Below are 483,377 nucleotides of genomic sequence, written 5' to 3'. Positions count from 1 at the left end.
ATTATATTTTAAGGAGTTTACATTTTATGTTCTGTACATACCCTTCCTTTCCTGTGTGTAAATAATTCTGATTTTATTTTTATTTTTATTTTTTTTTTGTCATTTTACTCAAGGACATTTTGAAAAGAGTTTAGGAAATGTTTGGTATGAAAATAAAACCTTTGGTATTAAACTTGTTACAGTGAGATCTTATTTTTAAGTTGCACAGGTCCCCATAGTAGCTATTTTGCTGGTGATGTGATGGAAGGAATTTTAATAATGTCCTCAATTTGATTATGGTTCAGTTAACAATTCTAGAAAGAGGTTTTTTTTTTTTTTTAATTCAGGCAACTTGTATTGGTTTGTGGTTTGTATTTTGCAGCATTATTTATGATTTTAAATAAGTGCAGCACTAAAATATGGTATAGCCCACAGCAACAACTATACATATCTATATTCGTTTTCTCTCTGCTTTAGACAACTGGGTTGCAAGTAATTGCTTGCTTTGGGCAATACCTTCATATTACCAGTGTTTTTTCCAGCTTTTTCTGTGATTTTAAGCCATATCTTTAGAGTTAGTAGAGCTTTTTGGTGGTTCTTAGATTTAGCACAATGCTGCGCTCTTCATGGTATATGTGTCAATTGATTTGAGGGCATTGTAAGATACTGTAGAAATCTATTATGTCCCATGGTGATAAAGTAAGTGATTAGCCCCCTGATATAAACATGGTGTATAAGTATTAGCCACATTTTTAGTTAAACCAGGCAGTATCGGACCATGTTGAAGTATAGACACTTAACCAGTTCATTATGTTGTCCTTCCCTGTTGGGGAGTTGGGTGAAGATTTTCGACCTCTGTACACGTTTGACAAAGGGCTACATCTGTTTAGTTAAGCTTTCACTTTTCCCCACTTTACCTAAAACAAATGTTCTGATCTGGAAAGATAAATCCATCAACCAGGTGATGTCAATGTTACCTGGTACTTTTGAGTGCCTAGTAATGTCCCCCCCCCCCATAGTATCATTTTATGGGATTCTAACGAATGCCATAGGGCACATGAACTCTTCTCTATAGATGTTTTTCTACCTGCAAAATGTATTTGAGAATACTATATTTGCCATTAGGGTATATAAATATTTAAATGTGCATCCACTGAGACCAGTTCTAAAAAAAAAAAAAAAAGAGAGAAATAAAAAAAACTACAATTAGGCATGGCCTGTTTCTGTTTGCCAGCAATAAAGGTATTCTGACTGCTAACTAGTCTGGAAGACCAGCTGGCAGTTGCTAAATAGATTTCAGTATAGAAGCCTCAGAGACCTCAATGGTTTATTGCTAAGATTTGTGTGTGTGTGTGTGTGTGTGTGTGTGTATGTATGTATGTGTATATATATATATATATATATATATATATATATATATATACATATATATATATATATATATATACACATTTTTTTTTTCTTTACAAGGTATTTTTTTGTTTGTCTCTTTTTTTTTTTTTATTTCAGATATATACAGTATGTGTGTGCATGTGAATGTGCTATGAGAGTACAGAGTTTTCATTTAGGGGAATTAAAGGAAGAATTAACCCATTAAAACAATGTGTAGTATTGTGCAATATACGGTGTGACCCATTGCCAAATATGGATGGAAGTGTGTTCGTGCCTTTGACAGAATAGCAGAAGAAGCAGCAAAAAAACTTTTAAAGCGATTATAGTATTCTTACTTTGGATTTTTAAATCAAGCAGTGTTGTATGCCACCAATTTGAGCACTAGTTTTTAGGCAGCTAATGGCTATAGCAGACAACTGGCTTTTAGTACAGCAAAAGGATATGAGGGGTTGATTTAATCTTAGCTCTAGCCTTGGGTTGGAGGAAAAGTTAATGACTAGATCATTTTATTTAGTATTATGCTAGCATCCACTTTAAATTTAGTTGCCTTTTTTTTTTATTTTTTATTTTTTTTAAGTAAGCTGTGTAATAATATATCCCCCATGTCTGTGTACTCCAGTAAAGAGAAACAGAAGACATTCACGAATGGAGAATCTGATGGTGTAGTCAAACGGAAGATGGCCTTTCTGGAAAAAGAGAAAGTTCGGGAGTTTGCCAGGAAAACCAGTAGTGCCTTTTGGAGTCTGTGCAATGGATTGTGTCCACTCGCACCGATCCAGTGTAGCATGCACACACCGGTGTTTCTTAACTCCTGCTCGACTGAAGAATACAGTTTGGGATCAGAATTGCCATTAGAACTTAAGCATGCTGCTCTTCTGGTGGAGTAAACACGAAAGCAGCTCAACTATAACACTAATTCAACACTAAGTCATATCTTGCAACAACTTAGGAATTTAACACATTCAGACAAGCAAGGACATATGTCTACAAAGCCTTGCCAAGCTCTCGTCTCTTTTGGACAAATGTATATTAGCATTCAGTATATTACCTGGTTTCTTCAAACAGAGCTAAGATTTGAGTCAAGATATCTTCAGAATAGCAGAATGAATGTGCATACGTTAAACAATGATGGAAATGAACGCGTAGATGCGTTACTGATCCTGCTTGTGATACAAGCAGTGTATATACTGAGCATATGGACTTTCAAACTCTTATGTAATCACCTCAACAGCTTAGAAGTAGGATATCTGTTGTGAATATAGAATTTGGTTGCCCTAGTGCTATTTATACAACCAAACACCTGGAATTACCATCTTTATTCACTAAAAGACCAAGAGGCAACAGAACTGTAGAAGCTATGAAATCAGTCATTGTGTAGACACGGTTTTAGCGTTAATGGAGAAAAAAACTGCACAGAAGTGTTCTTAACTTTCTATAGAACATGTTTGTTCCCTAACAGATTGATTTGAAAGTCATTTTACAGTTTCTTTAATGGAACAAGAAGTAGAGTTTTTTTGGGCTCAAAGGATGTGTCTTAATCTTAAAGAAAACATAAGGACTTGGACTAAACTGCATTCATGCCATACATGTAACAGCCTGCATATTTGTACTCTAGCTGATAGCTTATGATTGTACATCTGTTAACACTACTGACCCAGTACTGTGCTCGAGTCCAAACATAGTATATATGGCTGATAAAAAGCTAGTCTTTTGAGATCTTTGAGATTATCATTTAAAAGTCTAGCCAGTCTAGTAATAATGTTTGACACACCAGCTCTTCCAAGAAAAGCTATTCTTCCCAGTTGTGCAGTCCAAGCTTGGCTATACATGTTGTGCACAGTAAAATATATGCCGGTTGCAGTGAAAATATGGCTGGCTGTTTGGTCTCTCCATAATTAACACACCTAACATTGTATTAAGGTCTGTGTAAATTATTTCACTGGTTATATGGAACAAGGAGTAACCCTTTACCATCTTTTTCCCCAAACACAAATTTTACAAATAGATCTCAAACGAGCCCTAAGAATACTGAAACAAATCAGTTTGTCATTTGTAAATAGAGAACGACTGTTCACTGTCTTAGTTGTATAAATTTATCACTGAACTAATGTCAGAATTTTTTGTATTTTTGTTGTAGTTTTATTTATTAAAATACATTGCCTGTAGGTTTTTTTGGACAAGGAAATAAAAATCAGAGAAATCTAGGTAATCTTTTTATGCTTTGAGTATCTTAATATGGCCTATTGAAATGAGGGAAACTAAAATTTGAGTGGGCAGATATGTACCCATGTTTTTTCAGTTTCTATTTTAATTTTTGCATTCGTTTTTTAATGTATTTTTATCATTTTAGGTTTTCAAAGTACAACTTTTTAGACATTTCATTAAAATCTCACAGACTGCTTGTTAAAGTACTACAAAAGTATGCAGACATAAGATTCAGAAGAGTCCACTTATACAAGGAATATCATCTGAATTTGGGGTATGCTAATTAAAAATGTAAAATGTTTTCTTCCATGTGGTATCAATACATACCATACATCCATAATGATAAATGCAGCCAAAATCTCGGTTGGACCAGAAGTGGGGGTTGGTGAACCTTAATTCTGCACCACTCAAATCTGTCTCTTAACATGCTTATTTGTGGACAAACAGAAGGCGAAAACAAGCAAAGTGATTCAAGCATGAAAGTCCTGGGGGTGAATTGACAACTGAGGTGAGCATGCTATAGGTATTTTGGAAATTAGGGATGCTCAGAAAGTATTTTGTTTTGTTGTATGATCTTTTAACCACTTGCGACCGCTTACTATATATATATATATATATACACGGCGGCAGGGTGGCTTGTACAGGCAAAACAACGTATGGATACGTTGCTCGCTTGGTGGCAGCTAGGGAGCGAGTGTGCGCTACCGGCCTGCTCCCGCCACCGATCATCAGCGGGGAAGCCGATGCGTGTGTCAGGCGGCTCCGATTGCCGTCTGACACCCGCGATTGCTCCCCACTGAGAGAGGACGGTTGGCTGTTGTAGGCTCACATTTAACCCCTTGATCACACAAATAGAGCTTTCCTTTGGTGGTAATTGATCACCTGTGCGATTTTTATTTTTTGCGCTATAAACAAAAAAAGCAACAATTTCTAAAAAAAAAATATATATATATATATATATATATATATATATATATATATATATATTTCACATTCTGCTACATGACATTCTCAAAAAAAATGTAAAAATCCTAATTTTTTAACATTTTAGGCCAATTTGTTTACTACTACTTATTTTTGGTAAAAAAAATCGCAATAATCCTATTTTGATTGGTTTGCGCAAAAGTTATCGCGTCTACTAACTATGGGAAACATTTGTCATTTTTATTGTTTTTTTTTTTTTTTTACTAGTAATGGCAGCGATCTGCGATTGTTTGCGGGACTGCAACATTGCGGCGGACAGATCGGACCCCTAACTGACATTTTTTACACTTTTGGGTGTACCAGTGACATTACTACAGTAATCAGTGCTAAAAATATGCACTGTTACTGTAATAATGACACTGGCAGGGAAGGGACTAACCCTGTGGGTGATCAAGGGGTTAAATGTGAGCCATGGGGAGTTATTCTAACTGGGGTGGCGTGGCTTCTGAAATGACTATAGAGACATGTGATCCTATATAGAAGGATCACATGGGGTCTATGACCATTCCAGGGAGAATGGTCAACTGTGTTTACAACAGCCAACCGTCCTTCTCTCTCAGCGGGGAGCGATCGCGGGTGTCAGGCGGCAATCGGAGCCGCCTGACACACGCATCGGCTTCCCCACTGACGATCGGGGGCAGGAGCGTGCCGCCGGCGGTGCGCGCTCGCCCCCTAGCTGCCACCAAGTGAGCAATGTAGCCATACATTGTTTTGCCTGTACGAGCCACCCTGCCGCTATATATATATATATATATATATATATATATATATAGTAAGCGATCGGCAAGTGGTTAATATAATGTGTTCAAAAGGAACATTTCAAACTTAGTGATAATAAAGTCTCTTTTTTTTGGTTGGTTTGAAAATAAACTTGTTATACTTACCTGCTCTGTGCAGTGGTTTTGCACAAAGCAGCCCGGATCCTCCTCTTCTCGGGTTTCTTTTCAGTGCTCCTGGCCCCTCCCCCCTGATGAGTGCCTCCACAGCAAGCAGCTTGCTATGGGGCCACCCGAGCCAAGCCCCAGATCCGTGTGTCCATTCAGACATGGACATACGGTTTGGCCCCGTACCCCTCTCTCTCCTCTTTGGCTCATTGACTTTGAAAGCTCGAGAGCCAATGGCGCCACGCTGCAGTCTCAGACAACGAGGAGGGAGAGTCCCTGGCAGCCGAGAGTCTCCTGCAACATCGCTGGATTGAGATGGGCTCAGGTAAGTATTGGGGGGGCTGATGCACATTCAGTGTTTTTTGTTAATGCATAGAATGCATTTGGATAAAAAAACCTTCTGACTTTACAACCACTTCCATACAGAGCAGTTACACCCCCTTCCTGCCCAGACCAATTTTCAGCTTTCAGCGCTCTCACACTTTGAATGATAATTACTCAGTCATACCACGCTGTACCCAATCAATTTTTTTATATTTTTTTTCACACAAATAGAGCTTTCTTTTGCTAGTATTTAATCACCGCTGGGTTTTTTATTTTTTGCGATATAAGTGAAAAAAGAGCTAAGATTTTGAAAAAAAAACATTTTGTTTTAGTTTCTATTATAAAAAATTTTTTTCATAAATTTGGTCCAAAATTTATACTACTACATACCTTTGGTAAAAATTACCCAAATTAGTGGATATTATTTAGTCTATGTGAAGGTTATAGAGTCTACAAGCTATGGTGCCAATCATTGAAAATTGATCACACCTGATGTACCGATGGCCTATCTCATTTCTTGAGGCCCTGAAATGTCAGGGCAGTACAAATGACCCCTTTTTGGAAAGTAGACATTTCAGGGTATTTAGTAAGAGGCGTGGTGAGTTTTTTGAAGTTGTAATTTTCTTCCCACAATTCAAAATGAAGAAATATTTTTTTTTTTACACATAATTGTCATAATAACAAGTTATTTCTCACACACAGTATATGCATACTTGCAATTACACCCCAAAATACATTCTGCTACTCCTCCTGAGTATGGCGATACCAAATGTTTGAGACTTTTACACACCCTGGCCACATACAGAGGTCCAACATGCAGGGAGCACCGTCCGGTGTTCTAGGAGCATAAATTACACACATAATTTCCTGACGACATATCACACTTTTGAAGGCCCTGGAAGCACCAGGACAATGGAATTACCCACAAAATAACCCCATTTTGGAAAGCAAACACCCCAACGTATATTCCATGAGGCATAATGAGTCTTTTGAACATGTCATTTTTTTCCACAAGTTTTTGGAAAATGTGGAAAGAAAATGAAAACACATTTTTTTTCCACAAAGTTGTCAATTTATAAGATATTTCTAACGCATAGCATGTGTATAGCAAAAATTACACCCCAAAATACATTCTGCCACTCCTCCGGAGTATGGTGATACCATATATGTGAGACTTTGTCACAGCATAGCCACATACATAGGCCCAACATGCAAGGAGCACCGTCAGGTGTTCTAGGAGCATAAATTACACATATAATTTCCTGACGACCCATCACTTTTTTGAAGGCCCTGGAACACCAAGACAATGGAAACCCCCACAAAATGACCCCATTTTGGAAAGCAAACACCCCAACACTTAATCTAGGAGGCATGGACTGCAGATAGGTACTCAGGTACTACTCTGATAGGCTGCAGACAGGTACTCAGGTACACTGATGGGCATCAGAAAGGTACTTGGGTACTCTGATGAGCTTCAGAGAGGTACTTGGGTACTCTGATGAGCTTCAGAGAGGTACTTGGGTATTCTGACGGGCTACAGATAGGTACTCGGGCACTCTGGGCTGGAGACAGGTACTCGGGCACTCTGGGCTGGAGACAGGTACTCGGGTACTCTGGGCTGGAGACCGGGACTTGGGTACTCTGGGCTGGAGACAGGTACTCGGGTACTCTAATGGGCTACAGAGAGGTACTTGGGTACTATGATGGACTGCAGAGAGTTATTTGGGTACTCTAATGGGCTGGAGACAGGTACCCGGATACTTTGATGGGCAGAAGACAGGTAGTCAGGTACTCTATTGGGCTGCAGATAGGTACTCAGATACCCTGATGGGCTGGAGACAGGTACTCAGGTATTCTGATGGGCTGCAGATAGGTACTCTGAAGGGCTGGAGACAGGTACTCGGATGACATGTACTCTGATGGGCTGGTGACAGGTACTCTGATAACAGGTACTTGGGTACTCTGATGGGCTGGTGACAGGTACTCGGGTACTCTGATGACATGTTCTCGGGTACTCTGGGCTGGAGACCAGTACTCGGGTACTCTGATGGGATACAGAGAGGTACTCAGGTACTCTGATGGGCTGGTGACAGGTACTCGGGTACTCTGATGGTCTGGTGACAGGTACTCGGGTACTCCGATGGCAGGTACTTGGGTACTCTGATGACAGGTACTCTGATGACAGGTACTCAAAGTACCCAAATACCTGTCGTCAGAGTACCCGAGTACCTGTTACCAGCCCATCAGAGTACCCGAGTACCTGTCACCAGCCCATCAGAGTACCCGAGTACCTGTCACCAGCCCATCAGAGTACCCGAGTACCTGTCACCAGCCCATCAGAGTACCCGAGTACCTGTCATCAGAGTATCTGATGGGCTGGTGACAGGTACTCGGGTACTCTGATGGGCTGGTGACAGGTACTCGGGTACTCTGATGGGCTGGTGACAGGTACTTTGATGGGTTAGTGACATGTACTCTTTATTGGGGGGGGGAGCAATCAGTGTGTTTGGGGTGCACTATAATCGGTAACTAGCTGTTACCGCAATCTCCTGCTCACACAGGATCAGTGTGTGAGGAGGAGAACAGGGTAACAGCTAGTTACCGTTTTCTCTGACATTTTGTAACCGGCTGTGATTGGACACAGCCAGTCACATGGTAAAAAGCCAATTTCATTGGCTCTTTACCTAGATCGGGGATGGGCTCTGTCCAAGGGACCAGCCTCGTCCCCAATCACCGCGCTGCGCGCCCCCGGGGGCGCGCATTGCGGCGAGAGTGAGCGGCTTGTGCTGGAGCCGCTCATGTGATCGGCTGTGATTCACACAGCCGATCACGTGGTAAACAGCCAATTTCTATTGGCTGTTTACCTTGATCAGGATGGGCTCTGTCCGAGGGCGAAGCCTGATCGCCGCGCTGCACGCCCCCGGGGGCGCGCAGTAGCAGCTAGAACGGGCGGACGTCATATGACGCCCGCCCGGATCGAGAGAGCCTTCCTGCAGGCGTCATTTGACTATACGCTGGTATGGAAGTGGTTAAGGATAAGTTCACCTTTGGGAACATGTAACATGTTCCCGCTCCTGCAACTGCTCCCCGTTTATCACGTACCTGGTGCTAGAGGCCAATGGAGAGAGAGGGCTTCCCTTGCGGCTAAGTTCCAGACCCCCCTGAGGATGAGAACAGGAGAGGTCAGGCCCAAAGTAGCACGGGTCGCCTGCTGGATTGTGTGCAGGAGGATCCAGAGTACAGCTGGAGTGCTGGAGTGGAATCAGCAGACAGGTGGCGCCCGTGAGGTGTTTGCAGGACTTGGATAATGCTGAGACTGGAACGTGGTCGGGTGGATAGCCAAGATCAGGAGCCAGGTGGATATCAGAGCAAGCGTGGTCAGGTGGATAGCCGAGATCAGGAGCCAGGTGGATATCAGAGCAAGCGTGGTCAGGTGGATAGCCGAGGTCAAACACAGGAAGCAATCAGGAGACAGGTCAAGGACAAGCCGGGTTGGTAACAGGAGACAGGAACTGGAATATCACAGGGATAACACACTGGAGGAGCTGAAGATCAACCAGCAACTAAAATCACTGGCAGGTTTCCTTAAATAGGCCCAGGTAAATTTCTGGTAGTGCTGCTGGGTCCTAAAGTCCTTCTCCTGCCAAAGTGCTGATAGCGCTGCTGGGTCCTAGAGCCCTTCTCCTGGTGTTTGTGCCCTGACACCGTTCCTCCCCCTCCCTGTGACAGTGGGCTGCGGATCTTCTCCCGCACCCACTGTCTCTATTTGAAAAGAGCGTGGCCATGCGGGGCTCCACCCACACGACCACATAATCAATTTTTCCATGAGTAAGCTCCGGCGGGTGGAGTAAAAGGCGTAGGTGTTTTTGCCTGGCAAGGGTGCAGTCTGAGACTGCCACTTGTCTACCCACAGCATGTCTTGTTCTGATGTGCAGCTCCCGGGATCCTCAGCTCTTATGTGGCATTGTTTGGAGCGTATACGGGGTCCTTCCTAGCCACCACTCACAGCAAAAACACAAAAGAAGAGAGTGCAAAGCCGCCCTAATGTAACGCGGCTTTAATATGGTAAAGTTAAAAACACTAAAATGGTCATTCACATTGTGTGAAAATAGATACAGCATAAGGATTCCGCTGTGGCATCAGGTGGTATGTGCAAGAGAGGAGGGCATAGAGTATAATGGGACAGTATGAATAGAGAGTATGATGGCAGACAGTACTGTTAAACTTTTGACTTACAAATAGTTATCTTTCTATATTTAGCAACACAATCAAAAAAACATGGGGTCAAAGCCATACAGTTGAATGATGGGTGAGGAAGTTTGTTGCATAATGCATTTGACTCCTATTCTCAAAACTGACAAATTTTTAAGCATCAGCATGGGAGCCATGCTCTTTAAATAGCAAATTTTACAGAGGTTAACATCTAAGCCCAAGAACTGGGCCTACTAAAACTGAAGCAGGTTATTTCAGAACAGTAGAGGTGGGAAATGTGTTAGCAGCATTGTAGACTGTGAAATAACGTTTTGGTGGGATGGAGGGCAATAGAGGTAAGGGGTATTAGCACATGGTTTGGACTCAGGTAAGAGATCAAAACACATACATACACATGGACTGAAGTTTAGGTGCCGACAGGGGTAATGTATATGGGTTAAGGATTGGATGCTGAGAGATTATCACGTATGCACATGAGGAATGGGTGTTGGGTTAACATGTATGCCCTAGGGACTGGGTGCTAAGGCGTTAATGCTTATATGCTGGGGGTAGATCATGGAGGTATTAATGCACATACACTGCTGACTTGACATGGCGGAGTTAATGCACATGCCCCTGGAACTGATCACAAAAATGAAAATGCACACACTCTGCAGATTGGCTACAAAGGGGTTAACACTAACTGGAAATACATGTCTGAAGGGTTAAGGCTCATTCTAATATGGTTGATCCATTAGGCTTAGATACTGGGAACCGAACACTAAAAGTATTAATGTATACTCTGTTGGTGTAACATCTGGCTAGTGATCTGCATACAGCAAGGTCCTCACTGATGGCATGGAAAGATGAAATTGAGGGGTGTGTGTGGTAGAGTTAGGATAAGGAATTGTCATCCTAAAGCACACAGTAATGCAGAACCCTGCACTACACACAAACCACAAATAATGAAAAAAGAGAAGTGACTCTGGACACCCATCTTTTGATAAACTATATGCATAATGTACTTTGACCTGTTTGCACATGTGAGAAACTTGCCCAATAGGAAATTGGACATTATGTTTTATCTACCCTTACTTTCATTGTGAATAACGCCTGGCAGTTTATTTGGGTGTCAGAAATATGGGGCCTTTCTTCTATATCAAGATATTTCTATGCATTGGTACAGTATTTATTGGATACAAGGAATTATCTCACTACTTACACAGAACCTTCAATACAGGCTGCCATGGACTTCACCCAGAGTCACCTAAATGCAGGGAAAATTACAGATGCATGCTAAAAGCACTTTATCACAAACGCACCAAACAAAAAACATATGTTTAAGACCTTTAAACAGTTGCCGCTTTCCTAATAAATGTTATTTACACCAATATGGCAAACTGTTTGCCTGGCATGCCATAAGTGGCTAGAAGAAGTCATTCACCTTCAAATTATACTGCCACCTACAGGAGAGCAAACAAAAACCAGAGACCAGAAAAACCTCTCTCATACCAGCATTCCAGTTCTTTTCTAATGTCCTAGGAAGAGGAGAGTCTTTTCTTTAGCTCTGCTGTATAGAATACTGATCTGTTTTTTTTTTTTCTAGCAGCATTTTTCTTCAGTCAAGACTCTTCCACATCGCTGCTAGAGCTGGGGTCCACACTCACAGCTTATCTGGCATTGCCATTTACAGCTTGGCTTTTAGAGTGTCTAGTCCAAACTCCAGAAGATGTTGTAGGAAAAGCCACTTTCACAGCCCTGTCAGGCACTGGGTTCCATGGAAAGTGCTATTTAGACCGCATTCCAGTAATAAGTTAGCCAGGAAGCACTTCCTAGGATCAAAGCCATTCATTCATTGCTTGAAGACTGGTTGATCGGGCTGAGCACTGGAAGCTACCTCATTTTCTTAGGTTGCTTGGAACCTTTGCTTTCCACTGATTTCTATTGTGTAATGGATTAACTAATGCTCTGAGTCTGAGCACTGGCAACAATCATTTGCTTGGTGGAGTGTTATGCCTCTGTGCTCCATGCTCTTTTTCTAACCACTCTGTGCCAGGGAAGTATCTCCCAGTTCTTTTTTTTTTTTAAATCAAGAGAAAACTTTATTGAAAAGTTCAAACAGGTACAAAACAAAACAACAGAGTCCAGAGCACACCCCGCAATGCCCACAAGCATTTATAGACAACATACAGCATTAGCATAGCCACAACTCAAGTAATGCAACCTACCCATCACAAAAATAGAGGAACAGGCGTTTAGCCGCCCACACCGCCCCACCCCCCCCTCAATGAGCACAAATGCGGAGGTTCGAATGGAAACAGAATTCAGCATGACCGGCCCTCCAAAACTCATACCACCCCAGCTATAAGATTATTAAGGACCAGGTCCACCTGGGCCAGGCCCGGGACAGCCAACCACGGGGCCCATAGTGCTTCAAATTTTCCAGGGTTACCCCTATGTTGGTATATATATTTTTCTAAACGTAGCGTGTCACCCATTGCGGCAATCCACTCTTTAACCAAAGGTGCCCTCTGGGAAATCCAGTGCCGTAAAATCAGCTTTCTCGCCTGAAACAGCGCCCGGCCAATGGCCTGCAGAGCCAGCGGCGGGGCCTGAACACCACTCAGGATGCCCAGCAAGCACACTTTGGGATCCTCCGGCACCCGAACCCCGAAGGCCCCCGATATTGTCCCAAGCACCTCCCTCCAATACATGTGAAGCTTGGGGCACCGCCACAGGAGATGTACCAAGTCCCCATGATCCCTTATGCACCTACCACACAGAGGAGAATCCCTCCTACCCATCTTATGTAGCCTAACCGGAGTGTAATGGGTTCTGTAAACAATATACAGTTGTGACAGTCGCTGAGCCACGTTAAGGGAGCTAAGCTGTATAGCCTGCAGGGCCTCCTCCCACTGCTCATCCTCAAAAACTCCCACGTCCCTCTCCCAATGGGGAACCATGCGGAGCGGATGACGATCCATAAAGGACCCCATCAACAGGGAGTAACAGTGTGAGATAAATCCCTTAAATTCACTGACCGTGGACATAAAGTGAAATATTGGTGCAGGCGACTGAACCCATATATCCTCCCCCACCTGGGCCCTGACAGCATGAGATAGCTGGAAGTAATAGAACTGCATGGACCGAGGCAGATGAAAAGCCTCCCTCAGTGCATCAAAAGAAGGAGCACCCCATCGCGGAACACATGTTTCAAATGGGAAACGTCAAACCCCAGCCATTTAGCGCCGTACGGCAGCGCAGCCAGCTCTGGGTATCTGGCATTTGCCCAAATAGGGCTAAAGGCCGTATAACCCACCACCTGCTGTAGCTGGCGCGCCTTGTTCCAGATTTTTTGCATGAGGACATACGTCGGAAACCGTTTGCTAGATTTTCCCAGCCTGAGCGATTCCAAATGAGACCCCAACTCCCCCCGGCCCACTGTATGGGTCAAAAGACCCGCCACGGACCCCTCCTCCCCCTCACTCATGGCCCGGGCAATATGTTGGAGTTGCGAAGCTAAGTAGTAGAGCCAGGGATTGGGCACCGCCAGACCCCCCAACTCCTTGGGACGCTGAAGGTGTTCTAACTTGATTCTGGGGTTTTTAGAGAGCCACAGGAGAAATCGAAAAATGGTATTGACAATTCTAAACACTTGCAGAGGGACAACCACCGGCGAATTGTGAAGAGCATACAGTAGCTGGGGCATAAGTATCATTTTTATAAGATTGGCCCGGCCCGCCAAAGACATGCGCAGCCTGGACCACACCTTGACTTTATTCCTGAACCGAGCGAGAAGGGGGGCTATATTAAGGCGAGCATAATCGAATGGCTGTGGAGTCACCTGCAGCCCCAAATAGCGGAATTCAGAGGACAGCGGGATCCCAGCCACCCGACCGCCTGCGAGCCCTGGGTATCATCTAATAACATCAAGGAGGACTTGGTCCAATTAATGAGTAGGCCGGAGTAGGAGCCAAAAGTCGTAATGACTGTCATAGCCTCCGCCAGGGAGCCCGACGTATCGCCCAGCAGCAGCATGGTGTCATCGGCGTACAACATAATTTTTTCCTCCACAGTGCCATAGCGGAAACCCACTATTGACCGATTAGATCTAACAAGAGCAGCGAGTGGCTCTATGGCCAGGGCAAAAATTAAAGGTGACAAGGGGCACCCTTGACGTGTACCCCTGAAAAGGGAGAAGGGGCGAGATACCCTGCCCCCCTCCCTAATATCGGCCATCGGGTCATGGTAGAGGAGCTGCACCCAGGAAATAAAATTCTCGCCAAACCCAAACCGGGACATGACTGCCCACAGGTAATCCCATTCTACACTATCAAACGCTTTTTGTGCGTCGAGGGAAAGCAGAGCCCTACTACCCCCATTATCCGCCTGGGACTGAAAATTCAGAAACAAGCGACGGAGATTAATGGATGTCGACTTTTGCGGCATGAACCCCGACTGATCTGAGTGGACAATAGACGCAACCACCTGATTAAGCCGTAACGCCAAGGCCTTTGCCAAAATTTTGATATCACTCTGTAAAAACAAGATAGGGCGGTAGGACCCTGGGTCCAGACCATCCTTCCCCGGCTTCAACAAAAGGATAATATTAGCCTTGGTCATGGAAAGAGGCAACCGCATGTTCCGTTTAGCCTCCGCAAAGACCTCCAGAAGATGGGGCAACGTCTCATCCGCATATTCCTTATACACCTCCATCGGTATCCCATCCTCCCCCGGCGCCTTGGAATTGGGAAAAGACGCCGACGCACACTGCAGTTCCTCCAGGGTAAGAGGAGCCTCGAGTAAGGCCCTCTCCGGGTCCGACAAGGAAGGCAGGGGGATAGCTCCCACATACTCCAAAAGCTCCGCGGCCGAGTGCCCCGAACGGGATCTATACAGGGATTCATAATATTCCAGCAGCACATCCATGACCTGATCAGGGGCATTAACTACCCGACCCTCGCTGTTTTTAAGAGCTCCTATTGGCGGCGTCATTTGATGAGAGCGGGCAATCCTGGCCAGAAGGCGACCAGTGGATTCCCCCTCCTCATGGTATGCCTGCCTTTGAAAGAATCTCCGCCGCTCAGCCCCAGAAGTATTGATACGGAGAAGAGCCTCCTGGGCCGCCAGCCATCCCTCCCTGTTGGCCTCCGAGGGGTCCGCCACATAGCGGGCTTCCAGCTGAGTCACCAGTCCCTCCGCCAACGTCCCCTGAGCAGCCGTGTTTTGCTTGATGGCCCGAACCTCTCGAATGAACAAGCCCCATAGATAGGCCTTAAAGGCTTCCCACTGAATGCCCCGCTCCCCTACAGCATCATGCACCACCCAAAACTCACGCATAGCAGCCCTGAGACGGTCATGTGAAGGGAACAGGTGCAACCAAAAAGCATTTAACTTCCATGGAGCCCTTTGCAACGTGGCACTGGGGCGCACCGCAAGGCACACCACCAGTGGAGAGTGGTCCGAGACGCCCCGAGGAGCGTAGCGGACATCCTCGACAAATCTGATGGCGGGGGAAGAGCAGAGGCATAGGTCAATGCGCGATAAGGAGGTATGGGTCTTCGAGAAACATGAAAAGACTCGCTCCTGGATTAAGGAGCCGCCAGAGGTCAATCCAACCCAGCTCACCGGCAAATTTCGCCAGAGCCGAGCGCCCCATCCCTCCACTCCCCACCGCCACAGAGTGCCGATCCATCTGAGCATCAAACACACAGTTAAAGTCACCCACAACATATACCGGGACTTCCGGGCGGTTCACCAGATATACCACCAGCTTTCTCAGAACCTCGCAGTGGAACGGTGGCGGTATATAGACAAAGGCCAGAACACAGTGCACAGTATACAGTCTACAATGAATAAATACGAACCGCCCCTCACTGTCAATCAGGCTGTGAAGCTCCTGAAAGTCAAGGGACCGATGGACCAACACACTCACCCCTCGGGAGTATGAGGTGTGGGTGGAATGGTATTCCCAGCCCGCCCAGACATAATGCAGCCAGGATCGTGAGTCCACATCCAAGTGTGTCTCCTGTAAGGAGCAAATGGCTGGAAAATGCCCGCGCAGGACCGTGGAAACCATAGACCTCTTAAGAGGGTCCCTCAACCCCCGGACATTCCAGGAGACAATAGGAACCGCAGTCATGGTGGGTGGCAGTACATCAATATAGCAGGATACATATCAGGGCAGGCCCCGAGGGGCCACAGCATCCAAAACAAGGGGCAGCGGCAGAGGCACTCTCGGCCATCGGCAGTACAGCGGGATGTGCAAGCAGGCTCCAGACTCCAAAACAGGAAGGCCAACATGACCCTCCAACTGGTAAAAGAAAAACAAGATAACAGTACTCCGGGCCGTGAGGACCCCGACCCAGTACACACGCTTCCAGGAGCTGGGTCCACAGTCACCAGAGCAGCAGTCAGTGTCCCCGAAAAGACCCCCACATCTTCCTCCCCACCCTCGTCCAGGACAACAGGTCCCAGCAGTACCAAGAAGAAAGCAGACCATCCGCTGCTGTGCAGATATAAAAGAAAAAACAGGGGAAGAAAAAAAACCATAAAGGGGGGGGGGGGGGGAAACGGGGGAAGGGACAAGAACAATCAGGCAGTGGAACCAAAGTTCTGCGGTATGGACAGATCCTTGAAGCTCCAAAAATAGACCATAGGAAGAATCCCGTATCCCAACAGATCTCCAGGATAAAAGTACTATAAGGGATTAGGGGGTCACCGCCCCACAAAACAACAGGAACCAGGGCGCACGCCCCAAGCTCAATCCGCACCATCATTCGGAGGTGGTTGACGTGGGCGTAGAAGGTGCTCATTGCGGTCGATCCAGGACGATGCCTCGGACGGATCCTCAAAAAAGTGGTGTTGACCTCCAGCAATGACACGAAGTTTCGCCGGGTACAGCATGGCGTACGAGGCCTGTAGTTTCTGCAGTCGTTGCTTGACAGCGAAGAATTTCGCCCTGCTCCTCTGCACCTCTGCGGAAAAGTCCGGATAAAACGAGACACGCACCCTGTTATATTGAACATCTCGCCGCTCCCGTGCCAGCCTCAGGATAGTCTCCTTGTCACGGTAGTTAAGTAGACGGGCCAGCATGGTTCTCGGCGAGCGTCCCGGTTGCAGGGGTCGGGGGGGAACTCTATGGGCTCGTTCCACCGCATACAGAGCGGAAAAGGCGTCCCCGCCAGGATTCCACAAACTCCGTGGGGTCTCTACCTTCCACCTTCTCTGGGAGACCAACAATTCTAACATTGTTTCGCCGGAGCCGGTTCTCCACATCCTCAGCCCTCTGCTCCAGGGCTCTGGCCAGACCTGCCGTCTGTCTGGACTCCCTGGCCAGGGGGGGAAGCTGATCCTCCATGTCGCTGACTCTCCCCTCCACGGCAGTGGTGCGCTCTCTCACCTTCTGGAGGTCCTGCCGAAGAAGGGACACCGCTTCAGTCAGGCCCCCAAACTGTTTTTTAAGATGATCCACCGAGGCATTGCAGTGGTTTATGGCCCGCAGTATGTCCGCAAGTGTGGGCTGCACATCCTCATCCCCAGCACCCTCCTCAATGCCATCCGGGAGCTCATCTGCAGAGGCCTCAGCCCCAGGCTCGATCCCTCCCGGGATGGGCGGCCCAGGGTCAGCCGAGCTGGCAGCAGCACACGTGTCCTTCTCCTTCCCCTTCCCTGCAGGGCAAGGGGATTTTTGGGCATAGAAGCGCATGTCACGCTGTGGCTCCTTCGGCGGGTGCTTCGGGGGCTTGGATGACTTACTTGAGGAGGAGGCTGGCCTCTCAGAGCCCTTGGAAGGACGCTGCGGGAGGCCGGGAACGGCGCCATCTTGGGTTCCAGGCATCTTCGTGTCCCTGCGGGTCTGACGGCGGAGCATCACCCGGACACAAGGAAAGAAGAGTCCCGGCGTGCGCCCTGATGTGTGGGGATGCGGCGGTGACCCGGTAAGTGACCGTGGAGACTGGGGAAAGGATCGATGTGCAGGATACTAGCGGGAGCTCGGTGAGATGTGTCCTCTCACATGCCGCTCCAGGCCACGCCCCCCCATCTCCCAGTTCTTACTTGCAGAAAGTCACGTGGAACTGTGATCTTCTATACCCTGAGACCTAATTTGCCTAACCCAGCTCATACTCTTTCTTGCAGAATACCCACTGATTCGGCTGTGTGCAACATGAAATTATCTTGCTCTCTGCTTCTAGAATTCATCTCATCTTCATTTGTCCTTTCAGCTAAGGCTTTTGCAGTTATCCAGATCACCCAGTTTTAAGTTGACTCTGACCATAGAGGCCACAAATACGCTCCTGCGACTTACCCTGAGGATTCTGTGTCATTGTCAAGACTTTTGATTCTGAGCCACTCCAGTCTCTACTGGAAAAACTTTCCTTTGTAGAGTTGCATCTGCCATTATGGCCAAATTAAGAGACTGTTTTGGCTCTTATTGATGCAGTGCACACCACTATGAAACTTGAAGATAAGCCTATTGCTTCTACCAGTGCTACTTCCTGTTGTGGGTCCCTTAGAATGCCTAAAACTGCAAAAAACCTTTCCAGTGCATCCCTTGTTCCAAGTCATACTCTACATTGCTTCCACCAAGCACCAAACCTACCCATTTGAAAAGGACTTTATTAAAAAGTGGTCTTACCCTACTATGGTTCAGGCAGTGTCCCACCTTAACAAAATGATCACCATACCATATGCATGTCTTTGGGCACTTTTCTACCTAGACAATTTTTAAGTTTTTCACACATGTTAAAATTTGCATAGTTTCCTAGAAATTACATTAAGCCCTTGTTCACACCAGTGAAACTTTGATATTGCACCACTTCAGCGTGATTTCAAAGCTGCAGATCAATGCAATTTTGATGTGCAATTTCAGTGCAGTTTGCAACTTCATGTAACAGAAATCAATGAAAGTCTCAATGAAATTGCAGAAAAATAGTAGAACCTTTTCTCTTTCATTAATTGAAGAACACAGTTCCATACCTTCTTGACCGATGGGTTTATGCTGCTCTCCATAGGAGTAGGACACTAGTCAGAAAAAAAATTGACCACGCCTATAGGGCAGTCCCAGGGGTTATACTCCCATTTCCTGCTATAGGACTTCAGTTTTTTTTTTTCTGCCTAGTCAGGAGTAACATCTTAGTTCCTTGCTGGGATCTCTGGTCCTAACATTTTTTTCCTTTTTAAACGGAATTTCCTTTTTTATTATTTTCTGTTCCTGTAAGAACTAAGATCGATTCTGTTCCTGTGAGAACAAAAATCAACTGCCGGACTGGTTATCCTAGTCTTCCCAGTCTGGCCAGCGAGCATGACCTGACCTTAGCTCTGCGCTGGGTTGGCCGCGACATAGCCTCACTGGACGGGGGCTGGCTGGCAAGGTAAACGTCTCGCGAGGACGCATAGCCCTGGTCACGATCCTAGTCATGACCTGAATTGCAGCGTAACTCTGGCCCGCAGCTCCCCTTTGCTAAGATGGTGGGTGGCCTGCCTGGAGTGTTGCCAGCCTGGTCCCATGGTGATGTGGCAGTACAGTGGCTAACTGGTTAGCACTTCTGCCTTGCAGCACCGGGGTCATTGGTTCAGGGAGAATGGTCTCTCCGGCAAGGAGGTGTTTCATCAACTGTGCCTCAGGTGGGGGACTCCCGATGTGGACCCGTTGGCCTCTTGTCTCAACAGGAAAGTGCAGAGGTTCGTAGAAAGGTCTCGGGATCCTCTGGCCGATGCCATGGACGTTACTGTAGCTCCTTGGAGCCAATATCGTCCGATGTACGCATTTCCTCCACTGACTCTTCTGCTGAGACTTCTGTGAAGGATCGAGGCAGAAGGGATTCCAGTCATCCTAGTGGCACCAGACTGGCCTCACAGGTCCTGGTATGCAGACATAATATGGCTGGTCGCCGATGTCTCTTGGAGACTCCCTCTCAGAGAAGATCTGTTAACTCAAGGACAGATCTTCCATCCTGCTTTACAGTCGCTGGCTTTGACGGCCTGGCTATTGAAAGCCAGGTATTGAAGGATAGAGGGGTGCCTGGATCTGTGATTCCTACGCTGTTAAAAGCTAGAAAATCTACTTCTAGGAAGATTTATCATCGAGTCTTGATTACTTGGAGTGAGTCTCGGGGGGGGGGGGGGTTGTGTATCTGTGTCCTGGAGTTTCTCCAAAGAGGTGTAGATCAGCGTTTGGCTTTGGGTACCTTCAATGGCCAGATATCGGCCCTGGCAATTTTCTTTCAACCCCCGTTGGCCACAAATTTCTTGGTTCAAACCTTTGTTCAGGGGCTCTCCCTGTGAGGTCTTTGTTGTCTCCATAGGACCTCAATTTGGTGCTGTCAGTTTTTCTAAAACCGCCCTTTGAAAATATTTGTGAGATTCCTTTGCTCACTTTGACACCAAAGGTAGCTTTTTTGGTGGCTGTTACTTCAACACGCAGGGTGTCAGCCCTGTCATTCACCTTACCTGATGGTTCACAGAGACAAGGTGGTGCTTCGTACCTGTCGGTCGTTCCTTCCAAAAGTCGTCTCTGGTTTTCATTTAAATGAAGGCATTGTGTTGCCTTCTCTGTGTCCTAAGCCTAAGCATCCTAAAGAGATTGCCTTACATTCTTTGGATGTGGTTCGGGCAATCAGGGTGTACCTGGCGGCGACTGAGTTGTTCCGGAAATCGGATTCTCTATTTGTCCTTATGGATGGATCCCATAAGGGTATGGCAGTGTCTGCTGTGTCCATTTCCAGATGGATCAGACAGATGGTGGGGCCAGGCCTATTTAATTATGGGTCAGGATCCTCCTTTCCCTTTTAAGGCGCATTCTACGAGGGCGTTTAGTGCCTCCTGGGCCTTCCATCATCAGGCTTCAGTTATGCAGGTATGCAAGGCGGCCACGTGGTCTTCTGTGCACACTTTCACAAATTTTCATAAGGTGCATGTGTTGGCATCTGCGTATGCTTCTTTTGGCCGCAAGGTTTTGCAGGCCTCCGTTGGAGAGGTTTAGTTCTCTTTGAGGGTGTATTTGTTATTTTTGTCAGGTGAGCTCCAGTTGTTTCTGGTTAAGCTCTTGTTTTGCCTGGTTGGCTATGTTTCTTTGGTGTTCATTGATGGGGACAGCAACCCCCCCACCATTTAGTTGTACTTTATGTTCTTCTGACACGGCTTGTTACAAAACTGAAGTCTTATAGCAGGAAGTGGGAGTATACCCCCTGGGACTGCCTTATAGGCGTGGTCAATTTTTTTCCGCCTAGTGTCCTACTCCTATGGAGAGCAGCATAAACCCATCAGTCAAGAAGATATGGAGCTGTGTCCATCAATGAACATCAGAGAAAAGGATTTTACGGCAAGACAAAAATCCAGTTTGTCAAAGTTGCTGCGACTTAGGTCGCAACAATTTGAACTGTTCCATTGCCGCAAATGGGGTGCAAATTGTCATGTGATTTTGAACTGTTAAATCACATGACAAATCGTATTGGGGTGTACCAGGGCTAAATCCCAAGCAATGATATATTTTCTAAAAGTGGAGGCCCTGTAGAATAAAACGGTTGCAGTTGCAATTTTTTATGCTGTACAATATTTACGCAACTGTTTATAAAACATATTTTCAGAAGAAAATACATAAATATGAATTTTAATACAACAAACAAAATACACCAATATTTTTGTAAGATAAAGATGGGGTTATGTCAAGTAAATACTATACATGTCAACTGAGTGCACATGTGAAATCACAAAAATCTATAGTACCCAGAATTGGCAACAGATCTGCATCTAGGTCTGCAGTTGACTATGTTCTTCCTTCCTTTCTTTTGAAAGAACCTGATACACACCAATAGAAACTGACAGCTCCGGTTGGAGCCGCTGTACTAACAATCCAATGTTAGTACAGCGATCTCCCCTGCTAAGCTGTGCCCCCCCCTCCCCCCCGGCAGAACACTCTGATGATCACTTTTAGCCATTGGCTGAGAACGCTGATGGGGTGTCGGTCGGCCGCTAGATTTCCAGCACGCTTGTCCAACAGAAGTCTACCAAACAGGGACTGGCTGAATGTCGAACAGTTTTTATTGAACCGGCCGATGTCTCCCAACAATCAGACTGTGTTTCCCAGGCATTATTCAACAAGATCTGAGGGGTTTCTTGACTTGTGTTGCAGCTGTGTTTGGGGGGGGGGGGCTGGATGTGGGCACCCAGGTTAAACTACACTGGAGAGGTTTGTCTCCAAGTAAAGGGACCATCTAGCATAAGCAGTGGCTGCTCTAGTGGTTATATTAGATTTTTTCACCTTGTTTTTTATATCTTTCCTTTGAACACATTTCTTATGTCATATATGTTTGGTCTTTTGGATAAATCCAACCTCTAATTATAAACGACATTCACAGCATAAATATAAAAGTGGCAATATTCCCTCATCAATGAGAGTTAATATGCAGGTTGCACATAAGTAGTTCTGTCATCAATGGCAGTAAATTAAATGTACACTAGTGCTGATACTTGTTGTGAGTTAAAGAGGGACTTAACTTCTTCCTGTTGTGCTCTGTTCATATACCCATCTGACCAGCAAATTTAGCATTGTTTTGCTGCGATCTGCTGCCTTATGGTGGGTCCCGAGAGCTTGGCTGTCTCTTCTGGGTTTAAGCAGCTAACCCCGATGGCACACACAGTTCTGCCCCTTAGATACTCTGTACCTCTGATCTTGCAACCTCCTAGGTCATGTGAAGGGAGTATGAACATGTCATTGTCCCCTAGGAAAGGATGGGGATAGGCAACATTAAATAAAAATTGTAAATTAAATTGGAATTTTTTTACTTGTGAAGGGGAAAAAGGTTGCAGGGAAAAAGACCAATTTTAGTGTATCAGTTTGCTTTAACCACTTTCAACCCAAGTTCACTGGTTATACCGGGATCATGCTTGCACCTACAGGCATCATCCCGGTATCATTGTTTGCAGCCGGCAATTCTCTACAAGTCAGAAGTGATCTGAGAGGCTAATTAGCCACTTGAGCACTTCTGGGGGTGGGGAAGGGGGTCCCACCCCCCTCCCACCACCTCTCCCGGGCTCTCCGGTGCTATTGCGGAGGCCAGGAGTGATGCGGCGATGGCTGCCTGGTACAAAGAGAGGAACTAACATTGTTCCCCTCTCTGTAACCCAAGTATTCTGCACTTCCAGTTCAGCCCCTTTGTTTACCCGGCCACCAGCGGCCAGAGAAGCAGCCGATCAGACCGATCTCGGAAATTTTCGGCTGCATAGGGGTCCAAAGGAGAGATTTGGGGTCTAATAGACCCCAAATCTCTTCATAAAGAGGACCTGTCATGGCCCATGCTGTCACAAAGGAAGTTGTTTATCCCTTGGGATAGAAATAACGTTTATGCAAAAACAAATTTATGAAAAGTGTAAAAGATACATTTTTGTATAAAATTATTTAAAAAAAAAGCAATAATTCTAGCACCAGACCCCCTGCGCCACTCTAAACTGGTAACCTGTAAAGGTGTTTAAAGCTTCGCCTATAGAGAATTAATAATTAAGTAATTTTATAGCAAGTAGATTTTTTACATGTAGGGGCGAAGTGTCTGAATAGGCTTGGGAAGAGGTGGTTAAAGCTTAAACCTAAATCTTGCTTTTTCCCTAAAGCTTGCGTGAACTAACTTACCTACAATGACATATGTCCCACAAGGTGCAGGCTGCTGGAGCCTGTAGAAATCTGCAAAAATGATGGCACTTCTTCTTGCTGATGAACATCCGGCAAGGGGGGGAGTTTATAGTTCTCAGTCTTTTTCAAGCTGCGAAGAAAGAGCTTCTGATGATAGCCCGCCCTCTCCCCCCTCTTGCATCAATTGAGAAAAGTCTGTGAATTGATTTCACTGCATGTAATATGATCTACAGTATGAATGGGAAGAGTCAGATAAATGATGTGTTCTCTCCCTCATTCTCCAAGCGTGTTACATACTGTGTCATCAATGAATAGGGAGGATGCGACTGTCAAGCAGGAGGTGCTATTGATTTCAGTCCATAGACCCAAAGCTTTTAACCCCCCTCAGCAGTGCAAGTTTAGTTTAAGGAATAGGATCTGTCATCACTGGACAGATTTCTGCACAATCCAGCAGACTGCATGACAGAGGACATACTTCATTACAAGAAAGTTTAAGTTAAAGGGATAGTTCACCTTTACCACAAAACTGCCTATGCAGATAAGGGACATCTGTAAATAAAAAACAAACTGTGCAGTCTGGCCAAAGATGAATAATACCATTGCTATAGGTTTAGACCATTTACAGTGCCATGAAAAGTATTCATAACCCTTGAAATTTTCCACATTTTGTCATGTTACAACAAAAAACGTAAATTAATTTTATTTGGATTTTATGTGATTGACCAACACAATGTGGCACAGAATTGTGAAGTGGAAGGAAAATGATAAATGGTTTTCAAAATATTTTACAAATATCTGAAAAGTGTGGCGTGTATTTGTATTCAGCCTCCTTTACTCTGATACCCCTAACTAAAATCTAGTGGAGCCAATTGCCTTCAGAAGTCATAAAATTAGTAGAGTCCTTCTGTGTCTTATTTATTTGTCCACAGGACAACTGTTAGTTGTGCACTCCACAAATCTGGCCTTTATGGAAGAGTGGCAAGAAGAAAGCCATAAGAAGTCCGGTTTGCGTGAAGCCATGTGGGGGACACAGCAAACGTGGAAAAAGGTGCTCTGGTCAGATGAGACCAAAATTGAACTTTTTGGGCAAGAAGCAAAACACTATGTGTGAAAGAAACGAATGCCTCGTACACACGCAACGATTATCGGCTGACCGATCGGCCGACTTTTGTCCAGAGTTGTGTTTTGTTGGTTGGAATGTGCCTAGACTGCACACAAATTTTCTCGGCCAACAAAAATCAACTTCAGAAGTGATGTCATGTGCTGGTTTACTTTCCCTGTGTTTTTTCTTCTCTGAGCATGCCCAGTCTTGCTCATCAGATTTTTGTCTGCCGAAATCTGTACTGACTGACGGAAAATCGGCCGTTGTGTTGACGGCCAACAAAAATTTTATAGCCTGCACACCAGATTTTATTCGGCCAAAAAGTCGGAGTCGATTGTCGAAAGCATCATACTAACAAGCCGAAAATCGGACGTTGGCCGAAAACTCCCGGCCAATAATCGATGCGTGTGTACGAGGCATTACACTGCAAATCACCCTGAACACACCAACCTTGAAACGTGGTGGCAGCATGATGTTGTGGGGATGCTTTTCCTCGGCAGGGACAGGGAAGCTGGTCAGTTGATGGGAAGATGGATGGAGCCAATTACAGGGCAATCTTAGAAAAAAATGAATTTGCAAAAGACTTGAGACTGGGATGGAGGTTCACCTTCCAGCAAGAGATCAATCCTAAACATACAGCCAGAGCTACAAGGCAATGATTTAGATCAAAGCATATGCATGTGTTAGAATGGCCCAGTCAAAGTCCAGACCTAAATCCAATTGATAAACCATGGCAATACTTGAAAATTGCTGTTCACAGACAATCTCCATCCAACCTGACAAAGCTTGAGCTGATTTGCAGAGAAGAATGGGCAACCATTTCACTCCCTAGATCTGCAAAGCTAGTACAGACATACCCAAAAATACTTGCAGCTCTAATTGCAGTGAAAGGTGGTTCTACAAATGTATGCCACACTTTTCAGATATTTATTTGTAAAAAAAAACTTGAAACCCATTATCATTTTCCTTGTACTTCACAATACCCATAAAATACATTTACATTATTGGTTGTAACATGATAAAATGTTGATAATTTCCAGGGGCTGTGAGTACTTTTTCAAGGCACTTTACATACATTATGAAGCTTAACTGGAGTACTCCCAGGACCTTTCTAAGTACTCCCAGGATGTTGATAAATGAGGTCTAGTCATCACTGCTCACCTTCACCATCACAGGGGTGAGCTCTCAAATGCTGAGCTCAGAGATGCTGCATCAGGGGAGACAGAGAGAAAGTATGTGAGGGGGTTTGAATCAGAGAAACAGCTCACTCCTGTTACGGTGGAGGGTGAGCAGTGGCGCCTAGGCCTCACTTATCAACGTCCTGGGAGTACTTGGCAACATCCTGGAAGTATTCCATCCAGGCTTCGAAAAGGTGTATAAATGGTCTACACCTATAGTATTATTCATCTTTAGCCAGAGCTGCAGTTTGTTATAATCTACAACCATTCCTTACTTGCATAGGCAGGTTTTTTTTTGTGAGCAATCCTTTTAAGCTTTAACAATAAATTAAATTGTGACACGAACAAATGCTAATGCACCATCCACATAAGTAAGCCTTTACCCCCTAAACAAATGTGAATATATATTTAGGTAGTTAATTAAATGTTCATAAGAAGTTCATAGAAAACCCATAGGAAAGGTGTTGTACTTAAGTAGGCAGCTCCACCTGAGACAGGAACAAATCTCTGAATTTACAAAAAGGAACTCAAGGGGATGCCAGCTAAGTGCAGCAATAATGGGTTTATTATGATTAAAAAGCCAGATGTAAACTCACAAAAATATAAAATCAAAGAGCTTGTCTGCATTCATGCCACATTTAATGGAAGCCACCCACCGAAAGAGCCTCTTGTGACAGAAAACAGTGTGTAATCAGTGAGGAAACCAAGTCCAATGATCCAGGGAGTTAGAAGAGCCACTGTGGAACACAGGAAAGGATTTTTCGGAACTCCTTTTGTCTCCTTTCTCAAACTATTTACAATCGTAGACAGGCAAGCTCTATTTAATTGGGAGGTGGGCGATCACAAAACACTCAGTGAAAAAGAGGCAGCGCAAAGATGGAGAAAGAGGAAAGGAAAAAAAATATCTCCTGCATATAATGTCCATGTGGATTTACTGAGCCAAGTGGACTAACGCCACTCATAACAGAAAAAAAGACTATACCAAAACTAACATGAAGAATATATAGCGATACACATGTATATTTAAAAAAATACACATAAGAAATGCATGCATGAAAACGCATTTATAAATACTGCATGTATAAATGTAAAAGAATATTCTATTAGTATGTACTGTATGTTTGGACAAGACTACCTAGCAGCTAATGGTAGTATGAATAAATAGGAAAATATGCACATATAAAGGAAATGCATACATAAAAAACGCATTGGGCTCAAGTAGTTCCACAGCGGCGTTCTATGCAGGACATGTGGTTTTGTGTTTGTCTTTTCCTTTCCTCACTCTACCTTTGCACTACTTCATTGCTCAGTCTTTTGTAATTGTCTGAGCCCATAGAAGTTCTGAAACGAGTCACTGGCCTAGGTGTGATGTCACATCCTGCCCTGTGTTCCATATTGGCTCTTCTCACTTCCTGGAACATTGGACTTGGTTTCCTCACCGACTTACATGCTGTTTGCTGTCACAAGAGGCTCTTCCGATGGGCGGCTTCCATCCAATGTCCATCTTTTTGACCCCAGATCTCTACATAAAGAGAACCTGGTATCCTTATTTCTATAACAAGGAATAAAAGTGATAAAAAGAAAAAAAAAAATGAAAGGGACAGTGTAAAAATAGAAAAAAAAAATGAAAGCACCCCATCCCTCTGCTCACATGCAGAAGCAATCGTATATGTAGTCGCACACACATATGTAAATGGAGTTTGCACCCGGTTTGACATATTGCGTGAATGTTAAGAGCTAAAGCACTAATTCTAGTGCCAGACCTCCTCTAACTCTAAACAGGTAACCTGTAAAGGCGTTTAAACAAAGCGTTGCTTATGGAGATTTTTAAGTTTGTCGATATTCCACAAGCGTGCACAATTTTAAAGCGTGACATATTAGGTATCTATTTACTCGGCCTAGCATCATCTTTCATATTCTACAAAAAAATTGAGGTATATAAGTTATATATATTGTGTGTTTTGTTTTTTTGCCCAAAAATTGCGTTTGAAAAACCGCAACGCTAATACCGTGTGACATAAAAAAAATTGCCACAAATGCCATTTTATTCCCTAGGGTCTCTGCTAAAAAAATATACACTGCTCAAAAAAATTAAAGAAACACTTTGAAAACACATCAGATCTCAATGGGGAAAAATATAATGCTGGATATCTATACTGATATGAACTAGGTAATGTGTTAGGAATGAAAGGATGCCACATCCTTTAATAGAAAAGAAAATTATCAACCAGAGGGCTGAATTTAACCACTTAAGCCCCGGAGGATTTGGCTGCTAAAGGACCAGGGGTTTTTTTGCGATTTTTTACTGCGTGACTTTAACGGACAATTGCGCGGTCGTGCGACGCTGTACCTAAACGAATTTGACGTCCTTTTTTTCCCACAAACAGAGCTTTCTTTTGGTGGTATTTGATCACCTGTGCGATTTTTTGATCACGCGCTATAAACAAAAAAAGAGCGTAAATTTTGCAAAAATAACAATATTTTTCACATTTTTTTATATGAAATTCCCCAAAAAAAAAAGTAAAAATCAAAATTTTTTAACATTTTTCGGCCAATTTGTTTTATGCTACCTATGTTTGGTAAAAAAAATCGCAAAAAGCGTATTTTGATTGGTTTGCGCAAAAGTTATCGCGTTTACTAACAAAGAGAAAGATTTTTGTCATTTTTGGTGTTTTTTTTTTTAACGCGTAATGGCGGCGATCTGCGATTTTTTTTTCGGTACTGCGACATTGCGGCGGACAGATCGGACCCTTGACTGACATTTTTGACACTTTTGGGGTTACCAGTGACATTACTGCAGTAATCAGTGCTATACATATGCACTGTTACTGCAAAAATGACACTGGCAGGGAAGGGGTTAACTTTATTGGGAAGGGAGGGGTTAAGTGTGTCCTAGGGGCGTGCTTTCTACTGTGTAGGGACATTGCTATTGGTGTAAAAGCAAAGATCAACCGTTCTACATAGTAGAACGGTCAGATCTTTACTTTTACACAGGGAGAACTGACAGGCAGCTTGTTTACACAAGCTGCTCTGTCTTTCTCCCTTCACAGGAGCGATCGTAGTGTGGCCGGCGGACATCGAGTCCGCCGGTCACACGCACTGACTTGCCTGTGAACGAGCCGCGGCGGGCGCGCGCCTCGGCGGGCGCGCGCCCGCTCGCTATAGGCTCGCAAGTCAGTGACAGGCGAGTGACGTACCGATACGTCACTCTGCCTGGCCGGGGCTGACCGCCGCAGTATATAGTCGTGCGGCGGTCGGCAACCGGTTAAAGACACCCCAAAAATCAAAGTGAAAAAATGATGCAGCAGACTAGTCCATTTTGCTGCAATTTTATTTTAGCAACTCAAAGTGGTACTCAGTAGTTTGTATAGCCCCCCGATGTTCTTGTATGCAAGTCTGACAATGTCAGGGCATGCTCCTTTTGAGATGACAGATGGTGTCCTGGGGTTTTGCCTCCCATATCTGGACCAGGGCATCACTGAGCTCCTAAACAAACAGGTGCTACCTGGTGGCATCAGATGGACCAAAACATAATGTCCCAGAGGTGTTCTATTGAACTTAGGTCAGCGTGGCAGCCATTCAATGGTATACTCTCACCACATGACGCCGAGCATTTTCGTGCACCAGTAGAAACCCAAGACCCACTGCACCAGCGTAGGGTCGGACAATGGGTCCAAAGATTTCATCCCAATACCTAATGGCAGTCAGGGTGCTATTGACTAGCCTGTAGAGGTCTGTGCGTCACTCCATGGATATACCTCCCCAGACCATCACTCACCCACCACCAAATCGGTCAGGCTGAACAATGTTACAGGCAGCATAATGAACTCCACGGCTTCTCCAGACCCTTTCATGTCTGTCGTGCTCAGGGTGAACCTGCCCTCATCTGTGAAAAGCACAGGGCGCCAGCAGCGGACATGCCAATTCTGGTGTTCAATGGCAAATGCCAATAGAGCTCCATTGTGCCAGGCAGTGAGCACAGGGCCCACTAGAGGATGTTGGACCCTCAGGCCACCCTCATGAAGTCTGTTTCTGATTGTTTGGTCAGAGACATTCACACCAGTGGCCTAGTGGAGGTCATTTTTTAGGGCTCTGGCAGTGCTCATCCTGTTGCTTCTTGCACAAAGAAGCAGATACCGGTCCTGCTGATGGGTTAAGGACCTTCTACGACCCTGTCCAGCTCTCCTAGAGTAAATGTCTATCTCCAAGAATCTCCTTCATGCTCTTGAGACTGTGGTGGGAGACATAGCAAACCTTCTGGCAATAGCACGTATTGATGTGCCATCCTTACATATAGTTACATAGTAGGTGAGGTTGAATAAAGACAATAGTCCATCCAGTTCAACCTGTGTAGGTGTGTGTGGCTGTAATCATCTCACATAGCCCTTAATGTCATGATCCTTGAGCTGTAAGTCTAAAGCCCCGTACACACGTACCGAATGTCGGCCGAACGATCGGCTGTCTTTTGTCCGGTGCTGTCCTGTCGGCTGAAAACTGCAAAAGACTGCACATGAATTTTGTCGGCCAACAACAGCCGACTGCAGAAGTGATGTCATGTGATGGTTAACTTTCCATGTGTTTTTTCTTCTCTGAGCATGCCCAGTCTTGCTAATCGGCTGTTTGTCGGCCGAATTCTGTACTCACTGGCGAACAATCGGCCGTTCTGGTGTTGGCCAACAAAAATTTTAATGCCTGCACACCCGATTCTGTTCGGCCGAAAATGCGCTGTCGGAAGCATCATACTAACAAGCCTACAATCGGCCGATCGGTCGTCGGCCGAATATTTACGGCCGACCATCGCTACGTGTGTACGGGGCTTAAGAATCTTTTGAAAGCCACCATACTACCCGCAGAAACCACCTCTTGTGGTAGACAATTCCACAATCTTGTAGCCCTAACAGTAAAGAACCCTGTTCGTTGCCTGAGGTTAAAACGCTTCTCCTCTAATCGCACTGTATGTCCTCGAGTCCTCATGCAATTCCTTAGAATGAACAGCTTTTTTTCTAAGCTGAGATCCCCATTAAGATATTTATAAATTGCTATCATGTCCCCCCTCAGACGTCTCTTCTCCAGGGAGAATAAATCGAGCGATTGCAGCTGCTCTTCATAGTTAAGGTCCTCCAACCCCCTAATCAGTTTAGTTGCCCTTCTCTGGACTCTCTCCAGCTCCAACACATCCCTCCTGAGGACTGGCGACCAGAACTGGACAGAATACTCCAGATGCGGTCGGACACTGACCCTAGCCAAATGTAAAACTAGTGAAAAACAGAAAAGATGAGTAGGGAAAAATATTTCAGTTGCCTCCACCTGTAAAACCATTCTGTTTTAAAGGTTGTCTCATTGCTGCCCATCTAGTGCCCCTGTAGGCACTAGAAGCAGCTGAAACTGATTAACAACCCCCTCTGCTACTTAATTTACCAAATCAATATCCCAGAAGTTTGACTTGATGCTGTACTAATTAAAAATTGTTCCTTTAATGTTTTTGAGAAGTGTGTGTGTATGTGTATATATATATATATATATATATATATATATATATACGGTGCATTGCGAAAGTATTCAACCCCCTTGAACTTTTCGACCTTTTGCCACATTTCAGGCTTCAAACATAAAGATATAAAACTGTAATTTTTTGTGAAGAATCAAAAACAAGTAGGACACAATCATGAAGTGGAACGAAATTTATTGGATATTTCAAACTTTTTTAACAAATAAAAAACTGAAAAATTGGGCGTGCAAAATTATTCAGCCCCCTTAAGTTAATACTTTGTAGCACCACCTTTTGCTGCGATTACAGCTGTAAGTCGCTTGGGGTATGTCTCTATCAGTTTTCCACATCGAGTGACTGAAATTTTTGCCCATTCCTCCTTGCAAAACAGCTCGAGCTCAGTGAGGTTGGATGGAGAGCGTTTGTTAACAGCAGTTTTCAGTTCTTTCCACAGATTCTCGATTGGATTCAGGTCTGGACTTTGACTTGGCCATTCTAACACCTGGATATGTTTATTTGTGAACCATTCCATTGTAGATTTTGTTTTATGTTTTGGATCATTGTCTTGTTGGAAGACAAAGTTCAAGGGGGCCGAATACTTTCACAAGGCACTGTGTATATATACATATATATATATATATATATATAGATATATATATATATATATATCTATATATATATATATATCTATATATATATATATATATATATGTAATGTTTGGGGGTTATAAGTAATTTTATAGCAAGAAATTCTGAAACTTGTAAACAAGAAGTGCCAGAAAAGGCTTAGTCTTCAAGTAGTTAACCACTTGCTTAGTGGGTCTTAGCCGAATGAAGGCTACAGCGCAGTCAGGTTATTCTGGGAGGGCATACAGTCATGTCCTCCCAGAATTGCCTTTCCCACGCGCCCCCTGGTCCGGTGAACCCAGCGCAGCACAGGTCATGGTAAAGGGCCGCTGTCATTGGACACTGACGACTGTCCAGTGATGGAGTGATCAGTTGTCAACAAACAGCGCATGTCCGGTTCAGTTCTCACCCCTCCTCGCACGCTGTACACAGCGATCGGTACAGCGTGCGAGGAGAGAGACCGCAGCACTGTTCGCCCCTGCCTCTTCTGTGCCTCAATCATGGCCATCTGTGCCTCATTCATGTCAATCTGAGCTTCAATAATGCCCATCTGTGCCTCAGTCATGCCTCACTCATGCCTATCAGGGCCTCAATCATGCCCATCCATGCCTCAGTCATGCCCATCTGTGCCTCAGTTATGCCTCATTTATGCCAATCTGTGCCTCATTAATGCCCATCTGTGCCACAATCCGCCAAGGGGTTGGAGGTGTATGCTTCTCAGCTGGTCGTTTTCAGTTTGTACCATTGCAATAACATCACTATTAGAGTTTTGAGATACTAGACCAGTCATGGATGGGGGTGGGTTGGGGGAGGTTTGGGCTGCTCCCTTCCACCTGCCTCCTATCCATCCATTAGCAGCCATGTGCTCCCGTTGTGGAGACACTCAAATTAAAAGTGTTAGGACTGCAGGTAAAACAGGGTGCCGTGTAGTGGCCCTGCAGCTTACACATGCGTTTGCAAATGCATGTCAACTAAACCCGTTCTTTATTTATATCATGAGACAGGTCTACTTGATTGGTGGCAGACTGGAGGGTGAGTACATCAGACTGGGGGCTGGCTGGCTTCCATGCACCTCTTTTAATCCTTTTCAACTTTCGTTTTTTCTGATACAGGGATGGAGACGCTGGGCATTACCTGCTGGTGTCTCACCTAAAGTCCCACATAGCCTACATTGTTTCTGTGCCACATCCATGCCTCATCCATTCCCACCCATGCCTCATCCATGCCACATTAGTGCTCATCCATGCCACACCTGTGCTCATCTGTGCCACATCGGTGCTCATTCATGCAACATCAGTGCTCATCCGTGCCACATTGCCATATCAGTGCCACTACAGTGCTTATCAGTGCTTCACAAAAGTTTAATGGGTAGTCAGGAAATTTTGATTTTGAAAAAGGAAATATAAATGTTTTTTTTCTTTCGTTCATTGACGGACACAGCTCCAGAATCTTCTTGACCATTGGGTTATGCTGCCCCCTACAGGAGTAGGACACTAGGCTGGAAAAAGCTTTACCACGCCTATAGAGGCAGTCCCAGGGGGTATACTCCCACTTCCTGCTATAGGCATTCAGTTTTTTCCTGCCTAGTCAGGAGTAAGGTCCTAGTTCCTTGCTGGGATCTCTGGTCCATGCATTTTTTCCTTTTTAAACTGATTTTTTTCCTATTTTATTAATTTCTGTGAGAACTACAATCAACTGCTGGACTGGGCAACAGACTGGATATTCTAGATCCTTATGGTCTCTCCAGTTTGGCCAGTGAGCGCATGCAGCCCTCAGCTCCACACTAGATCGGCCGCGACGTAGACCCATTGGACGTGTGCTGGCCTGCGAGTTAAATGACTCACGAGGGTGCGCACGAACTGGTCCAGGCCTGAGTCGCAGCGTGCCTTCTTGTCGCAGCACCCCCATTTTGATGGAGAGGTGGTCTGCCTGGAGCGGTGCCTACCCGAATGTATGGTGTGTAGTGTCCCCCCCCCCTTCCCTAGTGGCCTGTCGGGGTGGACGTGGGCCCCTCCCTGGGATGGTCGCACACCCAGGTTCCCTTCCTTCCTACATGGCGCCCCCCATATGTTGGGGACCCCCGTGGACCACCCCCAATCTACCCACACCTAGCTTCCCCCTCCTTTCCCCCCCAGGGGGTGGTCATACCTGATCCATATCATCTTGGGGTGTTAAACGGGCGATGGGGGACGAGCTGCCGGCAGCTGAACGAGCAGTTTTAGGGGATGCTGTTCTGGTTAGGGCTTCTGCCAGGGCCCCCCTTTACTGGCTAAATATCCCCTATGGGTCCTGGGAGCCACGTGCTAATTTGTTGTGGACGGCTGACTGTACATACGGCGGCCACGTTTGTATAGTCCAGCGTCCATTTTCTTAGTGTTTCCCATTGACTAAAGCGATGGCCATGTTTTTGGAGCCTTGGGGCGGTGATGCTGGTGGTGGACCTCTAGTGACTGACTCTTGCACTTCCTCTTCCTTTCTGATTGCCGCATGGAGACAGCATACAGCGCTCTGCTCTTTGTTGACCAGGGTGGTGAGTGTGGGGTAACTCCTCTCTCTGCTATAGTAGCGATTCACCTGTGCTGGGACTTGTAGTGCCGCTAGCGTGGCAGCGGGGGTCACTTGGCAGTGTTTGTTACTATTTTTGCCCTGAGATTCTCTGACTAACATGGAGTCCCTGGAGCAGATTTCAACCCTTAATCCCATCTTGGAGGCAGCGGGCCCTTCTGAGTCCCAGTCCACCCTGTCTGCAATGGCGGCTGCTCTGGAGTCCTTAGTGTCCAAGGTTGATGTGGTCCTGCAAAAGAGGACCAGCAAAAAGTGTCCACCACCTTTACCTGCCTCATCTGTCTCCTCAGATTCTCAGTCTGTATTATTTTACAAGTCATGTGTCCACAGATAGCAGCCATCTTGGCCATGACGTATCCAATTTAGGGTGTGCCCCTATCCTCAATTGATCAATTACATTTGGAAGGATTGGGAAACAGAGATTTCGGGCACAGGAGTTTTGTTAAAAAGATTTCTTTTATTCAACACAGAACTAAATATTTTAAAATCATAGAAGAATACAGGCAAATAATTGTGTATTAAGGACACAGTGAGACCACACAACAATGGTCTATGTTGTACAATATCTCAGTGCATAGAACTTATAAAAGTCGGTTTACATACAGTTCAAAGTACAAGATCATTAGTAGTCATATAATCCTTGGAAACGTATTGCTTGTTATCAGAAGAACCGCCGACGGACACCCAAGCAGTATGGTGCCGGTCAGCAGGGTCGACTGAAAATATAAGTTAACATTCACCATGTAATATATGACCTTTGCTCGACATGTTTCGCTTTCTTAGACAAAAAAGCTTCATCTGGAGCATATCATTTCTTTTGTCTGTGTGAGAAATAACAGTATTTAGATAGATTACATATATGTGTTACCTTATTTTCAGTATGTTATAATTACGATTGCATATCATTTATCTTTCCTTTTAATTACATATAATCGTCTTACACATCTCAGATAAGTCCTTCTATTTTTGCAATATCAACACAATATAACATTGGGTCTTAAGTTGCATTCAGACACTAGAGGAGTTTAGGGGAAAGAACGGAGGTTGCCAATAGTGAGTATATGTGGGGATCCATGCTGTAATTATAGTATAAGCATATATATCCTATTTATATACCTGGTAAATGGACAGAAAGATGTATACATACCTGTACATATAGTAATCAGGCACATATCTCAATTTCCATAGAGAATTCTTTAACGAGGAGGACTGTGCGTTTTGGGAAACTCAAAAAGGCAATGTATAGTGACATAGTAGTGAGGGTAGTCACTCCATGTCTCATATCTGGGTGGATGAGAGCAGAAAAACAATGATCTGGCCGCTACGGACGCGAGTCACCCTTCTGGGTTGCGTCCATACACCCTGAGTGCTCTGATAGTGATGATGATTCCTCTTCTGCTACAGCCGCCAATGAAAAAGCGCTGGTGGATGCACTGATTGTATCAGTGCGGTAAACTTTAAAAATGGAGGATGTGGCTGCGTCGGAGGCGCTGGTCACCTTTGGTACCTGCAGATCCTCTAAAGAGGCAAAGGTTTTTAATTTTCCTGCTTATTTTGAAAAAATTGTCTCAAATCAGTGGGGTTGGCACTGATTGCGGTGCTGGGGTACCTGTATGATCTTCTGCAAGCAGAGTCTATGACTGCTCTACAGGACAACCTGGACATTACTGTGTGGACTCTGCAGGAGTTCGTTTGTACTTTAAACTTTCAGAAGTCTGCTCTGGTTCCGTCCACCAAGTTGGATTATCTGTGTCTGAATCTGGACTCTGCCTCAGCCAGGGTGTTTCTTCCGCTGGAAAGGCTCCAGAAGCTGCAGGATGCCATTTGACTTCTGTTGTCCAGCAGTTAGTCGTCTCTCAGGACTTGCATGCGGGTGATGGGCCTGATGGTCTCTACCTTCGAGGCAGTTCTGTTTGCACAGTTCCACGCGAGACCTCTGCAGAGAGAGATTCTTGCCAAGTGGGACAAGAATCCATGTCTCTAGACAATCTGATCCTGCTGAATTGGGGTACAAGAGGGTCCCTGATATGGTGGCGTCACTCCCAGTTTTTCGACAGGAAAAATCCTTCCTTCCCTTGTACTGGACGGTGGTCATTACGGATGCCAGCCTGTCTGAGTGGGGAGGTGTTTTGGGTACGAATTGTGCTCAGGGGGTCTGGACTCCCAATCAATGTACTGGAACTTCGGGCGATCAGACTTTGTCATTATCTACAAGGGTGTCCGGTACGGATTTTATCGGGCAATGCCACCGCCATGGCAAATGTCAATCATCAAGGGGGCACAAAGAGTGTCCTTGTGGCTCGAGAAGTAGCCAGCATTTTAGGTGGGCGGAACGTTTTGTTCCAGCTCTCTCTGCTGTGCGTATTCCGGATTACCTCAGTGGACAGGCCTTGGATCAAGGGGAGTGGTCTCTTCATCCGGAGGTGTTTCGCCAGCTGTGTCTCCAGAGGGGACCTCCAAAGGTGGACCTATTGGCCTCTCGTCTCAACAGGAAGGTGCAGAGATTTGTGTCAAGGTCTCGAGATCCTCTAGCCGATGCCACAGATGCACTGGCGGCTCCTTGGGGCCAGTACTGTCTGATATACACCTTTCCCCCTCTGAAACGTCTGCCGAGACTTCTACGGAGGATCGAGGCAGAAGGAATTCTGGTCTTCTTATGGCCCAAGACTGGCCTGGCCAGTCATGGTATGCGGATCTAGTACGGCTGGTCGCCGATGTCCCTTGGTGACTCCATCTCAGAGAAGACCTGTTGGCCCAAGGGCCGATCTTCCATCCTGCTTTACAGTTACTGGCTTTAACGGCTTGGCTGTTGAAAGCCAGGTGCTGAATTCCCCACGCTGTTAAAGGTTCGGAAATATACCTCTAAGAAGATTTACCATCACCTTTGGAAAGCGTTTATTGCTTGGTGTGAGTCTCTGGGGGTTTCATCCCTTTAGTTTTCAGTGGCTCGCATTTTGGCATTCCTCCAAAGAGGTGTGGAACAGCACCTGGCCATGGCAGTTTTCTTTCAACGTCCTATGGCTACGCATTCCTTGGTTCGCACCTTTGTTCAGGGGGTTCGCCACTTGGCTCCACCTGTGCGTTCTCCGTTGCCTATGTGGGACCTCAGTTTGGTACTATTGGTTCTTCAGAAACCGCCTTTTGAAAATATTTGTGAGATTCCTCTGCTTACATTAATATAGTGCAGCGCTGGAAAAGATGTATATAAAGTCCCTAAAATATACATTAAATGAATTTATATAAAGTTGATGAAATATAAGTAAATAAATATAGTGAGTCCCAAGTGGAAAGGTGAGATTGACTGTCCAAGGTGATGTATGTGGTCAAAGAAGCTGATAGATCACAAAACCATCAGAATAAGGAATCAATATACGCTCACCAGAGGTTGTAGACCCAAATTACCCTATAGCAAATGGCAATATCCTTTGAAAAAGTCATTAATGACGAAACGCGTCAGACCCTGCCAGAGACAGCTTAAATCCATTGCTTATTACATGTGCTGTTACCATCGGATGTTTGTAAGTGTATTTCCTTTTTAAATAAACAGTTTTTTTTTCGCGGATTTACACTAGCATTTACACTGTTTATGTAATTTGGCTTATCCCTATATGTCACTGATTGAATGGGAGATTCCACCTTCCACATCTTCATCCTATGGCCATATATTGGAACATCCAAGGATGCAGCATAAGTCAGGGTAACCTATGACATACCACCTGAGCCTTGCTTGACCCATGACAGGGTTCTGACGTGTTTCGTCATTATTGACTTTTTCAAAGGATATTGCCATTTGCTATAGGGTAATTTGGGTCTACAACCTCTGGTGAGCGTATATTGATTCCTTATTCTGATGGTGTTGTGATCTATCAGCTTCTTTGACCACATACATCACCTTGGACAGTCAATCTCACCTTTCCACTTGGGACTCACTATATTTATTTACTTATATTTCATCAACATTAAATTCATTTAATGTATATTTTATGGACTTTACATCTTTTCCAGCGGTGCACTATATTATTGTTTTCACTTGTATTTCATCAACGTTTTGCCAGTTGTTTGTGCTAGCAGCTTAAATATATTTTGTATAGTTAGCGCAGTATATCACCCCCCTCTTTGCACCTCTGCTTACATTGTCCAAGAAGGTAGCCTTCTTGATGGTGATAACTTTCCCACGCAGGGTGTCCGAGCTGGCAGCCTTGTCTTGTCGTTCACCTTATCTGGTGGTTCATAGAGATGAGGTAGTGCTTTTCCCTTTTCAGTCGTTCCTTCCTAACCTTTCCTTTTGGTTTTCATCTGAATGAAGATATTGTGTTGCCTTCCCTGTGTCCTAAGCCTTGCCTTGCAATATCTGTATGTGGTTCGGACGATCAGGGTGTACCTGGCGGCAACCGAGTCTTTTAGCAAATCAGATTCACTTTTTGTCCTTCCTGATGGACCTTGCAAAGGGTTGGCTGCGTCTGCTGCGTCCAGATGGATCAGACAAACAGTAGTGTAGGCCTATTCGATCACGGGTCAGGTTCCTCCTTACCCTGTTAAGGCGCATTCTACAGAGGCGCTAAGTGCTTCCTGGGTCTTTCGCCATTAGGCGTCGGTAATGCAGGTTTGCAAGGCAGCCAACTGCTTGTCTGTGCACAGTTTCACAAAATTCTAAAAAGTAGATGTGTTGGCATCTGCGAATGCTGCTTTTGGCAGTAAGGTTTTGCAGGCCGCTGTTTGAGAGGACTTGGTCCTCTTTGAGGATGTATTGTTTTTTTTTAGGTGAGCTCCAGTTGTTCCTGGTTGAGCTCCATGTTACCTGGTTAGCTAGGTTTAGCCATTGGGAATTTTTTTCTGCTGTGTTTTTCCGACCCCTTTTTTTTTTTACACTGCTTTGAGACGTCCCAATGGTCAAGAAGATTCTGGAGCTTTGTCCATCAATGAATGAAAGAGAAAATTGGATTTTTGTCTTACCGTAAAATTATTTTCTCTGATGTTCATTGGCGGACACAGCACCCACCCCTCTATTTTTCTTCTGACACTGCTTGCAACAAAACTGAATGCCTATAGCAGGAAGTGGGAGTATACCCCCTGGGACTGCCCCATAGGCGTGGTAAAGCTTTTTCCGGCCTAGTGTCCTACTACTGTAGGGGGGCAGCATAACCCAATGGTCAAGAAGATTCTGGAGCTGTGTCCATCAATGAACATCAGAAAAAAGGATTTTGCGATAAGACAAAAATCCAATTTTCTTTTTTTTTTTTTAACACAAAGTTGTCTATTTATAAGATATTTCTAACACACAGAATGTACATTCCAAAAATTACATGCGTGAGACTTTTCCACAGGCTGGCCACATACAGAGGCCCAAAATCCAAAGATAACAAAAAAAAAATAGTTTTCTCCATCCGAAAAAACTATTTGAAAGCACCTCACATATGTGACACCCCTGTGTTATTATGAATCCTAATACAGATAGATACGGGGATGGAGGTGTGATACCAGTGATATTTTTCTTTTTTTTTTCCTTATATTCAATATTATGTATTTGCTATCTAGATCACTGGGATTTTGTCCCACCTTTTGTTGGGCCAACCCCAATTACATGCTTTGATATGATTGTGCTAAATTCCTTGTGATGTGACTGGGGTTGCCTTGTTACTCCCTGGTTTTGTCTCTTCCTGGGAACTGCAATGCGCTCCGCCCGCTTCCCTTTCCCCTCCAACTCCTCCCTTTCTTTGCGGGGCGTGGCGCCATTACTGGCGTCGGTGTCCCGACACGTGTTGTTCAACAGCGCTCTTATTGGCGAGGCTGCCTTTGGCGGTCCATTTCTGCCTTACAGCTTCCCAATTGTTTTGAGCGGCAGCATGGCGCTGGGAGCCATCCCTGCTTTGGTGTCTGTGTAGGTATACACTCCTCTTTCGTTTCGTATTCTATTTTTATGACTTTCACACATTATCAGTACTTATTTTATATGGCCCCATCAGACTATTATTCAGTTATTGATGTCCTCTCTTGCAATACACTTTTTATTGGTAGTCACCTCTTAGCACCTTAACTTTTCTTCTAAATCTCTCAATTGGTGTGTTGTTATCTTTGATGGTTATGTATCTTTTAATTTTCGCTTCTTTCTCCTATTTGGTAGTCCACATTTATATCTATTCACTTGTATGTTTACATTTTACACTTTTACTGTCTCACGCACCGTAATGGGGCTTTCTCATGTATTGATGCACATTTACACACTCTAGCACCTGCATTTTCTCCTTGTGTCTTGATCTTGGTGTCTCATTCAAACCTCACTCTTACAGTAATACATATCCTATTATTTAACACATATAATTTCTGTTATTTTATAGATGTTTACCTGGATGTGAGCTGAGGTTTTTGAGATCCCTCTATGGAGACTCCTACTTTGCACATAGGTTCCACACACCTGCCGCAACCTCCAAAACAGTTGATACCCAACTGTAAGTTATACATTCAAAAGGATATCTAGGTTTGCTTACTTGTTGGATATACTGTTGTTTATGTGTATGTACCCCCTCCCCCCCCCCTTTTTGAGATACTTGAATTGTGCCTGCTCCTGATGAAGTGATTTTTAACAAAACACAGCCTAATGGGAGGCAATTTTAACAATCGCAAGTTTCATCATTTATCCAACTGTTTATACTTTTATCAATTCTCCAATATATGTACTAATGTCAATATCCACTATTAGGGCATTGTTCCATTACCTTGTGCTATTGTCATGGTTTTACTATACCATTCATATCTACATGTTTATTATTCATGTCTATCCTAAATGTATTGGTTACATGTTTTTATATAGAGGTATTGGCTTTACTATTATTAGTTTTCAGATGTATCAATAAACATACGATTTCTATACAATTATTTGTTTTTCCTTGTTTACAACATGTGTCCATATTTATTATTTTTAAACTGGTCACTCCTCATTCAAAGTCCCAAATGTTATTTTGTTTCTTTGCTTTGTTGCATACAAGGATGGAGGCTCAAATGGCCTTGAGTCTCATTTAACCACTTGCCAACCGCCGCACGACTATCTTACTGCAGCGGTCAGCCGCTCCTGGGCAAACCGACATAGGGCTACATCGCTCGCCCAGAAGCCTGTTGGGGGTGAGCGCGCGCCGCCGGGGGCACGCTCCCGCTCCCGCCCCCGCTCGTTCACTGAGATCCCCGCGCGAGTGACCAGCGGCTCCGATGTCCGCCGGCCACTCGCAATCTCCCGCAGGAGAGGGAGAAAGGCAGACGTCTGATGTAAACGCAGCCGTCTGTCATTCTCCCTGATGTAAGTGCAGAGACTTTATGATCCTGCTATGTAGGATCGTATGTCTCTGTGGTTACATCACAAGCCACGCCCCCCCACAGTTAGAATCACGCCCCTAGGGATACATTTAACCCACTGATCACCAATAAAGTTAACCCTTTCCCTGCCAGTGTCATTTTTACAGTAACTGTGCATATTTTTAGCGCTGATTACTGTAGTAATGTCACTGGTACTCCCAAAAGTGTAAAAAATGTCAGTCAGGGGTCCGATCTGTCCGCCGCAATGTCGCAGTCCCGCAAAAAATCGCAGATCGCCGCCATTACTAGTTAAAAAAAAAAAAAAACAATAAAAATGACATAAATCTTTCCCGTAGTTAGTAAATGCAAAAACTTTTGCGCAAACCAATACAAAAACCCTTATTGCGTTTTTTTCCCCAAAAATATGTAGCAAAAAACAAACTGGCCTAAAATGTTAAAAAATTTTGATTTTTAAATTTTTTTTTGAGAATTTCATATAAAAAAATGTGAAAAATATTGTCGCTATTCTTTTGTTTATAGCACAAAAAATAAAAATGGCACAGGTGATCAAATACCACCAAAATAAAGCTCTATTTGTGGGAAAAAAATGACGTCAATTTCATTTGGGTACAGTGTCGCACGACCGCGCAATTGTCCGTTAAAGTCACGCAGTGCCGAATCGCAAAATAGGGCCTGGTCTTTGAGCAACCAAATCCTCCAGGGCTTAAGTGGTTAAAGTCCCAATATACCCCCCTCATTTTAAAACTTTTAAAGCTGTCGAAGGGTAATGCACTAGGCGTTTGCTCCTCCTTTCTTGTCTGTTTTCAGTATTTTGGAGTTTCCCCACCTGAAAGCAGCACGCCTACAATTCCCAACAGAGTGAGCGTTTGGGTTGTATAGTCGTAAGGACATGGATTACTGAACCATGTCTTGTGGTCTGATGAGACCAAGATAAACTTATTTGATTCAGATGGTGTCAAGCATGTGTGGCAGCAACCAAGTGAGGAGTACAATAGCAAGTGTGTGTTGCCTACAGTCAAGCATGGTGGTGGGAGTGTCATGGTCTGGGGCTGCATAAGCACTGGAGAGCTACAGTTCATTGAGGGAACCATCAATGCCAACATGTACTGTTACATACTGAGGCAGAGCATTATCCCCTCCCTTCGGAGACTGGGCCGCAGGGCAGTATTCCAACATGATAACGACCCCAAACACACCTCCAAGATGACCACTGCCTTGCTAAAGAAGCTGAGGGTAAAGGTTATTGACTGGCCAAGCATGTCTCCAGACCTAAACCCTATTAAGCATCTGTGGGGCATCCTCAAACGGAAGGTGGATGAGTGCAAGGTCTCTAACATCCACCTGCTCCGTGATGTCATCATGGAGGAGTGGAAGAGGACTCCAGTGGCAACCTGTGAAGCTCTGGTGAATTCCATGCCCAAGAGAGCCAAAGCTAAGGAAATCACAGAGGCCAGGGGGAACAGTAGCACATAGTCTATTTATCCACCCAGTCTTAACTTGCATATGCGTTGTTAAAAATCACCTACACGTGGATGGTGGTGTATTTTGGCCAGGGCAAAAAAAACATAGTGAATCTAAGCTATATGAATAAAAAGAAAAAGGTGATCAACTGCACTAACTAAACACAAATGAAGCTGCTAGCGCAAAAACCAGACATAAGATTAGCAAAATGTGAACAAAGTAAATAAAGTGCAGTGCACTATCTTTGCTTGTACCTCTGGTTGTCTGTAAGTGTATTTCAACTGTTTTAATAAATTTGTCTTGCGGATTTACACTATGTTTGTTCCCTCTGGTTTATTCCTCATGTCATCTGTGGGTTGAGATTTCTTCTCTTCTGATCCATCCTATGACCACTGTTTGGAACATCCGAGGTGACTACGGGCATTTGGAGTTATTAAGAACATAATATACCAGCTCATTTGACCCTTTTTCCATAAGGTAGTTTGGGTCCAAGGTCTCCGGTGAGCGCATTATTATTTCTCCTCTGATAGTGTTGGGGTCTGGCTGCCACTGTGACCACATCTGCCATTTTTGGATGATTTTTTGCACTATTCACATGGGACTTTTTTATATGTGTGTTCACCATTTTTGGTGAATTCTTATGTATATGGACTTGTTTGTTCAGTCACTATTATTAGCACTGTACTTTATTTACTTTGTAAGCTATATGAATGTTTTTCAGCGAAATGCCTCCCTATTGGGCTTTCCAGATTGGCCCCTCTAATGTCTGCAATATGATCCTGGATACGTTGCCAACATTTCCTCTGTGTCTCCCCCCGTAGAAATCTCCACACCCACAAGTTAGCAGATAGACTATCCCCATAGCTTCACAATTTACAAAGTGTTGAGGAACAATTTTAATCCCGCCCAAAGTTACAGTTTCTCTAGTCACACATATAAAGACACAGTAAGAACAATTTCCGCATCTAAAAGTGCCCTAAGGGCGTGTACTACATGGATCTTGATCACCGCTTCTATCAAAGTGGCTTTTTACCAGGCTATCTCTTAGTAAATGACCACACTTGAATGTCAAACCCGAGAAGTCCTCTACAAAGTACCTAATAATGTTGTCCTCGGTTTACAGATGCCAATGCCTGTGCAGAGTTGTCCTAACTGCATCACTTTTACTATTAAACTGTAAAATAGGACTTAATTTGATGATGTTCTCTGTTTTTTCACCCTGAAGGAGTAGCATTCTCATGGGCTTCCTTTCACCTTCTGGTATGCCCACTTAAAGTGGAGTTCCACCCATTTTTAATAAATTGGATTACATAGATGTATGTAATCCCCTTTAAAACGACTTTTACCAATGGAAAGACTGTTTTTTGTTGCTAGTAAATACCTTATTTTCTGCTTTATTTATCCTCTTCTCACTTCTGGGTCCGGTCGGCAATTACGTCATTCGGCGATTCGCATTGTGTGCTGGGATGTATATCAGGGCATGAAATCTCGCATTATTACACAGGAGATGAGCTGCACTGCGTGCTCTGCCCCGCCTCCGCCCCGCCTCCTCTCAGTGAGCTGTAAGTATGTATTGTATTGAGACATTGCTCCGCCCCGCCTCCTCTCAGTGAGCTGTATGTATGTATTGTATTGAGGCATTGCTCCGCCCCGCCTCCTCTCAGTGAGCTCAGTGAGGATATAATGCTTTCAGTCCTCGCTCACTGAGAGGAGGCGGGGCGGAGCACGGCCTCAATACAATACATACATACAGCTCACTGAGAGGAGGCGGGGCTTAGGCGGGGCAGAGCACGCAGTACAGCTCATCTCCTGTGTAATAATGTGAGATTTCATGGCCTGATATACATCCCAGCACACACTGCGAATCGCCGAATGACGTAATCGCCGACCGGACCCAGAAGTGAGAAGAGGATAAATAAAGCAGAAAATAAGGTATTTACTAGCAACAAAAAAAAAAAAAAACTTTCCATTGGTAAAAGTCGTTTTAAAGGGGATTACATAGATCTAAAGTCACTAAAATGGGTGGAACTCCACTTTAAGCACTTTTCTAGTATATCGACATCGAGCTTGCGTTTGGAAATCATTATCATTTGAGCAGTTTTTGCGGAGTCCCATATTTTGTCCCTTGGGGATACCCCTAATTACATGTCTGGGGTGTGTGCTTTCCACATGAAGCAAGGAGTTCCCAGCCATTAGTTTCCTAAAAAGGTTACTGGAAATAATCCCATCTGGATATTTGTCAATGGTTAAATCCAAGGAAGGTAAAGTAGTTTCATCTATATTAGGAGAGAATTTAAGATTCCACTCAATATCATTAAGATGACCGACAAACGCTAACAATAGATCAAGCGTTCCAGTTCAAAATATAAGAATATAGTCTATATATCTTCGCCATAGCAAAACCTTGTGAAGGAACACAGGCATCTCATCAGAGCTAAATATCAATCACTCTCAACCCCCCCCCCCCCGGGTACAGTTTGGCATAAGAGGGGCACAGGTGGTCCCTAAAGCCACCCCTGCACCTGGAGGTAGTGGTCAAATGTAAATGTGTTTTAGCTTGGAGACCTCCAGGTATAAGCCATCTTTTTGACTCCCATAGCTGTCTTCTGACATCCCCACTGTACATATAGCCCTGTTATTTGATTATAGTTGTATAACTTTGTCGATTTCACTTACCTTCAATTTACTCAAGGTCATTTTAAATTGGTGTGGTTTATTTGCCTAAAGAGTGTGTCAGGGTGGTCGAGGTAATAGACCACTCAATTCAGTGAAAACAGAATAACTCCAGAGAGATTACCAAACTAGAGGTTCATGCAGAGGTGTGCTATATTCTGTACGTCACACACATTACCATATCAGGATTGATCCCTAATGTACTGTATGTCACCATATCAGGACTGATCCCCATGTACTGGGTGTCACAATTTCAGGATTTATATGCGGTCATTCATATGGGATGAATAAACACATTGGTAGTGAGTATTTTTAGTGATTTCATATACACTATGTTACCAAAAGTACTGGGATGCCTGCCTTTACACGCACACAAACTTTAATGGCATCCCAGTCCTTTCATAGGGTTCAATATTGAGTTGGCCCACCCTTTGCAGCAATAACGGCTTCAACTCTTCTAGGAAGGCTGTCCACAAGGTTTAGGAGTGTCTAGGTGAATGTTTGACCATGCTTCCAGAAGCGAATTTTTGAGGTCAGGCACTAATGTTGGATGATAAGGCCTGGCTCGCAGTCCCCCCCCCTCAAATTCATCTCAAAGGTGTTTGTGATGGGACTCGCCATCACTGGGAGTGAAAGACAGGTACTTAATGGCCACTGAAAATATGGTTTGGATTGCTTCAAGTGGGACAGTAATATTTGTCAGCCATGTATCTCTAGAAATATGTACGGGAGATGAAGCAGCCAGCTCATCTGCCCAGCTGCAGTTTAAAGGTATGGGAGAAGAGGAAGCCATCTTCATTCCCCAACCATGGATCACAGATTTAATAGACTTTTTATTGGTGGATGTTATGGATGATAAGTCACCTGCCAAAGTATTGGCACTGAGCCCAAGGGCCACCAGCCCGTGCCCTGGGCTTTCAGCAATTCCAGAGACTGGGAATTTAATAGATTTTTCTGCTGAGGAAGAACAACCCAGTGAGCCTACAGCAGAAGAGCGGGCATTCAGACCTAGTGCTGCTGATTTCTGCCTGCAACAATTGGTGACCCAGGAAGATGTGTGCAAGGTCACTGACTTTTCATTTTCCTTCCCTGAGGAACAGCGGGCATCAGGGCCTAACATCACTGAGCTCTGCCCAACACCAACAGCAGCTTCAGCCTCCCTGAGAGCAGAGGCAGCTGACTTTTCTGCTACACCAGCAGCAGACGGTGCCCCCGAATGATGACACCAACCCAGCAGAAGAGCTGGCAACAGAGCAGAGTGTGGCTGGCCTCTGCCCTCAACTAACAAAAGATGGAGTTCCTGTGGTAGTGGATGGGACTGCAGTCTTCACCTCAATATCCCAGGGATGCTGGGCAGTCAGCCCAGGTCCCCAACAGCATGAGGGAGTGAGCCCAGTCACCCTGTCTTCTCTCCAGCAGCTGAAAGGACTCCAGGGAGAAGGGCCAGTCCACGCTTCTCCCCTGCAGCAGGTATGTTTTATGAGAGAGGCAGAGGTTGGCTGGGTGAGTAATGCTCTGTTTGGGACATTTTGTTTGGGTATAGACATTGGGGGACTGGAACTACAGACTAACTTCAAAGTCAACCTATTTGGGATCCCCTCCTGTGTTAGTCTCTATCCGAAAGGGGAGAGATGTGACGGGAGTCACTTTGGTTGGGGGGCACGTGGAACACAGCTTACCTTAGAGAGGTTGGGAAAACCCTCTCTCAGCCCCCTAGTCCCCTCTTATGTGTAAGTCACCCTGTGTCTATTAGGGACACAGGGTGACTGTTAGGAACACTCCCTGTGTACACTGAAGTGCTGTCATGAATCTGCCAGTTAAGAGTTAACTTAGTGCAAAGTAATTGCACTAATTGGCAAAAGGCTGGCCTATTTAAACACCACAGCAGCACTGAGCCATTGCTGTCTTGTCTGCAGCTTTACCTGTACTTCCTGATTCTGAACCTGCTGTTTCCTGTTGACTTCCTGATCGACCTCCCGGCTTGTCCACTACTTCGTCTGCTTGCTGCCCGCCCTGACCTTGGCTCGTTCCTGTGACCACTCTCCTGCCTTATCCTTGTCGGCTTATCTGCTTCCGATTCTGGACGTGTTCACCTCCTGGTGGGGCAACCCTGGGGACCGCGACCTGGTGTTAGCTTGCAGCGCAGTCTATCCCCACCATCAGGGGCTCTAGTGAAAACCAGCTAGCACTTAGACTCCGCACCTCAGACTAGCCCGTGTCTACCACCAGTGTGACCCGTCCGTGTTCCTGTTGTACCAGATCCCACGAGGCTACCTCTGCACGTCAGGCTCAGCCACCAGCACCATTACAGTGACCAAGAAGCCCAGTCTAGCCTGCCCAAACCAGACCACAGACTGATCGGCTTCGAGAGCTCCATGTGCCCTGCCGGGACAAACTTACAAACTATGTGGAGCTTTGTCAAGGAGGCTGCCATGATGGATTGACTCTTTGGGACTTGTTACCCGACTAACTCAGGCACAAACCGATTGGAGGTCTGGTACCTAGTTAGTCTACCTTTGGGGGGGAAGATATGTGACGGCCATGTATCTCGAGAAATATGTGAGGCCTATTCCTGGCCTGTTTGATTCTGAACATGTTCATTGAAAGAACTAATCACATTGGCCTCTGTTCCATGTTCTTCAGTGTCAGAGATGGATAGTCTGTCACTAGCGGTCTCTTCCTATTGTCTGTGTATTGAGGTGTGATGTGGATTCTGTTAAGCCAGTCTGTACCATTGTTAATGAACTCACATATTGTTTCTGTCCAGATGGCTAGATAATTAGTTCAGGTTAATTATATTTCTGTATACAATTTAATCTGCAAATGATAATGTAATCAGGCAACCCCTGACCTGATGGGGTAATCTGATCAGGAGGGGGAGGTCCATGCTGTATATAATCTGTGTGACTGTTCAATAAATGAGAAGGTTCTTTAACTTGTACAAGCTAAGTTGTCGGCTAGCTTTGTATGGGGGGCAGCTGGAATATTTGATATCTATGTTCAAGACGGAAGGAAGCCGTATACTGACGGAAGCCCACAAACACAGTGTGGGTCGCGGTTCCATTACAGTGTTCTATCGGGTTTGAGGTAAGGACTCTGTGCAGGCCAGTCAAGTTCTTCCACCCCAAACCCGCTCATCCATGTCTTTATGGACCTTGTTTGTGCACTGGTGAGCAGTCATGTTGGAACAGGAAGGGGGCCATCCCCAAGCTGTTCCCACAAATTTGGGAGCATAAAATTGTCCAAAATGTCTTGGTATGCTAACGCTTTAACAGTTCCCCTCACTAGAACTAAGGGGCCAAGCCCAACCCCTGAAAAAACAACCCCACACCATAATCCCCCCTCCACCAAATGATTTGGACCAGTGCACAAAGTAAGGTCCATAAAGGCATGGATAAGTGAGTTTGGGGTGGAGGAACTTGACGGTCCTGCACAGAGTTCTGACTTCAACCCGATAGAACACCTTTGTGATGAATTCGAGCGGAGACTGCCATGCAGCAATCTTGTCCAACATCGGTGCCTGACCTCAAAAATGTACTTTTGGAAGAATGGTCAAACATTCCCATAGACACACTCCTAAACCTTGTGGACAGCCTTCCCAGAAGAGTTCAAGCTGTTATAGCTGCAAAGGGTGGGCCAACTCAATAGTAAACCTATGGACTAAGACTGGGATGGCATTAAAGTTCATGTGCTTGTAAAGGCAGGCATCCCAATACTTTTGAGAATATAAGTCCAAACTGCAGTTTAATGGATTTCTGTCTCACTTTTATTAGGCAAAACAGATAAAGCATACAAAAGTAAAAGCTTAAACAAAATTGCCCACACAGGGGTATCACACAGCAAAACAGTTAACTGAAAATGCTGAGCCACCTGGCTCTCTTGTCACTGCTCTTGGCATTTTTTCTTCAGACCCAGCTCCTTGGCTCTCTTGGCTTACACAGCCTCTATATTGCAGCATCTCACAGCATAGGCCCACTCTTGGCATCTAGATAGGGGTTCTCCTGGCCCCTAGTTAGGTGGTGCTACCCCAGGCTCTCTCACTCTTCTGAGACTTATATATTCTCCCCAGTCCTGTGGACTTACTAGTTGCCTCAGCTCTCTGTCCTGCAAACTCGTTCTGCTGTCCCAACTCTCCCTGTCCTATAGATAGGAAATCTCTCTAGAAAAAGAGAGAAAGGAGGCGCAAACACCTAGTGCATTACCCGTGGTCACTGTTTGCAAACTTTTTAATAAAATGCCAAATGCCAGAGCTCTGAGGAAGGGGGCTTGACCCCCGAAACGCATTAGCGGTCCTGATTTGAAGGACATGTTCCAGTTCATACATGGTGGATTCTTGTAACACGATTTTATTATCTTCATGTCTGTGAGTATGCATTTGGCATTTTATTAAAAATTTTGCAAACCGTGACCACGGGTAATGCACTAGGTGTTTGCGCCTCCTTTCTGTCTTTTTCTATGTACCCATGTTGGAGTTCCCTGCCTGAGGAGAGCAGCACGCCAGTCTTCCCCTTCAGAGTGAGCGCTTGGCTGAATTTTGTTTTTAGGAAATCTCTCTAACGCGGAGTCTTGTCTCCCAAGGGGATCACCTCTCCTGGCTAGAGCACAACCTCTCCAAGCAAGGTTACAAACCTATTCCCACACAAGGGCTCTGTCTCCAAAGGGAGCCTTGAGCTATGGTCAGACCTTGCTTACAACAGCTGCACAGACTGGGAAATGTCTGTTTGTTATTAGCGGTGTGCAGTGTCGGCTTCCTGGTGGGATCAGGCAGGTGCATTGGGACTAGGACCCCGAACACGTCTGAGCCTATATTTACACCGTGGCAGGGCCTAGTGCTGTCAAACCTTAACCACTTACCGCATACTAACGTAGGTCTACGTCGGTAAACTTTGCGGTAGTGTACCGGGATGATGCCTCTAGCTAGAGACACCATCCCGGTACCGTGGTTTGAAGCCAACGGTTGGCTTTCCGTCGGTACCGACCGATGCGGCTCAGGAGCCGCTCGATGGGTACCCGGGGGGGCGGGAGGGGATGTCCCCCCCGCCCCCCCGGGTACCGATCGAGCGGCTCCCGAGCCGCATCGGTCGGTACCGACGGAAAGCCAACCGCCCCCCCCCCCTCCCGCCGCCTTCCGTGGCTTCCTGGGAGCCCCAAGCACCCAGCCGGCGCGTCCGCCGGCTGGATGGAGTCCCGATGAATGCCGGAAACGGCATCGATCGGGTCTCCGTTGACGTAACCCGGAGGCGGCGTCCATGACGTTACTTCCGGGTTACTGTGCTGCAAAAGACGGCAAATTTGAAAATCGGCTGTATGCAAAAACGCAGTTTTTGGCGTTTTGCATACAGGGAAGTGTAGTGGAGGGGTCTAGGGTCTTTTAGACCCTCGATCCCTCCATAAATAGTACCTGTCACTGCATATTGCTGTCACAAGGGATGTTTACATTGCTTGTGACAGCAATAAAAGTGATCAGATTTTTTTTTTTCAAAAACTGTAATAAAGTTAAAAAAATAAATGGGAAAAAAAAAAAAAATTTAGCCGCCCCCGTCACCGTTAGCTCGCGCACAAAAAAAAACGTATACGCAAGTCGAGCCGCAAATGAAATCGCTGTTCAAACCACACATGTGAGGTATCGCCGCGATCGCCAGAGCGTGAGCAATAATTTAAAAAAAAGAGCTACACTCTAACTCTAAACTGGTAACCGTTAAATAAATTTAAAGCGTCGCGGATTGAGATCTCTATTGACCGTAGTTTGTCGCCATCCCACGGGGGGGGGGGGCGCAATTTTAAACCGTAACATGTTGGGTATCTATTTACTCGGCGTGACATGTTCTTTCACAATATACAAAAAAAATGGGCTAACTTTACTGTTTAGTATTTTTTAAATGCAGTGAAATGTGATTTTTCAAAATTTTTCCAAAAAAATGGCGCTTTAAAGACCGCTGCGCAAATACCGCGTGACAAAAATTATTGCAATGACCGACATTTTATTCTCCAGAGTCTTTGCTAAAATAATATATATAATGTTTGGGGCTTCTAAGTAGTTTTCTAGGAAAAAATACTGGTTTTAACGTGTGAACAAAAAGTGTCCGAAATAGGGCTGGGGCTTAAGTGGTTAAGTACTGCATGTTACCATATCAGGATTAATACCCATGTATTGTATGCTACAAATCAGGATTGATCCCCATGTACTGTATGTCACCATACCAGGAGGTCTGATCATCACGAACTGTATGTCACCATATGAGGATGAATTCCCATTAACTGCAAATTACTATTTCAGGATTGATCACAATGTATTGTATGTCACCATATAAGGATTAATCCCAATACGGCATGTCACAATTTCAGGATTGATCACAATGTATGTCACCATATAAGGATTAATCCCAATACGGCGTGTCACAATTTCAGGATTGATCCCCATGTGTTGTACGTCACCATATAAAGATTTATCCCCATGTTCTGCATGTCACCTTTTCAGGATTGATCCCCATGTTTTGTATGTCCGTATCAGGAATGATCCCCATGTATTGTATGTCACCATATCAGGATTGATCCCCATGTTTTATGTCACTATATGAAGATTGATCCCCATGTATTGTATGTCACCATATCAGGATTGATCCCCATGTTTTATGTCACTATATGAAGATTGATCCCCATGTATTGTATGTCACCATATCAGGATTGATCCCCATGTTTTGTATGTCCGTATCAGGAATGATGTCTGTTTGTGATTAGCGGTGTGCAGTGTCGGCTTCCTGGCGGGATCAGGCAGGTACATTGGGACTAGGACCCCGAACACGTCTGAGCCCATATTTACACGGTGGCAGGGCCTAGTGCTGTCAAACCTTATGTACTGCATGTTACCATATCAGGATTAATACCCATGTATTGTATACCACGAATCAGGATTGATCCCCATTTTTTTGTATGTCACTGTATGAAGATTGATCCCCATGTATTGTATGTCACCATATCAGGATTGATCCCCATTTTTTTGTATGTCACCATATCAGGATTGATCCCCATGTATTGTATGTCACCATATCAGGATTGATCCCCATGTATTGTATGTCACCATATCAGGATTGATCACCATGTATTGTATGTCACCATATCAGGATTGATCACCATGTATTGTATGTCACCATATCAGGATTGATCCCCATGTATTGTATGTCACCATATCAGGATTGATCCCCATGTATTGTATGTCACCATATCAGGATTGATCCCCATGTATTGTATGTCACCATATCAGGATTGATCACCATGTATTGTATGTCACCATATCAGGATTGATCACCATGTATTGTATGTCACCATATCAGGATTGATCACCATGTATTGTATCATATTGATCACCATGTATTGTATGTCACATATCACCACATGAGGATTGATCCCCAAATATTGTATGTCACCCCATCAGAATTGATCCCTATGTATTGTATGCCACCACCATATCATGATTGAACCCCATGTATTGTATGTCACCATATGAGGATTCCCCATGTACAGTACGTCACCATTTCAGGATTCACCCCCATGTATAATATGCCAGCATATCAGGGCAAAGGGCAAGGTCTGATGAGTGAGATGAATGGAGAGAGATGGGTACATTATACATGTTGACTCCTTTGATTTTAAAGTGAATTGATACAGCTGCACCCCTGCTGGCAGACACATGCCCATATTGGGACTTATGACGTAGGCAGGACCCTGTCCCTTTAAATCCCTGGCTCAACACTTCCTGATAATTCCTCGGGTAAGGAAGACACGTTTCAGTGTTCCGATTCTCTATACAAACTGCACACCGCGCCTCCGGGGGCCCGGACATACAGACTGGAGGGGGGTCAGGCTGGGGATCACCGGGGGTGCCCTGACAGTCCTATAGGCCGGATGCCGGTGCCCAGCCAGTCCCCGCGGCTCCGATCAGCTGTCAGCTGCGAGCTCCGCCCCTTCTTCCTAGAGCGGCCAATCGCGGACGTTAATGCTGGCAGGTGCGGGTGTTATTGTTTTGGGCTAAAGTTAAAGGCCTTAGAGACTGGAGAGGATCCGGGGTTGTGTTACCCCAGTCCGGCTCACCCGGCAGCGAGAAGAGAGCTTCCATACTGTAATATCCGGACATAGAGGGGGAGAAGAACCGCCGCCTCCATGAGGAGAGAGATGAACGGGGTCAGCAAGAGCCGCTTTGAGGTGGGTGATCTAATGGCAGGGTGACAACAAGGGACCCTTTATAGGAGAGCTGGGGGAGGGGACTCCATGGGAGGTCTGTCATAGACCTGTATGGAATGGGGAACATATTACTGATAGTCCTTCTGTCCTGGGATCATTAGAAGTAAGGAGGGCACTATAGATGCAGATTGGTTACTGTGAGTACATACATTGTCAGAACTGAATAGATTTGGGGTACTGGGCCGGTCCTACCATGGGTCCCGCTGGGTCCATTTCCCTCTGTCCTGGGATCATTAGAAGTAAGGAGGGCACTATAGATGCAGATTGGTTACTGTGAGTGCATACATTGTCAGAACTGAGGACATACATTGTCAGAACTGAATAGATTTGGGGTACTGGGCCGGTCCTACCATGGGTCCCGCTGGGTCCATTTCCCTCTGTCCTGGGCTCATTAGAAGTAAGGAGGGCACTATAGATGCAGATTGGTTACTGTGAGTACATACATTGTCAGACCTGAATAGATCTGTGGTACCGGGCCGGTCCTACCATGGGTCCCACTGGGTCCATTTCCCTCTGTCCTGGGATCATTAGAAGTAAGGAGGGCACTATAGATGCAGATTGGTTACTGTGAGTACATACATTGTCAGACCTGATTAGATTTGGGGTACCGGGCCGGTCCTACCATGGGTCCATTGGACCCAGGCAGCACTTGGAGAGGTGCGACAAATTGACTCCCAAGATTTATTTTCCAGCAGGTTTGTGTGCCATTTGTTTGCGGTGCGATACAGGCGTTGTTTCCCGTCTCATACTTTCTGCCTGTAGTGCAAACTGAGGGAGGCGGAGCATCTCCTCTGGGGAACGTCCCTCATGTGATGGCGGTGTGCGCAATGACGTCAGACATCAGCACATTCCATCTCACGCAGGAAAGGATGGATCTTCTAGGGTGGTGCCCACGGCAGGCCCAGGAGTGACCGGAGGACTGGCAATGGGTGTTTGGTGGACCGGTCCGGTGGGGAGTTATGGAAGAAGATAGCCGTGTGTAAATAATATTTTCTAAATTGTTCTATTTATATAAAATAAATGGATGTGGGGGCTTTTTGTTGGGTGTGATTTTTCATTCTTGGGCCAGTCCTGTTGTGATAAGAGTGGGACAGTAATGTGTCCTGGTACATGACACTGGGTTCAACAGTAGAATGGCCTTTGGAAGAACAGTAGTGAGCTGTGCCTGGGATTGAGTGATAAGGAGACAGGTGGTACCTCTGTTGAACAAAGAAATCTGATGATCCCATTCTAGATCTGTTAGGGTAGGGGATTCCATTCTAGATCTGTTAGGGTAGGGGATTCCATTCTAGATGTGTCAGGGTAGGGGATTCCATTCTAGCTGTGTCGGGTAGGGGATTCCATTCTAGCTGTATCATGGTAGGGGATTCCATTCTAGCTGTATCATGGTAGGGGATTCCATTCTAGATGTATCAGGGTAGGGGATTCCATTCTAGCTGTGTCAGGGTAGGGGATTCCATTCTAGCTGTGTCAGGGTAGGGGATTCCATTCTAGCTGTGTCAGGGTAGGGGATTCCATTCTAGCTGTGTCAGGGTAGGGGATTCCATTCTAGCTGTGTCAGGGTAGGGGATTCCATTCTAGATGTATCAGGGTAGGGGATTCCATTCTAGATCTGTTAGGGTAGGGGATTCCATTCTAGATGTATCAGGGTAGGGGATTCCATTCTAGCTGTGTCAGGGTAGGGGATTCCATTCTAGCTGTGTCAGGGTAGGGGATTCCATTCTAGCTGTGTCAGGGTAGGGGATTCCATTCTAGCTGTGTCAGGGTAGGGGATTCCATTCTAGATGTATCAGGGTAGGGGATTCCATTCTAGATCTGTTAGGGTAGGGGATTCCATTCTAGATGTATCAGGGTAGGGGATTCCATTCTAGCTGTGTCAGGGTAGGGGATTCCATTCTAGCTGTGTCAGGGTAGGGGATTCCATTCTAGCTGTGTCAGGGTAGGGGATTCCATTCTAGATGTATCAGGGTAGGGGATTCCATTCTAGATCTGTTAGGGTAGGGGATTCCATTCTAGATCTGTTAGGGTAGGGGATACCATTCTAGATGTGTCAGGGTAGGGGATTCCATTCTAGATGTATCAGGGAAAGGGATTCCATTCTAGATGTATCAGGGTAGGGGATTCCATTCTAGATGTGTCAGGGCAGGGGATTCCATTCTAGATCTGTTAGGGTAGGGTAGGGGATACCATTCTAGATGTGTCAGGATAGAGGATTCCATTCTAGATGTGTCAGGGCAGGGGAGATTCCATTCTAGATGTGTCAGGGCAGGGGAGATTCCATTCTAGATCAGTCGGGGCAGGGGGAGAGTCCATTCTAGATCAGTCGAGGCAGGGGGAGATTCCATTCTAGATGTGTCAGGGCAGGGGAGATTCCATTCTAGATGTGTCAGGGCAGGGGAGATTCCATTCTAGATGTGTCAGGGCAGGGGAGATTCCATTCTAGATCAGTCGGGGCAGGGGGAGAGTCCATTCTAGATCAGTCGAGGCAGGGGGAGATTCCATTCTAGATCTGTCAGGGCAGGGGAGATTCCATTCTAGATCTGTCAGGGCAGGGGGGATTCCATAGTAGATCTGTCGGAGGCAGGGGGGATTCCATAGTAGATCTGTCGGAGGCAGGGGGGATTCCATAGTAGATCTGTCGGAGGCAGGGGGGATTCCATAGTAGATCTGTCGGAGGCAGGGGGGATTCCATAGTAGATCTGTCGGAGGCAGGGGGGATTCCATAGTAGATCTGTCGGAGGCAGGGGGATTTCATAGTAGATCTGTCGGAGGCAGGGGGATTCCATAGTAGATCTGTCGGAGGCAGGGAGGATTCCATAGTAGATCTGTCGGAGGCAGGGGGGATTCCATAGTAGATCTGTCGGAGGCAGAAAACCTGCTTAAACGGGCAGACTTGTACCCACTCATCTGGGAAGTTGCATGTGATTTAGGGGCTTTGACCAGCCTTGAACCCAGACAGTCTGTGTCCAGGGCTGATCGCTGCATATCGATTACATGTGAGTGACTGGGATTAGCGGTGGGATCCGGTAGCCTCCCATTGCTTTCAGTAGGGCAGGTGTCTCCAAACGATGGCCCTCCAGTTGTTCAAGAACTACAATTCCCATCAGGTCTGTGAATGTCAGAGTTTTACAATGCCTCATGGGACATGTAGTTCCGCAACAGCTGGAGGGCCTTAGTTTGGGGATCCCTGCATTAGGGGGGTTACCCACAGCTAACTAATGGGAACCGGATTCCCAAGTAAACGCTGTTGGACACAATTGTGAATGTCCTAAATCTTTTATTTATTCTTGTATACCAACTTGCTGCCCACACTAGTGTACCATGAGCTGTAGCTATAGTAATTCCTAGTGGTTTCCCGACACCTGAAGTTTCCTGCATGTCAAAAGGTTGGAGAGAATTTGCTTTTATATATAATAAAGGCCCTTTAGAAGACAACCACCTGATTGAATAAAAAAAAAAAAAAATGCAAAGGTTAGATACTTATTGCAAACCTCCAAAATCTAGATACATTCTAAATATACCAAGTAAACAGAAAAAATACGAATGGAGTAAAACCTAGTATTACAAAGTTATACCTAATGTAAGTCACTGGGCTTAAAACTTTTGTAGAACCATAAAAAAATCCCACATTTCTATATAATAAAATATTTATAAATGGCATAGTGGGATTTTTTGTTTTTTTACTACCCCTTTAGCACCCCAATGGCTCGTTTACATTTGCTCTTGAGGGGTGGTAAAACCCCATGGTTGAGCCATGTTTTTCCCCAATGAAAGGCTTGCCTTTTTGCTGCAGAGGTGTACACATGCAGAAGCAGGGATTGTACCCCCTGTCCGATTCAGCGGACCCAACCAATGGGGGGCCTGCTGCAACCTCCGCATACAAGTGGTTGTCTGGTATTTAAGGCATTAAAACAGGCAGTGAGAAGGTGATACAATGCCCCCCTCACCCCCTATTCAATTCTTTCTGAAGAAAGCGAGCAAAGCATGTGTAAAAGAGCCCTTAGGCCCTGTTCACACCTGAGCATTTTTTCAGCTCGTAAAACGCTAATCCCTGAAGTTTCAAAATGCCCAACAAGCAAAATCCTATTCACTTCAATGGCCCCTGTTTACATATGATCGTTTAGTCGCCTGAAGAAAAAGAGTACACAAGCTTTTTTTTTTTTTTTTTTTTTGCCAGATTACAAGCGTTTTTGGTCAAATGTCAATGTCTGCCTCCAAACACCTGCAAAAAATGCCCAAAAAACACCTGAAAACAATACGCTCAGGTGTGAATGGAGCCTTACTGTTTCTTTTGGTTTAGGCTCCTTTTTACACCTGAGTATTAACGATATACTGGCGTTTTTTTGTACTTTTTTATTTATTTTTTTAAGCTTTTCTTTGTAGCTTTTAACAAGCTTTTTTTTAAGCATTTTAACAGTGTAATGCAAGAGTTTTACAGCTTCATGCATTTTTGTTTAGCCAATAGAAAGCACTAGCGGGAGGAGAGGAGCTGCTCAAGTCACGCGTTTCTATTGAAGCCTATTGGGCCAAAAAATGCTCGTAATCTGACAAAAAGAAGCTACTTTTTTGAGCTTCAGGCAGCAAAACGCTCATACAGTATCTCACAAAAGTGAGTACACCCCTCCAGATTTTTGTAAATATTTTATCATATATTTTCATGTGACAACACTGAAGAAATGACACTTTGCTACAATGTAAAGTAGTGAGTTTACAGCTTGTATAACAGTGTAAATCCTTCAAAATAACTCAATACACAGCCTTAACCGCTGGCAACAAAAGTGAGTACATCCCTAAGTGAACATGTCCAAATTTGGCCCAATTAGCCATTTTCCCTCTCCGGTGTCATGTGACTCTATAGTGTTACAAGATCTAAGGGTGTGTTAAATTTGGTGTTATCGCTCTCTCTCTCATACTGGTCACTGGAAGTTCAACAAGGCATCTCATGGCAAAGAACTCTGAGGATCTGAAAAAAAGAATTGTTGCTCCACATAAAGATGGCCTAGGCTAGGGATGCACCGAAATTTCGGCCACTGAAATTATCGGCCGAAAATGAGCCTATCCCATTTCGGCCGATAATGGGTTAACAATGCCAAAATTAATGGCCGCCGTGAGGAAGGAGGAGGGCGCAGCGCAGGTTTTAAAAGTCCAGCCTCTGGCCGCCAGCCCGCCTCTCAATGACGTCCCTACTACTACGATGTGTGTATGAATGAAGTGTCATACCGGGCAGGCGAGCGGCCGCTAATAGATATAACTATGTGAGCCTTCACTTCACTGTCAGCGGGACTGTGTGTGAATGAACTGACCTGACACCGGGCGGGGGGAGCGGCCGCTAATAAATATAACTATGTGAGCCTTCACTTCCCTGTCAGGCATGTATCTCCGCTGACAGGGAAGTGAAGCTCACATAGTTATAGTTATTAGCGGCCGCTCCCCCCGCCCGGTGTCAGGTCAGTTCTTTCACACACAGTCCTGCTGACAGGGAAGTGAAGCTCACATAGTTATAGTTATTAGCAGCCGCTCCCCCCGCCCGGTGTCAGGTCAGTTCTTTCACACACAGTCCTGCTGACAGGGAAGTGAAGTGAAGCTCACATAGTTATATCTATTAGCGGCTGCTCGCCCGCCCTCCCGCCCGGTGTGTCACTTCATTCATACACAGATCGTAGTAGTGACATCACCGGGAGGCGGGCCGCCGGCCAGAGGTGCTTCTTTTGAATGAAGGACACCGGAGGAGTACTCAGCAGAGTGACAGTAAGGAGATTGAATCATTGGGATGGGGAGGGATGCTGAGGCAGTGGGGGGGGGGGGGGGGAAGCTGAGGCGAGCTTACCATTGGTATTAGTATTATGCAGCATGAGGGGTTAATGTATTGCCACTGCTGGTCACTCATCTATTAGTGACCGACCAGTGGCAGTTAATTGTGCTGCATTAGTGCAACCAGGATCAGTGCAACCAGTGTTAATTAACACTGATACTGGTTGCACTAATGCAGCACAAAGGGGTTAATTAACTGCCACTGGTCGGTCACTAATAGATGAGTGACCAGCAGTGGCAATACATTAACCCCCCCCATGCTGCATAATACAAATACCATTGGTAATTAAATTAACCTCTTGCCAACCCATCACAGTACATATACTGTGACAGGGTGGCAGCGACAGGTGTACGTCGCTACCTGTTTTTGGTGTCCCTCTTCTATCTATTTTTAAAAAAAAAATTTGGGGAAAAAGTCATTTTCGGTTAAGGACATCCTGCATTTTCGGTTTCGGCCCAGAATTTTCATTTCGGTGCATCCCTAGCCTAGGCTATAAGAAGATTGCCAAGACCCTGAAACTGAGCTGCAGCACGGTGGCCAAGACCATACAGCAGTTTAACAGGACAGGTTCCACTCAGAACAGGCCTCGCCATGGATGACCAAAGAAGTTGAGTGCACGTGCTCAGCGTCACATCCAAAGCTTGTCTTTGGGAAATAGACGTATGAGTGCTGCCAGCATTGCTGCAGAGGTTTAAGGGGTGGCGGGTCAGCCTGTCAGTGCTCAGACCATATGTTTCACACTGCATCAAATTGGTCTGCATGGCTGTCATCCCAGAAGGAAGCCTCTTCTAAAGATGATGCACAAGAAAGCCCGCAAACAGTTTGCTGAAGACAAGTAGACTAAGGACATGGATTACTGGAACCATGTCATGTGTTCTGATGTGACCAAGATAAATTTATTTGGTTCAGATGATGTCAAGCGTGTGTGGCGGCAACCAGGTGAGGAGTACAAAGACAAGTGCCTACAGTCAAGCATGGGAGTGTCATGAAATCCAAAAAACAAACAGAGGGTGCACTGGCCTAGCGCATTATCCTCCAATGATAGGCTTTATTGAATAATAAGTAGTTATACTCACAAATGTTTAAAAAACCACATCAAATCGGAACATCTGGAACAATCTGTGTCACGTTAACAGGTGTAATGTCCTCGATAGATGAAGCCATCATCCATCAAGGACATTGCACCTGTTAACTTGACACATATTCTTCCAGATGTTCGAATTTAATGTGGCTTTTTTAAACGTTTGTTTGTGAGTATAACTACTTATATTCAGTAAAGCCTATTATTGGAGGATAATGCGCTAGGCCGGTGCGCCCTCTGTTTTTTGATTTTAGTGCCTACAGACATCCTCAGTCTTAAAGGGCAGCAAGGCTAAGGCCATTTGGGAAGCCAAGTGTGAGTACTGTGGAGCAACACCTTTTGAATTGTTTGGTTGGTGGACCCTGCCTCTGGGCGCAGGAGAGAGGTGTGTAGCATCAAAATTTGTTTTGGGGTGGGAGCGTCATGGTCTGGGGCTGCATAAGTGCTGCCGGCACTGGGGAGCTACAGTTCATTGAGGGAACCATGAATGCCAACATGTACTGTGACTTACTGGAGCAGAGCATGAGCCCCTCCCTTCGTAGATTGGGCCGCAGGGCAGTATTCCAACATAACGAACCTAAATACACCTCCAAGACGACCACTGCCTTACTAAAGAAGTTGAGGGTAAAGGTGATAGACTGGCCAAGCATGTCTCCAGACCTAAACCCTATTGAGCCTCTGTGAGGCATCCTCAAATGGAAGGTGGAGGAGCACAAGGTCTCTAACATCCACCAGATCCTTAATGTTGTTATGGAGGAGTGGCAGAGGATTCCGTGGCAACCTGTGAAGCTCTGGTGAACTCCATGCCCAAGAGGACTAAGGCAGTTCTGGAAAATAATGGTGGCCACACAAAATTGTTTCTTTGGGCCCAATTTGGATGTTCACTTAGGGGTGTACTCACTTTTGTTGCCAGCGATTTATACAATAATGGCTGTGTGTTGAGTTATTTTGAGGGGACAGCAAATAGCAAATTTACACTGTTATACAAGCTGTACACTCACTACTTTACATTGTAGCAAAGTGTCGTTTCTTCAGTGTTGTCACATGAAAAGATATAATAAAATATTTACAAAAATGTGAGGGGTGTACCGTATTTTTCGGACTATAAGGCTCACTGAAAATCCTAAAATTTGATCAAAAACTGGCAGTGTGCCTTATATATGAAAATAGTTTGAAAATTTACCGTTAACTGGATGGTTTGACCAAAGGGGTGCAACCACTGGACAGAAGTGTCAAAAACTGGATGATGGAAGGAGAGCACTCCTTCACGAAGACCGGGAGGCGACGCCGGGCCAGTTATGCCACTTTGTGCCAGTGGATATTGGATGCCGGGCATAAAGTATCCGCCAGAACTGTCATCCGAGGGTTCGCGATGAGCACCTGCCAGTAAACCTCGCGCGGATCAACGTTCCAAAAGTGCTCCTTATATATGAAAATAGTTTGAAAATTTACCGTTAACTGATACTGCGCCTTATAGTCACGAAAATACGGTAATCATTTTTTTGAGATACTGTATGTGCACAGGGGCCATTGAAATGAATGGGATTTTGCTTATTTGGTGTTTTGGAGCTTCAGAGTTGAGCGTTTTACAAGCTGAAAAAGGCTCGGGTGTGAACAGGGTCTCCTTTAGGTATTTCGACTTACTTGTTGTTATCATGGAGGCTACAGAATGTGTAATATGACTCTCTTTTTTTAGGACAACTGTCTACCTGTGTTGGGATATATGTGATATAGTCATCCTGTGACCAGAACCTGCCAAGACCAGGCCCTCGTATTGCATGACTGCTATACCTAGAATACATACTAGACTGGCATATAATTGTGATATCACCAAATCTGGGTGTAGGATGTATGTCCAGCAGTTAGAATAGTTCAGTGGCTAATATATTGCATGCTACAGATTTCCACGGTTTCCCTTTTTATTGTTGGTTATCGGATTAATGATAGAAGGTGATTTATGAAGGATGATTACATGCTTTAGTTATGCGTTAGCTGTCACACCTGTACACCAGATACAGACCTGCACAATTGCAATAATCTTGTCATTTATCTAAGAAAACATACTGCCTTTTTTTTTTTTTTTTTTTTCTTCTTCTTAGGACAAACAAGGCTTTCTTTTGGTTACATTGTCCTGCATAGATGATTGTATATACTGTATATTTTTTATGCAGTCTATAGACAGAAAAAGTAACCATACTAAAAATCAAACCCCAATGCTCAATCCTCTTTCAGGACAGCATCATGTGATGATCCTACCCTCTACTACCCATACATCCTTGGGTTTCAGTGTGGTTATACCAGAAAGATGCCTGCACCTACAGGCATCATCCCGGTACCATTATTTTCAGCCCGCGATTCTGTAGAAGGCAGAAGTGATCTCAGTGGCTAATTAACCACTCGATCACTTCTGCGGGTGGTGGAAGAAAGGCCCACACCCCCTCCCACCACCTCTTCCGGGCTTTCCAGTCCCATCAGAGAGGCTGGGAGCGATGCAAAGATGGCTGCCTGGGACAGAGAGAGAGGGAAAGACTTTGTCCCCCCCCCCCCTCTCTCTCTCTCTCTCTGTAACCCTGGAAACCAGGAGTGACCGGTATTCATCACTTCCGGTTCTGCCGCTTTGTTTACCTGGCTACCAGAGAAGCAGCCAGTCTCGGTCCGATTGGCTGCATGGGGGGGGCAAGAGGAGAGATTTGGGATCTAATAGACCACAAATCTCTCCATAAAGAGGACATGTCACAACCCCATGCAATCACAAGGGAGTTTGTATAGTGTGTGTATCTATCTATCTATCTATCTGTCTGTTAAATTCAAAGCGCCACCGTGCTTACGCGCAAATGCGAATGCATACGTTACTCCCGCACGCCTATGTAAACAGTGGACGCATCACACATGTGCGGTATTGTCGCGTACATCATAGCAAGAGCAATAATTCTAGCACCAGACCTCCTGTGCGTCGCCTATAGAGAATTTTAGGCATGGTAGTTTGCCGCCATTCCACAGGCAGACGCAATTTTATAGCATGACATGTTGGGTCCTCGATTGTAACCTCAACTTTCACAATGTACAAAAAAATTGGGCTAACTTTAGGCTCCGTTCACATCTAGGCGTTTTTGGGGAGTTTTTCTGCTCTAGGATCAGCTCTCAAAACGTCCAACAAGACAAATCCTATTCATTTCAATGGCCCCTTTTCACATCTGAGCGTTTTGACGCTGTTTACAAAACGCCCAACGCTCAAAAAAGTACATGAGCTTCTTTTTGGGCAGATTACAGGCGTTTTCCATTGGTATCTATTCAATCAAAAAATGCCTGCACAAAAAACGCCTGTAAATCGCGGTAAAAAACGCGCGAAAAACGCTACGCTCAGGTGTGAATGTAGCCTTACTGTGGTTTGGTTTGTTTGTTTTTTTTTCTTTTGCCAAAAAAATAGGATTTGAAAAACTGATGCTCAAATACCGTGTGACATAAATAAATTGCAACACACACCATTTTATTCTATAGGGTCTCTGCTAATAAAAAAATATACTGTTTTGGGGGTTCGAAGTAATTTTCTAGCAACAAAAAAGTAGATTTTTACATGTAGGAGCGAAGTGTCAGAATAGGCTTGGGAAGGAGGTGGTTAAAGGCTCCTCCCACCCTCTCATCACGCTTGTTTTATAAAAAAAGACCAAAACTTTTTTAATTTCTTCCTGACTGGGTGGCTAATAGGTACTGACCTATTACAGGCCTACCTCTGGTTTCAGGTTCACTGTGGCCTGTTTATGCTAATAATGGAGGTGCCCGACCTTTGACATGTTTCTTGTAATCAGGATAGGTAGTGTTGACAGGAAGTGTGAGGACACAGGGTGGCACGAAGGCAGCTGTAGCGGGTAGCGCCAGCTGGGGTTTGCAGGAAGGCGATGACTATAGATCACTAGGCAGGAACCTGGAATTGAACACGGTGACACTTGATTGGCAGACAGAAGCCAAAAGGTTATCAAAAGCTGGGCAGCGAGGTACAGGAACATCAGGCAGAAACACAAACTGGGATCGGCACACAGATTGGCAGTGAAGTACAGAAACACAAGTCAGAAGCAGAGTCAGAATACAAGCCGAGGTCACAGCAGGCTGGCAGAATTTCAATGACCGGTAAGGGGCAAGCTGAATCGTACATGGGTAAGCAGGTCAAGGCTAAGGTAAAGCAGGAACAAGCTGCAGACCACTCGGCAATCCATCCATGTCAGCTTAAATTTAGTGCCAGTGCCTGCATGTATGCATCTGCACATATGCTTTCGCCACACGTTAATGCTAGCGCTTTGCTTAAACTTAGTATGTGCATGAGCCAGCCTTCTCATTCAGGGTGGGCCCAAAACAATGCCCGTATCAGTCTCTTGGCATGAATATTGGCTCCTGGCTCCCATGAGTTTTCTTCTGGATCATAACCTTTCCATTAAATACTGAATAGCGCCCCTTTTCTTGCAGCCCGCAGTTGTTTCAACTTCATATTCTTCATTGCCATTGAGTACTGTAGGTGCCGGTGGACCTGACTTGCGTCCAGGAAACTGATCTAGTCTTGAGGGCTTTAAAAAGAATACATGAAAGACTGGTTACATTTTGTGTGTTTCTAGGAGTGAAAGTTCTTTAGCTGCTGGATTAATTTGTCTCTTGATGGCAAATGGACCAATATATTTAGGTCCTAACTACTTGGACGGACATGACCATTTTAGATTAGCAGTTGACAGCCAAACTTTGTCACCTAGTTTGAGATCCAATTTTCCTCTTCTCCTTTCAATGAAAACATTTCTTATTGTCTCGCGGGGCCTTGGTAATAGCTTCTTGCAGCACCTTTTGTTATTTGACTGCAATCATTTCAGCTTTTCCTGGCTGCGGGAACAGAAAAATCAGGCGTGGTATCAGGTAAGAAGGTTGGAAAATATCCATAGTTTGTAAAGAATGGTGTCTGTCCTGTGCCCGAGTGAACTGCATTATTGTAAGCAAATTCTGCCAGGGGAAGGAGTGATGCCCAATTATCTTGCACAACAGATGAAAAGCACCAAAGGTACTGCTCCAGTGTTTGATTTGTATGTCCAGTCTGGCCATTTGTTTGCGGATGGTAGACTGAAGAAAAAAGTTTTAATCTTCAGTGTCCTGTAAGGATCCCTCCAAAACCTAGATGTATATTGTACTCCTCAGTCTGAAGTGTTCCTGCCAAGCACCCCATGAAGTCTGACCACTTCTTTGACAAAGGTGCAGTCTCTATTGCTGAGGGAGTACCCAACATGGGTATGAAATGAGCCATGTTGGTTAAGCTGTCGACTACCACGAAGATGGTAACAAAATCTTTTGGATGGAGGGAGCTCATCATTAAAGTCCATACTGATCAGGCCTTCTGGGAATGGGTAAAGGCCTTAGAAAACTCTTGGATTTAGTTTTGTCATTCTTGCTTCCAATGCAAACTCCCCAGGTCCTGACATAATTTTGGGAGTCTGACCTTAAACTAGGCCAGCAAAAGGAGCATTTTACAAGTTCTGTTGTTTTTAAATACCCCAAAATGTCCCTGCAAAGGATGGTCGTGACAGACTGAATATTCTGGAAGGTATATTTGAAGGTACAGACCCCTTCTGGTTCTGTAGGAATAGTCCTTGTTCCTGAAGATGGACATCTCGTGGTAGGACATCCTTTTATAGATGCTTGTTTCACCTGAGTAATCAGATCTGCTTGTAACAGCAAAAAGGAAAAAGAGTGAAGGAAACAGAGGGGCTGTTCCTAAAAGAGGTTGCAAAAAGGGATGCTCACGATAGTGAGCATCCCTTTTTTAGGAACAGCCTCTCTGTTTCCTTCACTCTTTTTCCTTCAGTATTCTTTGGTTGCGGTGGCTCCCTGCGTACTAATATACCGATTGGGAATCCCCGTCGGTGCCCTGGATGTTAAGTGACCATGTGCCTTGCTAGCAAGTCACAATTGGCCCCATAGTTCTCCACACTAGTCCATTCTATATTGTAACAGCAAAAAGCTTTAGGCAGGCAGAATTGTGTTGCTCGTCTGGATACGTGTGTAACAATGCATCTGGATTGACATTCTTGGAACCTGTCCTGTAAGTATGTGGAAAGTGAAGTGAGAGAAAAATAATTACCACCTGGCTCAAAGAAGTCTTAATCGCTTGTCCATTCTGAGGTACTCTGACATTCAAAATAGGATGAGCTGCCCCTTCTAGCAAGAAGCCCTATTCTTCCAGGGCTGACTTGATTGCCTGCAGCTCACGATCCTTCACATTTTATACTGCACTGTCCAACAGAGTTTTCAAAAAAAAAAAAAAAAAAGCAATGGGATGTAAGAGCGACTTCACGCCTTGGCGCTGTGACAGGATGGCACCTGCTGCATTTTCTGAGGCATCCACCTTGAGGATGTAAGGTGATGCAGGGTCTGGATGTTGCAAAATTGGTGCTGTGGTGAATAAAGTCCTTAGCTGGTAAAATGCGGCTTGTGCTGAGGATATCTATTAGAATTGAAAACTTTGCTTTGTCAGCTGGGTAATGGGAGGAATGAGGGCAGAGAAATTTTGTATAAACTTGTGATCAGAATTGTCAAAACCCCAAAATCTTTGCATGCTCTGTCTGTTGGTACAGGCTATTTAGGGAAAGACTTGACTTTCTGGGGGCCCCTGGTAATGCCTGAGATAAGTCCCAGAAATCGGATTGTTTTTCAAATTCACATTATTCAGCTTTTGCATATAGTTTGTGCTCTCGTAGACAGCCAACTACCTTTTAACATGCTGCTCACGGTGTACCTCTATGGATTTTGAGAAGATGAGGATGTCACTGAGATATATGATCAGAGACTTTCTTGATCTTTTCATGAATATATAATTTATGAAATGCTGAAAGGTTGCTGGTGCATTACACAAAAGGCATGACTAGATACTCCAAAATGGCTGAATCTAGTGCAGAAGGCTAGCTTCCATTTTTCCCCTTCGCGAATCTGTACCAGGTTGAATGCCCCTCGTAAGTCAAGTTTTGTGAACACTTTAGCTGTCTTAAGGTGCTGAAAAAGTTCTGGAATTAGAGGCAATGGACATCGGACATCTGTTTCTGACTGTAATTTTTTATTTGATTCCTTGTAAATGACTGCTCACCAGCAGTACCTCCAGTATATGGGTTTCCTCCGGCCAGACAGGAAGAGTTTATTTTCCCTGGCCTTCGTGCTAGGTGGCAGGGGTCTCCCGGCTGCTGTATCCTGGTTACAGGGGCAGTGAACCTGGGGATACAATCCGCTCGGTGCCTCCGGGAACAAAAGAAGCCAGTATGCTGCAATCTGGGACCCCCCTCTCCTACCTCGTGTCAGCAGGTCCCCAGGGGTGGATGCGCTGGTAGCCTGGAGGGTTTGACTCATTCTCCCCAGTGGTGCTCCATTGCCCAGCTCAGGTGAGCCGCCCAGCCTTCTCCCCATGCAGCCTGTGTCTCCAGTGTCAGCTGGAGGCAAGATGATGATGTCATTTCCTCCTGGGGCCGGAAAAGTGATGTAAGTGCTGACTGGAAGTTTTGCGGTGGCCATTTTGGGTAGGGGAAAATGCGGTGAGGACACCGCCAAAAATGGCGGAGCGCCATAGCACTTCTGGAGGCACCGGATCCACAGTCGGGTCTCCATGCTACACACCTAAACCCTTAACTATGGCAGAGCAGCATGGTGGTTGGCCAACAAGTCACCATGGAGGTGGCTACTGTCAGGGAGGGGCAGTTCTGGAGATGTCGACTAAAACTGGCCCTAAGGTAAGGAAAAGGGGAGCTGTGTTGTTTTTTTTTTTTTTTTTTTTTTCTCCCTGGTAGAGGGGGCACTGGGGTGTGAGGGTGATGGAAGACCACACTACCTTCCAGGGGGGGAATGGTGTGTGTTTTTTTTTTTTTTTGTCATCCAGTAGTAGGACCCGCATTAGGGGGTGTCTGTGGGGCACACTTACATGGTATATCTAAATTACTCAGCAGTTTTGGCCCGGTGGAGTAATAGCGCTCCCTTGCCCTTTCTGTTTTTTAGGATAAAAATCTGGATCTAAAGAAAGCAAAGGGGAGGCACCCAAGAAAAGATGTGCTGTTTTGGGCAGGGAATTTTTTTCTGTTTGGAAGAAACTCTTCTGACAGACACAATCCTTCAGGAGTGGAAGGAACCAGAGGAAAGAGTATTCTTCCCCAGAAACCTGAAGCTGTGATTCCCTTTTAAAGAGGATGATACTACTATTTGGGATACATTCCCTAAAATTGATGCTTTACTATCCAAAGTCAAAGAAGGCTGAGTTAGCTTTTGAAGATGCAGGATCCCTTAATGACCCAATGGATAGAAAAACAGAAGGGTATCTTTAAAAGAGCCTGGGAAGCCTGCGCGGCAAATTTCAAAGTAGCCCGCATACTGGACCTAATGGCTTAAGCAACTTCACTCTCTCCTAGAAGGGGATTCTGCAAAAAAAGAAATATTAGACGCTCTGCTTACCCTAAACAAGGGGGGTAGCATTTATTGCCAACGCCTCCACCGAAGCAGTGAGGTTCACTGCCAGGTCCACAGCCCTCAAAAATGAGGCAAGGAGAGCAGTCTGGCTAATTCTGGAATGCAGATCCCGCCTCCTAAGTCCAGAGTCTGTGCCCTTCTCCGGGGAGTTGCTTTTTGGCAAGTAACTTGAGTCTGTCTTGCAAAGGTCAGCCGACTAAACTAAGGGGATTCCCTATCCCTAGAAAACAGCAAGGGGGAAGGAGGAATTTTTGTACTTTCAAGAGGCAGCGAAGGTCAGACCAAGACAAACAAGACCACAAGAGGGGGGATGAAACTATAAGAGGGGCGATGGAACTAAAAGAGGGGGAAAGGAAGAGGAGATTTTCTCTTCACTCTCTCCCAACCAAACCAAAAGCCTGAATGACTCAGGTGGCTGGGTGGGAGGAAGACTGGGGTCCTTCTTCGCACATATGCACACAATCGCCAAAAACAAACCCCCCCCCCCCCCCTGTATCTAGTAAAATCAGGATGCACGAAGAGAAGACAAAGACTATGTCTTCACTTCAGGAGATGTTGGATCAAAGAGCAATCAGTTACATCTCTCCAAGCCAGAGAAAGGGAGGGTTCTACTCGCACATACTTGTCAGACAAATACCATTTTATTCTGAATCCAAAGAATTTTAACACACATGCAATACAAAAGATTTAAAATGGAATCAATTTATTCAACCAGGGAACTTCTGACACCAAGTGTATTCATGGCATCCTTGGACTTAAGGGATGCATATTTACACCTTTTCGGACTAGCTTCTGCCTCACGGAAAGTTCTAGCGGAAGCCCTGCAGGTCCCAAGGGATCTAAATCGTCCCCTACCTGGACGATCTATACGGAGATTCAGTAGAGGAAGTGGAGCAAATTCGAATGCATGTGATGGATCATCTTCAGAATCTGTGCTGGCTTATAAACCGAGAAAAATGAAATCTCACTCCATCGCAAGGTGTGTGTGTGTTGTTTTCTTTTTTTTTTTTTTTTTTTTGGTTATGACGTGGATTCCTCCTCAGGAAAAATATTCCTTACAGAGGAAAAAAATTTAGACCCTAACAACAAAGGTGTTCAACCTTTTTGCCTGTGCTCACAATCTACCCCGGGGCTATTCATTCTCTTTTCCGGACCCTTCAAAGGTAGGAATGCTTCAAAAAATTCCATTGGCAGATAGCTAAGGGCAGCAATCTTTGAGGCATCTCAGGCATTCTTTTTGACTCCACCTTCAATAATCAAACCTCATTCTACCAGAGCAGTTGTTACTTCTTGGGCATAAAGGGCCAGAGCATCACCACTTTAGATCTGAAAACCTGCCACCTGGATCAGCTTCCAAACTTTATTGAAGCACTGCTCTAGAGCCAAGACCAGGCCTTTTGGGAGAAAAGTGCTCCCAAGTAGTGGTCCCGCCCTAATCAGGTAGTTCTATATTGTCCTCTCTGTGAGCTGTCCTGGAAGGTGACTCGGAAAAACGGTTATTACCTGCTAACTCCCTATTCAGGAATATTCCAGGACAACCCCCCGTAATCACCTGTCTCTGACCAATGGTTATATTGGTAAAACGGTAACTAATGTTGATGGTTTACCAATAGAGTAAAGCAATATAAATCACAGCCTTCAGTTGTTTGTTTATTTCTGAGGTACTGGTGGTGAGCAGCCATTTTTATAATGTGGATCATGTGTTTCCTGTGTTAGGTGGGAGGAGCCTCGCTCTCTGTGAGCCATCCAGGAAGATTCCTGAAAAGTGAGTTACTAGGTGATAATTCCGTGTGTGGCGTGTTCTGTTTTTTTTTCTTTTTCTTGGAAGAATATACTAGCTCCTGCAGGGGATGTAGAAGTCCAAATGAAGCCTTTCTCAAAGCTCTTATCAATATATTGGTGCAGAGCTTCAAATTCCAGTTCAGAGAGGGTAAAGATGCGCCCAAAAGGTATTTTAGCCCCTGACAGAAATTCAGTTTGACAATTATATGGCCGATCGGGTGGCAAGATATTAGCCCCTTTTTACCACTTACCACCCGCTGCAGTTTTACGTCGGTCATTTGACGCTAAATACCAGGGTTATGGCAGCAGATAGCTGCCATAACCCCGGTATTTTTGAAAACGGCTGGCGATCGGCTTTCAGGTAAGGGCGGTCCCAGCGGCGGATGTACCGCGGGAACACTCTTACGGTGGGGCGGAAGAGGTGCCTCCCCGCCACGTCCAGGCCGTTTTCCCTGCTTACCGGACCCGCCGGCAGCAGGGAAAAAAATCCGGTCCCAGATCCTCTGAGACAGGAAGTCGAGTGAGGGGAAGATGGCCCTCACTCGACTCTATGGTCTTGGCGGAGGACCGAAGCGACATTGAACGTCGTTGCCTAACAACCGGTTTAAAGGGCAGATTTTTTCCTTTTTTAGTGTAGTTGTGAGGTCAGGTCTTTTTGACCCCAGATCTCACAATAGAGAGGACCTGTCATGCCTATTTCTATTACAAGGGATGCTTACAAGTTTAATTTTTTTTTTTTTTTTTTAAACTGTGTAAAAATAAAAAGTAATAAAATAAGAAAAAAAAAATTAAAGCGCCCTGTCCCCGTTAGCTAGCGCGCAGAAGCAAACGCATACGGAAGTCCCTCCCACATATGTAAACGGTGTTCAAACCACACGTGAGGTATCGCCACAATCGTTAGAGCAAGAGCAATAATTTGAGCCCTAGACCTCCTCTGTAACTCTAAGCTGGTAACCTGTAGAAATTTTTAAAATATCGCCTATGGGGATTTTTAAGTACCAAAGTTTGTCGCCATTCCGGGAGCCTGTTCAATTTTGAAGCATATCTGTTGGGTATCTATTTACTCGGCGTAACATTATCTTTCACATTATGGAAAAAAAATGGGCTAACTTTACTGTTTCTTACTTTTTAAATTAATTTTCCCAAAAAAATTTAGTTTTTGAAAGACCGCTGCGCAAATACGGTGTGATAAATATTGCAATGATCTCCATTTTATTCTCTAGGGCAGTGATGGCGAACCTTGGCACCCCAGATGTTTTGTAACTACATTCTCCATGATGCTCATGCACTCTGGAGTGTAGTTGAGCATCATGGGAAATGTAGTTCTAAACATCTGGGGTGCCAAGGTTCCCCATCAATGCTCTAGGGCCTCTGCTAAAAAAAATATATATATAATGTTTGGGGGTTCTAAATAGTTTTCTAGCAAAAAAAAATGATTTTAGCTCGTAAACACCAAGTGTCTAAAATAGGCCTGGTCTTAAAGTGGTTAATATAAAGATAAAAAAAAAAAGACCTCCAGGAAGTTGTAGTATGCTGGAGGAACAAGAAGGATCAGAAGGATCAGAGTGCAGGCCAAGAACAGGCATAGGTTTAATGGGCGTTGACTGGAAGCAATGCCCCTGATCCCCAGTTTATCTGAGGGTTGTGTGCTAGTAAGGGAATGCCCAGAAGGACAGGGGACATGGGATTATGTCCAAGCACAAATATTCTCAGAGACCAGTATCAGATAAAGTCTGAAATGGGTCAGTCTCGAGTTTTTGGTCCAGATTTAAGATGAGATCCGTCGGCCAGGTGGATGGACAATTAATGCATCTTAGGTTGCAGGGGAATCTGGTGCTGCTAAGCAAAGTTGATATCCATAAAGCAGCTGCAGGCCCAAAAAGTCAATGATAGCTGGAACCTGGATGTTCTTTCCGGGAGTCTGTTGTGAGAGCGATAAGGTAACGTGAGCAGACTTATTTCCCACAGAAGCAGATACAAAGAGCAGTACCAATCCAAGTGCAGTATTTAAAATCGCAAAGATACACTTTATTAAAATGCACTCAGACAGGCAAGGTAAAGGGGCATGTAGTAAGCCACATGCGGGTGCATCCTGATAGAAGTCTGGGGTCCTCAACGTGTCACCTTGCCGGCAGCACTGGTGGGATCCAGAGCTTCGGATCAGTGGGTAAAGGAGAGCCAGGCATCACCAGGGGAACTGATAGCCAGCAGGGGGCGTGTTTCGAGGCATGGTGTCAGTGGTGTGTGTTCGGAGCATGCATGCTCCTTCATCAGGCCTCCCGAGCGGCCATCCTGACTCCGGTTAAGTGGCAGTGAGGGTGCTGGCGGGTAAGAAGTACAAGCACTGCCGGCTCAGCCTGCCCTCCACACAATCCAGAGCCTGTGAAGGCCATGGGAATATACTAGTCTATTGGTTCATGGTCCATTGGAAAAAGCTTAAAATACAGCTGCTTAAGTACAATCTGTTATAAATCGGCTTCAAATAAAATCTATTCGTACAATAACTTTTTGATCGGTTGCAAAAACAAGGGGGTAAAGGTTACTTAAAAGGATGTGTATGTATATTCTATACTGAACAAAATTATAAAAGCAACACTTTTTTTTGTTTTAGCCCCCATTTTTCATGAGCTGAACTCAAAGATCTAAAACTTTTTTTTTTTCTATGTACACAAAAGGCCTATTTGTCTCAAATAGTGTTCATAAATCTGTGTTAGTAAGCACTTCTCCTTTGCCCAGATAATCCATCCACCTCACAGGTGTGGCATATCAAGATTAAGATGGGCAAAAGAACAGACCTTGGACAGGGGAAAATTGGAAAACCGTGTTATGGACAGACAAAACTAAGTTTGAGGTGTTTGGATCACACAGAAGAACATTTGTGAGACACAGAACAAGTGAACAGATGCTGAAGGAGTGCCTGACGCCATCTGTCATGCATGGAGGAGGTAATGTGATGGTCTGGGGCTACTTTGGTGCTGGTAAAGTGGGAGATTTGTACAAGGTAAAAGGGATTTCGAATAAGAAAGGCCATCCCTCCATTTTGCAATGCCATGCCATACCCTGCGGACAGCGCTTGATTGGAGCCAAATTTCCTCCTACAACAGGGCAATGACCCAAAGCACACCTTCAACTATGCAAGAACTATTTAGGGAAGAGGCGATCGGCTGGTATTCCGTCTGTAATGGAGTGGCCAGCGCAGTTATCAGATCTCAACCCTGTTGAGCAGTTGTGGGAGCAGCTTGACCGTATGGTACATAAGAAGTGCCCATCAAACCAATCCAACTTGTTGTAGGTGCTTCAGGAAGCGTGGGGTGACATTCTTCAGATTACCTCAACAAATTGACAGCCAGAATGCCAAAGGTCTGCAAGGCTGTAATTGCTACAAATGGAGAAAGCAAAGTTTGAAGGACAAAATTATTTCAAATAAAAATCATTATTTCTAACCTTGTCAACGTCTTGACTATATTTTCTATTCATTTTGCAACTCATTTGATAAAAGTGTGAGTTTTCATGGAAATCATGAAATTGTCTGGGGTCACCAAGACAAATTTTTAAACGATTATGTATGTGTGTGTGTGTATATGTATTAGGGCTGCAACTAACGATTAATTTGTCTGTCGACTAATCTATCGATTATTTTTACGATTAGTCGACTAATCTAACGATTATTTTTATTTTATTTTTTTTTCTTAATTTAGTGTTTTTTTGATTAGCTAATTAATCCTGTAATTAATACAGACCCCTCAGTAAGCCCTTCTCCCAGTACAGACCCCCACAGTAAGCCCTCCCACCTAGTACAGACCACTTAGTATGCCCCCCCTCCCAGTACAGACCCCCCAGTAAGCCCTCCCACCCAGTACAGACCCCTTAGTAAGCCCCCCTCCCAGTTCAGACCCCTCAGTAAGCCCTCCCACCTAGTACATACCACTTACTAAGCCCCCCCCCCCAGTTCAGACCCCTCAGTAAGCCCTCCCACCTAGTACAGACCACTTACTAAACCCTCCCTCCCAGTACAGACCCCTCAGTAAGCCCTCCCACCCAGTACAGACCACTTAGTAACCCCCCTCCCAGTGCAGACCCCTCAGTAAGCCCTCCCACCTAGTACAGTATGTACTGGGTGGGAGGGCTTACTGAGGGGTCTTCACTGGGAGGGGGGGGCTTACTAAGGGGTCTGTACTGGAAGGGGGGGCTTACTAAGTGGTCTGTACTGTACAGACCACTTAGTAAGCCCCTCTCCCAGTACACTAGTACAGACCCCTCAGTAAGCCCTCCAACCTAGTACAGACCCCTTAGTAAGCCCCCCCTCCCAGTACAGACCCCCCAGTAAGCCCTCCCACCCAGTACAGACCCCTTAGTAAGCCCCCCTCCCAGTTCAGACCCCTCAGTAAGCCCTCCCACCTAGTACAGGGCTTACTGAGGGGTCTGCACTGGGAGGGGGGGCTTACTAAGGGGTCTGTACTGGGTGGGAGGGCTTACTGGGGGGTCTGTACTGGGAGGGGGGCCTACTAAGTGGTTTGTACTGTACAGACCACTTAGTAAACCCCCCTCCCAGTACACTAGTACAGACCCCCCAGTAAGCCCTCCCACCCAGTACAGACCCCTTAGTAAGCCCCCCCTCCCAGTGCAGACCCCTCAGTAAGCCCTCCCACCTAGTACAGACTGTACTAGGTGTGAGGGCTTACTGAGGGGTCTGCACTGGGAGGGGGGCTTACTAAGCGGTCTGTACTGGGTGGGAGGGCTTACTGGGGGGTCTGTACTGGGAGGGGGGCTTACTAAGTGGTCTGTACTGTACAGACCACTTAGTAAGCCCCCCCCTCCCAGTACAGACCCCCCAATAAGCCCTCCCACCTAGTACAGGCCATTACAAGCCGGTGTAGCGCCGCAGCTGGGTGATCGGGGAGGATGGCGAATGTGCTGCGGCAGAAGCTGTGGCAGTACAGGGAGTACAGGGGTGCTGGAGACAGTCAGCGCTCACCTCTCGTCTCCGACGGAGCCCGGCGGGGGAATTTCACCCGGCCGGCAATGCTTCAAGCGGCGCGGCGGCCGGCCGGGGGCGTGTGACGTCACGTGTTGACACGTCGACGCTTTTTCCGCACGTCGACGATTTTTTGTAGTCGACGCGTCTTGGCAGCCCTAATATGTATGTGTGTGTATGTGTGTATATATATATATATGTATATATGTATATATGTATATATATATATATGTATATATGTATATATGTATATATATATATATATATATATATATATATATATATATATATTATTCTCTTCCTCATGCATATCCTTTTAAGTAATCTTTACCCCCTTTTTTTTTTTTTTTAAGCAACCAATCAAAATGTATTGTACGAATAGATTTTATTTAAAGCCCACTGTATTTGTAACAGATTGTACTTAAGCAGTTGTATTAAGCTTTTTTCCAATGTACCATGCACCAATAGACTCTTACTACATGCCCCTTTACTTTGCCTGTCTGAGAGTGCTTTTTAACCAGTTCTGGAAGTTTTTGCCTCCTTAATGACCAGGCCATTTTTTGCGATTCGTCACTTTTAACAAACAATTGCGCAGTTGTGCGACACTGTACCCAAATAACTTTTTTTTTTTTTTTTTAATGTCCCCCCCTGTATGAGTCCCAGTTGCATTGGCTCTGCATCAGAAGGTATTGGTATAATACCGCAATGGAGATGTACTTAATGCGGTTAGCGGCGCTAGCTTTTACATAACAAATGTATGAAAGTACACCAATCGCCCACATACATAACTGACACACTTTCATCAAATCTACGTGCTGGCAATGCTATACTTTTTTTACCACTTGCCACCCGTTCACCATCAAATGACGGCTGAGCGGCTCTCGTTCTGGGACAACGTCCTATGAAGGCGCCCCAGAACAGCCTCTCTCTCGCGCCCATAACCGCGCCCTGTTGCTAGGACATGGCGCGACCCGGCTCTTTACCCATGTGATTGGCTGTGTCCAATCCCAGCCAGAAACCTGTAAATGAGGAAGTGCCGTTTTTCGGCCTCCTCCCCTCACACTGTCAGAGTGTGTGGCGAGGAGAGCCAATCGGCTCCTCCTCAAAGGGGAGTCTAGGACAGGTAATCAGGGCACTGATCATCAGTGCCCTGATTACAGAAAAGTAAAAAAACTGTGCCCGCAATCAGTGCCCATAGTGCTGCCAGTCAGTGCCTGCTCATCAGTGCCACCTATCAGAGCCCAGTAATAAAGCTTCAGTGCAGCATATTCGTACCACCTCAACAGTGCAGCCTGTCAGTGCCTATCAGCGCACACCAGTGAAGTAGAAAAATTACTTATTTTCAAAATTTACTGAAAATAAAAGTCTTTAAAAAAAAAAAAAATTATTTTTTTTTTTTTCTTTTTAGTAAGAAATAAAAACAAAAATCCCCAGCGGTGATTAATACCACCAAAACAAAGCTCTGTTTATGTGAAAAAAAAACGTAATATGGGTACAGTGTAGCATGACCAAGCAATTGTCAATCAGTGTGACAGCGCTGAAAATTGGCCTGGGCAGGAAGGGGGTAAAGGGGCCTGTATTTAAGTGGTTAAGAATATAAAGTGCTCGTGCAAAAAAAGGTCATTACCTTGCACGGCATTCGCACCGCTCTCTTGTGTAGCGCGGGAAGCTTTCTTATTCTTTTTTTTTTTCTCTACAATAATTTTATACTGTCTGCATACCGGCCCTTCTGGGAATATTTTTAGACAATAAAGCCTGAACGATATCACGCAATGAGGAGCCTGTTTGTTTTCTGTTCGCTCTCCTTGATCATCCTAATACTCTACCCACCTTGTGAAGGAATCTGAACAGGAGGACAATTTGGGAATCTGTTCCTAGGTCACGAAGACCTTTGATCCCACTGGCCATAAGGTAGGAGGGATCAACATTGTTCGGTGAGTGGGAATTTCTTCCACATTGTGCACGGAGGGTGCTGTCATCACTATATTCAAGATATATCTTCACTATGCATTTGATATATTTTCTTTAAGGAAATTGATTTACTTTTGGACTATTTTTAATATTTTATAATTTTATTTTTTTATGAGCACCATGGTTTTATGGGGTTAATTTTTTTTGTTTTTTTGCATGAACACTTTAACTTCTTTAATAGTATAGCATTGCTAGCACGTATTCTATTTGATGAAGTGTGCAGGTTATATATGTGGGTGATTGGTGTACTTTCATACATTTTGTTGTGTAAAAGCTAGCGCTGCTGACAGCATTAAGTACATCTTCATTGCGATATTATACCAATATCTATAGATTTTCCATTGTTTTGCAGCAGCTTCACCGCAATATATTTATTGTTTAATCACATTCATCTACATCAGAAGGCCTGGGTACATTGGCAGGTGGAGGAGGTACAGGAGCTTACAACACCCGTGGCAACCTCCAGGTAGGTATGGTGGTAGTAGATATCTCCTTGCCTTTCCCGATCAAGCTGGATAGCGAGGCTAATGAGGTCATTGTGAGAACTGGGAACCCCCACTCTAGCATGTTCATCTTTAATTCCTTCAGATAGGCCGAAACTGAGTTATTGCCAGAACTGAGTCGGTGTCGGTGCTGCACTTGCGGAATTCTGCGACCTAATCTTGGACAGGTCGAGGACTGGAGAGCATGTAGATCAGTAGTTCAGTCGTAGAGGATCATCATGGAGCTGGGCCAAAGCTTCAAAGAATGACCTAATAGTGTTCATGAATGGCCTGTTCTGCTCTAGATGGCAATGGCCCAGAAGTGAAATGGCAAACCCCACTTTAGTTGATACAAGCAAGAAGGTCCGTGGTTGCAGGGCAAAGTATAGTTCACAAGCATTCTTGATTGCCTGGAACTTGTGCCGATCAACGGAAAACTTTTCGGGAGTTGGTACTTGGGGTTCTGGTGGTGGTATGATCACAGTAGGTGGGGATGTAGTTTGTTCACGTGGAGGGTTCAGGAGCTGCAGAAGTTGCCAAGAAGGCAGCCAGGCAGGAACAAGCTGAAAACCACTCAGCAATCATCCATGTCTGATTCCAGCCTAAATAGGCAGTTTGGCGCCAGTGCCAGTAGGTGTGCACATGCATCCGCATATGTTTTCTCCACATGCTAATATGTTTGTGCGATTGGAACAACGCCTTTTTTGCATTGAGCCTTTGCTCAAACTTCTGGCCATGCACATTCATAGGAGTGTGAGCATGAGTCAGCCTTCTCATTCCAACATGTACTGAGCTTCTCTTACACCGGGGAAATGGGAAGGACGTTGTGAGTTGTTTTACCCTTCATTATTTATGAAAAGATGAACTTATCCTTTAATAGACTTTGAGTAAGAGGTTAGGTGGATAAGCAACATCTTTACCTCTCTTTATGAAGTAGATGGTAGTCTGCTCCCATCTCTAGCAGAGGAGGCACACACAACCTGTTCCTTTGCATCGGTATAGGCTGAAGGAGCAGGGGCATTGGAAAAACAAATTTGTAGGGATGTTACATGGTTTATTTTACTACTTCCATAACAGACCTATTCTGGCACTCCTCCCATGTAAAAATCATCTTTTTTTTTTTTTTTTGCTAAATTATTCAGAACCCTCAAAAATTTTTTTTTTCTAGCAGAGACCTTAGGGAATATTATGGCAGTCGCATGGTATTTGTGCAGCAACTTTTCAAAATCGTGTTTTTTTTTTTTTTTTTTTTTTTTTTTTTGAGAAAAAGCTGTATAATGAATTTAAAACAAAGAAAACTTTAAAGCTATCCCAATTTTTTTTCTTTTGTATAATGTGAAATGTTACGCCGAGTGAATAGATACCTAACATGTCACGCTTTAAAATTGCGCACACTCGTAGAATGGCGCCAAACTAAGGTACCTAAAAAATCTCCATATGTGACGCTTTAACATTTTTTACAGGTTACCAGTTTAGAGTTACAGAGGAAGTCTTGGGCTAGAATTGTTGCTCTTGCTCAAACATTCACAGATACCTCACGTGTGTGGTTTGAACGCTGTTTACATATGTGAGCATGATGCATGTATGCGTTCACTTTTGTGTGCGAGCACGGGGGGGTGGGGGTGCTTTACATGTTTAATTTTTATTTTTTTTTTTTTTATCCATTTTATTCCTATTACAAGGAATGTAAACATCCCTTGTAATAGGAAAAGGGCATGACAGGTCCTTTTTATGGAGAGATGTGGGGTCTTCTCTAGGCTGGAAAGACTGAGATTAAAAGACAAAAAAAAACAAGGCAATCCGCCTTTCCAGCCAGGTACATGTTAGTGTTTACATCTGCTGGGCCGGCCGTGACGTCATAACGTCGCGTGCTCATGCCTCCGGTCATAGAGACTACCGGGGACCATCTGGTTCGCGGCATTCTCTATGGTAAACTTCCACCACCGGTGGATTCCTTCTTGGGCTTGCGGATCACACGGGCAAGCCAGTAGAGGCACTGAAGGGCGGCGGGAGGGGCCGGTTGTCCCCTCCGTGTCCTGTAAAAACAATCTAGCAGCTGAACTGCTACTATTGTTTTCATGGTGCATATATAATAATGATATCTAAATGATGCCTGTAGTTGCAGGCATCATTCAGATATCTCCACTCAAAGTCCAGGAAGTCATATGACGGCCTTGGGCTGGAAGTGGTTAGGATACCATCAAACATTATAGAACAGAGATTCTTTCTTGAGAAGATCCAGTCCCTAGTCTTTAGTGGGAAAGTTGAACAAAGTGTTGTCCCGCCTAGTGGTATAAAGCTTTTAATTGCTTATCCTCTTATGTTGCTCTCCTAAAAGATGATTTAGAAACTTTCCAGTTATTCCTGCCGGAAACAGCAGTTTAGGTATGTATGACAGGGCAATGATGTCTCAATCTCCACCTCATCCATTCAGATAACGTTCATCAAGTAAATGCAAAATTCTCTGTGAATCGTGATTGTGCCAAGTGAGCAACCTCTTGTGTTCATTAAAGTGTAACACCACATTTGTTGAGGGAAAAAAAAAATGTGACCTATGTACACTTACAAGGATTTTGACAACTTTGTTGCAGGTTCCTACCTTTTTTTTTTGTTCTGAAGAAATCCCTGTGTGTTTGTCTGTGCCATGTGCTCAGTGTGTCTAATGGGACTGGTTTCTTAGTTAAAAAATATAAGGCCAGAGTATCATTGTTAGCATCCCAATACAACATGGAATGCAAAAGGAAATGTAAGAGCACAATCAGGAAAGCTAAAATTAGACCACAAGAGACGCTTTGCTTAGGAGGGTTAAAACAATTCTTCCTAATTTTTATGGACAGCTTAGTAACTGGAATAGTACCAGTTGATTGGCAAAAAGCCAACATGGTACAAATATAAGGGCCTAGATATATGCCTGGTAACTATAGGCCAGTCTAACATCGATTGTATGGAAACTATTGGAGGGGATAATGGGGGACTATATCTAAGAATTTCATTTTGAAAATCTTATAATTCGTGAGAACTTTCATGAATCCATGCCGATAACAGAAGTTAAGCTGTTATCTAGATAAAGGGAAGCCCTTGGGATGAAAAGTTTCTGACTTTTGCTAATGGATTCGATTCCCCATAAATGCTTAATTTACAATTTTGAGTTCTCTTGGTATGGATGATACTGTATGTACCTGAATAGAAAACTAGTTCTAGGGGCGTGTTTTTAAAGGTTTGTGATAAATGGCATGAATGGTCTGGAGTGGTAAATGGGGTAACCCAAGACTCTGTCCTTGGACCAATTCTATTTAATTTATTCATAAATAGTTTGGTATAAATCATGTAATCTCAGTGTTTGCTGATAATACAAAGCTAAGCAGGGCAAAAACTTCACAGCAGGGTATAGAAACTTTACAGGAAGACCTCAATAAAATAAGAGTCAACTACATGGCAAATGCAAAATAAATATTGTATGCTACCACCTGACTACAAAATAACTAATGGCTGCTGCTATCACAAAATGTGTTCCCACATACAGTACAGGGAATAAATAAACAATGGGTAATTTCGCTGCCCAAAAAATACAATAAATATGACTGTTGGCAATGTCCCTGATAGTTGACAACAGTCATATTTTTATTGTATTTTTGGGCAGCGCAATCACCTATTTATTCACTGTACATGGCAAATGTGATTTAATGTTTAAAAATATAAAATATTGCACCAGGGGCTAAAAAAAATAAAGTTACAATAAAGTAACAAAGTTAGGTGGGGGGTCCTTTTTGTAGATCAGTTTCAGCAATGGCATTCAATGCCAAGCTACAGTAAGCAAAGCTAACAGAATATTGGCACGCATTAAATAATGGTATCTACTTGAAGATATACATCTTGTATGTATATCTATATATAGATCTACCACTTTACAAAACTTGTGTCTGGCTGTGTCTTTGAGTCTGTGGTCCAGTTCTGTTCACCAGTCCTCAGGAAGGATGTGCTTGAACTGCAGAGAGTCTTGAGGAGAAGCAGTTTAACCCTAAATGGCGTAGGGGGTTCTTTACTGTACAGCGGTAAACTGGATGGACTGGTGTCTTTCTTCAACTCTACCAACTATGTAACTGATTGTATGATGTGGTTATCTCTGTTGTTAAGCCAAGGTTATTTTTTGTATATATGAGTGATCTACAAGACTAAAGATTTATTATTTAAAAAAGAATTCTTAATTAAACCTAAGTTCACCCTGCTCGATGTACCTCAGGGTTTTATGTTTTGGCTAATAAAGTTTTGATTGCAGATGTAGCTGTAGTGTGGTCTTTTTTTGTTTTTTTTTGCTTTTGCTGTATGTTTAATAATATATATTTGTTTAATATTACCCAATAAACCAAATGCCTCTCAATGAAATGGAGTAACTCTTAGCAACTAGTTAAAATTCATATTCATAAATCGTCTAAAACCTGGTTGTCTTCTATAATGGTGCTTTTCCACTGCATGGAACCAAACGGTTCGGCTCGCTTTTGTGCTTTTCCACTGCTGGTAGCGCATGGTATGGTGTAGGAACGGTTCGGTCCGGCGGCGCTTTTGCACTGCATGGAACCGAACGGTACGGCTCTCAAAAACAGTACCACCTCGATTGTGGTTCCAAGAGGTACCATACCCGGTACCATATCCCACAATCCTTTGCATGCAGTCACTACTAGTCACTGATTGGTCTGAGAATCGTTGTTATCCCACCCACTTAACTTTAGTACTACTTTAGTGGAAAAGCAAACCATACCAAACCGTACCGAACCGTTCCAACACCGTACCATGCGGTACCAGCAGTGGAAAAGCAAACCGGGCCAAGCAGGGCTGAGCCGGTACTTGCAGCGGAAAAGTGCCATTACAGTTGGAGGCTAAGTCTCTTTAACACTGATGTGCTTTTGCTGTGCTAAACTACAGCTATAAAGCACACCAAAAACCCAAACCACTAATAAAAATATTTCACTTTTTAAATCCTATGGAACTCTTCACATCAGTGCACTGTGGGTGCGTTGCGTTTTGAAAAGTCCTGCATGCTGAATCTTTGGTGCCTTGTTTGAAAAATCCAGGTCTCATTGATTTCTATAGGAAACACCTGCAATGCATTTTGTTTTTTTTGAGTCCCATGTCCAAGTTTCTTGCATGCTATGATTCAGGAACCAAGAAAATGCATCTCTCTCTCCTGTTGTGCTCAGTTCTTAAAACGAGGGTATATTATTTTATTTGAGCCCATGTCACTTTTATAGAGTAGCAGTCATCTTGGTTAAAGCTGCTTTTCAGCCTGTGCAGAGAGCAAAGCTGTGAGATTGACCCAGAAGATCCTCCCACTATAGACAGCCTACAGAAAACTCCAAGAGGGGTGGCAACAAGACCTATTGTCCTACACAAAGAAAGATCACTGGTCTTTATTACAGGAAGCTTCTGTACAGTGGCAAAGCTGGGATTACTGCACAAATCTAAAAAAAAAAGGTGGTTACTGGCAGAGCCACCCAATTACTTTCGACTGATACATCAGGAATTAGCCAAAATCTGAGTAGTGTATGGTCAGCTTTGGTAATCAAAGGCTCAGTTATTCATTTTATTTTTTTTTTTTTATCATAGCATCATCTACCCTTGGCCACCTTGCTAGTAAATTCTCAGTGTTGACAGTATGCTTATCTTCTAAGTGGCTTAAAGTCTGTGCTTGTGAAATTGCAGGCTACAGCTTTGACTTATGGCAATCCCCCACCATCACCGAAGCAAGTTCTTTCTCTGATTCCAACCCCCTTGCATGCATTCTCTTTCCCCTATCACAGTAGCTCTATGCTTCGCGACAGGAAATAGTGCATCGTGCATATGTGGGAGAGCTTGCTCCTGTGATGGTAAGGGTGAACAAAAACAACTGGCAGTGTCTTGGCAACATACTAGCAACAAGGCAGGATGTTCCTTTCCTAATTAATCTGGGAAAAAAATTAAATGACACAGTATCCCACAAAAGTTAGTACACCCCTCACACTATTGTGAGATACTGTATCTGGTATTTACCCCTTTGTGTAACTAGCTAAGCAGTCACGCAAATGTCAGGTTATAGTGGTCCTAAAGTCTAAGGAATTTTTACCTTGATGCATTCCCTGCATTATGTTAAATTTCCTTCTACTTGTCTCTCTCTAGACACCTAAAGGAGTTCAGTATATCGATCCAGCGATGGGCCGACTGCAGGTTTCCCCTCTCTTTCTGCATTCTAAGGCTTTACTGAAAGCAATGGAAGCCAAAGGCTGCTGTCAGTCAAATCCTGTAGGCAGAAAATTGGGGGCGGGGCCAAGCAATGCTATGTGCGTCTATGGACGCACACAACATGCTTGGGAGCACACCTTCACAAGTGCCCCCCTAGCACACTGCTTGCTATGGGGGCACTCTGGAAAGAGGAGGAATAGAGAGTGACAGCAGGTGACTCCAAAAGAGGAGGTAAGGGGCCACTCTGCAAAAACATTGCACCAAGCAGGTAAGTGTGACATGTTATTTTAAAAAATAGAAAAGAGCCCTTAAAACAGTTTTACAGAGCTGGCAGAAGCCATGTTACACTGCTGGGGGTGCTTACGCTGGTCCTCTTTTATTCATGTGGCTTAAATATTTTATGCAAAAAAAATAAATAAAAATATGTAGTAGTTCACTCTCCCAATCAACATTGACTATTTTTTTTTTTTTTTAATCCTCTTTTTTTTTTTTTCCAATCATTTTTATTTAGTTGAAAACCGTAATAGAAGTACAATTACACTTCCAAAAATGCAGACAACAGAAGTTGTCAGGTGCGAGATTACATTACAATACAAGGAGGAAAATAAGAAGTGTAAACACGAAATCAAGATGGCTAAAATCAACTTTGAGAGACAAATAGCGGAGGATAGTAAAAAAAACCCAAAGAAATTCTTTAAATATATCAACAGCAAAAAAACTAGGGCAGAGCATATTGCACACATAATTAGCGATGATGGGAGGATGGTTACAGAGGACACTGAAAAAGCAACCGTGCTGAATTCTTTTTTCTCGTCAGTCTTTACGCAGGAAAAGGAAGGGTACACTGACCATGACTGTATGGTTAGTAGTAATACACAGGACTTGCCACTATGGCTAACAGAGGGGGAAATCAGGGAAAGACTGGATAAACTTAACACAAACAAATCACCAGGCCCGGATGGCGTACATCCGAGAGTGCTCAAGGAACTCAGTATGGTTATATCTAGACCACTGTTCCTGATCTTTGCTGACAGTATTAGGACAGGAGATGTACCAGGATATTGGAGGAAGGCTAACGTGATTCCGATATTCAAAAAGGGCCAGAGACATATCCCGGGAAATTATAGGCCTGTCAGTCTGACATCAATAATATGTAAACTTTTGGAGGGGATGATAAGGGACTATATCGTAGAGTATGCTAAAGACAACAACATCATCAGTAGTAACCAGCACGGGTTTACAAATGGGCGATCTTGTCAAACCAATCTCTTAGCATTCTACGAGGAAGTGAGCTGTGAGCTAGATAGGGGGAGACCAGTGGATGTGGTGTACTTGGATTTCGCTAAGGCGTTTGATACAGTTCCCCACAAGCGCTTAATTTATAAAATAAGGTCTGCAGGTATCGACAGCAGGGTTTGCTCTTGGATACGGAATTGGCTAAAAGGCCGTGTCCAAAGGGTAGTAATAAACAGCGCATACTCAGACTGGTCTGAGGTAGTAAGCGGGGTGCCCCAGGGCTCAGTCCTGGGACCAACCTTGTTCAATTTATTCATAAACAGCATTGAGGAAGGGATCAGTAGTTCGTTATCAGTTTTTGCAGATGACACAAAATTGGCCAGGGCAATAACTGCACAGCATGAAGCAGATATCCTACAGAATGACCTGGACAAAATTACGGAGTGGGCAACGACATGGCAAATGAGGTTTAATGTGGAGAAGTGTAAGGTTTTGCACTTGGGGACCAAAAACATAAAAACACAATACACGTTAGGAGGGGAACCCTTGGGGGAATCAAAAATGGAGAAAGATCTGGGAGTCTTAGTTGATGATAGATTAGGCAACAGCATGCAATGCCAAGCGGCAGCTTCCAAAGCCAGCAGAATATTAGCATGCATAAAGAAAGGGATGTATTCCAGAGATAAGACTATAATCCTTCCACTTTATAAAACTCTGGTCCGACCGCATCTGGAGTATTCTGTCCAGTTCTGGTCGCCAGTCCTCAGGAGGGATGTGTTGGAGCTGGAGAGAGTCCAGAGAAGGGCAACTAAACTGATTAGGGGGTTGGAGGACCTTACCTATGAAGAGCGGCTGCAATCGCTCGATTTATTTTCCCTGGAGAAAAGACGTCTGAGAGGGGACATGATAGCAATTTATAAATATCTTAATGGGGATCTCAGCTTAGAAGAAAAGCTGTTCATTCGAAGGAATTGCATGAGGACTCGAGGACATACAATGCGATTAGAGGAGAAGCGTTTTAACCTCAGGCAACGTGGGGGGTTCTTTACTGTTAGGGCTACAAGATTGTGGAATTGTCTACCACAAGAGGTGGTTTCTGCGGGTAGTATGGTGACTTTCAAAAGACTCTTAGACTTACATCTCAAGGATCAGGAGATTGAGGGCTATGTTAGATGATTACAGTCACACACACCTACACAGGTTGAACTGGATGGACTATTGTCTTTATTCAACCTCACCTACTATGTAACTATGTAACTATGTAACTATTAACATAACAAGTGCAAATCGTTTAACAGTTAGAGAAAGGGAATAGCTTTTTCTTTGACTCAAGAGAATGTGCTGCAGAAATCAAAATGTCACATGATTCAGGAAATGTTCCTTTTGGCTGCAACAAAGGATACTGAGGGCTGTTTCCATGCTATAGCTAAAGTGATTTTGGCTCCTAAAAGTATAAAAAAAAAAGAAGATTGAGACTGCCTAGGGGTCCCTGGACTCATTTTAGCAACGCTATTCGAGGGGTTTGTAAGACTTGAAGGACCGTGTCCTTGCGGATCAATTGGAAAATTTTGTTCCAGAAGCTCCTGATCCAGGGCCATGTCCACCAGGTATGGAAGAAAGTACCCTGATTGTCACATCCCCAAAAGCACAGTGGCGATGAATTTGGAAACATTTTAGAAAGACGTACTGGCACCAGATACCAGCGAGTTAATAGTTTAACATTATCTTCAATCAGTGAAACATTAATAATTCCTTTGAAAGACCGGTGGAATATTTGGTACCAGGTGTCCAGGTTCAATTCCATGTTTAGATCCTGTTCCCAGCACCGGGTGTAAGAAGGTTTTTTCAAAGAAGAAATCAAGGAGTAGATGATAACTATAATATCCCCTCTCTGGTCCTGAGTCTCCGCACACCAGTGTTCATAAGGAGTGAGGATAGGGGGATCCGGCTTGTTGGTCCAGAGTGTGTTAAGTAAGTGAGTTATTTGGAAAAGTCTAAATTTTTCCATTATGGCCATTTTCAATTTGCTAGTGCAGTAAGTAAAAGAGAGTGGGCCCATGGAGTTGAAAAAATGCCCGATGCGAAATAATCCCTCATTTAGCCACCATTGAAAGGATTTAATGTTCTACGTCCCCTGTTTGGGGGAATAGAGGGTTGTGGAATAGGTGAGCGAGAGGTTTCAAGGCCGAAGCCACGTTAGGATTTATGTGGAGTTGATCACATAACACAATGGAGTGCGAAAGAGTAGGGGCTAATATTGCTGGTCTGAGTCTGGGGGAACACCATGCTAGATAATCGATCGTATGATTAGGGACTGCCTGTTTTTCCAAATGTATCCAGGGGGGTTTAGGACCCCCGAGAGTGAATCATGGAAAACTTGGCTAATTCCGCTGCCTAGTAGTATTTCCATAGGTTCGATAATGCCAAGCAGCCTTGAGTGCGGAGTCTGAAGAGGATAGATTTAGAACAACAATGTCCTTTTCTCCCCCAAATTAATTGAATCATTTTGGACTGTAGTTTTTGCAAGTGGTTTTTAGGGATGGGTATGGGTAGAGAACGAAAGCGGTATAGCAACCGCGGGAGTAGAGTTATTTTTATGGAATGTATCCTATAAATCTAGGAAAGGTTATATGTTGCTCATGTGGTGAGGGCTTCTCCCAGTTTCCTATAAATCGGAGGGTAATTGGCTTTAATTAGGAGTGCTGTGGAAGGGGTAAGATGGACCCCTAAATAGGGAAGGGAATGGAGTCGCGGCTCCGTAGGTAGGGGAAGTGAGATTGAAGAGAATCGAGTAAGCGGGTCTTTAACCGAGACATTAAGGGCTCTGGATTTAGTTAGATTCACTATGAGTGCTGAAATTTAGCCAAACTCGTGGAGAAGTTTGAATACATTAAGAACAGTTATGAGAGGGGAAGTGATAAATAAGAGGCAGTCATCAGCGAAGAGGGCGCATTTGTGTTCCGTGGCGCCACAAATTACACCACGTATATCCATTTTTAATCCTTATGCTGGTAGACATCCTACAAATGTGTCTGAGCTGCAGAAATTTTGATACAACCAATGGTCAAAAATTACTTTTGAATGTTGTTGTGCAGGTCTGATCCAGAGCTACTGAAAGCACTTGCTTGAAGTCATTGCTGCCAAAGGAGGTTTAACCAGCTACTAACTCCAAGGGTTCCCTTAATTTTCCCTCCAGCTCTGTGAATGTTTAAAGTTTGTGTTCAATGGACATAAGAAATTCTTATTGTTTTATGTTCTCAGCTTAAGCTCATTGTGTTTTGTCTGTTGTTGTGACTAAGGTTGGTCATAGACTGTTCGAATCTCGACCGGTTCACCGGGGATCACTGAGATACAAACCATATATAGGCAGGCTGAATGTACCCAAGCTAATTGATGTAAAGCCTATTGAATTTTACATGCTATTATTGCTAGCCGCTATTATTTTCTATTTTTTCTATTTCTGAACAAGATCCGGTGAAAGCAATTTATTCATAAATACCATTAAGGACGGGATCAGTAGCTCAATATCAGTTTTTGCAGATGACACTAAATTGGACAGGACAATAACTTCACAACTTGAGGCAGATATCTTACAGAATGACCGGAACCAAATAACAGAGTGGGCAACTAAATGACGAAAGATTTTGCACTTGGGGGCTAAAAGCTTAAAAGCATAAAAGCACAATACACTTTAGGGGGGGGGGGGAACCTTTGGGGGAATTAAAAATGGAGAAAGATTATTATTATTATTATACAGGATTTATATAGCGCCAACAGTTTGCGCAGCGCTTAACAAAATGAGGGCAGACATTAGTTACACTACAATTTGGAACAAAAGGAATCAGAGGGCCCTGCTCGTTAGAGCTTACAATCTAAAAAAAGAAAGATCTGGGAGTCCTAGTAGAGGATAGACTTGGCAATAGCATGCAATGTCAAGCTGCAGCTGCCAAGGCTCGCAGAATATTAGCATGCATAAGGAAGGGGATGTATTCCAGAGATAAATCTATAATCCTTCCACTTTATAAAACTCTGGTCGGACCAGAGTATTCTGTCCAGTTCTGGTCGCCATTCCTCAGAAGGGATGTGTTGGAGCTGGAGAGAGTCCAGAGAAGGGCAACTAAAATGATTAGGGGATTGGAGGACCTTAATTATGAGGAGCATTTACAATCACTTGATTTATTCTCCATGGAGAAGAGACGCCTGAGAGGGGACATGATGGCAATTTACAAATACCTCAATGGTGATCTCAGCATAGAAAAAAAGCTATTCAGTCGCAAGGATTTCATGAGGACATACAATGCGATTAGAGGAGAAGCGTTTTACCCTAAGGCAACATAGGGGGTTCTTCACTGTTAGGGCTACAAGACTGTGGAATTCTCTACCACAAGAGGTAGTTACTGCAGGAAGTATGGCTACTTTCAAAAGACTTTTGGACGTACAGCTCAAGGTTCAGAACATTAAGGGGTATGAGAGATAATTACGGCCACACACACCTACACAGGTTGAACCGGATGGACTATTGTCTTTATTCAACCTTAACTACTATGTAACTATGATTCAGTGGCTCCTAATGTGAACCCAATCAAACACCTATGGGGAATTCTGAAGAGACAAGTTGAGCATCACTCTCTCCATCCAGCATCCAGGCTCTAAAAGAGGTCGTTCTTGAAGAATGAAAAAAAGTTGCAATATGTCGCCAACTTGTTCATTCCATGGCTAGAAGACTTGGCGCTGTCCTTTAAAAATCATGGAGGTCATACAAAATACTAGATGTAGTTTTTGGTGTGGGGTGTATTCATTTTAGCATCAACTAATTTGAATACGGAAACAAACCGCAATGCGCTGAGGTCAGTATCAAATAAAAAAACACTTTGCTAAAATAAGCAGCAAACTTACATTGAAGTTGGCTTGTAGAAGTGTGGCTAGGGAACACCTGAGACCAGGCAGCTGTGATTAGTGTGAGGCTGTAGGCATCACTGAGCAATCAGACTAGGGATGACTGGGAGCCAACCAGCTCAAAGTGTGGACATTAGCGGCCGCCTTCTAAGCTGCACACGAGGATGATCGCTGTCAAAATGCCCGGTGAATGTTCGGAGAGGGGGTGTGCATGACAGGTTTCTAGGGACTTTTCCCTCTTTTTCAAATGCATTGACATCCTGACATCCACCAGGCATTTTGACAGCTGTCAGCCTCATGTGCAGCTTAGAAGGCCGTCACTAATATCCACACTTTGAGTTGACATTCTCGGCCTCGTGTTTTCTTAGGGATGCCTACACCTTACACTAACCACAGCTGGTCTCAGGTGTTCCCTATCCATGCTGCTTCATGCTAAATTCAATGTAAGTGTGTTGCTTATTTTAACAAAGAGTTTTTTTTCTTTGATCCTGACCTCAGCGCCGTGCTGTTTTTCTTCCACATTTGAGGTGATCCTACCCAGATCTTATGCAAGGGCTGCAAAAGTTCCAGTCTCGGTCCCTTCTCATGTTCAGCCAGCCATCCATCCAGTTGCATCATCCATTCCTCTGCCCTGTTGATGGTTTACAGATACAGATAAACGTTTCAATGGACCGAGGGACTCTGCACTTCTCCTAGGCGCGCAGTATATACTTTGTTCTCTTTGGATTTGTACACTAGCTATTTCTACAGGTGCTGTTTTTGGCTTCAGTTGTTTTTTTCTATGTACAGCCAGTAAACTCCCCAGTGTGTTATCCTATGTGTCAATGTGCACACAGGCTTTATCAGCAGTTTTTGGCAGGTGCATTTTCTGGCTGGAAAACCCCCCCAGAACTAGTGGGTTTTGAGAGGAGTTTTTCAGCTGTAAAAACACCCTAACTAAAAAAAAAGCTGAAAAACATGGCTATTCTGCATTTTATGAGTGCTTTTGAGTCATGCTTTTTTGTGGGAGTATAGCTTTTTTCTAAAAGGCTTGAAAAATGTTAATGCAAAAACGCTCCATCCTACTGCTGAAGCTACTAGTGCTTTTTTCCAGTGTGCCTAAAATGAGGCCTAAAACTGAAGATTTTGTAATCCTAAGCTTAAATTATTAACCTTGCTTTCATGTAATGAGCTAAACAAACGTCCTCTAAAACTGTTTTGTCAAAATTTTGGAAAGTATTCTTGTGTTCTTGAGATATTAATTAAAATCTTACTTTTCAAAAGGGGTGTACTCCTTTTATGCTGAGCACTGTATATACCCAGTAAAGTGACTATCCTTAGGTGATACAGAGAGGAAACAAATCCTCCTACATACTTTTTACCTGTCTACATGCAGTCGTTTTTATCTTTACATTTGTTCAAAGTCAAGTATTGAGTACTGTTAATATTGGTGACAGGATATATATATATCATTTTTAATTTTCAAATACAGGGGCCCAGGCTCCACAGGGTCTCCAGGCGGAAAAGAGCAGCTGACGCAGGTATAGGACTGGAAGGGCTGACAAAACACACTGCAAAATTGCTCTCTGTGGAGTCTCTGCTCCCCTCCCTAATCAATGGCTGTGGGCGGGCCTAGGGTTTCTCATTCTCCTCAAACGTTTCTTCCTCCTGATCTAGAAAATTTTCCTACAGGGTTCCCATGAGGGACATTGCGGGTACTCTTGTTTGTCAGAGACAGACCCCCTCAAAATGGGGACTGTCGTGGGCAAATGGGGATGGAAACCTTATTTACAGGGCTGCAACTAACGATTATTTTCATAATCGATTAGTTGGCCATTTTTTATTGTTTCAATTAATCAGAGAATACCGGTGTATAATTTAGTTATGTAAAGTTAAAAAAAAGGTAATTTTATTATTAAATATCTATATGCAGTGGTAAATATAAATGACCAACTATATGGTTAGGGAGCAAAATCTCTAATCCACTCTGAGAATAACAGACAGGCTATATATACAGTATATACTATAAGAGGTTGAACCTGGTAAATACAGTGCCTTGTGAAAAGTATTCGGCCCCCTTGAACTTTTCGACCTTTTGCCACATTTTAGGCTTCAAACATAAAGATATAAAACTGTGTAATTTTTTGTGAAGAATCAACAAGTGGGACACAATCATGAAGTGGAACGAAATTTATTGGATATTTCAAACTTTGTTAACAAATAAAAAATTGAAAAATTGGGCGTGTAAAATTATTCAGCCCCTTTACTTTCAGTGCAGCAAACTCTCTCCAGAAGTTCAGAGAGGATCTCTGAATGATCCAGTGTTGACCTAAATGACTAATGATGATAAATAGAATCCACCTGTGTGTAATCAAGTCTCCGTATCAATGCACCTGCACTTTGATAGTCTCAGAGGTCCGTTTAAAGCGCAGAGAGCATCATGAAGAACAAGGAACACACCAGGCAGGTCCGAGATACTGTTGTGGAGAAGTTTAAAGCCGGATTTGGATACAAAAAGATTTCCCAAGCTTTAAACATCCCAAGGAGCACTGTGCAAGCTATAATATTGAAATGGAAGGAGTATCAGACCACTGCAAATCTATGAAGACCTGGCCGTCCCTCTAAACTTTCAGCTCATACAAGGAGAAGACCGATCAGAGATGCAGCCAAGAGGCCCATGATCACTCTGGTCGAACTGCAGAGATCTACAGCTGAGGTGGGAGACTCTGTCCATAGGACAACAATCAGTCATATACTGCACAAATCTGGCCTTCATGGAAGAGTGGCAAGAAGAAAGCCTTTTCTTAAAGATATCCATAAAGTTTGCCACAAGCCACCTGGGAGACACACCAAACATGTGGAAGAAGGTGCTCTGGTCAGATGAAACCAAAATCAAACTTTTTGGCAACAATGCAAAGCGTTATGTTTGGCGTAAAAGCAACACAGCTCATCACCCTGAACACGCCATCCCCACTGTCAAACATGGTGGTGGCAGCATCATGGTTTGGGCCTGCTTTTCTTCAGCAGGGACAGGGAAGATGGATGGAGCCAAATACAGGACCATTCTGGAAGAAAACCTGATGGAGTCTGCAAAAGACCTGAGACTGGGACAGAGATTTGTCTTCCAACAAGACAATGATCCAAAACATAAAGCAAAATCTACAATGGAATGGTTCACAAATAAACATATCCAGGTGTTAGAATGGCCAAGTCCAGACCTGAATCCAATCGAGAATCTGTGGAAAGAACTGAAAACTGCTGTTCACAAACGCTCTCCATCCAACCTCACTCAGCTCGAGCTGTTTTGCAAGGAGGAATGGGCAAAAATGTCAGTCTCTTGATGTGCAAAACTGATAGAGACATACCCCAAGCGACTTACAGCTGTAATCACAGCAAAAAGTGGCGCTACAATGTAATAACTTAAGGGGGCTGAATAATTTTGCACGCCCAATTTTTCAGTTTTTTTATTTGTTAACAAAGTTTGAAATATCCAATAAATTTCGTTCCACTTTGTGATTGTGTCCCACTTGTTGAGTCTTCACAAAAAATTAAGGTTTTATATCTTTTATGTTTGAAACCTGAAATGTGGCAAAAGGTCAAAGTTCAAGGGGGCCGAATACTTTCACAATGCAATTGCATTTTACTCAATGCGATTGTTTTGCAGATTTTCAGACAGAACTGTAATATATTATGTATGACAGACTCCCTTGTCATAGGCAGGTGGCTTGATAAAAGTTTCCTGTGCCTTCTGTCACTTATGCTGGCAATACAAAAACAATGTCTTCAAGAAAAAAATTTATTTTAAAAACATTTGTTCGATGTTCTAATTGTTAGTGGGGGTCAAATCAACATTTGTTTTCAACCACAGTGACGGGAAGATTTGGAGACTCCGATTAGAAAACTTCTTGGTCAAAGGAATTTTCAGACCATGTATGTGGTTTTCGTTCACAATTTGCATTCATGCTAAAACCATGTTAAAAGCAAGTGAATCTTCTGGTTCCAGCGCCGCATGGAGTAGTCACACTCCATCTCAGCTCCCGCACCCGGCCTGAAAATCTGCCACACGCCCGATCTTGCACCATACGGGGACCAGCTACCCGGACGGACACTCACCTGCCACCATGATGGACCGTTTTTCTGGAAAAATCCATCCCGACGGACCCGGCTCAAGCCCCTCTTGCCTCTACTGTAGAGTCACTCCATCTTAAGGATGTCTTGTGACTCCACCATCGGGCGGATAAAGAATTTAGTTTCTTTTCCTCGCCCCACAATGTCTTCACGAGGATCGATTTATATTTTCCGCAGGGATGACCTAACCCCCTACACTGCTCTCCCTACAATCCATGAAATGCGGTTCCTGATCACGCCACAGTTTCAGTTGAACTTGAATTCCCTGACACCCCATCCACTCCAAAAATTTGGAGATTCTTTTCTTACCTAGCAGATAACAAAGATTTCCATTCCTACCTGGAAATGGCATGGCAGGAATACACAACAGCAAACTCATTCTGTTGCCAACCCTCATTTATTCTTGGAAGACAGTAAGGCTTTCCTCACTGGAAAAATTATTTCCTATGCTAGTTCATTTAAAAAAGAATCCATGCAACGCTACTAAACAGCCAGTACACATCTAAATCTAGCTCAACGGGCCCTCCTTGCACACATCACTCCAGCTTCAAGAGCAGAATGGCAGGAAGCCAAACGCTCTTTCGACTCCTGGACCACCTCGCTAGAACTCATGAAACGGAACAGTTTAGCGGCCATCTTACACAAATTTGGCAACAAGGCCGGCAAACTTATGGCTCGACTTTGTAAACCTCCATATCGCCCCACTCCTATAGCTCTACGTAACTCCCGTGGTATTGTAGATCATACTAGTCAACGAATCAGCGAAACTATGTTGGAATATTATTCATCACTTTATGCCAAAGACCCCATAGATCCCCTTGCTGCCCAAAACTTTTTGAAACACAGGAAACTGCCCAAACTGTCCACATCTCAACTTTAAACGCTAAATGCCCCTATTACAGAGGGCGAAATACATGCCACCATTAAACACTTAGCCTCTAACAAAGCCCCGGCCCTGACGTGTTTACTGGCAAATTTTACAAATCTTTTCAAGATATACTTCAACCCACTCTCCAACAGGTATACAACCACATATGGGAGGGGGGCGACTACCTACCAACAGGAAATCAGGCCCTGATAAAAATGCTGGCTAAAAAAGGGAAAAGACCCTCTTGACCCGATGGCGTATCTCCCCATTTCTCTCCTAAATTTAGATGTAAAACTCTTATCCAAATTCGTGGCAACTAGATTGGAAAATTTACTACCCTCCCTAATCCACCCCGCACAATCGGGCTTTGTTAAAGGCAGGACAGCCATGCTGAACATCCAAAAGGTTCTCGTAGTACTGGAACAGGCACGTCTCAACCCGGGGGCGGGCCTGGCCATCATCCCCCTGGACGCAGAAAAAGCCTTTGACACTGTCGGCTTCCACTTGGTTGTCCATGGTCCTAACCAAAATGGGATTCTCTGGCTTATTTACCCACTTGATCAGCTCCATGTACAAGTCTCCCTTGGCCAGGCTGGTGGTGGCGGGCCTCCTCACGGGGGACTTTAGGCTGCACAAGGGGACGAGACAGGGTTGTCCCCTGTCACCCTTACTTTTTAACCTGGCTCTGGAACCTTTGTCCCGCTATATGGCAGAGCAAGCCCCCCTGCACGGGGTCAGGGTTGGTACTCATGACCTCCGTACGGCTCTTTTTGCCGATTTGATATTCTCATTTTTACATCTAATCCTGGTTCCGACATGTCAACTAAAAAGTCCATCTTCCAGTTTAAGATTTGCTCTGGCCTATGTATTAATTTTCTCAAAAGTGAAATGTTGCCTCTGACACACCGCCCACTCCGCCCGTGGATGCAAACCTCACATTTTACAATTGCCAAAACACACATAATCTATCTAGGTATGAAAATAGGTAAAACCCCCTTCCTCCCTCTATACTCTTAACTATCCTCTGCTGATTTCAAAAATTGTACAGGAATTGGGCAGCTGGATGGGTTTGCCTCTTTCTCCTCGGCAGATGCCATTTAATCAAAATGGTTAGTTTCGCAAAGCTACTCTATCCAATGCAGACCTTGCCTCTTTTGCTGAAACATAAAGATGTCCAGCTTCTAAATACCTCTATATCACGGTTTATCTGGAAAGGTAAACGTCCATGAATATCTCTTAAAAAGTTGCACCTGCCCAGGAGAGAGGGGGGTATAGGCCTTCCCAACATAAGAGTCTACAATTTGTCATGCTTATTAAGGATTTGTATTGACTGGATAGCTCAAACCCACCGCTACTCCTTTTTACTCATTGGAGGAGTCCATGGTACACCCCTTTTCCCTAACAGCACTACTCCACTGCAATTGGAAAACCTTGATTCCTGATCTTCAACACAATGTACTGCTTCGTGACACTGCCATCGCTTGGAGGGAACTCAGAAAACTTGCATCTTCCTGTACAAATATCGAAGTACCTTCCGATACAGGGAAAGCCCATGTTCCCAACAGGAATGGAACATGAGATCTTTTCCTTCTGGAAAAAACAAGGCCTCAAAGAATTTTGCAGACCTATGCAACTTGGTACTCCTCTGGACTTTACCACTATAGCCAGTACTTATTCTGTGCCGCATTCACATCATTTCTACTACAGGCAATGCCTGAGCTTCATTCAAGCAGCCTGCAGAATCACCTCCAACCGCTTCTGTTCCTCTATCCTGGACATTTTTCTTAAAGACAATTTATACACTATTTCTGCCATTATATAAACTGCTCCTACTGAAGGCGACACCCCCCTTATCTAACGCCTCAGTCAGAACTGGGGAAAGGACTTCCCAACTCCGGATCTTTTGACTAAGTTTCAAGCGGGGTTTACCACGACCCTTTGCCTGACTCCAAATGAATAATGGAGGGAAACTCAAATGCGCATACTACACCGTGCCTATATGCCCTTCTCTATGGACACCCATAACCCACAGGCTGCGATCTGTCCTCACTACAAAACCCCATGCCCAACTTTGGCTCATTGTTTCTGGCAATGCACAGCTATCTCTACTTACTGGGACCAAGTTATATAATTTATTAATGGAATCACTCGGATATGCATATCCAAAGAATCTTTTCTCCTACTTTTTGGATACTGGGATCCGTAAATTCAATCCAGACCCCCGGACACAAAAGCTTCGCACAAGGAGTGGATCTTGCTTTGACTCTTACGGCGAGGAAATGCATATTTAATAAATGGACCTCCCCCTGAGCCCCAGGACTTTGCATATAAAACAAGCGCTTCTACTGCTTCTTTGCAATGAAAGGCTTAATGTGGAGGACGGAAATGTGAGCTCTCTCAAACGATTCTTGAACCGATGGAATATCTTTATTCTCACCACGCTCTCACCTAAAGAACAACTAAACTTCCATGACCGCCCAGCCTATCATGACAGATATCTACAACAGTTCAGAAGGAAAGGCCCACCTCATTCTTGAAGTTCTCAGGATAGCTTGCACCATCCGACTGCCCCCCCTCCCCTTTATTTACTCTAGGTCTGCTACCTGCTACACTGGTACTTTGTAGCTACTCTAGGTTACATGTTCTCATTACTGGCTAGCCTATCCTCCCCCTTTCCTCCCCGCCCCCCCCCCCCTTCTCCCTCCCTCCCAACCCTGTTCTTATTTCTTCCGGTTATTCATGATTGCTTTAGTCACCAATTTGGTATTGTATTGTTTTCATCTTGCTGGTTGTCAACTTTGACTATATTTCCCTGTATTGTGAAATTTTCAATAAAAAAAAAAAAAAGCGAATTAAATTTTCAAACGACATTCTTTCAGCGAATGTACAAAGATTTTTTCGTATGGATATTCGTATTCAAAAATCTAAACTTGTATGGTCAGCATAAGGCTTGCTTTTGATCCATTTCTGCAGTACTTTTTTGCTGTGCGTTTTTTGCACACACGATTTTGCTGAGATTTGCATTTGTTATGCTTTTATTTGAACAATTTGTTGGGCAGAATAAAAAAGCGCAAATCGCGGCAAAAACCCACTACATGCTTTTCTGCTTCAGCTTCTCCATTGAAGTCTATTGAACCAAAAAAGCACCGTTTTGCGTTTTTAAAAAGTCCCTGACATGAAGCTATATAAAGGGTGTAAGGGAGAAATCTTTAATACACTGCCTGGCCAAAAAAAAGTCTCCACCTGGACTTAATTAAGCAACTAACTAAGCCAAGCATGCAGTAACTATCTTATTGGATAGTTACTGCATGTGCCCAAAGAATGAGGTCAGCTGATTGACTACCCGAACATACTGAATGACCAGGTTATTCCATCAATGGATTTTTTCTTCCCTGATGGCACGGGGATAGTCCAAGATGACAGTGCCAGGATTCATCGGGCTCAAATTGTGAAAGAGTGGTTGAGGGAGCATGAGACATCATTTTCACACATGGATTGGCCACCACAGAGTCCAAACTTAACCCCATTGAGACTCTTTGGGATGTGCTGGAGAAGGCTTTGTAGAGTGGCCTGACTCTCCCATCATCCATACAAGATCTTGGAAGCGAATGCAAGCCTTAATCAAAGCCAACAAAATAAGAGTGTGTGACCTTTTTTTTTCCCCTATGGATATGATCATTTTAAATACAATGCACAATACTGGTAAAAGTTTAAATGTAATTGTAATGTCTTATATTACCTCCAGACTCCACCTTCTCTGGGTTCAGATGCTGATCTTCCCTGCATTTAAAGTGATTTTTTTTTTTTTTTAACAAACCTTTTATACTTACCTGCTGTGTAATGGCTTTGCACAGAGCAGCCCTGATTCTCCTCTTCTGTGGTCCCCCGCTGAGGCTTCTGGCTTCTCCTGCCTCCAGAGTGCCCTTTATAGCAAAATAAAAAACTTCTGCCTTTTTAGAACCATTCACTTCCTGCCCAGGACTATATGTCCCATGAGGCATTGCTCCTCACTCAATTACAAGTTTTGAGGCACTTACTTACATGTATGGATGGTGTACTGAGCTATATGTGTATTTCCTGATATGTTAACACAATGCATTCTGTTTGCAGGGTTCTTCCTGGTGACTCCATGGAGTCTTTAGAGCACATCTCCCCACCTGACCCCCTTTCTGAGTCTGCGGGGCCCTTCGGGTTCCAACCATCCATTGATGCACTGATGGTGGTCCTGGAGCACTTTGTATCCCGGGTGGAGTTGGTTTTTGGGTGACGGGCTAGCAAAAAGGGCCCCCGCCTTCCCCTGCCTCATCTGTCTCCTCAGATCCTGAATCTGATTTAGCCGTTGTGGACCCTGCGGGGTCTGCGACCATGCGCCCGGAATCCTCGGATAGTGAGGATGATTCCTCCACATCTGCAACCACGCACGAAAAGGCGATGTTGAAAGCACCGATTGTATCTGTATGTGAGATGAAGACATAAAGTGCAGCACTAAAACATATGATGTGCATAAAAAATTAGATTAAATGTAATATAATGCATATTAAGAGTCTATAGAGTCCACAAAGATTGGCAGATCTCCAGTGCATTAAAGGTAGATATGACACCACTGAAAATGTGATTCCTTCACCAAAGGGTATTACAGCCTCTCACCTCCAGCATTCGACCACCAGGGGTCACTAAGCCTTATGCAATCATTGAGGACAGCCAAAGGATTAGCAATCTTCATAGGATTCTCAAAACCCCAAAGGACTCATAATTTTTTGTAACAGACGAGTTCACATTATTTCCCCAGCCCGATCTCCGCAAGGGTTCCTCAGAAGTTGATGTCAGCCATCTTCAATCCGCACAAACAGGAAACGGGTCACTTGTTGGCCTATAAAAGACTGTGGTAGAATCCAATTAATGGCTGGATTGTTGTGCTCCTGTATTCTTCCCTGGACTTCCTGATGTGACCTGGCTTGCTCCTGACTCCATTTGATCTCCTCCTGGTATTGACCCTCTGGCTTGCTTCACCTTCTGGCTCCTGTTTGATTACCTGTGTATGACCCCGGATTGCCTCAAGGACTCCTCTGCACTACCTATCAGTCTTCCTGTATATGACCCCGGCTTCCATTATGGACTTTGCTAATGCCTCCTGCCTTATTCTCAGAACGACCACAGGTGTTTGACCCTCAGTCTGGACTTACCTCCAGTTGTGCACAAGGTTGCCAAGTTCCTCGGCAGTTCTCAAGAGATGTTGGCCTTGCTGTGTGTCCTGTCTCCTTCAGCACCCTCCAGGCGTCCAACGGTTCTCCTGTACCCTTCTGGCAACCTGTGCTACTTTTGGGCGCTACACCTCCTGTACCTCCTTCAGGGGTGTGCTGCACTTAGCCGCAAGGGGAGCCCTCTCGGCATAGCGGCCTCAGACCAGGTACGTGACATCATCCCTCTGGACTTGCATGCGGGTGCTGGGTCTGATGGTGTCTACCTTCAAGGCGGTACCATATGAGGTCCCTGCAAAGAGAGATTCTGCCCATATGGGACAAGACTCCGCAGTCTCTGGACAATCAGATCTGACGGTCGTCCCTGATATGGTGGCTTCGTGGTCACCACGGATGCCAGCTTGTCCAGATTGGGAGGCGTCCTCTGCAAAAATTCTGCACACTGGAAGAGTCCAGACTACTGATCAATGTCTTGGAACTCAGCGTGATCAGACTGTGCCTGGACCATTGGCTGGATCGTCTTCAGGGTTGTCAAGTGCGCTTTCGTTCGGACAGTGCCACGTCCGTGGCTTATGTCAGTCAGCAAGGGGGCCCAAAAAATGTCCTGGTTTACGCCTTCCCTCCCCTCAAGCTTCTTGACTTCTACGCAGGATTGAGGCAGAAGAGATTCTGGTCATCTTGGTGGCTCAGGACTTGCCTCGCCGGGCTTAGTAGGCCGATCTGGTGCGGCTGGTTGCCGCCATTCTTTGACTGCTTGGCTGTTGAACGCCAGGTGCTGATGGATAGAGGTTTATCTGAGTCAGTGATTCCAATGCTGTTAAAAGCTAGGAAAATTACTTCTAGGAAGATCTACCACCGTACGTGGAAGACGTACATTGCGTGGTGTGAGTCTCTTGGGGTTCATCCTCGCTCCTTCTCAGATTTTGGCCTTCCTTCAAGGGAGGGTTTAACAGAAATTGGCCTTGAAGTGCCATCAAGGGCCTGGTGTCTGCCTTGGCGGTCTTCTTCAAATGGCCCTTGGCCACACACTCCCTTTCTTTAGTGTCCGACATCTGGTTCCTCCAGTGCGGTGTCCATTGTTGCCTTGGGACTTCAATTTGGTGCTTTCGGTCCCCCCCAGAAGCCTCCTTTTTTAAGAATCTGTGGGAGATTCCCTTGCTTACGCTGTCTCAGAAGGTGGCATTTTTGGTGGCTCACCTCTGCACGCAGGATGTCTGAATTGACGGTGTTATCTTGTCGTTTACCTTACTTAGTGATTCACAGAGATAAAGTTGTTCTTCGCCCCTGTCCGTTGTTCCTCCCAAAGGTTGTTTTTGATTTTCATTTGACTGAAGATATTGTGTTGCTTTCCCTGTGTCCCAGGCTGAAACCTCTGAAGGAAATTGCATTGCATGCCTTGGATGTGGTCCGAGCAATTAGGGTGTACCTGGCAGCTATGGAGTCTTTTAGAAAGTCAGACTCACTATTTGTGCTCCTGGATGGGCCTCGGAAAGGGTTGTCTGCTTCCTCTGCGACCATTTCTAGATGGATTAGACAGATGGTGATTCAGGCCTATTCCATCAGGACTGGCCTCCCTAGCTCTCTTCCTTCTACCCCTCCTATCTGTTACCCAGCTACATACTTTCTGGCTCCTGTATCTCCATGTCTCCAACCTAACTGGCCCCCACCAGCACTTGCTGGGTAATGTCCAAACTCCTTTCCAGGTTGTTGATGCTGCACAGTATTGCCACTTTGTTTTCTAGATCCAGGATCTGGGCTTCCAAAGCAACAACTCGCTCACATCTTGCACCGCAGTCTTCGCCCTCAATTGGCTTATCAAGGAACGCATACATGAAGCTGGATGTGCAGTCATTGGCCTCACCAATCCTGTTGGACATTTTTACCCTCTATTCTAATTGGGATAATAAAGTAAAGACCTGCTATTGGTACTCTACACTACTCCAAGCTCCCCTGGTGCTACAACCACTCCAATTACCTCACAGTCCTTCTCCGCACCTCTTGTCACTGCTCCCAGTAGCCCCAGGCACTAAAGATACTCCCAGGTGCTAAAGGTACTCCGGTTCACTCCAGCTACAGTTGTGCTCATAAGTTTACATACCCTGGCAGAATTTTATTTCTTGTCCATTTTTCAGAGAATATGATTGATTATACAAAAACTTTTCTTTCACTTATGGTTAGTGTTTGGCTAAAGCCATTTATTGTCAATCAACTGTGTTTACTATTTTTAAATCATAATGAAAACAGAAACTACCCAAATGACCCTGATCAAAAGTTTACAGTTCTTGATACCGTGTATTGCCCCCTTTAACATCAAAGACCGTTTGAAGTCTTTTGTGGTATTTGTGGATGGGGCCCTTTTTTTTTTTTTTTCCAGATGGTAAAGCTGCCTATTCTTCCTGGCAAAAAGCCCCAATTTCCTGTAACTTCTTGGGCTGTCTTGCATGAACTGCACATTTGAGATCTCCCCAGAGTGGCTCAATGATATTGAGGTCAGGAGACTGAGATGGCCACTCCAGAACCTTCACTTTATTCTGCTGTAGCCAATGATAGGTCGACTTGGCCTTGTGTTTAGGATCATTGTCCTATTGGAATGTCCAAGTACGTCCCATGTGCAGCTTCCAGGCTGATAAATGCAAATTTTCCTCCAGTATTTTTTGAGAACATACTGCATTTATCTTGCCATCAATTCTGACCAAATTTCCTGTGCCTTTTTGTAGCACACACATCCCCAAAACATCAGTGATCCACCTCCGTGTTTCACAGTAGGAATGGTATACCTTTCATCATAGGCCTTGTTGACTCCTCTCCAATTGTAGTGTTTGTGGCCAAAAAGCTCAATTTTGGTCTCATCACTCCAAATTACTGTGCCAGAAGTTTTGAGTCTTGTCTCTGTGCTGTTTTGCGTATAGTAAGCAGGATACTTTGTGGCATTTGCGTAGTAATGGCTTTCTTCTGGCGGCTCGACCATTCAGCCCATCTTTCTTCAAGTGCCTCCTTAGTGTGCATCTTGAAACAGCCACACCACATGTTTTCAGAAAGTCCTGTATTGCCTCTGAAGTTATTTGTGGGTTTTTCTTTGCATCTTGAACAATTTTCCTCCTGGCAGTTGTGGATGAAATTTTAGTTGGTCAACCTGACCGTGGTTTGATTTCAACAGAACCCCTCATTTTCCACTTCTTGATTAGAGTTTGAACACTGCTGATTGGCATTCTCAATTCCTTGGATATCTTTTTATATCCTTTTTCCTGTTTTATACAGTTCAACTACCTTTTACTGCAGATCCTTTGACCATTCTTTTGCTTTCCCCATGACTCAGAATCCAGAAACGTCAGTGCAGCACTGGATGAAAGATGCAAGGATCTGTCAGGAGTCCAGAAACTCGATGACCTTTCTATACATACATACACACACACACACACACACACACACACACACACACACACACACACACACACACCCTAAATACAAGCAAACCGATCACCGGTCAAATAAAACCCATATGAAATTCACACAAAAATATAGCTTTATTTTAGTGATATTTATTCACCATTGCGGTTTTTATTTTTTGCTAAACAAACAACAACAAAATACTCAAAATTTTGGGGGGGAAAAAAAAAATCATTGTTCATAGTTTGTTAAAAATGTTTTGCAAACAGGTAATTTTTCTCCTTCACTGATGTGTGCTGATGAGGTTGCCCTGATGGGCACTGATAGGTGGCACTGATTGTCAGCGTGAGGGAAAAAAAAAGCTGATAACGTGTAGGCTGAAGCTGGTTAAAGAAAAAAAAAATAAAGACCTAAAACACTGTTTTACAGACAGGACTGTATTACAATATTCTGCATGACAGATTCCCTTTTCATAGGCGAGTAGCTTGATACAAGTTCTCTGTGCCTGCTGTCACTAAGACATTTAGTAGCAGCAGCATGCATTTTGTATCTTTGTAAGTAGATGGGGTTAAAAAAACAAAAAATTAGCCTGTTATAGTACAAAACACATCAGATAATCATTACTATAGGGGTAATTCTATACTGTTGAACAGTCAAAGTTATAATATATATATGTGTGTGTGTGTGTATATGTGTATATATATATATATATATATATATATATATATATATATATATATATATATATATATATATATATATATATATATATATATATATATATATAGTATGTATATATGTGTATGTATAATATAGATAGATTTGAAGTTATCTATATCCAGAAGTAGGATACACCGGGTATTTTAAGCATGAAGGTAAAATACCATCTCTGTGCAGCAGCCCTCTCCACTCCAAGCCCCCCCCTAATACCCACCTGAGCCCAATCTTGATCTAGCGATGTGCACGAGAGCCTCTACTCTCCTCTCCCCATTGGCTGAGACATCAATGAGAGGAAACTTGCGGCTCAGGATCCTCCTCGGGAGCCCCTATTGCAAGCTGCTTGCTCTGGGGACACTCGACAGGAGTGAGGAGCCCAGAGCGCCTGCGAGTGACCCATGAAGAGGAGGATGCGGGCTTTTTTGTGAAAAACCGCTGCGCAGAGCAGGGGAGTATGACATGTTTGTAATAAAAAAATAAAAAAAAGCCTTTAATATTACTTTAAGTAGTGCTAAAGGCTGAGTCTTTTTTTGCATGCATATAATCATTTATAATGCACAATACTGGTAAATTACTTTAAATTGTAATACCTTATATTACCGCCAGTCTATAAGCCCCCAGTTTCTCTGGGTTCAGATGCTGCTCTTCCCTGCACATAACCCTTTAAAAGTGATTGTAAAATTGGATTTTTCCCTTTCGTTCATTGACGGACACAGCTCCAGAATCTTCTTGACCATTGAGTTGTGCTGCCCCCTACAGGAGTACGAAACTAGGCAGGAAAAAGCTTTACCACACCTATGGGGCAGTCCCAGGGGGTACACTCCCACTTCCTGCTATAGGAATTCAGTTTTTTAGTAAGGACCTAGTTCGGACGGACTGGATATTCTAGATCCTTACGGCCTCCTCCCCAGTCCCCGGTCAGCTCTGCGCTAGGTGGCCCGCGACATAGCCCCACTGGTTGGGGGGCTGGCCTGCAAGTTAGACGTTTCGCAAGGATGCATACGACCTGGTACAGGCCTGAGTTGCAGCATGCCTCCTGGCCCCAACACCCCCATTCCGATGGAGAGGTGGTCTGCCTGGATCAGTGCCCACCCAGTTCTATGGTATGGTGAGTAGTGTTTCCCCTCTTCCCTGGTGAGCTTTTGAGGTGGACGTGGGCCCCCACCTGGGACAGTCCGACCCCTGGGTTCCCCTCCTTCCCAAACAGCGTCCCCCCCCCCCATATGTTGGGGTCCCCTGTGGGCTACCCCCATCTATCCACACCTGAGTCCCCCTCCTTTTCCCCCCAGGGGGCGGTCATACCTGTCTAGGTGCATTTTGGGGGTGTCATGTGGGCGATAGGGGCTGGGGGGGGGGCGTGCCGCTAGCAGTTGAACGCACAGCCTGTGGGGGGGGGGTGGGGGCTCCTGCCAGGGCCCCCCTTTACTGTACAGATGTCCCATGGTGTCCCCTTTGGGTCCAAGGAGCCACCATTTTGCCGTGGCTGGCTTGCTGTGTATTCGGCAGCCATGTTTGTGTAGTCCGGCGGCCATTTTCATGTGGTTTCCCATTGAATAGAACGATGGCCAAGTTTTTGGAGCCTTGTGGGCGGTGATTATGGTGGTGGACCTCTAGTGCTGACTCCTGGGCTTCCTCTCTCTCTCTCTCATGTACATCGTATGAGATAGCTGCTATAGCAGCGATTCAGCTATCCTGGGACTTGTTGTACTGGTGGTGGGGGTGTCACTTAGCAGTGTTTTTTTTTTTTCCTGGATTACCTGTGTGGTTCCCTGGTTAATATGGAGTCCCTGAAACAAATTTCACCCCCTGATCCCATCTCAGAGGCGCCAGTCCCTTCTGGGTCCCAGTCCACCCTGTCTATGATGGCGGCGGCTCTGGAGTCATTAGTGTCCAAGGTTGATTTGGTCCTGCAAAAAAAGGCCAGCAAAAAGCATCCACTGCCCTCACCTGCCTCTTCTGTCTCCTCAGATTCTGAGTCTGATCTGGCCGCCGCAGACGCAAGTCTTTCTGCTTGGTCTGCATCCATGCACCCTGAGTGCTCTTATAGTTGGGTTGATTTCTCCACTACAGCTGCGCATAAAACAGCGCTGGTGGAGGCACTGATTGTATCAGTGTGGGAAACTTTAAAAATGGAGGATGCGGCTGGGTCGGAGGCATCAGTCCCTTTCGGTACCCGAAAATCCTCTAAAGCAGCAAAAGTTTTTCCTTTTCCCGCCTATTTTGACACTGTGTCTCTGGTAGGGAACTTCTGAGGTGGACCTGTTGGCCTCTCCTCTCATTGGCAAGGTGTCGGGATCTTCTGGCTAACGCCACAGGCGCACTGTTGGCCCCTTGGGGCCAGTACCATCTGATGTACGCCTTTCTCCCTCTCAAACTTCTGGCGAGACTTCTGCAAAGGCTTGAGGCAGAAGGAATTCCGGTCATCCCTGTGGCCCCAGACTGGCCTCGCCGGTCTTGGTACGTGGATCTGGTATGGCTGGTCGCCGATATCCCTTGGCGACTCCCTCTGGTTGTTGAAAGGCAGGTGCTGAAGGATAGGGTGTTGTCTGACTCGCTGATGCCCACACTGTTGAAGGCTAGGAAATCTACCTCTAGAAAAGTTTACCATCGCATCTGGAAGTCGTATATTGCGTGGTGAATCTCTAGGGGTTTCTCCCTGTTCTTTTCCAGAGACTCGAATTCTGGCGTTCCTCCAAATAGGTGTGGAACAGCGCCTGGCCTAAGGAACCATCAAGGACCTGTTTCGGCCTTGGCGATTTTTCTTTCACTGTCCTTTGGCTACACATTCCTTGGTTTACACTTTTTGTTCAGGGGGTTCGCCACTTGGCTCCGCCTGTGCGGCCTCTGTAGGATCTCAATTTGGTACTGACAGGTTCTTCAGAAACTGCCTTTTTCCAACATAACGACCCTAAACACCTCCAAGATGACCACTGCTTTGCTAAAGAAGCTGAGGGTAAAAGTGATGGACTGTCCAAGCATGTCTCCAGACCTAAACCCTATTGAGCATCTGTGTGACATCCTCAAATGGAAGGTGGAAGAGCGCAAGGTCTCTAACATCCACCAGCTCTGTGATGTCGTCATGGAGGAGTGGAAGAGGACTCCAGTGGCAACCTGTGAAGCTCTGGTGAACGCCATGCCCAAGAGGGTTAAGGAAGTGCTGGAAAATAACAATGGCCACACAAAATATTGACACTATGGGCCCAATTTGGACATTTCCACTTAGGGGTGTACTCACTTTTGTTGTCAGCGATTTAGACATTATTGGCTGTGTGTTGTTATTTTGAGGGGACAGCAAATTTACACTGTTATACAAGCTGTACACTCACTACTTTACATTGTAGCAAAGTGTAATTTCTTCAGTGTTCTCAAATGAGAAGATATAATAAAATATTTACAAAAATGTGAGGGGTGTACTCCCTTTTGTGAGATACTGTATACTTATTTCACTCATTAAAATGCAAATCAATGTATAACTTTTTTGAAATCTTTTTTTTTTTTTTTTTTTGTTCTCTTGCTGTTCAATTAAACTGATAGATGCTGCCATTTAATGATAGACTGATCATTTGTTTGTCAGTGGGCAAACGTACATAATCAGCAGGGGATCAAATACTTTTTCCCTTCACTGTATGTAAACACATCTGATGGAAAAAATAAAATGGTGGAAAAAAAAAAGTCCAGTGCAAAAAAGTTTTGGTGAGCACAAATATAGTTCTTATTAGCGGTATAAGTGCTTCACATAAGAAATCCCAGTGTTGACAATCGCAATCCAGTGCTAGAGCCAGAGACACAGATACACTCCACCACAATGTGCAATGGCCGCTTATCTAAAGTCCAAAGATTATAAGCATCAAACTGCTAGAGCGATCTCCATATGATGTATTCTATCACAGATCATCGCACATGAAAATAAGGAAAATAACTCCTCATGGTGTAGTGTTAGGTCCGGTTCACACATATACGATGTCAGACATCACATGTGATTCGCAGCGCACTGCTCTACAAATCACATGAGATGTCTGTGCGTTGTGAATTCAGCCATACAGATTGTATGGCTGAACTTGCATCGCAAGTCGCACAGGACCCTTTTTAGTGGTCCTCACCAGAATCAGATCGCAGGGGTTTTCACACCTATGCAATCCGATTCATATCTGAATTGACAGTTTGCACTGCGATATGCAAACATATCTGGGGGTGTTGTTAACCTCTTATTGACCCCCCCAGCGTTTCGCATATGGCAGTATGAACTGCCTACGAGTCGAATGCGATGCGGGAACCCGCAGTGGATTTGCAGGGTTCCGGCATCGCATATGTCTGAGCCGGCACTAGTCTGCTCATGGTTTTTAATAAATACATCTTAAGTGCCGCTTCATACATATGCGATGCAGAAACCCTGCAAATCCACTGCGGGTTCCCGCATCACACTAGACTCACAGGCAGTTCACACTGCAAAATGTCAATCGTTGGGGGTGTCAATACAAAGTTAACGACACCCCAAGATCAGTTCGCATATCACAGTGGGAACTATCAATTTGGACATGAATCGGATCACATAGGTGTGAACACTAGGGATCGACCGATTATCAGTTTGGCCGTATTGGTATCTGCCACAAACTTGGCCGATATGACTGATATTTCTGCCCCTGGAGGGGAAGGGGGGGGGGATGGGGATTAGAGTACCACCATATTACACAGAACAGGGTTCTTCTGCATACCCGGCACAGGCGCTGTCCCGCCTCCTGGACCGGCTCCTACCTATGATAGACAGCACACTGGTGACGTCTATCATAGGAGCCGGTCCAGGAGGCGGGACTTCGTATGACAGCGCCTGAGCCAGGTAAGCAGAAGAACCCTGTTCTGTGTAATCAGGCGGCACTCTAATCCCCATGCACTGGTCACTCTGCATTGATGGGGCACTGGTCACTCTTCATTGGATGTGTGATTGAATGTGCAGAATATCGGCCGATACTAATACTTATTGACCAAAATATTGATATCGGCCCTGGAAAAACCATATCTGTCTATCCCTAGTGAACACCCATGTGATCTAATTCTGGTGCGGACCAAAAAAAAGGGTCCTATGCGACTTTGGTCTGAAAGCGATGCAAATTCAGCCATACAATCTGTATGGCTGAACTTGCAACGCACAGACATTGCATGTGATTTGCAGAGCAGTGCGCTGCGAATCACATGCAAAGTCTGACATCGCATGTGTGTGAACTGGCACTTACAGTTAAAATAATTGTTTAGCGAGTAGTGGTTATGACCAAGAGGGTCACACATCAGCTGTTAGTGAGGTTGAAAAAGGAAGCCAGTCCCTCTGGCTCAACCAATAAAAAACAAAAAACAGTAGAGGAAACGCAACCATACAATGCCATATACACAATCCTATACCCGCAGGTGATCCAGAGGAAGGTGAAAAACCCCAGCAAAGCATGATCCAATTTGCTACAGCAGGAGAAAAAATTGCTTCCTGATCGGATAATCCTTGGATCAACTTTACCTATGAATATTAGTACCCAGTTATGTTGTTTACACCTAGCAAATAATCCAGGCTTTTTTAAAAGCAATCTAGTGAGCTAGCCAGAACCACCTCTGGAGGGAGTCTATTCTAGTCTGTTGAATCCAAACTTAAGGCCCGTACACACGTACCGATTGTTGGCCGTGAATTTTCGGCCGCCGCCCAATCGGCCGATTATCGGCTTGTTAGTATGATGCTTCCGACAACCGACTGCGACTTTTCGGCCGAACAAAATCTGGTGTGCAGGCTATAAAATTTTTGTTGGCCGTCACCAGAATGACCGATTGTTCGTCAGTCAGTACAGATTTCGGCCGACAAAAGCCAGATGAGCAAGACTGGGCATACTCAGAGAATAAAAAACACACGGAAAGTTAACCATCACATGACATCACTTCTGCAGTTGGTTGTTGTTGGCCGACAAAATTTGTGTGCAGTCTAGAGCACATTTCAACCAACAAAACACTGGACAAAAGACGGCCGATCGGTCGGTGCGTGTGTACGGGGCTTTACGGTTTTGGCTGTAACCGGCAGTGACGTCACCGAGCTGCTCCCGACGCGTTGCGTCACTAAACAGGTGACGTTCTCAAGGGTTGGAGGATGGGTGACAGACACCGGAATAAATATACAAGTGGCAACTGCACAGTGGTATTACTCAATACTCAATAGAAAACGATTTAAACAATACAATGCTGATTACCCAATTAATCTCAATAATACAGAGGTAAAGTGACATGTTTAAAACATTAATGAAAATAGTAATAAAGAAGGGAAAAAAGAATATCAAAAAGAAAAATGATCTGATGAACAAAATGACCTGGCAGTTACATAGCTACATAGTAGTTGAGGTTGAATAAAGACAATAGTCCATCCAGTTCTCCAGTTCAACCTGTGTTAGGTGTGTATTGATGGATTCATTTCCCATAACCCTGAATGTTTTGATCTTTGAGATGTACATCCAAGAGTCTTTAAAACGTAACCATACTCCCCACAGTTACCACCAATTTGTGGAAGAGAGTTCAACAATCTTATTGCCCTTACTGTAAAAAAAACCCTTGCGTAGCCTGAGGTTAAATCACTTCTGCTCTAATCTCATTGTGTGGCCACGTGTCCTCGTCCCTTTCTTGTGACTGAATAGTTTTTTGTATGCGGAGATCACCATTGAGGTATTTGTAAATCGATATCATTCATCAGTTTAAACAACGCTTAAAGTAAAAGCATGTGCCTGACTCTTATTCCAATCAAATAGGTAATGAATACAGATAAAATTTTAATTGGGAGTTCGTTACGTAAATAAAATGTGAGATCAGTGACATACATATGTTATGTAAGATAATTGTGTTTATATATTTAAATAATAATGTCATGTTCAATCACTTGACGAGCAGCTGCCGTAGTTTTACTGCGGCAGGTCGGCTCTGTTACTCGAAACGACATACCTGTACGTTGTTTTGTGTAACAGATAGTGGGGGCGCACGCGCACCAATTGGCTAGAGGGGAGCCAATGAGTGGTTCTGGCGGACACGATATCCGTGGGGCACCTGCGATCGCTTCCCACGGAGACCAAATGGCGGTCTGCCGATGTAAACAAGGCAGACCGCTGTTCTGTCAGTGGTGAACACAGGGATCCTGTGTTGCTCCTAATTAGGAACACAGGTCTGTGTTCATCCAGGGAGTACAATCCCCACACAGTTAGAAAGAATCCCCTAGGGACACACCTAATCCTTTGATTGCCCTTGGTGTTAACCTTTTCCCTTCTTGTGTCATTAGTACAGTAACCGTTCATATTTTTAGCACTGATTACTGTAGTAAGAATAAATGGAGTTTCTCAGCAATGAATTCTCTGAAATATATTCCACGTCCCTATATTCAAAGTCCACCAGAAAAAATTCCCCTAAGGGTTTGGGACTTTAAAGGCACTTTGTAGGAGTGCAATAAACTCATATTGTTTAAAAAAACACATTTTATTAACACATCATTTAAAAACAACATAAAGGTACAAAATTATTTGACAGCCAACAATAATTGGTCATGGTATATTGGTACACAAAGGATGATATTATGATGTAGTATTACAATACCCCAATACTACATCATAATATCATCCTTTGTGTACCGATATACCATGACCTATTGTTTGCTGTCAAAAAATGTTGTACCTTTTATGTCGTTTTTAATTATGTGTTAATAAATGTGTATTTTTTGTACTCCTACAAGGTGCCTTTAAAGTCCCATACCCTTAGGGGATTTTTTTCTGGTTGATTATTGTAGTAATGTCACTGGTCCCCTCAAAAATGTCAAGTGTCCAATCTGTCCACCACAGTGTAAAAGCCCCGCTAAAAATTGCTGATCGCTGCTATTACTGGTAAAAAAAAAATTGAATAAATAAAAATGGCTTAACTCTATCCTATAGTTTGTAGAAGCAATAACTTTTGTGGAAACCAATCAATATACTCTGATTGGGATTTTTTTTTACCAAAAACATGTGGCAGAATACATATTGGCCTAAATTGATGACAAAAATTAAATTTTTGAATTTTTTTTTTATTGGGAATGTTTTATAACAAAGTCAATTTTAATATTTTTTTGTTTCAGAATTGTTGCACTTTTTTTTTTTTTTTTTAGCACAAAAAAATAAAAACCGCAGAGGTGATCAAATGCCACCAAAAGAAATCTCTATTTGTGGGGAAAAAAAGTAGATCAATTTTATTTGGGTACAGCGTCTCACAACTGCGCCATTGTCACTTAAAGTAACGCAGTGCTGTATTGCAAAAAATGGCCTGGCCATTAAGGGGATAAAACCTACAGGCACAATATAAATGTGCATACTAGCATTCTAAATATGCATATAATAAATTGTATATCATACACTACTCAATACTCAAACTAATACTCAAACAATATTGTGACTCTCATATAAAGAGATACCTAATATAGAAAATCATCCTAATTGTATATAAGCAATATGTAACAATGTGAATAAAATAATACACAATGATAAAACTGAATGATGAAGGTGAACTGAAACTATGGAATCCTAATCAGGAATTGATAAAAGACATCCCCATCTACTAGAAGAGACAGAAGGAGGAGGAAATGGAAAAGATTGGTTTTGAAAAAAAAAAAGATTGCTGACATCCAAAAAATGAAAACCTATGTCAATGATCAGAAATGAAACAGTTAGGGTCAAATTCAATGTTGTGACCCAAGGGTATAAGGGTCTGCATCTCGTAAATCCAACGAGACTCCGATTTAATAACTTTATTACTCCCTCTCTAATGGGGTTTGTACTTCTCTATACCTCAGAAGAGTAGAGAGGAGGGATCTTTGTTGTGACAGTCATCATCATGCTTAGAGACACTGTTTTGGATATCCTTTCTGTTATGGATTTTCTGGATATGTTCCCTCAAACGCTTCCATAATGGTCTTTTGGTTCTTCCTATATACTGAAGATGAGGACATTCCAAACATAAACCGGCGCCAATTCAAAATTGTGATGGAAGTGTAAAATAAAAATCTGTGTATATTCAAACACAATGAATAAATCAACATCAACACTAAAATGCTGCAGGAAAATCAAAATATGCCAAGATCATAGTGAACTCAGTATCCCACAAATGCTGTGTGAACCAATGCTGTGTGCTAAATAAATGGTGCAGTCTGTCCAAATGTCCTGCAAAGTAAATACGTCCAAAATGACAGAATATAAACAAAAATCTTCTGTTCTTAAATAAATCTTCAAAGAAACATCAAACAATCAAACATTCGTGAAGTGAAGATGCAAAAAAATGTTGATCCAATCTCGGTGCTGTATGATGTGCAGTGGCCGCTTACCATAAACACACAATAAAGTGCATGTGTATATCCAAGTTATAGGTTCTGTGCTCCAAATCCAGCTCCACCGATAGTTTTCTCCAATGGATGGATGGTATAACCCCTGTGGTCAGTGATGAGCAGGTATCCTGATACAGTGTAGATCCTCCATTCTGCAACTATGTGTCACAAGCACCCATCGAGCCTCATAGGGATGTAAAGCGAGAGCGCTCATGGTGCAGTATGTAAAAAACTTTTAATGAATAAAAAAGTATCGCACTTACATGTAAAAAGTCAATAACAAGCAGTAGCTCCTCTGAATGCGGCACACAGTAGGACTTCCGGTTACAGCCGTGAACAAGGAAGTGACGTCACCCGGCTCCTCCCGACGCGTTGCGTAACTACGCACGTGACTTTATCAAGGGATGCTATTCACGGTGGGGACACCGATTAAAATTGGCAGCTTTTTCGGTTATGATTTAGGATAATTGGCTTGCTCCTATCAAACTCCTCAGGTAGTGCACTGGTCCTCATCTTTATTCATCCAAACATAAACCACTTTCTTGGTTTTGCATGATATAAATTCCCTGATGTTATATTTCTATCCTGTGGAGGTAGCTACAAATTCTTCTTTCTTCTTCTTATTTTGTTTTGTATGTTGAAATGCAAAACAATTCTTACAAGGGTAGAATCCTTTTCCTTAAAAAAAAAAAAGGTGAACAATTTCTTTGAAGGTTGGTCTGTCATGTTCAGGGCTGAACCTGGGCGGGTGCACCGCACCCAGGCGCTGTGTGCAGGCAGAGGAGGGGCGCCAAAGTTGTCAGTGCTGCCTGGCTCCTATCACAGGATCTGTACACCCAGATTCTTTTAGGCTCCGGAAGCTTCAAGCAGCTGTCTGGGGGCAGAATGCTGATGTCATCCAGCTGGGGCTTGGGAGGAAGAATATCTAGCATGCAGCTGAGATGAGGTCAGTAAACAGAGAGGATTGTGCATAAACTGACCTTTTGGGGATGCAATGATCGTACTGGGGGGCAGACTGCTGCTCCCCACAGGTCATGTGCAGTGCCCACCATGCCATGTACTGTTACCACAATGTCATGTGGTGGGTACTGTACATTACAGCACATTACACAGTGGACACACCACACCTGTGATTAGCGAGACAGGGGGCGGCTAACTGCAAGGGCACTGTGATGAGGGGGCAGTGAAATTTGTGGAATACATATTCTCAAAAACATTACACATTTTTGTGGGTGTTTTTACATTTTAAAGTTGGGAGGTGCCAGATATAGGATCCACTCCTGGTGCCAAATACTCTGGTATGCCCCTGCTCATGGCTGCTGATCAATCCCAGCCCGCACACCGCCAGGTCCCGCCTCTCGGGCCTGTTACTAACTAATCCCAGCCCGCACACCGCCAGGTCCTGCCTCTCATGCCTGCTATCCATTTAGAGTCTGCAGCAAAGTTCTCGATTGATGCACTCCAGGATCTATTGCAGGGATGTGTGTAGGTGCAAACTGGGTGGAAGGTGGGCACCAGATAGGCGTACTCTATTAGACCCCATTGTAGTCTCTAACGGAGCCCGGTGGGGGCTCTTTCTTACACTGTCTAACCGAGGCCCTCTCTGTGTCCATTAAGGAGACCCCCCCCCCCGCCTTCAGGTCCCGTTAGAGTACTCTGCTTCTCTTCCTGTATTTTGTTTATTGTTATGAGATGGTGGGAGGATCCCAGGGTATCGAAACATCCTTAGGGGAGCATCTCTGTGTTTGAGTTGTTGCCATAGAAACATCTGTAAAGGGGAGGAGTAAGTATGATGACTACGCCCATGTGGGAGTGCCAAAAATATTTCTGCACCCAGGCGTCTGTGACCCTAGCATTGGCTCTGATCACGTTCTTCGCTATTAAATCCCTGAGTGTTGGTGCTCTTCTATAGGTGAATTTATGGACCATGGGCAACAATTGTCAAATGACGATCCGCTGTAAGGATTCTTCAGTGTTTTCTAATGATGGTTTCTAATTTTTTACGCTGAATATTGTAGTCCAGAACGGTAATTATTAATATGTAGCTTCTCTTTTTTCTTTATCTTTAAGTAGGGGTTCTCTATCAAGGTTACCAACCATACCTCTTTTGTTGTATGAAGGATTTCCTATACCTCTTCTCAATAAATCGATCTTCAATTAATCCTTGCTGTTCGTAATTAGATTTTTCTATACAATTTCTCCTTAATCTAATTAATTGGTCCTTAGATATGAGCCAAGTTGTATGATGACAGCTATCCATGAAAATATAGCTTTATCCTATCTACTTAAAATGTGTTTTTGTCTTTTATCATACCTCCTTCATGCCATATTTCCAGATCCAGAAAATTAACTTTGTTTTCATCTATCTCCCATGAAAGATTAATATTTTTATCATTTATATTTGAATTTTGACTGGCTTGTTGAAGGCTGTCTTTATCTCCAGCCCATAAAATAAAAATATCAGTGATTGTATCTTTTATACATAATTAACTGATTAGGTGTGTTTTTTATACACCACTTCTTCTTCCCATTGGGTCATATACAAGTTAGCAACACTGCTGTATTTAGCTCCCATAGTGAATCCCTGTATTTGTTTGTAGTATGTACAGTATGGTCATACCAGAAGCAGCTATTCTAAACATTCCAAAAGAAACAGTCTTTGTCTATGTTTTACAGAGCTCCCTAAGGCCCCATTTGGGGATTGTAATGCTTCTTTATGGTTTAAATTTTTATAAAATGAAGCCACATCAGCTGTGGCTAGGTGTAACAATTTGGTGTTACTTAAAAACTGAATAAGATGTTTTGTATCTTTTAGATAAGATTTGGTCTCTTGTACCACTGGTGCAAAAACCAATCTATATTTTTCCCCAATCTGGTTCTCACTGAATTTATTCCATTAACGATTGATCTTCCTTGGGGATTAGATTACTCGTTGTGAATTTTAGGAAGTATGTATACTGTATAATTGGAAACTGGCACATATTGGGTATAAGGTACCTTGCTTTTTTTCTCGTTAAGAAACCCTTTTTTTTCTTGCCTTTTTTTCACCTTTTTATCCAGTATTCATCCACTATTTATATTTAGAATGCTATTATGCACATTTATATTGTATATGTAGAGTATTGCAAAGGCCTTTGACACCGTTCCCCACAAACGCTTACTGTACAAACTAAGGAAGGTAGGTATGGACCATAAGGTGAGTACCTGGATAGAGAACTGGCTCCAGGGGAGAGTACAGAGGGTGGTGATTAATGGGGAGTACTCGGATTGGGCGGGGGTGGAAAGTGAGGTCCCCCAGGGTTCTGTCCTGGGACCAATCCTGTTTAATTTATTCATAAATGATCTAGAGGAGGGGATATCTAGTACAATCTCAGTATTTGCAGATGATACTAAATTAGGCATGCCAATATCTTCTATGCAGGATGTGGAAACCTTACAAGCGGACCTGAACAAAATAACGGGGTGGGCAACTACATGGCAGATGAGATTTAATGTTGAAAAATGTAAAGTAATGCACTTGGGGGCCAGAAACCAGAAAGCAAGCTACTCACTAGGGGGGGAACCTCTGGGTGAGTCTAGGATGGAAAAGGACTTGGGGGTACTGGTAGACAACAAGCTTGGTAGTGGCATGCAATGCCAAGCCGCTGCAAACAAAGCCAACAGAATACTGGGATGTATAAAAAAGGGGATTCACTCCAGAAATAAAGAGATTATTCTCCCGCTCTACAAGACTCTGGTCCGGCCACATCTGGAGTATGCTGTCCAGTTCTGGGCATCGGTCCTAAGGAAGGATGTGCTGGAACTGGAGAAAGTCCAGAGAAGGTCAACAAAAATAATTAGGGGAATGGAGGACATCAGCTATGAGGAAAGACTACAAGCACTGAACCTTTTCTCTCTGGAGAAGAGACGATTGAGGGGGGATATGATATCAATGTACAAATACTGTACTGGCGACCCTAGCATAAGGAACAAACTATTCAGAGAAAGGAGATACAATAAGACACGTGGCCACTCACTAAAACTAGAGGAAAAGCTGTTTAACCTTAAAAGTGTGTAAGGGGTTCTTCACTGTAAGAGCGGTAAGGATGTGGAATTCTCTTCCACAAGCAGTCGTATCAGCAGGGAGCATTGATAGTTTCAAAAAACTATTAGATGGACACCTTAAAGACCACAACATACAGGGGTATACAATGTACGGTTAAAAGTGGACACACACACACATCATAGGTTGAACTGGATGGACTGATGTCTTTTTTCAACCTCACTAACTATGTGTATATATATATATATATATATATATATATATATATATATATATATATATATATATATATATATATACAGTGGGTACGGAAAGTATTCAGACCCCCTTAAATTTTTCACTCTTTGTTATATTGCAGCCATTTGCTAAAATCATTTAAGTTCATTCTTCTTCCTCATGAATGTACACATAGCACCCCATACTGACAGAAAAACACAGAATTGTTGACATTGTTGCAGATTTATTAAAAAAGAAAAACTGAAATATCACATGGTCCTAAGTATTCAGACCCTTTGCTGTGACACTCATATATTTAACTCAGGTGCTTTCCATTTCTTCTGATCATCCTTGAGATGGTTCTACACCTTCATTTGAGTCCAGCTGTGTTTGATTATACTGATTGGACTTGATTAGGAAAGCCACATCTGTCTATATAAGACCTTCCAGATCACAATGCATGTCAGAGCAAATGAGAATCATGAGGTCAAAGGAACTGCCTGAAGAGCTCAGAGACAGAATTGTGGCAAGGCACAGATCTGGCCAAGGTTACAAAAAGATTTCTGCTGCACTTAAGGTTCCTAAGAGCACAGTGGCCTCCATAATCCTCAAATGGAAGACGTGTGGGATGACCAGAACCCTTCCTAGAGCTGGCCGTCCGGCCAAACTGAGCTATCGGGGGAGAAGAGCCTTGGTGAGAGAGGTAAAGAAGAACCCAAAGATCACTGTGGCTGAGCTCCAGAGATGCAGTCAGGAGATGGGAGAAAGTTGTAGAAAGTCAACCATCACTGCAGCCCTCCACCAGTCGGGGCTTTATGGCAGAGTGGCCCGACGGAAGCCTCTCCTCAGTGTAAGACACATGAAAGCCCGCATGGAGTTTGCTAAAAAAACACCTGAAGGACTCCAAGATGGTGAGAAATAAGATTCTCTGGTCTGATGAGTCCAAAATATAACTTTTTGGCCTTGATTCTAAGCGGGCACCAGGCACTGCTCATCACCTGTCCAATACAGTCCCAACAGTGAAGCATGGTGGTGGCAGCATCATGCTGTGGGGGTGTTTTTCAGCTGCAGGGACAGGACGACTGGTTGCAATCGAGGGAAAGATGAATGCGGCCAAGTACAGGGATATCCTGGACAAAAACCTTCTCCAGAGTGCTCTGGACCTCAGACTGGGCCGAAGGTTTACCTTCCAACAAGACAATGACCCTAAGCACACAGCTAAAATAACGAAGGAGTGGCTTCACAACAACTCCGTGACTGTTCTTGAATGGCCCAGCCAGAGCCCTGACTTAAACCCAATTGAGCATCTCTGGAGAGACCTAAAAATGGCTGTCCACCAACGTTTACCATCCAACCTGACAGAACTGGAGAGGATCTGCAAGGAGGAATGGCAGAGGATCCCCAAATCCAGGTGTGAAAGACTTGTTGCATCTTTCCCAAAAAGACTCCTGGCTGTATTAGATCAAAAGGGGGCTTCTACTAAATACTGAGCAAAGGGTCTGAATACTTAGGACCATGTGATATTTCAGTTTTTCTTTTTTAATAAATCTGCAACAATGTCAACATTTCTGTGTTTTTCTGTCAGTATGGGGTGCTATGTGTACATTCATGAGGAAGAAGAATGAACTTAAATGATTTTAGCAAATGGCTGCAATATAACAAAGAGTGAAAAATTTAAGGGGGTCTGAATACTTTCCGTACCCACTGTATATATAGATAGAGAGATATATATATATAGATAGATAGAGAGATATAGATATAGAGAGAGAGAGATAGATATATATATCACCATCTAATGAACATGACATTATTATTTATTATTTTAATATGTTACACATTAACATACATACCATTATATGTAGGTCACTGGTATCGCATTTCATTTACGTAATGAACTCCCAATTAAAGTTTTATTTGTATTCATTACCTATTGGATTGGAATGGGAGTCAGGTACATGCTTTTACTTTAAGTGCCATTTATATTGCCGGGTCATTTTGTTCATCAGATCAATTTTCTTTTTATTATTATTTATTACTATTTTCCTTAATGTTTTAAACCTGTCACTTTACCTCTGTATTAGAGCTTCACGATTCTGGCAAAAATGAGAATCACGTTTTTTTTTTTTTTTTGCTTAGAATCAAGATCACGATTCTTAAATCTTTTTTATTTTAAAGATATATATTTTTATCAACTATTTGCAATAAAGCTGTGACTAGGATTACCCCTGGATACTGCTGGTAGGTACTGCTGTGGATATTGCTGGTTGGTGGGCAATTCTGGCTGGTGGGTACTGCTGGTTGGTGAGTACTGCTGGTGGGTGGGTACTCCTGTGGGTACCGTTGGCTGGTGGGTACTACTAGCTGGCGCGTACTGCTGGCTGGTGGGTACTGCTGCGGGTACTGCTGGCTGGTGGGTACTGCTGGTTGGTGGGTACTGCTGTGTGTACGGTTGGTTGGTGGGTATTGCTGTGGGTACTGTTGTGGGTACTGTTGGTGGTGGGTACTGCTGGCAAAGTGTGAGGAGCAGCGCAGAGCCGATGTTACCTGTAGCTCAGCTCTCCTCGATCTCCTCTCACAGCCAGAGTGCATTTTGATATCACTCCGCCTGTGACAGAATGGAGCTGGAACTAACCAGGAAGCATCAGCTCTGACACAGAGAGCCGCAATATTGCCCGGGTGTCGGCCAGATATCCCAAGTCTCTGGCATTCGGGCTGCAGCTGTCTGTGTCAGACACATATAACACTGAGAATGGTAAACATTCTGGATTGAGATCATTTGTGGGTGGGGGTGTGTGTGTGAATCGAGATTTACTGCGATTCATATATGAATAATTGAATAATCGTGCAGCTCTACTCTCTGTATTATTGAGATGAATTTGGTAATCTGCATTGTACTGTTTATATTGTTTTCTATTGAGGAGATACCGATGTGCGGTTCCTATGGTTACCGCTTGTGTATTTATTCCGGCGTCTGTCACCCAGAAAATCGTGTTTAGTGACGCAACGTGTCTAGGGGAGCTGAGTGATGTCACTACTGCTGCCTGTAGGTGTGCACTAGAACCCTTTGAAATTCTCTGGGGGCAGGCACCTTATCTGCTCCCAGCCCTTAGCAATCTATAGGGTTCTTCTGCACGTCAAAAGCAGAAACTGAGCCCCTGTAACAACACTGTTGGTCGTCGTCTTTAACCACTTTACCACCGGAGGATTTTGCTGTCTTCCGTCCAGGCCACTTTTTGCGATTCGGCGCTGTGCGACTTCAACTGACAATTGCGCGGTCGTGCGACGCCGTACCCAAACGAAATTTACGTCCTTTTTTTCCCACAAACAGAGCTTTCTTTTGGTGGTATTTGATCACCTGTGCGATTTTTACTTTTTGCGCTATAAACAAAAAAAGAGCGTTTATTTTGAAAAAATAACAATATTTTTTTAATTTTTTTTATATGAAATTCCCCCCAAAAAAGATGTAAAAACCAATTTTTTTAAAAATTTTTGGCCAATTTGTTTTCTGCTACCTATGTTTGGTAAAAAAAAATCGCAATAAGCGTATTTTGATTGGTTTGCGCAAAAGTTATTGCGTTTACTAACAAAGGGAAAGATTTCTGTCATTTTTGGTGTTTTTTTTTTAACGCGTAATGGCGGCGATCTGCGATTTTTTTTTTTGCGGGACTGCGACATTGCGGCGGACAGACCGGACCCCTGACTGACATTTTTGACACTTTTGGGGGTACCAGTGACATTACTGCAGTAATCAGTGCTATAAATTTGCACTGTTACTGTAAAAATGACACTGGCAGGGAAGGGGTTAATTTTATTGGAGAGGGAGGGGTTAATGTATGCCTGGTGCTTACTGACGTGTAGGGGGGGAGGTGACTGTGTGAGTCATGGACAGATCGGATGTCCAGCTATGCTGAACAGTCCGATCTGTCACTCCCTGTCACTATGGAGATCCGCCCGCTGTGTTTACACACAGCGGGCGGATCTCCAGACTCGATCCCCGACGATCGGGTAAGAGCAGCGGCGATCGCCGCTGCTCCTCCCCTGGCCCGACTCCCGCTGTGAATGAAAACAGCGGGAGCGAGCCTCCGGCGGCGCGCAAGCGCCGCCCAGAAGGGGGAGTGTCCAATCACGTTAATACTACGTGACTGGACGATAACGAACCACTCTGCCGCAGTAGTATTACTGTGAGCGGTCGTAGAGTGGTTAACCTCCTGTGCTCCCCCACACATAACATCCGTTGGCTCCTGGCACAGAAAGTCTCTCCTTGCTAATAACTTATTCACAGATCTCGTTAGTAGATAATGTGATTTTTAGGAGATACAAATAAGTTATTAGTAATTGGAGAATTCCTGTGCTGGAAGCTTATGGCCAGCATCTGCAAAGGCTGATTAGAGAGGATCAGAAGCACTGTCACTATGTGCAAGGTCCACTCTGGTTGTAGTGTAAAGTCTTTGGAATGAGCCAAAATGGCGCGAATACCTGGCACATACACAATATCATCAGGAATATAATAAAATTGTGTTGCCATCCATAACAGCCATACCCAGCAGGGAAAACTTCAGAGTTGTCCCTGTAGCACCTGAGTCTGTGTTGCAATGGGATATGGCCGTCTAATATCTGGACCCACTTGTTCACATCACCTCCCTACCCCTCAAATTCCATCACTGCTCACATAAGCACTAACATCTCCAGTCTGCCAGCTCAAATCCCTCCCAACTGATCTTTGCTGCTGACTGGGGTTGAAGGTGACTGTTTTAAGGAAGAACTCACCACTGCGCCAGCACCCCCGCATCCCCCCCTCTTCTCCCTCCCCATCAGCACAGTGCCTGCCTCCTCTCACAATCATGCCTGAAACCTTCCCACCACTGCGCTTTTACGCCACAACTACCTCTACTTCCCCTTTTGTCCCCACCACTGCAGCTGACCCTCTATTGCACCTACTTCCACCTCTGTGCTTGGGCACACAAATGTAGGCATTCAGAGATGTCTACAGACAACTTATAAAGGTTAATTTAAAAAATACTGCATATTTATGAAGCAAAGTACAAAAGTGCATTGTGCTCTACTGACTTTGGGATTTTGAAGACTACACAGCATAGTAAGGAGGAATGAGCTCAGGGAAAAAAATTACTGGGAGGAAATCCTGATCATGTAACTGGTCTTTCATATGACAGACTCTTCTTCAGTCCACAGTCCATTATCTCCTCATTAAAGCCACATTTTGCTGGTTGGAAGCTGAAGAGTGGGACATTTGAGTGGAGAGTGAAAAACCATTTTGCTTTTGACAGCTGGTGATTTCTGTGGTTGCTTTTTTAGTTTCTTTGGGGTCTTTTTCCTTTAAACAGGAGATTATAACAGGAGTCTTCTAGCCCAATCTTTCTCAACTTTTTTTTTTTTTTTTTTTGTAGTCAAGGCACCCTTTTTAAATTCTACATGTTTTTGAGGCACCCCATTCTAAAATGTAAAAAACTGAACAATTTCTTTACATAATGCAGCAACAGCCACATACATAGGACACCCAACTTTAGAGGTGTTTTTTTTTTTTCCTCCAACGCAAATATACCTTTGGAGACTGGTACTGACAGGGGAGAAGGAGGGGCAGGGGAGAAGAAAACAAGAATGCTGTGCGGGGATCAGGAAGGAGTTTTTTCCCCTGCTGTAGCAAATTGGATCATATTTTGCTGGGTTTTTTTGCCTTCCTCTGGATCAACTGTGTATATGGGATTGTATGGTTGTGTTTTTTTTTTTTTTTTTATATTGGTTGAGCTAATTGACTTTCTTGTCTTTTTTTCAACCTGACTATGAAAAATTGGCCATGCTATGCGCAACACCGGAAAGACGGGGAGATTAGAGAACTGAATGCATGGCTAAAGACCTGGTGTAAGAAGGAATGATTTGGGTTTCTAGAGCACTGGGCTGACTTTTTCATTGGGTACAACCTATATGCTAAATATGGTTTGCACCTAAATGGAAGGGGGTCTGCTGTGCTATTGGAGGTTTATGGGAAGGCTGGAGGAGTATTTAAACTAGGGTTGGTGGGGGGGGGGGGGGTGGGGTGGAGGTTTAAATTATAATGGGTCATAGTGGTCAGACAGGGCTCAGTCCCTATTGGTGGTTGGGGGTAGGAGAAGAAAAGCGCCACCTCAGTGTAGATTAAAAGGTTGTTTATTACATAAAAACAACGTAGTAACCCACACAGAGGAAATAGTTGATCAGCAAATGGTGATGGTTCATCTGCAACACTGCAGGGTTGTTAGGGAAGTACACTGTGGCAGCCGTGGTCCTGGCTGTGCCGGTGGAGTCCGACACTTCCTGTGTTTCTGGCAGCATTCAGTATCCAGGCTTACATCCAATAGTGGCAGGGGGGTGCTCTCGTTCGGAGCATGCATGTATATGTACCTATTGGTGGTTGGAATGGGGAAAGATGGGGGAAGGACTATGGCAGGTGATAGGAAGGTTCCCATGTTAAAACCATTGGAAATTGTACTAAAATAAAAAATATGCAAAATGTGACAATGATTTAAAGTGTTTGCTCACCAATGCCAGAAGTCTGCCAAACAAAATAGGTGCATGAAGAGAACTATTATTTAATTGGTATTGCTGAATCTTGGCTTCTTTCTTCACATACCTTGGCTATTAATATTCCTGGCTATGCTCTTTTTCGGAAAGACAGGGTAAAATGGAGGGGTAGTGGTGCCTGTCCCTATGTGAGAAGTGATCTCAAAGCAAGTGTGAATGAGGTCCTAGTTGATGGAGAGTGTGATGAGTCTGACACATTATGGGTGGAGCTGCACATGGGGGTGGGTGTGCTACAAAAGTAATCATTGGCGTTTGTTATGGACCTCCCAGTGTTAATGAGGAGGTGGAGACTCAGCTTCTTGAACAGTTAAAAAGGGCTGCAAGGGCTTATTACCAATGTTCATATAAAAGAACACCTGAGTAGCAGTGACCATAACTTGAATTAATTTAATGTAAGCTGTAAGCAACAAGCACATAGTGGAAATATAAAAACACTTCCCTTTATGAGCGCAAATTTTCCAAGAATGAATGCTGTTCTCCAAGACTTAAGGCCCGTACACACGATAAGAAAATCAGTAGGGAAAATTCGTCCGACGACCGATCTGCCGATTTTCGGATTGTTAGTATGGTGCTTTCGAACAGCCAACTCTGACTTTTCGGTTGACAAAATCCTGATGTGCAGGCTATATAATTTTTGTCGTCCGTAATACAACTCTGATTTTCGTCTCTTTAGTACAGATTTCGACGGAAAAAAATCTTAAGAGCAAGATTAGGCATGCTCAGTGAGAAAGAACGCATACAAAGCAATCCAACACATGACATCACTTCTGAAGTAGAATTCTGTCGTACGGGAAAATTCGTATGAAAAAGACCTCTTCACTTTCCACATCAGACTAGCATGCCACAAAAAACGGACGACAGATCGTTCGATAATCCGATCGTGTGTATGGGGCTTTAGACTGGGAGGGAATATTGGCATTGATGAACACAGAACAGAAATGGGAATTCTTCAAAAAGACTGTATGTGAACTCCCTGCAAAGACTATTCCCATGGACAATACGTTTTAAAAGGCTAAAAACAAAGCCAACAATGGATATAAAAAGTCTACACACCCCTGTTAAAATGGCAGGTTTTTGTGATGTAAAAAAAATGAGACAAAGATAAATAATAACAGAACTTTTTCCACCTATAAACTGCAACTCAATTGAAAAACAAACTAAAATCTTTCTTTTTTTTTTTTTTGGGGGGGGGGGGGGTTAAAAAATAACCCTTGGATAGACTTGTGTCTTTTTTCACCCAGACTAACTATGTAATTATGCTGTAAGTAAGCCATTCTTCAGCTTTACTTTAGGCCAAGTGGTTGGTCCAAACAAACTATATCCTTTACTAAAGTGTGCCTGCTGGGTGTGCTGTATAAACTCTGGGCAGCCTCAGCTATATACATCACTGTGGTCCGGGTGTGGGACAAGACCTTCCTGTCTCACACCCTGAACAAAATAACTCTGCGCTGAGCATTGCTCAGCCATTCATAGGCAGCTTTTGTATTTCATCAGAGATCATGACATCATTAGCCCGCCTCTCTGACTCTAATCAGAGGGAGATTTGTATTCATTGATAGGCTACAAAGCTGCCTATGAATGGCCGAGGGCAGCTCAGACTGACGCTATTTTATTCCAGGTGCAAGACAGGAGTGTCTCATTTCACAAGCAGAACACAGTGCTGTATAATATACATAAGGTTTATACTGTGCTCCCAGTGGGTGCACGTGTTAGTGAAGAAAATTTCCAGCGTGGCCAGCAAAAAATGTATTCTGTCCAATCAAGTTTACTATTTAGCATTAATCAACAATAAACCTAAATTTAAAAAAGATAATGCCAGTGGCGTATCATCCTTGTCTTCAGGGGGTGCCCCCTGCACTACGTATGATGACTGGGCACAGACGATGTCGTCTACCTTCTCTGGCTTTAGTAGAGGTTTGCTTCTTCGTGACCTGCATCTGCCAGCTACAAACCATGTCTGTGAAGGAAGACTGCCTCTGCTGCGTCCAGCAATTGCAGGTATGTGCTGGGAGCAGTGAGTCATTCACTTTATCAGCAGGGCTGCTGAATGAGGTGTGGGAAGATAAGGAGAGAATGTCTGAGTGCAGGCTGCTCAGAGCTTTTCACAGACAGCAGGTCAGCAGCCCGGGAATGAAAAAAGGGGGGGGGGGGTGACAGTGCATATATTTAATCCATAGCTGCCTGCTGGCTCCTCCCTGACTCATCCACCCTTTACCAGGTTGGTACCAGACTGTGGGCTTTCACCACTTTAAGACCAGGCCTTTTTCTGACATTTGTTTTTTACAAGTTAAAATCAGTATTTTTTGCTGGAAAATTACTTTGAATCCCCAAACATTTATTTATATATATATACAGCTGCAAGAAAAAGTATGTGAACCCTTTGGAATGATATGGATTTCTGCACAAATTGGTCATAAAATGTGATCTGATCATCATCTAAGTCACAACAATCACAGTCTGCTTAAACTAATAACACACAAAGAGTGAAATGTTGCCATGTTTTTATTGAACACACCATGTAAACATTCACAGTGCATGTGGAAAAAGTATGTGAACCCTTGGATTTAATAACTGGTTGAACCTCCTTTTGGCAGCAATAACTTTAACCAAATGTTTCCTGTAGTTGCAGATCAGACGTGCACAACGGTCAGGAGTAATTCTTGACCATTCCACTTTACAGAACTGTTTCAGTTCAGCAATAATCTTGGGATGTCTGGTGTAAATCGCTTTCTTGAGGTCATGCCACAGCATCTCAATCGGGTTGAGGTCAGGACTCTGACTGGGCCACTTGAGAAGGCGTATTTTCTTTTGTTTAAGCCATTCTGTTGTTGATTTACTTCTATGCTTTGGGTCATTGTCCTTTGGCCATTGTACATACGTACTTAGTTGTGCTCATAAGTTTACAATACACTGGCAGAATTTATGATTTCTTGGCCATTTTTCTGAGAATATGAATGATAACACAAAAACTTTTATTTCATGGTTAGTGTTTGGCTGAAGCCATTTGTTATCAATCAACTGAGTTTACTCTTTTTAAATCCTAACGACAACAGAAACTACCCAAATGACCCTGATCAAAAGTTTACATACCCCGGTGATTTTGGCCTGATAACATGCACACAAGTTGACATAAAGGGGTTTGAATGGCTATTAAAGGTAACCATCCTGACCTGTGATCTGTTTGCTTGTAATTAGTATGTGTGTGTGTAAAAGGGCAATGAGTTTCTGGACTCCTGACAGACCCTTGCGTCTTTCATCCAGTACTGCACTGACGTTTCTGGATTCTGAGTCATGGGGAAAGCAAAAGAATTGTCAAAGGGAAAATGTAGTTGAACTGTATAAAACAGGAAAGGAATATAAAAAGATATCCAAGGAACTGAGAATGCCAATCAGTAGTGTTCAAACCCGAATCAAGAAGTGGAAAATGAGGGGTTCTGTAGAAACCAAACCACAGTCAGGTAGACAAACTAAAATTTCAGCCACAACTGCCAGGAGGAAAATAGTTCGGGATGCAAAGAAAAACCCACAAATAACTTCATGTGAAATACAGGACTCTCTGAAAACATGTGGTGTGGCTGTTGCAAGATGCACAATAAGGAGGCACTTGAAGAAAGATGGGCTGCATGGTCGAGTCCCCAGAAGAAAGCCATTACTACGCAAATGCCACAAAGTATCCCACTTACAATACGCCAAACAGCACAGAGACAAGCCTCAAACCTTCTGGCACAAAGTCATTTGGAGTGATGAGAGCAAAGTTGAGCTTTTTGGCCACAACCATAAACGCTACATTTGGAGAGGAGCCAACAAGGCCTATGGTGAAAGGTACACCATTCCTACTGTGAAACACGGAGGTGGATTGCTGATGTTTTGGGGATGTGTGAGCTACAAAGGCACAGGAAATGTGGTCACAATTGATGACAAGATGAATTCAGTATTTTATTAAAAAATACTGGAGGAAAATTTGCATTTATCAGCCCGGAAGCTGTGCATGGGACGTACTTGGACATTCCAACATGACAATGATCCTAAACACAAGGCCAAGTCGACCTGTTATTGGATACAGCAGAATAAAGTGAAGGTTCTGGAATGGCCATCTTAGTTTACTGACCTCAATATCATTGAGCCACTCTGGGGAGATCTCAAATGTGCAGTTCATGCAAGACAGCCCAAGAATTTACAGGAACTGGAGGCTTTTTGCCAGGAATAATGGGCAGCTTTACCAATAGCACAAAAGACTTCAAGCTGTAGTTGATGTTAAAGGGGGCATTACACGATATTAAGAACTGGGATATGTAAACTTTTGATCAGGGTCATTTGAGTTGTTTCTGTTGTCATTATGATTTAAAAAGAGTAAACACAGTTGATTGCTAATAAATGGCTTCAGCCAAACACTAAGGCTCCATTCACACCTGGGCGTTTTTGAGCGTTTTTCAGCTCCAAAAACGCTAAAAAAAAACGTACCAAAACGCCCAACAAGTAAAACCCAATTCAGTTATATGGCCCCTGTTCACATCTGAGCGTTTTAACACCTGAAGCAAAACGCCTGTAGCTGAAAAAAGTACATGAGCTTCTTTTTGGGCTGATTACCAGCGTTTTTGATAGATGTCAATGTCTGCCTCCAAAAACGCCAGAAAATCGTGGTAAAAAATGCGCGAAATCGGTACGCTCCAGTGTGATTGCAGCCTAACCATGAGTGAAAGAAAAGTTTTTGTGCGATCATTCATATTCTCTGAAAAATGGCCAAGAAATCCTAAATTCTGCCAGGATATGTAAACTTATGAGCACAACTGTATATATATATTTAGCAGAGACCCTAGAAAAAAAAAAGGACAGTCGTTACAATATTTTGACACTGTATTTGGGCAGCGGTCTTTTTAAATGCAATTTTTTTTTGGAAAAAATACAAAAAAAAAACAGTAAAGTTAGCCCAATTTTTTTGTATAATGTGAAAGATTATGTTACGCTGAGGAAATATATGCCTAACAAAATTGTGCGTGCTCATGGAATGGCGACAAACTATGGTATTAAAAAATCTCCATAGGTGATGCTTTAAAATTTTTTACAGGTTGCCTGTTAAGAGCCGGTTCACACTATTACAGGACCGGTTCTAATCGGAGCGACACAAGTTGCTCCGACTTAGGAAAGGGGTCCTGTACTACACTTCGGGGCGACCTGGAGGCGACTTGCATAGACATTCATTAGATGAAGTCCGTGCAAGTCGCGCCGAAGTCGCGGCGCATGCGACTTCACAGGTCGCCCCCGAAGTCGGAGCGACCTAATGTGAATGTGGACTAAGAGTTACAGAGGAAGTCTTGCACTAGAATTATGGCTGTCACTCTAACAATCATGGCAATACCTCACATGTGGTTTATATATGCAGGCATGACTTAAGCATGTGTGCGCTTCACCGCGCAAGCTCAGGGGATTGGGTCGCTTTACGTTTTTTTTTTTTCCTATTTATATTACTTTTTATTTTTACACTGTCCCTTTTTATTTATTTTTTTCTCACCTTTATTTCTAGCACAAAAAGCAAAAAAAAGAAAAATAGTTGATGACCGAGAACCGAAAGTGACGCGGCGGTTGCTCCGGTTCTTCAATGGCATAGAGCCTAGTGAGGGCAATTTTGCCCTCACTTAACTTCCTGCCCAGCCACCAATTGGACCTCACCGCTTCTGGGTTTACAGACGGCTCTGGTAAACACGGAAGACTTCGGCGCTGGGACCACTTTTATCAGAAAGCCGGCCGCCTACCATAAATAAACATACTGGGGCTATGGCAGCTAGCTGCTGGGGGTGGTCAATATTTGTTGTATACTGGCCAATGTGTTATCCACCTCTGAGCCAAGGGAGTATCATCCCTGGGTGCAACGTATGCACTGCATCCATGGATGAGACATATGTCAGGCCCTACAGCTGCACCTGTCATGAAGTACATACCTCGCCATCAAGTTTTAACACCACAAGCTTGGATTCTCCTCTCTCCACTTCTCCCTGCACTCTCGCACAGTTTGCTCCAACATTGCCTGTAAAAAGATGTCTATGGAGTGGAGGCTGACAAGTGCTGGCCAGATGGGAGCTCATTGCCTAAGTTCCCGCCAGGAGGTCTGCCAGCTGCAGGAGTTCATTCTGAAAGAGGTAGAGGGAAAATCAAGGCCGGCGGTGTATCAATTTGGCAGCGATGTATGTATTTAGTGCCAGGCGGATATGGGTGAGGTAATTTGGCGGGTTTTCAAAGATGTCAGGAGGGGAATTGAGCAGGGAGGGGGTTAGAGCAGTTTCTGCAGGATGGTGGGAGGCTAGTACTGCTGTGCGCCTGTAGCGAGTATAAGTTGCTTAACGCATGCCACTTTCCAGTGGCCTCTGTAGTGCTGGAGCAATCAGTTAGGACAATATACTTTCTCACCATCTGCACACCTCTCTCTGCACTAACTACCCACTGCCATACAATCCGTACCACTCTCCCTGCACATACTACCCATTGCCATATAGTCCGCACTCCTCTCCCTGCACATACTAGCCACTGCCATACACTCCTCTCTTGCACAAACTGCCCACCACCATACACTCTGCTTTCCTCACCCTGCACTAACTACCCACCACCTTACACTCCACTCCGCACTCTTCTCCCTGCACATACTACCCACCGCCATAAAGCCAACACTCCTCTCCCTGCGCTTACTACCCACTGCCGTACACTCTGCACTCCTCTCCCTGCACTAACTACCCACCGCTATACATTCCACACTCCTCTCCCTGCACATACTACCCACCACCATACACTCCGCATTCCTCTGCTGTGTATACTATAAACCGCCATAGAGACCACACTCCTTTTTTTGCATATACTGACCACCATACATTCTGCACTCCTCTCCTGTACATACTACCCACTGCCATACAGACCACACTCCTTTTCCTGCACATACCCACTGCCATACATTCCACACTCCTCTCCCTGCACTAGCTACCCCACCGCCATACAGTCCGCACTCCTCTCCCTGCACATATTACTCACCACTATACACTCTACACCCATCTCCTGTACATACTACCCACTACCATACAGACCACACTCCCTTCCCTGCACATACCCATCGCCATACACTCCTCTCCTGCACATACTACCTACAGCCATACACTCCTCTCCCTGCACATACTACCTACCGCTAAATGCTCCGCACTCCTCTCCCTGCACATACTACATACCGCTATATGCTCCACACTCCTCTCTCTGCACATACTACGAACCGACATACACTTAGCACTCCTCTCCCTGCACGTACTTTCCACCACCATAAAACTCTGTACCCCCCGACCTGCACATACTACCCACCGCCATACACTCTGCACTTCTCTCCCTGCACATACTACCTACTGCCATGGAGCACGGCGCTTTATTTTTATCCATGCCTGGGGCCCACTTTTGGGCTTTCACATGGGCCCACTGGTTTCATGATATGCCCCTGAATGAGGCCCCAACTTGAAACCAGTGTGTGGTCAGCAGAGGTGCCCATTAAATAAAAAGGCTATTTTGTTGCCACTTCCACATGAAAAAGTGGACATTACACTGAATGAAATACATAAAAATATAAAAAAAAAATGTGAATCCAATGGGTGGAAAATATATACAAAAAAAAGGGTAAAAATTATCTCTTTTATATTCAGTATATACTCTATATTTAGACCCAAAACATGTCGTCATTCATATAATATGGTGTTGTTTCATTCTGCTCCTTTATACACACACACACACACACACACACACACACACACACACACACACACACACATATCTTCGTGTTGCGTATATTCCTAGCCCTGCCTCATATTCTAAAGGCACAGTATACACCAGGACAGTTCACACCAAGAATCACCATTTATCAGTGTAATAGCATCATACATTAAAATATACAAATCTCTTCACTATGATTATTTACGTGCTTTATCACTATAGGTATCCTTCAGATAGAATGATAGTAGTTTTCCTCTGTGTTCTGTCTTTGTTTTCATAATTGGGTGCTGAGAATCCATGTGTGGCCAGCCTACGTTTTGAAGTTGTTCCTCATAACTGAGGGCCTTCAGACCCCTTATTTGTTTTCTTGCCCTTCTATGCTCTCTTTCCATTTCAAGGACATTCTTCCTTGAGAACTGGTGACCAAAACTGGACTGCATGCTCAAGATGTGGCCCAACCAGAGTTTTTTTGGATGATTATAGTCTGGAAATCGGGCATCTGCACAGCATCCTTGTTTCATAATTTCAAAGGTTGCATGTCCCTTTAAAACTCTCAAAGTGTGAAGATTTAACACTTGAAGTTGTTGGGGCTACAATTTTTGTGTGTGCATTATAATCATGTGCAACATGCTGTGTGAGCTAAACTCTGCTTATCTCCCTGCTTGTCTCAAGCATGGGGACTAGCAGGGAGGAGGAGAGGTGAACCATGATGTGCACAAATTGGCTAATACCAAAGGAAAGAAAAGTGTGGGAGAACCTTTCTGCGCAGCAGCAGATCTACTGCATTAAGGGGCAGAGAATACATGGATGTGCCAGTATGTGAAGAAGGAAAAAAAAACAGAGCTAAAGGGTTTTTTCTTTTTTTTTTTTTTGTTTGTTTTGTTTTTAGATGTTAAAGCTAAATCAGTTGCCCAAGGCCGGAACTGCATGGCCGGGGCATCGGGCAATAGGAATTGCTCACACCTGGTGCCAACAGTGAATGGGCTGACAAAAGCCCAGGTGTCAGGATGCAATTTCTGGGATTTGTCGAGCCCTGAATCCAGGTAAATACAATATCATCATTGCCAAGAGAGCTTAATTTGTAAATTAAGCATTTATGGGTATCGATCGTATTCAATGCCTTACTGAAATCTAGATGTGCAATTTACAGCTCACCCTCATAGAATGTTATAAGGTTGGTCTGTCAAGAAGAGTCTTTCAAAAATCCATGGTGGTTACTACTACTAATAATATATTTTCACACTATTTTCTTGGCTAATAGTTCATTACCATTCCTTCTAATTGTTTACATACTGTTGATGTTAGGCTGATTGGTCTGTAGTTTCCAGGTGTATATATTTGCCTTTTTTGAATATTGGTACCAGGTTCGCTTTTCTGCGGTCTGTGGATACCATTCTAGCCAGTAAGCTGGAAGAGCTAATTAATGGTCTGTCTATAACATGGCTAAGTTCTTTAAAAGCTCTTAGGTGTACTCCATCTGATCCTGGCAATTTATTCAGTCTTTTTTTTTCCACAGTTTTCTGTCAGCCACAAGAGTACATTCAATACACTGTTGTTTACATTACTGCTTTGTTTATATTACCCCTCCTTTTTGTTTGTATAAACTGAGGAGATGAATGTACCTGTAGTAAATACAGTTACATTCTCCCTTTCACTTGTGACCAATCCTCTTTTTTTTTGGACCAAAATGATCTGACCTAGCCTTTTTACGAATAATAGATTTGATTTTTTTATTTATTTTTATTTTTTTACAGCATTTATTTTTTTATATTTTGTACTAGTAATGGCGGTGATCAGCAATTCTTAGTGGGAATGTGAAATTTCAGCAAACAAATCTGACACTAAATTACACTTTTTGGGGACCAGTGACACCAATACAGTGATTAGTGCTAAAAAAAAAAATGCACTGTCGCTGTACTAATGGCACTGGTAGGGAAGGGGTTAACATCAGGGGAGATCAAAGGGTTAAATGTGTTCCCTGGGAGTACTTTCTTACTTTGTGGGGGATTGTTGCACTGTAGGAAGCAGAAACACAAGATCTCTGTCTTCCTTACTAGTAGAATGGTGATCTTCCTTGTTTACATAGGCAGACCACCATTCTGCCTTTCTCCGAATGATCGCCGGATTTCTGGCGATCATCAGGTCCGCTGACCCTCTGAATGGCTCCCGCTGTGTCCAGTCAGAGCGGGAGCAGGTCTCCGGCAGCATGTGCGCCCCAGACTAGGAAGAAGAAATCTCCTATAAGGTACACGATTTTGCGCTTAAGGGCCCCCTGCCACATTATATGTACATGGGGCGGTCCTTAGGCGGGAAAAAAGTCTCACTTTTATTCTGTGTTTTTTGGTGCAAGAATTTGATCCCATGTAGTAGTAAAGTTGTCTCTTGAAATTTAGTGTTCTCCTACCCACATGTCTACCTTTCCTATAATTTATGGGAAACGTAATTACTTCCATTTGCTCTGTGGTGTTTGAAATGGGTAGATCCAACAGAGAGTTGTTCTTTTTCAGGCTTCCACCATTTGACCCATGAAATTGTCCTGCAATATATTAAAGAAATGGGAAGCCTTAAGGCCCGTACACACGAGTCGAAATTCGGCCGGGAATTTTTGTCCGACGACCGATCTGCCGATTTTCGGCTTGTTAGTATAATGCTTCCGACAACCGACTCCGACTTTTTGGCTGAAAAAAATCTGGTGTGCAGGCTATAAAATTTTTGTCCTCCGTCAAAACGATTTTCGTGCAGTCAGTATAGGGAAAAATCTTATGAGCAAGACTGGGTATGCTCAGAGAAGAAAGAACACAAAGAAAGCAAACCAACACATGACATCACTTCTGAAGTAGAATTTTGTCGTGCGGGAAAATTCGTGTGCAGTCTAGGCACATTCCAACCAACAAAACACCACTCTGGACAAAAGATGGACGACCGGTCGGCGGAAATTCGTTGCGTGTGTACGGGGCTTAAGTTGAGTGTGTAGTTCTGTCTACCCAAACAATATCAGGATAGTTCAAGTCCCCCAGGATTATAATTTTGCCCTGCCTCCCTGCCATCTCTAAATGTGAAAGGAGATACGTTTCTTCCTCATATTTTGAGGTTAGAAGGCCCATAGAATATACCCAGGCTAAATTTACCGTTTGTTTTGTTCCTTCTTCTAATTTTGTTTACGCTTATAATATTTTATCCTTGCCCGCTCTTGGGTTACAGTTAGATTCAGCAAACCTACTATCATTGGTGTTGGATACTCTAGTTTCTCCATCTTCTAGTTTGAGCCACCCTTCTCTGCCAGCTTTCCCCACATCTACATTTGATGCACACTTTAATTCATATTTACAGCAATGTATACCTTTTGCAACTGGCAAACAACATGCTTTTTGGCGATTTAACAGATTGACCTGTCTAATTCTGGAGTCCCCTGCCACCTGTATCTGTTTCTTTGCTTGAAATCCTTTCCCCATCCCTTCTAGAGTAGTATATGTACAAGTAAGGCACCATGGACCTCATGGAATACACTCTTCACACACTTTATTTGCACAAAGATAAAAATTAAGGCATCGTTCAGGAAAGAATCGGCATAGCAATAAAAACCCGTAGATTACTCCATTCTTGCATTTACCACTCCAGCAGCCCAGTGATTCTGCTTTCACCACATCTCTCCACTCTCTCCAGCAACTACTCTGGGGATCCCTAGTGGCTGCTCCTACTCAGTTGTTGCTGTGTAAGGCTCCATTCACACTACCGCGACTTGTCAGGCGACTTGTCAGCCTGACAAGTCGCGATCCGTCGCGGTCCATGCAGTGCTACAGGACCCGTTCTAATAGGAGCGACACAAGTCGCTCCGACTTAGGAAAAGGGTCCTGTACTACTTCGGGGCAACCCCGGAGCGACTTGCATAGACATTCATTATATGAAGTCCGTGCAAGTCACGCCGAGGTCGCGGTGCTTGGGACTTTTACAGGTCACCCCCGAAGTCGTACCGTGTTAGTGTGAACCGGCACTTAAGGTTATTTATTTATTATTGAAAAATAAAGAAAATAACCAATTAATAATAGAAAAAGGCCTCATTCCCTGCGGCGCTTACACCTATAGCCTGTGTGAATAGTCATGTCTTTAGGATGCTGGAGCTGCCAGGTGCTGTGTACAAGGTAGCCCATTAATGTCTATGGGGCAGCAGCAGCTGCATGGACACAGCCACTTCAATTTGACAGCCAATGTGGGTTTTCCATCTTATTTAAAAATTTTGTGAATCTCATTTGAAACCTTTTTAGTGGGCAAATCTCATTTGAAAATGTGCAACGGTTATAAATGGAGTAAATGTGAAAATTAAATCTTGGCTGAAAAGTGGGTGATCTTTGCGTGAAAATATTGCAAATAAATAACCCCTAAGTATGGGAAGGCTTGTGTTTGTGGAAGCCAACTTTGCTTCTAGCCAACAGTAGCAACAGATATGACTGGTTAACTTGAATGAAAACTACATACGTATTCTGGTTCAGTGACTCAATGTATTAAATCCACTAGTTCTTCGCTATAGCCAGGCAACAAGTCTTTTTAGAAGGATAGATGACCAGATCAGAACTTACTGATTAGAAAATGAGTGGAAATCTCCCTAATAGGGACATATAGAGAGCAAATGTCCTAGCCCTTCTCTACTCTCACCAAAATGAAATAAAATGTTTTGTCTGGAGTTGGACTTTTATCAGGCAAAGTTTCCTTGAAGAGAACCATATACACGCACACACATGTTCTCTCATGATGAACGCTAGTACCACCCATTTATAGCCCAACAATCAATTTCACCTAATGCCTCGTGCACACGCAACGATTATCGGCCGTCTTTTGTCCAGTGTTGTTGTGTTGGTTGAAATGTGCTCTAGACTGCACACAAATTTTCTCGGCCAACAAAAATCTACTTCAGAAGTGATGTCATGTGCTGGTTTACTTTCCGTGTGTTTTTCATCTCTGAGCATGCCCAGTCTTGCTCATCAGATTTTTGTCTGCCGAAATCTGTACTGACTGATGGAAAATCGGCCGTTGTGTTGACGGCCAACAAAAATTTTATAGCCTGCACACCAGATTTTTTTTGGCCGAAAAGTCGGAGTCGGTTATCGAAAGCATCATACTAACAAGCCCAAGATCGGCCGATCGGACGTTGGCCGAAAATTCACGGCCAATAATCGATGCGTGTGTACGAGGCATAATCCTATACTTGTTGAAGTGATCAGTGCAGTATGAGGTAGTGGTTTAGTATATGGTGGAATTGACTTTTTCTTTATTTTTCAGCAGCTTTTTAGTTTAGCTATGCAAAACTTTGTGCTTGCATTCTTTTTTTTTCACGTCACTTCCTTGTTTTCTTTTTCCCTCCAGATGTTCTCAAACAATGATGAAGCTCTTATTAACAAGAAGCTTCCCAAGGAGCTGCTACTTAGGTGAGCACTTTTGATATTTGCAAATTTATCATAAATTGATGTTCCAAATAGTTAAACCGGTGCAAAATCTGTGTATCAGATGCATAATCTGTATATCAATTTGTTACTATAGGCTGACCAAGGTCAGCTGTGGTTTGACACTTTAAAAAGCAATCATCTTCTTCTTTTTCATAGGATTTTCTCCTTCTTAGATGTTGTTACACTTTGTCGATGTGCCCAAGTCTCCAGGGTAAGTAAAGTGGGTTAACGCCTATCTCTTCCAAAACAAAATCTTATCTTATCAGGGCCCTCTGATTCCTCCTGTATTGCATTGTATTGTAACTGTACTGTCTGCCCTCATATTGTAAAGAGCTTTGCAAACTGTTGACGCTTTATAAATCCTGTATAATAATAAAAATGATCAGCCGAAGGTAATTGGGAATTGGCAGGATCACCAGGTATATATGATACAATGAGGAAATGCCAAATAAGCAGGCAAGATTAAGCCAAGACAAAATTACATACAAGACCCATATGTGGGATAGAATTTATACTATATATTTACAGTGTACTGTAGTCCTTAAAAAGCCAAGTTAGAGATGGTCACTGCTGTAAAGTAAAATGTAAGCAGCCAGGGAAGATATTTCACTATCATTAGATGATGAGATAAAAGAAAGGTTCCTGTTAACCTCTGTCCTGTGCACCACATGCACTGCAATTGAAAATCAGTTTAGTCTATGTGCCTTATTAATATATGCATGCTATGTTGCAGTATGTTTAAAATGAGCAAGCACTACGTAAGCGTACACCTGTGTGAGTGCCTTGTTTTTCCCACGCTGGATGCACAGGTGTTCTGTGCATTCACATGTGGGCAGTGCCATTCTTGTCAGTAAGGAAACAGCCACTGCTCCTAATTTACCATACTTGTAGGTGTAGGTGTGAATCCTCGATTGCAGACAGTGTGAGTTCAGGGACCCACATCCACACAGATGTCAGATTTGGACCAGTGGCTGTATCTGTGCAGCAGCTGTATCTTATTTGACATGAATGGGACTGCCTGCTCGCGGATGCATGAAACACCAGTGCATTCGGTTTGGGAAAAACATCATGCAACTGTAGTAATTTACATATTCTAAAAAAGCAGTAAAAACTTCAATGCAAGCCCTCATTCACATCTTTATCTGTAGGATTTCTGGAGAAATTTGTTTTCAAAATTCACAGCAAAAGTACTGAAATCTTCATTTTTCTTTATATGAGAGCAAATCTTGGCTGCATGCCAGCACTCAAATGTAAACATTTTGTTTATAGGCTGTTAGGAGTCATTCACACAGGCACAGAAAATACTGAGGGAATTAAAAAAGCTGTTTTCTCTTTCGTTCATTGACGGACACAGCTCCTAATCTTAACCATTGGGTTATACTGCCCCCTACAGAAGTAGGACACTTGGCAGAAAAAAGTCTGGCTATGCCTATGGGCAGTCCCAGGGGATATACTCTTTGCTGGGATCTCTGGTCCTGGCAAATTTTTTCTTTTTTGTTCGATTTTTTTTTTTTTTTTTTCTGTAGGATCTACAATCAACTGCCGGACTGGGTGACGGGCTGGATCGTCTACAGTAGATCTAGTGGTCACCCCAATCTGGCCAGCGAGCGCACGCAGAACTCAGCTCCATGCTATGTCGGCCGCAACATAGCCCCACTAGACGGGGGCTGGCCTGCGAGTTAAACTCCTTGTGAGGTCGCATACAACTGTGTCTTGGCTCGAGTTGCAGCACTCCTGGCCAACAGCTCCCCCATTTCGATGGCGAGGAGTTCTGTCTGGAACGGTGCCCGCCTGGTTTGGTGAGTAGCTGCCCCCCCCTCTCCCCCTGGAGGGTTTTGGCATGGACATAGGCCTCTCCATAGGGCGGTCAGACCCCCGGATTCCCCTCCTTCCCATCAGGCACCCCCTTCATCGGTTACCTCCATCCTACCCCCCCCCACCTATACTGGTGATGGGGACGGGGGGTTGTACGCTGCCGGGGACACGATGATTGGCAGTGTAGGGGGGGGCTGTACCTCGTGGGGGCTTCTGCCACGGGCCCCCCTTCCTGCCTGTCCCATTTTTCTGAGGCCTAGGGACCCCTCCTGGGTCGCTGGGAGCCTCGTGGTGGGCCGCCATTGTGTTGTAGCCTGTGTGCTCAATGCACGGCAGCTATGTTTGTGTAGTCCGGCAGCCATTTTGCAGTGGTTTGTCATTTTAAATGGCGGCGACTATGACAGTGGAGCCCTCTGGGCGGCAATTTTTGGCAGGGGGAGCCCCTCCTCATCTCCTGGTGCTGCCTCCGATATCTTTCACTTCCTGATTGCCGCATGTGCAGTGCAGTTTCCCCTGGAGGCTACGGTGTCTGGTTCTGCTGGGTCTTGAGTCTGGTGGGGTCCTCTCCCTCTCTGCTGAGGATCGCTTTGTGCTATGTGACTGGTGACCGGGTGGGGCTGCCAGCGCAGTAAGGTATGTCCCTTTGCAGTGTTTTACACTTTTTTATGGGGTCCCCCTGGTGACTCGTGAGGCTACGGGGGCCTCCGGGTCCCAACCATCTATCGTTGCACTGACTGCCATCCCGGAGTCCTTTGTGTCCTGGGTGGAGGTGGCTTTCAGGCGATGGGCTAGCAAAAAGTGCCCCCCACCTTCCCCTGTCTCATCAGATCCTGAATCTGATTCAGCGGACGTAGGTCACCCTGCTGGGTCTGCGACCACGCGCCTGGAAGCCTCTGATAGTGAGGATGATTCCTCCACATTTGCAACCACGCACGAAAAGGCACTGGTGGACGCAATGATAATATCTGTGCATGAGACCTTAAAGATGGAGGACGCAGTGTCATGGTTTTACCTTGTCTTCCTGTTGGCAGCCATCGTGGACATGTGCAGACTGCTGTCTTTTATAAACTCTGCTTGCATCATCACTTGCCTGCTTCCTGGGCATCGCTCAGTGATGATGTTGCACACCTGACTATGTATATCACCTATTGGCTTGCAGTCTTTTGCCCTTGTGTTTGTGCTCCAAGGTGCATCACTGCTAGCAGTCTTCTGTTCCCCGTGCATGACCTGGCTTGGCTGATGACTTTCATGGCTCTCAGTTCCGCTTCGGCAGACGACTCGCCTCTGGACTTGACCCAGGCTTGGATGACTACCCGCTTCTAGACTCGATTCCGGCTTGGATGATTACCTGCCCTGGGCTGTTTCTGATTTCGCTCCTCACTCTTGCTGTGCATTTATTGTTGTTGCTCTAATAAACCGCTTTATTTTACTTGCATCTTCATGTGGTCTGGTTTCCTGACATCCTGACAATACACAAGGGCCATGAATCCTGATGATGCAGGTGCTCCTACACTCCCCTTGCTGATTTCCAGGCTCGATCAACAAGATCAATTTTTGGGTCGCTTCACCCAGGCGGTGCAGACGTTGCTTGAACGCACAGCAAACCTTGCTCCCTGTGCTGTTAGGCTGGTCCTCCTGCTGCTGCTCCTGTTGCCTCTCCTGCAGCTGGAATCGCTGTTACCAGAGGGATAACTGGTTCAGCTCCCCTCCCGCAGCGCTATGGGGGTGAACCGAGTTAGTGTCATGGCTTCCTAAACCAAGTGGGCATTTATTTTGAGATGCTTCCTCAGGCGTTTCCCTGTGACAAGTCCAAGGTGGGCATCCTAATCTCGTTGCTCTCGGACAAGGCCTTGGCCTGGGCGAATCCCTTATGGGAGAAAGATAATTCTGTGATACTCGATTACCCGAGTTTTGTTGCCTCTTTCCGTACTGTATTTGATGTGCATGCTCGCTCTGCCTCTGCTGCTAAGCTACTTCTGTCCATTCAACAGAGTATACGAATCGCTGCCGAAAGTGCCATTGAATTTCGTACCCTGGCAGCAGAGAGGGGCTTGAATAATGAGGCTCTGGTGGCTTTTGTCTCTCTGATGCATTGAAGGACGAGATTACGGCCAAGGACTTCCTGACAAACTCTCTCTCATTTCTTTCCTGATTTTGATCGCTACCAGGCTCAGGGAGAGACCATCTTTTAAGGAGCGCCTGCAGAGGCCTCCTACCAGATTGGCTCCTACATTTTCTTGCCCACCCATTCCTCCCTCACCTCCCCCGCCTCCTGGGGATGGTGCATCTGGCTGTGAACTCATGCAGCTGGGGTTTTCTCGCCTTTCCGCGGCTGAGCAGGCCTTTAGGAGGAGGGAGGGCCGGTGCTTGTATTGCAGCCTTGGTGGGCATTTCCTGAAATCTTGTCCTACCTGTCCGGGAAACGCTCGCACCTAAGGTCCTGTCGGTCCCGGGCTGACCTTAGGTGGATTTCCTCGTTCCCGGTTTTCCGTAAAGATAAACCGCTAATCACAGTTGTCCTTTCCTGGGGAGCAGGTTCGGTGGTTACTCAGGCGTTGGTAGACTGCACGTTTGCTGCTGCGAATTCCATACCCTTGCAGGCCCGTTTTTCTCCACTAGTCATCGAGGCAATTGATGGCAGACCCCTGCAACTGGCACAGGTTACCCTCAAGACTGTTTCCGGTTGACATGGCGATAGGGAGTGTTCACAGGGAGTTAACTGGTTTCCAGGTTATATTGTCCCCACACTACTCTGTTATTTTGGAGTACCCTTGGCTTCAGAAACACAATCTGACCTTTGATTGGCATTCGGTGGAGATCCTTTCTTGGTCTCCACAGTGTAGCGCTGTTTGTATCCATGGGCCTGTTAAGGTGCTTTGTACTTCCTCGGATTCAGTGTTGCCTACTGAATATCATGAGTATCAAGATGTGTTTGACAAGGTGCGCACTGGTACTCCTCCCCCTTGTTGTCCATACGATTGTGCCATAGACTTGCAACCTGGTGCCATTACCCCTAGTAGCAGGGTTTATCCTCTCTCGGTTGCAGAGAATAAGGCCATGGAGGAGTACGTGGCAGATGCGCTTACCTGGGGGCACATTTGCAAGTCCACTTCTCCAGTGGGAGCCAGTTTTTTCTTCATAAAGAAGGGGGTTGAGTTAAGATCTTGCGTTTGATTATAGGGGCCTCAATCGCATCATGATCAAGAATGCATACCCAATTCCGTTAAAATTCTGAATTTTTCGACGGCCTCAAGGGAGCAACAGTCTTTACCAAGCTTGACCTAAGGGCCGCGTATAACCTCATGAGGATCAAGGAGGGCGATGAGTGGAAGACTGCGTTGAATACCAGAACCAGTCATTACGAATATCTAGTGATGCCCTTTTGGCTTGTGCAATGCGCCCGCTGTCTTCCAGGAATTCATCAATGATGGCTTTCGTGATATGTTGCAGCAATGCGTGGTAGTCTGTTTGGACGACATCTTGATTTACTCTGACTCCATTGAATCACACTACCTGGATGTCAAGACGGGTGCTGGAACATTTACGTGAGAATGGGTTTTTCTGTAAGCTTGAGGAATGTGAATTCCACTTGTCCCAGATTGCCTTCTTGGGCTACGTCATTTCTGCTGAAGGGTTCTCTATGGACCCTCAGAAAGTTTTGGCTATTCTGCATTGGCCTCTCCCTAGTGGTCTCTGTTCCATTGAGCATTTCCTTGGGTTTACCAACTACTATCGAAAATTTATCAGGAACTTTTCCTCTTTGGCCAAACCTGTCTCAGGGCAGCAATCCCCACAACTGGACGCCTGCTTCCATCCAAGTTTTCAAGGCCCTAAAAGTCTGCTTTTGCTTCTGCTCCCTTTCTGTCTCATCCTAATCCTGGTTTGCCCTTTAGGTGCACCTAGAGGTCGGACCCTTGATGGACCCTTACTTCCTTGTGGGTTCTTGTTAAGGTCTTACCTTTCCCTTATGTTGGCAGCCATCTTTTGTTCTTTGTGTTCCTCTGTGCATGACCTGGCTTGGCTGACGACTCTCCTGGTTCTCGACCCGGCATCGGCTGACCACTCTCCTGGCTCTCTGACGATGACCTGGCTTTGACAGATGACCCTGCTTTGGCAGATTACCCACTTCTGGATCTGACCCCAGCTTGGATTACTACCCGCTCTTGGACATGACCCCCGGCTTGTTCCTGCTCTCATTTCCTCACTGATGAGGACTGACTGAAGGTTCTGTGGTTCCAGTTCTCATTCTCATTGATCATAAGAATCTGACGTATCCCTCGGAGGCCAAGAGCCTCACACCTCGTCAGGCCAGATTGGCCTTATTCTTGGCTCCTTTTAACTATGTGGTCTCCTATTTGCCCAGCTCCAAGTATGTTAAAGCTGATGCCTTGTCTCGCCAGTATTCTGAGTTGTCCAGGGAGAACTCCGTGCTGACACTGGTCATACCTTCGGATCATATCCTGGCTGCCATCCGCACCAACCTCTCCTCTTGGGGAACAGATGTTGGCTGCCCAACCTGATGCTCCAACAGAGAGACCTGCTGGCAAATGTTTTGTACCTGAGGGGTTGCGCATCAGACTGTTGTGCACGTACCACAATTCCAAGACTGACGGTCATCCTGGTAAGAACCAGATGTCCTGGGCATTTCCTGTTGGTTCTGGTGGCTATCTTTCCGCACTGATTTTTCTGCGTATGTGGCCGCTGGTTCGGTCTGTGCCCAGAGCAAATATAGCTCCCTAGTGCCTGCAGCACTCATGCAGCCCAAGACCATGACACTCCCACCACCATGCTTGACTGTAGGCAAGACACACTTGTCTTTGTACTCCTCACCTGGTTGCCGCCACACATGCTTGACACCATCTGAACCAAATAAGTTTATCTTGGTCTCATCAGACCACAGGACATGGTTTCAGTAATCCATGTCCTTAGTCTGTTTGTCTTCAGCAAACTGTTTGTGGGCTTTCTTGTGCATTATCTTTAGAAGAGGCTTCCTTCTTAGACAACAGCCATGCAGACCAATTTGATGCAGTGTGCGGCGTATGGTCTGAGCACTGACAGGCTGACCCTCCACCCCTTCAACCTCTGCAGCAATGGTGGCAGCACTTATACGTTTACTTCCCAAAGACAACCTCTGGATATGACGCTGATCATGTGCACTCAGCTTTTTTGATCGACTATGGCAAGGCCTGTTCTGAGTGGAACCTGTCCTGTTAAACTGTTGTATGGTCTTGGCCACTGTGCTGCAGCTCAGTTTCAGGGTCTTGGCAATTTTCTTTTAGCTTAGGCCATCTTTTTGTAGAGCAACAATTCTTTTTTTCAGATCCTCAGAGAGTTCTTTGCCATGAGGTGCCATTTTGAACTTCCAATGACCAGTATGAGAGAGTGAGAGCAATAACACCAAATTTAACACACCTGCTCCCCACTTACACCTGGGACCTTTTAATACTAACGAGTCACATGACATTGGGGAGGGAAAATGGCTAGATGGGCCTAATTTGGACATTTTCACTCTGGTGTACTCACTTTTGTTGCCAGCGGTTTAGACATTAATGGCTGCGTGTTGAGTTATTTTGAGGGGACAGCAAATATACTCTGCTATACAAGCTGTACACTCACTACTTTACATTGTAGCAAAGTGTAATTTCTTCAGTGATGTCACATGAAAAGATATAATCAAATATTTAAAAAAATGTGAGGGGTGTACTCACTTTTTTTGAGATACTGTGTGTGTATGTGTGTGTGTGTATATATATATATATTTATTAATATGTGTGTGTGTGTATAGGTGTATGTATGTGTAATATATATATATAATATCTCACCTGTTGGCTTGTAGTCCTTTGCCCTTGTGTTTGGGCTCCAAGGTGCATCACTGCTAGCAGACTTCTGTTCTCCATGTTCCTCTGTGCATTACCTGGCTTGGCTGACGACTTTCCTGGCTCTCAATTCCGCATCGGCAGATGACCCGGCATCAGCAAACTACCCGCCTCTGGACTTGATCCCTGCTTGGATGACTACCCGCTCTGAACTTGACCCAGGCTGTTCCTGATTTTGCTCCTCTTTCTTGCTGTGCGTTTATTGTTGTTGCTCTAATAAACTGCATTGCTAAAGAGTAGGGGCGACCAAAGCATCCCCTTGGGACCCCTAAGCGATTTGCTAGGTGATACCCCTATGAGGAGTCCCTTATTAAGAAGTATATTGGTTCCACCAGTGGTGGACCCTCCAGTTTCCAGATTGAACAAGGCAACCATGATTCCGGTTGAAGAGTTCCTGCCCTTTAGGGTTCTGGCTGACAGGAAGGCGGAGGCTGTGGCCCACAATATGTACACACTGGCTTGTTCGGCACTGAGGCCAGTATTCACCATTTCCTTGTTGTCTCAAACTCATACTGAGTGGGCGACGCTTTTACGCCGTGACCTGGAGGGCAAACAGCTCCCCCCTGCCTTTGCTGAGCTGGTGGACCAGCTGGTCCAGGGGCTGAAGTTTCTGTGATGCCTCTTTGGATGCGGCCCCCCTAGTGGCTTGTCTCTCCATTTCGGGAGTGGTCCTTCGGCGTGTCTCTTGGCTCAAATGCTGGTCTGCGTACCAGACTTCTAAAAAGGCCTTTACTGATCTTCCCTTTCAGGAGATCGCCTGTTTGGTGCTACCTTGGATGACGTCATTAAAGGTCTCACAGGGGGAAAGAGTAGCTTTCTTGGTGATTCACAGAGATGAGGTGGTTCTTTGTCCCTGTTTGTCGTTCCTTCCAAAGGTTGTCTCTGATTTTCATTTGAATGAAGACATTGCGTTGCCTGTGTCCCAGGCCAAAACCTCTGAAGGAAATTGCTTTGCATGCTTTGGATGTGCGATTAGAGTGTACCTTGCAGTTACCGAGTCTTTTAGGAAATCAGACTCACTATTTGTGCTCACGAATGGGCCTCAAAGGGTTGTCTGCATCCTCTGCAACCATTTCCAGATGGATCAGACAGACTGAGATTCAGGCCTATTCCATCAATGGTTAGGTTCCTCCTTTCCCTATCAAGGCGCATTCTACTCTGGTGCTCGGTGCCTCCTGGGCTCCCCGTCATTAGGCGTCAGTGACACAGGTTTGCAAGGTGGCCACCTGGTCGTTGGTGCACACTTTTACAAAGTTCTAGAAGGTGGATGTGTTGGCATCTGCGGATGCTTCCTTTTGCCGCAAGGTTTTGAAGGGTGCTGTTTAGAAGACCTGGTCCTCTTTTAAAGGATGTATTGTTTTTTTCAGGTGGGCTCCAGTTGTTTTGTTTGAGCTCCTGTTTACCTAGTTAGCTATAGTTTAGCCTTGGGAATTTATTTTTTGCTGTTTCCCAACCCTCCATGTTTAACACTGCTTTGGTACATCCCAATGGTTAAGAAGATCAAGAACTGTGTCCGTCAATGAACGAAAGAGAAAGTTGGATTTTCGACTTACCGTAAAATACATTTTCTCTTTCATTCATCAACGGACACAGCAGTTCATAAATCATAACTAGTGGGTTATATTGCCTCCTCCAGGAGTAGGACTAGGCAGAACAAAAAACACCTAGCTACGCCCATGGGCTGTCTCCAGCTGGTATATAACCCCCCACTCTGCTCTAGGTAATCAGTTTTATCTGTCTAGTTGGGAGTAAGGACCTAGGCTCCCAGCTGGGATCTCTGGTCCTAGCAACTTTCTCCTTCATTACGTCTTTTTTTTTTTCTTCTCTGGAGATCTACACTCAACAACCAGCAAGCGCATTCAGACCGCAGCTACCTGCTAGGTCCACCGCGACATAGCCTCACAGACAGAGGCTGGCCCACGAGTTAAACGTCTCGCCGGGATGCATACAATCCAGAGTCTGAGTCGCAAGGCCCCTTGGCCGACAGCTCTCCTACTTCAGTGGCAATGAGTTCTGCCTGGAGCGTTCCCCGCACCATGGAAGGATAAGTACAGTCCCCCCTATCCTCTTTTTCTTTGGGGGGGGGGGGGATGCGGTAACCTCTAGGGATGGTCAGGCTTTCCTGCAGGTTCCCTCCTCCAATCCCTAAATCCACCTAGCTGGGCTTCCCCCCACTCCCTCTCCCCCTGCCATGACCTGGAGTCTGGTGGGGGTCCCAGGGCAGAGAATGCAGCAGAGACCCCTGGGGGTCTCCCCCGCTGTCCCCACTCTGTATAGTGTGTGTCCCGCCCTGGTTGTCTGGAGGGGTACCAGTGTAGGAGACCCCTAGGTGCATGGCCTGCTGTTTGCAGTGTGGATATAGTGCAGGGGGGTCCCAGTGCAGAGTGCACAACAGAGTCTCCCCTAAACGTGTGTCCTACCTTTGGGGTAGGTCCCCTTGCAGAGGGTGCAGCATTGCAGAGGGTGCAGGAAAGAACCTAGCAGCATACTTCAGTGTAGCTGATGGGTGCCATTTTCCCTTAGTGTAGCTGGTCTCCGGTTGGCGGCCATGTTTGTGTAGCAGATGATGTCACAGGGATGCTGGAGGACTGAGGCCTCGTAGAGATGCGGAAGCTCCTCCTCTTCCTCATTAGTTTCCTCTTCCGGTGCCCGGGACATGTGAACAGGGATAGCGTGCATGATTATGCTGAGTTTGAATTCTCGGCACTCCTCGGGTCAGTAGGGTGAGTCTTTGGGGGTCCCTGTTACCTCTCTCTCTGCTGATAGGTACCCTGAGCCTTGGGGGTATCCTTTAGTGGTGCCAAAAAAATTGTTTTGTACTGCAAGGTCTTCATTTCCTTATGGAACCTCAGGGTCACATCTCCCCTATTGACCCCCTCATGGAGGTGGCAGGTCGCTTGGAACCCCAGCTTCCCATGGCTACACTGATGGCGGTCCTGCAATCCTTAGTGTTCCGGGTGGAAGTGGCGTGTGGGCAAAGGCCCAGGAGGAAGCGTCCCTCCGCCTTCCCCTGCTCTGTCTGCCTCATCTGATTCTGAGCCAGATGCCGCCATGGATGCAGCCCTTACAGTGGGGCTTAATATCACACCCCCTGAGCCATCCAATTAGTGAGGATGATTGCTCCATGGTCGCAGCAGCAAATGAAAAGCCTCTGGTAGACTCACTTATTACTGCAGTGTGTAAGACTTTAAAGATGGAGGATGTAGCCACAGACGTGGCTGTATTATTTGGTACGCATAAGTCGCATCGTACTTCAAAGGTGTTTCCTTATGTGCCTTATTTTGACAGGTTTTCCTGTATGGAATGAGAACAACCAAATTTACCCTTTGTGGTCCCCAAACATTTTGCTGTACGTTAACCTTTTGAGGGTCACTTTTAAAAGAGTGAACTAGTCCACCAGTGGTGGACCCTCCTGTTTCCATGTTGAATAAAGAACCATGATCCCAGTAGAGGATGTTCTTTAAGGTCCCAGCTGACAAGAAAGTGGAGGCTGTGACACGCAGCATGTTTACTATGGCTGGTCCAGCATTGCGGCCAGTCTTTGCCTCGGCCCTGGTGTCTGAACACCTTAACTGAATGGGCCAAGCTTTTGCGACAGGGTCTGGGGGGTGAGCAGGTCCCCGCTGCCTATGTTGATTTAGCGGACCAGTTTGTCCATGGGCTACAGTTTATTTGTGCAGCTTTGGATACAGCTCCTGTGCTGTCCAAACTTTCTGTTACAGCGGTGGTGATTAGGTGCGTGCTGTGGCTTAAGAATTTGTCCGCAGACCAAGCCTCTAAGAAAGCTCTTGTTGATCTGCTCTTTCAAGGCGATCGCTTCTTTGGGGCTACCCAGGATGACATTATTAAGGGTATCAAGGGGGGGTGGGGAAGCATACCTTCCTGCCACAGTCAAGGAAAGGGAAGGAGCCTCGCCGCAGACGGGGGCCCTCCTTCTCAGCCCATAGGAACCTCTTTTGTGCTTCTGGGACGAAGAGTAAGGCAAATAGATCTTTTAAATCTACCCTGGGGGGTTCCATGCAACCTTGGTCTGGTAAGCATAGAGCTAGCTTCTCCGGACCCGCAGACAAGACCCCTTCAGCATGAAGGTCTGCCTTCACCCATTATTGGGGCGGGGATACATCTTCGCTGGTTTCCAGCCCCGTGGACTTCTTTGGTGAGCGTCAAGGAGATCCATGAAATCCTGCAAAGGTTCAGGTGATATCCAAACTACCTAAGGTTCCCCCTATCCCTATCCAGGAAATTGAAATACCTAGGTCTGATTTTAATTCTGACCCAGGGTGGTCCTTCCTCTAGAAAAGTTTCAGGATCCACAGTCCGTGATTCACCGGCTTCTGTCAGATAGACAGTTCTCTCTCCCGATTTGCATACAGGTTCTGAGTCCAGTGGTGTCCACCTTCAAGACAGTTCTGTTTGCACAGTCCTACATGGAACTCCTTTAGCAGGTTTGGCTCCACAGGAGGATACCAAGGTTCATGACCTTATCACGGGTTCCTCTGGCAGACACCACAGTGGTCCAAGGGCCATGGTAAGGTCAGCATCATCCTCGGCTCAGGCTTCTTCCGCAGTTCCTGCGAGTAATCAAGAGCGAGGATCTTCCAATCATCCTGGTGACCGTAAACGTCCCTTGGGGACTTCCTGCATTACAGTTGCTGGTTTTCATGGCTTAGCTATTTAAAACCAGGTACTGAGGGATAGAGGTTTGTCTGGATCAGTGATCTTTACTATTGAGAAGGCAAGGATGTCGTATTCCAGGAGGATATACCATCGTACATGGAAAGCGTACATTTGTTGGTGTGAGTCGATTGGCGCTCAACCTCGATCCTTTTCTGTAGCTCGGATCTTAACCTTTCTTCAACGGAGCGTTGATCAGAAGCTGGCCCTGAGTACCATCAGGGGCCAGATGTCTGCCTTGGCAATCTTCTTTCAGCAACCCCTTGCCACACACTCTTTAGTTCATACCTTCATTCAGGGGGTTTGACATGTGGCTCCACCTATACGGTCTCTTTTGCCACCATGGGATTTAAATGTGGTGCTTTTGGTTATCCAGAAACCTCCATTTGAGAATATTTGAGAGATTCCCTTGCCTACATTATCCCAGAAGGTGGCATTCTTGGGGGCTATTACCTCGGCCCGCAGGGTATCGGAGTAGGTGGCATTATCTGGCCTCAGTCCCTATTTGGTGGTCCATAGGGATTAAGTGGTTCTTCGTCCATGTTCATCATTCCTGCCCAAATTGTCTCTAACATTGTGTTGCCTTTCTTGTGTCCCAAGCCAGCTCATCCCAAGGAGTTTGGATGTGGTTCGTGCCATTCGGGTGTATCTGGCAGCTACTGAGTCTTTTCAGAAGTCAGACTCGCTTTTTGTGGACCAAGAAGAGGGCTGGCCGCTTCTTCAGCTACCATCTCCAGATGGATCAGAAGGCCTATTCCATTAAAGGTCAGGTTCCACCTTTCCCTGTCATGGGGCGTTCTATTTGGGCGCTGAGTGCTTCTTGGCCCTACTGTCGTCAGGCTTCAATATCGCAAATTTGTAAGGCAGCCACTTGGTCATCCGTGCATACCTTCACAAAATTCTATAACGTAGATACTTTGGTAACAAAGTTTTGCAGGCTGCTGTTTAAGAGGGGCTGTTCCCTTTTGAGGGGTGTTTTTTCTTTAAACCTTTATTTTTCAGAAGGGTCTCCTGTGACCCCCTTAAAGGCTCCTGTGTCCTGGTTAAGGACTCTTATGTTTTAGCATTTGGTTATTTCCCCCACCCCTCATTTTCCTTTTAAAACTGCTTTTTGACATCCCACTAGTTATGATTTATGGAGCGCTGTATCTGCCGATGAACGAAAGAGAAAATGGGATTTTTGTGCTTACCGTAAAATCCATTTCTCTGAGTTAATCAACGGACACAGCACCCACCCCTCTATGGAGTTCTGATACTTCTAATACTGCTTGCTACTAAACTGATTACCTAGAACAGAGAGGGGGTTATATACCAGCTGTGGACAGCCCATAGGCGTAGGCAGATGCTTTTTGTTCTGCCTAGTCCTACTCCGGGAGGAGGCAATATAACTACTAGCTAGGATTTATGGAGCAATGTGTTCATCAATGAACTCAGAGAAATGGATTTTACGGTAAGTACAAAAATCCAATTTCTCTGATGTTCATTGATGGACACAGCACCCACCCCTCTGTGGAGTTGTAATTCTTCTGACACTGCTTGTAACAAAACTGAGTACCTACAGCAGAGAGAGGGAGTACACCCCCTGGGACTGCCCAGGGGTTTAGCCAGAATTTTTTTTCTGCCTAGTGTTATACTCCTGTAGGGTATAGTTCATATTCCTATCGCACACCTTCCTGGTTTGTAGGCTCGTGTGTACTGGGTGCTGAAGCGATCACCAGTTGGCAACTGGATTAGTTACAAGTAGATACATATTCGCCAGCACATAAAGGATCTTGCAAAAGCAGTCCAAAAAGCTTTTTCTCTTACGTCCTCCGACAGTCGCCGCCTCTTCATATTCGTCACATATGGGGTATTAGACTTTGCTCCGAAGGAGTAGCTAGGCAACAGAATATGTTAACAATAAAGCTTTAACATATCCCACCCTCAAGGGGTGGTCCCCTCAGTCAATACCCTCCTACTTCCTGCAACCATATCTCAGTTTTAATGTCTAGCTTGTCAGGAGTGGCTGGCTCTCTCTGTGCTGGGACTTTTTGTCCCAGACTCTTTCTTCTTTTTGATATTTTGTTTGAGTTTTCTCTCTACCTTTACTTAGCTGTTATTTTTGTCAGCATTAGTTAGTTCTTCGGACGAAGAGGATCATGCGGACTGGGTCTCGGGCTGATCCCCCTGGTCGCAGGTCGTGGGTCAGTGGCTTCCCAGTCTGCCATCGAGCGTTCAGCCAGGTAACGCTCCTGGCACAGTGAACGACCCATCCCTGTTCAGTGCAGGGATGATTGGTGAGGTGGCTACCTCACCGGACGCTGTGCGGTTTCTGAACCGCCATTGTGTGCGTCTTGAATTGCGACTCTCCCTGCCTCATGTGCAGCGGCTTGTTCGCCTGTGCGGGTTCCCCACGCCATGTGAGGTAAGTGTATCTATGTGGGGACCTGTCTGTCTGGGGGGGGTCTCAGTCTGGGACTGTGTAACCTGCCTTTAATCACACTGCTTGTCTCCCTATCTCTCGGCTGCATGCTGTGGGCTGCAAGGGGGGGGGGGGGAGCTGTATGACACTGAGTATGTCAGGCTGGGCAGTGTGAGGAGCTGTGTGCTGTGGGGCATGTTTTTAATGGCATGTTGGGGCATATACAGCGATCGCTGCGGCTATCTAACATGTATCCATATAATGGGATAATATTGTGTGTGATTTTATGCACTGTGGAGCGGCGATTTCGGCGCCAAACGACGCCATTTTACCGGCGCCCGCTCCGGCCGCATGGTTTACATGCACGGCGGCCATTTTCTTGTAGCCTCCATAGGCTTACATAGAGCGCCCTGGCAGCATCACTTCCTCTCTCCTGGAAGCACCGATCGAGGCAGCAGCAGCAGCGGAGTCTCCTCAGGTTTTATCCTTCTATTCCTGTGTTCCATTGCCTGTATTCAGTCCGTATATTCCCTGTGGGGGTCTCATTGTGCCTGAGTGTGGTGCGGTGGGCTGCGCTTGCCGCGCTTGCTGTAAGGGGGCAGTTAACCCTTGGTTGTCTGGCATACAGGGGCAATGGATTCTCAGGAGGGCAAGTTTCCCACAGTATTGGTGGAAAGCCAGGGGACCGCTGTTTCCCCCCCAGGGGGGGATTTAGCCACTATTGTGGCTGGCCTTGCTGCACAGGTGCAAATGCTGGTGGCTGCTCAATCTACTAAACGGCCCAGAGTTGCTCTGTCCTCTGATTCTGAGGGTGAAGGTGATGGGGCTGTTCTGGCGGGGACCCCCCTATCGGGGTCCCGCTCCTCTCTTGATCTAGTGGGGTCTGAGGTAGAGGCTGAAGTTGAGGGGGTTGATAATTCTCCCCCTGGCTCGCCTGAAGAGCTTGCAATCATGGATGAGTTGATTGCTTCCATTAAGCAGACGCTACGTTTGCAGGACGAGGTGTGTCCCCCAGCTGCCTTGGCGGCTTATGGGACGCAGAGAAAACGCAGGACGCCGCAGGTTTTTCCCTGCAATGCTGATTTTCAGCGCGCTGTTAAGGACCAATGGCGCGATTTGCGCAAGCCTTTTGCGGTACCAAGTAAATTTAAGCTGCGTTATCCTTTCTCGCCTGCCACTGATGAACGGTGGTGTGTGCCTCCGCCAGTGGATCATGCTATTGCGGTTTTGAACAAAGCCACTGCGATCCCTGCAGAGGGATCCCCTGTTTTCCGTGATGCCACGGATAGGAGACTGGAGTCTCTTGCCCGTCATACTTATTCTGTTACGGGTTCTATGCTTAAGGCTCTGTTTGCTTCTCTCATGGCGGCCCAGGCGATCGCAAGTTGGACGCAGATGCTTAGGCGCGTCCTAGTGGCCAATTCGGCCTCGGCGGCGACCCTGGATATGGTGGATCAGATCCACCAGGGTGTCATGTATCTGTGTGATGCGGACCTGGACCTGATTCCGTTGGCCGCGCGTGTGCACAGCGTGGCGGTGTTGTCTCGCCGCCTGGTTTGGTTGAAATGTTGGTCGGTGGACCAATCTTCACGTAAAACCTTAGCCAATCTGCCTTATGATGGGTCTCGCCTTTTTGGGGAGTCCCTGGATGTGTTAAGGGGATCACCGGGGGTAAGAGCACTCTCTTGCCCCATTTCCCCAAGGCTAAGGGGGCTTCTGGGAAGAAGCATGCTAATTTTCGGCCCCCTCAGGGGTCCTTTCGTGCCTTTCGGCCGCACTACAAGGGCAAACCGTTCAAAGGCCAAGGCTCTCAGAAGAAGCCCTGGTCTGGGAAACAGAAGTCCGGCCAATCCGGACCTGCAGCCCATAACAGTTCGGCCTGAAGGGGCGCCCTCACCCAGTTTTGGGGTGGGGGGACGCTTGCTCGGTTTTCTTCAGCCCTGGTTGGCCCGTGTGCGGGACAGATGGGTTCTGGAAATCGTTCGATCTGGTTACAAGATCGAGTTTCTCTCTCGGCCGGAGAGCAGATTTTTTCCCTCAAATCTTCAACTGTCTCCAGAGCGCCTGCGGGATCTGCACCTGGCGGTGCGGGACCTGAGGGCTCAGGGAGTGGTGGTTCCGGTGCCTCATCGGGACAGATTTCGGGGGTTTTATTCCAATCTGTTCACCGTGCCCAGGAAGGAGGGCAAGGTTCGTCCGATTCTGGACTTGAAAGCTCTGAACCGCTCTGTGCGGGTTCGCAAGTTCCGCATGGAATCCCTGCGCTCAGTGGTGGCTGCCCTGGTTCCGGGGGAATTCATGGCCTCCATCGATTTGAAGGATGCGTACCTTCACATCCCCATATTCGAGGGTCATCAGAAGTACCTTCGATTTGCCATTGCGGAGGATCACTACCAGTTTGTGGCGTTGCCCTTTGGGCTCGCCTCGGCTCCGCGGGCCTTCACCAAGGTGCTTGCACCGGTTCTGGCATTATTGAGAACCCAGGGCATTTCTGTCCTGGGGTATCTGGACGACATTCTGGTTCGGTCTGCGACCAGACAGGGTCTGGAGAAGGACCTGTCTGTCACAATGCAAACTTTGCAGGAGTTCGGTTGGACGATAAATGTTCCAAAGTCGACACTGAGTCCGTCGGTTCGTCTCCCCTATCTGGGAATGATACTGGACTCGGTGCAGGCGAAGGTCTTCCTGCCGGAAGACAAACTCAGGACTCTTCAGGAGGAAGTCAGGTCCCTCAGGGACGTTCCACACTCGTCTCTGCGGACGGGTATGAGATGTCTGGGATTGATGGTCTCGGCCTTCGAGGCGATTCCTTTCGCGCAGTTTCACACGCGGGGTCTCCAAGCGGAGATCCTGTCCAGGTGGGACGGGCGACCTCAATCTCTGGATCTTCAGATCTCGTTGAGTCATCGCACCAGGGAAAACCTTCTGTGGTGGCTCCAGTCCCCGTTGGTGTCCGGGGGCAAGTCGTTTCGTCCGATCTCGTGGACGATAATCACCACGGATGCCAGCCTGTCGGGCTGGGGTGGTGTTCTGGGCGTTCTGTCCGCCCAGGGGACCTGGTCGGAGGGGGAGTCTTCCCTTCCGATCAACATTCTGGAATTGCGTGCGATAAGGCTCTGTCTTCATCGCTGGACGGACCGGCTGCAGGGCTGCCCGGTTCGGGTGCAGACGGACAATGCCACGGCGGTGGCCTACATCAACCACCAAGGGGGCACCAGGAGTGCCCGAGCGGCTCGAGAAGTGGCCGACATTCTGTCTTGGGCCGAGACTCATGTCCCGGCGATAACGGCGGTTCACATTCCGGGAGTGGAGAACTGGCAGGCGGACTATCTGAGTCGCCAGACCCTGGATCAGGGGGAATGGTCTCTCCACCCGGCTGTCTTCCAGATGTTGTGCGCGAAGTGGGGTCTTCCAGATGTGGACCTGTTCGCGTCTCGCCTCAACTACAAGGTGAGGAGGTTCGTGGCATGGACGCGCGACCCTCGGGCAGACGCGTCGGACGCGTTAGTGGCCCCGTGGCATCAGTACAGGCTGATGTACGCGTTTCCACCGATTCAGTTGCTGTCCAGGTTCCTTCGCAGGTTGCACTCGGAACGCAGCACGGTGATTCTTGTGGCACCGGACTGGCCTCGCCGGTCCTGGTACGCAGACCTCGTGAATCTGGCGGTCGACGCTCCTTGGCGTCTGCCTCTTCGAGACGATCTACTGTCTCAAGGACCGATTTACCATCCTGCTTTACAGTCGCTGGCTTTGACGGCCTGGCTGTTGAGACCGAGGTCCTGAAGGAGAAGGGTCTCTCTCCAGAGGTCGTTCATACTTTGATCAACGCGAGGAAGTCTTCCTCGGGGAAGGTTTATTACCATACTTGGAAGGCCTATTTTGCCTGGTGTGAGTCCAGGGGGTTTTCACCCCGCACGTACTCGGTTTCCCGTGTGCTGTCTTTCCTTCAGACGGGTGTCGATCAGCGTTTGGCGCTGGCTACGATTAAGGGTCAGGTGTCGGCGCTGGCCGTTCTGTTTCAACGTCCCGTGGCTTCCACCTCCTTGGTTGGCACTTTTATTCAGGGTGTGCGGCATCTGGTTCCTCCTAGGAGGGATCCTTTGCCCCCTTGGGACTTGAATCTCGTTCTATCTGTGTTACAACGTGCTCCTTTTGAACAGATCAGGGAGATCTCGTTGTCTATGTTGTCCAAAAAGGTCGCCTTTTTGGTGGCGATCACTTCGGCTCGCAGAGTGTCGGAACTGGCGGCTTTGTCCTGCAAGTCTCCGTACCTGGTTGTTCATTTGGATAAGGTGGTCTTGCGACCTAATCCTTCTTTTCTACCGAAACGAGTTTCGGAATTCCATCTTAACGAGGATATTGTTTTGCCTTCGTTGTGCACGAAGCCTAAACATCCGAAGGAGGTGAGATTGCACTCTCTGGATGTTGTTCGGGCGATAAGGGTTTACCTTAAATCGACTGAGTCTTTTCGTAAGACTGACTCCTTGTTTGTTCTTCCAGAGGGTCCTCGGAAGGGCATGGCGGCTTCCGCCTCTACCATTGCCAAATGGATCAGGCAGACCATTGAACAGGCCTATGCCTTGCAGGGGAAGGTACCCCCTGTGCCTGTGAAGGCGCACTCTACTAGATCACTGAGTACGTCTTGGGCCTGCCGTCATGGGGCTTCTGTAGCCCAGGTGTGTAAGGCGGCGACTTGGTCGACCGTACACACTTTCACAAAATTCTACAAAGTAGATGTTCAGGCATCGGCAGATGCTTCCTTTGGCCGCAAGGTTCTTAGTGCGGCTGTTCCATAGGGTCCCTTGTTGGGGACTCCTGGCTGTTGGGATAGTTTTTTGTATCCCCTGGTTTTTTTGTCTTTTCCTGGGTTGTTGCTCCTGTTGAGCACTTATTTTTGCTGTTGCCCAGCTGGTTTCCTTCCTTTGGTAAGGTTCCTTTCTTTGATGTGGAGACTGCGTTGCCTTTCGGCGCGGATGCGTTTCCCACCCCTCATGTTTGCACTGCTTTGGGACGTCCCCATATGTGACGAATATGAAGAGGCGGCGACTGTCGGAGGACGTAAGAGAAAACGGAATTTTTGTAAAATCTTACCTGTAAAATTCCTTTCTCTGAGTCCTCCGACAGTCGCCGCCCCCGCCCCTCTTTTGGGGTTTGAATGTATACTCTACTGCTATTCCACTAAAACTGAGATATGGTTGCAGGAAGTAGGAGGGTATTGACTGAGGGGACCACCCCTTGAGGGTGGGATATGTTAAAGCTTTATTGTTAACATATTCTGTTGCCTAGCTACTCCTTCGGAGCAAAGTCTAATACCCCATATGTGACGAATATGAAGAGGCGGCGACTGTCGGAGGACTCAGAGAAAGGAATTTTACAGGTAAGATTTTACAAAAATTCCGTTATTCAAGATAAGATCACATCAGAAAAATATAGTGCAACGTTTCGGAGCCGCACAGGACCGCTTCGTCAGGCAAGATCCTTGGTGTGCTGGCGAATATGTATCTACTTACTCCTGTAGGGGGCGGTATAACCCAGTGGTTAAGAAGATCAAGAGCTTTGTGAACATCAGAGAAATTGATTTTACGGTAAGTCAAAAATTAAATTTTTTGTGCCTGGGAGTGACAGGCGTTTGCATACAGCCACCTGTGCAAATTAATGATCGGTTGCGGCTGTACACTGGTAACTGCACTTCTGAGTGTTTATTTGCAACCAAGGGACAGATCATCCTGGACACCAGACTGGGTCCAGGGGTGCATTTCTGCCCGTTTGCAAGTAAACCCTTGCATTTGAAGTTACTAATGTAAAGCCACAGCCTGGAACACAAGGTGCAGAAATATGCTTTTTTTCCCACAGTGAAAGGCTCTCTATGTGAATGAGTCCTTAGAAACCAACTGAAACTCAACTTTACAGTTTCTGTTGGGTTTTATAAGAATCTTTGAGAATTATTAACTTTAAAAGCAGATTTTTAGGTGAGTGAGAGTTTTCAAGTGCCTTTGCTGTCTAAGACCAGCTGAAAGCCTGTTTTTACCACTTGCCGACCGTCGCAAGTACATTTACTGCAGTAGTCAGCCCCTCCTGGGCAAAGCGACGTAGTACTACGTCGCTCTCCCAGGAGCCTGTAGGGGGGAGCTCCCGCCCCCGCTCGTTCACAGCCATCCCCGCGCGAGTGACCGGCGGCTCCGATGTCCGCCGGTCACTCGCGATCTCCCGCTGGAGAGGGAGAAAGACAGGCGACTAATGTAAACAAAGCCGCCTGTCATTCTCCCTGGTGTAACAGCAGAGACTATATGATCCTGCTATGTAAGATCGTATGTCTCTGTGGTTACATCAAAAGCCACGCCCCTTGACAGAAGCACGCCCCTAGGGACACACTTAACCCCTGGATCTCTAATAAAGTTAACCCCTTACCTGCCAGTGTCATTTTTACAGTAAGAGTGCATATGTATAGCACTGATTACTGTAGTAATGTCACTGATACCCCCAAAAGTGTCAAAAATGTTAGTCAGGGGTCCAATCTGTCCACCGCAATGTCGACATCCCGCAAAAAAAAAATCGCAGATCGCCACCATTACTAGTTAAAAAAAAAAATAAATAAAAATTACATAAATCTTTCCCTTAGTTAGTAAACGCAATAACTTTTGCGCAAACCAATCAAAATACTCTTATTGCGATTTTTTTTTTTTTACAAAAAATATGTAGCAGAAAACAAATTGGTCTAAAATGTTAAAAAAATTTGGATTTTTACATTTTTTGGGGGGAATTTCATATAAAAAAAATGTGAAAAATATTGTTATTTTTTCAAAATTTACGCTATTTTTTTTGTTTATAGCGCAAAAAATAAAAATCGCACAGGTGATCAAATACCACCAAAAGAAAGCCCTGTTTGTGGGAAAAAAAAGGACATCCATTTCATTTGGGTACAGCTTTGCACGACCGCGCAATTGTCCGTTAAAGTCACGCAGTGCCGAATCGCAAAATAGGCCCTGGTCTTTGAGCAGCCAAATCCTCTGGGGCTTAGGTGGTTAAGGGCACTCTTCAGCCAAATCTCAAAAAATAAAGGCTTGAGATGCATACAGGAAGCAAAGCTATCTGTGTGGTGCTTCAGGTTTCTTATCAGGAATTGCTGTAACATGCCTGCATGTTATGCTGGAACACTATCTTGCCGCCTTTATACATAAACAAGAAAAAAACAGAGATGACCCACGGTTGGTGCAGTTAAACCTTTAAGAACCAAAGTTTAAAGATCTACAATGGTTGTACTCACAGTACTGTGCAAGTTATAAAATGTAAAGTGAGCGAACAGAAGAAAAATAGAAATCAAAACAATATTTGGTGTAGCCACCCTTGACATCAAACCAGCATCTTTTCTCCTAGGTACACTTGAACACAGTTTTTGAAAGAACTCGGAAGGTAGGTTGTTCCAAACATCTTCGAGAACTAACCCCAGGTAGGTTGTTCCAAACATCTTTGAGAACTAACCCCATATCTTCTCTGGTTGTAGGCTGCCTCTAATCCTTCTGTCTCTTCATGTAATCCCTGACCGACTCGATGATGTTGAGATCTGTGCGCTGTCGGGGGCCAAACCATCACTTCCAGGACTCCTTGTTTTTCCTGCTTGAGAAAAACTTGTTTTTCTTTATGCTCAAGATCATTCTTGATGACATTAGATGTATGTTTGGAGTCGCTGTTCTGCTGCAGAATAGATTCGAGGCCAGTCACACATCTACTGGATGGTTTGGCATAATGCCTGTATTTCTGTGTATATTTCTCAGCATTGAGGATCTGCCTGTATTTCTCAGCATTGAGAACACCGGCTGAGGACCGTAGATGCAATGGTTGGTCAAGGAAACTTAATGCAGCATATAAAAGACACCTCATGCTTGCTTCCGTTTGACAATGGAAGATGTCGAGCAGTGCCATCAGCACAGAACTGGCAGAAGCCAGTGGGACCCAGGTACACCCATCTACTGTCCGGAGAAACCTGGCCAGAAGTGATCCTCCTGGAAGAATTTTGGCCAAAAAGCCATACCTCTGACAAGGAAACAAGACTAAGCGACTCCACTATGCACAAAATCATAGGAACTGGGGTGCAGAAAAAGGCAACAGTTGCTCTGGACTGATGAGTCAAAGAGCTGTTCGCAGAAGGGCTGGAGAGTGGCACATTAAGGAGTGTCTGCAGGCAACATTGAAACATGGTGGAGGTTCCTTGCAAGTTTGGGACTGTCTGGGATTACGTGAAGAATTTGAGGCAGCCTACATCCACAAAAAAATCTGTGGTTAGTTCTTCAAGATGTTTCGAACAACCTACCTGCTGAGTTCCATTAAAAACTGTGTGCAAGTGAACCAAGAATTGAAGCTGTTTTGAAGGCTTTTGACCTTCAAAACCACTTAAATTCTAGGTGGTCACACCAAATATTGAATTGGTTTGGATTTCTCTTCTGTTTACTTACTTCCCATTTTATTGATAATAGTATTACCACTACTATTACTGAAAGCATTCCTAATTTACAGCATTTTTTCACATCTGCCTAACATTTTTGCAGATTACTGTCATTCATAAAGTAAAAGTTCCTTAAATGCAGCCCCATCTTCCCAAAGTTGTTGAACCACACACAACGGGGCCAGTGATGTCCGGTGGCTGCTCAGCGTGAAGTTTGAATCTCTCACAAAAGGCTGGCAGGCTGATAGGAGGCAGGCAATTCAGCCTCAAACTAGGCTTAACTGCACATCAGATACTGCTTGAGATGAGGTTTGTGAAAGGGGGCATACCCTCGAAACATGTAGCCACATCCATCCAACAGTAAGACCCCATTCACACTGCCGCGACCAGAAAGTCGCCTCATAAGGGGCGACTTGTTAGCGCGACTTTGCGCGCATTCAGCGCGACTTGTATGATAGACGACTTTGTACGACTTTGTATTTGGCCAATCAGAATATAATCTGTTTTTTTTTTTTCTGGTTCTGGACATGCTACAGAGCTGAAACTTCACAGGTACACTTTTTAGACCCCCCAGACACTGAATCCAAAGAAATCACATTTTTTTTTTCAATAATTTTTTCAATAATTGGCTCTCTATCAAAAACGACAATTTCTAAGAACTTTTTTTTGTGTGATTAAACATGACCCAGAACCATCATTTTTCTTAGAATTTTTAGTAGCGCAGGGATGGGACTCCGCTCCACCTGGGCGTTTTTGTTGCAGGCGTTTATCGGGCATTTTTTGGGCGTCTTTGGAGGCAGGCATGACATCTGAACTTCTGTGTAGGGGTGGGTATATATATATACACACACACATATATGTATATATATATACACATACACACATATAGGTGTAATAGGAGTGGAGCCACATCCATGCGCTAATGAAATTATTTGCATGGATGTGGCTCCACTCCTATTACACCTATATGTGTGTATGTGTATATATATATACATATATGTGTGTGTGTATATATATATATACCCCTACACAGAGTTCAGATGTCATGCCTGCCTCCAAAGACGCCCAAAAAATGCCCGATAAACGCCTGCAATAAAAACGTCCAGGTGGAGCGGATACCCATCCCTGCGCTACTAAAAATTCTAAGAAAAATTATATTTTTTTCTGGTTCAGGACCATTTTAATGGAAAGTCGGATCACAAGTCACTTCAAATAAGATAAGGAGGCGACTCCCATTGAAGTCTATGGGACAAGTCGGATACAAGTCACCTCAAAGTAGTACAGGACCCTTTTTCTAAAGTCGGAGCGACTTCAGTAGTGCCAATTAAGACGGCACTCGTTGATTAACATTGCTTTTATTATGTCAAGCGACTTGGGGCGACAGTGTGAATGTGTGAAAAGTCGCGGCAGTGTGAATGGACTCTAAATGTGATCTGTTTGAGCTCAGTAACCACAGTCTCTGATATGCAGCTGAGCCCAGTGTGGAGCTGAATTGCTTTTCTACAGTACTCTGTCTGCAGTGATAGATTCCAACTTCACTACAGAGGCAAGTGGAAAGAACAGTAAATGCTGGTGCTGGTTTTATCAGTAGGGGAAAGGGGATGCCAGATCATCATTAGATCTAGCTATAGACTGTCATGTCTATGGATACCCCAACCACTAATTGTAGTGGGTACAGGTGGGGAGATCACATGTTTGAGGGCAGTAGGGGGTTTGTATATTTATAATTTTCTCTCTTTCTCCTCCAAAGTAGAATATACAGTACCTTTTGATGCAGGCAAAATAATCACTTGTTTTATTGGCATTTTGTCTTGTTTTGACACTATAATGTTGTGCTATAATTTGATCAGTACATCACTTGATGTTTTCAGGCTTGGAACGTCCTAGCTCTTGATGGCAGCAATTGGCAGAGAATCGACTTATTTGACTTTCAAAGGGATATTGAGGTAGCTATGTTGTTTTCATTATTTCTTAATCTGTTCTTTGATTAGTCGGCTAGCACTGATTTCCAGATTGCTATTGCCTCCTCTCTGTAAGTCCTCCATGTGAAATCTTCTCTTTTCCAGGGCCGAGTAGTAGAGAATATATCCAAAAGATGTGGTGGGTTTTTACGCAAACTAAGTTTACGTGGATGCTTGGGTGTGGGAGATAATGCTCTCAGGTCTGCCTTTTTATTTTTTTTATTTTTTTGCCATAATTTTTGTACTGTCCTAGTTTACATCCGTTTAAAACTGTGTTCTGTGTCTTCTGCAGAACCTTTGCTCAAAACTGTAGGAATATTGAAGTTTTAAACCTGAATGGCTGCACCAAAATCACTGACACGTGAGTAGTCTGTCTGGGCAAAGGTGGATAATGGTGTTTCGTTGTATTGTTTATAGCAAAATGTGCCCTTTCAGGTGTTAAGGTGTTTAACGTTCTGTGTCTCTTCCCCCTACCTCAAAATATATTGTTTGTAATCTATAGATGCAACATTGGCTGCCCAAATTTCATGGGCATCACATGTATACAGTTAATTATAATTTGAATGCAAAGTTTCTGTTGCAGTCAGCCATTTTAGGTTTGATTGGCTGACGTTTGCTAATGATTAAAACTGACAATGTGTAGTCAAATTTAAATCAATCAAAAATCCTCCAGTTTAGCAAAGACCGGACGTATTTCCTATCATCTATGGCCATTCCCCCCTCAAAAGAAGTTGATCTGAGAATCGGCTTCTCTCGAACAGGGTTTTTTTTAGATTTTTCATTTAGACCCGGTTCACACTTCTGCGTGTGCCGGGTTCGCATGTCATGTCGGAGCGCACTGCTCCGACATGACATGCGATCAGCTGTGCGGTGCGAGTTTAGCCATACAGTTTGTATGGCTAAATTCGCACCGCACCCGCAGCAAAGACGCACAGGAGGCATTTTTGCTGCCGCATCAGGATCGGATCGCACAGCGGTTCACACTTGTGCGATCCGATCCAGTGCGAACTGCACGATCGCACTGCGATATGCGATCAAACTGGGGGTGTCGTTAAGATTACATTGACACCCCCAGCGGATCGCATATGGCAGTGTGAACTGCCGGGGGTGCGTGTGCGATGCGGGAACAGGCTGCGAATTCGCAGCCTTCCCGCATCGCAATAGTGTGAACCGAGCCTTAATCAGTGCATGCAGCCAATTAGCTACAGCACTGGACAGTGTATGGGGCAGTAGCCACGATAACCCTTACTTAACTTATTAAATAATACCTTAAATAAAAGACACCACACCATCTGTTTATGGAATAAAAAATGGATAGGCCGCGGCCAATTATTATTTGTTTAAAATAATAAATAAATAATTAATTAAAAAACACAACTATATGTTAAGAGTCGGTTCACATTAGCGCAACTTGTCAGCCTGACAATTCGCGCTCCCTCGCGGTCCATTGACCGCTACAGGACCCGTTCTAATAGGAGCGACACAAGTCGCCGCGACTTAAAAAAGGGTCCTGTACTATTTCGGGGCGACCTCAGAGCGACTTGCATAGACTTCCATTATGTGAAGTCCCTGCAAGTCGCTCCGAAGTCATGGTGCACGGGACTGACAAGTCACCTCCCGAAGTAGTAAGGAGTCGTGTTGCCCCAGTGTGAACCGACTCTTAACACTGTAACACACCCGATGACCATGATCCAGGCGGTAAATAAATAATACATCATACATTTTTATCCACATTTAACTCAAAAACTTTAACACACATTGTCCCCCTTTGCATCAAACAAAGGTGACCCGCAAATAATAATTTCGGCCGCGACAGCCAAGGGAAGGGGGGAGGGGAAAGTAAAAGATTCTTCTTTGTCTTCTTGAGGTGAACTGAGGAAACAGGCGGCAAGAAGCCCCAAACTGAGAACCAGAACTGACCGGCTGACAGTTTTGGGCGGCAGATTAGAGCGGGAAACGGGGTGAAGACTCAATTCTCCCCAGATACAGGGAAAAATTGGGCGGGAAAGCCAGGGGAACTCAAATTCTACCCAGATACAAGCCCTTTTTGAGCGGGAAGGGAGAGAGCCTAGAGAGCCGGGTCAAAAGTTCATTTGACCCCTCATAGACCCTTATGCCTTATCTAACTAATAGCCTATGCTCACCTATACTATCCTGCCCTGTCACAGCCCCATGAGGAAAAATGGAGGGCATAGTTCATGCCCTTTTTCCTTACATTCTGACAGTGGAGACTGCTCTGCTTCAGAATACAGTAGCACAGCAAGGAAAATTCCTCTATGTAACTTAATTGTGTGGATGAGGGAATTCGTTGTGTTGTTTTTTTATATTTTTTTTTCGTTTTATCAGCTCGCTATGGCCAGCTTTAGCAGAGCTCTCTTATTCATAACAGAGACAGGATGATAACATAAGCAGAAAATAAAACAATAGGCCCGTGTAAAGGGAATAATCAAATAGTATAAATTGTTATACGTGAAACTGCGTACACAGACCTTGAGGGGAAAGCCTCTTTCTATATCCTGCTGTCTGTGAGGGAGCATGGGTTCCTCAAACACTGAAAATTTAGCACTAATATGGAGTAGTACTTTAATATACTGTATATTGCACTAACCTTAAACCAAAATTTGCACTCACAAACCAATCGGGAGGATCGTGTATATCACAAGCAAGGACAGGTGTGTTTGGAGTATTCTCTTGGATTCTGATACACACGTTTCCCCTACTCTATATACATGGCTCTCTTCCACTGAGTACAATAGAGGGCTCAAACTTTGTATAGCTGGCTAAAGTTTGGCTTGAAAAAATATTGAGTAAATTTAGCATTTAATAAAGCCCATGTGAGTTTGTTTGTTTGGCTATATTTAAACCCAGTGTCTAATGTGTAAAAAAAAAAAAGAAAATGACTTGGGCTTTGTTATGGGACGTGCAACATTGTGAGCCATTACATGTCTGTCCTCCTTACAGAACCTCGTCTAGCCTCAGTAAATTTTGTTGTAAACTCAGACATTTGGACTTGGCATCATGCACCTCCATTACTAACTTATCCCTAAAGGCTCTCAGGTGAGATTTGCAATCATGTTTCTATATCATCTTTCAGTGTCATGAAATGAAATGAAAATTGTTGTGTATGTTGTTATATGAGTAGGCTGCTTGGGGTCAGACACCACATATTAAAACAAAAAACTTGTTGTTTCCAGAAAATCTGACTAGACTCAAGCATGATGTTTCAGACTACACCTATTTTGTTTCATGTTGACCGTATACAGGTGAAAGGGTCCCAGTTACAAAGTATTTTTTGAAATGTGGGGATTCATTTAGCAACACACCGTGTTTTAAGTGTATGTCAAGCCAAAAACATGAGAGATCTGTATGTTTTCTTTTTTACTTTACCCATGCATTCTTTTTAGGCAGGCCCTTTTTTTTTTTTGGTTACTTTTTGGATAGAATGGGGAAGAATTAGAACTCTTCGACTTCGTTGGAGAAGTTTCCTCTCACCTCCTGTTTTGCTGAAAATGGTTCCACTAGACAGGAAATGAGGAAAAAAAATGATAAAGGGACAGAAAAAAATCTGACAGTGGTTCTTGCCCTCCCCCACTAAAGAAAAGTGTTTTTTTTTTTTTTTGTCGGCTTTGCCTTTGGAAAGTTCCCAGCACTTACTATCTGGTAAAACATTGTCAGGAGAGCAGAAAGTGAGCCCCGAATAAGGCCCCGTTCACCTAGCAGCGACGCTACTTCCCGGGGCGACCTCTGAGGTCGCAGCGCGCTGCTCGCCCCGCGACCTCGGAGCGGCCGGCACGGACTTCATAACATTGAAGTCTATGACGGTCGCCTCCAGGTCGCCCCAAAGAAGCTCCGGACCCTTTTTCTAAGTCGGAGCGACTTGTGTCGCTCCTATTAGAACGGGTCCGCAGCTTCCCTATGGAAGGCGACCTACGGCGACCTGTGAGGCGACCTGGTCGCCTCACAGGTCGCCCCAGTGTGAACGGGGACTAATAGTAAAAATCTGATAAAAGTCACTAATTCTTCCTACTCAATCCAAAGTTATCCAAAACTAGCTTGACTTGCAGTTGCAGTACCTGCATATAACGTGTATATATAGAGGTAGAATAAAAAGAAAATCAATATAGTATAAATCTCCGATACATGCACATATCCCCATGTTTTGCCTCTTTATAACCATAAAAATTGAAAAAATTATTGTTAATTCTAGAAATGCGGATAACTTTCTGCCTGTTCTGCACTGAAATCCCAGCTAGTGTTATCAACCTTGCCCAAATCACTTTTGTGGACTACCAAACACCTCCCCCTATGTTATAGAGGCTCATAGTGGGGTTGTTCTCTAGTTCTAACCCACTTTCTGTTCTAGGGTGACAAGGCTGCTCCTCCATAAATACATTACAGTGAGTATTGTCACTAGGGATGCACCGATCCGATATTCGGATCGGATATCGGCCCCGATACGGGCAAAATAGCTGAATCGGGGATCGGTAAAATTAACAGATCCACGGGCCGATCCGGTTTTGCTCTTTATAGCTTGTGAGGGAGCAGAGAACAGCTGTCAAAGAAAAAAAAAAGAGCCTCCTGCAAATGCCTTTCAACTCTCCCAATTAAGTAAACACAATGATTACAATGTATCTTTTCGTTCCGTCTGCGGAGGAGGGAAGTTTAACCTCTTAAAGACTAAACCCATGACATTTTAGATTTTGAATGCACAATGTTATAAGGTATCTGCCGATACCGATCCGGAAGTATTATTTTGTTATAAGCTCACAAAACAGTACTTCCGGATCGGACTCGGGATCTGCGATTTCACAAAGCAAAAGATCGGTATCGGGACCCAAAAAGTTGGATTGGTGCATCCCTAATTGTCACCCCAGGACAGGACATGTGCTACTAGCAGGCCCACCAGCTGAAAATAAAGGAGACCAAAACGGGGTAAGATTAAGAAAACAATGCAGTGACCACATAAAAGAAAATTTAAAATTTCATTCAACATTTTAAAACCTTGTTTACACTGGTGTCAAGGAGGAAGTAAAACAGGTGGGTAAGCCACAGTTTTACCACCTCCCTCAAAAAATAATATGCAGCCTTTTGGAGCTTTTGCACACACACACATACCACAGTCATGACACTCTGTGCCCACTGCTAATTTACCTTGGCTTGTCAGGTTTGACAGGCAGCATTGCCTGTCAAACCTGCCCATTGAAGTCAATAAAACCATATCACAAGCTTGCAGTTGTGGTGCAGTGTTTTAATAAAAAAACAAAAAAAAAAAACAAACAAACATAAAAAAACAAGTTTGGTTGTAAAAAAAGAGCCAGATGCTCTGCAATACTCATAGTATGCACAGGTGAAGGGAGATGTATAGAAGGCAGTAAGCTGGGATTTTGTCACTTTGATATAAGTTGCTCATATTGCTTTTAAATGCTTCTCCACAATTTCACTTTTGCTTCTTGTGTAGAACATATTCTAGAAGCTTAGCCCAAGAACCAAATGTCTGGGTCCTTCACATCTGGCCACAAGAAAGTACACCCTATTCTATTAAATATACTGTTGCCAGCTAATCTGGTGCTCATAGGTACCTTAAGGCCCTGTTCACATCTGAGTACGATTCTGCCCGTGTTTGTAAAAGCATAGAATGCATATTTAGGTGTCATTCTTTGTTAATGGCACTGGCACCCAAAATGCACTAAAGAAACTGGTGATTTGTTGCACAACTAAAAGCACAAAAACATGCCAAAGTTAGCTTCAAAAAGGGTACAGGAGCTACTTTGGAGCATTTTTGGAAAAAAAAAAAAAAACCCGCCAAAGAACTCTACGCTCCTGCATCACTCAGATGTGAATGCAGCCTAAAGGAAACTTGAAGGGAGAGGTCTATGTAGGCTACCATTGAGGGCCTCTGAGAATGCTAGTTACCCAGCTGTTTTGCTGATTTAAGTACCGTATTTTCTGGCATATAAGACGACCCCCCTAATTTTCAAGTTAAAACATAGGTTTTGGGCTATACTCGCCGTATAAGACTACCTCCCTTCCGAAGCAAGGCAACACCATTGAAAAACATCAGATTTCTCATAGATCTCCAAGGTACCCCAAGTACTGTAATACATGTAATCTCTCATAATATCTCCAAGGTACCCTAAGTATTACCAGTAGATGTAATCTCAAGACGCTGGCTGAACGGGAATCCTGTACCGGTATACCGTATGTACCGTAGCTTCAGCTACATACAGTATACCGCGCTGAGCCAATCACAATGAGTGATGTATTCTATTATTGAATGCAAAGCCTGCTCGGATTGGCAGAGTCAGAGAGGCGGGCTGATGTTACTCCGCCAATCTGAGCAGGCTTTGCATTCAATAATAGAATACATCGCTCTCCGTGATTGGCTCAGCGCGGTATACTGTATGTAGCCTGAGCTACGGTACATACGGTATACCGGTACAGGATTCCCACACAGCCAGCGTCTTGAGAGATTACATCTACCGGTAATACTTATACTTAGGTTACCTTGGAGATATTATACTCGGCGTATAGGGCGACCCCCCATTTTTGGGGGATTTTTTTGAGGTTCAAATGTAGTCTTATACGCCAGAAAATACAGTAATTCGCTAGTTTGAGTCACTAATATAGAACAAGTACACAGATCAGGGGTTCTGATTTTCCTGGCTGCGTGTGATTCAAAAGTATGGAAACCAGAGAGATCCAGTCAAAAATGCATTTTCAGATTGAAGGCCCAGCTTCTGTATCTCTCTTATTGTGGGTTTTCTTAAAAATAATACATCTGTTAGTACTTGTAATTTAAGTGATTGGAGATGATCCAGTCATAATAACGCTGTGGGACCCAGATAGGATTGCCACTTCATCTCTTTAAAATGGAACACACATTAATTGTACAGGTTCTGAGGCTAATTTAATGCAGATAAGGCACCAGATGAGCTTACTTACCACCTTAATCAGCCACAGAACCTGTGTATTTAATAGGTATTAGGTTTTAACGGGATGAGGTGGCAACCGTAAACCCAGACCTTATTTTTGCCAAATGCCCTACAAGCAATAGCCCGAATGTATGTGTTTCTGATAAATGGAAGGGTTTCTAATCAACATCCCTTCTTTGTGCATGACAGTGAGGGCTGCCCCCTCCTGGAGCAACTGAACATCTCATGGTGTGATCAGATCAGCAAAGATGGGATCCAGGCTCTGGTAAAGGGCTGCGGGGGGCTGCGGTGCCTGTCCCTCAAGGGCTGCACTCAGGTATGCCAGATTTCTTCTACCTTGCAACTAATTCAAGACTAACAGAATTGCGTGTTATGAGCTGCATAACTAACCATTGTATAAATGTCTATTATTATCTCACTTGTTTATTGTTTTGTAGATTAAAACTGAACTGTAGCCATATATAGGATTGGGGGGATTTGTTTTTTTTTTTCATAAAAAAATGTAATTCCTGTGTTAAGACTGAACATGATGCACAGAAACTTTTATTTAAATCTCAATAGCCGCAAAGGCTTCAACTTCACTTGGCGTGTACCAAATTTCTCTGCATATCCAGATAATGCCTTGTATATGTACAATGCCTTGAAAAAGTATTCACACCCCTTGAAATTTTCCACATTTTGTCATGTTAGAACAAAAAAAAAAACAGTAATGTATTTTATTGGGATAGACCAACCCAAAGTGGCACATAATTGAGAAGTGGAAGAAAAATGATAAGTGGTTTTCAAACATTTTTACCAAAAAAAATTCTGAAAAGTGTGACGTGCATTTGTATTCAGCCCCCCTGAGTCCATACTTTGTAGAACCGCCCTTTGCTGCAATTACAGCTGCAAGTCTTTTTGGGTATGTCTCTACCAGCTTTGGACATCTAGAGTGAAATTTTAGCCCATTCTTCTTTGCAAAATAGCTCAAGCTCTGTCAGCTTGGATGAAGAGCATCTGTGAACAACAATTTTCAGGTCTTGTCAAAGATTCTTAATTGGATTTAGGTTTGGACTTTGGGCCTTTCTAACACATGATTGTGCTTTGATCTTATCCATTTTATTGTAGCTCTGGCTGTATGTTTAGGATCGTTGTCCTGCTGGAAGGGGAACCTCTGCCCCACTCAAGTCTTTTACAGACTCTAATAGGTTTTCTTCTAAGATTGCCTTGTATTTGATTCCATCCATCTTCCCATCAACTCTGAATAGCTTCCCTGTCCCTGCTGAAGAAAAACATCTCCACAACATGATGCCACCACCATGTTTCACAGTGGGAATGGTGTGTTCAGGGTGATGTGTAGCGTTAGTTTTCCGCCACACATAGCATTTTGCTTTTGGGCCAAAAAGTTCAATTTTGGTCTCATCTGACCAGAGCACCTCCTTTTACATGTTTGCTGTGTCCCCCACATGGCTTCTTGCATTTGGCTTTAGTTCAACAATGGCTTTCTTGCCACTCTTCTATAAAGACCAGATTTGTGGAGTGCACGACTAATAGATGTCCTGTGGACAGATTCTCCCACCTGAGCTGTTGATCTCTGCAGCTCCTCTAGAGTTACCATGGGCCTCTTGGCTGTTCTCTGATTAATGCTCTCCTTGCCTGGCCTGTCAGTTTAGGTGGATGGCCATGTCTTGGTAGGTAGCACTAATGCCATACTCTTTCCATTTTTGAATGATGGATTGAACAGTGCTCTGTGAGATGTTCAAAGCTTGGGGTATTTTATAACCTAACCCTGCTTTAAACTTCTCCACAACTTTATTCCTGATCTGTCTGGTGTGTTCCTTGGCCTTCATGATGCTGTTTGTTCACTAAGGTTCTCTAACAAACCTCCGAGGGCTTCACAGAACAGCTGTATTTATACTGAGATTAAATTACACACAGATGGACTCTAGTTACTAATTAGGTGACCTCTGAAGGCAATCGGTTCCACTAGATTTTAGTTAGGGGTATCCGAGTAAAGGGGGCTGATTACAAATGCACACCAAACTCCAGATATTTATTTGTAAAACATTTTGGAAACCATTTATTATTTTCCTTCCACTTCACAATTATGTTCCACTTTGTGTTGATCTATCAAATAAAATCCCAATAAAATAAATTTAGGTATTTGGTTGTAAAATCACAAAATGTGGAAAATGTCAAGGGGTATGAATACTTTTTCAGGTCACTGTAATGGTGACATCCTCACTATGCTGCACAGCTCCTGCAAAGTGCAGAGTTGTGGGAGGGACCCGGAAAGGTCTTCCTCTACAGCAGGGGTGTCCATTCTTTTGACCTTCCTGGGCAACATTGGAAGAAGAGATATTGTCTTGGGCCTAACATAAAATACACTAATGTTAAGGATAAACCGTAATAAGCTGTGTTGGGCTACTTAATATTGTGAACCAAATATTCACCTAAAGCACATAACTGAATTTTAATTTTTTTAAATCCATAGTTTCTTCTATTGACCGAAATATAAATGAATCAAAATAATATCAGACACTGCAATCAGTCCCAAAGTGGATAAATTCTATCAGGGTAGGAAACCCAGTAACAGGCTCCTGGTATATATAGTAAACAATAAGTAACTATGGCGACTGGACTGGAAGGAAGTAATACATTGCCGCTACCACATTACCTACCCGTAACTAGCTGGAGGCAGGGCCAATCACTTTGAGCTGAAATGTAATCAGAGTGTATTCCAAGTGATTAGCTCTACCCCAGTTAGTTATGGCTCGGTAATATGGTCCTGGAATTGTATTCCTTCCTCCTGGTCAGGTCGCGATTGTTGCCTATTGTTTCCTATATAAAGCATAAAGCAGGAGCTCATCACTTGGCTTTCTATCCTAATGAAGCCATGTGGTTTAATGGTGTAACGTGAAGGGTGGAGCCAAGTGCCAAGTGACTTACTTTTTTTTTTTTTGTTTACAAACTTTTAATTTGGGATAAAATGGTGGTACAAAAGAACATTGTATATCTTAATGCTTGTAATGAGTCTTAGACCCAAGTATAGGATGTGAGTGCGTTTTTATTGTGGTTCGTGTATTGTAAACTTTATTTAAAAGTACTTCACTATTGGAGGCCGCCTCCTCTTTTTTCCTTTTGTGAGTTGCTCAGAAAATAGGTGGGGAGTCTGATGCCATTCATTTAGGCTCCATTCACACCTGGGCGTTCTTGAGTGTTTTTCAGCTCCAAAAACGCTAAAAAAAAACGTTCCAAAACGCCCAACAAGTAAAACCCCATTCATTTAAATGGCCCCTGTTCACATCTGAGCGTTTTGCAAAACGCCTGTAGCTGAAAAAAGTACATGAGCTTCTTTTTGGGCTGATTACCAGCGTTTTTGATAGATGTCAATGCCTGCCTCCAAAAACGCCTGAAAATCGCGGTAAAAAAACGCGGTAAAAAGCTAAGCACAAGTGTGACTGCAGCCTTAAAGGGGACCTGCTACTATTCAAGATCACTTCTTATACCTTTTCTCTGAGGAGCCTAGTGAATGGATGGAGTAATTGGTGTCCTGTGAAAGCACTTTTGTGAACTGTGTTTTCATGTATTTTTTTATCATTACAGTTTTTTTTAGAAAGCACAAAGATACTTGCACCATATACATAACAGATATTTTGTTTGCTAAGCACACTGAAAAAACACTTCGGTAAATATTATCGAAATAATAAAACACCAGCAATGACAGAGGTATATCATTGAGGGCCACTAATGTAGAGCAAGTAATCATGACTCACAGCTAGCAAATAAAAGAAGGCTCAAATCTATAATAGTATTGGAGCCTGTCAACTGAAGTGCAAGATATCTCAAAATTGGAGAAACATTTATACAGTAAGATAAAGAAAGCTATAACAAACTGGCTAGGAAGAAAAGGGGGGGCGGGGATGAATGACTGCCTGTATATTTATTTACAGGTCCAGGATCCAGGTGAGTGGGCATTCCTATTGGTGGAGAACTTTTGATTTATGGTGAAGCGCATAATTAAAGACTAATCTTTACAAGATGAATGGATGCAGGATCACTCGGAGCAATGTATAATCAGACTCTTTTTGATTTATTACACTATAGAATATATCCACCTTGGGACTGATTGTAGTGTCTGATATTAATTTGTTTTACATATATTTCTGTCAATATAAGTAACTGTGGATTTTTTAATTGTATTTTTAAGTTATGTGCTGTAGGTGATTATTTGGGTCACAATATTGAGAAGCGCAACACCGCTTATTACTGTTTATTGTTATTGGTGTGGGAACATATTGGAGTTAATTTACTAAAGACAAATATGCTGTGCTATAAACCTGAAGGGAAGCTTTGCTGATTTCTATCGTCCAATCATGTGCAAGCAAAAATGCATTATTTTTTTTTTTGTTTTTTTTTTCCTTGCATGTAATTGGGTATTTTGTGCAAATTTTTCCTGCTTTACTGGAGCAACTGCACTTGCAGTATACTTGCAGTGCACAGTATATCTGCCTTTAGTAAATCAACTCCAGTGTGTTTGCTGCGGATCGCTAATAGGTTTTTATCACTTTTTCATTTATTAAAGCGGTAGTATACTCCTGCTTTTTAATTTTTACCTACAGGTAAGCCTATAAACTGCAGTCATTGAGCATGGACTCCCATATTGTTGAGTGGATTAGGCAGTGGCTGAGTGACAGACAACAGAGGGTTGTAGTCAATGGAGAACATTCAGAACAAGGTCATGTTACCAGTGGGGTACCTCAGGGATCTGTACTGGGACCAATTTTGTTTAATATCTTCATAAGTGATATTGCAAAAGGCCTCGATGGTAAGGTTTGTCTTTTTGCTGATGACACAAAGATATGTAACAGGGTTGATGTTCCTGGAGGGAAACGCCAAATGGAAAAGGATTTAGGAAAACTAGAAGAATGGTCAGAACTCTGGCAACTGAAATTTAATGTGGATAAGTGCAAGATAATGCACCTGGGGCGTAAAAACCCAAGGGCAGAATATAGAATATTTGACACAGTCCTGACCTCAGTATCTGAGGAAAGGGATTTAGGAGTAATTATTTCAGAAGACTTAAAGGTGGGAAGACAATGTAATAGAGCAGCACGAAATGCCAGCAGAATGCTTGGATGTATAGGGAGAGGTGTAAGCAGTAGAAAGAGAGAAGTGCTTATGCCGCTGTACAGAACACTGGTGAGACCTCACTTGGAGTATTGTATGCAGTACTGGAGGCCATATCTCCAGAAGGATATAGATACTCTAGAGAGAGTTCAGAGAAGAGCTATTAAACTAGTACATGGATTGCAGGGAAAAACTTACCAGGAAAGGTTAAAGGACCTTAACATGTATAGCTTGGAAGAAAGAAGAGACAGAGGGGATATGATAGAAACTTTTAAATACATAAAGGGAATCAACTCGGTAAAGGAGGAGAGCATATTTGAAAGAAGAAAAACTACCACAAGAGGACACAGTTTTAAATTAGAGGGGCAAAGGTTTAAAAGTAATATGAGGAAGTATTACTTTACTGAGAGAGTAGTGGATGCATGGAATAACCTTCCTGCAGAAGTGGTAGCTGCAAATACAGTGAAGGAGTTTAAGCATGCATGGGATAGGCATAAGGCTATCCTTCATATAAGATAGGGCCAGGGACTATTCATAGGATTCAGATATATTGGGCAGACTAGATGGGCCAAATGGTTCTTATCTGCCGACACATTCTATGTTTCTATAATAAGGCTTACCTGTAGGTAAAATTAATATCTCCTAAACCTGCACGGTTTAGGAAAAATTCACACTGCATGCAGCCACAGACACCAGCGGCGCATGCGCTCTGAAGGTCTGGCGTATCTTGCACAGAGGTTGAGGTGTTAACATTACTGATATAAATAATGGGGTTGATTTACTAAAGGCAAATATACTGTGCACTGCAAGTGCGATTGCTCCAGAGCTTAGTAAATGAGGTAAAACTTCACTTTGCAAAGAATACTAAATTACATGCAAGGAAACCATGCCTGACCGACAGCCCCCCATTTCGATGAAGAGGAGGATCTGTCTGGAGCAGGGCTCATCTGGTTCTTGGTATAATGAGTAGCTGTCCCCCCTCTACCCCTGGATGGTTTTGGGGTGGATGTGGGCCCCCTGCTTGGCAAAATTGCCAAATTCCTCATCCTGCCCCCCCCTCCACATACGCTGGGGATGTTTTTATTTTTTAGGGGTGGGTGGCTGAGCGCTAACTGGCGATGGGGGCAGAGGGGCGCTGCTGGCGACCAGACGATCGACTGGCGGGGGAGGGGGGGTGGTACATGTTGGGGGCTCCTGCCAGAGCCCCTTGTCCTGCCTGGATCTGTCCAGAGGCGTGGTCTCCAGATTTCTGGGTCCCCTGTAGGCCTCGTGGCGCCGCCATTTTGTTGTAGCCTTGTGTGTTCCTATACACGGCATGCATGTTTGTGTAGTCCGGCGGCCATTTTCTTGTGGTTTGCATTGCAAATAGTGGTGGCCATGACAGTGGAGCACCGTGGGCGGCAATTTCGATTGTGGGAGCCCCTCCTTATCCGCTGGTGCTGACTCCTGAATCATTTAGCTTCCTGATCGCTGCACGTGTAGTGCAGATTCTCCTGGTGATGGCAGGTGCCTGTGTCGGTGGGTGGCGAGTCTGGTGGGGTCCTCTCCCTCTCTGCTGAGGATTGCTCTGTTCCTTGTGCTTGGCGACCTGGTGGTGCTGCCAGCGCAGTGGGGGTTGTCCCTTAGCAGTGTGTTTTACACTTTTGTGGGGTTCCCCTGGTGACTCATGCAGTTTTTTGAGAATGTTTCCTCACGTGATCCTCTCTCTGAGGCTGCAGGGCCCTCTGGGTCCCAACCATCCATCCATGCATTGACGGCAGTCCTGGAGTCCAATGTGTCCCGGGTGAAGGCGGCTTGCGGGCGACGGGCTAGCAAAAGTGCCCCCCGCCTTCCCCTGCCTCATCTGATCCTGAATCTGATTTGGTGGCCGCAGACATGGGTCACCTTGCTGGGTCTCTGTCCACGCTCCTGGAATCCTCTGATAGCGAGGATGATTCCTTTAGGTATGCTACCATGCACGAAAAGGCGCTGGTAGATGCAGTGATTGTATCTGTACGTGAGGCCCTAAGGCCCCTTTCACAAAGGCAGACCGTTCAGATCCGCCTGTCCATTTTTTTTTGGCGGATCTGAACGGATGCCTCATGTATCTCTGTGGGGCATCGAATGTCAGCGGAGACATGTCCGCTGACATCCGATCCGATCTGTCAAAAGCGAGGCATATGCGGGCTCCATCATGTCATCCAGCACCATAGGAGTTTCCTGGCAGTCCTGCAGGCGATTGGCTCCATTTTCCTTACATGTGTGCTATTACCATGCTTCGTGAGTACATTTTTTGGTTGTTGCTATTCGATCAAGGGTCAGGTTCCTCCTTTCCCTGTCAAGGCGCACTCTACTTGGGCACTTAGCGCTTCTTGGGCCTTCCGTCATCAGGCGTCAGCGAAGCAGGTTTGCAAGGTGAGGCTGTAGATATCACTGGGTAAACAGAGACCGAGGATGACAGAGAGTCAGCCAGCGCAAAGTATGGAAGTATGGTGTTCTAGGCTGCACATGACGATGACTGCTGTTAAAATGCCTGGTGGATGTCGGGAGAGGGGGTGTGCATGACGCGTTTACAGGGACTTGTCCTCTTCTCAAATACGTTATATTGATTTTATGTCTTCAGATTTTACCCTTGCTTTACTTACAGCAGTTAGTGGTTCAGGATATAATAATAAATATGGATCAGCATTACACAGGGCAGCTAGCAATTTCACAAGAGGGTCAGCTTTGCCAACTTTTAGATGTTGAAGGTCTACCTGCTATTAAAGTGTGGATATACAGTACTGTAAATATGAAATAAAGACCCTATTTTGTGTGGTAAATCAATACAGGGCCTTAATTAATCCCTTAATTAAATCACTCGTGACTCAACTGTCAATAGATCCCAGTTGTTGGGCAGGTTTCCTTCACTTTACTGTGATGATTTAAAGCGTAACAACTCTAGTTAAAAAAAAAAAAACAGGCTGAACACCATGTTTGCAGAGCAATCGTAGAGAACATACGAGGCAGGAACTAAACCAACTGAAAAAGTCTGTGCAACAAAGATAGATCTTAACCACTTTTGGACCGGAAGGATTTACCCCCTTAATGACCAGGCCATTTTTTGCAATTTGGCACTGCGTGACTTTAACTGCAATGCTGTACCCAAATTAAATTTACGTCCTTTTTTCCCCCACAAATAGAGCTTTCTTTTGGTGGTATTTGTTCACCTCTGCGGTTTTTATTTTTTTGCTATATAAACGAAAAAAGACCGAAAACTTTGAGAAAAAATAACATTTTTACTTTTTCTTATAAAAAAATATCCAATAAACTAAATTTTCTTGAAAACCAAAAAGAGAAAGGTGGGGTTTTTTTTTTCATGGCCAATAAGAAGGGACGATCACATTTATGACACTGAAATATGATAAAAGAAACAATTTATTTATTTCACAAAGAAGTAAAAAAATACAGACATACATATATAAAAGATATGATAGGATAATACAGGGAGTGCAGAATTATTAGGCAAATGAGTATTTTGACCACATCATCCTCTTTATGCATGTTGTCTAAAGGCCCGTACACACGTACCGATCGTCGGCATACAAACGTCGGTGGACGAAGGATCTGCCGATTGTACGCGTGTTAGTATGGTGCCTCCGACAGATGTCTGCGCACAATCCGCGGACAAAAGTCTTTCGTGCAAACATGAAAATATTTGTATGCCGACACCAGAACGGACGATTGTTCGCCTGTCAGTACACAATTCGGCCGACAGACCGCAGATTTGCAAGACTGGGCATGCTCAGAAAATAGAAAACACAGGGAAAGTTAACCATTACATGACATCACTTCTGCAGTCGGCGGACAAAATTCTTGTGCTGTCCTTGTGCTGTCTTTGCACTTTTCAGCAGACACCGACATCCCGGGGAGAAAAGAGGAACATTTGTAAGCCGACCATCGGTACGTGTGTACGGGGCTTTACTCCAAGCTGTATAGGCTCGAAAGCCTACTACCAATTAAACATATTAGGTGATGTGCATCTCTGTAATGAGAAGGGGTGTGGTCTAATGACATCAACACCCTATATCAGGTGTGCATAATTATTAGGCAACTTCCTTTCCTTGGGCAAAATGGGTCAAAAGAAGGACTTGACAGGCTCAGAAAAGTCAAAAATAGTGAGATATCTTGCAGAGGGATGCATCACTCTTAAAATTGCAAAGCTTCTGAAGCGTGATCATCGAACAATCAAGCATTTCATTCAAAATAGTCAACAGGGTCGCAAGAAGCGTGTGGAAAAACCAAGGTGCAAAATAACAGCCCATGAACTGAGAAAAGTCAAGCGTGCAGCTGCCAAGATGCCACTTGCCACCAGTTTGGCCATATTTCAGAGCTGCAACATCACTGGAGTGCCCAAAAGCACAAGGTGTGCAATACTCAGAGACATGGCCAAGGTAAGAAAGGCTGAAAGACGACCACCACTGAACAATACACACAAGCTGAAACGTCAAGACTGGGCCAAGAAATATCTCAAGACTGATTTTTCAAAGGTTTTATGGACTGATGAAATGAGAGTGAGTCTTGATGGGCCAGATGGATGGGCCCGTGGCTGGATTGGTAATGGGCAGAGAGCTCCAGTCCGACTCAGACGCCAGCAAGGTGGAGGTGGAGTACTGGTTTGGGCTGGTATCATCAAAGATGAGCTTCTGGGGCCAAGCTCAACTCCCAGTCCTACTGCCAGTTTCTGGAAGACACCTTCTTCAAGCAGTGGTACAGGAAGAAGTCTGCATCCTTCAAGAAAAACATGATTTTCATGCAGGACAATGCTCCATCACACGCATCCAAGTACTCCACAGCGTGGCTGGCAAGAAAGGGTATAAAAGAATAAAAGCTAATGACATGGCCTCCTTGTTCACCTGATCTGAACCCCATTGAGAACCTGTGGTCCATCATCAAATGTGAGATTTACAAGGAGGGAAAACAGTACACCTCTCTGAACAGTGTCTGGGAGGCTGTAGTTGCTGCTGCACGCAATGTTGATGGTGAACAGATCAAAACACTGACAGAATCCATGGATGGCAGGCTTTTGAGTGTCCTTGCAAAGAAAGGTGGCTATATTGGTCACTGATTTGTTTTTGTTTTGTTTTTGAATGTCAGAAATGTATATTTGTGAATGTTGAGATGTTATATTGGTTTCACTGGTAAAAATAAATAATTGAAATGGGTATACTGTATATTTGATTTTTGTTAAGTTGCCTAATAATAATTATGCACAGTAATAGTCACCTGCATACACAGATATCCCCCTAAAATAGCTAAAACTAAAAACAAACTAAAAACTACTTCCAAAAATAGTCAGCTTTGATATTAATGAGTTTTTTGGGTTCATTGAGAACATGGTTGTTGTTCAATAATAAAATTAATCCTCAAAAATACTAATTTGCCTAATAATTCTGCACTCCCTGTATAACCACAGCGCTATCAGGCGTATATATTAAATATGTGCTTAAAATGTAAACTCAATAATAAGTGCAAAAAAATAAGTGCAAAAAATATTTTTTTGCACTTATTATTGAGTTTACATTTTAAGCACATATCTAATATATACGCCTGATAGCGCTGTGGTTATATTATCTTATCGTTCTCTTGTTTTTTCCGAAGTGAGCAGCAGCTGCAGGTAGTACTAACACACATCAATTAAGCGCGGGTTTTAATATTATATTCACATATATAAAAGATATAGCAACAACCAGCATATATATAAATATATTCCTATTAGGAGTGCCGGTGCATCTATACCAATAGTACAGTTGTCTCTGTTGTACGGGGTCTAGGGGTCCCCAGCAATCCGACGCGTTTCGCAGCTATGCTTCCTCAGGGCTAGAGAGACCAGTCAGACCGACATTCCCATTGAGACAAAGGCAGAGCAGATTACGTCTATCCGGCAGGCACCGGAGGTGAACCAGGCATATGCAGCTCAATTTAATGATCAATCAGTAAATGGTTCATGGTGCTGATAATAATCCTATTGTAGTATCTAGTTTGTACTTAGAATTAAGGTAGCATATTCCTTGTTCAGTAGCTGAAATAGTAGGATCAAAGCTCCCCAGAAGTACTGGAAATGCAATGATTTGACCTCATAAACGTCACTTATCCTCCCAGGGCAGTTATAATCTAAGGTCCCAATGCACCCAGCAAGGGGCAGCGTCCTGTAGCCTAGTTCCTTCACATGAGGTCAAATCTTTGTATTTCCAGTGCTTCTGGGGAGGTTTGATCCTACTATTTCAGCTACCTTTTTGTTCAATTTTCTTGAAGTGCTAAAATGGCAGCACAGTACAAAACACCCCTTTCTGGAAAGTAGGCACCCCAAGGAATTTTCTGAAACCCATTGCATATTAAATTGTTTTGTCACAGGTGTTTGAAAAATGAAAAAACAAATAAATAAAACCTTTTACACAAAGTCGTCATTGAAATTATATATTGCTCACACATGCCCTGAATATATGTGTAATTACACCCCAAAATACATTGTGCTGCTTCTCCTGAGTACAGGGATACCCCATGTGTGAGACATTTTGGCAGTCTAGCCCACGTATAGGACCCCGGAAACAAATCACTTCCTTCAGGCTTTCTTAGGGCATAAATTGTTGATGTCACTCCTCGCTACCTAGCAACGTTTTGGAGGCCATGAAATGCCAAGATAGCACAAACCCCCCCAAATTACCCCTTTTTTGAAAGTAGACACCCTAAGCTATTTGCTGAGAGGCATGTTGAGTCCATGGAATATTTTATATTTTGCCACAAGTATCGGGAATATGCGAATTTATTTATTTATTTTCACAAAGTTGTTACTTAAATGATATATTGCTCAAACATGCCATGGCTATATGTAAAATGACATCAGAAAATACTTAAAAGTGTTGATTTCACTTCTCACTACCTATCACAGTTTCGGAGGCCATGAAATGCCAAGACCGCACAAGAGTGATTTTGAATATTTTGCAGATCTTGCTTTTTGTCACAAAGTTTTGAAAATTGAAAAAAAAAAAAAGAAAATACATTTTCCTTTTCCTTTCTTAATTTTCAAAAAAAAAAGAGAGAGCTGCAAAATACTCACCATGCCTTTTAGCAAAAAAATACCTTGTAGTGTCTACTTTCCAAAAAGGGGTCATTTGGGAGGTTTTGTTCTATATTGGCATTTCATGGCCTCCGAAACTGTGATAAGTAGTGAGGGGTGAAATCAACAATTTACACCCTTAGAAAGCCTGAAGGCAACGATTGATTTTCGGGGTCCTGTACACGGCTAGACTGCAAAAAAAAGTCTCACATATGTGGTATCCCCGTACTCAGGAGAAGCAGCAGAATGTATTTTGGGGTGTCATTTAACATAAAGCCATGGCATTTTTGAGCAATATATCATTTAAGTAACAACTTTGTGTTAAAAAAAAAAAAAAAAATACTTCTGGCAAAATATTAAATATTCCATGAACTCAACATGCCTATCAGCAAAAAGCTTGAAGTTTCTACTTTCCAAAATAGGGTTATTTGGGGGTGGGGTGGGGGGGGGGGGGGTTGGGCTATGTTGACATTTCAGGGCCTCCGAAACTGTGATAGGTAGTGAGGAAGTAAAAAAAAGCAATTTATGCCCTTAGAAAACCTGAAGATGGTGATTGAGTTTTGGGGTCCCGTACACAGGCTCCCAAAAAGTATCACTCATGTGGTATCACTCATGTGTACTCGGAGAAGAAGCTGAATATATTTTGGGATGTCATTCCATATATACAGTGCCTTGCAAAAGTATTCACCCCCTTGAACTTTTCGACCTTTTGCCACATTTCAGGCTTCAAACATAAAGATATAAAACTGTAATTTTTTTGTGAAGAATCAACAACAAGTGGGACACAATCATGAAGTGGAACGAAATTTATTGGATATTTCAAACTTTGTTAACAAATAAAAAACTGAAAAATTGGGCGTGCAAAATTATTCAGCCCCTTTACTTTCAGTGCAGCAAACTCTCTCCAGAAGTTCAGTGAGGATCTCTTACTGATCCAATGTTGACAAAAATGACTAATGATGATAAATAGAATCCACCTGTGTGTAATCAAGTCTCCGTATAAATGCACCTGCACTGTGATAGATTCAGAGGTCCGTTTAAAGCACAGAGAGCATCATGAAGAACAAGGAACACACCAGGCAGGTCCAAGATACTGTTGTGGAGAAGTTTAAAGCCGGATTTGGATACAAAAAGATTTCCCAAGCTTTAAACATCCCAAGGAGCACTGTGCAAGCGATAATATTGAAATGGAAGGAGTGTCAGACCACTGCAAATCTACGAAGACCTGGCCGTCCCTCTAAACTTTCAGCTCATACAAGGAGAAGAAGAGATGCAGCCAAGAGGCCCATGATCACTCTGAATGAACTGCAGAGATCTACAGCTGAGGTGGGAGACTCTGTCCATAGGACAACAATCAGTCGTATACTGCACAAATCTGGCCTTTATGGAAGAGTGGCAAGAAGAAAGCCATTTCTTAAAGATATCCATAAAAAGTGTCATTTAAAGTTTGCCACAAGCCACCAGGGAGACACACCAAACATGTGGGAGAAGGTGCTCTGCTCAGATGAAACCAAAATCGAACTTTTTGGCAACAATGCAAAACGTTATGTTTGGCGTAAAAGCAACACAGCTCATCACCCTGAACACATCACGGTTTGGGCCTGCATCATGGTTTGGGCCTGCTTTTCTTCAGCAGGGACAGGGAATAGAGGTCCATTCTGGAAGAAAACCTGATGGAGTCTGCAAAAGACCTGAGATTGGGACGGAGATTTGTCTTCCAACAAGACAATAATCCAAAACATAAAGCAAAATCTACAATGGAATGGTTCACAAATAAACGTATCCAGGTGTTAGAATGGCCAAGTCAAAGTCCAGACCTGAAACCAATTGATAATCTGTGGAAAGAACTGAAAACTGCTGTTCACAAACGCTCTCCATCCAACCTCACTGAGCTTGAGCTGTTTGCAAGGAGGAATGAGCAAAAATTTCAGTCTCTCGATGTGCAAAACTGATAGAGACATACCACAAGCGACTTACAGCTGTAATTGCAGCAAAAGGTGGCGCTACAAAGTATTAACTTAAGGGGGCTGAATAATTTTGCAAACCCAATTTTTCAGTTTTTTATTTGTTAAAGTTTGAAATATCCAATAAATTTCGTTCCACTTCATGATTGTGTCCCACTTGTTGATTCTTCACAAAAAATTACAGTTTTATATCTTTGTTTGAAGCCTGAAATGTGGCAAAATTTTGCAAAGTTCAAGGGGCCGAATACTTTCGCAAGACACTGTACCTATGGCATGTGTGAGCAATATATAATTTAGTGACAACTTTGTGTAAAAAAAAAAAAAAAATTACATTTTTCTGAAACTTGTGGCAAATTATAAAATACTCCATGGACTTAACATGCCTCTCACCTAATAGCTTGGGGTGTCTACTTTCTGAAAAGGGGTCATTTAGGGGGTGTTTGAACTATCTTGGCATTTTATGCCCAATATTAGAAGCTTATGCCACACATCGCCCACTCTTCTAACCACTTGAAGACCAAGCCTTTTCTGACACTTTTTATTTACATGAAAAAATGATTTCTTTTACATTATCTGACAGACGCAGCCCTTCCAAGTATTCTTCACTATTGGGTAATAGCGCCCTCTGCAGGAGCAGGCTAGGTAGTGAAAACTTCATTAAAAGCTTTTACTTAGACACACCTTAGGGGCTGTCCCTCTAGACGTTACCCTCAGATACTCAGAGCTACTATTTAGTTTTTTGCAGCCTAGCTCAGAAGCAGGACTAGGATACCATGCTGGGACTCCTGTCTCAGTTTTGAATTTTTCTTTGAAAATGTTTTTATTTTCTCACTCACTAACGCTAGCTAGTCAGGGGGATCCTCTTGGAGAACTACAACGACAGCCAGGCTGGGCTTCACTCTGGATAATCTAGATCCTTATGGTACCCCAGCCTGGCCTACGAGCGTGTGCAGGTTGTGGTACGCCCAGGTCTCGCCACGATGGTGCCCCGACGGATGGGGACGAGCCTGCGGAGAAATTTCTTCACCGGGACGCATCAACCCTGGAACCCCTTGTGTTGCAGCGTCGCCTCTTTGGCTGACATCCCCCCCACTCAGGGTGGGAGGTGAGCTGTATCGGAGCGGAGCCCGTGATCCATGGTATGGTCAGTGATACTACCCCCCCCGTGTCCCTGGGACAGCCAACGGGGGGGGGGGGGGGGGTTGATGGTGATGTGAGCCCACTCCTGGGGATGTTCAGAGCTGCGGTCTCTGTGAGGTCTCCCCTGGCCGGTCTGGACTGACCCTGCTTCCCTACTCCATATGGGGGCCCTCTGGCGACGCCCACTGCGTATGGGGGGGTGTTGGGGTATTACCTTGTCCTGGGGGGCTTCCTTTGGAGGATTCCCGCAGTGGCCAGGGTTCCTGGGCTCCTGTTTGGCGGTGTTGTTTTTCGGCTGCCATTTTGGGTGAGGTCAGCCAGGCTGCATCATGTTAAGGGCAGCAGCCATTTTATTTGTCTTTCGCACCGTTTCCGGCGGCATCTTGGATGTGGGCAGCTGCATTGTGAGGGCAGCGGCCATTTTCCCTGTGCTTCTCCTATAGTTTCTATTGGCACCATTGTTGTGTAGCTCAGGGCTCTTTTGGCCTCTAGTGACGTTTTGTCACTTCCTTTAGCCATATTTCAGCTGCAGATGGATCGTGGAGAAACAGTTTGCTTTTTAGTCTTTGGGGGCATCGCTGGACGGTGTCACCTAGGGTGGACCACACTGTTTCCAGTTTCAATAAATCCACGGTGGTGCCCGTGGAGGACTCCCCAGTGTTTACAGACCCGATGGATAGACGCGTGAAATCACTTTCCCGCAACATGTAGTTGGTGGCAGGCTCACTCCTCAAGCCTGTGTTCGCTTCCGTGCTTGTTTCTCAGATGGTTACGGCATGGATTAAGATGCTTTAGTGCAACTTGGTGGCTGAGTCGGCCCCCGACTCTCATTGAGCTTACGGACCGAATGGCCCAGGCCATGTGTGACGTTGCCCTGGACGAGGCTTCCCTGGTGAGGATTGCACTCCGCCGCATGGTGTGGCTAAAGAGCTGGTCGGCTGACCATGCCTCAAAAAAGGCAGTGTCTGATATCCCCTATTTGGGGGAAGGCCTTTTTTGGGGGGCTCTTTGGATGAGATTGTCAAGGGTCTCACAGGGGGTGAGAGTACCCTCCTACCCCAATCCGGAAAGGGTAAAGCACCCGGTGCGCAGCGGAGTCCCTCCTTCTAGGCGCACCGGGGACTTTTTCGTGCCTCAGGGACGCAGAAAAAGGTAAACGTTCAGAGCCTCCGGTGAGGACAAGAAGACTTGGTCGGGTGGGTCAGACCCACGGTTCGGAGGAAGATTCCTCCTCCGCATGAAGGGACACCCTCACCCTCTTCGGGGCTGGGGGAATGTCTGCGTCGCCTTCCGGAACCCTGGGCGTCTCCAGGTCAGGACTCGTGGGTTCTTGTCCGTATCTCAGTCTCACCTGGCGGACAGGTTCTTTCCACCATGTCTCCGTTTGTCTCCGGGATCGTTTGGTGGGTTCCCAGGGAGGTGGTGCGGACTCCACTTGCGCAGGGAGTGGTGGTGCCATTCCTCGGCAGGAAAGGTTTCGGTGCCCGGGTGCCATGAGTCTTCACAAAGGTTTTATTGGGGTGTTAGCCTGGTTCCCGCACGAGGGGATTGCGATCCCCGGGCATCTGGACGATTTACTGTTGAGAGCGGGTTATCACCCGTCCCTGTTTGGGCGATCTGTTGTTCTTCCCTTCCAATCAATGTCCTGGAGTTCAGGGCGATCAACCTCTGTCTGCTCTTTGGACGTCTCGGCTGCACGGTCTCCCGTTTTTCGGATGCAGTCCAATATTGCCACGGTTGTGGCTTGCTGCAATCATCATGGGGGCACCTGGAGTGCCCGGGCAGCCACGGAGGTGGCCGAGATTCCGCCTTGGGCCGAGGCGCATGTTCCAGCTCTCTCTGCTGTTCACATTCCTGGAGTGGAGAACTGGCAGGTGGACTATTTGAGTCGTCAGTCCTTGGATCGGAGAATGGTCTCTGCATCCTGAGGTCTTTCGTCTCTTATGTGCCCGGTGGGGGACGCCAGATGTGGATCTGTTTGCGTCTCGTCTCAACAGTGAGGTGGAAAGGTTCGTGGCCAGGGCTTGATATCCTCTGGCAGACACTACAGGCACGTTGGTGGTGCCTTGGCACCAGTGTCATCTGATTTTTGCCTTTCCCCCTATTCATCTGTTGTCCAGGTTCCTCTGCTGGTTGGCGTTGGAACAGGTATGGATGTTTCTGGTGGCCCCAGCCCGGCCTTGCCGGTCCTGGTTCGCAGACCTTGTGAAGATGGTCATTGAACCTTCCTGGCAGCTACCCCTGAGGGAAGATCTGCTGTCTCATGGGCCGATCTTTCATCCTGCCTTACGGTCTCTGGCTTTCACGGCTTGGCGGTTGAAGGCCAGGTGTTGAAAGACAGAGGTCTCTATGATGCTGTCATTCCTGCCTTACTGAGAGCTCAGAAGGCTACCTCCAGGAAGATTTGTCGTCGTACCTGGAAGCGTACATTGCCTGGTGTGGGTCGCCAGGGTTGCATCCTCGCTCCTTTTCGGTGGCAAGGGTCTCCCCCTTCTTACAGAAAGGTGTGGAACAGTGTTTGGCGCTGGGCATGATTAAAGGTCAGGTGTCGACCTTGGCCATTTTCTTCCAGCGTCCCTTGGCGACTACTTCCCTGATTCGCACCTTTATTCTAGGGGTGCGTCATCTGGCTCCCTCGCGGAGGGCTTCTTTGTCTCCATGGGACCTGAATTTGGCTTTGTCCGTTTTGTGGCCTTCCTTTGAACGTATCAGAGAACTATCTCTGCCTGTGTTGTCCCAGAAAGTTGCCTTTTCTGCTGGCTATCACTTCTGCTCGCAGAGTGTCTGAATTGGCGGCTCTGCCCTGCCGTTCACCTTCTCTGGTTGTTCATAGGGATACGGTTGTTCTGTGACCCCACCATTCTTTTCTCCCTAAAGTGGTGTCTGCCTTCCACCTCAATGAAGATATTGTTTTGCCTTCGCCTTGTGCGCAACCCAAGCATCCCAAGGCATTTGCCTTGCATTCGTTGGATGCGGTTTGGGCGATCAGGGTTTACCTGTCAGCCATGGAATCTTTTAGGTAGTCTGATTCCCTGTTTATCCTTCCTGAGGGACCTCGGAAGGGTTCGGCTGCGTCCGCTGCTACCATTTCCAGATAGATCAGACAGACTATTGTTCAGGCCTATTCACTGAAGGGTAAGGTGCTAGAGCCGTGAGTTCCTCCTGGGCTTTTTCACCATCAGGCTTCTGTGGCTCAGGTGTGCAAAGCAGGGACCTTGGTCGTCTGTGCACATTTTTACAAAATTCTACAAGATTGATGTGATAGCATCCTCAGATGCTTCCTTTGGCCACACAATTTTACACGCTGCGGTTTGTTGAAGAGACATGTTTTTTTCTCTTCTTGGGGTGAATTTTTGTTCTGGGGTTAGCTCCTGTTGGTGAGCTTTTGTTGCCCTGTTGGCCACATTTAGTTTTCTGGCCTTGTTGGCACGTTACCGTTCTGTTGCATCCTTTTCCCACCCCTCACCTGCACTGCTTTAGGACATCCCAATAGTGTAGAATACTTTGAAGGGCTGCGTCTGTCAGAGGACGTAAGAAAAAATTTAATTTTTGTAAGTACTTACCATAAAATTATTTTCTCTGAGTCCTCTGACAGATGCAGCCCCCGCCCCTCTATCTTTCGGTTGGTTGTCTTCCTGTACTGCTTGCTACGAAACTGAATAGTAGCTCTGAGTGTCTGAGGGTAATGTCTAGAGGGACAGGGTGTGTCTAAGTAAAAGCGTTTAATGAAGTTTTCACTACCTAGCCTGCTCCTGCAGAGGGCGCCATTACCCAATAGTGAAGAATACTTGGAATGGCTGCGTCTGTCAGAGGACTCAGAGAAAATAATTTTACAGGAAGTTATTATGAAAATTCTATTTTTTTTTACTAGAAAAATTACTTTGAACCCCCCCAACATTATTTTAAAGCAGAGGCAATACAGAACAAAATGGTGGGTGTTGCAATTTTTTTTGTCACACAGTATTTGTGCAGAGATTTTTCAAACGCTATTTTTTTTTTTTAATTGAATGCGCAAATACACTATATATTGCTCAATTGTTTTGTAAAATATAAAAGATCTTATGCCAAGTACATAGATACCAAACATGACATGCTTTAAAATTGCGCACGCCCGTGCAGCGGCAACATACTACGTACATTTTTAAAAGCCTTTATAGGTTATCACTTTAGATTTACAGAGGAGGTCTACTGCAAGAATTACTGCCCTCGATCTGAGGTTCGCAGCGATACCTCCCATGCATGGCGCGCTTGCTGTTTACATATGAAACCAGACCAGTGCTTGCGTTCAAATATCCCCTATGTGTTTAAATATTCCCTATGTGTGCAAACACGGGGGGACGGGTTCTTGCATTTTTTTTATTTATTCATTTTGCTTTATTTTATTTTGACACCTTCCCTTTTCATTTTTTTATTTTTTATTTTAATATTTTTATTGTTATCACAGGGAAATTAAATATCCCCTATGATAGCAATAAGTAGTGACAGGTACTCTTTTTTAAAAAGAAAATTGGGGTCTATTGGACTCTAGATCTCTCCTCTGCCCTTAAAGCATGTGACCACACCAAGATTGGTGGGATAAGATGCTTTCCCAATTTCCCAATGGCGCTTTTTATATCTGGCGAAACCAAAGTTAAGAAATGCTCGTAGCTTCAAGTATCTTAGGCCATAGAAATGATTGGAGCCATTCTTGTCTCCAATCAGCTCTATGGTCTGCTGACGGAACCATTGGCTGCAGTCTCCGGTTATCCAGTGGGACAGGAGAGCCTGAAAAAAAATGTGGGAGGGGGGGGGGGGGAAGAGTGTCCTCTCCCACTTATTGTAAAAGCAGTCTAGCGGCTAATATGCTAGGATTATGCTATATATGCTAGGATTGCTTTTCCATGAAAGCTGACCGCTGGCTGTAAAAAAAAAACTATACCAGAAAGTGTGTTGTATGCCCATCAGTGGACTGCAAAATTTTGCAAACATACGGTTGGCAGGCTATGTCTTCAAGGGCAGAGAACAAAGGTGAGAAGGTTACCCAAATCCCTTTATTAGGCAGCCAGGAACCTGGCATATGTCCTGGGGGTCATTTGGTTCCATGTGTCTTTGATTGATCCTAGTGCACTTTTCTTCAGTGTCAAGGGAAGAATTTACATCTCCTATCCCTTTTTTTTGGATGAGCTTATAGAGGAACTGCTGGAGGAAGATATGGAAAGTGAAATAAATTAGGAAGGAGGGGAATGCTGAAATGTACACTTCTAATGAATCTACTCTTGAAGTATGCCAGAGTCCGGTTTTATCTCGGAAGTAAAATGCCTTTTGGGGCTTCTTGTGGAAGTGCTCCAGACAAATTTTAAAGTTGCCGTTTCCTGAGTCTTCTGTCCCAAAAGTTGCAGGATTGGACTCATTGGGAAGCTGGAGTTTCAGAGCCTTTCCGCTCTGCACAATTTTTTCTTTGAATCTCCAAGGACTGTCTTTATTTTTTCCATACTCTCAATCACCTGTTATCACAAGGAGTGTTTACTTCAGGTCAATGGCATAGTTCACATGAGTGCAGTCAGTTCCAGTGCATTCCAGTTACAGAAAAAAAGTAGAACATGCATTTTTTCTGCACTGGTGTGTATTGGAACACAGTAAAACGCATAAAAATGCACTGAAACGCACCAAAACCGCACTGGAACACACGTGCTTATTTAAGGTTAGGAAAAAAGAGGTGGGAAAATGCACTGAAACGCATCAACAATGCGCATGCAGAAATCCAGGCTGCATTTCTATGGTGTGAACTTGCCCATGGTGTTTTTAGATCTTTTTGTTAGATGTTACTATGGTATACTATAGTGTAATTACAAGCATTTAAAATGTGTCAAAGGCTTTTATTAACAATTACATTAACCACTTACTACCTGCACACCGTCAAATGACGGCGGAGAGGTGTAGCTATTATCCTGGGACGCTGTCATATGATGGTGCACCAGAACAACCTCTCCTGCGCGCCCCCGGGGGCGCGCGGAGTGGCGATCGTGACCACGGCGCGATCCCGATAAAGAGTCAATGACATGACTCTTTACCCATGTGATCGGCTGTGTCCAATCACAGCCGGTCACATGTAAATGAGGAAGTGCCGTTATTCGGCTCTCCTCCCCTCACACTGTCAGTGTGTGAGGTGATTATAGCCGATCAGCGGCTCTTCCTCACAGGGGAGACAAAAACAAGTAATCAGGGCACTGATCATCAGTGCCCTGATTACACAAAGTGTAAATAAAGTGCAAGTTACTGCCCAGCATCAGTGCCCACAGTGCCCGCCATCAGTGCCCACAATTAGTGCCCATAGTGCTGCCAGTCAGTGCCTGCTCATCTAGGCACTGATGGGCACTGACTGGCATCACTGTGGGCACTGATTGTGGGCACTGATGGTGCTGCCCATCAGTGTCCATCCGTGCCACCCGTCAGTGTCCATCAGTTGCGCCCATCAGTGCCGCCTACCAGTGCTCATCGGTGCCGCCTATCAGTGCCCATCAGTGCGGCATATTAGTACCTCCTCATCAGTGCCCATAAGTGCCACCTCATCAGTGCCCATCAGTGCAGCCTCATCAGCGCCCATCAGTGAAGGAGAAAAATGTATTTATTTTCAAAATTCACTCACAGAAAACAAGAAAAACGTCTTTTTTTTTTCAAAATTTTCTGTATTTTTCTTTTTTTTTTTTTTTGTAAGAAATAAAAAACCCAGAGGTGATTAAATACCACCCAAAGAAAGCAGTTCTATCTTCTTTTTCAAGACCCCTGCAATTCGCCCTGGCATGCTGGCAATTCACTTCTGGACCACATCCTGACTGATGGCAGCCCATTCTTGCATATTCCATGCTTGAAGTTTGTCATAATTTGTTGGGTTTTTTTTTTTTTGTTCACCCTGATAAAGATTGACCACAAGTTCTCAATGAGATTAAGGTCTGGGAAGTTTCCTGGCCATGCACACAAAATTTTTGATGTTTTGTTCCCCAAGCCACTTACTACATTTGCCTTTGTCAAGGTGCTCCATCATGCTGAAAAAGGCATTGTCCATTATCAAACTGTTTTTGGATGGTTGGGAGAAGTTGCTCTCGAAGTTTGTTTTTGTACCATTCTTTATTCATGGCTGTGTTCTTAGGCAAAATTGTGAGTAAGCCTGCTCCCTTGGCTGAGAAGCAACCCCAGACATGAATGGTCTCAGGATGCTTTACTGTTGGCATGACACAGGACTGATGATAGGGCTCACGTTTTCTCCAGACAAGGTTTTTCCCGGGTGCCCCAAACAATCGGAAAGGGGATACATCAGAGAAAGGGACTTTACCCCAGTCCTCAGCAGTGCAATCCCTGTACCTTTAGCAGACTATCAGTCTGTCCCTGATGTTTTTCTTGGCTACTCTTCTTGACACCAGAACATCCTCCAAAGGTCTTTGCCTCACTGTGCGTACAGATGCACTCACACCTGCCTGCTGCCATTCCTGAGCAAGCTCTGCACTGGTGGTGCCCTGTTCCCGCAGCTAAATCAACTGTAAGAGACAGTCCTGGCACTTGCTGGACCTTTTTGGGCACCCTAAAGCCTTCTTCACAAATGCAGTGGAAATGTTTTTTTTTTTTTGGATTAAGTTAATTTTCATGGAAAAGAGGGACTTTGCAATAAATTGCAATTCATCTGATCACTCATCATAACATGTAAATGCATGACACACACGAGTGTGTGTGTGTGTGTGTGTGTGCGCGTCTCTGTGTGTTCCTGTGTGTATCTATGTATATTATTATTATTATTATACAGGATTTATATAGCGCCAACAGCTTACGCAGCGCTTTACAATAAAAAGGGGGACAGCACAATTTACAATCTAGTTCAACACAAAAGGAATAGGAGGGCCTTGTTAATGGAGCTTACAATCTAAAGGGAGGGGGAGGTGTTAAAAAAGGTAGTGGCTGCGGGGGGGATGATCTGATAGAGAGGACTCAAGTACAGATCTTAGATGGAGGGGGGGGTAGGCTTCCCTGAATAAGTGTATTTTCAAGGATCACCTAAAGGCGGACAGGGTAGGAGCTGACCGTACATACTGGGGTGGGCAGGGAGTTCCAGGGGATGGGAGAGGCTCTGGAGAAGTCCTGGAGGCGAGCGTGGGAGGAGGTCTTGGGAGGAACAGATAGGACTATTTGGGCGATATCAGCTGATTAGGTTGGTGATGTAGCTGGGGGTGAAGTTGTGTATGGCCTTTTATGTTGTGGTTAGTAATTTGAATTTTATACGATGGGGTAGGGTAAGCCAGTGAAGAGATTGGCAGAGAGGGGAAGCAGCCACGGATCGGTTAGTAGACAGTTTTAATCTGCCAGCAGCATTCATGATAGACTGAAGGGGGGATAGCCTGTATAATGGTAGGCCAGTGAGGAGCGAGTTGCAGTAGTCAAGGCGGGAAATAACCAAGGAGTGAATAAGTTGTTTTGTGGTGTCATTCATTAGGAAGGGGGGAATTCTGGAGATGTTATGGAGGGTAAGGTGGCAAGATTTAGCCAGTGTATGTATACAGTATCTCACAAAAGTGAGCACACCCCGTTACATTTTGAAAATAAATATATTATTATATCTTTTCATGTGACAACACTGAAGAAATTACACTTTGCTAGTGAGTGTACACCTTTTAGAACAGTGTCAATTTGCTGTCCCCTTAACATAACTGAACACACAGGCATTCATTTCTAAACCGCTGGCAACAAAAGTGAGTACACCCCTAAGTGCAAATGTCCAAATTGGGTCCAAAGTGGCAATATTTTGTGTGGCTACCGTTATTTTCCAGCACTGCCTTAACCCTCTTGGGCATGGAGTTCACCAGAGCTTCACAGGTTGCCACTGGAGTCCTCTTCCACTCCTTAATGATGACATCATGGAGCTGGTGGATGTTAGAGACCTTGTGCTCCTCCACCTTCCGTTTTAGGATGCCTCACAGATGCTCAATAGGGTTTAGGTCTGGAGACATTCTTAGCCAGTCCATCACCTTTATTCTCAGCTTCTTTAGCAAGGCAGTGGTTGTCTTGGAGGTGTGTTTGGGGTCCTTATCGTGTTGGAATACTGCCCTGCGGCCCAGTCTCTGAAGGGAGGGGGATCATGCTCTGCTACACTGTCACAGTGCATGTTGGCATTTATGGTTCCTTCACTGAACTGTAGCTCCCCAGGGCCGGCAGCACTCATGCAGCCCCAGACCATGACCACAATGCTTGACTGTAGGCAAGACACATTTGTCTTTGAACTCCTCACATGGTTGCCACCACACACGCTTGACGCCATCTAAACCAAATACGTTTATCATGGTCTCATCAGACCATAGGACGTGGTTCCAGTAATCCATGTCCTTAGTCTGCTTGTCTTCAGCAAACTGTTTGCGGGCTTTCTTGTGCATCATCTTTAGAAGAGGCTTCCTTCTGGGATGATAGCCATGCAGACCAATTTGATGCAGTGTGTGGCGTATATTATGAGCACTGACAAGCTTCACCCCTTCAACCTCTGCAGCAATGCTAGCAGCACTCATACATCTATTTCCCAAAGACAACCTCTAGATATGACACTGAGCACATGCACTCAACTTTTTTGGTCGACTATAGTGAGGCCTGTTCTGAGTGGAACCTGTTAAACCGCTATATGGTCTTGGCCACCATGCTGCAGCTCAGTTTCAGGGTCTTGGCAATCTTCTTATAGCCTAGGCCATCTTTATGTAGAGCAACAATTCTTTTTTCAGATCCTCAGAGAGTTCTTTGCCATGAGGTGCCATGTTGAACTTCCAATGACCAGTATGAGAGAGTGAGAGCGATAACACCAAATTTACATAGTTACATAGTTACATAGTTACATAGTAGGTGAGGTTGAATAAAGACAATAGTCCATCCAGTTCAACCTGTGTAGGCATGTGTGGCTGTAATCATCTCCCATACCCCTGAATGTTCTGATCCTTGAGATGTAAGTCTAAGAGTCTTTTGAAAGCCACCATACTACCCGCAGAAACCACCTCTTGTGGTAGAGAATTCCACAATCTTGTTGCCCTAACAGTAAAGAACCCCCCGCGTTGCCTGAGGTTAAAACGCTTCTCCTCTAATCGCATTGTATGCCCTCGAGTCCTCATGCAATCCCTTCGAATGAACAGCTTTTTTTCTAAGCTGGGATCCCCATTAAGATATTTATAAATTGCTATCATGTCCCCCCTCAGACGTCTCTTCTCCAGGGAGAATAAATCGAGCGATTGTAGACGCTCTTCATAGTCAAGGTCCTCCAATCCCCTAATTAGTTTAGTTGCCCTTCTCTGGACTCTCTCCAGCTCCAACACATCCCTCCTGAGGACTGGCGACCAGAACTGGACGGAATACTCCAGATGCGGTCGGACCAGAGTTTTATAAAGTGGAAGGATTATAGTCTTATCTCTGGAATGCATCCCTTTCTTTATGCATGCTAATATTCTGTTGGCTTTGGAAGCTGCCGCTTGACATTGCATGCTGTTTCCTAATCTATCATCAACCAATACTCCCAGATCCTTCTCCATTTTTGATTCCCCCAAGGGCTCCCCTCCTAACGTGTATTGTGATTTTATGTTTTTAGTCCCCAAGTGCAAAACCTTACACTTCTCCACGTTAAACCTCATTTGCCATGTCGTTGCCCACTCTGTTATTTTGTCCAGGTCATTCTGCAGGATATCTGCTTCATGTTGTGAAGTTATTGCCCTGCCCAATTTTGTGTCATCTGCAAAAACTGATATCGAACTACTGATCCCGACCTCAATGTTGTTTATGAATAAATTGAACAAGGTTGGTCCCAGGACTGAGCCTTGGGGGACCCCGCTTACCACCTCAGACCAGTCTGAGTATGCGCTGTTTATTACTACCCTTTGGACCCGCCTTTTTAGCCAGTTCCGTATCCAAGAGCAAACCCTGCTATCGATACCTGCAGACCTTATTTTATAAATTAAGCGCTTGTGGGGAACTGTATCAAACGCCTTAGCGAAATCCAAGTACACCACATCCACTGGTCTCCCCCTATCTAGCTCACAGCTCACCTCCTCGTAGAATGTAAGGAGATTGGTTTGACAAGAACGCCCATTTGTAAACCCGTGCTGATTACTGCTGATGATGTTGTTGTCCTTAGCAAACTCTACAATATAGTCCCTTATCATCCCCTCCAGAAGTTTACATACTACTGATGTCAAACTGACAGGCCTATAATTTCCCGGGATATGCCTCTGGCCCTTTTTGAATATTGGAATCACGTTAGCTTTCTTCCAATCCCCTGGTACATCTCCTGTCCTAATACTGTCAGCAAAGATCAGGAACAGTGGTCTCGATATAACTTTACTGAGTTCCTTGAGTACTCTCGGATGTATGCCATCCGGTCCTGGCGATTTGTTTGTGTTAAGTTTATCCAGCCTTTCCCTGATTTCCCCCTCTGTTAGCCATGGTGGCAAGTCCTGTTTATTACTACTAACCATACAGTCATGGTCAGTGTACCCCTCCTTTTCCTGTGTAAAGACTGACGAGAAAAAAGCATTTAGCACGGTTGCTTTTTCAGTGTCCTCTGTAACCATCCTCCCATCATTGTTAATTATGTGTGCAATATGCTCTGCCTTAGTTTTTTTGCTGTTGATATATTTAAAGAATTTCTTTGGGTTTTTTTTACTATCCTCCGCTATTTGTCTCTCAAAGTTGATTTTAGCCATCTTGATTTCTTGTTTACTTTTCTTATTTGCCTCCTTGTATTGCTCGAAAGCCGATACTGTGCCCTCTGATTTATACTTCTTGAAGGCCAATTTTTTCCCCCTAATAAGTTTTATGACGCTACAGTTTAGCCAGCCAGGTTTGGCTTTGTCTCTTCTAAATTTATTTCCCATAGGAATGCACTGCAAGATGCCTTTGCCTAATATGTTCCTAAAGCATTCCCATTTTTCCTCTGTGGTCAGGGATCCCAGGGTTTGGTCCCAGTTTACCTTTTCCATCATTGAGTACAATTTTGGAAAGTTTGCCCTTCTGAAGTTTAGGGTTCTTATGTTCCCCACTTGTCTTGTTATGTTGTTATTTACACTAAATGTGATCATCCTGTGATCGCTAGAGCCCAGGTTGTCCTGGACTCCTACCTCCGAGATTATGTCTGGGTCATTAGTGAGCAATAGATCCAGGACTGCGTTTTCTCTGGTGGGGGAATCCACCAACTGTGACATGTAATTATCCAGTAAGGTTTCCGTGAATAGGCGGGCCTTCTGTGAGTGTGCAGTCCCCTCTTCCCAGTCAATGTCGGGGTAATTGAAGTCCCCCAATACGATGACTGATCCCAATTTTGCCACTTTACCCATTAGTGCTAAAAATTCCAGCTCTACCTCCTCCCCTTGGTTAGGTGGCCTATAGCAAACCCCCACAATTACTTTCCCCTTTTCTCCTTCCCTATGGAGTTCAACCCACACAGATTCTAAATCCATGCTCATCCCATCCGTAATGTCACTCCTTTCTGTCACCTTTATATTGTTCTTGACATAGAGACATACCCCTCCCCCTCTTTTTCCTACCCTGTCCTTCCGGTACACCGAATACCCTTGGATATTGGCCAGCCAGTCATGTGAGGGGTCGAACCAAGTCTCTGTTATTCCCACAAGGTCTATGTCCTCCTCATGTACTAACATTTCCAACTCATCCATTTTATTAGCTAGGCTCCTGGCATTAGCATATACCCCTCTTAGTTTTAAGGAAGTTAAGCGCAATTGGCGGTTATGTTTATTCCTGTTTGGTCTGAGGTTCTCCCGCACAGACCCGCCAATTGACCTTGTGGACCTACTGTCGCTGCTGACACTACAGCTGCCTTCAGTCCTCTGCTTCCTCCTGACTGACTCTACTTCTGAGCCCTCCCCCCCGTCTCCTAGTTTAAAAGCCCCTCCAACTTGGTGGCCATCTTTCTCCCCAAAAGAGCTGTACCGTCCCCATTAAGGTGCAGCCCATCCTTACTAAAGAGCCGGTAGCCGACTGAGAATTTTAACACACCTGCTTCCAATTCACACCTGAGACCTTGTAACACTAACGAGTCACATGACACCAGGGAGGGAAATTGGCTAATTGGGCCCAATTTGGACATTTTCACTTAGGGGTGTACTCACTTTAGTTGCCAGCTGTTTAGACATTAATGGCTGTGTGTTAAATTATTTTGAGGGGACAGCATATTTACACTGTTATACAAGCTATACACTCAGTACTTTACATTGTAGCAAAGTGTAGTTTCTTCAGTGTTGTCACATGAAAAGATAAAATAAAATATTTACAAAAATGGGAGGGGTGTACTCACTTTTGTATATACATAAAAAAAAAAAAAAATTGCAGGAATACTTTGAAAACACATTAGATCTCATTAGGAAAAAATATCATGCTGGATATCTATACTATTATGGACTGGGTAATGTGTTAGGAATGAAAGGATGCCACATCACTTCATGGTAATTGAAAATTATCAACCTACAGAGGGCTGAATTCAAAGACCCCCCAAAAAATCGAAGTAAAAAAAATTTCAATTTAATTTAATTGCAGCAACTCAAAATGGTACTCATGCTGGTGTGCATGCCTGACCACGTCGGGACTTGCTGCTAAAGAGACAATGGATGGTGTCCTCCCAGATCTGGACCAGGGCAACACTGAGCTCCTGAACAGACTGAGGTGCAACCTGGCGGCGCCAGATGCACCGGAACATAATGTCCCAGAGGTGTTCTATTGGATTTAGGTCAGGCGAGCGTAGGGGGCCATTCAATAGTATCAATTCCTTTATCCTCCAACATCTGGATACTCTCCCCACATGAGGCTGGGCATTGCCATGCACCAGGAGGAACCCAGGACCCACTGCACCAGCGTAGGGTCTGACAATAGGTCTAAGGAGTTCATCTCGATACTTAATGGCAGTCAGGGTGCCATTGTCTAGCATGTTAAGGTCTCTGCTTTTCTCCATGGATATGCCTCCCCAGACCATCACTGATCCACCAATAAACCAGTCATGCTGAACTATGTTACAGGCAGCATAACATTCTTGATGGCTTCTCTAGACCCTTTCACATCTGTCGCATGTCCTCAAAGTGAACCTGCTCTCATCTATAAAAAGCACAGGGCACCACTGGTGGACCTGCCAGTTCTGGTGTTCAGTTGTAAAAAGCCAGTCAAGCTCCACAGTGCCAGGCAGTGAGCACAGGGCCCACTAAAGGATGCCAGGCCACCCTCATGAAGTCTGTTTCTGATTATTTGATCAGAGACATTCACACCAGTGGCCTGCTGAAGGTCATTTTGTAGAACTCTGGCAGTGTTCATCCTGTTCCTTCTTGCACAAAGTAGCAGATATCGGTCCTGCTGATGGGTTAAGGACCTTCTACGGCCCTGTCCAGCCCTCTTAGTGTAACTGCCTGTCTCCTGGAATCTCCTCCATGCTCTCGAGACTGCGCTGGGAGACACAGCAAATCTCCTGGCAATGGCACGTATTGATGTTCCATTCTGGAGGAGGTGGACGGCCTGTGCAACCTCTATAGGGTCCAGGTATCCCCTCATGCTATCAGTAGTGACACTGACCCTAGCCAAATGCAAAACTAGGGCTACTTAACTGACCAGATCAATATCCCAGGAGTTTAAACGATTTGATGCTGCTTTAATTTTTTTTACGTGTGTGTACACACACACACACACACGCATCTCATAAAATTTGAATCTCTTTAAAAAGTTAATTTATTTTAGTAATCGATTCAAAAAGTGAAACTCATATATTTTATATAGCTGTGTTCCATACACAGTGATATATTTCAAGCACTTTTTTTTTTTTTTTTTGATGATTATGGCTTAAAGCTAGCGAAAACCCAATATTCAGTATCTCAGAAAATTTTAATATTACGTAAGACCAATAAAAAAAGGATTTTTAATACAGAAATGTTGGCTTACTGAAAAGTATGTCCATGTACAGTATAGTATGCACTCAATACTTAGTTGGGGCAAGAATTACTGCATCAGTGCGGCGTGGCACGGAGGCGATCAGCATGTGGCACTGCTGAGGTGTTATGGAAGCCCAGGTTGCTTTGATAGTGGCTTTCAGCTCATCTGCATTGTTGGGTCTGGTGTCTCCCATCTTCCTCTTGACAATACCCCACAGATTCTCTATAGGGTTTAGGTCAGGCGAGTTTGCTGGCCAATCAAGCACAGTGATATGATCATTAAACCAGGTATTGGTACTTTTGGCAGTATGGGCAGGTGCCAAGTCCTGCTGGAAGATAAAATCTGCATCTCCATAAAGATGGTCAGCGTAGGGAAGCATAAAGTGCTCTGGAATTTGCTGGTAGAGGGCTGCGCTGACTTTGGACTTGATAGAAAACAGTGGACCAACACCAGGCCATGACATGGCTCCCCCAAACATCACAGACCGTGGAAAATTTTGCATTTTTATTTGAAAATCAAGGTCCCAGAGTCTTCAAGAAGAGTGGAGAGGCACATAATCCAAGGTAAATGAGGTCCAGTGTGAAGGTTCCACAGTCAGTAATGATTGAGGGAGCCATGTCATCTGCTGGTGTTAGTCCACTGAGTTTTATCAAGTCCAAAGTAACCTCAGTCCTCTACCAGGAAATTCCAGAGTACTTTATGCTTACCTCTGCTGACCAGCTGTATGGAGATGCTGATTTAATTTTCCAGCAAGGCTTTGCACCTACCCACACTGCCAAAAGTACCAATGCCTAGTTTAATGATCATGGTATCACTGTGCTTGACTGGCCAGCAAACTCGTCTGACCTAAAACCCCTGTTTTGCTTACATCTATCTAGCAAGGTTACTTTGCGGTATAATCAAGGAAGCTCAAACCTCTGCAGTGTATGTGCTTTTACTTTACAAAACATGCTGTACATACAAAACTATTACAATATTAGGAACATAATACAAGACTGGCAGATATAACAATGCCTAATAAATGAACAGCCTATGGTCTGTAAACAGCAGAAATACACTTAAAGTTACTTAACTTATTAGGAACAGTGTGTTTGTGATCTTCGATGACAACGAGGACTCAGGTTCTTAAGCAGTTGCTGGAGAATCAGGTGAAAGCATCTTGGTTGCAGGGGTCTTTGGTGTTCACTGCATCATGGAGTCCTCCTTGTCTCATTTACCTGACAACCTTTTTATATATAAGGTTTGTTTACCTTAACTACCGAACAACAGAAAAAAAACAGCTTACCTTAACCACAAGCTATTTCCTATTAGAGAGGTGTTCTCAAATTCTACCTCAAGGTGGCACTCTGGTCTTTTTTTTTGACCAGGTTACTTGTTTACTGTATCTATAGAGACAATAGACTGTTTAAACTGTCAACTGAATACAACAATGGTATCTAAGTTCCCATTGTATCCAACAGCATTTGTTTGACAAGTATCAAACACAACCGATTTTGTGTGTCTGTGAACATGTAATGTTATGTCTGATTAATATAAAAAAAATCATACTGTTTATCAAGCGCAACACAACACCATAGTGAATCATTGGGGTATTTTCAAGAGGAAGATGAAAGACACCAGACCTAACAATGCAGATGAGCTGAAAGCCACTATCAAAGCAACCTAGGCTTCCATAACGCCTTAGCAGTGCCACAGGCTGATCGCCTCCATGCCACGCCACATTGATGCAAGTAATTCATGCAAAAGTTGCCCCGACCAAGTATTAAGTGCATATTATACTGTACATGGACATACTTTTCAGTAAGCCAACATTTCTATATTAAAAATTCTCATTTTTATTTTTTTTTGGTCTTATGCAATATTTTCTGAGATACTGAATTGTGGGTTTTCACTAGCTGTAAGCCATAATCATCAACATTTAAAATAAAGAAATGCTTGCAATATGTGTAACGCATCAATAAAAAATATGAGTTTACCTTTTTGAATTGAATTTTCTGAAATAAATTAACTTTTTGATGATATTCTAATTTTAACGAAATGCACCTGAGAGAGTGTGTATATATGAGTTATGTTAATAAAAATGTATATTTTTATAGATCGGTAGAGTTTTCCTTTTTGGTGCTTGATAGCTTTTCGAGGGAAATTACATTACAATTGCTTTATAGTTTGGAGGTGATTTTCCTAGTTCCGTTTTTTCCCTTTTTCGAGAATTTCTTTAGAAATAGCAAAATTGGGCCTCCTGAAGAGCTGTTTACCTTCCGAGTTTCAGAAAAAAAAAAAACTGACAGTGGTTCTAGGATCCAGGATGTTATTCATTGTAATTAATGGAGTCAAATTAGATTTGATATCCACTTGCCGACTGCCTAACTGGGAAAATACGTCATTACTTTGACATTTAATACTGGGGTTATGGCTGCAGCTAGATGCCATAATGCAGATTATCATTTTTTCCCTCAGGCGCTGGTCTCTCATAAAAGGGGTTTGAGCGGTGAATTTGCCACTGGGTCATCTGGCCGCTTTCCGGTGGTTTTCCGGCTTACTTGGCGGATCGGGAAGCCCTAAAAATGATCTAACACTGGCGATGGCTGGGAACAGAGATGAGCGAAGGAACGCTCTCCTCCGCTCATCTCTATGGCCTAGGACAGTGATGGCAAACCTTGGCACCCCAGATGTTTTGGAACTACATTTCCCATGATGCTCATGAACACTGCAGTGTTGTTGAGCGTCATAGCCATCACTGCCCTAGTAGGACCGGAGCAACGTCATGACGTCCCTTCAGGTTCCAGGTAAAAAACATTTTTTTTTAAGGCTTTTAGACCCCAGATCTCTTTATATAGGACCTGTCATTGCTGCATTGTTTCCATTGCTTGTGATGGGAATACAAGTGATCTAATTTTTTTTGTTTGTTTTAAAGGTAAATTGTAAAAATGAAAAAAAAATGTAATAAAAAAAAAGCATTTTTTTTTTAAAGCGCCCCCATCCCCATATGCTTGCACGCAGTGATGAACGCATAGGCAGGTCACGCCCACACATGTAAAGTGTTTGCACCACACGTGAGGTAATGCCTCAAACATCTGGGCGAGAGCAATAGTTATAGCACTAGACCTCCTCTGAAACTCTAAACTGGTAACCTGTAGAAATTTTTAAAGCATCCCCTTTGAACTACTTTCGTTTGGCGCCATTCCACAAGCATGCGCAACTTTAAGGCATGACCTGTTGGGTATCTATTTACTCAGCATAACATCATCTTTCATATTATACAAATAAATTGGGGTATAGATTATGTTTTTTTGTTTTTTTTATTTATTAAAGTGTATTTTTTCCAAAAAAAAGCAATGACCACCATTTTACTCTTTAGGTTCTCTGCTAAATAAAAGAAAAAAAAATATATATATATAGATATATATATACCCAATATATAATCAGCACAAAATAAATATAACTTAGTGTAAGAAAATAAGTGTGCAAAATATAACTTATTGCTACAAAATAAAAGTGTGATAGACTCAGTACATACACCTAATCAAAACTGCTCAAAAAATTGCAAAAACTCAAACAACATATAATTACAAAACTTTGTAGATAACCGTAATTGCTGCCAACACTTATCAAAAAGTGTCCATCCATAACTTTTTTTTTTTTAATCAAGAGAAAAGTTTATTGAGGAAACACAAAAATACACACATGGTATTCACAGCCATCAATATATATATATAAAACAGTACAAAGCAAAACCGGTCTCAGCCTGACATCAGAAACCTGGCTCCAGCCCGAAGCCAACAGTGACCTACAGAACTGTAATGCAGTAATAACAATAAACGGGACAGTACTGACAAAGTCCCTACTGCCAGGAAAGTGACCCTTCATCCACACCCAGATTTAAATCAGTAAATGATCCAGTGCCAAATCTGTAGGGGCCGTACCCGGGGAGCTTAAACACACACCCCACACCTTAAACAACTTGGACGTGGAACACCTATGTTGATATATACATTTTTCCATGCGAAGAGTGCCACCCAGCTGCTCCAACCACATCTTATATGAGGGAGGATCCATTGCTATCCAATGTCTAAGGATAAGTAGACAGGCCTGAAAGAGGGCCCTTGCAGCGGCCTCTCGCAGATATTTGTCCTGTACAATATGATCAAGTATACCTAATAGACATTGCCTAGGATCCTGTGGGATCTCCAATCCCAGGACCCGGTTAATCGTAGAGATCACTACTGACCAGTAGCGGTGCAGTTTTGGGCACCTCCACAATAAGTGCACCAAATCCCCAACATCTCTCTCACACCTAATACACAAATTATCGGGTCGTAGACCCATGGCATTGAGCCTCAGTGGTGTATGATGAACCTTGAGAAGGATGTAAAGCTGAGATAACCTGTTGTGACACATTATGAGAGCACTGACAAACTGACTTCAAGGCATCCTCCCATTGTTCATCAGCGATCTCTCCCACATCTGTGCACCATTGTACGCAAGCCCTACTAGGGTACTTCTCCAAGTATGTTCCCAACCGGGAGGCATAGCAGCTAGAAATAAACCCCTTGGTGGAGGTGAATTGTTGCATAAGGGAAAATACAGGGGTAGAGGACATAGTCAATGGTTGTAGCGAAACTTGGGCCCGTACAGCATGCTTCAACTGTATATACTAGTACAGCATATTCCCAGGGATGGAAAATCCAAGTTGCAGTTGTTCGAAGGACAGTAACGTCCCGTTTACAAAAATATGTTTAAGAAGAGTCACCCCAAAAGGGCGCCACCTGCCAGCCTGTTCTAACTGAAAAAGTTCAGGGTATGCGCGGTTATTCCATATCGGACTAAAAGTAGTGTAGCCAGAGACCCTCTGCAGCTGCTTGGCTTTATCCCAAACCTTCTGAAGGAGTCTATAGGTAGGTAGTTTCTTATTGGATTTTGAAAAGAGTTGTGCCTCTAGACCCTCAGGTATCCCACAAGCACTAGTAAATTGTCTTATGATTGCCAACGCAGAACCACCCTGTTCTCCAGACATAGCTCCCACCAAATGGCTAGATAATATAGCCACGGGTTAGGGAGAGATGGTCATTCCACATCCCAGGATTTCTGCAGCTGCTCCATCCTAATCCTGGCAGCCTGTCCCTTCCAGATGAGAGACCTAAACAGCGTATTTATTTTCAGCATAATCACTGCAGGTGAGTTGTGAAGAAGGTACAGTAACTGCGACATTAGGACCATTTTGAAGAGATTCACCCTGCCTGCCATTGACAGTCAAAGTCTATTCCATATTTTGATTTTGTCTCTAAATTTTACCAAGAGTGGGTTTATGTTTAAATGGCAATATTTTAACGGGTCAGGAGAGACCACCACTCCCAGGTATTTGAACGTAGACACCACAGGGACCGGACAAAGTGACCCCCAAAGAGGGGTCCACAGTCTTATCCAGCGGGAGAAGGGCCGACTTGGACCAGTTAATGGTGAGTCCAGAGAATCCCTGCCAATGCCAACATTGCATGCGGTGGAGGTGTAGGACACTTTGGATTACCCATTTAATCCATTAACCGTGCACATGAAGGGTGCTGCCTTACATGGATTAATTTTTATTGTGGACTTTCATCTTGTGCGTTTTTACAACATTTAAGTTTGAACTTTTAGCGCTGCATTTTATTTGATCTTTCCTGTTATCTTTCATGATTAATGCTGGCTGCTATCGTCTAAGTAGGAGGCGCGGTCTTTTTTAGTCTACAGTCCAGAGAATCGACCAAAGTCAGTGATGGTGGCCATAACAGCACGCAGCGAAGCACCCGTGTCACCCAGCAGCAAGAGCATGTCATCCGTGTAGTGCAAAATCTTCTCCTGGAGGGGGCCATAATGGAAGCCAACTATAGAGGCTTGGGCCCTAATGCTAGCCGCTAGTGGTTCGATGGCCAGGGCGAATAAAAGCAGGAACAGGGAACATACCTGTCTCGTCCCTCTCTCTAAGCTAAAGATGTGTGAAATCCTGACCCCCTCTTTAATGGAAGCCTGCGGGAGATAATAAAGCAGTCGCACCTACAACATAAAAACCGGGCCAAACCCAAACTTCTCCATCACCGCCCATAGGTAACCCCACTCCACGCTGTCAAACGCCTTGTTAGCGTCTAAGGATAACAATGCGTGGTCACCCCCATTGTCAGCCGGTGTTTGCATGGTGACGAACAGTCGCCTAAGGTTGAGAGCTGTGGGCCTATTAGGCATAAACTCCGCTTGATCCTCGTGTATAATATATGTAATGATTTTATTTACCCTCCTCGCCAAAACTTTTGCTAGAATTTTTACATCTGCCTGAAGCAATGAAATGGGCATATAGGAGCCTGGATCCGTCGCTGGTTTATCTGGCTTAAGGAGCAGAACAATACTAGCCCTAGTCATAGAGTCAGGCAGGGTTCCCGCTTCCCTAGCTGCGTTGAACACCTCTAACAGTTTAGGTAAAAGGATCCCTGAATATTGATGGTATATCTCTATGGGCAGGCCTTCATACCCAGGGGCCTTGGAGCCAGGGAACGTAACCACGGCCTCCCGCAGCTCCTCCTCAGTAATGGGAGCCTTCAGGCCATCCCGCTGACTCCCTGTCAACGGTGGAAAAGAAATCAATTGCAAGTATTGCTGTAAAACCTCCGGGGTATAAGTTACTCGGGAGGAGTACAGTTAAGTATAGAAACGAACCAACTCAGCCATAATACATTCTTGTGTGTTAACCACATGACCATCCGAAAGCTTGAGGGCACCAATGGGGGGAACCGAGGGGCGCACCCCCAAAATTCGTGATAGCAGGCGTCCTGTCTGCTCTCCCTCCTGATAAAAGGTATTTTTAGCAAAGAAGCATTTTTTTTATCAGCCTTAGAGTTAAGTTCTTTAACCAATATCGCCTGTGCTGACAGCCAAGCATCTCGTTTGTGGGGTTGGCTATATGCTCCTCCTCTAACCTGTGGGCACACTGACTCAGTTGCTCCTCATAGCGTTTGGAATTAGTCTGCACACTGGAAGCACTGAAAGCACTGAAAGGCATCCCACCTCAAAAGTACACTCCGTGGTGGGCGTTATCAGTGAAGTAAGAAGAGTTGCTGGCCTGAATGTCATTATCTGCTGGGAAGAGTTTTAACCAAAAAGCGTTCAAGCGCCACGGGGCCCTGCGCAAATCCACTTGGGGTCTTACAGTGATCCATACCACTAACGGAGAGTGATTTGATATCCCCCTTTAAGCATATTCCACCCTGTCCACAAGTGGGAGGGCAGCTGCAGTGCCAACGCATAGGTCAATGCGCGACAGTGAAGAATGCGTTTTAGAAAAGCAGGCAAATTGGATCATGCCAGGATACTTCATGCGCCAGACATCCGACCAGCCCACCTCCACCTTGCAAAAAGCAAGAGAGAGCGGTGCCCCTAGAAGGGACCAGAGGCTGGGCAGGAGGTTGCCTATCCCTGACAGGATCCAGGACCCCATTAAAGTCCCCAATCACAAACAGAGGTACATCAGGCTGATCTAGTGTGAATGTCAAAAGTTCCCGAAGTATCACAGAGGAGAATGGAGGAGGAATATACACCACCGCTATTATACAGGTAACTTGAAATATCTTGCAGTATAAAAATACATATCTTGGGGGGCGTCCTGTACCATCCTCTTGGCGGCTGGAGAGAGCTGACTCCTTGAATGGAGCGGTCCCTCCACTAGGACAGAGGCACTCCGGCTTCACGCTGGATCCAGATGGTTTCTCCAGGTGACCTCTACACCCCATCAGTGCCGTCCTTCGATGGTTTCCTGAGTCCGTCTAGTTTGATGCAGTGATTCTTTTGGGAACAATGATGAAGTATTTTCTAGGCTTCAATGAGCTGAAGAGCTCCTGGGACCAAGTATTCACTGCTTTTTGGCAGCGCTACCCAAACCCATACAGCAAACATGTCCTGACTGAAGACATTCTGTACCGTGAGGTAACCAGTGACCAGAAGCTTTTAATCAGGAGGTTATTAACATAGACCAAATCGCCTGCCACGTTGGGCAGAGCGCTTCCTCCCAGCCAATGTGGCCCATGCTGTGTACATTTTAGAAGACTCCATAATCGACCTTCACAAGAGAACCATGACAACCTATACCTGGAGCATAAACCACAGCACAGTCATGTCTGTGGAGGAACGCTGCACATACTGTGAAAATCCAGAGAACAAAAATTGGACTGAGATTAAAAGAGAGGCTCGGGTGTCTTCAAGTTCGTTTGGCTTTACCAGACCCATACAGGAATTTGGTCTGGCTCGGTTCAAAAGCAATGTGACCAAGGCAATGAGGGGCTTTGAATTCATCTTGGCAAAAATGCAAGGTGAAACACCTTCTAGGACACTAGTGGAAACTGCAAAAGAGGCAAAAGAAAAAGCAAAGGAAAGCGCACTTGCAGCAAAGGAGAAAGCCAGAGATTTGGCCAGCAAGGAAGCTACAAGCAAGAAGCAGCAATATGTCTAATCTCCCCAGCTGTCATTCTAGATCCCACCTCTCTGCACATCAGGCCCAATAATACTGGGTTCAATGGTCATCTGAACCAAGTTAAGCTATTTCTAGAAATCAGTTCTTTATATGTATTGTGCTGTATTTTAAAAGAAGGAAATATATACTTGAATGTAATACAAAAAATAAGAAATTACACTTTTCTAAGCTTTAATTTATGATTAAAAAGTAAAAAAAAATACAAATACATATCTCCCCTCCAAATCAATCTGTACCCTCAGTTCCTAAATGGCAAGGGACCTGTGCACCCCCCTGAAATACGAGGAGTGAGTGGAGTGGTACTCCCAGCCCACCCAGGAGTACCGCAGGCACCGCACTTCAAAAGATGAGACTCCTGCAAACCAACAACTGCAGGGTGATATTTGCGCAATAGGATAGCTACCATTGTTCTCTTCAAGGGGCAGCCAAGACCCCAGACATTCCAGGATACTAATGGAACTAGAGCCATAGCACTGGTGATAGAAATTGGAGGGCAGTGCCTGTGAGAGCAAATGCCCCATCCATAGACTGGCCAGGCAGTGTAGCATAGACAATAGTCACCTGCAGAGATGACCATGTACAGTGATCAAGGAAGGCCTGTGATGTGTGCGAGTCCTCAAATGCAAAAATGCTGAATGAAAGAATGCGTCCCATCAGAACGAGGCACGACGGTGCCTCAACACAGTACAGTCTGCGAGTGGAAGATCCAGCCCGCTCACTCAGGAAGATGTCAAAACTGTGAGGGGCGCCTGCGCTATCAAACCAGAAATGTAAGTGGTGACAAAAATGACAGGAAGAAGAAAAGGAGAGCTGCAGCTCCTGGTTCAGTCTAACCAAGGGACTGAGTACAAAGGCAAATATAGTGAATAAATGAAGCTGCGTTTGTCCGGTAAGTATATAACAGTCGGGTATGAATTAATACTTTAAAGTGATAGTAGTGCAATATAATAACTGGATCATAAATAAATTGTGACTTCAAGTGCTGTGGAGATCAAAGCTAGCAGTGATGTGCTTATGAATAAATAAGTGACTACAGTGCCAGAAAAAATGTTGACTGGGTGAAGCCAAAGAGATATTTAGAACTCTTGGTATTGGAAAATCATATGTTGAAACCAATAGCGTGCTTGCGAGTAAATACCGATAAAGTGATTGCAGTACCAATAAGAGAATGATGACTAAGTGCCAGCAAGCAAACTGAATTTAAAACTCTTGATATTGAAAAATCAACTAATAATCAATAAATCCGATAAGAATATGAGTAAATAAATTATGATGTGACTATAGTGCCAATACTGTGAAAGGTGATTAGATGACACCAATAAATAAAAATCAGATGGAAAATTAATATTCATATGCAGAGGGCAGTAATCCAGTCCATAAATATAGAAATAATTATATATGAATCACACCATAAAAGTTCATAAAGGTGGGTGAATGTGAAATCAGTGGTGATTAGTGATGCAATAGAGGTATAATTCTTCCGGGTTTGCTACACCCTTACCTTACTGCTGTAAGGTTACAGCATAAGCGGGGGGAGATCTCCTGACACTCCAATGGTCATCCGAGGGGGTTTTGGGGTGCGGTAGTATCTTTAGGATACCACTTGTAGCATGGGTTTCTGGCGAACCTATGGCCTTCCAGGGGGAATGGGGGCATCATAATTTCCTAGGAGCACTCCAAATGGGATGCAGGGCAGAAAAGAAAGGCTCTTCTTGTACAGTATTTCAATGTTGTTTATTTTTAAAATATATAGCAACTTACATTTGGGTAGACTTAGAGCAGTATACAGAAAACCGAGGCTCAGGATCAGGGCCGCTTGTGGTGCCGCACTTCCGGGTTTGCCTACATTTTGACGTGTATCATCACGGTCACGTGACTTCTTCATGATCAATGGGAACAATGTAAAGTAGTTAGTATACAGCTGGTATAACAGTGTAAATTTGCTGTCCCCTTAAAATAACTCAACACACAGCCATTAATGTCTAAACCGCTGGCAACAAAAGTGAGTACACTCCTAAGTGAACATGATAAAATAATAATAATCAGCGCAAACCATAAATACAAAAAAAACAAGAAAATGCAAAAAAACATGTAAAATGGTACACACAAGGCTGCAAACAATCAGTGCTACACACAAAACACCAGTGACTAATTAATAAACAATATTGCTGCGCCAAGTGAAAAAATCAATAAACGTGTCTAAAATAACTTTCAATCAAATATCAACTCAATATTAAATCTATTAATAGTGATGATGGTGATATTGTGATTACAGTTATATTAATAGTCCAAATATATGGTGAACAAAAATCAAAATAAATATCAAAATAAATCAATCTTCATCTGTGTTCACAAACAAAAAGTGCTGCTTGCTCCACTCCAGTGCTCCCAGTGATTATTGTAGGTAAGCAGCTCACCTTAGGATTAGACTCCTGAGAGTCAAACACGTTTTTGGGATGTAAAGATACCAGCCTGATGTCCCTTCTTTCACCGCCTCTAGCTAACACTCCATGTAGACCAGGAACCCGGTGTGTACAAAAGAAGAGACAATCTAATGCTCTCTGTATTATAAAGGCTATTTATTCTTTTTTAGATAGAAAATATTGCACTTACATTTGTTTGCACTTAAAGGGGGAGGAGCCTGCTCGGAGTACGTTGATTTCCTGGAGGTATACAGAGAGCTGTGCTTTGCTGTGGAAAGCCTGCACTGCTTTAAGTGCAAACAAATGTAAGTGCAATATTTTCTATCTAAAAAGGAATAAATAGCCTTTATAATACAGAGAGCATTAGATTGTCTCTTCTTTTGTACACACCGGGTTCCTGGTCTACATGGAGTGTTAGCTGGAGGCGGTGAAAGAAGGGATATCAGGCTGGTATCTTTACATCCCAAAAACGTGTTTGACTCTCCGCAGTCTAATCCTAAAGTGAGCTGCTTACCTGCACTAATCACTGGGAGCACTGGAGTGGAGCATGCAGCACTTTTTGTTTGTGAACACAGATGAAGATTGATTTATTTTGATATTTATTTTGATTTTTGTTCACCATATATTTGGACTATTAATATCACTGTAATCACAATATCACCATCATCACTTTTAATAAATTTAATATTGAGTTGATATTTGATCGAAAGTTATTTAGACACGTTTATTGATTTTTTCACTTGGCGCAGCAATATTGTTTATTAATTCCTAAGTGAACATGTCCAAATTGGGCCCAATTAGCCGTTTTCCTTCCCCGGTTTCATGTGACTCATTAGTGTTAGAAGGTCTCAGGTGTGAGTAGAGGAACAGGTGTGTTAAATTTGGTGTTATCGATCTCACTCTCTCATACTGGTCACTGGAAGTTCAACATGGCATCCTATGGCAAAGAACCCTCTGAGGATCTGAAAAAAAGAATAGTTGCTCTATATAAAGATGGCCTAGGCTAAATGAAGATTGCCAAGACCCTGAATCTGAGCTGCAGCACAGCGGCCAAGACCACACAGCGTTTTAAAAGGACATGTTCCACTCAGAACAGGCTTTGCCATGGTCGACCAAAGAAGTTGAGTGCACATGCTCAGTGTCATATCCAGAGGTTGTCTTTGGAAAATAGACATATGAGTGCTGCCAGCGTTGCTAAAGAGGTTGAAAGGATGGGGGGTCAGCCTGTCAGTGCTCAGACCATATGCTGCACACTGCATCAAATTGGTCTGCATGGTTGTCGTCCCAGAAGGAAGCCTCTTCTAAAGATGATGTACAAGAAGGCCTGCAAACAGTTTGCTGAAGACAAGCAGACTAACGACATGGACCAAGATAAACGTATTTGGTTCAGATGGTTTCAAGCATGTGTGGCGGCAACCAGGTGAGGAGTACAAAGACAAGTGTGTCTTGCCTACAGTCAAGCATGGTGGTGGGAGTGTCATGGTCTGGGGCTGCATGAGTGCTGCCGGCCCTGGGGAGCTACAATTCATTGAGGGAACCATGAATGCCAACATGTACTGTGGCATACTGAAGCATTGCACGATCCCCTCCCTTCAGGGACTAGGCCGCAGGGCAGTATTCTAAGATAACGACCCCAAACACACCTCCAAGATGACAACTGCTTTGCTAAAGAAGCTGAGGGTAAAGGTGATGGACTGGCCAAGCATGTCTCCAAACCTAAACCCTATTGAGCATCTGTGGGACATCCTCAAACGGAAGATGGAGTAGCGCAAGGTCTCTAACATCCACCAGCTCTGTGATGTTGTCATGGAGGAGTGGAAGAGCACTCCAGTGGCAACCTATGAAGCTCTGGTGAACTCAGTGCCCAAGAGGGTTAAGGCAGTTCTGGAATATAATGGTGGCCACACAAAATATCGATACTTTGGGCCCAATTTGGACATTTCCTCTTAGGGGTGTACTCACTTTTGTTGCCAGCATTTTAGACATTAATGGCTGTGTGTTGAGTTATTTTGAGGGGACAGCACATTAACATTTGTCATTCAAGCTGTACACATTGTAGCAAAGTGTAATTTCTTCAGTGTTGTCACACGAAAAGATATAATAAAATATTTACAAAAATGTGAGGGATGTACTCACTTTTGTGAGATACTGTATATCTGGTACCGCATTGCCACCGTGGCATTTAGGCAGAGTCAGAAGCCATTGTTGTAGTCTAGGTCTCCTGTGGGCCCAAATAAAGTTAACTAGTAGAGCATTAGTTTGTTTGAAATATTCAGAGGGTATATGAATTGTTAATGCTTGAAAGAGATATGAAAATTTGGGCAAGATGGACATGTTAACAATATTGCACCTACCAACCTAGAAGAGTCCCTGATGCCATTTGGAAAGCAAACTCTGTACTCTACTATGCAAAGGTAGGAAATTCAGTGCGTATGTTTGGTTCAGACATCTGTTATAGTTTGCTTCTCTCTGGGTTACTGTCAGGAACGCTCCCTGTGCTTCTCTCTGGGTTACTGTCAGGAACGCTCCCTGTGCACACTAAAGTGCTGTCATGAATCTGCCACCTAAGGGTTAACCTAGCTCAGACTAATTTCATTAATTGGCAATAGACTGCCTTATTTAAGCACCTCAGAAGCACAGTGTCTTTGCTGTCTGATCTGAAGCTTCTCCTGTGTTCCTGAACCTGAAACCTGTTGTATCCAGTTTGATTCCTGTTTGACCTCCTGGCTTGTCCCTCACCTCGCTTGTCTGCTGCCCGCCCTGACCTCTGCTTGTTTGTGACCACTCTTTTGCCTTATCCTTGTCTGTTTATCTGCCACCAGATCCGGACCTGTTCACCTCCTGGCAGGGCAACCCCGAGGACCGCGACCTGGTGCTATACACGCAGCAAAATCCAACTTCACCATCTGAGGCTCTGGTGAAGACCAGTTGGCACTTAGATTCCGCACCTTGGGTTAGCCTGCGTCTACTGCCTGGGTGACTTGTCTGTGCTCCATCCCTCGGTGAGCTAGAGGCTACCCTCTGCACGTCAGGCTCGCCTCCAGAGTCCTGACAGTATCAGACAGCCATGTCGCAGCCTGCAAGAGGGGCCTCACCATTGGATGAGATCTGCCAGCATCTCACAACTTTATCTCAAACCGTAAAGACACTTCAGGAGGGCTACATGCGTCTGGAGGAACGGATGCAATCTGCACCTGGGAACCCCCCTGTGATGACAGATTCTTCTTCCTTGGTACCAGCAGAACCTACTCCAGGTCCCACAGTAAAGATGTTGCCACCTGAACCCCAGGTCCCTACACCCGAAAAGTTCTCAGGGGACAGAGGCAAGTTCAGGGCGTTTCGCAACGCATGTGAATTATATTTCTCTCTGCAACCTCGGACCTTTTCCTTGGAGGCTACCAAAGTGGGCTTTGTCATCTCCCTGCTCCTGGATAAACCACAGTCTTGGGCTCATCGGCTTATTGAAGAGCGCAGTCCTCATCTAGAGTACTTATTGTCTTTCTTCAGTGCCATGGCTCAGCTGTATGACGACCCTCAGCGAACCTCCACCGCTGAAGCTGCTCTGCATGCGCTTCAGCAGGGTCAAAGAGCTGTGTAAGACTATGTAACAGACTTTAGGCGTTGGAGTTCCGACGCCCAGTGGAATGACGCTGCATTACGGTATCAGTTTCGTTTAGGTCTCTCTGAAGGGCTGAAAGATGAGCTAGCCCGGGTTGGGGTTCCTGATACCCTAGAGACTCGAATAAATCTGGCTATCCAGATAGACCGCCGGCTCAGGGAACGCCGTGCAGAACGTTCCAGCCAGCAGCCTCGTCCAGCCTGGATGATGCTGCGGTTGGCGGCCCCCGGTAAACGTCCCTTCCTTTAATCTGATTCCTACCAGCTCTGCTCCTGCAAACCTTGCTACAGATGTCCCGGAACCCATGCAGCTTGGGGTTAAGAGACCTGCCCTGTCTACTGAAGAAAGGCATCGCCGGCGACAGAAGAATCTCTGCCTGTACTGTGGAGAAGCCGGTCACTACGTGCGCTCCTGCCCTGCGAAGCTACGTGAGTGCCTTTCCATCTCCCCATCCAGTGGTCCAGCATCTGCTTCCAGTGCTTCTCACCTAGCCTTCCCTGTCTCGTTTCAACTTCCAGGAGGTAGCATATTAGTAACCGCGATTATTGACTCCGGAGCATGTAGTTGCTTTATCGACCTGTCATTCGCTGTTCAACGGGGTATTCCACTTCAACCCAAGACCCAAGGAATAACCATCTTCCTGGCTGATGGTTCCCACATCAGTTCCGGACCTGTGACCCAGGAGACTCCTCCTCTCCTCATGATCTCCTCTTGTGACCATAAGGAACTAATAAGCCTAGACGCTATTGCGTCTCCCTTGTTTCCAGTCATCTTGGGGCTACCTTGGTTGAAGGCACACAACCCCCAAATCGACTGGACCTCTGGAGTCCTCAAGTTCCCGTCTACCTACTGCTTGAATTCCTGCCTGCCTGACTCTCTTAGCTCCTCCAGAACCTTGCTGTGCCTAGAATCTGATCCAGATTTATGCTCTGTTGTGCCTGAGGCTTATCATAATTTTCTGGACGTTTTCAGCAAACGTGGGGCTGAGACCCTTCCCCCTCATCGTCCTTATGACTGCCCTATAGAGCTGCTTCCAGGGGCCGAGATTCAGTTTGGTCGTATCTACCCACTATCCGAACGGGAGTTGGAGGTTCTTAAGGAATACGTTGGCGAAAGCTTAAAGAAGGGTTTCATCCGTCCATCTACTTCACCAGCAGGAGCAGGAATCTTTTTTGTAGAAAAAAAGGATCACTCTCTCCGTCCTTGTGTGGATTACCGAGAGTTGAATAAAGTCACGGTTAAAAAACGATATCCTCTCCCCTTGGTTCCAGAACTCTTTCAGAGATTAAGGTCTGCTGTCTTGTTTACCAAATTAGACTTACGTGGGGCCTACAATTTGGTTCGTATCCGCGAAGGGGACGAGTGGAAAACAGCGTTCCGTACCAGGTTTGGGCATTTCGAGTACCTGGTGATGCCCTTCAGTCTCTGCAACGCCCCGGCTACATTCCAGCATTTTGTAAACGACATCTTCAGAGACTGGCTTGACACATTCGTAATTGTCTATTTAGACGATATTTTAATCTTTTCTGCATCTCTGGACCAGCATCGGGAGCACGTCAGGAACGTTCACTGCCGCCTCCGCCAACATGGACTCTATGCTAAGGCCGAGAAATGTGAATTTGAACAGCAAAGCATCCAGTTCTTGGGCCTGATCATATCCACCGAAGGAGTTAGGATGGATCCTCAAAAAGTTTCAGCTATCCTGGATTGGCCGGCTCCATCTGACAAAAAGGGGGTGCAGCGCTTTGTTGGATTTGCAAATTTTTACAGGAGATTCATTAAGGGGTTTTCTACTATCATCTTCCCTATCACACAGCTTACTAAGCAGAACATTCGCTTCCATTGGTCCCCTGAAGCCCAGACCGCCTTCTCAGTCCTGAAAAAGCTGTTTACTACTGCTCCCATCCTGAGACACCCTGATCCCACCTTACCTTACCTCCTTGAGGTAGATGCCTCAGAAGTGGCTGTAGGGGCTGTTATCTCCCAAAGACAGGGAGTTAAAGACTTGGTACATCCTGTAGCTTTTTTTTCCTGCAAACTCTCTCCAGCGGAGAGAAACTATGATGTGGGCGATCGTGAACTTTTGGCCATCAAGGTGGCACTCGAGGAGTGGCGATATTTACTCGAAGGGGCAGCACATCCCATCCTTATCTTCACCGACCACAAGAACCTTGAATACTTTAGATCTGCTAAACGGCTGAGACCACGGCAGGCATGGTGGGCTCTGTTCTTTTCAAGGTTCGCGTTTCATATTACTTACCGACCTGGTTCCCGGAACGTCAAACCAGACGCACTATCCCGCATGTTCGATGACCCTAAGGAAATTCCTGTACCTGACACCATCCTGTCTGAAGGTAACTTTCTTCTTCCATTAACTAATCTGATGGCTCATATTAAACAGGCTTCTGTGAGTATTCCCTGTCTTCCTGAAATTTCTCTGGTACCTAAGGACGGTTTGCTATGGTTTGGGGACAAGATCTTCGTTCCAGAAGATGTCAGAATGTCGGTTCTGGGTTCTTGTCATGACCATCCCTTGGCAGGTCACTTTGGAGTCCGTAAGACCCTTGACTTGCTGCAGCGTACATTCTGGTGGCCTGACCTAGAAAAAAGTTGTAGGGACTACGTGTCTTCCTGTGCTGTGTGTTCCCGAAGCAAGCCCACGAGAAGAAAGTCATGGTGTCTCCTTAGACCACTTCCAGTTCCTGATAGACCGTGGAGGATGATCGCCATGGATTTTATTGTGGAACTTCCTCCTTCTAAGGGATGCTCTGCCATTTTTGTTGTTGTGGATCGTTTGTCTAAAATGGCCCATTTTTTGCCCCTCAGGGGTACTCCCTCTAACAAGGAAACCGCAGAAGTCTTCATAAAAGAGATTGTTAGGCTTCACGGGGTACCTGCAAATATTGTCTCTGACAGAGGGGTGCAGTTCACCTCACGCTTCTGGAAAGCATTATGCAGTCTGTTGAAGATTGAATTATCCTTGTCTTCTGCTTACCACCCACAGACTAATGGGCAGACCGAGAGGACCAACCAGACCTTGGAACAGTACCTTCGGTGTTTTACCACCTTTGTTCAAGACGATTGGGTGGCCTTGCTGCCATTCGCAGAGTTTGCTTATAATAATGCTAAACATTCTGTTACTGGACAATCTCCATTCTTCTCAAACTACGGCTTCCACCCACCCTTCTTGCCCGATATCCCGTCTGACTCTGGAGTCCCTGCAGTACAGGACACTATTAATTTCTTTGCTCGCAACAGCAAATTACTGCAAGAAGCCATACTTAAGGCACAAACGGAATCTAAGAAGATCTTTGATAGAAGAAGAAGGGGAGAATTAATTCTTCAACCAGGTGACCAGGTTTGGTTGTCCACAACTAACCTCCGTTTAGCCTGTCCATCTAAAAAATTGGCTCCCAGGTTTATTGGACCCTTTCCGGTCAAGTGGAAACTTAATGAAGTTTCCTATGAATTATCTTTACCCAATTCACTCCGCATTCACCCAGTATTTCACGTCTCCTTGTTAAAGCCTGCAGTTCCCAATGCCTTCCCTGGTAGGAATTCAGAGCCACCCGAACCTGTAATCGTTGATGGAGATGTGGAATATGAAGTAGAAGCTATTGTGGACTGCCGGAAGAGAGGAAACCTGTTACAGTACCTTGTCAAGTGGAAGGGTTATGGTCCAGAAGAAAACTCTTGGGAGCCTGAACGAAACATCCACGCTATGGAACTTATCCAGGCTTTCTTTCGCAGTCACCCACAAAAGAGAAACCTATTGGGCACCCGGAGGTTGCCCTTAAGGGGGGGGGGGGGCAATGTCAGGAACGCTCCCTGTGCACACTAAAGTGCTGTTATGAATCTGCCACCTAAGGGTTAACCTAGCTCAGACTAATTTCATTAATTGGCAATAGACTGCCTTATTTAAGCACCTCAGAAGCACAGTGTCTTTGCTGTCTGATCTGAAGCTTCTCCTGTGTTCCTGAACCTGAAACCTGTTGTATCCAGTTTGATTCCTGTTTGACCTCCTGGCTTGTCCCTCACCTCGCTTGTCTGCTGCCTGCCCTGACCTCGGCTTGTTTGTGACCACTCTTTTGCCTTATTCTTGTCTGTTTATCTGCCACCAGATCCGGACCTGTTCACCTCCTGGCAGGGCAACCCCGAGGACCGCGACCTGGTGCTATACACGCAGCAAAATCCAACCTCCCCATCTGAGGCTCTGGTGAAGATCGGTTGGCACTTAGATTCCACACCTTGGGTTAGCCTGCGTCTACTGCCTGGGTGACTCGTCTGTGCTCCATCCCTCGGTGAGCTAGAGGCTACCCTCTGCACGTCAGGCTCGCCTCCAGAGTCCTGACAGTTACAGAACTCCCAAACCTATGGTTTCAAAGGGGTAGAAACCTATGGTTTCTAAGGGGTAGAGAATCTCCTCGGCCCGCCCCCCCCCCCCTTCTGCTCTCGGCGCTGCTTCCTGGCCTTTTTGTTTTTTATATCGGCGTATAACACGCACTATTGCTTTTTCCTCAATTTGTAGGAGGAAAAGGTGCGTGTTATACGCCGATAAATACAGTATTTTTTTCCTGCTGGAGCAAATAGGATACTGCTTTGCTTAGAAAAAGGGTCCTGTACTACTTCGGGGCGACCTGGAGGTGACTTGCTTAGACATTCATTATATGAAGTCTGTGCAAGTCGCGCTGAAGTCGCAGTGCACGCGACTTCACAGGTCGTCCCCGAAGTCGGAGCGACCTAATGTGAACGGGGGGGGGGGGGCTTAAAGTGTACACTCACATGAAGGTACTATCCTGTAACCCAATGTTTATAAATACTCAGCTTGTGTCCTGTACTGTACTCCCAAGATTTGGAATTTAGAGGCAGGTCAGAGTGCCTCATTTATTTCTTCTGTTTTGAAGAGGGATAAGAGCGCCTTTCCTTTTTTGTTCTGCTGTCTGGGCATCCTTAGAGAAATTCACCCTCTATTTTTGTCATGATTTCCATTATCACCAGAAATGAAAGGGAAAGAAAATCCCAAATTTTGGGTTGCCACCAGAACAGGTATATATGTGAATTCTCTCAGTGGTGACACAAATTCCAAACAACAAAGGATTCCCTCACTTTGGATTTTCTCTCTCCTCCTGTTTTGACTATGGGACAGGAAGTGAAGTAAAAGTCTTCCTAGTTGGACAGAGGGCAAAAAAAAAAAAAAAAGTAAAAAAAAAAGACTGACAGGTGTTATAACCCTCCCTTTTCTTTATCTAGAATGGGTAAAAGGCATTGCCTTTAGTTACACTTTTAAAAATGGTTTATTTAAATTTTGCAAACAGATGCAACAGCCCTCAGAACACAAGAGCTTTAAGCCATGCTCTGGTAAAAAAATAACCATTACAAGAAAACAACAAGAGAAGGGCGCACCGACCTTGTGCATTAACAACACTAAAAAAGTTTATTAAATCAAAGAAGCTAGCGTACAATATACTCACAAACATAGGATATGTACAAGCATGTAGGAAATAGGGACTGCTCGCTTCCAGGACACTTCTCTACTGCTGGATAGCGTGATGGCGTCCTCACAACCTTGTATGGCTTACGCGTTTTGAGGGAGGACCCTCTTCCTCAGAGCCAAAGTTGCCACTGACCCACCATACACTTTTAGGAAGTTATATAGCCAGTATGCACTGCCCACACCACCCTGCCCCGCCCTGGGAGGGGCAAAGGCCAGGGACAGGTGTAGGAGTAAACAAACTGGGGTGCATGCCCCAATGAGCAGGTGCATGTAATAGATGGTGTTCATGACATAACATAACATAATACTGGGTACAATCAACCATGGATGGTACTGGTGGCAGTGGCCAAATAGCACAGTATGATTGCTTGTAATGCAGGAGAAAGAAATACATGTACACTTACATAATACAGGATAAAAACATCATGCTACATATAGTGTGGGTACTGGAACACCCACAGGATCCGCCCATCCGGAAGTGTGGGCAGGCTTCTGGATGGGCAGGTCCTGTATTCATAGCCCCTATGTGAGTACTGTTCCCATGGGCTTCTAAGGTATATTGATGCACCGTGCACACATTGGGATGGTAACATGCAGCATCTACTTTGCAGTATTCAGCGCTGGCATATTACCATTTTTTCCTCCACTATTTGCTTTTTTTGGGGTATGAATCTGTGGCACTTTTCCTTTGCACTGGTTTCTGACTATGCATGATTTTTAACCCTTGCTTTGAATATCGGCTCTTTTCTCTGAATTGTCTGTTACTGTTGTCGTGGAATCTTTTCCTCTCAGGTACAAATACCTGTTAGTGATACCAAATAAGAAATATGTAGCTACACAGAGATCAGCTAATACTCAAAATATGGCTGAATCAAAGTGATCAAACAATTACTTTGGCAGATAATTTCTCACTTAGAACCAAACTATTACCACATATATATATACATATATATATATATATATATTAGAGCATAGAGGCAGAAAACCTCAGGAGTATATAGAATGACAGATTAATTAGTTACATGGTTGTAATGCTTGGTGCATCTCAAATGGACACTCCGAAATGAGACTGCTTACCAAAACACACCGTGGGTCACGTTTCTGCGTTTCTAAGACACCCACAGCGGTGAGGGTTGACCCAACCCCACCTTTCGCAACAAGTGTTAGTAGCCACAATATACACCGACTAAGAGTTTAGGTTCTTTTAAGAGGGTATTGCGTCAAAAATTAAGTTACCTAGACGTCATTGAATGGACTGAAAAACATTGTAAGCAGACAATGGGCTTACCTGGCCAGTTATTTTCAGTGCATCCAATGCAGTCCAGATGTCTCACTCCGTCCGCAGATGACGTCACCTCTCCTGGGCTCAAGCTCGCCAAGAGATTGGGAATTTTGAAAGTTGCAGAATATCTCAGCGTATCAGATATATTTTTAGCTTTTGAAAGCTCATGAAAAATGAAAGAAATCAAGAGAGAGACAAAAGATTAATACTTTGCAGCCATCTTTGCAACCTCACTGTGTATTATGCGATTCATGATTTCTTATTTACCTAATTGATTTAATTTAGTGATTGCATATATTGTTTTTTACTGATCATCTTCACCCCCCTACTTTTTGTTACACTTACTGGACATGGTATTATGCGATTCTGAATGAATCAGATTTTTTTTGTCATTCATTGAGAAAATAGCGCTGATTCACCTGCCTTTTTCTTCTTCTGTTACCAATTGTGTTATCCACACGATCATACATTAATCGATTTATTACCATTGGTCTTTGATATTTTGGTTTTTAAAGAATATTTCTCAGCATGATGTTTTTATCCTTTTTATTATTTATTATGTATGTGTACATATATTTCTCCTGCATTACAAGCAATCATACTGTGCTATTTGGCCACTGCCACCAGTACTATCCATGGCTCTCTGTACCCAGTATTGTGTATGTTATGTCATGAACACCATCTATTACATGCACCTGCTCATTGGGGCATGCACCCCAGTTTGTTTACTCTTACACCTGTCCCTGGCCTTTGCCCCTCCCAGGGCGGGGTGGTGTGGGCGGTGCATACTGGCTATATAACTTCGTTAGAGTGTATGGTGGGTCAGTGGCAACTTTGGCTCTGAGGAAGAGGGTCCTCCCTCGAAACACGTAAGCCATACAAGGTTGTGAGGACGCCATCACATTATGCAGCAGTAGAGAAGTGTCCTGGAAGTGAGCAGTCCCTATTTCCTACATGCTTGTACATATCCTATGTTTGCGAGTATATTGTACGCTACCTTTGATTTTATTAAACTTTTTAGTGGTAATGCACAAGGTCGGTGCACCCTTCACTTGTTGTTTTCTTGGATACCCTTGGTCCTGAGGAGGGCAGCAAGACCACTCCATTTGTGCCTAAAAAAACACCTAGATCATTTACCTTTCCACACACCACTCGAGCACAAGAGAGATACTGTTTTTTTAAAAAATTAACCATGATTGGGCATGGCATCATTAGTGTTAGAAAAAAAAAAAAAAAGCCAACAAAAAATGTGGCAAATGTGTAGGAGAGAAAACTATTTAGTGAATGTGCTTATTATTTGCTAAAAGGAAATATAAATTTACAAACCATATATAAGCACAATTCCTTTAATGGTAAAATTACAAATAATTGAGGGTAGTGTTCTTTTTATTTGAAGCTCAGCTTATACTGTCTACGTGAGGGAATCAACCTAATTGACATACGCACAGGGCAGTGATTGAGGATTAGCACAAGTAGATTGTAAAGAACAGGAATACTTCTTCCTGGATTAGGCAGTGAAGCTCCTTAATCTTCTTGTTTCTGAAAATAAAATTTACAAGGTTTTGAGGATTTTGGAAAGCCGTTGATTCAGTGTTGTGGTGTAAGTACAGCTCTAAATGGCTTTTATACAAAAACAAGTTAGTAAGGAATAATGAAAGCACACAGCACCACATTTTCGTTCTTTCACCCTTTTTGTCTGACAATCAGAAGCTGACTTGTATAGATGGTAGTGCCCATAGTAAAATGTCTCATTTGAGAGAAAAACTTTAATGACTGTTAAAAAGACTAAAATAATTGTCTATTGATTGTACCAAGTAGTCAGTGTTCATAGTTAGTCTGGTTGAAAAAAAAAAAAGACACAAGTCCATCTAGTTCAACCAATAAAAGGGAGAAAAATTATACAATCCTATATGCACAATCCTATATCCACAGGTGATGCAGAGGAAGGCAAAAAACCCAGCAAAGCAGTATCCTATTTGCTCCAGCAGGAAAAAATACCGTATTTATCGGCGTATAACACGCACTTTTTCCTCCTAAAAATGGAGGAAAAAGCAATAGTGCGTGTTATACGCCGATATAAAAAAAAAAAAAAAGGCCAGGAAGCAGGGCCGAGGAGAAGGAAGCACGAGCTGTCATAGGAAGTTCCGCCTCCTCGGCCGAGACATGTGACGTCTATAATAGGCGGGACTTCCTGTGACAACGAGCGCTTGTTCTCCCTTCTCCTCGGCCCGGCCCGCCCCCTTCTGCTCTCGGCGCTGTTTCCCGGCCTTTTTAAAAATGGATTCGGATTGTGTCAATGGCGCTTGCGAGCCTGCATTGCTGGAGACTGCGCTTGCGGGGCTGCATTGCTGGAGAGGCTGCATTGCTGGGGAGGCTGCATTGCTGGATACTGCATTGCTGGAGACTGCTGATGAGGCTGCAAAGCTCAAAGCTGTTTATTTTAAATTTAAGCTTTTTTCCTGTAATTTCTCTCCAAATATTGAGGTGCGTGTTATACGCAGATAAATACGGTATTCCTTCCTAATCCCCCAAGAGGCAATCGATGCTCCCTGGATCAACTTTCCCTATAAATGTTAGTATCCAGTAATATATTATGTACATTTAGGAAAGAATCCAGGCCCTTTTTTTAAAGCAATCTACTGAGCTGGACAGAACCAGCTCTTGAGGGAGTCTGTTCCACATTTTCACAGCTCTTACTGTGAAGAACCTTTTTTCATATTTGGAGATTACATCTCTTTTCCTCCAGACATAAAGAGTGCCCCCTTGTCCTCTGGGGTGACCTTAAAGTGAATATCTCAACGCCAAGTTCACTATATGGACCACTTATGCATTTATACATATCGATCATATCCCCCCTTAATCTCACCCTCTAGATAGAATAAATTCAGTTCCTCTAATATTTCCTCATAGCTGGGCTCCTCCGTGCCTCTTATAAGTTTGGTTGCCCTTCTCTGTACTCCAGTTCCCTCGATACCCTTTTTTGCTAACCGGTGCCCAAAACTGAACTGCATGTTCCAGATGAAGTCTACCTAATGATTTCCACAGGGGCAAAATTATATCTCTCTCTCTCTCTGGAGTCTATACCTCTGTCCTGTCGAGGCCAATTTTCAGCATTCAGTGCTGTCGCACTTTGAATGATAGTTGCGCAGTCATGCTACGCTGTACTGTAAAAAAAAAAAAATTCACACAAATAAAGCTTTATTTTGGTGGTATTTTATCACCCCAGGGTTTTTATTTTTTGCTAAATAAACAAAAAAAAAACAACATTTTGAAAAAAACACTTTTCTTTGTTTCTGTTATAAAATTTGCAAATAAATCCTCTTTCTTCATAAATTAAGGTCAAAATGTATTCTGCTACATTTCTATTGTGAAAATAACAGAAGCAGTGTATATTATTTAGTCTGTAGGAAAGTCCACAAACTATGGTATGTACAGTTAGGTCCATAAACATTTGGACACAGGCACAATTTTCATACTTTTGGTTCTGTATGCCACCAGAATAAAATTAAAATTAAGCAATCCAAATGAATTTGAAGTGCAGACTTTTAGCTTTAATTTAAGGGGTCAAACATAAATAACAAGAACAAATTGTAGGAACTGCAACCATTTTTATACACAGTATCCCCATTTTCAGGAGCTCAAATGTAATCGGACAAACAAATAAAATCATAAATAAAATGTTCATTTTTAGTATTTTGTTCAGAATCCTTTACTGGCAATGACTGCCTGAAGTCTGGAACCCATGGACATTACCAAAGACTGGGTTTCCTCCTTTCTGATTGTCAAGGATTTACCTTGCCTTCCTGTTGCAGCCATCTTGGACACGTGCAGACTGCTGTCTTTTATAAACTCTGTTTGCATCATCACTTGCCTGCTGCTTGAGCGTCGCTCAGTGATGATGTTGCACACCTGACTATATATATCACCTGTTGGCTTTCAGTCCTTTGCCCTTGTGTTTGTGCTTCAAGGTGCATCACAGCTAGCAGTCTTCTGTTCCTCCGTGCATGACCTGGCTTGGCTGACAAATTTCACATCGCAACGGCAGACTACCCACCTCTGGACTTGACCCTAGCTTGGATGACTACCCGCTCTGGACTTGACCCCGGTTGTTCCTGATTTCGCTCCTCACTCTTGCTTTTTGCTGTGCGTATGTTGTTATTGCTCAAAACTGCTTTATTTTACTTGCATCTTCGTTTGATCTGGTTTCCTGGCACCCTGACAGTACACAATGGCCATGAATCCTGACAATGCAGGTGCTCCTACGCTCCCCATGATGTTTTCCAGGTTCGATCAACATGATCACCTTTTGGGTCGCTTCGCTTAGGCGTTGCTTGAACGCACAGCACACCTTTCTCCTGGTGCTCCTAGGCCGGTGGTGACTCCTGCTGCTGCTCCTATAGGTGGAATCGCTTTTACCAGAGGGATGACTGGTTCAGCCCCCTCCCGCAGCTCTATGGAGGTGAACCGAGTCAGTGTCTTAACTTCCTAAACCAAGTGGGTATTTATTTTGAAATGTTTCCTCCGGCGTTTCCCTCTGACAGGTCCAAGGTGGGCTTCCTAATTTCGTTGCTCTTGGACAAGGCCTTGGCCTGGGAGAATTCCTTATGGGAGAACGATAATCCTGAAATATTCGATTACCCGAGTTTTGGTGCTTCCTTCCGTAGGCTATTCAATGCACCTGCTCGCTCTGCCTCTGCTGCTAAGCTGCTCCTGTCCATTTAACAGGGTATACGAATCATTGCCGAGTATGCCATCGAATTTCGTACCCTGGCAGCAGAGGTGGGCTGGAATAATGAGGCTCTGGTGGCTGTCTTCTCGCATTAAAGGACGAGATTGCAGCCAAAGATCTCCCTGACGAGCTTGAGGCTCTCATTTCATTCCTGATTTTGATCGATACCAGGCTCAGGGAGAGACCATTGTTTAAGGAGCACCTGCGGTGGCCTCCTAGCAGATTGGCTCCTGCGTTTTCTTCCCCACTCATTCCTCCCTCAGCTCCCACCCCTCCTGGGGATGGTGCGTCTGGCTGTGAACCCATGCAGCTGGGGTTTACTCACCTTTCCCAGGCTGAGTGGGCGTTTAGGAGGAGGGAGGGCCGGTGTCTGTATTGCGGCCTTGGTGGGCATTTCCTGAAATCTTGTCATAACCATCCGGGAAACGCTCGCACATAAGGTCCTGTTGGGGGGGGGGGGGGGGGCAGATCTTAGGTGGGTTTTCCTCGTCCCCGGTTTCCCCGTAAAGATAAACCGTTAATCACATTTGACCTCTTTAGGCAGCAGCATCGGTGGTTACTCAGGCATTGGTAGACTCCGGTGCTGTCAGTTACTTTGACAGTATGTTTGCTTCTGCAAATTTGTATACCCTTGCAGCCCCGTTCTTCTCCACTAGCCATTGAGGCGATTGATGGCAGACCCCTTACAGCCGACACAGGTTACCCTCGAGACTGTTCTGGTTGACATGGCAATAGGGGCTGTTCACAGGGAGTCAACCTGTTTCCAGGTTATATCATCCCCACACTACTCTGTTGTTTTGGGTACCCCTGGCTTCAGAAACAACATCCGACCTTTGATTGGCAGTCGGAGATCCTCTCTTGGTCTCCACAGTGTGGCGCTGTTTGTATCCATGGGCCTGTTAAGGTACTTTGTACTGCCTTGGATTCAGTGTTCCCTACTGAATATCATGAGTATCAAGATGTGTTTGACAAGGTGCGCGCTCGTACTCTTCCTCCGCATCGTCCATACGATTGTGTCATAGACTTGCAACCTGGTGCCATTCCCCCTCGTGGCAGGGTTTATCCTCTCTCGGTGGCGGAGAATACGGCCACGGAGGAGTATGTGGCGGATGCGATTGCCCAGGGGCACATTCGGAAATCCATTTCTGCGGGTGCCAGTTTTTTCTTAGTGAAGAAGGGTGAGTTGAGACCTTGCATTGATTTATAGGGGCCTCAATCGCATCACTGTCAAGAATGCATACCCGATTCCGTTGTCGACCGCCTCAAGGGAGCAACAGTCTTTACCAGGCTTGATCTAAGGGCCGCGTATAACCTCTTAAGGATCAAGGAGGGCGATGAGTGGAAGACCGCGTTTAATACCAGAAATGGTCATTACCAATATCTAGCGATGCCCTTTGGCTTGTGCAATGCGCCCACTGTCTTCAAGGTGTTCATCAATGATGTCTTTTGTGATATGTTGCAGCAATGCGTGGTAGTTTATTTGGACGACATCTTGATTTTCTCGGACTCCATTGAATCACACTACCTGGATGTCAGACGAGTGCAACAGTTACGTGAGAATGGGCTTTTCTGTAAGCTTGAGAAATGGAGAAGTGGATTCCACCTGTCTTAGGTTGCCTTCTTGGGCTACATAATTTCTGCTGAAGGGTTCTCCATGGACCCTCAGAAGGTTTCGGCTGTTCTTCAATGGTCTCGCCCTAGTGGTCTCCGTTCCATTCAGTGTTTCCTTGGGTTTGCCAACTGCTATTGGGAACTTTTCCTCTTTGCCCAAACCTATCTCAGATCTGACCAAGAAGGGCAGCGATCCCCACAATTGGACGCCTGCTGCCATCTAAGCTTTCGAGGCCCTCAAGTCTACTTTCACTTCAGCTCCCATTCTGTCTCATCTCAATCCTGGTTTGCTCTTTTTTCTAGCAATGGATGCGTCTGAGACGGGAGTAGGCACCCTCCTGTCTGAGCGTCGGACACCTTATGGACCCTTGCTTCCTTGTGGGTTCTACTCCAAGAAGCTGTCTCCAGCTGAATGCAATTATGAGATTGGAAACAAAGAGCTCTTGGATATTATCCTGGCTCTGAAGGAGAGGTTCTGTGGTTCCAGTTCTCATTCTCACCCTCACCAATCTGACGTATCTCTCGGAGGTCAAGAGGCTCACACCCCATTTGGCCAGATGGGACTTATTCTTGTCTTGTTTTAACTATGTGGTCTCCTATTTGCCCAGCTCCAAGAATGTTAAAGCTAATAACTTGTCTCGCCAGTATTCTGAGTTGTCCAGAGAGGACTCCGTGCCGACACCAGTCATACCTTCCGATCATATCCTGGCTGCCATTTGCACCAACTTAACCTCTCCTCTTGGGGAACAGATCTTGGCTGCCCAACTTGATGCTCCCACAGAGAGACCTGCTGGCAAACACCAGTGACCCAGTAATGCAAACAAAAACACTGACCTAAATCAGGGTCAGCGCTCACTATTCCAACACGATGGAAAAGACCACACTGTTAGTGGAGTCAAAAATTAAGTAAATAATAAATGGTATGAACAAAATAAAAGGAAAACATAAGGAAAAGATGTAAACGGGGCAAATGTATAAATGAGTAAACCTCATCTGTGGAAAATCCTTCAGTTTATAATGACCAGGATGGTGACAGGTCCTTCTGGTGAAAAAGTCATGGAGTCCAAATCAGGGTGCTTGGGATGTATATCAGACAGGGAGGTAGGGAATCCCTCCAAGCATACAGTGAAGAAAAGAGAAGAACAAGGGTGCCAAATCACAAGGGTGAATAAACAAATGATAATTTATTGTAGCAACTTGCATGTTAATACAGATGATCCAAAAACAGCCAGTGTAGTATGGAAAGCGGTTCCCGCAGTGAAGCCAGATGGAATGAGCAAGTAAGGAGCCTGGATGGCAGTCCTGTGCTGGATGGCGATGAACAATTCCGGGCACTGAATTGCGCTGCAAATAGCGTAGGCTCCCTGGATGGGCAGCCACGCTAATGTCCGCTATAGTTCGGGGCCGGAAGAAGCTATGAACCGGAACCGGAAGTGGCCGGAAGTGACGTGAGTGACCTGTCGGCTCCTCCACGGAATCCGACAGGGATCAGAAGACTGGACAAAGTGTGGAGGGCGGGCCGCAACGTCGTTTCTGAGGTCCACCTCCTTCATCAGGCAGGCCCGCACCTTCACCAAGAAGCACTTATGTATGAAGCCCTAGCAAAGGAACCAATTATGCTAATGACAATTAGAGCTGGCCTCAATGGAAAATGGGAAAAGAAGGGGAGGGGGAAGCCCTCACAACAAACTTTACAAAAGTTTTACAAGCATGACACTTATTCACATATAGGATAGAAGACTGTGTATATATATATATATATATATATATATATATATATATATATATATATATAATAAACAGATGAAATAAATATAAATGAATCAAATGACATAGATATTACATATTAAAGAGGAATCCCCCACCTGTATAGCACTGGTGCGGGGGCTTCCTGTCGCATGTCATTCGAACCTGCATAGAAGCGGTATCGCAGCCAAATAAGCAAATGACCTGTACAAGTTAAAACAATTGTTAAAATTGGTGTATAATACACCCTAAGTTAAAATAGCCCTTACGGCTGTCAAAAGAAAATATATATGTGGATAGCAAAAAACCACCACAATATAGAGTATACCTTTTTATTACTTAAAAAATCCTTAGTAAAAACACTTACAGAAAGACTTTAAAAACAAATTTTATAAAAAGAACAGGTGGCAAGACCAAAATAGAAGAACAAATGTTCATAATCATTATCTATACTACTCGTTATAAGATGGTATTTATTTCAAGCTCTTCATTTAGCCCCCCGGGGGCCAAGGAATTGAGAGTAACAATCCAAAAAGTTTACCTATAGCAGAGGGTCTGAAAACGCTCTGCAACCGAATCACAGGGGGAATGGTCTCAATGACCCAGACGCGTAATCCCTCAGTTGACCGATTGTGATGGAGACGGAAGTGTCTGGGGAAACTATGTTCCATAGAGCCCTTTTCTATCAGTCTCCTGTGGTCTCCAAAACGGGCACGCACTGTGCGAATAGTGCGTCCCACGTAAATTTATATTTATTTCATCTGTTTATTATATATATATATATATATATATATATATATATATATATATATATATATATATATATATATATATATATATATATACAGTCTTCTATCCTATATTTGAATAAGAGTCATGCTTGTAAAACTTTTGTAAAGTTTGTTGTGAGGGCTTCCTCCTCCCCTTCTTTTCCCATTTTCCATTGAGGCCAGCTCTAATTGTCATTAGCATAATTGGTTCCTTTGCTAGGGCTTCATACATAAGTGCTTCTTGATGGAGGGGCGGGCCTGCCTGATGAAGTAGGTGGACCTCCAAAACGACGTTGCGGCCCGCCCTCCACGCTTTGTCCAGTCTTCTGATCCCTGTCGGATTCCGTGGAGGAACCGACAGGTCACTCACGTCACTTCCGGCCACTTCCGGTTCCGGTTCATAGCTTCTTCCGGCCCCGAACTATAGCGGACATTAGCGAAGCTGCCCATCCAGGGAGCCTACGCTATTTGCAGCGCAATTCAGTGCCTGGAATTGTTCATCGCCATCCAGCACAGGACTGCCATCCAGGCTCCTTACTTGCTCATTCCATCTGGCTTCACTGCGGGAACCGCTTTCCATACTACACTGGCTGTTTTTGGATCAACTGTATTAACATGTACGTTGCTACAATAAATTATCATTTGTTTATTCACCTTTGTGACTTGGCGCCCTTGTTCTTTTTTCTTCACCAGTGACCCAGTGCCACTGGAAGCCATGCATACACATGCCATCACAATGCCTCCACCTTGTTGTTTTATAGATGACGTTCTGTGCTTTGCATCATGAGTTGTTCCAAGCCTTCACACTTTTTTTTTTCTTCCCGTCATTCTGGTACAGATTAATCCTAATTTCATCCGTCCAAAGAACTGGTCTGGCTTTTTTAGATGTTTTTTGGAAAAGTCTAACTGGTCTTGCTTTTTTAGATGTTTTTTGGAAAAGTCTAATCTGGCTTTTCTCTTCTTCAGGCTTTTGATTGGTTTGCACTTTGTGGTGAACCTTCTGTATTTGCTCTCATGAAGTCTTCTCTTGATTTTTGACAATGATACGCCCACCTCCTGGAGAGTGTTCCTCACTTGTCTGAATGGTGTGAATGGGTTTTCCTTTACCATAGAGAGGATCCTGCGATCATCCATCACTGTTGTCTTCTGTGGACGTCCAGGCCTTTTTATGTTGCTGAGCTCACCAGTGCGTTCTTCTTTCCTCAGATTGTACCAAACTGTTGATTTGGCCACTCCTAATGTTGCTACTTTCTAACTGATGAATTTTTGTTTTTGAAGCCTCACAATGGCTTTACAATGGTCTGTTTCACTTGCATGGGCAACTCCTTTGAACGCATAAAGTAGGTTCACAGCAATAGATTCCAAATGCAATCAACTCCAGAATCCGCTCTAGACCTTTTTACCTGCTTAATTGATGAAGATATAGCGAAGAAGTAGCCCACACGTGGCCATGAAACCGCTTTTGAATAAATTGTCCAATTACTTTTGGTCCCTTGTAAAGGGGGGGTGGCTATTCTTAACCACCTCCCACCTGGCCACTGTACATATACGACCGGGTGGGAGCTTCCTCCTTCTGAGTGGACGTTCCGGAACGTCCTTCAGAAGGAGAGCGATCGCTCCGCTGCATGCATACGCAGCGGCGCGATCCCGATGTGTCTGTGTCCCTAGGACACAGAGCATCTCCGCTCGGCAGGAGGGCTCTCTGATTGGCCCTCCTGATCACATGACGGCTGTGTCCAATCACAGCTTTCATGTGATGTCAACAAAGCCGTTCTAACGGTGATCAGCTTTGCTTCTCCTCTGACAGAGGCTGTGAGTGAGGAGAAGTAGAGCAGATCTCAGCTGCCAGCCAGGGATCAGTGAGTATACAGCATTTTTACTGCTTTTTACTCACTTATCTGGGTAACCAGTAAGTAAAAAATCAGAAAAAGTGCTGTATACAAACTGATCCCTGGCTGCCAGATAAGATCTGCTCTCCTCCTCACTGACAGCCTCTGTCAGAGGAGAAGTGGATCGGATTGCTGTCCCCAGTGTCCTGCAGTAAAAACACCTGTCCCACACATGTCCCACATCTGTCTCACACATGTCCCACATCTGTCCCAATAAAATATTCTATCCCAGTAAACATCTTCCACATCTGGCTGATCAACTGGTGCACACCTGGCGCACATCATCTGACACATCTGTCCGTGATTCTCTGCCGCACATCTATCGCACATCAGTCCTTGATCTGGTACACAGCATTTACCACATCTGGCGCACATCTACCACATCTTTCATCCCAGTGATCAATCTGCCACTTCTGTCGTGATCATCCGGCGCACATCTGCCACATCTTTCATCCCAGTGATCAACATCTGCCACATCTGTCCATGATCATCTGACACATTTTTCAGTGATCATCTGTCACACATTATCTGCCACATCTGTCTTTAATCTGGTGCACATCTGGTGCACATCTGCTACATCTGTCATCCCAGTGATCAACATATGTCACACATCTGTCCCAGGAATCATTTTCACACATCTGTCTACGTGGCTAAAAAATGATCCAGGGCCTTCAAAAATGGGATAGGTTCTCAGGAAATGAAATGTGTAATTTATGCTCCTAGAACGTCTGACAATGCTCCATGCATGTTGGACCTCTGTATGTGGCCGGGCTACGTAAATGTCTCACACATGTGGTATCGCCATACTCAGGAGGAGTAGCAGAATGCATTTTGGGGTGTCATTTTTTTATGTACATGCTATATGTTATAAATATCTTATACATTTACAACTTTGTGTAAAAAAAAAACCTAAGTTTTCATTTTCTTTCAACGTTTTCCATAAACTTGTGGAAAATAATGACATCTTCAAAAGACTCATTATGCCCTGTAGAATATACCTTGGGGTGTTTTCTTTCCAAAATGGGGTCATTTTTTGGGTAATTCCATTGTCCTGGTGCTCCAGGGCCTTCAAAAATGTGATCGGTACTCAGGAAATAAAAATGTGTAGTTTATGCCTTTAGAACACCTGACGGTGCTCCTTGCATTTTGGGCCTCTGTATGTGGCCAGGCTGTGGAAAAGTCCCACACATGTGGTATCACCATACTCAGGAGAAGTAGCAGAATATATTTTGGGGTGTAATTGTTTAATCTAAAAAAAAAAAGTTTATCTATGCCATTTGAAAGAAATAACTTGTTAATATGACAATTTTGTAGGGGAAAAAAATGTTTTCATTACCCAAACTATTGTGGAAAAAAATAATTGCAACTTAAAAAAACACACTATGCCTCTTCCTAAATACCTTGGACTGTCATCTTTACAAAAAGGGGTCATTTGGGGGGTATTTGTACTGTCCTGGCATTTTAGGGCCTCAAGAAATGAGATAGGTAGTACATCAGGATTGATCCATTTTCAATGATACATAGCCTAGCTTGTAGGCTCTATACCTTTCACACAAACCTATTATCATACACTTATTTGGATTTTTTTTTACCAAAGACATGTAGCAGAATACATTCTGGCCTAATTTTATGACAAAATTTGATTTTTATTGGATTTCTTTTATAACAGAAAGTAGAAAATATATTTTTTTTTTTCAAAATGTTTGTTATTTTTTCGCTTATATCGCAAAAAATAAAAAACCCAGCGGTGAATAAATACCACCAAAATAAAGCTCTATTTGTGCAAACAAAATGATAAAAATTCCACTTGGGTACAGTGTAGCATGACTGAGTAATTGTCATTCAAATGCGAGAGTACCGAAATGTGAAAATTGGTCTGGGAAGGAAGGGGATGAAAGTGCCCAGTATTGAGGTGGTTAAGAGCTGTAATTCCTAAAACCTTCCTCTGATTTGGAAGTACGCACCCTCAAATTAAACCTGAGAGTGTGCACTTTCTGCCCATATACCTTCTATAACTATTGATTGAATATGTTTTGGTGGTAATTGAAAAAATCTAAAATTGTGCCTTTGTCCAAATATATACGGACAAAACTGTATATTTGAAAATTGATCTATCCTGATGACTGACAGCTCATTTCTTGAGGCCCGAAACCCCAAGGACAGTACAAATACCCCCAAATGAGCCCTTTTGGAAAGTATACAGTCCAAGGTATTTAGTAAGAGGCATGGTGAGTTTTTTGAAGTTTTTTAATTTTATGTCACAAGAAATTAAAAATAAAGTTTACATTTTTTTTGTTACACACCTACTGTCACCAGTGCAGTACAGCGTTCTCATATAATGGGTGTGGCGGTGGTTAGGTACATTGACTAGTGACAGTATGTAAAAAAAAATATATATATACCTGTTTTTTTTTTTTTTTACATTTTTTTTTTTCTTTTTTAGGATTTTTTTTTTTTGCTAACACACTGTGACCAGAGCAATACAGTGTTACCATAGTAACACTACTACTCTGGGGAAGTGAACAGGATTTATTTTTTTTTTGTTGTTGTGATTAGCTGTGATTGGCCAAAGCTAATCGCATGGTACAGAGAGGCTGTGATTGACCCTGTCTGTTCTATGTGATCACTATGACCAATCACGGCTGGCGACACGATTGTGTAACAGTCATGTAATCTTCTGTGATTGGTCACAGCGATCACATGGTACTGGCAGCGGGCTGGCTGGCCAGTGATCAGTCATCGACTGGGCTCCGTGGACACAGCCAGTGACAGCGCGGCCATCATTTTACTATACACTGGATGGGAAGGTCATAAAACAAGAACATTTTGCTCACCATTATTAGGCCTACGATCTACCAGAATACCCAGATCCTTCTCTACCATTGATTCCTCCATTTGTTTTTTCCCCCTAGCATGTATGATGCATGCAAATTCTTAGCCCCCAAGTGAATAATGTTACATTTATCAACATTAAACCTCATTTGCCACATTTTTTCTTTTTAGTTGTAAATAGAAGATGGGTAAACTGAAAATCCTCAGCACCAGATCCCAAAAAGATGCTATAAAAGTCTAACCAAAAACAAATAGTGTGCAGGATTTATTTTATTTTTTTAAACTTTTCTCTTTATTAAAGAGTTTGAGAGTGTACTACAAAACATACCCTTGGTATATAAATACTTCTAAAATAACCATGTGTAATCTAGGGCTGCCACGACTCGTCGATGTAGTCGACTACGTCGACTACTAAAATTCGTCGACGTGTGTGAAAAGCGTTGACGTCACACGCCCCGTGCTCGCATTGCCGGCCGGGCCGCTCCATTGATTGGGGCCGCTGCAAGACCTGAGAGCAGGCGGGACGGGTGCAAATATCGAGTTCTGCGGGGCTGAGGTGAGACGGCGTTATCGAGTTCTTACAGGGGGTGGGGCGGGGAGGATTAGGAGACCTGAGAGCAGGCGGGACGGATGCAAATATCGAGTTCTTACAGGGGGCGGGACGGATGCAAATATCGAGTTCTTACAGGGGGCGGGACGGATGCAAATATCGAGTTCTTACAGGGAGCCGGGCGGGGAGGATTAGGAGACCTGCGGCCGTGTAATGAATGTATTAAAAGCAGTTCCTTCGGTTCTAAGTACACTGTGATCACCTCCCACTCACTGTGTGTGAAGGGGCCCCATCCCTCCCCAATGCCTGGCCTAGTATACCCCTATAGGGCCCCATCCCTCCCCAGTGCCTGGCCTAGTATACCCCTAAAGGGCCCCATCCCTCCCCCAGTGCCTGGCCTAGTATACCCCTATAGGGCCCCATCCCTCCCCAGTGCCTGGCCTAGTATACCCCTATAGGGCCCCATCCCTCCCCCAGTGCCTGGCCTAGTATACCCCTATAGGGCCCCATCCCTCCCAGTGCCTAGCCTAGGATACCCCTATAGGGCCCCACCCCCTCCCAGTGCCTAGCCTAGGATACCCCTATAGGGCCCCACCCCCTCCCAGTGCCTGGCTTAGGATACCCCTATAGGGCCCCATTCCTCCCCAGTGCCTGGCCTAGGATACCCCTATAGGGCCCCATCCCCCAGTGCCTGGCCTAGTATACCCCTATAGGGCCCCATCCCTCCCCAGTGCCTGGCCTAGTATACCCCTATAGGGCCCCATCCCTCCCCAGTGCCTGGCCTAGTATACCCCTATAGGGCCCCATCCCTCCCCAGTGCCTGGCCTAGGATACCCCTATAGGGCCCCATCCCTCCCCAGTGCCTGGCTTAGGATACCCCTATAGGGCCCTATTCCTACCCTATTCTACGTCAGCCGCTGTGAGCAGCATGACGTCCCGGGGCGGCTGCGCCTGCGCATCAACTGAGCTGATTCTCTGTGGCTGCAGACTGCCGCCAACGCCGATCATCCCTCCCCACTCCAGCAGCATCATGTGATCGCAGGTGAGCCTGAGGGGTCTACACTGGGAGGGGGGCTTACAAAGTGGTCTGTACTAGGTGGGAGGCCTTACTGAGGGGTCTGTACTAGGTGGGAGGGCTTACTGAGGGGTCTACACTGGGAGGGGGGCTTACTAAGTGGTCTGTACTAGGTGGGAGGGCTTACTGAGGGGTCTGTACTAGGTGGGAGGGCTTACTGAGGGGTCTACACTGGGAGGGGGGCTTACTAAGTGGTCTGTACTAGGTGGGAGGGCTTACTGAGGGGTCTGTACTAGGTGGGAGGGCTTACTGAGGGGTCTGTACTAGGTGGGAGGGCTTTCTGAGGGGTCTGTACTAGGTGGGAGGGCTTATTGAGGGGTCTGTACTGGGAGGGGGCTTACGGAGGGGTCTGTACTGGGAGGGGGGCTTACTGAGGGGTCTGTATTAATTACAGGATTAATTAGCTAATCAAAAAAACTATATAAAAAATAATCGCTAGATTAGTCGACAGACAAATTAATCGTTAGTTGCAGCCCTAATGTAATCTGACTAACATAACACTCAACACTTTTTGCTCTGGGTCAATTGAAAAGGAGCGAATTGCAAGAATAATTTGATTTAACAGTGTGGTGGTGCTCCTGATGTGCCATGGCATTTGGCAATGATACTGTTAACTCTCAAGCCACTTTCATATCTACTAAAACACGCTACAGTGTTCTGCGAACATGAACAATGAACCAGGGGTCAATTTATGATCACTATAAGTTAGAGGGTTTAGCTGTCAGTAGTTTGATCATCGACAGTGGATCCTGAACTTATCCGTAGGTCCCAAACCACCTCAAATTTTTTGAGGCAGCCCCAGGAAAAGTAGGTTGCCTTATAAAGAAGGACAACTGAGGTAACTAGATGTTTCCAAAAGGATAAGGTAGGAAGCTTGTCTGGCTTCAATTTGAGGTCAATAGCCTTACTGGCATAATATAACAGGATACCCAATTGGGTGTGGGTGGCCCTGGCTTAAGCCAGAGTGTCAACTAACCCTAGTAGACATATCCTGACTTTTAATGGGACAGGTATTCTTGCTTACGAGGAGTATGTTGCATGAAATCCTTGTTTAACCCATGATTTTCAGAGCAAGGATTTTACTACCCATCAAATGCGTCTCCTGCAAAAAAAGAATGTGGGGTTTACGGGACTGCAGATATTTAAATAGTAAGGATGTTTTCACCTTATCCTTCAGACCTGACGTTCCAAGAGATTAGTTTAACGTCCATGGAGTTACATAGTAGGAAATGGTTCCAGTAGGAGCCAAACAGGATTATACTAAAAGGCCTGGGGACAAAAAGTAGTCTACAGGAAAATTTAGACATGAATAGCTGATAGAGGAGCCACTGGAAAATAGGTAAGCAAAACAGTATAGTAAAATATGGTTTCTTAGCAATTATACTAACTACTAACTTTGTGTATATTAAACCCCCTACTTTTTTGCATCACCCTATTAGGGTCTTTGCGGAGCCCCTGCTGTCCCCCGGCCAGTTGGAACCCAAGGGCTTTCTCTACCACATACGTGGGGGAGACCTCCGTTGGTTGATCAGCTGGTTGATCCCCCTCAGCACCCTCCGGTAGCCCCAGCACCCTCACATTATTGCGTTGGAGGCAGTTTTCAGCATCGTGTGACTTGGCTAGCAGTGATTGAAAAGTACGCTGTAGTGTAGCGCGAATATCAGTGTTGAGTAGTCACATCTTCCGTGGCTGAGATCCTGGTCTCCGTTTCAGTGAGACGGCCCCAGATTTTGTCTAGATCTACCCGGATTAAGTTGCACTCCTCTGACACTTGGCCAATGCAGATCAACAGTGCAGTCTTGCTTTGTTCTATTGCCGATAGTATGACCGCTGTCATTAGCTATGGAGGAGGTTGCGCTGTTCCCACTTCTGCAGCCATCTCCATCTCTGATAGTGAAGTGTGCAATCTGTCTAAGATGGCGTCTGGACACAAGACTGGCTGAAGTGGTGGTTTCTTCCTGGCCTGCATGGCTGCAGTTTTACCTCTAGGTATGCCAGGAAGAGCCAGACTGAATGCTGCACAGTTCGCAGGACACAGAGTGAGCGGCAGCCTTAGCAAACAAAAGTGACAGCACTAATTATTCAGGGGCTCGTGGTCTCTCTCTACACCAGTGTCTGATTCACTTTACATCTGGCTATGCTCCATGTACTTGTTCTTTAAGGGCATCTGCAGTGGGGTCAGGAAGCAAGGGAGACTGCTGTGTAAGGAAGCAGCTGCAGGTGGCTGGGTGGCTTACAGAGAGCACAGTATGAAGCTAAGATTGCAGCGGCTTCATGGCCCAGACTGACAGCCGCCAGATGCACCAGATTAAGCTGGCCAGTTCTAGATGTCCTTGCAAGCAGGGATGGAAGAGCAGGGAGATCGCTGCTGCAGCTGATTATAACTCTGAAATGCAGAGGCGTACCTAGAACCTTCAGGGCCTGGTGCAGGAAACCATGAAGCAGTGTTAATTTCATCGACTAAAACCGACTAAAACGTTTTCGTCGACTAAATTAACACAATTTTAGTCAACTAAAATACGACTAAAACTAAAACAATTCAGATGACTAAAATACGACTAAAACTAAAATGGCATTTTAGTCTTCAGACTAAAATACGACTAAAACTAAAATGGCATTTTAGTCAAAAGACTATAACTAAAACTAAATCGAAATTTGCTGCCAAAATTAACACTGGTGCATGCTGAAAGCTTAATACCACCATAAATAATAACATATTTGATTTTTCACTCCAGGACCCGCAGTAGTATTTAATGAGTTTGTAAATTGTAGAGAAATGCTTAAACAATGCATTACAAATTACAATTGAACTACACCCATTCGATTATAGATGACTAAAATGAGTTTTAGTTGACTAAAATGTAGGACGTTTTAGTCGACTAAAATGTAGGACGTTTTAGTCGACTAAAATGTAGGACGTTTTAGTCGACTAAAATGTAGGACGTTTTAGTCGACTAAATACGACTAAAACTAAAACACTTGTAGAAGACTAAAATGGGACTAAAACTAAAATGCCATTTTAGTCCTAAGACTAAGACTAAAACTAAATTGAAAGTTGCTGCCAAAATTAGTGCCATGAAGGGGCCCCCCTGACCCCCCCTTCCATCTGAGCTCCAGGCTTCCAGTTCTGGAAGGGCATCTATGGACATCCCCCCCTCCAGAATCCTACCTCCCACGTGCCCCCTGGGGCGTACATCCAGCATGCTCTGTGACTGCTGTGTTCCTCGGACAATCACAGTGGCCCTTTTACAATGTGATCAGCTGATCACGTTTAAACAGACTTGTCGGTTATCGGCACTCCTTTTTTCCCACGCTGTATCTGTGTGAGGAAAGGAGAGCAATTAACCAGCAAGACTGTCAGTACATTGTTTACACTGATAATCATGGCTCTGATCATCAGTGTCCTGATTATCAGTGCAGCCGCATCAGTGCTGCCTATCAGTGCTGCCTATCAGTGTTGCCTATCAGTGCTGCCTATCCGTGCTCATACGTGACCATGAGTGCTGTTAAACAATGCTGCCTATCAGTGTCACCTATCAGGGCTTATCAGTATTGTCTATCAGTGCTGCCCATCAGTGCTTATCAATGCCGCCTATTAGTGCCACTTAGTGCTTATCAATGCCGCCTATCAGTGCTCATCAGTGCTGCCTAGCAATGCCACCAATCAGTGCTCATCAATGCCCATCAGTGCCACCTATCAGTGCTCATTAATGCTGCCTATCAGTGCTCATCGATATTGTCTATCAGTGCTGCCCATCAGTGCCACTTATCAGTGCTCAAAATGCCACCTATTAGTGCCACTTAGTGCTCATTGTAGCAGAATGGACACTGAGAATATGGTTTGGATTACTTTAAATGGGACAAAAATATTTGTCAACAATATATCTCAAGGATTCATGTTAAGGCCTAGCTGCCTATTGCCAATAAAATACTGCTCCACACAGTCAGACTCATAGCAGAGGCTAATATCAGCTCAACCACATGTCTTCCACACATTATTGAATATGCTGATTTACTCACCTGTTATCTACTGTGGGGATGTGTTTACACTTCTAATAATGTGTATTGTACTTCATGAGCTCAATGCTGAAAGTCTGCTAGTTAATTGGCTCTGTTTGATTGAATTACTGTTATCTATTAGTTGCTGGTGGAATACTGTTAAGGTTGATTGTGTTGTGTTGGTTTAGTCTGTGAAATGTTTACTTGACCCTAGTCCCATCTCCGGTCCAGCGGGGAATGCCCCTGGAAAATGATTTAAGAAACCCCTTGCATGGGGAATCATATAAAAGCCAGCTGTGGCTGAATAAAAGTTGTTGTTGACTCCCAGAATTGTGTGTCATCCAGTTACTGGGGGGAATTTTGCCCTGGATGTCCAAAGGGTGGTAATAAACAGCGCATACTCAGACTGGTCTGAGGTAGTAAGCGGGGTCCCCCAAGGCTCAGTCCTGGGACCAACCTTGTTCAATTTATTCATAAACAGCATTGAGGTCGGGGTCAGTAGTTCAATATCAGTTTTTGCAGATGACACAAAATTGGGCAGGGCAATAACTGCACAGCATGAAGCAGATATCCTACAGGATGACCTGGACAAAATAACGGAGTGGGCAACGACTTGGCAAATGAGGTTTAACGTAGAGAAGTGTAACGTTTTGCACTTGGGGACTAGAAACATAAAAGCACAATACACGTTTCAGAATATTAGCATGCATAAAGAAAGGGATGTATTCCAGAGATAAGACTATAATCCTTCCACTTTATAAAACTCTGGTCCGACCGCATCTGGAGTATTCTGTCCAGTTCTGGTCACCAGTCCTCAGAAGGGATGTGTTGGAGCTGGAGAGAGTCCAGAGAAGGGCAACTAAACTAATTAGGGGATTGGAGGACCTTGATTATGAAGAGCGTCGGCAATCGCTTGATTTATTCTCCCTGCAGAAGAGACGCCTGAGGGGGGACATGATAGCAATTTTTAAATATCTCAATGGGGATCTCAGCTTAGAAAAAAGCTGCTCAGTCGAAGGGATTGCATGAGGACTCGGGGGCATACAATGCGATTAGAGGAGAAGCGTTTTAACCTCAGGCAACGTGAGGGGTTCTTTACTGTTAGGGCTACAAGATTGTGGAATTCTCTACCACAAGAGGTGGTTTCTGCGGGTAGTATGGTGGCTTTCAAAAGACTATTGGACGTGCATCTCAAGGATCAGAATATTCAGGGGTATGTGAGATGATTACAGCCACACACACCTACACAGGTTGAACTGGATGGACTATTGTCTTTATTCAACCTCACCTAATATGTAACTATGTAACTGGATATGTTCGTACTTCCTCAGCTTCAAGGATTATACAGCGGAGATACCTAGGCTGGGTATTGGAGCTCCGCTACACTCATCAATGCCGCCTATCAGTACCCATCAATGCTGCCTATCAGTGCCCTTCAATGCTATCTATGGTGCACACAGGAGAGGGGCGAGAGGAGAAGATCAGCTGTCTCCTATCTGTGTGAGGTAGGAGGGACTGTCAGTACAGGCTCTGAGCCACTGACAGAACAGGCGTGGGTGGGCCCCCCCCTCTTGCAGTGACCGCTCCCTCCTCTCTCAGTGACAGAACGGTGGGCCCCCCCCCCCCCCCCACAGTGGCGGATCTCCAGGGCCCAGTCGCAAGTGCAACTGCTGCGACCCTGGTAGTTCCGCCACTTCTGAAATGGATGGGGTGCGGGAAGCACAGGTAATTGTGGGGGGTTGCTATAGGCCACCTAACCAAGGGGAGGAGGTAGAGCTGGAATCCTTAGCACTAATGAGTAAAGTGGCAAAATTGGGATCAGTCATCATATTGGGGGACTTCAATTATCCCGACATTGACTGGGAAGAGGGGACTGCACACTCACAGAAGGCCCGCCTATTCACAGAAACCTTACTGGATAATTACATGTCACAGTTGGTGGATTCTCCGACTAGAGAAAATGCAGTCCTGGATCTATTGATCACTAATGACCCAGACATAATCTCGGAGGTAGGAGTTGAGGACAACCTGGGCTCTAGCGATCACAGGATGATCACATTTAGTATAAATAACAATATAACAAGGCAAGTGGGGAACATAAGAACCCTAAACTTCAGAAGGGCAAACTTTCCAAAATTGTACTCATTGATGGAAAGGGTAAACTGGGACCAAACCCTGGGATCCCTGACCACAGAGGAAAAATGGGAATGCTTTAGGAACATATTAGGCAAAGGCATCTTGCAGTGCATTCCTATGGGAAATAAATTTAGAAGAGACAAAGCCAAACCTGGCTGGCTAAACCGTAGCGTTAAAAAACTTATTAGGGGAAAAAAATTGGCCTTCAAGAAATATAAATCAGAGGGCACTGTATTGGCTTTCGAGCAATACAAGGAGGCAAATAAGAAAAGTAAACACAAAATCAAAATGGCTAAAATCAACTTTGAGACACAAATAGCGGAGGATAGTAAAAAAAACCCAAAGAAATTCTTTAAATATATCAACAGCAAAAAAACTAGGGCAGAGCATATTGCACACATAATTAGCGATGATGGGGGGATGGTTACAGAGGACACTGAAAAAGCAACCGTGCTGAATGCTTTTTTCTCGTCAGTCTTTACACAGGAAACGGAGGGGTACACTGACCATGACTGTATGGTTAGTAGTAATACACAGGACTTGCCACTATGGCTAACAGAGGGTGAAATCAGGGAAAGGCTGGATAAACTTAACACAAACAAATCACCAGGCCCGGATGGCGTACATCCGAGAGTACTCAAGGAACTCAGTAAAGTTATATCGAGACCACTGTTCCTGATCTTTGCTGACAGTATTAGGACAGGAGATGTACCAAGGGATTGGAGGAAGGCTAACGTGATTCCGATATTCAAAAAGGGCCAGAGGCATATCCCGGGAAATTATAGGCCTGTCAGTTTGACATCAATAGTATGTAAACTTCTAGAGGGGATGATAAGGGACTATATCGTAGAGTTTGCTAAAGACAACAACATCATCAGCAGTAATCAGCACGGGTTTACAAATGGGCGTTCTTGTCAAACCAATCTCTTAGCATTCTACAAGGAGGTAAGCTGTGAGCTAGATAGGGGGAGACCAGTGGATGTGGTGTACTTGGATTTCGCTAAGGCGTTTGATACAGTTCCCCACAAGCGCTTAATTTATAAAATAAGGTCTGCAGGTATCGACAGCAGAGTTTGCTCTTGGATACGGAATTGGCTTAAAGGGCGTGTCCAAAGGGTGGTAATAAACAGCGCATACTCAGACTGGTCTGAGGTTGTAAGCGGGGTGCCCCAGGGCTCAGTTCTGGGACCAACCTTGTTCAATTTATTCATAAACAGCATTGAGGACGGGATCAGTAGTGCGTTATCAGTTTTTGCAGATGACACAAAATTGGCCAGGGCAATAACTGCACAGCATGAAGCAGATATCCTACAGAATGACCTGGACAAAATTATAGAGTGGGCAACGACATGGCAAATGAGGTTTAACGTGGAGAAGTGTAAGGTTTTGCACTTGGGGAGTAAAAACATTAAAGCACAATACACGTTAGGAGGGGAGCCCTTGGGGGAATCAAAAATGGAGAAGGATCTGGGAGTCTTGGTTGATGATAGATTAGGCAACAGCATGCAATGTCAAGCGGCAGCTGCCAAAGCCAGCAGAATATTAGCATGCATAAAGAAAGGGATGTATTCCAGAGATAAGACTATAATCCTTCCACTTTATATAACTCTGGTCCGACCGCATCTGGAGTATTCTGTCCAGTTCTGGTCGCCAGTCCTCAGGAGGGATGTGTTGGAGCTGGAGAGAGTCCAGAGAAGGGCAACTAAACTAATTAGGGGATTGGAGGACCTTGACTATGAAGAGCGTCTACAATCGCTCGATTTATTCTCCCTGGAGAAGAGACGTCTGAGGGGGGACATGATAGCAATTTATAAATATCTTAATGGGGATCCCAGCTTAGAAAAAAAGCTGTTCATTCGAAGGGATTGCATGAGGACTCGAGGGCATACAATGCGATTAGAGGAGAAGCGTTTTAACCACAGGCAACGTGGGGGGTTCTTTACTGTTAGGGCTACAAGATTGTGGAATTCTCTACCACAAGAGGTGGTTTCTGCGGGTAGTATGGTGGCTTTCAAAAGACTCTTAGACTTACATCTCAAGGATCAGAACATTCAGGGGTATGTGAGATGAGTACAGCCACACACACCTACACAGGTTGAACTGGATGGACTATTGTCTTTATTCAACCTCACGTACTATGTACTATGAGGCGACAAGATGGCTGCGGGCTGCAAGTATATGGAGCCAGCCGCGGCCGGCATCATTCAGCAAAACCGGCCTGACGTGCCCAAAAATGCTGTCTGGGGCCGCAGCAGGGGATGTGGAGGAACGGACAGAGGAGGTATGGGGGCTCACCAGGCTTTTGGCAGCAAGGATGGCAAAGGATTAGGATCAGGATGTCCAGAGCTCCTCTGCGCTCACATCCGGACACCCCCCCTGCAGGATTTTTAAGTTGCCTGTGTATCCACCCTCCGTTTATTATCAGAAAAAAATATCAGTTAACCACTTGACCTCTGGAAGATTTACCCTCCCTTTATGACCAGGCCATCATTTTTTGTGATACGGCACTGCGTTACTTTAACCACTTAAGGACCAGGCCTATTTCTGACGTGTGTGTGTGTGTGTGTGTGTGTGTGTGTGTATATATATATATATATATATATATATATAGGTATGCGTGTATATATTTTAGCAAAGCAGAATAAAATGGCGGTCATTGCAATTTTTTTTGTCATGCGATACTTGCGCAGCGGTCTTTTAAACACAATATTTTTGGAAAAAATACATTCCACTGCATTTATAAAAAAACTAAACAGTAAAGTTAGGCCAATTTTTTTCTATAATGTGAAAGATAATGTTACGCTAAGTAAATAGATACCCAAGGTGCTTCAAAATTGCGCATGCTCGTAGAATGGCGACAAACATTGGTACTTAAAAATCCCCAAAGGCGACAATTTAAGTATTTCTACAGGTTACCTGTTAGAATTACAGAGGAGGGTTAGAATTATTGCTCTCGCTCTGACGATTGCGACGATACCTCACGTGTGGTTTGAACACCGTTCACATGTGCGAGCTCGGAGGGACGGGGCGCTTTAAATTTTAAAATTTTTGTTTATTTATTTTACCTTTTATTTTTACATTGTCCCTTTTTTAAAAAAATATTTTTTGATCACTTTTATTCCTATTACAAGGAATGTAAACATCCCTTGTAATAGAAATAAGCATGTTCTCTTTAATGTGAGATCTGGGGTCAAAAAAGACCTCAGATCTCACATCTATGCTAAAAAGCAAAAAAAAAAAAATCATTTTTTTCATCATGAAAAAAATGGACTCTTTAAGGCTATTGGGAGGAAGCCGAATTGCCATGGAGTTCAGTGGGGGCCAGCTTGCCCTCACTCAACTTACTGCCTAGGAGGGGAGAGGATGGCATAGTTTCCCCCGCTACCGATGGCTCCAGTAAGCGGGGGAAAACTACAGCGAAGTGGTGGGATAGGGGGGCACCTCTCCCGCCGCCCATAAAAGTGATCCTGCAGTGAATCCGCCGCTGGGACCACTTCTATGAGAAAGAGGACCGCCTGCCCAGTAAAAAAATATTGAGGTTATGGCAGCTATCTGCTGCCATAACCCCGGTATTTAACATCAAAGTAGTGACGTATAACTGCGGCTGGCGGTCCAGAAGTGGTTGACTGACAATTGTGTGGTCGTGGGCTGCTGTACCCAAATAAAATGTATATCCTTTTTTTTACAGAAATAGAGCTTTCTTCTGGTGTTATTTGAACACATTTGCGTTTCATATTTTTTTACACAAAAAAAACTGACAATTTAGTTCTATTATTGTTGTAATCTGGAAAATATTTGCTAGCAAGATTGAAGGTTTTGTGCAGTGCACAGTGTGCCGCATGTATACAATAACAGAGCATCCGCTTCAGGATGGATACCGCTGCGACAGATGTGAGCCGATTGCCCTTCTGGAATCTCACATTAGAGATCTGGAGGAGCAAATTGCAACACTGAGCAGAACTAACCACCTTGAAAGGGGTACTCTGCTCGCTAAGCAGGTGGCTAGTGGGGTTAATGGGGAGGGTGGAGGGTAACATTTAGAAATTTAAGGGTAGCTCTTAATTGTGTGCACGACCGCGCAATTGTCCGTTAAAGTAACGCAGTGCCTAATCGCAAAATAGGGCCTGGTCAGGAAGGGCGTCATATCTTCCGGTCTTAAAGTGGTTAAAGAAGTACCATGATTACAGAATGAACATTTATAAATAGAACTCAACATTTTCATTAAATACGGGTTTGACATCTATACACTGAACAAATTTATAAATGCAACACTTGTTTTTGCCCCGATTTTTCATGAGCTGAACTCAAAGATCTAAGACTTTTTCTATGTACACAAAAGGCCTATTTCTCTCAAATATTGTTCACAAATCTGTCTAAATCTGTGTTAGTGAGCACTTCTTCTTTGCCTAGATAATTCATCCACCTCACAGGTGTGGCACATCAAGATGCTGATTAGACAGCATGATTATTGCACCGGTGTGCCTTAGGCTGGCCACAATAAAAGGCCACTCTAAGGCCTCTTTCACATGAACGATCCGATCAGATCCGCCTGTCAGTTATTTAGGCGGATCTGATCGGATCCTCCTTGTATCCCTATGGGGCAGCGGGTGTCAGCGGAGACACGTCCGCTGACACCCGCTGCCATCCGCAACTGAATTTGTCCGTGAAATCTTATTTTCCATCCGTCCAGGGGATCGGATTGGATGAGAGCGGATAGGCGTTCCGCTCTCATCCCATTCCCCCATAGAGAGAAGCGGGGCTCTGACAACTCCCTCTCCGCACACAGAGCGGAGAGGGAGCTGTCACCTGCCTGCTCAGCGGGGATCAGTGTATCGATCCCCTGCTGAGCAGCACAGAGTCCGCCGACGGAGGCGGACTGTGTGAAAAGAGCCTAAAATGTGCAGTTTTATCAACAGCACAATGCCACAGATGTTGCAAGTTTTGAGGGAGCACTATTTCTTCTCCTTATTCTTAGTGAATTATGCCCTAACTGACACTTTTTGCGGACCACTGGTTATACTAAATGGACTTTGTGCCTTTTTTCAACCAGACTATGTAACTATATGTATTTCAGTGATCAGTGCTAAAAATATGCGTTGTGACTGTACTAATGACACTGACTGAGAAGGGGTTAACATCAGCATCAGGGGCGATCAAAAGTTTAACTGTGTGCCTAGCCAGTGCTTGTGTAGTGTGTCAGGTGCTTTTACTAGGGGAAGGCACTGATCCATGTTCCTGCTTTGTAGGAACACAGGATCAATGCCTTCCCTATTGACAGAACAGGTCTGTCTTTTTACCTAATGATTGGCGGGTGTCGGCATACATCAAGTACGTGGTACCCACAGATCAATCAGTATGCGCGCCCCAGAACCAGAAGTGCAGGATCACGTACTCAAGATAATCTCAAATGTAATGTAAGTGTACCTGCTAGAATGCTGCATTTTGCCCATCTATACAAGCCCTAAGGATAATTTCACACACAATTGACTTTACAGCTGATGACACTTCACTAGCAACCCAAAACCTTGTATAAGCATTATATGATATAGTTGCCCATTTGCTGCCCAAATCAGTAATATGCCAGCCTATGGTTCCCCCTTTCTAGCAGATACGTTTAAGCAACATTTTGAGCACCGATGGTGCAACGTCCACAAGTAATAATGGACGCTGAGTTTTGGCAACCCTTCCTCTGGAGAAGGGTTGCCAGGAATTGAACTTCCCATGTGACATGGTCCAAAAAAGTTCCCTCCTTCCCTCTTATGTGGTAACATGAAGAAGGTTCCCTAAAATATGTAAGATTTTTGGGTGTAAGTGAGCGACAGTTCTCGTTACTGCAAGTGGAACTCCACTGCATTGCCAACATATAATTTGACTTTGGTTACAGGGCTCTTTTGTGGGCAGTATGTGCATTCTTTGGTATGCAAGGGGCCTTGATTAAGTTTGCTCTTGTTAAAGTGAAGCTGTCCCAAATCTAAGCAGTTAAAAAAAGGATTAATTGGAAGATACCGTCAGAAAAACCAAATTTAGAAAATCCTTATTAAAGCGGAGTTCCACCTGTTTTTTGAAGGTCCAATTACTCTCATGCCCATCCTGAATACTGTAATAAATGACAATTATTTGTTTATTTGTACATACCTTTTTAAACTTTTCTTCTGCCGTACTTCCGGCTGCGTCCGCTTAGGCGATTATGTCACTAGGCGATTTGCAAGGGCTCCTGGGATAGCAGCGTCATGTTTTCCAGGAGTCCTTTGCGAATCGCCTAGTGATGAAATCTCATGTTCTTTCCAGACCGGAAATGACACGAACAAGAGGATCGGGATGTCATGATTGACAGGTTTCTATAGCAACGGGGCAGGAACATCTGCCGACGCCGCCATTGTTATGGCAACCGGTCGGGAAGAAAGAGAGCCGCTCAGTACACAGGCGCGTGATCGGGAGGTGCATGCTGGGTAGCCAGCTGCACCGAATCCCGGAAATCAAAAGAAGAGGGCTTCAGATGCCTATAAATGATAAAAGAAAAGGAATTGGCAGCACTCCGGGTTGAGTCAAAATCCAGATTTATTAACTGGACATCCAAATATGACAATCATGACAAGGTAGACGCGTTTCACACACTGACTGTAATGATTAAGCACACAGTCATTGTGTGAAACGCGTCTACCTTGTCACGATTGTCATATTTGGATGTCCAGTCAATAAATCTGGATTTTGACTCAACCTGGAGTGCTGCCAATTCCTTTTCTTTTATCAAGTTTTCACGGAGGCGAGCCGGGGCATGCACCTGTGTGAGTCATCAGGCAATCACACCACCTTGAGCAGTGACTCCTTGTCTGTTCAATTGCCTATAAATGACATTGAACCTGCCTGCTTCCGAGATCTTGTTAGTCTTCAAATATTTTAACACAAACTACAAGAACTACACATGGGACATGGCGGACTGGAACTCCGCTTTAAGATTTAAAGATATAAGCAACTGAAGTTCTACATAAATCTTGACTTTTCCTCTAAAGTTGAACTTTGCCACATCCCTTTCCACCATCTTGGTCTTGCTGTTAGTCAGTAGGCTGCTAGTTGCTGTAAAGTGGTTTGTAAACCTCCGACATAAAATTCAATCAAAGAATACCCCTCTATATTGTTTACTTGTTTCAATCTATTGATCATTTCTGTCTGCTGTTTCATCCTCTGCTATCAGCATGAATTCATTCTGATAAGTTTTCCCTGACACCAAGAGAAAAAAGGTGATGTGAGGAATCTCCAGCTTGTGATTGACATCTTAAGTTCTGCTCCTATGTGCTGTAGGCAGGGGATGGGTGTCCCTAACCTTCAATCAACTCTTAGAGCGTTCCTCACTGAGCTCTGCAGAGTAACTTCAAGCGGAGTTCCGGCCACAAAATCTTTACTTTAAATTTTATGGCATCCGCTTCCTTATTGTCCCCTGTAAAAGAATTGGATATTCCCGGCTTTTTACCGTATTTCAGAAGATAATATACTCACCTTTACTTCCACTTCCTCCTTCCTCGGCCGCGGCCCGCGCCATCACTTCCTGTCCCGCAATGCGTCCTGGGAGCTCTTACTCGTCGCTCCCAGGATGCAATGGTCAATGACGTAGGCGGCTGGCTGCTCCTCTCATCGCGTTATTTCCAAACAGGTTATGACGCGATGTTAGGCGGAGCCCAGCGCAGATGGCGCCATATTTAAAGAGGTTTAAAAAGCTTATTGATCTCCTGGGAGGCGGAGAATGGCTTTATAGGGGCGGCAACTTCCTCCCCGCTTGCATCCCTATGGAAGCACATAGTATGCCGATCGCATAGTACTGGGCATGCGCGAGATTTCACGCTGGATTCACCGGCCTCCTCCCTCTAGAAGCAGGGCAGACATTTCCCCATTGCGGACTCGGCTAACCCGGACAAAGATGGCGGCGCTCTGCACAGATTATATAAAGTAAGATTTTATGCCTAACTCTTATTTAACTGTATAAAACAGGATTAGCGGATATATAAAGGTCGGTGAGTCACTGTTTGGGGGGTATTTAAAAAAAAAAAAAAAAGATTCTGTGGCCGGAACTCCGCTTTAAGCTTCCTGCCCCCTCTTTTCTGAAAGCTCAAACACACTTTATAAATTCTGGACTTTGAATGCCTGTAGAGAAGACTGCAGATTAAACAGGTATAACATAATGTAGGAGGAGGAGGAGGATTTGTTTAATATCTGTGTATCACCTGACACCAGCCACTTCACGGGGTTCACAACCACTTTAAAAGACTAATAGAAAAATGCAGTAGGGTGCAGGGCAAAGCTTGGTTTTTCTACAGGAACAACTGAGATTTACATTTTAGGTCAGCTATATACAAATATTTCTGTTTTCTACTGATCATTTTTCCATGTGGTTTTCACTGAAGGTACATTCTGTTTATTCTATATTGTTTCCTTGCTAGGAGATTCTTTTATTTATTATCAACAGGGTTACTTTAAAGCCAAATGTGTCTGTAACTAATATACATAGATTGACATGCAAATCTCTTACTATCGGTGTCTCCTTGCCTTTTAGTTGGAAGACGAGGCCCTTAAATATATTGGATCACACTGTCCAGAACTTGTCACATTAAATCTACAGGCGTGCTCCGTAAGTTTTATATTTTGTTACCTTGTTTAAAAAATTGGGCATGTTCATTGACTTTGAAATGAAACTGGTAAAATATTTGTTTTTGCTATTTTGCAGTGAATAGACAAAGTACTGATGATGATTCATGGTTCCAGTGCAGTGCCAAACATTGGTAGGAGTTTGGGCCACATCAGACAGTCAATTCTGTCATCACATAGATAATAGCTAAAATTAATTTTACATTGAGCGATAGACTCCCACTTTTTCCCAACAGGATCGGTCACTAGCAATTTCATTTCAGCAGTGTTCAGGCAGTAGTGGAGTGTTTTTCACCAGTGAAATTAGAAGTTGTATGTCAGCCTGTTTTATCTGACTGGGTGTAACTGGGCAAAGAAGTCCTACTATAGCTACACACACTTCTAGTTGTCACCACTGCATTGTAACCATTGCAACCAAACAGCAGTTTGTTGTTTTTCTTTGCTTCAATGCAAACTTGCTTTATTAGTCTACCATCCATTAAGTCCATCTTCTACAAATAATAATAAATGCACATACATTTCCAGTGAAAGAAATGCATTTACTTTCTGCAAGCTTTTCAACTGAAATCAGTGGATTGACGATAGAAGTACAAGGCTCCTGCAACTTTCTCCAGCTCTGTTCGTACCAAGGTGTGGGCTTTCAGTTACAGAGCCCGAGGAAGTGTCCATGGACTTAAAGTGCAGTGACTACCGCATTAGTGTTCCATTGAAATCTACAAGTCCATCTGTTGCGGTGGAAGACGGTACATGTAGTTCATTCATTTACAAATCTCTGTGAATGAATAACGCAGCTGTGTGGGCAGAGCCCCTCACTACCAGAGAAACTTCAAAAGTGCCAGGGGCTGCATGGGAGAACCCTTGCCTGCTGTTACAGGGTAAGACCAGTTTGGAGGTGGTCCCTTTTGCACCATGTTAACTGTTACACCCTAAATACCGGTGTGACATAGTGCAAATGGTGGAGTTAGCCTTTAATGGATAAATGTGTTCACATAGCAAAAACTGGGCCATTAAGACCTAACTTCAGGTTTAATTTAACTTTAGTTTGTTTGGACCAATTCTTTGGCCTGCTGAACAAGCCTGTAAAAAGTGATTAGAGCTTTTGCAATTTATTGGTTGACATCTATTTGATGAACATATCACTAGTAGAGCACGATATTGACAAAAAAAAAAATCCTTCTCTTCTGGGTTTTCTGGCTTTTGTCGTTTCCTGACTTTTTCCTCCAAGTCTAAGCCCAGCACCTCCTTTTCCTGCAAGCCCTGGACTCCCAAGCCAGTTTGCCTGGCTCCGAGCCCCTGTTTTAGTGATGAGACAACCCACTTCAAGTTGGTAGACATCTGTTGGCTTTCAAGGTCGCCTGGACTCGAGACATTCTGGATCTCTGAGTCAGGAATATCTTCCACAAGAGTTACAGACTGGAGTTTCCACTCTCCCTCTTCCCTGATTTATTCCTTCTTTCTGTGCCTGCAGGTCTCAGGATTTTTCTCCAACCTGTTCACGGTTCAAGGGGGGCAGCATTTTTGCTATCATGAATCTGAAGTGCCCTAATGTCTTCTTTCGGATCCAAAAGATTTGTATGGAATCAGGCAGGTCATAGGGGGATTTGCTGGCATTGGGGGGAAATTTGCCTATTTGCCTAGTTTTGCTTTGGGAGACTATCATTTTTAGTTTGGGGCCCTGCCATTTGGCCTGTCCTCTACTCCTTGGTTCTTCACAGAAGTCTTGACCCATGTTCTGCCTCCCTCTTTGCTCTCAGAGTTTAGAAAATAATTAAATTCCGTGTTCTATTTATTCATTTGACAGGTTCATATATTTGCCCTTTCAGATTTGTGGATGAAGTACAATAATAAGACAACACACAAGTAGTTTAGTAATAAAAGAGATTTATTTAGCTTCGAATAAAGATGGAAGACAGATGATAAAAAACAGGATAAATTCAAGTTCAGTTTAAATCCAGCGAACCCCTCAACTTCTGAAGTCACAAGAAAGTTCTGGAAGAGACAGTCTCTTCAATTTCCAGGCATATTCACTTGCTTGGCCTGGATGAGGCTCACTCGGTTTCATTATTGTCTTGTATTTTATATGTAAAAGAAGGCGCCAATGAACTGGTTTTATGCAGTTCTAGCAAAAGAATGGCTATAATGGTCCTGTCACCTTGTGACCATCTGTGAGGTCAGAAAGATCTCCAATATGCATGAATGGCATAGCCATATTCAGTATACAGAAATATATACACTGCTTAAAAAAAAAATTAAAGGAACACTTTGAAAACACATCAGATCTCAATGGAGAAAATGTCATGCTGGATACAGTATCTATACTGATATGGACTGGGTAATGTGTTAGGAACGAAAGGATGCCACATAGTTTGATTGAAATGAAAATGATCAACCTACGGAGGGCTGAATTCAAAGACACCCCGAAAATCAAAGTGAAAAAATGATGCAGAAGGCTAGTCTATTTTGCTGTAATTTCTCTGCTTCAACTCAAATTGGTACTCAGTAATTTGTAGGGCCCCCACATACTTGTACGCATGCCTGACAATGTCATGGCATGCTCCTAATGAGACGACCAATGGTATCCTGGGGTATTTTCCATTTTTTTTTTTTTTCCAGATTTTTCTAATTGATGAAGGGGCCCCAATTTGTGACATAACGTAAGATAGATCAAAACTGAACAATGAAAATTACTCCCCATTTGATAATGCCTGGACCCTTTTCAGGAAATAATGGATAGAAAATCCAGTGTTCTCCTAAATTTTTCTGGGAGACAGCTTCAGCATCATGCAGGCCTAGTTTGGTTTGACATATATACCAAAACAGAGCCATGCTATAAAACAGTGCTAATCAAAACCCAAGAACCATAGTCCAAGTATTAATTGAACCGATTGAACACCAGATCTCAATGGGGAAAAATATGCTGGATATCATTACTGATATGGACTGGGTAATGTGTTAGGAATAAAAAGTATGCCACATTGTTTGATGGAAATTATCAACCTACAGAGGGCTGAACTCAAAGACACCACAAAAATCAAAGTGAAAAAATGATGCAACAGACTAGTTCATTTTGTTAAAAATATTTAATTGCAGAAACTCAAAATGGTACTCAGTAGTTTGTATGGGCCCCACGTGCTTGTATGCATGCCTGACAACATCGGTCCATTCGCCTAATGAGACTACGAATTGTGTCCTGGGGTATTTACTCCCGGATCTGGACCAGGGCATCACTGAGCTCCTGAACAGACTGAGGTGTAACCTTCTGGCGTTGGATGGACCGAAACATAATGTCCCAGAGGTTTTCTATTGGATTTAGGTCAGGCGAGCGTAGGGACTAATCAGTGGTATCGATTTCCTTCATCCTCCAGGAACTGGATGCATACTCTCACCACATGAGGCCTGGCAATGTCGTGTACCAGGAGGAAACCAGGACTCACTGCACCAGTGTGGGGTCTGACAATGGGTCCAAGGATTTCATCTCGATACCTAATGGCAGTCAGGGTGCCGTTGTCTAGCCTGTAGAGGTCTGTGCCTCCCTCCATGGATATGCCTCCCCAGACCATCACTGACCCACCACCAAACTGGTCATGCTGAACGATGTTACAGGCAGCATAATGTTCTCCACGGCTTCTCCAGACCCTTTTACGTCTGTCACATGTGCTCAGGGTGAACCTGCCCTCATGTGTGAAAAGCACAGGGCGCCAGTGGTGGACCTGGCAATTCTGGTGTTCAATGGCAAATGCAAATTGACCTCCACGATGCCAGGCAGTGAGCACAGGGCCCACTAGATGACGTTGGGTCCTCAGGCCACCCTCGCGAAGTCTGTTTCTGATTGTTTGGTCAGAGACATTCACACCAGGGGCCTGCTGGAGGTCATTTTGTAGGGCTCTGGCAGTGCTCATCCTGTTCCTCCTTGCACAAAGAAGCAGATATCGATCCTCTTGATGTGTTAAAGACCTTCTAGGGCCCTGTCCAGCTCTCCTAGGGTAACTGCCTGTCTCCTCAAATCTCCTCAATGCTCTTGAGACTCATACTGGGAGACACAGCAAACCTTCTGGCAATGGCACGTATTGATGTGCCATCCTGGAGGAGTTGGACTGCCTGTGCAACCTCAATAGGGTCCAGGTATCGCCTGATGCTACCAGTAGTGAAACTGACCCTAGCCAAATGCAAAACTAGTGAAAAACAATCAGAAAAGAGGAGTAGGGGAAAAAGTCAGTGGCCTCCAGTTGTAAAACAACTCCCACTTATTTGAAGGTCATCTAAATGTTTCCCATCTAGTGCACATGTTGTTAATTTAATCAACACCTAAACAGTTGAAACCTCCCCCTCTGCTACTTAACTGACCAGATCAATATCCCAGGAGTTTAATTGACTTGATGCTATACTCTGATTGATTAAAAAGTGTTCCTTTAATTTTTTTGAGCAGTGTATATATACATACACAGAAGTGGTTACCTTTAAAACTATCATAGTTAAAAACAACTAATACCAAGTTCTTTGTAAATCAGTTATGAATAGAGACCCATACTACACAGAGTGTCCACATTGTGGGCTACCTGGACATCTTTTGCGATTCAAGGAACATTCCATCTAGGCTTTAAATACCATCACTCAGAAATGGCAAAAAGCAAGGCACAGAGATTACCAAGCAAAAACACTTTTCATTTTTTTTTTTTTCCAAAGAATATTTTATAGAGTAAAATGAGAAGATACATCAGCAATATGCATGTAATATAACAAGAAAGAAACAAGTAGAGGATGCACATAAGGGAAATTATATCTGTACAGTGATAACACCTAACATCCAGAGGACCCTACCTTGATCTATGTGCGATAAGTCTTAACGTAAGAGTGCTCTACCTAAAACCACGAGGAATTGTAACTAAAGCCTCATTCCTATGATAAGTGGAGAAGATGTTAAACGTATTTAACAAATTAAATGTTCAGGTATGTAAAGTTTAGGAAATGGGTATCATCTGCAGGTGAGCCCGAAGAGGGAGGGAAAACAAAAAAAACTTTTTTTGTTTTCTTTTCCCCCCTTTATTGCTTAATTTTTGGAGATTCCCGCAGATGAGGTTCCAAAGCTCTGAATGCAAAAAAAAGGGATGAAGGACTGGTCTGAATTATTCCCATTAGTGACAGCAGGGCTGGCCCAAGACATTGTGCTGCCTGGGTCCAATAATGAAATGCTGCCCCCCCCCCCCAAATAAAAAATCACGCCCACCAAAAGCCCCCCCCAAATCCATTACTTTATATAAACATAACATTTTGAAAATATTATATATACTGTTATCTTCTTCCATAACTCACCAGCGGACCGGTCCACCAAACACCCACTGTCTGTCCTCAGTCCTCCTGTCACTCTTGTGTCTGCCGTGAACACCGCCCTAGAAGATGCAGCCTGCCCTGCGTGAGATGGATTTCGCTGATGTCTGTTGTCATTGTGCACAGCACGATCACGTGAGGGGCGTTCCTCGGAGGAGACGCTCATACTCATCAGTTTGCACTATGGTCGGCAGTATGAGATGTGGAAATGCTGCCCGTAACATGCTGTAAACTGATGACACACACAACTGCTGAAAAAAAATATCTTGAGAGTCAATTTGCTGCGCCTCTCCAAGTGCTGCCTGGGTTCAATGGACCCAGTGGGACCCATGGTAGGGCCTGGCCCTGAGTGACAGGTATTGGTCAGTGGTTAGAAAGAAAATTTAGAAGGTGTCATGTGCTATGCAGATCAACTCTTCCATCTTTGCAGTCTTACCTATGCGCTGAAGCCAATCCGATATGGACAGAACATGCAAAGAACCCTAGCGTAAAGGGATGCACAATTTAGCAGCGTTAATCATCTGTATAGCTAATGATTTGCGATAGAACTGGATGGGTAAAGAGGAATGGTGGGGGAGGAGCTTCACTGGAGTACAGTCCAGAGGAATTGTGGTAACTTGTGAAGTTATGTCGTGTACCCCAGTCCATAATGGTTGGAATGAAGGACATGTCCACCATATGTGCAGAAACGTGCCTGGTTCAGTAGCACATCTCCAGTACATGTTAGAAGTTCCTGGATTGTATTTATGGAGTAATACAGGGGTTCGGTACCAGCGTGTTAAGATCTTGTAGCTATTTTCTTAAATTGGAGACGTTTGTAGACCACTTATGGGTAGCGATGAAGATACGTTCCCAGTGATCACTTGATAAATCGAGTTGTAGGTCTTTTTACCATGCTTGACAAGCTTTCTCTAAATTAGGGAGTATAGAGGCAAAAAACATATCATGGATGGCTTAAATTATGTGTCTTTTGAGGTGACGTTTGGGAACATAATTCAAAAGGGGTACGTTTGTGAGAAACTGAAGAGGAACGGTTAATGTCTTGAAGGAAATGGAGTATTTGCATGTACGTCCGGTACTGAAATAAGTTTCCTAGCATACAGGTGGATAAAATGTTGAGATCTAAAATTATACCACGCTGGAAGAATTGGTGCACTCGGATAGTGGGGTGGGGCCAGATGTGTGCTAGAAATTGTGTGGACAGTCCAGCGGAGAAGGCTCAATTAAATTTGATGGGGGGGGTCAGCAGTCCAGGGGAAGAGGATAGTTGATGTTTCGTGCAGACCTCTCTAAAACAACAGAGGGTAGGGCCAATAAGGGGGGGAGGTTCGAGGAGTATTATTGGAAAGTGGCGTGATAATATCCAGAGAACTGAACTCGGGGATGAGGTGGAAAGAGTTTAAGATTCACCCAATCCTTGAGATGTTCATGTACTGTTCAGTCAACAATCCTGGACAAGCCCAGTAATAGTTTTGGACGTCAGGTAAGCCAATCCTGCCCTTTGATTTGGGTCAAATTAGCGGTTTGTAACTGATTCTTGGGCGTTTCGGATTCCAAAGAAATGGTACGCAAGCTTGCCTATATAATCGGAAAAAAGTTGGTGGAAGCCTAATTGGAACAGAAAGTTATTTTGCCATTGCACAACTATTTCAGCAGAAAGGGAGATATTAAGTGCATGCGATATAGCAAAGTTAATTTCTAGATTTGTGAGCTATTGGAAGAGCTCGAAGTCCTTTAAAAGATTCGGAATTTTGTTATGAGGTTCCCTTAAAAAAAGCAAAATATAATCGTCAAAAGCCGCTAGTTTGTAAGTGCGTTAACAATAGTCAGGCCTTTATTGTCTGAGTTATCTCGTAAACAACGTAAAATGGCTCTAGAGTAAGAATAAATAGGATCGATGAAAGTTGGCTGGCCTGTCTCCTGCCGCTATGGGTGGAGAAGACATTTGACAGATGGCAGTTGACAGGCACTCTGGCAGTCAGCGTTGTATACAGGGACATAATGAAGTTAAACATGTGGTTAAACCTGTTAACGACCGCCCACCGCAGTTTTACTGCGGCAGGCAGCCCCTCCGGCACTCCCGCCCCCCACTCGGCAGCGGGGGCTCTGATGCACCAAGCGCAAAAAATAAAAATTGCAGAGGTGATCAAATACCAACAAAAGAAAGCTCTATTTGTGGGAAAAAAAGCACGTCATTTTTTTTTTGGGTACAGCGTTGCACGACCGTGCAATTGACCGTTAAGTAACGCCGTGCCGAATAGTAAAAATTGGCCAGGTCATTAAGGGGGGCAAATCCTTCTGGTCCAGAAGTGGTTAAGGAGGCCAAGGGATCAAAGAACAGCTCCCATATAGTCCCATGCAAGCCTGTCAAATGCCTTCTCCGCATCCAAGGATGGGGAAGAAGCTAGCATGCTTCGAGGAAGTGAGCCAATGATGTCAATTCAGATCTTTGATAGCATTGTCTCTGGCTTCTCGGCCTGGGATAAAGCCCACTACAGTAATCCCCCGCTACATCGCGGTTCAGTTTTTGCGGTCCCGGTAATTCGCGGTTTTTTTTGTAATGTTATTTTACTATATAAATCATTAAAAATGAAATATTTTTGTGTTTTTCATAGCTCTTGCTCTGTCTCTAAGTATCTTTTATGTGTTTAAATGAGTTTCTATTGTTTTAAAAGTGTGTTTAAAGACCTTAAAATGCTTCTACACGTACAGTGACAGTAAAAAAATCATGCCTACAATGCATTTTAATAGGGTTTTTCTATTTCGCGGAATTTCACTTTTCGCGGCTGGGTCCGGAACGTAACCCCCGCAATGGAGGGGGGTTTACTGTAGATGCTTTCCAATTAGCAATGGGAGAAGCGGTATAAGACGATTGGCTTTTTTTTATATCTACAGTTAGTAGGGAGATTAGCCTGTAGTTGGCTCTCTAATTGATGTGCATCTGCTCTGGAGATGGGTTTGGGGCAGTACTTGTTTAAGAAATTTTTAATACATGTGGCTCAGGACTGGTTTCTGTCAGGTGGATTAGGCTGTTGGGGTAAATTTATACAAATTCAAGTAGAAGCGCTCGATGTGCGACGCAGCTGCCAAAGCTGGCAGAATATTAGCATGTATAAAGAAGGGGATGTATTCCAGAGATGAAACTATAATTCTACCACTTTATAAAACTCTGGTCCGACTGCATCTGGAGTATTCGGTCCAGTTCTGGTCACCAGTCCTCAGGAGGGATGTGTTGGATCTAGAGAGAGCCCAGAGAAGGGCAACTAAACTAATTGGGGGATTGGAGGACCTTAATTATGAAGAGCGTCTACAATTGCTTAATTTATTCTCCCTGGAGAAGAGACGACTGAGAGGGGACATGATAGCAATTTACAAATACCTCAGTGGTGATCTCAGCATAGAAAAAAAGCTATTCAGTAGCAAGGATTGCATGAGGACGCGAGGACATACAATGCGATTAGAGGAGAAGCGTTTTTACCTCAGGCATCGCAGGGGGTTCTTTACTGTTAGGGCAACAAGATTGTGGAATTCTCTACCACAAGAGGTAGTTTCTCCGGGAAGTATGGCTACTTTCAAAAGACTCTTGGACATACATCTCAAGGATCAGAACATTATAACCCAGGCAATATAACCCTATAGTCATGAATAATGGAGCGCTGTGTCCATCAAACAGTCATGATTAATGGAGTGCTGTGTCCATCAAACTCAGAGGAATAGATTTTACTGTTAGTACAAAAATCCCATTATGTGATTTTGGCTGTCCACCATCTTTGAGTCGTTTATACTGTAGAGTTCCCTTTAAGAGTTCTGAGGTGTTGCGGTACGTTTCTTTTTTTTTTTTTGTTCCTTTTTTTACCTGTCCACCTGTTGGATAACCAGTATGGGACTATTGCCAGTCTGCATAGGAGAAAGTGTGATGGTATTTATATGATGAACTGACCTTTCAGCAACTACAGTACCAGGATTTCTGAGATGGATCCTTATGAAATGCCACAGGCATATCTGGTAGGGAGGCCATATGTAGTAATGGTGCCGAAATCTAGTTGAAGGTCGTAAGATTTCCATATAAGCAAGGTATAAAGTAATGTGAAGACATACGCATAGATAGTAGTAGTGATATCGTAACTGGAAATGAAAAGTAATCATGTCATCTTTGCGGTAACAAACGGGGGAGTTTCACGGTATAAACAGGGAAGGAAATGCCTGAGAATGGTGTCTTCTACAGAAATTAGGCCAGTCTGAAGCAGCTCACCAACGTGTCAAAAATCACCAATAGTTCAGTGTATAGTAACACAGAGGCAATAAGTGACAGCAAGGCATGCAGCAGCAGGGGCTCCAAAGCTCCAGCAGGTAGTATGGAGAGAAAGAAAAACACACGAACAAGAGGGCTGTTGGTAGGTGGTCATTAAATAGTGCTAGAGCACAGTTAATGAGCTCAGCTGGATGGATTGATGTATGTTTCTTTATAAATAGATCATGAAATAAGGCATGTATCCACTGGGTCCATAAAAAAAGGTTTATTGAGCACATAAGGACAGATGAAATGGCTCTTAAAAATAAATGATGTGGTAAAAAGCTTACTGTGACACTGTAAAGATGACAGTAATAGCATACCAGCCTTAGACACCGTGAGATTCGCTGGATAAACAGGTGACTCCAAGGTATCCGCTGGAGAGATGGTGATCAGTGTGGAGAGGTTGAACAGCAGATTTCAACAAGCTGGTGCGCAGGAAGTGACACACAGTCAAACAGGAAATGACCTCACAGGAACTGCAAAAGGCTGGGAGGAAGCCACAATGCTCACAGGAAGGAGGCTTGAACCACAAGCAAAACGGTTGCCTTGACAATGCTTTTCGCAGTCTTACCGGTTTTTCAAAGTCACCTTGCAACCTGACAACCTGGGCTAACAGGAAATTATGTCCAGAGAGCTTGGAATTACTTAAAGTTGTATGCTACCCCTGTCATCTTTACACATAACACTGTTAACAGAGTTGTATAAAGTACTCGAAACCCATACTTGAGTAAAAGTACAAGTGCTCGATCATAAAGTGACTTGAGTAGAAGTGGAAGTGCTCTATCAAAAAGTGATTTGAGTAGAAGTACTAAAGTAGTCAACATTTTTTGTACTTAAGTATTGCAAGTAGTTTTTTTAAAAATGTTGCTACTCAAGTACTAAAAGTAAAAGTACCAGTAGTTTTGAAAAAAAATTGCTACTCAAGTACTGAAAGTAAAAGTCAAGTACTGTGTTATGTAGTTATTAAAGAAAGAAGTCAAAAGTTTGAACATCATATTGTTTTGTTATTTCAAATGCAGCTTTTATTTATACGTACAGTAGCATTTATTTTCGTATGCGCTGATAATACACATGTTTTGAGCTTCATGAAACCTGCCATCTACTGTTCTGGCAGTGGTAATTTTTATAATAGTAACGAGTAACTATGCAGCACAAAAAAACAATATCGGAGTAGAAGTATTGAAATCATCGAAAAAATGTAGTGAAGTAAAAGTGGAAGTAGGAGAAAAAAATTCTACTCTAGACAAGTACAGATACCGCCTTTCGGTACTTAAGTACAGTAGTGAAGTAGTTCTACTTAGTTACTATACATCTCTGACTGTGAATATGTGAAACAAAACATTTAATCACTTGCCACAAAACGTAGCTGTACATCACTTTGTTAAAGTGGTTGTATTGGGGTGATGCCCCGTACCGTTTTTTTTAAAGCGGACGGTCGGCTTTCAGGTGATAACAACCAATGCCACTTGGCCATTATCACAAGGAGCGCATGTCTCCAACCACCCCAAACTCCCCCCTCCTGCCGCCTTCCTCTGCTCCGCCCGGGTCTTCCTTCCCACTTGGAGACCGAACGAACAGTCAGCACATCCGCCGGCTGATTGGAGTCCCGAACAAAGCTTGATTTTTTTAAGGGACAGTGTAAAATAAAATAAATAAGAAAAATTTTTTTTTTTTTTTTTTAAATTGACTTGTCTCTGCATGCTCACGCACCAAAGAAAACGCATACGTAAGTCGCGCCCACAAGTGTAAATAGTGTTCAAATCACATATGTGAGGTATCACTGCGGTTGTCAGGTTGTCTAGCAAAAGACCTCTGGAACTCTAAACTAGTAACCATTAAAATGTTTTAAAGTGTCGCCTATGGAGATGTTTAAGTACCGTAGTTTATCGCCATTCCACGAGTGTGCACGATTTTAAACCATAACAGGTTAGGTATCTATTTACTCGGCATAACATCATCTTTCACGCTATATAAAAAACATTGCACTAACTTTACTGTTTTTAGTTTTTTTTTTAAATTCAGTAAAGTGTATTTTTTCCCAAAAAAAACTGCATTTGAAAGACCGCTGCACAAATACTGTGTGACAAAATATTGCAATGACCGCCGTTGTATTCTCCAGAGTCTTTGCTAAAAAAAAAAAATATATAATGTTTGGGGGTTCTAAGTAATTTTCTAGCAAAAAATACTGATTTTAACTTGTAAGCAACAAGTGTCATAAATAGGCTTGGTCCCTAAGTGGTTAAAAAACACATGATTAAGCATCACAGCTGAAACCTTGCATAAGAAATGAAAAGTAAAGCGATAATGATGAATAATTAAGTAATAAAAAATAATAATGATGTTACGAGTTATTTTTATAATTTAATTTTTTTAAATTTATCATCACTGAACATCATCTCTCCAGCTGACTCTGGTCTCTTCCTTGGAGTCACCTGTTTATCCAGTGATTCTCGTGGTGCCTTAGGCTTGTATGCTAATACTGTCATCTTTACAGTGTCACAGTGAGTTTTTTTACCACAGCATCATTTATTTTAAAGAGCCATTTCATATGTCCTAATGTGCAATGATCCTTTTTTATGGACCCTGTGGATACATGCCTTATTTCATGAACTATTTTGATAGAAACATATATAAGTCCATCCAGCACTATTTAGTGACCACCTACCAACAGCTCTCTTGTTTGTGTTTTTTTGCTGATCACTCCTCAACTCCTAGGAGATTCTGTATGAGCAGCGAGGTCAAGTGTCTGGATTTTAATTCAATCGTTTGTTTTTTTCTCCTTTACACTAAGGCTATAGCAACATCCACACGTGTAGTACACCCAGCATTAGAGGGGATTTATTTTTTCAAAGCAAATCCACCTTTCCACACTGGTACTCCCTCACTCAGCTAATGTAACCCCAGTGCTGATGAGAGGGGCAAACAAGGATGCTGTTCAGGCACCCAATGTCCTTCTTATCAACAGTTGATGCCATTGGTTGTTAGGACGCCGGTGGCTGGAAGGTTGTATTGGTGCACAATGAAAACCTGTGTCTAACTAAAAGGCAATCTTGAGCTGCTTGCTTGTATAGAATTTTTGGGCAATTTTATAGGTGATTTTAACAAGGCACCCCTGAAGAAACCTGAAGGCACCCTGGTTGAAAAAAGCTTGTTTAGGGGACCTAGTCAGCAGAGGAATCCAAACTTTTAATAATAATTTTGGAGCTCAGAGCTATTTGGCTGTATCCCCACCACTGGTTATCTACAGTTTAGTGACTTCAAATGTGGGTTCATTCAGATAATGTCACGTATGTGGCCTACATCAACCATCAAGGAAGCACAAGAAGTCGAGCAGTCCAAAAGGAAGTGGAAAGGATTCTGACCTAGGCAGAGCAGCACGTTTCATCCTTGATCGCAGTAAACATTCCTGGCATTAAAATTGTTTGGCTGACTTCTTTAGCCATCAGCATCTGAATCAAGGTGGAGTGTTCCTTCACCTGGAGGTTTTACAGGATCTTTGCTACAGGTTGGGACATTGGAAGTGGATCTAATAGCAACCAGGTTCAGCAACAAACTGAACAGGTTCTTAGCCAGGTCCAAAGAGCCTCAAGCTTTCACAGTAGATGCTCTGGTGTCTTTGTGGGATCAGTTTTTCCTGATCAGTGCATTTCTCTATTAAAGCTCCTTCCACAACTGTACCACAGGATCGAGTCAGGGGCATTTTAGTGATTCTTGTGGTACCAAACTGGGCCAGGATAGTTTGGTACTCAGTCACTGTGACTTCTGACAGACTCCTCTTGGCCTCTTACAGGTTGCCAAGACTTTTTGTCTGATTTTCCTGCTTCTTGGTCACTGGCTTTGATGGTATGGCTGTTGAAGCCCAGGTCTTAAGGGACAGAGGTTTATCAGATTTGGTTTTCCCATCACAGATGAAAGGCTTACTTTGCATGGTGCGAGCAGAGGGAGTTTCATCTGAGAAGATACTCTGTGGTACATATCCTGGCTTTTCTCCAGTTGGGTGTTGATCAGCGTCTAGCCTTGAGTACCCTCAAGGGACAAAGTTTGGTCTTGGCTGTCCTCTTCCAGCAACCTTTAACCTCTCAATACCTAGTGAAGGATTTGTGCAGGAAGTTGCTTATTTAGCTCCTCCTAGACATTATCAGGTGATGCCTTGGGATCTCAGTCTGGTACTTACAGCTCTTCAAAAGCCCCTCATTTAACCTGCCTGGGATATTCCCTTAGCTGGGTTCACTTACAAGATGCTTTTTCTTGTCACCATCACTTCTACTAGGTGATTATCAGAGTTGGCAGCATTGTCTTGTAAGGAATCTTTACTGGTGTTGTACAAGGATAAGGTTGCCCTGAGACCTAAAGCTTCCCTTATGCCAAAAGTGGTCTCCTTCTTACCTTAAAACCTAACTCCACATTTATTGTCCCTTAGCTGGCTCTAACCAACTTTTTCCTGCACTAACAGGTGCACTTGCAATGCATGCTGTATTGCGCTATGTTCCAGCAGTAAGATGGGGACTTCCCGTCCCACTCAAGGTACAAAAGAGTTAGGCTGAGCACTGCTCAGCCATTCACAGGAACCTTTGTATTCTATGAATCAATACAAAGCTTCCTTTAGCTGAAACAGTGAGGCGGACGGATAATGTCGCCTATTTGTGTCAGTCAGATTTCAGTTGTTGTTTTTTATTTTTCATAAATTAAAGTATCTGATTAGTTGGTTTGGGAAAAAATATAAAATGTTCTTCAAACCATGTAAATTGACTTTTGTTTTACTCTGTGTTTTATCAGTGGGGAAAAAATATAGTGTGGACAGATTGTGGCACCTTTTAGTTCTTGAGTAAGTCTTGCAACCTTTGTTCATCTTACAAATCTGCAGCTTGCCTTGTTATATTTGATATTATGTTTCAGCAGCAGATAACTGATGATGGCCTAATCACAATTTGCCGTGGATGTCACAAGCTGCAGTCTCTGTGCGCCTCTGGCTGTTCCAACATCACAGACTCTATTCTTAATGCACTGGGACAGAACTGCCCCCGACTCAGGTAACAAATGAGGTTGTAAATAAAAGAATAGCTAATTTTACACAAATGGGTAGAAACAATCTCCCTAAAGATATTACACATCTCTCTAAAATGGCTCTCTAGTCCTCTGTATTTCATGCAGTATCATACCACAAAAGTAACTCAAATATTCTAGAATTCAATGTGTACAGTATATTCATTTTATATGCAGGTAGAGGGTGACTCCTGGATGCACCACATTGATGAGAAAAGAGTAGATCTACAGTCTCTCCAGTGAGTGATCCAAAAGTCTCAAGCCTTTGCTAAAACCAACTGGCTTGAGCAGATGGCTCAAACTGTACTGTATACATATGGATTTCAAGTTGGCATGAGCAGATGGCTCAAACTGTACTGTATACATATGGATTTCAAGTTGGCAAAGGGACTGAGGCATTCATTTACAGGCCTGACTTGTATAAGTTTAATTTAGCCAAATGTATATTTTTAAGAATTTTATTTGATAAGTCATAAATGCCCTTTTTATTTTTTTTACTTGTTTGTTGCAGAATTCTTGAAGTAGCTCGATGTTCACAGCTCACAGATCTAGGATTTACCACTCTGGCTAAGGTAAGGCAGGTTTCATTTGTGTTTGCTCCATTTTCCTGTATGTTTTTATTTATTTGGCTCCATGTGGGAGGATGAAGCAAGTAGGCACTAAATCTAAAGTATTTGCATTTCTACAGCAATAGATCTACCATGGTAGAAGAAAACTTATCATTAAAAAATATCCTTTTTCTCCAAATATAATTCATACACATCCACTACTTAATGGCCCGGTAACCTAATGTTCATAACATTTTTTTTTTTAGGGTTTTTTTTTAAAACTTTTTATTGAAGAAGATCAGACACTTGGTACAGTAAACAAAGCGCTCAACATGAGCTTATAAAACAGTAAGGTACAATACATTACAAAATAAATTTCAAAGCAGCAAATATGCAGCATTGCACATTAATACAGAGCTAATATATATGCAAAAGCAACAGATAGATTCAAAGTCATGAGTGCCAAGAAGTAACAAAGCCAACAGACCTATAGTCTGCTGAGTTTGAAACCTTTCTCAGTAAGATATCTAGTACACTCAGTGATTTCTTCAGGCACTGGATACTGTTAGGGCAGAGGAGCACCAGACGCCCCAGACCTTTTTGTACTTAGCCAGGGACCTTCTATGTTCAAATACAAGTTTTTTTATAAGTTAACACTTGATTTACCAATTGCAACCACATGCGCACAGAGGGAGGGTTAGGCTGGATCTACCTAAGCGCTACAGCCTTACGGCCAACAATCGTGTCTCCATTAACATAGTTCTAGAATGTCTCGGCCACTGTTCTTCATCCAGAACCCCCAACATTCAAATCAATGGGGTGCATGGAACCGGGACAGATAGGACCGTAGATAATACACCTGTCACAGGTTGGCAGTATCTTGCTATGACCGGGCACAGCCATATGACATGGGCAAAGTCCGCACACAGACAGGTACATCTAATACACGTAGGGGCCGGCAAGCGGTGCATTCCGTGCAGTCTAACCAGGGTCAAAAAGAATTGACGTAACAAATGAATCAGTTTATTATTGACTGCCGGAGACACTTAGAGATGGAAGGAGCAAGCTTCTCCCAGTCCTCATTGGACAGATCAGGGATAAGTTGTTGCCATTTAGTGCGGACTGCCAATGTGGTTTTGTTAGTTGTAATCGATAATAAATGTAGGTATATCGTTGAAATAATCCCCCTGGGCCCCTTAGACCGCAGAATGCCTATCAACGGATAATCAGAAAAAATGATGTCATGGGCCCAAAACTGGGTTTGGATTACATGACGAAGTTGGAGATATCTATAGAAGGTGGTTCGGGGAAGTTCAGATTTTCCCTGCAATGTTTGAAAAGAAGTCAAAACATTTCCATCATATACATCCCCTAAAGTGAGTATTCCTTTATTTTCCCAGAAATGAAAATCTATGAATAGTTGAAGACGGGGGAACATTTGGTTATGCCTTAATGGCAGAGCTGTATTAATGTCCCCAAAATCTGCACACTGTGCAGGCCAAGGTCAGTAGTGGTATAAGACGCTTGCCCAGTGTTTTTGCAGGAACCTTCAGAGCCACCAGCAAATGCCTGAGTTTGAGTACATAAGCAAGGTATGACTCGATCACTGACGGGACTGCCGAAACCAACCAGTTGGTCAAGTGGCGCAATTGTCCAGCCAGGTAGTAATAGTATAAATTAGGCAGTGCCATGCTAGCCTCGGCTTTAGGGCATTGTAAGGTAGAGAGTTTAAGTCTTTTTTTAGCCCAGATAAAGGAAACAAATAGTGTTTTTAAAAAACGATTTAGGCACTGAGATGGGAATGTGGGATGTCACATATAAACACTTGGGTAATAAAATCATCGTTATGAGATTAATTCTTCCTGCAAAATTGTTTTTCTTACTGTGTTTTTCTGCCTCCTTGTTGACATACTCCGTGAGCGTCCAAAACCTCTCTTTCTCTTACGTCCTCCGACAGTCGCCGCCACCTCTAAGTCATCACTGTTGGGTATTGAATTCCTATCCGCAGGAATAGCTAGGCATATAGACTTAGTCCAAAGACAAAAGGCATTATCATAATTAGCATATACACACCCATGGGGGCTGTGCCATCTGGTCAATATCCCCCCTGCATCACCACTCCCAACTCAGTTTTAATCTGCCTAGCGTCAGGAATAGTCAGGCTTACCTTGTGCTGGGGCTTCAGTCTCAGCCTTCCTAATCTTTTATTTGATTTTCTTTGAAAATGTCATTTTTTTCTCTTACTTTACTAGTTGTTTATTTTGTCAGATTCTAGTGTTAGTCTTCTCTTCGGATGAAGATGGATCATGCGGTGCTGGGATTCGGACTGGCCGCCCTGGTTCTCCAGAGCAAAAGGGTCAGATGGACCCCCAGCCCGCCATCGAGCATTCAGCTATGGCTCGCCCTGGCATTACGAACGACCTATCCCTGTTCGCTACAGGGATGCAGCCGTGAGGTGGCTACCTCACAGGACTCGTCTGCGGTGCTGCAGAGTCATGTCCCTGGCTCACGGCACTCCCTGTCAGATGAGAACAGAGGTTTTCCGTGCATAGAGTCTCCCCACGCCATCTGGTACAGGTAAGTACTTCTGTGTGGGGCCTCTGTCTGGGGTGGCAGTCTGTGTTGCTGTGTGTCCCCCATGTCTGTGCCTGTGTGACTCCCTGTGCGATCCCTGTGGGGATCGCTTGTGCAGATACTGTGTGTGCCCGGGGGTCCCTGTCCCTGTGTCACTTAGGTGCATTGTAGGGGGTGCAGACGTTTCTGATGGTGCGGCGACCGCATCGGCGAATTTTCGCGCGGTCCGCCATCTTTACTATGGGCTTACATGTGTAGCTCCTCTGGGGCGATCCTGCATGTTATTTTGGCGCCATTCGCCGCCATTTTGTGGGCGGTGGAATGATCGGTCCGGCCGCATGTCGGCGGCCATTTTGGCGTAGCCTCCAATGCATCCCTATGTGGCAGTCATTTTCCCAGGGTCTGGCATATGGTCCAGCCTACTCCATCAGCAGCAGGACATTGGTAGCAACGCTCTGCGAGCTCTGCAGGTTATCCACTCTGTTTTCCCTCTGTGCTATCGCTTCTAGCTCAGTTTCTTTTCCCCTTGGGGGTTTTTTATCACTGTTGCAGTAGCGGTGGGCAGCGCACACCGCAGCGTTTTCTTAAAGGGGACAGTACTTTGTATTGCACTGTAGTTTATTCTGATAACTTGAGCAATGGATTCTCAGGAAAGCAAGTTTCCTCCAGCTTTAGTGGGGGGCCCCAGTTCTCCTGTGGCCCCGCTGCGACCCGATTTGGCTGCTGTGGTAATATGGAAATGCTGATGTCTGCACGCGCTGCGAGAAAGAGGCCCATGTTGTCTCTCTCTTCTGATCAGGTGGGGATATGGCTGCTGCTGCGAGAGTGCCCTTTTCAGGGTCCCGCTCATCCTTGGACCCCCCAGGGTCTGAGGGGGAGGCTGAGATGGAGGGGGTTGATACCTCCTCCCCTGGGTCGCCTGAAGAACGGGCGACCATGGATGAGCTGATTGTGTCTGTAAAGGACACCTTACATTTAGAGTATGAGCCCTGTCCTCCGGGCGTTGTGTCCTCATTTGGGGCGCACAGGACCTGCAAGTCTGCGCAGGTTTTCCCCTGCCTAGCGGAATTCCATTACGCTGTTAATGTAATGTGGCGCACGTTGAAACGTCCATTCCTGGAGTCTCTAGCTCGCCATTCCTATACGGTGGCGGGTTCGTTGCTCAAACCCGTTTTCGCGTCCGTTCTGGTGGCTCAGGCGGTGGCTGATTGGACTAAGATGCTTAGGAGCAATCTCGTGTCTGATGGTGTTCCACCTGCCCGGCTGGAAATGGTGGATCAGATTCACAAAGGAGTCATGTACTTGTGTGATGCAGCCTTGAATGAGGTCCCCTTCGTGGCTCGCCTCTCTAGTGTCGCGGTGCTTAACCGGCGACCGATATGGCTAAAAGCGGGTCGGCCGACCAGTCCTCAAGGAAAACTGTTGCTGATTTTCCCTATGCTGGCTCTCGCCTTTTTTGGCGAGGCGTTGGACACCCTGGTGAAAGGCGTCACGGGGGGGCAAGAGCACTATGCTGCCCCAGAACCCGAAGCACAAGTCTTTTCGAGGCAAGCGGGGTTCTGCGCCTAGATCCAATCAGGGGTCTTTTCGTGCCTTTCGGGAACCAATCCAAGGGCAAGCCCTTCAAGGCCCAGGGCAACCAGAAGAAGCCCTGGGCGGGTGAGCAGAAGTCTGGCAATGCCGGCTCGGCGGGTCAATCAGCCTCTGCCTGAAGGGGCGCCCTCACCCATTTCAGGAGTGGGGGGACGTTGGCGCGGTTTCCTCCAACCTTGGCTGCTCCGGATATCGGACAGGTGGGTTCAGGAAATCGTTCGATCGGGTTACAAGATCGACATCCTTTCCCGGCCGGCGGACAGATTCTTTCCCTCCAATCTTCCTCTGTTTCCGGGGCGTCTGCAGGTCTTGTATCAAGCGGTGCGGGACCTGCTTGCTCAGGGAGTGATTGTCCCGGTGCCTCATCGGGACAGGTTTCTGGGGTTTTATTCAAATCTGTTCGCTGTGCCCAGGAAGGAGGGCAAAGTGCGTCCTATTCTGGACCTGAAAGCGCTGAACCGCTTTGTGCGTGTTCAGAAGTTTCGAATGGAGTCTCTCCGTTCGGTGGTGGCCTCCTTGAGTCCAGGAGAATTCCTGGCTTCGATAGATCTGAAGGATGCGTACCTGCACATCCCCGCTTTTCGAGGGTCATCAGCAGTACCTTCGGTTTGCTATCGAAGAGGACCACTACCAGTTTGTGGCGTTACCTTTCGGTCTCGCTTCGGCACCAAGGGTGTTTACCAGAGTGTCGGCGCCGGTTCTGGGCCTGCTGAGGGCCCAGGGCATTGCGGTCCTGGGTTACCTGGACGATCTGCTTCTGAGATCACGTGCCAGCCAGGGCCTTGTGCGCGATCTGTCCATCACGGTACAGACGCTCCAGGAGTTCGGATGGACCATCAACGTTCAAAAATCGGCGTTGTCTCCATCGCTTCGCCTTCCCTACCTGGGAATGGTTCTGGACTCTGCTCAGGCAAAGGTGTTCTTGCCGGAGGACAAGCTCCGGACTTTGCGGGACGAGCTCAGGTCCCTCAGGGACAACCCGTCCTCGTCACTCAGGACCTGTATGCGGGGCCTGGGGTTGATGGTTTCGGCCTTCGAGGCGATGCCCTTTGCTCAGTTCCACACGCCGGTTCTCCAGACGGAGTTCCTGGCCAGGTGGGATAGACTGCCTCTGTCCTTGGGTCTGGATGTCTCCTTGAGTCATCAGATGGGCTCTTCTGTGGTGGCTCCAGTCCCCGTCGGTGGCGGAAGGCAAGTCCTTCCGTCCGTTGGTGTGGATGGTGGTTACCACGGACGCCAGCCTATCGGGCTGGGGTGGAGTCCTGGGCATCCTGTCTGCCCAGGGCACTTGGTCGGAGGAGGAATCCTCCCTCCCGCTGAATACGCTGGAGTTACGAGCGATCGAACTCTGTCTCTTCCAGTGGTAGGACCGTCTCTGGGGCCTGCCTGTCCGCGTACAAACGGACAATGCTACCGCGGTGGCTTGCATCAACCACCAGGGGGGCACCAGGTGTGCTCGAGCGGCCCGGGAGGTGACCGACATTCTGTCTTATGGGACTTGAACTTGGTTCTGTCCGTGTTACAGCGTGTTCCCTTTGAAAACGGTTGCTTTTCTGGTGGCGATCACTTCGGCTCGCAGGGTGTCAGAGCTGGCGGCGTTGTCTTGCTCCCCTTACTTGATAATTCACAAGGATAAGGTGGTTTTGCGGCCACCCCCAACCTTCCTTCTCACGGTGATCTCTGAGTTCCACCTTAATGAGGACATTGTCCTGCCTTCGCTTTGTACGAAGCCTAAGCATCCTAAGGAGATTGCCTTGCATTCCTTGGATGTTGTAAGGGCGATCAGGGTTTACCTGTCGCATACGGAATCTTTTCGGAAGACGGATTCCCTATTTGTCCTTCCTGAGGGGTCTCGGAAGGGCATGGCTGCGTCTGCAGCAACTATTGCCTAATGGATCTGACAGTCCATTGAGCAGTTGTATGCCTTGAAGGAACGGGTTCCGCCCTTCCCTGTTACAGCGCACTCTACCAGGTTTTTGAGTGCGTCCTGGGCCTATTGGCATCGGGCCTCGATGGCCCAGGTGTGCAAGGATGCGACTTGGTCGTCGGTGCACACTTTTCCAAATTCTACAAAGTAGATGTTCTGGCATCAGCTGATGCTTCTTTTGGCCGCACAGTTCTCAGTGCGGCAGTGCCATGATGGACCCTTGAATTTTTTTCTGGGTCCCTGGCTGTTGGCATTTGCTTTCCTGGGCTGTTGCTCCTGTGGAGCAGTGTTTGTTTTTTTCTGTTGCCCAGTTGGTTCTCTTACAGTGCATGTAAGATTCCTTTCTCTGATGTGGGTACGGCGTTGCCTTTTCTACGGTTGCGTCTCCCACCCCTCATGTCTATACTGCTTTGGGACATCCCAACAGTGATGACTTGGAGGTGGCGGCGACTGTCGGAGGACGTAAGGGAAAACTGAATTTTTGTAAAATCTTACCTGTAAAATTCCTTTCTCTGAGTCCTTCGACAGTCGCCGCCCCCGCCCCTCTTTTGGGGTTCTTATTACCTACTGCTATGCTACCAAACTGAGTTGGGAGTGGTGATGCAGGGGGGGTATTGACCAGATGGGACAGCCCCCATGGGTGTGTATATGCTAATTATGCTAATGCCTTTTGTCTTTGGACTAAGTCTATATGCCTAGCTATTCCTGCGGATAGGAAATCAATACCCAACAGTGATGACTTAGAGGTGGCGGCGACTGTCGGAGGACTCAGAGAAAGGAATTTTACAGGTAAGATTTTACAAAAATTCAGTTTTTCCCTCTCACGTTTTTGTATGGAACAAGCAATGTGCGGTAGTTGCAGTTATGTGCACTGCTCTTTGCATACTACAAACCCCATAGTTCTTAGTCCACCTCTGGAGTGGCTATGTTCCTACATACAGTGGGATCACGAAGAAGAAACGTAGTCACCCACTAACAGGTTGTCAGATTACAGCAGCAAAAAAATAAAGAAAAATAAAGAATAGCAAAAGTAAAGGAAGCTGACAGTAAGAGAAGATAGGTTTTTGAGTTAGGAATACATACTTGAATAGAATTTTATTTTTTAAACCATACTTTAGTTTTACTCTAAGGTAATTAGTTTTAAAGTAACACACCCTAATAATGACTAATAATGACTAAAATGTTTAAATGTAAATGCATAGAAAATAAAAAAAATATTTAAAAAAATGTTTTAGAAAAGTTATTAGGCTCCCCACCTACCTCAGGAACAGTGTGCACATCATTTTGGTATCATACCTAATGAATAAAGTAATTTGTAACGTTTATTTTTTTAAATAAATAACAAACCTTTTATGAGAAAAAATTTTGTTGAGAAAAAAAGTTGTGGTGTTGGTGCCAACAAAAACCTGTGCAAAGGGAGTGATATATAAATATATATCTATAAATGTAAAAGATGTGGAAATAAATAATTCATGAAAAGTGCAGGATTAAATCCTAATATAGGAGCTGCAATAAACACGTGAATACGTGAAGTATGAAAAGAAACTAAATATTGCTAAATATAAAATTGCGCTCAACTAAAAAACACTTGTGCAACAATAAATACCTTATATAAAGGCAAAAACAACGTGCATATTATAGTGCAACAATACGCATATACATATATACAAAATAGTGAATAATCATGTGCAATCATAGACCCATTATTGTGGACTAAACCAATATAACAAAATGAATAAATTAAATAAATAAATAGTCCATAGTGATAGCAATGAATGTCCAATTTGAAATTTGATGGTGACAGTAATGGCAGCACTTGATAGGTTAAGTACACCTCCACCAAATACACAGGAACACCCGGTGTGCAATCAAGGCTTACCGGATGAAGTGGACCCCTTAAATGACCCTGATGACGTCAGATACGAGCTGACGAAAGGCGTCGGGACGTAGGATTGTGATCGTGCTACCATGTCACTTCCGTCTCCCGGTGGAACACAGGTGGATTGCGGAAGCGGCATTCCATACCCGGAGACCGCGGTTGTGCTTCTGATATTCCCTTTTAATACTTGTACCATGTAAGTGCATCTACCAGTATTAAATTACAATTTCTGTACATACTTCACTATTTGAGTCCTCTTGCTCCTTTCTGGGTACGCCATATGGGCGTCCATCCCCAGTTTTAGTGGAATCAAAGGAGGATCTGTTTGGAGTATACTGGAAGTATATTGGAAGTGGTGCCTGTCCTGGTATTTGGTGTCTATATCTCCGGTGTCCTGAGTTTGCTTTCATTAACCCCCTGTAATTTAAGGGGTCCACTTCATCCGGTAAGCCTTGATTGCACACCGAGTGTTCCTGTGTATTTGGTGGAGGTGTACTTAACCTATCAAGTGCTGCCATTACTGTCACCATCAAATTTCAAATTGGACATTCATTGCTATCACTATGGACTATTTATTTAATTTATTCATTTTGTTATATTGGTTTAGTCCACTTTATAATGGGTCTATGATTGCACATGATTATTCACTTTTTTGTATGTTATTTGCGTATTGTTGCACTATAATATGCACTTTGTTTTTGCCTTTATATAAGGTATTTATTGTTGCACAAGTGTTTTTTAGTTGAGCGCAATATTTAGTTTCTTTTTTAACAAACCTTTAATGTTTACCTGCTCTGTTCAATAGAATTGCACAAAGTGGCCCCGATCCTCCTCTTTTGGGGCCCCCCGCCGACACACCTGGCTCCTCCTTTTCTTGGTGGGCCACTATAGAAAGGCACTTCCTATTGTGTCACACCTGTGGGCTCGAACCCAAGCCGCGTTGCCTGTGTCCATAGACACCCAAATTGCATCTCGGCCCTGCCCCCCACTCCTTCGTCACAGGATTTGACTCACAGCAACAGTAGCTAATGGAGTGAGGGCTCAGGGAAATACAAGGATGCTGCGTTGGGGGGGGGGGGGGGTGATGTTACTACCTCAACATTTTTTTTACCTGAAAGCGGTATTAAACCAAAAGCAAACATTTATTATATTGCAGCTTACCAAACCTTTAGATGTGATGGCTGCATTCATTTTTATTTTTTAGGCTTTCTTTCTATTTTCCAGTGATCTGGACAGTAACTCTGCTGTTTTTCAATTACAAGCTGTCCTGCAGATGTAGCGGTTAGAGGGTTGAGACAAACTATTTACTACTGACAGGAAGGCTTACAATAATCAGCTTTTATTTATGTAAAACTTTTATTCCAAAAGGAAAAAAGGGTTTGCTATTACTGCTTATAAAGTGTGAGCTGGAGTTTTGCTACGATTTGTTACTTTATCTAAATCTGCTAGTACATCTAACACTCCCCTTCCCCCAGACTCACAATACTGCTGTCCAAAGGTGTCTGTGCTCCTTCATTATCCAGAGAGGAGACACTCTAATAAAGGAAGAATGTTACTAACCAGAACCCCAGGTGAAAACTGAGGGGGAAAAAGCCTAAAAAATAAAACTAATGCAGTCACCAGATCTAAGGATTGGTAAGCTGCAACATGTTACATTTTTGGTTTTGGGTTTAATACTGCTTTATTGCAGGGAATGCATTAAGGTAAAATACACTATTACCAAAAGTATTAGGATGCCTGCCTTTACTCGCACATGAACTTTAATGGCATCTCAGTCCATAGGGTTCAAAATTAAGTTGGCCCACCCTTTGCAGCTATAACTGCTTCAACTCTTCTGGGAAGGCCGTCTACAAGGTTTAGGAGTGTGTCTATAGGAATGTTTGACCATTCTTGGAGAAACGCATTTGTGAGGTCACTCACTGATGTGGACGAAAAGGCCTGGCTCACAGTCTGCGCTCTAATTCAATCCCAAAGGTGTTCTCTCAGGTGGAGGTCAGGACTCAAGTTCCTCCACCTCAAACTCGCTCATCCATGTCTTTATGGACCTTGCTTTGTGCACTGGTAAAAATAATTTGGTGGAGGGGGGATCATGGTGTGGGGTTGTTTTTCAGGGGCTGGGCTTGGCTCCTTAGTTCCAGTAAAGGGAACTCTTAAGGTTTCAGCATACCAAGACATTTTGGACAATTTCATGCTCCCAACTTTGTGGGAACAGCTTGGGGAGGCCCCTTCCTGTTCCAACTTGACTGCGCACCAGTGCACAAAACAAGGTCCATAAAGACATGGATGAGCGGGTTTGGGCTGGGGGAACTTGACCTTAACTTGACCTCAACCCAGAACACCTTTGGGAGGAATTAGAGTGGAGCCTGAAAGCCACGCCTTCTCGTCCACATCAGTGACTAACCTCACAAATGTGCTTCCGGAAGAATAGTCAAACATTCCCCTAGACACACTCCTAAACCTTGTGGACAGCCTTCCCAGAAGAGTTGAAACTGTTATAGCTGCAAAGGGTGGGGCAACTCAATATGAAACCCTACAAACTAAAGCCTCGTACACACGCAACGATTATCGGCCGACCGATCGTCCGACTTTTGTCCAAGTTGTGTTTTGTTGGTTGGAATGTGCCTAGACTGCACACGAATTTTCTCAGCCAACAAAATTCTACTTCAGAAGTGATGTCATGTGTTGGTTTGTTTTCTTTGTGTTTTTTCTTCACTAAGCATGCCCAGACATGCTCATCAGATTTTTCCCTGTCGAAATCTGTACTGACTGCACGAAAATCGTCCGTTGTGTTGACGGCCAACAAAAATTTTATAGTCAGCACACCAGATTTTTTTCGGCCGAAAAGTCTGAGTTGGTTGTCGGAAGCATCATACTAACAAGCCGAAAATCGGCAGATCGGACGTTGGCCGAAAATTCCCTGCCAATTTTCGACGCGTGTGTACAGGGCTTAAGACTGGGATGCCATTAAAGTTAATGTGCTTGTAAAGGCAGGTGTCCCAATACTTTTGGTAATATAGTGTGTGTATGGGCTTTAGAACCACTTTAAGGTATTTGCAAAAAAATATGACCATAGTTATGAAAGCTAATATTTGGTTGGTACAGGCAACAGTCCTAAGAGCACGAGTAATGGTGGGAAACGCCACCACGTTTTAATTTTTTACTGAGACTCTTCAAGTGATATTGTTTGAATATGACCTTTGCTACATTTTGCTAGCTAAATTTGTGTCCATTAACTCTGCCATCTTATTGTCCACTCTGTAGAATTGCCATGAGCTGGAGAAGATGGATTTGGAGGAATGTGTACAGGTGAGTTCAGAAGCTATGAAAAGAAAGGACAACTTTTTTCAGTGCCATCATCCATTTTTTTTTCTTCAATTTAAAGTGTTACTAAACTCACAACAGTAAAATCAGTCTGTATATGAAGTAAAGCATGCTTGTTATACTTACTGTAAAACCTAAGGGGTTACTCCTCTGCGTTGCGTAAAAATGCTGTTCAATCCTGCATGCACCGATCCTCCTCTTCTTGCATTTTCCCCATAATTAGAGAGTTTTTGTTTTTTTCTTGGGAGAGGGCAAATGATAATCACAGGGCTAATCAGCACTGTCCAGACAGAGAGTCAAGGATCCTGCATCCTAATAGGACAGCTAGTGCATTATGAAAACTCAGAGTCAGAAGACTGCTATATACTGCTGATAATAAAAGGTCTTTAGCGGTTTATATTTATTAAAATGATTGCATTTCCATGTTCTGTGTACTTTGGTAGACCATATAGAGTGAATGCAGGGTCCTGGGTTTAGTAACACTTTAAGCCAGCATGAACTATGGTGTATGTCCTCACTTATCAGTCTTCTCTCTTGTCTGTTATATGTTGTATTATTTCTTGCCCAAGCTGCTTGTCAAATGGGATGGCAGTGTAGACCACCTCATAATAGCAAAAAAAAAGCATAATGAGGTCAGATTCCCCAGAAACAACATAATAAGAGACTGTTGAAAAGCAATAACTTGCATGGGCCAAAAACATTTATGGCCCTGTCCCAACTTTGCATTTTGTGTTTTGCCTGATGAGTTTTTGTACTGAAGTCAATAAAGCAATCGAAATGTGTGTCACAATACAATTTTTGGATATATTAACAGTAAAACAGTGACATCAGAGCACATTGCCCACATAAAAGATGATGAAGGGAGGGTGGTTACGGATGACACAGAGTACGCAACTGTATTAAATGTTTTCTTCTCCTCAGTTTTTACACAGGGGGGGTATAACCAACACAACTGTATTGTTGGTAACACGTCACAGGACATACCCTTGTGGCTAACAGAGGCCAGAGTCAAGAAAAGACTAGAAAAGCTTAACACAATTAAATCAACAGGACAAGATAGCTTACACATGAGAGTCCTCAAATAACTCAGTCAGGTTATTGCTAGACCATTATTTCTAATCTTTGTGGACAGCATACTGACAGGAATTGTACCAGCTGATTGGAGAAAAGCCAGTGCGGTACCAATATTAAAAAAGAGCAGATGTATATTCCTGGAAACTACAGACCAGTCAGCCTAACATCAATAGTAGGTAAATAATTGGAGGGGATGATAAGGGACTATATCGAATAATTTGCTGAAGAAAGCAGTATTATTAGTAGTAACCAGCATTGTTTTATGAAGGGTCTTTCCTGCCAGACCAATGTGTAAACATACTACAAGGAAGAGAGCTGCCTTCTAGATAGGGGGAGGCCTGTGGATGTGGAGTATCTGAATTTTGCAAAAGCATTTGATACAGTTCCCCATAAACGCTTAATTTACAAACCGAGGTCTGTAGGCATGGACCATAGTGTTTGTTCTTGGATAGAAAACTTGTTACAGGGGCGTGTCCAAAGGGTGTTGATAAATAATGTGTACTTAGACTGGTCTGGAGTGGTAAGTGGGGTACCCCAAGGCTCTGTCTTAGGACCAATTCTGTTTTAATTTATTCATAAATGATATAGAGAATGAGATAAATAACTCAATCTCAGTTTTTGCAGACGACACAAAAATAAGCAGGTCAATAACTTCACATCAGGATATAGAAATTTTACAGAAAGAGCTAAATAAAATAATGGGGTGGGCTACTACATGGTAAATGAGGTTTAATGTAGACAAATGTAAAGTAATGCACTTAGGGGCTAAAAACATAAACGCAAACTACTCACTAGGGGGAGAACCTCTGGGGGAAATCAAGGATGGAAAAAGATCTGAAGGTCCTAGTAGAAAACAGACTGAGCAATAGCATGCAAAGTCAAGCTGCAGCTACCAAAGCCGGCAGAATATTAGCATGCATTAAATAGGATATACTCCAGTGATACAACTATAATCCTGCCACTGTATAAAACTCTGGTTAGGCCACATCTGGATTATTCCATCCATTTCTGGTCACCAGTCCTCAGAAGGGATGTGCTGGAACTGGAGATAGGCCAGAGAAGGGCAACAAAATTAATAAGGGGACTGGAGGACCTCAATTACGAGGAAAACCTACAAACACTACATTTAGTCTCGCTGGAGAGGAGACGCTTGAGAGGGGACATGATAGCGATTTACAAATACCTCAATGGTGATCCCAGCGTAGCAAAAAACGTTTCTGTTTAGGGAATGTAAGAGGACACAAGGCTACACAATGAGATTGGAGGAGCAGTGGTTTAACCCCAAGCTGCATAGGGAGTTTTTCACTGTCAGTGCGATAAGGATATGGAACTTTCTTCCACAATTAGTGGTGTCAGCGGGGAGTATTGATATTTTTAAAAGACTCTTGGATGTGCATCTTAAAGAACACAACATTATAGGTATACGGAAAATGATTATCAACACTAACAAATGTACACCTACACTGGTTGAACTGGATGGACTGTCTTTGAGCCTTACCTACTATATATGTACCTATGTAACAGTGATACACACTTAAACATGCGTTGCAGAGCACGCATTTTACACTTTAAAGGTGAAAAAAAAAATGAAAACATGAGAGAGAGAGAGATATCATTATGCCCCTGTACAAATCATTAGTAAGACCTCATCTGGAATATGCAGTTCAGCTTTGGGCACCAGTTCTTAAAAAGGATATGAGGGAACTAGAGAAAGTGCAGAGAAGGGCAACCAAACTGATAAGAGGCATGGAGGAGCTCAGCTAAGAGAAAAGATTAGAGGAACTGAATTTATCCTCTCTTGAGAAGAGGAGATTAAGGGGGATATGATCAACATGTATAAATACATACAGTGCCTTGCGAAAGTATTCGGCCCCCTTGAACTTTGCGACCTTTTGCACAATTCAGGCTTCAAACATAAAGATATAAAACTGTAATTTTTTGTGAAGAATCAACAACAAGTGGGACACAATCATGAAGTGGAACGAAATTTATTGGATATTTCAAACTTTTTTTAACAAATAAAAAACTGAAAAATTGGGCATGCAAAATTATTCAGCCACCTTTTGCTGCGATTACAGCTGTAAGTCGCTTGGGGTATGTTTCTATCAGTTTTGCTCACAGAGAGACTGACATTTTTGCCCATTCCTCCTTGCAAAACAGCTTGAGCTCAGTGAGGTTGGATGGAGAGCATTTGTGAACAACAGTTTTCAGTTCTTTACACAGATTCTCGATTGGATTAAGGCCTGGATTTTGGCTTGGCCATTCTAACACCTGGATATGTTTTATTTGTGAACCATTCCATTATAGATTTTGCTTTTATGTTTTGGATCATTGTCTTGTTGGAAGACAAATCTCCGTCCCAGTCTCAGGTCTTTTGCAGACTCCATCAGGTTTTCTTGCAGAATGGTCCTGTATTTGGCTCCATCCATCTTCCCGTCAATTTTAACCATCTTCCCTGTCCCTGCTAAAGAAAAGCAGGCCCAAACCATGATGCTGCCACCACCATGTTTGACAGTGGGGATGGTGTGTTCAGGGTGATGAGCTTTGTTGCTTTTACGCCAAATATAACGTTTTACATTGTTGCCAAAAAGTTTGATTTTGGTTTCATCTGACCAGAGCACCTTCTTCCACATGTTTGGTGTGTCTCCCAGGTGGCTTGTGGCAAACTTTAAACAACACTTTTTATGGATATCTTTAAGAAATGGCTTTCTTCTTGACACTCTTCCATAAAGGCCAGATTTGTGCAGTATACGACTGATTGTTGTCCTATGGACAGAGTCTCCCACCTCAGCTGTAGATCTCTGCAGTTCATCCAGAGTGATCATGGACCACTTGGCTGCATCTCTGATCAGTCTTCTTGTATGAGCTGAAAGTTTAGAGGGACGGCCAGGTCTTCATAGATTTGCAGTGGTCTGATACTCCTTTCATTTCAATATTATCACTTGCACAGTGCTCCTTGGGATGTTTAAAGCTTGGGAAATCTTTTTGTATCCAAATCCGGCTTTAAACTTCTCCAAAACAGTATCTCGGACCTGCCTGGTGTGTTCCTTGTTCTCCATGATGCTCTCTGCTCTTTAAACGGACCTCTGAGACTATCACAGTGCAGGTGCATTTATACGGAGACTTGATTACACACAGGTGGATTCTATTTATCATCATTAGTCATTTAGGTCAACATTGGATCATTCAGAAATCCTCACTGAACTTCTGGAGAGAGTTTGCTGCACTGAAAGTAAAGGGGCTGAATAATTTTGCACGCCCAATTTTTCAGTTTTTTATTTGTTTACTAATTTTGAAATATCCAATAAATTTCGTTCCACTTCATGATTGTGTCCCACTTGTTGTTGATTCTTCACAAAAAATTACAGTTTTATATCTTTATGTTTGAAGCCTGAAATGTGGCAAAAGGTCGCAAAGTTCAAGGGGGCCAAAAACTTTCGCAAGGCACTGTAAGGGGTCAATATAGTGAACTTGGTGTTGAATTGTTGAAATTAAAGGGCCCTGCTCATTAGTGCTTAAAATCCAATAGGAAAGGAGATAGTGATACATTGCAAAATAATGAAGTGAAACAAAAAGTAATAACTCTGAGGCATGACTTGATAGTCAAAGTAAAAAGACAGTTTATTAGTTAGAGGCAGAATAGGCCTTACTGAAAATATGGGTTTTCAGGCATTGCTTAAAGGTGGATGGAGTAGGGGATAGACAGATCTGGGTAAGGAGTTCCAGGGGATGGGAGAGGCCCTAAAGAAGTCCTAGAAGTGAGCATGGGAGGAGGTGACAAGGGGCTAGAGAGCAGGAGGCTTTGGGAGGAGCAAAAAGAGCAGATTGCTTAACATTTCGAGCTGAGGTTACTGATGTAGCTGGGGGCAGAGTTGTGGATGGCTTTGTAGGTTGTTGGTATTTAGAAATTTATTCATTTGAAATTCAATGGCATTCACCTGGATATCCACAGTCACATTTACGGCTACAGGATTGTGGAATTCTCTACCACAAGAGGTGGTTTCTGCGGGAAGTATGGTTGCTTTCAAAAGACTCTTGGGCGTACATCTCAAGGATCAGAACATTCAGGGGTATGAGAGAGGATTAGGGCCACACACACCTATACAGGTTGAACTGGATGGACTATTGTCTTTATTCAACCTCAACTACTATGTAACTATGTAACATTTACCCTATTTACAGTTGGATGAATATGCATTGGGAGCCTGCAGCCGCTGGTGAACAATTGGATCTTGCAAGCAAATTTGCTGGCAATAGCGCTCCATGGTTCTGAAAGAATGTTTATACATGCTTTGTGTGCTGTTTCAGCACTAATAGAGTTAACTTTGTAAACTTTGTTTATTTTTATGTTTATACAAATGAGCAAAAAAAAAGGAAATAGTGTGCCCCTCCTACCAGACCGCAGCTGGAATATGAACTAATATCCCAAGAGCAAGAAAATGGCATCTCCCCCCTGTTACGTTTATACCAACCCATGTGCCCTTCAGCTTTGGGGTGCTTTAATAGAAGTTTCCCCAAAAAACACAGACTGCCCTTTCAAAAACCCGGTAACTGTCATACCCCTCTGAGATTCCACTGCTGGATAACATTGGCATTGCTGGAAACCAGAAGGAATTATTATTAAAATAGAGAAGTTATGTGATCCACACACTACTAGTCCTGAGTGCTATTTCAGATAATGGGGGATGTAGATTTGGCAGATATGTAGTATCACTGCATTGTCATTCACCTTTGTTTCTGTTGCAGATTACAGATAGCACTCTTATCCAGCTCTCCATACACTGTCCAAGGCTGCAAGTGTTGGTGAGTGTTTCTATGTGTGGAAGTGGTGATGTGCAGTTTTTATTTACATTCTTTGAGGTTTACACAACAGAATCCTAAAACCGGTGCAGAAAATGTATTTGATTACAATTGTAGAAATGAAAATTATGGCCAACAAAGCCGTAATGAATTAGGTTAGAATTTAGATGACCAAGTGTGCTTTACCTCTTTACAAGCTGAGCTATATGGGACGACAATGCCCCCAAAAATTTGGGAAGATTTGGGATGTTTGGATTGCTGCCAGGTCTTTACAGCTTTAGTTGCCCGCGACTGGCGAATGGTATTATGAGCCCCGGTGGTAATGTTGATGCTGTATGGATGCTGGCCGGGGGGCGCAGGGGGGGGGGGAGGCTGGCTTCCGGCCTTCCTCGACTTCACCCTCAGGAGCTCCCCCTCCTACGGGACCCACTGTCTCCGAGGGGTGGCACCTAGTTAAGGCTCTGCCTGATGTTTCTACACTCCTAAATGATGGACTGTTCCCTTGTGTTTTGTTACCCTTACTGTGATAGAAGTGCACTTGTTCTTTTTTTTATACTGCTATGTTCATGTTTTTTGTATATACCTTGTTGGCAATGTTTGACTTTCTGACCGATACTTTTATCAATAAAATGTTTCTGTTAGATGATTAAGGGCTCTTTCATGCGGTACGCCTCCGTAGGCGGATCCGTGCTGCTCAGCGGGGATCGATCCACCGATCCCCGCTGAGCCAACGGATGGCAGCTCCGTCTCCGCTTGCAGTGCGGAGAGGGAGGTGTCACAGCTCCCGCTGCTCTCTATGGGGGATCGGATGAGAGCGGACCGCCTGTCCGCTCTCATCCGATCCGATTCCTGAACGGATGGAAAAATAGGGTTTCCATCCGTCCAAATTTCACGGAGAAGATCGGATACGGATGGCAGCGGGTGTCAGCGGAGGTGTCTCCGCTGACACCCGCTGCCCCATAGAGCTGCATGGAGGATCCGATCAGATCCACCTAAAAAACTGACAGGCGGATCTGATCGGATCGCCCGTGTGAAAGAGTCCTAAGTGTGAAAGAATAGTTAGTAGATGGTGTTTTTTTTTTATTTATTTTTTTTGATAGTGTATAGGACTTAATTGCTATTACTGTTAGGGAGGTTTTCCTGCATTTTTTGACCTGGTGCCATAAGCCCTTGTTCACACTGGTGCGACTTGTAATGGGATTGGACAGTTCCAAACCACAAGACAAGTCACACCCCATTGCCAAAAAGGGAACCATACATATCACCCCGACTCATGTTGCAGCGATTGTGAAAATGTTCCTGCACTACCTTTTACCAATTGCATTATGACGTAGCGCGATTTCAAGATTGTGAGCCATGTCGCAAAAACAGGAAATACAGTATCTTACAAAAGTGAGTACACCCCCTCACCTTTTTGTAAATATTTTATTATATCTTTTCATTTGACAGCACTGAAGAAATGACACTTTGCTATAATGTAAAGTAGTGAGTGTACAGCTTGTATAACAGTGTAAATTTTCTGTCCCCCTCAAAATAACTCAACACACAGCCATTAATGTCTAAACCGCTGGCAACAAAAGTGAGTACACCCCTAAGTTAAAATATCTAAGGTGGGCCCAAAGTGTCAATATTTTGTGTTGCCACCATTATTTTGAAATGCCTTAACCCTCTTGGACATGGAGTTCACCACAGCTACATAGATTGCCAGTGGAGTCCTCCTCCATGACGACATCACGGAGCTGGTGGATGTTGAAGATCTTGCGCTCCTCCAACGTCTGTTTAAGGATGCCCCACAGATGCTCAGTATGGTTTAGGTCTGGAGACCTGCTTGGCCCATCCATCACCCTTAGCCTCAGCTTCTTTAGGCAGTGGTCGTCTTGAAGGTGTGTTTGGAGTCGTTATCATGTTGGAATACTGCCCTGCGGCCCAGTCTCCGAAGGGAGGGTATCATGCTCTGCTTTAGTATATCACAGTACATGTTGGCATTCATGGTTCCCTCAATGATCTGTAGCTCCCCAGTGCTGGCAGCACTCATGCAGCCCCAGACCATGACACTCCCACCACCATGCTTGACTGTAGGCAAGACACACTTGTCTTTGTACTCATTACCTGGTTGCCACTACACAAACTTGACACCATCTGAATGAAATAATTTTATCTTGGTCTCCACAGGACATGGTTCCTTTAATCCGTGTCCTTAGTCTGCTTGTCTTCAAAAAACAGTTTGAGGGCTTTCTTGAGCATCATCTGTACAACCTCTGCAGCAATGCTGGCACCACTCATACGTCTATTTCCCAAAGACAACCTCTGGATATGGCGCTGAGCACGTGTACTCAACTTCTTTGGTCGACCATGGCGAGGCCTGTTCTGAGTGGAACCTGTCCTGTTAAACCCCTGTATGGTCTTGGCCACCATGCTGCAGCTCAGTTTCAGGGTCTTGGCAGTCTTCTTATAGCCTAGGCCATCTCGATGTAGAGCAACAATTCTTTTTTTTTTCGGATCCTCAGAGATTTCTTTGCCATGAGGTGCCATGTTAAACTTCCAGTGACCAGTATGAGAGAGTGAGAGTGATGACACCAAATTTAACACACCTGCTCCCTATTCATACCTGAGACCTTGTAATGCTAACGAGTCAAATGACAACGGGGAGGGAGAATGGCTAATTGGGCCCAATTTGGACATTTTAACTTAGGGGTGTACTCACTGTGTATGTTGAGTTATTTTGAGGGGACAGCAAATTTACACTGTTATAAAAGCTGTACACTCACTACTTTACATTGTAGCCAAGTGTCATTTCCTCAGTGCTGTCACATGAAAAGATATAATAAAATACAGGTCCCTCTCAAAAAATTAGCATATTGTGATAAAGTTCATTATTTTCTGTAATGTACTGATAAACATTAGACTTTCATATATTTTAGATTCATTACACACAACTGAAGTAGTGAAAGCCTTTTATTGTTTTAATATTGATGATTTTGGCATACAGCTCATGAAAAACCAAAATTCCTATCTCAAAAAATTAGCATATTTCATCCGACCAATAAAAAAAAAAGTGTTTTTAATACAAAAAAAGTCAACCTTCAAATAATTATGTTCAGTTATGCACTCAATACTTGGTCGGGAATCCTTTTGCAGAAATGACTGCTTCAATGCGGCGTGGCATGGAGGCAATCAGCCTGTGGCACTGCTGAGGGGTTATGGAGGCCCAGGATGCTTCGATAGCGGCCTTGAGCTCATCCAGAGTGTTGGGTCTTGCGTCTCTCAACTTTCTCTTCACAACATCCCACAGATTCTCTATGGGGTTCAGGTCAGGAGAGTTGGCAGACCAATTGAGCACAGTAATACCATGGTCAGTAAACCATTTACCAGTGGTTTTGGCACTGTGAGCAGGTGCCAGGTTGTGCTGAAAAATGAAATCTTCATCTCCATAAAGCTTTTCAGCAGATGGAAGCACGAAGTGCTCCAAAATCTCCTGATAGCTAGCTGCATTGACCCTGCCCTTGATAAAACACAGTGGACCAACACCAGCAGCTGACATGGCACCCCAGACCATCACTGACTGTGGGTACTTGACACTGGACTTCAGGCATTTTGGCATTTCCCTCTCCCCAGTCTTCCTCCAGACTCTGGCACCTTGATTTCCGAATGACATGCAAAATTTGCTTTCATCCGAAAAAAGGACTTTGGACCACTGAGCAACAGTCCAGTGCTGCTTCTCTGTAGCCCAGGTCAGGCGCTTCTGCCGCTGTTTCTGGTTCAAAAGTGGCTTGACCTGGGGAATGCGGCACCTGTAGCCTATTTCCTGCACACGCCTGTACACCGTGGCTCTAGATGTTTCTACTCCAGACTCAGTCCACTGCTTCCGCAGGTCCCCCAAGGTCTGGAATCGGTCCTTCTCCACAATCTTCCTCAGGGTCCGGTCACCTCTTCTCGTTGTGCAGCGTTTTCTGCCACACTTTTTCCTTCCCACAGACTTCCCACTGAGGTGCCTTGATACAGCACTCTGGGAACAGCCTATTCGTTCAGAAATTTCTTTCTGTGTCTTACCCTCTTGCTTGAGGGTGTCAATGATGGCCTTCTGGACAGCAGTCAGGTCGGCAGTCTTACCCATGATTGTGGTTTTGAGTAATGAACCAGGCTGGGAGTTTTTAAAAGACTCAGGAATCTTTTGCAGGTGTTTAGAGTTAATTAGTTGATTCAGATGATTAGGTTAATAGCTCGTTTAGAGAACCTTTTCATGATATGCTAATTGTTTGAGATAGGAATTTTGGTTTTTCATGAGCTGTATGCCAAAATCATCAATATTAAAACAATAAAAGGCTTGCACTACTTCAGTTGTGTGTAATGAATCTAAAATATATGAAAGTCTAATGTTTATCAGTACATTACAGAAAATAATGAACTTCATCACAATATGCTAATTTTTTGAGAGGGACCTGTATTTCCAAAAATGTGAGGGGCGTACTCACTTTTGTGAGATACTGTAAGTGGATTTTTCTGAACAGGGACATAGATGGCAATGAAAATAAATCACTCCACATTAGAGAGATTTTCTTCATGCCCTTCCCAGTGGCACCATTACAGAAAGTATGACGTTCCTAAAATTGACAGACAGTAATAAAGATTGGGTAAGAACTGTATGTGTTCCATACATTGTCCAAAAAGTAAAAAAAAAAAAAAAAAAAAAAGTTGCAGTTCAAATGGATTAGGATGGAAAGAATTGTTAACCAGATTTTAGCTGCTTTTTTATTTTTAAAGCCATGCTGAAAAAAGTTTAATGTTTTCTCTTGACAGTTATCTTTTCTAGGTATTTAACTCTTTCAGTAGAGAGGCAGCTTTGTTATGGCATGGAAGAATAGTTTTAGAACAAATGCACCAGGAAGACTACGAAGGAGACCTTGCCATGTTGTTTGGGGCAAAGTGACAGTGTGTAAAGCTCACCTTTTCATTGCTTCTCCTTTGCTCCTTGTCACAGCTGCCACCAAAATACCTTGTGGTGCCTGGCATTGGACGGGCACCCTATCCGTGATTGGGCCCAGGTACTACATCACAGGAGCTGGTTACATAGTTAGGTTGGGAAAAAAAAAAAAAAAACAAGTCCTCTAGTTAAAGCAATAGAAAAAATAAATAGAAAGCCTCCATATAGAAAATCCTATACCACAGTTGAAACCGAGGAAGGCAAAAAAAAAACCTTTAATGCATGGTGCAGTTTACTCCAACAGGGGGATAATTCCTGAATCAACAATCTTTTGTTATTACTTATAAATCTTAACCACCGCCTGCTAACTGTACATTTACTGCTAGCGGGCAGCACAGCCAGGCACCGCGATGTACAGAGTGTACTTCCTGGCATGCTTGCACCCCCTGCTGACTTGGTTTATTATATTTTTATTGAGAAAGATGTCATCGTAAAAAGAAATAACATTGCTTATTAACCATGACCTGAATACACAGTGGCCACCCGTATTATGTATTACAACATGCCTTCCTGTCCTTCAGCACCTGAGAGACACGAGATTGCGCAAATGTACCATAAATAAATATTTGCTATCAATGCCAATTTTTACAAGGAAAAAAAACAACAAGATGATAAATCTATAAAACGAAATAAGAGAGAAACCATAATATAAAAAAAAAAAAAAAAATTATAAAATCGGACAGAGAGTCCTGACGATCATAAAAAAAAAGATAGCAACTGGAGAAATTCAAGAAACTCCACCCATGGGGTCCAAACTTCCCGAAACTTGAAATCATTATTATTTGCTGAGGATAATGGCTCTTCCATCCGCATTATGTGGTTCATCTCCACTACCCATTCCCGTATTGTAGGTGTTAATGAAGATTTACAATGTCTTTGAATTAAAGCTCTTCCTTTCATCAACAAAAATCTAAGTATTTCCTTTCTGATTTATTTAATTGATCCCAGGATCAAAGAAGGAAGCGCTACCTCTGAAGTCTCCAGCCATTTTTTGCCAGTGACCACATGACATAAATTAAATATAGCCGACCAGAATGGTTTTATAATCAGGCAGGACCACAGGTGTAAGAGTGTGCCTGTCTATTCACATCTCCAACATAGATCAGACAAAGCCATATTAGTATTTTTTTTTTAATAGGCCTGGACAGCGATACCATCTTGGCAAAATCTTATAGTTATGTTCCTATGAGTAGGAAGATAGAGTTATTTTAGAAGTGAGAGAGAACGCTTTATCCCAGTCCTCGAGAGCAAAATGTTCTTTTTTCAGGCTTGCGCCCTCTGAAATAAGGGTCCCCCTTAAAACACATTTCAGTCCCTCCCATTTAAGTGGTTGTGCTGTAATGTCCTGCATATGATAGGTTAAAACTGAGACACCGAACGCCTAACTGCGTTGATTCATTTTTTAGGAGGCTAAATGAAAGCCTCCAGGAATCTGGAAAAATACGGTAAGTTAAGCCTCGTACACACGCACCGATTGTTGGCCGTAAATTTTCGGCCAACATCCGATCGGCCGATTGTCGGCTTGTTAGTATGATGCTTCCGACAACCGACTGCGACTTTTCGGCCGAACAAAATCTGGTGTGCATGCTATAAAATTTTTGTTGGCCGTCACGAGAACGGCCGATTGTTCGTCAGTCAGTACAGATTTCGGCAGACAAAAGTCAGATGAGCAAGACTGGGCATGCTCAGAGAAGAAAAAACACACGGAAAGTAAACCAGAACATGAAATCACTTCTGCAGTTGGTTGTTGTTGACCGACAAAATTCGTGTGCAGTCTAGAGCACATTTCAACCAACACAACAACACTGGACAAAAGACGGCCGATCGGTCGGCCAACAATCGGTGCGTGTGTACGAGGCTTTAATCGGGAAAAAAAAAAGCAGAAAATGGTCTGACCAAAGTTGAGTTCCAATAAATGCCTAAAGTTGCCAGCTAAGTAAGTTGTGTGAAACAAAAAACAGGTCTATCCTACTATAAGTTTTGTGGGAGTTAGAGCGTGGCAAGTATAGTCATGCTCGGTTGGATGTAGCCCCCCACCACACATCCAACTAGTTAAAGTTCATGCAATCTGACCCTAAGAAGGTTAAACGGAGGCAAGGAGAAACACTGGGAGTTGGACGTGGTATCTAATGATGGATAACATACAATATTTAAATCCCCACCCAGCACTACTCTTCCCTCAGCCAGAGCTCCTAATTTGCGCAAAAGTGCAAGCATCATGGGGATCTGGCCCTGGTTGGGAGCGTAGACATTAACCAAAGTTAACAGCATATTGTTAATTTTGCATTTAAGAATAAGAAATCAACCCCCAGGGTCACTTACTACGTAAATATCCGAAACTGAGAGAGAGGTATGAAAGCCTATAGCCACGCCTCCATATTTACTTACTGGATTATTGCAGACGTGCCACTTAACGTAGTGGCGGGTAGACATGGATGGAACTGATCATGTTTTAAAATGTCTCCTGTAAGAAAAGTACCTAAACTCTTTGCTTATGATTATTGTATAAGATTTGTGATCTGTTCTGTGGGTTGTTAAGGCCTCTTACATTAAACGACCCTTTTTTTTTTTTTCTGCCTCCATGTTAAATAGTGAAGCATTTTTATAGGTATCTTATGACTAAACCTTGTCTGTCGGATGTCGTGGGAAGACTAACTGGTCTCTCAAAAAATATGCTTATTCTTTGACACATTAACGACCTGTACAAACCCAAGCTGAAGCCTATCTGGACCTGCTCCTGCTCGAGGGAAGGGAAAAAAAAAAATAATCCCTGGGAAAATGCCCCTTCAGAAGATGCCTAAAGCAGGGTACACACTAGTAGAAAATCTGCCGAAAATTCCCGCCCGATGTGAAATCGTCCGATTTTCGCCTAGTGTGTACACAACTTTCAGCAGCCGATGCCGACATTTTCAACGAAAAAAAACGGAGGGACAAACACCAAAATTTTTTTCGTCTGTCTCCAGACGACCGTTTTTCGTTTAATGTGTATGCAGTACGTCCGTGAAAAATCGGATACGAAAGACCGCGCATGATCTGAAGTTGCTGACAACCCGGACGTCTAGGAACAAATGTGCCAAAAAAAAGAAAAATCGGACGAGAAATTTTGTGAACATTTATGCACTGTCGACTAAAAACGGTAATGAACGCTGAGAAGACAGAGAAAAATCGGAGGATATTTCGTCCGGTTTTTCGTCAAGTGTGTACCGCCCTTAAGAGCTCCCTGTGAGTGGACATGACACGAGTTTGTCAGCAGGTTACAGCCAATCATTGAGGTTGTATGCCTGCTGATCGCCTCTGACTAATCGGAGCACATATCTGTGTGTTTGTAAACACAGGTTCTGACTGGATTTCTCCCTGCCATTCAGAACTAAAAGCAAGGAGAGAAACCCAGCCAGAACTGTGAAACAAAACAGCACATGTACATTTGCATACAATTGTTAACCCATTATTGCCTGTCTGATCACCCCTGTCACCCAGCCAGAGCCAGAAGTACAGTGTCAGTGTACAGTATTATCACTGATCACTGCATTAGTGTTACTAGCGATGTCCGTGTCCTGCCCAGCCAGTGTCAGCACCAGATCGCCTGCCACACTATAACAGTTGCTGATCACTGCCATTATTAGTATAGTGTCTGTATGGATCAGTATCTTGATCATGATCAGAACTATAATAGGGTCCTCAATAGTATACTGTCTCCAAAAATGCAACATTAGCAGATCAGTCCCTGATCACTGCCAGTGGTTGCGACATGTAGCAGAATCATTTTTCGCCTACATTTATGAAGAAATTCGATTTTATCACATGCGCTTTATAAAAAAATTGTTTTATTTTTTCCCAAAGTATTTGCCCTTTTTTCGTTTATATAATAAAAAAGGAGGAAAAAAAAGCAGTTGTGACCAAAAGAAAGCTCTATTTGTGTAAATTTAAAAAAAATTAAATACATTTTATTTACATACAGTGTTGCATGACTGAGAAATTTCCAGTGAAAAGAGCCCAGTGCTGAATAGCAAAAAATGCCGTGGTCATGAAGGGGGTAAAACCTTTCAGAGGGCAAGTGGTTAATATCCATTTACAGTGAGGGAAAAAAGTTGTTGATTCCTTGCCGATTTTGTACATTTGCCCACTGACAAAGAAATGATCAGTCTATCATTTTAATGATAGGTTTATTTTAACAATGAGAGACAGAATAACTACAAAAAAAAATCCAGAAAAACATTTCAAAAAAGTTATAAATTGATTTGCATTGAATAAGCGAAATAAGTATTTTTGACCCCTTCGAAAAACATGACTTAGTACTTGGTGGCAAATCCCTTGTTGACAATCGCAGAGGTCAGAACTTTCTTGTAGCTGGCCACCAGGTTTGCACACATCTCAGGAGGGATTTTGTCCCACACCTCTCTGCAGTCATTAAGGTTTTGAGACAGATGTTTAGTAACTCGAACCTTCAGCTCCATCCACATATTTTCTTTGGGATTAAGGTCTGGAGACTGGCTAGGCCACTCCAGTACTTTAATGTGCTTCTTCTTGAGCCACTCCTTTGTTGCCTTGGCCGTGTGTTTTGGATCATTGACATGCTGGAATACCTATGCATGACCCATTTTCAATGCCCTGGCTGAGGGAAGTAGGTTCTCTCCCAAGATTTGACCATATATGACCCCGTCCATCGTCCCTTTGATGCGGTGAAGTTGTCTCCTTAGCAGAAAAAAAACACCCAAAGCATAATGTTTCCACCTCCATGTTTGTCGGTGGGGATGGTGTTCTTGGGGTCATAGGAAACATTCCTCCTCCTCCTCCTCCAAACACCACGAGTTGAGTTCCTGCCAAAGAACTCGATTTTGGTCTCATCTGACCACAACACTTTTCACCCAACTTTCACCCAATTGTCCTCTGAATCATTCAGATGTTCATTGGAAAACTTCGGACAGGCCTCATGTGCTTTATTGAGCAGGGAGACCTTGCGGGCGCTGCAGGATTTAAGTCCTTCACAGCGTAGTGTGTTACCAATTGTTTTCTTGGTGACTTTGGTGCCAGCTGCCTTAAGATCATTGGCAAGATTCACCCGTGTAGTTCTGGGCTGATTCCTCACCGTTCTCATGATCATTGAAACTCCACAAGGGGAAATCTTGCATGGAGCCCCAGACCGAGGGAGATTGACAGTTATTTTGTGTTTCTTCCATTTGCGAATAATCGCACCAACTGTTTACACCCTCACACCAAGCTGCTTGGCGATGGTCTTTTAGCCCATTCCAGCCTTGTGTAGGTCTACAATCTTGTCTATGACATCCTTGGACAGCTCTTTGGTCTTTGCCATAGTGGAGAGATTGGAATCTGATTGATTGCTTCTGTTGACAGGTGTCTTTTAGACAGGTAACAACCTGAGATTAGGAGCACCCTCTTTAACCACTTTTGGACCAGAAGGTTTTAACCCCTTAATGACCAGGCCATTTTTTTGCAATTTGGAACTGCGTGGCTTTAACTGGTAATTGCGCAGTCATGCAATTCTGTACCCAAACAAAATTTACGTCCTTTTTTTCCACCCACAAATAGAGCTTCCTTTTGGTGGTATTTATTCAGCTCTGCGGATTTTATTTTTTGGCATAGAAATGAAAAAAGATCGAAAATTTTGAGAAAAAAATACATTTTCCACTTTTTCTTACAAAAAATATCCAATAAACTAAATTTTTGTCATACATTTAGGCCAAAATGTATTTGGCTACATGTCTTTGATAAAAAAAAAAAAAAAAATCTCAATAAGCGTATATTTATTAATTTGCGCAAAAGTTATAGCATCTACAAACTATGGTGTATATACTGGAATTTATGCAGCGTTTACTTTCTGACTGCCTATCTCATTTCCTAAAGTGCTAAAATGGCAGGGCAGTACAACCCCCCCCCCTCCCCCCCAATGAACCCTTTTTCGAAAGTAAACACCCCAAGGAATTTCTTGAGAGGCATGTTGAGCCCATTAAGTATATTACATTTTTTTGTCACAGGTGTTTGAAAAATGACAAAAAAAAATAGTTTTTACACAAAGTTGTCATTGAAATTATATATTGCTCACACATGCTATGGGTATATGTGGAATTACACCCAAAATACATTCTGCTGCTTCTCCGGAGTATGAGGATACCCCATGTGTGAGAATTTTTGCAGTCTAGCCGCATACAGGACCCTAAAAACCAATCACTGCCTTCAGGCTTTCAAAGAGCGTAAATTGTTGATTTTCACTCCTCACTACCTATCACAGTTTTGGAGGCCATTAAATGTCAAGATAGAACAAAACCCCTCCAAATAACCCCTTTTTCGGAAAGTAGACACCCTAAGCTATTTGCTGAGAGGCATGTTGAGTATTTTGCAGTTCTCACTTTTTGTCACAAAGTTTTGAAAATTAAAAAAAATATATTTCTCTTTCGTTCACTGACAGACACAGCTTCAGGTCTTCAGACCATTGGGCTTATGTATGCTCTTGCTCTCTAGGAGTAGGACTAGAAGGAAACCTTTTTGGTTATACCCCTGGGACAGTCCCAGAGGGTATACCATCACTTCCTGCTGTAGGACCCCAGTTTTTTCTGCCTAGTCAGGAGTAAGGGCCTGGCTCTCTATGCTCTTGCTCTCTAGGAGTAGGACTAGGAGGAAACCTTTTTGGTTATACCCCTGGGACAGTCCCAGAGGGTATACCATCACTTCCTGCTGTAGGACCCCAGTTTTTTCTGCCTAGTCAGGAGTAAGGGCCTGGCTCTCTATGCTCTTGCTCTCTAGGAGTAGGACTAGGAGGAAACCTTTTTGGTTATACCCCTGGGACAGTCCCAGAGGGTATACCATCACTTCCTGCTGTAGGACCCCAGTTTTTTCTGCCTAGTCAGGAGTAAGGGCCTGGCTCTCTACTGGGATCTGCGGTCCTGGCATTTTTTCCTATTCAAATTGAATTTTCTCTATCGCTCATTGACAGACGTAGTCCTCGGTGATACAGCACCTTCGGGTTATGTTGCCTCCACAGGAGTAGGACTAGACAGGAAATAAAATGCTCTGGCCACACCCTAGGGGCAGTCCCAGAGGGTATATCCTCTCTCTCTCTGCCTCAGCAAATCAGTTTTTTTCTGTCTAGTCAGGAGTAAGGACCTAGATACCTTGCTGGGATCTTCGGTCCTGGCAGGATTTTTTTCTTAGAAAATAATTTTTTAAGACAGCTTTTTTTCTCCAGTGTTCCTGTGAGATCTTCAAGCAAGAAAGCTGAACTGGGCGACGGGCTGGATGTTGAGATCCAGTGGTCACCCCAGTTCAGCCTACGAGCGCGTGCAGGCCATAGCTCCGCGCTGGGTCGGCCGCGACATAGTCCCACTGGACGGGGACTGACCCTGCGAGTTAAACGTCTCGCTGAAACGCCAAAGACCATGAGTCACGGCGCCCGTATTGGTCGACAGCCCTCCTACCTCGGTGGAGAGGGGTACTGTCAGGAGTTGGCGCCCGCCTGGTTCCGGTATGGTGAGTAGTATGTTCCCCCTTTCCCCTTGACGGGTCTTGTGGTGAACGCGGGCCCCTCTCTGTAATGGTAAGGATGGGTTCCCCTCTATCCTACAACATGTCACAGATCCCCCTAATTGAGTGTGATTTTTGTGTACAAGAAGCCAGGAGGCTTGGTTTGGGAGCTGACAATCTAATTGTAAAGATGTGTAAATGATTGTAGTCAGTGGCAGTACTAGAACTTTACTGTGATAGTATAAGGTATCCTACCTGTCAGTAGCCACAGGGCGATGTCTATACATGTATACTGCATTCCAGATCATTCCTCCAGCTAAGCAGCGGACCGCATACGGCCCGCTAGGGTCCGGTACCTCCGACCACGCTGACCACCATGAGGGTGAAGGGTTGTGAGGCCGAGATCCTTCTGCAGACATGCCGCTATTCTGTGCAGGCCGCCGCCATTGTCTGGTAGATCGCACGAGGCCGCCATTTTGGTGTAGCCTCGTGTCTCCAGCATGGGGGCGGCCATGTTTGAGGTGACTCAAACACCTCATGGAGCCAGGGGGAGGAGCCGGCAGGCGTGTTAAGGGGCGGAGCCGCCTCTTTTACCCAGGAAATAGGGCCAAAGACTTCCTGTCTGTAACAAGACAAGCACTGAGCAAGCTGATGAAAACTTCTGTGCATCAGGGATGAGCCTTGGGGTCTGTCTCTCTCTCTGTGGGGTCCAAAAAGGCAGGTAACACTGAGGGGCGCTGTTGCGACTGGGGGACACACAAAAAAAAAAAAAAAAAAAGTTTTTTTTTTTTTACTTTGTCATTTTTTGTCGCTGGCAAGTGTCTTGTATAATCATTGACCCTGCCGCATAGGTATCCCCACCTGATCCCCTCAAGGTGGCCGCAGGACCCTCCAGTACCCCACTTGTTTTTAATGCATTATCGGCAATTTTGGAGTCTTTGGTATCCCGGGTGGAGGTGGCCTGTCAGGGACGGGGGTCAAGTAGCGACCCCCGCCTACCCCTATTGTTTATCAGATACTTCAGATACGGATTTGGAACTGGTCAATGCAGTTGCAGGTCCCTCTTAGGGGGCTGTTGTCTCAGGTAATATCTCCTCAGCAGTGAAGAGCACGTTTCTGCCTCCGCCATAGCACAAGAGTGGTGGATGCACTAGTTGTGTCCATCCGGGAAACCTTTAGTCTTGAGGTTACACCGGCAGAGGTAGCTGAGACTGAGATTCCTTTTTGGTACTTGTTAGCCTACCAAAAGGGCGAAGGATTTTCCTTTACTCAAATGGGGTCGTTTTGAAACGAACCCCTGTTATTTCCAAACGCATGGCTAGGTGCTATCCGTTTGAGGAATTCCTCTTTATAGGATAGACGGTACCACCTGCTGTCTTGCCACAGACTGTTAGGATAAAAAGACCTCGTAACTAACGAGGACCTTCCTTTTCTGCTCATATAGAGTTGTTCGTTCCGCGAAGGCGGGCGATAAGGCGAAACCCTCCAAAGCCCCTTTAGAGGGGTTTCAAAGGGCGCTGGTCGGGTAAACAAAGAGTCCGGCTCAGCCAAGCCTGAAGAATATAGCCTGATGCGCCCCTACCCATCTCTGGGGTGGGGGGGGATGTCTTCACCGGTTTCTGGAGGACACAGATCGAGTTTCGATCACTTCCACCGGTGCGATTCTGCCCTTCTAACATTGAACGGTTTCAGGGGTTCTATTCGAACCTATTCACAATGCCCAGGAAAGAGGGCAAGGTGCGTCCAAATCTGGACTTGGGAAGAAATAGAGTCCATCCGTACAGTGGTGGCCTCCCTGCATCAAAGAGATTTCCTGGCGTCCATTGACATATAGGATGCCTATCTTTATATCCCCATCATCGCAGGACATCAGCGTTTTTTCGCTTTCCCAAAGATCATCCCTGGTTCCCACCAGGAGACTGAATTATCTGGGCCTAAGGTTGGATACATCCTGGGCAAGAGAGTTTCTCCTTGCTGGGAAACTCCAGAAGGTTCAGTCAACGATTCGGATGTTGCTGTCCGTCAATTGGCTGGGACTGATGGTGGCCTTCTTAGAGGCAGTACCGTATACCCAGTCTCATACCCGAATTCTCCTGAAGGAGATTCTTTTTTAATGGAATCAGAATTCCGATTCCCTGGACAATCGGATCCGGTTGAGCGAGCGGACCAGGAAGTCTCCGATGCTCAACCAGGGGAAGTCATTTCTTCCGATAGTATCCAGATTACCAAAAAGGGTATCGGAACTGAGAGCGATCAGATTTTGTCTGATTTACTGGATCGAGCAGCTCTAGAGCAGCCCGAATCGGATCCAATCGCATATGGCCTCTTCATCTAGAGGTTTTTTCCCTAGCTGTCCCTTCATTGGGACATCCCGGATGTGGATCTGTTGGCACCTTGGCCTAACAGGAAGGTGCGGAGGTTTGTAGCTCGCGCCACGATCCTCTAGCGGACGCAGCAGAAACGCTGATCGCCCCGTGGGGGCAGTATCAGCTACGGCATGCCTTCCATCCTCTCAAGTTGCTGCGGGAACTTCTTCGCAGGATAGAGGTGGAGGGAATTCCAGTTATTCTGGAAATTCCGGATTGACCTCGTCGAGCCTGGTACGCCGACTTGGCGAGGCTAGTCGCGGACGCTCCTTGGAGACTTCCTTGCTTTACAGTCGCTGGCTTAATGGCCTGGCCATTGAGACCCAGGTACTGAAGGACAAGGGAGTGTCAGCTTCAGTTATTCCTACCTCCAGTTAAAGCAAGGAAAGCGACTTCCAGCACATGGAAGTCTTATATTGCATGGTGTGAATCTATTGGATTTCCCCCACAGACCTATTCGGTGACCCGAATTTTGGTCTGTCTGCAACAAGGGGTTGAGCAGAAACTATCCTTGAGCACGATCAAGGGTCAGGTTTTCGGCGTTAGCAATCTTCTTTCAAGAAACCTTTGGCTAATCATTCCTTGGTGCGGAATTTCATCCAGGGGGTGCGACATCTGGCTCCGCCAGTGCGCGCACCCTTACCGCCTGGTATCTTAATTCAGTGTGGTCGGTTCTTCAGAAACTTCTCTTTGAAGATATTAGGGAGATTCCCTTGCTTACATTCCCAGAAGGTGGCCTTCTTGGTGGCCATTACTTCTCTACGCAGGGTGTCAGAACTGGCCGCATTATCCTGTCGTTCCCCAGATCTGGTGGTTCATAGGGATAAGGTGGTTCTTCTTCCGAATCCATCCTTCCTTCCTAAAGTGGTTTTCGTTAGACGGACTCACTTTTTGTGATCACGGATAGCCCTTGAAGGGCGTTGCCTGTGTCTGCCGCGACCATATCTACATGGATCAGTCAGACGGTGGTACAGGCTTATTCTATTAAGGGTCGGAATCCTCCGTTCCCTGTTAGGGCGCACTTCACTCCAGCGCTCAGTACTTCCTGGGCCTTTCGCCATCAGGCGTCAGTGGTCCAGGTATGTAAAGCGGCCACCTGGTCGTCGGGACATACCTTTACAAAATTTTATAAAATTGATGTGATGGCATTGGCGGATGCCTCATTTGGCCGCAAGGTTTTGCAGGCCGCAATTTGAGGAGACCGGTGGTCTACCTCGAGGGTTTTTTTCTGTTTGAAAATTTTTTTGTTGAGTCTCATCATTAAGGATGAGCATTGTAAACTTCTAGTTGGCACCGGTTGGGCCTTCTAGATTTGGATTTGATTTCCATTTTCCCACCCCTCATTTGTGATACTGCTCTGGGACTTCCCGAAGGTGCTGTATCACCGAGGACTACGTCTGTCAATGAGCGATAGAGAAAAATGGATTTTTGTAAAATCTTACCGTAAAATCCTTTTCTCTTAGCTCATTGACAGACGTAGTACCCGCCCCTCTGTTTTTTTGAGTTGGGTTGGGTTAAATTCTCTAAAGACTGCTTTTATGACATAACTGATTTGCTGAGGCAGAGAGAGAGAGGATATACCCTCTGGGACTGCCCCTAGGGTGTGGCCAGAGCATTTTATTTCCTGTCTAGTCCTACTCCTGTGGAGGCAACATAACCCGAAGGTGCTGTATCACTGAGGACTACGTCTGTCAATGAGCTAAGAGAAAAGGATTTTACGGTAAGATTTTACAAAAATCCATTTTTTTTTCTTTATTTTTTTTGTTCCTGTGTGAACTACAATCAACAGCTGGACTGGGCAACACACTGGATATTCTAGATCCTTCGGGTATTCCCAGTCTGGCCTGCGAGCGTGACCCAACTATTAGCTCCGCGCTAGGTTGGCCGCGACATAGCCCCACTGACCGGCGAGTGAAACACCTTTCGAAGTCGCATAGCCCTGGTCACGACCACAGTCGCAGGATGCTTACCATCATATTCCAGTATATGTCCAGCATTAGCATTTTTTTCGTTTTGCCGTGGGCGAGGAGCACTTTCAATTCATGGAGTTACCCTTTGGTCTTGCTTCAGCTCTTCGAGTGTTCACAAAGGTTTTGGCCCCAGTGTTGGCCTTGTTACAGCAGAAGGGGATTGCGGTGCAAGGTTATCTGATTGATCTGCTTCTGCGTGCAGAGTCTTCCACGGCTCTAGAAGCCGACTTGGACGTTATGGTGCGAACTCTGCAGGAATTCGGGGGGGACACTGAATTTTCTGAAGTCGGCACTGTCTTCGTCCACAAAGCTGGACTACTTGAGCCTGATGCTGAATTCAGCGTCAGCCCGGGTGTTTCTTCCTCAGACAAAACTTCTGAAGCTACAGGATGCTGTTCTGCTCCTGTTGTCCAACCATCGATCATCACCCAGAATTTGCATGCATGTACTGGGTCTGATGGTATCCACCTTCGAGGCAGTTCCGTTTGCGCAGTTCCACACCAGATCTTTGCAAAGGGAGATACTGATCAAATGGAACAAGGATCCGCTGTCATTGGACTATCCTCATTCTGTTGAGGTGGGGTTCGAAGGAGTCTCTCCAATGGTGGCTCCGCTCCCTGGCTCTGCATCTGGGGAAATCCTTTCTTCCCCTGTATTGGACTGTAATCACCACAGATGCCAGTCTGTCCGGATGGGGAGGTGTCTTGGGAGTGTGTTCGGCCCAAGGTGTCTGGACTTGGGAAGAGTCCAGGTTGCTGATCAACATCCTGAAAAATCGGGCGATCAGACTTTGTTTCAATGAACGGATCGTCTGCAGGGACGCCCTGTACGGATACAATCGGACTATGCTACGGCTGTGGCATACATATGTCAGTCATCAAGGGGGCACAAAGAGTGCCCTGGTGGCCCAGAAAGTGGCCTGGTGTCTTGAGGTGGGCAGAAGGATTATGTTCCAGCCCTCCCTGCTGTGCACATTCTGGGGTTAGAGAATTGGCAAGCGGACTATCTCAGTCTGCAGACGTTGGATCCAGGAGAATGGTCTCTTCACCCGGAGGCTTTCCATCAACTTTTTACACATGACACCAGACCAATGCTTTCGTTCACCTTTGTGTGCAATCATGGGGGGACAGGGGTGCTTGAATTTATTTTTTTTTTTCTCATTATTTATTTTGCTTTTTTATTTTATTTGGACACCTTCCCTTTTTTATTTTTTTATTTTATTTTATTTTTTATTTTTATTTTTCATTTTTATTGTTATCACAGGGTATTTAAATATCCCCTATGATAGCAATACGTAGTGGCAGGTACTCTTTTAAAAAAAATAAAAAAATAAAAATTGGGGTCTATTAGACTTTTTAATTTTCCAATGGCGCTGTTAATATTTGGCGAAACCAAAGTCACAAAATGCTCGTAGCTTCCGGTATCTTAGGCCATAGAGATGATTGGAGCCCTTCTGGTCTCCAATCCGCTCTATGGCGAGCTGACGGAACCACCGGCTGCAGTCTTGGGTTACCTGGTGGGACAGGAGAGCCCGAGAAAAACGTGGAACGCGGTGGAAGGAGTGGAGTCTCCTCCCACTGCTTGTAAAAGCAGTTTAGTGGCTAATTATCTGCTAGGTATGCTTTTACATGAAAGCCTACTGCAGGCTGTTAAAAAAAACGATCCAAATTTTTGCTTGAAGCCAGAGACGCATAGGACCCTTTTTTAATGCAGACCGCGGTTACCTGTATAAACCGGCTCCATTAAGAGCTAGTCACACTCGCCTGTCATGCGAACTGGATGCGGAGAAACCCGCATCCAATTCGCATATGTTTCAACCTAGCCTTTGTTGAGAAGCCTTCAAAAACATCCCGTCATACCACTTTAGAGGTATTCTTCTTCATTACTTTTATAAAGTTTTTTTTTTCTTCATATAAATGTATAAATATAGTAAGTATAAGTAAGTAGGTAGAAAGTAAGTATAAATGTAGTTGAGGCACAGCCAAGACAAATCCCTTGTTGAAAACTTTTAAGGTTTAGAGTAGACAAAAGGAAATATCACCATCAAATGTAACATTTTGCAACATTGTTATAAGGATGTTGCCAACGTCATACCATATTTGAAAAATACTTGTCTGCTTTTAACCTGTTACTATAAATAAAAAAAATTATACTTAAAAAAAAAAAAATTAAATCTGGCCTCTTGTTTTGAAGCCTGAAGTGTTAGCCAATACACTGCAAGCCCCAAGCATAAAAATTCTAGTAACAAACCTACACGAAATACATTTATGTTGCTCATAGCTCCATTCTGGTAAGCAAAATGGTGGCTTGCAGTGAGATTAGTTTTCTCATTTCTTCATGATTTATCACCTAAGAGCATAATTTTTCTATTTTCTCTATACAGAGCCTTTCCCACTGCGAGTTGATCACAGATGATGGTATCCGCCACCTGGGCAATGGTGCTTGTGCACATGATCGTCTTGAAGTTATCGAATTAGATAATTGTCCTCTCATCACCGATGCATCATTGGAGCATTTAAAAAGTTGCCAGAGTCTTGAGCGTATTGAATTGTATGACTGCCAACAGATCACACGGGCTGGCATCAAAAGACTCCGGGTAGGGATCAAGCTCTGCAAATCCTCTTGTCATGGAAGAGTGGTGAATTGAAAATATATCTGCAGTCTTAAAAACGCAATTAATTTTTGGAAAAAATTACACTTTTTTGTACATTTTAAATAAAAAAATTTTTTGATGTAAAAAATAAGAAAACAGTAAAGTTAGCCCAATTTTTAAATTGATGGCTAACATGTCATGCTTTAAAATTGCGCACGCTCATGCAATGACTACAAACTTTGGTATTTAAAAATCTCCATAGGCGACGCTTACAGGTTTCTACAGGTTACCAGTTTAGAGTTACAGAGGAGGCGTAGTGCTAGAATTATTGTTCTCACTCTAGTGATCGTGGCGATACCTCAAGCGTGGTTTGAACACCGTTTACATATGTGGGCGAGAATTGCATATATGTTCGCTTCTGTGCGCAAGCTCGGAGGAACGAGGCGCTTTAAAAAAATTTTTTTCCTATTTTTTTTATGTTTAATTTTTACACTGTCCCTTTAAAAAAATGTTTAGATCACTTTTATTCCTATTACAAGGAATTTAAACATCCCTTGTAATAGAAATAAGCAGGATAGGTACTCTTAAACGTGAGACCTGGGGTCAAAAAGACCTCCGATCTCACATTTACACTTAAAAGCATTAAAAAAAAAAATGTGGCCGTTGGGCAGAAGTGACAGTTGATGTCGCTCCAATCCTCCAAGGGCATAGAGTCGAGTGGGGGGCCATCTTGCCCTCACTCGACTTCCTGCCCATCAGAAGAGGGAATGGGATAGTTTTCCCTGCTACCGACGGCTCCGGTAAGCGGGGAAAACAACTGGAAAGCGGCGGGTGGGCACCTCTCTCGCCGCCCATAAAGTGATCCCGTAGTGAATCCGCCGCTGGGACCACTTTTATGGTAAAGCGGACCACCTGCCATGTAAGAAAATGCTGGTGTTATGGCAGCTATCTGCTGCCATAACCCCGGTATTTTTTTACACAGCGGTTTAGTTCTCCAGTTTTCCTGCACCCACTGTTTTAATTTGTTTCCCAGTTTTGAGAAAACAAATGGTTGGAATTATTAATTGAAAACAATGCACTGCAAATCAGTTTCCACTGGATTTTTGTTTTGCTCACTTGAAATGGGGAACTTTTAAAAAATCAGTGGCCTTGCTGTTAGGGCTCCCTCACAAGTGCATTTAAGCAACATTTATACTGAATTTTTAAAAAGCCTTGTAACCGCCCTTCAATGCCTGCCCTAATCTTACAATGTAATTGCCTTACACTGGAGCCAAATAGAGATTAGTATGCCCGCATCCCAAAATCAATACATACAACAGGAAAAACCCCCTGGGTGGGACTTTTAAGGGCAATGGGTAGACAAAGTTTGAATTCCAAAAAGGTATAAGAAAATATAGGAAAAGAGAAAAAAAAGGGAAAAAAATTTCTCAAAAAATATAAAGTTTATTGCATGAAACGTGTAAAAAAGATCACATGAATCCAGAGAGAACCTCCGGATTAGTTAAAACAAAATGATGCGGTTACACAATGTCATACACAACACCTGACAAAAGAAAAGAGCATATTGTGAAAAACATAGATAGCTAAGACCCAACGCGTTTTGAAAATGGTGAGGTCAAATTCTTCCTCAGGGATCTACATGAGCATGGCTATGTACAGATGTCTACAATCACAGATGCTCTGGTGTTTAGAATGAAGCAACCGCATGTTTAAAAGAACCAAGCCAGAGTATTTCATACAAGGCTGAAATCAGTCAGTACCAGAGCGGGCAACTGACCAAGATCCTGGGCACCCCCAGCGTCCGCAAGTGGCATGAGTAAGAGACCTCCGCTTGTCACTGGAGTATCTGTGAAGTACTTGATACACGATGCAGAGGGGTTTATTATGCAAGGTGATCCACAGACCAGTACCAGAAGGGAGGCCAGTGCAATATATATCACATAAGACCTAGTTTGAAGCAGCTCATCAGCCCGTGACCACACCCTGCTGTGTGGTCACGGGCATTCCTATGGATCTACTCAGACTGTAGTCATCATTGCAGTCATCATTCAGTTATCGTTCTTTCGATCTGGCAATGATCTTTTTGGTAAAAGTGATTCAAGCAGCTAAATAGCCACTTGATCACTTTTACAAGCAGCAAAAGACCCCCCCCCCCCAACCTCGTGCTGCGGTATGCTGCCATTTCTCAGCTCTTCTGTCCCACCAGGGAGCCCAAGGCTGCTGCCGGTGGTTGCGCTGGCTGATCGTAGATATGAAAGAGGAACATACGTTTCCCAATTGTCTCTATGGTGTTTGAAACTGGAAGCGTCAAGGATTTTGACGCTTCTGGTTTACTAGCTGTTACTGGCTAGTAAAGCAGCAAACAAAATCGATCTTCCTTTGATCAGCTGCATTGGAGGGCAAAGGAGAGATCTAGGGTCAAATAGACCCCAGATCTCTCCATAAAGGGGACCTGTCATGTTCCATGCTATCACAAGTTATATTGTTCAAAGTGGAATAAAAAAAAATCAATATTGATGCCAAAAAAAAAAAAAATACATTTGAGACTGTGCAAAAAAATGTAAATAAAATAGTAAAAACATTTTTTTAAAGTGCCCCCTTGCTCCCACGCAAATGTGAATGCACACGTAGGTCCCGCACGCATATGTAAACTGTGTGATCATACCACACATGTGAGGTATCATTGTAAATGTTATATTGAGAGCCCAGGCTTCCTAATTATCTCTAAACTGGTAACTTGTAAAAGCCTTTAAAGCGTTGCCTATGGATCATTTATTGTACCCTAGTTTGTCGCAATTTCACAGACGCAATTTTAAAGATTAACACGTTTGGTGTTTATTTACTTGGTGTAACATCATCTTTTATATTTTACCAAAACATTGGGTGTTCTATTATGGTTGTGTGCACTAAAGTGTATATTTCCTAAAAATCTGCACTTAAAAAATGGCAGCACAATTATATTGTAACGTAAAAAAATTGCATCAGTGATGATTGTATTCTCAGGGGCCTCTGCATAAAAAATATTTCTCTTACGTCCTCCGACAGTCGCCGCCTCTTCATATTCGTCACAATGGGGTAATTGACCTTTGCTCCGTAGGAGTAGCTAGGCAACAGAATATGTCAATATTAAAGCTTTTAACATATCCCACCCCCAGGGGGTGGTCCCCTCAGTCAATACCCTCCTACTTCCTGTAACCATACCTCAGTTTCATTGTCTAGCTTTCAGGAGTTAGCTGGCTGTTTCTGTGCTGGGGCATTTTGTCTCAGCCTTTATCTTCTTTTTGATTTTATTTGAGTTTTTTTCTCTCTCTTTACTTAGCTGTTTATTTCTTCAGCTTAAGTTAGTTCTTCTGATGAAGAGGATCATGCGGGCTGGGTCTCGGGCTGGCCCCCCTGGTCGCAGGTTGTGGGCCAGTGGCTTCCCAGCCTGCCATCGAGCGTTCAGTCAGGTATTTTTCCTGGCATATGTGAACGACCCATCCCTGTTCGCTGCAGGGATGCTGTGGTGAGGTGGCTACCTCACAGGATGCCATGCGGTTTCGCACCGCAGTTCTACTGCGTCCTGGCTGCGACTCTCCCTGTCCCATGTGCAGTGGCTTGATCGCTTGTGCGGGTTCCCCACGCCACTCAGAAGGTAAGTGTACTCTGGACCTGTCTGTTTAGTGGGTGTCAGTCTGGGACTGTGTAACCCTGCATGTCTGTTCACACTATTGGGCTCCCTGTCTGGTTTGATGCTGCTGTGGGCTGCAAGGAGGGGGGCTGTTATACACTGTTCTGTGTTACAAACTGTGTGATTCTCTGTGTGACATGCTGTATGTTGTAGGGCATGCTGTGGATCATGTTTTGTGCAACATGCGGCGGCCGCTGCTGCGGTCCGCCATTTTATTAATAGCTGCAGGCTTATGAGGGCCATTTCTGTGTGCTGGGAGCGGCGTTTTTGGCGCCAAGCGCCGCCATTTTGGCGGCGATCGCTCGGGCCACATGTCAGCGCTGCATGCTCTGCCTTTGCAAGTCCCTCACCGGCGGCCATGTTTGTGGAGCCTTCCATAGGCTTATAGGAGCGGTCTGTGTTACATTGCTTCCTTTCCCTGAGAACAGCGATCGGTGCAGCAGCTTGAGTGGTCTCTCCAGGTTTTATCTTCCTTATTCGTGTATTCCTTGCCTATGTTTTTGTGATTCTCCCTGTGGGGGGTCGGTGTGTGCTGTGTGTGCGGTGGGCTCCGCCGCGAGCTTAAAGAGGCAGTACTCCTTTTTTTCCTACACACTTTTGGGGGCATGGATTCTCAGAAAAGCAACTGTCCCCCCACTTTAGTGGGGGGGCCAAGGGACTGCTGCTGCTCCCCCCGCGGGGGGTGATTTGGCTACTGTCGTGGCTTACTTAGCTGCTCAGGTGCAGACGCTTGTGGCTGCTCAATCCACAAAACGGCCCAGAGTTTCAATTTCCTCTGATTCAGAGGGCGATGGTGATGGGGCTGCTATGGCTGGGGTCACCTTATCGGGGTCCCGCTCGTCCCTGGACCTTGTGGGGTCTGAAGGGGAGGCAGAAGTTGAAGGGGTTGATAATTCCCCCCCTGGCTCGTCTGAAGAGCTTGCACTCATGGATGAATGGTTGCTTCTATCAAACAAACACTGCATTTGCAGGATGAACCATGTCCTCCTGCCGTCCTGGCCTCTTATGGGACGCAGCGGAGACGCAAATCATCGCAGGTTTTTCCTTGCTCTGAGGTTTTTCAGCACGCTGTTAGGGAACAATGGCGCAATATACGGAAGCTTTTTGCTGTGCCAAGTGGGTTCAAGCTACGTTATCCTTTCACACCCGCTACTGATGAACGTTGGTGTGTGCCACCTCCGGTGGATCACGCGGTGGCAGTTTTGCATAAATCTACTGCGATTCCGGCGGAGGATACCCCGGTGTTCCGGGATGCCACGGACAGGAGGCTGGAGTCTCTTGCCCGCAATACTTACTCGGTTACCGGTTCCATGCTGAAAGCTATTTTTGCTTCACTTATGGCAGCTCAGGCTGTCGCGGATTGGACGCGGGTGCTCAGGCGCGTCCTGGTGGCTGACTCTGCCCCTCCAGCGACGTTGGCTATGGTGGATCAAATCCATCAGGGTGTCATGTATTTGTGTGATGCGGACTTAGATATAGTCCCTTTGGCTGCACGTGTGCACAGCGTGGCGGTGTTGACACGCCGCCTGATTTGGCTGAAATGTTGGTCTGTGGACCAAGCTTCTCGCAAAACTTTAGCTAATCTACCCTATACGGGATCTCGCCTTTTTGGCGAACCCTTGGATGCGCTGGTAAAGGGGATCACGGGGGGTAAGAGCTCGCTCTTGCCCCAATCCCGCAAGGCTAAGGTTGCTCATGGTACGAAGCATGCTTCTTTAGACCCTCTCAGGGGTCCTTTTCGTGCCTTTCGGTCACACTATAAGGGCAAACCCTTCAAAGGTCAAGGCTCCCTAAGGAAGCCGTGGACATGTAAGCAGAGATCGGGTTTCTATCTCGGCCGGCGTGCAGATTTTTTCCCTTAAATCTTCAACTGTCTCCGGAGCGTTTGCGGGATCTGCACCTGGCGGTGCGGGACCTGCGGGCTCAGGGAGTGGTGGTTCCGGTGCCTCATCGGGACAGATTTCGGGGGTTCTATTCAGATCTGTTCAATGTGCCCGAGAAAGAGGGCAAGGTACGTCCGATTCTGGACTTAAAAGCTCTGGACCGCTTTGTGCGGGTTCGCGAGTTTCCGCATGGAATCCCTGCGGTCGGTGGTGGCTGCCCTGGTTCCGGGGGAATTTATGGCCTCCATCGATTTGAAGGATGCGTACCTTCACATCCCCATTTTCGAGGGTCACCAAAGGTACCTTCAATTCGCCATTGCGAAGGGTCATTGCCAGTTCGTGGCGTTACCCTTTGGTCTCGCTTCGGCTCAGCGGGTGTTCACCAAGGTGCTTGCACCGGTTCTGGCTTTGTTGAGAGCCCAGGGCATCTCTGTCCTGGGGTATCTGGACGACGTTCTGGTTCGGTCTGCGACCAGTCAGGGTCTGGTGACGGACCTGTCCGTCACGATGCAAACTCTACAGGAGTTTGGTTGGACGATAAACCTTCCAAAATCGACGCTGTGCCTGTCGGTTCGTCTTCCCTACCTGGGAATGATCCTGGACTCGGTCCAGGCGAAGGTCTTCCTACCGGACGATAAGCTCAGGACACTTCAGGAAGAAGCCAGGTCCCTCAGGGACAATCAGTGCTCGTCCTTCCGGACGTGTATGAGGTGTTTGGGATTGATGGTCTCGGCTTTCGAGGCGATTCCCTTCGCCCAATTTCACACGCAGGGTCTCCAAGCGGAGATCCTGTCCAGGTGGGACTGGCGACTGCAATCTCTGGATCTCCAGATTTCATTGAGTCATCGTACCAGAAGGGATCTTCTGTGGTGGCTACAGTCCCCGGCGGTGTCGGGGGGGCAAGTCTTTTCGTCTTTTCTCCTGGACGGTGATCACCATGGATGCCAGCCTGTCGGGCTGGGGTGGTGTTCTGGGGGCTCTGTCCGCCCAGGGAACTTGGTCGGAGGAGGAATCCTCCCTTCCGATCAACATTCTGGAATTGCGAGCGATAAATCTCTGCCTTCGACGTTTGACGGTCAGGCTGCAGGGCCGTCCGGTTCGGGTGCAGACGGACAATGCCACGGCGGTGGCATACATCGACCACCACGGGGGCACCAGGAGTGCCCGAGCGGCTCGGGTGGTGGCCGACTTTCTGTCTTGGGCCAAGACGCATGTCCCGGCGATAACACATTCCGGGGGTGGAGAACTGGCAGGCGGATTATCTGAGTCGCCAGACTTTGGACCAGGGAGAATGGTCCCTCCACCCGGATGTCTTCCAGATGTTGTGTGCGCGGTGGGGTCTTCCGAAGGTAGACCTGTTCGCGTCTCGTCTGAACAACAAGGTGGAAAGGTTCGTGGCAAGGACGCGCGATCCTCGGGAAGACGCGTCAGACGTGTTGGTAACTCCGTGGCATCAGTGTCGGCTGATGTATGCATTTCCACCGTTTCAACTGCTGTCCAGGTTCCTTCGCAGGTTGACCTCGGAACCGCACACGGTGATTCTAGTGGCACTGGACTGGCCTCGCCGGTCCTGGTACGCAGACCTCGTGAATCTGGCGATCGACGCTCCGTGGCGTCTGCCTCTTCGAGAAGCTCTTCTGTCTCAAGGACCGATTTTTTCATCCTGCTTTACAGTCGCTGGCTTTGACGGCCTGGCTGTTGAAACCGAGGTCCTGAAGGATAGGGGTCTCTCCCCTGAGGTCATTCACACTTTGATCAACGCGAGGAAGTCTTCCTCGGGGAAAGTCTACTACCGTACTTGGAAGGTCTATTTTGCCTGGTGTGAGTCCAGGGGGTATCCCCCTCGCTCATACTCGGTGTCTAGGGTGTTGCCTTTCCTTCAAACGGGTGTGGCCCAGCGTTTGGCGTTGGCTACAATCAAGGGCCAGGTTTCTGCGCTGGCCGTTCTTTTTCTATGCCCTGTGGCGTCTAACCCCTTGGTTAGCACTTTTGTTCAAAGGGTGCGACACCTGGTCCCTCCTAGGGGGGAACCTTTGCCTCCATGGGACTTGCACCTTGTTCTGTCCGTATTGCAACACGCTCCTTTTGAACAGATCAGGAAGATCTCATTGTCTATGTTGTCCAAGAAGGTGGCGATCACTTCGGCTTGCAGGGTGTCGGAGCTGTCTGCTTTGTCCTGCAGATCTCCGTATTTGGTCCTTCACTTGGATGAGGTGGTCTTGCGACCTAACCCTTCTTTCCTTCCGAAGAGGTTCTCGGAGTTTCACCTCAATGAGGACATTGTCTTGCCTTCGCTCTGCGCGAAGCCTAAACATCCGAAGGAGGTGGATTTGCACTCCTTGGATGTTGTTCGGGCGATCAGGGTTTCCCTGAAATCGACGGAATCTTTTCGCAAGTCGGATTCTTTATTTGTCCTTCCAGAGGGTCCTCGGAAGGGCATGGCGGCGTCGGCTTCTACCATCGCTGAATGGATCAGACAGACCATTGACCAGGCCTATGCTCTGAAGGGGAAATTTCCCCCCATGCCTGTGAAGGCGCACTCTGCCAGATCTCTGAGTACGTCTTGGGCCTGTCATCATCGGGCTTCTGTGGCCCAGGTGTGTAAGACGGCGACTTGGTCGTCCATTCGCACCTTCTCGAAGTTCTACAAGGTGGATGTTCAGGCATCGGCAGATGCTTCCTTTTGGCCGCAAGGTTCTTAGTGCGGCGGTACCTTAGGGTCCCTTGTTTTTGGGCCCTTGGCTGTTTGGGATGTCGTTTATCCCTAGGTTATTTGTTTTTTTCCTGGGTTGTTGCTCCTGTTGAGCAAGTTTTTTTTCATGCTGCCCAGCTGGTTTCCTTCCTTTTGGTAAGGTTCCTTTGTTTTCTGCTGTGGAGACTGCGTTGCCTTAGGCGCGGCTGCGTTTCCCACCCCTCATGTTTGTACTGCTTTGGGACGTCCCCATTGTGACGAATATGAAGAGGCGGCGACTGTCGGAGGACGTAAGAGAAAACGGAATTTTTGTAAAATCTTCCCTTAAAATTCCTTTCTCTGAGTCCTCCGACAGTCGCCGCCCCCGCCCCTCTTTTGGGGTTTGGTTATATACTCTACTGCTATTCTACTGAAACTGAGGTATGGTTACAGGAAGTAGGAGGGTATTGACTGAGGGGACCACCCCCTGGGGGTGGGATATGTTAAAAGCTTTAATATTGACATATTCTTTTGCCTAACTACTCCTACGGAGCAAAGGTCAATTACCCCATTGTGACGAATATGAAGAGGCGGCGACTGTCGGAGGACTCAGAGAAAGGAATTTTACAAGTAAGATTTTACAAAAATTCCGTTATAATGGTTAGGGGTTCCAAGTAGTTTTCTAGCAAAGAATGCAGATTTTTTATTTATTTTTTAATGTGTATGTGAGAAATCATCATAGGGCTGAAAAAGCTAAGCGACATAATCGATTATAATTGATTATGAAAATAGGCGTTGGCCAATTAGTTGACCTACGTACAGAATGCATTTTTGTTTACATATCAGAAAATACAGTGCAGCACACATACAGCTCAGTACACCGTCCATATATGTCAGTAAGTGCCTGGGAACTTATCAATGTTGGAGGAAGAATGCCTCGTGGGACATATAGTCCTGGGCAGGAGAATGGAGGAAATGATTCGAAAGGCAGAAGTTTTTTTACCTTGCCACAGGGGCACTCTATACTACACTCTGCAGCTTGCTATAGGGGCACTCTGAAGGCAGGAGGAGCCAGAAGCACTGTTAGGGGACACCAGAAGAGGAGAATCAGGGTTGCTCTGTGCAAAACCTTTTCACAGAGCAGGTATGACAAGTTTGTTAAAAAAAATAATAATTTACGTTTTTTTTTTTTTATTGGTCTTCTGTAATATTCCAATTTTCTGAAATACTGAATTTGGGGCATTCATTAGCTGTAAGCCATAATCCTCAAAATAAAGAAAGAAATGCTTGAAATATTACACTGTGTCTAACGTATCTATATAAAATATGAGTTTCACTTTTTGAATTGAATTACTGAAATAAATTAACTTTTTGATGATATTCTAATTTTATGAGATGCACCTGTATACATTGGATATAAAAAGTTAAAATGTCAGGTTTCTATGATGTAAAAAAATGGAACAAAGATAAATAATTTCAGAACCTTTTCCACCTTGAATGTGACCTATAAACTGTACAACAACAAACTGAAATCTTTAGGGTGGAGGGAAGTAAAAATAAAAAAAACTCAAATAATATGGATGCATTAGTGTGCACACCCTTTTAACTAATACTTTGTTGAAGCACCTTTTGATTTTATTACAGCACTCAGTCTTTTTGGGTATGAGTCTATCAGCATGGCACAGGTTGACTTGGCAATATTTGCCCACTCTTTTTTGCAAAAACACTCCAAATCTGTCGGATTTCGAGGGCATCTCCTGCACACAGCCCTCTTCAGATCACCCCACAGATTTTCAATCGGATTCAGGTCTGTGCTCTGGCTGAGCCATTCCAAAATTTGAATCTTCTTCTGGTGAAGCCATTCCTTTGTTGATTTGGATGTATGCTTTGGGTCGTTGTCATGCTGAAAGATTAAGTTCCTCTTCATATTCAGCTTGCTAGCAGAAGCCTGAAGGTTTTGTGCCAATACTGACTGGTATTTGGAACTGTTCATAATTCCCTCTACCTTGACTAGGGCCCCTGTTCCATCTGAAGAAAAACAGCCCCAAAGCATGATGCTGCCACTACCATGATTCACTGAAGTACAGTGTTTTTTTTGCGCCAAACATATCTTTTGGAATTATGGCCAAAAAGTTCACCCTTGGTTTCGGCAGACCATAACACATTTTCCCACATGCTTTTGGGAGACTTTAGATGCCTTTCTGCAAAATTTAGCTGGGCTTGGATGTTTTTCTTCGTAAGAAAAGGCTTCCATCTTGCCACTCTGCCCCATAGCCCAGACATATGAAGAATACAGGAGATTGTTGTCATATGTATCACATAGCCAGTACTTGCCAGATATTCCTGCAGCTCCTTTAATGTTGCTGTAGGCCTCTTGGCAGCCACCCTGACCAGTTTTCTTCTCGTCTATTAATCAATTTTGGAGGGATGTCCAGTGCTTAGTAATGTCACTGTTGGGCCTTATTTTCTTCACTCGATGATGACTGTCTTCACTGTGTTCCATGGTATATCTAATGCCTTGTAAATTCTTTTGTACCCTTCTCCTGACTGATACCTTTTCACAATCCAATCCCTCTGATGCTTTGGAAGCTCTCTGTGGACCATGACTTTTGTTGTAGGATGAGACTAAAAAATGTCAGGAAAGATCTACTAGAACAGCTGAACTTTTATTTGGGGTTAATCAGAGGCACTTTAAATGATGGTGGGTGTGTACTGACTCCTATTTAACATGAGTTTGAATGTGATTGCCTAACCACTTCCCGCAAACTGACATACCTGTATATTGAGAGAAAAGACAAAAGAAAGAGGGGCACCGACCTAGTGCATCACTACTAAAACCATTTATTAAAATATTAAAAAGTATACAATATACTCACAAACAGGTGTGATATTACACACATCAACATTGCATATACAATCTCCAAGGTAGCCAAGGTCCCATATGTGGCAAATTGGCATGCAGAGTGCCGCATGGGGCTGCTGTGGCTGGGCTGACGCGTTTCAGGGGCGAACCCCCTTCCTCAGAGCCAGAAAAATTGCCACATATGGGACCTTGGCTACCTTGGAGATTGTATATGCAATGTTGATGTGTGTAATATCACACCTGCTTTGTGAGTATATTGTATACTTTTTAATAAATGGTTTTAGTGGTGATGCACTAGGTCGGTGCCCCCCTTTTTCTTTTGTCTTTTCTCTCACTTGGTTCTAGATACCCTTGATCCTGATGGGGCAGCAAGACCATTGGCTTTTTTACACCCTAAGTCTGAAGTGCACCTCCCTTCCCTCCGTCATATCCTACTTGAGCGCAGGAGATTTGCTTTAATACCTGTATATTGGCTTGAGGAAGTGATTGTACCAGGATAATGCCTGCATCAAACCGGTACCGTTTTTTTGAGCTGTCGGTTGGCTTTCAGGAGATAACAACCGATGCAGCTCAGCAGCCGCTCGGCCATTATCCCAGCGAGCGAGAGGGTACGACCCCCTACCCCCCTCCTACCACCTTCTGTGGCTCTGCTTGGGTCTCACCTCCCACCGGGAGACCCGAGCAACCAGCCATCACGTCCACCGGCGGGTTGGAAACCCGAACAAAGCCGGATTCATGTTCGATCGGGTCTCCAATCATGTAACCTGGAAGTGAGGTCACTTCTGGTTTACTCGACTGCCATTGGTGCTGACTTAAAAAGTGTCAGTATTCAAAAAATGACGATTTCAACGTTTTTAAATACTTTGAATTGCAGTGGAGGGGTCTGGGGTCTTTTAGACCCCAGTCCCTCCAAAAAGATTACCTCTAACTGCCTATTACTGTCACAGGGGATGTTTACATTCCTTGTGACAGCAATAAAACTGATCAGATTTTTTTTTTTTTTTAAAGTGTTAAAAATTAAAAAATAAAATAAAATGTTTACAAAAATGTGAGGGGTGTTTGTGAGATACTGTGTGTGTGCGTGCGTGCGTGTATATATATATATATATATATATATATATATATATATATATATATAATGTTTGGGGGTTCTAAGTAATTTTCCAGCAAAAAATACAGATTTTACCTTTTAAACAACATGTGTCAGAAATAGGCTTGATCCTTAAAGTGGAGTTCCACCCTATTTTTATACTTACCTCCATCTTCTCGCTCTGGGTCACCTGAAAAAGAAATGGATAATCGCATATTTTTTTTTTTTTTTTACTTACCTCGTAGCGAAGAAAAAATACTTACCTTACTTCCTTCTTCCTCCTTCCTCGGCCGTGGCCCGTCGTCGCTTCCTGGCTCTGCAATGATTCCTGGGAGCTGAACGTCATAGCTCCCAGGAATCATTGCGCCTGCACCGGCCCCGACGTCAGTTCCTGGTCGCGCGCGTCATCCCCTTCTAAACAGCTTCTGGGCATGCCCAGAAGCTGCAGAGGGATGACGCGTGCGACCCGGAAGTGACGTCGGGGCCGGCGCAGAGCATCGTGGGACCAAAGAAGGCGGAAGAAGACGCCGAAGGGGATCTCGCTGGCTTCAAGCTGCCCACACCTGAGATGGCAGCGCTGGACAAGACGTTTGCAAGGTAAGTATTTGTCCTAACAGGTAAGTGCAACCCGGGACAGATCAGAGGCTAGCCATTGTGGAATGCACTAGCCCTGACTGTCCCGGGGGTATTAAAAAAAAAAAAAAATCCAGGGTGGAACTCCGCTTTAAGTGGTTAATTCTGAAAACCGCTACATCCCCAGTTATAAGAGGGTGTGCATACTTATGCAACCACATTATTTTAGTTTTTTTATTTTTACTGCCCCCTCACCCAAAAGATTTGTTTGTTTTTCAATTGAGTTGTACAGTTTATAGGTCACGTTAAAGGTGGAAAAAGTTCTGAAATGATTTATCTTTGTCTCATTTTTTTACATCGCAGAAACCTGGCATTTTAACAGGGGTGTGTAGACTGTTAATATCCAGTGTATATACTGTGTTATTCTCAGAGTGAATTAGATATTTTGTTCCCTAACCATATAGCTGGTAATTTATATTTACCACTGCATATTGATATTCAAGAACAAATTGTCTTTTTTTTTTTTTTAAGCTTTACATCTAAATTATACAAACTTTTTTTTTTTTTTTTTTAGGTCTTTATCCGATTAATCAAAACAATAATAAGCCAACTAATCGATTATGAAAATGATCGTTAGTCACAGCCCTAAATGTCAGAGTTGGCCCTGTTTTGAAGTGGTTAAGGTGCCAACATACGAGATCATTTAACCATTCCAGCCATTTTTGATTGGATTGGGGAGCATTGTTCATTCTGTAGACTTACTCCTTTGCCACCTGCTAGAGGAAAAAACTGGCCGCAGTTTGATTTTATTCACTTTGATTGATTTGGGAATAGCATAAGCTCCCAAGGGGATAGGTACAAAGTTGGAAGCTATAGCAAAGAGCCAAGGGATTCTACCCCCTCCCCCCCAGGCTCCACCTATAACTAGAATATTTTTATTATATTATATCCTGTTCTCGGATCCTCCCCCTCTTCCACTGACTCCAGAGCATTAGGGGACAGCTTCACATGCTTAGTTTGTTGTGTATTGCTAGTGTTTTTTTTCTTTTTTCTTGGGAGAGTGCATGTGATCAGCACTTTCCAGACAGAGGATTAGGGGAGAATGAAAACCCCTCCTTCAAGCTTTAACCACTTAAGCCCCGGAAGATTTTACCCCCCTCCTGACCAGGGCCTATTTTGCGATTCGGCACTGCGTGGCTTTAACGGACAATTGCGCAGTCGTGCGACGCTGTACCCAAACGAATTTGACGTCCTTTTTTTCCCACAAACAGAGCTTTCTTTTGGTGGTATTTGATCACCTGTGCGATTTTTCGATCATGCACTATAAACAAAAAAAGAGCGTAAATTTAGCAAAAATAACAATATTTTTTACATTTTTTTATATGAAATTCCCCAAAAAAATGTAAAAATCTAAATTTTTTAACATTTTAGGCCAATTTGTTTTATGCTACATATGTTTGGTAAAAAAAAGTTGCAAAAAGCGTATTTTGATTGGTTTGCGCAAAAGTTATTGCGTTTACTAACTAAGGAAAAGAATTTTGTCTTTTTTTTTTTTTTAACGAGTAATGGCGGAGATCTGCGATTTTTTTTTTCGGTACTGCGACATTGCAGCGGACAGATCGGACCCTTGACTGACATTTTTGACACTTTTGGGGTTACCAGTGACATTACTACAGTAATCAGTGCTATACATATTCACTGTTACTGTAAAAATGACACTGGCAGTGAAGGGGTTAACTTTTTTTGCGAGCGAGGGGTTAAGTGTGTCCCTAGGGGCGTGATTCTAACTGTGATTGGCTGTGGCTTGAGGTGTAAGAACAGAGATCAACGGTCCTACATAGCAGAACCGTTTGATCTCCATTCTTACACAGGGAAGAATGACAGGCGGCTTTGTTTACATTAGCCGCCTGCCTTTCTCCCGGTGTAACGGACGATCGCGGGCCCGCCGGGCACACGCGCCCTAGAAGCCTCACAGGCTAGCGACGTAGTACTAAGTCGCTTTGCCTGTGAGGGGCTGACCGCCACAGTAAATAGTCGTGCGACGGTCGGCAAGTGGTTAAAGTGTTACTAAACCCACGAACGTAAAATCAGTCTTTATGTGCAGTAAAGCATGCTTGTTATACTCACTGTGGAGCCTAAGGGGTAATCCACTGCATTGTGTAAAAAGGCTGTGTGATCCTGTTCTCTGATCCTCCCCTTCTTCCACTGACTCCAGAGCATTGGGGGACAGGCTTCACATGCTTAGTTTGTTGTGTATTGCTAGAGTATATTTTTTCTTTTTTCTTGGGAGAGTGCATGTGATTAGCACAGGGCCAATCAGCACTGTCCAGACAGAGGATCAGGTGAGAGTGAAAACCCCTCCTTCAAGCTTTAAGCAGACAGTGATACAAGTCACAAGACTGCTCCAACTGCTAAAGAGAAAAAAGTATTTATCAGTATATATTTACTAAAACTATTGCATTTCCATGTTCTGTGTACTGTGGGAGACCAGATAGTGTGAATGCAGGACACTTTAACTTGCCTGACCACAATAAACAGAAATTTGGTTACTGTGCTCTTTCTGTTGCTTGTTTTCTGCAATTAATTGTCAAATACATTTTGAGTTTTAGCTTTACACGCCTCCCACTAATGAAATATCTTCTATTCTTTCTTTCAGACACATCTACCTAACATTAAAGTCCACGCCTACTTTGCTCCAGTCACACCACCTCCCTCCGTGGGGGGCAGCAGGCAGCGATTCTGCAGATGCTGTGCCATCCTATGAGAAGAGACCTACATCTGGACTCCTTCACCATTCGTGTGTGGGGTTCCAGCTGGACTCATTTGGAAGAGAATGCGCCAGCTTACTGTGGTCATGGTGGGGGAAAGGAGACTTTCCTCCCTAATGTAAGAGCGCACACGCCCTTTGCACTTTGGGGCGGGGTCTAGCAACCCACAGATTTTTTTTCAGTTTTTCCTTGCTGCATTATCCAGGCTGGTTGGGGAAAAAAAATAAGATTTGTGAAGGGGAGCACAATCAACAACACTCCAGGATTTTGTCCCAAAACTTTGGAAGGGAGGAGTTTGAAAATTTAGGTTTTTGGAAACATGATCTCGTGTATTTTGGCGTCTGATTAGGGGTTAATACGGTTATCCTTTGCTGTGGTTCCAGAGGAGAGTTTTGTGGACAGAGGAGCAGGGACTTCTATTCCATTTAAGGACCTAAAAAGGTATACCGGCTGCACCTCGTTTTCTACTTTAATCCCTGGTACTGCATTAGGGACACAGCAGCAAGGGTAGCCTAAGCACCCTTCTCTCTCTCCACCCCTGGCTTGTGATATCTTGGACTTTCCACATTGACATAATGCATTCCCTACAGATGGAACAGAAAAACAGAAATGTTACAAATAATGAATTATATAAATATATATATATATATATATGTATGTATGTGTGGGTCTATATATTATTATATTTTATATATATATACACACACACACATACTTTGTACAATATAATTTTAATGATATTACAGGGTGATCCCTCCTCACGTTCGCGTGGATGTGATAATGATGCCAATTACATAAGTAAAAATGGAAAAAAAATTGTCTAGAGTCTGGTTACTAAGATATCTTTGTCAAAAGGTATGGATTTGTGTGTTCTTTTTTTAAGAATTTCACATTTTTTTATACAAGTTAAATCCTGACTAAGTAATTAAAATAACAGGCACAGTGGCTGAGGGCAGGTTTTGGCCGCTAAGTGTTCAATGTTCGTTTTTTAACCTGAAGTTCCAACTTTAAAGAGACCCTGTCACCAAATAAAGAAATGCAGGCAAACCCACAGATTTTTTTTTTATTTTTTTATGCTTGCTTGCATTGTTTCTTCCTTCTATAAATGTTTTTTTTTTTTTATCCACTTGAATTGTGCCATTGAACTTCCTAGAACATGACTAGCCTTGCACCTTATAGCCTTTCCTCTTCTATGGACTCTTTCACACGGCCGCTCTGTTTTTTTTCTCCGCTGCGGCACTTTTTTTTTCACGGACACGGATGACACTTGTGTCATCCGCTTCGTATGTCCGCATATCATCCCATCCGTTTGCGGATGATATACGGATATACGGATATACGGACATAATGTATGTCTATTGGGATTGCTGATGTTGTTCCGTTTTTTAAACGGAAGAAAAATAGGGTTCTGTTCCATTCCAAAAAACGGAACAGAACTGAAAGGACGCAAATCGGATGGTCACCTGCTGACATCCGCAATCCCATTGACATGCATTATGTCCGTATATCACACGCAAACGGATGGGGTGATATATGGACATATGGAACGCCCGTGTGAAAGAGGCCTAAGAGTTTCTTAACTGCACTCTGTACCGGTTCCCAGCAGTAGACTCGGGACTTTTGGATGGCTACACAAGGGAGGCTTTTCCAGGTAAATAAACCAACATAAAATATGTTAAATTCACATTAAAATGTTCTGGTAAGATTTGTGTTGAAATTAATAGTCTGGCGACAGGGTCTCTCTAAGTGTGTTTAAATTTTTTTTTAAAAAAGTAAATGTTTTTTTTACATTTTTTGCAAGAAATCCTTACCTACTTCTGTTAGAGACACATGAATGTACAGTTGGACTTGGCATAACCTGTCTAAATGTAAAGCTTAACCTGTCTAAATGTAAAGCTGATATAATAGTCTACCTTTGGTGTAACATTTAGATTAGTCTCGGTGTTGTAAGAGGAAAAGCAAAATAGCCTTTAGCTAGGCAAATGGATATACAGTATACAAAATGGAAGTGGGTGTTAGCACTGCTCAGTGTTACCTCCAGGTATTGACTTCTATAACAAATCTGCTTGTATGTTTTATACAGTAGTAGGAATTACTGGAGAAGAGACGCCTGAGAGGGGACATGATAGCAATTTATAAATATCTCAATGATGATCTCAGCTTAGAAAAAAAGCTGTTCAGTCGAAGGGATTGCATGAGGACTCGGGGGCATACAATGCGATTAGAGAAGAAGCGTTTTAACCTCAGGCAACGTGGGGGGTTCTTTACTGTTAGGGCTACAAGATTGTGGAATTCTCTACCACAAGAGGTGGTTTCTGTGGGAAGTATGGTGGCTTTCAAAGGACTCTTAGACTTACATCTCAAGGATCAGAACATTCAGGGGTATGTGAGATGATTATGGCCACACACACCTACACAGGTTGAACTGGATGTACTATTGTCTTTATTCAACCTCACCTACTATGTATTTACCTAGGTGGCAGTAATAGTTCCCACTACTGTATAACACATACAAGCAGATTTGTTATAGAAGTCAATACCTGGAGGTAAGAGCAGTGCCAACACCCACTTCCTTTTTGTATATATCCATCTCATAGATGCCACTCCAGGTGGTTAGTCCTAGTGGGGGCAGCAGCCATACATCAATCACATCCATAGAGCAGAACTACAAACCTTAACCATAGATCAAAATTTGTCAGGTTCCGCAGGGTCAGGCTAAATTTTGATCTGTGTGTGGCTTTGCCTGTTCAACAGAAGTCGGACACATGAAGGACACACCAGAAAAAGTTTTTTTTTTTATCTTTTGACGCTTGGCTGCAGCCACTGATTTAGTGTTTTCTGACAGCAGCAAGAGCCAGTGATTGGGGGGGGGGGGGGTGTTCCTGCATCCATCTCGCTTGTGGGGATGGAGGAGAATCTAGAACTACCAATGTAAGATAACAGTCACCTGCCAAGCCAAAAGCAGCAATCCCATGTGTATTGATCTTGCGCACAAGCAGCAGCCAACTGGGAGTTATAATCAGGTAAGAGATTTTCTGACAGCCAATATTGTTTCCCCCTATGATGAGAGGGGAATGCATAATCTGCCTGTGCTGTTTATCCTTACTACACTGCTCTGCCTTCACTAAAGGGTCAATGTTCATAATTGAGGATCCACCAGTGGTTTTGGTTATAACACCCCACAAATACTAAAAATAAAGAGCAAAAAGTGCAGAATTTTTAAAGGATAAGGTAACCTTTGTAAAAAAAACAAATAAATGCACATCTTTTTTTAGGTAAAATAATGTGCATTTATTAAATTTTTTTCTATGAGGCTGAAAAGCATTGCATCGGCGATAGAATGCTCAACAGCACCCTGGTAGTTCATTGAGAATTACAAGCCATCTATACTTGAAGTGAATGAATGAGCGGAGCCCTGCAGAGTCACGTTCTTTTAAATTGTGACAGCAAGCAGGGAAGAAGATCCCAGGGAAGAAGATGCGGGGGCTGCTGCATCTGTAACATGTTACAGTGCGTATAAAAAACAATCACCCCCTTTAAAATAATCACATTTTTCTGCTTTGCAGCCTGAATTGAAGACAGATACAGTTTTTGTTTTATCTATCTATTTTCTCCATCCAGTGGTGTTATATCTTTTACTGGATAAAACTTTTGCTGGATAAAACAAAAACTGTGTCTGTCTTCATTTCAGGCTGCAAAGCAACAACATGTGGTAATGTTAAAGGAGGGTGAATCTTTTCTGTACCCACTGTACATGGTATGCCCTGAATATCGGTGTAACATGTTACAGAAAGTAAACTTATCCTTTTAAATTTATAAAATAATATCAAATACATAAACCTTTAAATGCTGATATAATTATATAAAAGACATGTGTGTTTGTGTATTTAGATAAAGTGACACATAATTGTAATTGTGAAGCGGAAGGAAAATGATAAATAGTTTTTAAATTTTTTTACAACTAAATATCTGAAAAGTATGGCATGCATTTGTATTCAGCGCCCTTTACTCTGATACCTCAAACTAAAAATCTAGTGGAACCAATTGCCTTCAGAAGTAATCTAATTAGTAAGTAGAGTCAACCTGTGTGTAATTTATTCTCAGTATAAATACAGCTATTCTGTGAAACCCTCAGAGGTTTGTTTTAGAACCTAAAGCCTAGTACACACGCAACGATTATCGGCCGACCGATCGTCCGACTTTTGTCCAGAGTTGTGTTTTGTTGGTTGGGATGTGCCTAGACTGCACACAAATTTTCTCGGCCAACAAAATTCTACTTCAGAAGTGATGTCAGGTGTTGGTTTGCTTTCTTTGTGTTTTTTCTTCACTGAGCATGCCCAGACTTGCTCATCAGATTTTTCCCTGTTGAAATCTGTACTGACTGCACGAAAATCGGCCGTTGTGTTGACGGCGGACAAAAATTTTATAGCCCGCACACCAGATTTTTTGGTTGTCGGAAGCATCATACTAACAAGCCGAAAATCGGCAGATCGGACGTTGGCCGAAAATTCCCTGCCGATTTTCGACGCGTGTGTACGGGGCATTAGGCCAGCCATACAATTTTCTGTACAATTTTCTTGAAAATTACCTTCAACTATGTAGTACAAAGGCCTACCTAATTGGATACAAGTGAAAGTGTTGTTTAACTTTGATCTCATATTATTTGGTTTGTGGTAAACCTAACAAAAAATTGTACAAGAATATTGAACATGTATGGCCAGCCTTAGTGAACAAACAGCATCATGAAGGCCAAGAAACACACCAGACAGGTCAGGGATAAAGAAGTGGAAAAATTTAAAGCAGGGTTAGGTTATAAAACATCCCAAGACATCTCACGAAGCACTGTTCAATCCATCATCCAAACAAAAGGGTATGGTACAACTGCAAACCTACCAAGACATGGCCATCCAACTAAACTGACATGCCAGGCAAGGAGAGCATTAATCAGAGAAGCAACCAAGAGGCCCATGGTAACTACGGTATAAAGGAGCTGCAAAGATACACAGCTTAGGTGGGAGACTCTGTCCATAGGACAACTATTAGTCGTGCACTCCATAAATCTGGCCTTTATGGAAGAGTGGCAAGAAGAAAGCCATTGTTGAAAGAAAGCCATAAGAAGTCCTGCTTGCAGTTTGCGAGAAGCCATGTGGGAGGACACACCGCAAACGTGTGGAAAATGGTGCCCTGGTCAGATGAGACCAAAATTGAACTTTTTGGGCTAAAAGCAAAACGCTATGTGTGGCGCAAAACAAACACTGCACATCACCCTGAACACACCATCCCCACCTTGAAACATGGTGGTGGCAGTATGTTGTGGGGATGCTTTTCTTCTGCAGGGACAGGGAAGCTGGTCAAAGTTGATGGGAAGATGGATGGAGCCAAATACAGGGTAATCTTAGAAGAAAACCTGTTAGTCTGCAAAAGACTTGAGACAGGGGCAGAGGTTCCACTAGGACATTGACCCTAAACCTACAGCCAGAGCTACAATGGAATGGTTTAGATCAAAGCATATTCATGTGTTAAGCCTCGTACACACGCAACGATTGTTGGCCGACCGATCGGCCGTCTTTTGTCCAGTGTTGTTGTGTTGGTTGGAATGTTCCTAGACTGCACACAAATTTTTTCGGCCAACAACAACCAACTTCAGAAGTGATGTCATGTGCTGGTTTACTTTCCGTGTGTTTTTTCTTCTCTGAGCATGCCCAGTCTTGCTCATCTGATTTTTGTCTGCCGAAATCTGTACTGACTGACGAACAATCGGCCGTTCTGTTGACGGCCAACAAAAATTTTATAGCATGCACACCAGATTTTTTTTGGCCGAAAAGTCGCAGTCGGTTGTCGGAAGCATCATACTAACAAGCCGACAATCGGCCGATCGGACGTTGGCCGAAAATTCACGGCCAAAAATCGTTGCGTGTGTACGAGGCTTTAGAATGATCAAAGTCCTGACCTAAATTCAATTGAGAATCTGTGGCAAGCCTTGAAAATATCTGTTCATAGATGCTCTCCATCCAATCTGACAGAGCTTGAGCTATTTTGCATTTTGTTTTACTCTCTAGGATGTGCAAAGCTCGTAGAGACATACCCAAAAATAATTGAAGCTGTAATTGCATCGGTTCTACAAAATATTTGGCTCGGGGGCTGAATACAAATGCACCCTACCTTTTTCAGATATTTATTAGTAAAAAAATTTAAAAACCATTTTCTTAGCTTTTATCCACCTCACAAACATGTGCCACTTTGTGTTGGTCTATCACATAAAATTCCAATAAAATACATTTACTTTTTTGGTTTTAACATGAGAAAACTTGTAAAATTTCAAGGGGTATGAATACTTTTTCAAGGCACTGTGTGTGTGTGTATATATATATATATATATATATATATATATATATATTAATAATAATACTTTAACCCTTGCGAAAATCATTTCCATACCAATAGAAAACTCCTACATATATTACCAAAGTCTCTCTTTTACTCCACAGTGTGAATTAAGCACCACTGTAAAATGAATATAACAATTTACTCTGTGACCTGTCACTCGTGTCTGTAAGGAACAATACGTCAAATACTGTATGTCTGACCATTAACCGTAAAGGGGATATTAATCAGTAATGCCCTTCAGAACTCCTTCGTTCTCATATTTTCTTCTATTAATCCTCAGCATAACCAATATAGGCAAGAAAACACACAATGGTGTATTGCCACAATAAAAACTTTAATATATATTTAAATCGACTTACAAAAAGGTGCTCGAATAGCACTTCCAGGAACAGCATTTACAAATCCGCACATTGCTCGGCCTTCACCCTGCTCTGCACCAATCTTTACCAGCTTCCCTCCTATGACAGATTCACAACCATGGTAATGACTGCTGGAGGGAGACACAGAACAGATACAGTGGGTATAGAAAAGAGTTACCCCCCTCCTTTTTTAAAAAAAAAAATCACATTTTGTTGCTTTGCAGTCTGAAATGAAGACAGACATAGTTTTTGTTTTATCCAGCTGTATTTTCTCAGTGCAATTTATAACATACAAGTGAAAGATAGAACACGAAAGTGTCAGAAAAAATCAAAAACAGAATCACTGAGTTTATAAAAAGATCCCCCCCTTAGGTCAATATTTTTGTTGAACCACTTTTGGTTTTAATTACAGCCTTTATTCTGTTGGGGTATGTCTCTACTAACTTTGCAATATTTGCCCACTCTTCTTTGTATAACTGCTCGAGTTCAGTTCAATTTGATGGTGACCGTTTATGGAATGCAGTCTTCAAATCATTCCACAGATTTTCAATGGGGTTTAAGTCTGGGCATGAGTAGGCCAATTACAAAAATCAAATGGCGCTTCTGTTAGGGAAATCAGTCCTCTGTGATGGATGAAAGATAGCCTTCGTGGTATGTATGGACAACTACACTGACACCCGGGCAGCTCTTCTGAAGAGTAGAAGCAACTCCAACTGGTAATCATAAGAAAAGAAGGAATGTGCCTCTAAGTGCAGCACGAACAATAACTTATTGGCACATGAAGGGGGAAAACTTGCAGGATAATCGTAAAAACGGGCACATAACAGCGTCACTAGGAGTCTGTTCCTGACCCTGTGGCTCCGAAGCCCTCAGCCGTCCAGCAATGGGGTAGATGGAGGTGTGGCGCAGACACAGGGACCGAGTACTTTTGTCCGAGGCACGCGCCTCGCTCGTGGACCGCAGGAATATAGTGACGTTGGGGCAGTAACGCGTTTCAGAGCATACACAGTAGAGCTCCATCATCAGACCATGGCATGAGTAGGCCATGCAAGGACATTTTTCTCCAACCAATGTGTGGTTATTTTATTGTGTGCTTTGGGTCATTGTCATGTTGGAAGGTAAAACTTATTCCCATGACAACTTTCTGGGGGAGGGCAGCAGATTTTCCTGACCATTTCCTGAGATTGTTCCCAATCCAATTTTCTTTCTGTCCTGACAAGTGCTCTGGTCCCTGCAGCAGAGAAACACCCCATAACAGGATATTACCACCGCCATACTTTACTGTATGAATGGTGTTATTTGGATGGTGAGCTGTATTGGATTTTTGCCAGACATATTATTTAGTGTTGAGGCCAAGTACGGTAATTAAATAGCAGTCTCATCTGACCATAACACCTTTTTCCATGTGGCCTCAGAATCTTCAAGGTGCGTTTTGGCAAAGCTCAGTCGTGGCTGCATGTGGCCTTTCTTGAGGAGTGGCTTTTTTTTTTTTTTTTGCAACCCTCCCATACAAGCCACATTTGTGGACAATTTGTGACATTGTTGTCATGCACACAATGACCACTCTGTCATAAATTCCTGCAACTGCTTCAGAGTTGCTGTAGACCTCTTGGTGACCAGCTTCCTCCTGGCTCTTTCATCCAGTTTGGAGCGACATCCTGATCCAGGGAGGCTCTGTGTTGTACCAAATACCTTCCACTTCTTAATAATAGACTTCACCGTGCTTCTAGGCATTGATAAAGTCTTTGATTTTTTTTTTGTTTGTCATCATCTCCTAACTGTCTACATGTGTGCCTGTCTACAACTTTATCCCAGAGATCTTATGACAGTGCCTTGCAACCCATAGTTGATTGTTTGCTAAGCTAATCAAAATGACCACAGCTGATCACAATTGAAAGTCAAATGGCTTTGACTATATTGTGTGTGTGTGTATATTAAATATACACACCTTTTTTGTAAGGCCCCAGAGGCTGCAACACCTAAGCAAGAGGCATCACTAACCAAATAACTGCCATGAAGACCAAGGAAGTCTCCAAACAAGTAAGGGACAATGTTGTTGAGAAGTAAAAGTCAGGGTTAGGTTATAAAAAATATCCAAATCTTTGATTATCCCCAGGAGCACCAACAAATCTATCATAACCAAATGGAAAGAACATGGCAGATCTAAGATCTAAGGTAACCCTGGAGGAGCTGCAGAGTTCCACAGCAGAGACTGGAGTATTTGTACATAGGAGGACAATAAGCTGTACGCTCCATAGAGTTGGGCTTAATGACAGAGTAGCCAGAAGAAAGCCATTACTTTCAGCAAAAAACAAAATGGCACATTTTGAGTTTGCGAAAAGGCATGTGGAAGACTCCCAAAATGTATGGAGGAAGGTGCTCTGGTCTGATGAGACTAAAATTGAACTTTTTGGCCATCAAAGAAAACACTATGTCTGGTGCAAACCCAACACATGACATCACCCAAAGTACACCATTGGATGTTTTTCAGTATCCCGGACTGGGAAACTGGTCAGAGTTGAGGGAAAGATGGATGGATGGTGCTAAATACAGGGATATTCTTAATCAAAACCTGTACCACTGTGCGTGATTTGAGGCTAGGACCGAGGTTCACCTTCCAGCAGGACAATGACCCCAAACACACTGCTAAAGCAGCACTTGAGTGGTTTAAGGGGAAACATGTAAATTTGTTGGAATGGCCTAGTCAAATCCCAGACCTCAATCCAATAGAAAATCTGTGGTCGGACTTAAAGATTGCTGTTTACAAGTGCAAACCATCCAACTTGAAGGAGCTGGAGCAGTTTTGCAAAGAGGAATGGGTAAAAATACCAGTGGTAAAATGTGACAAAGTATTGACTTTAGGAGGGTGAATAGTTATGCACATTGACGTTTTCTGTTATTTTGTCCTATTTGTTGCTTCACAATAAAAATAAAAAAACATCTTCAAAGTTGTGGGCAGGTTCTGTAAATTAAATGATGCAAATCCTCAAACAATCCATGTTAATTCCAGGTTGTGAAGCAACAAAACACAAAAATGCCAATGGGGGGGGGGGGGGGGGGTGAATACTTTTGCAAGACACTGTATCTTTTATTCGAGTGTTGCACTGGGTAAATACAGCTGGATAAAAAAAAAAACTCTGTCTGTTTCCATTTCAGGCCTCAAAGCAACAAAATGTGATTAATTTATGTGATTATTTAAAGGGGCGATGATTCTTTTCTATACCCACTGTCACATCTGCAGTCTCTCCCCCTCTTACAGGGTATAGCTGTATACCAACCGAAGGTCTTCCATGCCGATTGGTCTAAAACCAATGTGCAACAGCTCCTCTCTATATTGTCATAAAAGTGTTTATTGTGGTAATACACTGTGGTGAGTTTTCTTGCCTATGTTGGTTATGCTGGGGATTAATGAAGGAAAAGATGAGGATGAAAGAACTTCTGAAAGACATGTCGCTTTTGATTAAAATATTGAGTGTATTTATTTACCTTTGCTGTTAAAGGTCATATACATCTATTGAGTTGTTCAGTCACTGGTTTTGGGTCACAGAGTGAATTCTTATGTTCATTACACGGTGGTGCTTAATTCAGGGGGTGGAGTAAAAAGGACATTAAAACGGCCACTTTTTTTATACATATAAGAGACTTTGGATATACAGTGCTTTGCGAAAGTATTCGGCCCCCTTAAACTTTTCGACCTTTTGCCATATTTCAGGCTTTAAACATAAAGATATAAAACTGTAATTTTTTTGTGAAGAATCAACAACAAGTGGGACACAATCATGAAGTGGAAGGAAATTTATTGGATATTTCAAACTTTTTTAACAAATAAAAAACTGAAAAATTGGGAGTGCAAAATTATTCAGCCTCCTTAAGTTAATACATTGTAGCGCCACCTTTTGTTGCGATTACAGCTGTAAGTCGCTTGGGGTATGTCTCTATCAGTTTTGCACATCGAGAGACTGACATTTTTGCCCATTCCTCCTTGCAAAACAGCTCGAGCTCAGTGAGGTTGGATAGAGAGCATTTGTGAACAGCAGTTTTCAGTTCTTTCCACAGATTCTCGATTGGATCCAGGTCTGGACTTTGACTTGGCCATTCTAACACCTGGATATGTTTATTTGTGAACCATTCCATTGTAGATTTTGCTTTATGTTTTGGATCATTGTCTTGTTGGAAGACAAATCTCTGTCCCAGTCTCAGGTCTTTTGCAGACTCCATCAGGTTTTCTTCCAGAATGGTCCTGTATTTGGCTCCATCCATCTTCCCATCAATTTTAACCATCTTCCCTGTCCCTGCTGAAGAAAAGCTGGCCCAAACCATGATGTTGCCACCACCATGTTTGACACTTTTTATGGATATCTTTAAGAAATAGCTTTCTTCTTGCCACTCTTCCATTAAGGCCAGATTTGTGCAGTATACAACTGATTGTTGTCCTATGGACAGAGTCTCCCACCTCAGCTGTAGATCTCTGCAGTTCATCCAGAGTGATCATGGGCCTCTTGGCTGCATCTCTGATCAGTTTTCTCCTTGTATGAGCTGAAAGTTTAGAGGGACGGCCAGGTCTTCGTAGATTTGCAATGGTCTGATACTCCTTCCATTTCAATATTATCGCTTGCACAGTGCTCCTTGGGATGTTTAAAGCTTGGGAAATCTTTTTGTATCCAAATCCTGTATATGTAGGAGTTTTCTTTTCATATGGACACTATTTTCACAAGGGTTAAAGTTTTGGTATTCCACTGTATATAAAAGCACACATGTTGGTATTTTTTATCTAATTGTTACATAAGCTGCATTATGTACAGGTTTATGTATTACTATTTAAAGTATTTAATAATATTTGCTCTCAACGTATTTATACCAGTGGAAAGTATCTTGCCAATAAGGAACTTCCTATTGCAGGTGATGGCTATAGATTCCCTTCCAATTCTATTAATAAGCCACGTACATAAGCAGGAAACCTAGGCTGTTGCGTGCAAATTGTAGTATTACTGTGGTTGCAAAGAAGAAACATTTGGATTTCTTGGTAATTTAAATAACACATTATCATTGGCTGCTGAAAAACAATCCACTTAAAAATGTAATGTTTTTTCTTACATGTTGTACTTTTTTCAGAACAGTAGTTTTCTTTCAAAGAACTTCTTCTTAAAGTATAAATGTTTTAAAGATGTCCTCATCTCACACACACATACAAGACCAGTGGCTATACCACTTTGGGTCCCTAAGTACCCTTTGGTTTCAGCTAATATCCCATGGCCCACGGATAAGCTTGAGTTTGTTCTGAACCTGGAAGGAAGCGATCAGTTCCCCACCAATAATCTGTGGGCAAGGGGATGCCCCACCCCTCAGCTGCACATATACAAAGGGGTGCAGGGATGCTTTGACACCATTGACCTTATATGGCCACAACCATCCCCACTCCTTTGTGTGTCAGTTGTGTGATAGGGAATCCCCTGCCCGCAGCTGATTGATACATCGCTGATAGGTTTCTTCAAGTTTCAGACTGAACCAAAGTTCATACCTTCCCCACCCCCGCTCATCTACCTCAGGAAGAGAAAAGATGCTGCAGCTTTCCTACATCAGCTTTAAGCCCAAGAACTGAGCGGTTCACATGACTGCTGATCGCTTGGTTCCCTGTCTGCTCAGCGCGGGTGTGCCTGTGACCCCCAAGAGAAGTGTAGGCAAACAAAGTTTTGGACTTTCTACTCTTTTAACCTTGTCTTTACTGTACAGACAGATAATCATTATCAGTTGTAATTAGAATTGAATACTTTTAATTAAAGGTTTAGCGGATGGGCTTCTTATTCAAAAATCCTTGCAGTCAGCCATGACACCTTCTCCTGAGAAACGGCTACAGTGGCTATAGAAAAGAATCCCTCCCTTTATAATAATCACGTTTTGTTGCTTTGCAGCTTGAAATGAAGGAAGACACATTTTTTGTTTTATCAAGCTGTAACATCTATAACATCTAAGTGAAAGATCTAATACCAACATGTCAGGAAAAAAAAAGAAAATTAAAAAACAGAATCACTGAGTTGTAAAAAGGATCACCCCCTTGCGGTAATGTTTTGTTGAACCACCTTTTACTTCAAATACAGCCTTTAGTCTGTTGGGATATGTCTCCACTAACTTTGCACATCTATACTTTGCAGTATTTGCCCTATCTTCTTTGCAGAACTGCTCAAGTTTGGTTAAATTTGATGGTGACCATTTGTGGTCTTTACGTCATTCTAGAGATTTTCAATGGGGTTTAAGTCTGGGCCTCTGACTAGGCCATGCAAGGACTTTCACCTTTTTCTCCTTCAATCACTGTGTGGTCATTTTTGCTGTGTCATTGTCATGTTGGAAGGTAAACCTTCTTTCCATTGACAACTTTCTGGTAGAGGGCATTAGATTTTCCTCCAGAATCTAATGGCATTTTGCCCCATTCAATTTTCTTTCTGTCCTGACAAGTGCTCCAGTCCCTGCTGCAGAGAAACTCCCCCATAACAGGACAGGATATTACTACCTCCATGCTTTACTGTAGGAATGATATTATTTGAATGGTGAGCTGTATTGGATTTTTCCCGGACATATTGTTTGGTGTTGAGGCCAAATAATTAAATTTTAGCCTCATCTTACCATAACACCTTGTTCCATGTGGCCTCAGAATCTTTAACCCCTTCAGCCCCGGAAGGTTTTACCCCTAATGACCAGGCCATTTTTTGCAATTCCTCACTGCATTATTTTAACTGACAGTGGTACAGTAGTGCGATGCTGTACCCTAATAAAATTGATGTCCTTTTTTCCCCACAAATAGAGCTTTCTTTTGGTGTTATTTGATCACCTGTGCGATTTTTTTATTTATTGCGCTATAAACAAAAAAAAAGCGTCACTTCTGAGAAAAAAAAACATTTTTTTCACCTTTTTTGCTATAAAAACATTCCCCAAAAAAAATTAAAAATCAAAAATTTTCATCCTTTGAGGTCTATTGGTATTCCTTTACATAGTTTTGGTAAAAAAAAATCCCAATGAGCGTATTTTGATGGGTTTGCGCAAAAGGTATCATGGGTGCCCAGCGGAAATCGCAGCTGCCGGCCCCCTGGATCGGCTTCCCCGCTGCCTAATGGGGCGGGCGTGCGCCCCCGGAATCGCTCCGCGAACCGCCATACTGTTCGCGCAGCTGAGCCAGCCTGCCACATTATATCTGTGGCTGGTGGTCGGCAAGTGATTAAGGTGTGTTTTGGGAAACCTCAGTCGTGACTGCATATAGCCATTCTTAAAGACAGCCTTTTTTCTTGCAACCCTCCCATACAAGCCACATTTGTGCAGAATTTGTGATATTGTTGTCACATGCACACAATGACCACTCTCTCATAGATTCCTACAGCTGCTTCAGAGTTGCTGTAGGCCTCTTGGTAGCCTCACTGACCAGTTTCCTCTTGGCTCTTTCATCCAGTTTGGAGTGGTGTACTGATCCAGGAAGGGTCTGTATTGTACCAAATACTTTCCACTTCTTAATATTAGCCTTCAATACTGCTTCTAGGTATTGATATAACCTTTGAATTTTTTTTATATTCATCTCCTTACTTGTGCCTGTCCAAAACTTTATCCCCGAGATATTCTGAAAGTGCCTTGCCACCCATAGTTGATTGAATGCTTCAGTTGTACTACCAGGGACTGAAATGCTAAAGGAAAGCTCTTTTCATGCCGAGCTAATCAAAATGACCACCACTGATCACAGTTGAAAATCAAATGTCTTTGTATGCCATTGAGAAGGGGATTAGTTACACCTAATTGAGTTTTCCAACTCAGTGGTTCTGGTTTTGAATTGTTTTTTAATTTTTTTTCTGACATGGTGTTATATCTTTTCTCTTGGGTGTTAAAATTGTACTATACTAAATACAGCTGGATAAAACAAAAAAAAAACCCTGAATTTCTTCATTTCAGGCTGCAAAGCAACAATATGTGATTATTTTAAAGGGGGTGATTATTTTCTATACCCGCTGTGAAAGGTAAAAGGGCACCGATTTTATAACTACCCCACTCTGTAAATCCTCAGTTTTGTTGCTTGTGTCTGTAGGTGATGGATCTCTTCTTCATGGAGAAACCAGGTAGATTAATATTTTTCTTTATTTTCTTCCAATTCTTTAGTAAAACCTTACTATCTTCTAATGTCCACACAGCAGCAGCATATGCAGATCGGTGCAACCTTGCTAGAACCTTGGAAACTGTACCTGTACACCATGCTATGAGGATGGTTTGTAATGTTGCTTTCGGGCATTATACACTGCTCAAAAACTGAAAGGAGCACTTTTCAATCAGAGTATAGCATCAAGTCAAATACTCCTGGGATATTGATCTGCTCGGTTAAGTAGCAGAGGGGATTGTTAATCAGTTTCAGCTGATTTAGTGTTAATGAAATTAACAGGTGCATTAGATGGGTAACAATGAGATGACCTCCAAAACAGGAATGGTTTTACAGGTGGAGTCTACTAACCTCTTTTCTCTTACGTCCTCCGACAGTCGCCACCTCTTCATATTCGGCACTATGGGGTTATTGACCTTTGCTCCGTAGGAGTGCTAGGCAACAGAATATATTAATATCAAAGCTTTTAGCATATCCCACCCCCAGGGGGTGGTCCCCTCAGTCAATACCTCCTCACTTCCTGCATACCAACCCAGTTTCATATGCCTAGCTCAGGAGTGCAGGCTGTCCTTGTGCTGGGGCTCTTAGTCTCAGCCACTTTTCTCTTTTTTGATTTTATTTGATTCTACGAAGTGGATGTTCAGGCATCGGCAGATGCTTCCTTTGGCCGCAAGGTTCTTAGTGCGGCAGTGCCTTAGGGTCCCTTATTTTTGGGCCCTTGGCTGTTTGGGATGTTTTTTATCCCTAGGTTATTTGCTTTTTCCTGGGTTGTTGCTCCTGTTGAGCAAGTTTTTCATGTTGCCCAGCTGGTTTCCTTCCTTTCGTAAGGTTCCTTTTTTTCTGCTGTGGGTACTGCGTTGCCTTAGGCGCGGCTGCGTTTCCCACCCCTCATGTCTACACTGCTTTGGGACGTCCCCATAGTGACGAATATGAAGAGGCAGTGACTGTCGGAGGACGTAAGAGAAAACAGAATTTTTGTAAAATCTTACCTGTAAAATTCCTTTCTCTGAGTCCTCCGACAGTCGCCGCCCCCGCCCCTCTTTTGGGGTTTATTTGTATACTCTACTGCTATTCTACTGAAACTGAGTTGGTATGCAGGAAGTGAGGAGGTATTGACTGAGGGGACCACCCCCTGGGGGTGGGATATGCTAAAAGCTTTCATATTAATATATTCTGTTGCCTAGCACTCCTACGGAGCAAAGGTCAATAACCCCATAGTGACGAATATGAAGAGGCGGCGACTGTCGGAGGACTCAGAGAAAGGAATTTTACAGGTAAGATTTTACAAAAATTCTGTTTTTTCTTACGTCCTCCGACAGTCACTGCCTCTTCATATTCGTCACTATGGGGACGTCCCAAAGCAGTGTAGACATGAGGGGTGGGAAACGCAGCCGCGCCTAAGGCAACGCAGTACCTTAAAGTAAATTAAAAATCAAAAATTTTCATCCTTTGAGGTCTATTGGTATTCCTTTACATAGTTTTGGTAAAAAAAAATCCCAATGAGCGTATTTTGATGGGTTTGCGCAAAAGGTATCATGGGTGCCCAGCGGAAATCGCAGCTGCCGGCCACCTGGATCGGCTTCCCCGCTGCCTAATGGGGCGGGCGTGCGCCCCCGGAATCGCTCCGCGAACCGCCATACTGTTCGCGCAGCTGAGCCAGCCTGCCACATTATATCTGTGGCTGGTGGTCGGCAAGTGATTAAGGTGTGTTTTGGGAAACCTCAGTCGTGACTGCATATAGCCATTCTTAAAGACAGCCTTTTTTCTTGCAACCCTCCCATACAAGCCACATTTGTGCAGAATTTGTGATATTGTTGTCACATGCACACAATGACCACTCTCTCATAGATTCCTACAGCTGCTTCAGAGTTGCTGTAGGCCTCTTGGTAGCCTCACTGACCAGTTTCCTCTTGGCTCTTTCATCCAGTTTGGAGTGGTGTACTGATCCAGGAAGGGTCTGTATTGTACCAAATACTTTCCACTTCTTAATATTAGCCTTCAATACTGCTTCTAGGTATTGATATAACCTTTGAATTTTTTTTATATTCATCTCCTTACTTGTGCCTGTCCAAAACTTTATCCCCGAGATATTCTGAAAGTGCCTTGCCACCCATAGTTGATTGAATGCTTCAGTTGTACTACCAGGGACTGAAATGCTAAAGGAAAGCTCTTTTCATGCCGAGCTAATCAAAATGACCACCACTGATCACAGTTGAAAATCAAATGTCTTTGTATGCCATTGAGAAGGGGATTAGTTACACCTAATTGAGTTTTCCAACTCAGTGGTTCTGGTTTTGAATTGTTTTTTAATTTTTTTTCTGACATGGTGTTATATCTTTTCTCTTGGGTGTTAAAATTGTACTATACTAAATACAGCTGGATAAAACAAAAAAAAAACCCTGAATTTCTTCATTTCAGGCTGCAAAGCAACAATATGTGATTATTTTAAAGGGGGTGATTATTTTCTATACCCGCTGTGAAAGGTAAAAGGGCACCGATTTTATAACTACCCCACTCTGTAAATCCTCAGTTTTGTTGCTTGTGTCTGTAGGTGATGGATCTCTTCTTCATGGAGAAACCAGGTAGATTAATATTTTTCTTTATTTTCTTCCAATTCTTTAGTAAAACCTTACTATCTTCTAATGTCCACACAGCAGCAGCATATGCAGATCGGTGCAACCTTGCTAGAACCTTGGAAACTGTACCTGTACACCATGCTATGAGGATGGTTTGTAATGTTGCTTTCGGGCATTATACACTGCTCAAAAACTGAAAGGAGCACTTTTCAATCAGAGTATAGCATCAAGTCAAATACTCCTGGGATATTGATCTGCTCGGTTAAGTAGCAGAGGGGATTGTTAATCAGTTTCAGCTGATTTAGTGTTAATGAAATTAACAGGTGCATTAGATGGGTAACAATGAGATGACCTCCAAAACAGGAATGGTTTTACAGGTGGAGTCTACTAACCTCTTTTCTCTTACGTCCTCCGACAGTCGCCACCTCTTCATATTCGGCACTATGGGGTTATTGACCTTTGCTCCGTAGGAGTGCTAGGCAACAGAATATATTAATATCAAAGCTTTTAGCATATCCCACCCCCAGGGGGTGGTCCCCTCAGTCAATACCTCCTCACTTCCTGCATACCAACCCAGTTTCATATGCCTAGCTCAGGAGTGCAGGCTGTCCTTGTGCTGGGGCTCTTAGTCTCAGCCACTTTTCTCTTTTTTGATTTTATTTGATTCTACGAAGTGGATGTTCAGGCATCGGCAGATGCTTCCTTTGGCCGCAAGGTTCTTAGTGCGGCAGTGCCTTAGGGTCCCTTATTTTTGGGCCCTTGGCTGTTTGGGATGTTTTTTATCCCTAGGTTATTTGCTTTTTCCTGGGTTGTTGCTCCTGTTGAGCAAGTTTTTCATGTTGCCCAGCTGGTTTCCTTCCTTTCGTAAGGTTCCTTTTTTTCTGCTGTGGGTACTGCGTTGCCTTAGGCGCGGCTGCGTTTCCCACCCCTCATGTCTACACTGCTTTGGGACGTCCCCATAGTGACGAATATGAAGAGGCAGTGACTGTCGGAGGACGTAAGAGAAAACAGAATTTTTGTAAAATCTTACCTGTAAAATTCCTTTCTCTGAGTCCTCCGACAGTCGCCGCCCCCGCCCCTCTTTTGGGGTTTATTTGTATACTCTACTGCTATTCTACTGAAACTGAGTTGGTATGCAGGAAGTGAGGAGGTATTGACTGAGGGGACCACCCCCTGGGGGTGGGATATGCTAAAAGCTTTCATATTAATATATTCTGTTGCCTAGCACTCCTACGGAGCAAAGGTCAATAACCCCATAGTGACGAATATGAAGAGGCGGCGACTGTCGGAGGACTCAGAGAAAGGAATTTTACAGGTAAGATTTTACAAAAATTCTGTTTTTTCCCTACTCCTCTTTTGTGACTGTTTTTCACTAGTTTTGCATTTGGCTTGGGTCAGTGTCACTCCTAGTAGCGTGAGGCGATATCTGAAGCCTATAGGGGTTGAACAGGCAGTCTAACTCCTCCAGGATAGCATATCAATACATGTGATTACCAGAAGGCTCCCCGTATCTCCTGGCACAGTCTCAAGAGCATGGAGGAGATTCCAGGGGACAAGCAGTTACTCTAGGAGAGCTGGGCAGGGCTGTAGAAGGTCCTTTAAACCATCAGCAGGACCAGTATCTGCTCCTTTGTGCAAGGAGGAACAGGATGAGCACTGCCAGAGCCCTACAAAATGACCTCCAGCAGGCCACTGGTGTGAATGTCTCTAAACAATCCGAAACAGACTTCATAAGGGTGGCCTAAGGGCCCGATTTCCTCTAGTTGGCCCTGTGCTCACTGCCAAGCACCATGTAGCTTGATTGGGTTTTGCCATTGAACACCAGAATTGGCAGGTCCGCCACTGGCCCCCTATGCTTTTCGCAGGTGAGAGCAGGTTCACACTTAGCACATGTGACAGATGTTAAAGGGTCTGGAGAAGCCGTGGAGAACGTTATACTGCCTGTAACTTCATTCAGCATGACTAGTTTGGTGGTGGGTCAGCTATGGTCTGGGGAGGCATATCCATGGAGGGACGCACAGACCAGGCTAGACAAGGGCACCGTGACTTTCATTCGGTATCAGGATCAATTCCTTTGACCCATTGTCAGATCCTACGCTGGTGCAGTTTGTCCTGGGTTCCTCCTGGTGTACGACAATGCCCGGCCTCATGTGGCAAGAGTATGCAGCCAGTTCCTGAAGGATGAAAGAATTGAAACTATTGAATGGCTCCCACACTCGCCTGACCTAAATCGAATCCAACACCTCTAGGACATTATTTTCCGGTCCATCCAACACCGCCAGGTTTCACCTCAGTCTTTAGGAGCTCAGTAATGCCCTGGTCCAGATCTGGGAGGAAATACCCCAGGAGACCATTCATCGTCTCATTAGGAGTATGCCTGGACTTTGTCAGGCATGCATACAAGCACGTGGGGGCCATACCAACTACTAAGTACCATTTTGAGTTGCTGCAATGAAATTTCAGCAAAATGGATTAGCCTGCTCCATCATTTTTTCACTTTGATTTTTGTGGTGTCTTTGAATTAAGCCCTCTGTAGGTTGATCATTGGAATCCTTTAGTTCCTAACACATTACCCAGTCCACATCAGTATAGAAATCCAGCATGATATTTTCCCCTTTGAGATCTGATGTGTTTATAGTAATCCTTACATTTTTAGAGCAGTGTATATTTGGTGGGGCGCTCACCTTGACACTTGGTGCAACACATTGAGCCAGGGTGCTAAACAGGTCCAGGGTCATTGTCCTTCACAATGGAACTCCGTTCCAAGTTCCAAGACCCTTCGGAGATATGCCTACCATGACGAGCGAAGCCTGGCTTTATATACAGTCCAACATCATAAAAAGGTAAGACAGGGTCACCCTGTATTTCTGGTTGATACTTTCTAAAACAGGGCTTTGTTTGGAATGTATTTGCTTCACAATGTAAACTTTTCAAACTTGATGCTAAAATCCAAACACTCCAAGTTTAGTCTTCGGTAGATGACCAGGTGTTACATCACACCACTGGTCGCACGCTTTACCGCCACTTCCACCTAGAGCCTTCCTCTCTCGATTTTTGCCACAATGGGTTTGCTGTGGGATGGTCTACACCTGGATTTTTGTGTATGCCTTCTGGAAAAGCTTACCCCATCTCCCTTACTCTTCTCCATGAGTACCCCTCAGGGGAATTCCCTCGCTTGTAGCGATGGTAGTGACCGGTAGAAAAGGAGCCAATTCTAAACATTCGCTCTGCCATAGTCCCGCACAACACAACCAGCTCTTTTTCAACCCCCCCAATAGCAAAAGCAAAGTTTTCTGCATCCGTGTCACAATTCCTCTGGCAATTTATGGACTTAATTCAGCCATCTCTGTCCAATCCTCATAAATGCCCCACCTCTTCTCCTACTCCAACTGGAGTTGGACCCTAATATGCTGGTCCTACAGAACGCAAAACCAGAAAGGAATGAAAATGACGAGGCAGTGTTGGAGGAAACTGGAATATATTTCTCTTCCCCACGTTTTCATTGTGTTAAGGTGGGAGCTTCACGCAATATGCTTGCAGCTTGACTCTCCTCCATCTCTCAACACCCCTTTGGGCACAAAGAGACCTACAAAATTGCACAAAACATTCTGTTTATCAATGACTTGGTCAATCCTTAAAAACTTTTATGCCTTAAATCTTTTCTAAACCGTAACCAGTGAAAAAAGTTTGCACAAAAATGGGCTCTTCCTGAGGCTGACCCTGCCTTTTCTGTCCTAAACAAACATCTCACTGTACCTATTAAATATGTTCCTTTTAATGATTTAGCTGACAGAAAATTTCAGACGCTTTTAAAAGCTGCCTTTAATTTGGCAGATCCAGCCCTGCATTAGCTCTTGCTGCTTTTTCTGTGTGTCAAACTAGGGGGCGTGGCTTGAATGTAGAGCGGAGCAGACGTCTGCCTCGAGAGCTCCTGCCATCCTGAACTAAATCTCAACCATCCTGACGAACTTATTGTTCTTACCTACCCGGGCTTTTACCCTAGCTGCTGTGGCACAGACCCCTATTGTTTTATGCCATGCTAAGCGCCAGGCCCTGCCTGCCGCATGTCCGGATGCCATCTTGACAGAGCGGATTCAGGCCTTGCTGAAGGATATGGAGGAGGCGCAGGTATCCAGTCCCCCTCCGGCTGCCCAGGACAGGGGGTTCGCAACTGACATAGCGGTGATTCTACAGGCTATTGAACATAGCAAGACATCCCTCCTGGTCCGCATTGATCACCTCGCGGATTAGTGCAATCTTATCAGCAATGACATTGATAAATTCCGTGGTTGCCTCACGGAGGTGGAGGATAGAGTCTCTACGACCGAGGACTCCACCGCCCGCCACTCTGGTCTGCTGGAGGCCCTCCAGCACAAGGTGGATTCCCTCATGGCTAAGGCCGATGATGCGGAGAATCGCATGCGGCGGAACTGCCGGAAGGATCGGAGGGTGAGTCCCCTGCTGAATTTGCTGAGGGCTTCTTCTAGCAACTTCTGGACCTCAGGGAAGTGTCGCCCACGTATGTAGTGGAACGGGCCCATCGGGTCCCTACTGGCAAGAAGATACCTGGTGCCCCCCCGAGACCCTTCCTGGTCCGCTTCTTAAATTACAGAGATCGTGACCGCATATTAGGTGAGGCCCGCAGGCACCCGGAACTACAGTATGAGAATACCTCTGTACAGCTCTACGCGGATTTTTCGGCGGAACTCCAGAAGAAGAGGAAATCCTTCACTGATGTCCGACACCGGCTGCGTAAGAAGGGGGTTCAATATGGCATGCTGTACCCCAGTCGCCTTCGGGTTACCCATGGCGGCACGGTGCGGTTCTCCAACACTCCGGATGATGCTGACGCCTGGCTGCTGACCCTACGTTGAGCTGTGTGAGTACTGTTTCCTGGGGATTGCCTGCTTGTGAGGATGTCCTTGTCCTTTACTGTCCGGATCCTTGCTGCTGCTCCTCTTGGTTTTCCCTCCCTTCCCTGGGAACTGGTTTCTTCCCTGTCTTTTTTTCTCCCTTTTTTTTTTTTTTTGATTTTGCCCCTCATTTTTTCTTTATCTCTTTTTGCCCCCTTTTTGAGAACTGGATGGGTTTTATTTCCTTCAGTAGTATCTAAATCCTCCTGATGATTTCCTGACTGCACTTATTTATGCACTTATTTATGGGAGCTCTCCTGAACTGAAGTCTCCATTTTAATTTTTTCTCCTTGTGGAACTGTTTGGCTTTAGTCACCCCTACCCCTTTGCATCGGCCATTGACTGTGCGGTGGAGTGCCCCCCGCGCCCTATGTTCGCGGAATAAGGTGACTGTTCCCCCTTTTCTACTGCGAACGGTGTTATTTTGGTTCAGGGATGAAGCTGCACCAGGGCCTTGTCGTTCACCTGGTCAGCAGGGACTATGTTTTTTGGGACTGTTTGGTTTTTTTCCTTTTTGTTTTTTTTTTTTGTCATTTTTCTTTTCGCTTGGCTGCTCGCTCAATTTACCATTTTTGTGCTCAGGTATATTATTGTATGTTCTGTATCTGTACAAATTGATGCTTTTTTTCAGGTCCGGTGTGGTCATGTTAAATGGTGAGGAGTGTGTGGTGTGGGGACCCCCCTGCCCCGGGCTGCTGCGGGCCTCGCGCCTGTTCTCCTGTGGTCAACTTACGCTCGATCTCATGGCAGGACGTATTAAGCTGCTTTCGTGGAACGTGCGGGGCCTCAACAATGAATTCAAACGGGCATTGCTATTTAAGTATCTTCAATCGCATAAACCGAATATTATGTTCTTACAGGAGACGCATCTGCTTGGCCACTCTGTGCTGGCGCTGGGTGGGGCACTCTTTCCAAGCCACATACTCCTCTTATGCTAGGGGGGTCTCTATACTCATTAACAAATCTCTGCCTTGTCATATTGAACAGGTTATTACTGACCCGAAAGGACAATATGTCATTCTAGCTCTACGCCTTGAAGCTAAGCTCTACGTTTTTGTCAATGTATATGTTCCTCCTCCCTTCTCTAGCTCTGTGTTGTATGAGATTTATGTTCGCCTGGCTGGGTTCTCCACTCCGGGGATCTTCCTCGCTGGCGATTTCAATAACATCCTGGATGGGGCGCTAGACACATCCAATCCGCACAGGCAGGTCTGCCCGGACTTTGTTGCCTGGGCTTCCGCCCTGCAGTTCACTGAGATTTGGCTGTGGAAGAATCCACCACTTTGCTATTTCTCGCATGTGTTTGCGCCCCATCGCTCAGGGTCACGCATTGATCTTGCGTTCTGCCCTCCTTCGGCCCTCCCATATGTGGTGTCTGCCGTGTACCTGCCTTCTGGTCTCTCGGACCACTCCCCACTGGAGCTGGAGTTGGAGCTGGGGGGCCGGAGGGGGGGGTGAGTGTTGGACATTGGGTACTAGGTGGCTGTGGGATCCTGGAGTGGAAGAGGCAGTGCAGGGCAAGATTTCTCAATATTGGGAGCACAATGCCGATACTGCCTCGCCTTTGACCTGCTGGGATGCATTTAAGGCCACTATACGTGGAGATTACATTAGCGCTATCAAGACGGCCAGGGTGGAGGGCGCTGCGGAGTTGCTGGCGTTGGAGGAGGGTGTGTCGTTAGCTGAGGCTGAGTTTGCCATGGACCCGTCTCCTGGGGCGAACTCCTCCCTGGCCCTGGCCCAGAGGGCGCTGCATCTGCACGTGTCCTCGGCTGCTTTGAATGAGGTCGGCACCCTTAAAGCCAAAATATTTGAGAGTGGGGACAAAAACGGGAGACTCCTGGCTAACCTGGTGGCGGATTCTAGAGCGCAGACTGTCGTTCCCCTTATTCAGTTGGAGGCGGGCGGTACCGCCTCGGATCCGGCTTTTATTCTAGAGGAATTTCAGAACTATTATCACCGGTTGTACTCGGTGCCCTCCTCTCTGCGGGACGTGGTGGACCTTGGGTACCTTGGGGAATTCTCCTTGCCGACACTGTCGGAAGAGGAGGCTGCCACCTTGGAGGTGGACTTCTCCTTGGAGGAGGTGGAGACGGCTATTCGTTCTCTTCCTTCTGAGAAAACCCCGGGTCCAGATGGCCGGCCGGGGGACTGGTACAAGATGTACATTGCTGATTTGGCCCCCAGGCTGCGGAGTCTCTTTCAGGCTTGCCTGGAGACTGGGGCGCTGCCGGATTCATTATTACAAGCCCATATAGTTCTGATTTTGAAACCTGGTAAAGATCCCACGCTCTGCTCGGCTTATCGGCCAATTTCTCTCCTTAACTATGATTTAAATCCTCACAAAAATCCTTGCCACCAGGTTGATGAAGGTACTTCCGTTCTTGGTCGACATTGATCAGACTGGATTTATGCCGGGGAAATCCACGGATATTAACATCCGCCGGGTGTATACACATTTACAGGTCCCTGCGGAGGATCAGAGAGTGTTGGTCTCCTTAGACCTTGAGAAGGCCTTTGACTCTGTCGCCTCGCCTTACCTTGGCAAGGTGCTTCGGTCATTTGGCTTTGGTCCTACCTTCCGTAAATGGATTGCTATTCTCTATAGTCAGCCTCGGGCACAGATCAAGCTGGGGGGCAGGGTTTCGCCTGCCTTTGATATCTGTCGCGGTACCTGTCAGGGGTGCCCGCTTTCGCCGGTGCTGTTTTCGCTGGCGGTGGAGCCCCTGGCGAGGGCTATTCGTGGGTCGGGGGAGATCGGGGGGATTCGGGTGGGGTCCCTGGAGGAAAAGTTGGCGTTATACGCAGATGATATCATCCTGTTCCTTCGAGACCCGGGACCCTCCCTCCGGACTGTCCTGGCCCTGCTCTCGCGCTTTACCGAGCTATCGGGCCTCCGGGTCAACTGAGGGAAATCCCTTTTGCTCCCGGTTGACACGGACGCCCAGGCGCGGGCGGACCCCTCTCTCCCGTTGTGCTGGGCTGAAAGTGTCAGATACTTGGGAGTTACTATCTCCCCCAAGGTGCAGGACTTTTGTGATCTTAACCTTTCCCCCCTGCTACAGTCTTTCAAGGATAGGCTCAGGGCTTGGACGAATCTTCCGTTGACATTGATTGGGAGAATTAATCTTGTCAAGATGAAGCTGCTACCCCCTTTATTATATTTTGTGCGCCAGTCCCCGGTGTGGATCCCGAAGCGGATCTATAAACTCTTTCATTCCCTGATGACTGCCTTCCTCTTGGGAGCTCGCCCCCCTAGATTGCGCCTCTCTGTCCTGCAGCGGCCCTGGACTCACGGGAGTCTGGCTTGCCCAGACTTTTTTATGTACTTTGTGGCTGGTTTACTGACTCACGCCCACAACTGGCTTATCTCTGACGATACTAATTCTGCAGTGGTACTCGAGGCGGCCCTGCTTGGGTCCTATGAGGCGCTGCGTAATGTCCTTTTCTGTGGACCCAGCGCTCCGTATCCTCTTACGGCCTCCATGAGGGCGGTCATTCGGGCTTGGAAACTGGTCTCTCCCTATACCAAATCTGACCTTAGTTGGCTATCTCCGAATCTCCCCCTATGGCGAAACCTGGAACTGCCTGAATTCTACTCCATCCCTGATCCATCTCTTTGGGCCACTAGGGGTATTCGGTGTATTTCACACATCTGTCAAGGGGATGACCTTCTTAGTTTTGACCAATTGAAAGATAGATTTGATCTGCCCAACTCCTACTTTTTCCGGTTGCTGCAACTCCGTCATGCCTTCCGGACTCAGTTTGGGGGTTCTCCCCCGGACTTGACTCCGGCGGACCTTGAACTGGTCCTCCAAGATGAGGACCTTAAGAAACCGCTCTCCTCCATATACAGATCCCTGATGCCCAGTGTGCATATGGGTCTGGAGAGGTTGCAGGAGTTCTGGTGCCAGAGCTGGATTCGGAGGATTGGGAGGATGTCTGGGATTATCCCTTAAAACAGTTAGTCTCCTCGAGGGACCAATTAGTTCAATTGAAGATTCTCCATAGATTTCACCTCACACCTTCTAGATTGCACAGGGTGTCTCCTGACTCCCCGGATGTCTGCTGGAGCTGTGGTTCTGGGGCCCCTTCTTTTGCTCATATGATCTGGCACTGTCTGTCCCTGCAAAGCTTTTGGTCTGAGGTTTTGAGTTTCATTGCTAAATTAACTACTATTGCTGTCCCGGCTGGAATTGAGACCTGTATCCTGGGGCTTGTGAATGCGTTAGCCCATACTGTAGCCACTCACACCCTTTTGGGACTCTTGCTCTTTTATGCTAGGAAATTGGTGGTGATGCGCTAGAGAGAACCGGGGGCCCGGCACTATCTCAGTGGAAGGCCTTGGTGAATTCGATGGTGCCATTATACAAAGCAGTGTACAAGTTCAGGGGGTGCCCAACCAAATTCCACAAGGTCTGGGACCTGTGTTTGGAAGCTACTGATACAGCGGATAAGATCCCGGCGTGTCTTTGACTGCCGTGTAGGTTTTTCCTATCTCTGTAGACTAATGTGAGGTGTTTGCATTCTCCTGACCACACTGGACCGTGCTGTCCTCCTTACCTAAATGTGGGAGTGTCGGTACTCAAACCTGAGCTGCTCCTGGCCTTCTTAGAGCTGCAGCCTTGTTGGGGGGTTGGTGGGTTTTTATTTTTCTTTCACTTCTCAGTTTTGTTTTTGGTTTTGTTATTTTTGGCTTTATGTTTGTTGAGCCTGGGTATGCCCACATGGCTCTGTTTTGTATGCTGTTTTTTTTTTTTTTTTTCAAAAACTTCAATAAATTGAATTTTCAAAAAAAAAAAAAAAAACAACAGCTAACCTGACTAGGATAATGAATAACCAATATGACCCTGTTTTTTGGGATTGTGTGTTTTCAGAGCAATAACATCATCTGCATTCTGCTTTTCTTATCTGTGTAGGTGCCCTGGAGAACATTGTGACAAATATGCAGAATGACTCTAATCTCTATTCATATTCGCAGAATTGTGATTAAAGGTTTGGACAGCAGAAGCTGAATGTAAAAGATGCCTTACACTTATACCCTTTCAAGAAGATGTCAATCCAGTGAGGCATTTGACTAATTCTCTAACAGGTTAGAGGTGGGAAAGTTTTTCTTTCTCAGAAAAAGGTGACAAAACCTCCCTCCTAGCTCCTATAAAAGCAGAGCACTGCCTCCATGCTTCAACTTCAAAACAAAACATACAAAATGAAGGGACACCCTCAGTCCTATGAGTATAGGAGCATCTATTGCAGTTTGCATCTCTCTGGGTCACAGATGTCCCAATGTCACTGTCTAGAGTCAGGCTTGGAGGCCAGTACCTATAGTAGTGGAGCAGGACACACCAACAAGCCGGACAAGTATGCAAGCCAGTCACCCTGACTGATGATATGGGTTCACCTGAGGTGCGGGTGTAAGTACTAACTGGTATTTACCAGAGCTCCTGATGGCGAAGATGGATTTTGCTACGTGTCAGTACCAGGTCACAGCCCTCCAAATCGCCCCACCAGAATGTGAGCAAGCCGGGGTCCAGTAGAAGATATAGCAGGTAGGAATCAAGCAGAAGCATAGTCGGGAACCAAGCAAAAAAGTCAGTAACAAATGGTAGCGAAGATACGGACGGCAGGGTGATAGACAAAAGTGAGATATAGGCTAGGGGGGAACACAATAACCTGGCAAATAGGAAGTGCATAGACATGGCTTTAATCAGGAAATTCATGGGACGAGCAAACAAGTTTCAAGGCAGGATCATTCTGCCTTTTTAAAACTAGTATCCAAAAATTTGGAGAAATTGTCCATTCAATCTACACACAATAACTTAACCTATGAGGAAAAATAGGCCCCATATGTTTCAGCCAACAATCACTGTCTAGCCATAAAACCTTCTGATAAGGGAGGAAATTTAGTGATCATGAACAACGAGCAGTATGTGTCCATCTGTAAAAAAATTTCCATCTGTAAAAAATTTCTTGAGTAACTCTAACTGATATCGCCTGATTGCCCCAAGATTTATTTGAAAAATGTAATAAGCAGTTTTATGATCTTGTTGACACAGCCTTTAGAAATGGAACTATAAAAAAGAACACATAAGACTTTATCTGTACCAGCTTTCCAAAAAAAAAACAAACACTTTTTTATTCCCTCTCAAAGATGCATAGGAATATCAAAAACTCTCCCCGCAGACCTAACTCTCCCGGCAGGCCTATGAAAACCTAATCTGTTTCATTGACAAACATCTTAGACTCCATGTTGTTAGTCTCCCCTCCTACATAAAAGATACTTTCTCTATCGCTCATTGACAGACGTAGTCCTCGGTGATACAGCACCTTCGGGTTATGTTGCCTCCACAGGAGCAGGACTAGACAGGAAATAAAAATGCTCTGGCCACACCCCAGGGGCAGTCCCCAAGGGTATATCCTCTCTCTCTCCGCCACAGCAAATCAGTTTTTTTCTGTCTAGTCAGGAGTAAGGACCTAGATACCTTGCTGGGATCTTCGGTCCTGGCAGGATTTTTTTCTTAAAAAGATTTTTTAGACAGCTTTTTTCTCCAGTGTTCCTGTGAGATCTTCAAGCAAGAAAGCTGAACTGGGCGACGGGCTGGATGTTGAGATCCGGTGGTCACCCCAGTTCAGCCTACGAGCGCGTGCAGGCCATAGCTCCGCGCTGGGTCGGCCGCGACATAGTCCCACTGGAGGGACTGACCCCGCGAGTTAAACGTCTCGCTGAAACGCCAAGGACCATGAGTCACGGCGTCCGTATTGGTCGACAGCCCTCCCGCCCCGGTGGAGAGGGGTACTGTCAGGAGTTGGTGCCCGCCTGGTTCCGGTATGGTGAGTAGCATGTTCCCCCTTTTCCCCTGACGGGTCTTGTGGTGAACGCGGGCCCCTCTCTGTATGGTAAGGATGAGTTCCCCTCTATCCTATAACATGGCACAGATCCCCCCTACTTTGAGTGTGATTTTATGTGCAAAAAGCCAGGAGGCTTGGTTTGGGAGCTGACAATCTAATTGTAAACATGTTAAAAAGATTGTAATTAGTGGCAGTATGGGTATCTTACTGTGATAATATAAGTATCCTACCAGTCAGTAGCCACGGACATGTAGACTGCTTTCCTAGTCAAGTCTCCAGCGATAGCTGGCCTTCCGAACGGCCATGCGGTCCGCCAGGGCCGGTACCGCCGACCAGGCTAAATCCCCATGTAGAGAAGGTGTTGTGATGCTCTGCAGTCACGCCGCTATTCGGTACTAACCGCCGCCATTGTTTGCTAGATCGCACGAGGCCGCCATTTTGGCGTAGCCTCGTGTCTCCAGCATGGGGGCGGCCATGTTTGAGGTGATCCAAACACCTCGTGGAGCTAGGGAAGGCGTGCAGAGGGGCGGAGCCGCCTCCTTTCTTCCTGGGCAGCCAGCCAAAAGACTTCCTGTTTGTGAACACAGCGCTGTAACCTGTTGCAGTGAACTCTGAGCATCAAGTGGTGAGCCTGGGGGTCTATCTCTCTCTCTCTCTCTCAATCGATAGGGATCCCTAGCAGGTAACACTGAGGGGCTTTTGTGGCGCTGGGGGTCTGAAAAAAAAAAAAAAAAAAAACGTTTTTTATTTAAATTTGAATTGTATTTTCCGGGAAATTACTGGAATAATCATGGACCCTGCCACACAAATACCCCCACCTGTTTCCCTCGAGGGGGCCACGGGACCCGCCGGTGCACAGAGTATGGATGCATTTACAGCAGTTTTGGAGTCTTTGGTGGCTCGGGTGGAGGCCGCCTGTCAGGGACGGGGGTCAAGAAAGCGACCCCCGCCTACCCCTATATTATCTGACACCTCTGACTCAGATTCAGAGATGGTCACTGCAGCTGCAGGTCCCTCTGCAAGGGCTGTTATCTCAGGTAAAGCTCCCTCAGACAGTGAGGAGGACGTTCTTTCTCCCGCTATAATTCAGGAAGAAGCATTGGTGGACGCACTAGTTGTGGCGGTGCGGGAAACCTTAAGACTTGAGGTTTCACCGGCAGAGGCAACTGAAACAGAGATTCCCTTTGGTACTAACAAGCCCATTAAAACGGTGAAGGTTTTTCCTGTACCCAAGTGTTTTGGTAATAAAATTAAAGGAGAATGGGAGCATTCTAAGCGTACCTTTACTATTTCCAAGCGTATTGCTAGACGCTATCCGTTTGAGGAATCCCTCATTAAGAAATGGACGGTACCACCAGTGGTGGATCCACCTATTTCCAGGCTGAATAAAGCCACGGTTATCCCAGTGGAGGACACTTCGTCCTTTAAGGATCCGGTGGATCGAAAGATGGAAGCGGAGTCCCGCACTATCTTCTCCCTGATGGGGTCAGCATTTAGACCAGTAATTGTTTTTTTTGAAAATTTGTTTTTATTGAACTTTTGCACACAAAAAACAGACAAGACAATGCCACGCAGGGCAACAACCACCCTCAGTGACAACAGGTCAAACCCCACCCACCCCCCCCCCACCCCAGGCTCCATCCAGCACGTCCAGTGGAAAAACAAAGCATCCATCAGTAATAAAGATACCCCTCAAGACTGCTCCAATTATCCAGTAACAAGGTCATAGAACATTATAGATTAGTCCAGCACAGAGCCCACTAGCAGCAACCCCATGGCTTAGTCAATAAAAAAAAAAAAAAAAAATAGAGAGACTTCTATACATGCAGTTAGAGCACAATGAACAGGAATATATCACCGACCGGCATGGCCATCCCCCCCCCCCCCAGACAGTCCCGAACAGTAGCACATAAAACACTAAAGCTGATCTACGGAGGTCGAGGCCGGAGAGTCTATCCATGTTTTCCATACTTTATCAAACTTGCGGGGGCACCCCCTACTGAGATACGTGGCCTTATAGAGCGGAGTCACTTTATTAACCAAGCCTTTCCAGAAAAGGATCGTGGGAGCCAAGGGACTCTTCCAGTGTAAGAGCAGAGCCTTGCGCGCATAGAAAAGCAGCAAGCTGACCAGAGTACGAATGGCCCTCGCAGGAGCTAAGCCATCCACCAACCCCAAGAGGCAAACCTCCACGGAGCTGGGGACCGGAATCTTAACCACCTCCACAATACAAGCTAAGACGGATGCCCAATAGTCCTTGACCACCGGGCACCCCCAGAAGATGTGACTGAAGTCCGCCGGTGAATGGGAACAACGCCAGCACTCCGCCGAGGCCGTCTGATAAATACGTGCCAGCCTCGCCGGCGTGTAATAAATCCGATGCAGAAATTTAAAGTGAATCAGACGGTCCCTCGCAGAGACCAGGTAGGCGAAGGGTGAACTCCACATATCATCCCAGTCATCACCATCCAGGTCAGGCACCTCCTCCACCCAGCGTTCCCGACATCTACGTACAGCAGGCGGAGTGACAGCGAACAATTCCCTGTACAATTCTGAGAGAGGCTTCCGCATACCCGCCGCTTGTATCGCTGTTTCAAGAGCTGAAGCTTTAATCACAACCCGAGAGGAACCGAATTGTGCCACAAACGCATGGCGAAGTTGGAGATAGCGAAAAAAATACCCATTTGGAAGATCATAACGCGCCTTCAGGGCATCAAAGGAGCACAGCTCCTCACCAGAGACAATATCCCCCAGCAACTTCACCCCCTTAACGGCCCAGATGGTAGGATCAGGGATCGAGGCAAAATGAGGAAACTTGGGGTTCCACCACAATGGGGAGGCCGGGGAAACACCAGTGGCTCCTGGCTCCACCAGCACCTGCATCTGTTCCCAGGCTTTGATGGTAGAACGCATCGTTCCTGTCAGCTGAAATGTAGCCCTGGACCCTCGATGCAGTAAAAGGCGAAGACTCTCGTAGGAGCCCAAAACAGCCGCCTCCAGCACCGTGGCGGAGTCCCCATCGTCCCCTGCAAGCCAGCGTCGCGCCACCACCCCCTGCCCAGCCAGGAAATATTTATAAAGATCAGGTAAAGCCAATCCCCCCTGACCCCAGGGCTCCTGCAACACCTGCAGACCAATTCTAGGAGGAGAGGTACCCCAAATAAAGGAACCTATCAGGCCATGAACGCGGCGGAAGAAAGAACGCGGGACCCACACCGGGGAATTTCTAAGGAAGTATAGAAAGACAGGGAGAAGTTTCATTTTCACCAAGTTAATGCGCCCCAGAACCGACAAAGGTAAGTCGCGCCACACCTCCGCCCTGCGTTTAAAGACCTCCAGCAGTGGGTTAAGATTCAGAGTAAGATAATCCGCCACCCTCGCCGACACCCTGACTCCCAGGTAGGTGAACTCCGTCACCCATTTCAATGGTAGCGCCCCATCAGCTGCAGCAATGGCACCAGGATCAATAGGGAGCATAGTGGATTTATCCCAATTCACCCTTAGGCCGGAAAACTTTGCAAAAGTGTCTAGGATATTGAACACCGCCCGCAGAGAAGCATTGGGATCCTTCAAAAATAAAAGCATATCATCCGCATAAAGTGCCAGGCACTCCTTAATGGAGCCCACTTCCAGAGCCCCCACCTCCGGAGATGCACGCAACGCAATAGCCAAGGGTTCAATCATCAGAGAGAACAAAAAGGGCGAAAGAGGGCAGCCCTGCCTAGTCCCCCTACCTACTGCAAAAAATGGAGACAGGGAAGATCCAATCTTCAACGCCATACGCGGGGAGGAATACAAAAGGGAAATCCACTTGCAAAATTTAGGACCAAACCCCATGCGCCTCAGCACCACCCCCATGTACCCCCAATCCACCGTGTCGAAGGCCTTGGCAATGTCCAAGGACACCACCACCCTAGTGCCAACGGAGGCATGGGACACCTGCAAATGAGTAAACAGACGTCGAAGGTTGGTGTCCGTGGACTTGCCCGGCATAAACCCGGTCTGATCAATGTCCACCAGGGAAGGCAAGACCACCGCCAGCCTAGTAGCCAAGACCTTCGTGAGTATCTTGAGATCCACATTGAGTAAGGCAATGGGGCGGTAGGAGGAACACAGGGTGCGATCCTTCCCCGGCTTGGGCAGGAGAACAACATACGCCTCGAGCATGGAACCCGGCAGGGCCCCCTGATCGAAACACGCAGCATACAATGCCTGGAGCCTGGGAGCCAGGGAGTCTGAGTACTGCCGATACCATTCCACCGGGAACCCATCAGGGCCCGGCGATTTATTGGAGGGAAAGGATGAGATGGCTCTCTCTATTTCCTTCAACGTGATGTCATTGTCCAGCCACGCACTGTCCTCACCCTCCAAGACCGGAACCGGCAAGCCAGATAAAAGGCGCTCCAACTCCTCCAGGTCATATGCAGGTAGGGGGGAATAGGTGTCAGAGTAGTAATCCATAAAGACCCGGGAGATCTTCCCCGGGTCCCTAACCAGTTCCCCTGAACTAGACTGGATGCACGGAACACTTACCGAAGCCCTCTGATCTGCCACCAAAAAGGCCAAAAGCTTACCATTCTTGTCTCCCTTCTCAAAAAGTGACTCCGCTCTATGTTTAAGGTTGGCATGCGCAAAATCAGTATCCAACAAAGCCAAACGCCTCCTGGCCTCCTCCAGGGCCGCATAGGCCGCCGGTCCCGGAGTGGCCGAGTATTCATCTTCCAACCTACGGACCTCCAGCAGAACAGCTTCCCTGTCAGCATTAGCCTCCCTACGAGATGCCTTAATCGCAGAGATGTAATGACCCCGCATAACCGCTTTGAAAGCATCCCACAGGACCACCCCTACCGTGGACGAGGCATTATCTTCCCAATATGTAGGCATCTGGGGCTCCACCTGTTGCATCACCTTGTCAGTTTGCAGCCAACCCGGCGAAAGGCGCCATGCACCCCTAGTTCTACCCGTTCCCACCCGCAGAGTCAACAGCAGTGGGTTGTGATCAGAGAGGCCACCCGCCAAATATGTAGCATCCTGGACCAAAGCAAGACAAGGCCCATTAGCAAAAGCCAGATCTATCCTGGACGCCGTTCTGTGCACCCCAGACCAACAGGAGTAGCCACGTACCCCAGGGTTTTTCCAGCGCCACAGCTCCGTAAGCTGAGCCGCGGAAGACCAGGACACCAGTTCAGGAGACGACAGTCTACCCGGGTTAGAGGAGTCCAGCCCGCCGTCCAGAACAGCATTGAAATCCCCCGCCATAATTAGAGGAAGATGCATATAAGGGGCCAAGGTCACCAGGAGATCCACCAGAATCTGAGAGTGGAACGGGGGAGGTAAGTAGACACTCACCAGTACCACCTGCCGGTGAAAAATCTCCAGTAGAACAATAACATACCGTCCGCCAGGATCCGTAATTACCTTTTGAATCGAGCAGGGTGCATTTCCACCCAGCAAAATAGACACCCCACGGGCATACGTGGAGTAAGTGGCATTGAAGATCCTCTGAATCCAAGGCCTCTTCAAGGCAAGCACCCTGCTCCCATCCAAATGCGTCTCCTGGAGGAGGATAACATGCGGTTGAACAGATTTAATGTACCTAAAAATGGCTGTGCGTTTCACCTTGTCATTGAGACCCCGCACATTCCATGACATGATTTTAAGTAGCTCAGCCATAGAACAGCAGAGGGACATATAGCAGGAGGGAGCCGGAGGACCAAGCACAGCCCGAGGACCAACCCGATCCCCCAACTCCATCCAGACATTCAGCAATACAGACACATAAGTAAAAAAGAACAGTGACCACCGGATGGAGCCTGGAGCCAAAAACAAAAAAACATCCCTGCTGTGATACCCAAACCTGGAACAAAAAAAAGTGCAACAGGGTACCCAGCCTAATCCCAAAACCCAGCAAAAATTTTAAAGGCATGGCTGCAACATAAAAACCGCAGCCGGCGTTACTCTTGTCCACCAACGGCAGCCCCAAAAAAGGGGGGGCCGCTAGACAGTCATTCCTCAAAAAAAGGAAAAAAACCTAAAGAGAGGAAAAATAGAGTCAAAACAAAAAAAGAGAAAAATGTCAGTTCAACAACGTGTAGCACACAGAGCACCAATGACCTGTAGACCAGTCCACAGCCCCAGGAATAGAAGCATGGATCCAGCCCAGGGCAACCCAGGAAACTTCAGGGCAGGATCAACAATACAGGAACCGTAGATGTCCCCCCAGCAGCAATTGAGGAGGCAGACCGTGCGTAGATAGGAGCTGCAAATAGGGAGTACAGTGCAGCAGGGCCCCAAGAGCCCCATATCATCCAAGATAGCAGGTGCATCAGAGGAAATTAAATGGAGTCCAACCAGTCAGCAGCCTCCCCCGCCGAATTGAAGAAAAGGACAGATCCCTTGTAATCCACACGCAAGCGGCTCGGGTACATCATACCATATTTCAGGCCCTTGGTTCTCAGGAGTTTGCGCACTTCAGTAAATGATCTGCGTTTCTTCTGCGTTTCCACAGAGAAGTCAGGAAATAACATTATCTTGCTGTTCTCAAACTGCAATTCCTCCTGCTTCCTGGCCTCAGAGAGGATACGATCCCTGTCACGGAAGTTCAAAAAGCGGACCAGAAACGGGCGCGGGGGGGCCCCGGGTGGCCGAGGTCCCGTGGGAACCCTATGGGCCCTCTCCACCACATATGTCGGGGGAGGGGGAGGCAATTTGAGTAGATCACAAAAGAACTTCTCAGCAAACAATGTAGAATTAGATCCCTCAGCCTTCTCTGGCAAGCCGACCACCCTGATATTGTTGCGACGCTGTCGGTTCTCAGCATCCTCCATCTTGTCCGCCAAAGCATTCACCTGGGCCCGCATGGCAATGATTTGTGCCGAATGGGAAGCGGTAACATCCTCCACCTCAGACACCCTGCCCTCAGTCTCAGTCAGGCGCCCCCTGATTTTATCCAGATCATGGCGGATTAGGGTACATTCAGAGGCCAGGTGGTCAATCCGGAGCATCAGGGCAGTTTTTGAGGCGTCTATAGCAGCCAGTATGGGAGCAGTAATATCCCCCCCTCCATGCGACCCCCCATTCTGACCAGCGGTCCCCGGCAGAGACCCCCCGGTACCTGAGTCCATAGGCTGTGCCATAGGAGGGTCCCCGGCCCCCGCGGACATCTTTCCCGACTTCCGGAAGGCCTGGGCGCCTGTGGCTGCAGAGGAAGAAGATGAGGCCTGGACCTGCAAGATGGCGGCGGCCGCTTTCGCGCCTCGCAGCGGGACCGCTCGTTTAGGCCGCGGGGTCGGTGCTGAAACCCGGGATTTTCTCCCCGGCATCCGTGCCCCACCTGTGCCCGATGCGGAGGAGGGCAAAACCGCCGCGATCCGAGGCACAGGGGCCGTGGATGGAGCCGGATAAGATCAGGATGGTGGAGAGCTCTGCTAACACACGTCCGGCGCCGTCTACATCCCGGCCACGCCCCCTAGACCAGTAATTGTTATTGGTCTAGTTTCCCAGACACTAACGGAATGGGCGAGAGTGGTACGCCAAGACCTAAGGGGAAAAGATATCCCCCAGGGAACATCTGATTTGATGGAACAGATTATACAAGGGCTACAGTTTGTCTGTGACGCAGCCTTGGATGCTACCCCCCTATTAGGGCATGCATCTATGTCAGCGGTAATCCTCAGACGTGTGCTGTGGTTAAAATGCTGGTCAGCTGACCTAGGTTCCAAAAAGACCTTGACGAATCTCCCCTTTCAGGGGAATCGCCTATTTGGGGCCACCCTAGATGAAATTATTAAGGACGCCACTGGGGGCAAGAGCACTTTCTTGCCACAGGCTGCTAAAGCTAAGGGACCTCGCAACAAGCGAGGACCTTTCTTTACCGCCCATAAAGGGTTCGCACGCCCGGCTGGAACAAGCGGGAAAGGCAAGACTCCTCCAGGAGGGTTCAAGAAAGGCTGGTCGGACAAACAGAGGACCGACTCAGCCAAACCCGAAGCAAAGGATTACACAGCCTGAAGGTGCGCCCCCACCCGGGTTGAGGGTGGGGGGACGTTTTCACCGGTATTCAGGACATTAGATCGAGCATCGACTACTACTACCGGTGCGATTCTTCCCTTCCAACATTTAAGTACTACAGGGAGCGGTAGTCACTGTTCCCTGAATAGATCTTTTCCTTTTACCTTTTCCTAAAATTAGTCTCAATTCCCCACAGGAATCGGATCTGGTTGACCAGACAGACCAAGAAGCCTCTAGCCGGGTGACTTCGGTCCCTGAGATTCAACCAGGAGAGATCACCGTTCCTGATAGGAATCAGGTGTCGGATAAATGTGTGGGAACAGAAAACGACCAGACTTTGTCGGATGGTCGGGGCCAGATAGCTCTAGGGACGCCTGGTTCAGATCTCGTCAGTGCCAGTGGTCCTAGAAATTCTAGGCTGGCCTCGTCAAGCCGGCCTGGCCGACTTGGCTTTGCTAGTCGCGGACGTTCCGTGGGAACTGCGTCTCAGGGAGTATCTGCGGTCTCGAGGACCAATCTACCATTGTGCTTTACAGTCGCTGGTTTTAATGGCCTGGCCATTGAGACCCAAGTACTGAAGGACAGAGGGTTGTCAGCTTCAGTCATTCCTACCCTTATTAAAGCAAGGAAAGCGACTTCCAGCAGAGTCTATTATCACACATGGAAGACTTATATCGCGTGGTGCGAATCTTTAGGATTTCCTCCACGTACCTATTCGGTGACTAGAATATTGGCCTTTTTGCAAAAAGGGGTTGAGCAGAAGCTAGCCTTGAGCACCATCAAGGGTCAAGTTTCAGCATTAGCAATTTTCTTTCAGAAACTTTTAGCTACCAAGTCCTTGGTGCGGAATTTCATCCAGGGGGTGCGGCACCTGGCTCCACCAGTCCTGGGATCTTAATTTGGTTTTGTCGGTTCTACAGAAACCTCCTTTTGAAAACATCAGGGAGATTCCCTTGCTTACTTTATCCCAGAAGGTGGCCTTCTTGGTGGCTATCACTTCTGCACGCAGGGTGTCAGAACTGGCTGCTTTATCATGCCAGTCCCCATACTTGGTGATTCATAGGGATAAGGTAGTACTCCATCCTAAGCCATCCTTTCTTCCTAAGGTGGTTTCAGATTTTCATCTGAATGAAGATATTGTACTACCTTCCTTGTGTCCTCAGCCCAATCATCATCGGGAACATGCGTTGCATTCCTTGGATGTGATTCGGGCAATCAGGGTATACCTGAAGGCTACGGAATCGTTCCGTAAGACGGATTCACTTTTTGTGATCACGGATGGCCCCAGAAAGGGGTTGCCTGCATCTGCCGCGACTATTGCCAAATGGATTAGACAGACGGTGGTACAGGCTTATTCTATTAAGGGTCAGAGTCCTCAGTTCCCTGTTAGGGCGCACTCCACTCGAGCGCTCAGTACTTCCTGGGCCTTTCGCCATCAGGCGTCAGTGGTCCAGGTATGTAAGGCGGCCACCTGGTCGTCGGTACATACCTTTACAAAATTTTATAAAATTGATGTGATGGCATCGGCGTATGCCTCTTTTGGCCGCAAAGTGCTGCAGGCCGCAATTTGAGGAGACCGGTGGTCTACCTCGAGGGTTTTTTTCTGTTGAAAAATTTTTTTGTTGAGTCTCATCATTAAGGATGAGCATTGTAAACTTCTAGTTGGCACCGGTTGGGCCTTCTAGATTTGGATTTGATTTCCATTTTCCCACCCCTCATTTGTGATACTGCTCTGGGACTTCCCGAATGTGCTGTATCACCGAGGACTACGTCTGTCAATGAGCGATAGAGAAAAATGGATTTTTGTAAAATCTTACCGTAAAATCCTTTTCTCTTAGCTCATTGACAGACGTAGTACCCGCCCCTCTGTTTTTGAGTTGGGTTGGGTTAAATTCTCTAAGCACTGCTCTTGTGACATAACTGATTTGCTGTGGCAGAGAGAGAGAGGATATACCCTCGGGGACTGCCCCTGGGGTGTGGCCAGAGCATTTTTATTTCCTGTCTGGTCCTGCTCCTGTGGAGGCAACATAACCCGAAGGTGCTGTATCACCGAGGACTACGTCTGTCAATGAGCTAAGAGAAAAGGATTTTACGGTAAGATTTTACAAAAATCCATTTATCCACTTTTTACAAATTCTTGACATCCTTTATATACCTGCACATGTACTTTTGGTCACCAATGAAGTGGAGGCTTTATATAGCTCTATTCCCCACGAGTTAGGCCTAGCAGCTGTCCAGCATTTTTTAACTCAGAGGACAGGAGGAGTGGGTCTTTAATGACATTATATTGCAGTCACTGGATTTTGTTCTGAATCACAACATTTTCCCATTTGATGGTTCCCTCTACCTCCAAGTGCAGGGAGTGGCGATGGGGACTTGTGCCCCATCGTACACAAACCTGTACCTGGAGGAGTGGGAACGCATGCTAATGTCTGATGAGCTGCTGTTGATGTATACGGACATAGTCTTGTGGCACCATTACGTAGACATGTTCATGATATGGGATGGCCCTGAAGATCTACTCAAAATCTGTCTGGAGAGACTTAACAAAAATTGTTTAAATCTTACCAATCTTACAGGGTTCTGTCCTGGGACCAATCCTGTTTAATTTATTCATAAATGATCTAGAGGAGGGGATATCTAGTACAATCTCAGTATTTGCAGATCATACTAAACTAGGCTTGCCAATATCTTCTATGCAGGATGTGGAAACCTTGCAAGCTGACCTGAACAAAATAACGGGGTGGGCAACTGCATGGCAGATGAGGTTTAATGTTGAAAAATGTAAAGTAATGCACTTGGGGGCCAGAAACCAGAAAGCAAGCTACTCACTAGGAGGGGAACCTCTGGGTGAGTCTAGGATGGAAAAGGACTTGGGGGTACTGGTAGACAACAGGCTTGGCAGTGGCATGCAATGCCAAGCCGCTGCAAGCAAAGCCAACAGAATACTGGGATGTAGGGGGATTCACTCCAGAAATAGAGTTTATTCTCCCGCTCTACAAGACTCTGGTCCGGCCACATCTGGAGTATGCTGTCCAGTTCTGGGCACCCGTTCTCAGGAAGGATGTGCTGGAACTGGAAAGAGTCCAGAGAAGGGCAACAAAAATAATTAGGGGAATGGAGGACATCAGCTATGAGGAAAGACTCCAAGCACTGAACCTATTCACTCTGGAGAAGAGACGATTGAGGGGGGATATGATATCAATGTACAAATACTGTACTGGCGACCCTAGCATAAGGAACAAACTATTCAGAGAAAGGAGATACAATAAGACAGGTGGCCACTCACTAAAACTAGAGGAAAGGCGGTTTAACCTTAAAGTGCATAAGGGGTTCTTCACTGTGAGAGCGGCAAGGATGTGGAATTCTCTTCCACAAGCAGTCGTATCAGCAGGGAGCATTGATAATTTCAAAAAACTATTAGATGGGCACCTTAGAGACCACAACATACAGGGATATACAATGTACGGTTAAAAGCAAACACACACACACATCATAGGTTGAACTGGATGGACTGATGTCTTTTTTCAACCTCACTAACTATGTAACCTTTACAATGTCATACAACATCACGGAGGTGACCATTCTAGATGTCGCTATCAGTCGAGATGACAATGACATGTTTGAGCCATCTCTCCCGAAAACCTACGGCTGGCAATTCGATATTGCACGCCTCCAGTTTTCATCCTAAACCGCTGTTGACTTCAGTTCCTTATAGTCAATATTTGAGGACAAGGAGGAATTGTTTAAGTGAAACATCTTTTCAACAGGAAGCCAAAATACACAAAGAGAGACTCTTGGAGAGAGGGTACACTAAAATATGCCATACATGGGAGCAATAAAGGCTACAAGAAATTAACTTCTGCATGCTAATAAAGAAGGGTAGAATGAGGGCAACACTGATAGAATCACTAGGAAATTTTCAAACTAACATTCTAAAATCAAAAATATACAAAAGTACTGGAATTTACTGTCCATAGACCCCCAACATCAGCAAATTTGTACCCCCAGACCCCTCTCATAACCTTAAACGCGCCACTTCTATAAGGGATTATATCATATCATATATCATTCAGAGTGAATTTAAAGGGGAAAAGAGACAGGGCCATAGTGAAAAAAGTACATATAGCTGTGGGGCATGCCGATATTGCAGGTACATGTACACAAGCTCTTCTATTAAACTACCAAATGGACAAACTTTTAAGACACAACTCAATGCAAACTGTAGGGCCTGTGGGGTAGTTTATTTAATGTTATGTGATTGTGGCTCATTCTATCTGGGCAAAACTAAGGTTGAGCTCTGAAGGAGGGTTTATAGATATATTCACAGTATGCAGATGTGTAACCCTCCATTGGCTCAAGGCCACCATAATTCCCAGGCCTAAATGAGGCAGTTCATTTTAGGCCCTTTCCGGATGGCTTTACAGGAAAAAAAAAAAAACCTACCTTCTCCAGGATTTCAGCCATTGATTTTTTTTTTTTCTGCTTCCCTCTACAATTGTGGTGTAATATTCTGTCTTTGTAACATGATTTCCTTTGATGACATCCAGGTTATGCGGGAGCTTGGTTTTCCTTTGTGCTGTGGTTTGATTGGCCAGTTAATTCCCCCTCCTTTCCCTGCCCCCCTCCATGTTATTTTATTTTTAATATTTTTTCCTACTCTCATTTTATTTTACATTATTTCATTTTCAATATTTTTTTTTTCATTTTGTTTCACTTTAGTCCTCATCTCCTCATTGGTACTTCCAGCTTGCATCCCTAGGTGTGGGTCTATGTCAGGTGGGTCCATGGCTGGCTGCACCCAGCACATGTGGGCTGTGTGACCCCAGGACCTAGAGTGGATGGGGATACCTCCCTCTCTCTCTGGGCATGGGGCTGTGATGGCCCTCTTGTTTGTTGGGCCAATCTGGATGGGCGGGAACCTGCCCTGTCCCGACGTTTTCCTGAGATGCCGCAGCCTCGCCTCCTCCTTTGTTGTCCAGCAACATCTAGGCCAGTGTTTGCATGTCGGCGGGCTTCCGGCATGTGACGTCATCCTGCATACCACACACCGTGATGTTGGGGGGCGGGGCGGACGCAGGGGGACCTACTGATGGTGCCGCCAGGGGAAGAGACGCCAATTCATGGGAAGTTCTCTCCAACAATGGGAGCGCTGGCTTCAAGGAGGACTGGGCTACCTCCTGGCCCACCTGCCCTCTAATATAGTTTTAATATAAGTGGATATTATGCAATAAATGTGAAACCTTTATATATTACACAATGGGACCCACACTGTGCTTGAGCGCTTCCATCAGTATACCACTTCCTCCAGTCTTGAACATAGATATCAGATATTTTAGCCACATGACATACAAGACTAGCCGACAAATAGCTTGTATGAAATCTAGAACTGTTTATTGAACAAACTCACACAGAATATATACCCCACAGGAGGACATCTCCCGCCTGATCATATTATCCGAACAATACAAACTGCACACAGGAATATAATTACTATAGCTAAACAACAACCACATGAACCCCGATATTTACCCAAAACATCAAACAATGGTTTAGATAACGAGGTACAGCTGACTCATGGCTAATCCCATCATAGAGGATCCTCCAAGAGTAATCAAATTAGCCTTTCAACAAAACAGTAGGTGAATGTAAATCCACACCTAGACAATGGTTTGATTAAATCAGGATCTCACTAAAGGTCAGACTTGCTGGCATCAGAACTCATAAGTAAAATACACATTATCCTAAGTATAAACACAGAACACCTTATTAAACAGACAACAGCAGGAGCCCCCGGTAGCAGACTGTCAAGCTCCTTCCTACAATAGTCTGAGGCAAAGCTCATAAAATGTTCCATCATTCAGATACAGTGGAATTAATGTATCATAGATTTCTTGAGGGATTGTTGATAAATATTACTGTCCCATTTGAAGTTATCCAAGCCACATTCTCAGTGTCCATTAAGTAGTTGTCCATCATTTTCTAATAGACGCAGGGTGATTAACACTTAAGAGGGACCTGGGGAGCTGAGACAGGGATTTCCCAATCTCTCTAAGGTTAGCTGGGTTCCACGGGCCCCCCGACCAAAGTGACTCCCGTCACACTATTCATCTCTGATGAGGGCATTATGGGCCCCCACCCTGTGTTTACCAGACTGGGGGCCGACCATCAGTCTCCCAGTGGCTGGTTGTGCACCCTGTTATATGGGAGCGCCAGGTGTGTCGGGGGCGGGGTTTTCCCTTCTCATACATAGTTACATAGTTAGTCAGGTTGAAAAAAGAGAGAATAAATCCAGTTCATCTAATCTTTTCTCATAGCTGAGCCCCTTACATGCCTCTTATCAATTGGGTTACCTTATCTGCACTTTCTTCAGTTCCCCAATATCCTTTTGAAGAACTGGTGCCCAAAACTGAACTGCATATTCCAGATGAGGTCTTACTAATGATCTGTACAGGGGAAAAAATTATATCTCTCTCTGTGGAGTCCATGCCTCTGTTAATACAAGAAAGGACTTTACTTGCTTTGGAAACCGCAGCTTGGCATTGCATGCTATTATTAAGCATAGGATCTACCAGAACACCCAGATCCTTCTCTGCTATGGATTCCCCCAGTTCTACTTCCCCCTAGTATGTATGACGTATGCATATTCTTGGCCCAAAGTGCATAACTTTACATTTATCAACATTAAACCTCATTTGCCACATAGTTGACCAATGAAACAGTGCATTGAGGTCAGCTTGTATGTTGGAGACATCCTGTAAGGAAGTTATTCTACTGAAAAGCTTGGTGTCATCTGCAAAGATTGAAATGGTACTTTTAATCCCAGACCTATATCATTTATAAAGATATTAAAAAGTAAGGGTCCCAACACTCACCTAGGGACAACGGCCTAGGCACCTGAAATCTCATCACCAAACCCAGTGGGAGCAAAACTGTCAGAACCCACAAAGCCACAATCCATGCTCTCACCGTCCAGCCTCTTCTCCTCCTCCTTCTCCTGTCTCCTCACAGTTGTCCAACACTCCACCTTCCATGATGACGTCGTCACGTTGTTCTGGAAAAAGGCAGGCTTCTGTGGCTCAAATGTTGGAGCGTAAAAAAAAGGTGTCTGACAGGTGTCCGACTACATCGGGTTAACAACATTATCCTGGATGATGAACTGGAAACAGGCCACTATACCGCTTACAATTTAGTGGGAATGGGGGCCTACATGCTGCAGTGTTTTAAGGGGGACCCCCGTATAAAACGCATAAAGGCCAAGGACCAGTACTGGGTGGCAACGTACTTAGACCCCCGGTACAAACACAAAATGGCGGAAATGTTACCGCAATCACAGAGAGCGGTCAGAAGGCAGCACTTCCAGGCCTTGCTGAGGGAAATGCTGCATTCTGCTTTTGCGTGCGCTGGCAGAGGAATTTCCAGTCACAGAGAGACAGTTGCGGGTAGCAATCCAACAGCGCCTGCAAGAAAAGGGCGGTTGGAAGATGTCTTGGTCACTTCAGATATGAGATCCTTCTTTCAGCCGAACCATCGACAGCTGTACTCCGGATCCAGCATGAGGGAATGCCTAGACCGACGGGTGTCCGACTACATCTGGTTAACGGCCGATGTGGACGCTCTGAGGAGTGATGAACCCCTGGACTACTGGGTGGGCAGGCTTGACCTCTGGCCAGAGCTTGCACAATTTGCAATGGAACTGTTGGCTTGCCCCCCATCCAGTGTCCTGTCCGAAAGGACCTTCAGCGCAGCAGGGGGATCGTGATAAGCGCACTCGCCTAGCTCATGACAGTGTAGACTACCTCACATTTATAAAAATTAATGAGGCATGGATCTCTTAGGAATTCAACACATGTGACCAGTAGACCAGGTTTCATGTGACCAGTAGACCAGGTTTCATCGAAATTCCTCCACCCACAACAATTCCTAGTCCTTGGCTTCGCTACATACAGCAGCATAAAAGGCATTGTCTGTCCATTGAATGGCAAATTTTTGGGGCCTTTCAGGGCCAACAATTATTTTTTCTGTGAATGCCTAATGTACCTCCAGCCACCAAATACTAAGTTCTTTGCTGTCAGTTCAAACCATAAGAGCTAATTTTTGGAGCCTATACAGGCCGACACTTACGGTTCTGTGTACTGTGAACGCCTGCCGTACCTCTAGCCATCAAAAACTATGTTTTTTGCTGTCAGTTCAAACCATGTGAGCTAATTTTTGGAGCCTATACAGGCCGACACTTACGGTTCTGTGTACTGTGAACGCCTACCGTACCTCTAGCCATCAAAAACGAAGTTCTTTGCTGTCAGTTCAACCCATGTGAGCTAATTTTTGCAGCCTATACAGGCCGCCACTTACTTCTGTATCCTGTGAATGCCTACTGTACCTCTAGCCATCAAAAAATAAGTTCTTTGCTGTCAGTTCAACCCAGGTGAGCTAATTTTTAAAGCCCATACAGGCCGCCACTTACTTCTGTATACTGTGAATGCTTACTGTACCTCTAGCCATCATATACTACGTTCTTTGCTGTGAGTTCAACCCATGTGAGCTCATTTTTGCAGCCTATACAGACCGACACTTACTTCTGTATACTGTGTGAATGCCTAATGTACCTTCAGCCACAGAATACTACGTACTTAGCTGTCAGGTAAACCCATGTGGGCTAATTTTTGAGGCCTATACAGGCCAACACTTCTGTATCCTGTGAATGCCTAATGTACCTTCAGCCACAGAATACTACATTCTTAGCTGTCAGGTAAACCCATGTGGGCTAATTTTTGGGGCCTGAAATGGCCGACATTTACTTCTTTATCCTGTGAATGCCTAATTTTTCAGACTGGAAATGAAAAACAATGGGTCTGTAAAGGTTCCGCCAAATTGTGGAATGGATGCGGACCCATTTTACAGATTTGCGAATGGACCCTATATGTATTAGATTAGACAATGTATTTACCGGCTGCTGTCAGTTCTGGCTAAATTATGAAAAAAAAAAAAAATTATAATTTAGGGCAACTTTTTCAATTGCAATACTTCTGTTATGACATTGTCCATGTGCTGGGACTATTTGTGCACAGCTAGTATGTCTTTTGTAGCTGCAAATATGACCTAAATGTTTTTAAAGTTCGCCTCCCATTAAAGTCAATGGGGCCCGCCGCGAACTCGCGGTTCTCGGACTTTTGAGAAAGTTCGCGGCTGGTGTTCGCGAACCGCCCCGGCCGATGTTCGTCCATCATTAGTGTTGAATCCCCGACCTGTAGTCCAGTAGATCCTAGACTGAGAACTGTAGTACTCCTGACACTGTTTCACTGTGTAAGTCTCTGAATACTTTCCCCCGCCTGGCACGGCTTGAGGTAGTATTTTGTAGAACTCCAAGCAACTATATCTGTAACTGGCACACGCAACACAATTCAGGGCCCAGACTGCTAGTGCCCCCTTTACTCCTTGAACTCTTCAGGGTCCACTGACTATGTACCCCCTTTACAACTTCAGGGTCCTCAACCTAGGTACCCCCTTTTACAACTAGCTGACACTGGATCCCAGAACCTCTTCCGGAGTGTTCCCCTCTTACTCTAGGCAGACCCCCAGGGGCAATCCGCAGTACTCACAACCTGTGTAGGCTTCCTGGGACTGGACTCTTCTCTCTCTCCGTAGGCTCTCGGCACACCGGATTCCCTCAGCTCCACTCAGCACTCTCTGGGCACTCAGGCGACACCCCGAGATATCCACCTTCCTCAGACAGGAGGAGAGATAGCCGCACTTTCCTTCCTGGGACTCTGCTCCCGCCAAAGACACCGTGCCACGCACTTCCCCCCAAACTTTTACCCACTCCCAGAATCCCTTGCAGTGTAATCTGCCTTTTGGGGTAGTTACAAGCTGGGATGTGTCCCCTGATTGGGCTTCCCACACTGCCCTATGAGACGCCTCTCACAGGAGCCAGTGGGGATACTTCTTCCCTCAGCAGGCACATCTGGAAGCCCTGACTAGATAAATCAACGCCCTGCCGTTAGGCAGACAAGGCCCACTATAGTTTTACTTATCACCTATTTGTAGGGTTCTACACTTCATTTTTATATTTTTTAAAAGCTTTTTTCTTATTTTTTATAGCTTTTTTTAACTTTGGCCGTGAGCCACATAGGTTTTATTTTTAGCCTTTTAAACTTATTGCCTATGGGAATATACTTTGCAGTGAGTTTGCATAAAGTCTTTTTGAAAATATCCCATTTCTGTTCTGTGCTCATCGATGCCAATATTCCCTCCCAGTCTAAATCCTGGAGAGCAGCCCTCATCCTTGGAAAATTTGCTCTCTTAAAGTTAAGTGTTTTTATATTTCCTGTATGCGAGTTTTTCTTAACCTAACATTAAATGAAATGATATTATGGTCACTGCTACTCAGATGTTCTTTTATATGAACATTATTAATAATAATACCAGGACCAGCAGAGCATCATTTCTAGTGGGGGCCTCAATAAACTGTACCATACGATTGTCTTGTAATAGGTTTATACATTTTTGCCCTTTAACTGTTCCAGCAGTGCCATTACTCGAGTCAATGTCTGGGTAGTTAAAATCCTCCATTGTTATCACTGTCCCAGTCCTTGCAGTCCTTTCTATCTGTGCCAGGAGCTGAGTCTCCACCTTCTCATTAATACTGGGAGGTCTAAACAAACTCTAATGATAATCTTTGTATTACGCACACCCATGTACATTTCCGCCCATATTGCTTTAGACTCTCCATCATGTCAGGGCTTTTAGCCCTGATCATCAATTTTCATCCTCCCTCCCACTTGGCTCCTGCTGAATGGGTAGGTTGATGCCCATCCCTGACCTCCCAATGGGAGGTGGCCTTGAGCGAGTAAATCTAGATTGTTTGGGGACAGAGGCACTGCGTTCCAGCGCATGCGCAGACTTCCGCACTGACGCCCGCACCACATGCTGACGCCACTGGCATCAGATGGGTGGAGGGGGGTATATAAAGGCCCACACGAGCATGTATTTGTTGCTGTTCTGGGGAGCCCATCTATGTTCACTTTGATCATCAGGTAATTAGCCTTCTGAGTTTTGCACATTGTTTTGGTGACCTATTGTTGGCTGGGCTGAAATATATCGGTTATGCCCAATCTTTCCCTCCTCTTAGATGAATGGCTTTGAGAACTACGTTGTATGCGATCAAATCCTGACACACTTGTTGAGGGAACTTGCGTGTTCTCTCTTTTCAAGGTGAATATATGAGATTATATACAATCGATTTAGGTTTGAGTCACTGTATCTTCCTCAAAAGTTTCCCACATTTCCATTAACATGGATGACGGCTTGAAGTTTCTTTTTCAGGTGCTTTGCTGTATTAAGGGTCCTTATCTGTTTTTGTGCTTTTGTCAATATAATGTTTGGCCTGCCATCTAGTGGACATTTAGGCTACCCACCCAGAAATTGGAATTTATATAAGTGAGTAAAAGTTTCTGAGAATACAAGATGTAAAATGAATTTGCCCAGTTTTCTTTGATTTATTTGTGTACTCATGAGAGATTATTGATACATGCTTATCACCAGGTTCCTCCAGGACCTCTTATCCCACTCTGTAGGAGATTCGGTCCTTTCTTTGGGGTGCCTCTTCCATTAGTGGGTGCGTGTGGCCCATAAGGACAGACTCAAAATTTCTCTGTTTTTTACCCTACCCCAAGATGCTGCATTTGGAGGTACGGAGTTCATTGCTGGTTTGGGGGAACTGATCTCTGTCTAAAAAGATGCAGTTAGTTATCTTTTTTCTGTGGGTTTTGCTTATGTACCATTTTTTATTTATCTTTACGTATGCTATATACTAATTGAGTATCAATGTAATCTATTGTATAGTATACTTTTCATTACTGATTTTGGCTTTTGCTCTAATAGTGAACAATCCACTACACTTTCCTTTAAAGAAGCAAAATATGGCGAAACATGTTGGAAATACAAGGGTGTTGGATTAACTACTATGTTCATTCAAGTAATGAAGCCATGTTTGTACAAATGTCTTTTTAAAACTTCAATTCAGTTATGTCTAAATAATTTTTTACAGTTTTTAAGAATAATGTATTTTACTTAATGTGTTTGTGCACCTAAAAGTCCAGTATCTCCAGTCTCTTTGATCCCCTCTATTTTAACAGGTTGCTATAATCTGTTGTGAAGTTATTGCCCTGCTTAGCTGTGTATTATCAGCCAATAATCTCACCCTCTGAACATGCTCCTGCAACCAGTTTCCTATCCTAGTATATACCATGTCATCAAATAAAAGAAAATATTTTAAATAAACCTTGCATAAACAAAAAAAATCTGGATCCGAAAAAGCTGCTAACACAATAATGCTGGCTGCTAACACAAATAAATAAAGAAGGTGTAGCGCTTAACCACTTGACCTCGGGAAGCTTTTACCCCCTTCCTGAGCAGAGCATTTTTGCAATTGGGTACAGCGTGGTCATGCAACGCTGTACCCAAACAAAATGTATTTCCTTTTTTCCCCAAAAATAGAGCTGTCTTTTGGAGGTATTTGATCACCACTGGGATTTTTTTTAGTGATATAAATGAAAAAAGACCGCAAATTGTGAAAAAAAAAAAAAACATTTTCTACTTTTTGTAGAAAAAATATTTAATAAATTAAAATTTTGTCATATATTTAAGCCAAAATATATTCAGCTACAGAAATTTATTTTGGGTTGTAATTCCACATATACCCATGGCATTGCTTGAGCAATATATATTTTAAGTGACAAGTTTTTGTGAATAAAAAAAAAAAAAAAAAATCTCAGAGATTTGTGACAAAAATAAAATATTCCATGGACTCAACATGCCTTGGGGTGTCTACTATTACTTTCCAAAAATAATTTGGGAGGTGTTTGAACTGTCCTGGCATTTTGTTCCCAATATTAGAAGCCTATGCCACACATCACCTACTCTTCTAACCACTTGAAGACCAAGCCTTTTCTGACACTTTTTTTTTTTTTTTTTTACATAAAAAAATGTAATTTTTTTGCTAGAAAATTACTTTAAACCCCTAAACAATACATTTAATTTTAAAGCCGAGGCCCTAAAGAATAAAATGGTGGGTGTTGCAATTTTTTTGGCACAGAGTATTTGTGCACCGATTTTCCAAACGTAATTTTTTTGGACAAAATACACTTTTTTGAATTTTATTGCACAAAACACTATTTCTTTTCGTACATCACGGGACACAGAGCCATAAATCATAAAGTATGGGTTATATAGTCACCTTTAGGTGAAGAACACAGGAAATCAATCAGAATTGATGCCCTCCTATATAACCCCTCCTACACAGGAAGTACCTCAAATTTTTCGCCAGTGTCTAAAGGTGATGGTCACTGTGGAGTGTCTCTTCCACATTTGCCATATTTTCTCTTCAAAGAAGACAGAAGATATGCTGTTTACCCTGATCAAAGATCATTGAATCTAAGGGGTTAAGCTGTCAGATCCATCCTAAACAGTCAATGGACTAAAAAGATGGTACCTGAGCCTTGGGAAGCAGAAACGAGTTTTTGCCTGTAATGCTGTCCTTATTAGGCGCTGGACCCTGGGATCCGGCCCCTTGGAATACTGAACCACAAAGGCGTCCTGTGCAGGGTGCTCTACAGGTCAAAGGCCGTGGCTCCTCTAAAATAAGGGGACTCAGTCCTTGAAGGTCGCCAAGACAAAGCTCGCCATGATGGGTGAAGATTGGATTCCTTTTTCATAACAGAATCCTGTGGCAGGACTGGTGAGCACGTTTTAAAATATTTACTTATTCAGCAAACTTTAAAGGTAAAAATTGCTGGCATAATTGCAAATTGTAAATATTGTATGCACTGTTCCTTTTAAAAGATAAGAGACCATGTGCCATATGTATCCCTCCATGAGACTATGGATGTTATGCTTGCAAGTTACATCTTGTTGAGGCTGTTGTGGGATTGATGCAAAGCTTGATTTAAATCATTGTTTCTTGCCTATTGTTTTCTCTGTCATAGGCTGAAAGGGACACAGAGCAGCAGCAGCTGGTTTTCTTGAGTCACTGTGGGTTGGTGTTACTGACACAAACAGGTCCTGTATCCCAGGATAATTAGTGCTGTGCGCATTAGGCTGTATAAGCTTGGCACTAGCCTTGAGTACACTTCAAGATAGTACTTCAAGTTTGTCTTGCTTTAAAGCAATGTCTGCCTGAAAAAAGGGCCGGGTAGGGGGGGGCACAGTTGGAAAAGGCACTGTGATGCCACCGTCAGGCCTTTAAGGTCCTAGCCATGTTTCCACTGTGTCTACTCTGCATCTTGCCAATCTGAGCCATTACAGTTGTCGGACATAGTAGCTACTCCTAGTACTTCTGCCGCAACCTACGTCACTAAGGATGATTTAGCTGTGGCATTGGCCAGCCTTGAGGGTAGGATTGCTGGTATCATTGCAGCATATCAAGGGAAGAAACGTGATAGATCTCCCTCACCTGAGCCACCCCCCCGAGTCAGTTCAGGATTGGGCAGAGGATGAGGAAGATGAAGCTGATGGTGACCCTATGGAAGGTCATGCTGAGGTTTTCACTTCTGAGGAGTCGGGGTCAGAGGAGTCTCTATCTACCTCTCAGACCCAGAGATTGTTTTTTCAGTCTCTTACTGAAATGGTCCGGCCAATGCAGTTCCTTCTCGAGGAGAGTTTCTGGAAGATCTGTCAGATCTACCTCGCACTTTGTTTTGCAGTGGATGCTCTTACGGACTCCATAAGGCAAATGTCAAATTTTGCTCTGATAGTGCATATGCGCAGAATCCTTTGGTTAAAAAATTGGTCTGCAGAATTATCATGTAAAAAATCACTGGCTGGCTTCCCTTTTCAGGGAGAACGCCTTTTTGGTGATGATTTGGATAAGTATATCTAAAAGATCTGGGGTGGGGGGGAGAGTACGTTGCTACCCGTAAAAAGGAAGAGCAAGTGTCCTTCTTTCAAAATCCCCAACACTCATACTACCAGTGCTTCTTCTTCCAGACAGTGGCGATGGCCTCAACCATCTGGATCCGGAATGAAGCCTTCAGGGGAGGGTCAGAAAAAACCCTGGCCCAGAAATCAGCCAAGTCTTCTACTAAGCTCTTTCTGTGAAGAGGCGCCCCCACTCACGTGGGTGGGGGAATCTGCGGCAGTTCTCAAAGGTTTGGGTGGAACCCAACATCTGGGTTATCTCCACCATTTCACAGGGGTACAATCTGGAATTTGAGTGTTCCCATATCCCGGGTTTAAAAAAATAAAGTTTACTAAGCTGAAGGCTCAAAAAGTGAGAATAGAGGTTCCGGAGGACAAAAAGTTCAAGGGTTTTTACTCAAACCTGTTCATAGTCCCCAAACCAAATGGGAATGTGAGACCTATTCTGGATCTCAAAGCTTTAAACCAGTTTCTGAACGTTCGCACTTTCCGCATGGAGTCATACATGGAGTCCCATCATGGAGGGGAATTTCTAGCATCCATAGACATCAAGGATGCATATCTTCACATGCCTATATTCCAGGCTCATCAAGGGTTTCTATGTTTTGCAGTGGAAAACCATCATTTTCAGTTTGTGGCCCTGCCTTTCGGGTTAGCCACAGCTCCAAGAGTTTTCACAAAGAAAACGTCTCCAGTATTGGCTGTTCTAATGTCCCAAGGGATATCTGTAATAGAATATCTGGACGATCTATTACTTATAGATCAATCGGCTTTGGTTCCAAGCCAAAATGTCCATCAGACAGTACAGTTTTTAGAACGTCTGGGTTGGATAATGAACTTGGTAAAGTCAGCATAGCAGCTGATCCAGTGTCTGGAATATCTGGGTCTTCTTGTGGACACAGCACAGACAAAGAAATTCTTGCCAGCAGGAAAGGTCGCAAACCTGAAAGATTAGGTTTGGTCCATAGTAAGGCAGAGATATCCTTCTATACCCCTTTGCATGAGGTTACTAGGAAAGATGGTGTCTGCATTCAAGGCAATTCCCCATTGTCAATTCTATGCCAGACCCTTACAGAACAACATTCTGTCTACCTGGACCAGAAAGGTTCAGTCTCTGGACTGATCCATGTCTCTTTTACCAAGAGTATGTCAGAGTCTAAATTGGTGGTTGTTGACCAAAAATCTAGAGAAAGGGAAATCCTTTCTTCCAGTGACTTGGAAATTAGTCACTACAGATGCCAGTCTCTTCGGCTGGGGAGCAGTTCTGGAGGAAGCCACTGTCCAGGGGAAATGGTCTTGGGTAGAGAAAAGTCTCCCCATCAACATTCTAGAAATCCAAGCAGTCAGTTGGGCTTTGAAATTCTGGATGTTCAGGCTTTGGGGTCACCCTGTCAGGGTACAATCCAACAATGCCACGGCAGTGGCTTTTATTAACCATCAAGGAGTCGGTCAGCCCAGGAGGTGGACTTCATCCTGTCTTGGGCAGAGAACTATGTGCCATGCCTGACAGCAGTTTTCATTCCGGGAATAGAAAACTGGCAGGCAGACTTTTTGAGTCATCAACAGATGTTTCCGGGGGAATGGTCCTTACACCCCGAGATTTTTCAGTCAATCTGCCTACGCTGGGGGATACCAGACATAGATCTGTTGGCATCCAGGTTCAACAATAAGTTAAAGAAACTTGTGTCCAGGACCAGGGATCCACTTGCAGTCGGAGTGGATGCTTTGGTGACTCCTTGGGAGGAGTATTCCCTGATGTATGCCTTTCCTCTGGTGCAGCTGATACTGCATCTATTGCGCACAATCCAGCTAGAGGGGAAGCCAGTGATTCTGGTAGCTCCGGCATGGCCGAGGAGGGTTTGCACAAATCCAGAGATTGGCAGTGACGAGGCCTTGGGCCCTTCCACTGCGTCCGGACCTACTCTCTTAAGGACCATATTCCTCCCTGATGTACAGTCTGTACATTTGGCGGCTTGGCTATTGAAGCCTTAATCTTGAATGAGCGGGGTGTATCTGGCCCTGCAGTTTATACACTGATAAATGCTAGAACACCAGCAACATTTATTACAGAGTCTGGAAATCCTACATTGCCTGGTGTGAGGCCAGGAAATGGCATCCCCGCATGTATATCATCGGGAGAATTATAGCTTTCCTTCATGCAGGAGTAGATATGACGTTAGCCTTGAGCACTATCAAAGGGCAGATTTCAGCTTTATTAGTTTTCTTCCAGGAACTGATCGCTTTCTATTTGTTGGTTCAGATTCTCATCCGGAGAATGTTATGTTTGCTTCCGCCTGTGAAGCCACACTTATGTTCTTGGGACTTAAATTTGGTTTTGGCAGTTTTGCAAAAACAGCCTTTTGAGCCTTTGGGGCAAGCTCCCATGGTTCTTTTGACCAGAAAACTAGTCTTTTTGATTGCGATAACTTCAGCTAGAAGGGTATCAGAACTAGCAGCTCTTTCTTGTAAAGAGCCATTCTTGATATTTCATCAAGATAGGGTCATTTTATGTCCAAATCCAGGTTTTTTGCCCAAGGTGGTGTCCGCCTTTAATTTGAATCAGGACATTATACTACCTTCCTTTTTTCCAGATCCACGCTCAGAGGAGGAAAAGTTATTGCATTCTCTTGATATAATGCGTGCACTTAAGTTTTCCTAACAGGAAATGGCTCAGATTCGTAAGACCGAGAGCTGGTTTGTGCTGCCAGAAGGCCCCAGAAAGGGGTTGGCAGCATCTAAATCTATGATTTCTTATTGGATTCACCAAGTTATTACCTAGGCGTATGATTTAGAGGTGAAAATGTTTTTATTAACATAGAAAATTCGTAACAATAAGTAAGTCAAATATTACAGACAATTCAAGTGCATAGAATCCTGATTTTGAAAACAGGTAAAATTAAAAAACAGGAAGTATTATTAGAGTGCAACAAAGACAGTTGCATATCAAATAATTGGGAGCCATTGAGCCATATGTATACAGAGTAAAAGAAGCATGTTATACCAGAGAAAGCTGTTGGCTATCCCTTATAAGAAGGTGTAAAAGAGAATACAAGAAAGATGAAGATCTGTCAGGCATCACATGAAAAGGTCTGTGAGGAAAAAATAAACAATTTATATAGTGTAATCAGGGGGAGTAAGGGGGAGGGAGAAAGGAGAAGAGGGAAAAAGAGAGAGAGAAGAAAGAAATTGGAAAAGTATGGAAAAGACATCGGGAAGGATAACAAACTGTAAGTAATGCCCAGCAATGAACGGTGGAGCTGTGAACTGGCAAGGGGAGGACCAGGGAAGAAACCAGGGAAGGCCACAGATAAGCTCCCCAACATTGCAAATCAATGCGTGAATCAAAAAAAGAAAAAAAAAACATAGTAGTTAGGGAGAGGAGAGCATATTTTTAAGGGAGTCAGAAGAGGAGAAATGTGTCCAAACAAGCCATAAAGCCATAAATGTAGGGTAAGTGTTGTTATCCAGGGCTAACATCTACTCTGCACGCATAATGTCATTCATGGTTGAGACCCTGGCGGCCAGAGGCAGCGTCCGCTCCATCTTCCGGAATAGTGGAAAAAGCTGACGAGCAGCTGACAGAAAGAAACGCAGCCGGCTCCGCCTCTGGGCAGCAACAGAACCAGGCAGCATGAAAAGAAGAGCAATTGCTGGTGTAGGTTCCAGAGTGGTCCCATCAATTGTGTTATAAACCAGAAATACCTGATTCTAAAAGGGTCGGATCCTCTCACATTCCCACCAGATGTGTAGCTCTGTAGCACCGCCAGCAGGAGTCTGATATAGAAGGAAAAATTCTATGTAAAGTGTGTCGATCCCTATACCATTGTGATACAATTTTAAAGTTCTTTTTTTGCGAGTAACATGAGATGGAAGACTTATGTGTAAAAAAGGAGGTTTGCCATTCAGTGTTGGGTAATGTCTTGCCCAGATCTCTAGACCAGTGTGTGATATATGTAGGCAAATCAGGTTGTGTGAGTATCTGAAGCAAACGGTATAGGGAGGATAAGAGATGACCATGGGTATCTCGCAGAGTGCAAATCCGTTCAAACTCCGTACGTTGCCTGCGTATATTAGGGGAGAGAGAAAGAGCTCTGAAAAAGGACTCAAGATGTAAGGAAGTCAACCAGTTAGTCATACCGTGGTATGCGACTTGGGGAGCCACGGGAGGGTGCACAAAATTAAGTGCGACTGGCCAGGAAGCTCGGGTGACCGTGCCAACCGTGGAGGCCTCCTCTCCAGTAGGAAAGGTTGGGTTATCAAACAATGGTGTGAGCGGAGATGGATCAGAGGAGAGGGTAGAGCAGAGACCCCTTGCATACCATAGTTTTAGTGCGCACTTGCTCCTCATCACTGGAGATTGGTTTGGGGCAGTGTTGTGAGAGAAAAGAATCTATTAGGCGAGATCTGCCCGAAGTTTCATGAGGTAAAAGGATTGTGTTCTGCAGGTTGTATAGGTTGTGGTAATACTTCTCAAATTGTTTGGCGATGTCTGGGGTGTGTACATGAGATATTCCGTCCTGATCTTTGATACAGTGAACGGCTGAATTGGGACCTTTCACTTGAATACATCTGGTAAGGAATTTACCACATTTGTCGCTGTGCTCATAGAACATTTTTTGTGATAGCACTATTTGGCGTTTATACTTGCGGTCCAGGAGCTTTTGCAGAGCTGTTCTAGTTTGAGCTTGTTCCTGATAAGTTTGGGTTGCCCTGGATTGCTTATGAGCCAACTCTAAAGAGCGAATTTTATTAAGAAGGCTTTCCATTTCTGCCTGTCTTGCTTTGTTCCTAGTAGCCTTCATAGCTAGGACACCTCGAATGGTGCACTTGTGTGCTTCCCATTGGGAAATGGGAGAGGTATCGGGGGGTATCGTTGTAGACAAAAAAGTTTTGTATATTCGTCTTAATATAGTCAAAATCTTGTTCTTTGGTTAGTAGGGAGGAGTCTAATCTCCATATTTTGGTATGACATGTGGTTTCTGGTAGGGATAAAGTCATGGTGATTGGGTGGTGGTCCGAAATGAGCATTGGTTCTATGAAGGTCACTGATAAGGAAGGAAGATCTTTTTGAGAGAAAAAGAGTCAATTCTAGAATATTTGTTGTGTGGGGGGGGGGGGGGGGGGAGAAGTATGTATAGTCTTTATCTTGTGGGTGAAGGGTTCGCCAAGTGTCATGTAAGAAAAGAGATTGGAGTCATTTTTTAATTGTCGCCAGGGATCTGTAAGTCATGGAATACTTTTTCCGTTGGATGTATCTAAAATGGGGTCCATGATAATGTTAAAGTCCTTCCCCCCTCTAATATCCTGACACCTGTTTGGAATCCTTTTAGTATGGGTGTAAATTCCCGGAAGAACCCAATTTGCACGGTCCCTTAATGTGTCCCTTTAGGAGAATGAAGCTTCCATCCTCGTCAATATGGAAATCAATGTGTTGCCACTGCAGGTGTTTAGATAGCAAGATAGAGACTCCTTTCGTTTTGGAGAGGGGGTTGGTTGCATGGTGAGTAATAGAGTAGAGGCTTGTAGAAAATTTGGGAATAGCATCAGAGCAAAAATGCGTCTCTTGTAGGAAAACTTTGTCTATTTTAAGCTTGCGAGCTGTTGAGAGGACTTGAGATCGCTTCTCAGGAAGATTTAGTCCTTTCCCATTTAGGGAAATAATTTTAAGTGAAAGGCTACATTGGTTATTAGGGTCCCGGGCCATATTCCTTTCATGTGAATGATTAGACATCATTTATAAATAGAAGATAAAGGTGTAGTATATATATATATATATATATATATATATATATATATATATATATATATATATATATATAAAAAAGGAGTGGGAGGGGGGGAAGGCTTAGTCAAGGGTTGGATATAGGAGAAAGGGTGTCACTCAGCTTTAGGAGATAAGTGAGGATTTCGATAATTTTCCGGAAGTGTGGTAATCTCCGATAACCAACCTGAAGTCGGGGTAACAGACCGGAGTGATTCTACGTTATCCTATAGGATAAACGTTGTGTGGAGACTTCGAAGGTACAAGAGGTGTGGTTGTATTAAGCACTGACTCCCAGTGAGTCTGAGGAAATATAATTTGTGGAGATTGTCATCAACAGGTATGGAAGGGGAAAGATTGCAAAATGGGAAGTAGCATATCAGGAGCATCAGGATCTAAGTGTTTCTGGAGTGAGGTTTAGGACCAATCCTAGGTATAGAACATGTAAATTTAGACGTACAATAATGTAGATTTTAACACAGTTTGGGGAAGGGGAGAGGGAGCCCCCCATCTGTTTTTTTTTTTTTTTCAGAGAGGTAGGAATAATTCAGATCTATCATAAATGCAGGGTATGTTGGTGTTAGGCCCATGCTTTAGTCTTAATATTTATAGCAGGGGTTGAAGGATTAACAAAAAAAAATTTTTTTGATAATATGTATACAGTTATTTAAAACGCTTGTGTATAGTTCAACCAAACTATTAACGGATCTTCTCTAAACAGCTCCCAGGCTTTGTATCAACAGCATAAAGATATATAACCCAGTCTATCTCATTAGAGAGCAAGAAGTATGATCTGAGTTAACTGTCATCTCGACTCCCGTGCTGTGTGTTAACTGTAGAAACTGTTCACAGTGACTTTCTATCTTTATTTCCTTTACCTAACCTATTATGATAATCATAACAATGGCAAGCGTATAAAAAACGGTAGAGAAATGTTCAAGTGGTGTCTGGCATAAAGTCATTCTCAATATAATTATGCCAGGAGACCCACAATAGGAATAACAGCATTGAGGAAAAGAGAATATAGGGCCCATCCTTTATATCCAGGGAGGGAGACTGTACAAGCCTTTTTCCCCTTCTGAAAAACCAAAAAGTATTCCTTATGAAGAGGATGGATAGCCACAGCTTACAAAGCGGCAGAATGAACATTTCCCAAGTAGTACAGTGACTTTAGACAAATGATGGGTTAGGGGCCCCCCATTCTCCAACCCTGACCACCATATCAAAGAAATCATCCTGTAAACATTTATATAGCTATGACACCGGCAACAAATGTTAAACTACAGCAAGTATGGAGGAAAGAAAGGAAAAAAAAGATGAAAAAAGCACAAAAATGGTGAGTATTCACTTCCCTGCTTTTAAGCCGTATGCTCTGTGTCCGAAAGTGTTGCCTTTAAAGGGATCAGTGACAGAAAAAGGGGAGACTTATCGTGGGAAAAGTGGTGGGGGCAAGGATCGCATCATAAGCTAATGCTCGCTTCTGTGAAGGATATTTAAAGCAGAGCCAACCGTTGAGACTGCAGACAGTTTTTGTGGCATCTCAGAAGAGGATGTATACAGTGGGTACGGAAAGTATTCAGACCCCCTTAAATTTTTCACTCTTTGTTATATTGCAGCCATTTGCTAAAATCATTTAGGTTCATTCTTCTTCCTCATGAATGTACACATAGCACCCCATACTGACAGAAAAACACAGAATTGTTGACATTGTTGCAGATTTATTAAAAAAGAAAAACTGAAATATCACATGGTCCTAAGTATTCAGACCCTTTGCTCAGTATTTAGTAGAAGCCCCCTTTTGATCTAATATAGCCAGGAGTCTTTTTGGGAAAGATGCAACAAGTCTTTCACACCTGGATTTGGGGATCATCTGCCATTCCTCCTTGCAGATCCTCTCCAGTTCTGTCAGGTTGGATGGTAAACGTTGGTGGACAGCCATTTTTAGGTCTCTCCAGAGATGCTCAATTGGGTTTAAGTCAGGGCTCTGGCTGGGCCATTCAAGAACAGTCACGGAGTCGTTGTGAAGCCACTCCTTCGTTATTTTAGCTGTGTGCTTAGGGTCATTGTCTTGTTGGAAGGTAAACCTTCGGCCCAGTCTGAGGTCCAGAGCACTCTGGAGAAGGTTTTTGTCCAGGATATCCCTGTACTTGGCCGCATTCATCTTTCCCTCGATTGCAACCAGTCGTCCTGTCCCTGCAGCTAAAAAACACCCCCACAGCATGATGCTGCCACCACCATGCTTCACTGTTGGGACTGTATTGGACAGGTGATGAGCAGTGCCTGGTTTTCTCCACAGATACCGCTTAGAATTAAGGCCAAAAAGTTCTATTTTGGTCTCATCAGACCAGAGAATCTTATTTCTCACCATCTTGGAGTCCTTCAGGTGTTTTTTAGCAAACTCCATGCGGGCTTTCATGTGTCTTACACTGAGGAGAGGCTTCCGTCGGGCCACTTTGCCATAAAGCCCCGACTGGTGGAGGGCTGCAGTGATGATTGACTTTCTACAACTTTCTCCCATCTCTTGACTGCATCTCTGGAGCTCAGCCACAGTGATCTTTGGGTTCTTCTTTACCTCTCTCACCAAGGCTCTTCTCCCCCGATAGCTCAGTTTGGCCGGACGGCCAGCTCTAGGAAGGGTTCTGGTCGTCCCAAACGTCTTCCATTTGAGGATTATGGAGGCCACTGTGCTCTTAGGAACCTTAAGTGCAGCAGAAATCTTTTTGTAACCTTGGCCAGATCTGTGCCTTGCCACAATTCTGTCTCTGAGCTCTTCAGGCAGTTCCTTTGACCTCATGATTCTCATTTGCTCTGACATGCATTGTGATCTGGAAGGTCTTATATAGACAGGTGTGTGGCTTTCCTAATCAAGTCCAATCAGTATAATCAAACACAGCTGGACTCAAATGAAGGTGTAGAGCCATCTCAAGGATGATCAGAAGAAATGGAAAGCACCTGAGTTAAATATATGAGTGTCATAGCAAAGGGTCTGAATACTTAGGACCATGTGATATTCCAGTTTTTCTTTTTTAATAAATCTGCAACAATGTCAGCAAATCTGTGTTTTTCTGTCAGTATGGGGTGCTATGTGTACATTCATGAGGAAGAAGAATGAACCTAAATGATTTTAGCAAATGGCTGCAATATAACAAAGAGTGAAAAATTTAAGGGGGTCTGAATACTTTCCGTACCCACTGTATATACAATGGGACCTACAGCTGGTCAAATAAGAACTGCAAAGCTCAAACCTGTCCCTGTTGGTGGAGATGGATCCAGGCATAATAACGGTCACTCTGAGGAGTTTGAAAACAGGGTTCATGTTGCTGTATCCTCCAGAGCTTAGGAACTGATGCAAAAAAGAAGCATTGGATCGGATGAACAGGTGAGTATTTTCAAGTCTCTGTAGGAGGTCCAGGGTTTTCCGGCACTATAAGCCAGCATTGTTTAAGGGTGAGTGGTGTTTGATCTGAGATATCTGGTAAGTGAATGGGGCTGAGGTAATTTGGGGGGTATAAGGAGGGAACTGAAGGCTTGTGACATATTCAGCAATGATGGTGCTGGTTAAAAAAGAGCAGAGGTTAAGTCCAGATGGTGGGAGCACACAAGGGAGGTAAACAAGGCTGCCTTATTATGGCCTGAAGTGGAATCTGCCTTGAGATTTTAGCGTCTAGGTCTACTATGTACCGGAGATGCAGTCGGGCTGGAGTTCCTTCCTGAGCGGGTAGAGGAGTGATGGTGGGTAGAGGGAGAGGCCGATCTGCATCTTCTGGAGTTAATCTTGTCACGTTCAGGTATGGTATCCATGGAGGATACCCGTTGAATCGGAGGAGAATTAAGAGGGCAGGTCCAATCAGGCAAATCAAGTAGAGGAAGATGCAGAGTTTCCCAAAATGGTCTAAGATCATCAGCTGTCCTCAGAAAGGCTGTGTCACCCTCGGCAGAGGCAGACAGACAGAAGGGAAACTTCCATCTATATGGGATTGACTTGGATCTGAGTAATTCCAAAAGGGGTCGTAGGTCTCTTCTTTTCTGAAGGGTGATTGGAGAAAGGTCTTGAAAATTTTTTATCTCCACTCCTTAGAACAAAATTTCTCTTCTGTCTCTGGCTCTTCTTAGAATATCCTCCTTCAGCCTGAAACTGACAAGGCAGCAGACTATATCTCTAGGGGATCCGAATCTCTCTCCCTTGGCCTTAGAGCTCTATGCAGCCTTTCAAATTCTATGTGGGTATCCAGGGGTCTGCCCAGGATGTAATTGAAAATGGCAGCCGTGGACTGAGTGAGGTTACTAACTTCTATACTTTCAGGTACACCTCGGACCCTCAGATTATGCCTACGCCCGCGATTATCGAGGTCTTCCAACTGCCTCTGCATTTCATGAATTTGGGCAGAATGAGTCTGAGAGGATCTCCTGGCATATTGTAGTTCAGTCTCATGACGCGCTGTGGCATCCTCTAAATTATCCATTCTTATGCCCATAGCCTGTACTTCCCATTTTAGGTCGGCTATGGCAGCTGCTAGAGTCTCTTTTATGTCTGAGGCAACTGTTCTAAGCGCTCCTAAATTCAGCGGTTGGTCATTCATTGAGGTCATATCCATACCTGAGCAGCGGTCAGAGTGAGGTGAGCCAGTATTGCTGCTTGAGGTAAATGCTGCTGCTGCTTGCTGCTGAGCGCTCTGAGGTAAATCCTGTGAGGGAACTAGGGCCTCACAATCCTGTGTTCTGAAAAGCTCTGGTATATTCTGGGTGGGATGTATTCCCTGATCTCGGGGGGACCGGGATCTCGATTGGGAATAGCTACCTGATTTTTCCCCATTTTTAAGCGAAAGAACCTCCTTTAGGCTTAACCACTTGCCGCCCGCCGCAAGTACATATACTGCGGCGGTCAGCCCCGGCCAGGAAGAGTGATGTATATATACGTCACTAGCCTTTGCCGCTCTGGTGCGCGCGCGTACGCTCCCGCGGTCCCGCCGATGACTCGATTGGGTTCAGAACCGATCAGTCATCAGGTCCAGGCCAATCATTTTTGGCCTGGACCTGTTGATCGGTCCTGCCCAATCAAATGACACTCTAAGCCTGTGAAATGTAAACACAGGCTTAGAGAAGATGTGCCCTCCCCTCCCATCGTCCTTTTTGGATCCAGCGTGAGAGGAGAGCACATCTAACTGTGAGTACTGAACTAAGCACACCCACACACAGGTAGATAGGCACATTTAACCCCCGATCACCCCCCAATTAACCCCTACAGCCCCTGACACAACACACACTGTATACAGCATATAGCATTTTCCTATATACCTGTATAAGTGTGATTTGTGGTCAGGTGTAGCGCTTGCGACCCCCCCTTTTCCACTTAAATTACCCCCCACTTCCCCCCCCCAATAAAGATTTAACCCCCTGATCCCCCTGACCCCCCCCTGATCACCACCAGTTAACCCCTACCCCGCTGTCACATTCAACACTAATACAAATGTAATATACAGTGTTTTTGTATTTTTGTATTAGTGTGATTGTGATTAGAATTAGCGCAGGCGACTAAGTTTCTGTCCCAAGAATGTTTAGGGTCTCCGCCACCCCCCCAATAAAGATTTAACCCCCTGATCCCCCCCTGATCACCCCTACACCCCCTGCCACAACACACACCGTATACAGTATATAGCATTTTCCTATATACCCGTATAAGTGTGATTTGTGGTCAGGTGTAGCGCTTGCGGCCCCCCCTTTTCCACTTAAATTACCCGTCACCCCCCCAATAAAGATTTAACCCCCTGATCCCCCCCTGATCACCGCCAGTTAACCCCTACCCCCATCACATTCAACACACTAATACAAACGTAATATACAGTGTTTTTGTATTTTTGTATTAGTGTGATTGGGATCAGAATTAGCGCAGGCGACTAAGTTTCTGTCCCAAGAAGGTTTAGGGTCCCCGCCACCCCCCCAATAAAGATTTAACCCCCTGATCCCCCCCTGATCACCCCTACACTCCCTGCCACAACACACACTGTATACAGTATATAGCATTTTCTATATACCCGTATAAGTGTGACTTGTGACCAGGTTTAGCGCTTGCCACCGTTTCTTTTATCCGTAGGATACCCGCCACCCCCTCCCAATAAAGATTTAACCCCCTGATCCCCCCCTGATCACATCCAGTTAACCCCTTCCCCCCTTCCCCCCTGACTGTTTTTACTGTATTTTGTATTAGTGTGATTGTGACTTGAGGTTGCGCTAGCGAGTTAGTTTCTATCCCAAAGGAGGTTTAGGGTCCCCGCCACCCCCCCCCCCCCCCCCAGATCCCCGGCGCATAGTTAGAAATAACCCCTTGATTACCACACACACATGCACGCACATACACTTCCATTACTAGTATAGTGTTTGAACAGATCAATATCTGATCTGATCAGAACTATACTAGCGCCCCCATAGTTTAGGGTTCCCAAAACGCGGTGTTTGCATGGTCAGCACTGATTCCTGCCAGCACCTGCGTTTAACCCTTTCACCCAGGCAAGTGTAGTAATCAATAGATTACTGTCACTTACAAAAAAACACAACACACAAAACCGCTGTGTTAGCAGAGTCAGGCCTGATCCCTGCTAGCATTAGCAGTTTTTTTGGTAGCGCTTGAAATAGTCCTTGACAACCAGGTGCTTTTATTACCTGTGAGTCAACACCACTGTACAGGTAAATTTAGTTACCAAAATGTCTAAACGTTTGTACAGTGGTGAAGAGGCTTATAGTATACTGGCCGTGTCATCTGATGGCGATGGGGAAGCTACAGTGGCCGAATTACTGTCATTATACGAACCAGATGACAGCAGCGGCTCCCTGACAGATAGCTCTGACGACAGATGGGTCCCTGTTAGACCCAGGCGTACCCGACCCCATTCTGGAGTTGTTGAGATGCAGGAATCGCAGGGTGCTCGTATGGAGCAGAGTGTGGGTACTAGTGCCGCTCATCCTTCTGGTGACCTGGCAAGCGCCAGCGGCCTAGTACACCCTGGACCTAGTACAACCAGCACTGCAGTATCACCTGGTGACGTGGCGAGTCCCCTAAGTGCAGTTGAAGCTGGTGCGGTGGCTAGCACAAGTAGTGGCCCACAGCCACCGCGTATTCGTAGACAGGCCCGTAGAACCCATAGTGTCCTCCCTGATGCGCTGGCATATCCCAATTGGCAACCCACTGATTCTACAGCGCCAGTACTTCCCCCCCCATTCACTGCCCAACCTGGAATCCACGTGGAGACAGCTGGTTTTACGCCCCTGAACTTTTTTGAGCTGTTCTTCACGGAAGATCTTTACAGATCTATTGTGGATCAATCAATTTATATGCACAACAATTCATCGCCGCCAAAACAAATTCGCCCCTTGCCAGACCATTCGGCTGGAAACCTATAACGGTTTCCGATTTTAAAATCTTTCTGGGCCTTTCCCTCCACATGGGCATAACTAAACAGAGTGAATTGCGGCTATATTGGTCCACTAGCCCAGTTCACCATATGCGCATGTACTCTGCCTCCATGTCCAGGGGGAGATACAAGCAAATTCTGCGATTTATGCATTTCAGCGACAATGAAATCTGTCGTCCTCGGGGAGACCCTGAATATGATCGGCTCCACAAAATTCGGCCCCTCATAGACCACTTCAATCAGCGGTTTGCAGCCTTGTTAACCCCTGAACAAGTTGTCTGCGTTGACGAGTCCCTGATTAAATTTACTGGCTGCCTTGCTATGAAACAGTACCTCCCCAGCAAGCGTGCCAGATACGGGGTCAAACTGTATAAATTGTGTGACAGGGCCACAGGTTATACAGTGAGTTTCCGGGTCTATGAGGGAAAAGATAGCTGTGTGGAGCCCCCGAACTGCCCAGACTACATAGGGAGCAGCGGTAAGATTGTTTGGGACTTGGTGTCACGCTTATCCGGAAAGGGGTACCATTTGTACGTGGACAACTTTTACACAAGCGTGCCACTATTTAGTCACCTTCTCGATTTACAAATTGGCGCATGTGACACCGTGCGACCTAATCGCCGGGGCTTCCCCCAACGGCTTGTAAATTCCCGTCTTAGTCGGGGGGCGAGAGCCTGCTTGAAAATAGACAAATTGCTTGCGGTGAAGTGGAAGGATACACGGGATGTTTATGTTCTGTCCTCCCTTCACGCAGACACGACGATCCAAATTACTACGGCAACTGGCGTTATGGAGAAACCCCTCTGTGTCCACGAATATAACCTTAATATGGGAGGGGTGGACCTTAACGACCAGCTTTTGGCGCCGTATTTAGTTGCCCGTAAAGCCAGACGCTGGTACAAAAAAGTGTCTGTGTACCTTTACCAATTGGCTATGCTGAACGCCTTTGTCCTATACAGGGTGTCAGGACGAACTGGATCCTTCGGGAATTCCAGGAAGCAATCATCCTTGCCTACCTGTACCCAGGAGGCATGCCTGCCCAACTTCCCCTTCCAGATGCAGTGAGCCGGCTGCATGAGAGACATTTTCCTTATGTCCTCCCGAGTACCCCTACCCAAAGACAACCCCTAAGACGATGTCGTGTCTGTAGCAGGCGCGGATGTAGGCGTGACACCCGTTATTATTGTCCCAAATGTCCTGACCAACCTGGTCTCTGCATCGGGGAATGTTTCGAGCGCTATCATACACTAGTGGAGTTTTAGTGTAGGGTACAGCATGACACAGTGTAGGACACAAAAACACAGGGTCTCGAAAGATGTTGGATGTCCATCGACATTTTGAGAGACCCAAGCTGGAAGATCGCAGTCCCAAATCAAGGAACAACAGTTAGAAAGAAAAATAAAAGGATCCAAAAACTGTTGTTGTGTCAGTCATTTTATATGTTCTTCTACTCTTCCTACTGTACTTTTAATGTCCTTTGTTTGTTTTTTCACTCTTTTGTGACCTGTTTCTCTTGCAGGTACTCGTCGGCTGCCACGACATTGATTTTATATATTCTGACACAAACAGCGTTTGCCCTCAGCATATATGGATACCTTTGCTGGCAGCAGCTGTGGTGATTTTCTGATTTCAGCACTGCAGTTAAAATCCTATTTTGGTATACGTGGATAGTGTCGTGTATACCCATCATTAAATTCAGTGGGTTGTTTGGGCGGTTAATGATGAGTGATACTACGCATTATTCCTGTGCTGATTTCTGATAGGTTCTCTTTTTTTTCGTTCAGCCCACAGGCTGCATGAAAAAAAAAAAACCTATATGCCAAACAAGGACCAGCAATGTACTGGTACGTGGCTGGACTTTGAGTGGTTATACCAGGATGATGCCTGCAGATTTAGGCATCATCTTGGTATTGTTTTTTACAGCCAGTGGTCGGCTTACATGTAAAAGCAATCCTAGCAGGTAATTGGCCGCTAGACTGCTTTTACATACAGTGGGAGGGGAATACCCACCGCCGCCTTCCGCAGCCTTCCGTGGTTTTTCTCAGGTTCTCCTGTCCCACCGGTTAACCCGAGAGTGCAGCCGGTGGTTCAATTATCTAACCATAGAGCTAATTGGAGATAAGAATGGCTCCCATCATCTCTATGGCCTAAGATACCGGAAGCTACGAGCATTTCCTGACTTCTGTTTCGCCAGAAATAAACAGGGCCATTGGGAAATTGGGAAAGTATTTTATCACACCAATTTTGGTGTGGTCAGATGCGTTAAGGTCAGAGGAGAGATCTAGAGTCTAAAAGACCCCAATTTTTTAAAAAAGAGTACCTGTCACTACAGATTGCTATCATAGGGGATATTTAAATTCACTGTGATAACGATAAAAATGATTTAAAAAAAAAAAAATGAAAGGAAAGGTGTCAAAAAAACAACATAAAAATGCAGAAAAAAAAAATCAAGCCCCCCCTGTCCCCCCGTGCTTGCGCGCAATGGCGCACGCAAGCGTTGGTCTAGTGACATATGTAAACCACAATTGCAGCATGCATGTGAGGTATCGCCGCGAATGCCAGGTTGAGTGCAGTAATTATTGCAGTAGACCTCCTCTGTAAGTCTAAAGTGGTAACCTGTAAAGACTTTTAAAGGTTTTTAAAAATGTACGTACTTTGTTGCCGCTGCAGAGGCGTGCGCAATTTTTAAAGCATGTCATGTTTGGTATCTATGTACTCGGCATAAGATCATCTTTTAAATTTTACCAAACAAATTGTAATTATATAGTGTATTTGTGCAATAAATTTAAAAAAAAATTATTTTTTTCGCAGAAATTGCTTTGGAAAATCTGTGCGCAAATACCGTGTGACAAAAAAATTTGCAACATCCACCATTTTATTCTATAGGGCCTCTGCTTTAAAGAAATATATGTTTGGGGGTTCAAAGTAATTTTCTAGTAAAAAAATTATATTTTTTCATGTAAACAAAAAGTCACAGAAAAGGCTTGGTTTTCAAGTGGTTAGAAGAGTGGGTGATGTGTGGATAAGATTGAGCATAAAATGCCGGGACAGTTCAAACACCCCCCAAATGACCCCTTTTTGAAAAGTAGACACCCAAAGCTATTTGCTGAGAAGCATGGTGAGTCCATGGAATATTTTATATTTTGCCACAAGTGTCGGGAAAATTATTATTTATTTATTTATTTATTTATTTTTTTACAGAAAGTTGTCACTAAATGATATATTGCTCACGCACGCCATGGGAATATGTGAAATGACACCCCAAAATACATTCTGTTGCTTCTCCTGAGTACAGGGATACCCCATGTGTGAGACTTTTTGGCAGCCTAGCTGTGTACGCGACCCCGAATACCAATCCACATCTACAGGTTTTCTAATGGCGTAAATTGCTGATTTTACCCCTGACTACCTGTCACAGTTTCAGAGGCCCTGAAATTTCAAGATAGCACAAACCCCCCCCCCCAAATTACCCCATTTTACAAAGTAGACACTCCAAGCTATTGGCTGAGAAGCATGGTGAGTCCATGGAATAGTTTATATTTTGCCACAAGTTTCGGGAAAATTATTATTATTTTTTTTTTACACAAAATTGTCAGTAAATGATATAATGCTCACACATGCCATGGGTATATGTGAAATGACACCCCAAAATACATTCTGCTGCTTCTCCTGAGTACAGGGATACCCCATGTTTGAGACTTTTTGGCAGTCTAGCCACGTACAGGACCCGGAAAACCAATCCGCACCTTCTGGCTTTCTAAGGGCGTAAATTGTTGATCTCACTCCTTACTACCTATCAGACTTTTGAAGTCCATAAAAAGCCAAGATGGCACAAACCCCCCCCCCCCCCCCAAATGACCCCATTTTGCAAAGTAGACACTCCAACCTATTTGCTGAGAGGCATGGTGAGTATTTTGCAGCTCATTTTTTTTGGAAAATGAAGAAGAAACAGGAAAATGCATTTTTTTCCCTCTTTTTTCAATTTCCAAAACTTTGTGACAAAAAGTGAGATCTGCAAAACACTCAACATGCCTCTCTGCAAATAGCTTAGGGTGTCTACTTTCCGAAAAGGGGTCATTTGGGGGGGGGGGGGGTGCTGTCTTGGCATTTCATGGCCTCCGAAACTGTGATAGGTAGTCAGGAGTGAAATCAACAATTTACGCCCTTGGAAAGCCTGAAAGTGGGGATTGGTTTTCGGGGACCTGTGCTCGGCTAGACTGCAAAAAAGTCTCCCACATGGGGTATCCCTGTACTCAGGAGAAGCAGCAGAATGTATTTTGGGGTGTCATTTCACATATACCCATGGCATGTGTGAACAATATATCATTTACTGACAACTTTGTGTAAAAAAAAAAAAAATATATATATATATATATATATATATTTCCCGGAACTTGTGGCAAAATATAAAATATTCCATGGACTCACCATGCCTCTCAGCAAATAGCTTGGGGTGTGTACTTTCCAAAATGGGGTCATTTGGGGGGGGGGTGGTTTGTGCTATCTTGGAATTTTAGGGCCTCCAAAACTGTGACAGGTAGTGCAGAGGTGACATGAACAATTTACGCCATTAGAAAACCTGAGAGTGTTGATTGGCTTTTGCGGTCCTGTACACAGCTAGGCTCCCAAAAAGTCTCACACATGGGGCATCCCCATACTCAGGAGAAGCGGCAGAATGTATTTTGGGGTGTCATTCCACATATACCCATGTCATGTGTGAGAAATTTATCTTTTAGTGACAACGTTGTGTAAAAAAAAAAAAATTGTAATTTTCCCAAAACTTGTGGCAAAATATAAAAAATTCCATGGACTCACCATGCCTCTCAGCAAACAGCTTGGGGTGTCTACTTTCCAAAATGGGGTCATTTGGGGGGGTTTTGTGGTATCTCATTTCAGGGCCTCCTAAACCGTTATAGGTAGTGAGAAAATGCAATGAAAAATGTACGCCCTTTGAAATTCTGATGGTGGTGATTTGTTTTCGGGCTCCCGTACATTGCTAGGCTCCCAAAAAGTCTCACATATGTGGTATCCCTGTACTCCAGGAGAAGCAGCAGAATATATTTTGGGGTGTAATTACACATATACCCATGGCATGTGTGAGCAATATATCATTTCACTGACAACTTTGTGTAAAAAAAAGAAAAAAAAAATTTTTAGTCATTTTTCAAACACCTGTGACAAAAAAATGAAATATTCAGTGAGCTCAACATGCCTCTCAGGACATTTCTTAGGATGTCTACTTTCCAAAAAGTGGTAGTTTGGGGGGGTTTTGTACTGCCCTGCCATTTTAGCACTTCATGAAATGAGATAGGCAGTCAGAAATTAAAGCTGCGTAAATTTCAGTATTTACACCATAGTTTGTAGACGCTATAACTTTTGCGCAAACCAATAAAAATACGCTCATTGATTTTTTTTTTTGTCAAAGACAAGTAGCTAAATATATTTTGGCCAAAAAAAAAAATGACATAAATTGAGTATATTGGATATTTTTTAAAAGACAAAGTTGAAAATGTCATTTTTTTGCAAAGTTTTCGCTCTTTTTTTATTAATATCACAAAAAATAAAAAGCGCAGAGGTGATCAAATACCACCAAAAGAAAGCTCTGTTTGTGGGAAAAAAAGGACATAAATTTCGTTTATGTACAGCATTGCATGACCGCGCAATTGTCAGTTAAATTCACACAGTGCCAAGTTGAAAAAAAGGGTCTGGTCTTTGAGCAGCCAAATCCTCCGGGGCTTAAGTGGTTAATAATGGACTATGAAGGAAGAGAGCGAAGTATTCAAGCAGCCATCACCCTCCTGTGCCAAGCCACGTCCCCCAACAGTGCCATTTTTAAATTGGGAAAGCATCTTATCACACCGATCTTGGTGTGGTCAGATGCCTTAAGGGCAGAGGAGAAATCTAGAGTCCTATGAATCACAATTTTTTTAAAAAAAGAGTACCTGTCACTACCTATTGCTATCATAGGGGATATTTACAATCCTTGTAATAACAATAAAAGAGATTAAAGAAAAAAGGGATAGTCAAAAAATAAAAAAGCACCCCTGCCCTCCCATGCTCACGCGCAAAGGCAAACTAAAGCATCAGTCTTGTGTCATATATAAACAGCCATCGCACCACCGCGAACGTCAGATTAAGGACAGTGATTCTAGCACTAGACCTCCTATAGCGGTAGCCTGTAAAGGCTTTTAACCACTTGCCGACCGCTCACTGAGCTGGTACTGCGGCAAAGTGGCTCGATATCGTCCAGCGACGTAGACCTACGTTACTGGACTCCTCCCCTTGTGGGCGGCGCGCGCGCCGCCGGAAGCTCGCTACCGCTGTATTCAGTTACAGCAGGAGTCGGGCCAGGGGAGGAGCGGCGGTGATAACTGATCGTCGGGGATCGAGTGTGGAGATCCGCCCGCTTGTGTAAACTCCTAAGTGACAGGCAGGGACAAATTGCAGGATTCAGCATAGCTAAACCTGCGATCTGTGCCTGTGTCACACAGTCCCTTCCCCCCACACACGTCAGTAAGCACCAGGCATACATTAACCCCTTGATCACCAATAAAAGTTAATCCCTTCCCTGCCAGTGCCATTTTTACAGTAACAGTGCATATTTATAGCACTGATTACTGTAGTAATGTCACTGGTACCCCCAAAAGTGTCAAAAATGTCAGCCAAGGGTCCGATCTGTCCGCTGTCCCGCAAAAAAAAAATCGCAGATCGCCGCCATTACTAGTTAAAAAAAAAAACAATAATAATTACATAAATTTTACCAAAAATATGTAGCAGAAAACAAATTGACCTAAAATGTTAAAAAATTTTGATTTTTACATTTTTTGTTTTAGAATTTCATATAAAAAAATTTGAAAAATATTGTTATTGTTATTTTTTCAAAATTGTCACACAGGTGATCAAATACCACCAAAAGAAAGCTATTTGTGAGGAAAAAAAGGACATACATTTAATTTGGGTACAGCATCGCACGACCGCGCAATCGTCCGTTAAAATAACGCAGCGCCGAATCGCAAAATATGGCCTGGTCAGGAATGTGGTAAAATCTTCCGGTCTTAAAGCGGTTAAAAATACGCTCATTGGGAGTTTTTTTGTCAAAGACATGTAGCTAAATACATTTTGGCCTAAATATATGACAAAAATGAATATATTGGATAGTTTTTTAACTGTCAAAGTAGAAAAATATTGTTATTTTTTCAAAATTGTCGCATTTTTTTATTAATATCGCAAAAAATGAAAAGCCCAGAGGTGATCAAATACCACCAAAAGAAAGCTCTGTTTGTTGGGAAAAAAAGGACGTAAATTTTGTTTGGGTACAGCGTTGCATGACCGAGCAATTGTCAGTTAAATTCGCACAGTGCCGAATCGCAAAAAGTGGCCTGGACGTACAGCAGGAAAATCCTCCGGTGGTAAAGTGGTTAAATATGTACATAGTTTGCCACTCCTGCACGGGCGTGCATAATTTTAAAGCATATCCTGTTTGCTATCTATGTACTCTGCGTAAGATCATCTTTTATATTTTACCAAACAATTGGGCAATATAAATGGATTTTTTTAATACAGACTTACCTGAAAAATCTATTTCTTGAAGTACATCATGGGACACAGAGCCATAAATCATAACGTATGGGTTATATAGCCACCCTTTAGGTAAAGGACACTGGCAACAAATCAGAATTGATGTCCCCTTATATAACCCCTCCCACACAGGAAGTACCTCAGTTTTGTAGCAAACAATAAAGACCCCATAAAAGAGGGGAGGGACCTCGGTGTCTCCTAATGTACTTCAAGAAATGGATTTTACAGGTAAGTCTCTTTTAAAAAATCTATTTTTATTTTCGTACATCACGGTACACAGACATAAATCATAACGTAAGGGATGTCCCAAAGCAATGCATCTGAGGGGAGGGGGGGACACCAAAAAATACCGCCATCTGACCCCAAAAAAAGAATTACACCGCTGCCTGCAGAACACCAAAATTGTGGCCAAATGCAGATTCCTCCTGGGTCCCAACATCCACTCGATAGAAATGAGTGAACATATGCACCGACGACCAGGTCACGGCCTTGCAAATCTGAGCCTTAGAGGTTTGATGGCGATATGCCCAAGAGGCACCTACTCCCCTGGTGGAATGTGCCTTTACAGGAAAATGTGGACGTTTCCCTACTAAATCATATGCCTGCCCTTCTCTGGGGCCATAGCCAGGAAATTTCTCACCTGCAATCTCTCCGCTAACACACCATGTGTGGACCATGGACATGTGGACCATGATCTTGTGGACCATGGACACGAGCTCTGCTGTGCGTTCGCACTTACTTGGCGCTTTCATCTTATGAGCGATATCATCCGCAGCAGCAAGTGCACCCTTGGCACTGCAGAAATCATGTCCACTCCACTGTTACCAATGGAGGCCTTTGCCAATATACCAAGCAAAAGACAACCGGCAACTCTGTTTAAATCTTCCAATTCTTTATTGTCACCCCTCAGTAAGTAAAAACAAGGGGGGTAATGCATTTCAGCAATGAGCCTTGATCACAGCACACACACAACATATGAAGAAACATATATATTTATATATATATACACACACACACACACACACACACACACACATACATGATAGACTCCACCCCCACACCAGTCAATTGGTAATTGACTTGAGTGCTGTGCTGACCAAAAAGTTCAACAGCTGTTACAAAGATTGTAGGAGGGAAGTGGTCTCCAATGTGTGTTAATTAAAATCGATAACAGCCATAACAAAATATATAATATATTAGGATACATTAAAATACATGAAACATACACAGGTCATATAATAATTCACTTAAGAAAAAGATCCACATCATAACAATGATTCATTCCTAAAGGGATCCTTGTATTGAGGTTAAATATTCACCATACCTCACAAGATAGGAGCCTACGGTGGATGTCACCCCATCGAGAGGACAAACCAACCCTTTCCAACCCCTGCAAGGTAAAAGAAGCCATATCTCCATGGTGCACATATTTAAAGTGTTTGACACATTATACAAATTCTTATCATTACTATTTGAGGCTCCATGGAAATGTTTAATTCTTATTCACTAGTTCTCAGGGATCTGGAAGTACATCCCACATATTGCTTGTGACAAGAGGTACATTCCACAGCATAGATAACACTGCTCATGCCACAATTATTATATTCCCTAACTGAGAATTCTTTCCCAGTTGCAGATGTAGCACTCTACAAGGTAGGTGCTAGGCAAAAGTATAGTGGGTCTTGGCTGCGTAACAGCAGGGCCATGATTTTCAGCTGGGCTGTCATGTCTCCTAGGTGTGGCTGCTGAGAGGGGAGTCTCCCCACTGGCTCCATGAGAGGATTCTCATTGGGCAGTGGAGGAAACCCAATCAGTGGCACATTCAGGCCTGTATCTACCCCAGAAGGCAGATTTTGCCGCAGAGGATTCTGGGAGTAGGTATAAGTTTGAGGGGAATGCATGACGCGTCTTTGGCGGGAAGCAGAGTCCCAGGTGGGAGAGTACGGCTGTCTCTCCTCCTGTCAGAAGGATCGGGTGTCTCTGCTGGTTGCCTGAGAGTACAGAGAGAGATGAGCTGAGCTGCAGAGAGGATCCGGTGTGCCGAGGACCAGTGGAGATGGAGGGGTTCAGTTCCAGGAAAGCATTCCAAGTTTGTGAGTACTGTAAATTGCCCCTGAGGGTCTGCCTAGTGTAGAGGGTGAAGGTCCCAGGGATCCAGGAGCCAGCTAGTGTTAAGGGGGTGCCTAGTGAGAGGACCCTGAAGTGTCAAAGGGGGTGCCTAGTGAGAGGACCCTGAAGTGTCAAAGGGGGTGCCTAGTGAGAGGACCCTGAAAGTATAAAGGGAGCGCCAGCGGTTGGGCCCTGAAAAGTCAAGAGTACAGTGTGCAGTGTACAGTGTTAAGGGTTGCAACAGCACAAGCAGTTACAAGGAGCTACCTCAGTCAGTGAAGGGCTGGAGGGAGACATTCGCAGGACTTTTGAGCTAGACAGAGGACCAAGAGTCAAGTGTTACTACAGTCCTGGATCTTCTAAGATAACCAAAGAGTTAAAGTCGAAGTTTCAGCACATTTCAGAAAAGCAGTATTTTCAAGCACCAGGAAGCGTTGGTCGGCATTCAGCTGGCGTCAGGACAGCGCTAACAGGCATTTTTCTACAAAGTGTCCCAGTAAAACCTAGTTGAGCCAGAGGATTATCCCACTCATTTCCTTCTCCCATCCCCTTTACAAAATAAACAAAACAAACCAAAGATGCCGGAATGGTCATTGTCTCAGCTCTCACAATTGGGTTTTCAACTTAAATGTGTTGGAAGCGTTACCGGTAACAATGGCAGACCCATATCAGGCCCAATGCCTGGAAATTCTGCTACATTTGGGGGCTCGTCCAGGATTTTGCCATTAGTTACTGGCCCGGTTGCCCCTGGCAAAGGCAGAAGTAAAAGTCAGAAAAGTCCATTTGTGTGCCCAGAACTGTTGTTCAAGTATCACGCTAAGTGTGAGGCCAGATCTGCGGGAGGCAGGGAGCGTGGGATGAAGCTAGAAGTACATATGGAAGGTTGCTTGTGGCAACGCAAATGCTCAAGTAAAACCTGCAATCTGATGAGAACCTTTGATATGGACTATGAAATGTACTCTGCTGTCTGAACATGGAGAGCAGTAGGAAAAAGTGTAAAAGTTCATTAATGCTGCAACTGCTTAACAGGAAGAGTGGGGATGGTGAAGATGGAGGCCGGGGCCAGGGGAAGAGAGGTGCCAGGGGCCGGGTGTATGTGCATACTATGTGGACTGATGTTGACCATGCATTCGACAGCGGGACATTTATTTTGTATAGTAATTACTGTGAGGATCGTTGCCGTGTTTCCTTTAAGAAGTACTTTGAAAGACAGCCTGAGGGCGCTGTGTCTCACTTCATCAAAGGACTCTGCCTAGTTAGTTAGTGTGAGGGTACAGACTTCTACCTGCTAAGAAGTTGATCCGGCGAGTCAAAACACTGACCAGCAGAGGCAGTCAGAGAAGGGAGTGGAAAGGTAGCCCTTAGAGTCAAAAGGAGGGTCTTTCCACTCAACTGTCTAGACGTTAGTCTTGTATTTTCGAAAGTGTATGCAGTTGACTAACTTTTGCTTCCATTTTTCTCTACAGGTGGGATCATCTTAGAGACAGTCAGTTAGGAAATGTACATTATGTTTTGCTTTGAAATCCCCACCAAGCGAGCTGGTTTGGTGGGGGATGAATCAGTTCTCATTCACTTTAAAATGTTTGTATATTTGTACAGCAGAATATGTAAAGCTATATTTTTTCACCGTAATTTATTTATACATTCTTTTTTCTGTTCTCCCACCTTTCCAGGTTTGTGGGATACTCCTGAGTTTTTGGCCAGTGTTTTTGACAGGAGGCGGCTGCCTCAGAGTCAGAGGGACCTGACTCCGTTTGGTGTGGAGTGGATGTAGCACCTTACAAGGTAGGTGCTAGGCAAAAGTATAGTGGGCCTTGTCTGCCTAACAGCAGGGCCATAATTTTCAGCTGGGCTGTCATGTTGTAAGAGAACGTTTGCTGTGCAAAGACGTGTTCCCGTTAGGAACGTGACAATGGCTAATGCGCATGCGCGAATTCGCGCGCGCAGCCACGCACCCACGTTCACGAATACGCAACGTGCGTTAAACACTGGTGCCAAATGGGCTATTTAAACCCAGCCCTTACACTGCTCCAGTGCTGCTTTGTCTTTAGCCTTGGATACCTGTTACCTGTTTACCTGCATCTTGCTTCCAGTTCCAGACCCGGCTTGTCCTGACGATTCTGTGCTCTCCGCCTGCAATGACCTTGGCTTGTCCTGTGACCTCTCTTCCTGTCTGCTCCTACTGACATCTACGTTACCGATTGGCTCCAGACCCGGCTTGTCTTACCACGCTTCTGTCATTCCCAGATCCATCCATCCTGCCCAGGAGGCTCACCAGGCTCCTCCTGTTACCCAGGAACTCCTGCCTCCAGCACCTGCTGCCTGCTCATCGTCCTGCTAACCGGACTTCCCTGGCAACCCTCATCAGTGGCCATCGTCCGCTTCAAGCAACATCCAGGCGCTCGTGCTACTCTATACTCCGGTGCCCCCTGTCTGCACTATCAGGGGTCCCGAGTCGGAGGCGCAAGAGAGGCCTTCCTCACGGTATCAGGCTCATCTCCAGGTACGTGATGCATGTCTCCCAGGTGTAGCTGCATAAGCAGTTACAAGGAGCTACCTCAGTCAGTGAAGGGCTGGAGGGAGCCTTTCGCAGGACTTTTGAGCTAGACAGAGTGCCAAGAGTCAAGTGTTACTACAGTCCTGGATCTTTTAAGATAACCAAGGAGTTAAAGTCAAAGTTTCAGCACATTTCAGAAAAGCAGTATTTTCAAGCGCCGGGAAGCGTTGGTCGGCATTCAGCTGGCGTCAGGACAGCGCTAACAGGCATTTTTCTACAAAGTGTCCCAGTTAAACCTAGTTGAGCCAGAGGGTATCCCACTCATTCCCTTCTCCCATTGCCATTACAAAATAAACAAAACAAACCAAAGATGCCGGAATGGTCATTGTCTCAGCTCTCACACTTGGGTTTTCAACTTAAATGTGTTGGAAGTGTTACCGTTAACAATGGCAGATCCATATCAGGCCTAATTCCTGGAAATTCTGCTACACACATGAAACAATATAGCCAACAATCTTGTTGCCCACCTGTCCCAGTTTACTTTCTCTGAGCGCCCATCAGCGGTACCACGCAGTACCACTCCAGCTGCCCAAGGAGACACAGGACAGAGGCTCAACAGCAGACGCTATGCACCTATCACTTTTGTTGGAACTAAACTGTGGCAATACATTTTTAAACATACCAGGCTGCAATACTATAATTTTACCACCTTACTCTGGTGGCACTTCATAAAACTCATGGCCACTTTTGTTGTCAGCTGTGACAGACCACATTAAACCATTATCACAAGTAATGTCAGACATTTTAGCTTTACCATTCAAAATATTCTTATCACCAAGGCCACGTGCCCTCTTAACCATCAGAGCTTCATCCACAGTTGTCATGGGCAACCTCTGGCTCCAACACAAAGAGCTCCCTGGAGGTTTCTAGGGACAATTCTGCAGCCTTATATACTGTTGCTGGGGGGGGGGGGATTGCATATCCTGCTTAGCAATCCCCCCTACCTCATTAAACTCAGAACCTTGTTCATGTGACACAGTAGCAATGTTTTTATCTCTAGTGAGCTGCAATGGACCATCAACTTTAGCCAACACATTAGCAGTTTGACACGTCACATTGTCACACAAGTTAAGAAAGCTATAAATAAAAAGAAAAGAGCTTCTAAATAATATAAAAATGAAGGAACACTATCATTGTTTAATTGTTACAAAGAATAGAACAGAATATGTAAAAAGGAAATCAAGGACGCAAAAATTCAAAATGAACGACAGATTGCATATAGATAATAGGAAGATATGCAAGATAATAGGACAAACCCCCAAAAATTCCTTAAATATATTAATAGTAAAAAGGTTAAGTCTGAACATGTAGGCCCTTTACAAAATAATCAGGAGTGGGGTGACTGGGGACAAAGAGAAGGCAAATTTATTAAATACTTTCAGCTCTGTGTATACAAAGAAGTATGGGGGAGCTCAAGACCATAATGAGGATGGTATTAACACAGCCCCAAATGATCCACAATGGCTTAAAAGTGATATGGTCCAGAAATATTTAGACAGAATAAGGGTGGATAAAGCGCCTGGACCAGATGGCATCCACCCATGCATCCTAAAATAATTGAGCGCTGTAATTTCAACGCCTTTGTTTCTAACTTTTAGGGACTCGTTAAGGACTGGAATAGTATCACTGGATTGGCGTAGGGCCAATGTGGTGCCTATATTTAAAAAGGGATCAAAGTCTCTGCCAAGTAACTATGGACCTGTTAGTTTAACTTCTATAGTCGGAAAGATACTGGAGAGTTTAAAAAAGACCACATAGATGAGTTCTTGCTGGAAAAAAATATTTTAAGCAACAGACAGCGTGCATTCATGAAAGATAAAGACAGAAGTTGTCAAACAAACCTGATTTCTTTTTATGGAGGAGGTAAGTAAAACCTTGGACAGAGGGGTGGCTGTGGACGTAGTATACTTGGATTTTGCAAAAGCCTTTGAAGCAGTTCCCCATACTTGGCTAATGTGCAAGGTAAAGTCTACAGGCTTGGAAAGATCAGTTTGTAAATGGATAGAAAATGTACTAAAAGATAGAATTCAGAGACTAGTGGTTAATGATTCTTACTCTGAATGGTCTAAGGTTATCAGTGGTGTACCCCAAGGTTTTGAGGACCCTTACTTTTTAATATCTTTATAAATGATATAGGGTCTGGGATTAAAAGTACAATTTCAATCTTTGCAGATGACACCAAGCTTTTCAGTGGAATAACTTCCTTACAGGATGTCTCCTACATACAAGCTGACCTCAATGCACTGTTTCATTGGGCAACTATGTGGCAAATAAGGTTTAATGTTGATAAATGTAAAGTTATGCACTTGGGGGCTAAGAATATGCATGCATCATACACACTAGGTGGAGTAGAACTGGGGGAATCCATAGCAGAGAATGATCTTAGTGTTCTGGTAGATCATAAGCTTAAAAATAGCATGCAATGCCAAGCTGCGGTTTCCAAAGCAATCAAAGTCCTTTCTTGTATTAACAGAGACATGGACTCAAGAGAGAGAGAGAGATATCATTTCTCCCCTGTGCAAATCATTAGTAAGACCTCATCTGGAATATGCAGTTCAGTTTTGGGCACCAGTTCTTAAAAGGATATCAGGGAACTAGAGAAAGTGCAGAGAAGGGCAACCAAGCTGATAAGAGGCATGGAGGAGCTCAGCTATGAAAAAAGAATAGAGGAACTGAATTTATTCTCTCTTGAGAAGAGGAGATTAAGGGGGTACTGTATATGATCAACATGTATAAATATATAAGGGGTCCATATAATGAACTTGGTGTTGAGTTGTTCACTTTAAGGTCAACACAGAGGACAAGGGGGCACTCTTTACATCTAGAGGAAAACAGGTTTAGTCTCCAAATACGACAAGGTTTCTTCACCGTAAGAGCTGTGAAAATGTGGAAAACACTCCATCCAAAGGTGGTTCTGGCTAGCTCACTAGATTGCTTTAAAAAGGCCTGGGTACTAATTAGGGATCAACCGATTATTGGAGGGCCAATATGCACTTTTCCTGATATATCAGTATCGGCCAACCGGAATTTGCACATATTACCAATATTGTGCGCAGCGCAAAAGTGACGATATTGCGTGTGTTTCTCGACGTGTCTCCATGCGCTGGGCCTATTACACACGTTCTGCATTCTTAGGCTGTCTTCCTCACCTTGGACAGCTTCCATGGACCAGCAGCAAGCAAGCAGCCATCCAGCCACCCAGGCATCCACAGCAGCCCTGTGCCAGCCAGCCACCCACCCAACAGGGTGCCAGCAAGCCAGCCATCCTCAACAGGGTGACACCAAGCCCAGCTATCCACCCACCCCACAACAGGGTTCCAACAAGCCAGCCAGCCACCCCACAACAAGGATGCAGCAAGCCAGCCACCCACAACAGGGTGACACCAACCCAGACACCCACCCACCCCACAACAGGGTGCCAGCAAGCCAGACACCCACAACAGGGTGACACCAAGCCAGCCACCTACCCGCTCCACAACAGGGTTTCAGCAAGCCAGCCACCCACAACAGGGTGACACCAAGCCAGCAGCCACTGCAGGGTGCCAGCCAGCAGCCACAGCAGAGTGCCAGCCAGCCACCCACCCCACAACAGGGTGCCATCAAGCCAGCCATCCACAACAGGTTGACACCAAGCCAGCCACCCAAAACAGGGTGACACCAAGCCAGCCACCCACCCCACAACAGGGTGCAAGGAAGTCAGCCAGCCACAACAGGATGACACCAAGCCAGCCATCCACCCACTCCAAAACAGGGTGACACCAAGCCAGCCAGCCAGCCACACACAACAGGGTAACAGCAAGCCAGCCACCCACAACAGGGTGACACCAAGCCAGCCACCCACAACCATGTGACACCAAGCCAGCAGCCACCGCAGGGTGCCAGCCAGCCAGCAGCCACAGCAGGATGCCAGCCAGCCACCCACCCACAACAGGATGCCAGCAAGCCAGTCACCCACAGCAGGGTGCCACTATGCCATCCACCCACAGCGGGGTGCCAGCCAGCAGCCACCGCAGGGTGCCAGCTAGACAGCAGCCACAGCAGGGTGCCAGCCGGCCACCCACCCCACAACAGGGTGCCGGAAAGCCAGCCACCCACAACAGGGTGACAGCCAGCCAGCAAGCAAGCCATCCACAGCAGGGTGCCAGCAGCCAGCCAGCCAGCCAGCAATTTTTTTAACCTTATATTGTCTCTTTCAAATTGCAATGGAGATGGATGCAGACAGAAAAAGTAAAAGTGTGATCTGGGACTATTTCTCGTCTCAACCATCTCCAGGAAAAGCAGCAGAGTGCAACACATGCACAAACAATGTAAGCATGGGATCAGTAACTGCAAAAAACAAAAATATGTCAAAACTTTGGGCCCATCTAAGAGTTCATCATGTTAAATTATATCATGCAGCACAGAAACAAAATGAATCACAATGTGAAATATCTCCTCCACTATCCAAGGCAACAATAAGAGATATGTTTCCGAAAAAAAACAGGTGCATAAATTCAGATGGAAGATCCCAACTGCTGGACAGAGTAATCACAGAGATGATTGTCACTGATAACCAGCCATTTACAATGGTGTCTGACTCTGGATTTAAGCGGTTGATGTCCATAGTTGAGCCAAGGTACACACTGAAGTGTGAGAGGTATTAACTGAAATGCTGGGAAAGATTCACCAAAAGGTTGTTGAGAAAGTAAAGGCTATGCTGCAACCAGAGAATGCTGGCAACTCACTCTCATTCACAACTGACTGCTAGTCAGGACAAACAGTCACTAATTAATCTTACATGCCACTTCATTGACAGCGGATGGACAAAAAGTGGCGTTGAATACAAAAGGGATGCAAGGATCCCACACTGAGTACAGTAGAGAAATGTTTCTAGGCATGCTTGAAGACTGGGGAATCAATAAAGACAGAGTGATGCTTGTGCTCCTTCAAGACAGCGGAGCAAACATGCGGAAAGGAATTAGGCTTGCTGATGTGTCAGACCTCGTATGCATGGCACACAACACCCTCCAACTTCTAAATGACGGTCTGTCCAGCCAAAGAGCTTTCATTGATATATGTTTTGAGAAGCATGAAGCAATTAAAAATGTTGTGCTGGCAAGTCTTTTGGATCCTCGATACAAGAACCATGCTTTCTCTTCTGATGATGTATTGGCAAATACAAAACAATGGCTGACAGAAGATATTCCACAGGAAGTGCAGGAGGTTCCTGCCGAAAAGTACAGTCCAGATCAGCATTTTTATAATCTGGAAGAGCAGCAGGATGCTGCAAAAACACAAAAATGTCCAAAAAGAAGAAAACAAACAGAATGATGAACTTCATCTCTATTTGAAGGAACCAGTAATTGACAGAAGAAGTCCTGATCCGTGGAAAGAAAATGAGGCACGCTACAAAAGACTTGCCTCTCATGCTAGACGATACCTCTCTCCTCCTCTTTCCTTTCCTGTACCAAGTGAGCGTGTTAATGAAGTGGCAGCAATATATGAAAAAACAAAAACCGTTTAACCACTTTCAGACCGGAGGACTTGGCTGCTCAATGACCAGGCCCTATTTTTTCCCACAATTAGAGCTTTCTTTTGGTGGTATTTGATCACCTGTGCGATTTTTATTTTTTGCGCTATAACCAAAAAAAAGAGCAACAATTTTTATTAAAAAAAAAACAATATTTTTCACATTCTTTTAGGCTCGGTTCACATTTATGCGATGCGGGAAGGCTGCGAATTCGCAGCCTGTTCCCGCATCGCACACGCACCCCCGGCAGTTCACACTGCCATATGCGATACGCTGGGGGTGTCAATGTAATCTTAACGACACCCCCAGTTTGATCGCATATCGCAGTGCGATCGTGCAGTTCGCACAGGAGCGGATCGCACAAGTGTGAACCGCTGTGCGATCCGATCCTGATGCGGCTGCAAAAATGCCTCCTGTGCGTGTTTGCTCCGGGTGCGATGCGAATTTAGCCATACAAACTGTATGGCTAAACTCGCACCGCACAGCTGATCGCATGTAATGTCGGAGCAGTGCGCTCCGATATTACATGCGAACCCGGCACTCGCACAAATGTGAACCGGGGCTTATATGAAATTCTCCAAAAAAATGTAAAAATCAAAATTTTTTAACATTTTAGGCCAATTTGTTTTCTGCTACATATATTTGGTAAAAAAAATTGCAATAAGTGTATTTTGATTGGTTTGTGCAAAAGTTATAGCGTTTACTAACTACGGGAAATATTTATGTCATTTTTATTGTATTTTTTTTTTTTTTTACTAGTAATAGCGGCGATCTGCGATTCTTTGCGGGACTGCGTCGCACAGATCGGACCCCCAATTTACATTTTTTACACTATTGGGGGTACCAGTGACATTACTACAGTCAGGGCTGGCCCAAGACATTGTGCTGCCCCCCCCCCCCAAATAAAAAATTTACGCCCTCCAAGAGGCCCCCACATTCTATAGGACTATGAAAGCAGTCAGAGGAGTATGAGTGTGTACGGAGTGACAGCAAGAGCAGGACAGAGCAGTAGACACTGAGCAGATGAGCGCACCAGGGTTTCTACGGTCTATAGTGCCACAGTGCCCTGCAGGGCTGCGAGCATGGTACAGGAGAATGCAGTGCTGCGGGCATGGTACAAGAGAATGCAGGGCTGCAGGCATGGTACAGGAGAATGCAGTGCTGTGGACATGGTACAGGAGAATGTCGGGCTGCGGGCATGGTACAGGAGAATGCAGTGCTGCGGACATGGTACAGGAGAATGTAGGGCTGCGGGCATGGTACAGGAGAATGCAGGGCTGCGGGCATGGTACAGGAGAATGCAGTGCTGCGGGCATAATACAGAAGAATGCGGGGTTGAGGGCATGGTACAGGAGAATGCAGGGCTGTGGGCATGGTGCAGGAGAATGCAGGGCTGTGGGCATGGTGCAGGAGAATGTGGGGCTGCAGGCATGGTGCAAGAGAATGCAGTGCTGCGGGCATGGTAGAGGAGAATGTGGGTCTGCGGGCATACTACAGGAGATGCAGTGATGTGGGCATGTACCATGCCCGCAGCACTGCATCTTCTGTAGTATGCCTGCAGCCCCACATAATGGCAGGTAGTGTGGCTGTGTGTGGAGCTGTCTCACTTACCTGTTCCTAAAACCCCCCCTTTTTCATGTTTATATTAGGGATGGAGATACATAATTCTTGTAACCTCATTTAAAGTCCAGACCTTCCCTGCTTTCCTTACCTGTTCCTAAAGGGCGCCTTAGGATTTAAAAATGGCGCTGCCCCTGCACCAAAAAAAAGGTCTGCGGCCGGCTTGACATGCACACTGCGCATGCGCCGCCGCCGCTCGGTAAAGTCCATACATGTTCAGCTATTCCCGGAAAGTGCTTAACATGTAACTCAGTGCTATGGAATCTATTCCAAATCAAAAACCAGTGCTTTAAGCAATACTCTATTTCAGTGTTTCTCAACTCCGGTCCTCAGGGCACACTAACAGGCCAGGTTTGCAAGAAAAATTAAATGCATCACAGGTGATATCATTTGCTGCTCAGTGATTGCAGTATTCTAGTTTGCATCTCCGCAAGGTAATACTTAAAATCTGGCTTGTTAGTGTGCCCTGAGGACCGGAGTTGAGAAACACTGCTCTATTTAACCACCACTAGAGGGAGTGCTGATGCACTTATATACTTAGTCATATTAGGTGATGTCTTATAGATTCAAGCAAAGGATAACTCACATATGTGCAAAAAGATATATAAAGTGCCAAGTGCTGTATATAGAAATAACTCCACAAAATATATAAAATATAAAGTGCCAAGTGCTAGATAATGAAATAAATCCACAATAATAATATTCAGTCCAATATCCTTATATGTGCCAGTGTGCAATATGTGATGCAAACAAATCTAATATAAGGTAATCCGTGCTCTTGTAAACTTGTTCTGTGCTCTTCAGTGCTCACAGGCTGTGCTCTCCCCCAATGGTATTATACTCATCACAGATCCATCCCCTAATGGGGTAGCAGGCCTTTCAGCAGTGCGGTGGTTCCTGGATCTCTGCTTGCTCCCATCGGATTTCCTTGGAAAGATATGATGAACAGCCCATAGTGTACAAGTATATTGTATTTATAAAAAAATCAGCATCCACTTACATTTCAGCAGCGGTATACAATCGCAGAGTATTCCATACAGGATTTCCAGGTAACTGTGCATTCCACTGCTCGTAACCACACAACCAGAAGTGACGCAATGATGCTCAAGTCCCGCCCCAAGGCGTTTCGTCAGATTGACGTCTTCAATCTTTTTGTCATTTTCGTCATTAACGTCATTTTATCTTTTCATATTTTATGAAAAGATAAAATATTTACAAAATGTGAGGCGTGTACTTCTGTGAGATATACAGTATCTCACAAAAGTGAGCACACCCTTCCCATTTTTGTAAATATTTTATTATTTATTTTTCATGTGACAACACTAAAGAAATGACACTTTGCCACAATGTAAAGCAGTGAGTGTACAGCTTGTATATCAGTGTAAATGTGCTGTCCCCTCAAAATAACTCAACACACAGCCATGAATGTATAAACTGCTGGCAACAAAAGTGAGTACACCCCTAAGTGAAAATGCCAAAAATGGGGCCAAAGTGTCAATATTTTGTGTTGCCACCATTATTTTCCAGCACTGCCTTAACCCTCTTGGGTATGGAGATCACTAGAGCCTCACAGGTTGCCACTGGAGTCCTCTTTCACTCCATGACGACATCACTGAGCAGGTGGATGTTAGAGAACTTGCGCTCCTCCACCTTCTGTTTGAGAATGCCCCACAGATGCTTAATAGGGTTTAGGTCTGGAGACATGCTTGGCCAGTCCATCTCGTCCACAAATGATGCTTCAAGTTTGTTGTATTTTTACCAGCGGGTGTCGCCCCACATGGTTTGCAAAGGGTCTTGTTGTCCTTAACATCTGATGTGAAGTACATCCATGGATCTTCTCTTCTCTTTCTACCAGTTACAGACGCTGACATTTCCTATATTGTTTGTTCAGCAATGGGGATGGGAAAATAGCAGTGACCTACTCTGACTCGCCTTGGTGAGGCCTGGATGTCCACGAGGAGGAGGAGGTCTGCAATGCACAGTGCTCTGGAAGGACAGTGAGGAGGCCTGTAACGATGCAAAGTGCTCTAAACAGTGGCTGTAATGCTACATAGTGCTCTGGACACTGGTTTGATAGGCTGGTAATGCTGCACAGTGCTCTAGACAGTGGTCTGAGGAGGCCTGTAATGCACTGTGCTCTGGATGGTGGTCCGAGGAAGCCTGTGATGCTGCACAGTGCTCTGGATGGTGGTATTAGAGGACTGCAATGCTGCAGTGCTCTGGACAGTGGTTGTATTGCTACACAGTGCTCTGGACAGTGGTCTGAGGAGGCCTATAACCCTACCGCTGGCTGTGGATGGTGATATGAAAGGCCTTTAACGCTGCACAGTGCTGAATGGTGGTCTGAGAGATGGCCTGTAACTCACAGTGCTCCGGATGCCAGGTGTCAGAGGAGGCCTGTAATACACACACAATGCTCTGCACGGGCAGTGGTCTGAGGGGAGGCCTGTAATTGTAATGTACACGGTCTCTGCTCTGGACAGTTATTGTAAGGAGTGGGACTCTTGTCGGGAGGCCTGTAATGCAGTGCTGCTCCGGAGGGTCGTCTGAGGACCCAGAGGCCTGTAATGGTGGCTGCACAGTCTGCTAACTGCTGCTAAGCGTAGCACGCTACAGGCTCAAGGCGCTAGCTTGCTAGGAGTGGAAGCAGGTGGAGCTCTGTGGAAACCGGAAGTTCACAATGGTTAATGTCCTTGCCTTACATTTTCATTTTATTTTCATTCGTTATGAAAACTGAATTTATTTTCGTCAGTTTTCGTTAGTGGATGAAAATGTGGTGTACTTTTCATTTTCATCACTGTAAAAAGGCCACTGACGAAAATTTTGACGAAATAATACTGTTGTCTTGTTTATTATACCCCTCCTTTTCATTCTTATAAACTGAAAAAAAAAGTATTCACAGCTCTTCACTTTTTCCACATTTGTTATGTTAAAGCCTTTTTTTAATAGACTAAATTCATTATTTTACTTGAAATTCTGCAAACAGTACCCCATAATGACAACATGAAAGAAGTTTATTTGAATCTTTGCAAATGTAATAAGCTGCAAGGCCCCTTCACGGCACCCTGTATTACTTGCAGTTCTAACCTTACTAATTTATGAGTCTCCACAATGGAAGCACATGCATTTAAAGCGTACTGTTGGACAGGTTACTTTGGGTAGTAAGCAGACTGGTTGGTGAGTTGAGCTGGGAATTTCCTCTGTTTTTGACTTTCATGCATTTGCTCGTCCATGTGCTCCTGCTGTGAAGGTCAGTTATAGATGGGGGCAGGGGCCATTTCTTTGTTACTGGAGTAATATTGGTGGTGGGGGGACACACTGGACACCATTGCTGCCATTGTGCTATGTGCTGGGTTTCCATGGTGCCCCTGCCCTTTTGGCCCACCTGCCCCTCATCTATCCATTAAATGCATGAGCTTCCATTGTGGAGACTCTCATAAATTAGTAGGAGGAGGACTGCAGTAATACAGGGTGCCGAGAAGGGGCCTGCGTTTGCAAATGTGTGCTAACTAAACCCCTGTTTTTAACGCATACTTTTGGACAGGTTAATTTGGTTGGTAAGCAGACTGGTTGGTGAGTTGAGCTGGGAATTTCCTCTGTTTATATACCATAGTTTGCAGACGCTATAACCTTCATGCAAACCAATCAATATACACTTATTGGTAATTTTTTTTTTACCAAAATATGTAGCAGAACACATACCAGCTTAAATATTATATATGCAAGGGAATTGCTGCGCATAATGTGAGTAATACACTTAATAATTAAACGATAATCGATGCAGCTGCCAACACCTGATCCTGAATCAGAGAAACCAGATCAAAGCAAGTAATAATAAGAAATGGTGTAGCGCTATAGGTGTACAATATATATGAACAAACTGGCCATCAGTCCATGAGATAATCATGCTCAGCAAAATAGTACATAATGGTAAAAATAAAGAGATTCCACAAAAATCTGAAAGGTGCAGTCCCAAATGCAAACATGCAAATATTCCACCATCCAGAGAAAAGTGAGAGCAGCCACTACCATAGAGATTAGATGAATAAACAATATCGCTGCGCCAAGTGAAAAAAATCAATAAATGTACATAAATATTGCTGTGTCAAACAAACCAATGATAATGTGCATAAACTGGATAAAAATTAATACATTAATATAAAAGCAAATGAATGCTAATATAAAGTGCAAAAGTGCAACAAAAGTCCCAGTGTTTGGTGATCAGGTGAATAATAAATTTCAAAAGTTCAAAATTAAGTAATCAAAGAAATCAATTCAAATAAAGACTCTTTAGATCTTCATCTGTATTTAATGATTAAAGTGCCAGTGCTCCACACTTCACACAGGTGCTCCCAGTGACAGTGTTAATTTAGCAGCTCACCTCAAAACAAAGACTCCAAAGTCATACACGCACAGATATCGTTAAGATCGACAATCTGTTATCTCCACTCTCTCCACCTAGCCTGCCCTCCGAGTGCGGTAAGGTTCACAGCAGCGCTCAGCAGGGAGAAAAAAAGGAGATGCGATCTAATGCTCTCAGTTTGAAAGATTTTTATTGCCAAGACAGAAAGTAAATGAACTTGCATTCTCTTGCACTTAAGCAGTGTGGGCTGGAAACAGCAGATCATTCGTATTAACAGAACCTCCTGGAGACAGACTTACTGCGAGTAGGCTCCTCCCCCGTACGCGTTGCGTCAGAGACTTCGTCAGCGGGGTGGAGCCAATCGGGTTAGTCCGCTCTATATAGTACTATTGCCGCCGCTTACCCGCCCAACTACTGGCGCGGATACCGCACTGTGCAGCGCCATCCCCTTGTTCTGCCAGCACTCTGCTCGTCTATCGTGGGTCAGCTTAAACATACACTAATTCCACATGGACAGGGAGTGCGGCCACTTATCAAGCTTAGGAGAACCTCTATGTAATCAATCATAAACCTCATATCATCTAACCTATTTTAAAAACAATATTTTATTGAACACTATCCACATACGATTTCAATCTAAAAGTGGAACTGAGGAGGTAAATCCAAATTTTAAAACCTATAAACTAAAATTATTAGCCCATATAAATGAATTATAGCCAATATAAATTAGTTTTAATAATCAATATTAGTATTAATATTGAAATCAATACCAATATCACAGCCCATAATATATTATTGTTCAATTCCTATTTAAAATATTAAAACAAATGAATTATAATCTAAATACATATATTGGAATACATAATTCATTATTAATATATATTATATAAAAATCATATCTATTTTTAATTTTAAAATCTATAAAAGTAATAAAATTATTAAAATCAGTAAAGGACAAAAAGAAGCAGTTTTTCACTAATAAAGCAGTTGAGGTCAAACTCAACGTTCAAACCCCTAGCACAAGAACCTTCGTCTCGTATATAAAATACGACTCTCTTTTACTCAATTGCCTAATAAAATTCCCACCTCTCCAGTGTCTGACAACACGCTTAACCCCCCAAAATTTTAGAGAACTGGGGTTGCGGTTGTGGACTAATCTAAAATGTTTTGATACATTGTGATTTATGGAACCTTTTCTAATATTTTTTACATGTTCCCCCCATTCTCACACTTAAACTTCTGGATGTGCGTCCAATGTACTGGAGTCCGCACCCACATTCTAACATGTAGACTACTCCCATAGTACTGCATGTTATAAGATCCTTATGGGATATTTCTTTTTCGTACTACAGTATTCGACATAAGCTCTTTTTTCTTTTTCTGATTATTTACTGCATATCTACATGCAGAGCATCTTCCACATGCATGAAAACCAGTAATAAATTAAAATAGTCCTCCTTTTTGTGGATAGGAGGATCTATAGCTCCTGGGGCTATCGTATTCTTGAGGATTGGGGCCTTCTTATACACAAACTTGGGTATCTCCGGTAAGACAGGTCCAAGTATTCTATCTTTCTTTAAAATGTTCCAGTGTTTCTTCACTATCCGTTCCACTTGTTTGTATTGCACATTAAAATCTAAAATCAATTTAAATTCACAGTTTTTATTCTGGTTGTTTCTTCCTTCTCCAATATTTCTTCCAATCAGAGCATTTCTATCCATTTGTTGGACCTGCTTTCTGGCTATTTCTATATTTTCAGCCGGGTAGCCTTTCTCTAGGAATCTCTTCCCCAACATTTCTGATTGGACTACGAAGTCAGTTTCATTAGTGCAATTCCTTCATAGCCTTACGAATTGGCCCTTGGGAATATTACAGAGCCATGTTTTGTGGTGACAGCTGTCCACTGGAAGATAGGAATTCCTATCAGTAGGTTTAAAATGATTTCTAGTATAAAGATGTCCCTGATTTTTAAAAATCTCTAAATCTAAAAACACTATACTCTCTTCATTAATATTCCAGGTCAGCTGTATGTTTTTATTATTCCTGTCCACTTTCTCTTTGAATCTATTAAAAGATCTGTAATCTCCTTTCCAAATGATCAGGAGATCATCAATAAATCTTCTGTAGCAGATCAGTTCCGATGGACGGTTTTTTAAAATATGCTCCTGCTCCCAATGGGCCATAAAAATATTGGCGACGCTTGGTAAGTGGCCGCACTCCCTGTCCATGTGGAATTAGTGTATGTTTAAGCTGACCCACGATAGACGAGCAGAGTGCTGGCAGAACAAGGGGATGGCGCCGCACAGTGCGGTATCCGCGCCAGTAGTTGGGCGGGTAAGCAGCGGCAATAGTACTATATAGAGCGGACTAACCCGATTGGCTCCACCCCACTGACGAAGTCTCTGACGCAGCGCGTACGGGGGAGGTGCCTACTCGCAGTACGTCTGTCTCCAGGAGGTTCTGTTAATACGAATGATCTGCTGTTTCCAGCCCGCACTGCTTACTATCTTCTCAGGAGATAAAAATAGGGGAAAAAATGAGGATGTTATTGATTTTTTAAAAGAATTTGGTTATTTAATGGATAAAAAAATAAGAGCCTGGTGGGATATAGTTTCCCTTGAACAGTATATTGCTAATAATTTAGTGCCCAGAAGGCTAAGATGGGATATTCCTCCCAATGATGGGATAACAGGAGATGAAGCCATGAATGATTGGTTTTTATTCTTTAATAATAAAGGGATAGAGTTATTAAAATTCCTGTTAAGCAGAAAACAAAAGAAATTAACAGCGCTCGAACAGTCAATCGAAGAGATTAAAGACAAAATTGAACCCTTTAAAGAATCTGCGGAATGTATTAGACTCTCAGGAGAATTAAAGAAGAAGATCGAAAAAACGGATAAAGAAACGCAGGAGAAGAAAAGGAAGAAATTCCTGCGTGATATTGGTGACTTCAGAAACCATGAAGTCTTTAGATGGCAGCGTCTTCTAAAGGAGGAAGGTGCGATTGAGTCCCGTGATAGCACACCGGAAAGAGAAGTTCCGATACCGACACCCAATGCTCCTGTAGCACGAGTACAGGGAGGGCAAGGGAAAGGCCATCAGGGAACACCTAATCAGCAACTACCACAAGTGAGAGAGGGCCAGAATTATTCGGCTCCCTCTTTTAGGGGCAACGGAAGAGGGAGAAGACCTTTTAGAGGGAAACCTGCAAGGGGAAGAGGAGGAAATTTTAATCCAAATTTTAATCCTAATTTCAATTCTAATTTTAATCCTAATCAGAATTTTAATTACAACAAACACTGGCAAGGGAATTCTCAACCCCAATACCAACAATGGTTTATGGGATCTCCGGTTCAAAGAGATGGATACTTAGCAAGAGCTAACGGCCACCATGACCCGCAAGTGTATAATATCCCAACAGAAAATAGATTTACACCATTGCAGGACCAGGAAAGAGACCCTTCCCAGGATGTTTTTTTAGGGAACCCCAAAGAACAGTGGTCCTACCGAGAACAAACCACTCGGGGGGAAGGGGGGGGGGGAAGAAAAGACAGAGAGGATGAAGAGCAGGCAGAAAATGCCAGAAAAAGAGAACACCAGTAGGAACGGGCATTTTTAATTTGAGCGACAAGATATTCAACCAACAAGAACTGAAACTTTTAGACAAAGGCCTTAAATTCGCACCCACAAAAAATTTGAATAAGTTTGATACTTATGTGCATTTACAAAAATTTGTCCGCACAATAAATCAAAAGAAATATTTCCTTTCTAAACCGGATACCAGGCCCCTAGTGGTAGAAGTAGGTCATCATTCTACCCTGGAGAAAAAATCGGTTTTTAACCCTGTGAATGCAGGAAACCAATATATTGATGTCTTTCGAAATATGGTAACTGATGACCTGGAGAGATTGAATGTCCGGAAAATGCCGAACCCACAATGGATTAAACAAGGCATTAAGGATTTGGAGAAAGATATAAAAAAGTTGTAATTAGACCAGGGGATAAAGGGGGAGGATTGGTGGTAATGAACAGATCTTACTATAGAGGAGAGATGGAAAGACAATTATCTGACACAGAAACCTATCAACTATTGAATAGCAATCCGACCATGGAATTTAAACAAGATTTGGATCAGTTGATTAAGAAAGGAGCCAAGAAAGGTATACTGAACAAGAAAAAAGAGTCATATTTGAATCCCTCGGCATGTAGAGTACCTAAGCAGCGGCAATAGTACTATATAGAGCGGACTAACCCGATTAGCTCCACCCCGCTGACGAAGTCTCTGACGCAACGCGTACGGGGGAGGAGCCTACTCGCAGTACGTCTGTCTCCAGGAGGTTCTGTTAATACGAATGATCTTCTGTTTCCAGCCCGCACTGCTTAAGTGCAAGAGAATGTGAGTTCATTTACTTTCTGTCTTGGCAATAAAAATCTTTCAAACTGAGAGCATTAGATCGCATCTCCTTTTTTTCTCCCTGCTTAGCGCTGCTGTGAACCTTACCGCACTTGGAGGGCAGGCTAGGTGGAGAGAGTGGAGATAACAGATTGTCGATCTTAACGATATCTGTGCGTATATGACTCCTTGGAGTCTTTGTTTTGAGGTGAGCTGCTAAATTAACACTGTCACTGGGAGCACCTGTGTGAAGTGTGGAGCACTGGCACTTTAATCATTAAATACAGAGTCTTTATTTGAATTGATTTGAACTTTTGGAATTTATTATACACCTGATCACCAAACACTGGGACTTTTGTTGCACTTTTGCACTTTATATTAGCATTCATTTGCTTTTATATTAATTTATTAATTTTTATCCAGTTTATGCACATTATCATTGGTTTGTTTGGCACAGCAATATTTATGTACATTTATTGATTTTTTTTCACTTGGCGCAGCTATATTGTTTATTAATTAGTCACTGGTGTTTTGTGTTTAGCACTGATTGTTTGCAGCCTTGTGTGCACCATTTTATATGTTTTTTTGAATTGTTTTTGAATTGATGGTTTGTGCTGATTATTACTATTTTTATAGAGATTAGATTGGCCTCTTACCAGAGCTCCATGATCCTCATTACAGGGATCATGGACAGCGGGAGATTAATTCCAGAAACTGCAGATAGCATGTCTCACACCGGCTCCCTATCGGTCATACCAGCTCCTCTCATGGACGTCACATATAGAGAGAAAGGACAGTTCTCATGGTGTAGTACCGTCAAAAAAGACTTTTATTGGCATAAAACAAACAAATGGCAACTCACATTTAGGCTGGAAGAGGTAGGCATGTATTGTGGAGTATTTTCAGCCCGGTATCCCACCAGGAAGATGGCCGCCGCGTCCCCCGTTGCTAGCAGCGTGACGTGCCGCAAGCTCCTCCTAAGCGTTTCGTCATACCGTTGACGGCGTTTTTTTCAATATTTTTTTTTGTTTATAGCGAAAAAAAATAAAAAACCCAGTGGTGATCAATTACCACCAAAATAAAGCTTTATTTGTGTGAAAAAAAACGATATCAATTTCATTTGGGTGCAATGCCTGCATGATTGCACATCTGTCAGTTAAATTAACGCAGTGCCAAAATGCAAAAAATTGCCTGGTCGTGAAGAGGAGTAAATCTTCCGGATGGCAAGTGGTTAAACTAGAAAAACAAAAATGTGTAGCACCCTCCTAGGTAGATGCTAGTGAGAGAGTATAGTTTTTGGCTCTGTCTGCTTACCAGAGGGGCTGCAGACAAATCTATATTGCTCTTTGCTTACCTGAGAGCAGGATCTGTTAGTGAGGTCTGCTCATTGTGCTCAGTATGTGATTCATTGTGTCTAGAGAGTGTTTCACACTGGTCCAATAGGGAGGCATGTTGGACAGTGGGAGGAAACCTGATGAATGAATGTATAGGGTTTGATACAGTCCTGGTGATTGGCAGTGGTAGGTCGTCTCAGTGCATTCTGGGATACTGTATAAAAGCCAGGAGCACATGTGCTGCGGGGTCTTTGGCTGGAAAGCAGAGTCCCAGAGGGAGGGGAGCGGCTGCCCCTCCTCTGTAGCCCAAGTCCTCTTAGAAAAGAGACTTGCCCAAATTCACCTTTAGTGGCAGGGTGAATCAACAGCCTGGCTGTACCTGAAGATAGAAGTCCTCCAACATTGTGCATAGTTAATTCGGAGTATCCCACTATTCCCTTCTCCTATCCCTATTTTGTAATAAAACACAAAACAACCAAATACCCCTGGGCTGATTATTGAAGCGAGCCAAGGAGAAAGAGTGAAAAACTATTCAGGTCAAGGTTGCTGTTGGTAACTCAGGGGGACCCGAAAAGTATACATTTGGCAGTCTTTGCGGGGGCAGTTCTACAAAAGCAAGAATGAAAAAAACTTTGCAAATTCTAGAAGTCTGCCAGGCAAAATAGGAGAGTTGGAACCTTTAATGCATGAAGAGATCTATGATTTCATTGGTAATGCTGAATCTTGGCTTCCTTCTTCACAATTGGGCAAAACTCCCTTTTGTAGAGGCTGGGTAAATCGAAACGTTGTGTAAGAAAGACCTTGTTGATGAAGAGCGTGATAATGCTGACGCCCTATGGGGTGGACCTTCATATGGATGTGCATACTTCAGAGTTAATTATTGAAGTGTGCTATGGGCCACGCAGTATTATTGGAGAGGTGGGTTTGATGATGTTCAGCTCCTAAGCTCCTCTTAACATGTTATGTCACTAATGATGTTATCAGGAGCCTGGACTCATTATCTATGGTCTTTATACATTGGTCAGACCATTAGAGCATTACACAGCTGCTTTGATCATCATGTCTTAATCATAGAGTTCTATATAACTTTACGTTGAAATACAATAAAATCACTGAAGCTTTAAGAGTTTTTTTCATTCTTTGTTTCAGTGCTGAATCTCCCTGATCATCAGGAACTGCATGACTGTTTCCTTATCCTCTCTCCATCTCTGGATGCTTTGTGTCGACTTTCATGAATTGACCATGCCTCTGGCCAACATACACACGACTGTGTGCTGCTATTTTTCATTTACTTCTAACAGTGGGCCCTTTTTTTTTTTTTTACTGCATTGCAGGAGAGATGTGTGGGAGTGATTTTGTGACCATCAGAATACTACAAGCATGCTCTGAATGAAGGATATATTCCAGCAGGGAGACTTTCCCAGCCATGACAGTGCTAAGAGGGAAATGGTCACGGAAGTAACATTTAAGCACTAAAACCTATTGCAGAAGTGTATGTACTTTTCAGAATATGAAATACATTTTGGCTAAGAATACCATCACTGTGACTTTAAAGCTGCTACATTGTGATTTTCAGATTTAGATGGCTTGAAAGGAATGGTAAAATTAAACGTGGCTTTTGTTTGGTGTAGATTGCTTTTTACAATCTACAGCCCATGGCGAAGAGTACTCCTGTAACATATGTATTACTTTAATAAAATGCAACCAACACTACGATGTCAAATCAATCAAGTAATAAAATTGCATTCAGCGGCGCTTCCATATGTCTGCACATATCAAGGGTAAATGGCTAGAAAGTCCCCAATATTGAGTATAGTCATTGAACAATAAGAACAGAAACCATAAGGAAAGTTGTAGTCCATATATTGCTGAAAGAAATTTCAAATCAGCTCAATATATGTAGCTTGACCATTGGCGGTACTCCCAGTGCTCATATGGGTAAAATTATACTGTATCCTCCACCACATCATGAGTGCACCCCATAGAAATGGGCACTCACCAGATATCTGATAGGGATCACGCTTTTTTTACATATCCATTCCAATACTTCCTCCACCTCTACTGGACCGTATCGGATCCTCGGATACTGCTGCCTTTCCCAATATGATAGGAAGCCTCTTAAAGTTTTCTAGACATCCGCGTCACATGACCACAACTCGCCAATAGATATCACAGTTTTTTGGAAGGGAAGCACATATTGGACATCGATAGTGTAATTCCGTTTTTATTAACACAATTCCCATATCACATCATAAAACCCCCCCAATCCAAATCTGCTTACATTCAATAAAACTTTAAAGCATATTCAGGGACTCTGTCGGTCCGCTACCTCACCGCGTCTGCTAGTGTTCCTCCAGGCATTCGGCGGCGGGTTCTGGAAGTGTAGCGGTTGCATCCAGAGTCACCAAGGAAACAGCGTGCTTACGGACGCGTTTCGTCATTACGACTTCAACTGAGGACTTTCTAGTCATTTACACTTGATATGTGCAGACATATGGAAGCGCCGCTGAATGCAATTTTATTACTTGATTGATTTGACATCATAGTGTTTGTTGCATTTTATTTTGGATATTGGATATTTTACAGCAGCTGCTATTAGTGTGATTGTATCATATGTTTATAATTCAACATTTATTTGGCTTTTTAGCGCTGGGTGAGTGTTTGTCGGTCGTATATCAACAACCACTTTTCTTTTGATATGTATTACTTTGTTGTGGCTATAACTCTTAGGCCCATGTCACTCTTAGTAATATGAAGAAATTTGGCAGCACACCACGGTTCAGAGATGCCTAATCTTTATTTCATATGTTAATTGAGGATAACACAAAGACAGAGTGGCCGGAGCTATTAACGCATTTCAAATATATGCTAGGGCCTTTTCATAATGAGGTCAATATGAATAAGCACTAGCATATGTGTGAAACGCGTTAATAGCTCCAGCCACTCTCTTTGTGTTATCCTCGATTACCATATGGAATAAAGACTTTCTTTATATTACTACATTGCAGTGGTGAGCCGGGCGAGCATCCAACATGGGGATTGCATCATGTACGTGATCTCTTCACCTGGAGTGGTACAACTTTTGTGTTTGTTCCCATGTCACTCTTGCAAAACTGTCTGACAAATCACCAGCGACAAGATAGCTATGCACAGAGGAGAAAACATTGTTAGGTCAATTCCTTGCTGACTGGATGAGCAAGCCCTTGCTAAATGATGGGAAAGCTGAAACAGTCAGTTGCCAGGAAGGGAACGTGTGCAACCTGTGTAAAAGGGTTAGTATTTTTCTGCCCTGCCATGTCATATGCAACATCCACGTTAAGTGTGATCATGATAATTGCAATTTAAACTTCACACAAAACTGTACTGATAACTTTGTAAGAATATTTTATTAGAAATATTTATATATAAAGCTACAAAAAAACTGGGCTGATGTAGTGATGCAGATCAGCGAGTCTCACTTTCATTTCGGAAAATCAGGAATCTGTGCAGTTCAAAGTGAACACGATGAAAAAATTAGTCAGAGGCTAGCTTCAGTTAAAAATGAACAAAATAGCACTGGGTCCAGATATAGTCAACTGAAGTTATATGCCAGTCTCTACATATTGTGTTAAATTAACTTAAATTAAGACCAATTGGGAGAGATTGGCCAAACTCAACTTTTTCATTTATTGTAAGTCAGGACACCCACTCACATCAAGGGACCAATGGGGAAAATTGGGTGAGATGGGTCAAAATCAGCTTTTACATGGGGAGAGAAGATTTGATACAGTTCAGCTGCCTATGACTCTAGATCAGGGCCCATTCACATTTTCACAGGTGTGGTAATGCACAAAGTGCGGTAAATGGGCATATATATTTTCCCTTTGAAAGCACACTAATTTGTGGGACATAAAAGATGTGAACCAGCCACACAGGAAAGAATGGGATTTCTACTTAGAATGTATTTTCATGCAGTATATTTCATGTAAATGTTATGCTTTGCTGAAGGAAAATGATCAAGGGTGAATATGCCCTTACCTTTCGTGAGAACCACAAGTCAAAATGATAAGCAACATCTGCCTGAACATTTTTATCATTATATGCTCAGTTTTGATTGCCTAGGTTTGTACTAGGCTATCCTTAAGTCCACAAGGCAGGGCCATCCACCAAATAGCACCAGTGCTAATGTTGGCATGGAACAGAAAATGTCTGAACATCCTTTAAATAAGTTAGTGAAGGAATTGAGAAGAGACCAGGAATGTTTTAGCAACATGCTTGAGGTGTATTCCTTGCTGTGTTATTCCACTCCATTACTTTGGCCTCACACGTCTGCTTTGTACCAGCATCATTTATTTGGAAATTTCCAGTGTAGAAGTGATGTTTCAGTTGAGGATTACTTCAGAATGCAGTGGTATCCATCAGGATTTTGCACTGTGTAGACAAGAGAGGAAGATAGCAAATTAATAGTATGGAATATTCCATGTGCAGAATTCATAAGATATACCAATAAAGTGTATGTCAAACCAAAAACTTTTTTCTAGCTTTGGATAGAGTGGGGAAAGTTTAGAACCCCATGCCAAGATTTTACTGATTGCAGTGTTGATGGTGATGGAGCCCAGATATCACCAAACAGGAAGTGATAAAAAAAATCTCCAATAGGGACAAAGGCAGATATGAAAATTTGACAGGAGGCTAGGCTTGGTCTACTTCAGTAAAGAAAAGCATTTGTATTTCTGTTTGTGGGGAGAATCTCTCAAATAGAACCTTGGATAGCAGTAAAAACTCATCCTGGGTTCTAAACTATTCCCACTCTATCCAAAAGTAAGAAAAACATGTAGCAAGGTTTTCAGGCCTATGGCCTAATGTGGGTCTGCCATTAGGACCGGAATCCTCTCCAGCCCATGTGAGCTGAGTCCCCAGGTGTGACAACTGAAGCATTAACAACTCAGGCATCTTTGTTTGTGGTTTTTATTATAAATTAAGGGGATGGGAGAAGGGAATAAGTGGATACTCCTTTTGGCTTGAACTAATTACAATTGGGACTTCGATTCTGAAAATGCTCGTTGGCGCTTCCTTGACGCCAGCCAATGCTCACTGACTCTGAGAACACTCAGTTTAACAGAAGAAGTGTTGAATCCCCAGCCTATAGTCCAGTAGATCCTAGACTGAGAACTGTAGAACTCCCGACTCTATTTCACTGTGTAAGTCTCTGAATACTTTCCCCCGCCTGGCACAGCTTGAGGTAGTATTTTGTAGAACTCCGAATAACTATCACTTTAACTGGCACACGCAATACAATTCAGGGCCCAGACTGTAGGTGCCCCCTTTACTCCTTGAACTCTTCAGGGTCCACTGACTATGTACCCCCTTTACAACTTCAGGGTCCTCAACCTAGGTACCCCCTTTACAGCTAGCTGACACTGGATCCAAGAACCTTTTCCGGAGTGGTCCCCTCTGACTCTAGGCAGACCCCCAGGGGCAATCCATAGTACTCACTACCTGTGTAATCTTTCCTGGGACTGGGCCCCTCTCTCTCTCTCTCCGCAGGCTCTCGGCACACCGGATCCCCTCAGCTCAACTCAGCACTCTGGATTTTCAGGCGACACCCCGAGATATCCACCTTCCTCAGACAGGAGAAGAGACAGCCGCACTCTCCTGCCTGGGACTCTGCTCCCGCCAAAGACACCGTGCCACGCACTTCCCCCCAAACTTATACCCACTCCCAGAATCCCTTGCAGCATAATCTGCCTTCCGGGGTAGTTACAAGCTGGGATGTGTCCCCTGATTGGGCTTCCCACACTGCCCTATGAGAAGCCTCTCACAGGAGCCAGTGGGGATACTTCTCCCTTCAGCAGGCACATCTGGAAGTCCTTACACCCTAACTAGATAAATCACAGCCCTGCTGTTAGGCAGACAAGGCCCATTATAGTTTTACCTAGCACCTACCTGTAGGGTGCTACAAACATTTTGTCTGCATCTACACTTTAAAGGTCTTGTTCACATTAATATGCTGCATTAACACTAATGCTTTTATATGCTTTGCATTAAGGCAGCCCAATTAATGCACCAAATACACCAACAATTGTGCATGTAGCATTTCTAGCAGCACAATGAAACACACGTCCATCCACAAGGTGTGTTGAGATACAATTTTTCCTGAATTTCACTGCATTGAACAGATGCATGTAACACAAAACCGTGAATTTTATTAATGCTAAGTGCTTCTACGCACAAAAGTTTAGAGTCGGTTCACACTATGGCGACACGACTTCGGGGCGACTTGAATAAGTCGCCGTCCACCGCGACTTCGGCGCGGCTTGCACTGACTTCACATAATGGAAGTCAATGCAAGTCGCTCCGACTTCGGCCAAAAGTAGTGCAGGAACCCTTTTCTAAGTCGGAGCGAAAGACTAGTGGGTGTACTGGAGATAGGAACTCACTGGGGAAAGACCAATGTGCTGGTGCTGGAGGTGGGATCTCACTGGGGAAAGACTAGTGGGTGTACTGGAGATAGGAACTCACTGGGGAAAGACCAATGTGCTGGAGGTGGGATCTCACTGGGGAAAGACTAGTGGGTGTACTGGAGATAGGAACTCACTAGGAAAGACCAATGTGCTGGAGGTGGGATCTCACTGGGGAAAGACTAGTGGGTGTACTGGAGATACAAACTCACTGGGGAAAGACCAATGTGTGTGCTGAATTTATAATGTACAGCTAAATTCAAGACTAGAGTCACACTCCCCCAGGGACAGTGAAAGTAGATGTTATGCCTTATATAATATTAGATAGTATATAAAGAGCGGCCATTATGCATTTACAATGACTAGCTAAACAAAAAAAACTACTGAGACTTCTGGGAGGCTAAATATTCAAAAGAAATTAGTAAGTTCATCAGTCAGTGTACTGTCAGGATCATTATCAGTGTGCCCCTGAAAAGCTTTGTAGTCATTACGTTTTTGTAGGTGTAAGGTAAACTCTTTCCAAACATTACACATACAAACATATTCAGTGAAGCAATGCACAATGCAGCGATGTGCAAAGTGCAAAGAAACCGGATTTCGGTTTGCTACACCTAGTAAATAACATGAAACCAATCAGAAGTCAATAGTTTTCTGGAGTTAGCTTGTACTTACTGCTCTGGGTCTTATTGGTTAGCCCTATAATATGGAAACAAATCACAAAATCGCTGTCACATAATCTTCATCCCACATTGAATGAATACTTACATTTTTGAAGTGAAGCAGTAAAGCAGGATTCATCTGGCATATTTCTGACCATCTGCAGGGAAGGCAGACATATTAGTAGGCCATGCATATTTGGACCATATTAGGACATTTTAAATATCTACTGTCAGGGGAGGACTGGGCCAGGAGGAAATTCCCCCCTGGGCCGCTGTGATGCCCCCTAAAAAGGCTGAGCAGAGGCTGGTTTATTGCCCCACTGGAGACTCTCCTCCCCCGGCCAGCCCCAACCAAGCTGTCCCAGCTCCCCCCAACAGCCCAGGTCGGGAACCCGAATTCAGCCAGTGAGTAGAGAGTATAGGGAGCAGGGCTTAAGTCTGGAATGGAGGTCAGGAGGGGAAGAGGGAGAGTGGGAGGGGGGTCGAGTTGCGGCACCATGGGCCTCTGGTTTGTACTTGCCTCCTAGGCCGAAAGTTGCCAGTCTGCCCCTGTCTACTGTAATGTACAGACTGATGAAACATGGGAAGCTTTTCTCAGATAAGTAGCAGCTGACTGAATGTACCCTTGCAGTCTTCACTGTTTTTAATATGCAGAGAAATAATGGCATTGTTTCAGTGCTGTGTTTTCCTCAGACACATAGAAAGTTTAACAGCTCTAAAAGGCCACAGATACCACAATATAGAATATTTTACTGAAGCTATAGGAACAAGATTTACTTAGAGGGAAGATAGTTTCATCATAAATCATTTTTAAGTTTAGGTGTAATCAGTTTTTATTTCATTTTAAGGCAACAAAGATAAACAATAACATTTATTTCTCTTTCATTCATTGATGAACACAACGCTCCATAGATTATAACTAGTGGGTTATATTGCCTTCTCCAGGAGTAGGACTGCTCTAGGTAATCAGTTTTAATCTGTCTAGGATCTCTGGTCCTAGCAATTTTCTCCTTCCTTCCTTTTCCATCTTTTTTGTTTTCCCTCAGGCTGTAAACCTCCCTTGGGGGCTTCCTCCCAAAGAAGAACAGTTGTCACAAGGGCTGATTTACCATCCTACTATACAGTTGCTGGTTTTAATGGCTTAGCTATTGAAAGCCAGGTACTGAGGGATAGAGGTCTGTCTGGATCAGTGATCCCTACTATGGTGAAGGCGACAAAGTCATCTTGCAGCAAGATATACCATTGTACGTGGAAACTATACATTTCTTGGTGTGAGTCGATTGGCGCTCATCATCGATCCTTTTCAGTGGCTCTGATCTTAACCTTTGTTCAACAGGGCTTTGATCAGAAGTTGGCCTTGAGTACCATCAAGCAGTGCTGTATTTTGGCCCAGGCCTAGGGCGGCACTTTGCAGGGGGGCGTCCAAAAAGCCCCCCTCCACCTTAGACTCTATTGGCCACTAGTTGCTAGAGCTGCCTCTCTCACCCCTCTCTCTCTCTCACACCCCCCCCCTCTCTCTCTCTCAGCCGCCCTCTTTACCCCTCTCTCTCTCACCCCCTCTCGCTCTCTCTCTCTCACCCCCTCTATCACATCCCCCTCTCTCTCATCCCCCTCTCTCTCTCACCCCCCCTCTCTCTTACTCACCCCCCCTCTCTCTCTCACCCCCTCTCTCTGTCTCTAATCCCCTCTCTCACCCCCTCTCTCAATCCCCCCTCTCTCTCATCCCCCACTCTCTCTCTCTCTCTCTCGCACAAAACTAAAATACACCACTGCCATCAAGGGCCAGGTGTCTGCCCTGGCAATCTTCTTTAAGCGACCCCTAGCCACACACTCTTTAGTTCGTACCTTCATTCAGGCAGTTCGACATGTGGCTCCACCTCTACGGTCTCTTTTGCCCCCATGGGAGTTACATTTAGTACTTTTGGTTCCCCAGAAACCTCCATTTGAGAATATTCGGGAGATTCCCTTGCCTACATTAGCCCAGAAGGTGACATTCTTCGTGGCTATTACCTCGGCCCGCAGGGTATCGAAATTGGCGGCATTATCCTGTCACAGTCCCTATTTAGTGGTCCATTTGAATGAGGACATTGTGTTGCCTTCCTTGTGTCCCAAACTGGCTCATCCCAAGGAATTTTCCTTGCATACCTTGGATGTGGTTCGTGCGATTCGGGTGTATCTGGTAGCTACCGAGTCTTTTGGGAGGTCAGACTCGCATTTTGTGGTTTCGGATGGACCAAGAAAAGGGCTGACTGCTTCTTCGGCTACCATCTCCAGATGGATCAGACAGATGGTGACTCAGGCCTAAGTCCGGTTCCACCTTTCCTGTCACAACACATTCTACTCTGGCACTGAATGCTTCTTGGGCCTTCTGTCATCAGGCTTCAATATCGCAGGTTTGCAAGATGGCCACTTGGTCGTCTGTGCATACCTTTACAAAATTCTATAAGGTAGATACTTTGGCATCTGCGGATGCTTCTTTTGGCCGCAAAGTTTTGCTGACTGCTGTTTAAGAGGGGCTTTTTCCTCTTGAGGGGTGTTTTTTTTTTTTTTTAAACCTTTATTTTTTAGGCTCATGTGACATGTTTAAGGCTCCTGTGTCCTGGTTAAGGGCTCTTCTGTTTAGCCTTGGGTTATTTTCTCCACCCCTCATTTTCCTTATGGCATTGCTTTTGGATGTCCCACTAGTTATGATTTATAGAGCACTGTATCTGTCGATGAACGAAAGAGAAAATGGGATTTTTGTACTTACCGTAAAATCCATTTTTCTGAGTTCATCAACGGACACAGCACCCGCCCCTCTATGGAGGTCTGATACTTCTAATACTGCTTGCTACTAAACTGATTACCTAGAGCAAAGAGGGGGGTTATATACAAGCGGAGGACGGTCCGGGTGTTTTTTGTTCTGCCTAGTCCCACTCCTGGAGGGGGCAATTTAACCTACTAGTTATGATTTATGGAGCGACGTGTCCGCTGATGAACTTCAAGAAATGGATTTTACGGTAAGTACAAAAATCCAATTTTTTCCCCAGGAGCTAATACATATGCATTATGGAGTAAATTCACAAGAGTAGACAATACATGACACATCGTCTCTTTTACAGATATTTTTTATTTTAAATTGTAAGTAGAGCCTACTTTTAAAAGTTAGCTTAATATAAAATGTAGTTTTTTAAGTTGACTTGGCATCACTCACTGACAGCTCATAGCTCTTGGAAATCGGAATATGAGAGATTTACACATCTGTTGAGCATCTGTGCTTACCTAGTACTCTATGTCACTACCATATCCCTTAGTTTTACTCAATGCCCCCAATGTGCACCTATTATCTACAGCCATTACTTACTGTGTCACTAAGCAGAATATGGATCCCATGGGGGCCAGTTCTGGAGATACGCAGTATGTGATTGGCGGGCACACTGAAAAGGTCAGCCAGCTTATTCGTCAACTCTGCTACAGTTGCATTTTCCAGATAGATCTCCTGATACAGTGCTGTCAGAGGTAAAGTTATGGTGTCATAATCAGAAAAACCTTTTCTCACTTGAATGCAATTTTTTAAAAAACATATCTGCATTATTTAGGCTTAGTACCTAGTTTTAAAATCTAGGCAGTAGTAATAGGAGACCGCTATCACTCAGCATGTACACAATATGGTAAATTAAGTTTAAAGAACACTAATTACCAAATGTATTGGGACACCTGCCTTTGCGCGCACATGAACATTTATGGCATCCCAGTCTTAGTCCGTAGAGTTCAATATGGAGTTGGCTAACCCCTTGCAGCTATAATGGCTTCAACTCTTCTGGGAAGGCTGTCCACAAGGTTTAGGAGTGTGTCTATGGGAATGTTTGACATCTTTCAGGAGCACATTTGTGAGGTCAGACACTGATGTGGGCGAGAAGGCCTGGGTCACGGTCTCCAATCAAATTCATCCCAAAGGTGTTCTATTGGGTTGAGGTCAGGACTCTGTGCAGGCCAGTCAAGTTCCCCCACTCCAAACTTACTCATCTATGTCTTTATGGACTTTGCTTTGTGCACTGGTCCAAATCATTTGGTGGAGGAGAATTATGGTGTGGGGTTGTTTTTCAGGGGTTGGGCTTGGCCCCTTAGTTCCAGTAAAGGGAACTCTTAAGGCGTCAGCATAACAAGACATTTTGGTCAATTTCTTGCTCCCACCTTTGTGGGAACAGTTTGCGCTTGGCCCTTCCTATGCCAACATGACTGAGCACCAGTGCACATAGCAAGGTCCATAAAGACATGGATGAGCGAGTTTGAGATGGAGGAACTTGACTGGCCTACATAGAGTTCTGACATCAACCTGATAGAACACCTTTGGGATAAATGAACGTAGACTGGGAGCCAGGCCTTCTCTCCAAAATCAAAGCCTGACCTTTACAAATGCATTTCTGGAAGAATAGTCAAACATTCCAATAGACACACTCCTAAACCTTGTGGACAGCCTTCCCAGAAGAGGTGAAGCTGTTATAGCTGCAAAGGGTGGGTCAACTCAATATTGAACCCTACGGACTAAGACAAAGGATGTTGTTCATCCCTTGTGACAGCAATAAAGTTAATCCAAAAAAAGTGTAAAAAATTAAATTGAAAGCGCCCCTGTCCCACGTGCAAATGAAAAACATACGTTACTCATGCACGCATATGTGAACGGTGATCGCACCACATTTGAGGTATTGTCGCGAACGTCGGAGTGAGGGCAATAATTCTAGCACCAGGCCTCTTGTGCAACTCTAAACTGGTAACCTGTAAAGGCGTTTAAAGCATCGCATATGGAGCACCATAGTTTGCCGCCATTCCACGGGCAGATGCAATTTTAACATGTTAGGTATTTACTTGCGTAATATCATCTTTCACAGTGTACAAAAAAATAACAATTGCTCTGTAATACCCAAGTGATGTTAGTACAGCAATCTCCCTGCTGTGCTGTTGTGTTCTGAATGAGGGATGAACACACTAGTCAGTGCGCGCAGCCATTGGCTGCAATCGTTCATTGGATGCCGATCGGCTGCTGGTTTTCCAGCATGCTCATTCGACTAAAGCCTTCTGTTGGACAAGGACCTGTACACATGGGCCAAATGTCAGCCAATATTCGGCCTGTGTACATGGGGTTTTAGTCTCCACATGGACATTTTGAGAGTTCCTTAATAAATGTTGGTGTCACAGCCCTTCACAACCCAAGAAGTATGATCCTGGTAATGGGCTTTACCATGCATCACATGTGTGAATAGGCCTCTAAGGTTGTTATATGCTTACTGAAGAAGACTGAAATCGACTTCTATGTTGCCCACAATTATGACCAGTTTGGCATTTTTTTTTGCTGAGCCTACCTGTCTGGTTTGAATCTGCCTCATTCTGGTTCTTTCCCAGAGATTCTGAACTGATGTATAATGAAAGACGTGGCCGCACCGACCTGTTGGTAAAAATGGTAACAGCAAATATCAGATGTGTCTGTTCTTGTACTGTTTGAGGAAAATCCAAAATACTACACTTATGGAAACTGACATTTCATCCAATGAAATGGACTTTCCTATTGAAAACCTCTCATGAGAAAAGTATAGGGCCTGCCATTGCTGACCAACTTGTAAATACTGCTTGTTGCCTGATACACTGGCTTCAATACTGACCTAAAGCAAATACAGTATGTAGTTCATGCAAGTCAGAGGAAACTCTTCATCTACATTCTAGACACCAAGGACCAGGTTATCTCTGGTCTGCTAGCTCAGGTATCCAGCTCTGGAGTTAGGGAAACTCTTTTTGTCACTGTCTTGGAAAATCGTGACGATGCATGCCAGCCTGAAGAGCTAGAGAGGAGTTCTAGATACCTTGTCATTGCAGGGATTTGGTACATGGAGGAATCTTATCTCCTGATTAACATTCTAGAACTCTAAGCAATTTGGCTTTCCCTAGACAGCTGGACACTCCTAACAGAGGTCTAATCAACAATAGTTCTGCACCACAAACAATGTTTCAACATAAATCTACCAGTATAAACACTCAACAAAGGCATGTATATAATACAAATAATGAATAAATAAATAAAGTGTACACTGTAAAAGTAGGGGACCCCTACTGAGGAAGTCATTGTGTGACGCAATGCGTATGGGGGGGGGGGGGGGAGCCTTACATCCGATGTACTTCACGGTCACCCAAGTTTAAGATTTCCTGTCTATCCAGCCTGCACAGCTTCATGTGCTTTTTATGTAAGTGCGATATTGGGTTATTTTGGTAATAAACTTTTAAAACGGAGAGCATTAGATCCTGTCCTTTATCCTTCCTGCATCTATACCGAGAATAAAGATAGAGTGAAAAGATTGTTTGTCCTTAGCTGCCTTCAGTCCACTGATATCTGGATTACCTTTGTCCCCTGTGGGGAACTGCTGGTTCTGACCCGCTGGTAACACAGGGGTCAGTGCTGGAGGTGAGCGGCCATCTTTTTTGTTTATTTTGCACATTATGGACTCTTTGATTTTGCACGAGTAGATATATGAACTTTTACAGTGTACAATTTATTTATTTATTCATTATTTGTATTATATACATGCCTTTGTTGAGTATTTATACCCACTGGTAGATTTATGTTGAAACATTGTTTGTGGCGCAGCACTGTCGATTGGAATTTTGATATTGTATGCAGTGAAAACATAAGTAGTGGTTGCAGCCTCTAATTAGCATTTTTTTTTTAATCTTTAGTTCGAGTTGCGTTAATTTTCACCATTTTGAACCCCTAACATTGGTCATCAACCTCCAGAAAGAAAAAAAGAAGTTTTGCTGTTACAAGAGTGGTAGATAGGATTCCAGCCATTGGCAGTTTGCAAGCAGACTATCTCAGCTGGCAGCACCTGGATCATTTCAGGACCTGTGTTACAGGTGGGGCACCCTGGATGTGGACCTCCTGGCCACCAGGTTCAAGAGCAAACTGGGCAAGTTTGTCAATATAATCAGCGGTTCTGGAGGAAGATGGTCAGATGGCTCTGTGGAAACAGTACAACCTGGGCTTCTCTTTGTGGATGTTATGAGTGACATTTTTATACATCTGCTTTACCTTCCCTGACAGACGCTAATTGATTTATTTTATTTCTTTTTATTGTACAAGTTTGTATATTATTGTATCAATTTGTCTTCAAAGTTTAGCAACATATACCTGGAGCCCCCCTGCAGTTGTTAAGGCTGCCCTCTTTCTTGTTGATCATTTGAAATCAATTAAGGCTATTGATGGGTGGATTTTATGGCATTAAAGGCCCGTACACACGAGTGGAATTTTCGTCCGACGACCGATCTGCCGATTTTCGGCTTGTTAGTATAATGCTTCCGACAACCGACTCCGACTTTTCGGCCCAAAAAATCCTGGTGTGCAGGCTATATCATTTTTGTCGACCGTCAAAACACGTCCGATTTTCGTCTCATTAGTACAGATTTTGATGGGGAAAAATCTTATGAGCAAGACTAGGCATGCTCAGAGATGAAAGAACACATACAAAGCAATCCAACACATGACATCACTTCTGAAGTAGAATTCTGTCGTGCGGGAAAATTTGTGTGCAGTCTAGAGCACATTCCAACCAACAGACACCACTCTGGACAAAAGACGGACGACCGGTCAGCAGAAATTCGTTGCGTGTGTACGAGGCTTGAGGCTCCATTTACATATAGGCCTCTCGGATCGCGGGCAGAATTGCCAACGAATCTGGCTGCGATCCCGAACCAGTGCATGTCACAGGACGCCCGTGCAATTCCTGTGACTTGCAATTTTACCCCAAACGCAGCACGATTTTGGCACGATTGTCGCCCGACGAATCGCGGTAAAATCGCGCAAACAGAATCACGGGAGGCCTGTCGCCCAAAAAAGTACAAGAACTTCTTTTGGGAGACAGGCGTCCCGCAATTCTGTTTGCGTGATTTTTCTGCGATTTGTCAGGCGACAATCGCAGCAAAATCGCACCACCTTTGGGGTCCAATTGCAAGTCGCGAGAACCGCACTGGCGTCCCACAACTTGCAATGGTTCAGGATCGCAGAAATTCTGCCTGCAATCCGAGACGCCTATATGTGAATGGAGTCTTAGTGATACTATTTATTTCAAGAGTTCTGTGTTTTAATGTAGCTAAGACTAAGGCCTTGTAGGTTGAAATGCCTATAATGGTTTTATCCGCATTTGTGCACTGTATATGAAGGTTTTTAAGAGCAGCAACTGGTTGTGCGGATCATCTTAATGGACAGCTTCTTACAGACAAATGACTGTGGATCAAGCACCTGTAAGCTCTGCTGACATTATTGTGTGTGGGTAGAAGCACAGTTTCTCTTCTGTGTTACAACCTGAGCTATGCCTTTCCTCCTTTGAAACATCCTCGCCTATTTTGCATTATTAAGATGGATGGCATTCTGGTGATCCTCATAGCTCCAAATTGGCCTGGAGATGTGGTTCTCTAGCCTGACGAAATTTCTAGTAGACACCCCTTGGGCTCTTGCAGATCAACTGGATCTCCTATATTGGTCTACCACCCTGCTTCATGGTTGCTGGCTTTAACGACATGGCTGGGGTCGCTCTGATTTCACTCTCACTCTGAGTAGTAATGGTAAACAGGTCAAATAGAGAGGATGAATCTCCGTAACAAGAGAAAAGACAGCAATAAAAATCTGACAAGTGTTCTACTCTCACATCACTCAAGTTTTACCTTTAGGTATACTTTCAAAGGAAGGAAGCCTGATGTCCCAATATCCCTAGAAGCATCTGGATGGTCTCAACAATTTGGGATTAGAAGTACACTGGATCCAATTTTATATTTCTATTTATTTGCCCTAACGAGCAATTCTGTCCTCTCCCCCCTTGCATACCCCTACAGTTGTGATCTTCCAGTGCTGCAGGGGTTGATATAAGTTGCTTCTACTAACACACGCATTTATAAAAAGTGCCAACTTTGCCTGGCCTTTTCTCCTGCCTGCTCCATTCATAGAAGCTGTACTATTGGTTCCCACAAAGAAAAGCACTCTATGAATGGAGGAAGCGGACCTTTTACTCATCCACCCATCCTCCATTCATAAAGCACTTTTCATTGTCACCAACGGGAAATAAGAGAATGGTCAATAAGTAAGGGGAAATCTGCACCAGGGACAAACAGTAATTTTATAGCATACATTTCTAAAATGAACCGTTTTCAAAATGCCTTTATTTGAGTTAATTCAGAAAACTGCTCCATAAGCTGCTTGTTTTTGGCATCAATATTAAAATGTGTACCAATATGAATAAATATGTTGATTTTACACTTGAACATGCTACTTGTCTGCCTATCATTTTGACTCCAATGGCTTCAATACTTTAAAGCTTTAACCAAAACATGTATACAAAGCACGTTCTGATGCCTGCTCTTGTTACTCTTGCGTATCAGAAGGTGTTGAAACCAGGGACAGTCAGGCAGTGCAATTTTAGAAAGTCAATAACAAAAGTATAAACATTTCTCAGGGAATAAGTTTTCTTTAACACCACATTGCTTTAGCCCGAGGTTGCGGGTCGATCGGAAACACAGCCCTGCGCACAGTCCTTCCTCCAGCTTCTGTCGCTTTCCTCTGCAAAGTGGAGAGCCGGAAAAGTCACAGTGCCAGATAGAGGGCAGAGGCGGGAGCTGCTGAAATTAACTTTTCAAATTAACCAGCAGGTGGTTGGTCGGGGCTAGCACCAATCACCGGCTTTTTAATGTAAAAAGTTAACCTAGGCAGCTCCAGCACCTGCCCTCTATCCAGTACTGAGTCTGTCACACTTTCTTCTCTCCACTCTGCTATGCACCAGTGTAAGGTAGGAGGACTACCTACCACCTGTGTAATTACCTACACACTGGTGTGACGGGAACAGAGGACATCGCAATAGGGGGGAGGAGAGGGAAAGAAACAGAGGACACTAATGGCGCTTTTCCACTGCATGGAACCGAACGGTTCGGCTCACTTTTGTGCTTTTCCACTGCTGGTACCACATGGTATGGTGTAGGAACGGTACGGTACGGTACGGTGGTGCTTTTCCACTGCATGGAATCGAACGGTACGGCTCTCAAAAACAGTACCACCTCGAGGTACCATACCCGGTACCATATCCCACAATCCTTTGCATGCAGTCACTACTAGCCACTGATTGGTAAGAGAATCCCACCCACCCCGTTGTTATCCCACCCACTTAACTTTAGTACTACTTTAGTGGAAAAGCAAACCGTATCGTACCGAACCATTCCAACACCGTACCATGCGGTACCAGCAGTGGAAAAGAAAACCGGGCCGAGTAGAGCAGAGCCGGTACTTGCAGTGGAAAAGTGCCATAAAAGTAGAGGTGATATAAAGGGGGCAGAGGACACTACAGTTGGGGGGGGGGAGAGGTGAAGGGGACAGAGGACACTGCATTGGGTGGGAGGGGTGTGTGTGTAAGGGACAGAGAACAATACAGTGGGGGGTGAAGGGGATAGAGGACACTATATGGGGGGGCAGAGAACACTAGATTGGGGGGAGGGGCGATTTGAAGGGGACAGAAGACACTACTTGGGCGGGTGGCATTGCAGAAGTAGGAGGGGCAGAGGACACTATAGTGGGTGGGGGGGGGGGGGTGAAGGGGAGCAGGGCACTGCTGTATGGAAGCAGAGGTCCCTCTGGAAAACGACTGTGGGGAGGGGAGGGGTTAGTGAACACTAGTGTGAGGGGAATGATGTGGAGGACACAAGTGTGTGTGTGGTGTGTGTGTGTGTGGTGTGTGGGGGGGGCGCACAGGCCCCCTTTTTTTTTTAAATGGCTCTCCTTCCCCCAGGGATTTGATTTCCTCCATTTTGTCCAGGTAGATCTCAACTACTGAAAAGGTTGCCTGACCCCTGCTTCAGCCTGTCTGCAGTGCTGTACAGCTCATGTTGTACCCACCTTGCTGTCAGTGCGTGGGACAGACGGATGCCATCAGCTACTCCACATATTTGAGTGAGATCCCTGCGAGATAACTTCAGGAGATCTGCCCCTAAGGATTGAGTTACCAACATTGTTATTAAACAGCAAATTCAGGAAAAAACTACAAATCTCATGGTTATCAATGTTAATCAGCAAACTCTGAAACTGTGCTAAAGTTAGAAAGTTTAGTTCTCTGTAATCCATCAGTTATCATGCAGCTTACTCAAAATGCAGTCCCTGATGTCAGTACTGTGTAAATTCCTGCATAACCAAACCATATACTATGTACTAAGTACATGTAGCTGTGACAGTATGCATCAGTGTACTGGCTGCCTACAGTGCCGTCAAGAGACTCTAGATCAGTTTCCACCTTCTCTGCCCTTATCTGCATCTTCATCAACCCTCAACACGTTGTGCATTCTGTTGTGTTTTTATTAACATCTCTAGCCCTGAGAAAGGAGGAGGCTTTTTCCCCTGAAACACATTGGTTATATCTGATGCTCATAATCATTAAATGTTTCAAAAACTCCCTTAAGCTTGATAAACTCTTGTACCAGGCATTTCCCCGTACACATTGGATAATCTACTAACTGCCTAGAGCTTCCTCCTGTCACTATCAGAAAGGTAGCAGCCCAGGACCAGAATAGGGTCCACCCGTATCTTTCTATTGAGTCTGCAGCACAGTAAATGTCTGTAAAACTCAATGCAATATGGCAACCTAGAGCCATTCTGTACATAGTTGGTGTATGAAATGCCCCCAAAAATATTTTCTGTCTGCACCTGTCAAGATTTAGGCATTCCCTGCAATAGGAATTTCAGTTTTGGGAGGTGCTTCTAAAGGGTTAGTCACTTCTGAAGGAATGCAGACACCTGTCACTCCTTATTAGAACACTCCAAGTGCATCAGCTGATTAATAATGAAAAAGTCACTCCCAGACAATAGCAGTATCCAAAAGACATAGAAAAACAAACTTATTTTTCTTGAGAGCAGAAACAAGTAGTAATCTGCAACAAAGTTTGTTAAACTTTTTGAGTATGGTTAGTACATCTAGTTGGCTTATAGCTGAACTTTTATGATCACTGACAACTCCACAGAATTATGTCATCATCAGTCCTTGCTGTTTTGGTTTTATCCAAAGGAGCAACAGCTAAGTTCATTATTTCTGGTACACCAGGCATTCATTATTCCTAAAGTATCAAATCCAATCAAAGCAATTTTATCATCTTACCTGTGAAGTTAGAAAATGTTCGACAGTAGTTGGAGAACCGGTTTCTCAAAAGCCACTGCTGAGTGTCATTGATAGATGCAGAAGGACTAAGACCCTTTAGGGGAATAAAACACACTAAGGTGAGGGAATTTAAAGAAAAAGAAAAAAAAAAAATGTACGTGAAAGGTATAGATGGCCAATGGTAGAGATCTCAAAAGTGCCTGAGATCAGCTCACCCAATGTTACCAAGGAACCAATGCATGTTAGTGCCACAAGGAAAGTATATGGATTCATACTAAATAAATATACACTTCTCAACATCTGAAGTGCATATTGTTTCATAGTGACAAGGTAGCATATCGATTCAATCTGACTTTCTACTGACATGCACAGTAACATCTTTAAAACAGGACTAAGCAGGCCACTTGGTGAGGATCTGGGAACAGTGGTGGTGTGGGTTAGTATAACCTTTAACCACTTGTCTTCTGCAATATGTATATATACAGTATCTCACAAAAGTGAGTACACCCCTCACATTTTTGTAAATGTTTTATTATATCTTTTCATGTGATAACACTGAATAAATTACACTTTGCTACAATGTAAAGTAGTGAGTGTACAGCTTGCATAACAGTGTAAATTTGCTGTCCCCTTTAAAATAACCTAACACACAGCCATTAATGTCTAAACCACTGGCAACAAAAGTGAGTACACCCCTAAGTGAAAATGTTCAAATTGGGCCCAATTAGCCATTTTCCCTCCCCGGTGTCATGCGAGTCATTAGTGTTACAAGGTCTCAGATGTGAAGGGGAGCAGGTGTGTTAAATTTGGCTTTATCGCTTTCACTCTCTCATAATGGTCACTGGAAGTTCAACATGGCAGTTCATGGCAAAGAACTCTCTGAGGATCAGAAAAAAAGAATTGTTGCTCTACATAAAGATGGCTAGGCTATAAGAAGATTGCCAAGACCCTGAAACTGAGCTGCAGCACGGTGGCCAAGACCATACAGTGGTTTAACAGGACAGGTTCCACTCAGAACAGGCCTCGCTATGGTCGACCAAAGAAGTTGGGTGCAAGTGCTCAGAGTCATATCCAGGGAGCGTCTTTGGGAAATAGACGTATGAATGCTGCCAGCATTGCTGCAGAGGTTGAAGGGGAGGGGAGTGAGTCTATCAGTGCTTAGACCAGTGGCGGCCCCTGCATAGGGGGCGACAGGGCGCCGCCCCCCTACCCCTAAAGAAAAGGAAAAAAAAAGAAGAAAAAAAAAAAACGAACAAATAAAGTTTTGAAAAAAAAAAAATTACAAAACGAACAAATAAAGTTTTGAAAAAAAAAAATTTTGTTCGCCGCTACCCCGGCCTATGTGGTGGCTATGGGGGGGGGGGTGGGGTTTAGGACCCAGAAGGGCGCCGGTTGGCTGCCTTCTGGGGGTGTAACCTGAGCGCAAGTCATTGCTCTTCGCCCCCCCACTTTCCTGATATCCTGGCTGTGATTGGTCCAGTCTACAGCCTGGACCAATCATCATCCAGGACATCCCATGGCCCCATGCTGACCCCGCTGACGTCGCGTGGACCGGCATTGCAGAGAGCGGAGCGGAGCGGAGAGGAGACCGGAGAAGAGGAGAGGGAGAAGCCGAGCCTCCAGGTAAGTGCACTGCTCTGTCGGGCACGCACGCATAGCTCTGCATTAGGGGACATGTACTGGTAGTCACTGCTCTGTCGGGCACGCACGCATAGCTCTGCATTAGGGGACATGTACTGGTGGTCACTGCATTGGAGGCACGCACGCATAGCTCTGCATTAGGGGACATGTACTGGTGGTCACTGCACTGGAGGCACGCACGCATATCTCTGCATTAGGGGACATATACTGGTGGTCACTGCATTGGAGGCACGCACGCATAGCTCTGCATTAGGGGACATGTACTGGTGGTCACTAAACTGGAGGCACGCACGCATATCTCTGCATTAGGGGACATATACTGGTGGTCACTGCATTGGAGGCACGCACGCATAGCTCTGCATTGGGGGATATATACTGGTGGTCACTGCATTGGAGGCACGCACGCATAGCTCTGCATTGGGGGATGTATACTGGTGGTCACTGCATTGGAGGCACGCACGAATAGCTCTGCATTGGGGGACATATACTGGTGGTCACTGCATTGGAGGCACGCACGCATAGCTCTGCATTGGGGGGCATATACTGGTGGTCACTGCATTGGAGGCACGCACGCATAGCTCTGCATTGGGGGACATATACTGGTGGTCACTGCATTGGAGGCACGCACGCATAGCTCTGCATTGGGGGACATATACTGGTGGTCACTGCATTGGAGGCACGCACGCATAGCTCTGCATTGGGGGACATATACTGGTGGTCACTGCATTGGAGGCACGCACGCATAGCTCTGCATTAGGGGACATGTATACTGGTGGTCACTGCATTGGAGGCACACACGCATAGCTCTGCATTGGGGGATGTATACTTGTGGTCACTGCATTGGAGGCACGCACGCATAGCTCTGCATTGGGGGACATATACTGGTGGTCACTGGCTGCACTGGATGCACGCACGCATAGCTCTGCATTGGGGGACATATACTGGTGGTCACTGGCTGCACTGGAGGCACGCACGCATAGCTCTGCATTGGGGGACATGTATACTTGTGGTCACTGCACTGGAGGCACGCACGCATAGCTCTGCATTGGGGGACATGTATACTGGTGGTCACTGGAGGCACGCACGCATAGCTCTGCATTGGGGGACATGTATACTGGTGGTCACTGGCTGCATTGGAGGCACGCACGCATTGCTCTGCATTGGGGGATGTATACTGGTGGTCACTGGCTGCACTGGAGGCACGCACGCATAGCTCTGCATTGGGGGACATGTATACTGGTGGTCACTGGCTGCACTGGAGGCACGCACGCATAGCTCTGCATTGGGGGACATGTATACTGGTGGTCACTGGCTGCATTGGAGGCACGCACGCATAGCTCTGCATTGGGGGATGTATACTGGTGGTCACTGGCTGCACTGGAGCCACGCACGCATAGCTCTGCATTGGGGACATGTATACTGGTCACTGCATTGGGGACATGTATGCTGGTCACTACATTGAAAGGGGGCATTTATACTGGTCACTATATTGAAGGGGGCATGTACTGTGGGGTTTGTGCTAGGGGCCTGTACTGTGGGGTTTGTGCTTGAGTTGTTTGTGCCTGAGGGGTTTGTGCTGGGGGGGGGGGGTCTGTACTGTGAGGTTTGTGCTGGGGGGGTCTGTACTGTGGGGTTTGTGCCACTCTCAGTCCATGTATCCCATAATAGGATGTCTCTCACAGTATATCCCATAATAGGGCCCCTGTTCCCTATTATGGGATATACTAGTACTGATGGACCCCTTAATATGTGATATATTGGGAGAATTGGTTCACGCAAGCAAAATACAGGGGACAAAATGGGTGGAGTCTATAAGGGGTGGAGCTTCTGAGAAATGGGAGGGGTCAAAATGGAAGGGCGGGGTCTTTCGCCCCCCCATCTTAAAACTTCACCAGCCGCCACTGGCTTAGACCATACGCCGCACTCTGCTGTAAATTGGTCTGCAAGGCTGTCGTCCCAGAAGGAAAGCCTCCTCTAAAGATTATGCACAAGAAAGCCTGCAAACAGTTTGCTGAAGACAAGCAGACTAAGGACATGGATTTACAAGCAAAGGGAGACAGACTCATAGATAGTATAAATAGTCAAAGCACCACGTCCCAGTTGAATATGTAAAGGGAAAAGAAATAGGGCTCAAAGGTTGAGGGGGACTTTGCACTATACACTATTTTTTTTTTTTTTTTTTTCCATATTTGATCAATGTATCTCAGTAGGACATACTTGTAAAACATTTAATGTTATGTTGTAATATAATGTATTAATATCTACACCATTAACATTATGGAAAATTATTTGAATATCTATACTTACCCAATGTTGTTTTTTCTCTTCTTTCCACTTTAGTGTTCTTACCATAAAATTTGTGTGTAACAAATATTTCCTTCTCTATGTGCGTAAAACAATACCCCTGAGGAAGCGGCTACTGGCCGCGAAACATGTCGGGTTGAACGTGTGGATATCTCCACATCTCCGCACAAAACATCAATATTCTGCGGTACAGGATAAATCCTTACACGGTTTACCCTTTTGTAGAAATTGTTGTACACTTTATGGTATTTAAACTGTATATAAGAACATGGTCTGAAATGGTATATGTTTTTTATTGATGCTGTGTTTCTGTTTGAATACAGTACGCAAATTTTTAATGATTTATTTCCCTTAATAAAATTAATATTTTTTGATATTCTTATTGTACCATTATATTTGTTCTACCAGCACCCTTATCGCAAAGTCCCCCTCAACCTTTGAGCCCTATTTCTTTTCCCTTTACATAAGGACATGGATTACTGGAACCATGTCCTGTGTTATTTTTTTCAAGTGTTGTCAAGCGTGTATGGTGGCAACAAAATGAGGTGTACAAAGACAAGTTTGTCTTGCCTACAGTCAAGCATGGTGGTGGGAGTGTCATGGTCTGCAGGTGCATGAGTGCTGCCGGCACTGGGGAACTACAGTTCATTGAGGGAACCATGAATGCCAACATGTACTGTGACATACTGAAACAGAGCACGATCCCCTCCCTTTGGAAACTGGGCAGCATTCCAAGATAACCACCCCAAACACACCTCCAAGAAGACCACTGCCTTGCTAAAGAAGCTGAGGGTAAAGGTGATGGACTGGCCAATCATGTCTCCAGGCCTAAACCCTATTGAGCATCTGTGGGGCATCTTCAAATGGAGGGTGGAGCAGGGCAAGGTCTCTAGCATCCACCAGCTCCGTTATGTCATCATGGAGGAGTGGAGGAGGACTCCAGTGGTAACCTGTGAAGCTCTGGTGAACTCCAAGCCCATGAGGGTTAAGGCAGTGCTGGAAAATAATGGTGGCCACACAAAATATTGCCACTTTGGGCCCAATTTGGACATTTTGACTTAGGGATGTACTCCGTTTTGTTGCCAACGGTTTAGACATTAACCACTTGACGACCGCCCACCGCAGATTTACTGTGGCAGGCGGCCGCTCCTGGGCAAACTGACGTAGTACTACGTTGCGCGCTCCCACCCCCACTTGTCAGCTGGGGAGCAAGTGTGTGTGACAGATCTCCCCCCACCATTTTTCTCAAAATTGTTGCTCTTTTTTTGTTTATAGCGCAAAAAATAAAAATCGCACAGGTGATCAAGTACCACCAAAAGAAAGCTCTATTTGTGGGGAAAAAAAAGGACGCCAATTTTATTTGGGTACATCATCGCACGAATTGTCCGTTTAAAGTAATGCAGTGCCGAATCGCAAAATAGGGCCTTGTCATTAAGCAGCAAATTCCTCCAGGTCTAAAGTGGTTAGTGGATGTGTGTTGAGTTATTTTGAGGGGACAGCACATTTACACTGTCATACAAGCTGTACACTCACTACTTTACATTGTAGCAAAGTGTCATTTCTTAAGTGTTGTCACATGAAGAAATAATAAATTATTTACATAAATGTGAGGGGTGTACTCACTTTTGTGAGATACTGTTCATTGCGGTTTGCAAGTAGTTTACCGGGATTATGTCTGAAGATAGCCATAACTCCAGTATTGTTTTTTTTTTTTAGTTGGCTGCTGGCTTTAAAGCGTTCCGAATGACTCATAAGCTGCTGGAACTCTTTGAGAAGCGGCGGGAGGAGGGGGGGGGAGGTGTTTCTTGGGCTTACCGATTCTACTAGCTTGCCCGAAAAATGATCTGACGGTGCCGCTGGCTGGTTCCAGAAGCGATAAAAAGGGTAAGCAATTTTATTTTTTTCAGGAAAAGATCAAGCCCAAGATCTCTCCATAAAGAGGACCTGTAATCCTTATTTCTATTATACAAGGGATGTGTGAAAGGGGCAATGTAAAAAAATTAAAATAACTAATGATTAAAATTTTTTTAAAGCAACCCCCTCCTTCCGTGCTTTTACGCAGAACCAAACGCATACATAAATCCCACACGCATATGTAAACCGTGTTCGCACCACACGTGAGGTATCACTGCGAATGTTGGAGCAAGTGCAATAATTCTAGTGCTAGACCCCCTCTGTAACTCTAAACAGGTATTCTGTAAAGTTGTTTAAAACTTCACGTACGGAGATTAGGTACCGTAATTTGTCGCCATTCCACGAGTGTGAGCAATTTTTAAGCGAGACATCTTGGGTATCTATTAACTTGGCGTAACATCTTTCATCTTATAAAAAAATGGGGCATATCTTGTGTTTATTTTTTTAATTCATTCAAATGTATTTTTGTCCCAAAAATTGTGTTTGAAAAACGCTGCGCAAACCGCGTGGCAAAAAAAAAAAAATTGCAGTGATTGCCATTTTTTTTCACCAGTGCTCCTGCTAAAAAAAAATGTATAATGTTTGGGGGTTATAAGTAATTTTCTAGCAAAAAATACTGATTTAAACATTGTAAACAAAAAGCGCCAGAAAAGGCTAGGTCCTTAACCACTTCCCGCCCGCCCTATAACAGATTGACGGCGGGAATGTGGTTGTATTATCCTGACCAGACGTCATATGACGGCGGCAGGATAATACAGCTCTGCGCACCCTCAGGGGGCGCGCAGAGTGGCGATCGGTGATGCGAGGTGTCAGCCTGACACCCTGCATCTCCGATCTCTGTAAAGAGCCTCTGACGTAGGCTCTTTACCATGTGATCAGCCGTGTCCAATCACGGCTGGTCACATAGTAAACAGGAACAGCCGTTGATCGGCTTTCCTTAGTTCGTGCCTGACAGGCACGAGTAAAGGAGCGCCGATCGGCGGCTCCCCTGACAGGGGGGGGGGGGGGTCGGCACTGGTAATCAGATCATTGATTACCAGTGCAGACCCTCGGGGGGGGATGCCACTAGAACCACCAGGGATGCCCACCCATGACCCCGGGGATGCCCACCTATGACCCCAGGGATGCCCACTATGGCCACCAGGGATGGCAATCAGGGCTCAGGGAGCCCCCCATTGCCCTCCCCATCAGTGCTGCCCGCCAGTGCCCTCCCTATCAGTGCTGCCCACAAGTGCCCATCATTGCCAGATTTCAGTGTCGCCCACCAGTGCCCATTATTGCCTACCAGTGCCGCCTATCAGTGCCCATTAGTGCCGATCAGTGCCGCCCATCAGTGCCGCCCATCAGTGCCCACCAGTGCCGTCTATCAGCGTCCATTAGTGCCCATCAGTGCCACCTATCAGTGCCGGTCAGTGCCACCTATCAGTGCCAATCAATGCCGCCTATCAGTGCCTAGCAGTGCCGCCTATCAGTGCCCAGCAGTGCCGCCTATCAGTGCCCACCAATGCTGCATATCTGTGCTACCTATCAGTGCCACATATCAGTGCCACCTATCAGTGCCACCCCATCAGTTCCTGTCAGTGCAGTCTCATCAGTGCAGGACAAAACATATTTATTTACAAAATTGTATAACATAAACAAAAAAAACTTTTTTTTTTTCAAACTTTTCGGTCTTTTTTTATTTGTTTAGCAAAAAGGAAAAAACCCAGAGGTGATCAAATACCACCAAAAGAAAGCTCTATTTGTGGGGGGAAAATGACATAAATTTGGTGTAGGTGCAGTGTTGCATGACTGCGCAATTGTCATTCAAAATGCAACAGCGCTAAAAGGGGAAAATTGGCCTGGGCAGGAAGGGAGGAAAGTGCCCTGTATTGAAGTGGTTAATTGGTTCTGGGGGGGGGGGTAGATGGGGCATTATTGGATTAGTGCACTTATTCATTAAATTTAGACTGGAGTGTACTTTTAACAAGCTGGGCTTTGTTGCAGCTAAAAAAATACAGGCAATGCCATAAAAACCAGAAAAGATGACTAATTCATGTACAGATCCTCTTGCATGATATTGCATTGAAAGAAACATTTGCAATAGTATTTACTTGTCAAATACAAGTTAACAATAATAGCAAATGTGTGTATTACTATGTTTGAAAGCTCATTTATGATACATTATAACATTAATAAATAAAAATGGTTACAAAATCATATTCTTTAACTCACCTCCTCAGCACACTCTGTGGAGCTGTCTGATGTACATACTGGAGATGTGCAGATTCTAGGAGCAGAAATAAAGACAAAATGTTTAAGAACTGTTGATAGATAGCTGCTTGTTGGAATAATTTATGATAAAACCACAATTTCTAACACTGTGATTCCAAACCAGAAAACCTCACATAATGCTGCACGAATGTCTCTCTATGCCCAATTATAGCTCCTGAATTGGTTCACAAAATACTTGTTTGCATTAAAAATTCTATTATTTAAAAAAAAACATGAACCATTAGTATATAAATATAAAGTATAAAATATGGCAATAGACAAAGCTGACATTCCAGAAGAAATAGGAGGAATTTTATAGTACATTTAGTTTCATATGTAAATCAAAGCTTCTGTGGTTGTGATGTGTTGTCATGGATAGTGGCCAGTTACTTATGGACAATGGAAAGCAGGGTTTTCGGCATTAGAGGTGGTATAGCGGAGTTGAGAGAGGACGAGATGTTTTCATGAGAAAGGTGGTGGCTGTGCTGATGGAGACAATGGGCTCCATTCACAAAGTGGTATCTTACTGCGTCTGAGAAACCCCACAGCATTTTTCAAAAGGTTTTTTAGCATTCACTAAAAAAAGCTACTAAAATACTGCATGAGTTATTTTATGAAACGCCTGGCAGTAGCCGGCGTATTTATTAACATTAAAAAATAGGCGTTGGTAGGGAGCGGGCGGCCCTAACCACTAAACAACATGGTTCCCCGCTAACAGCTGAAAGTAAAAAAATAAATAATTTCCGGCAATTAAAAAGTTAGAAAAATTGCGTACCATTTGGGTCTGGTATGAATTTTAAAGGGGACCCCCACTGCAAGAAAAAAAAAAGCATGGGGTCCCCCCCCCCCAAAAAACTCATATCAGACCCTTATCCGAGCATGCAGCCCAACATGTCAGGAAAGAGAGGAGACGAGAGAGGGCCCCCTTCTGAACCATACCAGATCACATGCTCTCAACGGGGGGGGGGGGTGCTTTGCAGAGCACCCTCCCAAAGCGAGGTGCTCTGCCCTCTGACTTGTACCAACTGTATGGAGTCGCACCTAATTGGCTTGATCCTGGAATCGCTGAGGATTTCTGGAGGAGCAGTTTGGTGGAACCTATGAGCCTTCTTTTATTAGTGGGACGGTAAGCGGCAGTGTGATTGGTGTTGCTCTCTCTCTCTGGTGGTGGTGGCACTTCAAGGAGACCAATCAGCTGGACCCTACCTATACCTGGGCTTTTTATATAGCGCTGCTTTTCAATTTTATACTGTTTTTAGGTTTTATCCAGCATATGTGCAGCAGCTGTTTTTTATTTAATAGACCCAAGCGCAGTTTTTTGTTTCATTTTTTCTGTGTTCAGTATAAACTGATGAGATGGGGAACTGCTGCTCCCCAATCTCCTCACAATGCCGCTTTAAAGACTTGCTGTCACCATTCTCCAATCTTCCTCCACTATTAACTGTGACGTATGCCAGCAGTGACAGTTCTCAGGGGACCTTGATTCTGAGATATTGTTACATATTAGGAATGTATTCATACAGATTTTCAAAATTGCGCTATCTGCTTTAAAGACATGCTGTTGCATTAACTGTACCCTTCCTGGAAGTCTTTGTAGAACAGCAAGTTACAAAGGCAGATCCACTTACCTCTCCAGGGAGGGCACTTTGTACATTCTTGGTGAGCACATACTGGGGATGTTGATTGGAGTTCGGGATACATCAGTGTCTGGCCAAGGGGTGCACTGAAAAGATATTTATTCTAAGTAGAGTATGACTAAGGTCTTCAAACATATGGTAAACATAAAGATATTGGCAATCTGATTAAAGTATACCATATGTAAAGCTTTACCTTGTAAAAGTACCCATTCAGTTGAAAATAGAAATGAAAAGGCAAAACATTTGTGTATACATATAATTACATTATAAATACCTTTTTTTTCCCCCCTGTTTATGTGATCATATACAGCTGCAAGAAAAAGTATGTGAACCCTTTGGAATGATATGGATTTCTGCAAAAATTGGTCAATAAAAACATGGCAACATTTCATTCTTTGTGTGTTATTAGTTTAGGCAGACTGTGATTGTCTATTGTTGTGCCTAAGATGATGATCAGATCACATTTTATGACCAATTTGTGCAGAAATCCATATCATTCCAAAGGGTTCACATACTTTTTCTTGCAGCTGTACCTTCTGTTCTCAGCTGCATGAGGAGCTCGGAGAGCTAAGGGAGGAGGAACGGCAGAACACTGGTCTTCCCAGTAAATGGCTGTGCAGGGGGGGGGGGGGGTTGTATGTCAGGACAAGTCTGATAATTGGAGGAGAGCTGCCAGCACAGTTAGAGAACTGACCACACTGTGCTCTCATGCCTAGTGTGGACAGTTTTTGATAGGAAAGCAGAGGAACTGTTAGGAACAAAAAGTACTTCACACCAAGGAAGCAATACAAAAATAAACTGGATACCTTTTGCTATACAAGTACATGGTACAGCAGGAATATGAAATGTTTGGTTTAAATGTTTTTAAAGTCACTAATAAATAATGAAAACCTAACTGTGTGGCATTTAATTAAAATTGTAGGGGTTTTCGGTTATTGAATAAACTGATTTTTATACTAATTTTTATACTACCAAGCTTAAAGTGTTACTAAACCCACAACAGTAAAATTATCTGTATATGCAGTAAAGCATGCTTGTTATACTCACTGTGGAACCTAAGGTGTTAGGGGGCAGAAAAGGATAGTCCTATTGGGGCTATTGGGGCTGAAGGGGGCAATGAAGGACAGTGCTGTGGGGCGCTGAAGGTAAAGAGAAGGACAGTGCTGTGGGGGCTGAAGGGGGCAGAGAAGGACAGCGCTGTGGGGACTGAAGGGGTCAGAAAAGGACAGTGTTGTGGGGACTGAAGGAGGCAGAGAAGGACAGTGCTGTGGGGACTGAAGGAGGCAGAGAATGACAGTGCTGTGGGGACTGAAGGAGGCAGAGAATGACAGTGCTGTGGGGACTGAAGGAGGCAGAGAAGGACAGTGCTGTGGGGACTGAAGGAGGCAGAGAAGGACAGTGCTGTGGGGACTGAAGGAGGCAGAGAAGGACAGTGCTGTGGGGACTGAAGGAGGCAGAGAAGGACAGTGCTGTGGGGGCTTAAGGAGGGCAGAGAAGGACAGTGCTGTGGTGGCTTAAGGGGGCAGAGAAGGACAGTGCTGTGGGGGCTGAAGAGGTCAGAGAAGGACAGTGCTGTGGGTGCTGACAGGGGCAGAGAAGGACAGTGCTGTGAGGGCTGAAGGGGACAGAGAAGGACAGTGCTGTGGGGGCTGAAGGGGGAAGAGAAGAACAGTGCTATGGGGGCTGAAGGGGGCAGAATAGCACAGTGCTGTAGGGGGGTGTATGAAGGTGGGCAGAGGAGGACTCTATGGTGAGAGGGTGATGTAAAGGGTGGCCAAGGAGGACACGATGTGGAGGGTGAAGGGGGCAGAATAGGACACTACTGTTTGGGGGGGTGGGGGGGGGGGTTGTGGAGGTGTCCGCAGCCTCTGACCACCTCCTGTACCATGTCCGCAGCCTTTGAGCACCTCATGTACCATGTCCGCAGCCTCTGACCCTCTTCTGTTCCATGTCCACAGCCTCTGACCACCTCCTGTACCATGTCCTCAGCCTCTGACCACTTCCTGTACCATGTCCTCAGCCTCTGACCACTTCCTGTACCATGTCCGCATCCTCTGACCACCTCCTGTACCATGTCTGCATCCTCTGACCATCTCCTGCATCATGTCCGTGCAGCCTCTGACCACCTCAGAAGAGTGGAAGAGGGACCCGAGAAGAGAAAGATCTGGGCTTCTCTGTGGAAAACCACTGCACAGAGCAGGTAAGTATAACATGTTTGTTATTTTTTTAATATTATAACTGTTGCAAAACCTGGTCCTCTACCGCCAACTGATGTATTCATGTGATTAGAAATAGTTATTAGTGGAGTGATTTTGTTGAAACATTCGATTTTGCAGGACAATTATTGCACGACAATTATCGTTTTGGTCTGTGCCGAATTTTTTCAGAAATCACTATATCCACTGCTTAGGCCTAATTTCGTCTTCCTTATTAAAGCAGACCTTCACCCAAAAGAGGAAGTTCTGTCTGTTTGCATCATCCCCCCCCCCCCCTGCCTTTTGCCATTTGCCACTTTTCTTTTTTTTTTTTGGGGGGGGGGGGGGGGGAGAGAGTGGACGCCCACTTCCGGTTGGATTGCCCTGGTGATCCAAGCAGACATTCACCCTTCTCCTTCCCCCACAACCTTCTGCGACACATCGCAGGTCCCAGGAGATTGCGGGACCATTTACAAATTGCAGCGCAGCTCCCGCATGTGCAGTGTGAAGCCGCAAGGTCTCACTGCCAGTTTCCCTTAGTTAAGATGCTGAATGACCTGAAGCCTACTGAAGAGTTGGCTTGGGTTAGGACAGCGCTGGATCCCTAGACAGGTAAGTGTATTTAAAATAAAATTCAGCAGCTACAGTATTTGTTGCTGCTGACTTTAAATTTTTGGGGGGGAAAATTAGAACTCCTCCTTAACTCTACTTAGATTGATCACTATTATACTTTGTAAAAACGCTTTGAATATTATTGAAAGTACCATGTTCAAAAGGAAAAAAAGCATTTTGAATGTGGTTTACCTCATAATGCAAAGTGTAAGAATGCATAGTGACCATTAAGAATTAATTTTTTACTGCCCTGACTTCTATTTGATTGGTTAATAGTGCTCTCTTTTGTTTGTATCTACTTAAAGTGACAAATAAACTATATCCTTAAGCCCCGTACACACGTACTGATCGTCGGCCGAACGATCGGCCGTCTTTTGTCCAGGGCTGTCATGTCTGTTGAAAACTGCAAAAGACTGCACACGAATTTTGTCGGCCAACAACAGCCGACTGCAGAAGTGATGTCATGTGATGGTTAACTTTCCTTGTCTTTTTTCTTTTCTGAGCATGCCCAGTCTTGCTAATCTGCTGTCTGTCTGCCGAAATCTGTACTGACTGGCGAACAATCGAACGTTCTGGTGTTGGCCAACAAAAATTTTAATGCCTGCACACCCGATTCTGTTCGGCCGAAAATGCGTTGTCGGCTGTCGGAAGCATCATACTAACAAGCCTACAATCGGCCGATCGGTCGTCGGCCGAATATTTACGGCCGACAATCGGTACGTGTGTACGGGGCTTTATTCTCCAAAAATATTCCATACACTCCCACTACTTACGCCAAAAAAAACGCCATAGTCTATAGTTCCTAATCTTGAGAGTGAGTAAGAGAGGGTGACTACATTCCTACATACAGTGGGACCATGGAGAACAAACATAGCCTCCCTCCAACAGTAGGTTGGGCTGTAAAAGCACAAAAAGAGAGCGAGCAATCTGGAGGAGGCTTGGAGCAATAGAAGGGACTTTTTTAAGTTAGGAAAATATACTTGAATATATATTTTTTCAAATCTGAGTTTAGTGTCACTTTAAAGACAAGATGCTTGAAAATATCAGTACCTCAGTCAGAACAGTATTTTCACATGCTGGCTGGTACTTCTCCCGCTCTAGGGTTGTGCGTTTCTCCACCTTCTCACGATCTGTTTTCTGTTTGCGATCAGCTCCTTTAGGCTAAACATGGGGACAAAGAATGGCCAAAAACTAAATGGCAGAGATAAATAGTGTTTTAATTAATCTAAAATCACAGATGGCTTGTGTGGCTTATTGCAGTTATGAATAACTTTTTACGAATGCAGTTGAAAATGTTTTAGGAATACAGTATCTCACAAAAAAGAGTACACCCTTCACATTTTTGTAAATATTTTATTATATCTTCTCATGTGACAACACTGAAGAAATGACAACAATTGCTACAATGTAAAGTAGTGAGTGTACAGCTTGTATAACAGTGTAAATTTGCTGTCCCCTCAAAATTACACAACACACAGCCATTAATGTCTAAACTGCTGGCAACAAAAGTGAGTACACCCCTAAGTGAATTGGGCCCAATTAACCATTTTCCCTACCTTATATCATGTGACTCGTTAGTGTTACAAGGTCCCAGGTGTGGGGAGCAGGTGTGTTAAATGTGATGTTATCGCTCTCACTCTCGTACTGGTCACTGGAAGTTCAACATGGCACCTTATGGCAAAGAACCCTGAGGATCTGAAAAAAAGAGTTGTTGCTCTACATAAATATGGCCTAGGCTTTAAGAAGATTGCCAAGACCCTGAAAGTGTGCTGCAGTACGCTGGCCAAGACCATACAGCGGTTTGACCAGACAGGTTCCACTCAGAACAAACCTCGCTATTGTCACCCAAAGAAGTTGAGTGCACGTGCTCAGCGTCATATCCAGAGGTTGTCTTTTTTGGAAATAGACGTTTGAGTGCTGACAGCATTGCTGCAGAGGTTGAAGGGGTGGGGGATCAGCCTGTCAGTGCTCAGACCATATGCCTCCCACTGGATCAAATTGGTCTGCAGACTAAGGACATGGATTACTGGAACCATGTCCTGTTGAGACCAAGATAAATTATTTGGCTCAGATGGTGTCAAGCGTGTGTGGCGGCAACCAGGTGAGGAATATAAAGCCAATTGTGTCTTGCCTACAGTCAAGCATGGTGGTGGGAGTGTCATGGTCTGGGGCTGCATAAGTGCTGGCCGCACTTAGGAGCTACAGTTTATTGGAGGCATCATGAATGCCTTCATGTACTGTAACATACTGAAGCAGCGCATGATCCCCTCCCTTCAGAGACTGGGCCGCAGGGCAGTATCCCAACATGATAACGACCCCAAACACACCTCCAAGACAACAACTGCCTTGCTAAAGAAGCTGAGGGTAAAGTTGATGTACTGTCCAAGCATGTCTCCAGACCTAAACCCTATTGAGCATCTGTGGGGCATCCTCAAATTGAAAGTGGAGGAACGCAAGGTCTCTAACATCCACCAGCTCTGTGATGTCGTCAAGGAGGAGTGGAAGAGGACTCCAGTGGCAACCTGTGAAGCTCTGGTGAACTCCATGCCCAAGGGGGTTAAGGCAGTGCTGGAAAATAATGGTGGCCACACAAAATATCGACACTTTGGGCCTAATTTGGGCATCTTCACCTAGGGGTGTACTCACTTTTGTTGCCTGCGGTTTAGACATTAATGGCTGTGTTGAGTTATTTTGATGGAACAGCAAATTTACACTGTTATACAAGCTGTACACTCACTACTTTACATTGTAGCAAAGTGTCATTTCTTCAGTATTGTCACATGAAAAGGTATAATAAAATATTTACAAAAATGTGAGGGATGTACTCACTTTTGTGAGATACTGTATTTTTTGAATTGAAAAGATATTTCAGGAAAGTAATTTCTTAACTCATTAGTTTAACATGGCTGATGATATAATACAATTTTGCGATTCTAACGCTTACCTACATTATCTGAAAACTAAAAAAAAATTACATAAACAAGATGCACATGACAAGGGATGAAACCTATTGCGATTGTTGTCCATGCCCATTACTTTGATCCTTCGTTTTTCTCCATAGGAGATGGAAAGTTTGGGTCTGCTCAGAGGGAGATTTTTCAACAAATGGATATTGGGGACCTCTTAGCAGTTGGTGCAGTCTGCTTCCTCCACTGTAGGTGGTGCCCCACCGGAGCGGTATCACAGCTTGAAGAGCAAGTCAGGGAAAACTCAGTTTCTCTGTGGTTTCCTGGTCCCTGGAGCAGCGCTCTGGTTGTCCATGCTGCATCCAGGTGACCCTTACATACATAGTTACATAGTAATTGAGGTTGAATAAAGACAAAAGTCCATCCAGTTCAACCTGTACAGGTGTGTGTGTGTCAGTGGCCTGATCATTTCCCATAACCCTGAATGCTGTGATCTGTGAGATGCACATCCAAGAGTATTTTAACAGTAGCCATACTCCCAGCTGCTACCACCAATTGTGGAAGAGAGTTCCACATTCTCACCGCCCTTACAGTGAAGAACCCCTTACACAGCTTAAGGTTAAACCACCTCTCCTCTTATCTCATTGTGTGGCCACGTTTCCTCTTGTAATCCTTGAGACTAAATCGTTTTTTACCCTTTGTGGCCATCTTGGGTCAGCAGAGTCTTTTTAAGTCCCTCCCTCCGGGTTTTGGGGCACATTAGCGTGTGGGTAGCATAGGGACAGGTCACCCATCTGTCAGGGACAGTATTAGTGGCAGAAAAAGGGTCCAGATGAAAATGGAAAGCTTAGAGCTTGCAATCTCCTTGGACATCTTCCCATTTGGGTACAAGATAGCCAGGCCGCATTCTGCCCCTCCGGACAGACACTGTCAGTTTGGCTGATACCTGCTCCGCTATACGCTGTTGGCGGTTGTGAGTGCTCCACTACAATACCAGTTCTGCCTTTACTGCAGTACAAATTCCACTAATTATATCTGGGCTGTGTGTGTTATTTTTGCCACACCACTCTGCACTCACTTATACGGACGTATAATATGGGTGGGTAGACAAGATAGCTCTGTGATCCAAACACTCCTGAAGTTTTCCCTGGTCATAAACCTTTTGATTTTAACAAGTGATGCTCAAAATTGGAAGCATAGCTTACTATGTTTGATTTGTAAAATAGCCAGCTTTAAAAGCTCTCACGTGTCTTGGTTGACCTATGTATAATTATAATGAGTAATTTTTTATTTTATTTATTTTTTGCTTGTCTGGAAATTTTAGTTAATTTAATTAATTGCCGGCAAGTTCCCCAAATTTTTACCTTTATAATATCACTGGGTTATTAAAGTGGTTGTAAAGCTTCAAGGTTTTTCACCTTCAGCTCCCCCCAGCCCTCCATTTTTTCTTACCTGAGCCCAATTCGACCCATCGATGTGCACGAGGGCAGCGGCTCCACCCGCTGTCTCCCTCCTCGTTGGACAGATTGATAACAGCAGGAGCCATTGTTTCTCGCTGATGTCAATCAAATTAAGTGACACGGGGCGGGGGGGGGGGGGGGGGGCGCTGTCTGTGTCAATGGACACAGCAGCGGGACTCAGGAGCAAACCCGCATGGGTGCCTCCAGGGAAAGTGGCTTTTTCCGTGGGGGGGCACCTGATGAAGAGGAGGGGCTGGAGCGTTGGAGGGGCACCCCAGAAGAAGAGAAACCAGTGCAAAATGATTGTATAGGCATGTTTGTCATTTTTATTTAAAAAAAAAAAAAATTTACAACCCCTTTAAGGGTACATTCACACTGGCAGCCAGTGGTGCATAGGCTGCTGAGTTTAGAAGCAGCTAAATGTTGTCACTGGACACAGTTTGTGTGTAGTCATTACTCCACATAAACAGTGACCCTAGACACACACTGGCTATGTCCAGGGTTGGCAAAAGGCTCTATTGGCATATAATCATTGGGAGAGAATGCGCCTTTTACAATGGTGGTCAGAATCTTGACTCTGCCAAGAGGCTATGGCCCTGAAACTTTGCAGGCATCAAATGGGAGGTCAATCAGCCACAGTTCAAGCAACTTCTGGAGAAACCCTGGTTAAGAATGGATGCTTTAGTCAGTCAGAAGGGGGTATGTCAAAAAACATTCATGTAAAACAATTGCAGGTGCATATTCACCAGTCTACTGCACCTTGAGCTTTTAATTTAGTGCTTGTTTTAAGAGCAGGTAGCTGTAACCAGAAGGTACAATAGATATAAACTGACAACTATTCAATTTTTGTGGAAAAGCCCAACGTTTTCTCTCTCTAACCCTACTACTGTAGGCACTGGCCATCAAGTATCTTAGAAAATACAGTCCTGCATATAAGCACCTTGAACACTTTGACTTGACAACTACATGAGTAGAGATGTTCTGTACAACTTCCATGAGAGTCTGACTTGTACGTGTCCACCTGAATTCGAAATGGGGCCCCCTTTTCTCCTCCATTCTTTCTCTGAGTAAATTCTGTACTGATACAGTGTACCTGAAAAAGAAGGACACAAAGCTTTGTCTCACATTACGTTAAGAGTTGTCATGAAAACCTTTTTTAGGCATCTTAACATGGCCCTGCAGACCTTCAAGACATCATGGCCAAACTGTCTTTTTCCTTACCTGTATAAAAACAGATGTTCTCTTACTGGGGTCCCACAGGAATTCAATGATGTTTAAAGTGCTGGGATGTGCAACAGGGTCTATCACACCCACAGAAAGTGGGACATCTGCAACATATCAGGAATATAGTTCAATGTTCAATCTACCTGAAAACTACAACTCTAGGTCAGGTTTTACATACAGTGGGGATCGAAAGTTTGGGCACCCCAGGTACAAATTTGTATTAATGTGCATAAAGAAGCCAAGGAAAGATGGAAAAATCTCCAAAACCAAAAGGCATCAAATTACAGATTAGACATTCTTATAATATGTCAACAAAAGTTAGATTTTATTTCCATCATTGACACTTTCAAAATAACAGAAAACAAAAAAATGGCGTCTGTAAAAGTTTGGGCACCCTGCAGAGTTAATATCTTGTACTGCCCCCTTTGGCAAGTATCACAGCTTGTAAACGCTTTTTTTTTTTAGCCAGCCAAGAGTCTTTCAATTCTTATTTGAGGTACCTTTGCCCATTCTTCCTTACAAAAGTCTTCCAGTTCTTTGAGATTTCTGGGCCGTCTGTCACGCTTTGCTCTTTTAAGGTCTATCCATAGATTTTCAATTATGTTGAGGTCAGGAGATTGTGAAGGCCATGGCAAAACCTTCAGTTTACGTCTCTTGATGTAATCCCCCGTGGATTTCGAGGTGCGTTTAGGATCATTATCCATTTGTAGAAGCCATCCTCTCTTTAACTTCAGCTTTTTCACAGATGGCATCAAGTTACCATCCAAAATTTGCTGAAATGTTATTGAATCCATTTTTCCTTCTACTTGTGAGATGTTCCCTGTGCCACTGGCTGCAATACAACCCCAAAGCATGATTGATCCACCCCCATGCTTAACAGTTGGACAGAGGTTCTTTTCATTAAATTCTGTGCCCCTTCTTCTCCAAACGTACCTTTGCTCATTCCGGCCAAAAAGTTCAATTTTAACCTCATCGGTCAACAGAACTTGTTTCCAAAATGCATCAGGCTTGTCTATATGTTCATTTGCAAAGTTCAAACGCTGATTTTTGTGGTGAGGACGTAGAAGAGGTTTTCTTCTGATGACTCGTCCATGAAGACCATATTCGTACAAGTATCTCTTTATAGTGGAATAGTGTACCACAACTCCAGTGTCTGCCAGATCTTTCTGGAGGGATCGTGCAGTCAAACGTGGGTTTTGAATTGTTTTTCTCACAATCCTGCGAGCTGTTCTGTCTGATATTTTTCTTGGTCTTCCAGATCTTGCTTTAACTTCCACTGTTCCTGATGACTGCCATTTCTCAATTACATTCCTAACAGAGGATATTGACATCTGAAAACGCTTTGCTATCTTCTTATAGCCTTCTCCAGCTTTGTGAGCGTCAACTATTTTCAGTTTTAGTTTTCTAGACAACTGCTTAGAAGATCCCATGGTGCTGATTGTTGGGGCAAGGTCAGATGAGTCTGGGCATTTAAAACCTTTAAGATTGACATCATCTGGTATTCCCAGACGATGATTGAGAACAATCCATGACACTGGCAGGTCTCAGCCTTGCAAAGGGGGCAGTGCATGCTATAAATTCTGCAGGGTGCCCAAACATTTGCAGACACCATTTTTTTTGTTTTCTGTAATTTTGAAAGTGTCAATGATGGAAATAAAATCTAACTTTTGTTGACATATTATAAGAATGTCTAATCTGTAATTTGATGCCTTTTGGAGATTTTTCCATCTTTCCTTGGCTTCTTTATGCACATGAATACAAATTTTTACCTGCGGTGCCCAAACTTTCAATCCCCACTGTAAGAGAAAGAACTTATGTCAGCTTCAATTTACCCAAACACAAACCAGTGTAGGGATGGTATCCAAAAGTCAGAACACAAAAAGAAGATTTAGATTGAGATTGAGTTGTAAGAGCTTAGAACCACTGTCTGTTTTTTTCTACAGTCTGTTAGTCTATTAGGGAGATTTTTCCTCTCTAATGGTCCCTAATTTTCTTGATCACTAATGTCATTAGATTAAAACTGAGGGTAAATACAACATTTTGAGTTGTCACCAGAACAGGAATAGAAAGGAAAATCAGGGAAATCTTACAATGAGGCTGCTTGTTCCCATTACTACTAATAGGGGACCTTCCAAACATTGGAGAAATATCCTCTCACCTCTAGGTGAGTCTACAAGGCAGGAAGTGAAAGGAAACTTCCAAATGAGACACAGATGGTAAAAAAACTGACAGCAGTTTTAACCCTCCCTTTTTGGCTTTAGATCTACTTTTATTTTCTTGTGTATACATCTTACACAGGGCTCTGTTCAGTGCTGCTAGCGAGTTAGTGTGCTATAGTGGGCTATTGTGCTTCTATTGTCAGTGAAGAATATCAGTTTAGTGTGAATCTAGCGATAGTTCAGTGTAGTGTGACCATTCATTTTTACTTTAGTGTCAGTTTAACTTAAGTGTCAGGGCAGGTTTCCTGCAGTATATATCAGCGCATTATTGTATGTTTAACGCAGTATATATCTGTGCGTTACTGCACGTTTAAGGTAGTATATATCAGCGCGTTACTATATGTTTAATGCAGTATATATCAGTGTGTTACTGCACGTTTAACAAAGTATATATCAGTGCGTTACTGTACATTTAACGCAGTATATATCAGTGCGTTACTGTACATTTAATGCAGTAAATATCAGTGTGTTATTGTAGGTTTAACGCAGTATATCTGCATGTCTGCACATTTAACACAGTACATTTGAGTGCATTACTGCATGTTTAAGGCAGTAGATTTGAGTCCGTTACTGCATGTTTAACGCTGTATATATCAGTGCGTTACTGCAGGGTTAATGCAGAATATATTATTGCATTGTGCTGTTGTGAAATCTATGTGATCACATAGATTTCACAACAGCGCAGCACCAACACTGTTTTAATTTATTATTTATTAGTCAAAAATGAGCGAATTCGTGTTTGTAGCAGTTATCCAGTTCATTTTTTAAAGTGATAGCGCGGGAGCACATAGTTTATAGTTTTATACATCAGTGCGTTACTGCACGTTTAATGCAGTATATATATCACGGTGTTACTGCATGTTTAATGCAGTATATATTAGTGCGTTACTGCACGTTTAGCGCAGTATATTTCAGTGTGTTACTGCACGTTTAATGCAGTATATATATATATATATATATATATATATATATATATATATCCGTTTGTTACTGTATGTTTAATGCAGTATTTATCAGTGCATTACTGTACGTTGAACGCAGCATATTTGAGTGTGTTACTGCACTTTTAACCGCACTGTAACTTCCAGACCAGAAGTGCACTGCAACTTCCAGACCTCCAGCCATAGATTTACTGCGGCAGGCAGCCCCTGCTGCGCGAACCGACGTAACTGTTACGTTCGTCGTGCGCCTGCAGCTAGGGGGCGAGCGCGCACCGCCAGCACCCACCCCACTTGGCAGCGGGGACTCCGATGCATGGGGCAGGCGGCTCGAATTGCCACCGGCCACCCGCTATCGCTCCCCGCTGAGAGAGAAGAACGGTCAGCTGTTGTAAACACAGCTTATCGTTCTTCTCTCTGGAATGATCACAGAGCGCCTGTGATCCTTCTATATAGGATCACAGGTCTCTATGGTCATTTCAAAAGAACAACCCTCATACAGTTAGAAACACTCCCCTAGGCTTACATTTAACCCCTTGATCACCCGGTGTGTTAACCCTTTCCCTGCCAATGGCATTATTACAGTAACAGTGCATATTTTTAGCAGTGATTACTGTAATAATGTCACTGGTCCTCCCAAAAGTGTCAAAAATGTCAGTTAGGGATCCGACATGTCCACCACAAATCGCAGATCGCTGCCATTACTAGTAAAAAAAAAACAAGAAAAAACAATAAAAATGACCTAAATCCTTCCCATAGTTAGTAGACGCGATAACTTTTGCGCAAACCAATCAAAATACTCTTTTTGCAATTTTTTTTTTACCAAAAATATGTAGCAAAAAAAAAATTGGCCTAAAATGTTAAAAAAAAATAGATTTTTAAATTTTTTTTGGGAATGTTATATAGCAGAATGTGAAAAATATTGTTTTTTTCCAGAAATGTTTTTTTTGTTTATAGCGAAAAAAAAAAAAAAAAAAAAATCGCACAGGTGATCAAATACCACCAAAGAAAGCTCTATTTGTGGGGGAAAAAAGGACATCAATTTTATTTAGGTACAGAGTCGCACAACCGCGCAATTGTCCATTAAATTAACACAGCACCGAATCGCAAAAAATGGCCTGGTCATTAAGGGGAGCAAATCCTTCCGGTCCAGAAGTGGTTAAACTGGATGAACTTGTGTCACACAGGGGTAGGAATAGAGGTCAAAGGAAATGAAGAGCTAGAACAGAAGAAGGTAATTCTGGCACAGTGGATGGGGAGGGAAGTGTGACAGGTGTATGTGAACTGTGAAGATAGTGTGGAGAATACTGAAACTGAAACAGAAGGAGTATGTTAGTAAGGCTGAATTCACACTGACATGCAGTAAAAATTTATGTACATTTCCATCCATAGGCGTGCGCACAGGGTGTGCCAGGTGTGCCTGGGCACACCCTAATCACCCCTTGTGGTGAAGATTCCCCTAGTTTAGACCCCTGATATTTCACCAAAGCTCCCTAACTAGGCGAACAAAAACAAAAAAAATTGTAAAAATAAAATAAAAAATAACAATAAAACTACAGACACCGATCTCTGCCCTACTGACACCATCAGTATATACACACGGATATGTGTTTGAGCTTTGGGGTGCACACCCTAATGCAATAGGCTGCGCACACCTATGTTTCCATCCATCTTATGTGCATTTTAACACGCCTCGACTTGTGCTGATCTGCATTTCAGCGCACTTTTAAAATACAGGTGAAAGCACAGTCATAAAAAAAAACTATTATTTTTTATGTGTAAACATGCATTTTAGAGCAACGCAGGAAACACAGTGTTGCAGAACACAAACTATTGTAAGTATGCGTTGACCTGCATTTTACAAGTGAGCTAAAATGCAGATCAATGCAAGTCAACATGCATTCAAATTTGCGTAAAATGGATAGAAATGTACATCCATTTTCCCTGCATTTTAGGGCCTGTTTGGTGACAGATGTTTTACTGCATGTTAAAATATCTGTCACTGCAGGAACACACGGGAAACTATGGCACTTTTCCACTGCAAGTACCGGCTCGGCTCTACTCGGCCCTGCTTGGCCCGGTTTACTTTTCCACTGCTGGTACCGCATGGTACGGTGTTGGAACGGTTCGGTACGGTTTGGTATGGTTTGCTTTTCCACTAAAGTAGTACTAAAGTAAGTGGGTGGGATAACAACGATTCTCTGACCAATCAGTGGCTAGTAGTGACTGCATGCAAAGGATTGTGGGATATGGTACCGGTATGGTACCTCTTGGAACCACAATCGAGGTGGTACTGTTTTAGAGAGCCGAACCGTTCAGTTCCATGTAGTGGAAAAGCGCCGCCGTACCGTACCGAACCGTTCCTACACCGTACCATGCGGTACCAGCAGTGGAAAAGCACAAAAGCGAGCCGAACCGTTCGGTTCCATGCAGTGGAAAAGCCCCATGTTTCCTATGTCTCCCATTCATACTTCACCGCAGCCTAGTAATGCGCTAAAATGCAGACCTGCTGCGTTTTATCACAGTGCACCAGCCTGAATCACACTGCAATGTCAGGCAGCGTATTGTGCTGCCCAACATTGCAGCGACTGAAGTGTACATCTTGTACACTTTAAATAAAGCTTGTACAAAAAAAAAAGAGAGAGGGTGTGGTGCACTGAATAATGCACCACATTGCCCCCTAGCCAGCCAGCAACGCAGAGCAGCCAGAGCATTGAATTGCTCCGGCTGCTCTATGATACCTTGTGTGAATTTGCTCTTACTGCAAGTCAGTGTGAATTCAGCCTAAATATCCTGAGTATGTCAAGAGTAGATCAGTAAATATGAGGACAATGTAGGTTGAAAATGAGGCAATAAAACTGATCAGGTTATTACCAGGGACTGTGCCAAAAGTAGAGCTAAAGCCAAAACTTTTTTCCCCATTTTGGAATGAAAGCTGGGCATACACTGCTTGTTTTTTTTTTTGTTCTGCCAGCAGGCTGTTCGAATAAAATGTCCTGGCAGGGTTGATATGGCCATCCACATAAACAAGACGGCATGCATACCCTCAGGGTTGTACACATACCGAGACCGGTGATGCTGTGCTTCACTGCCACAGTAACAAATATACCCCCTGCCCTTTCCATGGGCATTACCTCCACCAAACATGACCTTTTTAAGTGAAAGCTGCTAGGCTTGCAGTTGTGATGTGGTTTACATGCAAAAGATTGCCTCTTGCATGCTTTACAGTCATTGCACTACCACCCCCTGAAAAGCAATCCACTGGTGATAACTTTTCAGAGGGGGCACAAGCATAGTTGCCAACATTTGAAAAAAATTTCCAGGGACACTTTGCAGCACAGCTATCAATTACTTACCACACCCACTTCCCTGAAGCTCCGCCCACTCCACATAATTAATCTCCGCCTACTTATCAGATTATAGGGTCTACTTCATAAAGAGAGAATTACAGGAAATTGAAAAGGGAATTGAAAACTTAAGGCCAAAGTAGTAGAGTTGGAAAAATTCTCCCATTCAGCTGCACTACTTCTCATCACAATTCCCTACAATTCTAAAGTGTGAAATGTGCTCAGGAGTGACCATACAAAAAATGTAATATGGAAATATAAATAAAGTGCAAAGTGTAAATAAGTATGATTATACTACTTGGTGTAATTAGGTTTTATTGTACTTATTTACACCTTGTACTTTATTTATATTTACATATTACATTGTTAGTATGGTCACACCTGAGCACATTTCACACTTTATTCACCTGTCTTTGAATTCAGCCCTCTGTAGGGTGATAATTTTCATTTACATAAAACAATGTAGCATCCTTTCCTTCCTAACACATTACCCAGTCCATACCAGTATAGATCCTAACACATTACCCAGTCCATACCAGTATAGATTCTAACACATTACCCAGTCCATACCAGTATAGATCCTAACACATTACCCAGTCCATACCATTATAGATCCTAACACATTACCCAGTCCATACCAGTATAGATCCTAACACATTACCCAGTCCATACCAGTACAGATCCTAACACATTACCCAGTCCTTACCAGTATAGATTCTAACACATTACCCAGTCCATACCAGTACAGATCCTAACACATTACCCAGTCCATACCAGCATAGATTCTAACACATTACCCAGTCCATACCAACCTAACACATTACCGAGTCCATACCAGTATAGATCCTAACACATTACCCAGTCCATATTATCCTAACACATACCAAGTCCATACCAGTATACATATCCAGCATGAGATTTTTCCCATTGAGGATTGAGGTCTGTTTTCATTTTTTTTGAGCAATATATATATATATATATATATATATATCTATATGTACACACATACACGGATATGTACACACATTTATCTAGAGCTAGAAAACTATATATATATATGTATCAATTAACAGGTGTATAAATTATTTCTATAAAAAAACATTATTGATAGTAGTAATTAATGGAGTGTGAGCCCTCCAGCTTGTCGGAAGGTGCTCTGCCTCCCCCTGCTGGTGGATTATGGAAAGTGCACCATGCTGACACCCTGCCTTCGGTGACACGTTAAATTTGCGACAGGTGGGAAGAGTGAGCGGGCACAGAGAGAGAGACAACCTGCTGCCAGAACTACAACACCTAGCTGGGGTGAGAGCGACACTGTATGGCACAAATTTTTTTTTTTTTTTTAAATGATTTACATTGTCCCTGATTAACAGGGACAATGTAATATACCCGGGACAGGCTCCTATTTGCCGGGATTGTCCCGGGAAAAACAGGACAATTGGCAGGTATGCACAAGTGTGAACAAGCCCGTTGTTATATTTTAGTGCAAGAATTGTGGATGTAGCATTTAAGATGTGGGAGACAAGGCAGGGCTTTGTTGATAGGGAATGTTTAGGCCGAAGATAGACCAGCAGAGCTGAAATCACTTCTGGATTAGCATTAGTGGATAGAAGATTGGTATTTTGCATGAAGCGCTGAATAAATATGAGAGATTTTTGCACATGCACTCGACACTGGCTGCGAAACGCACATGCTCTAAGCATGAGGGATGACGTGTTCACAACTGGCCACTGAGGGGTTAGCACACATAAGCAGAAGCCTAGGTACTGAGATGGTAAACCCCAGGTCTGGGAAATTCGAAATTATACTTTGCAATGGGTATAAAAGAGATGTATGGACAAAGCTTTTTTGGTCATGCTTCTTCTGTGGGTCACAAGGGTGCACTTGTACTCTCCTGTGACCCATAGTCTGTTGGCTGATGTCTCAGAGCCACTCCAGGCTCTAGAAGAATCCTGATCATATTGTCGGGATCAACCCAAATGCATGATTGGCAGTTGCTTCTGCCCCCTCTCCAACCCAGTGTTCCAGTGAGCGCTGGATGAACTGTCCCTGATCAAAATCAATTGGTCTTGCCGATGTCAGGCCTTTAGGCCACGGGAGCGTAAGAGAGAAGACACCGAAGAGTAAAGTGGAGAAGAGGATGTGGTTAGTACATTTTCTATAACAATTTCCCTAGAAAAAAATGCCTCAATGGAAGAAATAGTTGTTGGTGTAATTTGGAGAAATAATGCCCCATTGCTGGTGTCAGTGAGAGGATTAGTGTGCAAATTTTGGTGTTATTGAAATAAGGACCCCCCGCCCCAGCATTGGTGTCCAGGGGTTTCTTATCTTTCTGCTCCATGTCCAATTTTGTGTCTCTACTTGCCAGGTAATGTCATCGCTGGAAGTACCAATACAAGTAGCATTGGAAATCTGCCCAATAGCGTCTATGATACATGGCACGCAGGCGCCATATTGGATTTTCACTGCGGAATACAGCCTCCACATCACTACACACAGATAAATACCTCTGGGGAGCTGCGGCCATATACATCTAGGGCTCACCTTCATCCCATGAGCTTCATCCTCTAGGACTACCGCCCAGCGGGGGATCCATGGATGGTATCAAGCGATTTTAGACCCATATGCTATATGGTATCTGGGTCCATACTGTCTGGTGAGCATATCCCTGTGTCTATGGTGGTGGTGCTAATTGTACATCTGATCTGGTCACCTGTATTTTGTTCACTCAATTGGATTATCTTTGCTCACCTTGAAAGTTTTCACTTTTCAACACTTGGGACTTATCATCATTATGTATTTTATTTTGTTCATTTGATGGCACATTGTCATATTTATATCACAATCCTTGTTTGAGTGCTGCACTGGTTACAATTTGTGTCGATTGTAGTGCTGGCAGCTACTGTTACTTTTTACCTACCTATTAGCACAGTTTCAAACACATATTTTTTTCTACCTATGATACATTGCCAGATGCTGGAACACGGGTGTGTTTCGGAGCCCAGCACTGTCTTCTCGGCATTCAGTGGCTTCTTCAATCATGCAATGAGAAATCCCTGCATGTATTGATATTTTATAGCACTGCACCACTATTTTATTTTCTCACTATACAAATGTATTACACACTTAGGAGTAGCAGCTGGGTTGGGGTAGAGACAAATAACCATGGTGTGTTCTCTGGACAAATATCATAACAGGTAATCTATAGTATTTAGATTCTACTTTTAGGTTCAGCTGTTTGGTTGGAGATCTGCCCTATGTTAAGTCACCGGCTAACACATTCATTAGAGACATCCCATCAATACATATTTGTTGCATAGCACCATGTTAATTTCTCTTATTAACAAACAATACATTAATGAAAATTATTGTTAACTTACCGATATCAAGAATTCTGTCCCCAGGGTGGCTCATCTGCCAGCTCTCCAGCTGTTGCCTCTCACTGTACTGTAGACGTCGATCATGGAACACCACTCGGACTACACTCTGTAAAAGAGGTAAGTCATAATCTGCTAAAAAGTCCCTGTCATACCAATGCCATTTTGTAGCAGCTTAAAGTGAACCTGGGAGGAATAAATAGTGCTGACTTAATTAGGAAGTGCCCAGCTACAAGGCCTTCATCCCATGACCCTGGTTGCACTGCCAATTGTCAGTGGCCCACTAAGTATTGTCAGTATAATAATGACAGAGCAAGTTTCTTTAACCACTTAAGCCCGGAAGATTTTACCCCCTTCCTGACCAGGGCCTATTTTGCGATTCGGCACTGCGTGAATTTAACGGACAATTGCGCGGTCGTACGACGATGTACCTAAACTAAATTGACGTCCTTTTTTTCCCACAAACAGAGCTTTCTTTTGGTGGTATTTGATCACCTGTGCGATTTTTTGATCATGTGCTATAAACTAAAAAAGAGCGTAAATTTTGCAAAAATAACAATATTTTTCACATTTTTTATATGAAATTCCACCCCAAAAAAATGTAAAAATCAAAATGTTTTAACATTTTAGGCCAATTTGTTTTCTGCTACATATGTTTGGTAAAAAAAAAAAAATCGCAAAAAGCATATTTTGATTGGTTTGCGCAAAAGTTATTGTTAGTTTACTAACTAAGGGAAAGATTTTTGTCATTTTTGTTGTTTTTTTTTAATGCGTATTCGCGGCGATCTGCAATTTTTTTTGCGGGACTGTGACATTGCGGCGGACAGATCGGACCCTTGACTGACATTTTTGACACTTTTGGGGTTACCAGTGACATTACTACAGTAATCAGTGCTATACATATGCACTGTTACTGTAAAATGACACTGGCAGTGAAGGGGTTAACTTTTTTTTTAGAGGGAGGGGTTAAGTGTGTCCCTAGGGGCGTGTTTCTAACTGTGATTGGCTGTGGCTTGAGGAGAAAGAACAGTGATCAACGGTCCTACATAGTAGTACCGTGTGATCACTATTCTTACACAGGGGAGAATGACAGGCGGCTTGTTTACATTAGCCGCCTGCCTTTCTCCCGCTGTAACGGACGATCGCGAGTGACCGCGCACACGCGCGGGGGGGTCCATGACTGAGCGGGAACGGGAGCGCGCATCTGGCGGCGCTCGCTCGCTCCCCAGAGCCTCACAGGCTAGTGACGTACCGATACGTCACTTTGCCTGTGAGGGGCTGACCGCCGCAGTATATGTACTTGCGGCGGTCGGCAAGTGGTTAAAGTTGCTGACCTAGCTTTGAAAATGCTAGTCAACTGGCTGTTATGCTGACATACAGACTTGTGGACAATATAAATAATTGATACAGAACAGGTATACGCATCAAAAAAGACAAAGGCAGCTGCCGCCTCAGCATACCCAAGCCTACACATCCGTATGAAAGCCAAGCAATTAACATTTTAGAAGGATAGCAGAGGCAGCCTCCATGTTTTTCTCTTGACATTATTCCTTTAAAGATGAATTTGCAATGGCAGCTCACATATTGTTAACCTTAGTAGTGCACTTTAATGCTCAACATATATTGTTCCATAAAAACAATTATCTTTATTTTTTATTACCCACGGTCATAAAAATGTTTGCTTTTAAGACCAAAAATGTAATACACTGTATAACAACTTAACAGTCCATAGATGTGGTGGCTTCATTAGAGGTATTCAAGGCTTTTTTTCATTTTCTTAGGACTCACTTATTGTCCTAGAGTGACAACACCCACTCTACTGTATCTTTGTAGAAACAGAGTTGCCACTCTTAACTTGGAATTCAAGAACCTCCCCCTCCTTGTTTACAGTAAGGGCACTGAAGTTACCAGCATCCCACCCATTGTTGACCCCGTCCTCAACTGATTGAAGTATGTTTAGATAGAGATAAGTTCAGGGGAAGCCCAAGTGTATCTCTAATCAGGATGAATGGGTATTTTTCTGTATTGTGAAGGAAGAAAATGGTCGCACACCACCAGGATTCCAATGAAAAGTTCCTTTATTAACTTAAGTGGTACAAGGTACAGTAAGGTTGGACAGTAGACGCGTTTCACATGACTGCTACGTGCTTGTTCACTAGGTAGGTTCACTAGGACCATTTTCTTCCTTCATGCTTCTCCTGGTGGCGAGCCGAGGTTCAGCACCCACCTTGAATCGTGGACTTTGACTAGCCTGTTATCTCTCTTCATTATTTTTCTGTATTTGTAGCCTAAAAAATACCACAGACTCCTCATTTGTGTACATGCAAAATATTTTACATTTTTGGCTTTGGGTTAAGATATGCTTAATTAAAGCTTTTAAGTTGCCTGGCTATTTATTATAAGAGATATCTGAAACGGGTGCCTATGGACACATCATCATGAAAAAACAGCCTGCTTTAGATAAACTTACCTTTAGCAGGCGACGACCTTCAGGCAGATCAGCGGCTCCCTTCCAGTTACTTAACATCCGAATTTCATAGGACTGACCTGCACCAGAAGGTGATACATATAAATAACAGTTATACATTTTTCTCATTGGGGCTGCTTACAGACATGTTCCCAGAGAATTTTCCCCTAAACAGGCCTAGTGTGCTGTCAGGATGGAAATAGATTGGAGGCTGCAGCATAGAGAAGACACACTAGGGATAGACCGATTATTGGCAAGGCCGATATGCACTTTCCCCAATATATTGGTATCGGCCCCGGAACTGGCCAATATTTTTGTGACATCATTCTGCCGCCTCCCTCGCCTTGGACAGCTTCGTCTGGAGACGGGGCTAGTCTCACGGGAGTGTATCACAGCCATACACCCACCCACAGCAGCCCGGTGCCAGCCAGCCAACCACATCCACAGGCCCTGTACCAGCCAGCCACAGGCACTGTACCAGCGAGCCAACCAGCCACCCACAGGCTCTGTACCAGCCAGCCAGCCACCCACAGGCCCTGTACCAGCCAGCCACAGGCACTGTACCAGCCAGCCGCCCACAGGCCCTGTACCAGCCAGCCACCCACAGCCCCTGTGCCAGCCACCCACCCACCACAGGGTGTCAGCCAGCCAGCCACCCACCACAGGGTGTCCGACAGCCAGCCACCCACAGACAGGGTGCCAGACAGCCAGCCACACACAGGCCCTGTACCAGCCTGCCACAGGCACTGTACCAGCCAGCCGCCCACAGGCTCTGTACCAGCCAGCCGCCCACAGCCCCTGTGCCAGCCACCCACCTACCACAGGGTGCCAGCCAGTCACCCACCACAGGGTGCCAGACAGCCAGCCACCCACCACAATGTGCCAACCAGTCAGCCATCCACCACAGGGTGCCAGCCAGCCACCCACCACAGGGTGCCAGCCAGTCACCCTTCACAGGGAGCCACCCTGCCACCCACCACAGGGTGCCAGCCAGCCAGCCACCCACCCACCACAGGGTGCCAGACAGCCAGCCACCCACCACAATGTGCCAACCAGTCAGCCATCCACCACAGGGTGCCAGCCAGCCAGCCACCCACCACAGGGTGCCAGCCAGCCAGCCACCCACCACAGGGTGCCAGCAAGCCAGCCATTAAGCATTACACAAAAATTAACATGCTCAGTACCAGATTTGTGTCAAAAATTTTCTTTATTTTTCAAAATATATAATTTATAATAATAAATGTACAAAATATCAGCCCATATTGGCCGATACTGATACGTTGTGACCAAAATATCAGCATTGGCCCTGAAAAAAACATATCGGTCTATCCCTAGTACACACTATAAGAAAATCGGACGAACGATCATCTGATTTTCATCGCTGTTTCACAGCAAATCGGGAACCAATTAATAAAAATTTGTATGAAAATTTTCGTATGACAAAGGCTTTTTTTTTGTTGTTTTTTTTTGTTTCTGATCATGCGCAGTCTTTCTATTTTGATTTTTCTTGTACAAAAATATACAAAAAGGGTACACATTAAACTAAAATCGTTTGTTTTTTTTCCATACGAGAAAAATGTTGGCGTTTGTCCCTTGGAGCATTTTCGTATGAAAATTCAGAATCGGCTGTCGTAAGTTGTGTACACACTATACAAAAATCGTACAAAAATTCTTTGAATGAAAATGTTTGCCCGATTTTCTTATAGTGTGTACTAGCCTTAAGACTGTGAAATTGCTTTTGCCTGAAGCTCCAAGCTGTGGGTAGTTCCTCAGCGTCATCACCTGCAATGCAGGGCTATTAACCTTTCATTGTATGTGGAAGAAGCTATCGCAGCTGGGAGCACCTTAGAGAAGTGATAGGGCTGGACTGGTTGCATGAATGGAGGTAGCCGGAGGCAGGAACAAAGTAAGTATTTACCTATCCCTGTGCCCCTAAACCAAACAAGCATTTATCCCTTACAGTGCATGGGCTGTACAGCGCACACAGCCTGTGTAATGATTTTCCTGGGAACCACTGCCGCTGCATACAGCTGTCCTTTAAGATGCATTAGAAGTGGTGGCTGTACATAGTTGTGAGCTGAGAGTTCCATAAAGCACCCGCATATGCACTGACATGTGCTGTGAATGCCGACATTCTGCATTTGGAGCATGTGTCAATGGGAATGCGGGTGCTTTACTCAACCCTCAGTGCAAAACTGCATACAGCTACTTCTTCGAAGGCTTTACCTACACTAACTTCCCCTGGACAGGGAAAACACTAAACATGGCAAAATGCATTTATGCTGCATTTAGAGGTCTTTGGCTAAACATTCCTCTCCTGAATGGGGAAGAATCGAATCGGTTTAAGCTTCCCTAAACGCGGCTGCTTCTAAACTGCGTGGCAGCAGCAGGTCCCAGGAATACCATTACGTAGGCTCTGCACATTGTATGGTACCTGTATGGCTGTGTGCATGAAGCCTTATAGACCAATGATCAAATAATTGCATACTGGCTAATTGTAGAAGGGATTGGTTACCTTGGTTGAGATAGGTGAGTGACTCGTCATGTAACTTCACGGCAGGGGAGCTGGGTGCACAGAGTACACACTGGAAGACTGGGCACAGTGCAGTGGTTATTGGCTGGTCCTCTTGCTTTAGGAAGGGCAGTGGAATGGACTCTCTGTAAGTAATATATTGTACATCAACACTTACTATAGCTGATTGCAACAGATGCTGAAATTTAGGTATACAATGCAAACAAAAAGGTTTAAAAAACATAAATGTAACTACTGTTGCCCAACCTGTGGTCCTGTCGGACCTTTTGTTCTGCCCTCAGAGTCTCTGCAGATTATTCTAACACAGTCTATGACTGTCTACTGAAAAGCATGTCCTTAATCTCCAACAACTCATATAGCAACTTCACCCTCTTTGACAATCTCCTGCAGCATGTCAGCAACCCCTGACCATCTCCTGTATTCAGTGCTGTATTTTGGCCTAGGCCAACAAGGCCCAGGCCTAGGGCAGCACTTTGCGGGGGGCAGCAAAAAAGCCACCCTCCCTCCACCTGAGACTCTTTTGGCCACTAGAACCACCTCTCTCACCCCCCTCTCTCTCTCTCTATCACTCTCCCCCCTCTTCTCTCTCTCTCTCTCTCTCTCTCTCACCTCCCTCGCTCTCTCTCACCCCCTCTCTCTTTCTCTATCCTCCTCCTCTCTCTCTCTCTCTCTCATCCCCCCTCACCCCCTCTCTCTTTCTCTATCCTCCTCCTCTCTCTCTCTCTCATCCCCCCTCACACTCTCACCCCCCCTCTCTCTCATCCCCCCCTCTCTCTCACTCATCCCCCCCTCTCTCATTCCCCCGCTCTCTCTCTCACTCATCCCCCCTCTCTCTCATTCCCCCTCTTTCTTTCTCTCTCTCATCCCCCCTCTCTCTCTCTTAGATTCCCCCCTCTCTCTTTCATCCCTCCTCTCTTTCATCCCCCGTCTCTTTCAACCCCCCTCTATCTCTCTCCCTTCCACCCTCACCCACCCCCCTCTCTCTCGCCCTCCCTCACCCACCCTCTCTCTCTCCCTCCCTCTCTCTCTCCCTCCCTCACCCACCCTCTCTCTCGCCCCCTCTCACCCCCCCCATGTAGTCCCTCAGTTTTGGATGGAGTCACATCCGTTAAAAAAGGAGTGGGGAAAATTTACATGGGGCTGGGTGGGGGGGCGCACAATTTTAGTTTTGCCTAGGGCAGCACAAAAGCAAAATACACCACTGCCTGTATTATGTCCATGGTCTCTGACCCTATCTTGTATTATACCGTATTAAAAATAGGATATTGAAAAAATGTAGGTGATGTGACAGATTTTATCATTGCCTACAACAGGGTTTCTCAACCAGGGTTCCTCCTGAGGTTGCTAGGGGTTCCTTGAGCAATAGGCAATTTCTGCCTCTCCGATAAGTTCCCAATGACACCATTGTTCCTTTTAGCTATCTGTAAGGAGGTAATTCTTCCCAATGATGACAAGAGTAAGGAGCATTCTTCCCATTGCCTGTCACACTAATGTGTCATGAGTTGTAGATTTTTAATTTTTAGAAGGGGTTCCCCGAGACTAGAAATTTATTTCAAGGGTTACTCGGTGTTCAAAAGCAGGGATGAGCTTGGGCATGTAAGAGTTTGTACGTGCCGATCCCACCAGGAAGCCGACACTGCACTCCGCTAATCACAGGCAGTGAGACATTTCCCGATCTGTGCAACTGCGTGATTAGTGGAGTGCAGTGTTGACGTACGAACTCGAACACGCCCAAGCTCATCTCTGTTGAAAAGGTTGAGAAAGGCTGGCCTACAAAAATCAGACAGAATAGGGTTACACGATAACAAGTGCTTCTTGTTACCTGCAGAGATTTTCAAATATATTTAGACATCTCAGTGAAACCAATAAGCAATGACCCCCATTTCTAGGGAGAGAAACGACCTCCAGCCAGTGTAATCATTTTGGTAAGTATCCACTGCTGTTATGCCTCTATGACAGTTGATTCAATTGATATTAGCATTGACAAAGTTGTACACAGTCACCAAAATATATCAGCAGACAGTAGAACTAATATGCTCGTGCCCACATACTAGACAGAAGGTAGATGAGCTTACTGTCTATTAGAATATAAGAGAGAATACAGTCTGTTATGGCACAATGGTGGATATAGAAGGTAAAATAAATTATAGTGTAGAACAGTATAAGGGAGGATACAAACAGTGCAAGCGCTTATAATCAATTACATCATAAGGGAGGATACAGAATGTGAAAGAGTTCCAAATGTATTTTTTAATATAAAAGCATACAGAAGATGTAAGAGCTTACTATCATTTATAGGGGAGAAACAGAGGATCTGGATAAACATACATTCTAATAGGGCAGTTGGAAATAAAGAAGTTGTCAATAAAGAAGGGAAAAAAAGAGAAAAATACAGATGGTGGATGGGCTTATGGTCTATGATAGTATAAGGGAAAAATACTGAAGGTAAAAGAGTTTACAGTCAATGCAGGGGCGTAACTACAGGGGTTGCAATTGCAACCGGGCCCCATGCTCCAGGGGGCCTGTGCAGCTCCCCTGTACACCTGGATAGGAGGGGCGGCAGAGCAGCATGTAGAGAAATCACTGTCCTCCTTTTTCCTCCTGAGTGAAAGGAAGGGAAATGGAGGAGATTGGTTCCTCTGTATGCTGCCCCCGCCACTCCTCCTATCCAGTTCACTTGTGTTCTGCTGTCTCTGGGCCCCTGTGTGCTCCCCTGGTCCCCCCCCCCCCACTGTGCTGCCCCCCCCCCCCCCACTGTGCTCCCTTACCTCTTCTGCCGGCTGCTGCAGGGAATGTGTCACAATAGAGAACCAGGAGGGGGTCAGTAAATATGTAATTTACCAGCTCCTTCCTTTTCTGAATGGACAGAGTCATAGTCAGTGACATTGTAAAAAAAAAAAATAAAATGATAAAAAATGATACAATTAAAATACCAAAAAATAAAAACTACTGACACCAGTGGGTGAACTTCCAGGATCACAAAGGTCACACTTGCTATAGGGCCCTGGCATTCCACCACCATGGGGAGGCCCCAAGATGGCAGGAAGGGGGCCCACTGCAGAACTTGTGAAAGGGTCCCGTTGAAGGACCATAATAAAGGGCCCCACAATGAGAGTAAAAGGCCCCAGGATCAGTGGGAAGAGCCCCAGGCTTAAAGGAAAGGGCCCAGGCCAGGGGTTCAGGGGGCCCTTCATGGTTTCTTGCTCCGGGGGCCCTAAAGGTTCTAGTTACAGTCAATGACTATACAAGAAATATAGTAGGTGGAAGAGCTTACAATCTATTACAGTATAAGAGAAAGATACAGAAGGGGGGTGCTTATAATCTTTTTTCGTATAAGGGACAGATAAAGAAACAGGAAGCACTTACAGTTTATTAGGGTATAAGGGAGAGATACAGAAACTGGGCGAGTTTACAGTTTATTAGGGTAAAAGATAGAGATGCAGGTGAAAAGAATGAAAGCTTATTTTAAAGAATGAAAACAATGAAAGCTTATTTTAAAGAATGAAAACAATGAAAGTGTATTTTAAATTGCTGGCTATCAGAGGCCCAACAGTGATTTTATTATAAACCTCCTGGAAACCATTTTAATAATCCTCGCTGGTAACCCTCATACTCCTTACAATGAAGGCCTTCTCATGGTAAATTTTCTACAACCCTTTTCAATAAAATCTATATCTTGTGCCTTCGACCATCATGCCAATAAGTCCACTTTAACATGCCATAGGCTGCAAAAACATAAACCTGCCTCATCTATATAAATGAAAATTGTAGGGTGTCATGGCTGAGAATAATAGTTGGCTTGCTGTCCCTGGTTTCAATACAGTCCCTGACCTGAAAGAGGCATCCAGATTAGAAATTCTGAATGAAGTCAGTGCTCCTGATATACATACTTGTTCCAGGTCTGAGCTTAGTAAAGAAGTGAAGCTTTTAGACGTGGCAGGACTGCCAGGTAACCAGCAATTTCAGACAAAGCGGTCAGCAATGGCAGCCTGCATATTCTCTTAGTATAGTGTAGCAGGTTTTCCAGGCATTGGGCCTGATGTGGGTCTGCCATTATTACCGGTGACACCTTCAGCCCATTTAACCACTTGCCGACTGCCTAACGCCGATCTACGTCGGCAGTCAGCCCCTCACAGGCAAAGTGACGTAGGGCTACGTCACTAGCTTGTGAGGGTCTAGGGAGCGAGCGCGCGCCCCCGGAGGCGCGCTCCCGCGTGGTCACGGACCCCCCCGCGCGTGTGACCAGCGGACCCGATGTCCGCCGGTCACTCTGCGATCGGCGGGGGAGAGGGAGAATGTCAGGCAGCTTGTGTAAACAAGCCACCTGTCATTCTCCTCGCTGTAAAGACACTGATCACACAGATCTAGTATGTAGATCCGTTGATCAGTGTCCTTACAGCTCAAGCCACAGCCAATCACAGTAGAAAGCACGCCCCTAGGGATACACACAGCCCCTCCCTCCCAAATAAAGTTAACCCATTCACTACCAGTGTATTTTTACAGTAACAGTGCATATGTATAGCACTGATTACTGTAGAAATGTCACTGGTAACCCCAAAAGTGTCACAAATGTCAGTCAAGGGTCCGATCTGTCCGCCCCAATGTCGCAGTACCGCAAAAAAAGTCGCAGATCGCCGCCATTACGCGTTAAAAAAAAAAACAACAAAAATGACAAAAATCTGTCCCTTTGTTAGTAAACGCGATAACTTTTGCGCAAACCAATCAAAATACGCTTTTTGCGATTTTTTTTTTACCAAACATAGGTAGCATAAAACAAATTGGCCGAAAATGTTAAAAAATTTTGATTTTTACATTTTTTTTGGGGGAATTTCATATAAAAAAATGTGAAAAATATTGCTATTTTTGCAAAATTGATGCTCTTTTTTTGTTTATAGCGCGTGATCAAAAAATCGCACAGGCGATCAAATACCACCAAAAGAAAGCTCTGTTTGTGGGAAAAAAAGGACGCCAAATTTGTTTAGGTACAGCGTCGCCCGACCGCGCAATTGTCCGTTAAAGTCACGCAGTGCCGAATCGCAAAATACCCCCTGGTCGGAATGGGGGTAAAATCTTCCGAGGCTTAAGTGGTTAAGCTGAATGCACAAGTGTGAGATTGGAGACAATAACCATTCCGGCATCTTTGGTTTGTTTTGTTTATTTGATAATGGGGATGGGAGAAGGGAATGAGTGGGATACTCCTCTGGCTCAACTAGGTACAACTGGGACACTTTGCAGAAAAATGCCTACTAGCGATGTCTTGATGCCAGCTGAATGCCGACCAACGCTTGCTGGCGCTTTAAAATACTGACTTGCTGAACTTGTGCTTGAACTTGACCTTTGAAACTCTGGTTAGCTCAAAAAGTCCTGGACTGTACTGAGACTTGACTCTTGACACTCTGGTTAGCTCAAAAGTCCTGTAAACAACTCCTTCCAGCCCTTCACTGACTGAGGTAGCTCTTTGTAACTGCTTGTGCTGCTGCAACTCTCAACACTGTACACTGCACACTGTACACTTTAACTCTTCAGGGCCCAACCGCTGGCGCCCCCTTTACACTTTAGGGTCTTCTCACTAGGTACCCCCTCTACACTTCAGGGTCCTCTCAATAGGTACTCTCTCTACACTTCAGGGTCAACACTGACACCCCCTTTACCGCTAGCTGGCTCCTAGATCCCTGGGACCTTCACCGGAGTGGGTACCCTCTGCTAGGCAGAACCCCAGGGGCAGGTTACAGTACTCACAAACTGGGAATGCTTTCCTGAAACTGGACCCCCTCTGCTCCGCTGGTCCTTGGCACACCGGATCCTCTCTGCAGCTCAGCTCACTCCGTCTTCTCAGGCAAGCCGCCCGGAACACCCGATCCTGCTGACAGGAGGAGAGACAGCCATACTCTCCCTCCTGGGACTCTCCTTCCCCCCAAAGACGCTACATCATGCGCTCCCATCAAACAAATACCCACTCCCAGAATCCTGTGCGGCAGAATCTGCCTTTCTGGGGTAGATACAGGCCTGAGTGTGCCATTGGCTGGGTTTCCTCCACTGCCCAATGAGAACCCCCTCATGGAGCACAGTGGGGAGACTCCCCAGTCTCAACAGCTACAGCAGGGAGACATGACAGCCCAGCTGAAAATCATGGCCCTGCTGTTAGGCAGCTTAAGGCCCACTATACTTTACCTAGCACCTACCTTGTAGGGTGCTACATCAGTTTAATTTTAGTTTAGATCGTTTGGGCAGAGTGGAGAGGGATTAGAACATCTCTTAGGTTTTGATTGTTGTCTTTGGCCCCTTTAGGGAAATTTACCCTCTTTATTTGTCTGAGTGATCATTATCACCAAAAGTGAAAATGAAACAAATATCCCAAAGTGTTACCAGACCTAGAATAAAGGAAAAATCTTTCAATGTGGACACTAGTTCTGGTGACCCTGGTCAGGAGCAGGGCTTTCCCTCACCTTGGAGGGATTTACTCTTACTTTCGATTACACCTATGTAACCGGAAAAGGGAGTCCCAGAGCAAAAAAAAAAAAAGCAGGGGGGCGGCATGACAGGTGGGTATTGGACAGACAGGGAAGGGTTAAGATTTGTTTCGTGTGTTGGCCAGCCTTAGGAGGAAGGGATCCTGTGGCTGGGATGGGTGAGGGGGCCGGTTGGGAGCAGGCACGAGGAGAGAAGCTTCCCACCCGCCTGCCCTGTAGTTATGGTTATTGTGGATGTCGTGGCAGCCAGGCAGTGGTGGCTCTTTGAAGGAGGAGAGAATTCTTCATAATAAGAATGATAGGGACCCATCTGTGGTATGGGGTTCTTGGGTACATTCTGGTTAACGAGGGGTTTAACTTGGAATATGTAAAATGGAGGTCACTGCGAATGAGATTTGTCTCTGAGCCGGTGTGTTGCGGCTGGGGGTCGATGTGGAAGCAAAGGTTTTGGCAGTGAATAGTTTCTGTGTTGTTGCCCTCAAAGACCACCAAGCTTCATTTCTCAGTTTCTGTTTGAAGGAATGTTATGTTATTTATTTGATATTGCTGATTTGTAATAAAAGGCTGCGATGGCCATTTTACTCCAAAAAGTTGTTGTGTCTTTTAGTGCTGGTTCACACTACGTCGCTCCGACTTAGGGGGCGACCTGTGAAGTCGCGTGCAGGTCGCCCCATAGTAGTACAGGACCCTTTTTCTAAGTCGGTGCGACTTGTCTATTAGAACTGGTCCTGTACTACTCAATGGACCGCGATGGTGCACGACTTGCCAGGCTGACCAAGTCGCCTGACAAGTCGTATTAGTGTGAACCGGCACTTATAGTTAAGTGGGGTTTGGAGGGGATGGCCTTGCAGGCTGGGTAATGCTGTCAGATATCTATACTACACGTGTCATGAGGTAGAAATGTTTTACATGGGTGGACAAAGGGCTGTAAAAACAGGACAAATAAAACCAAACATACAGCTGGAGGGGCTGTACATATGCTGTAACTGCAATGACTTACTTCTTGGCCATGGCTAATTTACCACAGCTCGTCAAGTTGACAGGCAGTGCTGCCTTTCAAAGTTGCCCATTCAAGTCAATATGGCCACGCCACAACCACTAGTCAAACACTTGGCAGCTGCTGTGTGTTAGTCCAAATACAAAAAAACAACACAGGCATTCAGGAAAAGGCAGGATCACCTCCTAAATGCCTGGAAGCTGCTGCTACACTCTGAAAGGTGATCCACCACAGATCACTTTTTAGAGACTGCTGTAGTATTGAATTTAGCCTTACCTTATCCAAAATGGAAAAAAAGTTTTGTCTTATGACATAGATATTGCCAACAGACATCTTGGTTCTGCAAGACAATCACCACAGGTGGACTTTCCAAAATAGATGATCTAGAAGATTTCACATGCAAAAGGGCACTTGTGATACATTAGCATTCAGGATATGCAATATGTAACATTGAGGCATGTCAGAAATAAAGGCAGTTGTGTGCAAATGTATTTTCAAACGTCAGTCCCGTGTCCAGTAATACACAATCAGCTCCACTCAAAGCTAACTTACCAAGGTAAGTGTAGCACTACTTAGGGGTCCCTGATTATAGATTTCCCTGGGCCTCCCTCTGATTATACTGCAGCCAATTGCTTGGGTATTTTCACACAGCCAGGTGCACACTCATCTGCTCGTTATCCAATGACCAGTGTAGGGGATTTTTTTTTTTTTTGGTATAACTTGGATAGGAGAACAGGATTAGTGGGATATTCCAACATAAACTATGTACAGATGAGGACAACTCTCACTTGGCCTCACTTGGTTGAAAGTCCTTTGCTTGCTCCAGCAGCAGACTCAATGAACTCCTATTCTTCAGGACACTAACAAGTATCTGCTTTAGCTTGCACTTGTCCACTAACTTTACTAGCTTAAAGGGATGGCCCTCAGAATAGGCCCCTAGATGTAGGTCTGTACTCACAGTAGCCAGGAACAGATCCTTCTAGGTGTCTTCCATCCCAGTCAGCTCTACAGGATATCTGGGTTGAAGCTACTGCAACTCTGGCCTTTGGCAGCCTGTACAGAGGAGGGGGCAGTGACCCCCCCTCCTCTGGGACCCCGCTCTCCAGCCGAAGACCCCATGCACACGTGCTCTCTTGGTATAAATACAGTCACCCAGCATGCCTTGAGACACCTTCCTCTGCCAATGTTCAGGGCTGTATCTACACCCATGTTCCCATTTGTCAGGTTTCCTCCCATTGTCCAATATGCCCCTTATTGCCCCTTATTATTGGACCAATGTGAAACAGGCAGACAACATGAGCATCATCTGATCACACTGAGCAGACCCTATTAATGGATCACTGCTCCCTGTTAGGCAGTACTTAAGCAGGGAAACCCAAAAACTATGCACTCTCTAGCACCTACCTAGGAGGGTGCTACATCAGCATCCTTATTTTCAAAAAATTACAGTTGTTTTTGTGAGATTTGAACATTACTGTCACATGGCTGAAAATCCTTATCCTTGTAAATTTGTGTTGAAAGATTATTTGGTTTTTTTTTTTGCTTTTTTTGATTGTATAAATTAGTGGTCTCCAAACCCCAACCCTTGGGGCATTACTTCTCCCACTGACATCAACAATGGGGCATATTTTCTTCCACTGACACCAACAGTGGGGCACTATTCCTCCCACTGACACCAACGATGGGACACTATTCCTCCCACTGACACCAACGATGGGACACAATTCCTCCAACTGACACCAACGATGGGACACTATTCCTCCCACTGACACCAACGATGGGACACTATTCCTCCCACTGACACCAACGATGGGACACTATTCCTCCCACTGACACCAACGATGGGACACTATTCCTCCCACTGACACCAAGGATGGGACACTATTCCTCCCACTGACACCAACGATGGGACACTATTCCTCCCACTGACACCAACGATGGGACACAATTCCTCCAACTGACACCAACGATGGGACACTATTCCTCCCACTGACACCAACGATGGGACACTATTCCTCCCACTGACACCAACGATGGGACACTATTCCTCCCACTGACACCAACGATGGGACACTATTCCTCCCACTGACACCAACGATGGGACACTATTCCTCCCACTGACACCAACGATGGGACACTATTCCTCCCACTGACACCAACGATGGGACACTTATTCTTCCTTCTGACATCAATAACAGGGTGCTATTCTTCTCATGGACACCAAGGAAGAGGCATTGTTATCAACACCAGGACATTTTCTACTCCCACTGGCCCCCTCTAATGTCTGAAGGATAGTAAACTGGCCCTTTGTTTAGAAAGTTTAAAGACCCCTGGTATAAAAGATTTTTTCCTGTTCAGGTAATTTCCTAGCCTATACCTGAAAGGGTTAAAACCCATATCAGGTGTTTTTGCTGTCTGTCTCTTGTTAAAGATGCGCAAAAGGAAGCGAGGATCAATATCCACACTGAGGTATATTCCCATTTTAGGCATTGTTCATAATAACTGTAGCAAGGTTCCCAAGCCTGTGGCCTGAGGTGGGTCTGCCATTAGAACCGGTACTCTCTCCAGCCCATGTGAGCTGCGGCCCTGGTTGGGATAAATGAAGCAGCGACAACTCCGGCATCCTTGTTTGTGGTTTTTATTTGATTTAAAAGGGGACAGGAGAAATCGAATGAGTGGGATACTCCTTGCGGCTCAAACTAATTACACGTGGGACTTTGTTACTGAAAAATGCCCGTTGGCGCTTCCTTGACACCAGCCGGCACCAGCCAACGCTCACTGACTCTTAGAACTCTCTGTGTAACCGAAGAAGTGTTGAATCCCCGACTTATAGTCCTGTAGATCCAAGACTGAGAGCTGTAGAACTCCTGACACTGCTGTGCTGTGGAAGTCACTAAATACTGTCCCCCGCTTGGTACAGCTTGAGGTAATATCTTGTAGAACTTTGTGTAACTGTCGCTTCACTGACACTCTCTGTACAATTCAGGGCCCAGACTGCCGGTACCCCCAGGGCCCTCTATCTAGGAACCCCCTTTACAGCTAGCTGACACTGGATCCCAGAACCTCTTCCGGAGTGGTCCCCTCTAACACTTCAGGGGAACCCCCAGGGGCAATCCTCAGTACTCACGACCTGTGTAGGCTTTCCTGGGACTGGACCCCTCTCTCTCCGCAGGCTCTCGTCACAGCGGATCCCCTTTAGCTCAACTCAGCACTCTCTGGATACTCAGGCGACACCCCGAGACATCCACCTTCCTCAGACAGCCGCACTCTCCTTCCTGGGACTCTGCTCCCGCCAAAGACAACCTGTCACGCACTTCCCCCAGACTTATACCCACTCCCAGAATCCTTTGCAGCCTAATCTGGGGTAGTTACAAGCTGGGATGTGTCCCCTGATTGGGCTTCCCACACTGCCCTATGAGAAACCTCTCACATTAGCCAGGGGGATGCTTCTCCCCTCTGCAGGCACATCTGGAAGTCCTGACACCCTACCTAACAAATCACAACCCTGCTGTTAGGCAGACAAGGCCCACTATACATTTTACCTAGCACCTACCTGTAGGGTGCTACTTAACCACTTGCCTTGCCGACCGCCGCAAGTACATATACTGCGGCGGTCAGCCCCTCACAGGCAAAGTGATGTATCGATACGTCACTAGCCTGTGAGGCTCTGGGGAGCGAGCGGGCGCCGCCGGATGTGCGCTCCCGCTCGGTCACGGACCCCCCCGCGCGTGTGCCCGGCGGGCCTGATGTCCACCGGGCACTCGCGATCGTCCATTACAGCGGCAGAAAGGCAGGCGGCTAATGTTAACAAGCCGCCTGTCATTCTCCCCTGTGTAAGAATAGTGATCATACGGTTCTACTATGTAGGACCGTTGATCACTGTTCTTACACCTCAAGCCACAACCAATCACAGTTAGAAACACGCCCCTAGGGACACACTTAACCCCTCCCTCTCAAAAAAAGTTAACCCCTTCACTGCCAGTGTCATTTTACAGTAACAGTGCATATGTATAGCACTGATTACTGTAGTAATGTCACTGGTAACCCCAAAAGTGTCAAAAATGTCAGTCAAGGGTCCCATTGTCTGCCGCAATGTCGCAGTCCCGCAAAAAAAAAAAAAAATCACAGATCGCCGCCATTACGCGTTAAAAAAAAAAAAACAACAAAAATTACAAAAGTCTTTCCCTTAGTTAGTAAACGCAATAACTTTTGCGCAAACCAATCAAAATACGCTTTTTGCGATTTTTTTTTTTACCAAACATATGTAGCAGAAAACAAATTGGCCTCAAATGTTAAAAAATTTAGATTTTTACATTTTTTTGGGGGGGAATTTCATATAAAAAATTTGAAAAATATTGTTATTTTTGCAAAATTGATGCTCTTTTTTTGTTTATAGCACATGATCAAAAAATCGCACAGGTGATCAAATACCAACAAAAGAAAGCTCTGTTTGTGGGAAAAAAAGGACATAAATTTAGTTTGGGTACAGCGTTGCACGACCGCGCAATTGTCCGTTAAAGTCACGCAGTGCCGAATCGCAAAATAGGCCCTGGTCAGGAAGGGGGTAAAATCTTCCGGGGCTTAAGTGGTTAACATTAGCTAGGTGCTTGGCTAGAGACAAAGAGCGATGCAGTGCTTTTTTTTGACTCCCAATGGACTTCAGTTGAATGGGTAAACACTACCTTTCCTCCATCCACCAGGTTGAGCTGATGAGCAAAAGGAGCTTGAGAGACTTGATGGTTGGCAGCATTGAATGATGGGAGATTAAATTGGGAAAATAAACTTTACTTTGGCAGGTAATGGACCATTGGACCACAATTCCCAATACAAACCAAGTATAAAGAGAGAGCGCTGTATTTTCATAGGATAAATACCAAGGGATTTCCTCCTTGCTATGAGGAGACTGAAGTGTGCACATCAACCTTCTACAAACCTGCGTTCGTGTGCTGAGAACACTGAACCTTAGTTGTGTGAATTATTTATTTTTGCTTAACCTGATGTGTCAGTGGGGGTGAGGTTGTTCACAGGGTCAGGACAGAAGAACAGAGAGCTCAGTCTACCAAGTGGCTCCTTCAGGGGTAGCACTACATAAGATTTGTCCCCGTCAAAAGCTTTCCTCTCATCTCCTGCTTTTATGAAAACTTTAAAATGTAGGGTTTTCTCTTGCTTTCTGTCTCAATGACAATGGTCACCAGGACAAATAGAGTGGTTAAAGTGTATCTAAATCCAAAAACAAAAATTAATATATTGCAGCGTACCAGTCCTTAGATGTGATGGCTGCATTAACTTTTTTTCAGTCATTTTTTCCCTTTATTATCACCTGGGGATTGTGCCAACAACAGACTTCCTGTACTAGGGTGACAACTTATACTCACAGCGCTGTATCTAAGAAGTAGTAGTGTTGTCACCCTAGGCATTTCTCCTGATTTAGACTTTTGGACACTTCCCCCTCATCATTACTTGGAGGAGTGTTGCATTGTAGTTCACAGAAGATAGCTGGGAAAGCTATTGTTTGAGGTTTCCATTGAGCCCACAGGAAGTTTCAAGGACAGAAGGTTTCTGATAGAATTATCACATATTTTTCTTTTCTTGCAAAAAATGTATGTATACTGAAAAAAATAAACCAATGTGTTCACCACACAGGACTGGTAAACTGATCTATATTCAATTGTTGTTCTTGGAATTAGAAACACTTTATTCTCCCCAGTAGGACACAGACCACAATGAAAACTTTACCCTTACCCCTAAGCCCGGGGCCCTCAATCTCCATCTCTGCAGCCTCAGCAGAATGGAAAGGAATAGGCCTGTACAGAGCATCCCATTAATTTACAGACTGAAGCATAGTAAACACAATTTGCTATGCTTCAGTTATGAATGGACACAGTGAGTGCTGTACCGATCAATCCATGTGTCCATTCAGAAAGGGAAGGGGCCGGAGGGAGGCAGTATGATGAGAGGCAGTGTGATGGGGGGGGGGGGGGGTGGTTGTAGTGCGACAAGGAAGCAGTTTGTTGGGGAGGTATTGTTACAGGAGGGGGCAATGAGACACGGGGGAAGTGTGATGAGGGAGTGTGACAGGAGGGGCACAGTATGACGAAGGGTTATTGTGACTGGGGGGGGGGGGGCAGATTGACAGGTGAGGAGCAGTGTGACAGGAGAAGGGTACTAGGTAAGTGTGACATGAGGGATAAGTGTGATAAAAGAGAGCACTGTGAAAGGAGGGTGGGCAGTGTGACAAGAAGGGGTAGTATGATGGGGCAGTATGACAGGGGGGTATTGTGACAAGAGGGGGGGTAGTGTGACAGGAGAAGGGTACCTGGAAAGTGTGACAGGAGGAGGGCAGTGTGAAAGAGGGGGGGGGCAGTATAACAGAGGTTGGCAGTGTGACAAGGGGGCAGAATTATGGCGGGCAGTGTAACAGGAGGGGGGCAGTATGATAGGGAGGGTATTGTCATAAGGGGTCAGTGTGACGGGGGGCAGTTTGACAGGTGGAGAGCAGTGTGACAGGTGAGGGGGGAGTGTGACAGTTGGGGGGGGGGAGTGTGATAAGAGGGGGCATTGGTACAGTAGAACACACAGTATGCTCAGGTGCTGGGTTTACTTTACCCGGCCTAGGCAAGAAGCGGGAGCCAAAGTTGGGGCTAGGGACAGAGTCCATGGTCCTGGCAACTGATGACTGCCAGAAACACCTAGCACCAGGCTGGATAGGAGGGGCAGCATATAGCGGAACCAATGCGCTGCATTTTGCTCCTGCAGCCGCTGAATTCCTGCTTCTTCTCCTCTCCTGCAGGCATTCAGCGCCTGCAGGAGCAAAATGCAGGACATCGGTTTCGTTATTTGCTGCCACCCCTCTCATCCAGATTTAGACAAATGTGACAGGGGGGGGCGCATGGGCAACTGCGACCTCGACGACCCCAATAGTTAAGCCTCTGTACCCCCATAATATGGAGATGTAAAACACAATATTGGTTAAACCCACAAGTTTTTTTTTTTTTAACCAATACTTTTTCTTTGTCCCTCCTTTTAAAATCAACAAAAGCAATTATTTTGAAGTTTGACGCAAGGTTAAGTGTAGTAAAACACTTTTGATACATAGTTAAATAAATAAAAAAAGTTTTAAATATATTAAACAAAAGTTTTAAATAAATAATTAGTTATTTTGTTGAAAAGAAAAACATTTTACAAGTCTATACATCAGACCAAAAAAAGGGGACAAATGTAGAGGAAAGAAGGACTTTGTTTCAAAAGAGGGACAGTCCCTCCAAATGAGGGAAAGTTGGGAGCTATGCTTTAACTACTTTTTAAGCATATATCACAGATACTCAGCAAACAGGTTTTACTAGTGATGTAACTGATCCAATTGTAGTAGGCGCAACATGACACTGGCTACAAAAGTTATTCAAAATGCTGAAAACTATAGCAAGAGTGTGGGGCCATTCCCTTTGCCATAAGGGTAAGGAACAATAAATCTGAGCAACTACATTCCCACTAAAGCCTCGTACACACGCAACGATTGTTGGCCATGAATTTTCGGCCAACGTCCGATCGGCCAATTGTCGGCTTGTTAGTATGATGCTTCCAACAGTTGACTGCGACTTTTCGGCCGAATAAAATCTGGTGTGCATGCTATAAAATTTTTGTTGGCCGTCAACACAACGGCCGATTTTTCGTCAGTCAGTACAGATTTCGGCAGACAAAAATCTGATGAGCAAGACTGGGCATGCTCAGAGAAGAAAAAACACACGGAAAGTAAACCATCACATGACATCACTTTTGAAGTTGGTTTTTGTTGGCCAACAAAAGTCCAGTGCAAGTCTAGAGCACATTTCAACCAACAAACAACACTGGACAAAAGATGGGCGATTGGTCGGCCGATAATCGTTATGTGTGTATGAAGCTTAAGATAAAAAGAAGGGTGGATCCTGTAGCCACTATGAAAACTGGCCTATCTGTGCCCACATTACCACCATTTTCCAGTGTATCTCATTTACATCTATTTCAATGACCTGCTCTACAGGTGACAATTGCACAAAAGAAGTATGGCACACCTGGTTCATTTGTGGTGCGATAAAGAATGAATGGCACCACGATGCACCTGCCAGAACCTAGTGGGGTTGATTTACTAAAACTGGTGCGGTTGTGCATGGTAACCAATCAGCTTCTAACTTCATCTTGTTCAGTTGAGCTTTGACAAAAAACAACTGGAAGCTAATTGGTTTCTAAGCAGAGGTGCACCAGATTTTGCACTTTCCAGTTTTAGTAAATCAATCCCATAGTATTATCATGTAGAACACATAAGATATCACAAACGTTCTTGCATTTCATAGATGTGAACAGAATCTTAACTGTAAGTCTCATGCTTCCATGTTCTTACCTGTAGAATGCATTGGGTGGGCTCTGATAGTGTTCAGCAGGAGAAGGCCAGAAGTGCTCAGGTTGGCTATGCCAAAGCAGCATGGTGACTTGTTAGATGTATAGAAGGAGTGCAGTGATGGCAGTGACGTTCACTTTAAAATTCCAAAGCAGTCAGATGTCAGTGATTCTGTAATTATGTGAAGGACAGGATACTTCCAAGCCAAGACTATTCTTATACAGCAGGTAAATGTCATGAGAAGCTCCGCCATTGGCTGCTTATCGCCTGCTCTCTGTTATCATTGGCTGATCTGAATAGCACAGCCCTGCTCTTTGTGTGTGTGTGTGTGTATACATATACACAAAAAGAGACATCACACTGTGGGAGCTGTTTATATGTATGCAAAGACAAACAGACTAAGTTCACTCTGTATAAATTCATAGACAGTCTCACATGTCGGTAAGGAGGTTGACCTCTTATCAGCTATGGGTGAGATGGACATCTCCAGGCAATGCAAACATAAAACAAACTTATGGATACCCTGCAAATACAAAGAGAGTTATATCTGTAAAAGCGTATCTGTAAATGATTGGGGAAAGTTACATGGTTTATAGGTAGGATTTATTTCCCTGTAAACTCATTTAAATGGGCAGTAAAGTATGAATGTTACCTTTAGTGAAATGTAATATAATTTCTCAACTGTGAAATTTCATAAACAACAACATAAAAAATGAAAGAGGACTTTCCGACCCCCTTTTAACCACCTCAATACTGGGCACTTTCACCCACTTCCTGCCCAGGCCAATTTTCAGCTTTTAGCGCTGCGGCATTTTGAATGGCAATTGCGCGGTCATGCAACACTGTACCTAAACCAAATTTATGTCATTTTCCCCCCACA

At 44.5% G+C, this 483,377-nt stretch overlaps 3 protein-coding genes across 4 annotated transcripts; 2 read left to right on the top strand and 1 right to left on the bottom strand.

Annotated features, from left to right (window-relative positions):
* Nucleotides 1-53,878: 53,878 nt before the first annotated feature.
* Nucleotides 53,879-320,456, top strand: FBXL20 (F-box and leucine rich repeat protein 20). Of its 2 annotated transcripts, none has more exons than XM_082272997.1 (15): nt 53,879-54,184; nt 138,690-138,751; nt 138,926-138,980; nt 163,847-163,921; nt 164,042-164,136; nt 164,229-164,297; nt 166,898-166,993; nt 171,058-171,184; nt 252,258-252,332; nt 266,868-266,998; nt 267,523-267,583; nt 278,794-278,838; nt 284,674-284,730; nt 303,904-304,116; nt 319,520-320,454. In XM_082272997.1, exons 1-15 carry the CDS (start codon nt 54,143-54,145, stop codon nt 319,625-319,627), a joined length of 1,311 nt encoding a protein of 436 aa, XP_082129123.1. In that variant the 5' UTR covers nt 53,879-54,142; the 3' UTR covers nt 319,628-320,454. The 2 variants fall into 2 exon arrangements, with proteins under 2 accessions (XP_082129123.1, XP_082129122.1); XM_082272996.1 differs by having other exon boundaries at nt 54,128-54,184; nt 266,865-266,998; nt 319,520-320,456.
* On the top strand, nt 208,692-209,720 carry LOC309567602 (PRELI domain-containing protein 1, mitochondrial-like). The gene is given in 2 exon segments (XM_082273003.1): nt 208,692-209,055; nt 209,057-209,720. Coding segments are annotated over 2 exon segments (651 nt in total). The 5' UTR covers nt 208,692-208,884; the 3' UTR covers nt 209,537-209,720.
* A 97,447-nt stretch (nt 320,457-417,903) lies between the features above and the next one.
* Nucleotides 417,904-482,673, bottom strand: LOC309567598 (transcription factor CP2-like protein 1). Its single transcript, XM_082272998.1, has 15 exons — nt 482,501-482,673; nt 466,642-466,784; nt 464,130-464,206; nt 461,663-461,768; nt 451,776-451,882; nt 451,495-451,647; nt 447,239-447,349; nt 443,373-443,467; nt 441,706-441,760; nt 433,633-433,726; nt 432,384-432,474; nt 426,829-426,911; nt 424,833-424,978; nt 421,596-421,647; nt 417,904-418,800 (listed from the first exon to the last, which is right to left on the bottom strand). The coding sequence occupies exons 1-15, from the start codon at nt 482,581-482,583 to the stop codon at nt 418,763-418,765; spliced, it is 1,434 nt and encodes a 477-aa protein (XP_082129124.1). The 5' UTR covers nt 482,584-482,673; the 3' UTR covers nt 417,904-418,762.
* Between the last annotated feature and the right edge of the window lie 704 nt (nt 482,674-483,377).

Source organism: Pelophylax lessonae (assembly GCF_965119305.1).
Source record: "Pelophylax lessonae genome assembly, chromosome: 11".
Lineage (NCBI taxonomy): Eukaryota > Metazoa > Chordata > Amphibia > Anura > Ranidae > Pelophylax > Pelophylax lessonae.
Note: the sequence above shows the minus strand (reverse complement) of the source record. Positions and strands in the feature narration are given on the sequence as shown.

Coding starts and splice junctions, on each gene's coding strand:
- FBXL20 (XM_082272996.1), top strand. CDS start 54,143: ATGAGGAGAGAGATGAACGGGGTCAGCAAGAGCCGCTTTGAG. Junction 163,922..164,041: donor ACTTTCAAAGGGATATTGAG/GTAGCTATGTTG, acceptor TCTCTTTTCCAG/GGCCGAGTAGTAGAGAATAT. Junction 267,584..278,793: donor GATTTACCACTCTGGCTAAG/GTAAGGCAGGTT, acceptor TCCACTCTGTAG/AATTGCCATGAGCTGGAGAA.
- LOC309567598 (XM_082272998.1), bottom strand. CDS start 482,583: ATGCTGCTTTGGCATAGCCAACCTGAGCACTTCTGGCCTTCTCCTGCT. Junction 424,979..426,828: donor GGCAGATTCAAACCAGACAG/GTAGGCTCAGCA, acceptor TACCTCTGACAG/CACTGTATCAGGAGATCTAT. Junction 421,648..424,832: donor ATATTCTGCTTAGTGACACA/GTAAGTAATGGC, acceptor CCTTCCCTGCAG/ATGGTCAGAAATATGCCAGA.